Below are 520,019 nucleotides of genomic sequence, written 5' to 3'. Positions count from 1 at the left end.
TTTTTAAAATAAGCAAATATGAAGAAAAGTAAGTTAATCTGGGAGGCTTAAATAGACTTAGCTATGTACAGGTTTTGTTTTGCTGTATGTGTCCAAGTGTGCATCTGGAAATATGCATACTTCTGTGTGTATGTTCCTGGTGTACTGTAGTCTCTCTTTTACTGTATGTTAACACTTGGTGGGCTTACAAACCCACTGATGCTGATGTGAGTCTGGCTTTCCCTGTTAGTAGGCACTAGTGAAAACTCTGTTGTTTTTTACCAATATGTACAACTATAGACTGCCATCATCAAAGGCCCAGCTAAAATACTAGAGAAGACAGGGAGTTGAGGTGTGGAATTATGTTTCAGTTCCCAAACACTTAATGACTTGGTTCACATGACTTTGGTCAAGTCCCTTAACTGCCCCATGCCTCAGTTTCTAATTCCGTTAAATGGTTATAATTACATTTACCTACCTCCCAGGAATGTTGTGAGGCTTAATTACTGTTCATATAGTGCTTTGATTTTTGTTTTTCCTCACAAAATTTGCCAGGTAAGTGCAAGCACTATAACCATTATTTTTTCACTTCCAAAGGTGCTGCATATTGAGAGGTGCTGGTGGTTATAGAAATACAATGAGCATCTGCCTTATTTTGATACTGTTAATTGTGAATGGCATTAGAAGCTGGATAATGAATTGTTCGGTGGTGAGCCACAGCTTGGCGGAGTTGTTACAGCATTGAAAGCATCTTTGGTCACCTTATTTTCATGGTAGGAAGGAGTTAATAGTAAGTGATAAAAATCAAATAGAAGGATTAAAAGAAAAAGTATGTTCACTTTTTAAATATAAATGGCTTTCTGGTGGGCCAGGACGGTAATGACACGTAAGGCCTGAGTAGTTCTTTTCTCTATTGTTTGTGTTTTCCCATGCTGCATTGGCACTTTTAATTATAACAGCTAAACTGGGATCTCTTTGCGAAACTGATTTAGCTTTTTGTACTATTGTTTTTAAACTAAAAGGGGATTGCTGCAGGTGAAGGGTCTGGAAAAACACTACAGTCTGTGTTCCAGTGAGAAACAAACCCTAGGAACAAAGAACCTTAATTTAAAATAATGCAACACAAGTTTTCATTATCTCTGTCTTCTTTTTTCAACTTTTTTCTGCCCTTCACCAAGCTGTTTTGTAGAGCAGGTAGATATTCAATTTTGTATTCAGAGCCAAACACAGCCAATATTCAGTTTCTAAACACAGCAGTGGTGGGGCTTTTCCTTATATATACCTGAACAGCAGTGGCCAATTCTTTGATGGGAAAGTGTTTTTCTCCAGTGGCTTCAGGGAGTCTATCTTTGCCCACAGACCTTGCCAGCGAAATGAATGGGGATAATTAGAATGCACAAATTTCCATGCCTTTTTTGCTCACTTGAAAACACTTTGATATGAGGCACTTGTTTACAGATCTCCAATGTGAACGCTCGAAGAGCAGGTGGCGAGAGCCTGGTGCCATTCCCGTGATACATAAGCTACTGTTTCAGTGCACACCAAGGGTTAGTGTCGCAACTGCCTACTGGTCCAGTTCACTGTCTAACACGGAAACTCTTGATGACAAAGAAATATGGGGCCCCAATTTAGCACTAGCAGCATAGTGACCTCCAGTCATACAAACTCTACAACAAAACTGTATGATACTAATTGGAAGCTGCCCTCAGCCACCAAGCTTGTGCACTCACGTGCCAGAGGTTGGCAGGGCCCCCGTTGGCACAACTTTGTGCTACAGGCTGCCTTGCTTCCTGCTCTTCCTTGGGAGGGAAGGGGCCCAGGGCAAGCTGCAGTGTCTCCCACCTGCCCCTGCCCAAGTTTTCCTGCATGCTTGTGTGTGGGTGAGCTGTCTGCTGCATCGTGCACAATGTAGACCTTCTTCGATAGTCACATTGGCAAGGGGAGAACTCAGTGGCTGGCAACATTTATTTTGTTTTGGTTTTGTTTCTTAACTTTTTTAATCATGGGTGATATTTATATTTTTGTACCATAAGAATGTTTTTCTTACAGTATTTGTCATGCCAGTTTATAACAAACAAAATGCAGGGATTTTATTTCTATTGGAAACACTATTACAGTTATGTTTTTACTGTTTAATGGATTTTTATTTGTATAGAGTGCTTACTAATGTTAAATAGGAAAGAGTATATAACATTTACATTATGGACTTGTTGTAGCTTTTAGTGTAAGGAGTTAAAAGGAAAAAAAAATATTCAAACTGGGTCTCATTGCCTGCCTGTTTGGCAGGAGTGGGTTTGTGTCATTTCAGTTACAAAGATAAAATTATGCCATATAATTTATTTATATGAAAATTTATTTTTGTAGTGTACATAGTAGTCATCAAGTCTTTTGACAGAAGTATATTTTTAAAGAGTTTATATGTAATGATGATACCATTATGTTTTGGAACACTGCTGAAATACATTTACAGTGCACACTTTTCCTTGTAAACCTCCTGGAGAAAAGAAAGTGTTTAACAGTGTTAAGAGAGAAAGAGAGTGTGAATATTCATACAATTCTGAACTGTGTTTTAGTTACCATTTGTGATCTAGTGTGGTTCTCATTTTAAGCTTTGAATGGAAATGTACAAACTCTCTAAATATTAATGTTCAAACACTGATAGAAATTCTAACATGAATAAAAAAAATAACTTACTGGTAATGGATTTGGTTGCTTATGGAATGCTTCTTTATTTACTGATGATTATCTCTACAGGTGCAACCATGCAATCATTCTCATTGGGAGCATGAATCTGAGACCTTTCACTATTTGGGGTGTATGGGATATTCAGATTTGCCCATTTTGGAGCTGGAGCCATTTGTTATCCTGTCTAAAGGGTAGCATGCTGGTCCTTTTCTGTTGATTCTGTTACCTTTGTTGCTGGTTGGGGGATAGGTTGAGGACTGGGTTATGTGTGTCATTCTCACTCTGAATGAAACAATTTGTGTAGACTTCAAACTGTTGGCTAAAGCACTTTATGTAAAGGTTATTTCTTCTTAGGTGTGGGAGGAAATTCTTTGTCCTTCTATCTCTGTGGCTGCTCCCTAAATTGGATAACAGAATCAGTCTGGTGTTTCCACTTTGTGGAAGAAAAAATAAATGTTCTGAAAACTACAGCCCTTTGTAAGAAGGGGGAGACTTATCAAAATTCTCTTCAGGAAGCATGCTACTGCTTGCCAGCAGGGTGCACAAGCCCCACTTGGCGGGGAGGAGAAGCTACAGTGGGCAGCAGAGATCAGTGTAAGTAGCAACATCTGTCTGAAATCATTTGCATTGTAAACCGCAGTGTGGTTTCTCCTGTGCAGGTTCTCTGCTGAGCATCCTTCAAAGTGCCGGAGAGCCAGCAGTCCTTTCCTTTATCCTATAACCCTTAAATGATTTTCTTTTACATGAGTCTTCTAAACTTCTCATAAGGAAAAAGCCCAAACATGTCTTGAGATAATTTATAATTCAGCCTTTACTTTCCACGGCCAGAGGAAATACAAATACAATATTCTGTTTTATGTTTTCTGGAAGTTTAACCACAAAAGAGAAAAGCAGAGTTAAAGGACTTGAACAGCAGAACTTCTACACATATGTTTTTGCTACTCAAAATACTCTCCTTCACACCCTCAGGATTAGCCAGCCTGAGTCAGGCTGCAGATTTGGCTTTTGTGCATACAGCGCATGAGAATAGTGCTCACTTAGGCCTTGCTTTAGCCCAACTCACTCACTTCATCTTTTATGTCCCAGCCAATCCATGGGTCCCAGCAGCTCCATTCACACAGCTGGAAACCAGGTAAATAAATCAATACATTCTGTCTGTCAGAACATAGGATTTTTTTCTTTAAACACTCTGTTTTGCATCAACAATAGCTATTTACATGATAGTACTTGTCATGTTTAGATTTCTTATCATTTTGCTGTCAGTCTGATTACCCCAGGTAAGAACTTGATCTGATTTTTGCCAGAGATTTGCTATATTTATTCAGGCCTTAAGTAAACATGTGGCCAAATTTTTGTTGGCATAATGCATGTATTTAACAGCTTCAGGAATGCTGCATGCTGCTAAATGGCAGCAGCACGGATGTATGAACAGGTGTTTCATTTTTGTTCACTTTTACTCCCAATGAGCATTTGAGACACTGACTGTTTATATCTTAATATACCACTGCCAAATTGTAATTATTTTTAATGTATGCTTCAAGCAATGAGAACAATTACTACTTTCCAACCCCATTTAATCATTCTTGTCTTTTTTTGTTGCAAACATGTTGAATCTTATTGCTAGAACAAGGTGCATGCCAGGAAACTGCAATACCTAGCTTGAGTGTCTTAAAAAAATAAACACACAGTTTAACTTTCGCTGGTTAATTTCAGCTAATTAAAAACAAAAAAGAAGCAGTACTCTGCCTTGACCAAAAAAGAAAAAGAAAAAAGTTTAATGCATATGCTGGCATATTTGGTACTGCAGAAATAATTTTGTCCCTATAGACACTATGTAAGTAAAAGAAATCTCTGGCTCAGATACTTGATTTCCTCATTCAGGCCACTTACCACCCCACCACAGCTTTCCTTATGAACAATTCTACTCTCATTGTAACTGCTGTAACTGGATGTGTCACTAGTGTTTTAGCTGCCACAGCAGCTATTGCTGCAAGGTAAGGCTGCAATGGAGAAGATTGTATTTAGGGTTAATGATGCACAGAACACAAGGCTGTGTGTTTTAGTCTCTTTTGCTAATCTAAGCATTTTCACAGGCTCTTCTCCAGGCTTCACTCAAGCTGCCAGTTAAGAATTGCTGGATCTGACTCACCTAGATGAATTGGGATGTCAAATGTGTGCAATGGATACAAACTTTTGCACAATGGAGTACAAAAAACATGGCGTTTCTGTCCAGTCTTTCCATTCCTTGAGCAGTCTTTGCAGTTATCCAACTTTCTTTGCAGTCATCTTTCTTTGCAGTCATCCAACTTTCCAAGTTCCTATCTGTCTAACACACCACAGCCTCATGAAACCTGCTGAGGAGCAAGGAAATGAGCCACAGAAGCTGAGGAGCGGGGAGATTGGAAGCTGGAGGTTGGAAACTGCTTCCCAGGCTAGAAAGGGCTCTGCCTCAGTTGAAGAGGGTCTAGACTTCACTTATGGGTGTGTGAATGAGGTGGATTTACCCATCTGTTCGGGGGGGGAAGACAAATGAAATGTTCGAAAAGTGATTTATGGCAGAAATGAGAGACTCTGGGTGCTCTGGAAGAGGGATAGCTCCACCATTTGATTTAGGAGGCCCAAAATTATATAATAAATTTATTTCAACACCTAGATAAAACTGATTATTCTGCTCCAGGTTAAGTCAAGGTTAGCACCCATGGATTTTTTCAAGTGGAGTTTGTCTTGGGGAAAAGATTTGTAGGAAGGCATGTCTGCCTAGCCTTTTGAAGGAGAGTAGAAGGGAAAGGCATTCAACAGGAATTACTTGGTAACTAAGAAGAACTCACACTATCATGCCTGTTTTTTTCCAGATTTTGTAACTTCAATGAAGGGAAATCTTTGCTCTTGTCTACCTGGTGACAGGTGTTGTGTCTTGTCTGGAAGACAAGAGGTTGCACTTCCATGGTCTGTCAGATCTTAGCAGGGTATGTAAGTGAGGAGCTTCCTCAGGAGACCATGCCATGATAGAGGGCTGCTCCTGCACTAAGCTAGCACTGCTGGCAGTATATATAACTCTGTAAGTCACCAAACATGGGTGACAAATAGCCGCTGGGATGTCCAAATTTAGACTGATAATCTTGAGGTTAAAATGCCAATTGACATTTTTGGTTTTTGGTTTAAGTTCCCTACTTACCAAAAATATGAACCATCTATAGTTAGAGTTTACCTGTGAGACAAGCAGGTTATTACACCTCATTTAACAAAGAACCAGATATTTTTTCAGCTATTAAAACTAATAAGATAAAATATTTGACCACCTTATTTCAGTACAATATTGAGGGTAAATAGGAAACTCGCAACATTACTGTATTTACAGTAAGATAATTCAAACCCTCTTTCAGGGTTATGCAACCATTTTAAGTAGGCTATCGATTTTAACTTTTGAGTATTTCCTTTGCTAGCCAATATAATATGCTTCTGTACCATCTTGCAGCATTTTAGAAGACTAACAGGTAAAGCTTTAAATGATTGTAAAGGCTAAGGGCAGGTATTATAGTACAGTATCACACACCTTGTGTAGCACCTTGATTGGCAGCCTGTCACAGGTGGGGTTCCACACGGATTAATGCTGGGGCCAGTCCTGTTTAACATCTTTATTAATGAACTGGATGAGGGGATCAAGTGCCCCCTGAGTCAGTTCCCAGATGACAAGTAGTTGGGTGGAAGTGTCAGTTTCCTGGTGGATCAGAAGGCTCTGCAAAGGGATCTGAACAGGTTAAAGCAAATTGCACGAGGTTCAACACAGCAAAGTGCTGGGTCCTGCACTTCAGCCACAACTCCATGCAGCGCTACAGGCTTGGTGAAGAGTGGAAAAGGATCGGGAGGTATTAAACACAATCCAACAATGTACCCAGGGTGGCCAAGAAGGTCAATGGCATCCTGGCCTGTATCAGCAATAATGTGGCCAGCAGGACAAGGGCAGGGACTGTTCCCCTGTGCTGGGCACTGGTGACGCCACACCTCGAGTGTTCAGTTCTGGGTCCATCACTGTAAAAAAGACATTGAGGAGCTGGAGCATGTCCAGAGAAGCGGAACAGAGCTGGTGAAGGGCATGGTGCACAAGTCCTGTAAGGGGCAGCTGAGGGAAAAGCTGGGTTTGCTTAGCCTGGAGTAAAGGAGGCTCGAGAAGGGCCCTTACTGCTCTCCACAATGGCCTGAAAGGATGGTTCAGCCAGGTGGGATTCAGTCTCTTCTCCCAGGCAGAAAGTGACAGAACAAGAGAAAACAGCCTCAAGGTGTGAGAGGGGAGGTTGTACATCAGGAAGAATTTCTTCATGGTCATTAAACATTGGAATGAACTGCCCAGGGAGGTGGTGGCACCAGTCTCTGGAGGTGTACAAGAAATGACTGGATGTGGCACTCAGTGTTGTGATCTAGCTGACAGTGCTGATCAGTCAAAGGCTGGACTCAGTGATCTCAGGGTCTATTTCAACCTAAATGATCTGGTGATTCTGTGACTCTTGGTTCAGCTCCCCTGTGCCCCCTACCTCCACCCCACTACCCTCCCCAGGGCATGCTCTCTGCAGGACATCCACCAGCACAATTTGCTCTGAGCAAACCTCACAGAAAAAGCTCTTCTCTGTGCTCCCCAGGGCTCCTCCCATTCTGCAGCCAAGCTGACCATGCAAAATGAGCAGAGGGACAGAGGGCCCTGCTGGGTTTGGCATCAGGAGTTGCTGCCAAGCCACAAAGGAAGGTGCAGCTCCCCATGCCAAACCCAGAGATGGTCCCATATGTCTCCAGGCATGCAGCTGGAACAGGTGGGAGAAGCAGAACATGGTGAGGCTCTGTGGGCAGGCAAAAAGCAGCAAGGGCAGGCCAGGCACCGCCACTCTGGGGCTGCACAGAAGGACTGAGGTCTGTCCTGGGTGGAGCCTGGCTGCAAGTTACGGGACATTTCTGGAGATCTCAGAATATAGAAAGTTCAGACCTGACATTCAGAAGACTTTCTTTCATTGAATAGGTAGCCAAACAATGGCACAGGATTCCTAGAGAGGTTCTCAATGCTCCATGTCTGTCAATGATTTAAAAAGAGGCCCTTAATGATAGGATTTAACTATTCTGATCAGCCCTGGTCAGGCAGTAGGACTAGATGATCACTGCCAACTCAGTCTATTCTATTCTGTTCCATGCTGTGCCATGTTATGCTATTCTGAACACCTGAACATTTCATTATTTAAATAAATATCCATGGAGCATGGAAATGCATGAATTTGGGAATAAGCTCATGGGAATATGCCATGAGTCAGCAAAGGCATTTAAAAAATTTAAGAAAATATTGCTTTTAAGTTGTCATCAGTGGAATTACTCAGAGCTAGATCTGCAAATCTAACTTTGTATTAATCTATTATATTATTAATTAAATTAATGGGGTTTATATTATTAATTAAATTAATGGTTTGCTCCAGTGTACAGTGAAAAGTGTGATCCTGGTTATGCTTTTCATACCCTTCCTTTAATGTACAGTATATAACTTGGACACTATGGATCACCCACATGGAGTTGTCTTCTGCTGTTGTTGAGGTATAGAGATTTCTGACTACTGAGGCTTCAGTTCATTTTTGAGCTAGTTGCATGTAGCTGAGAATCAAGTAAAAAAAATAAAGCTTTTTTTTCCTTTAGAGGAACTCTGGGTACTCTGGAACTTCATGAAGGGATTCACATACTTCAGGAGCCTTTTTGAGCTGCATCTGAAACAGAAGGTTGCACAAGGAGAAACAGTAAGCAGCTGATTTTGTTTGTAGAAGGGACATGTCTCACACTCATCTGAGATATGCAGAAGAGCTATGCTGGGATAGCTTTGTGAACCATAAATCTAGGCCTCCAAGTCACTGCCATTATAACCAGTCTTCTCCTTATTATTGTCGTATTTATAATTGTGTTCTGGTTTTGCCATTCTGTATTAATTTATCTCCTTTTAATTTTCCTTCTGTTTAAATCTTAGAAAACCTTTTAAGTTAAGGAAATTACTGCACCATTACCTCTGTGGAAACAGATCTATAGAGGGCAGTAGCTTAGGCAGGGTTCCTTTTAATTTAAATATTATTTTACTCACAACTGCAACACTTCTTCCTCTCTTTGGCCTTCCTCTTCTTTGCTTTCCCCCTTGTACATCCTTACAGGTATGTCACCATGGAATCCAGAATGGTTCATGGTTAGTTAGTGAGTGGAGCTCTGCCCGCAGATACCTGAGATGCAGTTTGAATTGTTTCAAAAAGCCAATGAAAAGAACTAGTGCAGAAACATAAGCTCTCCTGTGCATCAGTAAGATATTACAGTTTTGGTTTGGGGCTGGGCAGGCCTGAGGAATCCCAAAAAATAAATCTGTGTAAGAAGCCTTCAGAGTGTATCCCCTGAGGAATTATTTACCTGCATTTCTTCTGTTTTGTTTACTTTCCGTTCTGTGTATGTTTCACAAATTATTTTATGATTCAGATTTTGCATTAATCTAATGGAGAGTTTACATTTTTGAAAGCTGTTTTTATTGGGTATGCTTAGCAGAAAAATTACTAATAGAGAAAGCCCAAGATTCTCCTAAGAAAAAGTGATGTGAGCTCTGATCCTTTGAATAGTTAAGTCCTTTGTTTCAAAATAATGGTAAATAACCAGGACTATTCAAACTGGAAAAATTAAATCATAAATCATATGTGAGCGCTGTAACTGATAAGAAAGTTAGTTTCACTACTAATGAGATTAGTTTCAGATTGGCAACATAGAGGTTGGATATTCCGCATGCAGTAGCACACAGAGATGCAGTGGAGCTGGTTTGTCTGCCTCGGTAGATGCAGGGTGAGGGGATGCTGAAACACAGAGAAGCAAATAGGCTTGGGAGCTGTACAGTATAATGTAAAGGAAACAGAAAGAGAAATAGAGAGAACTCCATCTGAGCCCATGTAGGAGGATTCACAAAAATTTCTTTAAAAGGTGCGTTTGAAGTTTGTGTAAAATGACGAGGGGTGTAATTCTGATGGACATGAGAGGTTTGGCTGCGCCTGCACGCTGAGCATAAGAGCCCAGTGTTCCTACTCAAAAATGAGGTGATAACTTGCTTTGGGGGATATTTTTTTATAATGTTGATGCTGGCTTTTTGGATGTTTTTCTATGCAGTGTGTGTGTGTGTCTATGTGTGTGAGTGTGTATGATGGGAAACACGCGAGTGTGTAGTAAGAACTGTGGTTTCAGCATATGGAATTTGCTACTGGCAAGTTATTTTAGCATTGAGTCCAAGATAAATACCAGCTAGGCTTATGTTTCTGAATGTGCTTTTTTGTCCTGAAGTGTATTAAAAATCTTCCAAAATGTGGGAAGTTACACCTTGGATTTCACAATTTCCTTGGGGCTGACATTCTCAGTGCACATAGCTTCATTTTCTGATTCTGCTTTAATTTTTGTTGTTTAGCAAAAAGGAACCTTAGAAGAAGAGGCTCCAGACAAGTGTTTGTCTTTAGTCTGAGGACTAACTTCCCTGACTTTCCCTAAGGAAATTTCTTCAGCACTGTTCTGCACACAGTAGAAGTCTCCAGACCTCCTTTCCACACTCCTATTGTTTTATTTCTTTGGAGTACAAACAGGATTAAGCATAATGGAAGGGTACTGACTTACTGGAAGTGGTCTTGTTAGCTTCCTTAATATATGTGTAATAGAAGAAACAGGCTTTGAATTGAAGACACTCCACTGTGTAATTTAAAACTATTTTCTCTCAGAGTACCTTTCCCTTTCAGGTCTTCTTTGCATGGATACTTAGAATAACACTTAATTTTTTCCCACTGAAATTGTGTGTCCTACCCAGAAATGGGCTGTGACCCAGCTGAAGCTTTTTTCCAGTTCCAGAGAGCACACATACCCTTAATAAGCACCATATTATTTCTCACATGCCATCTGACAGACTAAGTATGTGAAAAAGCAAAGGCTCTGGAAGCCCTCATGAAGAACCACTGCAGTAGGACTGCTTAGGAAGCCATCACTTATGGGTCAGCTGGGAGTCTGGTCGTTGTGCTGGCTTTTCCTGGGGTTTTTTTGCTTTTCTGTGGGAATTTGTGATACATGCATCTTGGTGAGCGTTTTTCAGTCCCTGAACTCTAGTCATAGAATTATAGAATCATTCAGTTTGGAAATGACCTCTAAGATAACCAATTCCAACCAGTAACCCAGAACTACCGTGTTCACCACCATGTCCCAAAGTGCCACATCCACACACCTTTTGAACACCTCCAGGAGTGGTGATGCCACTACCAATAAAGCAGTCTATTCCAGTATCTGGCTACCTTGTCAGTGAAGAATTTTTTCCTAATATTCAATCTAAACCTTCCCTGGTGCAACTTGAGGCATTTTTCTCTTGTCCTGCCTTCTGTTACCTGGGAGAGCAGACCACCCTCTATTTTGCTACAATCTTTCAGGCAATTTTAAGAGAGCAGTGAGGTCTCCCTGCTTGACTTCCTCTACACCAGGCTAAACATCCCCAACTCCCTCAGCTGCAACTCACAGGACTTGTGCTCCAGACCCTCCACCAACTCCACGGCACTTCTTTGGACATGCCCCAGCACCTCAATGTCTTGTTGAATCGAGGGACCCCAAACTGAACACAGCATTTGAGGTGTGATCTCGCTAGTGCTGAGTACAGGGGTACAGTCACTGCCCCGTTCCTGCTGGCCACAGTATTGCTGATCCAGGCCAGGATGCCATTGACCTTTTTGGCCACCTGGACACAGCTGGCTTATGCTCAGCACCCCCAGGTCCTTTTCCACTGGGCAGCTTTCCAGCCGCTCTTCCCCCTGCCTGTAGTCCTGCAAGGAATTGTTGTGGCTAAAGTGCAGGACCCAGCACTTCTGCACAAATCACATACCACTGGCCTCAGCCCATTGACCCAGCTTGTCTAGATCCTTCTGCAGAGCCTTCCTACCCTCTTGCAGATTGACACTCCCACCCAGCTTGGTGTCCTCTGCGAACTGACTAGGGGCACTTGATCTCCTCATCCAAATAACTGATAAGGTGATAAAGGTGTTGGACCCAACACTGAGCCCTAGGAAGCCCCACTATCAACTGGACGTAAATTGGATGTAATTTCAGTAACCACAAATATTTGGGCCCAGCCATCCGGACAGTTCTGAATTCAGCAAAGGATGCACTCACTCAGGCCATGAGTAACCAGCTGTTCCAGGAGAATGCTGTGGGAAATGGTGTCAAAAGCTTTATTAGAGATGATGTAGACAACAGACCTTCTTCATTGTTCATTATGTTGGTCACCTAGTTAGAGAAGGTGATCAGGCTGGTCAAGCAGGACCTGCCTTTCATTAACCCACTCTGGCTGTGTCTGATCCCCTGGTTATCTTGCATGTGTTCTGCCACATAATGGCACTTAGGATGACCTGCTCCAGGACAGTACCCAAGGTCAGGTTAAAGGGTCTGTAGCTCCCTGGATTCTTCTTCTGACCCTTCTTGTAGATGATAAATGGGTCACATTTGCTAACTTCCAGTAAACTGGGTCCATTTACCAGTCAGGACTGCAGCGTCCTCAGAACCTTTTGGGTAGATCCCATCCAGCCCCATAGATCTGAATGCATCTAAGAGGTGTTTCAGGTTGTTCATCATTTCCTACTGGGTTATGAGGGCTTATTCTGCTCCTCTTCTCTGTCTTTCAGCTCAGGAACTGAGTACTCTGAGGACAACTGTTCTGCCATTTAAGTCTCAGCCAAAAAAAGAATTAAGTACATCATCCTTTTTTACTCATCCTTTGTCACTGTGTTTCCCTCTGCATCCAGTTAAGAATGGAGGTTCACCTTAGATTTGCTCTTGTTGCTGATGTATTTGCAGAAGCATTTTAATTGTCTTTTATGAGATGGACAACTTCGAATCTCCTTGGATTTGGCCCTTTTAATTTCCTCACTGGATAACCTCGCAACATCCCTCTAGTTCTCCTGAGTTGTCTGTTCCTTCTTTGAAAGGTCATAAACTCTTCTTCTTCCCCTGAATTCCAGCCAAAACTCTATGTTCAGCCGAAGCTCTACGTTCAGCCAAGCTGGTCTTCCCTGACTGCTTGTCTTTCAGTGTGTGGGGCCAGTCCTGTGGTCCTGTGCTTTTAGGATTTCCTTCTTAAAGCATGTCCAGCCTTCTTGGACTCCTTTGACATCTCTAGTTGGCTTACACACCAGCTGTGTCAGAAAGATCTCTGCCAATCACTCCAGGAACCTCCAAGACTAAGGCATTGTTTGAAGGCAAGACCTTGCAGGTAAAGCACTTGCACTTCACATAACCGAGAGAAGTAGGCTTGTGTTGGCGAACTGGAGGTTGTATTCTCTTACAAACACGCTTCTGTTGACATTTTCCCCACTTTGCTATAATTTTTTCCAGATTTTTCAATGGCACAAGAAAACTCCCAAGTATAAGAGGGGCTAGTGTTCTAGATCCTTATCTTCTGAAATTCTGCTATAACAAAACCAGCAACAGGGAAAAATGCATTATATTTTTTTTCTGCTTTGCCTACAAGTAGATTCTTCTTTTCAAGATCAGATATGTAATTTTTAGTGTTGTTTTTTTTTTTAATAAAAAGGATTTTAAAGGCAAAAAAGGATTTTGTGATTGGCTGTACATAGAGCTTAACCTTACTAAGAATACACAGACAATAAAGATATTACCTAACTTCAGAAATTCTGTATGCAAATTCATCAATACACATCTTCAATACACATCTATGATCAAAGAACCTTTCTCATCAACGTAGCATCTCAAATATTTGTTTCTACAAAGTTTTGATAACAAAGCACTCCTTAAAAACAAGCAGGATAGAGCCACAACAAAAAAGACTGACACTCTGTAACTGAAGTAAGTGAAAAGGCAATCCTGCCTTTCTAGAAGTGCCTTCTGGCTTTGGTTTATCCCATGGTCCTCTTCAGTACCATACCTTTTTTTTTTAGGCACCAAAAGAGGTTACAAAATTTTCGGGAGCATTGAGAGCTAAGCCATGGTTTCTCTGTTGGACGCATGCTGGTCCCTTTGTTCCATTCTACAGAGGTAAGAAAGAACTATCAAAGCTCTTTTTCTCTTTTATTCCTTCCTATACTTTGTTCCAAAGGAAGTGGGTTCTGGAAGCATTCCCCATCGTAAATGATGGCTTAAATTTGATACTTGGTCATCTGTCTAACTGCTGCTCTGTTTTCAGACTTGCACCCAGTGCTGCATCATTGGGAGAACAGAGGGTGCTGTATTGTCACTTGAAAATATATGAAAATCATAATGGATAGTAATAATCTACAGTAAAATTATAGTAGTAAATTGTCAGGAAAATACTGATATTAAAGAGTCCTTTATGTTTCAAAATTAAGTGACTACACATCTTATTTATTGTGTTCCATGAATCTTTTCTCATTCTGTTATGATTACATCTTACACTAAATGATAAAATCTAAGCCTTTCATCCACCACAGACGCTCCATATTCCAGCAGGCCTTTGATCCAATATGATTGTCTTGAATGGCACTATAGGGTCAGAGCATTTTCACCAGAGGTTTTTGAGTGCAGCATATTTCATAACGGGACCCTTTAATTAAGATTTCTTCTGCCACTGTAATAGAAAGCATAGATTTGTGATCTATTCCTTATAGGATATTAAACAAAAATTATGCCATCATTATCAGATTAGTTACCTCAGTGCTTTCAGAGCTTAACTTGTTATCATTACATTTTTCTAAATAGCTTATTGCTTCTTTAATACAAATGAATTTTGCGTGGTCCTGAAGTAGAAAATTAATAAAGGAACAAATAGTGTATTATTTTAGGCTAATGAAAAAATGTGTGACTCTAAGCTTCATAAAATTAAACTTGATTTAAATTCTTTCCTGTATCTTTCTCAGAGTTTAAATTCCCTTATGCATTTCCACGGAAAGAAAGTTCCATGCTTAGTAACTCAGGAGGAGGCTTTGAGGAAAGATTTTTCTGTAACTAGTTGAGATAAGATGAGCTGAAGTGAATGCAGAAATGTGACACACAGAATTTACTGTACATGCATAAATATGAAGTATAGTCTGGTCAGGTATTTAATTCATGATCTTCATATGTGTCTCAAAACATGTTGCTGAAAACAGATGTTCACTGGGTCAGCAGAACCACGGCCATGATACTGGTCTTCCTTCACACACCCTCTGATAAAAATGACATGTCTAGGTACATGCCCATTTATCAGTTTGTCATAGCATGGGAACAATGATGTAGAGAACTCCATAGCATACAAAATTTGAAACTGCATGTTATTTGCAAGTGGCTGAAAGAAGACATTTCCTCTATGAAATGTACAACTTTGTATGCTTCTGTAGAATAATTTATACACATTCAAGAAGTTTATTCAAAATCATCTTTGTTAGGTTCTCTCTAATATCTTTACAGTAGATGAAATCAAATGAAGAGGAAAACTCCAGGAATAAATAAAAGGAGAACTGCAGTTCTATTTAAGAGAAATTTTTTTGCCATAAAATGCTGACTCCAAGAAGTGTATACTACCTGCAAGAAATCATCTTTCTAAATAACAAAATGCATCCAGATAGTTCTTCAGGGAATTGTCATTAGTTCTGGCATTGCAGTAAAACATTGTAACTTTGGGCATAGATTAGTTTAATCCTTTGTGACATCTGACAACATTGTAACGTCAACATCTACTATGTCAATTGTCTTGACTTCAGATTTGCGAACAGAATTTGGTGAATGTTGCTTATTTGGATCTGCAACTTCAGAATGTTGCTCCAGTGGCTGTACCTCTTCTATTAAAATACAGAAATTTGTGGTTGTTTCTGGTTCCCAGCATTCTGGTTTTGACCTCCATACCACTTATATACGTTCACTTATGTTTTTCACTTGAATATTTACTGGCATTTGCCCCAGTTTCCCTTTTCTTTTCACATAAGAAAACAAAGACACTTGAGTTAGGTCTTCTGAACAAGTGTAACGTAATGTAGAAATAATAAATGATAAAGTGCAGGGCCATAAGAACTTTTCCTTTTATTTTGATGCAATCTATTCTGTTCAAGAAAAATACACTTTCTGCCCAGATGAGTGACATCTAGGTATCCTCACAAGGAAAAAAGTCTGTTAATATGGAGAAGAGCTAATTCATGGAACAACACAGTGAAAACAAAAATATTTTCAAAGGTGTGTGTGGGGGGGGGGGGGGGGCGCTTTTTGGTTTTTTCCAAATATTTGACCACAAGAAGATAAGCTGCAGTTCAAAACTTGAGGCATTTAAACCTTTTCCCAGTATACTTCCTGAACATCTGATATGGATTTCAGCTACCCATTTGGTGAGAAGTTTTTGTTCAGGGTTATGTTGGTCAATCAGATACTGTTAAATTTGGGTATATATCTGAGGTGCTGATAACTGTGTTTTGGAATAGTGGTTTTATTATTAATTGCCTGGTTGAAAGACTTAAGCCATTTGGTGCTTGGACACATTGGAATCTTTAAAGTAAATAGTTTAGTCTTGGCATCCTTTCACTGTAACTGCTGCAACTTATCCAGCTAACGTTGAAGGAGTGGATGTTTCATCTTGAAGCACATTTAGAAGGACAAAATTTGGTTTTATACACACTGTCTCTACACTAAAAGCACAGATTTTCAAACACTTTATGAAAGTCCATAATTCATGCCCAGCCACAAGCAAGATTTGCAACTATTTCAGCCTAAGTTGGGAAAACACCTTTTTCTTTGTTGAAGAAAACTGCATTTCTTAGACTGCCTTGAATTTAGTTTGGGAGTCTGACATCATGGACTGCATTCAAATATTGCTATCAGAATTTGGTGACAGAGAAAGAAAATTTATATTTAAATAGGTAGCATAGTCATGGAATATAAGCATAGTCCTGTATCAATAACAATATATTACAATAAAGATAGTAAAGCTTCAATCCTGCAAATCTTTACAAAGTGCGTAATTCTCAAAGGACTCCTAAGTTTGTAAAACTAAGTAGATATGTAACTATTTGCAGAATTTGTGCCTTAGGACTTTTCTGTAACCTATGAAGCTCCATGAAGGTCAAGTTCGGGATATTTAAAAGCCTTAAGGTGACATACATCCCGTAACACCTTTTTGAGGTGTTGAAACATTTTTGAAAGTAGGAGACACTCATATGCCAGTGGAAATAGTCTTGAAATAGGATGGAACACCTATCAGGATCTCTGTGTGTATCTATGTGTATGGAATGCAAGCAAACACCTAGAGGTGCACTTCAGCAGAAAAGAAACACCATTTTGTAGTGCAACAGGAGATCAACAGGATTCCTGGAATCATGTTTCGCTCTACATCTCTGAGTACCTTAAGAAAACAATTAGTTTCACTGCTGCAATATCTTTTGCCCAGTAAAACTTTAGAAACTTCCCCATCTACTAATAGGAACCCAACAGTGGCTGAGAGGGGTGTGTTGATAGTTTTATTAGAAGCAGTGAAGTCAAATACCAAAGCCCTGCTGCTTCCCTCTTAAACTAATCAGCCAGGGAGTTAAACTCTGGTGAAGCAAAAGTCTAACATTTGACAAGATCAGAACTGGTTTTGTGTACTGATAAAGCTCACAAACTTCAGGTAGGTCATTTCACTTTTGAGAAAAATCTGTGCTTAGGTAAAAATTGCAAATATTAGAGAACTGGCAAAATAAGAGGTTTTATCTGTACCTGGGCTAATTGGAATTATCACAGTACAAATACACTACAGGCAGTAAAAAGTAATTTTTTTTAACTAAACATACGGAATTTTTTTTAACCCCAGCAACAATAGCAATTTTTCAATAACAGTGTTTTTACTGTGTTTTCATTTTGTTTTTTTAAAATCTGAATATTACAAAAATATAAACCCTTGTGCAGAAGACTGCTCTGAAAGATATTTGACCTATCAGTTAAGTAAGTTTCAAGATTTATTTTGTTGAGCTTAAATCAATGCATGGTTTATTCCTAACTGTGCCCATCTCCACCTCAGAGCAGAAATAATTATACTGATTGCTCCTATTCCATTCCAGCAAATCAATTCTAAAGGTATTTTCTTGACTTCATCTTTTGCCACTACACTGTCGCCCCAGAAGATGTTTTAAATTGAACAATTTAGTATTTATAGGCTCTTGTTAAAGACTGTAAAACTCTGCCTGTGTTAAATTTTCATTTTGGCCTGCTGGCCAGCTGTTATTCTGAATGATCCTGCCTTTGTGCAAAACCACAAAATACTTAGGAGAGGATGAAGTACTTACTTCTTGGGGAATAAATGCTCATATCGGAGGCTTTGTTTTCTTGATAAGCAAAAAAGATGCTGTATTTGCCAGCAGATGTGAAACACTAATCAGATGAACTGATATGAAATTTGCCAGAGTGCTATACTTCCATTTTTCATAATAAGGATAATTAAAACTGTATGACTGGAACACTGAGAGGTGACTCAAATAATTGAGTGGTTAATGTTAAGAAGGTGTAAATTCTCCAGAAAAGGCCTGTGCATACCAGCTGAAAATGCAACCCATGAAATAAATCCATCTGCCTACATTTGTTTTAACAGTAATACTGACCTTAGAGCAAGGTATTTCTGACGGATTTTTAATGACCAGCTGGAGTTAGTAGCCTCTGGCTGTACATCAGGCTTTAAACTCTGCCTAGCAAGCCATTAATTCCTAGGAAATGCTCTGTTCCTTGGTTGTTACTGCCTAACAGCACAACAACCTAGACTGTAAATAGCTCTTAGCAGAGAAAATAATATTCTGAAATGCACATAGTACCTTCCTTCAGAAAAGTCTCCAAACTATTTACAAGATGAGGGTTCTGAAGAAGGAAGTAAGCAGAAATTATTATGTTTCTGGGAAAACAGCATTTTATAATGGACAGGTCTAAACAGATGCACATTTTCAGTATGTCTCTGAGAAATTAGACACCCTTAGGGCTGTGTCATTGCCTACTGCTGGTGTTTCTGGTTGTAGCCTAGGGAAGTATCAGCATTACCCTTTTCTACTGCTGGCTATTGGCCAACACAGTCTGAGTTTTGTGGACATTTACGAGTCTTCTGGGGAAATATGTCAAACTTAGGCAAATGTTTGTCACCAGAGAACCAGAATGGCAAGGAAAAAAAAAAAAAAAAAAAAAAAAAAGATGTTTGTGATTTAAGTCTTTCTGTGTATGCACAATGTCTAAGACGTCTAAGGCAATAGAGCCTTACCTGCAGTGATTGCATGATGCAGGTGAGGAAAATGTGATTTCTGAAAAGAATGAGCCAGACAAAATTAGTGCCATGTCTTCAAGAACATCTGCGATGACATTAGTAAGCATGACATTAGTAAGTATGAAGAGTCGGACCCAGTGACTGATAAACCAGAGGAAGCACCTGGCTGGAAGCCAGATTTTCTAGCTTGTTCTGTAACATCAGCATGGCCAGAGTAGCACATTCAGGCCACCGTTTTCCAGTCAAGCACAAGCATTAGTGATGGGCCAAAGAATTTAGTCCTGATGCTGAGAAACTGTAAGCCCATGTTTAACAGCATGCACATCGGTTGCACTTGCCACGTTACTCTGCTTAGCCTTAAGCACAGGACCTAAGGCTTTGCCAGGCCATTAGAAAAGGCTGTGAAGAAGGCTTTGCTTAGGTATGCAGCTACACTACACAGAAACACAGACCTTCTAGAGCCTGAAATTTATTCACAACAACCCAATGTTAAATCCACCTGTTTCAAATTTGTGCATGACAGGAGACTAATACTATAGATTTGTAACAGTGCTAAATATAATATGATAAATACCTTTTGTCACATGTTGGTTAAGAAATTTTATCATGTGGATATGAACAAAAAACAGTGATGAGCTACTAGAGAAATCAACCTCAAAGCCACAGAAAAAAAAAAACCAGTGGTCTTCTGACAAAGAATATTTTGCAGCATTGATCTTTTTAATTTTATCATTATTTGTAACTGGCCTACTAGGAACTTTGTAGGTCTAATATGGTTACAAGTTCTCTGAACAAGCACTAACACATTTTATTATAATTTTAAATAAAGTGCTGCTGAAGCTAGCAAAATGACAGTTTAAAACCTGTTTTTCATTTGTTGCAGACTTTTTGCAAAGACCTCTTGTCCTTTCTCCCTGATTCTTAATTAGGCTTTCTTTATTCCATGACGAACAGGTATCACACCATTATCCAGCCACAGATCACACATCTTTTCACTTCTCATTCATGCACTGGTACAACTTAAAGCGACACTAAATTATGTCCATTTTTGATTCCTCTAAGTGGTTCAGAGTAGCCATAATTGAACAGAGTGCCTGGCAAAGTATGAAGATGTCAGCTACATCACAAGAGCAACTCTGACAAAAGATGCACAAGATCTTGCTGATGGAGTCTTTGCTCCACCCACCCAAAACCTAGAGAAAAAAACCGAAATAGATTCAAGCTCCCTATCTTCTTATCCTTTTGGCCAGCTGTTCCCATGAACAGCTTGGCTCTCACCCAGTGACATGGAGAAGAATTTTTGCAAGGTAGTAAGTAATGCCACACCCCCCACATAGGTTTTGAATGTTGAGGATGCTGGAACCACTGGAACCACCATAGATAATGTCTCCCTAATTAATTTGATTACTTGTTTTACATGTTGCATTTAACATGTAACATATAGTGACACATGATCATATTTAGAACATTTCACTGCTGTATCCCATATCACAGAATCATAGAAAAAGCTGAGCTGGAAGTGACCCACAAGGATCATTGAGTCTGACTCCTGGCCCTGCACAGCACCATCCCCAAGAGTCACACCCTGTGCCTGAGAACACTGTCCTAATGCTCTAGTACTCTGCCAGGTTGGTGCTGTGACCACTTCCCTGGGGAGCCTGTTCCAGTGCCCAACCACCCTCTGGAGGGAGAACCTTTCCCAAATGTCCAACCTAAACCTCTCCTGACACATCTCCAGGGGTTACCTGAAGGGCAACCTGCGGTTTTGTCACAGATCGCCACAGAGGAGAGATCAGTGCCTGCCCTTCATCTTCCCCTCATGAGGAACTCGTAACTGCAGTGAGATCTGTGCTCAGTCTCCTCCAGGAAGAACAGACCAAGTGACCTCAGCCACTCAAACATCTTCCCCCAAAGATTCTTCACCATGCTCTCTGGATGCTCTCTAACACCTTAACGTCTTGTCTACATTGTGGTGTCCAAAACCCGCAAATACACTAAGAAGCCACACAGAAGCCTTTCTTCATTCTAGGTACTTTCACAGTGTCACTATTCCTTCTCAGTTACTAAAGTTACTAATGCTTTAATATTTTTCTTTACATTATGGCCTTAGAGTATTTAGTTAGTCCTTGGAAAAGGCAAGGATTAATGACTTCCTAGAAGGCACAAAGCCAACTAATGAAGATTCAGAGCAACCAGGCTTCTTAGTCCCACCATTTGAACGTGTTTTTTATTGATAATATTTATTATACTTGCTTTTAAAATCATATTCCTTAGTCCTCGTTTCTACAACATTTTACAATGCCAGTATCACTTTGCTCATTTACTAGATAGAGAAAAACTGCCCCTTGGAGGAAGAGAATTCAGCTTCATACCATGTTTGATATCGCATTATTTCATGACAAAAAAAATTTGGTGAGATCAAATATGAAAGAACTTTTAATGGTACTGTAGCTGCTGCCAGAGATTTCTTTTATGTCCTATAAAGTGAAATAAATATGTAAAAGTAAGGAAATACATAGTTTAATCTCAGGTTTGAGCTAAAGCTCTTAAGCAAACTCCAGGGGACACCTCTTGAGAGATAATATGGGAAAAAAGAGTGTGACCTTGTGGTTACAACAGAAACATGCCGATGCAACTGTTTCCAAAATTAATAAAATCTTCTATGGAGCAACAAACCCTATGCTTAAACTTAGGATTGCATGAACAGCCTTATGAGCTTTTGGGCTTCTACTTTGTGATTTTTAATGTATTAAGATTTATCTTATAGGTGACAATAACTTGGCATTGTGATGTTCAGATGTGGATTAATTCTACATAGCTTTTAAAAGGCATTTATTTGTATTTTACAGATACATACTCTCAGTCTTCTCTTCAACATAATACTATATATTTAATTTTGCTACTTCATTTTGCAAGATGCATTTGCATATGTACCTTTCATTTATAGAGGTATTTGAAAAAATGTTTTCCAACCAGGCTTTATGTGTTTGTACAAAGTTGTATAAAACTCTTTTGAACAGCCTGAATTATACTCATGCAAGCGATTATCAGTTGTGAATAAGATTCAGTGTATTAGATTATAGATCATTTAAAGGTGACCCAATGTAAATATTCAGTTAATGATGCAAGAAATTAAGGGAACAAAGGAACACTGTAGTAATGAGAGAATGATGGAAAACAAATTGGTGTTTTGTCAGAGATGTCACAAGGAAGGGATTAAATCTGAAGATAGACAAGGTTAAAGAAAGGTTAATACCAATAAAGGAAGAATGATTGCTAAAATAACTGAAAGGAGATTTATGAAAGAGTGCATTCCATTGACTTGCAAATATGAGTATTGCAGGCAAAGGAGTGTGGATGACAAATTGTTTAAAGAAGGAGTGAAGGCAAGAGTTATACTTCCTTTGGGAGGTCAAAGAAGCATGATATTGCAGTGTCCAACAGGTTAAATGAAGGAATGAGAAATACAAGGTTTTCAGTTGGTGTATAGAGACTGTGGGGAAAAGTTGGCAATCCACAAACTACTGATCTTATTTTCTGTCATAGAACTACTTCAGCCACTTTTTTACTAACACAGGAAAGATTCTACAGGCTTCTCTATACTATTTCGGTAGCTACTTTATGCAGGTAAGCAAGCTGGTAAATAAGTGGAGATCTTTTCCACTTTGAGGGAATCCCAACTGAGGTGTTTTTTTTTTTGTTTTGTTTTTGGGGTTTTGTTTGTTTGTTTTGGGGGTTGTTTGTTTGTTTTTGAGTCACTACTTGGAATACTACGGTGGAAATTGATTCACTGAGTAAATATTGATAGTTTTATCACTTTCATTGATATATAGCATTTTTGTTTACATGTTGGATTTGTTTGGTTTTGATGGAGGCATAGGCTTGGTAAACCTTATATATGAAGAAGCAGTATCTCATTTCAAGCTAAACTATGTTAGTGTGGCAACTGTGCTTCCATTTTTAACAAAAGCATCTAATCCATATGATAAAAGGCAGTCATAGAGAAATTTATTCACTCAAAAGCTTTTCTTTCCTCCTTTTATTCTTAAACTTGTCTTATATTCATGGACAATGACTATCTTTCTGCATTTTTAGGTACAAATAATAAATTTCTGTATTTAATGGAATTAGAACTTAGAAGCTGTTTTACTTGCAATGTTTTACAGTGTTGTGGGCTTATCTGAAATTTCAGTTTCAAGTAATAACCAGATTTCTCATACTTGTAAACAGTGAAGAAAAATTAATTTATTGAGATTTACTTGCTTAATTTGAAAATATCACCTGTATTAATCAAGTTTGCAAAGGAAAAAGCTAAAGACTCAGTGTGTGATGTTTTTGAGTTCACTGACTTTATGATAGTACCTTCATTTTGTAAGATTAAATGCTTCATAACTTATCATGAGTTTGAATAATTATGGAATTCATGAAGGAATATGAAGTTCTATAGCTGCATACCAATTCTCAACAAGCAGTTTTCCATACCTCCAATCCTCTGAAAATTGGTTCAAGCATGATCTTTATCACATTTTGCTGACTTTTTGTTTTGGTTCCTGCTTGCTGCCAATAAAAAACAACATTTCCCTTTTTATCATCTTAAATTTTGGTAAAACCTCACAAGTTCTAGACTATGTAAATACCACTTTTAGTTGAGTATTTTATATAAAACAGGAAGGAATATAGTCACACACATGAAACTGAAATCCTCACTGGAGTATTTCATACTGTTAATAGCTGTCAGTAAGAGAACAGGTCAAGGCTAAGTCATTAACTTTCCATCCTGCTGCAAGTATTTCGTGCTTCTTCTGTATATGTTACAGGAACTTTTTAGAATATCAGTAGGGAATACCATAGAAATTAATAAGCTTTCTGCTTTAATGTAGCGTGCTTGATTCTGTGGGACAAACTTTGGAAATACTCTCCAGTATTCAAGTGTTCAGCGGGACACAACAGCAGCAGGACATCATGAAAGATATTTTTATTTATTTTTATTGTCTTGGGAATGATTGATATAACTCATGCCTTCTTTGTATAGCACCTGCTGTGAGTGCAGATAGGTACAGGGAAAGGATTTATTTTCAGGATTATCTGGAAATTTATAAACTATAGACAGAAAAATAATCACCAACCTAAACACTTCAGCTTCTCTAAAAACATTTTGGAAAGATACATAGTAGGACAAATTATTAAAATCTTGATTGTGCCAAGATTGGCTAAGTGATTGATATATGGTACAATTTCCAAATTTTATCCTTGTGACCATATTTTATACTAGTCTGAGAAATAAGAGTCAGCCTTAGTAGAAGGTAGGAGAACTCCTCAGTTCTGGTTCCTGGTTTAAGGAACATTAAACAGCACTGGTTGAATCAGGGCAAATATCTTTGAATCCTGCAGAAGCTCCCCAGATAAAGACTTGATGGTGTTTGCATTAAGAAGAAAGCAAACATCTTCATCTATCACTTGGGACACAGAACACAGAAAATGTTCCTGTCCTGTTCAGGAGCAAGTAAACATTCCCAGGATGTCAAATCAACAGGAACTACATTCCAATTTAATAATAACAAAAAAAAGAGAGATAAAATTATTCCAGTGTGAGCCCAAAGACTGTGTGGCATGCATTGCCCACCAAGTTAATCAACAGATATGCAGACTCTGATGCCTCCAAGAATCAACTCCCCTTAAAAAACTGAAGACAGTTTCTTTAATGGAACAACATACAGAAAGCATAAGCAACCATGAAATTATACTGCAAATCAAATGGGAGGTATGGGAGAAAAAGAACATCTGGAACTCATGGAAGTCAACATGCCTAACTATTCTGCTAACAGCTGCCCAAAATACAGGATTTTAGAGGGTAAATTTTCAAATAGAGAATCAGCATCTGGAAATGCCACATCTGTCTATTCAGAAGTCCCCTACTGTAGCTAGCAAACAGCGATGCACTAAAATCTATTGGTGACTTGTGACACTGTGGTCTTCTCTGGGAATCTCTTGAATATGAGTTATGCTTTGCTTGCCACTGCAGTGCTTAGGCAATTCCCATACCATCTGCAAAGGACAACAAAATGGCAACAGCATCTACCTTACCTGTTTGTTATCTTGTACCAACCATTCTGGCCAGCCACAGATCTATATGAAGGTATATACCATGTTCACTTCAGCTAAGAGAACTGAGGGCATTTTGCTTAGCACTCATCTGTTGCTTAGAGCAGTATGTGCTCTTTAGCTAATCACTATGATGTGCATAAAATATATTACATATGTGGTGGTCATGTGCACTGACAATTACATTTGCCATGAACCTTGGTATGCTTCAGCTGCAGTTCATCCTCTCAGTCTACCTCCCCCACAATTTATTCTAATATTCCAGACTTCTGAAAAGCTTCAAACAGCTGTGACTTTTCCTTTCTTTCCCCCCGCCCCTTCTTTTTTCCCCTCAAACGTGTCAAATATGTATTTCTTTCTCTTCCCCTAATAGGGGACTTTTTTCCTACCAAATTAATACTGGCCAAAAGATCAAATGTCAATATTTTGCCCTGGACCAAATTATAGTATCTGCTGTGTCTCATCAAAGTTCAAAGCTTAATGAGGGGCTTTGGTAACATACCTAGGGGAAGAGGAGATTGTGACGGTTCTCAGAGAGCAGCCAAGAATTCTCTAGTATTTGGAATATCCTTTCCGAAATATTCAAGGTTTGAAGTCATGGAATCCTTATCTATAGCAGTACTCTTTCTGGTGAGTTTTAATAGTTTCAAATATTACTTGCAAGTGTCAGAGATTTACTATTAGTAATTCTCTAAGGCAGCTGTATTAGCTTTATATGTAGTAGTATCTGTTATAAAAGATCAAGGCTAAAGAAATAGTCCCCACAACATTTTTTTAACCCTAAATATGATGCATTTATTAAATACAGGAGTGGCAAACTCCATACAGACTGTCTGAAGTAATATAACATTTATATTTGCATTCACTTGATATGTACTACCTATTTCATTATCTCTATCACTGCCACGTACTTTTTGAGTATTTAAAATGAGGGTCCTTTGAAGGTAATATCACCAAGTCTTCTTTCCACCTAGTGGAGTTTATTTTTATTAGTAATTTACTTTCATCTTTGTTTTCTATTTGCTCCTATTTTTTATATATTTGTCTATTATGCCCTTTCTCATGACATCCTTAAATTCCCTTGTTCGGCTTTTTTTAAGAGCTCCTGGATTTATTTTTGTTCACCTTCTAGTATATTACAACAATTTTTAGCCATATGTTCAGGTGTGCATGAGAACTTTTTGTGCAGTTGCCTTGTTGAGCGGCAACAAAATTGCCTAAGTTGAAGGTGTATACATCAAGCTGATTAACAAAGGCTACTTTTTGCTACTCTGACTATGGGATAGAAATACACTTTGGACAACTCTGAAATATGTTCAGTCAAAAACACGAAAAATGATGTTATCAAACTTTTTCCACTCAATCTTCTTCTAGTGTACCAGAACTGTAAAAAGTGTCATGAATGAAATAACTAACAGTGCTGACATTTAAGAAAGTGTTAACACAATTGATGGTAGAAATTCTTCCATGATTTCACTTGACAAAAAAGAGGAGTAGAATGATTAAAAGAGTTGTGTGAGTTATGAACTGGACTGACTGTGTGAATATGGGCATTACATACAAAGCTCCAAGTCGTGGTCCGCAAATGTGTAGGGTGTATGGGAAACATCACTGAAAGTTTGTCTTGATGGGTTGCCTGATGACCAGTCGCTGTTTCCCTTGAAAGAACTTCGGAATTCTCACAAACAAGCCTTTAATTCATCAGGTGTGTCTGATTTGATAGAATGAAATATAAAAAGTAATTTAAGTAAGGCATAGGGATTTCACTGTACGGGCAGGTTGAATTTGCTTTTGTACTGACAAGGATGTCTCATTTATAGAAAATTGAAAACAGTGGTGATCAGAAAAGAGGCCCCCTAAAAAGAAAAAAAAAAGAAAGAATGCAGGAATGCAAGAATATGAAAGCTGAATGGGAGTAAGGAGCTTGAACATCAGCTGGTCTTGTAAAACTGTGAAAAGAAAAACAGCAACTTGAACTTTAGCAATCATATGTTCAAGAAGACTTTAAATCTTGAACACAAGTCTAATACAAACTAGCCTATAATTCAGAATAATGATGTCATTGCAATTTAATTTAAAATCCATCTGAAAAGCAATTCAACCCAGGTTCAAGACAGAAAGTGTTTTGTTTTGCCATAGGTACAAATGTAATTAGTGCCTTACTATCCAGTTTCTTCAAGCAGGAAATAAGGACAAAGTGATGTAAGAATACATATTTGGAGGAAGGTACTAGGAAACAGAGAATTCTGTGTGCAGATGGCTTCTCAAAACCACAGGTGTAAACAAAATAGCAACTTCCCACCAGCTCTATTTTGCAAATAGTGAACATGGAGAACAAAACCAGGCAGGAGTGAAAGAACTATCAGGGTAAACGGGAGAAGGAACTGAGCAGATGAGTTGAAGAGGAAGAATGAGAGGAAGGGGATTAAGTATGACTATGTATGTGGGCTAGAGAGTGATGAGTAAAAATGCACCAAGTAGTCAGGCTGTGTAGCATTGGTATTTTCAGCAGGACTGCTTTGAGGACCAGTGTCAAGAGTATGGGTTTTTGGTAGTTTTATTACTAATGTTTTGTAACAAACTGAGGGACAGTAGAATTCACCCTGTCTATATTTCTCATTTTGGAGACAACACAAATTTCAGTAAATCAAATCTTTATCTACAACCTTAAGTTTATTCAAAACAAAATGTCCTATTTACTCTATGCCTGTACTAATACTTGACAGCATTTTGTTCACAGGGATACAAGGACCCGCTATGTTCAGAAAACGGGAAATAAGCAAAAGTTAAACACGTTTTGCACTTAGTATTACCAAAGTTGTAAAGGGTCTTTTATTCATTCATGGTCAGAGCCCAGGACAAGGACTGTGGGCAGGCACCTTGGCCTGGCCCCTACCAGCATTTGGTGCACAAGAAGGCACAACCCACACTCGGGCCACCATGTCCCCATCACTTTGGTTTCCCTGTGGAGCCGCTCCTGAGCTGCACATGCAGGGTCAGACTGGCTTTGCGTATTTTCAGCGCGCAGACAGCAGAGGCGCCTCAGTTTCGCCACGGGCCCCAGGGCGCGCACTGGCCCTGAGGACCGACACGGCTTCTGTCCCAGCCCTGGCTCTTGATGTCCCGTGTTTGAGTCGGGAAGCCAAGCGTGCGGCTGGGGCAGGCCCAACCACAGATTCAGAACCGAAGAACCACAGAATATGGAAGGGAACCACATGGACTACGGAAGTCCACCACCCAGCCCAGTGCAGGACATCTGCAAGAGTCCTATCATGCGCCCAGAGCATTGTCCCAACTCCCCGTGAACTCAGACAAGCCGGCCACCGGAGGCCTGCCCAGGCCCACCCCGCTCTGCGGGAACAGCCCGCACGCGGCCCGCGCGCGCTCACCGGAGGGCAGGCGGCCCCGCCCCCCCGCGCAGGCGCGGCCCGGGCGGCGGCGGCGGCGCGGGCGGGTTTCCAGCGGCGCGGCGCGGCGGGCGCGGGTAAGCGGCGGGGAGGGGCGGCACGGAGCGGGCGCGGGAGCTCCGGCAGGACCTGCTCAGGCCCTGGAAGAGAGCGACGGCTTCTCGCCTGTCCCGCTCCCGCTGGCTGCGCCTCGGCGGTCGCGGGCCGGGGGCTGTCGTGGCGGGAAGAGGGTGCGTTAGCGCGGATCATCCGCCGCGCTCCGCGCCCTCACCTTCCCTCCTCCGCGGGACCTGGCGGGGGTGACATGGGCAGCGAGGCGTCGGGCCGGCCCTCCATGGGGCTTTGAGGTCGGCAGAGGAAGGTGGCCGTGGGGTGGGCCCGGCCTGCGCTACATCCCGAGAGCTGCTGCCCGAGCTGCTGCGTGCCTCGTTCCTGCGGTCGTAGTGATGTCCTGCCAGTGTGCCCCGTCCTGCCTGGCCTCGAGCACTTCCAGGGATGGGGCCACCCCAGCTTCTCTGGGCAGCCTTTGCCAGTGCCGCACCACTCTCTGGATGAAAAGTTTCTTTCTAACATCTGGCCTAAATTTACTCTGTGTAAGGCCATTCCGCCATGTCCTATCATTACACGCCCGCTGTACAAGGTCCGTGTCTAGCCTTCTTATATTCCCCGTATAGGTACTATCTGGTACTGAAAACACGCAGAGAGAGACATCAACATCTGTTGTCTCTGTCTTGCTATTTCCCCTCCTTCTAGGGAGGAAACAGTGACAAAAGGTCATTTTGTGATATATGCGCAAGATCGGTGCAACAATAATACATGGATATCTTTTTAAATGGTTAATAGAGGGAGGGAGATTTGTTTCTGATTCAGCAGACTTTCCCAATTTTTGTACTGTGTAATCTGACATCTGCTGCGGTGGAGGAACTCCAGTAGAGTAGGCTTTTAAAGAATACTGTCAGAAAATGTTCCTGGCCTTTTATTTAAACTAGAGATTAGGGAAGACGACAGATGTTCCATCAGTGCTGGGAGAATTTGACATTTTAAATTTTGGGTTTGGTTCACAAATGCAGGTAATTCAATTTCCACTCCTTTAAAATTTTACGAATGGCCATTTTTCATGTGGGATGATAACTAAAATAACTAAAATGAGGTAATGCTCTCTCTCAGAGTGAAGAATCCTTTAGGTAAAGGTACTGTGATATTACAGATTAGTGAGGGACTTTTGAAAACTAGAAGAATCTTCAGAATTTGGGATTCTTTTTTCCGATATGTAATCAAAGGATCTGAAGCTGTCCCCATCTCCTTTGTGAAAAGAAAGCTTTATTGTCTGTGCCCAATATTAATTCTGTTTATGTTCTGAGTTACATGAATTACTTGCTCCATTATTTGGCTTTGTGCTGATCTTCCCTTCTTTGCTCAAGACTGAAAAGTTGTGTCGTAAGAATTGATCACCATACGATATTTGAAGCAGGGGTGGAGGCCTGGCTGAAGGCACAGCGCGCCGGGGCGCTGCCAAATCCGTGGGAGCGCTGGATCGTGGCGGTGCTGGGAAGGCGTCGGGCGCGTTTGGCGCGGCGGGGCGGGTGCTCGCTGCTGCCGCCTCCTGGGCAGCGGCGGCGCTGCGGGGCTGGGTCCCTCCGCAGGGACCTGACTCGAGAGTACGGCACTGGGAAAACCGAGGTCAAACAGATCCCGAAGGGTATCTTCTTGCTTACAAGCATGGATCAAGTTTTAGTAATTACTTCCGTGCTTTTAATCTCAGTTTCCTCAGGAAGTGAGATGTGTGTGATTCTGCGTCTCCATGTCTTTGGCTACTAAAGATTGAACATGATGATTTTAACCAAGTTTGGAAGCGGGATAAAGGTTTTATGGTGATTCTATACCTATATATATATTCTAAAATTTGAAGGGAGAGTCAAAGAGGAAGACTGATATTCCCCATGTTGTTGGGCAGTAGTCCTCCAGAACTGGATCACCTTCTTTACAAAGACAGGCAGAGAAACTTGGAACTGTTCAACTTGAAGAAGAGGAAGTTATGCAGAGAACTCATAGCCACCTTCCAGTGTCTGGAGGGGGCCTTCAGGGAAGCTGGAGAGGGACTCTTCATCAGGAACTGTAGTGATAAGACAAGGGACAATAGGTTCAAACTGAAAGAGGGTAGCTTTGGGTTGTACATTAGGAAGAAATTCTTTCCTGTGAGGTGGTGAGACACTGGAACAGGCTGCCGGGAAGATTGTGGATGCCTCATCCCTAGCAGTGTTCAAGGCCAGGTTGCCTAAGGCCTTGAGCAACCTGGTCTAGTGGGCAGTGTCCCTGCCCGTGCTGGGCGGGTTGGGACTAGATGATCTGTAAGGTCCATTCCACCTCCTTAACATTGTATTATTCTGTCATTCCATCTGGTCAGCACGTGCATGTAGACCAGCTGGGTGGGTGCACATGAAATTAACCACAGGATACCATGGGTGAAAGTGTCATAAGGGACACTGGCGGGTGCTGGGGTGGTGTTACGAGGAGTTAACAGCAACAAAGGATATGCCTTTAAAGGCACTGGACACAGTTGTTCCACCAATGGAATAGCCTTGGGTGCTCAGCGTGCTTTTAAACTATGATTTCTTTTTCCCTAAGACATATGTTTCAGTATACTACCCTACAGTTGTGAAGGTGCTGCTTTGGCCAAAAATGCCTTTCAAAAGACATTTGGGTGGAGGATCTTGAGATGGGTGAAAGAGATAGATGAAACAAGTTTTTCCTGAAACAAGAACTCAGAAAGTGTTAGAATCATTTGATATACATGGAATAATTTTTGTCATTTGTAGGAAGATGTATATATTGCACAAGATTGTTCCCAAATAAAAAATTCAGTCTTTGATTTATCAGATTTTTTTTAAGAAATAATTTTTAATGAATACAGCATAGTTTGTACTAACCTGATCTAAACAGGTTAGTAAAATGCACAAAAGTATGCCAGATTGTAAAGATCTTGCTACATGTATAGGTGGTAGAACAGCTCTCAAAAATCAAATCTTAAACAATTCAGCGTTCACCAGGATGGGGATTTGCAGATCATATTTTTTTAATTAATTCTATAATAAATTTCTGTTAATGTTATTAAAATTAAGACAGTGGTAATACTCATCAAAAAATCTGTAATTCCTTTAATGAAGCTTTGGAAATTAGAAAATTCTTTGTGCTTGAGACTTGGTGGCACATACCACCAGCTCCTAAGAACATGTAAGGACCATGCAGTTTGTCTGCTTTCTAAGTTACGGGAATGTGCAGTATGTTAAATATTCTGTCATTGGAGAGGGGCAATAACTTTGCAAGTATTGCAGAATATTTAAAAATTAGTAAGACTTCGTTATGTGTTTTACTATAGTAATAATATTGATTTTGATGGCTATGACAAATGGCATGTGATGATTTGGAGAAGCAAAATACTCTTTAATAGTATTATATTAATCTTAAACTCATTAAACACAATAAATTAATAAAGAGAAATCTAGATTATTTATATTAATCATAATTTACTCTTCTGAATTTTGGGGGGTTTGATTACAGCTTCTTTAAAATTTGTTCAAGAGTGCTTTTATTCTGTGTAATGATAAAGGGTGGACTCATGCCAGATGCTGTTTTTGAGAGGTTTCTAGTTTTATAACTATCAGCCTGGCATATGGTTTCAGGGTTGTGACATAGTACTTTTTAAAGCATTTTTAACTTCCAATAGAAATTATATTTCTAAGCAATACTGTGAGTTATAGTTTCATAATTTTACTTCTGATGGCCTAAAGACAGATTACTTGCTCTAGTGTAGTCTGCACAGCATCATTATGGTAATCTTACAAAATAAAGCCCACGAGGCAACTGCAGCAAAAGGAACTTTGTAAATCTTTGAGAAGAATAAATTTTTAAAAATTGTAAATGGAGTAAATCTGATGTTGCCAGATATTTCATTTTAGTTTGGGGTAGTGTTTTTCCTTTTTTACATGAACAAGTATATAAGTGAATGTATCATTCTTTAAAATCGCAGATCTAATCTGGCTTCTGCAGAGGTGAAGCAGAATGAGCCTTACTTAACTAACTTAAATGATTTTTTTAGTGTTGTGTGTCAGATGTGTCAGAAGTGAGAACTGGATTCTTAGTCTTCTGATTCCTGAAGCCAAATTGTAGTGCTGTTCTTCCTCCCTATTAGTAGATTCATTGGGCATGTTTTTTTAATAAGTCTTGATTAACTTCATGTGAGTTTTGAAGTATTCCAGACAGGTCTGTAATAAAGTATCAACTAAATTGGCATATATGAGTGTCCAAGGAGAAAATGCCAGGAGACGTACTACTAGCTAGTATTTTTTTCTATGTTGTAGGTTAGAAGTTCTCATTTATCATCAACTGACCACATTTTTAAGAAGCTCCCTTCCCATAAGGTAAGAGAAAAATGCAGCTGTAATTTCATGCCGGGGCAAAATTGTGAGGTTTTCATAAACAGATGTGGCCAGAGGCATTATTGACAAATCAGAAGATCAACTGTAGCACATTAAAAAGTAAATGCTCATAAAATATGCAGGAATAATTGACTGAAAATTCCACGAATCACTGCCTCATCAACTTGAATGTTAGTTCCCTGTCTTCAGTCTTCTAGTCCACATAGCTAATTGTTGCTGCAATATGAGTTTGACTGAGTAAGCGACCAACAGTCTTTGCTCTAGATGTTTCTGAGGAAACATATCTCTTCTTGTTTGCAAAGAATGAATAGCTTGATTTAATGCCTGTGAATAGCATGAAACCTTGTCAATGGACTCCAGGGACAAGTATCTGTGGGAGTGTGTTAAAATAATGTGCAACAAAAAGGTGTAAATGTTGATGTGAATGTCATGAACTTATTTTTATTCTTCCGAAGAATACATTTTTCTTTTTCTGTCAGGTGTACTTAGTGCCCTAAATACATCTCTATTCTGAAGATTTTATTCTGTGGCTATGTCTAAGTGCGAGTAGTTGGGGGGCGGGGGCGGGAAATATGACTCTTTTCTTTTATGCTAGATAAGTATGTTCTTTCATTTGCAAGCTTGCTTTTGCTTTGGACTCTGTGAATACTTTTCACAGATTTTTTACTTACATTTACTAAGGTGTCGCTAGAGTTCATATAAAGGTAAGTATGTGTAGTATAAACTGGAAAGCAAATACTTTTCTGTGATTCTTGTGCGGTCAATTTTTTTTGGTAGAATATTGACCATCATTGCCTAAATTGTCATGTCATTCGTGAGTAGCTTAAGGTGAAAAATAGATTATCTTTGAGGAAATCCTTGAAAAAGTGTTTCCTAATAGGCTAGAGTATATTGTGTTTTATATCTTTTTGTCATTTGTTTCCTCAGTGACTTTGAACAAATTGTCTTCTGTTTGTTCCTCTGTTTCCTTACACTTATGCAGAAACGTTTTAGCTCTGTAGAACGGAGGGATTTCAATGAAAGGTATGTACTTCATTGCTAAATAATTATTAGAGGTTCTTAGAAAAATTCTTAGTGTAAGAATTAGAACCTGACTGTATGAGTAGCTCTGGATATTAGTAACATTGTCAGTATTTTACCTCATGTTCAAATAGTTGGGATAAAGAGTTTGGGGCGTCTGTGTTTTTTTCATATACCTCTGTAAGCCAGAGGGAAAGCTTGAATTTTTCAGTTGCATGGCTACTAAAGAAGCATTGTTGGAAATACGAAGCCCCTTGGTGTTCATTCATTATTTAGTTGAAGGAAGAAAGGCGAGTAGTCACACTTCTCTACATGTAAATGGGTTGTGTCCCTGTTGCTTTTCCTCCCAAACCCCACAGCTTAGTTGGAGGAAGATTATGCTCAGACAGGACCTCTTTTAGGCTTCCTCATTGCCTTCTTGTAGGTTCAGTACATACGGGTGAGAGTAAATGCTATTCCTTGATACACTAATACAAAGGAATACATGTTTTCTGCCATTTTACAGGTCAAATGTGACTCCTCTAATGAGCTGATTAATGTTCTAACTTGCTGTGTACTGTTATGTGCTTCATGCTCGGACATGAGAGAATTACTGTATAGTAATGGTTATTTTGTGTATTTGTTAATTATTTGTTAACTTATATTCCTAAAACAAAGTTCCAAGGATTGGTGTATGTGCAACATCCCTGTCACTAATAGCTCATAGTCACTCATAGTATGTAACTTACACAAAATGCTGTTTATTCTGTGGTGAAACTTTGAATTAATATTTCCCTAGGATTTTTTTTTTCCCCACAGGAACTGAATTTTAAGGAAGTAAATTTCTCCACTCAAGCAGTATACAAATAGTGCTTGATATTTGCAGGATGATAGAAGAAGAGGTTTTGTGATGATGGAAATTTGGGTGATTGGTTTGGTTTGTGTTCAGACCAGAATGGACTATTTTGTTGGGGCAAAAATCATCCAGTCCAAGCGCCTGACCAATTCACAGCTGAATAAATGTTAACTTTGGCCAAATGCCTCTTTTTAAGGCACTTGACAGGCATGGAGCAAAACCTACATCTGTGGGAAACCTATTCCAGTCTCCTGGTAAGGAAAGATTGTGTCCAGTCTGAACATCCCCTGATGAAGCTTTGAACTATTTGCACTTTTCCTGCTACTGGATTCCAGGAAATCTTAGGAACAGACCAGCACTCTCTCTCCAGGTCCCCCCCTTAGGAAGCTGTACAGAGCAATGAGGTCACACCCCTGAGCCTCTTCCTCACCAAACCAGACAAACGCAGAGCCCTCGGCTGCTCCTCACTGGATGTGCCTTCCAGCCCTTCCACCAGCTCTGTTCTCCTCCTCTGGACCATTCCAGGACCTTCCCACTCTTCTCAACCTGTGGGGCCCAGCAGTGCACACAGGACTCAGGGTGAGGCCCCACCACAGCTGAATCCAGCAGGATGATCCCAATCACAGCTGGTGCTGCTGTGTCTGATGCAGCCCAGGATGGGGTTTGCCCTCCTGGCTGCCCGGGCACACGCTGCTGACTCACCCTGAGCTGCTGCAGATCATTTATTTTCTGAAGTGTTGTTCCGTAGACAAGAGGTTGAAGAAAGTCTTTCAGATGTCTGAAGTGACAGTATGAAATCTCTAATGTTGGTTTTAAGCTATGGGGGACAGTGGTAAGCATGTGAAAAAGTTTATTTGAAAAAGCAGAATTTTATATATGGTACAAAAATTGCTCATTTTCTGGATAACTATGATTAACTGAGTAACTATAGAAGGCTATGTTAGCAATAATTAGACTTCTGGCAAAGTGCTGTAAAAATATTTTTATGTTGCCAGATACCAAAGACAGTTCTGCCTTCTGTAGTTTGAAGACTTGATCGGACCTAATGTCTCTTTCCAGAGTTGCCTTTATTCTTTACATAGTTGTTTTAGCTGCAGTTTCCCCTGTGTCATCTTTGTTTCTGTATTTCGTGGTTGTCATAGAAGTCATCTGAAAATGTGCCGGACTGAATGAAAGGGCTCTGTCCAACAAAATAAATCCAAGGATATTTGAACATTAATTTTCATTAGAGCAATCCCCCCAAACACTTTATTCCTCAAGCACTGGGAGAGATTACTACATTCCAGCGACCAGAGTGTTACCAAATAGTATTGTAAGATTTACTATTTAGATTGCAAGACAAAATATATAAACCTTACTGAGGAAATATATTGAAAGGAGATGTGCTTCACACCCCCTTTCCTCCACTCCATTTCTAGAAAACTGTGTAAGGTACTTGTTTGTCCTTCTCTTCACCATGGCCAGAATGTAAATTTTGGCTTCTGCTGTATTTTGAGGTGTATTGTGGTAGATCACTGATAAGAGGAAAGCAATTCATATATGGAGGAGCAGGAGCAGGATATGCGGTAAAGGGCGAGCTCACAGCCTCCTGTTTCTTTCAAGTCTGGCTTTTGTTCGGAAGGTCTTGATCTGCATAATGTCAGTGTGCACTGGTCAAATCTGAGATTTGCCTAATTGCCTTGAATCAAATTTCAATTTTGCACATCAATATGATTCCCTGTCTTCTAGTGTGGGCAGCTTTATGTGGGTCTTGCTGGATTTTGTTCTGGCTACTGCTGACACTGAAATTCTTTTAAACTAGGACATTGTATGTTTTGGTATTTTGCCGAACTGTATAGAGTCTTCTGCCAGAGAGGTAAAGGTACCTTACTTTATTGCCTGCTTTCTCCTCTTAAATTTAACTTAAAAAAAAGTACTAGTGGTGTTGGAGTATTAGTAACTTCTTTGTTGTGTTCCTTGCAGGAGTGACTTCCAGTGGATTGTGATCAGATTTTTTAATTCAATTTGCTCCTAAAAATCTCGTGGGCTGGTACTTATGTATTTTGTATTTGAAAGTGTGGTTTACTGCCTTCTTGCCCTTTTAAGATTCATTATGAAAAGGTAAAAAATAACATATGTAAAATTCAGTGGTATCACTTCTGCTTTCACTGTTCCTGTGGACAGAAGATAAAGAGTTAGATGGATGTGCTGAGATATCATTTCTGCTGTTCCTATTAAAGAGGGGTTTATTCTTTATTTTCAAGCCTTTTGAAATGGGGTAAATTAAAGGAAAGATCTGCTCTTACAAGATAAGCTATTGGAACCAGAAAGTTTTAAAACTAATTTTTGTAAGAGGCAAATAAATATCTTCGGGGTCAGAAAACCCGATAAATGGAAATCACATAACATGCTGAGTTGGAAGGAACCCACAAGGACCATCAAGTCAAACTCCTGGCCCTGCACGGCACCATCCCGAAGAGTCACACCATGTGCCTGAGACTATTATCCAAATGCTTTTTAACTGACAGGCTGATGCTGTGACAACTTCCCTGGGGAGCTGCTCCATTGCTCAGCCACCCTCTGGTAGAGAGGCAAGCTTTATCATGATCTTACAGTCCTTCTGCAGGGAGAGTGAGATGTAATATTTTCGGAGTATGTGAGAAAGGGAGGTCTTGTATGCATCCCAGCGAAGCTTGCTTCCTCAGGGAATCAAGTCTTCTCTAGACCTGCAGAACAACAGAATCCAACTGGAAATACCATTTTGCAGTTTGCAGTGATACTCAGATGAAACCCATGCAAGAGATTTAATATATATGCTGTGAAAAAACTAGCCCTGCTAGAGGCCACAGTTGCTGAAAGATGAAAACTGAGATCCTTTTCTTGTGAGACCTGATAATATAATTCAGAAGACAACTCTGTTAAATTATCAATTATTAGAGTAAATAGAAGAAACAAATACAGAGCTGCAAAATAGAAGAGTTAAGGTCTTTCTCTAGGAGAATTTTTAGTCTGAGCATTGTATGATGATGTCAGCCATCTGGTTGGCAGCTGTTTAGTTTGCCAGATTTCACAGGTTGCTTAGCCAATATTGATTTATTCCTTTTGGCAAAATTGTGTCCTTTGATTTCATTTCCAGGGGAAGACATAGAATTTGTTTTGATTTGGAAAGTGTGCATTTAGATGGGCAGTTTTCTACAGTAGTTGTTTCTTCCTGCTGTAAATTATCTGTGGATGTGGCCACGAAGAGAAATAGGTAAACTTGTTTTTATGTGAAAAGTTACTAAATAAAAAATGAACACTGCTTGTAAGCACACCAGTCTAAAATGAAGATAGAAGTTATTTTTGACTGCTGGACTGCCAGTGTGTGTAGGTTAGATTTAATACCCACCTATAAACCAGCCTGTGAAGCTAATTTCTCAACAAGGTATACTGAAAAATAAGATGACAGGAATAAATAATGTATGTTTTTAGTTTTCACATAATCTTTACTACTCTTGGGCCTTTCTGAAGTTTCTAAAAAAATCGATGTTTTCCTAATAAACTATTTTTAAAATTTATTTTTGGGGAGCTTGGAACAGGTTTTCTTCAAAGTATGAAATAATTTAGGTTTTCTCTTGCCTCCTGTCTAAGTATATATTAAATTTTCTTCTATTCTTGGCAAGCAGAAGGTGACTTGTCAGGGTGAAGATGAAAAATATACTTGAGAACAAGCTGAAGAAATAGATATTTTATGTAGAGAAGTAATAAATGAGAAAATTGTAACAATGTTCAGGATAATTGCTGCTTTTTTTTTCTCTTGGCATAACCTCAGACTGTCCATTAGGTAGTAAATTTGTGACATGATTATCATAATCTTTGAAACAGTGAAAAAGTTAATGCTCTTTTCTTATATTAGTGTAACAACTGTACTGTCTCACAATCGAGTCAAGGGTGATTAAGGCGTCAAAATGATGGTATCTTTTGATTATATCATATACTGAAGTGCTTACCTAGTATCCTGTCTCCTAATTGGTAATATTAGTCTTCTAATATGCACAAAAGGAATCTTCTCCTGCTTTTATAAGTATTAAACTCCCTTAAAAATAGTTTGGAATTTGGAATGCATATTCATGTGTTTTGTTATCTTAATGGTGACCTGTTCTAGGGGTCCTTGAGCTGTTATATCATAAGAGTATTTTTAACTTATTTTGTGTTTTTCCTCATTACAAAGGTTGTTGGTGGGTAGGATTTAAGAGGGGAGGAGGAGGAGTGGAAAGTAAAATGTTCATTTGGAGCCTGGAGCTACTTATCATTGATTCAAGAAAAAGTGATATACCTTGAATGCAAGTTTTAGTCACATTTATTTGGAATGCTGTAACATAAGGCAATATTGTCCCCCTAACAATATCTCAAAGATACTTTTACTTGAAGAGTTTTATTTCAATTTAGCAGCTGAATTTACAAGATTAAAGAGAAATAAAGTAATGAAAGTTTATTTGTAATTTTTGTGACCCTACTAAAGCCAGATTTGGGGACTTTGCCTCAAGATCTAGTAACATAAGTTAGTGACTAAAGTCGATTGTTTCAGACTCTATCTAGATGGCTCACTTGGCAGAATAAAATTCTCTGTTAGAAATGCTGCCATTAACTTCTGAAAGGTATAATGAGTACCCTCATACCAGAGCTCCCCAAGGTTCCATGTGCTTGAAAGTATAAGGCCAAGAAGGTCTGACTGGGGCTTCTCAGAGAAGAGGACTAAAGACTTCCCCATTCTTTTTAAACGTAAAAAATACTGTAAGATGATTCACAGCAAATCTGGCTTCTGAATTTGCTATGTTGTGGAGGACACAGTCATAAATGAGAAGCAGTTTTTGATTTTCAGCAGCTAAACAAACAGTTAGTCCTTACTAATGGAAATGAATGGAAATTAACCTGAAAGACACTTTAGGAATATACTTGTCAGTGTTGTAGGTCAAATTATTAATGAAGTATTTATTATCTATGATTCCTGTAGCTCTCCTGATATGTTCTAAATAATACTGGGATCTGAATATTTAGATTACCTTTGGATACCTAACAGTTTTCTATTTCTCTTTCTAATAAACCATGTCCTATATCCTGTGATGGGCTTTGAGATTAAATGTGTCTCTGGTATGTTACTTTTTAATCAGGTTATTTATACATTCAGTAACTTTACTGTGTGTTTTCCAGTAATGTTGGGGTGAAGACTAGAGTAAGCTATATTAATCAAATTGCTCTTTTCAGGACTAGATGCTATAGTTGAAATAAACAATCAATAGAATAACTATTTAATTGGAACCTTCCAGTGAAAGCAAACAAGTACAGCTTAAAAATTGTGCTATTGGAAACAGAGCACTATAGCGTGCAATAAGTAGTATTGTGATACCGAAAATCTTAATGTGTGTTAAATTAATCACACTCTTGATCAAGGATAAGTTGAAGCACATAGTAAATGCTAAAAAAGGGCCAGTGGACTAATGCAGCAATTCCTAGAAATACCACTTTTTTGTATTGTGTTGATCTCATCATAATTTTATAAAAAAGTGAATTGATGGTATTACAAAACAGAGAGCAGCAATGCCTTCAGCATTTTTGTGATTATAATTCTTAAAAACCTACATTCAACCCTGAAATTAGTTCAGTGGATTGGAGTATGGAATTAATAATGCTGAGGTCACGGGTTCTATTCCCACATGGACTATTCCCTTAAAAGTTGGACTTGATGATCCTTATGGGTCCCTTCCAACTCAGAGAATTCTATGACTGTGTAATACTTGCTGTAAGGCATTCTGCTACCATTGAATCAACAAGAGTAGTTCTTGTCCAAAGCTTTACAGAAGTGCCCAACCCTTCTTCCTCTCCCCCACCAAAAAAAGTGCAAAAATCTTTAAATGTGACTTTAAATGGCTTATTCTAAACATGCAGTGCAGATTACATCTTCTCTTAATCATAGGGCTAATTTGTTCCTTGTTGTGATATATTAGCATTTTTATCAGTTTCAGAAAATTAATTTCACAGAAAATCACATATATTTGTCCTTTAACCCCCTTTGGAAATGCATGTAAAACTGACTCTGCTAATTTTTGCCCATCTATGTATCCATGAACTGAGCATTAAACTGCAGCTAAAATTTCTGAACTCTGCTTTAGAAACAGAACGGTGTTTCATTTTCATCAGAAAATTATGAGAAAGGATCAAGTCCAGGGCTGGACCTTTTGAGGATAGGTTCTGAACCCTAGATTGTATAGTTGGAATTTTTTTGGTTAATTTCCATTGTTTATGCTTTTATACATCAAGATGTGGGTTTTGAATAGCACTGAACATAGACCTCCTTTGTCTTGTGTGTGATTATTGCAAGTCTGTTGATGGGAGAATACTTTTCTCATCTCGAAGATATTAAGATATTTTTAGGGAATTTGCTATGAGAAACAGTAAAAAATGCACACTTGCAGTTATCAGCATAGAGGAGAGATAAACTTCTAGGATTTTCTTTCACTTATTATTTTTGCTGGGTTTTGTTGTGTTTTGGGGTTTTTTTTTTTGTTGGTTGGTTGAGTTTTTTGTTTGGCTTGTTTTAGGTGGTGGTTTGTTTTTGTTTGGTTGGTTTTTGTTTTTTTTTTATAGTAGCAGTACTTAAACCCCCCTCCCCCGATGTACAACTCAGTCTTTCTTCATATGGCAGTAGCTCTGGACCAGTTAAGGAATTGACAAGGAGTCTCACTGGACCAGCAATCCAGTTTATTTAGCTGTAATAACCAGGGGCGTAAAACCACTTTCTTATTGGAGAGCTGGGATCTCAGACCTCTGTAAAAAGAAGAGTGATGGCTCTGCCATTCTGCATACTGGACTACTAGAAACAGGTACTCATATTAGATTAGCCTGCTTGTTTTGGTTACCTGGATTCTCAATTAATACTTAATCAAGTATTATGACTGGCCCCCTCAAAAAATACTTAATCAAATACTTATGACTGACCCCAAATGGCTGGAGTTTTTGTGGTTCCTCTCTTTTTGATTGTTTTGTTTCTTCTTTTTATCTCCTTTCCTAAAAATTTTTAGGAGTAATTTTATTAAGGATTTTTCAGTTATTTGGGAGGATTAATCTTGTCTGGGAACATCAAGTAGTCTCATGAATTTAATCAAACATGTTAGTTCACTTCTTGGCTTTAACTTGTTCTAAAAGCCTTTCTTATGTCCCTGTGGTGATAAGAATGTTTGATGGCTAATTGCCATTGGGACCCAGGTCTCTTCAGCCAGCTACTGTGATGGAGTGTTTCATAGAGTGTTTAGATACTCACAGAAGATCACCAAGGTCTTGGCACTGCACAGATGTCTTTAGAGCTCTGTTGCTGCTGACAGCAACAGTTGCAGATAGAAATGGCAGTGTAGTAAAGAAGACAAGCACAATGGCTTTGCTTACTGGTCTTAGAACAAGTTTGGGGCAAATATACGTAGCCAACGACAATCCAACTGCTTAACCTCAATTTTTCCCCCTCCCCCTTTTTTTTCTGGACAGAATCCAAACTCAAATAGTAGTTGTGATTCACTAGGGGTTATTTATTTATTTATTGATTGATTGATTGATTGATTGTAGAAATTAAACAAGTTTATTAATTATCTTCAAATTTTTATTTGGCTCAAATTATCATGTTATACAAATCCTGTGTGTCTGAGGGTTAGCTGTATAAAGCAAGCTTGGTTTGCAAGGCTGCCATGGAGGTTCTGGTTTAATTTTTTGGTTTATAGCTTGCAAAGATACATACTCATTCATTCAGGAGTGTCTGAATTTGTTTCCAAGTGGGCAACAGTTCATTTCTGAAAATTGCCACCATATTCTGTTAATTGACAGTTGTCTTTACAGCTTTGACAGAAAGAACAATGATTGAAAGGCTGCAAGAGCTCATTTGATCTTGTTGTGTTGTACTGCCTGCTGTGCTATTATCTGTCCTCCTGTCAAAGAAAAATAGAATAGTAAAGCAGAAAAAAATGTGTGCTGCCTTTTGGTATCTTTTATTGGGGCAGTTCTGGCTTGGTGATAGTGCTTATCTCTAAAAGACCAGTTTTGTAGAATGAGGTGTGCCATAGGATGTAAATAATTTATCAGCTTTCATTCAGAACTGAGATATATGTAAAGCTGCATATGGTTATGTTTTTTTTCCCTCTTACTTGTATGATATACAAGGAGAAACAGAACAGACATATTAGATTTATTAGTTTCTATTAAGGAGAATACCTTTTTTCCCCATAAAGCTAACAGTCAGTTACAAATATAGAAATTACAATGAGTGAAGGCCTCCTAGTGCCTTTTGTTTTGATTGAGCCTTATTTTAATACTTTCATTTATCTTGGAACAAACGTTTTTAATTTTTCATCATGCATAGCATCTGTAACAAATGCGTTCTCAAATTATTCTAAAATTCTGAGTGAAATATTGATGATGACAAATTTAGGAAAGAAAAATCTGAAACACATCTGGGTGTTACATTTATTCTAAGATAATTTACGGATTACTGTGCCCCCTTTGCTACTTTGTCGTGATAGGGTTATTAGTTTAACTTCCTAATATTACAAATAAAAATGCCAGCCTTATGAGATGTAAACACAGACACTCCCCACACCCTGTTTTCGTGTGCACACAAAAAAGGTAACAGAAATCCCTCTTTGTGTATTCATTCTTGATTTGAAGCCAGTATTCAGTGGTGCCTGATACGAAGTTAAAATATTCTTTTCAGCATTGTGGAATGGCTCAGGACACTACAGTGCCCAAACTGAACTTTGAGTATTGGTTGGATAAAGCTATTGAATGGGGTCAAGCCACTTCGTTGGAATCCCAGAAAGATGTGTACCTTCACTTGCCCCAGCTCCAGGAATTTCTACATCAGCTTTATGAAACAATAAAACATTTGGTAAGTGACTTTAGAAGGAAGAGTGACCTGTTTTGAAGAGGTCATCTGAAACAATCTGCACCATGTTTTGACAAAACCAGAAGCTAACAGTAACAAAAAGGTTTGTCTTGTTGACCTAAGGTACTGCTGGATCAGAGGGGCAAACTGGGGAAACAGTCACAGGTGATGCAAGCAGGAGTGTGCTTCCTGTTTCCCTGATTTATTGTGAAAAGAGCTTTTTTACTTGATTTGTTGATGTCACGTGAAATTTCCCAGCCAATGCTCTAGCCTCTTAATAAAATTCTTTAAATAAACAAGAATTTGATTCTGGTTGTCAGGTCATAAATTGGATGATTTAAAGGCCTTAACATGTGAAACTGTAACTGATCCTTTAAATCTTAAAGGGTCTGCTGACATGTTAACCTCAGTGTTATGGTGCACACAGTGTGCCATAACACTGAATTCTTGCAGCATGGTCAGATCAGTGGCATAAACTGCTGTCTGATATATTTATTAGTTTAAATATTGTCTTACTTAACTAAAAGTAAGTATTGCACTTACTTAACTAAAAGTAGTTAAAAACCTACATGTTTAAAATGTTTACTTCCTAATATGCTTTTCTGATCATCGCTTTTTTGGTGTATATATTCAGTATAATTAGCTTTAGAAGTACTGCATTTTGGCATAGGTCTAGCTTCTTATGGAAGTTCTTATTTTTAAATATTCTTGTTTGTAGACTGCAGAGGGAGGTTTGTTTCTGAATTGACATTAAATATTAAATTTTAAGTAAAAGGTTTTGGGAGAGTGGAGTTTCTTCCCATTGTTGTATTTCTTTTTCCTTAAGGGGGAGCAAATAATGTTGCTACTTCACTTAATCCAAGGCATGGCCTGAAATGGACCTTGTGAATATGGCCCCAGAAAGTCTTGGTCTAGCCCTAAACATGAGACAATGTGAGGAATTTATTGTAGTAGGAGGAGATGGTTATAATCCCTGCTACTTGCATGTTATCTCAGCACAGCACTATTTTTCAAAGCCTTCATTTATTAGATAGTAAAGCCACAAAAATGGAAAAATAAGACTTATAAACCAGGATTGTATATAAACTACTTTGTCTATTTTATAGTGAATCTTCTTTCTGTTTGGCTAGAAGTTAAATGTCAGTTTGTTACTGGCTGGTCATTAAGTAAGTTATTTTAAAGAAAGCAAAAGTAACAAAGATAATTTTATGCCATAGTAAATATTAAATCCTTCAGAAACTGTGAGAGTGTATTATAACAGTGACGATCAACAAAAATGTGTGTTAATTAGGCTTTTAATACAATGAAACCCTATACTTGCTAGTTACTAATACTGATCTGCTTTCTGGGTGTGAGGCAAGTGAACAAATTTTCTAGCATAGTTTGGGAAATTAGGTAGGGAAAATTATGTAAATTATGTAAGTTTTAAGTTACTTGAATGATAACATAGAAAATTTACATACGTGCAGGTGTTTTGCTTTTGGAGTAAAATCATTGGGATTGTAACTTACAACAATGTGCATCATTAACGATTCTCTTAACCTACTTTTGACATGCAGTATATTTACTATCTTTTTGTTTTTATATTTTAGCAGGGTTCCACTGTGGCAATCCAGCAGTTCCCTTTAATTGGGCAGCTTCTGGGAAGGCTCTGTTGGAATCCTTTTGTTATAGGATATGGTAAGAATGTCTAAAGATGTTTCTGCAGCAGTACCATAAACTTTATTTTATAGAAATTAGGTAAATGTAAGTTGTTATATTCTATGATTTTTTTATCTGTGAAAACACAGCATTCTTTTTTACTGAAGTAAAATTTTGAGATGAAAAGGCTATCCATGTTGTTTAAAATATATGGCCTTCAGAAATGTTAAATTCACTTTTGGATCTAATTAATTTCATGGTTTAATTACAGAATCTTGGCTTGGGACCAGTAGGGTTTAATCCCAGTGAGTGTTTATGTGCATCACAATTTCCATTCTCATTTTTTGTTATATTTTGCTGAAGTCTCAAAATGTACAAAATATAGTGCTTCAAATTACTTTCAACAGAAGTTTCTTTCTGTATGTATCAGAATATTCTATTATATATGCCAAGGTAGAAGAAATAACTTTTCTGATATGTGTGTTTTGCAATTAGTCTATGTTAATATTGTGTTTGTTTTTATTGAATCCTTACAATGTATTTTCCCCATCTCTCCACCCTTAACTAGTGAAGATACACATAGAATTTAAATTAAAACAGTGAAGTAGTAACATAGGAAAAAGGCATATGAAAAAGCAGAATGCTCTTACTGGTGGTGAATATGTGAATATGACTGGTGGCTGAGGGTATAGAAGAGAAAGTAAATTTGGCACTGGAAAACTATTTGGAGAGAGAAGACACTCCTTGTGCTGCGTCATCAACAGTTCTGGTTTTTTTTTCAGGAACTGAGACGTTAAAGTTTTGATAAATTACTTGGGATCTCATTTAAGCAGAAAATTGATTCTGAGCTTCTCTGTGAGCCCCTTAAAATAACTTTTTGTCAGTCTTTTGCTCTTATTACATCTACAAATAAAAAAAAAAAAGGAGAAAAAAAGAAAAAAATAGATAACATTATGCCTTTTCTGCTTTATGCTTTCTTTTGGGGAAGTGCAAAAAAGGGCAGATTTTTTTCAGCTAAAAGGGCTTATTAAGTAAAGTGCAGCATATATCTTCTGTTTTGGCTTTGCCTTCTAGACAGCTCCAAGCACAGGCAAAATGAACTTGTCTGTAAAACCCATAGTAAATGTGTGTAATATCAGTACTTCACCTCTGAAAGGAAAATTTGGGAAGGAACAATAGGTTTAGATGTAGACCACTTTTGCAGAGCAAGAAATGTGTGCTTTTTGAAAAGCCTTTTCATACTTTACAGATATATTTTTACAGTGGAGAGGTTTCCCTTCTAATCGTAATTTTTGAGTGTGTTGGTTGATGTTTACAATTACACATACACTTTGCTTCTAAGTTTTTGTTTGGAATGTGCAAGTCTTCAGATGATCAGTTTCTCTGAGCTGACAGTATATTGTTTTATAGAAAGGAGCTTCACCTATATTTCTCATCAGAGTTAAAAGCCATCTGTGTCTGGTTCTGGTGTCTTTTCACAAAAATCCCAGCAACACATTCTTGGTTTCCTCTACTTCTTTCCTCCTTTTTGTGTTGTTTCAGCATTTTCTGAAGCTGCAAAAGCACTTTTTCTGCACATTGGTTGTTATCTCTGAAGTTGGCTTGACAATGAAGTCTTACTCCAGGTTTGGTTTTTTTTTGTCTCCAAGTGGCAAGCAAGCCAGTTCAGAGAACTTTACTTTCTCAAAATGGAATCCTTTGCTTTAATTCCTAAAGGTTTTCTGACATAATAGACCTGAAGATGTCAGCTTATACATTCCCACCACTTCCTCTTCTTAGAGCCACCTGAGCTCTCTTTGGGCTGGTGGCATTTTGAATTCAGCACTTTTTCATTTTGTTTGGCACTGGTTCTGAAGATATTCTTTAAGATAGTGCTGGCTATAGCAGATGCTGACTCTCTAGTGGGTTTCATGTAATTTCTCATTTGGATAAATAGCTCATTCAGGCATGTGTCTGAGACCAGGCCACCCTCACAGAAGAAGGAATTAATTTTGTTCAATTAATTTAATTCAGTCTTTCATACTAATAAATAGAGAAGGAAAAACATTATTCTTTTGCATCATGTCCAAACCACAATACCTTAGATGAATGTCTGTTGATACTGGAAGCTGACATGACTGACCACTCAGTGCAGGAAGCATAGTCTCTTAGGGAAAATAATCTCCTCATAAACACTCGTGAACAGGGGGTGGCCAAGTTAGCCTTATTTAGAATGCTAATGTGAGGGAAGCATGACTGAAGGAATTCTTATGGCTGTACTTGTGGTCCTGACCACAAGGGATACATGAGGAATTCAGTCTTTGTTAGGAATTCCAGTGGTGGTGGGTCTTTTTCATTTAGTTGGTTTGTTGTGTTGGGGTTTTTTTTTTTTGTTTTTTTGGGTTTTTTGTTTTGTGTTGGTTTTTTGGTGGGCTGTGTGATCATCTTCTCAGTGATTCCAGTTTTGAGTCCAAATGTCTTGAATCCCAAACTAATACTATAAATGCTGGGAGATTTCTTGGTAGCTCTATATGTCAATGTGTGTTAGCATATGTGCGTGAGCATGCAAGCTTGGGAATGGATTCATTTCCACAGAAAGTTCAGTTTTAGCTAATCCACCCTTTCTGATATGTTTCAATAAAATTTTACAACAAGCTCTAAAAAGAATATTTTTGGCTTTAAGCTTAGAGTTTTCTTTCTTCTATCTGACCACAGGGTATTTGTAAACTGAATGTGCTTGGGATGATTGAGACTACGTTGTGTTATGAGAAAAACGTAACTTTTTGTTCTTTGTCTCTGTTTTTTAATAATTTTTTGCTGTGAGGTTGGCAGGAGAGAAGTACAATATGATCATAAAAGTTTGGACTTCTGACTGGTTGTTTGGTTTGAGGTGTTACAGTTGTTTTTGTTGTTTGTTTCTTTGGGATTCTTTTCCCTTTTTTTGGTTGGTGTTTTGTTATTCTTTTTTCCTTTTTTTTTTTTTTTTTTCCAAAGCCGTTTCTAAGCTGTCTAGTATTTCCTACTGAATTTTTTTTTTCCCTTTGTTTGAATACAACATTAACCTCCCTAAAGAAATCCCGTAGATAGATGATAACCTTTTTTGTGCTGTAATTTCTACCTTTGAGTTTTTAATTTTATTTCTGTGGATGTATAATTGGTTAGTTGGGTATTAGCAGCCTTTCATGCCATAGTAAGATCAAATGCCTTTGTTTGTATCCTGATAATGCTTTTCGGTTTGTATCATGATGATAGGTTTTCCATGGAGATCGCAGTTGCTAGAAAACTAGGACGAAAAAATCCACCAGTATGTTTTCTATGGCTCTGAGTTTATTCTTTTGATATGATTATCTTTTGCAGCTGCTGTAATTATTTTAAGATCTGTCTTAATCTTCCCATCTTTCATCCCCTGTTCCAGGGCAGCTGTGAAAACAGTGAACCAAAAGTTTCTCTCAGAGTGTGTCATGGGGTATATCAGCAAGAGGATTGGCTCTTTTCCTGTTTTTCACAGATCTGTGGGAGGCTACCTCAGTTTTGGTCAAAAAGTAATTTTTTGAACTAGGAAAATCCGAAGTTGTACCAGTTCCTTATTTTTTGGAAACTTTTGGCTTATCTGTGAGACCAGTATAGGTTGGTTTCACTGGGAATGCAGTTTGAATCTATCTATGTTAATCTGTGTAAACTCATTATGCTGGCAAAGTGTGCCAACTCAGTTTATCTAGGCTTTGTTTTCATCATTTTAGCTTTCATCTTACTGATTTGCATTTCTGACAGGCAATGGTAGATGCAAAGTATTTTATAGTATGTAGCAAGTCATCACGTATAACAAAAAAATCTTCTCATCCAGAAATCTATTCAAGCAGTTGCATGTATTTTCTTCATCTCATTTCTTATTTTTTTAAGTCAAATGGAACCCAAAATTTAGATAAAATTACTTTATGATGTATTGTAGGCATACACTATAAACTGTAGGAGTCAAAAGAAGAAATACTTGAACTATGTATATGTTGTTTAAGGTAAGAGGTCCCTGTCTTTTGCGGTGTAATTTATATAACTGAAGGCCAGACTTTATAATCGGGCAATATTTTAGTATTAGTAATTAATAATGTTTAAAATATTTATTTTCCAAGAAGGAATTTGCTATGATTTAGTAATTTAAACAAATAAACTACTCTTCGTCTATTTTTTACTCCTGGATAATCAAATAGTAGAGTTTAGATGGAAGGTGTTTTTGAAGGAGATGGTTGTCTATTAGTGCTGGTGTCTGAATGACAGTTGGATATAATCAAAGTTTAAGAACTTCTGCTGAGCAGTGTGCAAGATACGTCCTTTGGCTTCAGAATCACAAAACCTAGGTACTTATTAGCCTTGTAAAAATTCATATTGAAACAACCCCCCAAACACACAATGGCAGAATACCCCAAACTGTGGTCAGTTAAAAGTGTGTGCTTGGGAAACCATTTCTGTTGCAGAGATGTTAGTCAGTGGGAGGTCAGTAATGGCCTCCAGGCTTGTTGGACATTTATTGAGGAATACTGGTTTAAATCGGTGTTAATGTCTCTGGTCACTTGGTGAAAATACAGACATTACTTAATGGACCTTTTATTTTCTCCTCATGCTTTCCCAACAAAACACTTCTAAATAATGCTGTTTATTATATCCTGGATAACAAATATCCAGAAAACAAAAGAAACTTGAAAAGAAACTTACTTGTTCAACTTGATAATCAAATTGTCTCATAATTTCTAAAATTGGTAGTATCTTTTATTTGTATTATTTTTAACAAGAAGCTTATTGCTTACTAAGTGAGTATTATATCCGAACTACATCAGGTTTTCAGATTTTTCATTTCAATCACACCACTTTGTTCTGGCATTAAATTCACTGTAGAACATCTTGGTATGTGCCAAAGAACATTAGGAAAAAAACCACCAAAGCCTATTGAAAACAAAGTTGGGGAAATAATAATGAGTTAAATGGCTCATCACTTGCTTACTTCAGGTAATGAGCTCCTCTATATAATATCTGTGCATCTGAGCAGTGAGAGTTATGCTCATTTTAGAGTAGATTCTTAAAGAAGAGAACTCATTTCAAACAGTGAGCTAGAATTAAGTAAAACCCAATCTGATCCTGAACAGAAAATCAGAATAGGATTTTTTTGCATCATCATTTAGCTATTCTGCTGTCTGCAAGAAATTAATTACATTTTCCTGAGACATGGAGCTTCTTCCTAGATTTTTACAGAGAACTTGCTGTTTTACATTCTAGTTATGACTGATTTCATACTTCACAAACTTTAGTTTTTTCATAAGTGAGCATACTTGAGCTGTGCAACCTTTAGACACTATGTAATAAACTATTTCACTACTGTTGACTGTTGTCTCTTATTAATGATATTTAGATACCAAGTTGAAAGTTCCTTGAAGGTAGCTTCAGGTATTATTTATGTGAATGAATTCTTAGGTCCTGCAAATTTCTTAAGATCATCTAGCTATTGTATAGATTCTGAACACTTTGGTACCTTTTAAACTGCTGTTGAAGGACATCATTACACAAGGTGTATATAGTGATTTACGTTAAAGGTGTGGTATAAATCTGGTAGAATGGAAGCAGCATGAGTTGAGACTGATATTTAGGGCCTCAGTTTTGTGGATGAATAGGGATTGTTGTTTGTAATTCTGTCTGTGTTTTGTTTCGGATTTTCTTTTCCCTCTAAGTGTATCTTTATTTGCTTTTTTCCCTACAGATGAAAGCCAGAAGACTCTGATGTGGTGTTTATGTTGTCTATACAGCAGTGAACCACAGAATGCTGTGGAATTGAAGGCCAACAGCTGGATACGGGTAAGTGAATGAATCCTTCTCAAGGCTGCTTTAAATTAAATTGATGATTTAAAGGTGCTACATCTATGGCATAGACACATGGTCAGTTCTGTCATTTAAGAAACTGCTCCAAACACAACTTGCTTACACATTGTGTTGAAGTGTACATGATTCTAAGTATAACACAGTCAGTGTTGGTCTCGTTTTAAATCTTAAAAGGATGAGGATGATTTTACATTTCATAGCCTTGATGCTCTTAACCTCCTAGATTCACCAGGTCTAGTATCCTTGAGTAATGAGCAGCAACCTCAAATCAGAAGGGAAGCAAGTGTTGCTATTAAAAATAAAGAACCTTTCAATTAGGATAAAATAAATAACTTGGAAAAATGCCATGGTTTGTTTTGATAGCAACTTATATTTCTTCTGTAATTTTATTCTTTTTTGGTTTTGTTTAATCTCCTGCCTACAAGGAATTTAATTCCATCTAAACCTTCTTCAAAGACAGTCAGAGAGGGAAGGGGCAGTGCTTGTGTGTGCATTTATATTTAATAATTTAAGGAATAATGAATATCTAACTTTAATCCCAAAATTAGGGTTTTGCATGGCAAATCTGTTCATATTTTCACACTGAATTAACAAAGCACATCAGTATGTAAATAGCTTGCAGCGCATCAAGGCTTAATATTTTACATTGCTGACTAACAGTTTGAGGGTGCAGTTCTGTTGTGTCCTTCCTTTTTCCATGGATCCATATAAAAAAATGGTAAAAAATATAAATGGAATTGTTAATATTTCTTTCTAGTCTTTTAGTTCTCACAACTCATGAGAATGTAGCAGCCTTGTCATTTTTTTTGTACAGCTCTACTAAAGCTGAAGACACTTCTAGATTTCTCTAGGTAGATAATTTCTTATTTTCTTGTTTATTTTCTATGTCAGATTATCTACATATGCATGTAATACTAGGATGTACAAATTACTATAAAATAATTTATGATGATGACAATGAACTTTTTTATTTTAATAAACAACTATCGTTGATTTAAAAACAGTAGTCTTAGAAAAATGTTCTTACAGACTTTTAGGTGGCCTTGGGTGCTTCTATAGACTTGTTTAGTGGGCTGTACCACCTACCATGAAAATTTAAACAATTTAATGCTAAGTAAAATCACCCTTATTTTTTTCCTGTGATCAGTGTTTTTCAGGAGGCTTTTACTGAGCTTAGTATGCTTTTAATTCAAAGTGTGGCAACACTTGAATGCTGAAGTAAAATGCCACCATAAAACCCCTCTGTCTTTTCTAATGTAGTCTTTCTGATTCATTGTATTCTTCCTAGTGAAATAGGAGAGACATGTAGTTATCAAATAGAGCAAAATTTATCCATTTTGCTTTTTAGTAGCATAACATATACGTGTGCATTAATGATGCACGTTAAAAACATCTGCATTAATGATGTTAGGGGGTGAGGGAGAGATGTATTCAGTCTACTACAGACAATGGAGAAAACAATTGTCTTAATCTACAACTTTGACTCATCTGATTCATGTTATTGCTGATATGAGAAAAAGTATCAGGTAAGCAGGGACAAACAGTTGGAGATGGATAGGGGTGAGACTGCTGCTTTTGTCTTATATTGAAACTAACATGTCAAGTATTTGATTCAAACCGCCCTGTAATTTGCAGAAATTTTTCCATCTCCTCTGTGTGTTTCAATTACCCTTAATAGCCACTGTGACTTGACGGGTCAAGAGTTAACCCAAAGGTTAGGAAAAAGGGCATGGAGGAATTCAAAACATAAACATGGCTTACTAGCTTTTTTTGTCATTCAGCACTTAACCTGGTCACCTAAAGTGGGTGCAGCGCAGCATGATAATACAACAGTTGGGATTAAAACAAAGGGTATTATTAAATTGTTTTCTATAATTAGTAGAATTTCTTCTCAGTTTTTTACTACTCAGTGGGCATCATCACAAAACATTTTTGCAGAAAGTGGTTTTGTCTCCTTTCCTGATCATCACTGTAATTCTAGTCACCAGCAATTATGATACAATAAGGACTATCTTGCTTGTTTTTACAGAAGAACCTAAATTAAATATTTTGCTACTCTTGAGGGTTTTCTTTTGCCATCTGTGATAATGATATATATTTTAAAAAACAAACAAAATGCAAGTTGCATCTGATTAGAAAATTACATTATTTGTTCAGGTTAGTGTTGAATTTCTTCTTCCCTTTGCTTTTATAGCTATGTACATTGAGTATAAAATTACACCTTGCTTTTTTTGTTGCGGCAAGAATGAGTTCCTGAGGAATACTGGAGCCTTTCAGTCCATCTTTGGCTAAGGTCATTGGTAGGAAGGCTGATCTCAAGACTTTTGGTTTTAGCTACTAAATTGCATTTTCATAGTTGCAGAAAATGTATTTAATGTTTAATGTATTTAATGCTACCTTACTTTTTAACTTTCGTGCCATTGTCATAGAAAAGCTGTGTTGTTATTAACGGCAGGAAGGGTAGCTACCCACTTGAAATGCATTATTACTACACTTCTGAAGCAATGATTGTGCAAGTCTGTAAGTCCTTTAAAAGAATAAAATGTGAAAAAAAAATTATTGGCATTAAATTAAAGTGTGCAGTGTAGACTGCAGTGTTTTTAGGATTAGATGTTGCTTAAAATGGTACATGTTTTTGCTTTTGTTTATGATTCTGAGCCTTAGTGTTGGAGCCAAGATACATGCTGCCACAGATTTCTCATTAATAAAAACAATCATGACCTGGTGAAACCAGTCTCTAAGAAGGTTATTTAGTTTCTCCAGCTGGCCATTTGTGAGCAGAGATTTTTGGAGCTGTGAGGTATGTATGGTTTTAAGATTGACTTCTCTGTGACGTGGCTAGAACAGCTTCATTTCACTGCACATTACTCTTGGAATCACATTGCTGCAAGAGCTTTTCTGAAGCAAGTTTCCTTTATATTACTTGACCACACCTTCTTCTCTGCTCTCAGTTTATAAGCTGTGTTTATGACTCTGAATTTAAATTGTTTATGACTCTGGAATTTTTTTCCTATACTAGTTTCATTGCATTGTGTTGGAAAGCCATACATACTTATAAGAATGTTACAGCCCATCTCTTTTCACATTAGGTAAAAAAAGAAAGTTAATAGCCTTTTAAATTTTTTTTAAAAAATTATTTTTTCAGTGCTTTAGTATCTCTCGAATACAAAGGAGCAAGATAGTATATACATAATAGCATAAACATAGGAGTGGAAGACCTCTAAGGTTTGCCCTATGGTTTTAGAGGTGGAGTTTTTTTGTCTTGGCCGAGTTTTCCTTTCTGAAAATGTGTAGTTCTTTTGCAAATATGTATCCTGTGCATGGCCATATCTATCCCCATCTTTCTTATAAACCCCCTTTAAATACTGATAGACTGCAGTAAGGTCTTAAGACTTTAAAATAAGACAACTGTATTTTTTTTTGTCTATTTTATGAGTAGAAGCTTATGTTGTAGGATATATGGCTTATATGTATTTGTTAAAATATAGTATGCTGAATATGTGAGGCAAAGTTCGAAAGTGTAAAACTGTTTGTTTTTAGAACATAGTAATGACAACATTGTTGCTTATTATGATAGCCATTACTTAGAAATAGTAGTGTATATTTTTATATACCAGTAGATGGCATTCTTCATATTACATCTGATACATGTGTAAATAGGTACACGTATATTCGTTTTATATTAACATGTACACAGTTTTCTGTTTCACAGTATTCCAATAAATATGCTTCTAAGGAGAGTTGAACTTTTTTTTAATAGTAGTCTCAAGTTTAGAAGCCCTTACTGTGTGGCATTGTTTTGACTCTTAGTTTCTAATGTTGGTTGCACTAGTGAGAATTTTGTGTTAAGATTCCTGACATTTTTGGCAACAGTACAGGATCCTCACTAATAAGATAATTAATTTCATTATCTTCTTTGATAGGTAGTTGAACTGAAGGTTTTTTTCTGCCCGTAATTTTTCCACAGATGTGGAGGAATTATATCGCCTTTTCACTTGTTTTGATAATAACTGATTCTTGATATTTAGGGGTTTTTTAGCACTTAGGACTTTCTATCCAAGGATCTGTTATATTAAAGGGTATATGTGAACACTATGTGTGAGCACTTCAAACCTTGGTTCTGAAGTACTTACAATGAAAAACTCACCATGCAAATAGCTTGAGTAAAAAGAAGCATAAAGAAACATCTATTCCTTTTCTCTCACCTCATCCTTGTCCCACTGTTAAAAAAAGTACAAATGGTACCCTGAACAGCACAGGGTTTTTTGTATTTCCCCTTCTTTATTTTTCCTTATTGCACGATTTCCTAGTAACTCATTTCTTTGTGGTTGTGCTTTGCATTTTTTAAGGAGAAAAACAATCCGTCTATTCTGAATGTTTGTTGTATGTCTCTCATCATATTACTTGGTTTGCTGCCCCCATGTTTTAATTTATTCTATTACCTTTTATTTGCTGCTGTTGCTTTGACAGGTTTATTTTCTGTAGGCATGAGACTGTCCCCATGGTGTCGGTACAGCACGTTTTTTTGTGTGTGGTCTCTGGTTAGGAGTCAGCCTCCCTCAGTGTGTTATCGGGGTGTGGACGCAGCGCCGCAGCCCCTTGGAGCTGGGTGGCGATCTCTGCCCTGCCTGCATGGGGGTGTAGCTGAGGTGTTGTTAGCGGTTAAACCAATATTGCTGGTGTGGTGGCCCTTCCCAGGTGTTCCCTGCATGTGTTTTGATAAAAAGGCAGTATTATATGGTGGCTTGCTGATAATTGGTAAAACTTGCCATAGGATGGCCTGGATTGAAAGGTCCCACTAGACCAGGTTGCTCAGAGCTCCATCCAGCTTGAGATCTTCCAGGGTTGAGGCATCCACAGCTTTTCTGGTCAACCTGTGCTAATGCTTTACTACCCTCACAGGAAAGAATTTCTTCTTAATATCAAATCTAAGCCTACTCTGTTTTAGTTTAAATCTATTTCCCCTTGTCCTGTCACCACATGCTCTCATAAAAAGTCTCTCCAGCTTTCTTGTAGGCTCTTTTCCTTCAGGTGCTGGAAGGCTGCAATTGTCTCACCCCAAAGCCTTCTTTTCTTCATGTTCATCTGAATTCTCTCACCCTTTCCTCATAGGAGAGGCGCTCTGATCGTCTTGGTGTCCATCCTTTGGACTCACTCCCACATGTCCATGTCTTTCCTGTGCTGCGTCCCCAGGGCTGGATTCCAGGTGGGGTCTCACCAGAGCACAGCAGAGGGTGAAAATGAAAACTGGGAATTAGCTGTTGTACATTATACTTTATCTTCAGCTATTCTGTGTTACAAAAGTTTTCCTTTCTTAGTTAAGAACAATCATTAAATAAATATATCTCATAAAAAAGGAAACAAGAACAGTTCCCACATTTCCTGCTGCTAATAGTTGCCTGTTCTGGAGGCTTTTGTGAACACGCAAGAGATTCTGAATAATTACAGATTGTGATCCCTTTTGTTATATTGCATTGTTTAAGTTTGGAGGTTTTTTAGGTTATTCCTGTAATTCATGATCTGTTAAAGCCTTGAAGCACTGGAACAATGTTTTTTTAGAAATTTTATTGTTATGCTCTGCAATTATTAACTTTCTCAACATTTACAAAAATTTTAATCCAGTTTTTAATCCTACATAAGCTTATATCCTACGGAGAGGGTGGGAAATCCAGTTTTTAATGTCATTTCTAAGTTGATATGCCATCAGAATTGGATCCAACACACCTCAGTCTTACAAACTTAAAGGCTGACTCACAGCCGAGAGATCATAGTGTAAATCAGAATTTGGAACAAGTGATGAGCTACATGTTAGCAGATATAGACCAAAGTTGTGATTGGTTGTATTAATAAAGCACCAGTTGGACAATTGGAGCCAAAAGAAAACAAAAAAGATTATGTCAGTCAAAGCTAAAGCATGGGAAAATGGAATACTCATTTTGTTAGGCCACTTATCTAAGCAAATCTGGCACAAGAGAGGAAAAAAGGTGAGCTGAAAGGGCATGCAAATCAAAAATACTTGATGGAAATGAATAACTTTTGCCAAAAGTTGGGACAGTGAACAAGCAAACAAAAAATAAACAAACAGAAAAAAACCTTCCAGTTCAGTAGAGTAGTACTCAAAGTGCAGAACGAAGCTGAGAAGGCCCAGATATTCTGTGACTTTCCTGAAGGCTTCTCTTCTGAAGAATAACTGGTATATTTTTTGGCAATATACAAAGCCAGCCCAACACAAATGAAAGATTACTCATTTAAATATATAAGAAGAGAATGTGGGATAATATCACAAAAAGAGGGATGTTTCTGGCTCGTGCCAGGCACTAAGCTTTCTGTAACATCAGGCTTGCTTTTAGAAAAACAGTTCCAGTTCAGCTCTGTCCATGGGGAAAGCTGTGTTTGTTCACTTGGGTACAGCAGTCGCTTTTTGTCACCAGATGGCAGGACACATTTTCTAAAAGCCAAGTTCTGTGATTCTGGAAGAAAATAATAATACCCAAATCCAACAATAAGTGAATATGATCAGAAGCTCCAAGTAATTTTTGAAAGAAGCAGAATTCCTGAGCTAAGTGAAACAAGCACAAAGTGTTTTGCACAGTTGTAACACACTTGTGGAGAAGACATGGGGAAGATAGATTGTGCTAAGAATATCGTGCATGTGGATGGACTGTGTAAAAAGCCTTCTGAATATCTTTCATCAAATGGCCTGAACCATCCTTAAGTTAAGTGTACTCTTGTGCAAAACTCTTCAGGAAGCAATCTGTGCAGATTTTGGAAGGTTTTCAAAACAGAATGGAATAAATAATTTATGAAAAAGAATCCTCAGCTTTTGTGGCCATCTCTGCAAAAAAACCCAGATATGGGATCACTGCAGTTGTGTCAGTTAAAACAGGAAAATGCTGCTGTTTGTGCCATGGGCATAACAAAAGCAGGTGTAAGAAATCCTAGTCATCCACTAACCTCAGTTCCATGCAGTAAAATGCTTGTGTGGTGGTTTTTTTTGGTGAAGATCAAGTTTCATCTTAAATAATAATAAATCAATTGTTGCCAAGAGGTCTGAGAATAAATTACAAAATGAAACACTTTTCACGTCTTAAATGTTGCATTTGCAAAGGTAAATTCAGACCTTGAAGAGGATTGCTATTAGCTGGAAGATTCAGTAAGCATTTGGAAGAAAAATCAGTGAGACAAAATGTAAATGTAGATTAACTCCTAATTCATGTAAGACCTGAGAGTAATCAATGGAGGGGCTACTTGAAAATTCTTATTAGTGACACCTGGTGAAGCTGAGTATCGAGACCAGTGTATTTTAGGGGCAGTTGAGAGTAGCTCAGTGACATTGCCGCAGTTGGTGTGAAGATAGGCTTCTCCACAGGGGAGGGTGACCCAGATCTGTCGCGTAGGTGAGCAGAAGGCAGGTGCAGCTGTGCCTTGACACAGAAATGGCACAGTGGCACAAGAAGAGCAGAGCAAGTCCAGTGACAGTCACCAGGGTCAACCATGAGTCCGGTGTCTGCCACACCAGGCCCACGGTGGCGAGGCAGGCCCAAGGTTCAGCTGCCAGGTCATGGCCAGGATCAGGCTCCAGGGCATCAGGGTATGGCCAGCCACAGGCACAGCTACAGTGTAGCTCAGGCAAGGACCAAATGCCTTGAAAGTGTCCCTGCCTATGGTGGGTGGGTGGGAATTAGATCTTCTTCAAGGTCTCCTTCCAACCCAAACCTTTCTGTGATTCTTTGTAAGTTGTACACAGAATTGGAATTACAGTATTTTCTTCTTAGGTAAAGGATGTTGATTTGATTTTGGGGCCAATATATTTTCCATCTTTCAAACTCATTACCTACTATTTTAATTTGTATGCATGCTTTGTCAGATGGTTAGGAAAACATTAGAAATTGTTAGGAAAGGACATATGTTAAAAGTAACCCAAACATAATATAAAGAGCTTTTCTTTTCCTGAAAGATATTCTTTTAATAATTGATTCTTTATAGAAGAAAATCCAGAAGTTTCAAGACCATCTGATGGAATAAGTATTAAAATAATGTTGGATTTATAATAAAGTATGTCTCTATTAGATAAGAATACTACTTTAAAGACATATATGGGTAATGTGTCTATTAAGAGGCTTATGAGTTGCTAGAGGACATACTGAGAAATGTAATTTTTCCTTCTTATCTAGACAACTTTGAAAGAAGGAGATTAAGAGCTGAACAGAGATATCTGAGTTAAAATTACGAACATACTTCATCTGCTATTTATTACTGAGAAAGTTAAAGGAGAAAGCATCTGCATCATAGAGCATAGGTTTTAGCAGGGTTCTATTACAAATACAGCATTTTCAAACTTTTTTTAGTCATTTCCCCTCTGTAAAAGGAAAATTTTTAGTAATTGGACTAAGATAAATAACTAGTTACTTTGGACTATTTCTTACCTTTGTGATAATATCACTGCAGCATTTTACCATGATAAAACACAAAATAATCAGAAGGGAATGTCAGTGTAAGAGGGATGGGAAGGCATGGAGCAGGGGATCTGGTTTTCCCTAGCAGTGGTAGGAAGAGGAACGTCTGTGTTCCAGGAGGCATGCATCCAAGAGACAAATGGAAAATGTTAAGTCTCCTGGAGGCCAAAGTAGTTCAAAGTTACTTAATCAATTTCTGAGACTCACTCTTGTGGTTTTACAGATCTTACGGCCTTTTTGGTATGTTTGGAAAAGTGTTGTCATTCCTCCTCTAACCTGTGCAAATAATCGTCAGGAACTTTGATCACTGCAGAGATCATAGTGTGTTCCTTCATATGAAAGACATCTGACAGTGATTAAAGTAAGCATCTTATTTATACTTTTCCTGTTAATTTATTCTGTGTTTTTCACTGGTCCTTCAAGAGTCTTTGTAGCAGTTTTCCTCGATCACTATATATGGCATTTACCTTGCATTCCATCAACTGCTTACATGTAAGAGGGTCTAAAGATACTTCCTCAAAGTGGTCTGGAGTGCTTGGAGATAAATGGGCTTTTATTCAGTCCTTGATTGTTTTCATTCAGCCTTGCTTGTGGTATATCCTTTTTCCCTCTTTTGCTAGCTGGTGGCACACCATTTTGTGCAATACTTCATAGTTACAGCCAGTAGACAATCTCTGCTTTTCACAGGAGCATCTGCAGCCAACTCCTGGCAAAATTGTTGAAATGGTACCGGCTGCCTGTACCATTTGTTAGAGAAGAGTGCCATAAGAGATATGTGTTGGCACAATAGTGTTGTACTGCTTAATTTTGTGTGATAAAACACCAAACAAAATCAAGAGAATGTGTGTAGTGTAAGTTTTGAACTCCTTTACCACTTAATGCAGAGATCTGAATTCAAAACAAAATTTCTGCTTAGAGAACTGCTACTTACCTTGGTGTTTAGCACTTATTTAGTTGTTTTAAAGGTGCTGTTGCTATTAAATATTAAACATTCTTATAGAGGAAGGCAACAGTTACAATCATAGGGTCATCAGAAATGATCAGTGTATGTAATTACAAAGTGACAGATGGAATTCTGATATAGTAATTCTCTCTAGATACATGTCTTATCTGGAATTCACACAGATCTTGTGCTTCAAAGATCTAAAGTAATGACTTAGCTCATATAAAGTTGTGGGTGAATGGGTGGTGTGTCAGACTATCTTTAGGTAGTTAGATTAAAGTGAGTATTTCAGTGGTAGATCTGCTTTCTCTATGTCACTGGTTATTCTATAAGGCAAAATATTTTTGTAAACTTAAGAAAGAATTATTTAAACTATCCAGTTTTCAGACTATTTGTGCACATTAAAAATAACTTGCTATTCAGGTTCAGTGGTATTCTTGTTGGACAGTGCTTACGCTGAGGTCTTGCCACAACAGATGCAATAGATTAAAAGAAGACGGCAAGTATAATAATTACAGCATGGAACAGTCTGCTGGCAGATACAAGAGCGTAGCGTTCTCTTTAATCATAGTGCTTCCCATAGTGTGGGTGGCCACAGGCTGCAAACGTTTCAGTCAATCCCTTCTCCATGCAGCAGTGGTTGTAAAACAGCGCTGAAGTAAACAGCATTCCACAGACCATCAAGGGATTTTAATTCTGAAAAAAATATTCACCCCTTCTTTTGGCTGCTTGCTTCTGTCAGCTGTTACCTACCAAATCAGTTCTGCTTTACTAAATAGTGTATAATGTACTGTCTATGGGGTCTTAAAGAAGTTTGTTGTGCTCTGTTGGGGTTTTGTTATTAAAATACATATTACTTTAAAACCTGAATATTTTGTTGGTTTTTGCAGCAAGAAGTAACCTCTACCCTTATGTTGAGTGCTATATTATGTTTATTTTAAAAGCTTTTAATCTTGTTTTCATTCTCACAATTTTTTTTTCTTCAATGCCCAGTGTAGTTTTGTCGTTTCTGTAAAATGCTTTATTGTCTCTCTAACCATTAACACAATACCTTTTTAGCAACCAAAATGAAGGGGAACTTTCTGGTGTTTTTTAACCTTTTGACCAGTTTACTCCTTTGGATATTGATTTCACCTCATTGGTGTTTCATGTATAATCTGGAATCTGAGTTTCATGGAATAGATTTAAGCAGATAAAATTGGTGTCATGAAAATAGTTACACAGGACTTACAGGCCTTTTTTTGAGTATGTAAATCAGCTGCAGTTGTGTACATATAGTTTAGTTTTATAAGTGCATGTATATGAAAGGATATGTTTTGATTGGTGAGTTTTTACATTGTAATTAACCATATGTGGAATCAAGTATGTAAATAAGCTTGAAAAAAAGTCTTAGGTGTCAGTGGGTAACAGTTCAAAGTGAATTTTCTTTTGAATCAAAACAGAGGACAAAAGACTTATGTGAAACATAGGCACATGTTTAAGATCTGACGTAATTAATTAATGCCTAATGACTTAGTGAACTCTTACTGTGATAAGAGACTTTTCACATTTTAAATTACTAGTTAAAATTTAGTTTTAAGAATCAAGTTGGCTTGCTTCACAATGTGTCCCAAGGGAGTAAAAAAGCAATTCAGGCGCTCTTCTCTCTCCTTTGTGTGATTAGTTTGTGTCCCAAATACCAAGGACTTTATCCTGTTGAAGTGAGTGTGGTTCACTTCACACACCTATAGCAGCATTTGCTAGAAATTTGACATGTCTGCTTCTTAAATGTGCTAATCTTCAAGTCTATTAGAGGTTAAAGACCCCAATGTTCTTAGATATGGTTAGATGTAGGTGAGGGGAGATACTGCAATGAAAATGTAAATTGACTGATGCGTCAAAGATGAGTAATTGATACAGTGATATTATATAGTCAAGATATCTAGAAGAATATGTTCTAAAAAAATAATTAATAAAGGATAGGAGGGTGATAAAAGAAGTTAAACTTATTTGTGCAAGAAGAATCTGGGGCTGGATCTTTTTAACATAGAAAACATTTTAGAATGAAGATGGCCTTTCATATACTGCACATAAACTATTTCTAATGCTTATCATCTTGAAGTTTTACTGAGTTCACTGTCAATATTTTCTTTTTTCTGTTATTCTTTCATTTTCGTAAAGTCAGCCAAAGGGAGTTCTTGGTGTCATTTTGAGCATTTTGAAGATTATAGATCTAGTTAGTCTTCTCACTAGCTCTTTTGAGAATCAGCATTGTAAGCTGATTTGGACCTTCTCTGGTTACCTACAGATACTTAAATTGGTAGGATGTAAGAGAATTTGAATTTTTGCAAGCAATACCATAGTCTTCTGGTTGAAAATAGAATGATATTATGAATGGGCTAGGAAAAAACAGACCTCTCTTCTTCAAATATAATTCTTTAACAATGCCAAGCTAATGTGATTATAAAGGATTTCTCAGCTTCTGGGCCAAAATAAACAAAGGCTAAGTATGTCAAAGAACAAAATGAGAAACCAAGAATTCTGCTTTCCTGCAAGGCTGCTTGAGCTTTAACAGCAAGTGTCACAAATTGCCAGCCAGCTGACATTTCTCAGAACAATTTAGTCGTGCCAGGTGGCTCTAGTAAAGAATAATGATTTGTTACTGAGACACAAAAAGAGATCTCTATTTGAAGAAATTCTACTGGCATTAGATATTTCTCCATCTAATATAACTGTGACCAGCAGTTGTTGTATCACCATTATAGGTGTATTTTGTGCTTTTTTTGCTAAGAAGTTGAGTGGACAATTTTCTCTGCATAAACCTCTAATGCCATGATACTTAGGAAGTCCGACCCCAAAGTAATTAAAGTAATTTTTCCTGATTATCATTGTAAATTAGGTGCAGTATTTGCACTGTGCACCTATTGGAAGTATATAATGGATACACACATTCATTGAAAAAAGCATAAATTTGATATTATAATTTTTCTGGATAATAAGTAACTCACAGATTTAAAGTAAAACTGAAATAATCTTACAGTCCATCCACTCTTTCTAAACTTATTACTCCCTCTTTTCTACATAATTTTTGTGTGAATTTAAGGAATTCTTCCGTGAAAAGCTTGCATTTTGGCTTTTGAAAATTGTGGAGGGAAGAAGGAAATGAATTCTAAATCACTGGCTAGTTAAACCAGAGAGCTTTAAAAAAAAAAAGAAAAAAGATTTATGGCTGACTCTGGTAGAGCTATTGAATTTCCTTTTGTAAGTTAGTGTAAATGTGTGTTTTATTTCAGCATCAAAAGTCTCCACTTTCTTAATACAAAGAGTAATAGCACTTTCTAGGTGGGTTTTTTAAAGAGAAAGGAGAGTAAAAAGGGAAGGAGATTTGAAACTGCTTTTCCTGTCTGAGGCTGAGAGTAGACTCAAAGTCTCAGCCCAACAGTTGTTCAACCTCTTTTTTATGATTTCTGAGGGTTTTGTTAGTGACTTGCAGATTGAGCTTAGGCTTTTGAACTCATCCATTACAAAGTTTCATGGTCTTAACCACAGTAGTAGTGCAACATGTTTTTACTGTACCAGTGTCACAGAAGGTAACTGAGGTTGAATTGGTGAGGGAAAAACAATGAAGCCTTCCCCTCCCTGTAATTTTCTTTTCCACATTTCATTTGGAAATTAGGATCATTTAGCATTTTCATCCATTTTAGGAAACAGAGGTAGAACATAATAAAAAAATAAAAATACTAGAGCCTAGTCTTTTTACTAAGCTATATGTATCAGCAAGAGTAATCCAGTTCATAGCATACTTTATTTCTAAAGAAAAGGCATATTTGTCTCAATGGGTTTTTGAATTTTTTCAAGTTAAGTTTTTCTAGTAGGTTTTCATGATTCTTTAGTGTATTTTTTTCCCGTACTTTTAAAATCTTTTTAATGAGAAAATTGTAGTTATGATTGTTGCAACAAAGTTAAGGAAATTGGCCTAATATAAGAGCACTTGAAGCAGTTTTACTGAAAACACTGACTGAAAGTGAGCCTGCTTAATTCTTCAGGGACAGGACAGGGTTAACAGTCATCATCAGATAGAATGTGGAGAACTTCACAGAATCTATGTTTTCATGTCTGGGAATATGTGAAAAGCAATGAAGTCTGTGTAATAATTTTCTGAAAGAATAGTATTATTCCTGTTGGGGTTTTTTTGTTTATTTTTATATCAAAAGTAATAGTAATTCAGTCTAGTCATTACCTGTAGATTTTCTGTAACTTGATCACATGCTTGAATGACAAGATCTTTGTGTGTGAGTGTTTAGCAGATTTTTTTTTATCAACTAGTCTGTCATAGTTATCACTGGAGATATAGATGTAGGCAGGTATCAGACTTCATTCCAAGTGAAGAAGGACTAAAATGAGAAACTCTGATAAATCCTAAACATGGACTTGTGGCCAGCAGTTTTATTTAGTGTGCTGGCACAGAATTTAGCTAATGAAAACCATCCTGTAAATGCATGTGTCCATAAACAGTGCTGAAACAAAAAAACTCTCTGACAGTAAACATCCGAAAGAAATGTAGGAAGCAAACCTCTCCTAGCCATGTACTGAGGCACTTTGACTTTAATTAACTAAATTACTGAAGAATATTCCAAGCTTTCTTAATGTTAATATAAAATGAAGTGGTTTCTGTTTAGCAAAACCTCTGAGTGGTTATTGGAATAGACTCAGTTTGGTAAAGTGAGAGGTTGTGTTGACTAGCTAATAATTGAAATGTATGCACATATGTAATTTAACATTTTGTCTGTCTGCAATGTGTTTTAACCGTTTTGCTTTTAAAGGAGATACTGGACTTTTTTGGTTTGGTTATCAATGGTATATTTAAAGATTTTTTAATGAGTTTTTTACAATTTTTTAGTGGAATATGCTCTCACATACTGATAATAATTGTCATTCACAAATATATTGATACACTGAGAATTTTATAAAATTTTGAGAAAGCAGAATAATTTTGACTAAAGCTAGATGATGTTCAAATCTGCATGATGTTTGATACTTTTGATATTCTTTTAAATTTTGATTTTGATTTTGATTTGTAGAAAACTATTCTTCTGTCTTCTCCTGGAGTAATGGAGCAAGTGAGCAAGAGGTCTTAGAAGCACAATTATAAGTCATAGACTTTGTTATGAAGGGATAAGTGTGTGGAAATGATATGAATTGAGTTTTGTCAGCATCCCAGTTCTGGAATTGATTTCATAAATAAAATCAATGAAATGGTCTCTAAATGAACACACTGCTTTGTCATTTACAGACTTAGCCACTATGATTCTTCAGAACTCGCTGCTTATTTCATAGCAAGAAGTATCAACTTTTAAAGTATCAACTGTGTTTTATTGTCAATCATTTAATCTAGAGGGTTTGAGACACAATAAAACTCATAGGCCTTTAGGCAGGATTTTAAAGAGAACATTACTAAAAAATACTTACACAAATTTGTTTTGGTCTGAGCTGCTGAAAACTAGCAAACAAATAATTAATTTATATTTACAAGACAAATCAGAGCAATGTGTGTATCTTGCTTACTGTGGACTCGAAATTATTTAGGAAGTAATGTGGGCTGTTAGGACCATACATTTAAAGAAAAACCCTCTTATTTAGTATTTTTATTTTTAAAATTATGACTGGAAATCATATTTTCTGATTTATCTGTAATGTTGTAATTGGTTATACAGTTTTGAAGTACTTTTTAAGCCGGACTGGAAATAGAATTTGACTTCTTGTCTTCTAGACTTGTGTTGAAAGCCATGGGCCATCTGACTGTAGAGGAAACACCTAAGAGCAACACTGATGTACAGATTCTTGAAGTCACTGACATACAAGAAAATCTCATTCCAAAGTCTGATAAAATGCAAATGAGAAATAGTGCTTACTTCTAAAGCTTCCTCTGAATAAGATGTAGTTTTTTATATTATACCTGCTTTCTTTTAGCAGAGCTGAGGAAATCTGGTTCCAGTTGAAGCAGATAGAAAGGTCAGAAGTAAACCTGTTACTTGACCAGATTTCAGAAACTTCCCCATGAGTATCTATGCTGTACTCACCCCAACAGAGCCACACAGATAATTTTCAGCAAAATGTCATTAATGGTCTGTTTTCAAAAAAACAGCTGCACTTAGTGTTTTTAAGCAGAACATACTTATGGGAAGTATTTCTTTAGAATAAACCATAGATTATTCAGTTTCATCCTTTTCTACTGTTGCTTTGACAGACTCATCCAAGATCTCAAAAAAAGAGCTCAATATCATCGCTGGGAAGTCTTAATTAGTGTCAGGTTTGAATGGCTTATCCCAGTGAAACCATCCATCTCCACTGTTCAGAATACACTGGAGCTATTGATTTGCACATCTGCTTCCGAGGACATTCAGAACCATAAATATTCTGGAAAGAGTGTGTTGAGAAGTTTCCAGAAATAACTTGGTTTATCTGGCTCCCCTGGAACATCTTTGAAACTGTCATAAATTCCAGGACAGTTGCTACACAAATGTAGGTACTAGCATAAAACTTTCCATCTTGTAAGAAAAGTCACGTTCTATTTATGTGTTGATGTCTAATTTCAGAAGTAATTGTGCCTTTAATTCAAGCTTCTATATTTTTTCCCACTGAGGTGTGCAGGAAAATATTGCCTGTTTCAGAAAGAAAAGGGGTAAAAGGGTTCAGAACTTTTGGATCCCTGCTTGGTAAATACAGTATTAGAGCCTAAAGCATCTCCTGCCTTGCTGGATTTGTGGACACTAGTTGATTGGTATCTGCCTAGAGCTGTGTTACTTAAATCAGTGGAGGGACAAGTTCTGCTCCAGAAAAGTAATTTCCAGACTTTTGTAGTGTCACGTGCTTTGTGAAATGGTTGTTGCAAAGAATGTTATGTACAACATAATGTTATGAGAGAATTCAACAAATTCTCTCACAGCACGTGGAAATCAGCCTTCATTACTTAGAGAGGAATATCAAAAGAGTTAGCTTAAAAGTGTTTTATTTGCTTAGTCCTCTTTAGAATCAGAGAGGTTGGAAAAGACCTATAAGATTTTCAAGTCCAATGTTAATGCTGCACTGCCATATTGCCAGATAACCTAGTGCCACAACCACACACCTTCTTGAACACTTCCAGGAGTGTTGATGCCACCACCAGTAGGGCAGCCTAATTTCGATGCCTGACAACCCTGTCAATAAAGAAATTTTTCCTAATATCCAATCTAAACCTCCCTGGTACAGATTGAGACCATGTCTTCTTGTCCTGTCAGTTGTTGCTGAGATTGTAGCAGAAGAGACCAGCCTCCACCTGGCTATACCCTCCTTTCAGGCAGTTGTAGAGAATAATACAGTCTCCCCTCCTTTTCTGCAGACTAAACATCCCCAGCTCTTCACTGCTCTTCTCTGGACTTGATCCAGAGAAGTCAAAGGACCTCAAAGTCATTCTTGCAGTGAGTGGCCCAGAACTGGATTCAGAATTTGAGGTGTTGCCTCACCAGTGCTAAGTACAATGGTACAGTCACTGCCCTCGTCCTGCTGGCCACAGTATTGCTGATAGAGGCCAGGGTGCCATTGACCTTTCTGGCCACCTGGACACAGCTGGCTCATGCTCAGCCATTGCTAACCATCACCTACTGGTCCTTTTTGGCTGGGCAGCTTTCCAGCCTCTCTTGCCCCAGCCTGTAGTGCTGTCTGGGGTTGTTACGACTGGACCCAGTGTCCAACTTGACCCAGCACATCACCGTATCAAACTTCATACCACTGGCCTCAGCCCATTGATCCAGCCTGTCCAGATCTTTCTGCAGAACCTTCCTACCCTTCAGCAGATCAAAATCTCCCACCCAACTTGGTTTCATCTGCAAACTGACTGAGAGGATCAGACTAAGCATGTTTTGTCTCAAACATTCTGAGTCTTGCTGCAGGAAAGGTGTGATTGGAGGAGAGAGCCTGTGGAGCTGGGGCAGTGATGTTCTGTGCCAAGTTCCTGCTCTGCCTTGAGACTCATGCTTAGTCCCCCACCCCCATCTCACTTCCTGCAGAAGGGCTGGCTGTGCATGAGTGAACAAAAGTAGTGACAAGACTAGTTTACATAAGAGGCATGCACTAGGTGAACTATAAAAGGGAATGGATCACATCCCCTCTTCCTTTTTTCTCTCTTTTTTTTTTTTCTTCTGGCTCTTTTTCCTCTCTTTCTCCTTTCTTTTTCTTTTGTTTTGTCTTCTTATTCCAGCTCTGAACCATCCACAGGACAAGGACTACTGTGAGGTCTAAGGACTGGAGATGATTTGTTTTCTTCCCTTGCTTTCCCTCAGCAAGTCACATCCTACCCCATACTCCATACTGAATTTTGCTGTGGGAGTGGTGAGGTGGTGGAGGTATGCTATAGGACCTTGGAGTTACGAAGCAGTGTGCTTACACTGATAAAGAAAGTTTATGGGTTTATGTCTGTGGTAATGGTCATAGGATTATTTGCCTGTTAAAGATACTAGAAGTCTCTCTGCAGAAGTGGGTTTTGAATTATCTGCAGTATTACTCAGTATAAATTGCTAAGTAAAGTCACTTGCAAGGTTGTTCAAAGAAGTTGGTCATTGTTGGGCTTTATAAAAATTCATTAATTCAGTTTCAGGTTGAATGAGATTTTGAACAAGATGCCTTTAATCCTAGGCCATGGGGACAGATTTCTTCTCTTGCAATGACAACCAAGGTGGTTTCCTTCTTACTTACTCAGTGGTGAGAGAAATCAAGAAAAAAGTCACTTCTGATTTTACGGTATGCCTGACTGCTGTTCGCTTTCCAAAATCAGCCATCTTGATTCTGGAAATGCAAAAATAGAAGACACCTTGTTATTTTTCGTTTTGAATGCAGCAGAAATTATGCAGATCAACTTTCCTGGCTTGTAGAAAGTGGTATTAGTGGATTAGACAGTGAATGGTAATTGATTCACTGCCAGGAATAGCTGGTGGTTATGTAGATCTCCTGTTGTTAATTTTGCTGGAGTAATGTAGGATCCTTGATTGATACCATCAATAGAGGAGTGCATTTAGTACTGACAGTTTTCTCATTGTGTACTTGAATACCTCATAAGTATTGATTTTGAAATGATTCTTTAGAAGTCTTCAGTATCAAAAAACTGATAAATATGTAATATGCCATGGTTTTTGGTTTTCCAAAATGCTTTTCGGGGGGAATTAATAATGTAATACTGGAACCTGATGAGGTTTGAATATTACATTCTTCCTATATATGTGAGAAAAATCTGAAATATTTTCAATTTCTCTATAGTATGCTTTCTGAAAGAGTTAATTTCAAATATTTCCAAGCCCTTCTCTGCAGGACTGTTCTCAATCCATTTATCCCTGGTTATTAGTATTACCCCAGTCAAGGTGCTGGATTTTCACTTGGCCTTTTTGAACTTTGTGAGGTTCACACAGGTCTGCCTCTCCTACCTCTGGATGGCATCCCTTCCCACAGGGAATCAGCTGCACCGTGTATCTTAGTGTCATCTGCAAACTTGCTCGGGGTGCACTTGATTCTACTGTCCCACTGAATCCCATCTCATTGATGAAGACATTAAATATTCCTTATTCTAACAACTCATCTGTCAAGTATGAGTGAAGCATCAGTATTAATTTTTCTTCCAGAGAGCTCTCCGCTAATACAGAGTAGTAAAAGAATTATCACTTACAACCAGAATTATATAAGAAGTAAATAAGCTATTTTTTCTAGACATCAGAACTTTCTGTATGTGTTCTAGAAGAATAAGAAAGCTTTCAAACTGAAAAAGACAAATGCTTTAACTTACTATTAACAATTATCTTTGTTGCATGTAGGACTGTCTCAGGCTTTCCACTACTACACTGTCAGTAAAATGAAATACATAAGATGCAGAACTGAATTTTAGATGTTTTCCATCTTTAATACCTATTTGTCTTATATAAACACCTAATAGCTCCTTTCGTCCTGACTACAGTATCTCCTTGCCTGTGTTTCCCTTGCCCCCTTCTGGCAATTTGGAGATTTTATACATCGCAAGGAAAAAATCTGCTAATTTCTTGCATGGATCTAGTAAATTGAAAATGAAACAACAAAAAACCCCAAGCAATAAATAACAAGCAAAACCCCCAAACAATACCAAACCAAAAAGCAAAGCAGAAAAGTGTTGTAGGACGTATGCAGACTCTGATGATGTATAGTCATTTTGTCTTCTCTGTTCTTCTGGTGCTTGGTTTACACTGGCTGTTACACAGGGGTAGGGGGGAATATAATCTTGAGAATATTCTTCACAAAGAGAGTGTTCAATTAATTTTACACTTAGGAAAATTCTGGTTAGAGAGGGGGTCGCTAGATAATAAATTTTATAGGATTACACATGAATATATGGGGGTTTAAGCCACTCCCTCATTTAGCTGTCATTTGTTGCCGTGTCAGCCTCTGAAATCCTTTTCAGAGATTTTTGTGTTTTTTGTCATTGGTAAAGCTTTTTGTAAGTATTTCATTAACTGACTTTGTACTTTTCAAGCCCCCTCCTTACCTCTAGCGAAAGTGGCACCCCAGATTTGTTGTTGTAATGCCTCCTTTATTTTGTTTTAGACTTGAAGTTTGGTCCCTTATCTCATTCTGCTTACCAAACTGTGCTATTTTGTAGGCACCCTTGACAGTGTTCTGAAATGAAAATCTATTAATAGTTGCAAAAGACAATAAAAATATATAAGGGTTATTATTTTTATTAATAAATTGATAAAGGCCTGTTGGGAGATTGTACAGTTTAATAAATTTTAGCTTTCACTCTTGACACATTTAGAGGCTTTTACATTTTAAAATCTCCTCTTTTCTGTCTTTTTCTTAAGAATGCAAAAATTGAATGTAAGTTACTACTTTGAAACTGTTTTGCCGCAGTATTTTTCCTCCTCTTTGGTTTTTGGGATTTCTCTGGATGGCAGTAGGACAGCAGTTGCTTCTGTTGAGGCCTATCTAGGAAGAAAATTGTACAATGAGGGAAAAGGCATTTAACATAACTCTTCAAGGTAGTAAAAGAATCCTGAAGTACAATAAATAAGGTATCCCAAATGCTTGTTACTTATTTGATAACAGTGAATTTTCTTAGACTTCTGGTGTTCTTATGCTGATTCTTCTCTCTCACATTAATCAAACATGGAACACATGGATTGAATATATCTAATTTCAGAACTTTTGAAGCTGTTGCTTAGGGGTGTTCAACAAAAGCATTGAGTTTCTGAAAGGAGAAAATGAGTTAATGCAATTTCTGGTTTTTCACTTTGTCTCAAAAATCCTTAATCAGGTTCTGCTTTTAATTAATAAGAATGCACAGAATGAAGCATCCTAAACCCATGGAAGTCACAGAGATTTTGTCTGAACTTTCCTTTAATCATGTTTTATAAACAAAGGCCTTTTTCAGTGTATACTAATCCTGACCTTCTGTTACAAAGAATTTTATATACTTAGTGATATATAAAGTTTATACTTTAAGTGTCAGTGATAAAATAAGCCCTGAAATGAACTCTGGAAAGGGAACATAACTGTTGTTACGTCAGCAGGTAGCAGTCAAGAATAGGAAGAAATGAAACCTGGAAAAAATGCAGAGCAGATAGTTTGATAATCAACATAGAACTGTCTCAGCTCATTTGTGACACCAGGATGCAAAAACTTGCTCAAGATTTCACAATTTTGGTTTTCATAATATGTTTGCTAGTGAAGGTGCTGGGGTGTAAGATCTGTCTAAATGACAGAAGAGCTGTAGTATAGTGCAGGAAAACTAGGAAAGGATTAGAACTACGCTCAGAGTCCCCTGTACGTACCTGCAGAAGAACTGTACCAAATCTGTTAATCTGATTTATAATCTATCATCAAAGGATTGCTTAGATAATCATATGATGTATTTAATAAGTTTTAATGGATGTAAAGCATTTCATAGTGAAATTGGTAGAGAAGTAAGTGTCAAGATTTTTATCATCATCTTCTCAAAATAATGAGGAAATCAAGCAAATTATAGTATGAGACCAGAACCATCTGATTCCCAGAGCATCTTGAAAAAGTGATATGGAAAAGTAAATGCTAATTTCAGCTTTCTCTTCTTCATCATGGTACTGATCAAGACTGTAGATGATTGAAATGTCTCCCAGAGAACTGAAACCTAGCAAAGGTCTCTGGTTTGATGTGCATGATCTCTGTTGCTATTGGACAGCTGCTGAAATCATGTGAGGTGTGTGAACCCATATTTGACTGTAGCAACTGCAACATTTTCCTTATGGTTGGTGGGAGCTGTCTGCTGTTCTGTATCAGTGATGTAGAATGGCCACAGCTGATCAAAATGCCTTACCAGGCAGAGTTCAACAGCTGTCCTAACCCTTTACACAGCTTGTGGTAGCCTGGTACTTTACTGCCATTCTTTTGATTCCTCAGAGTTTGCTGTGCCATCTCCTTTGTTCTTCTGAGTGGGAGAGCAATGAAGCGGAAATCAGTACATTCATATCGGCTCTGGGCTACACATCAGCAGATTATTATTGTCACTTGGTTAAAAATGTAAGTATGTTGTGTAATTGACATTTTGTTAATAATACATCACCAGTTTATAAGCACATACATGGAGCTGTCATTGTGATAAGGAACATGAACTGAACTTTGTTTATCTTACCTCAGTTACTTTTACAACCTTTTAAGGGAAAAAATGAAGTGGGAGATCTCTGGACGAATGAGAACTTTTTATTGGATTACAGTGTAATAGGTGTTCATAAAAACAAAATTCCCATTGCTGTCATGCTATAACAAAAGAAAAATCCTCTTCTATCAATATTTTTCCCCATGAAGTTAAAATTATATTTATTATTTTATATATTAGATTGTAACTTTTGAATTTTTTTTTTTAGTATGTCTGTGCCATTTAAAATGGGAGATGAGCCCTAAATCTTACCTGAAGTCAACTTTTATATTTAAGATATATAAAAATAGAGGGAATGATATATATATTCATAATATATTGACTTGAATTAGACAACGCATGTAAAAATTAGTAGTAATGCTCTTCTGAAAGTTTTGCCTTAACTGTTGGGGAAGCAGAGCTAAAATGAATATCTTTTTTTGTTTTAAAATGTATAAAGTATATAATGTGTTAAAACAACACTTTGCAGTACATTTTGTTCAGTGATTTAGAGAGCTTTTATTTGACATCAATAGTTTAAAAATTAAAAAATGAAAATAGATCAACAGAGGAAGTTATTAACCTTTACAGTACATCAGTCACACAGAACCATGCAACTAATGTCTGCTTATTGGCAGTAAATGTAATGCATTTTATCTTATTTATTTTAATTTTATTTTAACAGATGGTAATTTCATTAGTAACAGAACTCAGAGAAAACCAGTTCAATGGACTTAAAATTCAGGAGAGGTAGGTGTTATCTGAACATAATTTTGTTATGTTTTGGTTTGGGTCATTACAGTTCAATGAGGATCATTTTACAGTCTTGGGCAATGTGGCCTTCAGTTGAAAAGTTTTGGATACATATGTTAGATAATTTAAGGTGTGGACAAGCTTGGTAAGTTTAGCTTCACGTAAGAGTTTGTGCTTAACCTAGATGTCACAGAACAGTTAGAAGGGACCTTCAAAGATCATTTGCCTAATGGTGCTAATTTTCACATGATCATGCCTTTTTGCTGTCTGATGTGTACCTTTCTACTGACTTCGAAGTGCAGATCATAGTCTTTTGTCAGTACTAAAATTATGTCATTTGAATGTCAGTACCCCTATTGATTGCATGTAAATTAAGTGAATTGCTAGAAAAACAAAAGAAAAAACGAGGATATTTTTAATGCAAACTATGCATTAAAATTGTGTCTTAAGTGTATTAATTTATAAGATTAAATTAATAATAGAGTAACAAAGATAAATAAGCAATACTTATCAATAATTAAATTATTAGTGATAAAATAATTATACTAATAGTGTTATGTAATAAACTAAATAAAATTACTGTTATTATTGAATAGCAAAATGACTAATACGTAAATAAAAGCATTTAAATATTAATAAAATTGAAATAATTAATAGTTAATTAATTGAATGAAAGAAAATGACTGTGCACAGTCTGTTGCCCTTCAGAGCCAGAAGGGATGCTATGAATAAAAGAATTTTATGACCAATTTTTCATAGCTTGTAAATTACAGGAAAGAAGAGGCTGATTGAAATATTTTTCTTGTATCATGAGCCAAAAATCTGGCTATTCTCCCCTTCCTCTTTGCGCCTCGATATTTGGTAAGGAAGATTAAATGAGCTGAATTTGTTTAGAACTGATTTTAGTATTAAAACCATGGACTCAGTTAATGACGAATATCTCAAAATATCTTTTCATGCAGGAAATGAATGCTCACATTTTAGAAAATAGGGTGAAATAGACTTAGCTGAAAAGCTGGTTGAGACTGTTGATTTCTGTTGAGAAAAAGGGAAAACTCTGAACTTAGGTCGATTTTTGAGTGTAGAAATTATGATATGGATGTTCATTGAAATTCCAGAGGCAAAAGTTGTTTGTTTTTAGAAGTGTACATTTTCTCCTTTTACCATTTAGTGATATTTTAAAATTTCATATGATAATATCTGTGCACATTCATTGTACACAGTGGAGTGCATTGTGCATTATTCTCCAAGAATATATTTTGAATATTATGTAGAAGAAAACTACAGGATTTTTCTTCTGAAGTTAAGTAAATCTGCTAAATTTTGCTAATCCTGGATAAGGAATTAGAAACATAATTTTGCAAAGGGAACTGTTTTAGAATTTCAGGTCTGTGTGTCCTGGAAAATACTGCTGCATGATAAGATCATCTCAATTACTACCATTCATACAAAAGCACTTGTGACAAAAGTGCACTTTGAAGTATTTCATTATAAGAAACCTTAAACACATATTTAATCAGGTTATTACTCAGAAATGTGCATCTTTGAAAATGTGTCATGTTTTGTTTCTGCCTCTGTTTAAATAGTAATGATTAATACCTTGTGTCCATACTGCTGAGCAGCCTGCTTAATTCCATCTCCGGTCCTCAGGAGTAGTATTGGTGACTTCTCAAAGAAAATGCTTTTAGATTCTTGCAGAGAATGCACGTTCAGTGAATCAGGAGAAATTGGCAGGAACTCAGGGAAGGCTTTTATAAACAATAAAGGACAATATTTTAATTTGCTAGAATTCAATATTTCATAGTTCTTGGTCTTTATGAGAGCCTTTCTGTCAATGCTGCATTTTCATGTGCTAGAAATAATGTATATTCTCTGGGAAAGTTGTGATTTCTTTTTGCAAATCTAGTCTCTGTCATTTTAATTTTCTTAAAGTTGCAAAGTTTCTGTATTTTCTTTATGTTCCAGATTCCACTGTCTTTAATAATTTCCAACCATGTAGTTTTGTAGTTTTAGTGAGAAGATCCAGCAAGTGGTTTGTATATTAAGATCCAAAGGTGCTACATATTCCTTTAGTTGTAGATCTGTAAGACAAAAATTTTCCACCTGAGCACTTGAAGACAGCAAGATTCATAAATTGTTTGTGTTAAGAGGAAAGAGAGGTTAGAAAAGCAACAGCAGCCCTGAAAAGCAGCTAGGCTGTTTCTTCTGGGGCTCCAGGAAACTTACATGGGAGCTATGAATCTGTAGTCTTCCTTCATTGACCGTGGGACAGACAGAGAAGTGTCTGCTTGGAAGGATGTGGTGATGGAGCCAACACAACTGTGTTCAATTCAGAATTGTGTTGATATCCCTCACATGGTTTGCTCTGAGCACTTAAATATCAAAATTTTATCTGGCTTCTTACCATTCTGCACACAATATAGAATGAAATGTCAGAAGTCATTCTAGTACATAATTTTTCAGTAGTTAGGTATGCATGTCTTACATTTAATCCTCTGTAATTAATTTTAACATCCCTTTTTTAGCTTAGCAGTTTAGAATTTCATTTTTTTGAAATACAAACTGTGTTTATTTTTCCCCTCAGCACTTCAGCCAGTCGTGTGAATGCTGTGTCCATTTTCTGTGTGCCTCTCATTACTTTGCCTGATCTAACTCCACTGCTGGAAGCTCTCCTTCTTTACCATGGAGGTTCATCAAAAGAAATTCTCAGTTCAGAGTTTCTAGAGTCTGTGAATGAGGCCTTTTTAAAGTAAGTAGCAGGGTTTGTATTATTATTTTACTTTTTCATAAAGACTATCAATTCAATTCAATGTGTTTTTCTAGGTTTGTATGCTGAATGCACTGTATACCTTTCTAGTAAAGTATTTTCCTTGCAGTTGAAAGCAGAGCCAAGACTTGGGGCCAAAGTGGGCCAAAGCAGAATTTTACTGAATTGCTGATGCACAACAGCTGTGGCATAGAAGCTTTAAATATTGACTGGGAAGAAGTCAATATTGACAGAAGAAACTGGCATAACAGCTTTAAATATTGACTGGGACTTTGTCTCACCTATTCCTTAAAAAGGAGGTTTAAGCCTTTAAAATATTCTAGAATTTTGTGGAAATTGCGATAATTTTTCATAGAAATGTCATTGATGTGTCATATACGTGTATTGCCATTCCTAACCTGACATTTTGGGAGACATTTTAATTTTTCTATGTGTGAGATAGATCCTTTTGATGTTTTCATAATTCTTTTGGGTTTTGTTGGGGGCTTTTTTGTGAAATTTGTTCTCCAGATTTTAAATTCTCCTGGTTTTCAGCAGATTAGTTTTAATGAGTCTGAGGGAGGAGCAATTTGTGAAATACAGCTTTGCTTGTTTTGCTACCACTAAGCCCGCTGTTCTCCTAAAATCAGTCTATGGATGAAAACCAGCAGAATGAAGCTGAACATCAGCAAGTTGGCTATGCTTTTAAGGGAAGGGAAGATGTCAGGGAAAGCACAGCCTACTTTTGCTTGAGAATTGCTTTATTCAAGTTGTAGTTGAGGAGCTGTATTATAAAAATTTTTTTTATATACCAGAAAATGTCCCCTGTGAACACTTTCTGTCAATTATCCATTTATCTCATTTTTTAATCAGTTTTAATTGCTTCCCCTTGTACTCATCATAATTTCTGAGATGTTCAGTTGAAGATTTTTATGGTGATCCATTGAGGGCTCCAGACAAAAATAGGTAATTAATGGAAAAGTAAAATAACTAATCCATGCATGTTACTAGAAGCTGAGGAAAAGGAATGAAAAAGGAATGTGAATATGGAGGTTTGTAGTGAAAAATGTGCCCAAAAATACAGAGCTAACTTTAACTCTTTCACTTGTCCATCTTTTGTGGCTTCTGACTGTTTACGTTCCACAACTTTGAAAGACTTTGAGAGCAAGTTCACAGGTTCCTTACAGATGGTTTGTTTTCATATCAGTAAGCTGATGGGCAGTCCATCATGACAGACTTCTGACACTTCATGTTGTGAGTAAGGCCATTCTTTGGATGGCCATAAGAGGTTCTTCTGATTGAAATAAATGTCTCTTTTCTCAACTGTTGAGCTACTTACTTATCACAGTGAAGAAAAAGATCAGATTTCTGATCTGACTTCAAGAGCCAGTCAAAACTGGCTTTTGACTAAGTGATTCTTGCAGGGTCCTCAATGAAAGTGTATGGTTTCCCTGAGAGCAGATACAGGCTCACGTCTGTGTTACATGATCTGTTTCTGAGCTGTCACTGAAATCATGTGGTCTTAATGTGAATGTGTTTGTATTTTACCTTTTTCCCTGCTCTGACGTTTGAATTCTATTTTTCCTAACTCTGTCATGTTCTGAATGTGTTTACTTTCTGAACATGGGTGAAGCCTGCCCAAAAAATAGGGTACTTGTAAGGCTCAAAAGAACTCAAAATTGTCCTGATGATCTGCAAGTTCAGCTGTAGGAATATAATCACTACAGTTGACTTCCTGTATGGTTTTTATATCTTAAAGTAGCAACAGCTCTATAAGCTTATTATTAGCTTTCTTTTCTTCCCATAAAATCTATAATATGTACCATGCTAGCACAAAAACAACAAGAAAGTTGCTAGTGGCAAAATCAGCTAATCTTTTGTCATTTCTAGTTTACTCTGATGTGCACATGTGCTTTAATAGTAATATTTAATAAAACAGCATCCTGAAATTCAGCATTGCTTTACAGTTTAGAAATTCTGGATACTTCAATGTACTTATTGTCTCCACATGTACACTTTAAAGTCGTTACATAATATTGAGTGAAAAAAAATAGTCTTTTTAATGAAGTTCAGAATTCTGAGAGCTGATAATTAAGTGAACATATGGCAAAATAAATACATCAAAAATAGATCCTGAAATGGCTTTGATATTGTTTTTGCTGGTGTTTTTCTCTTTTATCAGTAGCTTTAGTTTGCATGTACTGTCCTGCCTAATTTTAGGTTTTTAAATCTTAACTTGATTTAAGACCAAGGCAAATAGTTATTGTTATTTATGTATTGTTTTGGTTTGAACCTTTTAATTTGAAACCATCACAATAGCTACAAAAATATTCTAGGATGTTTGTGCTGTGATATCTCTTCTTGGGTGGTTAGTTTGATATATTTTGATTATGCTGGTCCACACTATGCCTTTTCTTTTACAGTGATACAACACCAATAGCTAAAGTCTTCAGGTGAAGCGATAACTTGTCTGCTTAACTATTTGTCTGTTAAATATCTCTGGTCAGTGCTGATGGGCTGAATACTTAGCTACCTCTAAGTAATTTTTTTTTATTTTTGTTCTCTTTTTTTTTGCTTTTTTGTTGTTGTTGCTTTTGGGTTTTTTCCTTGTTTCTCTGCAAAGATAGGTAATGCTTTGGTTATACAGCAGAAATATTATGCAGGACCTTCCTGCTAATCTGTCAGTAGCTGTCTGCAGGAACCTAGTCCAGGTTGGAGAGAGTGCAAGGTCCAGGGACAGGACCTTTCTCAAGAGAGGAAGGGAACTCTGGACTTAAACCTTCTGTCTCCATTTAATGGGATCCATCATGACCAAATTCCTAGATTTTAAACATGCGTGGTAATGTTGCATTTGTAGATGATGGTGATTTCTTGTCCTATTGAACACGCTACTGTAAACAAGATCTCCTCTCTCTTGCTTCAGGTTGATCTTTGTGCCTCCTTTTCCCCCAGTATGTTTAAAAAAATAAAAGTACATTTTTTTGTCTTCCTTCTAGTTACTCAGGTAAAACATTATTTTACTTTCTAAACCAGGAAGAAGATCTCCCTTCCTGAATCAGCTGTCTTCAGCCTTTGGCTTCGTCACTTACCAAGCCTTGAAAAAGCTACCTTACATCTTTTAGACCAGCTGTTTTCCATTCAGTTGAATTCACTGGAAGAAGTGGCTCATGTCATAAAAGACTCACTGCTGGTATGTGAAACATGTAGTACATTCGATATTGCTCTTCCACGCTTCAGGAGTGACAGTTTTCAAATATGTCGGCATAGAAACATACATCAGCATAAATGGCCTTTTTGGCATCTATGACTTGTTAATGCAAACCAAATCTTGAGTCTTACAAAGATCGTTAATTTTTTAGTTTTCATACTGAATTGGTAGAAAGGAAAAAAAACATTTTATCCAGTGATGAAGAGTGAGTAAAGAAACAAGGACCCCAGTGGTGAGAGTACTGAGTAATTATAAACTCTGGCCAGGAAGGATTTGAATCTGTCTGTTTTTACTGCAATCTCTGTGCCCTTGGAGTTCAGCAGCCATAACCATGGGAATCCCTTGTAGATTATTTTATTATGGGACTGTTTAGTTACTTGGTTTTGTTTGCAAACCTGAACAAAATTCTTAATGCAAAACATTTGCTAAACTGTAATTAAAATTTGTTTTCAAATTCTGTGTTATGCAGAGCACAAAAAAATCTTCCCTAAGAGAAAACCTGCCACAGTACTTTTCCCAAAATAATGAACTAGTTTGCAGCACTAAATGTAAATTTAATTGTTAATTGCAGTGTGAAATAGCATGTGTGTTATGCACTCAAATTATATGTTCCATAAAATCACAGAACTAACAAATGGCATATGACATTTTATTTTCATCCTATGAAACTGCTTGCAGAGTACGTATTCTAGTCAGGAAAAGAATGTTAACTTTAAATATCCTTTTTTAATTGAACCTGCAGATCTGTTATTTTAGGGATCCAGTACAATACTCGCAAATTTCATGAATGGCTTGGTGTCAGCTGTTCTTCATATGCCTTCTGGGGATTTAGGTATTGCAGCAAACAAAGCCATTTACAGGGTCTATGCCTAATTTTTCTATTTCAGATATATTGTGAATTTTATACAGCATCTGGTACTACACCAAGTACCAGCTGAGGGAAAAAAGATATCTAAATCTAAGTTACCAGTATATAAAAAGAAGTCAAATACTTGTTTCAAGTGTTGTTTGTTGTTATTTATTTAAAATTTTCATACTTCAGTTTTCTTCACATCTTGATCCCTATAAAGAATGGAACATTACTGTGCTAGCACACTTAGGTGGTTTTACTTGCCTCTGCTTCAAAGACTTTGTGCTTTCAAAATAAGATATTCACAGACTAGCAAGACCAGTGGAGCAGCTTTGAAAGCTGGTTTAGAGAGGACATCCTGTGGACAAAGAATGGAATTAATGGAGCCATAAAGAAAAGAGCGGTAGGCACCTGGATATCGATGATTGATAGGAATTGATAAAAAGGAGGGTGCATAAATGGGAGATGGCATAATAGGTAAAAACAACAGGATGAAAAGCTTCAGAGAGGCATTATAGAAGGAAAACAATGTGATCTGGAAATTGTGTTCTAGATGCGTAATGATATTTTGTACAAGATGTACATGGTACCGTAAAGATACTTGTGTGACATTACATTACTCAGCACTTTGAATGCAACATCTATTTAAATAACTATTTAGGAATGTGGATGTGCATTTTTTGGCAGTTGGATTGTGGTGTTTCAGTATGTAAGCTCTGTTTACCTTATGGGTATGGTAATAGCAGAATCATGAAACAAAACTAGATTTCTACTTTCCTACTTGGAAGAAAACCTTCATAGGACTAACAGTCAGGAATATGTTAGTGACTTGATTATAGTACATTATAAGAAGGAAATCTGAATAAGCTCTTTTGAAATTGCATTACCAGAATACTTTATCTAAATCAAGATAAATAATTTCTCAATTTATCTTGATATACTAATCATACTGTACAATAAATCTCATAGAGATCCAAAGTACCCAGATAGTTGTAAACCACTGTACTTCTCATACAAAAGAAACTTGATATATACGACTTGTTATTTTAATTCCAAGAGTAATTGTTGTGTGATGGTCCACTAACTTATGTTTATATGGCATGTTATTATGTTTGTGAGTTTCTGGCTAAACTGCAATTAATACTGGAAATTCTTTAGTTACTCAGAAGTAATAAAAACAAGTGAAGCTAACATCAGTGATGGTCTCTTAGCTTCTTTAGAATTGAGTGGGTGAATGGATGTCTGCCTTTCTGAAATAACTTTAGGGTTTTCATGTCTGCATTAACAACTAAACATGCAGTAAATACACATACTACTATTTTATTCTTTACCAGGAATGGTTACATATGTATATACACAAACTTTTAAAGTCCATGTATATAAAAAGAGATGTGATTGAATTGGTGTCATTTATAGTTTCTGTTTGGTTCTGAGATAGCTTTCCAAAGTAGTTTTATTTGTTTCAAACATATATGCTGCAAGAAAAGTGCAATAGGTTGAGGGGACTCAAGTGCTACATCCAGTTGTTTTTTGAATACTTCCAGAGATAGTGGTTCCAACACCTCTCTGGGCAGCCTGTTTCAATGTTTAACCACCTTTTCACTGGCAAAATTCTTCCTAATGTACACACAAATCACACTCTGTCCTCTTGTCCTGTCACTTGTTGCCTAGGAGAAGAGGCCAATCCCCACCTGGCTACACGCTCCTTTCAGGCAGTTGTAGACAGTTGTAGATAAGGTCACCCCTGAGTCTCCTTTTCTCCAGTCTAAACACCCCCAGCGCCCTCAGCCACTCTTCACAGCACACTCCAGACCCTTCATCACCTCCCTGCTCTTCTCTGGACTCGCTCCAGCCCCTCAGTGTCCTTGCAATGAGGTGTTTTGCTGAAGTCCAGGTAGACAATATCTACAGTCTTTCTCTCATCCAACAGGCAGATCACCTGGTCATAAAAGACAGTTAGGTTGGTTGGGCAGCCTGTCCCAAACCCCTGCTGCCTGGGCCTGATCTCATAGTTGTCCTCTATGTGCAGTGTAATGGCACCCAAGATAGTCTGTTCCATAACATTCCCTGGCACTGAGGTCAGGCTGACAGACCTGTAGGTCCCTGGATCCTCCTTTCCATTCTTGTAGATGAGTGCCACACTGGCCAACCTTCAGACACCTGAGACCTCAGTGAGCCGGGACTGATGATAAGTGATGGAGAGTGTCTTGGTGCGCTCTTGTCAGCTCCCTCAGTACCCTTGGGTGGATCCCATCTGACAGCACAGACTGGTGATCGTCTGAGTGGCACAGCAGGTTACTAACAACTTCCTCCTGGAATGCAGGAGGTCAGTCCTGCTCCCCACCCCTGTCTACCTGATCAGGGGGCTGGCTGCCCTGAGGATAACAGGGCTTTCTGTTAAAGACAGAGGCAGGAAGCAAGGCATTAAGTACCCCAGCCTTTTCCTCTTCCTTGGTGACTCTGTTCCCTTCCATGTCCAGTAAAGGATGGAGATTTTTCTTGGCCCTCCTTTTGTAGTTATGGTATTTATAAAAAGGGTTTCTATAATCCTTCACAGCAGTGGCCAGATTGAGTTCTACTTGAGGTTTTGCCTTTCTGGTTTTCTTTCTGTATGACCTAGTGGCATCCTGAGTTGCCCGCTCCTTCTTTCAAAGGTTGTAAGCTCTCCTTTTTTCTCTGAGTTCCCATGAAAGCTCCCTGCTCAGCCAGGGCAGTTGTCTTCTCTGTCAGTTCATCTGTTGGCACGTGGAGATGGCCTACTCTTGTGCCTTTTAAATTTCTGTCTTAAACCATTTTCAGCCTTCCTTGAACTGCTTTGTTTTTAAGGGCCGTTTCCTGAGAGACTCTCTGAACCAGTGCCCTGAACAGGGCAAAGTCTGCCTCCTGGAAGTCCAAGGCAGTTGATCCCCTTCCTTATTTCACCAAGAATAGAGAAGCTCGATCATTCCATGGCCAGTGTGCCCAAGATGGTCTCTGACCACTCCATCTCTCACAGCCCTTCTCTGTCTGTGAACAGCAGGTCTGGCAGTCACCTTCCACACACTGCAGGAACCTCCCAGACTCTTTCTCCACTGTGTTGGCTTTCCAGGAACAAGGGCTAGTGATCATGAAACATCCACTGAGAGAATATTTCACTTCATCCTGGCTGGGTGGTCTGTAACAAACTCCCAGCAGGATCTCTGCCCTGTTCTCTGCCCAGATCTCATCCCTCTGACTGTCACCCACAGGCACTCAGTCTGATCCCCACTGTCCCTGAGCTCTGCAGTCATGATACTCCCCAATGTACAGAGCCAATGAAAGAGGCATTAATGAGGAAGAGAAAGGACAGATAAAATTACTATTCATGTCGACAGATTCAGATACTTTTAAAACTTCTGTAAAAATATACTTGTGCTTTAAAAAGAAACATATTCTTCAAAATAAAACCACATTTGGTGTTTTGTGTAAGAAAAAGGGAACATTTCCTATTTTAAACTGGTAAATATAAAATTCAGAAATACAAATATACAGTTGGAAGATACAAACAACATTTTAAATGCAGCACCCTAGTAGTTTCCTAATGTTAGATGTGCTTAACTTCTGGAAGTGTTGTGTCCAAATAATTGCATGTGAATCTGGAAATCAGGAGTTACCATCTCATATCTGTATTACCTTGGTCATGTTTACTTGCACATGTTTACCTTTGGTTGTTACAGAGCATTCTGTGATGTGAATAAAATGCAGGTTTGTAGAGGAATGATTATCTAAGAAGGGTCATATAAACACTCTGCAGCAGGATAACTTCAAGACACGTAACTAACCCTTATGTTTATAGCAGCCTTATCTTTACTGCAGCCCTCTTCCTTAAGGCAGAAGCCTGGTGTCTCAGGGCTCCCAGGGAGGTAAACTCTGGCTACTGTCAAAGATGTAGCAGAAGCCATAGGAATGCAGAGCTGGGTGTTACTTTCTCACCCCTTCACTGACCAATACTATGCTTGCTTTTAGTTTTATGTATGAGCTTATTAGGTGTGCTATATATTCTGTAAACGCTTCTAATAAACTGAGTTTTGCCAGTAAACCGTATCGGTTCTTGGCATTCTCCCACGACTGCAACACAGGTTATTCTGTCTCTTTTTTTTTTTTTCCCATTTCCTTGCTTACTCTTTACTGTAGTTACAGATTTATTTTTCTTTGTTTTTTATTCAGTTCTGGCTTTGTGTTATTTAATAAATGAGTTTTTTCAGATTCTGCTTTATAATAATATAGTTAGAGAAATAGTATAGCTCTTTAAGACTTAGGTCAGGAAAATGTTATGTAAAAAGTACATTTTTCAATCCTAATACCACACATGCAGCTCCAATTCTCTGTGTTTGAATTTTTTGTTTAGTGTGTATTGTGCTGTCTGTATTGTGCATATTTTAGAAGTGATTAAACAATTTATAGGGTTGAGTTCTGTGTAAAGCATTGAATAGTTGCAGACAAGGTTATTGAAATGTAAAATGTCCTTTTATTTTGAAAATATAAGGAGATAATGTCAACAGGAAGAAAATTTTATTAAAAGCCCTCCTGAAAATTACAGTCCCTCCCAAATTCCAGAAAGGCTGCTGGCAGTAGCAGAATTGTGCTACCTGCTCTTGTCCTGCTACACAATAAGCATCTCCAAATTGCAGGGCAGTATCACAGCGTTCTTGCTCTGAATGCTTGCAAATTAATTCCATATAGTCGACTGATTAAAATCTAGTGAAATTAGGTAACAGTGGGGTTTGGGCTAGGGTTGGTTTATTGATTTTCCCCTTTTGACTACCAGTGATGAGAGTCATATTGATTTCAGTAGTTTAGATAAATCCTAGGAACTATTAACTATGATTTGTTGTAGTGAGTACTGTTAACTTGCTGTGAAGTGGGAAGTTTTTCATTGTTGTGTACCACACATTTATTTTGGACTTGTTCAGAAGAACTAGGATTTGATCTTGGTCTTTGAGTTGATGTGCTGGTAGATCTTTTGTGGTTTGCATCCAGCCTGTCTTAAGCAGCAGTGTGTTGGTTCGTCATGATAGAAGTGTGTGCCTGCAAAGGTGAGTAGAGTGTCTGAGAGATAGGGGAGGAATTACTGAATCAGCCCTTTAGCCCACAGGACTGACAACGTTACCCTCACTTTCCACTGCTCCCCAGAGCCTCATAATGGTTGGGTCTGGAATGCAGCTCTGGAGATCTAGTCCAATCTTTCCACACAAAAACAAACAAACAAACAAACAAAAACAAACCCAAAAACAACAAGAACAATAACGAAACAAAAACACACAAAAAAAAAAAAAACCAACACAAACAACCACAAAAAACCCCAAAACCAAAAAAAAAAAAAAAAAAACAACCCAACAAAAAAAAAAACAACAAAAAAAACCCAAAAAAACAACCAACCAACCAACCAAAACAAACAAAGAAAACAACCCCCCCCCCCCAAAACCAAACACGAAACCAAACCCCAAACCAAAAAAAACCCCAGAAGAAGGAGAGGCCCGTGCCTCCTGTTAGCCTCCTGCCGGTGTTTCCCTCCCTGCTGCGGCGGCAGTGGCGTTTGGGGCGCAGCAAATTCGGGATGCGCTGCTCCTGTGGAGCAGGAGGGGGCGCGCGTCCCGCGGGGAGAAAACGGGGCAGGACCGCGGGATGAGGTGCCGCCGCCTGTGCACAGCATGGCAGCGGCAGCTGCGGGAGAGGAGGAGCCTTTCTAGGCAGTTTTAATGAGGGTTGTTTGTTTTCAGTAATGCCACGTGCGGATCATATTAAGTGAAGCCCTGGTTCTCCTTGTGTACAATTAAAATATTGTCTTGATTCCTATTTCTGTTATTATAATCATCGTTACAACTTATAAACATAATTCTTATGTATTATTACGGTATTATATTAATTTTCTTAACTTAGCACTTTTTAGCTTGAAACAAATGCCGACAAGTTTTCAGTAGTGCGTTAAGCACTTTAAGCTGTATTAATAAATGACATTTTATAAATACTATATGCTTCCTAAAGTTTATAGAATGCATTTATTAAACATGCTTTACTCTAAGATGTTCATGAACTGTATTCTTACTAAATCTTCAGGCACTAACATCAGAGGCTCTAAGTGAGAGTTTGCTTTTCAACTTAGACTTGACCTTAGTACTTTGAGGAATGCATAAGTGAGGTCTTTTCTTGGTGTTCTGTAAAAGCCTTAAGTATATGGAATCAGAAAGCAGTGTGTTTAATATAGCAACTTTCTCAAAACAGTCTTTTGTATGGTAGCATGGTAAAAGACTTCACTAGTTTTAAAAAATATTCTGATGCACTGAGCTATTTAGCTTGAACTAGCAATTCTGAAGTTCACAAAAGAAGATAATAATGTGAAAAAATGTCTTGGATGAAAATGCATGCAAAACTATTAAAGACAGAGGTGATAAAATCAGTTTAATTTTGAAGATGTAGCAGGAGTCTCAAAGCACATCCAGAAAGGATTGTCTGCAAAGATGAAAGAAAAGCTTTTTGAAAATCTACTCCCTACGTCTAGCCTCTAGCAATTGCATGCAACAACCTGTTCTTTCTGTCTGCCACCTTTAGTATTTGTAGTGATTGTTGTCGTAAACAGTTTGGGATCCCAGGTGTTTGCATGTATCAGCTGTTAAGCCTGCTTGGTCTCACTGTGGAGAATCCTAAGAATTCTAATCCTGAGAAAATCTGAGGGTTTAGCAAGAATTGATCTTAGACTTACAGTTCAGTAATGTCTACATAATTGCATCCATGAGTTAAGCTGTAAATTATGCAATGACAGTTGTGTGAGTTGTTTCTTATTAATACCTAATTTTCTTTCATTTGTTTATCAACAGCCACAAGCAGCAAGACATCCTGCTATTTTCAGAACTGTAAATGAAATTTTCAAGTAAGTTTTGAAATTACTGTGGGAAGGAAGGGCTTTAAATGACCCATTTAAAGGTTTTCTTCAAGAGCAGAAGCAATATTATAATCTGCATTATATCATAATTTTAGGATATCTTTTTATCTTTATGCTTTAAAGTCCTTTTTTGTGTAGTACATGGCAAATAATGAAAAATGTTTAAAATTTTATTAACTTTAAATAGAAGTTACATTATAATAATCATTGGTACATGTGACTACATTGTATTTTAGCCTTTAAAATTTCTCATTTACTTTGTACTTCAGTAGAGATTTGTGATTGAAATACAATTTTGAGGTGAAAATTAAAAATTCTGAAATGGCTTGGCCCATGCCAGCATGACAGTAGCATTTAGCAAAAAACATTTGTACTTACCAGTGTAGCCTCTTTTACATTTTGTTCATGCTTTTCAGGATTTATGTTAAATGTGCTCTTAATGGCCTTAAACTGTTGATCTACTGGTTAATAATGAGTTTGGTTTTGAATGCATTAAAATTATTTTGAAGCAAAAACTATTGGTTACCGTGTGGGGGCTTTAAATCCTTTATACTCAGTTTTCAGTGGTTTTTCTCTTCTTTGGACTTGAGTTAATATGTACGAAGTTTGAGTAGATCTACTGCCAGGGTTATCAGTACTAACAATTCCAATACAACAGTAATGTATTTAGTGACTGACATCCTTTGCTCATCCAGTGTTTCTCTTCTTAGGAAAACATGCCCAGGGTACATGTGTTTGGGGGCATTTGTGTGTCTGTGTGCACATTTAGGTTTGTGCAGACACTAACAGAAGAGTCTTGGCTGTAGAAACTGTATACCAATGTATTGTGAGGATGAAGCCACTTGGGAACCAGTGCTCTGGCAGACCTTTGTTGCTGGGGTCAGAACACAGATAGCATTTTCTGAAGAGTTGAGATTCCTCATTTTTCCAAAGCAAGATGCATTTAAAAACTGATGTGGCTGCAGGAGATGTGTACTGATGTCCTAGGCTGGAGGCTGTATATTGTGATGGTACAGGGGGACAAAATTTGTCCAAGCCTCCTGGCTTTTTTAAGGTCATGCTATATAAAATATTTTCTGAAAAAACCACATGACTTCAGTACTCTTTTGCATCCTTTCCCTTTGGTAGACAGTAGAAGTGGATAACATGATGTTTCTCAGCTAATGCAGGACTTTGTCCAACACAGTATTTCCTGATAAAACTTTGCACTTCTATTAATGTTTCAAAACGCCTTAAAAATTATTTCCTGTTTCTAAGTCTGCATTTCTGCTCCCTGTCTTTACTTTGAATTGTTTTTGCTTAATGTACTTGTTCCTTTACATGGGTGGTATTAAAACCTTGATGTATTTTAAGAATACTGTGTCTCACCTCCTCTTGATACTTATATTAAGCTGTATATGTTAGCTGGTTTTTGCAGACCAATTGGTTTATGCAGCCTTCTGTTTATTTTTGTTGTCTTTCTCTAACATCTTTCCAACTATCATTAAGTGGTGGGCAGATGTTAAGAGACTTTTCCAGTTGTAATCGCATGTGAGATTTTAGAGAACTGCTGATAAAGAAAATGTACTTCCTTTGCTTGGAAACCGTGTTAAGTATCTATAGCTGGCACAAAACCTCTTTCATATTTGGGGCTAGTGTTCTGTTAGAAGCATAGATCTAAGCATTGTGACTCTTGCTGCAATAACTTCTGCTATTTGCATGCATATTGAGATTAATTGTGCGAAAATATCACAGTGATATTACTTACTGCTTTTATTTCCCAATGTTTTCCTGCTATGTGTGGCTATACAGAAGTCCATGCACCTAGGCTATCTTGAGTTTCCATGTACCATTTCTTGGTTTTATATCAGTGACTTTATTTACCTGTAGTTTTGTGACATTTCTATGTTACAGTAATCTGTTAGCTTCATATGTTTTGGAAAGAATGAACCAATTCTCTAATACTTGTATCTCACTGGCAACTTACTTTGAACAGTTTTTCTCCTTTCTACTTGCTATATGTCTTTCAAATATGAGAGTGAAAATTGCTGTCATGTGTTTTTCTCCACTTGCTCCATTTGCTCAAGGTTATTTTGCACTATGGGTGGCCAGTTGAAGTATTCAACTTTGTAAACCTTTAGAGGGGCATATGGGATGTAGTCCCACAGAACACTATAAATTATGCTTAACTTAATCATGGGAGTAGTTGCTCTGAACACAATAAACTGATCTGATGCCAAATTTGGCTAATAAAGTTGTGCTAGCCTTTTTAATTGTATACTTATTTAGGTAGGATAAATTATGTGTCTCCATGTATATTGTATATATTTACTAAGTCTAGTTTTATTTGTAGGAGTTGTGTGTGAGGTTTGTTTTGTTTTTTTTTTTTTTTTAATCAAAAATAAAATTGAAAAAGCCTGCAAAGTTAGTATAACAGTGGTGTGATGACCAGACTAACTGTCTGATCTGTCATATCTGACTTTTCAATGTGTAGGAATGCACTGATGGAAACTGATGGAACCTCAGAAGTTATGACAATAATACAGGTGTTTACACAGCTCTTCCTTCAGGCTCATCAGAATGAGTACAAACAGGTTAGTCAAGGTCTCTTTCTTAGTGGGTTTTTTTTTTTCAGGGAGAAAATGCGAAATTTTGCAAGGAAAAAAACCCAGTTCTACTTTTAAGAGAAGTGACTGAATATAATGAGGTAAATAATAGCATCCCTCTGTAGCTGCATAGATATGCCAAAGTTCAGCTCAAACATCTTTACCTGCGCATAAAATTACAGCATGAAACCAATATGTAAGAGCAATTTACGTAACTTAGACCCTCAAGTACGTCTGCCTAATGTGCTTTTCACAAGCTCAGTTCCCCTGATGCTGAAGTTTCTGCTTGAAGAGTGAACATGAACATTAATTTTTGATATAAAGGAGGAAAAATGCTAGATGCATTTTTCTTTTGCAGTAGCAGAGTCTCTGGTAAAAAATGAAGCAGAGATAACAACCCCATTCCCAGTTCCCTAAATAATTATAAATAAGGTATTGAATTGTCATATTTGTCTGTTCAGAAGGTAAAAGACACAGAATACATACTGAGACAAAGAATATCTACTGGTTTGAGTTCCTGATCCCCAACAGTGGTCTCTCTGAAATTTTCCTTGGTCTAAATTTTCAAATTTCACAGCTTAGTCTCTCTTCTTCTACACAGATTTTTATACAGGTCTTACTGAACTGAATTAAGTGGAATTACTTTTGTGATAATTTAAACAAGAGCAAAATCAGTTTCTTACCTTAAAATTTCAAAATACAGATATGAAAAATCTTATCTTACTTATAGGTTGCAAACTTGTGTTCAGATTCCCAAATCACTTGGTCACATCCTGAATATCTTGTTTGTCTTTTGAAATCAAATCCATATGATGCAAGTTTGGAAAGACCCTGTCATTTAAAACCTTCCACTTTAAATTTAAGAAACTTTCCAGTTCCTTTGATGTTTTGCATCTTTTTGAGAGAGATGGTGATTAAGAGGATGCTGGGATTTCTTGAAACTTATGGCATAGTGTCTTTTAATTAGTGTGATTGAATCTATCTTGTAGCTTCAGGCAGCTGTCTTGCTTAATACATTAGTACTGGGCATGGTAATCTTGTGCCACCCTGACTGCACCCAACAGCACACTGTGTAGCCCCAGGTGGGGATCAGTGAATGAGAATGAAAGTCAAAATTCCACACCCATTAGACACCCAAGAGCTAATCCTACTGTGCAGGTGATACATTTTCTTCAAGGTGAAAGTCCCCACTCCTGCTGGTATTGCAACATGGACTACTGCCTGTTTTTCTATAGTGGTTTTAAATATTGAGTTTAAAGGCATGTACAAAAAGGCATGTACAGGTTGCTTCCTAAACTTTTAAGTCAGTCAGATCCTTTTTTTTTTCTTTTGGTCATACCGTCATTGCATATATTCATAAGGTATCCGTCTTTGTGGTATCTGATTGGCCTTGACAGGACATAATGTGCTCCATTAGCATTAAGCAGAAGAATGGTAAAAACATTAATGACAGAAGATGAAGTGGGTTCTGCCTGGTCACTGGAACCTTTGGAATTTATAGACAGTATTCAAGAAACTCTAGGCAAATGTGCATCCATAAAATCTGTGAAAGAACTGTGCTGTGTCTGGCAGTTCACAGGTTTGCGTAATAGGAGAGTGATTCTGTTGCAGTGTGGCAGCTGTCAGAAATAGCTGTCTTTTATAGTAACTTTGTAGACCATTCAGAGAGAAAAAAGTTTGACAGAAAAAAGGTCGAAGAGTGGGAAACAACTGTGCTACTGGGTTTAGGATAGGCTTTTTCTTCCATGTTTTTGGAGACTGAAAACAGTATAAATGGAACATGGGGTTTAAACATACTTAGGAAAATGCCCCATTTCTGTAGTCATTGAAGGAGAAATTCAAGAATGGGTATACTGAGATCACTGTTGGGATATGTTTTGAACTAGCAGATTTTCTTTAGATTTGTGGTGCTAGTGAAGATTTTCAGATGTTAATAGTTCTTAGTTTAATATCATCTGTGAATCTGTTTACAGTGGAAAATGAAATTAAACTACTGTCTCTTTTAAACTCTGCATATTAAGAGTGAAAACTTATGTGATTACAGGGAAAAACACTAAGACTAGCAACATCATTTTCTTCATGCTCTTTTTTGATGCATCTGCTTTTAAAATCTATAAATAATTACTTTCCATAAGCAGGCATTTCCTAAATATCCCTATTGTATGCAAAATCCTAAAATTAACTGAAGAGTTAATTATCAGTTTGCTTGCTTCAATCTGTGTTGTTAATTACTGCCATATTCACTGTGGGTTTGTTTTGAAGACTGACCAGAAACCTCCTAAAATAATAACTTTGTATCTTAGCATAAATTTCCGCTGAAGGCCTACTTCTTGTACCATCACCAGCCTCTTGTTAGAGCTTTAATCAGACATCCTTTTGGTAAGTTTTTTCATGGAGTATTTGCGGTATTATGAATCTGCATGGTCTGTATATGTCTTAAAATAACTTAAGAAAGGATAGAGATAACTTTTTACTATTTTCTTATTAGGGTGTGTATTATTTAGCAATTTTAATAATATTCTTTAAATGTCTTTTTCTGCAGGAACATCTGATTCTTATGTAATATAAGCTGTAACTGTAATAAGCTGTAACTGTAAAGAAAACTAAATCAGAAGTGAATAACAAAGAAAGAATACATAATTACATAGGAATGAAGCCACATTACAGATTGTAAAAATACTGCAATCTTCTTATGTTGTAATATCAGTAATTGTCATTATGGAAAAATTAATATATATTTTACAAGAAACAGGCTCTCTGTTTCTTTGTGCTGCTTGAATTCTGATATTTTAGATTGCAACCCCAATTTTTTTTTCAGGTTGCCTATTCATAAAAATCAAGAAACCACTATTCAATTTGGTGTGATTTTTTATGAACAATAATTAAAGCTCAGTACAAGAGCCTCTGAGAATGCTATGGCACTGATTATATATTAATACTGAGGTAGCAAAGAAACATCAGCCTCATTTCAATATTCCTAGATGTGCTTTCTATTATTAGCTTTATCAATTAATTGTTGTATGAAACACAGTAATAGGTTTCGTTGAAAATTGGGAAATCTTAAAATGAAATTTTAAATACTTTGTGATAACTGAATCAATTTGGAGAAATCTTACAGTTACCTTAATGCTTCAATGTTACATTCTAGTGTACAGGCTATGATTTTAGGAGTTTTGTTTTCATCCTTCATCCTTAGAGCTCCCAACTGCATATTGGTCTCAACACTTGAAACACATTTCAGATATGGTCAAAGCACTGGTAGAAGATACAAACATTAGGTAAGCAGTATATCTTCAAACTTTTCGTCCTTTGCATGTTTGTGAAAGGTCATGTCATTTGAAGTCTTCAGTGGTTGCATTTCATCATAGTCTTATTATTCTCTAAGCTGGAATTTATTTTTAAGGGTAGGACTTGGATTACTTACTGAACCTGAGCTTTATACATCTTCCTGACCAGTAAGCCTCTGAGGAAACAAAATCTTGTCATTCCTTCCAACAGATATCTAGCTGCATGGAAATGCATACTTGTCTATTCTCCCATTTCTCCCTCCAAACTTTAAACCCTGTTTTGTGAAGGTACTTGGCTTTCTGCAGGCTTGTACAAACATCTAAACTGCAGACTTCCTTATTTTCATAAATACATGACTGCCAGACTGCAGTATCATTTTTGTTGAATTAATCTTTGGCCTGTCACTGCATGTTTCTGACCTGCTGCCCTTGGGGTTGGTTTGTCTACATGAATTACGCTTTGGTAAGGGATGTTCTGGGACTATATGAGAAGAATGAAAAAGCATATATCTCTATCTGCTGCTGCCTTGTTCTTCTTTCTTATAAGGAGTGTGATGAGACCTGACTTGTATAGAGCTTGGATACAAGTTTGCCTAGGTCTGCTCTGAGAGTTAGCTATCCAAAGAATGTTGAACAGCTTTTAAATTCAAGGAAACCAAACTAATTTTGATTTTGAACTTGAAATATATCCAAAGAAACATAGAACACGAAGGCTAGCTAGACTTCCAAAACAAGATCATAGAATCACAGAATCACCTAGGGTGGAAAAAACCTTTGAGATGATCAAGTCCAACCTATGACCTAACACCACCTAGTCACCACCCGGTGCCACATCAGGTATTTTAAACATATCCAGGCACACTGACTCCACTGCCTCCCTGGGCAGCACATTCCAAAGTCTGATTACTCTTTCTGTGAAGGGCTCCTTCCTAATGTCCAACCTAAACCTCCCCTGATGCAGCTTAAGCCTGTGTCCACTTAAATTGTCACTGGTGCCTGTAAGAAGGGACCAACCCTCACCTGGCTGCACCCTCCTGTCTGGTTGTTGTGGAGAGCAATAAAGTCTCCTCTGAGCCTCCTCCAGGCTAAACACCCCCAGCTCCCTCAGCTGCTCCTCACGGGACTTTTGCTCCAGACCCTTCACCAGCTCCACTGCGCTTCTCTGGACTCGCTCCAGCATCTCACTATCTTTCCTAAACTGAGGGAAGAACTGGGTACAGCAGTCAAAGTGTAGCCTCACCAGTGCCCACAGGGAACAATCACTGCCCTGGTCCTGTTGCTGATGTAGGCCAGGATGCCACGGGCCTTCTTGGCCACCTAGGCACTCAGTGGCTTGTTTTCAGTCTGCCTTTAACCGGTACCCTCCGGTCCGTTTCTGCCTGGCTGCTGTCCAGCCACTCTATCCCAGCTTTCCCCCTGGGTACTGGAACAAAGATACATGCAACCATGCTTGGTTTCAGTTAACTCATGGGGACTTTTTTTGTTGCTGAGTGGCAGAAAAAAGCTTTTTCTTGTTCCCTCTGAGGCCAGGCTGTCTGGTGGTAGCTTCTCACTTTCTGTATGAGCTGCAGTTCAGTGCTCGCCTGTTCATCCCTGGAGTGTGTCAAACCTTTCTGCCCTTGGAGTGTGACCCATAGCTGACCCTGACTTCTTAAAGAAACACATAACTCAAGCTTAGAACAAATAAATAAAACAAATATCCATCATAATGCATTACAATAATATGATTATGTCTGTTCTTTTGTTGCCCAGCCCTTTCCTGGTTCATATATATAGTCTTTTTCCCCCCTTATTTTAACTAGTACACTAGTTTGAACAGTATTGTACTTGCCAGAATACACTCTTACTTCCTTTAGAATTCCTACAACCATTATGTTTTCTACCAAGCCCATCCCAGTTAGAAAGAAAATGGATCTAACATGTTTTAAATACTAATATCCATGAAGAAACAATATTCTGTTTTCTTCTATTGCTTTATTCCTGATTCTGTATTCTTTTGACTTAGTAAGTTTTACAGAGGAGAAAAAATACTGTTACACAGCATATCCTGTTGGTTCTCAGAGCTCTCTTTTTATATAGGTTGGTTTTCAGGGGTTTTATTTTATACCAAATCTGAATCTTACAGCAAAGTGCTTTCTTTGTCCTTCTAATCAACAGATTGTTATTTGCTGAGACTTATTATTATATGTAGTACTCTCAGTGAACAGTGAATGTTATATAACATTTTAAACCAGAAATCAGTTAATGAACTTACGGACATTTTCTGGGGAAAATCCCAAAAAAAGTGAAGGGCCACTTTTTGCAACAGTGATGGAGCATAGGTGCCACTACAGAGCAGGCAGAAACAGCAGAGCAGACAGAAGTGGAGGATACATGACTCCAAAGCAGGCACTGTAATGGTAGAAAGTCTTCCAGGTGATGGTAACATCAACGTCTGGAATTTCTAAGATATCTTGTAGTTTCCTTGCAAAGGTAGCACAGCAGCTTTTTGAGTCCCCAGGAGTAAAACATAAGAAAACCATCTAATTCTTTCAAGTTTTGCCAGATTTATTAGGAATAATTGTTCCTAGTTCTTAATCCTAATCTAGCTGTCCTTCTGTTTGTCCTTCCATGCTTAGTTTAACTTTTTGCTTCTGTGACACCTACCATTAGTTTGCATCTCTTTTCTTCAGTCTTCTCTGACTTTAGAGGAATGCACATGAGAAAGTGTGGAGATGAGTATGGTGGTTGGTCCTTTCTTAGAGCAATAATTCTTTTGTAAACACCTTCAAAATCTTCATTTAAGAAGACATGAATTTTTACAGTCAAGAGATATACCTTAAAATATACTTTAAACTTTATGTTTAGTTCATCTTAATGTAATTCCTCATTACCAAATTACCAAAAAAGATGCACTTCATGAATTACCAAAAAGCAGAAAATAACTCTGGAAAGCAACATAAAGAAAATGAAAGGCAACAGTATGTTAGAGTGTTATATTTGAGATATGATTTAAAGTTTTGGAAATCCTGCAGCTGAAAAGTATAAACAGTAGGGATGAATTTTAATATATATCTTTTCATACATAGTATTTTGTCAGTTTTTTGGAAGCTGATATTAATGATAGTCTGTTGTACTGTCAAAGTTAATCTGTAGTAGTACTGGGTGTATGTTGTTTGGTTGTGATTTCAGATAATAGACTAAGTAGTAAATGGCTGTATGATTAGCAGGTAAGGTATACCCTCTTGAAGAGTAGTTTAAAGATTTTTGAAGTTAACTGTCAGCACCCTTTGTAGTTAATTTAATGCAATTAAAAATATTAAATAATGAGAAATACCTAGTTTTATCTGTGTTGTTTTCCAGTTCTCTTACTGGCCTCTTTGAAATCTGGTTTTTGGTTGCTTGTTTTGGAGAGTGGCTGGATATTGCAGCAGAACAATTACTGAAGGCTGTTGTAGAACCAGATGCTGTGCTGTGGCTGCTGGCATTTTACTACTGTCCTAAGAATGAAAATCAACAAAGGACTCAAACAATGGTGGGTAATGTAGCAATAGCAAGTGGCAATAAGCAGTCAATAGTCTGATTATATCTTACTGCTGTAAAACAAATAGTGCACATCAGAAAAATGAAAGGCCTTTACAAAGTCTCTGGGAATTGTGTTGCAGTGAAGAATTTTAAAGTTGGGGTTTTTTTTTTTCTGTTTTTTTACATTTAGAAAAACTTTTTCCTCCTTTTTAAGTATGTGATATAGATTAGCATCCTCTTGGCTTTCTTTTGGATAACCAGGGTGGTTTTAATCATAAATAAAAATAGCACAGTTATGGTATTTTTTTAAATCAGTGTGGCAGAATTCAGCATGCCCATGTTATGGCATCTTATGAGAAGGAAACAAGAGAAATCACAGCAGCTGAAACCATGAGGATACTTGTCAAACACGGCCTTGAGTACTAACCTTGCCCATCTATTCTGATTTCTCTCTAGTTCTTGGCATAATGATGCTGTAATAAATATGTGATAATACCATATGCTGGGTTGGTAACAAAAGGATTAGTGTTCTAACCTTACACAGTGTACTGCATGAAGAATGCTGTGCATCTGTGTATGCAAGCAAATACTTGAAAGCCTTTAATTTAAACCTGTTATTTAAATCTGAACTAGCCCAAGCAATTGGATCCACAAAACCCCAATTCAAAAGGCTGCAACTTGTCTAATTTTCCTTAATTTGAAAACGGATTCTGGTGGGTTTAAAAATGCAGCACTCTACACCACAGTAGTAAAAATCATGCTTTAAATTTACGTCTAATGATCCATGTACAATAGTGCATAATGCAATATTACATTTTCTTTCCTTCCACTCCTGCTCTCCAGATGGCACTGCAAATGCAAGATCACATCCCAATCACTTACAAAGTTTTTTTTTACCTTCAATTTCTTGTAGTCTAGGAGCAGGAAATGGGATATTGGCTGAGCAGAGTTAGTTAGAGCTATGGTGAAATAAAGAAATCAGGGTTGTTTTTAGCATGTAGTTTTGGGAAAGTAGGCAATATGTGAGCAATAAACAAGAGTGAATTAAACTATTGCACTACAGGTGCAGATCAATATATGGAATACTGTTCTAATTCCACAGAATGAAATCTCTTTGTCCCATATATAAAATCATCTCCCTGTGTGTTGTCTATTCCATTAGTTTGTTATTCAGTCATAACACAAGATAAACTTTGTCTCTAGACAAAAGATTTTCTACTGACAACCCACACAGTGACTCATCTTTCCCCAGAGGTCTGATATTTCAGTTCATTATCATTCTTTTCTTAGTTATTTGAGCTGAGACTTTTTTGTGCAGGTCAGGTGACTTCAGAAGCATTCCCACACTTCTTGCAAAGCTTCTGCCTTTAGTTAGTTGTTTTTTATTTAGGTTTTTTATTTGTCTGTTGGCAGATTAGCTCTCAACTCTTTCAAATGAAGTGGTTTTCACCTCAAACCCAGCACCTTCCACTAGTTAAGGAACCATGATGTGGGAACTTCTGACAGATGTCAACCTGGAGTACTTTTTGTTCAGCATTATTTTTTGTGTGGAAAGGTGTGCAGTCATGATACAAGCTTTTGTCTTTCTGCTCTGTACTTTAGGTAACACTTTCATATTAACCAGAGTGTGATAAAAAGGGTTTAAGTTATTTAAAGAAAAAAATACTATTTTTGCTGTTCACTAGAGTTCACCTATAGGAGCAGGACTAAATATTCTGCTCCTCTATATATATTCCTTTGTTGCACTCTTTTCATAACTTTAGAATCTAAAACACTGAAGGAGCAAAACTTGATGATTTGCACTAAGAATGAGATTTCTAGGGTACATGACGTCTTGGAGCAGGACCAGCTACACTCCATCTGCAGTCTCTGTCTCATCTGATGCACAGAGGAGTAAAGAATCATGAGGAATTCTGGTTACCTTTATGTAGATCCTAGTATCATTTGTGCATCACATGTAGTTATGGACTTAATGCAAGAATAGTAGCTTTTTCTGACTATATTGTGTAAAATTGTTAAAAGGGTAGGTCAGCATCAGATAAATGAAAAAAAATTGTCCCAATGAATATCCTCGAGAAACAGGTGTTCTTTTCCTTTGGGTCTGCAGTGTTTTTTCCTTTGGGTATGCAATTTTTCTGTTGTTTCAGCTGATACTCATTTGCATTCTGAATACAAGATTTGTCAGTTAATTTTTAATACAGTGAACAGAATTATTATTAGGATTTTTTTGCAGTAGTTGCTTTTAGTTCTTTTTCTAGAAGTGCCAAAATCTTGTTTCCTACCCTCAGTAAAAGTTAGGTTTTATTGTCTAACTCACAACATAAAAACATAAGATATGAACAACACAGGAAGAAGTTAAAATGCACATTCTTACCAGAACATTTTATCAGCCATAGTCAGGCTGCATGGGGATGTAACTGATTTACAGCAGTAATACTGAAATGAGCCCTTGAGGAGCCTTTGTTCTTTTCCCACAATGCAAAAATTGGACCATGTTCTTCTGAGGGACTTTCTCAATTTCCTTATATTATTTAAAAAGGTAAAATCCTGGCTCATTGCCCTGTTGCTTTCATTTGTAAGACCAAAGGAAAAAAAAAGTCCATTCTGTCCACCTTTGTGTGTGTGACTCAGTGTAAAAGAAATGTGTTACAGCCCTTCCTTCCCTGGTTTTCCTGCTGTTTACATTCAAACTTTTTTCATGTCTGAGTTGTTTCTCCAAGGATTCAGTTTTCTTTTGGTGAATAAATCCAAAGTAAAATACCATAGATTTGACCTTTACTCTTCTCTGATCCTGCATTCTTTGAAATTGTTTCCTACAGGTAGAAGCTGAAGCAGTCTACAATCATCTAATGATGCTGTTCAGCCATTCAGACCTTTCTCTCAAGGACCTGGAGGGTGCTATACACAGGGTAACAGGTATTGAGCAGCGTTGTAACCAGCGTCTTGCAACACACCTTCTGACCAACTTTTTGCTCTTTTCACCTTGTGGACATAAGTTTGCCCAGGAGTGTATTTACCACGTAAGTGTTTCCTCTTTTTTCTTCAGGTTGACTTAAATACATACTTATTTTACTATTTTTAAGTTTCTACCTCTTAATAAAGAAAACATTTAGCAAGAGAATTAAAGGAGACTGTGACTACAACAGCCATATCTAATATGCTGGGTATCTATTTCAGCTACAATCAAAATACTTTCCATTCACTTCTTGATCTCTCTGACCAGGGTTGCTGTCGTCACTACAGAGATGCAGAAACAGTTGAAGTAATAGCTTGCAGTTAAGGGATACTTAGAGTTCATTTACATGTGGTATTGATACCACTTGCAAAAATTTGGATTTTCCCATAGAAGTCACTCCCTAAGTTATCCAGCTACTGCAGACATAATGGAATTCTCTTCTCGCTGTTTTCAGTTGGGTGGAACAGCTGGTGACTAAGTCTGAGCATTGATGTGGCAGAGGCTTGGTGCATTGGCAAAGCCTGTGAGGGAACAGTGTGGTAACTGAGCGAAGGAGAGAACGAAGAGCTAAGACAATGTCTCTTAGGGTGTAAAAAAGATGAAGGGGAGTAAAAGGCTGGAATGCCATAGTATCTTCCTGTTGGTGATGACAGCCTTCAGGTATATTGGTGCAAACTACAAAATGTTTTTCTGTCTCTTAAGATAAACAGTGTAGGATTAGAAATCCATTCCTGACTATCAGAGCATATTCTTGTAAGAAGCGCATGCCCCCTATGCAAGCAGGTCTAGGGCAAGTGTGTAGTTTTAATACTTTCAAAACTTTTTCCATTCAGCAGCAGTGTGGTCTTAGGTATAGACCTGTATAGAGTGTATGGCATGTGTAAGGCATCTGATTCTGTGACACAGCTGCTGATTAAAAAGACATAACATTTTTCTCTTTAAGAAGGGCTAAGGTATTTCTCCCATCCTAGGGTGCAAGTTCACAAATTATCAATTTTCTTCTCAATATAAGAATGTAATGATAAAGTTAGGGGGAGGTTGTATATATTTTTACAGACTGCTATTTCTAGTTTCTCGTCATGAAGAGAGTGTAGCTGTTGAGCTGTAATATACTAACCTGCTACTTTAAATCCTTCCAGGAGGACCAAAGGCAATCTTCTGCTTCTTTATGGATAGCAATATAACTAACTTTCAAAACTCTGAGTATTTGCCAAGCAGAGTGGTTATGAGCTGTTGTAGGCCAGTTTGTTAGTTTATCAGTCTGATGAATTTTGACAGTATCTGTGTAATCACTAATTTGTAGCTAGGCTCTCCATGTGATTTAAAAAGGACTAGAGACAATATATAAAAGGCAGAATGGTATGGAACTGATTTGGTATGCATGGCTGTGGTTCTTTTTAGCACTGTAAACTTAGGGTTTAACACAGATAATGAGGAGTCAAGTCCCTCCTGATATGCAAAAATTTCAACTTACAGTCTTTTCCTGGTTTTTACCATCTTTTGGAGAGGTGTTTATTTTTACTTTTGAAAGCTTGACAGAATTGAATTCTCTCCAGATACACGCAGAACAACCTTCATGTGCTTTTAGTTCTTTTCTATGGCAATTACTTACAAATGGTTATACTGTCTTTCCATTTATGTTTCCTTTAAAAACTTTCTGGGCCTCTTGATTTGTTTCACTTAAATTTGAGACAACAGCAATGTCAAAATTGCTGGGCTCCACTGGGATGTATGGAAAGGGATCCCTCGGGCAGAAGTTGGTTCTCACATATTCAGTGGTGAAGGAAAAATCTGGTTTTCTTGCAAGTATTTTGAAGAATTCTTAATATTTAGCAACGTAATTTCCTAATTTACTTCTGTGTTTCTTTTCAGATTACTAAGACAACTGATACAAGCAAAGAAGTTTATAACCTTCTTATCCGTACTGCATACAGATTTAACCATAGTGGAGAAAAAAGCCAAAGGACTGTGAAGCTGCTGTATGAACTTCTTCAAAAACTTACACTGAAAGTTTAGAGTTCTAATGTTATCTGTTTATCAACCCAACTAATCAGATTTTTATCCAGGCATCAGACTTCCATTAGCATCTGGCACTCCTGGTTACCAAGGGCAGAAAGATACCTATATAAGCGATAGCTGCTGATTTACATTCCCTCATCTATATTGAAAAATAATCTGTTGTTTGGAAATGTTAGTATTTTGAAACCTAATTGTAAATATTAAAGATACTTGAAAATTTTGTTCTGAGTACCTTTTGTAACAGGAGACCTACATCATTTAAAGCAGTTCACTCATCTACTTGTTGTTTATCTGGCTGAAGATCAGTTTTTCTCCCAAATTACGCATGTGGGTTTTTAAAAGCAAGTAATATGCAATTGCTTGATTGGGAAGTTGTTACGAAAATGATTTGTTCTGTGCTTCTGCTTTTATAAAACTAACGATGACCTCAAGTGATTCATGGTGTTCTCAGGAAATCAGTGAGTGATGTTTCCTGAACTCTTTCCTTCTTTTTGAAAATGCTTCCAGAATGAAACTCTTCCCTAATTTGCTAGATGCGAGGGGTTTTTCAATACTGCAGCTTTCACAGGGCAGTGTTCTCCTCCAGGTACTATACCAATAGCTCGTCTTTGTCAACAAATACTGCAGATACAAAGTTGCTTGCAGTACAGCACACTTAAGAGTGTGCTATGACTGATGCTATTATTTATTCATTTAAGAAATACGGGGTTATTATTCAGACAAAAGAGGGCAGGCAAAACAGAGATATAAGGACATTTTCTAGTTCAAGGGGATGGATTTCCTTTAAAGATTGCAACTTCATGTTTGTCTCCAGACTAATTTGCTTACATCTTTGTTTAGGTTTTTTTGTCTCCTGCAAAGAGCATAGGCAAGTAGCAATGTATTATGTTTTTTACCCTTAGGAAAGTATTTTTCTCAAGAAGTTTTGTGAACCTGTCTCTAGCTTAACTAGAAAAATAAGCATGGAGAATAGTAGGGACAGGGCATCCTAATTTTCCTCAGTAATTTGTTCTCCTGTATTACTTATCTTTAATGCCAGTACTTGTGCTATGCTACTCAAAGATGCTACTTGGAATACTATTCTTGCATATAAAATCCAGAACATGTATCTTGAATTAATAAAGCTTCTTGAATGTAGCATTTGTTTTTGAGCAAGGGGAAAGAGAAACAGTGTACTTAGTGTCCCTTGGCTGTGAGAAGTGGAAAAATATTTTCTGTTATGCTGTTAACTGATTTCTTAGGATTTTGTTCCCAGTGAGTCATATTATGGAAGTTACCTGCCCTCTCAGTCAGTTTGCTAGTGAAAAACTAGCAAAACACATAATGTATGTCTGCAAAGAAAATGCTTTTTTCTCTTTTTTGATTAAAAAATATTTTTAAACAAAAATTCAGAAATACATAGCAATTTTTCTGTTGTTAATAGCCACACATATCTAAAAAAGTCAAGCAACCCAGTTTTCTGTTCCCTGAATACCATAGCTAAAAGCATGGAATTAAACTAAATTATTTTTTGATCACAAACTCAGAGGTATTCATCTAGAGGAAACAGATGTGGAGTGCTCTATTTAGACCCAATTTTAACCCAAAGGAAGAATGATTTTTTGTTTGGTTGGATTTTTTTGGTTTAATGTCTAATCTGGTTGTTGGATGTGAAGCTCTTTTGTTGTTTTTTCTCCATAATGTGCCTATATATAATTTTAACTATGTAGAAGAAAGATTAGCAAAGAATTGCAGTATCTAATTCTTGCAGATTAATTATACAAATGATACGGGTATAATATTTAGATGTGTATGGCAGGATGGTTTTGGATGGGTATTTTTAAGTATCTTTTCTTTATCGGTGTTTTTATTTTTCCACTGACAAAATGCATGAAAATTCTTCTAACTTCCTTTAACAATATACTCATAAATAAATCAATTCAAGCAGGAAGGAAATGTACAATGAAGGCAGTAAAAACCCAGAATTAGTAGTGAATTGGTGCATTCTTGTTTTCTTATGTTTGGCTTCTTAAGAAAAGTGGAATTATTTAAATAGTAAGGAAGGTTTGCTTGATTCAGGAGGCTCTGTGGAAGGGACTTAATTGATGCTGTCTGTAACTTTAAAAAGATACATCTGTCCTGGCTTTTTTTTTTTTCCCTGCTCTTTTTAGCACAGTTGTTATAAATTGTTGGTTATTTCTTTTTCCTTACTCTTTCACTATGCTTGAATTATGATCTAACTTTGATATAAGCTGTGATTTTGTGGGATGTTAAAGCTACTTTTTTTTTAGTTTGGTCGTGAAAGGCTACAGAGCAATTTGGTAGATCTGAGTAATGGAAGATTTCTCATATGATGGCTTTTGCATTATCCATCCAATATGCATCTTTTCTTCTGTAATTGCTGATTTCTGGAAATGTTCTTTGGAGCCTTCAAGGCTGTACTTTTTGCTGAACCAGCCAACAAATCCTGAAATCAGACTTCAAGTAGGTTGCTCCCTTGTGTTCTATCTGCAGCACACACCCTGGTTCTGAGCAGTACACTGAACATAGATAACTTTACAAAACTGTTTTGTTTCAAGGCATTTTTTGAATGAGAATACAGACAGTAACTTACTTCTTTGTTGATTATGCTTCTTTCCAGTCTAAGGCTGCTAAGTTAGAGCTTTGAATTCTGCAAGCTTTGCAGCATAATGCTGGGTGGTTTCTGTGGATTTTCTTCAGGCAAAAAAAAAAAGTTAATTTCTGTGGCTTTTATTTAATCGAGATCTTGCTACAGTGCCTGTACAAAGCAGAGTGTATTCTGTTTTGTCATATATTTTCAGATACTGCAATTTACCTGACCAACAACAGCATTTAATCTATTACTTCTAGCATTTGTGACTAAGTTTCTGTACTCTCAGCATTGTAAGTGCCAAGAGGTGTTAATATCTGTTACAAGAGCGAGTTAATATCTGTTTCAGTAAGCTGAAATCTGTGGTATATGTTTGGCTTGGCAGGGATACAATTCAGAAAATTCCTGAAGCATTAGCATTATGGAAGTGTAGGATAAAACATCCAGCACAAATCACTTGCAGTTACTAAACAAAACAGTGTTAAATCAGATTTACACCATTTCATTGCTGTATTATCTAATGTCAAAATGAAGTACCTAATGTTCTTTGTGAATGAGTAATGTCATAATCCATTAAAACACAGTTTTCCCTGTGATATAAGAACAGTATAGAAAGGTGATAATTTCTGATATGGAAAGGCAGTTTTCTACTAGATCCAAGTTTGAAAGTCAAACCCTGGAATGTTATGGGAGAGGTCCTCCATAAGCACACAGAGCACGAATTTTTTATGCTTTCCTCATAGTCTGCAAGGGCTTTCTTACACAACCAGCATGTTTTCTTGGGCAACATCAGTAGTCAAACCACTGTAGCTGAATGCTGTGGTGCTACAGGCATCCCACTAGCCCTTAATTCATTGCAGTGTTCAGATGTGGGCCTGCTGAAATCCACTTCTCTGGCAAGTTTTCCTTACTTGTGATACAATCTTTTCTTAAATGCTTGCCTGGATTTAAAAGATATGCTCATGGTAGACATTCCAATTGCTGCCCAATTCTGGGAATTTGCTGCTAGGTGGTCTAATCACTAGTGAATGCCATGGAGGTGTTTCCCTTGCTTGCACTGGCCATCTTCCTTTAACCAGCTGTCTGGCTGCTGGAAAGGAATAAACCTCACAAGATCCTTCTGATGGCTAGAGTGTGCTGAGCTACCAGGAGCCAGCTAGGGATAAGCATTGGACTGCTGGCAGCCACTGAAACAAAAATTTGAAATGTCAGCTTGCTCTAGCTGAGTTGTAATGATGTAGTTCATAGGCAAGGATTGTGTTTTAGTTTGCATTCCATGTTCTTGCATGTGTGTGAAAGGAGGGAATGACAGAAAAGGTAACACCCAACATGTTTGAAACTCAGCTGTAGAAATTTAGCTGTGATTTTTATATTCAATACTGACAGAATTAGGAAATAACAATTCCATTCATGACACTCCAATAATCTGCATATCAGCAAGTAGCAGAAAAAAAAATCCAGCAATAGTGTCCTTAATAGATCTTTATATTTAACAAACTTTGCCTCTCTTACTAGTTTAAAAGCTTCTTTCATAACTCTTCTGTATTTTGATGTCAGATGATAGACTCACTTAATAAAAAAGTAGATCCTCAGAAATTATGACCCTCTCTTCTCTATCCTTTTCAATAAAAATATCTTGGGCCCATGAACTTTTTCAGATGCACAGATGCCACCTTGAAGAAATAATGTTTTTACATATTTGTGATTAATGTTGTGAATGCTGTTGAGATGTCTCGAGTATTTGCCAGTTAGCCTGCATGTACAGTTCACTCCTTAACATTTTATTTCATAGCTTGAGGCTATGAAATAAGTGAGTTTGAGGCTGACAAAACATACAATATGTCATTTGCCTGCTACTGTTAAAAATTTCCTTATTATTTCACATATAAGAAAGCAGCTTCTGTTTGTTTTGATTAATGATGCCATAACTTCTACTATATATAGGTTTTCCGAAAATAGGACTTCAGCTTTTCTATTTTCAACTAACTTGTAATGGTAGCTGGCAATAGAAATTTTCCGTCTCTACCGCTGTTCCCTTTGGAGACTACCAGTAAGCATTTAAGTGCTTTTAATTTCATGACTATGCTGCACTTCCTTATCAGTTTCAGATGTCTGCAATACTGGAAAAAGCCAGTATCCAATTCCATAGAAGGGGAGAGAAGCCTTGCAATATGACACAGGATTAATTTATAAGATGGAAATTGATGATACATGTCTGTGAACAGGGTGCTTTTTGAGTTTCTTGTAGGGAGGACAAATAGCATCTTTTCTGGAAAACATGGCAAAAGCACCAATGTTTTTTCCATAGACCAGTAAATTTTCTCCAAGTTCATTGCAAACCCCACCATTATGTTTCAGCTTTCTTTTCTTGTGTGTTTGCTTCTTTGCTGAAGTACAGATCACCAGTGCTGAGCAACTTGCTGCACAAAACACTTTTCAGGCCAGACTGAATTGGCTGTAGCTACTTTTTCTGACTGGGTTGACCTAGGCCATGAGTGGATACTGAGCAAATGTAAGCTCAATCCCTGCAATTAAGCAGCAACATCTGTTTTAGAAAGATAATTTCATTGGGATTTAAAGGCTTCAGATGACAGCTGTTGATCATTTTTCATCAAGGCTCTTCTGATCTTGATTTCACGAGTTTTCCTTCTGCTCATTTTACTGGCAGAGCAAGCTATCAGATTCACCTACTCTTTAGGCAGAAGCATTGCCTTTTTTTTTTTCCTCTCCCTTTGTGATCAGGATCCAAGATGAATGTACAAATGGTAGTTTTTATGTACAATTGTTGTTTTTTATTTTTAAAATGGAGTCCCCTAAACCTATGTGAACATCATAGACCAAAGTTTGAAGAAGTTGCATATGGAATCAAGTATGGGCTGGAGATCTGTTTTTCTGCTGAGATCCTCCACACAGAGACTTGTGTCTAACCACACAGGAATCTGTAAGTCAATTGTTCCCTGTACTGATCTCTTCAGATTTGGCAAACTTGCAGTAGAAGAATGAAAGAAGAGAATTTGGTATCAATGCTGTCCCCTGCTCTGTGTCAAAAATCATACCCAGTTAGTGCACCACTTAAACAAGTAAGACTGCTTTGGGAGACAGTTACTCAAAATGCATTGTAGAGTCTGGCAATCCATGTGCATTTAAAGAAAGTATAAAAAAGAACTGCCATGTGACATCCTGTTGTGGTGCCATTTTCATAATTTTCTTATCAATTCAGTTTTCTTTTGTGAATCTGAAAGACTTAGCTCTTTGATTTTTCAGTCATTCAGGGAGTAAGCAGGATGAAGAGCCGTTCAGAAGGAGAACTTCCTGACTGCATTGGGTCCTCTCCACCTCTAAAATATAATCAAAAAGCACAGCCTTTAATAGCTGTATTTCAAGACAAAAGGGGGAATAATTTTTTGGTTTTTTTGCATGTTATAAGCCTGTGGTTTGATGCTGAATGCTCTTGATGAAAAAAACCCAACAGTGCTACACCAGCTTTTAGCATTGACCTTAGTTTTGTGATGTAGAGCTCTTTTCAGCATCACATAAACCCTTCATTACTTCACACAAGTAACAGTATGAACAGCGAGCTTAAGAAATAAATAAGACTGGTCTATTTTCTTAGTCTGGATGCTTTTTAATTGCCATTCCTTCCTTCCAGCTATTAAGTAAAAAATTTCTATTCTTTTGATTTGATTGAAGAAAGGAGAGGCAAGTGCTGGGGAGAAGGTGTGTGCAGAAACTAAAATGTGAGTAGGTGAGCTTCCCTGTTCCTGTATAAAACACACTCTTGTGGTTATTTATCTGACTTTTCCTCTGTGTAATGAAGTGCACTGGTTTAGGCTCAGGTTGAGTTAATTTCCTTCTTAGAGGCAGGTGTGGGGCTGAGTTCTGGATTTGTGTTAAACACAGGGTTTTTATTATTCCTGAGCACAGCTTTCACAGAGCCAAGGCCTTTTCTGCTTTTCACAGAGCCATGCTGGGGAGGAAGTTGGGGGTGCATGGGAGGCTGGACAGGACACAGCCAGGACAGGTGACCCCAACTGACCAGAGGGATATTCCAGACCATGTGACATCATGCTTCAGATATAAAGTGGGGTAAGACAGAGGAATGGGGACCATTTGAAGTGGTGGTGTTTGTCTTCCCAAGTCACCATGACAGATGATGGGGCCTTGCTTTTCTGGAGATGGCTGAACACCTGTCTGTCCTTGGGAAGCAGGGAATTAATTCCTTGTTTTGCTTTGCTTGTGTGTGTGGCTTTTGCTTTCCCTATTAAACTGTCTTTATTTCAACCCACGAGTTTTCTCCCATTTATGCTTCCAATTTTGTCCCTGATCCTGCTGGTGGAGGAGTGAGCAGGCATGGGGATTGGCTGCTGAGGTTAAACCATGACAAGAAAAAAAAAAAGGTCAGCATTTTTGTTAAAAAAATTACATTTTTTTTAATACTTGAGGAAACAGGATCAATGTTTTCCCTCAGCTAACACTGGGAGCTTATTAAAAAGCTTTCATATGTAATCAAAAGCAACAGGAGATAAAAATGCAAATGGCATGATGGGCAGTTTCAACACAAGTGGTGGCAATTACAAAATCGTAATGTCGGTTTTGCAGGGTAATATTACCGTGTTACTGTTGGGACCAAAGACAGCTGTAGGGACATGTAGCCTTCTGTAGGGAAATGTTGACTGAAGGCCATGTGAAAGGTGGAATGAGGGAGATGGGGCAGTGTGGTTCCTTACATTAAGGAACAAAAAAAGAGTAAAGTACTTTTCAGGTGTAAAACTGAATAAATTGGAATGAAACATCAGTTGGTCGTGCTTGGCAGTTAAATAAGTGAGTTTCAGGCACACCAAGGGACAGATACTGACTGGAGTAAGATGCTTGCTGAATACTTTAATTTTTAGTTCTATTGTACTTCCAAGAGTTGACTATAAGGAGGTACATCTGTAGAGAAAATAACTTCTACAAGCAAATATAAAAACAATTGTGGGACAAAGCTACTGTGAAGAAACAACTTGAGGTTAAAAAAAAAGTTTTTCTTGTGTGGTAGACAAAGAGCACTGTCTTTTCAGGATTATAGACTAAGTGAATCACATGGTGCCAAGCACCAGCTTCTCAAACTAGAGAAGCTAGTCAGGATAGCTGGGGATGATGCCAGTGGCAAAGCAGCCAACACTGGCCCACAAATAAAATGTCCTAGACTGAGTTTCAGCAGAGAGTTCTGGTGCTGAGACACCAGTCCAAACAAACTGAGAGGAAAAGCCTGGATGTAGTCAGAAACAGGTAGTTTTCAGAGATGACTGAAGTGAACTCCATTAACTAAAGGGTACAGCAACATCCAGCTGCTGCTCAAGGGCATGTGAGAAGAGCCTTCATCTCTGCAACAGAGCAATGAGCAAAACCAGGGTTTCACAGGTTGTACTGTGGCATTACTACTGGGGTTCTGTGCTAATATGAAGTGGTGTCAGTTGAAAACTGAGTTCTGCTTTCTGATGTGTAAATGACCATGCAAAAGCAAAATTTTTCAGAATGGCAATTTCTGCATGTTTTCAGGCAACAGAGCAAATGCCTGTTGTTCTTCTGGAAAGCAGGTACAAACAGCAGGTATCAGGACCTTAATTTTCTGCAGAAAATACACACTTTGTTTATATCATGGCAAACAGACAAATGCAGTTAGTCTCCCAAGGACTGTGTAAATGTCTCAATTTCTTCAAGCACTGCCATATTTCACTGACATAAAATGTTAGCCTGGCATCAGGGTAAGATTATAAAATACATTTTCCAGTTTATTGTGTCCACAGAAATAAAGGAACACAGACATAATCAGCGTATATGTTCATATTTTTTCAATGTGCCTAAACTCAGTATATTTGTGAGATTCTAGATGAGTCAGGCTCCACTATTTGGTTGACTCCTTTTCCTTTCTTGCAAATTTTTTTCTTCTGACTAGTCCAAGCATCAGTGATTGAGGCCATGCAGAGAAATGCACTTAGGTATCTGAAGAAATCTTAGACTGTTAGAGAAGACATCAGACATGACTTGTAAATACTGGAACTGTAGCACAAAGGTAGATATTTTACAGCTTTAAAATACCACAAGATACATTTTTAAGAAGACCACAAGAGGTTTTTTGGGGTTTTTTTATTTGTTTGGTGTGAAAAACCTGTGAAATGAAATGTAACTCTGAGGTGGATTTTTTTTTTTTTTTTTTTTTTTTGGGGGGGGTGTGTGTTTTTTTTAAAGATATTAAGAATTAGTGTTGTGGAATAGGGTTTTCAGTGAATTGGAGTATGGTTTTGTGCTCAGTATGTGGGCTTATTTAAAATGTTACTCTTATCTTAGTACATTATTATGTGGGGTATTTTTAAGTAAAATACAATTAAGTTACTGGTAAAAATTTGAATGGCCTTAAATATTTCATATACTACTTCTCACTCTTAAGTCACGTGCAGTGAAAGTGAGACCTGCTGCAGCACACACGTGCCAGCTGGCACTGGCCTGCTGTATGGGGGCCTGGAAGGTGTGGATTTTCCAGATATTTACAGTCCAGTTTCTGCATGGAAAGAATCAACCCCAAACTAATAGAACATAATGGCTCACGGTAACTCAGCTACTTGTTGATTCTTACAAAAGCATCGTGGCTTCCTCCCACATACCTCTGTAGGCAGAGAAGCCTGCAACCTAAAATTTTCTGTAGTACAAATACCAGTTCTTAAGACTTTCATCAGTTATGGAGATGAATTGGCTGGCTGCAGTGCTCTGCATGATACATTTTAATGCTCCATATAACCTTTTTGATTTATTTTGGTATCATCCTTTTTCATAGTGCTTTTTGTATGTCAGAAATCCTTAGGCTCCTTATGCCAACTTGTTTCTTCAAGCTGCCCACTTGCTGAGGTTGCATTTCTGGTCAGACCTTTGTTTCCAGACCTTTTTCCTTCCCTATTTTGTGTGTGGCACAGGCAAAAGGGTACAGCTAATTACCTCTTAAAGGAGAAATCACAGAGACAGCAGCTGCTGCAAACACCTCCCAGCAAAGCTGCAGACAGAAAATGGCTGTCAGTGAAATGGTGTGTTTTACTCTGTACTTGCAACAGAAAGTGTATGCCAAGGAATGAATGCATGGCCAGTGAGTATCAGGGCCACTCCCTTGTTACGTTCTGCCTTCACTCTGAAAAAGGGACCCAGTAAGCAGCATGAGAAAGTAGATGGCGATCCCTGCCTAACTGTATGGATACAGTTATAATTTTTCATCTGAGATTCATTTTCAGAGCTGAAAGGTACGTCCAGAAAACAATCACTGAGATCCTAACTAGACGCTGACCTGACGAAGTAAGTGGGAGATAGTCCAGCACTGGGCTTTCTAATGCTATTCAGAGTAAAATCACCACTGTGTTTGGGGAAGGACAGAAGTAGGGATGAGAGGGGGGGAAAAACCCTACAAAATGCTGTATTTCATTCGGGGGGGGGGGGGGGGGGGTGTCTGCCTGTGAAACAAGTAAATGAAACCTAAGGGCAAAAGCATACCTATATAGATGCCTGTGTTATAGAATTCACAGTCATGGAATACACTGAATTGGAAGCGACCCACAAGGGCCATTGAGTCCTCCTAGATGAAGGTATCATTTGAAAAGACATGACTTCCTACAATGATTTAGTTACAAGAAGTTTGTAAATAGATTTTTTTGTTGTTTACTTTTACTTACTACAGTTAGATTCTACAACTTCCTTCTGTCAGGAACTCAATATAGAAACACCCACCTTGAGAGAAAATAGTGAATAAAATGAACAATAACATTGGTGGTTTGTTGTTTTGGTATTTTTCTGTTAGGCTTTTGATAGGGCCTATTAAAAACTTACATGTGCAGGATGTACTGCTCCAACTGGATCCCTACAAACCTATGAGGCCTGATAGGATTCATCCAAGAACCCTTCAAGAGCTGGCTGATGTAATCACAAAATGTCACTTTTGAGTGGTCCTGAGAATCCAGAGGCCCAGCTGGCAGCTATCCAGTTGGAAGCTGGCAAATATTGTCCTGATTTTCAAGAAGAGAAGGAGGACCCAGGAAACTACAGGCCTGTCTGTCTCAGTTCAGTGTCTGATAAAGTTATAGAGAAGTTTATTCTGGGGGTACTGAAAAACACCTGAAAGGCAATGCAGTCCCTGGTCACAGCCAGCACAGCTTCATGAGAAGAAAGTCCTGCTTATCAACCTGGTTTCCTTTCATGATGAGATAACCCACACAGCTGACCAACAGAAGCCAGTAAAGTTTTTGACACTGTCTCTCACAGGATCCTTCTGGACCTAATGTGCAGCCCACAACTGGATAAACACATCATGATCCCATGAGTAAGGTTGGGCACAAAGGTTTATAGAGAAAAGGGTAAGATTAGACTGGGAATCTGTCACTGAAAGGGTTCTGCAGGCCCCCATCCTCGGCCCAAGATGCTCTTTAACATCTTAACATCTTCATAAATGACCTGGACACAGAACTGGAAAGGATACTGGGCAAGTTCACAGATGATACAAAACTGGGAGGAGCTGTTGACTCCCCTGACAGGAGGAGACCCTGCAGAGAGACCTTGATAAATCAGGGGTCTGGGTAATCAGCAACAATATGAATTTCAACAGGGGGAAGTGCTGGATTCTGCATCTGGGATGGGGGAGCCCTGGAAATATGGACAGACCAGGGAATGAGACACTGGAAAGCAGTGCCAAGGAAAAGGGACCTGGGGGTCCTGGTCAGTGACAAGTTGAACATGAGCCAGCAGTGCCCTGGCAGGCAGGAGGGCCAACCCTGTCCAGGGTGGCATCAGGCACAGCATCACCAGCTGGGCCAGGGAGGGGATTGTCCTGCTCTGCTCTGAGCTGGGGCAGCCTCACCTCCAGTGCTGGGGGCAGCTTTGCTACACAAGGAGCAGATGAGGTCACTGGTCTGTTCAGCCCAGAGGAGACTGAGGACAGACCTCACTGCAGTTACAACTTCCTTTTAAAGGGAAGAGGAGGGGCAGGCACTGATCTCTCCTCTGGTGCCCAGTGACAGGACCAGAGGGAATGGTCTGAAGCTGTGTCAGGGGAGGTTTAGGTTTGCCTATTAGAAAGAGGTTCTTCCCCCAGTTGGTGTTTGAGCATTGGAACAGGCTCCCCAGTGAAATGGTCACAGCACCAAACCTGACAGAACTTGCGAAGCATTCAGACAATGCTCTCAGGCACACGGTGTCATTCTTGGGCCTGGTGCTGTGCAGGAGCAGAAGCTGAATGCCATGACTTTTGTGGGTCCCTTCCAACTCATCTTATTCCATGATTCTGTGAATAATTATTTGGTTCAGTTCCAGTGCTTTTTACATGATTCAGAAGGATTTTAAACTAAGGGTACTCTTTATATCATGGCTAATGACCCTGCCAAACAATATATATATGAGTCTCCTATGGTCTCTGATAAGTTATGGTGACAGTGACTTTCAATGCCACCTTCAGCTTTCTTCTTCATCTGGAGCTTCACTCTGTATCACAATGCTTGGATTAGCAACAAAAGGCCCTGATGAAGAGCCAGGACTGCCACGCCTTTGCCACTTTTTAGATTCTTGGGGTGTTTGGGTGTTTTATTTTCTGTTTCTCAGTTGCTACCATGCATGATGGGTCATGAAGCTGTAGTAAGGGGAGATGTTCATACTGCTGAAACAGACTGTAAGAGCTGTAGCAAACAAAAACTACTGCTGTGCTCAATATAAAAAAAAAGGCAAGGAGATTGTTTTGAAAGGAGAAAAAAGGTGATATTTTTAAAAGTGTGTAGTATCTTACTAGCCTGCAGTTTTAATAGTACTGGCTACGAAGAGGCTTACAATGTATTTAATTTCTGCATGTTTTGTGCAAGTCTTATCCAGGTCTGCATTTCTTTTCCTTACACAATACAAAAGGCAAAAAGCAAGCTGGTTTTCTTTGCTGGCCTTTGCAGAAAAAAACTGTGAAATGAAGTGTAACTCTGTTATGAATGGGATGCTGTAATAACTACATCTGTGACTGTCACTACATTAGAAGTCATTGTGATGTCCCAGTGCCTTCTTGTAGAATTTCCTAACTCTTGCTGCTTCTGAAAGAACTTGCTGAGTGTCCCTTAATTCAGGTTTTGACACTGTATGCCTGCAAAGGGGGAGGTCAGAAAATGTGCTGACATGAAAAGGAACTGTACCCTTTGTACTGAAGACACTGTTGAGGGAGGTTTTTACTTTAGATTCTGAGCCTAAGAACTTTAAAAAAGAATACCCCATTTATTTTTTTTTCTTGTTAACATCCCTTAAGTAATGAGTTCCAGGTGCTTTTCTCCTGCTGCAAAAGCAGAAATGCAACAATTTTTCTTCCCAAGCTTTTAAGTTAGTGTTGAACCACTGTGCAATGCAATGGCTATGTACTTGAAAAAGAATTTATTTCTACAAGAGGATTTTGTATAAAACAATAGAGTACAAAGGAAATAAGTCCACAGATTTTTGTGTTTTAAATTCTTACTCTCTGAAAGGAACTACTAAGATGTCTTCTAAAAATGTAGAGGTTCACTGATTAGGAAAGAAAACATAAACTTGACATATCACTGCATAAGAAGCATCACAGGGGTGTGAAAGACACATTCAGAAAATGGGAGGTTTGACATTTCTGGTAAAATTTAACCTAAACATGATAGAGAAAGCATCTGATTATCTTTGTTTTTTCTTCAGTCCCATCCCATCACCAGGATGATAGCAGGTAAATTTGCACAGTTTATTTCTGCTTCTAGCTAATCTTAAAAGCCCCACCCCAGCCTTGATTTTATACTGAGGTTTTTTTAATACAACATAAAAGTTCCAAACACGATTTTAAATACACAATACAGTTTCATCCATTTTCAGAATGCCAAAATTAATTAAGTTGTTCAAATCAAGAATCTTTAGCATCTGCAAAACAGAATGATTGTATTACCCAAGTGCAAAGGTAAATCCCAAAATTCTTGTATCAAAGAATTATCTAAAGCCAGAGTAAAACATGGGTGTGCCGTTTGTTTTGTGTGCCTGTGTTCTCAGTTACAGTGAGCCTCTAGAAATACAGAAAGGTAAATATTTCTGTCAGCTGATTGTTTTAGCAGTCACATAATCCTTCCTTTGATGTCCTGGGTCAATGAAATCTTAATACCATCGGGGTTTAGTAGAAGATCTATTGAAAGAGTTGCCTGTGATCTTTCCTGCAACGGAAACAGCATTTAAAGTTATTACTGTTTCACAGTGAAGGAATATCTGTGCATTCTTGATTGCCCCAGCTTTCTAAATTGAGATTTTTTTAGGTAATCAATAGAGTGTAACTGTAGCTACAGAGTTAACAATGATCTCTTTAGCTTTCTAGGGCTACCACAACAAAGTCTGGAGAAGACGGGGGTGACCCATGGTGGAAGCACTACCTCTCTTGGTTATTACCAGGTTACTCTGAAAATAATGTTGGAGACAAGTTACCAGAGCAATACTGTGTGATGCACTACATATCCACATACCTTCTCATCTTTAGTCAACAGTCCTCTTAAACAGTACTGAGGTAGCTTTTCCAGCTTAGGCCATTTTAGTGTCTAACATCAAGGTATCATGATATGTACTGATTCATTTTTTAGCGAAAACAGCAACAACATTTCTCAAAGGCTCTTAGGAAAGGTACATCATTTTTTTTTTTGCTCTAGGGCTCGACTCCTGTTCCTGCTGAACTGAGCCAGTGTGTAAAATCAGAACTGATATCAGCTCAGTAGGCACCGGAGGACGGGTCCATCAACAGCCTGGAACAGCAGCAGCAGCTGTAAGTTGTTTCCGACTGGAGCTGCCACCATTTCCTGCAAACAACACATAGCGCTAGGCTAAAACTGCAGAGAGATCATGACAGCATCCATTAAAGAGAAGACTATAAAACAAAAGGTTTATTGACAATTTCAGGTTAAAGTCGCAAACATTATTTCCTCTGACCTTTAGGAAAGCATGGTAAGCAAATTACTGTAGGAAATGCTTTACATTTGCACTGTTTATTCTAAACTAAAACTGAAAGTCCTTCCCAGCTTGCCTCTGCCTCTTATCCTCCATACAGTGAACCTCAGACACGTGCATTCATTGCAAATCTGCCCATTCACCAGCATCGGATCTCAGCCAACAAACACTCTGTCCTGCAAAGAGTCTCCTCTCCCTTCTCTTCAGGTGCAGAACTTAGCCACTGTGAACAAAGAGGAAAACAATCACTGTTCACCAATCAGCTAAGCTCTGCACCTCGCCAGAGATCTTGGTCTCAGCAGAGATAGTTTTCAGAGGAGGTTCTTCTGTGATGCTCTGCTGCTTTCCTCTGTTTTTGGTGGGTTTGGGGTTTGTTTCTCTTTTTTTTTTTTTTTTTTGGGGGGGGGGGGTTGGGGTAGGGTTTTGTTTTGTGGTTTTGTTTTTTTGTTTGCTTGGTTTGGCATTTTTTGGTGTTTTTTTTTTTTTTTTTTTTTTTTTTGTGGGGGGGGCATGTTTTTTGTTTGTTTGCTAGATGGAGAGGATTCCACGCTGTGCACACGTCAGACCATCAATGGTGAGTTTCATGCTAGCAGCTGTGGTCATGGCTGCGTGGTAATCCCTGGCAATGTGATTTTAATCTTAAGTCACAAATCATCATGCCAGGAACCCAAACAGCCATAACATTAAAAGAAAGCTGTGCAGTCACACAGAATATTGTACTCACAGAATATTGTACGCAGTATCTTTAGATTTTATGTTAAAGCTCACCATGCACTTCCACTGTCTGTAAAGTCAAAGGGGTAATTCTAGACTACTGCTAACACCTGCATACCATGTAATTTTCCTGTGCTAGATACTTACCACCAGAAACTTGTAGAAATTTTGATTTTAATGTTTGTGCCCTTCAGACACTTGAAGATACCTACCAGATTAAGAACTGCTGAACATAACTCAAATTCTTTGTGAGTCCTTGATAACTGGGAGTACACAAGAGAGTCTTCTGCTCTAACTATTTTAAAAGGTGTCTCTCCTACCCCACAACTGACATCCTGCCACTCTACAGTCTGATCCAACTTTCCCAAGAAGTTTTCTTGGTAGGAACAGTTCTTATCTATACAGAAGAACAACATAAACCAACTGGCTTTCACAGTATCTGTCACTGGCTATATTTCATATAAACAGCAAAAACCACTACAAAATCAAGTGGAACTCAGAGTCAAATACTCCTAGAACAGGAGAAAATTAAGATTTTTTGCTTGGTATCAATAAGGTGACAATGTTTTTGCTAAATTAGAATCCTGAATTTTGATATCACAAATTAGCTATAAAATTTTGTGAACAACCAAGGCAATCAGTCTGTTGGATGAGTTATATTATTAACCAAAAATCTGAGATATGCTGTGGTGGAAAAAACTTTCATACTAATCTTAATGGGTCATATGTTAAACATGCTTGTGTAGACACTGTAAGGCTACATCCAAATGTTCAGAGAGAGAATTGGAAAAGTATCTTTGCAAATTTATAGCCTACAGCAATCTTTATTCCAAAAATATTTTTGCAATTCTTCTTTGGTGATTCTTCTCCTTTAATTTCACAAACAAGTTAGCTTCTTCATGTTAAGGCTACTTTTCTTAACTCATAATCAATCTTCAAAACCTCAATACCCACAATTAACACAAAAACATCTGAATTATCAGCTTGTTCTCACATGATTCATATTTGCCTCCAAGTTCATAGTTTCATATTTCCACATTGGGATCAGGCTCTTTTCAAAGACTGTGCTGCCTGTCAAGTAAACATGCATCTCTATTAAACAGAAATGCTCCTTGCACAATTGAAATTTTTGTAAGCACAGTTAAGAATACAGAATGAGTAACAACTGTAGGCAGCGCCTGGCCTTCTCTGGGCATTCAGACTTAACAGTTGCCTCTTGTACAGTCCATTACAACAAAGCCATTCTCCATGTTCTCCAGCTACGCCTACATGTATGTAACTCACTGCTCCCGCAGCTGGGCTTAAGAAAAAAAAAGAAAAACAAGCCAAGAGGATATGTAGCAAAGAGTTACTTCTCAGCCTAAGTAGCCACAAGTGGTATGGTATGTCAAAGTTTACCATGTTCAGTGAGCTCTGCATATTCTTTTTATATGAAGCAAAATCGAAGTGTTAGGATTGAAAAGAAGAATCACCTTTTCAGAATAACATCTCTGCCACCACTTTGGCTGAAGATGCATCCATATGTTCTTGTGCTGCAGCAAAGCATTTCCGTGCAAGTTCTTGTTGTTTTGCGTCTTCATTCACCATTAATTCACCATAGAGATAGACACCCATAGCCTGAAAAAGGAACGTAACACACAAGCATCCTACACCAGTAATAACTAGTTAGCTGGTTTTTTGCCACTGATCTCCCCTTATTCATTTAAACTAAAAATGAAAGAAAATAGACAATCCAAACCACAGAAAATACCTTTTATTCTCTAATGCCTATTTTAACCCCAAGAAGAACTAATTTTCTCTGTGTCTCTTCACCCTAAGGATGGTTATCTATATGCTGTGTTGATCATGTAAAACAGATTATTAATGTAACAGTTCTGTGTTATGACATGACAAGAAAACTTCCTTGCCACTTTTCAGTTGAATTCTGTTTTCTTTTACCCACTACTTGATTTTTTTCCAAATGTCCCTTGAGAAAAACAGTTCTCCTTCCTTCAACAGGATATACATTTTCTTTCCAATTGTCATGTTTACTCACACATCCATGAACAAAGACTGAAGTACTCCACCCTAAAATTCCCATTTGGTAATTCTGTAGCTGGACATCAACTGCATATGGGCACGTCTGTGTTTGACTCCCTTTATATCAGAGATACAGTTTAACATGCATGAATTCTGATTGGGTATGAAGGCAGGCTTTTTCCTAACTATTTAGTCTGGACAAAGCAGCTATAAAAAAAAGGTAATGGGCCTCCTGCAGGGAGATCTGGTCCCCTTTCACCACTGCCAACAAAGCTCTGGCCAACTTAACAGGAAACATTTTGGAGATAGTCTTTTTTTTCCTAATGATATGGTTTTTTTAGCTAATTACAGGAATTCAGTAAATGTTAAACTGAACTTACCAAAATAAGATTACACATGTGACAAAATATTAGCGGCTTGGCATATTGACTTTTACAGTTATTGCTTGGACACTTGCAGGAGTGGAAAGATTTGGATAGCATTGAGAAAATACAATTTTAAATGCTATTCCTAGCAATTTCTAGCATTTGCTGGTAAGCCTTAAAAACCCCTTCAGCCAGAAGAGAAATTTAAAGTTTAACAACAACTGAAGTAGAAGGAGAAAATCTCAGAGTGGCAGAAATCTGCCAGACTCCTTGCCAACTCCCTGGGCATGCTCTGACACCAAGAGAACCAAAACCTCAGATTTCTAAGGTCTGCAGCTGCCCCAACATCTGGCAGCCACACAAATGGCCTTGGAACTGGGCTCCAGTTGTTCTCATTGAGAATTTTAAAAATGGTGAAATTTTCTTACTAGAGGAGCTACCTTCTCTACCCAGCATTAATAATTCTCCCCTAGGCCTAAACATTAACATGCAGTAAGCACACTGGTGTTTTGTAGAATTTCAAAGGATTTTAATAGTTCAATTGCATCTTTTCACAGACTTTTAAAAAAGCCATGTTATACGATCAGTACGGACAGGCAACTGCTCTAAGTTGTAATCACATCAGAAGCTGTTTGTGCCACTAACTGTATGCACTGTTGAAGTAAATTAAATGAAGATTACATTAAAAAGTTGTAAAAATTATTTCCCTATGTTGTGGGTTGAGCTGCCTCCTATCCCATATATCCATCCCATATCTTGGATACATTGTTATGTCTCGCAGCTGAACCCCGCCCTCTTGGGCGGGAGCCTGCAGTTCTTGCTCTTTTTTTTCCTGTTTTCGGCTCTTGCTTTTGCTAGCTCGGCTGCTTTTGCCTTCTTCGCTTTGCCTCGCTCTGCTCTCCGGCTGCCCCTGCCACCGTTTTTCTTCCCCCCGCTGTTTCTGTTTGGTTTTTTCCCCCTCTTCCTTCTCTCCTCCCCCACCACAAGATTTGAACCAGCTCCAGACCTGATCTGACCTGAGAAGTTGGAGAAGTCCCGGGCCAGACGGAGACGCGTCAGCACCCTCCTCATCCCAGTAACCTGTCTTTTCCCACTATTCGGTGTTGGGGAGTGGTTTTTTGTCAATAAACCGGTTTTTCCACTTTCCTCCGAGCTATTTTCCTTCCCGAACCCAGGGCTGGGGGGGGGAAGGGGTGGTGGAGGTTTGGTTTAGGGGACTCCTTTTGGAGGTTCTTCCCTAATTTACTCCAAACCAGGACACCCTACACTGCAGAAAATTTCTTTATTTAGCATAATAGCTATTCCAAACATAATGCAATTCTGTATGGTTTTGTCAACTCCAGGACTTCCCAAACTCTGAACCCCCAGGTTCTGCTGGTGGTTATCTCCATCCTTTCACAGAACACAAATATGCACAGTATATGTAACTCCTTATGAAATAATGTTCTTTCATGTCTTTGTTTGTTTGTTTTAATACAGAGCTTGCCAAGAGCTCTGAGGCCTGTTTACAGGCTGAGATATAAATAGAAGGTATACTTCCAAGCTAGAAGAATGCACAACAAACTGCAATAATTCAACTGTGCTCTGTTGCTTGAAAGCACACAATCCTCATTGGCTGCACATAGCCTTGTTCATTGTCAGCAGAAAAGGTAAAGACATTAATATCTTGTCTAAATTTTGACATATCTTCACCATTTTTTTATTTTTTAACATACATTTAAATATTTAAAATTCATCTTAGGCAGTGAATGTCTTGATTTTATAGGGTTCATAGTGAATAGAGATAAATAAAAGTGAACCAGAAAACAACAAGGCAGAGGTAAAATTAGAATTCTAAGTTCATGTATGTCCAGCCTTTTAAGGCCTTCAGATTCCTCTCTTAGCATGCCCCTACCCATGGAGAGGCTAGCATTCCCTGGAAGTACGCTGTTATGCTATACAACTTCTGGTTGTCATCTTCAGAACTGAGGTTACCACAGCACTGACTGCTTTGCACCTACCTCATACCTGCATTGACATTTACAGCCACACCTGCTTTCCTCATCCTGCAAAAGGAACCTGCTGAGAGGTATCTTCCTAGCATTACTCCTACCTTTGGCTTGCATAAAATGCAAGGAGAGGAGGAATTCTATCCTATTTTACCACTTTACAAAAGATTAGCATGTTTAGGTGGTGTTGCATATGCCTACCCTAGGTGGTTTCCTTAAATTATAATGTTTAGGGGACCACAGAAGAAAAAAATGAATATACAGCCAAGTTTCTGACAAACTGCAGCAAAAAAATATACTAGAATATATTTTTTATCTCAGCGTAAGGATATTAAAAGGTTGATTGTTGTCAAAATGCTAGTTAAATGTAACTTACCTGATCCTCTCTAAGGAATCTCTCAACATCTCTGTACCCAGGCTCATATTTGTGTTTAATGACAAGTTCACACCACCGATGTCGAATCTTTGAGAAGAAAAATAAAACTAAGTAAAAAACCCCAAACATACAAACAAACAAGTTTTGTATTTTATCTGTTCGAGTGTTAATAATATATCTGTAGTTTGGCTTTTTCATCTTTGTTAGGTTTGTGCTTTTTGGCAGGTTGCAGCCTGGCAAGTCAGTCAGCTGGACAGAGGAGCCAGACCTCCGTGCATCTCAGCCTGAGCGTTAGAAACATAGGATGCCCAAAGACTAACTCCTGATTCTGTGATAGAAATTAACCCAGATCCAGGCACACATATGCAGCATCTTCACTGCCACTGTTTCCAGTCTTGATCTTTTTTTCTTTTAAGTTAGGCTAGCCATTATTTCTTTCATATTTTTCAAAAAAGGGTTGTGGAGGTGATGGGAAACAGAGATTAACCACTGCAAAGGTCTGGAGAAGCCAGAAAATACAACTGGTAATATTCCCTATGTAAGTGTATCATACAAGTGATAAAAAGGCTTAAACGTATTTCTGTACCACTATTAAATCCGTGCTGAAAGGATAGATGTTAGATATCAACCCATGAAACAGGGAGCTTTCACTTAAATTAATCAGTTCTGCTACTAATAGATTTTAAGCACATTGTTAGGCATTTAAAAAGCTGTCATGGTCTTCTACCAATACACATTGATAAAAACAGTTACTGACACAATGAAACAAAGTTTTGAAGCAAATTGCAACTGAAAAAATGTTTTTACATAAGTACTATGAACATAAATTACATGTGTGTTGTCTTTACATTTTTGACTTTGCTCTTAGCCACTCTTGTGGCATGTGTCACTGTACTCTCCAGTAAAGCTTGCCTAACTGTAGGCACTGATCAGCCTAACATTCTATATTGCATCAGCAATTCAGTTAAGGAAAACAGTTAAGTGGAATAACTCAATGCTTCTGTTTCAGCTTCCTCTTTTACCATCTTTCAAAAGATAGGACATCTAATGAAAATCACCTTGCATAGTAAGAGTGAAATGTTAGCATTTTTAATAGTTTTCAAAACTGAGTAAAAATTGTGCTTATATCAAGTAGCTGAATACGAATCTTTTTCTGAATGACAGATGTAGTGATAACATTAAGAAATTAAGACAGAAAGGGAAGACAGGGAAAAAGATGCTGTTGCTTTGGAAGTAAGGTTTTGAAAATAATTTCCTTTTCATCCTAGTTCCTTCCAACTTTATAGCTCTGGAAAAAATTTCACAGAATTACACTAGATTAGATGTTAATCCTACTGGCATAACAAAAAGTGATAAATGCCCACAGGTCCTATGTACTTGATAACTCTTTTCAGCTGACCTCTTATACAAAATAGTTTGAATACACCTTAGAAAAATAAAAAGCTGTGAGATTTTGGGGCTGGGTGGATTTTGCACTTGCTGCATTTAAGATACTGGATAGATACGCTGCTGTGCATGATAGGGAATAACTGCTGTCTCTTACAGCATTTTGCTGTTAGAACAGCAGCTGCTAGGATTCCTCCTAGTGGAATCATAGCTAAATTTACAAAAGAAAAAGCTTTCCAAGATTCAACTCACTTTGCTGTAGATGCCCATATTAATAATGTAAACCTTCAAAACCCTACCCAGCTGCTGCTTCTCTCAGGAGACACTACAAGTTTCTCCAGTACATCTTCTCAGGCAACCCAGCTTTGTTACAGGGTGTTTCTCATTGCACCAAGCAGCTCCTTGCCTGGATGAAACTACCCAGACTCAAACTTAAACATACACCTATCTGTAAGACAACTTAACTAAAAAATATAAACATTTTTAAAAGATACACCTTACTCTGCACATTCTTCCATATATAACAAAGAAAGAATCCAAACGGAATTCCTAATGTATTCTGATGGCAACAGGGAGAAACGTGAGGAGGAGAAAAGGTCTGTGGTTCCCTCCTGTGATCACTGCTCTTCTGCATCTCACGATACAGCACTTATCCCAGAGGTAAGCAATCAAGCACAGCTTCTGTGCCTGCTCATGACCTCAAACTGTGCCTTTAGTCAACAGCAGATTATAAAGTAATCTGGGATGGGGCTCTCTTCATACCTCCTGGTGGAGCTGTTATTTCCCTTGCAGTTATTAATAGTATTTATTGATCTAAAGGTGGGGTCACTAGACTTAAGGGCTTACATTTCTGAGTACTCTTGATAACAAGTAGGGACATGGCTTAAAGAGCAGAGAACCCAGTTTGCCCCCCAAATATCTTCCTTGGTGTAATCGTTGCATTTCCACAGAGAGCAGAACAGATGTTCTCTCTGTGAAAGGTGTTCATGTGGTCTTACTTCCTCACACATTAACATCATGTATGACTGACACTGCATCATAACCTGATCATCTAAATTCCAGCAGCTTTAGAAAGTACAGAACTAAGCCATGCCTGTTCCTTTAACTGTTCCTTCCTCCATATGGTTTCTGTCCTTGGCAACCAACATCTATTCAAACAGTTAAAAAGAAAAATATTTATTTGTTGAGTGAGATCTGAGACAGCACACACACTTTTCTTTCTCTCTTCTGCCTTTTTCCTTTTCTTTCCCAGGGTGAGTACAAATCCCAGCACATTCCCAGACCTGAAACACTGGCACTTGGCCAGCTGGGGCAGGACTAGCATGCCTCTTATCCTCAGATTACATATTTGCCTCCCGCCTGCCCAAAATGTTCCCGTGGCAGAGCAAACTGCAGGAGAAGCAATGGCTGCTGAAGGGCCTGTGAAACTGCCAGCTCAGTCAGCCCTGCTGGCTCCCTGTGACTTGTACAAGACTCAGAGCAGAGCACAGAAACCAAGGCTGGCTCCGAGTGCAAGAGAGGCGGGGAGGGGGGGGCTTGCACAATGTGGACAGAAATATATTGGTTACATTCCTGTCCCCTGCACCATATGGTGTGTAGACAGCATGTGTAGACAGCCATGGTGCCTAAACTGAGGCTTAAACAGTTTCTCAGACACATGCACTACAAAGAAGCAATTTTTCTATAATATTCCACAGCCCTAAGGCTGTTTCCACAAACATAAGAGTTTTAGTCACATAAGAGTAGGAAAAAAAAAAAATCAGTTCCCAGCATCTCATCCAATGCTTAGAGTAGCAAGAGCAAAATGGACCCCAGAGCTTCACAGCCTAATGAATGAGTCATGTGAACAGGGGCTTTCAACAAAACAGTCTCAAAAGGAAGTTCTGAAAACCAAGTAGCTTGTGGTAGGACTGGGCTAACCATACCGCATCCTGTGTAGGCTCTTCTTGGCTTTTCTTTTCCTCCCAAGAGCAAATACTCAGTGGAAAAAAAAAGAATTCATTACTCCCCTCACAGTTTTCTTTCTGCACGTTTCTCTGTGCTCTTCTACAGTTCAGAGATTCACAGCATCTGTCACTTTGGCTAGTTAGACCACCTATAAAACTAAACCTGAAAAGTAATTTACAGCCATCCATCCTGTTATTGCTGGCAGAAAGCACATATGACTTTGCTGGATCAGAAGCAACACCTTTAATTGCTCATCCACCCACACACACTCTTACTGGTTTGGCAGCTGCAAGGGCCCACATGCTGAAGTTGGAACTGAAATTTATTTTCTCAGCCTGCAATACCCGGGTGAGAGCTGCCCTCCCAAGTCCAGGACTGATGATTGGCACTCCCAAGGATGGGGAATAGTGGGGCAGAGGAGTGATAGAGGCCTGCTGACACCACAGGTCCCTTGTGAGAGGATCCTCATTGCTTGGAAATCGTTCTTTCCTCCCACCCTGCTTTTGCAGATTGTGGGAGCGTCTCCACTGACAGGTTTTTAAGCTAAATGAAGTTTGTTACTGTTTGTTTTGCAACACAATACTCATATTAGTAGTGCATTTCTGAGGCCCAGTCCAGTAACATGAAGACAATGTCTCAGGTACAAAATCTGATTTTCCTAAGTATCAACAACATTGAGACCTAAGTATTGGCACATACCTACATGGAACATCTTGAAGGGTGACAGTAACTGTCAGACAGTACTGTCTTCAAATACAGGAAGAGCAGCTGTATTTTCAGCAGCAGCAAATACCTCCAGGACTCTCATAATATCTTTTAATTTCATTTTTAAGAAAAATACACAATATTGCACAATATTATTTGTAATTCAAAAATTACCAGCATTTTGACAGCTCAGTGAAAGGTACCAAGACCAAAATTTTGCTTGGTCTGTTTTCAGACAATGCTGCTGTGTGAGAGTATTAGATGGGAAAAAAAATTACATAAACTATTTCAATAGCGCAGCTCTAAGGCACTCCCTTTGTTCTAGCAACCTGGGCCAAAACCTTTTGGGAAATGGTGCTTGAAGCTTACAAAAGACATGTAAGGTACCAAATATATGGTTTACCTTTCAGAAGAAAAGCTTCCTTTTTCCCTTTCAAAAAAAAGTGACATACCTGAAAAAAAATCTTAAGATATTTTGAACATATCTTAAATTGAAGAGATACTAATTGTTTCTGACCCAGGTGATAAATTCTGTTGCCTAATCCATATTATTCTCCCCTGCCCCACACAACCACAGAATCCCAGAATGGAATGTGTTGAAAGAGACTTGAAAGATGATGCAGTTTCAACCCTCCTGCCATGGCAGGGATACCTTCCACTCGATGAGGTTGCTCAAAGCCCCATGCAACCTTAGTCTTGGATGAGGCAACTTCCAGGGATGAGGTGTCCACAATTTCTCTGGGCAATCTGTTGCAGTGTCTATCCACTGTCAGAATAAAGATTTTTTTTTTTTTTTTTTTTTTTTTTTTGTAATATCTAATCTAAGGCTACTCTCAGTTTGAACTCTTCCCCCCTTTGTCCTGTGAGTATATGCTCTTGCCAACAGTCCCTCTCCATCTTTCTTACAGACTTTCTTCAGGTACAGGATGCCTGCAGTTAGCTCACTCCTACTCTTCACCAGGCTGAACAACCCAATCCTTTGGCCTTTCCTCACAGGAATCACAGAATCTCACAGAATCACGGCAGAGTTGGAAGGAATCCTGAAGGACAATAGAGTCCAATTCTCAGAGTTGCTTACCAGCAGGGGAAAAAAAAATTACTTCTGAGGTCTACCCATAAGACTTAGAAAATAAGAAATTTAAACCACACCTCTATTAAAGAGAGAAAAATGTTAGACTTTACTAAGCTTTGGTCCACAGAATGGAAGTCTAGCTTCAGGGAAGATGAGTACATTTTGCTAGTAGCTGGATCCAATTTAAAAGGTGCCATAAGACAATGAATCTAAATCACTGAACATACTTAAAGATCTTAGAAAATGGGATCATTTGAAATTGAGTAAGAGCAATTGTCCAACAAAACAGGCCCTTTATTAAAGGTATGGGGCATCTGTGATCTTTACAAAATACAGGTTCAGAGTCTACTGAAAAAATTATTTTAACAACTTGACTCTTAAATGTTAATTAGAGTTTCAGAGGTCAGACTCCAATCTAATTCACAGAGAAAAAAAAAAAAAAAAAAAAGAAGATTTTTTTCAAATAACCAAGCTATGCTACAACATATTGATTTTAATTAACAACAAGAAAGCATTCCAGAGCACTGGAATGCTGCTCTGTTCCATCTGAAAGCATTTATCACCAGTCTCTTCCTATCTACAGATAAATTCGATTCAAATATTAGATAATTTGCCAACCTAATTAAGGAACAAATATTGCTGGACAATATTTGAACTAAAAAACAGGGTTTACAGTTGTTTAGTTGTTTTACAGTTGTTTAACTGAATTACAGTTCAAGAATTGCCAGTTTTATAGTGCATTTAATGACTTTCCTCCTCCCCAGTCTTAGCTGAAATAGTTATTTTTTACTACACCAGTGCAAAACCCTTAAATTTCCAGAGCTATGGCCAAAATGATGGTAACATTTCAAATTTTAAAAATGGCTTTTGGTAGCCTTACTCAAGCTGTATTTTACTTTGAGTACTAAAATGAACCTGTTCAGTAGCTGGACCTGAGGCAGATTGAGCTCATGGAGCTCTACCATGCTCTCTGCATTCGACATCACTGATCGTATAAGGAGCCCCAGGTTGTTTAGGCAGATTGTATAGGCCATTCCCACCACCTTGGACAACCTCCTTTCCAGCTGTGCAGCATAGCCTGAGTATCTCAGCACACTGACACTCCAGGAAAAAACAAAACAAAACAAACAAAACACACGGTCATTCAAGAAACCCTAAGGCAGTAATGGCTGGCAGATGAAAACTTTGCCAGGATCTAAGTGTAATTTTGAGGAGGGCTATGTAGAGATCTAAAGTAATTAAAAACCTGGAGTATGAATTGATCATTAAGAAGTTAACTTAAAGGCTAATTTTAGTAGACTATCAGACATTAGATTTTGGTAATATTGATAGCAATATTCTACTTCCTTAATTAATTTTACTCCTACTGATTTGTATTTCTGCAGAGATCAAGCAACTGCACACTCTGAAGGGTGCTGGCAAGAGGGGGGAAGGACATGCAAGCCCCATCTGTCCTTCCTGTGGGTAGACTTCATGCAGCAATTGTCTGTATTAAGCAGCAGAAGAGAAAGGTGTGGCAGAATCAAGATATGAAAGGCAAATTCTGTTGCTTGGTCAATGGCAGACTATGGGACAGCTGGTAGCATTCAAACCTGTACCTGTGCTAGTGTGCTGATGCGCCAGGCAGCATGCTTCCACAGCTACGCAAGCCTCAAGCAGCAACAGGTGCCTGCTTGAACCTTCTCACAATTATAAATATGATTTAGGGGCATATATTTCCTTCCTGTCCTTTCTCCTCCCCTCCAACCATATGGTCTTGTTTTAGCATTCACACAGCTTGACAAAACACAGCTTTAAAAAGTTTGTACAGTACCATAGCCCTGCTCAAGAGGAACCTCATCAGCTTCCACAGGTTGTAAACATGACTTCACTTCCACCTGCAAACAAAACACATATCTTTCCCATAGCCAGCACAGACGTTCTTTTCTACTTGATCAAACAGAAGCCAGGAATCACAAAACATGCTACTTCAGAAAGTCCAGGCAGAGCAACCTTGCTGCTGTCTGTGATCAGAAAGGCATTGCAACCAAAGGATAGCACTTCAGGGCAGGATTCACTCTTGGCAAGGCAGCAAATGCTGAGGACTTGTTTGGAGAAGACAAATGTCCTTTTTTCTACCCACTTCAGGCTTACAGCAGAGAGCTCCCAATTACAAACCAGACACACTTCTCCCTTTCTCCCTATGTGGGCCCCATCTGTGATCAATGACAGCTGTGTTGGTAGAAAAAAAAAATTTTCCAAAAGAAGTCAGAAAAGGCAAGAGACTAAGAAGCCATGTCTAATCCTTTTTCAAAGGTGGCACTGGCTGTGTCTCTCTACTGATGTCAAAGCTGTCACTGTGAATAAGAGGCTTGGCTGGGATGCCTAATTCTGTAACCTCAATGTTCCTCAATGTGCCCCTCCTTACACTGTCTAACAGGAGATGGATACAAAACACGATGGTCTTTAGCTTACAGCAGACCAACAAAGTGATGACAGAGAAATGACCCAGAGGACTTGGAACTCAATCTAAAGGACCCAGTTAGATGAGAAAAAGGCCACCAGTGCCAAAGCAGTGGGACAGCTTCAACAGCACTGTCTGGGAGACCACATTGCCATGGTGCCTGAAGGCTTTTTTCCCCACATGAGCATTTGTGCCGCCACTGTCGCCATGAAGTAAGGTAAGGAAATGTTTAACACAGCATGTGAACTCAATTTCAAATACAAAGGTTTTAAAAAATAAGCCTTAATTTAAAACACAGATACTCTACTTATAGAGTGGAACAAAATGCTCCCCTTTGCCTGCATTTTCAGTATCGCCTGCTCAGCATGCTGGAATACCAGTGCCATTCACAATTTGCAGCAAGATGAAGATGGCAGAAAAGATGTCACCATCTGCCTTTTCAACAATTTCACTGGAGATGTGTGCTGAGCTTTGCTTTGCTGTGGTGCTGCCAGCTCTCAGGAGCAAGGCTGTCTTCTGGCTAGTGACAGAAGCAATGCTTGTGCCACCTTACCGGCTCTCCATTCTCACTCCTTCCATCCCCAGCAGGGTTCTCTGGTGAGGATAGCTGCATGTGTGAAAACACAGTCTGAGGGTGAGTATGGAGAGGGTGCTGGAGAGCCAGGAGATCCTGCACCTCAGAGGGAGGGGAAGGAAGACCAGGTCCAAGCCTTAGGCATAACCAGCATCAGAAAGGTACTGCAGGGACAAGCCTCATGCCTTCAGGAAAGTAAACTTGGCTTCGGCATACGTACACATCCAAATGGACACTTTCACTAAAGTACACCAACACACATCTCTGCCATCTTCTATACAGCCCCATATTCCACATTCCCTCTGACACCCTACTGAAACATCTACCAACAGTAACGGCTACATTGTGATAGAACACAGAATGGGTTGGGCTGGAAGAGATCTTAAAGATCACCTAGTTCCAGCCCTCTCACCACTGGCAGGGAGACCTTTCACTAAACCAAGTTGCTCAGAGCTTCATCCAGCCTGGCCTTGAGCATGGCCAGGGGTGGAGCATCTGCAGCTTCTCTGGGCAACCTGTGCCAGTGTCTCACCACCCTCACAGGAAATAATTTCTTCATAATAGCTAATCTAAACCTATCCTCCTTCAGTTTGAAGTTGTCACTCCTTGTGCTATCCCAACAGTATCTCTGGAATCAACAGAAATTTATTTTACATCACCATAGCAAGCAATTCAAACACTTCCCAATACCACTGTCTCCTCTGGCTGACTCCAGAGAGAGCGTGTGCTCATAATTTTTACCCATATACTGTCTGCATAAGTGTTTCAACACAGGTTATTTATGTATGCACATAAAAGCATGCTGGGTTTATAAACCCAAACGTCATAGTGGAAAAAGCACGTAAACATATACATCTGATGCAGAAATTCAACCTTGAAGACTCTGAGATTAAGTGCACCAACAGTCTGTTACCAATTATTATTAAATTATGTCTCCTGTTCAGCAAAAGGAAAGGCTGCTCTAAGTATCAAGGCAACAGAGCACTATCCCCACTGCCTATGCCCCTCTCTCCATCCCTCTGCCTCTTATCTTATCCCTCTTGTAACTAGAGGCAAAAAATCCTTTTATCTTTGGTCTCCCACAGTGACTGTGGTCAAATATTTGTTATTGCCAGGCAAGATTACTGTTATAGACAGAATCTGGAACTCCATATGGAAGTAAGACTCAAATTCCAAGCAATTAACACAATGTGGCTGCCTGTTTTTTCCATAACTTAGGCCACAGCCAGCCTACTCAGCCCATGCTCATATGCTTCTAATTTCACATTGCTAAAAACCTGGCTTTCAACTTTCAAAATAATTAAATATGAGATTTTGACTCCAAAGACAATGACCTTTTGCATCACTCTCATACTCACCCTCCCTTCTTCAATGCCCAGCAAAATTTTTAAGTGAAAAATACATTGATTTTATAAACTCAGAAGAAATATGCTCATTCCTACAATGAGAACATCTATATCTTTCTCTGTGTTTAACATTTTTTAGTCACCTTCTCCACCTCTTTTATTCCCTGCTGCTGGAACACAATGACAGGTGTTGCTTAGGACAATGCTTATACCACATGAAACAACGAATTTCCTCTTGAGGACACTGCAACTCCAAGTGGCACAAGAGTTGAAAATAGGACAGCAGACTTTACCCACATGTTACTAAGTCAGTGACTCAGTAGTGGAAACGTATCTGTGCGGTTAAGAAATGACATCAGAACCTGCACCTTTGAATTGTCCTCCTTCTTGAAGTAATTAGACCTCAAAGAGCTCCGTACCTTTTTTCCAAATCTGTGGTCCTATTCAGGCATACCCTGCATCTGCAACCAGCCTTTAAACAGGAATGAGAAGCATTAGATGAGCTCTTTGGATGAACTCTCAGAGTAAGTTTATTTTAAATAAAAAATATTTTCAGAATTAAAAACCGAAACAAGCCAACTCAAAAACCTCCCCAAAAAAGCAAATCTCAGAGGAACATCTCTACTGCTGATAGCTAGGGGATTTTGTTCGTATTTTAAAAACAGCCCATCCTTGTCATGGCCACCATGCCAGTAACTTTTTAAATTTCATGACAAAGGCAAGTAGTTTGTATAAGCACTAGGTTTGCATTACCCGACACAGAAATACTGAGTAAAATTTTATATAAAGCAATTGCATCCAATTCAGAAAACCTTTAGGACTGAGTTCAGAAGCCCAGAGGACTCCTCCCCTTCATTCTCCTTGCTGGACAACAGGACACAGAATTATCTCCAATCCCCTCCTCCACAGATTCTTTGGATAAGCAGTAAAAAACTGCCAAGCCAACCCAGTTGCATATTTGGTTTCTTCTTACCATCAGGTCCCCAGCTTTCCAAGTCTCGCTAAGTTGCTGGGTTGCCAGACAGAGGAAATTAAGTCCAAAATTGGTTAGAAAACTCAGGGGTGATAAGTGAACAGCACCAGTAATGGCAGCAGTAAGGGCACAAAAACTCCTGCTCATGCCACCCAGCAGCCACTGAGATCACTTGGAACAAAGGTGTTACTGTTGGCTCCTGGAGGGGTGTGGCACTAGGAGTGCTGACTGGTGCAAAGCTATTTCCATTGCTCCATAAATCTCATGCTCTGATCATGCCCTTCAGCTAATGCTGATGGGAGGGATTTTCTGCTCTTCTCAAGCGGCTGGAAAAGCCCCCCTATTTCACCTGTAGAAACAAAACAAACCCCAATTATAGCTATTCAAGATTATCCCTCAGCCATTCTTACAAATTCATCCCAACACATCCGCTCAGTCACAAATGGGCATGTGAGCCAGAGTGAGCCTCATGGGACGACTCCCAAGGCTGTCACTAGAAGTGTATTTCCCTTCTCCTGTTCCAATTTTCTTAGCTTCACACTGAATTTTGGACCTCATCTTTGGGCAACAAGTGTCACATTCCTAGAAGCTACCCTTTTTCTAAGTGCCTTTTATGGGGAAAAAGATCCAACTCATGCAAATGCACACCTTTGAAAAACTATCTTAACCAATATCAACATCAATGCTGTCTGCACCAAAGAGCCTGCAAATTGCGTTCAGATGCAACATGAACAAGAACGTGAAACAGTGAAGACTCAAAGTTTTTCCAAGACCACAGAGGACATTTTGCAAGTGGCTGCAGCTTCAGTCAGCACATTTATCAGCAATGAGGACGTTCCAGAACATACCCTGAAATTAGCCCTTTTTCCAGTGAAAAGAGGAAAGGCTTTCTATGACAGAGATATATTCCTTCCTAGAATTTGCATATGGAAGTAAGAGAAGTAGAGCACACAAAAAAATAGTATTTCAGTGAGGATGTGTGTGAAAAGCATCAGACTGATAATAGTAAAGAGGTTTCACTTTGTGAAAACACACATTTCTTTTTTTTTTTTTTTTTTTTTTCATTTAATGAGGGTATTGCTTCAGTAATAGTTGGGTGTACAAACCCCAAATACGATTTATTCCAGAAACAAACTTATCATGCAGGCTGACTCATCTATAGAGCCTTTTCTAGGTTCCTTATTATTCTTTTCAAGATTCCTTATATCAAGTTCCTCCTGATGTGCTAATTGCAGCTCAATTGCAAATACAAAATTATTCAGCATTACTATACCTCTGTCTAGTGGCACAATAATGCTCTACTTAAAACATTCAGAAAGGAAAAGACAGGTGAAATTTATTTTGCATGCCTGGTAAATTTTGACAGCAGATTTGTAAGTCCTGCAAAACATACTGTCTCATCCAAAATAAAGCATGTCCTCCTGACTTGAATTGAAATCAAATAATAAACTGTATAGTTTAAAACGAAATAAGTACAGAAACTACTTTTGCAGAAAAACCACAAATTCACTAGAAAGCCACACCCTGTAATATGGTAATCGGCTCAAGCTGTCATCTTTTTTATCTACTGATTTGGTGTTTCACACCAACAATGACATCAGTCAATGAAAAGAATCATGGTTCTCCCTCTGTGGTTGCAATGGCACTATCCGAAACATGCCTACTTGCTGCTACATAGTACAGTCAAGAATGACTAGCAAGCCTGTGGAGGTATTTGCAACACATTACAAAAGCTGTAGACTGCTTCTGAGTCCCTGCCCTAACGGAGGACTGGCCCAGTGGCTGCACTGAAAGGAAAGCTCACCAAGGGCATTCTCAAAGTGTGCACTGACCTTTCCCAAGCAGCTCCCTTTTCCTACCCAGCTTTATGGTATTGTCTACAGAGCTCTGTTCCATAAGTGTGCCTTCAAACAATGCCCATCCACAATCAGCAGGGCAGATGAATTATGCAACCTGAGAATGTGCTCAGCTCAACACAGTCACCATCAGATGGGAAACTACAAGAATTCATTTGTACTTCCACATCTGCCAGCTTTTCACAGGCTAGGAAAGATCAATGAATCAAAGTTATTTTGTCCTAACACAATTCTCACCACTTCTAGGATGCCAAGCACCTTAAATGGTTTGTATTAACGTGACTGCATTTCTATCAGTGAAATAAGATGCCACCACTTTATAGCCCCAGTATCACAGACCATTCTCTTATGCACAATGAAGTACTTGTGTGAGAATGGCTTTATGCCACCCACGTGACTGATGATACTATTATCTTAACTCATTTTACTCACATTTACTGCAGAAAGAGTCTAGTTTCTCTTCTCTCCCCAAAATATACCATATTATGATCCCAAATACAGGGAAAGCATTATGTAAGTGAAGAGTATTTCAGTCAACTTGCTGAGACAAGGAAAACCAGCAAAGTAACTTTCCATATGTTGTGTAGGCAAGATAAAAGTGGTATCTGCAGTAGGAAAGGAAAGATAACTCTACAGTGAAAATCTGGAGAAATACACCATAAATATTTCTGCTTCAGCCACATTCTGTAGTTTTTATCACCACTTTTTAGATAATTCAGTGACAACTTGCACTTGCAGAAATACTGTCAAGTCTTAAAAAGGACTGAAAGTGTCACACCCACTGTTCTTTTCCGATGGCTGTGATCTTCTTCCTGTCTTAGTTTTCACGATTCTGCAAGCTGTGACCATTCAGCCATTCTGTGACCCTGTGTGCCCACAAGTTACAGGCCCTTGACCAAGTTACAGGCCTTTGACCATAATGGGAGCAATGAGAGTGCTCCTCTAGCTAAGAGATTCATTGAGTGTTAACTCAGATCTCATGGTAAATGAGAGGTCTTTTGTAAATTATTGACTCCACTTTATTTATAGTAAAGTTCTCAACAGCTTATTCAAATGAGGTAAGATTACACTGTCATATCAGAAGAGACGTCATCAAGGTTAGACAGATTTAAACAAACACTACCCACCCAACCCTTTCCATGTAGACCAACTCTCTACATGCTGCCAGACGCTAGATATTGAATAAATGAAACAGCTGCATAGAATAGCCACTTTGGAAAGAAACAAAACAAAACCAACACCAGACCCACTTTAAATTTTATTATCCTACTATGCTGTCTGATGGCAACTGTAGCTGCTGCTTTATAACATATCCCATTTCTCCTCAGCCAGCTGAATTTCCAGCTGGACTTTGTCATGCTCCAAATGCAGCCAGCTTCTACAATGCTCCTCTTGGATGCAAGATGTGGTATGTCATGGAGATGTAGCCTGTACACGAGTTACTTTGTTAAGTAGTGGGAAGCAGCACAAGATAGGGGGAACAGGAAGAGAAAATTGAGGACACAATCATTCTTCCATGGAATTGCCTCCCACTTGTCTGACACCACTAGTCTGAGCCACAATGAGCTCAAGGCACAGAGAGAAGAATGGAAAAACGGCTTTAAACGTTGAAACCTTTATTGCTTTCAAAACAAAGATCTCTTGGATATGCTCAATTCAAATAGTTCAGATCAATGAATTTAATCTTTTGAAAACAAACTTGTAGTTTTGTGTCTTCTCAGATGTTCCAAGGTTTGAGGAGTAAACAGAAAATGAAATACTTATTTGTTACAGAAGTGGACTGCAAAAAGTGGAAAGGAATCACAAATACTGCAGTTTGGCAGCTGCCCTACAAGCCTCTCTTGACATCTAGATTAGGGGCAGACCAATCTGAAATGTGATTAAGCCACCAGCAGTTCTGGCTCTTGTGGCTCTAAAGTTAAGCATTATGAATCACCAATATGTTACTTAACCTATGATTTGGTTTTTGTTCATTAAAAGAACTATCCAAATCAATGTCTGTCTTAGAAAGGAGACAGACACTAAACCTATGTATCTGCATTGAAACCTAATTGGAGAGAAGACAGGAACTACACTGAGTAGCTAAGGAGATCTCTTCAACAGAGATCAACCTTTACATTCCAGGCCAAGGCTGACTCTGACCTCTCTCCTCTCCTGACTCCTGACACAAAGGAATCGAAACAAGGCAGATAACCTGCTGCAAATCTTCCACTCCTTTCTGAAGCAACATGTGCCCATAGGTTGTTAAGTCTGGATGTGCACATGGTAACAAATGGTCAGGAGTACCAAAAAAGTGCTGTTGACAGCTTCACTGGCTGGGTACAGACCTGCACTTTGCTGTAGGCACATGCAGATGCCACGAGGTGTGCAATGCTTTACTGCAACAAGATGGTAAATTCTGAAGTCAAAATAAAGATGCTTCAGTGATACAGACAGAAAAGCTTTAAGAAATATGAACAAGGACTTTCCATACTGTACTTGTGCAGGACAAAAGGACCCTAGTAATAATCTTCAAAATTATTAGGTACAAATCTGAAGACCAAACTTCATGAAAATATGAAGAAGGCACACTCCCCCTGGTGTACTATCTCACATTATGCTTATCCCTACTGGAAGATGATTGTGAATTTAAACGCTATTTTTCAAAAATAGGAAAACAAGTTCATTTCTTAACTTTCAGCTTCTGGATGGAACACAGCTGACAACCTCACTACCAAAAATTCTGGAATAAAACCTCGACACCAACAATTTTCTTCTTTTTATTGGCCTGCCTGCAAGTTTTTTATGTTTTTTTAATAATCTATTTCTGATGTTTAGCTACTGAGAACATTTGAACTCCAGTAACACAACAGGACTACTATCTAGATAAGAACAGGCTCAGACTGCAGTTCTTTGTCCCAGGGTCACAAAAATCCCCTGCACACATACACAAGAATGAGGCACAAATAGTCTGTTTCTCAGGCAGGTAAGGCCATGAGAGCTAATTCCCTTTAAAGCACTGCAAGCGTCTGGGATCTGATGACTGGTAAAATGCTAATGGTAATGTTATCTTAGTTGTACTCCTAAATGAGCTGTCTGCTAAGCCCTTGGTTTGACCTTGTAAAATAAAATGGAGAGTACATTCATTTCATACAGGTCCTAATCTTGTGGGTTTGTGGAATTTTGTCACCAAAAAAAAAAAAAAAAAAAGATAGATCATTAGTGTACTTTTACTGCAAGGAAAAAAGAAAGCATGAAAATGAAGACAAAGGAAAAACCTGAGAAAGAAGCTTGTGGTCCGGTGCTTACAATTTACAGGCATGAAAAAGCAACACAGCTATTGCTTTGATCTATCTCTCTGTTAATTCCTCTTCCCATAATAGAACCACTGACATTTCACTGGTATTCAGATGTGATTAAAATACATTCTAATACCTATATATAGAAATGTTGGTTCAAGTACTAATTAAAAACAAATCTGGCATTTGGAAAACTGTATCAACAAGAAGTCAAAAGGTGCAGTAAGCAGCAATTGAAATGCTGGTTGGTTGGTTGGTTGTTTGTTGGCGGTTGTTTTTTTTGGGTTTTTTTCTGAGAAAAAGGTAGACATCTGTTCTATCAATCTTTACATTAAAGTCTGGATTTCCAAGTCATTCCAAGCACCCATATGGTAACTTCAGCATAAGAGTAACAAGACAGATTTTGCTCTCTCCTTCAATTTTAATAATTTCCACAAAGTTCCAACTATAACAGGTTAAGTCAGACGCACTGGCTTTCTGCAACCTTCTGCAAGGTAGTTTTTAAATAAACAGGAGCCAAACGTTAAGTTCACCATATTCCTACATTGCACAATAGCTAGATTATATGCTATGTCATAATTAACCCTTGCTATATACATATACATACACATACACATATACACACACTCATACATGTATCTCTACACATCCTTTATTTTCACCACTGATTGCACCTACCTCCCCTCCTGAATACTACGTACTTGAAGCAAAGGCTTGTTGCAAAAGTGCTTTCAGCCACTGCCTTAATTGTCAGAACTCGCCCAGCTTGAGAAAACCATGGGACTTAAAAGAGTCCTCTCTGCATGTGGTAATAAATATTTACTGGTTTGCCTCCCAAAGATATAAAGCACTTTGGAGCAGGGATGCTATCCTTTACAATATCATATAAAGCAGTGTTTTCCTCAGGGCCTATTAATGCCACTGGCATTTACTAGAAGCAACTGTAAAAAACATTAAATTAAGACCCCAAACCAGAAAACAACATAGTCTCTCTGGAAAGCTAACTTTCCTAAATCCTGAGTGAGACTTTGGAGCATACCAAGAGGAACAATATGAGATGACAAGGGGGAAGAATTATTTTAGGCTATAACAGAAATCATTACATTTGGAGACAGTATCATAACGAAAACTAACTGGTCTCCACTACACAGAAAAACAGTGAAAAATTTAACACTTGAACAAATATGCTGCGTAATGTACACGTAAACTAGTTTGGACATGTGGGTTGCACTGTACTTTACTACCACAGTACACAAAACACACAGAAATGCTAAGTCATTATGGCACATGAAGATGCAACAGTACTGGAGTTAAGAGCATCCAATTTCAGATTCAGACATGGAAAAACGAACTGCAGTGAGCCTAGCTCCCAGTGGAACACTGTCATTCCTGGTCAACAATACAGTAGCATACGTTAAGGAGATTTGTTTTTAAGTGACTTACCTCAGCGTCTTGCTCCCGGAGCTGGTATGTTCTCTCCAAGTACTGTAATATTCTAGGACACAACGTCTTCTCCTCCAAGAGGGACTCCAGAAGTAAGACCAGCTGGTCAGGGAGAAGCTAAAAGAAAAATAAATGCCACATCTGAATGAAGATGTGTACTGGCTGAGCAATGTAAATGGAATCAAACCAGAAGACAAGATTGTGATAATCTGTGTACTTCCAGCTTGTGCTTGAAATACAACTTGGACCTCTAGCTAGTTTCTGAAAAACCTCAGGATTTATGTGTCTGTGTTCTGAAAGACTGTTCTGGGTCACAATTAGGACTAACTTCCATGGATTCCATTGCTATGGTTAGGTCAGATCTTACATGCTTATCTTACTGAAATATAGTCATGGCTTAATAAGTAAGATTTTTATGGAATGTATAAAATAAGTAATTCTGTTTTGTTTGGATTTGGAAAAAATAAAGAGAGAGAATAATTTACAGTGCATAATTTAAGGAACCAACAAGGCATATGAACATATAATTTTCTGGAGTAGCATTTTTGTCTGAAATACAAGCATTTGCATGGTATGTTTATAGTGAACAAAGAAACCCAACACAAATAAGTAAGCCAGCAAACAATTGTTGTAAAGACACATTTTGAGGCATATTTTAGTGCAATGAGTCACAAACCATCCATTATTTCATGGGAAATGTGCATGAATGTTGTGTTTGTGGCACACACAGTATAGCATCTATACATGGATATATATTCAGTAGTTAGTTGCTTGACTCCAGAATATATCATTTTGAACTGGAACATAATGTAGCCTAAAAAAAAAAATAGCACAAGAAGTCCACTGTAGTCAGTGCTTAAGCGGTCTGTTTAATAGGCTTATTGGATGAACAAATAAATAATTCAAACAGACCTCAGAGAGAAATTGCACCAACTGCCAGGAAACATCTATTCGAAATTCAGGTTCCAAGGTGATCAGTCAGAAGTTTGTTATATGCCCCAAAATTTTCCCCTCTATTCATCTTTGCAGAGCACCAGGGGAGAAAGGGGGAAGATTGTCAGTAAAGCTTTTGCATACAAAAGCTGTAGGATATGCCTCTTCCAACAACACATCCCATGGCCAGGGCCACTTATGTGGACTGAACAAGACTGTTTTCTTGATCTCTGACAGCAAGTCCATGAAGATATCAAGGATCTTCTGATAAGTCTTAATCTGTAAAACATCTACATTAGCAACTAATTTGGCAACATGACATTTTCTTCCCTTTATAGGCTGATTAGTACCTAAATCAGAATAAAGAGGAAAGGACATCTGTAGTATGGTAATTTGGTTTCTTTGCATTTTGATTTCCTTCCATTTTTTTATTAGTGAAGTTAGTTGTATTCCTGAAGACTGAAATACATCACCTCTTACTAGCTCTTAGTGGAACATTCTGTAAGTAATACCAAAGCCTGCCAAGCAAATGGTATCATTAAAAGTAGCCAGATATTTTAAAAATATTGAATATTTCATTTCAGGATAACTAATAAAATTATAGTTTAAATGCTTATTATGGAGTCCAACAGCAGCTGCTGGAGCTTGGCGAGACAAAATATAAAACAGGGAAACCTTCTGGGAAGTGGCTCTCCTTGGAAACAGAATTAATTCTGAACACTAATAAAATACAAAATGTCGCAGAACACCTCACAAAGAAAGGTAGCTTCTGGTTTAGAAAGATTTCCCTGCTAACTAAAAAGCCAGAAGAACAATACTTAATTTGTAGAAACTACGGAACAGCTGTTTGAATACATAGGCACAGAACAGCTGAGTTTTTTTAAAATGTATCTCCAGTATAATTGCTATACAGATTCATCCACAGAAAGCTATTGTTTAAGGTAGCATTACAGAATCTCATTGAAGCCAACAAAAGAGCAGCAGCAGAGCAGCAGCCACGCCCTTAATTTACATCTGCCTAGCGCTGCATCACGGCTTAAGTATTTTCGGAATTACAGGTTAAACTCCTACCAATTTAGATTTGAGAGTCAGTAAAACAAACAAACCAACCTCCAATAAAACAAACAAATAAACAAAAGCAAGAGTTCGCCAAGCGTTTGGACAATGCTATCAGGCATATAGCATAATTAATGAAGTGTCTTGTACAAGACCAGGAGTTGGATGCAATGATCCTTGTAGGCCCCTTCAAAGTCAGCATCTTCTACGATTCTGTGAACGAGACCATGGCTTCTGCTCTTTTCCCACATTCCATCTGCGCAAGAGGATATCTTACATCCCAGTTTGCAGCTGATGGATTAATTACAGTCCGAGGCAGGAGTCAGCGAACAGCGGCAGAGCGGGCGGGGCGCCGGCAGCGGAGCGCTGGCAGACCTCTCCCCGCAGCGGCACTAGCGGGCGCAGCTGCCACAGCTCCTTCCCCGACTTGTGTTTAGCACCAAAGGAGGAGCGTTCTCATTTACACTTTCACCCTTTCCTTTCAATGACAGAGACTCTGCTTAAAACCCCTATCTTAGGCCAAGAGACAAAAAATTGGACTAGAGTTTCATGACAGAGGCTGCTATAAAATTCATGCAGGGGTGCAGACGTTTTCTTTTCCCCAAACACAGTATCAGTATCATTCTCACCAAAGCAGTCTTAATGGCTATAAATAAGCTTCCAAAAATTGAATTTGAATTGTCTGTCAGAAACCCCACTCTCACTCCTTTTTGTTTTCCCACTGCCATCCTTATTTTTCCTGCCCACCTGTTACTTTCCGTCTTTGATACAAGGAGAATTATTTGGGGTGCATGTTGTTAATTTTCAATTTGTTTGCCTTATGTTTAATACAAAGAGGCCATTGCTTTAAATGCTATCTAAACATAAATACTGTAAAGACCTAAGTGCAAATTTCTTTTCAAGCACTGCACAACCACTTCCCTTTACAACTCACATTCTGAGTATGAATGCATATCAAATATCTAACATCCATAGAAGAGTACACAACACAGATACTTCAAGTTACAGCAGGATAATCATCACAGTCTCAAGCTGTGTCTTCAGGTCAAAAGCAATCAGAAAACAACCATAACATCCTAAATGCAAGACTTCAGTGTCCCAAACAAATAAAATAAAATAAAATAAAATAAAATAAAATAAAATAAAATAAAATAAAACCAGACCTCTCCATACTTTGAACTATAATAGAGAATGGTCAATCAAAATGTTCAAATATATGCAACCATGAAAGCAGATTGCTTCAATCAGGAAATGTGGTGAGGATCAAGAAATAGTTTTCATTACATCAATGACTGCTGCAACAGCATCTATTTATACTGTAAAGTAGATAGTTCCTGTCCCAACCAATGCCTGCTGCATGGAAATCATACTACTTTTCTCAGGGCTGGCCATTGCCCAGCTGTAACTATGGACACTGGAAACAAGAAATAAATGAGTATGTTGTGATCAAGTTCACTAGAGATTTTCTGTCATGTCCCATGTAATTAAACATCATCCCCTCTATAAAGCTGTATCCCAGCACTATATATATATTATCTTGCCCTTAAGACTGTAAAACCTCTCCTCCAACTCTTCAGTCTTGAAAGAGTTTTTGTCCTGCCACTAAACAACCATTTGTTCCCTGGTTCCCCTAAATTACCTGATATGGTGGCTTTAAAGTTTGAGTAACAAGGCTATTACTCTTAAACTGTAAATGACAGTGAATACCAAAACTGGATCTGTATTTGAAAAATGCAAGATGAAAGAATTAAAGAAAACATGAACAAGCTGAAAATACTACTGAGATTCATTGCATACTACATCTCTCAGAAGTAAGAAAAGTGTACTTTGTATTTTATTCATATCAGTACACAAAACACTTAAGCCATCATACTGTGTTACAAGTGTCTTAATACATTAGTAGATTTGAAAGGTTTTCTAGAAATGATTTCTGAATGGAACTATGAATTTTCAAAGTCCAATCCATAATCTGTAAAAAGCACAAAGAAAACAAATCTTTCCTCCTCAGAGATCTGGTATAGCAGCTCTAGAGGTCATCGACCTCACATCCCAGAAGACCACCCACCAAAAGAGCGTATTTATCAATTCCTACATTAACAAATGCAATAAATGCCAGATTCTCCCTTTATACTAGGAAAAAAAATTGCCACTGAAACATTTGACTACTGACCTTTCACAGCCATGAAATGTGACACAGATAAATGCACTTGAGTATCCACAGCACCAGCACTTGCACTGCACCCCTCTGCCAGACACAAATCACTAAAGTTGTACAGCTGGTATGCTGAATATCCCATTTGCTCCTGCCTGCACTTGAATGAAGTCATTAAAAGCCTCCTCGGAGGGGAAATCTGCCTCAGACTAATGCAGCAACCGATTGACAGTGGCGTGATTTCTATTATTACTCCATTATCACACTGGGATCTGTGCCTAAATGAGCATACTTCCTCCCTGATGCCATTTCCTTTTATCCTGGCTCTAGTCTAAAAGTGGATCAATGGGAGTAATATATATGATGTCACTTCAATTTACAGCTACTGCCTTTCTCTCCCGCACGCACACACAGATCAATTCTTCCCAAAAATGGTTAAAAAATGCACAGGGAGAAATCTTCTCCAAGAAAAGGGTTCCTGCTGTATTTGTCTGTGTAACCACAGCAAGGAATTGTTTACACTGAGCAAAAAACAGGGGGGGAAAGGAAAAAAAATCACTACTGTGCACTGGAAAATACTGGCTGTAATACAAGAAAAACAAGGCCTTATAGAGAATTAAAGAAATTTGAACTTTGAAAATTACACAGAAATGTTTAAAGTTTCTAAGGCACAGTGTATTTCCCCTGTATTTGGTGGAAGATAGCCTTGTGTTCTACTCCCAAAAACACAAAATGTATTTTCATTTATATATTTACAAAATTTTCCCAAGTCAAACCAGATTCCTTCCCACGCCCCTCTTAGGAAAGAAAAGGAAAACCCCTTAGTTCAGTTGTGAATGGTTCCCTTCAGACAAAATTTGATCACAGAATCATTTAGGTTGGAAAAGACCTCTGAAATTATCGAGTACAACCACTAACCCAGCACTGCCATGTTGATCACTGAACTATGTCACTAACCACCAAGCCTACATGTTTTTTAAATACCTTCAGAAAGACTGGTATCAGCCTTTTGCAGCCTGTTCAATTTCCTCATAAACTGCAGTCAAGAAAGCAATGCTACTAGTCCAGGGGACAGGATTTATAGGTCCAGGCCATCTCTGCACTTTTACATCAGACTGGTCAAACAAATCACTGAATCAATCTCATTTTATAAACTTCCCCCCACCGCCATGAATGCTCTTTTCTGCAGGCAGCAACTAAATAAAAACTTTTGCAGAACAAATTCCCTCATTCCTCAAACTGTCCAGGAAATTGGTAGCTTGAAAATTTAAGAAAACACTGTTTACTCAACCATGTTTTTTAACCAGATCCTGTCACTGTTTACCTCAAACAATATTCTTCAGATGCTGGTGAGCACAGTGACTTCTTTTAAATGAAAACAAGGCATGTTCCCCCAATGCCACCCCCTTTCAGAGGCTAAAATGTACTCATATCAAGTAACATATGAATTCAATAAAAAATGCCCACACCAACAGTTGTTAACTAGTGTAATGTACTGTAAAACACTACTGAAGAGAGTTTAACTCTGAATGAACTAGTCTGCTGTTTGATTAATATGCATGAAAAAGAAGTATTCTGCAGCTGACATCAAAATGCTTTGAATTGGTTTGCAAAATAAAGCCCATCTTTGCCAGAGGCTGACAAAATTTCACAAGCATGTAGTGAAAAAGACAGTCCTGTTCAGCTTAATTTGGGCCAGTTTGACTTCTCTCGATGAAAAGTCAGCTCCTCTTTCAATGTTCATGAAAGATAACTAGTCCTCACTATATTTAAAAGCAAAATATCTCAGTCTGTAACACATTCTCATCTACTTATGAATGGCACTTCTATGATGCCTCTTCCCAGTGTGTGCAGTTTTTCTCAGTATCTGTTCAGATGGCTCTTTCTATGCTCAGGGACTCATTTCTCAACAACCATTTTAAAAACAAAAGCCAAGAACTGTGCTTGGTAATTATCATGAAAAATATATTCCTGTGAACTTAGTTTCAAAGAGCCTTATTTCAAAAAGTAATGATTCCAAAAAGTTCATCAGCATTTCACTTCTGTTATACTTCAAAATGCTTTTTCTGGGGCATTTACATGTGGCATCACTTACGTCTCGCTAGTAGAACATAAAAATGACACTGAGACCAATTTATTTAATAAACAATTGCACTGGCATATTGCTCCCAGTTACTTTCCTCCTTATAATATCAAAATTAAGGAGTTTTTTTTTTTTGAAAGCAGATAAGCTGTGCCAGGAATAATTTTAAGGCTGATACCCACAAAGGCTTGATTTACTCTGGCCGCAAATATGGAAACATTACTGAATGAAGGATATAAATCCCTGTTTTATGTTCTGTGTCTGATATTCTGGTTACACATTACCAGTAATATTTTTAAAAGGCCAGCCACTTGTAGAAGTCCATAAACTGAAACTTTTTTTCTTAGGCTTTAATATGAAGTATTTTCCCATAATTTACTTAATGGATAGAAGATCCACTTATAAAGAAATTCAACATCTGCAATCTAACATAAATGCACTGAAATGTCAGAAATGATTAAACTTTTATGATCTAACATACTGCTGAGCCAGCAAAATGAAAAACAGGTGGCTTCCACTACAGGTTCAGTCAGGTTATGCACTGCTTTTCTCATCCTTAGCTTTCTCAAAGAAACATTTCACTGTAACTTTACTCTCAAGCATAATAATTCCCTTTTAAGCATAACAGGCTACACATTCTCTATTTTATGCAGATTACCAGTGCTGCCAGTTACCATCATCCTCCCAGGATGTGCTGCTCCTGCTTTCAGACAAAATGGCTACATCAAGAGAAAGCAGACACAGGATGCCAAATTCATACAAGTTATACTTCACAGACAGCATTACTGTGACACAAACCAAGCTGGCATCAGCAAGATCTTCAGTCATTCCTTCACTTGATCTCAGGAGTCCCCAGCAGTGGGGAGGTGATTAGAATATCAGCCCTGTGGTTATCGCTCGCCAGCTGTAAACAGCTGGCATTAAGGCCACCTTTTCTCAACTAACAGCACACCCAATAGTTAGCCGCTTCAGGTTCAGCAAACTATTAATTTACCTACAAAGAACAAAATAACAAAGTTAAGGAGATCTTTTGTTTTATTTTCCAGACTCTCTGACTATTACCTATTAGAGGATTCACAGAAAAGACCACCAAGTCTTAGCAATTGATGGAAAGATTTCATACACACATTGTAGTAGATGCTGAAGTGCAAGTATCTGCCTCCTAATTTGCCTGCCCAGAACACTGTAGGTCTCAGCTGCTCCACATCATGTGCTTAAGCTGATCAGTGGCAGTATAAATGATCTCACCTTGAATGACCAACATACAGATCCTCTGAAACCAACTGGTTATCAAGTGTCCTCTGAGGCATTAAAAGAAAGTGGCAGACTACAGCAGACGTGAAAAACGAAGAGTTGAAGAATCATAATGATGCAATATGAGCCACAACTGTCTGAACAACACTCCCAGAAACCAAAGAGATTTATTCTTCTCATTGTAAGTACTAGAAGAAGACAGACAAAAACCTGAGAGCCAAAGAAAATTAACTAATTTTTCTAAGCTATGAGAAACTGCAAATTACTGGGCAAGTAACCTCACTGCCCAGTAATGAAAATGAAAAATCCTATCTCTGGAAACTAGCCCAGAAAGTTAAGATACCTCTTCAGTATTAGATATTCTTGCAATAGAACTGAGCAAGTGCCAGCTTGAGGATGTATCATTCTTTTCCTTTAAAGTGTGGTACACATTTAGCCACTTCTGCCACTAAAATTTGTTCTGCCTATACCTACCAATACAAGACTCAGTCAATGCCCAGAGTTCAGCTTTATCTTCAAGAAATTCACTACAGGCTTTCCAGCTCTCTTATGGTGTGCTCTTGGGGATATCTCAGCTTATTCATCAGTACACTTTCCTTTCTGGTAAGTCAAGTACAAAGATACTAGACCTAGTACCTACTAGATGCCGCTAACAGCTGGCATTCAGATAAAGAACCTGAAGAAGGAGAGAAAAATTTTCTCTTCAAAGCTTTCACCAGCACGGCTGTGCTCAAGGAAGTTTTATCAATTCCACTCAGCTCATGCTGGAGCTGCAGGATATAACACCACTTCAGGGAGGGCTGTCTCAGATTCATCACAAAGCACTAACAATGTCACAAGCCTTCCTGGAGAAAAGCATTAAAGCACAGATGGGAACCTGCACTTCCATCTCTTAACCCTTTACTACTGGAATCCACAAGGATCAATTCTCTTTTCTACCCATTTTGATTTCATATTTCAGAGGGCTTTCATATTTAATTATGTCATGTATTTTTTAACATTTGTAGATAAACTGCATTTCCAGACCCATGCTTTCTTCAGATCTAAAATCTGGCTCTGGTGGACTGTGTATCCAACACAGCCTGTGCATACTTAAAACAATTTTTCTAGCATACCACATCCATTTGATCCCTTTTTTCTTTTAGAGTTGTTTTGTTGTTTGCTGGTTGGTTGTTGTTTTGGGTGCTGGTCTCATTCATTGAGAATGCAATTGACCAGACTGAGTGGACTCCAGTTTCAGAAATACACACATACCTCCAAGCATGCCTTAATCACATAAAACCTTAAAACAGATGTATTTCTAACAGTCTAAACCTAAGAATATGTGCTGCTGGTAACATAGAAAAGTATATAGTGTATATAGTTTGCAATCATGAAACTGTCCCCATTGATCAAAGATGCAAAGATGCCAATCCACCACCATCAGCTTCCAGAATTCTTTTTTTAACTAAGGTCTCACAATGACTAAATGGCCATGACTAAAACTAGCCAGTTGTCTGAAAGACAACTTTTCACTATGGTGGAAAGTCATCTAGTTCCACAGCTGCTGTCACTTCTCAGCCCAATTGCCTCATCATCCCAGAAGAAAGCCTTTGGCACTTTAGAAGATAACTGGCACTGAACATTGCACCATGAGTCTAGCAACAGAGGTAACTATGGTTACCTGTCATATTGCTTTTCAAGGGTTTTTTTGTGGTTCCCACCCCAATACCCACAAAATCAACCACTGCAGACTACACTGATGACTTGTGACTGCTGTCCAAAGATCACAGGTGACAGTCAGGAACTTCCTCCTCTCCACAATTCTCCACTTTAAGCACAACTTCTTGAAAAGGAGCCTGAACTTTTCAATGAGTTGTCTGAAAACTTGCACTGTCACCTAGGACTGGTCACAAGGGTCACCACCTCTCACTCCAGATATAACCCAAGTTTCTCAGTTTCACCTGGTCTACTACAAATACATAGCAAGGTGTTGTTAAGGGGGAGGGGGAGGGGGGATGGAAACAAGCAACCACTTCTATCTCCCAAAAAAACCCCTTTCTGTATCAAAATACTTCACTGCATACAGCTGATGAAACAATGACATACATGCAAATAGCTCACTGGTTAACACTTTTGCAAAAGCTCCTCAAATCCTATGGTGATAAGTGTGATATGGAACAGAAGTGTATCCCACTACTTTTTATTTCTGGTTTTAAAAATACGGATAAGGTTTAACTTTAAACTGTTGCAAAAGACAATTAACGGTGGAAAAAAATCAAGCCCTTAAAAGATCTGAGAACAAGTGGATGAGTGCTGCACAACATTCTTATTATGCCCAGTGTATTTACAAAGATACTGTAGTCACTAGCAAGGATCTCGCTGCCAGATTTTCTCTTTCAAAATCTGTATTTTCAAATCTGTATTTTGCCTGTACAGGAGCAGTAGAACTAAGTATAAAAATAATCCAAGCTCAAACTTGCTGGACATGAATTTTTCCAAACTGCAGTTTGACTTACAGATTTTTTAGCTTGAAGGAGTGCCAGAAATTAAGCAGCTTGAGACAGCATTTGCACACCATTAGAGTGTGCAGGAACAGAACATCTTTTAAAAAAATAAGTTAGTTGAAACCCAAAACCCAAACCCAAAAAGTTATTGAAGTACTAATGTTTTCAGAAGTAATTATCAGATAAAATGAGTTTAAAATGTAATATAAGTGCTATATTCTGCTCATGTTTATCAGGTGAGACTTTCTGTAATGTCTGGGGTAGGTGAATCATTAAAAGGAATCAGGAGCTATTTTATCATATGTACTGGCCAGTACTTTTGCATATAGACACAACATTAATAATGACTTTTTGATCTTGATTATGGATTTGTTTTTTGACTCAGAAATACAGCTTTGTGCAGGAACTTTATTCAATTTAAACAGAATTGCATCAAAGCACTAGTCTCGAAACAGCTCTTTAAAAAAAATCCCCAAAATTAGTACTTTCTTTTGATTATAGAAATGTGTGTGGGTTTTATGAAAACATGACAGAAACAGAAAAAATATTTTAGACATACTAAGTAACTTCTAAGCTGATAAAGAGGTAAGAATAAAAATATGACATTTAAGGCATAAACCTTCTAATAAATTCAGTCTCACAGCTGAAGCAAAACTAGAGGCTTTAATTATATTAATTGCATGCAATTTTTTATGCTTTGTTATACTGCTATATGCATGTAAGTATATAAAGATATGATAACATATTAATTCAACAATTTTTTTTTTACCTGTGTCCAAAGAGTGGTGGTAGTGTTTTAAGATTTTGTTGTTGTTGTTAGTTTGGTTGGTTTTTATGTATCTGTAAGGAAGATTCAGTGAAATGCCTAAAATAACTGGCTTTCATGCCCTCCATCCATTAGGTTTATGTATTTACATTGCACAGTACGTGGAATCATTTAACATAAAACAGAGGTACCTGCAACTTGATTTCCAGAAGCAGGCACAAAGACAAGTTTTCATGCTGAAATCAAAGAGCATCCTAGGTTCTGCATTTTCAGATAGAGATTTTCTACCATATTTTCAATCAATCATTTACTCCAACCTTCATTTTTAAAGATACTTGAACATTTCCAACGCTTTACAAGTGACTGAGAAAGCAATGGTAAAAGCAGTTGTTGCAGAAAAATTAAAATAAATCCTTAACCAAAACCCCCAGGCTAAAGTTGTTAATTTTTATTCTGCAAATGTGCAGAGAAACTGTTCAGTTTGCTGCCATTCCTTTCCATACTACTTTTCCCCTTAGCAAAGAACATAACACGTGTTAAGCAGGGAGCACTCCATAACCTGACCTATGCATTTTTGGGTTCCACTCCAGATATTTTATGTCCTACTTAAGGCCTTGTACATGGCCCTGGAGGAACCAGGACAAGCTGCAGCAAGACTTCCTGGTAAAAAGGCAGATTAGAGAAAATCACTGCTGTTGACAGCAGAGGAGTGTATCAGCATTCATTTACTTATTTCCAAGGCTGGATGCTATGTCACTTCTGCCTCTTTAGGTAAAAAGGCGGACGACCTCCAAGAAGGACACTTGGAAAATTTGCTAACCTATGGGCTCATTACATACTTGATATGGAAGGAGAGCTCCCATTAGCTTCAAGAGATTATTTTTTCTATTGAGAAGAGTAAGACCAGCACTTCATCACTGGATTTACACAGAAATGTGAAAACAATCAAGCAGATAATGCCAGGGAGCAGTGGGCCAACTGTGCAGCAGCAGAGTATTATTTATAATACGAATGCTGGATAACCAGTAGTACAGTACTTCAACAGTAATTCGTAATCTTATCTGACTGAAAGTTTGCTTTAGCAAGAACCTGCAGTGCTATGCACAGTGACACGGCCAAGTTATTCACAAGAAAGTTTTAAACCATGCAATCCCACCACTAAATTATGGAATTACTTGAAAACAATTATTTAAACCTAATTTAAGGTAAGTAATGAATGCTTTTGAATGCTGAAAGGCAACCTATTCCACAGTACAAGCAAAATATCTGCTTAGTATGGGTCTTGTTCTTAAGAAGGAAAGGCAAGCAGCTACTCTATCAGTTCTTTACTTCTGGTGAAGTCAGTCTCTTTCATTTTAGAAATGTGTGTGCTGCTGCAGGAAAAATGAACCTTAAGTTTCCATTATAAACTGCAGTTCTCAGGTGTTTATAAATTCACCATAAAAATTTCCCTCCAGCAAGAAACTTGGCATTAAAGTTCTCAGTTTATGGAAGATTGTAAAAATACTATTTTCATTATTATTTTTCCAGATAAAATTTCCAAGGTGTCTTACTGATTTAAGACAAGTGTCTTATCATTGAACTCCTATTTTTAACAAATGAAAACTTGACCATAACTTGAGTCTAATGACATTTGCAAGTCTTTGAAATTATGAAAGCTATGGTAATAAAGAGTAAACAGCTAAGATTAAGGAATACTTTCCACTGGCAAAATTAACTTTTCACAGATCCGTCTTTAAAAACCAAACAAAACAACCAAAACCAATAGCACTTTTTCGTTTTCTTTCAAATTAGGCAGTAGATATTTAGCTTGCTGTGCAGGTTTTTTTCCCATGCTTAAAAGTAATCCCCTGAATATGCCTCAAAATCCCAGCCACATCATCAGCCACACTCCATGACAATCACAGTTTATGGGCCCAATGCCGCAAACACTCAGGTGTAATTAACTTGATGTGCACAAGTACCTCCACAGAAAGCAGCAGCCTACTCTTGGCTCACTAGTTTATGCATGGCCTTCTTAAATGTACCTTTCACAATGACATTAGAGGGCTTAATAAATGAACTATTAGAAACTGTAGAATTTTGCAGTGTTTGATAGTACTCTTATTGCTTTTTCAAACTAGCTCAAAGCATAGTATTATATAGACTTAGATCAATTTCTGTTAAATTTTCTGCTCATTCTCAGCAGAATCTAACGAAGTCATTAATTTGTATAAAACTTTAGTTGGCCCAGCCTGAAAATACACTAAAATAAACAACTTATTATTGGAAATTTAACACTTTTTACAACCCTGGTATTTTCAAACACAGACATTTCAGCTCCAACAATATGCTGCAGTTTCTATCCACCACTGACTCCAGCCTGGGAAGCTGCTGCAGCACTGACTTTCAGATGGATACATACCTGTAAGTCCCAAAAAGCTGGGAGCTAGGCACGCTCAGCACCTCTGCAAATTAAATGCTGCCCAGGCAGAGTGCATACATCGTAGAGGCCTAAGCAAAGCAGGCAGTATACATTGAAATATGTTTCTGTTCATGGTTATTTCACCACTGATTGTTTAGAGGGAACTGCCGCCAACAATCAGCTTAGCTATGAATCAGTGGATCTGTCTTCATTTTGCCAATTATCTCTGCATAAATTCTAGAAATATCCACTTTAAAGAAGGAAAAGCATGTTTTAACTGACGCAGAATTCACCATTAAAATTTTACCTTGAAAAAAATTCCAAACAGGCACAGCAAGCTGATTACATGTGTATTAGAAATATTTTCCCCCCTGTAACCTTTTCCTAAAGAAGTCTGTATTTCATATACTCCTAAAGTCACAGAACTGATACCAGCTGTGCTGTAAATGCCCAGTCTGGCACTGGCACATAAAATACTCTCAGCTGAGTTTTAATATTGTGATCGAATCCTGCAACAGACAGTGCCTTTCTTTCATAAACACACTTGAAACAAGTGATTAATGATAAATCCAACTTCTTATCAACTTCTACTTGCAAATGGACAATAGAGGCAAGAAGGTGACATGAAAGAAATTTCACTGATACTTAAAATGAGTGCTATAACCCATAACAGCTGAGTTACTCCAAGAACTGGTAAAGCATGAAAGAAATGCACTGTTACTCTAAAAAGGCCAAAAGACAAGAGCGTACTTACTGCAAATGCAATTTCAGTTCCAATCTGTAAGCAAGAGCACAAAGTCCTTTAACCTGATTACAGCTGTGCTGTTGTGCCTCTAATATTTGTCTTCTCTCAGACTAAATACACAAGCTCTTCTTCTTAATCTAAATCCAATCACAAACGAGTCTTGGATATGCTCCACCCTTGCAATTACGTCTTGCTCTTGGTGATCATATGCCACTTCTTTCCTTCCCTATTCCCTTTGCATAGTATAGCCGTTTTTATTCAGTGATCTTCTGGGAATATTATCTCTCATCTAATAATCACATTAATTTGAATTTTTAATTTTGGCATTAAACAACACAAAACTAGTTTTGACAAATCTTACAATTCCAGGGCCAATAACCATGTAGAAGTAAACCACTTTTTCATCTGCCTCTGAATTTATTTGCATTTCTAAAAGGCAAAACCAAAAGAAGAAATATTACCCTCTTGCTTTCTGTAACAAGGTGTGTCCATTTGCAGAACTCTTAATTTCAGGCGCTAGTGCACTGGCTTCCAGAAAACATAGCCAATTAACATACCCTTCTACGTTAATAGCTGAAAAACCAAGTGCACCAGGGTTTGCCAAGGACAGCACATATTTCACAATCTTCAAAATGACTGCATGTTGTTTTACTGCAAATTAAATTTTAATGCAAATAAAAGCAATGAAAAAGTCTATTGCAACTGTAGTTTCTGCTAATTATGAATATTATGTAATTTGCATGCTTATAGTAAATGACAAATGTTGGTCGCTGTGATTTCACATCACCAAGCCCAGCTCATAGGCAATCTGGTTGGAAGAAATAAATGCAGCAATTGTATTTCAGCAGGTCTGTATCATTAACAAAGCCAGTATAAATAAGCAGCCTTTCCAGTACATACTGCCTTTCTGTATTACCCTTTGTCACAAAAAAATAGTTTGCCCCAGCAGAAACATAAGTGTTTACATTACTGATTAGTTTTGAATGTATCTCCATGGAGCAAAATAGGGATCTGAACCTTTCTGAGATATGTCTCAAGGGGAAGAACAGGAAGGTGACAACAAAGACATGCTGTGATATTAACAGAAAGCAAATTTTTTTTTTTTTTTCCACAAAGCTGCCTAAATACCATACAGCACTTATGACTGTTTTTCTCTGGAAAACTTGTTTTTCCTTTTTTCAGCGCCCTTGGGATCTCTGACCATACAGTTGGAACTGACTTGAAAAGTAAAGCAGGGGCAGAGGAGGGATGGTCAGGGGAGAGGGGTGATAGCGCAGCAGGAGACAGACAAACCCCAAACTGTCATGGTGTTTGCAACATTTACATGGCTAAATTTGTATTGCCAAGCCAATTAGAGGTTATTGGCCTGAACACTGAAAATTACTGGATTATGCTTAGCAACCTTGCAAATGACAACCCTTTCTGCTCACAGTAAGGAAACCAATTTAAGGGCCTCTCAATGTATACAGTACTGCCATTTATGTATTTATTTTTTAAAGCTCAGGTTTCCAGTTCCACCAAGTAAGTGCTCTCTCTGTAGACCCATGATACTGTGGTGATACACACATGTACAGTATCACCGCACAACTCTAAACTGCAGCAGCAGACAGCAAGACAGATTAGTTTAATCTAGATTTTGAGTAGGTAAAATTGCAAAGCATAGAACAGAGGCTGGTGAATCAGGCTGTTGAGACCTCAAAATCATGGGAAAACATACTTTAGGTGGCTTTTAGCCAGTTGTTTTGTTGAATGCCTCTACCGTTCAAATATTGTCTGTATTTTAAAGAATAAATTGTAGGTCATTCATTAGATAAAAATGTGAGTTCCATTACAGTAACATACTTTTTTCTTTTCTTTTAGAAAGGACATTGGGTTGCTTGGTTGGGGTGTTTACCTTTGTTTTTGGTGACTAGATTTTCCTCTGTTTTTGGAATGTTTACTTAATGTTTGACAGCTCACTGTTTCCTCTGGACAGTCAGTTACTCTGGTCGGTTTTTGTTTTGTTTTTAAATTACTCACACAGCAATAGGGAAGAGGTAAAAAACCACAAACCAGTAACAATTTTTTTTAAAACCCTCTCCAGGAAACAGGGTTATAAAACTACAAAATCTGGCAGGGTGTCAAAGTAGGGGAGAACCTTATGTATTTTTATATAAAGCTGAGGTTTTAAAAAAAGGAAAATGAACATGGTTGAGTTGAAACCCTGGATTTGTAGAGGGAGTGGCTAAGAATAAAGACTTGTGCTACAAAATTTAGAAAGAAAACGCTATGGGAAGCAAAAACTATGGGGAGAAAAATCCACTGATAGGATGCAATTGTCTTCTCTCTGAGACTTCATACATTCCATCTTTTCACCACTTTCTAGAGCACCAATATTTTTTCTGGTATTTCAAAATACCTTAGGTTGAAACCCTGCCTCGGTTCTCCTTTTCCCACGTTTCCTGTAGGGGACCCTCGGCGAGCAGCAGGGGGCTCGGCCCGGGAAGGGGCTGCGCGCACACCGGCAGCGAGCGGCCAGCGGCACTGCGCCTGCGGGAAACGCTTCTGCTCCCATTTCCAAAGTCATCTCTAAACTACTTCTCTGCGACTCTCCCGAGCTCCGGCTAAAGGCTCTCGCGGGTGACGTTTATGTAAGAGTGACAGCCAAACATCTCTGGAAATTTGGAACGACTACAATTAATTTTTTTGTTATTTGTGGTTGAAGCAACTAATTCAGTTGTAATTCACAGCTATAAAACAGAGTAATGCACCATTCAGGGCAGAACATAATTCCACCTAATACCTACAGAATGATTTTGTAAAACTATATTTTGCTGTTATTAATTTTCTACTATATTTTAATTTATAAACTTTAATAGAAAGAAAATTTTAAAATAATTAGGCGTCTATAAACAAAAGTAAAATTTTGGTGATTACTGTGAAACAACCCCCTATTTCTATTTCTCAGACAAAAACCTTCAATAGGCCACAATTAGCTTATATTTGAACAATGCTCAAAGCACCATATTACAAAAGGCAGATAGAAGTACTCTTCACTGAAATGCATTTATTACTCAATAAAAGTAAGAAGAAAAACAATATTAGAAAGAAAGACAATTATTGGAGACTACAAGCTCAAATCAAATCTCTGCATTTTTCCACACAAACTCTGATGCTAATTTTCCAGCTCTATTAGCTTACCCATACAATTCCATAATTAAATTATATAATGTGACACTTCAAAAAACACATTAGGTAAACATCACAGACACTTTAATTCAGCACAAGAGAGCCTGGCCATGTATTTAAAATTAGTTGCTGTTCCTGATACACTGCTACACTAGAAAAAATGCTACAGTGAATCTAACTATAAATCAAATTTCCCAAATCAACAAATACACAGAAAAACTCCTATGCAGCACATTTTAAAATACAGATTTTATTAGACCTTGAATGGAGAAACAAGAGAAATTACTGTTCAGATGTCTAAAAAATACTTTGTCTTTCCATATTTGCAGCTTCATCACAACTTGAAAACAAATTGTTTTGCAGAGCAAACTAGCAGGAACTGATGTAAAATGCTAGTATAGTTTTGCATTACTTTTCCACAGGTGTGTATGTAATGCTATGCTATTACTGGGAAAATTGTAAATCCATACGAACGCTTTTAAGAACAAGGAATATAGCATTTTAAACAAAATATATTAAGCAGATACTTGCAACAGCTGATGAATTCTGACATAACAGATCTGACTAAACTGACTTCAGGCTAAAACTTCTGAGAGGACATCAGTTGTTTGTAACAACAAAGTAAAAGAAAAAGAAATATTAAAAAATAGGTGACAAGTTACATCTGGCAACATCGACATCAAAAAAGTTTTAGTTGTGAACATTAATAGTGACTTTATTTTTCATTATGCTGCATGGACTCTCTAAACCAGACCTGTTCACAGTTTTTAGAAAACTAGGGAATCAACTGCAACTGCCTTGCATTGCTCTAGATTTATACCTTAAACATTTCAGACACAACAAACTTGACTTTAGGAGCAGAACTTGTTGAGACAAAATTACTACAGATTTTGGTTAAACTCATCTGCAAGGATTGTAGGGTGGAGCATACAACACCTTCTGAGTAATCATTTTAAAACACACACACTGTGATCATTTAAATTTATTTTGACATTTTATATTCTTTGGTTAACTTTAAACTTTCAGTGCAATGCTGAAACATGCAAACATGAAAGAGCATAACATAAAACACAGTGCTGCAGGGAACAGACTTGCTCAAATTTGGCAGAGGTTGAAGTCAACACATTACACACCCTCAAAAACCTTGTTCATGGATTTTATTATTGATGACATGTGCACACTATGTCAATTCTTATATGGCAATACCAAGTATATTGTTTGGTCAAGCTTATTTTATATATAGGAATAAAAAGGTTTCAAAATAATATATATGTGCAGAGCAGCACAAAATTATGTAACCTACATGCCAATAAAGTGATGAAATTCAGTAGTTTTATTTTCCAACGGTAATACAGAAGGTTTTTAGAAACCAGCAGGAAGCTGCTATGGAATCTAAGCCAAGAAAGAGCATAACCAGTGCATAAGCAGCATATATTATCACAGCATTTTCTGACATATGTTTTGATCACTGGAGATCTGCCAGTGAAAAAAAATTGTTCCAGTAAATTGACTCTAGATATCTCTAAATGCCTTAGAGAAATTATTTGTGGCCATGAAGGTAAACAGACAAATGCTAAGCCTTGACTTCAGCAACTGAAACAACCAAATCTGCATGAGGAAACTCTGAAAACAGGAACTTTGAAAGGTGTAAAATTTACATTTCAGCTATAAACCCAAAATGTAATGTACTGTTAAAATAATTTGTCGCATGAGGAAAATTGGACCTTTTTATTTATACACACATTTTGAGGCCTGTGCAGACATCTTTACACAGCCATATCTCCAATATTTTTGCTTCTACAGCAGTGCCAAATTGGATTTTCTCCATTTTTTGTACTATTCCTTATTGAAATTAGGAGCAAATTCAGATGGACAGATGAGCCCCCTTGTAAGCTGCATGAATCTTGGCTTCTGAGTCAAAGGAAGTATGTTCAGTGTCTATTCTATGTACTTCCTGCTTTGTAAAAGGATAAATGTACTTTTGGCGTATGCGCTTGCATGCAAAAAAAAAAAAAAAAATTACTAAATGGGAGAGAAAGGCTAAACTATTTATAGCTTCTTTCTGAAGAAAGGCAACACCAATAAGACAAAATAACCAATAAGACAAAAAGATAGCTAGGTGAAATTAACTTAGTTGCCTCGGTTCAGCCCCTACTGGAAAAGCCATCCATATGGCAAAAGCTGCCCTTACAACTATTAACATTGAAAGACATGGGACTGAAGGAGTGTGGAAATTTAATTACACCCTCCTTCCCTGTAGGTGGTCCTTATGGATGAGCATGTTAGAAGTCAGCACCACTCCTGTCCATGATGCATCTGTTCCCTGGACACAATCCTTCAGACTGCAGCTTTCTCAGTATGACACTATTCAAGGAGATTAATAGCATTTAAAAAGAAAAACCTCTCTTTGAAGCAGCAATTTAAGATAAACATGTATTTGCAACAGACATTTGCAATAGGAACTCTCATTGCAGACTCCTACTAATCTGATTTGTGCATGATTTTGTTTCCACTCAGGAAGCTTAAATTAATTTAGCTGTTCCTGAACAGTGTTTCTACAGAAAGATGAAGTATCCAGTAGCTCACAACCACAATTCTGACTTCTACAGCCACATTTGCTGCACAGCTAAGAGTATGCTGAAAATTTGTTAGCATTGTGCTAACAGTGCACATTGTTAGCACTCTCTCTTCAAGAAAAAACAACTAGATGTTTCTATCACTTTGAGAAAAAAAGCCATGGGGAATGCCCAAGTATAATCATCATCTTCAGTTGAATTGCTTGCTGTTTCTAGCTACACATCAAATTTCTCCCGGCTAGTGTTTCATTTAAACTCACAAATTGCTATCTATGGATGGCAAGCAATGCCAACACACACGCACGCACACACGCACGTGCGCACACACGCACGCACACTCTCTGCTCTCATGTTCGTCACAGCTTTCTCTTTAAAACAAAAATTCAACACACAGTTGAGTAAATACCATAAGATGAAGCTGGCTGCACTCCTACAAATGAAAAATTAAAGTTCCTGTAGAAATTGGCATATCCCTGTAAATTACACTTTAACCCCCCCAAAACAAACAGGAAAAGATACTATTACCTAATGTCTGAAAATTCAGAGCATATATTCATTCATGGAAAATACTTCTGCAAGTGGCAAGAACTAAAATTACCTCCTCTGCTTATTGCACAGTAATCAAGATATCCAGGCATCATTTTAACTTATGCCTTCCTGGAAACAGTGCATTTTTCCTGTTATCAAGGAAAGAGTACATTGTCTTGGTGTAGACATTATTACTAACACAAAAACATGTTCAACAAGACAGAACTGGACACTGCGTTTTTACAGAGGCATGCTGTATACTGGAAACTATAGCAGTTTGTGAGCCAAAAGAGTTCCTGATTTCCAGTTAACATAGCTAGGCTAATTTGTGCAACTAGGTAAAAACATCTTATCCTATATGCTTTTAACTGCATTTTCAAAGAAATAACTTTATTTGCAAGTAAGAGATGCAGAATTGATTCACTGCAAATCTCAGTGAGTAATTTAATCCCATGACAATCACATAATCCTTCAGATCATTCACATGGCCATGACTGTAAATGCAGTGTTTGTGACCAGACCAAAACACAGACATGATCAAAGGAACTGTATAAAAATCGCCCCATCAGGACAACTTTACATGCTGTTACTATAAAGATAGCCTATTGCTCCCATGGCTATGGCTTTCTCTCCATGTCAAGTTGTATCAGGCTTCAGAACCTGAAATTAACACAAGTTTCCTTCTCAGAAAAATAAGCCACAACAATCCCAACATCTGCTTAAAGGAAATTACTATCATGTTGCTTTATGTCACAGTAAAACTATTTTATTTCTAAGATAACAAGGAGCCACAGAAACCTTCTGCACAATGGAAACATACAGTCAGATCCTTTTCTTGCACTGCATTACTCTGGCAAAGAGAAGGAAGGGTTTCTGCTCTTGGGAGCCTGTTTACAGGAGAGCTGGCACAGCTAAGCACAACCTGCCCACAGAGATATCCCTCCAAGAAGCATAATCTGTTGCACAGTATTGATAGTTTGGGCAAAGCCTTTAAAACTAAATCTGGACCTCTGTGCTCTGGCTTGGCTTGATCTGACGTTTGTGTGGCTTAATAAATTTGTAATGAGTATTCATGAAGCCCATCGAGGCACAAGTTTGTAGCAAATAGATAGATGCAAGTGTAGGAAGCACAGACACTATTTGTCTAGTTGAAGATGTCCCTATACAGGGCAGGAGGGTGTACCAGATAACATGTAAAGGTCTCTTCCAACCCAAACTATTCGGTATCTCTGATTTTTCAAAGTACCAGGAATCTTACTTAGCTCTGTTTTTAAACTCCAGCCTTGGTACTATAGCCCACTGACTACCGCATTCTAGCTCCCTTTTGTTGCAGCAGCATATTCAACAGAAATAGAAAGTACAATTAGCACAGTTAGGCCACATTAACTTGCTGAAATTAGGCTCAAAATCATCTCTTTTTTGAACGACTTCAATTCTTGTATGAGTCAGCAGCCAGATAAGTAGGTATTAATTTAGCAACCAAATCACTCCAGAATATGTGAAACCAAGTGCTGTTTTCTTATAGCTTAGGCTCAGCTGCCCTTCCTGTTATTTCTGAGTTGTATATGTGAACTATAATTGCACAGAACACAAAATCAGAGCAGGTTCTTGACACATGGCCATTTCCTCTCTGTAGTCCTTTCATGCCACTGTTGAACATGGTTATATGACTGTATTATCTCTGCGCAAAGACAAACAAATATAAGCTACATTTTTAAGTTCATCCAAATCATAGATTCATATAAAGTTAAGAGGTTGGAATGGACCTTGAAGACCACCCAGTACTCAACGCCTTGTGTGATGGGCAGAGACACATCTCACTATTTCTGAGGGTTTCTAAGAACTCCATCCAACCTGGCCTTAAACAATGCCAGGGCATCCACATCCTTCCTGGGCAACCTGGTCCAGTGTCTCATTACCCTCATGGCAAAAAATTTCTTCCTATTATCTAACCTAATTTTGCCCACCTTCAATTTGCATTCATTACGTGCCTTATGATTTTACATCTGTCAAACAAAAATCATTCATTCTACATTGCACTACTATGCCCTCAGAACCCCACATTTAGGAAACAGGATTATTTAAGGGTTTTGTAGATTCAGAAATGCATTGAAAAATCCAAATATGATCAACAGTAGACAAAAGCATAGGCTTTTTGTTAGGCTGAGGGTAAAACTACGAACCTGAAACACCTAACAGTTTTAACCTGGAATCTGAAAAGAAGTATAACCATACTGTTCTCTTATTTTGCAGATGAGAATATTCTGCATTGTACTACTTACTTTTAATAAAATACTGATAAATAATGATATTGGAACCAGTGATGCTTGTTTCAATTTCTGAAATAGAAGTCTGCTCCTCAGCCCAACAGTCTCATAACAATTGAGAAAAACTCTTTCAAGAATGTCCACACCTCAGAGTCTGAAAAGTTGCAACCTTTATATGTTATGTGATGACAATACTGCAAGACTTTAAAAAAATAACTTTAAAAATACAAGCAAATAAGCTAAAGAAGATATTTTTAAATATTCAGTAATGCTCTTCCATGAATCGATTTACTTCCAGGTTGACTTCTGACCTTGTCATGGAGCTCAAAGACTTTGGGAGAAGCTTGAAAGAAAAGACAAGAAACAAAGAGATTTTTATGGAAGTCCCCTGAAGGCAAATTTGTCTCCTCCTTTCTTTTCCTTAAATAAACCCTGGCTGCAAACTAGAAACATAATTTTTAATACCTCTTGAAAGAAGCCAGAAATAAATTTAACTTCAAGTTTACATGGTGGGAAGAGAAGAAGAGAAAAACTGTGAGCTACTAAGACTGCCAATAAAACTTTGAAGCTATGGAAACTTTGTAATTTTGACTAAATCCAGTTGGGCCATTCAGTTGCTAATAGCAACTACTATTTGTTTGTATCAGCAGTAAAAAAGCAGGGGTCTGACCCATTGCAATTGTCACTTTGACAAAAAATGATGAAGAGGTTACTTGTATTTTCACACTGACCAGTCTAAATGTATCTATAAGAAAATAACATTCACTTGATGCTGCAGACATCTTGGGATGGGGCAACTTTCCTTACCATGAGGCCAGCGCAAATGAACCTCCCAGTAATGTTCCCATCTCTCAGTGACAATCACACAACCAGTGGATTATCAAGCTCTTGAAGTTCTGGGTGGGCGCAAAGACTAACTCCACTGCAGTACCTGCTACAAATGGTGTCTCCTTGCCTTCCTGAAATAGGCATAGGACATAGTGGAGATTGTGTCCCCTGTAACAACTGAATCCATGAGAAAATTACTTTCATCTAATGAGAGTGAAACACAGCAGCCATTCTGTTTTGATTTGTGATTCACTGTGTATGTAAAGGATTAAGAGTTTAGGGAAAACACAAGTGAATTTGAAATTATTTAAAAAGTATTCACATCTTTGCAAAGTAGTAAAGTAGCATTTTGAAAGCTGTTAAACAGAGCCCTCTCCTCTTTGTTTCTAGAATAAAATGACTGTATTCAGTTATCATACTCAACAATCTAGAAAAGTTGAAAGCCTCTTCTGACAACTTTACAGCAAAAGACTGCTTAGACATGATGACTTAAGTAAGACAGCACCCAAATCAGCAAGTTCTAAGTTTATACCAATTTCAGATTTTGAAAACAGAAAAGGAAGATTCACATACAAAGCAAACCATCCTCTCATCCCACCCTAAAAGGACACCGCAACAAAAGCAACAAGAAACAAGCCTGTTTTAGTCATCAACAATGCATAATCCGAGCAGTATATTTCATTTAAACACCAGCAGGTTTTGATACATAATGCAGTTAAGTGTCCATAAAACTCATACAACAAAGCACACTCAAGAACACAAGGAGATGGTAACTTCTAGTGTCAACCTGGAATCTACTAATCACTGCAGATGCAAAAGGCTCCACTGCCAACTCTCCTGGGTCACCGCTCTTTTCATGGGGTAGAATTTCAGGTGCAACACCTCAGGCATCATCAAAATCAAATCCTTTTTCTCAAGCAGAAGATAACTTTACAGCTTACCACTGGGATAGTCACAGTTAAATATTGCATGCTGTCAACTGAAGACAGCAGAGAACAAGTTAGGTTTCAGTCCTCGGGTTCTTGCATGACCATATTCAGAAGAAAAAAAAAATCTTTCCATTATAAAGAAAGAGTCTGGGAGACTGGAAAAACCCTGATGTTTTCTGTCAGCTGAAGCAACACTGAAAAAAACCCCAAACAAAACACCTTTCATTTTTGTGTTGTTTTTGTTGGTTGGGGTTTTTTTGGTTTTTCGTTTTTGGTTTTTGACAGAGGGCAAGGAGACCAAAACCAAGCTGGGGAGGATCCTACACTTGTAGCAAGAACTCCTCTAAAGTATGGAATAAAATGGAAGGTATTTCCTAAAGTCATTGCTGATACTAGGGTCAGCATAAAACTGACATTTTGTGTCAGTAACACAGAAAGGAACAAAGGAATAATTCAGGAATGGATCTTCATGCTTTGACATCAGAACAGAGCTAGAACTCTGAAACACTGCTTAACAGTTAAGCTTTAGACAGGAGCATTTTCCAGTGCTTAAATTCTAACAGATCAGTATTCAAAGGACATTTTCCACACTCTCTTTTACAGACATTCTCTATGCAAAAAGAGGCTTGAAATAATACACACTAGCTGAACCATAACAAGTTACACATGGGGAAAGAAAAAATCATAGAATAAAGCGGGTAATATTGTGCTGGTCTGCCTGTGGAACAAAGAACACAGGCCATTAAAACACAGTGGCTATCTCATATGAACAACTAAACCATAAAAACCTCAGCCATTTTTAAAAATTCTAGGACCATGCTTGCAAAGTGATCAGTAACAAAACCACAAAATCTTTTTTTCCTTTTATCTTCCTACAATATTATCACATGAAAAAGGTCACGGATCATTCATCTACAACTAAAATGCATTTCCAAAAGGCCTCACTACTTACTGACTCCCTGTGTTACAGAAGATCTGTTATATTTTGTCATGGGAAAAAGTATAAACCTAAAAAGAGTAAATAAAAATACCCAGTTGCACATCCTTTGATCAGACCGAACTCACTGCTTCAGCACAGATCCTATGACCAAAGTGCTCAGCCATTAATGTCAAAAGTGCACAAGTGCACTATCTATAACAGCTAGTTAAACTGTTGCATGGTTTGCTGCCTTTTTCTTTTTTTCCTTTTTAAAAAAAAAAAAAAATCTGAAAGAAAGAAAATATTGCTGTCTTGGTACATTTTCTGTTAAGAGGACAAAGCCCTTCTCTCAGAATTTAACTTAAATGTAGTGTTTCCTTCTGGTTCTGGTTTCCCTTGCCTTAAGGAAACCAGCTAAGAACACAAATAAGGACAATGGTGATTTATACAATGCTGCTGCCACTAACCTTCAAGTAAGCACAGAAGAAACAGAGTCTACCAAATGTTCTGCCTGGGAGATGTTGAGGTTCCATTGTACAACTCTCAGGAGAACATACCCCAACAGTGCAGCCAGGTGTAGACCCCTGGATACTGCTCTTGTGAATACCACTGCTTCACTTCAATTCAGGCACTCAACGAGGCCACAGGAAAGCAGTTTCTGTCATAGGCCACCGAGATTGAAGTATAATTTTTTCCTGAGTTTTTCCACTCATTTCAATTCCCCTACCCACCCACCCCAGGAAGCTCTCTTTAAAATCAAAGTCCCAAACCAAAGTATTCAGCAGAAGTTTTGACATTTTCCCCAGAGCTTTCTGCTCTGAGCCTTACTACTCAAAAGCCTTACTACTCATATACTAACTATTCTTTAGCACAGCAGCACCATACTTTGAGGGGTATCTAAATCCCTCCTAGCGTACAATTACATGCAGTTTTATTTATGTGCCAACTTGCAGGATGGACATGAGGTTACAGATTTAACATGGGCCACAGCAACGCCATTTTGCTATGCACATGCCAATTTACCAGAGAGAACGCTGTTTGTTGATTGCAGTTGAAGAGGTGCCTGAAATTTTTTTCTGTTGAACATTAAAGTTCCTGACATCTTGCAACTAGACTATGAAGTTTTAGTAGACAACTGTAACACTGCTTTAGGGCAAAATAAAGAATTGTTGTTGTCTAAATGCATCACTTAATGTCCAGACTACTATGACTTTTTAGGCATATCCTGGATATTTATACAAAACAAATAAAGAGTTAGCTTAGATGCCAACAAAGCTGCCAGGAAAGCCAAAGAACTGTGAAAGAACTAAAATTAAAAATGACTGTTCTTCACAGGAGGGATAAAGGGATAATGGACAAGGCCTTGCAACTTTAAAGCAACACATCTCATCTCAAGAAAATACATGCCTGAGCTTAAGAGATGGTGTGAACATTGACTATACATAAATACCTACTTGTCTTCTTGGAATTAAAATGCTCAGGGCTGTACTTTATTTTCACCTAACCCCCAAATCCCTTCCAGGGTTGAAATCAATGTTACTTGGAAAATGGATACAGCAGGTACTTTTTAAAACAAGGTCTATAAATAAATCAGTGGATATCTGCATTTTCTGCCTTTTTTTCCTTCTTAGGAAACCACTGTTTTACAATGGAAAATTTTATGATTGAGTATAGACTACTGAGCTATGCTATAGGATCAGCTGAACATTGCCTTCAGCTCCCACCAACTGAAGAATTAAGAATAGATTCTCATTACATGAAAAAGTTTGGATTACCTGAACACAAAGGGAAACACTGACACAACTGCTATCTCGCTAAACAGTGTTTCCCAGTGCACACTTCCAATAGTAGCTATAAATCTGGAATCAATCCAAAACCTACATGCTTAGGATGTAGTGAAATAGGTGCATTGCACAAAGGTATGTTGTGAAATATCTTAATAAGGACTGTAAAATTTCTTTCTTTCCTGCTGTAACTTTTCAGAAATTAAGAATGGACTATATTAGCAACTCCTATTCTAAAGCTTATATTTTGAAATTATTTCATTGTGATATTCAAAAGCAGTTTACACAAGACAGAGTCTTTCATATTATATGTGTGAGTTAGAAAAAAAATTCTTTGCCTCTAATCAATACAGATTCTAAGATGTGCATTGCAAAGGAGAGTGAGGGAAGGCATATAGTTCACAACAGCAAAACTAATATCCAATCACAGTATTTTACAACACCAAATAAAAGGTTGCCTGTTACTTTGCATTTACCCAATGGCTCTCTCCACTAGATAGTTCAGGCTTCTCTCACAATCCCCAACGGAGATCCAACTAATCTTCAGACAATCACTTGAACAATTCAACAGGAATTGAGTAAATATTTTTAAATTTAGGTTCAAGATTGATTTTCTTCTATGTATTTTACTTTTGGAGGCTGTTACAGATCACTTCTTGTGATATGGAAAATACTGCCAAACTACACGGTTAAAGCTGAAAATCTTCCAGTGCAAGGGGCATCACACCACCATGTGCAATAGCTCTTAAAATGCAGCTACTCCATAAAAACAGCACCAGGCATCATTACCAAAGTTCTTCCTGCACTCCTGCAGAAGCACTCTCTACCTCATTTGCATGAAGAGGAATCATCCATGACCTCTTTTTCTCCTCCACTGACTTTAGAAATCAGAGCCTGATCTTTGAAGGACACACCTCCATCAACTAGAAGACAGCTGATGTTGTACACAGGGTGTAAAATAAACCAACAAAGACTACCATGATTGCACAATTTCTTGGCCTGCAAAGCAATAGAACATTCTGCATTCAGAATCTGCCAGCTGACATCATTGTGTCAGGGTGCTTCTGTGATGAATGCAAGGACTGATTTAAAGCAGCCATTCTTCACATCCTATGTGCACATTACAAGGGAGAAGAATATAAGGACAGAGAGGGAAAGAGACAAAAAAGTAAGAAAGAGAACAAAAGAAAAGGGCCATCAGAAACAAGAAGAAGGACAGATCATGACTGCAAATACCAAATGTTTGTTATCAGATCTTCACAGAATGAAAGGATTGGAGAAGAGACATAACACCTTCTTTCTGATGCTCCTTTCTCCCTTGTTCTAAAGAGTTTATTGGTTCATATCATGGAAGCCCAGAGTGAGAGCTGGGGGAAGCTAATCATACAACTTATTTCTGCAAGTTCTGTGAGGAAACTTGGAAGGATGATTCATACCTATGAAAGAATGGCCTGTAAGCTCTGACAATTCTGGAAGTTTGCTAACATGGAAAATACCACAAAAAATTACCCAGGAGGCAGGTAACAGAATGAGTTCAGCTTACTTAAATGGTCACTGATCTACTTTTGCTGACAGCTGCAACATCCCTAACGGCCAGAGATGGGCCTCTTGAAGGTAAAAACCTTCAAAGTTATGATGCATGTAGACATACGCTACCAATATGTATATATGTACCTTGCAGCAAAATACTTAAGAGAAAAACAGTGTTTTTCTCTTATCTATAAGATGCCAGAAAAAGGTCACCAATCAGCACCAGAAAAATGTTGTAATAGAGTTAATGCAATTACCAACCATGAGAATGAAGATTTTTCTGTCCGTCCAGGCTGTGTAAATGTCAAACATATGCTGCTTCACAGACCACTGAACTTTCAGGTGGAACAAGAGAGATCATCAGAACTTGCTCTGCCCACATGGATAATGCAGGCTTATACATGGCTGCTATCATGGAGTGTCAGCTGTTTTATCCAAAGTCCCTAAGAATATTGTTTTGGCTCTGTCTCTTCTTTTTCATCATGTGCCAAAGTTCATGGCAGGGAAAGAAAGACAGGTAAAATTTAGTAAGATTAATACAGAATCATTCCTGTCTGATCAGGCTTCTCCCGAAGAGGAAATTAAGTAAAATACACACTTGACACAGCGTATTTAGCTATACCTCAGCAAACTACGTGAACCAAACATAAATTGAAAAATAAATAATTTCTCTTTATTTTTACACAAGTTAAAAAATTGTTTCTTCTTTACCAAAGTATAAGTCATCTTATCTAATGATGCACACATAGCATACTTGACTATTGCCAACTACTACTTGACTACTAGACTATGAGAGAAATAATGTACCTAAAAAAGCTGGTATGAGTTTCCACCTGTATTTTCAATTGGTCTGTAAGGCAGTCTGAAAAAAATACTTCTATCTAGTCATCAGCATTATGCCCATGCACTTTGTGGGAGAAGTCAAGCAACATCTTTTGAAATTGGCTCAGGAGTCTTAATCCAGCTTTGGAGACAGCAAGCATGACTACTAAAATGACTGGACAACCTGAGCGGAGTTCATCACTAACTTTGTCTACATTCATATAGCATAGTCAGTGTAAGTTAACTTTGAGGAAAACAAAAGACAAACCCAGTCTTTTTCAGAATGTTGAAAGAACAGCCTGCACACCTCTGATACGACTTTCCTTAAGACTTTCATCCACAGATAAAAACTAGGAAATATACACTGGCAGATTCTCTTCAATTCCCTTACAAGATATTTCAACAGTTAGCCCTAGAGCTTAATTAATCTAAAAACCTCATTAGAATCATACATAGCTTTGTCTGATCACATTATGTTATCCTACTTGAGAGTGTGAAAAAGCAAGATACATCAGGAAATCCTGTTCATGCCACACTGCAGTGAAACAAGAACACCAAGTGGCTAACATCACAACAAATACAACTGTATATCCCCCTTATACAGCTGGGCATGCAGTAACTGCAGTGCAATACAAACCATGCTTACAACACTAAGAATTTTGAATTATCTCAAATACTTCTCTTTGAAAAACGTTCTTTTTATTCTCATGTAAGTCATTCCTGATAAAGCACTACAAGGTGCAGGAATGCATGGGTAGATTTTTGAGGCTGGAAGATAAAACCAGTTAATGTATGGCAAGCCAGCCCATTCAGGAGCAGAGGTCTACAGATCATACACTGGAAATGAGCACACTGTTTATGTTGAGTCATTTGTAGAAAATCTAAGGGGAATTAGTATGCCTAAAGGCTTTCACTTCATCAGCATCAAAAGGAGAAACTGACTTACACATCCTGTTTCCTGCTTATGAGTTGCACCCAACATTCTACTTGTTCCTTTGACACTACTGTCTGAGAATGATACAAGGTCACACAAGCAAGAACTTTGCTCCATCACAATGAAGCGTCATGCATCCAAACTGTGTTGTTCCCAGAAGCATAAGAATCCATGAATTTCATGCTTCCCCTCAGTGTGGCTGATTGTCAACTCTGAAGTTTATTCAGAACCTTCTAGGATCTTTTTACAGAGAGAGATTCACTATGTATAACAAATCACAAGCTCTATTTCAATGTGATGATTTACTGACTCTCCTTCCTCTATATGGCTAGTGTTTACTGGTTGTCTTTGTCATCTGTCTTTCTCAAACACCTGATTAAAACAAGCCAAGTTACAAGAGAAAATATATGGGGTAGACACATATACACTAAATTAGCTTTATGAGAGCAAATGTTATAGGAAACAAGACTAAAATAATCCTGATTCTTTCAGGAGGTGAAAGACAGCACCCATAAAATTTCTGAGGAGCAACTATTGATACCACAGTATCACAAGCCCAGCCCCAGCAGTTATCAAAGGAATCTCCTGGAAGCTGATCAGCCTCCTTCCTCTTCTCTGAAATCAGATGGGAATGTCCTTGAAGCAAATATATAATTGCAGGAAATTATAACTAAGAAAACTGTAAAGGGTAAGAAAGAATGACATGTAATTTAGATAAAAGCCTTAGTGCAAGTGACCTACATTGCTATTCAAAGCAACATAGTGGTAGAGGACTCAATTTTCATGTCTAGCTTCTTCCCTGGTAGCTGCACTAGAGAAGTGTGGTAATAGCCCAGGGCCTGGACTTCAGCAGGAAAAAAAAAAACAACCAACTGTGTGGCACTAGGGCAACTTCTCGAGGGAGCTGAAGCACAAACCAGCAGCTATTCACATTTCTACACCTTAGAGCATCTTAGGCTAAAGAATTCAACCTAGCCTGAAGATAAACAGCAGCTCTAGGGACTATAAGATCACATTTTGACATCCCATATTGTACATGCATGCCATTATCATGGCACTGTAGTACAAACATTTATGTAGGTGAACTAGAACATCACAAAACCATTGAGCTTTTCCATTAGCAGTTGTAGAGCACCAGTTCTGTATTGCTTTCTGCCAGTACAGTACCATGCACTCTTCAGGTTACATGAAGTTTATACTTCAGTTCAGATTTTCATTACAGAAAATATACATAGTGGAATCTATTTTGAACTAGCTTAGATTCATTCCAAGTGTACAGTTAGCATTTTATTACATGGAGTATTGCATTCTAGCTTCATTCTAGCTTTAAAGCATAGAACCATTGAAGTTAAATACAGCATGGGACTAAAAAAAAAGGGCTTCACTCAAAATATATAGTACTTCTCCATCACAGCTGACAGATATATATGTTTTACTCAGGTCCTTAAGTTTAAACTCCAAATTCAAAAGTAAACTTAAAACAACAAAAAATAATTTAAAAGACCAGATCTGCTAAAATTAATTCAGTGGCTTCATTCTCAGAACAATAATTGTGTGCGTTCCACTGATTTCAGCTATATCTGAACCCTTCAATCCATCAGTCCTTCACCCCATGTGACAAACTGCAGACTACGGTGGACATGGGCACCACATGCCTGTGATGAACTTGCTTAAGGACTGAACCCTCTGAATAGCACATTGCTACAGAACTATGTTGCTTAGATTTGAAATTGGCCCAATATTAAAATGTTCAACCGACTAATAAAAAGCAAAATACGGTTTGGGTTAGAAAATCTGCTTTTACTCTTTCAGGAGCTCTGCTTCACAGAAGCATGCAGCAGTCTCTGCTTTGTGCACCTATGCGTAGAAACGTGGTATGCACAAAAAGGAAAAGTGAAGATAGAGCTTCTGACTCAAAACCACAGGATTTGTTGAATCTTGAACAGATTATGGTTTATGGTTTTAAACACCACTCTTTTTCTTCTTTTCTTCTTTTCATAAAGGTAATTATTTGGAAACGAAATAGGTATCTACTGACATTTAAGCTGAAGGAGTGATCCAAGTGGCCCATTAAAACAGAACCAAGTTACTATCAATCCAGAACAGATAAGTGCCTGCTAATCTCCTATGAAAACATACCATCAAAAATGTGTATTGATGATTGATAATGCAGTATTTGTAGCTTTTCAGTGTCCTGTAGATACATGCACAGAAGGTTAAGAAAACTTCAGTTTTGTGAGAGTTTGTGGCCAGAACATATGAAAGAGCACACTTTCCAATTTTTCTGAGAGTCTTACCCTGGAGTCATGTAATTCATCAACCTGATCACTTCAGAGCATATAAACTGGTAATGCAGGGATTCAAAAACGTATTTAAAAGCTTCCAGCTCCAGTCTTTTAGCATTAGTTGCAGTGAGGAGCTTCAACATACTCCATGCCGGCATGATACTGGCAGAGCATCCTCTGAAGAACTACTATAGCTTGTTCAAAGCAAAAGGGATCAGGCAAGGAGATCATGGCAGACTGGCTCTTATATAGCATCACAGTCAGCAAGGAGAAATGCAGACAATGCCTCCACTCTCAACGCAGCCTCATGCACCTAAGGACCTGGCCTTCTACTCCATGACTATCGTTCAAACCATCTGAGCTGCTGGATGCCTCCATACTCTCTTGACAAAAGGCTGCCGCACCCCTTGCATACCTTTGCAGAAACAGCAAGCAGGTTGTAAGTGAAGCTCTACCCACACCTGGGCATGTGAACCTCAAGAGGAGTCAGGACAGCTGGTGAGGACATCAGGTGGGAAGGAACTTTTGTGGGTGTCAAGTACATTTTCTGCAGACCAGCCTACCTTTTCAGAATTAAATCCACATCCTCTCCTGTCACAGACTCAAATGTATTTGGTCTTCCACAAGCGTAGCTCAGTTTGCTGAGATATTGATGGCACACAAAGATGATTCTTGAAGAGGACCAAGTAAGGACTTAACAGAAATTAATCACACTTTTCCCAACAAGGTCAAAAAAGCAGCACTGCCAAATTCCTTTCTAAAACCACCTCTTTTAAACTAAAAAATAAGTTATAATGAAACCAATTAAAAGTATACAGTTACATTTCTTAAAACACAGCACTTCTTTTTGGTTTTGAGAGAAGGGGAGAAAGTCAAATCATATGCACACATACACACTACATTCTGTGCCTTCTTTAATAACATAAATAAGATGTCAGAGATAGCTTCCCCCAGTCTGAGAGGCCATCAAAATTTGATTTTGGTCAATCCCATTTCACTACTACAGACACATTTCTTTAAAAAAGGTATATTTCTCGTACCATATGCTCTTTCAGCATTTTGGTTTCACATACACATTGTGTCTTCTCAAACAATAGCTTCAGACTCATGTTTTTCCACTATAAACTGACACCAACCCAAAACCTTCCCCATAACTATTCAAAGACATGTAGGCACAAAAAAAATATTGTCCTAAGCAGGCTGGGTGTGGTATTTGAGTGTTGTGCATTCCTTCAGTTCACTGAAAATTATATCTCTCTTTTCAAAGGTTCAGTAAACAAATGGCTTGGCAAAAAGATATTGAGATAGTTGAAATAGGCATTCCTGGCTTCTAACTTTTATTTCAAATATGCCATTAATACATAGGCTAATACAGAATAGACTTTCTGATGCTGTAAGCAAACATTTTCCTTTAACAGTAAGAAAAAAAATCAAGAAGTAGGGTACAACCAAAAACCTAAGAACTTAGCAGTGAGTCAAAATAAAGATCCGTATATACGGATTTAGTACACAAAATTGAGACCAATATTCTTAGATACTTTTTACCTCTTATTATGCTACATTCATGGATTTTCTCCTCAAAACTTAGGGCTGTCTGCTTTTCAGTTGAAAGAGATGCAAATTTTGAGAGCAACAAAAAGAACAACAATAGAGAAGGTTAATTTCAACTAAGTGCAGTTGGCACAGCTGACCACATTTCATAACAACATGAATGCAAATATATATTTGCATATGGCAATCATGAGAGCCCCATGTGCTGCAGCTCTCCAGAGCCAGCCCGATTCTCTCTTGAGTCATCACACAATAGACAGTCACTGTAAACACAAAATTCTCTGTGCTGAAATGTCAGCCAGTTTGGTCCAGGCTTCAAACTGCAGGAATGTTTGCCTGCCTATTGTGCTGAAGAAGGTGTTTCCTTAATAGCTCAACTGTAAACAGTCAAGCAGGAACTTACTCCATGATGCACAGAATGCTCACTGTGTCCTTTTGCCTGGGCAACACAGTCCAATTCCCCTAACTATTGTTTTGTTATTCCATTTGGTACAAGTAGTTTAGGAACTTGGAATAAAGTCTCCATACTACTCACAATCTACTTCCAAATTCAATATCAGAGAAAGGAAAATGACGCTACTTCTAAAAAGAAATTGAAAAGTTCCACTGGCCACAAGTGGAGGCCAAATTAAAGCTTTAGAGAAAGGATGTGTTGACTACAAAGCAGGAGTGGCACATGTGCCGTTCCCTGGAACTACTAATTCGTTTCTTCACATTATTCCTTAAAGGCTAGCTCATTCCTTCCACAAGCTACCATGTTGGTGTGAGCAGATTAAACAGGACTCTTATTCACAGTCACGCGGCTCCTCACTGCTCTCTGATGTCAGCACAGAAGGTCAGCTGCACAAATACCAGGCAGCTGAAGCTGCACTGTTACAACCAGACATCCTGTTTGCTGTGAATTCTATTTTTAATATTTTTATGATGTTATTAATGGGAATGCCCAGTTTAACCAGTTAACTTTTTGTTATAGTTTATCCTGCACTTAACCAAAAGCCAGTTTATCAGAGATTCAAGTATGTACAGATTCTATTTTTTACTGTCAGCTTTAAGCTGTCTTCTCCCCCCATACTCCTTGCTCCTGCCTCTCAGGAGTTTTTAAGATTTTTTAGGAACAAAGATAGACGTATTTGTAAAGATTTCAAAAGACACACCATTACCTAATCTTAAAGCAGTGTAGTCAAAGAACATTTTAATACTTTGCTTCTGCATGGGAGCCAAAACAAAAGAAAAACGCAAAACATTTTATGTAGAAATTTTCTTGAACTAGCCAAGAGGCTGTGAAGACAGGGAATTGCTGTGCATCTTCAACGTCAGTAGGGTTTTCCATCTTGGACAAAGTGAAGACAGCTATGTGAGTTTTCATTCATATTTGAGCTAAAATGAATCCATCACATTCATAAAGTGTAGTAAGTTCTATTATATTAAAAGTTCAATTTTATATTTAAAAAATAAAACAATTTAATAATATAATAAATAAAATAATTTAAGCATTTAATGTTAAATTCCTCCATCACATTAAAACAGGCATAGTCACAAAGAATCAGGTCTCTGCAGTTTATGTTATATGACAACATTCTTCTACAAGAACAGATGCATAATGGTACAAAAAATACAAAGACAAGTGTATATGTAGTAACATGGAGTCACTCCATAAAAAAGTGCATTTGCTTCCCATCGATTCAATTAAAAATCACAAAACAAGCAGATATTAACCTTTCATCATCTCCCTTTTTTCACAGGCAAATCATAAACATGTAAGCATAACGAAAGTTTATATCAGGTAAAACACAGGTACTCATTACAGTAATACATCTATAAACATTCCCTGGTTAGAAATGCATTTTTACTCTCATGCCAAAACTCAAGTCCTCCCTAAAAAATAAAGAGAAAGATAATACAGAAACAACGTGGAAATGCCGACAGATGGGATATGATGCAGGACAGGAAAGGAAAACAAAAGGATTGCATTTCTGATGTGGAAAGCCTGATTTCATGATTATGTCACTTTATTTCATTTACCTTTAAGCACTCAGTGATGCTAATCCTGACGTAAGCAAGTGATTAATCCAGCATGAACCATGAAGAAGACTCACGTGTAGATGGATAACTGCCAGAATTTTTAACAATGTTTTCTCTAATCACTCATCAATCTAAACTTGTCAAAGACACAGTTATTTTCAAAGCAGAGCACAATTTTGAACTGGGGAAAAAAAGTGCCATCTGAAGGGTCATTCCAGTGTTTAATAGAGATTTCTGCTTGGAGTGGCATGGGACAATGTTTATGCCATGATTATCATTCATAAAATGACCCAAAATACTAGCAAAAATAGCAGCAGCCGTCTACCATAAAGAATAACAGCAGTATTAAAAATACTAAATTAAATATTAAAAACATAGAATTAAGTATCAAAACCATAGAATTAAATATCAAAAAAATAGGGCCATGGAAATCAATAGCAAATACTTGTGGTCATTGCCAAACCCCAGAAGATATATGCCAAAGTATCTTAAAGTATTGAAAAAACACAACTGAACAAAAAACCCACCCCAAACCAAATCCAAAACATTGTCTGGTTGAAACACATGGAATAGTTGCCTGAAGTTTCAGGTGTTCAGAAAAAAAAGGGGAAGCCCTTTTTAGAGGTAAAATCCTCAAACAAGGGTAACTCGCACAAAGAATTTGAGAGGTGTGCGTTTTTATTTTAAACATATAAAGGCTTTTCTTTTTATGTCTGTCTTTTCAAGTTATATAAGGGCCCTTGTATCCTAGATTTTTTTTTGACCAGTGATTTGCATCCCTGTTGCCTGTTTTGCAAGTCACGTGCTTCATAAAAACTTTGCAAATAATTCTTGTGGTGTAACCATGCCTAATTTAATATGAAAGTCAGAATTTCAGCTCAAACCCTCAGGGAAACTCAGCTGGATTTACTGTAAATCTTTGCCAGTGCTTTGGAAAGAGTCCGCATAGCAAAACACCCACCCAATCCACTCTTAACTAAACCAAGATGGCAATAAATTCAACAAACTGGAAAAAGAAAAGGCACTTGCACTGTAAGCTAGCTTCCAGAATAGAAAGACATCTTCAACTGGACATTCCCTTCATATATCTTTTTATTCCTATCCCCCAACTTCTAACATTGAAATCAAATGCAATATAAGTAGACAAATTCTCCTTACTTGTAACTTAAAGCAGCTTTATTTCTGTGTCCTGTTCTGGAGTGCGTTACAGGTCCCTAGTAGGGTTGTTTGTAAATAACCCACAGAAATAGAACCCAGAAGTGGAAAATGCTTGCTAAGGAGATTGAACACAAACCGAAAACCTTGAGCTTTAAGTTTCCTTCTACACTTACAGAATCACAGATGAATCTGACCGAGAATGGATCCACAAGGACCAAGTCCAACTCCTAGCCCTGCACAGCACCAAGGGTCACACCATGTGCCCGACAACATTGTCTGAATGCTTCTTGAACTCTGTCAGGCTGATGCTGTGACCACTTCCCTGGGGAGCTGTTCCAGTGCCCAACCACGCTCTGGGTGATAAACCTTTTTGTAATAGCCAACCTAAATCCCCCCAGACACAGCTTCAGGCCACTCCCTGAGGTCCTGTCCCTGGTCATCACAGAGGAGAGATCAGTGCCTGCCACTTTGCTTCCCCTCATGAGAAAGATCTAACTACAGTGGGGGTCTGTCCTCAGTCTCCTCTGGGCTGAACAGACCAAGAGACCTCATCTGCTCCTTGTGTAGCAAACCAGCCCCCAGCACACGAGGAGATGCCAGAGCAGAGCAGGAGAATCCCCTTCCTTGCCCAGCTGGCAATGGCGCACCCCAGGCTGGCCTCATTGCCAGCCTATCCTTTCCTTTCTTATGCCTACCTAGATCTCAGACAACAAGTGAGTACCAATGAGCATTGTGAAATCTGAAGGATAATTATTTGTATTGATAATAATTGATCACATATTGTGACCCAGAAATTTATTAAAATTTTAAATATAATTAGAATCACAGTAATGAAAGTGATGGTATATTGATCCAACTTCTCTCATTTTCCTGTTTTTCCTCTGTGTAATTAGTAATCTGTTGTGAGGTTTATTTTGTATCTGTAAATGAGTAATCCAGAGTTCATGTTTCAGCATCCATAACCAGATTTTTATAAATTTTAACAGACACTCACTATTTCTGGTCAAGTAGAACTCACTAGTCTACAAAAGTAACTTTGCCAGAGCAGATTTGTTGAGTCACAAGAGATTTTTATTCTGTCATGAAAGGACATTTTTATAACACATTATGCATTTGGTTTATTTTAAGTTTTCATGGTAATAGAAACATTCAGATCAGGATGACTCAAGATAGGTTGAAAAGCCCTTGCTTTTCACTGACAAAGGAATATGGGCAAACACTGAGTTGCATATGATTTGGACACATCAAGTTACATTGCACCACAGATAGGGTAGTAAAAAACTTATGTGTAGCCCAAAGAACACAATCCCTTACTTGAAACCATCAGTCTTGCTCTAACACCAGCAACGACAAACAGAAACTCCATGAACTCTCACCTTTACCAAACTCAGTATGTTTTACAAGTACTAACTTAGTGTCACAAGTAACAAAACACCTAGATAAGAGTATTTTTAGCTTACAAAGATGCAGAACTTAAAACTGTTTACCCTCTATATATAGCACAGCTCATTTGTGTGGTGGAAGAAAGGATAGGAATATTCTGTAATTCAGCAGCCTATGCATGGTTAAGACAACATCTCTGTACAAGTTTCACAGATTTTAATGCTGTAAATGGAATGGGGAGCAATGGTAGGCACTAGAGAAATACACTGATGCACTCCATTTCTTTTAATTTTAGAAAGAGGGACATCAACTAAAACAGCAGCAGCTTCATGATGGAGGTGGAAAGATGCACTGGGAGCAACAGCTCACTTCTATGAATGTGTAAATGGAAAATAAGCAGGATATAAACTAAGCAGGAAACCAGAATTACTGACTCCTAACTGCTCAGCCATCTTTCTGTCACAGCAAATGTGATGTCATAAAGACAACACACTATAGAGCAAGGAAATTACCTTTTACACACAATCTTACACATGCAAACTAGACAGCTACAAATCAAAACAGTTTATGACTCAGGCACACTATGAGAAGAATCATGGATACATTGGGTAGCTCTTTCTTCTATATCCAAGCAGTTAACATATGAAAATTCAGTATAAATTGAAGTTTTCGAGTACTTTATTTGAAAAAAAAAAAAAACCCACCCAAAACCAAAAAACAACAACACATGCACCAAAATGAAACAAAAAAATTTCAAACACATGGCTCTCTTGAAAAGTAAACAGTATTGCTTTCAGGCCTAGCCAAGGGATTACTGCTACATACGGAAATCAAGGCTGACTTTTAAAAATCTAAAAATAATTCTAAGAATGCTTCCTGTCTCAATGCTCCGGACGAGAAAACAAATGAAGAGACTTAGCATCTACATGCCATCTAGGTCACTGGTATTACACAACCTTCCTTTATAAAAACACTTCAAACAAATTCCTATATGGGATATTCACAGGCTTTAACTGATTAGAAACAAGTGCAAGATATGAAACACCTCTGTAAGTACAAAACGAGTTGTTTGCAGAAAAAATCCTCTTCATGATGAAGCAAAAGAGAATCTGATAGTCTGGCCAGGTATCTTCTATTAAATATAACTCATTAAATATTTACTCACATGCTACTTTATAGCAGAAGGCTGGATAGTTACACAAGACATTCATACAAGACATTGAACTCTGCATTTCTGTCTCATGTTAGTTGTGAAGCAGCACACATCACTAGAATAAATACACCTCTATAGCAAAGGGCTATGTATGCTTCATCATAGGTTCCAACTCTGTACTACCTCCAAGCTAATAAAACAGGAACAGACGTGCCATCATACCTCTTTCTGTGCTGTGAAGACACAACACACAGGCACTTTTCTGACTTCTGGCTGTTATCGTGCCCTCCAACACCTTATCACACTATGCCTGGAAGTTTTACAATCAGAAATTTTTGCACCGAAAAACCCCAAGCTTTTATTAATTATTCTCCCTTTGCATTAAACGTTACAGGCTACATACATACATTGAGTCAAAGATGAAAAGCTAAATAGTTGTACATTAAATTATTATTATTTCAAATAGACTCAAAGCCAACACCTATACTGATACCTATAATCTAAAATCACTACAGCTGAAATTCATTACTAGAAAGTGTGTTCTATTACAATATAAGTATTGGTAAGATGAATCCTCCCATGCTCAAGATCATCGTTTCAATTACACTGCTATATGCTCTGGGCCTTTCATACTAGGGAAGTGAAGCCACAGCCCTAGCTGTGACGGATCTGTTCTGCGCTCTGCTCTGCTCTATGCTGCAGGCTAAAATATCATCAACCTGTATGGATTTTGGTGCAGAGAGGACTAACTGCTTCATGGAAAAACGCGTTGCTCAATTCTTATCTATAATATAGACAGCCCTTTGTGTTGGGCAACAAAACATGACTTCATCTCCTTGCCATGCCCAACTTTCTTAGGTATCTGCAGACAAGCCATCTATTATCTCCATGCTTTGGACTATGATCTGTAAAATCAAGATAAACATTCTTATTTCATTTGTGAAGGACAGAATTTTTAGAGATGTTATGTGTTTTTGAGGTATCTGACACAATGGTAATGAGGTCCCTATATAAAAGTACTTGGCACTTGTTTACTAGAAGACATTTTGTAAACAATGAGTTGCAGAAAAACTACCTTCACACTACTAGGTGGTATCTTTTGAGGTATCTTGAATGTCTCAGTTTCTTTCATGCAACTCTGAGCTGCTGTTATTAGGAGCAATGCATATAGTACAGACGAACATTTTGTTGTCAGGTATACCTCTCCTGTACTGATAAATAAGCATAGCAGTTTTTCAAATAAGAGCAAATGTTTACAGATGTTTCAAAATAAGGGTGGGTATTAAAATATAAGTATGGTACATTAATTATATTGACTATGAAGAGATTCAAAATGCACCTTCCTTTGACATATTCCCATCTATAAAACCAGGTAAGCTGAAATCACTTTCCCTGGCTACCCAAACCCTCCATGCAATCACTTGTCCTAAACATGAACACATGTGTTGCTTGTATTCCACAACAGATAAAATTCAAATTTCTTAACTTCCTTCTGGAAGCATTTGAAAACCTAGCAGGTTTACTCAAGAGTAACATGTGCTGTCAAAAAATAGGTCATATTTATGAAGCCACAATGAAGGTAAATTTGGGTAATAAGCTAAGAATTCCATCTTGTACAAAGTGGCATATACTCAGAAGGGAACCTATTTCTGCTGTAACAAGCAGTCTCTAACAAGCAAAAGAGGAGAGAAGAAATTGCAGGACATAAAAGAAAACCAAGCTTTGAACAACTTGATTCAACAGTTATTTTTCCTCAAACATTATGTGCCCTCTCCCAAAGGTGTCCTCTATGCTGTAAGATTTAGATATACAGATAAATAGATATATTTAAAACACTGACAACCCAGTAAACCCAGTAAAAAAACCTCTGGGCATTAGGAGAAATCAAATCTCATCTTTGATGAGGAAGTGATAACTTGGAAAGTAAATCTTGAGGATGAATGACTAAGGCCTGGTTCAACAAAGCATTTTAGTATATTAATAGTTTCACCATGTTTGTCAGAAGTACAGCCAAAACACAGAGAAATCGAGTTAAACAAAAACAAGACAACTATACTTACTGCATAACTGGCACTACAGATGACATTTTTTCTTTGAAGTAAACAGGAGCTAGGGCATGGAAACATTTAACACTCTCTTGCTGAGTTTCATTTTCTTTTGAAATATGAATAAGAGAACATGAAACCCTCATCAGTGTTCCATGCTAAGTCCTAAGACCCCTTTTTTCTCAGGCATTTCTGTTATGAAGAAGGAATCCAACTTAAGACAAACTCATTACATTGTGTCCAGCACTTTCAGAGCATGCAGACTGAAGAGTTTGTAGAATATAGTCATAAACTCAAAGCAATATTTTTTTTAAGTATCAAAAGTAATCAAAATCCAATTTCAACAAGGAACTCGCGTCTCATGACCAAACCATCTCATAGACTCAAAGTGGCAACAAAAATGGTTCCTGTGATTGCGACAGTCATATCGTCTTCCTCCTTACACATCTGTTAGGATTACAAAAAATGATGGAGCTGACATATCTGCATTGCTTTTTTATGGGCATTCTCCACAGCATCTCTTAAAGGAATATGGTTGATGTAGAGCTCTAACAGCTTTAACTGAAAATGCCCAATGGATGCCTAAATTTAAGGAAGAAAAGGGAAAAATATATCCAGAGCAACATAACTGCCTAAGCTTCTTTCTTAGCAGCAAATTTTCCAGATAAAAGTAAAAGCTTTTCTTGAAAAATCATTTCAAGCTCCAGCACAGGAGGACAAAAAACCAAACCAAAACAAAAAAAACCACCAACAAACACACACCACTTGTTAATTAAGCAAATTGTCATTGGCAATAATTTTTAAATCAAAACTATGGAAATTTAATTATATATATATGTGTGTGTGTATATATATGCACACATGGTAATGTTATAAAGAAGTCCAGTTTCAAGTGTTGGTATAAGTTCCACAAACTTGCATGTGAAGCATCTGATGAAGTAAGTTAGACAATTGTGATCAGTCACTTGGTTTGTGCACACATGAAAAGGAACACAAGAAAATATATGCAGCACAGACCAAATGAGTACAGTACAATTTACGCACCTGTAAGAATTTAATCCTGTCCATTTAGTTAAAGCAACAAAGAATGCATTTGCTTTCAACTGCAAGCTACCTTCCTCCTCTAAAAGAGCTTCTTAAGGGACTCTAGGGGAAGGAGAGAATGACAGTATTTTAAGTTGTACCCATAACTATTTTTAGTACTGTGGCCATGAAAAACCAAATTGAGAACTACCAAAATCTTTTTAACAGGCTTTGCAAAAGGCCTAGCCTTCACCTTCTGTGCTCGTACATTTCTTTAAAAATCAATGTCTGAATTTACAGACTACTACACATGTGCTTTTACTATACAGCATGTGAACATAACCCAAACTGAAAATACACATACAATGAGGACAATAGCTAAGACCAGTCATCAAAAAATAGTTATGCCTATTTCTGACAATGTGCAATAAATATAAGACTGAAATAAAACACATGTAAAACTGAAAGCACACATTCGAGCTAGCAGACCAATAAGCCTCCTTAGGAGTCATTATAGTCAATCACATCAAGAAGAACCTGGGGACATGTAAATCAAGTAGATTATTCACCTGGCATGCACAACTGTATATTCTCAGCTAATAAAAAATCCATAGGAAAAATCTGTAGGAAAAAACGTATGCAGTGTTTGAGTGCAGTGCACCACTTTTTTCCAAATGTGGTATGCTGCTCCAGTTGCAACTGCCCTGAAAGGGACGGCCTTCTCTCTGCTCCCAGAACTCACTATATCACCACTCAGAATTCACTGTGTAATCACTGGTGGGGGCACACACTTGAGAAGCACTAAAAACAATCAAATGCTTTTTGTTTTTTCTCTATTTTGGAAAGAATAAAACTGTTCTCACATTTTCCATTTCCTGTTTTATTAAAGACAAACCTTCTTTTTATTAAGCCAAGGTATGAATCATCATGTTTCAACCACCAAAAAAAGGGCTTTATAACTAGAAACAACAGCAGACTGAACAAGTTAGCAGTGGTAGTCAATCCCAGTAATGTAGTTCTAGACAGCATCATATGATAACACACACAAACATCACCTTCTTAAAATGTCTCCAGTGAGACTCATAGCCAAACAGTGCTCCATCACAAATGTGTAACTAATTCTTCCTACAAATCAAAAGCAATAAACCGTTCAACTAAAACCGCTTTTTTTTCTGCCTTTCTGCACAAACCTCGTGTTTTACAACAAGTGGCCTTAAATCTATCATTGCGCAGGATGGTTACTTGCTTGGACAACTATAATTGACAGTGACATAAATATCTGTGAACTTTAAACTATTTCAGCACATAACCATGCTGGCCTAGGATCTCCTAATTTAATTGGGAACCTTAATTCCTAATTTAATTAATTCAGAGTCAGAAAGGGAGCAGAAGAGTTAGCACATGCGTGGAGATAAGTTGCTTCATTGATCTAAAAACATGGCCTTAATGTGGCCTAATGAGACCATTCACTCTTTGACAACTTAGTATCTATCTTGGAGGCTCCATATGAAATGCAATACAACAATTCCTTGCTAAGAGAGACGGGTGCTATTGAAAAGAAAACGATGATCCTGGCATACTACTACTGGAAATAAGATACAGCTAATCCTGAGGTCAGAAGTGGGCTATTAAAAAAAATTACTAAACAAAAAATTTCACTTTTTTTTAAACACACAGACACAGTATTTTCATGTTCTTTTAAATGTTTCTTAGGTGAATTCTGAAGCAGCACTATCTTTAAAAACAAAGAGTTCTTTGGAACATCACAATTAAAAAGTTTCCAAACATTTCACAAATACAAATATTCTTTTGGGGACAGAGAACTAAATACTAAAATTGCTTAGTTCCAATGGCCTGAAATTATATTCTTATGTACTCATAAAAAATGTTTTTAAATTACAGTATCTATTTCTCAGACAGCTTAACAACATATAATACCAATTAGATCTTGAACATGAGCTGGGAAAAATTTTCCACTCAAATTTCTGAATGAGAAAGGAATGAACTGTTTTCTGTAATCAGCAAAGGCTAGTTTACAAGGTTCCTAGAAAGTTCTGTGAAATTAATAGAATTTGATACAGCAAATAACACCACTGAAGCACCTCTGAATAACAATTTAGGACTTTTCACCATGTTTCTTTTTGCTGTTATGCACTGCACAAACTCAAGAGATTATTTCAGATTTGATCTTTGCTTTGATCCTTAGTTTGGTAGATTCAAATAAAAATACTCATTTTGCCAAACAATATTACATGCCAGTTAAAGATTTAATGTATTTTTTATGCATTATATGTTAATAGTCATTACCTGAATTAGCAGAAGCACACCATCCTGAATAAATATTCTATTTAACTAAAAACTCTTTTATACCGTATGGTATTTTTTTATCAGTATTTTTATGAGACTTCAAAATATTTTCTATGTGCAGTATAACAACGCGTTTTAGAGAATTAAAGGATTTGTTTCTTGTGTTTCATTTATGCTGATGAATTGATTATTAAAGAGCAAAGACAGCATTTAGCATCAGTCATATATATCACAACTGGTTTGGGTTTTTGTTTTTTATTTTTTATTAGAAACTTAAAAGATGTATCAACAAAGTCATTTTTGCTCAGGTTATTAACAGAGCTTAAATACTGACAATTTTAAACCTCTGGAGTGACACAAAGGATCAACAGCAACAACCAAAAGGAAAAAATTCAAAGTCACATTGCTAGTAAAATTAGTACACAAACCTTAAACAAAAGAAAACAGTATTTCTGACAAAGCAGCAAAAATTATTCTGGAAAAGTTGAATCACTCCCTGAAGTTTTAGTATACCATCAAATTAAGCTGAAACAGTCAAATGCAATTTTGATCATGTGCAGGAAACAGTTTCCTTTACTAGAGTGAATATTTATATACACATGCTTATTTCAGTGTTTTTCCTAAATCCTGTGTATCCTTGTTATCTCATCTGATAACACTTTATACCACTGGAACATTTTCAAATCAGCTTTTATGTTTTGACACTGAACATCATGTAAAAGTGAATTCGTCGTCTAATGAAAATATGTTTCTCCACAGTAGATACAGATCACATGCCACAATTCCACTAGTCTGACTAGACTAGAAGATTATTTTCTTCTGCCTAACACAGATAGAATAATGGAATCTTTTCTTTCACGCAGAGACAGTCAACTATTCAAACAAACGTCATCATCATAACACCACTACCTAACAGTTCTCTTATACTCTTCATTATAAAACAATGCTTATTTTAACCAAGTAATTCTTATCCACTCTGATACACCTTCTCTAAATTTCACACAAGAACAGCATTCTGTTCTTGTATTGATACACATATTGACTGCTAAATTTGCTGAGTAGATAAATGACAACATGAAGAGATAGTGTAGTATTAAATGAGGACTAAAAAAAAGTACAAGAATATAAAGGAGAACAAAAGTTGAAATGCTGAGGGTGAATGTGTTTAAATTTATGTACGTGTACGCATATTGTAAGAAGAGCAGCTACAGAGCACAATAAACAGAAAACATGGTGAGCAAAAAGTAACTTTTTGTTTTTTTAATTTTTCAACTTGTTTTTCCATTTCTTTCAAATAGATAGGGAGACTGAAAGTGGACAGAAAGGACTGAACAGTACCAAAGGTGACCAAATGAGTCAAAAGAAGACAGGGACAGACAAGAGGTATGAAAAAGAAGTAGAAAAGAAAAAATCAGCATAAAAGGTGTTAAGAAAATATAAGGAGTTTCAGAGACAGAACAGCAAAGAAAGTTAGAAATTCAAAAAAGCTTAAACCACAATCCCCCCCAAAAAACCCTCAGCTATTCGGCTAGAAGTCTTTCTCACCCATCAATTCTGTTCCACTGCTGTAATCCACTGTGTGGATCCACACTAGAAAGCAGCACCACACCTTTCTACAGAAGCTTCCCCACTGGTTCTTCTTGAGCACCAGTTACCACTACAGTCACACAGCTTTATCCAGCACATGATATCCTCAAATGTTTCTTGAATATGTGTAAGTGTATATAAAGTCAGTTCCTACAAACTCAGCTGTCTGGAAAGCAACTTTTTTCAAGAAGCAATACCTTGGTAGTTGTCAGCAACCTTTCCTTCACCATTCTGTTTCGCTTATTCCATATAGTTATCTTTCTGTCCTAGATTTTGTACTTGGATGCAGTTGCTTTGACTTGGCAGTGACTCAGTATAGCAAAGTCATCCACCTTGTATTGGAAACTGGACTTCCTATCACAAAGGAGAAAAATAATAAACTGGACAGCACAGGCACATAAAAGCTTAGAGGAAAATTTGACAGCACATGCAGATGGAAATTTAGAAGCCACTGATTAAAAGTTTGTGCTTGTTTTGAAAGTTTAGAAGCTACATTCAAGAAGCTGGTTCTCGTTTTGGATAAGCAAGGATAAGCAAGATGAAAGTAAAGCTCAGTTTTCTAGGTGTAGCAAAATACATTAGTAGCCTTATTTTAATCACAGTTGTAATATGGGCTGCTACCAACTCTCTGACTTTTATTATTGCTTGCCTTCTCACCTCCCTCTTCTCACTCCACATCTTTATTTCTACTTCTCTGCTTTCCTCAAGGTAGCTTTACTTTTCCATTACGTGCTTTTCTCTTTCTTATTCTCTTGTTTATTTCTGAAGATACTTTAACTTCCGTATAATGTCAGTTTAACTTCTGTATATTGTCATTTCTTCTACAAGCAGACAACTAAAAATCAAGAATTCTCATGGAACAGGGGTTAGCACCACCTACAGTGAGTAAGAATTGCACTGGTAAGTCAGGGTTGGAAACCTAGTGCTACCAAGCCTGAAACCAAGCAATAAAGCTCTGCTAGAGTAAGAATTGCACTGGTAAGTCAGGGTTGGAAACCTAGTGCTACCAAGCCTGAAACCAAACAATAAAGCTCTGCTAACACCAGGGAGGTCCCTCACTCTTTTTATCTTCTATTCCCTTACCTGTAACTGTATTGAAAAAGTGACCATTGCATTGGCCAAACTTCTAGCCAACATAAAGAATTTCAATCTCAGTGAATTGTCAGTGGTCTACTATCAAATATAAGATTATTGTTAGGCCTCTTCCTTCCCATGTGGTTAAGTACCTTGCAAATGCAGTGCTGTGAATCTGCACCGGATCTCCATGAATTATTAATATTTATAGATATTAGAAGACCATGATTATGCTTGACTTCATTTTTAGTTCATATGTCTCCTCACAGACTTTGCTCTAGAATTACTTTTAGAAAAAACAATGAGTACATCTTATGGTTACACATCAGGTTTTGCATTTCTATCACTGCCAGGTCCATGCCGCAGTTCTCTCTCACAAACTTGGAGAACACTTGGAGAACAAAATCCTCAACAGAAAAAGAGTTTTATCAGTACAAAGGGATTTTGCACTAATGAAGCCTTCTCCTATAAAAAGAAACTAGGACTGGTATAACAGCATAAGGCTGTTATAAACTTTTAAACCTGTTCAGATGTAACAGAGGACCTACTCTGCACCATTTAAAAATTGCTTCAAAATGCACAGTCTGGTTTCTGCTTACTTCTAATTTCAATTCATTTTGCTCACAATTTTCCAAGGCAATCCAATTTTTATCTTACAAAATCTTCTTCATCTTAGCATAAGAAGATTGTAAATACAAATGGTACACATACATGCAAACACACATTCACATACAGAAATATAAACAGAAATGGTGAAACAGTCTATGGTATCTCTATTTAGATCTCACTATTCTAAAGCATAACAACACAGAACATCTTTCCTAAGTGATGCATTCCAGTTACAAAATAAAGGTCATTAATTAAAAGATGCTATTTGGCAGTTTTTTCTAACCATGGAACTGATAAATCATCCACCCACAACAATGCACTTTGTGGACATTTGTCACATACTTGCAATGCCCATACTAAGGCAACATATTGCAGGAGCTGGCAGTCATGCTATCGGGAAGAATTTGGCTACAGAGACAGCAATGATTCATTATGCACTTTAGAAGCACTGTTGAAACAGCAAACCAACACAGCGCTGTTTCTATCCTTTAGAAGTAACAAGAGCTTTAAAATACAATCATAAATTTGTTTTCAAAACCAAAACAAGCAAAAAAGAAATCACAGTTCTGATGATGCATTTGGAAGTGCATATTTATTCACCTTTTTCTCCCTCAAGGGACAGAAGACAACTATTTAGCATCAGCTAACTACTTAACTTTTCACATCGCAATTTAAATAGTCAACTCAACCTTATAGAACAGGTCTTTCACAATAGATTAATCAAAACTCACTAGTTTAAAAACAGTTTAAATTTGGTTGTACTCAGGTTTTTAAATTCTCTGTAGTAATTTTTAAAATAATCATCACATTTTCATTAACTGAAATCTATGCTACAAATGGATGATTTTCAAATTCACTCTTAGAATGGAGAATCAACAACAACAGTTGTTTGTTTCAACATCCACATCACATCTTTTGTTGTCCCAATATCTATCATGAAAACTGTCCCTCACCTACCAGTATCTGAAAATAGTGCTTCACATTCTGTCAAAAGCTCTCAAGGGCTGTATTTCTCTGATGAAAACACCCTTCTCTTTCTTTCTGAGAATGTCCCAGTTAAGTACAAATACATGAAAATTTTGTCTTCTAAATATAGATGTCTAAAAAGGTTTTTAATTTCTTGCCATTGTAACTACATAGTGACTCTGAAACCTTATTTGTTACATCCACTTACTGTCATCTTGTCGAAGACACTAAGTAATATCTCTACCAAGCTTAGGAAGGCATAACCAGAAAGCATTTTGGATCTTCTGCCCTTTGTCCCATTACACAAACTGACATCATGATTGCTTACCTGCGGGAAAACAACTTCATCCTGCTTCATTTTCTTTTTGCTGCTTTTTCTGATCCTCCGGTTTGTCTGAATCCATTTTGTGACCTGGAGTTCAAAATCGTGGTACTTTTTTAGGTAGAAGATGCAACCTGATTGTAGTTACTCGGCATTAGTAAAAAGCTATAAAGATACTCAAGAAAACTTTTTCAGTGCTTCACCAGAAAGGAAAAAGCACTTTTCCTCTCTAAAGTGATGTGGTTTGAGGTAACTTGGCTATTACCTGTACATGATCAAAGTGTGGGATGATGTTCTTCATCTTAGAGCTTTTGGTTTAAGGGGTTTTGCACAAAGAACGTTTTGATATCAGACCAGATTGCCAAATGAGAAGTTACCATAGCAGTATGAAAAACTCGTGGGGAAAACCTCTGCGATTTCTCCTTTACGCCTTCTATTTTAAGTAAGAGATTTATTTCCAGCCACCCCACTCGAATACTATTCCAGACTACCAACGCCAAATCTGGATGGCGTGCTTGTTATTATTTAATAAGGTAGTAACACTTGGTGGGGTTTTCTTTTTTTTTTTTCTTCCCCATACTAATATTTTTATTCTTAGTACGAAAGCAATTCTTTCTTAAAGCAAAAGCGTGGCAGAGTGGGGACGGTGTGTCAGGTAGAAAACTCCAGGAGCAGATGTGCAAGGGGAGGAAGCGGGTGCAAGGTAACAGCTGTGAAGGGTTTCCTCCTCACCTCGCCGTTCACTTGCTGGACGAGCGGACACTCCTTCCACGTCTCTCCCTCCTCCAGCAGGGGCTACACGGGGGAGAAAGCACACGGTGAGGCGGGACTGCCCGCGGAGGACCGGCGATGCGCTCCGCTCTGCGGGGCCCCGAGGCGCGGGGGAAGCCAGCTCCGCCCGTGGCCGGCCGCTGGAGCCGCGCCCGCTCCTGTCCTGTCCTGTCCTGTCCTGTCCTGTCCTGTCCTGTCCGCCCCGCCCCGCCCCGCCCCGCCCCGCCCCGTCCCCACGCCACGCCGCCCTTCCCGCGCTCGGCCCCGGCACGGCGCAGCCCGCGGTAGGAAATGAAACACCTCCGCGGGGTCCTCCGCCCCCGCGCCCCGGCCCCCGGAGCCTCGCGGAGAGGAGGAGCCTGCCTTAAAGACGTCAGGGCCCGCCGGCTGCAGGGCGCCCCGGCCATGGCACCGCGCCTGAGACGGCGCCGGGGAGGCGGCCGCGGACCGGCCCGGCTCGGTTCCGTTCGGTCCCGCCGCGCGGGTGCGGAGCCCGGCCCGGCCACTGGCCGTGCTGCCGCCAAGCCGCGCTCCCTTCCATGGCGTCGCCGACGGGAGGGCTATTGATGCCCTCCACATCCATGCTCCACACGGTTTGCACCCTAATTAACGCTCTCTCTTCGAGACCTTTAGTATGGAAGTTTTCCTATGAACCTTACTATAAACATGCTCTGTCACAGGTCTTTTCGGACAGAGGAATGCCTGATGAGGATAGTTCAAGAAAGCATGATCACCACTAACTGCTTCAACATTGGCCTTGGAACTTGCTCTCACCTCCAGAATCCGACTACTAAACTATCTTGGAGAGGTAATGAAATGCATCTTAAAAGCAAGATCAAAAGCAGCTTTGTAGGCATACTGCACCACAGCAAGCCCTTTATCAAGGCATCGGCTAAAGGCTTTATTTATTAAGCAAGATGCTGCAAGCAGGTGATTAAATTTAGGCATGGGACTTCATCAGGTGTTCTTGCATCCGCAGAAGAGGATATTCGATTTCCAGCATGGGAGATTCTAAAATTATGTCAACCATGCAAAATCCAAATATTATTAATTCCTAAGTCAGGATTTTATAGACTGATTTTGTGTTTATATCTAAAAAACAAGAGGCAGTAAAGGACAGAGTGCATCATACTTGTCATAGTTAAAATACTGTTACTAAAATATTGTCAGTATTTTAAAAGTTATTCATACTCTTTACAAAATTATTTATACTCTTATACTATATATTGCTATATTCCCTGAAAGCTTCAAAAGGAAATCAGTGCTCTAGCAAAAGAAAAGGGCATGTCAAAGCATGTGTGTAGGCAAACTCTCAATATATGGAATTAGATGTACTTCGTAAACAGATTTAAGTAAATAAAGGTAGATCCAATGAGTGTGTATTAAATCTTGAGTATATCCTTTATCACTTGAAAAAAGAATTCTCCTAGCCTTTTTATTTTATTGCCACAACATCCTTCTTTCAAGATCAAAAGCTTTAGATCAAAGCCAAGATCAAACTCAATTCTTTAAATAGAAACAACTTCACCATGAAGCATTAAACAAAGAACTTTTTAACAGACATATCACAATAGAAAATCTTACTGTAGTTTTTTATTTCACACTTAAAACAGGTCTACTTGAAACTAGTATAAACAACATATCTTTGTTTTGTAAAGCTACAATAAATTTTTCTACTAAATGGTAATTCTGAAAGTGCCTACAAATTGACTCTTGAATGGAGTATATTTAAATGAAGAAAGATGAACAGAACATAGTTCAAAGGGAATGAACAAAAAATCATGTTAATGACAAACACAAATTAATGCAACTACTTAAACAATATTTCCTTGGATCAGTTAACAGATTAGACTGCGCATTCCCACAGTAGTTATGGGAAACACTGGACCAAAGAAACAATGAAACATATTTATACTTTAAGTCCTTCAAAGAATTGCACTTCCTTTCCTGTCAAATGTTTAGGGAAAACTAAGGGGGAAAAGGTTACAAGAGACATTGATTTTCAGACCTACAGACCCTGAGGCTGGTTTGGGATGAAAATCCATAAACACACAAACATACAGTGTGTTCAAACTCAGAGGAGGCTCCTGTTTTCTTGTGAGTAGCTGCACAGAAGAGAAGAAAATTCAAGAGGAATTGTTACTGATTTTGTATGGTAATGTATCTTGTGGAGCCAACATCTGGGATTCCCTGGTGCTGACCGCTGTGCATAACCTAACTTGAACATTCACCTACTCTTAAGATGATCGCACTGCAGGGTAAGGTAAGAGCCAACTTGCCAATACGGATATCCTGCAGAAGATAAAAAGCAGTGGCAGAAATAGGGGGGGCTAACAAGTGCCCGTCACAGCACACTGGCAGTCTCTTATCAGTCAACTCTTGTCTCTGTTTATTGATGTGTCAATAAGATTTAGTTTGTAATCAGAGCAGGAACTTTTGCTGGGAGTGGGAAAGTGCAGGAAGATGAAAAGAAAAGGGGAGTTGTGAAAGAGGAGAAACAAGGCAGAAAAAGAGAGAGGATGAAAGATGTTTTAAGAACATTCTGTCTCCTACTGTATTCCTCCATACTTGAAAAGTTTACTTAGAGCAGATAAAAGGGTGATGTTACACCAAATTTAAAACGGGAATGACTGCATTACCCTCCATCAGCAGTCCTATTTGCTGTCCACATGACACTGGCTGTCATACTTGAAGTCCTTCACAATACAAATTTAGAGATTAGTCTGTCCTGCATGTCCTTCTTTACTTGGGAAGACTATTTTTCAGTGACTGCTAATGGATCTGTGCTATGCAACAGTTAGGATGAGGAACAAGCAACATATTAGGATCCCTCATTCTTTCAGCAGCACAATTAAATAGAACTGTATTTTGAAAAACTGGTGGGGGGGGGAAGGTAGCACTTTCTCTGACTTGGGTGAATATAGAACAAATATCCTGGACATAGCCAGTGATTTACATCAGTTCTTACTCAAGCCAGACCAGATCCTGAGTATACAATGAACACGGAGAATCACACACAGCCTAGAAAACAAGAGAACATTTTTGCAGCAAGCAACTCTTTCATTTTACATTGAAACAGGAACTGTTTTTTAAATTATTCTGGCTGTGATGGCTACTAATGGTATTTCACAACTCAGTGAAAAACTATAATCATGAACTTGTCCTTTGCATAGGTTGCCTATAACTTCAGCTCCTCTGTGCTACTCTTATGCAAAACCAACCAGTACTGATAAACTAAGAAGGTAGTTTTATGTAAGGTGCACACTGAATTGATACCATTTTGTTGGCTTTTCAACAGTCCTCAGATGCTGCAAGGCAAAAAGAAAAAATGGAAAATGCAGGAATAAAAATCTTTACTGTAAATGAACTTCAGAAGAGCTCCTGCAAAGTAGAGGAAATTGTCAACTAATGCAGTCAAGTCATTTTCCAACCTCTTATTTCTGGAACCTCAATTACTGAATTTTACATCCCACATACACCTCGACCTTTATATATTCAGATCTGCATGGACACCAGCAACTACACAGAGAAGTAATTTTCTCCTACAAGATATAGCTAACTTCACCAGTATACAAATTGCACTTTTGTACCTTTCTACACATTCCCATTGAATGAAAAACAAAATACAATTCCCCCTGCCAGTTTCATTCTATTATACTAGAATGTCACAGGCTACCTTCTCAGGCTAATGCCATCATCACTGTGACATCAGAAAAGTATGATTTAAAAGGGAATAAAAAGGAGGAAAGAAGTACAATAGTTTAAATTAAAAAATTAGCTTACTTGTAAACTAAGAATACAATGTGCCCTTAGAATAATCTGTGTGACCTGAAAATAGCAGGAAAAGTGTGGCTTCTTTCATAAAAAGGTTCAGAAAATGAAAATACAGAAAAATATCTTATCCGGTAGTTCACTACATGATTAAGTATGGCTTGAAGCATTTGACTGGAAAACAAATGCAAGGATTCCAAAATACTATTGCTACCAGGACTTCGCAGAGAGACTAAGGAGGCAGTGGGCAACATCTGAAAATGACAAGATGGATGGTGCATCCACATTGCAAGAAACAGTATACCAGCACCAGCATGACATAAAAATTACTGAAAAAGAAATCCAGCCCAGAATGTGCTCCTGTTAGAACAGCAAGTTCTCCAGTTGGATTTGTTCAGTCTTCATGCACACAGCTTTATCTACTGAAATGAAAAATCAAGTCTTTCTGACACTATCCATTTTTTAGGAAAGATGCCAATTTATATTGATATCATAAATTTAAATCTTGTAATTCCTCTGAGAGTTGCTATGCTGGTATAAACACACTCTTTTCAGATCAGCATGGTGTGTCTGGTATTTTTCAATGTAACATCCCTCCAGAGAAATTCTGTTAAAGTCAAACTTGTTCCTCCTGAAAGAGAGGATCTCTACCTCCAAGAGACAAAAACTTGTTGGAACAATAACTATAAGAATGTACTTTCAGTACACTGCAACAAGAATTTTATATATTGTGGCAGGAATATTTTTTCAAAGTGGTTATGCAAATATTTCTTTCATATCCACATAGGCAACTCTGCTTTGTGAAGATGGCTTCTAGGTAGATGATAAGTCACTGTAACCACTTATTTAGTTGTATGATCAGATTCATCATCTGACAAAGAAAATATCTCTGACCACATGACCACGGGATCTCTAAATAATCAGCTTATTACTAAAATAATCTTACATAACATGTAAGATAAATAATTATGCATCATATTAAATTATATTGTCTAGAATATGAAAATATTTTCAGGGTGTGCTAAAATGCTCTTTTTTCCAAAATTCCCCTCCTGATTTCACCAGGTGCTCTCACTACTATGCAGGTGTCTCAAGCAAGTTAGAGAGGAAATGTCCCATGCCTCACTAGTATGAGAACAGAGTCTCCGCTATTGGCAGGAAGCACCTCCCAGCTTGAGAGAGTGAGTACACACCATGAGGTAACCTGTGGTTTTACCTGAATCCCCTCAAAGAGGACATGAGGAAGTGGGATGGAAACCCCTCATCTGCACCTCCACAGCATGGGTACTGAGCTGAAAGGAGGAACAGATACTACAGGAAATTCTTCAAGGATAAATGCCACTCCAGTTACCAATGCGCAAGTCCTCCCTAGAGAGAACAGAAGGGCTGATGTAACTTCTGTCCTCTTGAAGGGACCTCACTTTGTATTTTCAAGAAGTGAGCATGAATGCCATGATGAGAACTAGAGGGGCCCTGACTCCAGCAAAGTAGAGGAAAGGAACAATCAGATCTATTGGACTGTGTGGATCCCATGCCCTGGCACATCAGACATGCAAAGGTATGGCAGCAGAGCACAGTGTACCCTGATGCCATCAAGATATGTAGGAGTAGAATCCATCTCTATTTCTGGGGTGACAAGGGAATCCCAACAATTGACTACTGAAAGCTGGAGTGAGCCTGGCTGGGAATGAATGTCAAAACCACCCCACTGTGACTGGTCCAGAAGCTGCAAGGATCTGGCACAGATTACCTCAGGAGAGGGTATTTCAAGGACCTAAAAGGTTATTGTTAGATTTTTGGGATAGCTGCTGTGGAGACAGAGCAAATTGGACAGCTGAATACCTTGCCTGGTCTCTCAGAGGACCCTTCTGCTGAGGGTCAAAGAACAACAGGTACTGATTGCTACCACATCACTGCACTGTCAGTGAAACTGCACCAGCTGGGACCCTGTGGTCCCCACCCATGATGATTTGTGAGCTAGAGACCCAGGGAGTGGTCAGCAAGTCTCAGTCACCCTTTAACAGCCCTATATGGCCAGTGTGTAAGTTCAGTGGAGAATGGAAACTGGCAGTGGACTGTCATGACCTGAATGAAGCCACACCACCTCTGAGCACTTCTGTGCTGGATGTGCTGGAGCTTCAGTATGGTCTGGAGTCCAAGGCAGCAAAGTGGTGCTACCACGGACACGGCTAATGTGTTTTTCTCCATTCCTTTAGCAGCAGAGGTTTAGTCATGCCACAGTTCATTTTCAGCTGGAGGGGTGTGAACTTGGAATTGACTCAGGCACAGAAACACAGCCCCACTATTTGCCACGGATTGATCCAGGCTGCACTGAAAAAGGGTGAGGCTGCAGAACATTTGCAGTACACTGATGGCATCACAGTATGGGGCAACACAGAAGAGGAAGTTTTTGAGAAAGGGGAGATGATAACTCAAGTCCTTCTGAAGGCTAGTTTTGCCATAAAGCAAAGTAAGGTCAAATGATCTGCCCAGAAAATTCAGTATTTAGGAGTAAAATGGCAAGGTGGACATCCTAGAGTCCAACAGACATGGTTAGTGAAGTAGCAGCTATGTCTCTGTCCCGCGTAACCCAAAATGTTACTGTATTCCATACCTCTCTGTGCCCAGAAATCATTACTGTCTCTATAAGATCCTGTGGCTGCAAACAGAATGGCAGGGCTGGGGTTGTCCCAGGACCTTTAAAACTCAAGGTACTCAGGCAGAGTCTCTCTCTTGCTCCTCTCTGGCCAATTGGCTTGCCTTTTAGCTTTTTCTCGCCTCTATTTGCAACAGTAGCAACTCAAGAGGTTGCATTTCACAATCAAAAACTCTTTCAGAGTGAATTTTGCAACACCTGGCTGCAGGCGCAGAGGAGCAGAGCAGCCCCACACGGTGCAGCCACCCCAGCCCACCAGCAGTGCCTGGCTGAGGCAGAAAGGCACAGTGCGAGGCACTCCAGCCAGCTGCACTGCCGTCTGCTGCCAACAGGAAGGCCAAGGCCCCCCACGAGTCCTACACCCTAGCCGAGTTCCAGCTGCCAGTTTGCCGGCTGCATTTGCCAACGGAGCAGCTGCCTGCCCCCCAAGGTGGGGAGGTCGGCCACCATCTGCCCTGTTTCCAGCCATGCCTGGTGCTGTTCTGGGGAAGGGGATATGCCTCCAATTTGAGTTTCTCCCTGTTGCCAAAGAGTCCATGAGATTTCACCAATTTTGTAACTATAAAACTATTTTTAACTAGTGACTGTAACTGTGGAGTTTTATTTCCTGTTGCTATTTCAGTTTTTTAGTAAATTATTATTTTTTCACTTGTAACAACTACTCATATTTATTTCTCCTTATCGGTGAAAAGGGATTGAGTAACTAACTCATTTTAGAGTGTTCCCCTTAAACTGTCTTAAACCAGTCACTGACCACCAAAAAGGAAACCCTAGGCGCTGAGAGCTTTTGGAAGACATATCTGCCTGACTGCAGTCAGATTGTAAACCCTCTCTATCATGTGACACAGAAGAAAAATTACTTCAAGTGAATCCTGAACAACAAGCTTTTGAACCCCAAGACACCCAGGCATCTTGGAATTAATCACTAACTATCCTGAAGGCAAAAATTTCAGACCATCATCACTGGAGGTGGAAAAGCTGACATTTGCTGAGGAGCTCCCACCATACAGCCAGCTACCTGAAAATGAAAAGTGATACACTTCCTTCACTGGCAGTTCCTGCCATATTGTAGGGATACATCGAAAATGGAAAGCAGCTGTATGGAGCCCTGCACAGAGAGTCCCAGAAGTAACTGAGGGGCAAGGCTCTGCTCATGTTGCAGAGCTAAAGCTGCCCAGCTGGCTTTAGACATCACTGAATGAGAGAAGTGGCCAGCACTGTATCTGTCCACTGACTCATGGATGATGTCAAGTGCTCTGTGGAGGTGGCTGGAATGACTGAAAAAGACCAATTGAAAGTGCAGAGACAAACCCACCCAAGCTGCTGAACTGAGGCAAGATGTCATTGCCTGGATAGAGAAGTTGGCTGTAAAGGTAGATGGTGAGATGCACGTGTGCCCAAGAGTTGGGCTGCTGAAGAATATTGCAACCAGGGACGGGTGGATTGAGCTGCCAAGATTAAACACCTCAGGAGGGTCTGTACTGGCAACATAAGGGTGAATTATTTTTGGTCCGGTGGGCCCATGACACCTCTAGTCATCAGGAAGGAGATGCAACACCCAGATGGGCTTGTGACCTAGGGATGGGCTTAGCCATGGACTCGATATCCCAGGTTATCCATAACCGTGAAACATGTGCTGGGATCCAGCAGGCCAAGTAAAGCCTCTGTGGTATGGTAGACAATGGTCAAGCAGCAATAAGGGAAGGCCTGCCAGGGCAAGTGCTATGTGCACTGGATAGCTGGAGAAGTATCCTGTGCCTCCCACCACTGCCTGGAACACCATCCTGGGCCTTGGAAAGCAAGTCCTGTGGCAACCTGCCACCCCTGAAAGAACAGAGACAGAAAACAGGACTCTATTCCAAAACAACCTCCTAGACAACCAGGCCAGGGAACAGAGTATTAAGTGGCTGTATCATATTCCCTATCACTCACACTAGATTCTGGGAAGATCGAACAGTACAATGGACTGTTAAAAAACACATTGAAAGCAATGTGGTGGGATCTTCTTAGCTATCAGGCTCTACATTTATCTAAGGCTGCCTGGGTTAGTTAACACCCCAGGCTCTACCAGTAGATCTGTCCCTGCCCAACCAAAACCCCCATGTACTGTAGAACGGGATAAAGCCCCCAAAATTCATACAAGAAAAGTTGTAGGGAATACAGTTTGGATTAGTCCTGCCTCAAACGAAGGTAAACTCATCCTTGGGATTATTTTTGCTCCTGGACCCAAGCCCCCTTGGTGGGTAATGCAGAGGGACCAAGAAATGTGATGTGTACCTCAAGGGGATTTGAGTTTGAGGTGAGAAGAGTCTGTAATGTTGAATTGTATAATATTAGTTGCTGAATGACACTGCAGTGTATGCCAGAACTACCATGGACAATGCTTCAGCAGTCGTGAGCTTCTGATGCAGACTGCAACCCCAACAGTACACCAGCTCTCCTGCCCTGGAAGACATCTAGGATGGACAGAATCCAGAATTATGGACTACATGAACTCAATAAACAACCTGGAGGAATGGGTCTTGATTACGGAAATGATACCTGCACTTGTACGTATGTAGTTGGAAGGTGTAGGATCTGGGCATGATGTAAATGGTAAAGAATAATGGGTGGATAATGTCCTAGTTTCAGCCAAAAAAGAGATAATTTTTTGCAGTAGCTGGGAGTGGGAGAGTTTGTGGCTAAGACCAGGATGTTACTTGATAGAACCTCACTTGTTGTTGAATTTCTCGTGGGAGAAATAAAATACACTTTCCAGATGTATTGAAATTTGAGTTTTACTGATCCATTGAAACAATCAAAAATACTTCTGACAGCTTTACTAGTTTTTGTTTACTATTCAAAACAAAAGCTGTCTAGTCCTCTGGCAATTATATACTGCTAACCCATATGTTAAGGACAGCTAACCATAAACTGAACCATGACATATACTAGCTCTGTCAGCCAACAGACTTTTTGAAACTAGCTATCTTTCTCCAGACAGTCTCATTTCAGCATTTAAATTCCTCTTTGACCTTAGAAGGGAGTAGACAGAATAGATAGAGCATTCCTTCTTTATGGATATGGAATAAGTTTTAGAAAAATCACTTCTTTTCCATGATTAAAGAGAAAGTGATCAACATCTGTGCCTTCAGTTTGACTCTAAAGCATCGCTAAGTCAAAAGGAGATAAGGAAACATAAACTCGAAATACCTCAACATTACTCCTGCCAACTTGTGTGGAAGATGGTGGAGATGGGATGAAGACTGTTACACAAACTTAGTTACCATCTCCTCTCAAGAAGTATTCAGTAACTCAGCATTTCTGCAGTGTCTGAAAAAAAGCATAGGGCTCAAAACCAAGAACTTTCATTTTCAAGTCTAGACAGCTGGAAATATAGCAGCAGCATCTGAACCCTCAGGATGAGACTGAGTTTCTGACTGAGTCACTACACATGAATCCACAGGTCACAGTTTTTTAGGTCACTACACAGAGGGCTGCATGGATTCAGATACAGAGTATGCGTTGCAATCCATCTTGCCCATGTATTCACTCCTTACAGTCACAAACAGGTTTTTTAAATGCCTAGGGAAAATTTCCAGGGAGTAAAATGTGTGTGTTTTTAAAAACCATAGACCACTCTGGAGGATATACAGCAACTTTTTCCTGTCACATAAGATTTTTACCTCAATTTCTGGCCCAATTCTTTATCTTCCTGAACTAAAAAGATCTCAAATATTGTTTCCTAGAGTAGTATTTGATGACTTCTTATTTCATAACCTGGTTCCAATTTACTAAAATTACTTACAAGGAATCTGAAACTGGAGGGGTTTCAGGTATCTCAAAGGCTACTCTTTCCTAATTATACACTAATACAAAAAATTTTTCTGGCAATGTAGCATGAAAAATATTTTAAATCTTTATGGTTTGTTTCCATTGAGTAAAGAAAACAATGAGGAGGCTAATTGGTCCTAACTTCTGTGCTTTTCTTCTGATGTATTTACAAGCAATAATTAAAACCTATGTTTATCATTATGCAAGCCCAGCTTTGTCCTTATTAGGCAAGTCTAAGTTCAACATTTCTGTGTAAAAGAGGCCTGTCCTCCCTCTGTTTACTATGTTTCCATCTCCTGAGTATGTAGGTGGGAGCATGGGAACTTGGGAACGTGAACTTGATCCAGCATTGATCAGCCAGGCAGCAAACTGTTATTGTTCTTTAAATACCAAACATACCTCCTTTCTAGAATGGATAAGCTCAGTCCTTTTGCACATAACACAGCTTTTGTGTTAAGCAGTGCAGTTAACAGAAAAAGGGAATGAAAATGACTACTTGAGATTTATTAAACTGAAGAGAGATTTTAATGAACAAACACATGGAATCCAGTCCACAATTATTTCAGAAATGGAGTACTTGTTTCAAATACACTTCATCTTCTTGAATTTGTAAAGATTTACTATACTACCACAAGTACTTTACCTCTGAGCTGCATGAGACTGAAAGGTAGCCTGAAGAAAAACAGAAGGACACTTGTGAAAACTTGGCTTTTAACTGGAAAGGCAAGCCAGTGTTTCATTAAACTAAAAACAGTAAAGCATCCTTCTCACCCTTAATGCAGACTCATGGTTCCAGCTGAGAATTTCAAAAGCATTTTTTTCATAATTATTCAATTATTGGAGATTCCTAAAACTGTGTTTCAAACTTCACTCTTAGAAATTAGAACAACAGAGGTACTAAAATGTTATGGTCAATGCTTTCAAGTCTAAATTTTAAAAATTATTATCTACATTCAGCCTAGACACCAAGTGAGCATCTAACCTGAGGTGGCATGTTAACCAGTTTTAGAATGTGATCACACAATACTGTGTAACAATGCTACTCAGATCTTGAATGTCTTTGTTTTTCTCTAAATCAGCAATTCTATTCAATGCAGAAGAAACCTACATCAAATCTTCTAAAATTATAACAAGACTAAACCATGCCTGAAACTCTTGAAGAGTTCTGTAATAAATTTGGGTCTTTACTGACCTTTAATGATGTATTTTTTTAATAAAAGCAATTTTCTTGAACTTTTCAAGGTGTTCTAGAAACAAAAATACACCACTGTTGTGTACATAATTTATATAATTTAGCATATCTTTACATATATATCATTTAGCATATCTTAAGGGCAATTTATAGGAATGGCTAAGTAAATTACAAGGCCATTTTATGCCAATAACCTTCTTTAAATCAACAGAGAATCAATTTAAATAATAACTGAACTTACAACTTTTTTGATAGCTTGTTACAAACAAAATACCAAGTTCTCTCTATACTATGATCTATCTAGAAGAACTTTCAGGTGGTTGATCTTTATCTGAAGCATTTTTTCAAAGAGTCAAGAACATAAAGACAAAGTCTCTCTTTGTTTATCTTCGTGATTCGTCTGACTTTTATGCATGCTGTAGTACCATACATATTGTTTCCTTACATTTTTGTATTTTCCTAAATCACTTCTTCTAAGAAAATGGGATGCAATGTTGTCAGTACAACTGATAATTTCAGAAAAACCTCAGCACTGGTAATTCATATTCAAAAACTTTCTTATTGTGCTTGTTATCATTACAGAAGATATTAAGTAATTTATATTGTTGACCTACACTCAATTAAATTTTTTAAAACTTTTGAAAGATAATTTCCCCTTCCAATCTGCAACCTTTATAACATAAAAAAAAATGAAAAACAAACAAACCAGTTTTCTTGAGGGGAAGTGCCTATTATTCAAACTGTTGTTTCCTTGTACAAAAGCAAGTACATATCTTACAGTAGCTGCTATGCATTCTTCAGATTATTTCTCAAATAGAATTCAACCATCAACTGAATCAGTTAGATTTTCTCCACTCATAGTAAAATACACACCAAAATCTCTACCTTCAGATAAAAAACTAATCAAGGAGTAAGCCTCAAACTTCAGTATTTAAACAGCAACATTTTGTTCTTGGGACTAATATTTAACACCAGTTTTGGAACTAATCTAACAGATTCACAACTAAACTCTATTAAGTACAGAATAAAATTATATCTCTTTCCTGTTTTTTCTCCAAATCATTTATGTTTGAATGAGATTTTGACTTAACAGATTATTCTCACTGCCAATCCCCACTAATTTACTGTATCTCAAAAAATAAGAGCATTTCACTTGTGCACTTGGTTCCAATATTGCCATCTACCAATATATAGTTATTATGTACATCCACAAAGAAAAACTGCATGATAAGGCATAACTAACAATAACAAGAAAGAGCACGTGGTAACAATCCATAACTTTAATTTACATTCTGATCCAATAAGAGTGATTTTAATGCAAGAAAAATGTTCTACTACCCTCTGTAAACCTAGGTAAACAACTGCTAAAGATAATTCAAGAGTTTAGCAGGAGCATTCTTTAAAAAAATATTTCAATGTGGTTGGTTTGTTAGATACTGACCATAACTGCTACCCTGTGAAGCATTTTCCTGTAGAGCTATCCCTTCCCCTGTTCTTTTGTTAAGGAAATCTACAAAGCTTGTAACTGGGGCAAAAGCCAGGGCCCTCCTTAACAACATGCCGCTTTATCAGAAATCATATTAAGTACTTGAACTGCTGCTGTAACATCCTCCTAAGATTTATAAAACCACAGAAGTACTCTACTTTATTGATATAGAACCCTTCAAAAATTACATTTCAGTTCAAAATTTTTAATAGTTTTGCCATGAGTTTCCTTTGCAATCCATTTCTTTTTCAAATAGGACAATCATGGAATCACAGAATGGTGTGGATTGAAAGGGACCTTAAAGAGTATATAGTTCTAATTCACTTGCCATGGGTAGGGACATATTCCACTAGACCAGGTTGCTCAAATTCAAGAGTTCACCATTTACAAACAAAACCAGAAATACTATTAACAAACCTATTAACAAACCAAATACTATTCACCACTAGAAGATTTCTTTTGACTGTATATTTCCAGACATGTTGATGATTTAATGGACAAGTAAGTCCATTAGTATATGGACAGTAAACTGTGCCTGCTTTATCACAGGCACAAAAAGCAGTGCAGATAGGAGATAAGAATTAGACAGGAGAAAAGAATTGACAAAAAACAAATGGCAAATTTTTTACTGCTGTAACTGCTGGAAGCTGTACTCCATTGTTCATTCAAGATTAGAAAACATGGTGTAGTAGTCTCACAACATACACTAAGAGCTGTACATATGCTGAAATGCCTGTTGGCAATTCCAACCTTAATAAGGAAATACTGTTTAAGGTGGAACAGTGGATGAGAATTAAACTTTAATAGGAGGATAAAATAACAGACGGGACTAGGAGTCAGATACAGCAGTGCGATCACCTCTTCGAATTTTTCGTAATTGTGAGAGTGTTTATCCTAAAGCTGGAAGCTATTTGATCACATGATACAGGGAAAATCATGCCTAAGCAACCTGATTGCTTTCTGTGATGGGACAACTACTGGATGGATGAGGGAAGAGTGGTGGATGTTGTCTACCTGGATGTCAACAAGGCTTTAGACACCATCTGCCATAATAACCTCGCCAGCAAGGTCAGGAAGTGCAAACTACACGAGTGGACAGTGAGGTGGACTGAGAAGTGGCTGAATGGCAGATCCCAGAGGGTTGTGTTTGTTGTCACAGAGTCTCGTTGGGAGTCTGTCACTTAGGGGTGTCCCCCAAGAGTCAATACTGGACCCAGTGCTGTTCAACTTGTTCAGCAGTGACTCACACAAGGGACAGATGCCTCCTCATCAGGTCATTGACAGCACAAAGCTGGGAGCAGTGGCCAATACCCCAGAGGACTGTGTAGCCCTTCAGAAGGGCCTCAACAGGGTGGAGAGATAAGCAGAGATAAATCATCTGAAAGTCAGTAAGGCAAATTCAGGGTCTGCAAATTCAAGTGCTATTACACCTGAGGTGGAATAATCTCAGACGATCAACCTACTGGAAAGCAGCTCTGCAAAGAACCTGGGGTCCTGGTGGACAACAAGCTGTCCATAAGCCAGCAGTGTGTCGTGGTGGCCATGAAGGCAAATGGTGTCCTGGACTGCATTTGTAAGAACATTGCCAGAAGGTCAGGGGAGGTGATCCTGCCCCTCTACTCATCCCAGGTAAGTGACATCTGGAGTGCTTTGTCCAGTTCTGGGTTCCTCAGGAAAAGAGAGACATGGAGTTCCTGGAGCAGGTCCAGAGGAGGGCTAAGAAGGTGAGTAGGGAACTGCAACACCTCACTTATGAGGAAAGGCTGAGGGAGCTGGGCCTGTTCAGCCTCGAGAAAAGATGACCAAGAGGGGACCTCATAAACATTTGTGAGTATCTGAAGAGAAGATGTCAAGAGGATGGAGCCAGGCTCTGCTTGGTGGTGGCAAGCAATAGCAGAAGAGGCAATGGGCAGAAACAGATGCACGGGAAGTTCCACCTGAACATGAGGAAGAAATTTATTATGTGGGTGACCAAACACTGGAACTGGCTGCCCAGAAAGGCTGTAGTCTCTCTCACCAGAGATACTCAAGAACACCTGGATGCAATCCTGTGGAATGCTCTAGGATGCTCTAGGTGCTCTAGGATGACCCTGCTTGAGTAGGGAAGTTACATCAGCTGACTCCTTGTGGTCCTTTTCAACCTGACTCATTCTATGATACTGAGACTTGTAGGTTACAGTGTAGGATGTATCGGAAACTAAAAATCATGAAGGAGAAGGCCAACCACTCTTCTTATTTTCTTCCCATCCCCCAGCTTTTTTTTTTTTTTTTTTTTTTTTTAATTGGAGAGTGAATGTGGAGAATATAATTTTCATTACACAAGATACCAGCTGAAATACACAGGCAAGAAATAATCAATATAAGAAATGTAACCGTGAATAATAGCATGTGCTGTTTCAAAAGCACAAGAGGTGAAAACTGGAATGAGTTAAAGAAATACTGAATTTAGAAGTTCATGCAATGCAGAAACTACCTAATGTTTATTGATCTACTTGTCAAACAGTGTACAACAGAATTCAAAAGAGATTTAAGTTAATTTTAAAAAGGTTAATTACCTAGGATAGAATAAAAAAATCAGTAAGAGTAACTGGGCTCTTATATAAGACAAAGACAAGTTTTTTGCAGAGCTGAGAAAATCTTCCTAAAGAAGCAAAAGGCCTTTTAGCCTTAATTTCTAATTAAATACTGCATACACTGAAATAAACAATAGAACTGTACTTAGGAAAACAAATAATCATGAGCAGGTATGAAATCATGAAGTGATTTCATGGGTGTTTTCCTGTTGTGAATCTATTTGGTTCTTCTGATTCTACTCCATGACAGCTTAACTCAGTGTCTAAAGTTAGTGGTATTAACTCACTACTATCTGCACATGATGAAAAGTTGCTATAATCCCCCAGTGAGTCACTGCTGAGACAGAAGTACATACTGAAGGTTGCATGATTTGATAAAAGATATTTTCAACCATGCAATATGCGTCATCTTATTTAACACTACCATGACATATCCCCAGGAAAAAACCCTCATGAAAACTTGTATTTGAGAAATGCTTTATTTTCATCTTTTATATTCCTTATTGTTTTGTCTGTGAGAAAACCCTGCTCAGCAAGCCTGAAACCAACCATTGCGCAGTGGCACTCTTCCGTGTAAGAAAGAATTGGCCAGGTTATAACCACACTTTTCTTTTTCAAAACATTCATCTTTAATGCTTTAGAAAATAAAAAATTGGAAATATTAATTGGCATGAAGAATTATTTTTTCATGGCAGCAAGTCAAATTCTGACTTTAATTATGACTCCCTTGCATCAAGTTGTTCTTGATTACTGCTGGTATATACCTGAGCCTGGAAACTAGCCCAGTATTTATAAAAGACCAGATAACTTTTCCAAGAGTGAAACAGTTCAATAGTTTTAAGCTGCAGATATAAAGAGGTACATGTGTATATCTATATCATCTATACCTATATAGCTGCAACTCCCTGGACAGAGTTGGAGAACTTGGAATGGCAAATGTAACAAAGCACAAGTAAAGGAATACAGGATCTTCAGTTAGACAGTGATATGATGTATGACCATAAGGAATACAAAATGTAAAGAATACAAGATTCCTGTACTGCAAGGAAGATGGTAAAATTGCTTCAGCAGTCTGGGGAGTGGAAAATATTTACCCTTATGCATATTTTGCATAGTTTTTGTACCCTTACAGTGTCTGTAAACTAGGACACTTCTTCACACTTTTGTGAAGATAGTGCACTAAGGGGTGGGCTAACAACTCTGGTTTTAAGTGACCGTTTGGTTGCTGAATTTTAAAGAGTGCCAGTTGCATACAGGGGATAGATTTGAATATAAACACGGAAGAAAATTCTTGAAATCACCTTGATAGCTAATGCTGTAAATGAACCACCTGAGGTGAATTTTCTTTATACTCACTGAATGACATTAATTTCCTGTCCAAAATCCACCAAAACATGGAAATAAAAACACAGAAACACCCCAGCAAGTATAAAATACAAACATTTTTCTACAAGAGCAATATAAAGGAATCATGTTGGGACTTAAGTACATACAGCACGATGCACATTTCCCAGTTCCAGTATACAAAGTATAGTCTCTCCAGTAAGGAGGCTTCCTCTGCAAATGCAGTGAAGTCTTAGTATTTGTAATTTATAATGTCTAAATGGTTGGTCAAGTAATTTCTCATAGTAGGGGCTGCAGTATAATGAGTGACTTCAATTGTCATGCTATAAGACTCCAGAATCAGTATAACAAGGGTTATAAGCAAAAAGTTATTGGATCTTCTGTGTAGGGTGCAGGATGCTGCTTCTGTGCCTTTGGGGCATCTTTGAAACAGATACCCACCACCTGCTTTTCAGTTGCTACAGTACTGAGAAAAGGTAGTCAGTTGTATTGGGTACTTTGTATCTCATCTTGCTCAGGCTGACTGACTGGCTCTGTCATATGACTGTGCCCTAAGGACAGAAACCTTCCTGTGAACACCTTAGTCCACTCACCTAGTAAACTGTAAGACAGAGACTAAATTCTGTGCCATTCTTGGATTGCTATTTATAATGCAGGTAGTTCATTTGTATGTAAGTTGTGATCTTATGTGCCTTCATACAGATTCATCAAATTAGCTAGGTTATTAGTTTGCTGAAATAATCTAAATACTTTTAAAGGGGATTTTAATATCAGGTCCTGGAAATCATGCAAGTAGATCTACAGTATTTACAGTTCTATAGTCAGTAATTATAGTCATACTTACACTATAGGTACTAACATATTGAGAGGTACTAAGCAACCTCTACAGTCTGAGTTTCAGGAATAAAGGCTCCTCTAACTATTTAATAAAGCACAAAGGAAATAAGGTTTCCTATTCACTGAATGAAAACTCCAGTTCTTTCAATAATGTGGAAGCTGGTTCCCATAAGACCCCGACAAGTGATGAAGACAAGTATAAAAAATCTTTTAAAAGGGCAAAAAAGAGGACCCTAGCAACTACCAACTTGTCAGCATCATCTCTGTGCCTGGGAAGATCATGGGGGACAGGAAGGTGATTTGAAACACCCAGCAGGACCTCACCAAGGGCAGTTCAGTAGCCTTTGCTGATGGAATGACTCCATTAGGGGACAAGAGAAGGGCTACAGATGTCATTTATCTAGACTTCTGTTAAGCCTTTGACAGAAAATCCTTCTCCCTAAATTGGAGAGGGAGGGGATTGATGGGTGGACTGTTAGATGGATAAGAAGGTGACAGGTCAGTTGAATCCAGAGGGTTGCAGTCAACTGCTCAGAGTCCAAACAGACATCAGTGACAAGTGGGGTCCCTCAGAGGTCTGTATTAGGACAGATTATTAATCAATAACATAGACATAAGGATCAAGTGCATCATCAGCAGATTTGCAAATGACACCAAGCTGAGTGGTGCTGTTGACACACCTGAAGGACAGGATGTCATCCAGACGGACCTGGACAGGCTCAAGAACTGGGCCCATGGAAATCTCCTGAGGTTTAACAAGACCAAGTACAAGGTGCTGCACCTGGGTCAAGGCAACCCCTGATACCAGCAGGGGCTGGGTGATGAACAGATGGAGAGCAGCCCTTGGGCTGAGAGTCCCAGAGCGGCTGAGAGGCCGCAAGGGTGCTGGGGATGAGAGGCTGGACATGACCCAGCCATGGGCACTCCCAGCCCAGAAAGCCAAACGTGTCCTGGGCTGTATCCAAAGCAGAGTGGGCAGCAGGGCCAGGGAAGGGCATTCTGCCCCACACCTGGAACACAGCATCCAGCTCTGGTGACCCAGCACAAGAACAATATGGAACTGCTGGAGTGAGTCCAGAGGAGAGTCTCCAGATTATCAGAGGGATGAAACACCTCTTCTGTGAAGAAAGGCTGATAGAGTTGGGTTTGTTCAGCCTGGAAAAGAGAAAGGGTGACCTAACTGCAGCCTTCTAGTACCTGAAGGGAGCCTACAAGAAAAATGGAAAGAGACATTTTACAGGGTATGTTGTGACAAGACAAGAGGGAATGGATTCAAACTGAGACAGTAGGTTTAGGTCAGATATGAAGAGGAAGTTCTTTACTGTGAGAGAGGTGAGGCACTGGAACAGGTTTCCCAGCTGTATATGTTCCATTCCTGCATGTTCAAGGCCAGACTGGATAGGGCTCTGAGCAACCTGGTCTACTGGAAGGTGTCCCTGTCCATGGCAGGGGGGGTGGAACTAGATGATCTTTAATGTCTCTTTCAACCCAAACCATTTATGATTTTATAATCGACAATATTATTGAGTGAGGGGAGAGAGAGAGAGAGGGAGAAGAGGTCAGCATCAGCATTCTGATGCCCAGAAGTAGAATACTAAATTAGCAAAATTCCTCTTGACATTTTTATACAGAGCAGCTGAATTACCAGGGAAATATCTGCAGTCATTAAAGAAAATTTGAAACAACTTACAAACCTGCTGGGTGTGGAAATATTTTTGATACATATTTTGTTTACACAAGCAACACATACTTGCAGGGTATGAATGAAATTACTCACTATTAATTCTGAGCAACTTATGGTATTCAGGAAAACAGAGATTAGTTTACGCATTAGTCAAAGCCATTTCCAATTCTTAAGTCCACTGCTATCTTCCTAATTTGTGATTCTAAGTTGATTTTCAAACATTAATAAAGCATGTCCTCAAAAAGATATGTGTAGATAAAATGCAAGAAAACTTGTATTTCAGGAGCAAGCTCAGCCTCTTACAGCTACAGCTATGCAACATCAATCTCCCCCATATACTTGAATCAGCTGTTTGACAATGTGCAACTTTTTTACCAAAACCAAAACCTTGGCTGAACACAGAATTAAAATCAAGGTCTTCTTCTAGAAAATGACTGAGCATCAAGATGCATGAGGATACCATCCCTTCCTTTACTCCCTTCTAATTAAAGTTAATTTTATTTTCAATAATTTTACACCATAAAACAAACTCTGCCTTGATTTTACAGCACGTTCAAATAGTCCTGAAACATTTTGATCTCAGGGCACATCTAGCCTTCTACAGCATACAGGGATCAGTGGGCATGCACATCTCTCAGGCTGTGAAGGGAGGAGCTCAGTCATAGTGTCTGGGTACGGATCAGGTTCTCTGAGCACTGTCAGAGCTCTCCAGTGATTTTATCAATTCTGCCTGCAAACATGCTCACTCAGTCATACTGCCTAAGTATCTGCATTTTTTGCAAATGGAAACTAGGATTTAATCTTCAAACTTTTAAAAGTTGGGGTTTTTTTCAAATACTAATACAAGTGGAAACAAATTTAAGCACCAGGCAGGATAAATCACAAGCAACCTAGGGGATGCCTGCTTAAGGAAAATCAGTTAGAAATGGAGTCCCGATTGTATGTTAAAAAAATTACTTTTTATAAAATTAGGTTTTATGAAGATTAATGTACAGTTATCTTTTGTTATCTCATCCCAGGTTTAGTCCAAAATCAATAATCAGAGATTTCACATGGCACAGACACAACTAAGCATTTTCAGTTCAAAGAATTTAAAGTATGAATAAAAAAATCTTTTAGTATTAAAAGCAGAAAACAAAGCTCAGTCTCAATGCTGGAACACCAATAATAGATGGTTTCTCTGCAGCAGATTTATAAGCTAGTCACAAAATTCACAAGTTATCAAAGTACAAATTTAACATTTAATTACTGCTGTCAGTAATGTTTTCAAGTAATTCATATTCCAACAACTGTGAATAATGCTCCTTACATTTAGTAGACTTCATCATTTACTGTAAAGTATACTTTCATATTACTAAAATATTAATTTCTAGGATAAATTTTTTTAAGATTTTCCCTTTGGCAGGTTTGTTGAGACAATTGTAGAAGAAAAAACGTGCAGTTGTAAAAGTTAAAGCCATACAAAGGTGTGGAAAGCACTCATCATCAAAACTGTTTATTTAATATCATACCTGTTATAAGTTCAGGTAGTGATTTAAACACATGTAATATAATGAGAAAATCAAGGCTTGAGAAAGAACTATGACCTGGTATTTTATATTTACCTTTGGTATTCCAGAAGTATCCAGCCAGTTCTGGAAGATGCTTTCTACAGTTAACCCAGACCTTTAAAAAAAAAAAAATTAGAAGATATGCAAAAAAATTACAATTTTTTTTAATGTGAAAAATAACACTTTGAAAGCTAGGCAAACCCCCTAAGTTCAAATATCGGTTGTACTTACGTGGTACAATATATTTTAATGAGTAAAACTATCAGGAGTCCTATGAGCAAATTACAGGTTTTGTGTAAGTAAATCATAAATTATGTGCTTATAAGAATTGACAGAGAAAGTGCTATGTGGTAAACTACATTTATGAAACACGTAAAGTATGAACAGGTGCTCTACTTCTTACATGGGTAAACTTTGGGGGTTTAAAAAGCACTGATGGATATTAATTCTCAAAGTTACTAAGTGTCTAATATACTTTAGTTTTGTCCTTTCTGCACTTTCTTTATATCCTGATAACATTCACAATGAAACCACAGAATAGTCTGGAGCTTCAACAAAAGGAAATAGTTTGTCACAATGAAGTTGTGTGAGACTGAAATAGCCACATGCATCAGATTTTAAATTCAGAAAATATATCTGCACTTTTACTTTCGTAGGCAGCTTCTGTGGTATTTTCTTTGACTCTGGTGGAAGACTTCCCAACTTGCAGGGAAGCCAAATAAAAATTAATACATAAAATAAAAATAATTTTAGAACAATCACACATGCAAGTGCTGAAAAAAGGAAGCTGAGTACACCCTCAATGAATATAAATATTCTGAGAGTCAGAAAAAATGTGTATGGTCATGTGTATGGTAATGCCTTGGCAAGACTCATTCGGATGCTAGCAGTTACTTTCACATGTGTTATGTAGACTCAACCAACAAAGCATTCATGAAAAGAACAGGCATTTCTAAGCTCTGAATCAGGAGTGCAAACATCCCAATAAACAATTTTAACTGATCATATGATTTAAATAATCACAGCAGTCATGAAGGACCATTTCTACATAGCCAGGATTCTGAATTTTCAGGAAACTACCACTGACCGTGTTAGATCACTATATAAATCAATTTTCTACAGAAAAATGAACATATATGTGATGCTTGTGTAGTGTTCTACATGAAAATAAATGACTAATCATCCAGACTTGTTCCTTATTATTTGTGCAAACTTATTAAATTTAGAACATTTGACTGCTAATCCCTCAGACTATAATTATCTATATAATTATACTATATTAACACTGTGCTCTAAAAATTGATGTCTAGTCTTATGTCAGATTAGCTGAGTATCTTTACTGGGATAGCAATAAAGAGAAATATTTCCAAACAGTCAATCAATTCACCTTTCCCAGAAGAAGATGATGGTCTTGATTTCTTATTTTTATCTGTTTACTAAAAAGGGTGCATACAGAACTAGCTTAAAAGCAGACACCAAAATTTTATACAGCAAAAGGTAGATCACTTGGATTGCACCATTTATTCTGTCTCAAGAAGCATATGAGGAATAAAAAAATCTTGGTTTTGTTATTGCATGAATTAAACCAAATACAGCTTAGCGTTCTAATACTGAAGCAGAGCTTGGAGCTGGGGAAAATTCTCTTAGTTGCACATTTAATTTGTCTTACCAAGGGTTAAGAAACACAGCCTCACCATGTCAGCTAATCCTTTTTTTCCCATCCCCAGAAACTAAACCTATAGTGTGAGGAAAAAAACTCTGCAAAATAACCTATGTTACATTTGCTATGTAGAGCTGTTGTTTAATATGCCCTCTATTTCATTTCAAAAACTGGCTTTGAAATGAGCTTATGAAACTGAGGGGAATCACACTGTTTGACACCACACTAGTCCAGGCAGAAACCACTAGAAAGTTTCTCAGACTCTCCTAAAACTTTGTTATTTTTCTCAAGGGAAAACCAGTAACACTGCTTTTTCTCTGCCTGCAGCACCCCCAGTTTCAGAAAAACACCTGTCATATGACCATATGGAATCTTCTTTCTTTGTACTTGCACACAAGTACTTTGTTTAATTCCAAATTAGGATATTCATGTTGGCACCCATCAAAAAAAGCAAACTAAGAGGCATTCACTTTTTGTTTTAAAATACATTAGTAATGAGCAGACTGTTGCAAAGATCAAATTTGAGTCTCTTAACTGTCAGTACAGAAGAACTGTGAAGATGTTGGAAATGCTTCTGCTAAATTGTTTGACTTAGAAATAGCCCCGCCAAAATTATCACAGACTGCCATCTCAAAGCAAGTGTCCTAGAAAAAGAACAGAGTCTGATATTTGTAGAGGCTGAAGTTCAGTTAGGGCATTTACCACCTGCTTAAGCTGCAGTTAAGCATCTGTAAAGACTTAAATCTGGTGTTTGTGTAAATTCCTGAATGGCCTTCTGGTTAAGGTTCTGTATTGGACAGTGGGATCTGTTCAATAACTCTTACAAGACCAAGTTTCTTCAATTGCTTTGTTCCCTACTGTGAAATGAGAACATGGTTACATCCATTATCTCATCTCTTGCCTATTTGTTTAGATGATAAGCCAAATCAGCCTAGGAATGATCTCCTAATATCACACATAGTTCAGATGCAACATTTTCAAACAAAGTCTGTAAAATACTAACATTAATGATGATTTGAAAAGTAGCATTATAAAAGATGGCATTACATGAAGTTTTCACTGCACAAGGCAGGTACTCCACAGACTTTAACATAAACTCAGTTACTAAACCAAGGAGAAAAAACATGAAAGTGTGCAACTTCCTTTTTTTTAGGGTAAATGAAGATAGGAAAGTTTGCCATATCCAAATGAAAATACATGAACAAACATATCTGCTTTATCTACATTTAAACACATCAGTAATTTTCAAAGTAAGCTATTCTAGTTTACTACGGATAGAAGAAGTCAAAACACAATGACCAATCATTGATTCTGTCAACCAGACATATATTCCTGCAGATAAATTTTCTTTGGATTTTATACAGCATACATACTTCGGCTTATTAAAAAATCTGAGGAATCAAAACCACTGGGAATAATTTTTCGCAATTATTTGCTTCAGTAGTTAGGTGCCTGCCAGCCCTTTGTCTCATTCAAAATCACATTCATAACAATGTGCATGTGAATCAAAGAAAGCAAATGTGAAAGAAAGAGATATGCTTATATAGCTGAGTAGTTAGAAATTGCAGAATTATTTCAGTACTTAATTGACAATTTATGAAGACATCCAAGGAATGTGATTAGTGAACCTGGGTTATTAACAATACAAGTAACAGAGCTATAACGCAAGCCTTCCTTTGTCTATCATATATTATTAAAACCATACCTTATTCATAGATTTGTTTACTTTATTGAATGAAATTAAATGAAAAATACCAGCAGTAAACTCCCAAGAGCAGAACTGGCCTGCTTAAAAAAGTTTTGCAGTCATAAAGTAGCTGCACAAGCAACAACTCTGATTTATCTAAGACTGGTGTAACCCTCTGTTACAAGGGTAAACACTGATTCTTTGCGCAGCTCACACGTTGGGCAGAAGTGGAAAGGATCAACTTGCAGCAAAGACTATGAGTGTAAGCCCTGGGGAGATTAGAGCCCCTGGAGTTTTATCAAATCTAGTGCACTCTGATATACAGACACATAAGAGGGGGTTTCTTGGTGTTTCATTTGTTTGATTTGGTTTGGTTCAGTGTGGTGAAGTTTCAAATTATATGAGTAAATAAAATGCCTCGGTTATAGGTGGTAAGTACTTTAGATTTTCCACAGAAAGGCCAAGATAGCATGAGACTCTAGCCACTGCATGCAGTATTTTAAAAGGCTTTGTAAAGAGGATAGTGATCAATATTTTTTGTTGTTCTTTCCATTAGTCCTTCACTCAGACAAATAATCAGTCTTAAAGGCTAGTTAGGAAACTATAAAGAACCAGAAGGTACTGCTCAGCTTATCTGATGTCAGTATTCAGCTGCAGTCCAGAAACAGAATGACTCTGCCTCACAGCATGGATTCCTGCAGCTAACATGCCATTATAATTGAGTCAGAGCAGGAAGTGAAGCAGCCGTATAAGGTAGGCATAAAAATATCCTCCTCCAAGTACAGAAGGAGCAAAAATCAATAAAAAGTTACATCTGGATCTTGGAGCTAATCATCACTGCAAATGTACTAAAAAAATCTCCCTCAAACAAAAACTAAAAGAATTGAGTAGTTGGAGGTGAGAATCTTTTAGATCTAGTCTCTGTACCCAATAGTAGAAAGCTAAAGTTATATTACTACAGCGTTATAACTACAGTAAATTTCCACTGTTTCATTATACTCTTCTGTCAATGTTCATCCTGTTCTCATTACAAAATTCTCCCGTAAGCCAAGTTCTATTAGTAGCTACACTGTTTGCCCCTGTTGTCGTAGCTGAGAGAAAGATTTGGTTTGATTACCTTCTACAAATGTCTCTACTTCTTTTTTTTTTTTTTTTTTATGATTAAGACCAGCCTCCATTACAAACTTCAGTGTATTAGAGTGCTTAATATTTGTCACGTTTGAAGTACATAGTTTAAATATTTAAATTTTACTTGGTATAACTGCACAAACCTGAGAGGTTTTATGTAATATTACAAAGTATTTTTGCTCTAATATTGAAATGCACTTTGTTCCTACCTCGAAATTTGTACAAAAATGCTCTCATCAGTAGACAATCTCTAAAAATTCTTGATTTTTATTTTTCCTCCCTTTTCTTTTACCTCAGGTGAGTATTTCTGTACTAGCCACAGAATGCATTCAAGAATGAAATAAACAGCCTCCCAGCAGATTAGAAATAAAGGCCTTCTGTATATCAAGATTCATTGCATCACAGCTGCTATCTGCCAAGTAATTTTGTCAATAGATAGTTCAGATATGCTATATATGTGACTGCAAAATGAATTACCATATATCTGAAATTTCTTTTGCATACTCTAGAATATGATGCATCACAAATGGAGCCATACTTCTTTTGAATGAGTCTCATTAAAATTTTAAGTATGTTTTTAGGCAGAAAAATGGATCCTTATGCAACAACATTTTGCACTGGGTTTGGAGTTCAGAGAAACACAAGTAAAAAATAAAACTAAGGAAAACAGGTTTTTTTTAACATGCCTGTCCTGGGTTGTAGTTTAGGATGTAGTCTATCACCATCTTCAGTTAATGGCCCATCAATGCCTTGTGCATGACTCAGAAATAACTCCCTCCAGGAGCTCTCTCTCTCTTTAATGGGCCATCAAGGACCTCCTGTATGACTCATCATCCCATTCTGAGATGCTCCACCCAGGGGGAGGAGCCAAACATTCTCACCTGGATATAATCTGGGATTTGGGACAGTACAGTCAGCCCTCACCCACTGGATTCCCAGAGGACTGGAGCTACCAGACCTTCCTGAGATCACTGCTTCAGGAAGACCACCTCACCTGGACTGCTTCCATCACCCTGATCAGGTTGTATTCTGACTTTGTCATTGGTTTTTCTTTTTGTATTGTTGCATTTATTTTATTTTATTTTATTTTATTTTATTATCCTTTTCTTCTCATTAAATTGTATTTTCTGACTTAGAGCCTCTCACTTGATTTGTTTTCAAACCACAACATATTTTTGGCACCCAACATGCGCACGAGCCAGTAAGAAAAGTCAGAATTACAATTTTATTGAAGAAGACACCTGTCTGCTATGATGCTCAACATGCTTACATGTGTCTTATACCCATCTCTCTATATTTTTCTGAACATGGGGCACTATCTGCCGGCCTTAATACTCCTGCGTAGACCAGGATATGGTACTAAAATTGCTTTACTGGTCTATTATGTCCATTGCTTGATAAACTCTGAGGCAATGAACATCATTCAGAATATATACCCAGTTTTATATTCTTGTTCTAGTCTAGGATGCTACATTTGGGGCCTCAAGAATCTCACCCAGCCCCTGTGGGGAGGAGTAAAGAATTATTTTTTCCAGCTTTTCAGGCATGACACAGCAGTTTTTGAAAATGTTGAGTACCCTCTGGATGCCAAGGACAGCATGATGTTGTTGTTAGTCCTGCTTTGTTTTCTCTGTACGGCCCGCATCACGCTTAGAATCAAAACACTACGTGGTGTGATGCAGCATGTTCTTAAAGAAGTGGAAGAGGTAAAAAGAAGCAAAGCAACAGCATCAACATCCACACAGACTGTCACAGAGGAGAAGGGAACCAAAGGTGAGGCAGCAGTGTCCTCATCTACACAGACCATCACAGAAGAGAAAGAAGCCAAAAGTAAGGCAACAGTGTCCACATCTATGCAGACTGTCACAGAGGAGAAAGGAACCAAAAGTGCTGTCAGCATCTCCACACAAACTGTCACTGAACCGGAACAGCCTAAACCAGTAGCAGTTCCCACCACTCAGAAGAAGAAATCAAGGAGCAAATCAGTCCGCATAGCGACTGACGAGGATGGAGCAGGACCTTCGCACTCAGCTGAAGAGACAGAGACAGAGATCATCAGCCGCTCTCTATCTCTGAGTGAGCTGCGGGACCTGCGAAGAGAATTCACCCACCAGACCAACGAGTCCATCTTCACCTGGCTGCTCCGCATCTGGGACGCTGCAGCCAATGACACCATTCTGGATGGAACTGAGGCCAGGCAACTGGGATCACTGGGGTATCAGGATGTGGTCACTGACCAGGGTATTGGAAAAACCAAAGAAACTCTCAGCCTCTGGCAGCGACTGCTAACAAGTGTGAAAGACAGATACCTTTGTAAAAAAGACCTCCTAGTGCACCAAGGAAAATGGAACACAATAGAACAAGGTATCCAATGCCTAAGGGAATTGGCTGTGCTGGAGATCATTTTTGCAGAAGACGAGAGATTTCCTAAAAGCCCAGATGGTGCCCAGTGCACATCATGGATGTGGTAGAGATTTGCACGGCTTGGACCAGAGATGTACTCACGTTACCTGGCAACACTGCAATGGAGAGAAGGTGAGGACAGGGTGGGTGTCCTGGCTAATAAACTAAGGATTTACGAGGACACTGTCACCGCCCCAGTTCGTGCCCATGTCTCATCTGTGGAAACAAGACTGGCTAAGCAAGTCAGGAGCTTGATTGAAGAAGGCCATCAGAAACTGAAAAAAGAACTTAAGGAAGAAATTTACGATATCTCACCAGAGCCAACGAGAGTCTCTGCGATTAGGAGCAGGCGTCCCCCAGCCAGGGAGAGAGGATACACACCCCGAGGTAACCTTTGGTCTTTTCTTCGGGAGCATAGAGAAGATATGAAGAAGTGGGATGGAAAACCCACCTCCTTTTTAGTAGCCCGGGTACGTGAACTAAAAAGAGAAACACCTACCACAAAAAGCTCATCTAGAATCAGTGTTGCTCCAGTCTCTCGTGTGCAGGACTCCAGATGGTACAGGAATGATGATATGACTGATCCTCTTGAAGGGACCTCAGCAATATATTTACAGGAAGAGAACAACATAGGTGATGATCAGGAATAGGGGGGCCCTGCCTCTAGCCAGATAGAGGAAAGGGACAATCGGATCTACTGGACTGTGTGGATCCGATGGCCTGGCACATCTGACCCACAAAGATATACGGCATTGGTTGACACTGGGGCCCAATGTACCATGATGCCATCAAGGTATGTAGGAACAGAACCCATTTCTATTACTGGAGTAACAGGAGGGTCCCAGGAACTGACTGTATTAGAGGCCGAAGTGAGTTTAACTGGGAACGAGTGGCAGAAACACCCTATCGCAACTGGCCCAGAGGCCCCATGCATCCTCAGCATAGACTATCTCAGGAATGGATATTTCAAAGACCCAAAAGGATATAGTTGGGCTTTTGGGATAGCTACAGGTGTGAAAGAAGACATCAGACAGTTGAATACTTTGCCTGGTCTCTCAGATGACCCCTCTGCTGTGGGACTGCTGAAAGTTGAAGAACAACAGGTACCAATTGCCACAGCAACAGTACGCTTTAGGCAATACCGCACTGACAGAGACTCTGTGATTCCCATACATGAGATGATCCATAAACTGGAAAGCCAAGGGGTGGTCAGTAAGGCCCGTTCACCTTTCAACAGCCCGATTTGGCCGGTGCGTAAGTCCAGTGGAGAATGAAGACTGACGGTAGATTACTGTAGTCTGAATGAAGTCACGCCACCACTGAGCGCTGCTGTGCCAGACATGTTAGAGCTTCAGTACGAGCTGGAGTCCAAAGCAGCAAAGTGGTATGCAACCATTGTTATCGCCAATGCCTTCTTCTCCATTCCTTTGGCAGCGGAGTGCAGACCTCAGTTTGCCTTCACCTGGAGGGGCGTGCAGTACACCTGGAACTGACTGCCCCAGGGGTGGAAACACAGCCCCACCATCTGCCATAAACTGATTCAATCTGCACTGGAAAAGAGTGAGGCTCCAGAACATCTGCAGTACATTAATGACATCATCATATGGGGGAATACACCAGAGGAGGTCTTCAAGAAAGGAGAGAAGATTATCCAAATTCTGCTGAAAGCTGGTTTTGCCATTAAAAGAAGCAAGGTTAAGGGACCAGCTCAAGAAATCCAGTTCCTGGGAGTCAAATGGCAAGATGGTCGTCGCCAAATCCCCACAGAGATAATCAACAAGATCACTGCCATGTCCGCACCTACCAACAAAAAGGAAATACAAGCTTTCCTAGGTGCCATAGGCTTTTGGAGGATGCACATTCCTGAGTACAGTCAGATTGTGAGCCCTCTCTACTTGATGACCCGCAGGAAGAACGATTTCCACTGGGGGCCTGAACAGCAACAAGCTTTTGTTCAGATCAAGCAAGAGATTGCTCACGCAGTAGCCCTGGGCCCAGTCAGGACGGGACCAGATTTGAGGAATGTGCTTTACTCTGCAGCTGGGAACAATGATTTGTCTTGGAGCCTTTGGCAGAAAGTGCCTGGGGAGACTCGAGGCCGACCATTGGGATTCTGGAGCAGAAGTTACAGAGGCTCCGAGGCCAACTACACTCCCACAGAGAAGGAGATCTTGGCTGCCTATGAAGGAGTTCAAGCTGCCTCAGAAGTGATTGGCACTGAAACACAGCTGCTTTTGGCACCCCGACTACCAGTGCTGGGGTGGATGTTTAAGGGAAAGGTTCCTTCCATGCATCATGCCACCGATACCACATGGAGCAAATGGCTTGCCCTCATTACACAGCGCGCCCGCATTGGAAACCCAAATCGCCCTGGGATTCTGGAAGTTACAAAGAACTGGCCGGAAGGTGAGACTTTTGGATTTTCGTCTGAAGAAGAGAAAAGCAAGTAACATGTGACGAGGAAGCCCCACCATGTAATGAGCTACCGGAGACTGAAAGACGATACGCTCTGTTCACTGATGGCTCCTGCGGATTTGTAGGAGCTAACCGGAAATGGAAAGATGCAGTATGGAGCCTCACATGACAAGTTGCACGAGCTACCGAGAGACAAGGTGGATCAAGTCAAGTTGCAGAGCTTAAAGCTGTCCAGCTGGCTTTGGATATTGCTGAACAAGAAAAGTGGCCGAGGCTCTATCTGTACACTGACTCATGGATGGTAGCTAATGCTCTGTGGGGATGGCTGAATCGCTAGAAAAAGACCAATTGGCAGTGCAGAGGAAAACCCATCTGGGCTGCTGACATTTGGCAAGACATCGCCGCCCGAGTAGAGAGGCTGACTGTGAAGGTTCGACACGTGGATGCGCATATACCCAAAAGCTGGGCTAATGAGGAGCATCTCAACAACGAGCAGGTAGACAAAGCTGCCAAGGTGAAAGTATCAAAAGTGGATCTAGACTGGCAGCACAAGGGAGAATTATTCCTAGCTCACTGGGCCCATGATGCCTCTGGTCATCAGAGAAGAGATGCAACATATTGATGGGCCCATGACCGAGGGGTGGACCTCAGTATGGACAGCATCTCACAGGTCATCCACAGCAATCAAACAGGCCAAGCGAATGAAGCCTCTGTGGTATGGTAGACGATGGCTGAAGTACAGGTACGGGGAAGCCTGGCAAATTGACTATATCACCCTTCCCCAAACACGCCAAGGAAAGCGGTACATGCTGACCATGGTGGAAGTCACCACTGGATGGCTGGAAACCCACCCTGTGCCTCATGCCACTGCCCGGAATGCCATCCTGGGCCTTGAAAAACAAATCCTGTGGAGACACGGCACCCCTGAAAGAATTGAGTTGGACAATGGGACCCATTTCAAGAACAGCCTTATAAACACTTGGGCTAGAGAACACAGTATTAAATGGATATACCACGTTCCTTATCATGCACCAGCTGCTGGGAAATTTGAACGATGCAACGGACTACTAAAGACTGCCCTGAAGGCACTTGGTGGGGGGACCTTCAAGAATTGGGAACTAAACTTAGCCAAAGCCACATGGATGGTTAACACCTGAGGGTCTATCAATCGAGGTGGTCATGCCCAGTCTGAACCCTTACACACACTGGATGGAGACAAAGTACCTGTGGTAACATGAAGGGCATCTTAGGAAAGAGTGTTTGGATTAATCCCACTTCAGGCAAAGGCAGACCGATCCATGGGATTGTATTTGCTCAAGGACCTGGTTACACTTGGTGGGTAATGCAGAAAGATGGAGAAACCCATTGTGTACCACAGGGAGAACTAATTTTAACGGAGAGCAGTGTGTAAGGTTTTATTCTGTATGTATATATGCATTCCTCTGTAAGAATGTATTGATTTGGGCATGTTGTAGATGGTAATAGAATAAGGGGTGGATTGTCCTGGGTTGTAATTTAGGATGTAGTCTATCACCATGTTTAGTTACTGGCCCATCAGTGCCTTGTGCATGACTCAGAGATAACTCCCTCTGGGAGTTATCTCTCTTTATTGGGCCATCAAGGACCTCCTGTATGACTCATCATCCCACTGTGAGATGCTCCGCCCAGGGGGAGGAGCCAAACATTCTCACCTGGATATAAGCTGGGATTTGGGACAGTAGAAGCAGCCCTCACCCACTGGATTCCCAGAGGTCCAGAGCTACCAGACCTTCCTATGAGATCACTGCTTCCATCACCCTGATCAGGTTGTATTCTGACTCTGTCAGTGGTTTTTCTTTTTGTATCGTTGCATTTACTTTATTTTATTTTTTTCCTTTTCTTCTCATTAAATTCTGTTTTCTGACTTAGAGCCTCTCACTTGGTTTGTTTTCAAACCACAACAATGCCAGTGTATAATCATGCCATTAAAAAAATCACTTTCACATCTATTCCATATAATATACCTCATTATATCTGGGATAAAACCTATATTGAATCATATATAGAGAGTTAGTCACTACATCACTGGAGAGTGTAAAAGCACCAAACTAAACCTGAAAGGCTACAAAACATATTTTCTCAATGATAACTAGCTTCTCTGTTCCTCAATCATCAGGAACAGAAGTGTTCCACAAAAAATTCAATACATTTGACCTGTATGAATATAATCTTCTTTTTTTTTTTTTTTTCCAAAGCACTCACACAGAGTTACAAACACTTTTGCAATCCTGGCCTTCAACATTATATTTTTCATAGTATTTTTTTAACTCCACTACAAAAGAATCTGAATTTGTAGTACAGTCTAGAACAGCACAGAACAAATCAAAATGTAAATAGGCCCAGACTCAAAGTTCTGCTGAAGACTCATCTTCAACCAGTCACAGTCACACACAGGAGGATTTTGAAGGACACATCAGGCAATTAATGCTCAATTTCCATTCATATTTTCCATCTTTCCTCATGCAGCACAATGTATGACTGAGAGGGGATGGTACCAAACTACTTCTTGATAAAAATCCGTCTTCTCTGTACCAAATCCATCTTCTCAAATGGTACCAAACTACTTCTTGAAAAAATCCCAGATTCAGAGCAAAATTCTGGCATTCTTGCTCTAGGGTGCCATGTGCCAAAAGCAGCTGGCAGGGGAATCATAGCTTAGTTTGAGCAGGCAGCTATGTCTGGCATTTCAGATTGCATAGTGAACACAGGACATCACCTCTGACATAACACACAAGTTAAAGGCACTGTTTGCAGGGAGCATGGCACATGAAAAGCACAGCAAGTCTCGTAATTTTTTTATGTACATACTTAATGGGAATCTTCAGGGCTAGCATTTTTTTTCTGCCTAGTACATATTAAAATATTCTGCATATTTCTTTGGGTTTTATACCCCAGTTCTTACTTACTCTTTTTGTTTAGGAATGTCTTCCAACAGCATGCTAAGAAAATCCTGGAAAATGAACAGAGGAGCACAGTTAGTATGTCTGTGAAGCCATAACCATTGGTCTTCACTGCCAGTGAGAGATTAAAGACTACAGATAACAGAATGCCAAGGAAAAAAAATATATCCACTATGGTGATATAATGACAACATAATATATACTGTTATTTCTACAATATACATTATATTGTCAGTTTTCCAACCCATTCAAGCAAGAAGTGTCAACATTGAAAGAAAATGGGTTTGAAAAGCCTGCTATTTTAACACAACCCCACCTTTCTACTTTCATCTGTAATACAAACACACAAACTATATTTAAAACTATTAAAGGCTGCAGATTTACATGCAAGTTAATAAACAGCGAATTTAAGGGTGTTTAAAGTCTCTTCACTGTGCTTACATTATCATGTTGTCCATTATTATGTAACTACATAAAGCTCTTTCTTCCTTAGTGAATGTGCCTGATTAGACCACACTTACTCCTCATTCCATGACAAAATTCACAATATTGCTGATAACCACATCACCTAAGGAGTGAATTATTCTAATAAAAGATAGCTAAAATTTTTTTCACAGTTTTACAGAATGATGCAATGCCAATGGAAAAGCATTACTATCATCCTCATTTATACCAGTATGATAAGCCCTCTTAAGAAAGTTACATCTGACATCACTAAAAGGTTCTCTGGCACCCTGTGCTACACAATTGAATTTTAATGACAATCACTTTGACAGAATACAGTCCTTTGAACAATCACATGATAACAGGATTTATTAATATGAATTATTTATTTTTATGCTGTTTTGTAAAAAAAATGTATCTGCTTTCTTCATACTAATCTTTGTGGAGACAAGTTTCAAAGGCTAATAATGTTCTCATTTCAGGATACAAGTACAGGCTGACTGTACTGTACAACAATTGCAAATTGTTGCTCTCTAAGGTCTTGAAGAATGTTTCCTAAAAGGCAGAAATCTTTTATTTATGGACCATGCCATAACAGTTGGCAAAAAATACTGTTTCTTTGTCTGAGTATGGCATTGTTAGGGAATCAAAGATTGATTGCACAATTGAAATTACGGGTAACACAGTTAAGTCTTCCTTCTTTAGACTGTGAGATTCAGGCTGTGTTGCAGTGGCTGCAAAGCAGGCTTATGACAAAAAGTAAATTACACAGTGATGTGTTAAAAAAAAAAAAAAAAAAAAAAAAAAAAAAAAAAAAAGATCATTTCAGAAGTGTGTGGATAGTAAACCTGAAGTGGTTATCTTTCATGCTATTTTCATTGTGTATACACTAATGCAGCTAGATTCTCTGGTTAGATTCTATCATCTTTTCATAATGAATCATACAGTGCATGGTTTTATAATCTGTATACTATACTATAATCTGTATACTGTACAGTGAAATTAAGCATCTCCTTTGGGATTAAAGCTGTATTTTTTCCAAATATCTCTTAAGAAAAAGGCACTGTCATTCTATGTGCCTTCTAAAAATTAGGATTAATCTATTATATCTTATTTTAACTGCTAATATTTCCATGCTCGAAAACAGAATAGGAGAGCAAATTACCACTTACCTCATATTAGCATGGCTTTTAACATTTGCCTATTATCAAGTCTACATGACACATCTCATTATAGGTATGATTTTTTAGCTGTTTAAAGTTTTACTCAGGCTACATTTCCTTCCTTCACAGATGAAACAGTTCAGAAGTGTCCAAGAGAAAAGTCAGAGAATAATGTGGGGGAGTTGAAGATTTGATGCCACTTCTTTGAGATGCTTTAGTTATTTTACACTTTGAAGTAAAGACTTGTGGATGACTATGGTAATCATAACTAAATTCTGGATCAGACCATATAGCAAATTATAGTTTGCTTTTTTTACATTTGTTGCAAGTAATTCAATGAAGGCATAAAGATTATATGTTACAAACCACATGCTACTACAGTGCTGCAATATTAACAAACTAGTTTATAGTCATGATTAAATAATGTCACTTACATACTCCAGTTGTTCTTTCCTGGCTAGAGACCTCAAGGCTAGAAAACAACTTTTCCATATATAAAGAAACTGTTATTCTGCATATTGTGGAATTCTACTGACATTTGGCCAAGCTGAAAAAGCTTTAGAGAAAAATGAATTCAATACATTTACTAGGGATCTGCTAGCCCCTCATAATTAAATTCCCTGGTGACTCTCATCCACTCTCACCACAGTCCTGACTGAAGCCAGTAACTTTAATAATTATAGCTTTAACACTGGGCTTCTGCTGGGCAGATCAAATCTGGATACAGATTGTGAATTTGACATCAAGGAGAAATTTTCTTTGCACTGTTAATGGATGTGCTATGTCTGAGTCAAAAGCAAAGAAGAGTCAGGACTCCAAAATTGAGAAGTAGGTTGAAAGAAGTAACTGGAAATGAAGGCTACTTACAGCAGTAATTGTATATATGTGGTGTTAGAAGACCTTTTATTTCATATCAAAAGATATTTTATTACTACTCCAACTTTTGTTGTGAGCATTGGCCAGCAAGTTACTACCCTTGAACTGTTTTGGAGCATCAGGCAAGTACTTCTCCTTGATCACACATACTGATATCAAATAAAGAACACTCAATATTAATGGACAAATTATGTCTTCGTATCAAAACCTCAAATCCAGACATTTCAAGTACTCTACAACCAATAGATACTTTTGTTTAAGTTCTCTGACTGGAATATAATGGGGTGCATAAAAGTAGTGGAGATATTGTGACTGAAAGTGATAGATCTAAACGGACATTCACTTCGCAACAAATAAACTACACTTACATCCAGTTCCTTGAAGGAACAATCCACTCGAAGTTAAACTATTCCGAAAAAATATGCAGTTTGTAGTTGACATAATTAAGTGGCAAATATTAATTTGTCCCTGCTAGGTGGGAAAAATAAATAATAAGAACCCTCCTAGATTTATTTGGAATTTCTTCCCTAGACATCCTCCTGGCTTTTGGTGACAATCTCAGACTGCACCTCCAAAGAGGACAACTTCCTATCTAGAATAAGCAAGACTCCTCTCCTTTCCATTCTATTATCAGGCCACAATCATTATCCAGACAGCTTAACAGTGTAAATCCCAGGTGATGGAATGTCTGTCTAGCTTTAGTCAAAACTCAATTTGTTGCCAATTATACCAGACAGAACCACAAAAAAATTAAGGTCTGCAAACATTTCAGTTTCAAAGGTATTTTCATTTCAAGATGAAATGAAACAACAGCTTTAACTCTGTTAGGAGTACCAGCAACCTGCATTTCTTTCTTTTCATTTATAGTAAAAAACACTCCAGTCATTATTTTAGAAGTTCACTCAAAGCAATTAGCGAGTGAATTCTCTCACAAAAAGAAAAATGGAGTATTTTTTTAAATCCTTCTCAAAGATTCCAGATTTGCATTACTCATCTGTTGCTAACTCAACTAAAATATAGCTACTATTAAAAATCTACTGAGCATGCAAGCAAATGAAGGAAAAAGGCAAACTGATTAATGTTTCACATCTGAAGTAATTTCCTGCTGCACCTGCAGCTCCCATCTAGGAAAATTACTACAAACACCGCTGAAAACAAGACTAGTATTCATAACATGGGCAATTTTTGTTTTACTTTCTTTCATTCCCACAATTCCTAAACCTGGGAACTTTTACAGTTGGACAAGGTGAAAGTATAGCACTATAATATATAAACTTACCATTTGCACTTCTATTTATTTTAAAGCTTTTTATTGATTTAAACAGAGCATGTTTGTTCAAGAAGGATTTTGAATAAGAAATTTCGTACTAACTTGACTTCATTGCTTCCCCATTTACAATTCTTGCTGTGATTCCTTATCTAACTATACCAGACCCCAACAAAACCACAATCTTAGTAAGATTTCTTACAAAGAAAGAAAGAAAAAAAGAAAATGCATTTTAATTGGATATAGCCCTATCACGTCTGCATTTTTCAGTAACAAAAAGCTGTCTGATGCTAAAATTCTCTTCCCAATAATTTCACTAGGAGGTGGATTTAGGCTGATGGTAGAGAAGAGAAAAGCACAAAAGCGAACAATAGAAGTTTTAATGTACAATACTCTTTCTCCACCTTATCAGGTATTATTTCCAAGTAGAAGATAAGTACCTTTTTTTTCTCTACATATATTAAGCACATCGTTATGGACATATTGCACATATACAAATAGAAAGTAGCCTAAGAAACAAAAACTTAACTTTTGCTTCAATAATTCAATAACAAAACACTGTGCAATTTTTTATCCAATAACCAAAATGGATGTTTCTAGGTATAGTATTTCATCTTAGGAGACTGGAGTAGCTAAGCTACAAATTGACATTCATGGTTAGACAAAGGGAAAAGTCTCTAGTGTATGTGCTAGCTAGCTACCATGACTAGAACTGCAGTCTGCTGAACATTTTGCAGCATTCATTCTACTGACACAACTCACCCCACATCAACCAGGTGCAACAAGCCAATGTTTTCTTACCAAAATCTGAGTACCTTTTCTACCACCAGCTTAAAACACTGGGCTTTTTCTTCCTGTTAGCAGTCTTGTAACTTCTGTAATTTTCAAAATTCTTCCAGCTGTGTGATAGTGAATCATCATTTTTATGATTTTGGACACACTAATGTAGACAAGGCTTATATAGTCACTAGCATTTTCCACACTATGCCAAATCTAATTGCTTACAGTCTCAATAACATGGAACAGGAAACAGCTGCAGCAGTGTTAACACCCCAAACATTCCTCCACAGGATAGGAATCCTGTGTTAAGAGCTACTGCTCCTGTCTTCTGGGTGACTTGACATACCAAAGAAATCACAGCTAAGCTCTTTGTAACATACCTGGGCATATATCTCACCCCATAAGAGTGCGATTCAAAACAGTGTGCACACAAGCAAAAAATCACTGCGGCTGGAAGAAAGAGGAAGGGCTAGACTTTGGTTACACAAAATCAGAGGCCCTTACTCAGTGTTTCAAGGAGACATGTATCAATGTCCTGAATATCCTCAAAGATTTCAACCGTAAGACAGACTTCAGCAAAGGAAGTCACTGGTTTCAGAAAGTCACTCATACTCTTTCTCTTCTCTTGCCCTTCACTGTCATCACACTGCTCTTCTAGCAATGCTAAATATCCGTTGTGGGTTTTGTTCCAGGCCTGTTTTTTACCACAGTGACTCCAGTGACCTGGTTCACGGACACGCCCATGAATGCGTGCTTTCACAGTATTACTGAAGCAAGAAGCTGTACTGCTATTTTTGCAAGCTGGATTCATCACCAGTGACAGGATTCCTAGAACTTTGGGCTCAGAGAGCTATGCAATTTTCTAAATCAAAACAAAACTAGAGCCAGTAGTTACATGACTTTTGCAGAAAGATCAAGCAGAAGGTAAATTCCTACTTATAACCCTAGTTGTCTTTTGTCCTTATAAGAAATATGGTGAAATTAGAAGAATTGAACAAGACAGTATGCAGAGAGAAAGAAAACAAATTCAGAAGCAAAATTTCTTCTCTTTCAGAAACAGAGAGGAATCAGTGAAAAGACTTGACTGATCACAACCAAAAACCACAAGCTAAAAGATTACAGGTAAATGACCCTATCTTTGAGAACATCAGTACTTATGATAATTGGCCTCTTGAAGTATCATGTTAAAAAAAATCTCTCATTGTTTATATTATTGGATCCTAGCAGAGTATGATTCAAGAACATTGTGAAAAAAAATGTTCTCCCTCTAGCAGGTAGGAATTTTACCTACATAACCAAATTGCAGTTGCCTCTCCCCTTACATCACAACCAGGAGTGATGATTCAGGTACCCAATCCAAAAGTTTGGGCTGTTTGATTTTCCAAAAGGTGAGGAACAAGCCCAAGCACAATACCTGAGAAAGAATGAGCTGCCCATGGAACTTAATGACAAATTTCCGTAAAGATGCAAGGTATGAGACCTCTCCTATTGTCCGTGCCAGAGATCGTAAAAGAAAATAACCCTGCGAAAAATTAAGGCAGAAGATACGAATTTTCTGATATCTAGAAGACCAAAGTCTTTATGATATTCATAAAGCAATCTCAATAAAAATCAGTTGACAATACTCACCTTCAAATAGTGAACCTGCATGAAGATTTTTTCTGCTTTAAGACCATATTTGACAACAGAGGCTCCAGACTCACTCAATTCTCCTGTGCTCTCCTTTTTGGGCCTAAAATGGAAACACACTAATTAAAGTTTTGGATAAGTATGCAAAGAAATAAGTCATATATTACAGGTTCTGATAGCTGAAAGCATTGTGTGGCATAGTAATTTTAAACACCTGTGACTAGTTGGGTCTTCTTCTTCACCATAAATTTACATATTGACTCAGACAGTCAAACAAGTGAATTTTTTTCTAAATAAAATTCATCAGTAGGTTCATGTAGTCTTACAGCCAGCATGACACCAGGCTGCAAGTCATCTCCAGTGCAGATACATTTCAAACAAAGAGAAACAAATAAACAAAAAGAACACTTTAAGGGGAAGGGGAAGTGGAGGGGAAGATAATGAAATGACTGTGGTCAACTAGAGTTTTCTCCTTTATTTACCTGAATTTTGGCTTAACAGCTTACATGACTGTCCTTGCAAGAATAACCTCTTTTATCTGTATGCAATAGACTCTACAGAAAGTGTTCCAATTTTCATTTTTCCATTTGGGTTGGAAGAAAAGTAGTTCAAATTTCAAAAGAGGAAGACAGTTCTGAGGTTTACGGATAATAATGTCTAGAAAAAAATACTATTCAGTGCCTGATTTAAAATGTAATACAGCATTTGGTACGCCACAGATCTACCACAGTTAAGTGTGGAGCCCTTCTAGGCTTTAAAGAGCACAGAGAAACTAAAGAGAAGCTATGCAAAATTTTTTCTTCATTTGTTAGAAGGGCCTTCACAGGCATAGTACAAAAGATCATCTAGAATTTTTCGTCCGTTCAGAAAACATCCCAACTAACAGTAGTCTGAGAACAGATGCCTGTCTTGGGAGCCTAACCCTGTGACTAAAACAACCACTCCAATTCTAAATGTGGATTTTGAAATGGCCTTCAAATGTCTTTCACATTCATTTCTACCGAACAGGGGAAATATGGGCCACAGCAATGCAAGATTCTTCAAACTGCACCACTCATGAAGGAGTGACTTCAGGAGCTAACCCTTGTGATCATATCTAACCCTTTTTTTCCATATCTGTGTATCCCTTGAGAAAATATTCTTCGTTTTTTATATCTGTGTCACAGTTTGTTGTTACAGTTTTGTCCAGAGTGCTAAATGGCGGGGCAAGGGGAGTTGGGTTAGATATTATTATTAGGGCCTGTGCACGTGAAATCCATTATACACATAATTTTCATAAAATGTAACAGTTTGAAATAAAATAGAAAGAAAAAAAATTGAATTTTACACTGTGTTTTTTAACAGTCCTCTTCCATATGTTACCATTCATAAATACCTTTCCCATAAGATTTTCCCTCAACATTGAAAAAAAGATACCAGTAACTGTTTTCTTATTCTGTGGCAAATCCAGTTCTTTCAGACTGTGTAAACATTGTAGACCCACTGTAGGAAAGCAGAAATCCAGCTTTTTCCCTTTGGGATCAGTCTCCTGGAAGGAAGACCTGCTGACCTTCCATACACAACTTTTCATCATTTTCTGCACACATAAAAAGCAAACACTGCTTCATTTCTCTCTTAACAAATATCCCAGTCTATTGACTTTGAAAATTGGAGCTTGAACACAGGCTACAGAATCCACACTAAATTGAAATTTGTCTCATAATCACAATTATTCTAAACTAGGCAACCATACTTCCTTCTTCCTCTGACTTCGTGCCTGTATAGATCCTAGGACAGACTAGAAAGCAGTATTGCATCTGGATAATGGTAGTGAATAATTAATTCCATACAGAAAACAAACACATATTCTTCTGCAAAGGCTGTATATATATTTATTCTTGAAAATGTCTGTAAAGGAGTATAATTTTTTAAAATGCAACCCTTGTTCTCTACTTTCAGTACTTCAGAACACTATTTAAAAGCAATGCTAACAGTATTTACAGGACATTGAAAGTACAGTGACTGAAATTTTGTTACACTGACCTACAAAAGCTGCATCTCACTTAGAAGAAAAAGTCGAGCATAATGCTAAAAGTGAGCAGTCTCAAAATATTCAAGATGCTATCTGGCACATTTTAGATACTGGCAAATTTCTGAAGGAAGAGGAAGATGCTGCTTTCTGTTTGCTGGGCAGATGACTACATAGCACTAGTAAAAATGTAGCCCTGGTTCGTGACTGAGATGCTTTGGTTTTCTGAAATTCCTTTCCCAGGGAATTTTCTGTAAACAAGAGACATGTTTTTGTAACTGCAAATTTGTTTACATTCTTTCCCTAGGAGGGACTTCTTCTCAATGGCCCTCTGGTCTGATCAATGTGATTGGAGAGGTTGTCTTTGTTTCACCAATCAAACTAGTCTGTGTAGAATAGTATATAAGGGAGACACATCCCTAAAATAAAGGAGCCATTTTCAGCCTTCTGAAGTTGAAGTCTTTGTGTTGTTGTGGTGTACAGCAGTGTCATAAAAGCGGAATGCACTGAGATGTCCTTGGTAGTTAAATGCTCTGATGTGCCAGGTGGTCATGAAAACTTATGACTGTAAGAGACCATCTGAAAGCACATTTCCTATCAGATAGAATAAAACTCTTCAAATACCTACAGAGCAGTCAGAAGCATTGCTTCAGGGCAGAATAGACTTGACATAAGTGGAACTAAGAGACTAATTTAGAGTTGGATACCAGCACTGGCTTGCCTTAATAAATAACCACAAGCTGCAGTTCAGCTATAAGAGGCAGCTTTATTCTGCAGAACAGAATGGTCTTGACTTTCCTAACGTAAGAGATGAGAATGCTGGATGAGAGTGCTGGTGTGCATGGTCACCTGCAAAATGAGTGCCATTTTCCCGCAAAATAAGACATTTTCCACAGTTACTTTTATCCCTGCAGGTTTGTTTCAAATTCTGTAAGAAAATAGGCACAGTTCTGTTGAAAGTCTCATCCTGTATGAGTATAAGAGTGCCACAAACTCCTTCTTCAATATTAAAGATTCGCTGGTGCTGCCTGTTGAAAAGACACTTCCAATTTCTTTCTTACCTAACCTCTTTTTTTGCAGGTAGCTTATGACATGCTACTTACTATAACACAATATCAGGTACCCATAATAAGAAGAAACATCAAGCTGATCATCAGTTTGCTGAGTGGCTTTCACCCAGTCTAAATAGGTATTCATTTGATGGATCAAAAATTCATAACTGGTAAATTTGGGGCAGATTTTTCCAGCTGTCAGGAGAAAGCAAAGATAATAATACCATGAGCAGAGACAAAAAAGTAATAGAAGAAAGAGCTCATGCTTGGGAAGACTAAGTTGCTTGACTTTCTCTTCCTGAAAGGATAGGCAAGAAGTAATAAACAGTTATAATTTACTTTTAATATCCTGTATAAAAAATCTAGTTTGAACCAGCCCAAGCCTCAGTACAGAATCACAACCCAGACCAAGGGTCAGGACTGAGATTTTTTTCTCTTATATGCCATTTTTGGAAAGCACAAGGACATATTTTCAGAAGGATGAAGAAAATAAAAGAAAAAAAAGAAACAAAACAAAACAAAACAAAACAAAACAAAAAAACAAACAAACAAACAAAAACCAAAAAAACAAAACCCAAAAAAACCCACAAAAACCCAAAAACCACAAACAGTAAATATGCAAAAAGAGAACTTACTCATGTCCATGCCACAAAAACAGTAGCAAACATCTATATCTGACTGAAATCAGAACAAAGTCCTTAAATGCAATCACAAGGAACTAGAGATATCAGATAAGAAGAAATGGCCAGAATCACAAAGTGGCATCATGTTGCTGGCCTGAAGTGTTTATTGGAGGCACATTTTCCAAATGAGAAATTAATTTTTCATTATTTTGTATAGCATTAGGAATACTACTATCCAAAAAGTAAAAAAACCTCACCTTATTATTACATCTAATAAATATGCAAGTCAATAGAAAGGTTAAGTTTCATTTTGAAAATAAATCAATTCTTCCTGAGTTTCAAACTACAAAGGATCATGGCCCTTAGAAAAATTATTTTGGAAATTAACACCATGTAACATTTGATTTAAAGTAACAGCTATGTAAGTCACAAAAAAGACAACAAATGTGACTTCATATTGTTGAAAATGGGAAACACTTACCCATGTATCCATATCTTCGAATATGATAAGCACCATATCCCAAGAACCAGTATTTAAAAAAAAATTAAACAAAAACCTCAGCAAGTAAATTGGTAATTGTGTTGGTAGTAGCTGTGTAACAACTAGTGATTAAGCTTGCTTTTGCATTTACAACTATCATCAAATTACACATCTGAAAACTGCACTGACTATGTTTACACAGACAGATCAATAAACAATAAACTCTGCTTACACGATTAATCAATAAACATAAAGTAAAACAGATCAGTGGAAAACTACAGTTATGCAGACGGTGATAAGCTTAGGATTACATGAGGCCTTAGGAATTTCTACGTTGGTGAACACTCTATAGTGTCCAAATATAGTAGAACCGTTTAGCTTCTACTGAGCAAGCACAAGAAGAAGGGCCGACCTTAAGTGAATGAAATGGCAACAGTCTTCCAAAAAACATTTAAAAGTTGAGAATCTAGAACATGGCTATCAATTCATTCTTCACTTCCACTCTGTGAAAGAAAGAAATGAAACCTACATTGTTTGAAATAAACAGTATTTCAGCTGTGCATTAGGAAGCAACTCCTAACTGCTAACACTGTCTTATTGAGACAATAATACAGTTTGTGTCTCTAATGAAAACTTTTTTATTGAACTTTCTAAGAACATGTTAGTAAGAACCCACTTAGGATGGTCTGTGTGTACTGCCTTTATTTCAGAACAGGAGAACAGACTACATAATTGTTTGAAACCTGTCCCTGTACTTCAATGATTTGGTCAGAAATCATGGCTAACCTGAACTAGGATTAGTAAACTTCTTGGTCGAAGACCGTGAGGAGACAAGCTGTAGAGTGGATCTTGAAATTAGACCAACACTCAAGATCAAAGACTGCGGAAAATTCCTGACACACCAAATCAGAACAACCCAGATTATTAATCACTGGCAAAGAAAGACTCTTTAGCTATCTACAAAGGATCCTTGAGTTTAGCATCTGATACTTAAAGACCAAGAATCTATTTTAAATATAAATATCAGCCTTTATATAGCTTATATTTCTCTGTGTGTATATATATATATACACACAGAGAAAGTAGGCTTATATAGCTTATATATTACACTTCTCCCTTGTTTTTAAAGCTTCATTCAGCTTGGCAGTTAGATATCATACTAATCTATGTGCTTGTCTTCAACCACAGAGAATGACTGTTATGGCTTCCAACAGGGAACTTTTCCAGGAAATGGTCTTTTATTTTTGCCCTGAATAGAAGCTCTTGTAAACTGCTAAGAGACATTTCATATAAAACTAAATCCCATGGTTTCTAAAAGCTTTCTATAACAAAGGGAGAAGCACCTGCATTAGAGTCAAGATGTATTACCTCATCGGTTTAATTTGAATTTTCTATTTTTATTAGAAGGAAATAAGGAAATGCAGTGGATTTAATTAGATGATTTGGATGTATCTCTTTTGAAGGGAGAAAATGTGGAAAATAGGAGAGAATGAACACATAAAAGAAATAATGATGCTGTCATACTGTTACCTTAAAACCTGCAGCTCTTCTTCAGAGTTTTGCACCTCATCTCTGAGTCTACGCCAGCGAAGTAAAGCTTTCAATTCCTGCTGCCCTTTTATTTCATCATGTGACAGCTGCTTAGTAAACAAAAACACAGATCACTGATTGCTGTTTCCCAACAGACAATAATAATTTGCAGTACAAGAAACTTGGTTTGTTTCTCTTTAATGCGCAGAACAGGCAGGAAACAGTACCAATATCCATGATAAAAAAATAACAGTTTCTGCTATGAGAGATAGTAACAGCACTCAGGAAAACAAAAGCCTCACTGTGCATATCAAATCAATATCAGTAAAATAGCTCTGACTGAGGACAGAGATAGGCATGTTGTTTTCCTTTTAGCAAATGGCAAGAAATGAACTGAATATACAGTAGAGATATCTGGCACAGAGGTTTTGGTTGCATCCTTACTCTTCCCAAATTGAGAGCAAAGAGCTACATTGTGTCCTCGGTTCCTTCGTCTTTTCTACTACTTCTGCCATACTCATGAAAGCTCCCTGTTTTGTTTTCCCGTTTATTTACATAATATTAAGATTCCTACATATGAAATAAATTCCAGGTTGCCAGGTGAAAAATGATGATTTTGAACATAATTATGTTTCTCTGTTATAAGAATAGATGGGGAATTGGGGAAAGGAAAAGCAGCTAATATTACCCTGCATTACATTCAGTCATAACTGAAATTATTCTCAGGCACTATGGAATACACTCACAATCCTTAAATTCTATGATTGCATTGCATCAAAACTACTCAGTAATGTTCAAAAGGTATGCCTTACACATTAACAAGGGAACTAATCACACTGTTCTCTTGTTTTCTCATTTACACTCAGCTCCGAGGAAGATGTCTACTACAATCAACATGCATTTAAGTGACTAACAAAAGCAAAGAATTAATGTGAACAGCTCACAGCATTGTAGTGCTGCTCAGTGTGAGGGCACAAATGAGTTTTAGAACCAAAAGCCAAGTATTCGGACAGTCTTTCTCTCTTTTTCAAGAAATATGGTACATAATAAGGCACTCTGTTTCATTTGGTGCTATAAGTACAGCAGATACTTAATAAAATGGAGGTTCAGAAGAGTGTATCACGTCAGTTCTCAGTTTTACCATGCTTTTCCTCAGGTGGAAATCCGCACACTGAAGGGGTAGAACCTAACAAAGGCACAGGAAGAATGGACTAACACATGAAATGCTTGAAGTAACAAGTAGAGATACTACAAAAGTAAGAATTGCATCAGAAAAGCACTTCACTAGCTTACATGCACTTTATGAACTTTTCACCTTAAGGCAGGTAGTGATTTCTAAGTCTCTGGTAGGACAGTAACTTGGTGGGCAGTAGAAAAGAAAAAAAATTCTAAGTGCCAGTGTGCCCTATTTAAAATTATCTTCCATTTTGCTTTGAGGTACACTTCTTGATTATCAATTGGACAAAACCAAACAATTTTAATTAGGTACCTGGAATATTACAATATGCAGTAAGACTGCTGATTTTTCCAGTTTCAGGAATACAACAAGAAAATTTATGAGAAGGTAATCACTGACAAACAGATGTTTCTATTCTCATTTGCACTGACCTATACCCCTGTAAAGATTTGTATTAATTGTGGATCACTGTGGGTTTTTTAATCAAATAAGCATGCAAATTCCAATAGCATTTTAAAATACGTTACTTCACAGCACAGGAAGTTTAATTGATATCTAATTCACATATAATCTTGGTTTCCACGTTAATTTTGAAGCAACATGTCATCACCTTACCTGTTGTGCCCTAGCCCAAAATATATCTTCTAAAAAAGTGGCAAACCCTTCACTTATCCACTCTTCTGTCCAGTCACGAGCACCAATGGCCAGTCCAAACCAAGCATGAGCAATTTCATGGCACAGACGTGTTCCACAGAGATGGCTTCCTCCTGGCAGTACACTTTGTGACAGAAAGATGATGTGTGGGCTGCACAAGAGAAATGAGTGACAGAATCAATTACTGACCTGTTACATGGACATAATAGTAAGAGAACCAAAGAATGGCCTGGATTGGATAGGACCTTGAAGACCCCCTAATTTCAACTCTCCTGCAGTGAACAGGGACACCTTTCATTAGTCGTGGTTGCTCAGAGACCCACCCAAACTGGCCTTGAACACTTAAGGGATGAGACATCCATGGCTTCCTTGTGAAACCTGTGCCAGTGTCTCACCATCCTCACAAGGGAGAACTTTCTCCTAGTATCTGATCTAAACCTACTCCCTTTGAGTTTGACGCCATTCCCCCTTGTCCAGTGTGCGGATTTTGCATTGAAGAAAAGCCATGGCAAAACCAGTCAGTGACTAGGTTTGAAGATTGACAACCTGTGGAACTAATTAAAGAGCTGGATATGCCTCTGGATTATTAGGTTAAAAATCGGGAAAAATCTCGGGAAGCTCTCTTTTCTTCCGCCTGGGAAGAGGTAACAAGCCGGCCTGGCGCCCTCCTTGCTGTGGGAGCCAAGCCCTTTTCCGGGAAGCCCGCCGGGCCCCCAGACCTTTCCCGGCACGGGGAAGGGAGGCAAGAAGGCGTCGTCCTGGCCGGATCGGGCGCAGCAGCTGGTACCATCCCGCCGCTGAGCCCTTCCTGCTCCAGAACCAGCGTCTGCCAGCCGTAGGAAGGGTGGGGCATGTCTCTCCGCTGCTGCGATCCGAGCCGCTTCTCCCCGCAGGGGCAGCTCTGCAGCCATGCGGAGCACCCCGGGATCCTGCCGTGGCCTCGGCATGGCCTGGATTTACCACCTTCGGCCACTGCCCGGGAAAAAACCATCATCAGGCTGGGGCGAGAATGTTAACTCTTTCCTCGCACAGATGAAACTTGCAAAACACTAATCTCGTAAGCGAGAGAAAAGGACAGAATGGAGACATGTAGAGAGACAATATGAAGTTATCAAAGTCAGTGAAGGAAGAGTTGAATCTTGGAAGGAGAATGAGAAAATGCCTAGTCTTAGGCCAAAATTCTTTTGAAAAACCATGATAATGGACTAATATCCCTTTAAATCATGGGAAATATGCATTGAGGAGACGGGAGTGTTCAAGATTGCAAATATGAGCAAAGGCATTTGTAGTGGACTAAGTAAATATGGAAGTAGCTGTGATCTTATGACAAGCTTGAGAGAAAGAGATGAGATGAAGATGAAAATCTGCCCCTAGGAAAAAAAAAAGAGAGAATCTTTGTTCTTAAAGATGAAGATGATTTTAAAAATAGATAAAGAGAACCTTTGCTTTTGAACTGCTCATCTTTGGAAAGGCTGTATAATATGAGGGACTTCACAAAATGCAGACTGCCAGATGGCTCCTTTTGTGAGAATTAAAAGCCACAAGGAAATTGTTTTTCTTATAAGGAAGTTTTCATGGCAGACCAAAAGAAACTTCTCTTTCTTAAAGTACTGAAAAAAGAATATTTTGAAGGTGGTATACTGATGCAAGTTCCAAGTTTTGCCTTTATACATTATCAGTGGAAAGAGGAAGAAAAGTTGTGGGGGAGGAAGAAGTGTTTTGAATGTTTTATTCCAGATCTTATTAATTTTTTTCTCTCTCTTGTCGTTTTGTTAAGAAACCTTTCTTTATACCCTTTAAAGTCTGAGCCTGCTTTGCTTTTCTCCTAATCCTATCTCACAGCAGAAACAGAGTAAGTAATTCTAGTGGGCCCTCAAACCACTACACTACACTAATTAGTTCCGTGACCGGAAAATAGAAATTAGCAAACCTGAAACCACTCTACATCCTGTCACTACACACTCTGTAAATAGTTTCTCTCCATCTTTCTTGTGGGGTCCCTTCAGGTAGGCTTCATTAACCTGTTACTTTCTTATTAGTGTATGCTTGCTAGGTTATGCCTTATTTGTAGGAATTAAGTTGTACTTTACTGTTGGTAGGCAGAAAACCAAACTAAAATTTCACCATGCAGTTTTATGCTATTCAACCATCAAACAGCTGTTAATTGTAAGAAGTAACTTAAAACAAAGTTTCGTATTTTTCATGTTACAAGATTGATTTATTCCAATAGAAACGTTTATATATAAGCCAGGATAATAAAATATGAGCAGTGTTAATACTGGCAACACGTTTTATCAGTTAAATTATCAAAGATGGAAATAAATGAAGGAGACGCATTTAATAAAGAAAACAAATCAGTATCCAAAAGTAAAAAGTGTCATACATGGTAAAGCACATGTGTTTGTTAAAAGAAGATACCTTTTAATGATAAGAGTTGATCATTTCTGCAAATGCAGAGATAAGAGAACATATTTTACTACAACCACAGAAGGAAGAAGCAGTAAATATTGGCTTTCCACAACAGCAGGGGGACAACCTAGTCTGTATCTACTCTGTTTTGTACTCAAACACTGTAAGAAATTACAGGAGGAAACTTAGGAATTGTCACTCAGCTTTTGAAAATACCACCAACTGCAAGTTACTCCAGTTCCCAACTCATGTGCTACTGTAAGGCAATTTCTGCTTATAGACATTACAGATCTTAACATCTCAAAAACAACACAACTTCTGAAACTAAGTATATCTAGCAAATAAAAGTAGCAGAATTAAGCCCCCTGACTAACATGCAAGGGGTTAATGAGGATGGGAGCAGCAAGTACACAAATTAGGACCACTAAGACCATTCACAGAGTGTTCCTACATTAACCTATGGTATCCATAATCTGTATTTCAACTCTTTTCTCACTTTTCTCTCAGTTACAAAGGAAAAATAAAAAAAAATACAAGCATACCTTTAAGGCCAGAGGTCTTTAAGTCTAGCCTTCCAAGCATGGGAGGGGAGTCTATGGCCTTAAGACATTTCCAAGAGTCAAATATTATTCGTCAGCATTCCAAAAAGCTTCCCCACCCATCCAACCCTTCTGTTGGAAATGTTAAAACACTCACAGTTTTCTTGCAACCAGCTGAATGTCTGGAACTGGGACCATGAAATATGATACACACTTAGACAGAAAAATATACTCAACAACTATCTCTTTACCAAAAAAAAGTAAAAACCCAGCCAAAAAAGTTAATATATTTCAATCAGATGGCATTGTAAGAAACAATACAAGAAGTTAAAGTATTAAATCGAGAAATCACATAAAACAAAAAAAAAGCAAGTAAAACCAGCAGCTCTCTAAATCTTTGCCAAAAGCAATTCCAATTAAGAAAATGAAGGGAGAGAGAGGTGGGGAAAAAGTGTAAGCACAGAAGCTGCAGAACATGATAAATCTTTTATTATAAAGCCCCTGATGAGAGGGATAACCACAGTTTTGAGGATACTGCTTTGGTCAGTCTTGTGTAAATGACCCCTAGCTGTGGCATGTATACAGTGCTACAAAGAAAAACTGCAGAAATAGACCAAGTAAAATAACATTCCAGACATACTGGTGGCAACATTTCAGCCACTTGATTAAGCAAAACAAAAGTATCTTCATGTCTCATAAACTGGATCACAGAACAGTTTGCATTTTAGGTCTATTGTAGGTAAATATACAATAAAGTAGAGATTGTAAGTCCTGCTTTCTCCAATCGCTTAAAAAACAGAAACACCACATTTAGACAAGGTACTCTTTTACACATGGATTACAAATCACTTCAGTAAGAAAAATGTATATGAGTTAAATTTTGGCCAAAGAATATGAGTACAGCTTCCTACAAGGGTAAAATAAGATTATGTGCTGCAGCAGAATTTAATTTTAGAGGTAGAACTTCCTTTCCTGAGAACACCTTAAATTATTTCTTTTATTTTGTTTGCCCTTAACAAACAGTACAATCACCAATTCAAACCACTGAAAAGCTCCCACTTTTTTAAGAGTAATTTTATTAAAGACTGAACACATCTCTGGAAGATGTCCAGCACCTATTAGTTTGCAAGAAGTTTACATCTATGTATTTGTTTAAAGCACAGATTCTCTATTTTCAATAAATATTTGAATTTCAGAAACTCTGCTTCACTTACACTGATACTAATCAAATCTACCTTCTTAATATCATCTAGGATGTGGAATGCTCATAGAATCATAGAATGGCTTGTGTCAGAAAGGACCTTAAAGATGGTCTTGAGCGCCTCCAGGGATGGGGAGTCCACAGTTTCTCTGGGAAACCTGTTCCAGAGCCTCACTACTCTCACAGAAAAGATTTCTTCCTAACATCTAATCTAAACCTTCTGTCTTTGAGCTTGAAGCCATTCCCCTTTGTCCTGTCACTACCTGCTCTTGCAAAAAATCTTTCTCTGTTGTTTCTTACAGGCTTCCTTCAACTGGAAGGCTGCAGTTAAGTCACCCCAAAGCCTTCTCTTTTCCAGGTTGAACAAATGCAATTCTCTCAGCCTTTCCTGACAGGAGAGGTGCTCTATCCCTCTAATCATCTTGGTGCCCCTTCTCTGGACTCACTTGAACAGGGTGATGTCCTCTCTGTACTGGGAAAACATTATGAGTGCTATTAATTTCACATTGTTACTTAGCAGCGCTGCTCCTAAGATACTCAATAATTCAAAAAAGTGTCTAAGTGAAAAATAAGGTAATTTGACTGGTAATTAAATACCCAAAAGCTTGCTTGGTTTTTTTTTAGTTATTCTAACAAGAAGAGAAATTTGGACCTCCTACCATCTGTTTGTTTTACTTGGAAGAAATTATAAGGCTTGATATAAATTTCTTTGATTCTAAAAGAAAAGGAAAGAAATCCATTCATATATTAGAAATGGACAAAGATGATTCACCTCAGAAATTACATCAAGACCTGACAAGGACTGTGCAGCTTATAAATGCCTCTGACAAGTACAGTTGAAGTTTCTAAAGCAGGCCAGAACAGGCAAGCTGAATGTGGTAAGAGAGATGGAAAACCACTCCCAGTTAACAAAAAAGCCCCCACAATCCTACCAGTCCTTCCCAGAAAGCTGGACAAGTTCCCAATGGGTCCAAGAGAAAAAGAAGCTAATGACCTGTTTTTGACAACTATACACTTGGTTACCCTTACAAAGCAAAAGGGCATTATTCTGACCAGAATCTCATGTTCATAACTTAGATATTCTCATCATTCAAGTGGAAGAACAAGTTCCCCCTCCCAGTTAAATTGCAGTTAAGGGAAATCTTGACACTGCAACTATGGCATGAATGCATATTAAGGAAAAAACTGAGTCCCAAAAGGAAAGAAATTGTTGTCATGATGCTTCAATCACTCAAATCCACCCATGTGGATGTCCTTAATAGATGGTCTCTTTAACAAATAAAAGATTTCCAACGAGTCTTAAAGCTCTGAACAGTAATCTGCCTATTTGAGAAGCCAAATCTCTAACAGCAATTTTTCCAAACTTCTCTAGACTCATGACTTACATGCAAGTGTTGCTTTCCACACAGCCTGCAACAGTGTGGTATCTTTGGCTGCTCATACAAAATCAGATGAGACATACAGCACAAATCCTAGCCAAATGTATGTGCAAGAACCTAAATATGCATTTAAGATGGGAATATGAAGTTCATTTCTAACAAACTTGTTCCATTCATTTTGAAGTAGAAATCTTTCCCTCTTTACACACAGAGATTTGCACATACATTTTCTTACATACTTCTAGAAATAACAGAGCCAAGACTATTGTCACCTGAAAAATAATGCTTCTGAAGTCAAAAGTAGCACTGATAATCACTATTACAGATACCACTTATGTATATATATATATAAAAAAAATCATACTTTGAATTTTCTGTTCAGAAAAAATGTTAGCAGATAATAAATGGGTGAGACAGTTTTCGTAGTTCTAAAAGATCCCTTTTTAAATATGCAGAAGGAAGTAGGGGAAGTCTCAAATAACACATTAAATCTCAAAGGAACACATTAAAATTAAGGTACATATTTAAAGATTACTGTAATTTGGGAAAGTTAGAGAATTAAATGACAGTTCTTCACAAACAGTTTGTGCAAACTGTCATCGATTGCATTTAACCTCATGTTGTTTTTTCCACAACCTGATCACAGAGGCAGCTTCTGTGAGAAGCTGCCAGAAGCTTCCACCATGTCCAGCAGAGCCAACCCCTGATGTCTCTGCAGATGGACATGCTGCTGGCCAAAGGTGGGCCAATTAGAAAAGCTGGTAACACCTCTGTGATTACATATTTAAGAAGAAAATTAAAACGAAGTGGGCATGCAGCGTTTTTTTCTTCTAGTCAGAGAAGAGGAGAATGTAAGAATATGTGAGTGAAACAACAGGGAGACACCAAGGTCAGTGCAGAAGGAGGGACAGGAGGTGCTCCAGAGACACCAGAGCTGAGATTCCTCTGTGGTGAGACCATGGTGAAGCAGCTGTGCCCCTGCAACCCGTGGGGATCCACGGGGGATGCAGAGATCCACCCACAGCCCCTGGGGATCCACGGGGGATGCAGAGATCCACCCACAGCCCATGAGTGAGGTGCCCATTCCAGAGTGGGTGGATGTCTGGAGAAGGCTGTGATCCTGTGGGAGACCCAGTGGAGAGAGAGGGGCCTTTCTCCCAGGCTGGAGCAACCTGTCTTTGGAGGACTGCACCCTGTGGAAGAGTGACCCACACTGCAGCAGTTTTGAGAGGACTGTGTGCCTGTGGGAGGGACTCACACTGCAGCAGACTTGGCAGGACTGCTTCTTGTGAGAGTGGACCCACATTGGAGAAGTTCACAGTGAACTGTCTCCCTTGGGAGGCACCCTATGGTCTCACAGGGAAGGACTCCTCTCTTAGAGCAGGGGAATAAAATCTCAGTGATGAACAGACCAAAATCCCCATGCCCTGTCTCCCTGTGCTGTTGGTGCAAAGGAGGGAGGGGGTGGGGGGAAATAGTGTTATAAGATCTTACACCCATGAACTCTTCATTAATTTTTTTCTCTTCTGTGCCCAGCTGTGGCAGAGTAGAGTGAGCTAGCAACTTTCATGGGTGCTTGGCATTGGACCAGTATCAAACCAAGACAAAACTACATTCTTCCAGTGATACAAAGAACAGTATATTAACATGGTGTCTGCAATATCCACATCAGACTTTAAATGTTAGCCTAATTTATCTTTGCAGGTACTTCCACCATTGGAATACAAACACAGGAACACTCAACATCCACTTTCTTACCTCTATAATCTCCATTGGTCTAGTGTACTTTCCAGTGCAGTACTGAGAGAACTACAATCTTTTTCACCTCCTAGATTTGCAGTATACCAGAAACTCAAATATACATTCAGATGCAGTTGTAGAGACAAGGATCTGGTAGAATACTCTGAGCACTATTCCAGAAATAACGGAAGCTAATTTTTAAAGTTTTGCCCTCCTACCATCATAGGGAGAAACCAAAAAGTGACAGAAGTTAGCAGCTGAAAGTCATTCTAGAGCAGATGACTAACTTTTTGCTCAGTAAGTCATGCAGCAACACAGTAGGGTAGGCAACATGGAAAGAAAACTAACCCCCATGTTTTGGAAGGAGGATAGTAACAGTCAACTCAGTACTGCAATTTAAGATCCAGACTGTATATTTCAATCAAGTACCTAAATAAGGATCTGAAGACTCGAGCAGCAGCTGCTCTGTGAACTGGTAATCTCTTCTGTCTTGCATGTTTTGCAGCCCCAAACAACGCTAGTGAGGATATGTGTAAACAAGGGTGAAACCCTCTCAGGAGAAACTCTACTGCTACCTAACAGTAAAACCACTACTTGCCATAAAACTGAAGAATCTATATAGTGAATGGAAAAAGACAACATGAGCCTAAGCTAAAAACCGCCACACAAACACCACACAAATCCTTCTTGATCCTTCTCAACATCTTCAATCTCATATTAGCACCAAATCAACCACCTTGAAGAAAACATAAAAAGACAATATGCATTTATCACGTGCAACTGTGACACCTTTCTATGTCCTTGGACTTAAAGGTGACAATTTATTTTGTTTGTCTGCACATTATTCAGAAAGAAGGTTTTATAAAGTCTCTTCAGAGAACAACATAGCTTTGTAACTTTATGATGAATAAAAAAAAAATTAACCCATATTGAAAATGTTGATAAGAGATTGCAAATGTAATTTTTATATGCTAGGAGACCTTACTTTGCTACCACAAAAGGACCAATCATAGTGACCTGAAACAAAAGGATACAGACTTGATGTGCTTCAAAAATTAAAGAATTTTAATGCGCTCCCACATAATGTGGGATCAGCCTAAAGGAAGACTATCAACCCAACTCATTCCACATAATTAAATTAACTTAACATTATGCTCAGTGTCAGGGGACAGGAAATATAAAATGCAGAGCTGCACCTCCTAAACAAGGTATTTATGGAGTTGCTCAACAAAATGCACATCCAGCAGACAAGAAACATTTCAGAGGTTTTAATTTTTGCACCAGGCTTGCAAAGAAAGAGTGCCTTATTATGGTCAATTTCTTTTCTAGAACAAGATCTGTTTTCAAGTTCTATCTCTCTCCTAGGGATCAGCTTCTCTGTCCACAATCTAAGTGAAATATACAATGTTAACACCAGGGACTGAACTATCACTCGCAACAGAAAGGCTACAAGAATTTCCCTGGACCTGACTATCAAGATCAGGAGCACACCACAAAACAGAATCATAGAATCATTTCATTTGGGAATGACCTCTAAGATCTTCAAGTCAAACCATTAACCCAGCACTGCCAAGACCACCATTAAACCATGTCCCTATGAGCCACATCTACACATCTTTTAAATACCTCCATAGAAGGTGACTCCACCACTTCCCTGGGTAACCTGTTTGAATGCCTGGCAAACATTTCTGTGAAGAAGTTTTTTCTAATGTAAACCTCTCCTTGAGGCCATTTCCTCATCTGGTCATTTGTTACCTGGGAGAAAAGACCAACCCTCACCTGGCTGCCCCCTCCTCCCTCTCTGCAGTTGTAGAGAACAAAATGGACTCCTCCGAGCCTCCTTTCCTCCAGGCAAAACAATCTCAGCTCCCTCAGCTGCTCCTCACAAGACCTGTGCTCCAGATCCTTCACCAGCTCTGTTGCCCTTCTTCTTGACCTGCCTCAGCATCTCAATGTCCTTCTTACAGTGATGGGCGCAGGACTGAACACTCGAGGTGTGCCCAGCACAGGGGGACAGTCACTGCCCTGGTCCTGCTGGTCACACTATTGCTGACACAGCCCAGGGTGCCATTGGCCTTTCTGGCCACCTGGGCACATCTGGCTCATGGTCAGCCACTGTCAGCCAGCAAACCCAGGTCCTTTTCCAACTACTACTTCCCAGCCACTCTGCCCTAATGCTATAGTGAAAGATGTTGTGACTGTGACCCTAGGGCAGGACCCAGCACTTGGTCTTGTTAAATCTTATGCCACTGACTTCAGTCCATGAACCAGCCTGTCCACATCACTCTACAGAGCCTTCCTACCCTCCAGCAGATCAACCCATCCACCCCCAATTTCTTCTTCAAACAATTATGTCTCATCCTCTAACATAAACAGAGCACACAGTCTTTGACAGCACTAAGCCAAAACCTTTAACTGCGTTTTTACAAAAAATCACAAAACTGTGTTATCTGTGGCTGATTTTCTGCTGCGCTCATATCATGGTATTATAAATTATCCATGGTAATACAAAATACTTGCTTAAAATATCCTGACTTGGGAAGTAAAGCAAGAAGGAAACAAAGAATGGTGTATTTTACACACAAACTTCAGTCTGATATCTGAGACTCAAGTATTAGCAGTAAGTTAATCCAATTTTCTAATAAGATCACTAGTAAATAGACGTGACAAGAACAATCAGGAGTCAAGTCAAGTAAGAACTGTAGAGCTGAAGAGTTATTCACCAGTTGACCAGTGATGCCCTAAGGATGCCTAAAAACACCTTTAGCTCACTTTTCATCTTTTACTTTTGGTATCATAATGAAGAAATTGCAGAGCATGAACATATTTTTGAACTCTCCATATTTTGTTTCCTAATGTCATATCCAAGTCCAACAATATCTATTCATTTAGAAACTTCCATAATCCCAAGATTTGTGACAGGCAGCAAATTGCCTGCCATTGTAAAGAGAAGCAAACAAAAAATTATGGGGTGGGGGAAGAGAAAGAATTACAATTTCAAAAACCTCAAGTTCCCGTCAAGTTTTTTTACAGATTTTTTTGAAACCTCTTGTCCAAAAAACCCATGAAGTAACATACTCTTTTATAAAAATCAATTACACAACACCTCCTAGTAACAAATGGCTAACAACACTGTCAAAAGTCTTACAGACAGCTTTCCAAGAGAAACACCTTGAGAGCATACAGCTTTTCATGTTGTATGTCATACAATGACTTTTTAATATTTAATTGATTTAGTTAACTGATTTATGGCTAAGTGCAAATAAAGTAACTTCAATAAATAAATAAACAAACCTGTTTCACTTCTAAGAAAAAAACAAACCAAAGCAAACTCCATGTATTATGCAACTTAGTTTCTCACCTTCACACTTCAACTGCTCCTCAAAAAAATATTGACACTGCTAACACTGAAAATAATTCGTGAAACTATTTTTCACATCCCTTACTAAATATTCACAGTATAAAACTGCACTGTATCATGGCAGACATTTCCAAACAAATCTCACAAGCTACACAACTGAAATTGGTTACTTGTGTTTTTCTTAAAAACCAGACAGATTGGAAGTCAATCTACAGCACTTCAATTACAGAGCAAGAAACAAAGATGCAGAAAAGAAATGTATTTCTGTGCAATTCAGATTGCTCTGCAAAGCATCTTAGGATCCGTATTTTTTAATCTTATTTTTTTTGTTTGATGTTAAGACAGCTGATAGATCACAATGATGATAAAACATCTTTGCTCTTTCTGATATAGGTAGCTTCACAAAAGGTCAGAGGCTCAGGAACAAATTTTGTTCATGTCTAAGGAGACCGAGGAAATACCATAGTTCCACTAATTTCAGCAAAAATTTTATATACAGATATAAATGCAGTATTTGATTTACATTACGGATTTGCTATGTTCCAGATTTTATATGCAGCTTCTACCACATTTCTGTGTCCTTTCAAATATTAGAAATTGGTCAAATGAAGAAAATATTAGAAAAACCTAACACTTACAATATTAAACATGTGAAAATACTCAATAACAAATAATGGTGTGGAAAGTCTTCAGTTGAACCATCCATTTGTATTAACTTTTTTTCATTTAACACTGATTTATATTAGGATGAAAAAATTAATCTTAAATACTTGCTGAAATTAAAAGAAGTGGACAGAAAAAAACAATGGATATATGTTGATCATTGTAATGAAATATTTTAACTGATCATATTTCTGCAAGAAGTGACCAATGGAAAGAGATACAGATGCAGGTACTCACTCCTCTCCTTTTATAAATATAAAATAGTTCTGTGTAAATTCTTTTGATTTCTTCTCATATGCCAAAGGGAAGCTTTAAAAAAGGAGATTCTCTTGTTTTACATTTGAAATTAATATGGCATTTGTTTCATTGACCTTTTCAAACTAGTCATTGTGTTCTTGCTAAAATGGTTACTACAATGAACAGTCACTAACAGCACTCCTCAGCTCCAGTCTAAGTGATGACATTTCGTCACCAATGGATGATATCACTTGATGGTGGATGGATTTCATCATTTTTAGCTTTCCATCATTGTTATTACTGGAAGATTTGAACTTCCTTTTACTACATTACAAAGTTTTGGTGGATATTAACACAGCAGAGAGACAAAGTGCAAATAACCAGCTATGGTAAGCAATAAGACAGAAAGAAAAAAAAAGGCAATTAGACAGAAAGCAAAACTTGAGTCAAAATCACTCAAGTTAAGGGCCTATTCATTAAGTGCTCTCCACAGGTGATGTGGCCAAGACAAAACAAAGAACAAGTAATTTTTTTCTTCACTTAATTTATACAAGAAAGATTTTATCCACAACAAAAAAGCAAATCAATGAAAAGCCATAAACAGATTGCTTGTTCTTTGAGTTTCCCAGGATTCTTTTCTCAATTCAAGGCCTTGTGGTATCACTCTTTTAAAGGAAGTTAAATCTGCTGGAACGCAGAAGTAGTTCTTATTAAATCTCTATGAGATACAATAAAAGTAGTGTCACAAATAAAACCAAACCTAAGAAATACTCCTTTTTTTAAAGGATTTTTTGAGGATTCCTGTGGCAAACATTTCATCTGCAGAAAGAGAAAATTCCAGTTCTGTACCCAAATACTACAGAAGGAGAAAAAGCTATAAATCCTTGATGTGTTTAAGAAAAAAAAAAAAAAGATGTAAAGCTCAGATTTTTTTAAAAAAATCAGAATTTCTCAGATCATACAAGAGGCACAGATACAATTCTTTTCAATTTTCATTTGGTGTCTATTACACTCTTGCACCTTGTGCCAATTATAAATGTGGGAGCAAACAATACAAATCATATGTAATCTAATTTTTGCCCATATACAGTATCACCCGTAATTCTTGCTTTTAAGAATTGGTAGTTATTAATCCATTTGGTGAAGTCTTTCATTTTACTTAAAAATTGGTGTAGAATGGTGCAAATCCAACACAATCAAGTCCTTTCTAATTTTCAGTATTACTGCTAAAATGTATTATTTCTAATATGACTTTATCATCTATTTATACAAATATAAATTAATTTAGAAATATAGAAATCATTCTATCAGTTGTACTACCATCCATAACCTATTTTTTTTGGTCATCTATAAATAGTATATAAAATGATAAAAATTACATGTTTTCATTTTACTAAATGAGTATCCAATGCTTCTGACTACTTTGACTAAGCAGATACATGCCGTTAGCAAAAAAAAAAGAGAGAAAAACACAGAATAGTAAGTAATGGCTTCATTTTCTTAGTTTATTCTGCACAGCAGCTATACAAGCCTTCTTTTTTGTATGCATCGTTCAATAAGATATCTGTTGTGCTTTTGCACAAAGAACAAAGATGCCTTTATCAATGCTCCAAAGTCTGCAGCACAAGTCATTCATGCTGTCAAACCCCCTAAAACCCTTTCACCAAATAATGAAATCTATCAGTGACAAATGTCAACACACCAATTTCTTAAATACTGAACAAAAGGAACATTCAGAAGAGGTGCTTCATTTCATGTTATACTAGCCCTTCAATTTATAACAGCTTTATGGCAGCCCACAGATCATGCAATATTAAAACAGAACAACACTATGATTATTAAAACTAGAACAATCTGCCATCCTTACAATAAATGCTAAGTTCAACGAAACTATAAACAGAATCTTTTGGGAACATGGAACTCTTTGCCATGCATTCATTTTCCTCCTTTTGGAAGATAATTTCCAATTAAAATCGTACAAACAAACACAGATTCTCTTTCCCACACAGTCCCATTTATTGTGCTGATGGAGAAATAAGATTAAATTACATCATATCTAGTGATAGAAGAGCTTCAGTGTGCCTGAGAACTACTTTATCCATTATACAGGACGTCCAGCTGTTAATGTAAAATCATATAGCAAAGGGATAATTTAGCTTGAAGTAGCTAGTGCACATGTGAATTACTTCATTCATCATACAAAGACATCCAACTATTATTATTGAAGCACACAGCAAGGGATACTCTAACTGGAAATAGCTAGTGTAACAAAGAACTGCATTAATTAAATAAAATACTAAGTATCATGTATTAATGAACTTCTGTTGCATCTTCTATAAATTTAACTTTTTAATTATCTCCAGATTTGTTTCAGGCCATCCTAAGGACTAAACAAATACTTTTCCTGCTGCTCAGGACATTGCCACAGACTATATTTACAAGTTCTTTTCAAAGATGCCAAAAAGTAGGCAACACCTTTATATTCTAGAAACATCTATTCCATCCAAAATTTCTTCCGTGGGCTGATAACTTCTGCTTTGTGAATTTATCCAGTCAACCTTGAGGATAGAATTTCAGTTTCAAAGTAAGTTTTGAAGTTGTTAACTTGATAATGCCAAATTATTTGGCAAAATGCTAACACAGATTATATTAATAAGCAAATATTTTTCCAAATCCAAAAGAATACAATGAGGTGGTTTCCTGTCTTATAGGATCACAGCAATTACAATACCATGTGTTAAAAGATACTAATTTTGAGGTGGTGTGTTTAGTTGCTTTGGATTTTTTTTAAATCACCATGGATTTTAAATTTTAAAATAAGCAGAAAAAATTCGATTGCTTCCCATGGATTCTCCTGACAGAAGTTCTCCTAGTACACTGTAACCGCTCTCTTTTTGTGAGACCACACATCCATATTTGCATGTGGATATTGACTACTCACAGGATGTGAACGTATTCCAAAATTTCTACCCAGACAAAGGTAATTATGTCTATGATTAAATTCAATTAATACCGGTTGCATAACCAGTAGTTCCTGGATACTCCCCTGAAGACTTAAGTCTACATCTTGCCAAATGGTTAAAATCTGTTTCTACTTACTCTGTCTTGTCAGCATTAATCAAAATTTTTAAACCTCAAATAGTAATTGGCATTCACATCAATTTAGATTTAAGAACCTGATGACTAAAAAGCCACATAAACATTATAATTTTTCTATAAACAGTATAAAGGGAGTACCTATAGGAGCTTCCAAATAACTAGCAGTTTTACAGCCAAATCCAGTCACTCTGCTGTAAATCTAGTTAATCTCCACAGAAAGTGTAATTGCTTTACCTTTTTAGTTTTGAAGCTGGATAACACTCCTTGGGAGTGACCTCAAATATGAGTGTGTCTGTGGCAAACTTTACACACTTGCTTGACTGCAACTTAAACTGTAATAATTTGTTGGGTTTAGATTACAAAACACCTAAAAATAGAAATTCTGTACAGGTCAAACCTCCAGGTCTCCCATGCTGTCCTCACTACCTCTTTGTCACAGGTGAAATAAGAACCTGTTACTCTCTCCATGGCCGGACTCTCCAAGGGCCAATATCTCTCAGTGCATTTCTCAGGCCTCAATTCCAAGTTCTGGAGATAAAAGTTCTTTGGTGATCTCACTCCTGCTGACAGCTGTCACTCTATAGCTATAATTCCAGCAGGTTTAAATTTAATTTACTGAGAATCCACCACAAATAATAGTTATACAGACAGGATGTAGCTGTTTTTTTCTGACAAAGGGAAGAAATTCTTCTGTGACTGTAGCACGTTTTCTTTTCTGGGAACTTGAAGAACTTGCATGTATACATGTACACTGTTGTATTATCTCAGAACTGGCCACAGAAAAAGTTAAGCTTTAAGAGAAAAATAACCTATCTCATCTAGCACTAGCAGACAACAGAGTAGCACCAGGGACTGGTGAAAATCAGAGGCCTATTTCTCAGATATTTTAAGGAAAAAGGTAAACAGCTGTTAAGCAGAGACTCTTGGTCTATATACCAGCTGTACAAGGGTATGTCCCTGTGGCTCTTAAGAAAAAAGTAGTTGTTTAGTGCATAAATTGAATTTGCTGAATTCTACTTTCACTGCCAATAGGGATTTTTTTTCAGAGAATTATGTGACACTAAGACTTCACAGAGACTGCAGACCAATAGCACGATTTCATTTTATCTTCAACTCTTTCCTTGCAATAAAGGCAGATTTTTTTTTTTAAACCAGGCATCTTTGTGCCACTGGATTATTATAGTATTCCAATTATTCTAGAGTAGTGAGCTAATAAAACCAGTTTTCTTTTCACTGTTTCAGCACATATTTAGTCCATCAAATTGGAGCAAAGATAATATGATAACCCAAACTTAATAATGGAATTCAGAAACAGGAATTTATCATTATCTGTTTGTTCCAAGATTTAACTTGCACATATACTGCCTTTACATACTATCTACTATCAATATGTAATGTTTCGCATTAGGAATATGTTTTACAAGATCAGAAAAGTAGCATGGGCCCTGAGGATTATTTTACCTTTTTATATTACTGAAGCCAGTGGGGAAGTGAAAAATTTCAATTTCCCCCAAAGATTTCAAAGTCATGTTCTACAGCCAATTAGAAATAATTTTTCATTTTTTCCAAACTAATGATTTTGTCTCTGATATGCTGCATTTTTGTCTCCAGCACTGTATTGTAACTAAAATACAATGGTGCTTCAGCTAGCCCTGAAAAGTGGAAAAAAATTATGTGCAAAGACAGACACCTACTAAATATTGCAAGATATATATGTAAGATGTAGACAACAGTAGCAAAGCCATTTCTATCACTGACAACAAATCTCTTCCTACAATTCAACACCCTAAGGTCTAATTTAGGTTGCTAAAGAAACTTGTTCAGTCACCAAATGATATGCACCTCTCTTTTGGTGGTCTATAAATTTATTGTCAAGAAGACTAACAAGGCTACTCAGAATCATTTCATTGCTTTAACTTGCTATCTATCATTACCAAGCTGGTGAACATACAAAAATACCACATATTCCTAAGAGCAAAATCCTTGATGTTTATTTGACAAAATAGCTCTGTATGCAATAAATTAAATTCACTGTACTGGCTCCTTATAATTCAAAACACTACCTTAACTTTTACCTTCAAACAATTTAAGCAGAGGAGAACAATTTTCCAAGTAATCTTAGAGATACTTGAAAATGTAAAATAATTCTATAATTAAGGGGAAATGAAATTTCAATAAATATCAATGCAGTATCATATCACAGGTGTCACATTACCAAATGAATATGACTTCACTGTTGAAAATGTTTCAACATTTAAAACTAGACTTAGAAGTCGGAATTATTATAAACTTGTAATAGCAAAGCACATAGTAACCTGTTTTGTTATGCAGAGGTAGAATTTACACTATATTGTGGAAAGAGCAGACAATCATCACAAACCAGATACCTGCCACAGACCAAAAAGTCAGACTGGTCTTTAAATTGAAACAAATTAAACGATCTATTTCTTTCATGCTACCGCAGACAAAAGAAATCCACAAACTATCTGAGAAAACTGAGTTGGTATTTTTTCACAAATCACAGTCTCCAAGCACATTTTTCATATACTCAAACCCATTCAGTCCTACTCATTTATCCCAAATCATGCACAGACCAAATTCCCCCACAGAAAAAGGAAACACACAGAACCTTTTTCTTGTTCTTGGCAGCACACTCAGCAGTATACTTGTCCTTCCGATCTCCTTGTTCTTGCATGCATTCCTCCACCCATTTTAACAGTTTAACTCTCAGTCTATATCACAAGATTCCCACTAGTCCAAAAGTGAATCTACAACAGCTACAAACTGGTAGGAAGCATGAGTGTGTGCAGAGAAAACACATATGACAACACTCTGACTGTAATGTATCACATATCAGCTCTTGGAAAAATTAAAGAAAAAAATATTTCAAATTTCCAGTCAAATATAATGACCCACTAGCAATACGTGCTAACTTTTATGGAACAAACTACTGTATTTTGATAATACTCTGGAAAATTCTGTAGTTCCATCATTCATCTTTTCTCACAAAACCACCCAAGCTACCCAACTTTTCCTCAGCACAAGGGAAAAGAAATCTATGTCAGAAATTCAATCCCTGAAATATAAAATAAAGCAGGAAAATCTGTTTTTAACAGTATTTAATGTTTAGCATTTAACGGTAGTATAGATTCACTTTGGAAAGCATGGATGCTTTTCATCAGCATTTTTTATAAAAATTAAACAATGTTGCAATTATTTGGCTGGAACAGACAGAAGAAGACTTCAGATGAAATTGTTTACAAAGTGCAACTGATGTAGTTTAATGTATTTTAGGAGTTTTAACTAAACTATTCCTTTACTTATATAGGTAGGGAAATATGCTTGTACCTTTCAAATAATAATCTTCCCTGTAAGAGTGATGCAGAGTTATTTGAACATTACCAACATATCAGAGAAGCCTGCTCTGCATACAGTATAAAAACCTTAAAACTTTGGCACTGGCAGAGAGAGTGCAAAAACTAGCAAAGAATTTTTTTCAGATGTTTAGTATAATTGAATTATAACAACCACCCCCCATTTTATTGTCTTTATCAGTGCATTTGCTGCAAGAGTTTCAGTACAAGGATAAACTAAAACATTAGTATCACTACAACCCAGATTCTTCACAACATGTCCTACAATGTCCTCTCTCCTTTCAACACATTTTTCATTGTGATTTAATGAATGTTCTTATATATTCCATTGAACATTTCCAAAACAGGCATGTGGATATTCATGTCATGACAAAATACTACATCAAACCAGTTTCTATTCAGTCTTCTCTGCTTGAACTTGCATGTCAAGGAAGAAATTAGAACAGCTTCCTACACCTCAGGAAAGAGAAATAATCTACTGCCAAAGAGAGCTAATTCATACCAGTTAAGCTTAGAGTAAGCAGGTTATAATGATTAGCCAAAAGTAAAGTTTGTTGGAACACCTGCTTTGATATTTGAGCATTAGTAATAAAAACAATAGTTACTAGCCTTACATTTTTAAATGAAGCAACCTTTTCAAAAAGGAGAAAGGGAACAAAACATCAAGAAATCCATTGCTTGAGGGGTTTGCCAGATTTATTGCTGCGGTAAAGATTAAAATCACCCACCATTAAGAATTCTATGTATTCACTAAATTCAAATGTCAAAAGTCTGAAAATTATGTGATCAAGAGAGTGGTTTCTAGACAGCCGATAAATAAGAATAAGATTAAAATAGAAAGTTTAAAAAATTCCCAAAGAATTACATATAAAAGAGCAGACCATAGCTAAAATTTCCACACAGGTGATCACAGGCATAGGACTATGCTCAAAGCAGTCACAATAACAGTGAAAAAACCTTCTCCTTGGTTTACAATAAAAAAAATCTTAGTTTAGAATAAAACCCCTAAAGATAGCAAGATGAAACCACCAAATTAACACAAATTAATCCAGCTTGCAGACATTTTGCAAGAATTATGGTGTCAACGTCGGTGTCTTAAGTCTAATAAAGTAAATACTAAACATCTTCTCTGAGCCTTGCAGTGAGGGGATTACTGGGATTTTTTGGTGCACCACCACCATTACTCTGCCTTTTATTAAAGGCAGTAAAAACTGCCATATATGACAACAACAGTTGCCAGTGTGTCACAACTGTGGCAAAGGGCAGTACAGGTCCTTCCATATTTCATATTCATACCCAAATTGAATCTGTTACAAAGCTTAACATCTGCTGAAAGGGTTAAAGCCTTTAGCTTTTTAAACCCTAGCTTTATGAAAAAAGGACTAAAATATCTATGTATCTGAATTTATTAATAAATTACGTGGTTCCATTCCCTCTTCCAAAAAAGACACGTCTTGAAGCACCCTTCAGATCACCTGTATTTCCTCTTTCAGCTATGTTACAAGCATCAGATGTAAGGCAGAAGTAACACATATGACCACAAAAAAGCTGTTTGCCCTCAGTAAGATCCTCAACTACCAGCTGTTTCCTTCAAGCTCTTACACTGTCTTTTCAGTTTAATTCTGCTACATTAACAAGCAGGAACTAATCCAAAACTTTGGCAAACTCTATAGGTGTCTGTTTGTGTATACAACTGCAAGCACAAAGCTCTTTGGAAAGCCTTCCCATGCTCTTAGATTTTTTTATAAAGCCGTAACCCACACTACACAAAGAGGACAAGGACTCTGATCAACTCTCATTTGCCAGTCAGAATTCTGTCAGGAAGATCAGGTGGTATTATAGACCAAAATTAAAAATATTCTTAAGTATATATACACACAGAAGTGGACACAAAGTTGGGTAAGGAAGTGGCAGCAAAATATTTCAGATGGGAAAAATGCTCACCCACTTACATCACTATACAATGCTCGCATCAGTAAGTCCTGTATATATAAGAAAACAGTGTTTAGGCATAAAACAGACCAATAAAGGAAATCCCCAATCTATAATGCTGATTTATTCCAAATATGCAGACCAGACTTATCTTCAAGAAATTCTGTACTGTACTGTTTTTAAGCTGAAATTTCATAAAGAAATCCATCTTTTTTTCTTAGGTTAAGATGAAGCACAGATATGCAGAAAGGTTGAACTAAGCTATCATCCAAATAATATAGTCCTCTGCTGAATGACAAGAATCATTTGTCAACTCTCAAACTTTATCAGCTTTGTTTATTTGTTCAGAAGGATTTTGTTTCAATTAAAATAAAACAAATAAATATGTAAAGAAATAGTTCTTCACTTATTGTAGACCACTGCTGGCAACTACTGAACACAGATACTAGCCTAAGAATGGTAAAACTGGAAGAATTTTAGTCATAAACCTGTTACTGTCCAGCCTCTTGTTTTCCTGACCATTGCAGTGTTGCGGTTTTATTTGATAATTTGGAATGAAATTTGAAGTGGTTCTGGTATCAAAGCAGAAACAGCAGTGCAAGTCTGCTATAAATGCAGAAAGCATAAGCAAAGCTATTAACAAACTGTTCTTCCCTAGAGGTATAAGGGCTGGCTACATGAGAGGTTTGATGCTTACGTTACTGTCCATGGCCAAGATTCTAATCAGACTCAAAACAATTCATCTTAGCTTAGGATTTCTTGCCAGTCAAAGGCATATCCTGCACACAAAATAAAATAAAAAAAAATTAAAAAAAAAAAAAAAAAAAAAAAGAAAAGCAATAGCGAAGCTGAAAAAGAGAAAAAAGTAAGGCAAGAAATGCAAGGTAGATGGTGCACACCAGAAAAAAATCACAGTACTTGTCTGTGAAGAAGTTGCCCTTAGTTGTTCTGAGCCCTCATACAGAGAAATAAAAGCAAATTATGTTCATACTTTACAACTATTTGAGAAAATGCTTAAAGCCTGGATCAGTACTTCACATGTGTGCGTAAGACTCTTGCTATTTCAGTGGGAGAGACATGCATCTCAGACCAGAATTTTATTCTGATATTCACTTCTATACAGCACTTAAACACATGAAGTTTGGACAAATTTACAACTGAAGTAAATTAAAAAGTACAACAATTGACTTGCCATGACAAACAACAGGCCTTTGATACACACACACCAAGTAAAAACAGAAGACTCTAAATTGAGAATATTCACTCATGGGCTAGTAATTCTCAGACAGTTTAGTAAAAATGTGCCTTGTATGAAAAATTAGCATTAGCAGAACCTAATAAATCAGTAGAAGATGAGACTTCCTAAAAAAGCAAGCATTCTTTTTCAACAGTAGAATCAGATAACACATCACTAATTTTTTCATAGCTTTCTATGAGAATTACCTCTAGCTGAAACTCAGCCAACTCCTTCTTATTTGAGTCTATGAATCACACAGTGGGAAAGCAGAGCCTGTACCACCTGGTGTAGTGTCCTGGGTTGTAGTATAGGATGTATTCTAGCACCATCTTCTTGAACTGATGAATCCAATAGTTGGAGCAGTGCTCTTCCCAGGCCCCCCTCCCTCTGGGGTGCCTTCTGTTAACAGCCCATCAAATGCCTTGCCCATGACCCATAACTCCCTCTAGGAGTTATCTCTCTTTAATGGGCCATCAAGGACCTCCTGTATGACTCATCATCCCATTGTGAGATGCTCCGCCCAGGGGGAAGAGCCAAGCATTCTCACCTGGATATAAGCTGGGATTTGGGACAGTACAGTCAGCTCTCACCCACTGGATTCCCAGAGGACCAGAGCTACCAGACCTTTCTATGAGAACACTGCTTCAGGGAGACCACCTCATCTGGACTGCTTCCATCACCCTGCTCAGGTTGTATTCTGACTTTGTATTATTGCATTCTTATTATTATATATATTATCTATTATATAATTTGTATTATTATTATTGTCTCTTTGTATTATTGCATTTATTTTATGTTATCTTTTTTCTCTTTTCTTCTCATTAAATTGTATTTCTGACTTGGAACCTCTCACTTGGTTTACTTTCAAACCACAACACGTAGCAATGGGGAGGTGGGTATCTTCAGCATTCTGAGGACACAGGAGCACAGGCCATCTCCAATGCTCTGACACTATGCCCAGGAAAAGATTACACAAAGAAATTGCCAAGTCTTGGCAAAACGCATTACAATATACACAAAACGCATTACAATATACTCATTCCCTAGTACCTCATAAAAGAACATGTGGTAGAAACTTATGCACAGTTTTATGAAAGGCTCCTGGAGCAGCACAGTGCTCTCTGCAATCAGTAACATGCAAAAAAAATTCCACACCATCCACCCTTATATGGAAGTTCCTTGCTGGTGAATGATCCAGGTCACATTCAATTTAGACATTCTGTAGCAAGAAACCATCAGGTACTGGCCTTAGCCAGAGTTTCACTATGCCTTTCTGACTTACTCAAAAAATATTAAGAGAGCATATATTTTTAACAAACTTGAGAACACCAACAATTTAACCAGAAAAAACATCAGCCTAATTGTCAAAGACAATATGTGGCACTCCTCAATCCACTAATAAGTTCTACTGAGCCTGTCAGTGTCACATCCGTATTTCTTAGTTAACTTCCCTTGGTTGTGAGCAGCAACAGGTAATTCATGACCAAGAAAAGTAAATTACCTTGAGCCTCCTTGTCTCTCTCTAGAGGAACTACAGAACTGTCACATCAGATTATATCAGCACAATTCTTTCCACCTGAACACTGGCTTTTTCTTCCTCTGAATCATGCACTTGGGAAAAGGCAGTTTGGTTTTAAAATGCTGCATATAATTAAACTTTCTGCTTGTCTAATTCCTTAGAAAAAATGAAAGAGAATAAAAAACAAAAGTATTGCCGGAGCACAATCACTTAGATTTAATGTAATGCAAATGCATTTGCATACTATCCATATTCACAGGTTTTGCAAACTCAGATTTTAAAATACCACACAAAATATAGATATTTGTAATTTGAGATTGTTTACAAACTTGTTTGGGTTTTTTAATTTACTTTTATAATCTTAGAAGAGATAAAACTAAGCCTAGAAGCCACAGGAAACTTTATTAAGCAAAAGCCAGAATTGAGAGACACTAAAAAATGGAAGATGTGCATTGCTCTCCCTGCACTAAGTGATGAGCACAAAAAAATCCTGGATGGGTAGAAGATACAAATTCTTTTGCCTAGAAAATGCTGTATCAGCTCAGCTGCACAGGTGCAATTACACTCCAAAGTGGAACATGCGTACTGACAGTCACTCAGAGGACATACTATATGATCCATTTCAAAAATTGTATGGCTATTGACCTGAGTCCTAAGAAGGCAGGCACTACCATAAACAAAATCCTGGATGCTACCTCTTTCTTTCCAGTCTCTCCTTCAGGAGTCTAAAGACAGCTAACTGTTCTTCTGGCACAAGTATTGAGACCCACAGTGTCTAGGAGATTGAAGGGTTATTTCCAGATGACAGCACCACAGATTAGCCACACAGAGAAAATACCTTAAGCAACTCCCATATTGCCAGACTAGTCAAGTAACTCAGCCAACTCAGGCAAAAAGCTGGGGTCTTGAGGAAGCAGTTGAAACAAAATTTGCTAGTATAGTCTAATGACAGGAACTTGCACAAAAGATGAAAAATCTTGGTCACTTAATACCAAAAGCAAAGAATACAACTAAATTCTCTCATCCACACTTTTCTCAACACTCTTTTGGAAATGAAAATATTAATAAGTAAACAAATCAGATTTTAATTTAACCACGTGGTTTACTCAGGTTATCCATAATACAATACGTAAGTTATCCATAATACATCTCATACCTATTAATGCAAGCAGATCGTTTGGGCCATACTGCTCATATGTAGAAAAACATTTTATAAAATTAAATAAAAATAAACAACAATGAAAAATCTCTTTCTTTTGGAGTTTTACTTATTCCTAAAGCCCAGCTACCAAAAGCACACAGCCTTTGGAGGAAGAAAGTGACCAAATATTTTAACTGTTTAAAACACACACTGGACACATATAACATAAACTTTTTCACTGTACATGCAATATCAGTGGTAGCTGTATGGATAGCACATGTAAAAAGATACACAGAAGTAGAAACTGTATATTGCAAATTATGGATCCTTTTTCAATGAACACAAAGAGACATAAAACTGATTATTCAAAAAATCACAGGGTAAAATACCATGCACATGTGAAAATGCTTAAGTGATGTGAGAAAGTGGCTAGTTATGATTTATAATATGTCTCACACTTTCAGTCAAGAAGAGAAAAAGAAAAGATCAGTGTGATGACAGTTTATAAACGTGAAGGATTTATTCTTGTATCAGTATGAAATACTAAAAGCAAAATCTTATCTAAAGGAACAAGCTGGCAGACTAATAAAACTTCAATATAATAACAGCCCTTTTAAAAATCTGATATTGTATCATTAACTTCTCAACAAGATTACAGCACAACAACATTACATTCAGATCTGGATGACTTGTGCTTAGCTACATCTGGCTATAGAAAAAAATATGAGGTAGTGGGCAAGCTTTCTAGAACATCTATCGATCAACTGACAGTAGTTTAATTCAAGGTTTGATTTCAGTTTGGGTTTTTTTAATCCAAAGAGAAGTTGTATTTATAAACTGACTGGGGATGCTCACATCTCTCTTATTTTTCCAAGTGCCAAGATTAACATCTTAAGTATGACTTGCATTATCAGACATATTATGTTAGATTAAGATATCTAAACCTATGTGCACATTTATAGCCATCTCTCTATTTAGCTATTTCTCTGGCTCAAATAATCTTGGGTTCTGAGCACTGATCCATACATTATGTAGTTAAAAACAAACAATTACACTCTGCATTTATACGAGCATACCTCCGACTGACATCAATAGAAACTCTGTGAAAAAAAACTTATGCCTGAATCCAACACAGAAATCATTACAATTAACATCAAAAAGGCCATCTAAATCTAAGACACTTGGTTATTCTTCCCCCTCTTTCTAAGCATGCAATGTCCATTAGCATTAACAAGATTTATGCAGGTGTTTCAAAAGAGCAGGAGTTATATTGAATTAAAGTTTCTTAGGCCAGTTATATTTATGAAATTTCTTCTGGCTACAAAGAATGTGGAGTGACCTGAGGAAGGCTGAGCACTTTCAGAAAAACAGAGAACATACTAGGTTTCAAGTGGCATACAGCAGAACAGTGGTCATGCCTCAGCCAGGCATTCAGGTAGCAATACTTTCAAAAGCTACCAAACATGTATTACTCAAAATGTGAAAAATGTAAACTGTGGAGAATGTTGACTTTTTCATGAGACTGAGAAGTTACGGCAATTCTGAGAAAATCTGTGGGAGTAATGATGAATAAATATGAATAGACAGAGGGCGTACATCTAGAGATGGTAGGAGTTCTTTTCATGAAAATACAGCTCTAAGATTATGTCATCCTCAGTGTGTGTCATGTCCATTTAACTTAAAACTAATCTATGTTAAAATCCATTCTAAGTAACAGTGAATCAGAGAAAAAAAAAAAGCAAAGTGAAATCCTCCTAATGTTTTGGCTTGCACAATTTTTAATGATCTGATATCCCAATAATATGATTTATGCATGAAATTATTTGTAAGTAGAGAGAAAATATAATGCTGAATGTTTGGTATCTTCATATGCATCAAGTAAAAAAATTGACAGCTGTGTTATTTTCTACTTTCAAGGTGGTTATTACTGGAAAGGTAATGTTGACACATTCAGCATTCCTGTTAAGCAGTACACTGTTTAGAAAATAATTTTGTATGGGAGTTCAAATATGACCATTTGAAGTCAAATTATTACAACAGCCCACAAATATAAGCTCATAAACAAATGCTGCAGGCACAAAATAATAACAAACAAACCTTCTTCCTTAGTTTCACAATGGATCATATTTAAGATAATAAATATGACTAAAGAGAAAAACACAAGTAAAAAAACTATTTGCTTTGAGGTGGAGAAAAATATAAATAATTCCTGCTCTACACTCCTGAAATACTATATTAATAATCAATTTAGAATGCAAAAGTAACAAATTTAGCACATTTCATTGTTATGCAGATGGTTAATTAAAACTTCTTTTGCTGGGAGATGCCAGACATTGCTAAGGATTTATCTGCTGAATTTCATTTAAAAATAACACCCACACTCTACCCCTAATGTCAAACAACTGAAAAATACCTCAGAAAAGCAGACTCAGTCCATAAGTAAACTGTTAACACCGCTATTAACCAAATATGCAATTGTATTCAATAGCTTACACCTGTTACTAATTCAGTGCCTACATAATACCTGATAGTGTGTTTTTGAAAACAAAAGCACAATGCAGAGTCACCTTAACACACCTTTTTGATTTAGTTTTATTAGCTTCTGTAATGCAACTAAACAGGAAAACCAACCATCTACCATTAAAGTCACTTTCTAAAGGGGCTCTTGTTACATTACTGAGTTATTACCCATGAAGTCACTGGGGCAGGTTTACACTCTGTTACACAAGGTGTAAGGTTTGTATCAATGTGTCCTAATAGCTTTGATTAACTTTTGGAGCACTTCCCACTTGAATATTAGTTAAGCACGAAAAAAGCAATGCTATCATAATGAAAACACATAATTCATAAGAAAGACTGTTAAAATACACATCATTTTCAACTGACTATTGCTGCAACACCAATTGAAATAGAGTGCAAAGATTTGTACTGGTAAAACATGATTTTTTTCATAGTTTGACTACTGACTAAATATTTTTTGCCAACTGCAGGAAATCTCACTTTCATTAAGTTTTAAAGCAATGTTAATAAATTAGCATTAATCATAAAATAAAAATGCACTGCTACAGGACTCATCATCTTAATCTTTTAACAGTCTTTATAAATTCAGTCCTGGAAATAGAGAGTCTATAAAAAAAAGCTCAATGACTGAATAGCACTGGCTTAAGTAACATATACATAAAGTTTGGAAAGTCTTCTTCAAGCCTTACCATCCAAAAATCAATTAGATGTGTGAGGAGGACTAATTCAGCTGCCTTATACTTGTGTAATTTGGGACTATTATGACCAAATTTCATTTGAGATAATCTACCAAGAAAACTCAAACTGGAAGCAACTTTGTATTCTGTATGTATTTTTTATTCTCTATGTACTTTTTATTCTGTATGTATTTTATACATCTCACTGCATTAAGCCATGTGACTAACATCTGTTGCACATTGTTTCTTCTTTGATCCTTTCCTCCAGGGAAAAGGCAGAAGCAAAGATGTTTCCTGTTTTGACAGGGTTTGGGGGTTTTATCTGTATTTATATTGATATCTCTCTCTCTCTCCATTAATAAATGCAGTATTAAATATTTATGATAAGCAAGCATAGGCAACAACATTCCTTTTGCTCCTGACAGTAAGGTGGTACAGTATATCCTGTCTCATATTTCCTGGAAGAATTCATATGGCAAAATTGGAGCAACCTCACTGACATTTAATTCCTTGGATAAACATCAGTGTTCCTCAGTTTTCCCCTGTATTGCATGTCATCACAGTATCTTTCAGGATTTTGTACCCATATGACAGAAATACTGAAACCCTTGAAACATAATCCAAATTCTGTTTAAAAAAAAACAAAACAAACAAAAAAAAACCCCACCTTCCTGCTTTACACAAGATTGCACTGTCCAGCCAGAAAGTCACACAGGTGTGAGCAGCTGAAAGTCAGCCTTCACCTGTCAGGACAAGATGGTGTCTCCAGGCCAACCAAGAAACATTTCAGCCTTGATGGAAAATGCCTTCCAACAAACAACAGCATTAACAAAAAATGAAAAGCTAAATAACAAAGTGACAGCCAGACCACATACAAACAGCCAGAACACATAAAAAAAGTATGTCTGTGTTACTCCACACTTTCTGAAATCTTCCTTGGCCTCACATATCTTAAAGCTGCTTCTACCAGTTCTGAAAGCTCCAGTCAGTCTCATCCAGAGACCACTTCATGAGGGTTATGATATGGTACCCATGGCTTATTTGGTAGATTCTATTGTGAACTACAATGATACAGGAAAACAGGGAGTTGGGAAGAAACTGAAAACTGCACATGCTGGACTTGAGCAAGGAAAACTTAGGAGGTCTGGTTAACCAGCTTCTTGGAGCTCCCTTCTCCATCAATTATATAATCTAGCTGATACTAAGGCAAAAATCTAAGTTACCAGTTTCTCAGATCACAGTTACTTGGCTCAAACACTGGCCCAGATCTATGTGATGTGTCTAGCTCCTGCTGGTGCCAACTCACAAGATGTTTAATCATATCAAGCTGCTCTCAGGAAACAGACACTGCTTCAAAGTTTTACCTAATCTAATTCTGCTAATCATGCTCTCACAGCAAAGTCCTTTCTTGGTACAGTCATTCCACGCCTCTTAGATATAAGTATGATATCAACATGATGGTTTTCATTACGTTTTCAGTTCAACACCTTTTCTCTGCGGTCTTACTTCTACACACTGACTTCTGCAAGATTTCCAGTTAGTTGCACACAAACATAGTTAAGTCTTGTAGTCTTCAAAGCTGATTTGATTGTTGTCAAGCAAGAGGCTTTACAAGTATTATTGGCTTGTCACAACCAGGTTGTTGTGCTAGTTATGATATAGTCTCACATTCCATTACAGTTTCTTCTGTATTGTCTGAGTCTTCTTTGTATTCTTCAGAGAGAAAGTCTGTGGTCACCTCTTGTTGATCAGTATCTTTACCTTGCTTAGACAAGGCACAGGATTCAGAATGGATCCGTACCTCCTCTCTATCTCTACATGCCTTAAATATCTGTAGCTGTAAGATTGTTACTGGCCTACATGTACTGCCAAAAACTGTCCTGTGATTCCCTAGCCCAAATTCAACACCATGATCACAAGCCGTCACAAGACTTACCTTTTAACAAAACTTTAGTGAAAAAATGTCATAGAGAGAACAAAAACTACATCACAGAATATATCTCATTAGTGTTTGATCTTTGGCATCTGAGAACCACAATAATATGCATAAACAAAGAATTAAGTGGGAGTGCTTGGGTGTGGTAGTACCCCGAGGAACACACAGGGTGACAAGGCTCTCAGAATATCCTGTGTTAATGGCACACAATTTAGCAGGTCACCAAGCTCCCAGGTCACTCAGGTTTCAAAAAGATATCCAAATCCAGAGACAAAGAACAGTGATCAAAGCCTGACCACTCACAAAGGGGAAAACACTCTTATCTCCAAAAAGGCAATCTACAAGCTAAGAACTCAGGAGATGTCACGATTTGAAGTATGTTTTTTGTGTCATGGCAACCAATCCACAGCCTAACATCTGGACAGAAATATTATGGCGCCAGACTGTTGGACAGACTTCTTGGATATCGTACTCACTCTGCTGCTAGTGAGACAGTGAGTAAGTGAAACTTACTTTGTTGCAGGTTTTGTTTTAGATAAAATCACCTTTCCCACCTAGAAGATATCCTCAATGCTGTTAACTACGTGGTTACTACATTTCAATAGTACAGTAAAATAGTATTCCACATTGTTTGGATGCTAACTACTTAGTTTGCTAAGAGGGTTGACAGTGATAACACTTATGTCTCCATTAGTGTTTTCATTTGGATCAACAGTGTGCTTTTAAAGCAAGTCCTTCAGTCATTCACATGTTCCAATCTGTTTCAGGTTTCAGGGAGATTTTGGTGCAGGCAAACTGCATTATTTCTTGTAGAAACTAGAGAGGAATTTCTGTTCCAGTTATGCACCATTTCATTCCAAAAGTAATATAAATGTGTGAAAAAATAAGCACTCTTATGAACAGCTTCAGTGCTAAAGAATATTTAGCTCATGGAGGCAGACTAAATCAAGTAGAAAGTATATCTTTCCAACTGTAGAGACTCTAGATATAGGAGTCTCACTACTGACTACTATTCATCCAATACATGGGCACTGTATTACTTGTTAACACAGTCAAACCCAGTAAAAGTGTGGGACTTTTAAGACTACTTTTTGTTCAGGCAGAAATACAAAGACACTTAGAAGAATTTGAGAACTTACTGGCCTGGGTCTAAGCAAGCTGATCTAAAAACTAGAAATTAGCTCAACACTGTCATTGTGAACACTTAGCATTTGAGACTGATTTCAGTGCAAAACAAGTACATAAAATACTTGCTGCCTAAAAGCTGGACTGACTTAAACCTATCATGAAAAGTCACTTAGCTCAACTAAATTTTTCAGGTTTATAGGCCTCCAGGACAAAACATCTGTGTCAAGCCAGCACCAATGAAGTTTATTTCAAGCAAAAGGTGCAAGGCAGTACTAACTATGTCTCTTCCTGTCTTATTACAGGAAAAAACCATAAAGAGAAGGTCAGCTAATCCTCTCAACATACACACACTCCAAAAATAACAGAAAATAATAATAAAATATTTCTACAGTTGCTGGACCAAGTGTTTCCTATAGTATCTACCAAAAATGTGTGCTTTGCTGAAAATGTTACACTGCTCAAGCTATTCTTAGCAGCTCTGCCATCCATCGGGCCTTGTAAACAAACAGAATTTCTAATCTAAAAATAAAAAGCTTTCTTGTGGGAATGTGATAAATCACTTAAACACTCATGTCCACATGTTCTTGCACAAACCAAATAAGCAGGCTATTTAATGTCAAAGAAAAAAAAAACATACAGTGGTGTACAAAGCAGCTGGAAGTGACACACAGTGGAAAGAGGTCAGACAGAAAGAAGAAATTATATTCCTTGGCAAAATAGGTCCCAAGCTGCCAGCATGTTATGGTAACAGTGTTGAAAAATAAGCACTGAACTCTTAACCAAACAGGAGCAGCAGCTTATTAAATGTCATAATCACAGCTAAGCAGTTGATTCAGAAGCAAATGTAAGTAATCAGCATTAAAATGTCAAAACAGTAACACTAGCCAAACAGACCGGATTAACTCTTTTAAAAGCACAGAACATATGAGAGATGAAAATTATGCCTTTTGACACATGCTTGTGTCTTACGATGATGATGGGCAAAACTCAGGCCTGAAAGGGCCACTAGAAGCCCACTGCTTGAAGCCCACTGCTGCCAAAATTTGAGGAAAACCTCAGACCTCACTTGGCAAGGGAATATCAGAACTTTGCTCAGACAACTAGTGATTGATCATGAGGCACTAAAAGTTTAACCTATTACCTCTCATCAACAGTAACTGCAATGTGAACTAGGCGCTTGAGAAACCCCATTCTAGCAGATGTTGGTGAGCATAGGAAGAAAGGGATTAGCAAAATGTTCAAGTGAAAAGTATCATTCTAAGTTCAAATATGCTGCTTAACAACACAATTTCAGTAAAACTGTCCTTCAGGAATGAAGTCTCTCAAATGACACATTGATATGACAGCAAAGAAATAGTAAGAATAGCAAATAGAGGAAGTATAAGGATCCAAGTCATTAAGCAGAGGAAGACTTAACTAAATGATCATGATCAAAGCTAGTAGTAAATTACAATATATGAGAAAAAGAGACTTAACTGTATAATGGCATAGAGGGGGTGAATGTTATGGAACTGAGAAAAGACTTGCAGCAGCTGAAAAAATGTAGGAAAAAATCCAGAGTTCCAGTGCCATTAAAGAAGACACCTTGAGGTAAGTTTTCAAAGAACTCAAGCATAAATAAGATCTAAAACTAAACTGAGATCTAGGAAGATAGAAGTTGCCAGTCAGAGGCAATGGGTATATCTTGCAGAAGTTCTCAAAAAAACCCCAAATATAAACAAAACCCTAACTGTGATGAGAAAGGCATTCCTATCTCCTGATTTATATAAAGTCAGAGCTCTTACTACCAGATTGTGCTTGTATAAGAATTTTCTGTAGAAACTGCTTAATTTTGGAAACAGAAACTAACCCTAAACCACTGGAAAACCACAAGATCCAAATGCCCACTGCAAAGGAGTGTAGTGGTGAAGGTCTCATTTAACTCCTATCCAACCACTTAGCACTCAATAAGAAAATATTAGCAAAATTGAAACAATAATCTTACAACCTCTGATGGTGGCCAAGGAAGATTAATTTTTCTTAATGAGCAAAAAATTCCACTAACTACAAAATTCCACTAACTACAAAAGATGACTGTGATTAGTTGTGGAAAGCCTTGTGGGAAAATGCAGAAGAAATACATGGTTACATTAAAAACTTTTACTTGCAAGGAAACATCTAATTTCCACCAATGTTCCAAATGTCCTGTCTGGATTCTTTTGAGTTTATGCTATTTTTCCTCTAATTTGTATTTCTTCTTAAACTTCCTGGAAGGAAAAAACAACAACAACAACAACAACAAAAATGCCCCCCAAACAAAAACAAAACCTTGAATCTCTGCCCCAGAGTAAATAGTTTAGTATTCGTGTATTTCAGAAGATCTAAAATCCCCTGTATGTGTTGTTCACTTGAAATTACCTGACAATTCCACTTCTGGAAAAATACCAAAATCAGCCATAAAAGACTGACTCAGACTAGGAGAAACATACATCTTAGACAGATAACTCTTTCTTGTTGTAAACATTCGGTGGACTTTCCATTTGCTTCACAACCAACTTAGACTTCAATTCCCTCTTATCACAACTTCTATTTTGAATTCAACTTTCGAGAAGGAAAATGAACAATATGAAAAGCAGGCTCTTCTAGCACCAGTTCATAAGAAATCCACTGAAACAAGCTGTGATAGTAGAAGTGAAAAAAACCCTTGAAATCAGTGCAAAAATACATAATGCCTTTGGTAACCTTTTGGCAGGTTTTGACAGGATTTTGGTTTTGTTTGTAATTAAAAGAACTTCTGGGTCAATTTGTTTAAAAAGACCCACAAAACAGTACCCAAACTACTACTAATTACAAAATATTCCAACAAGTTGCAAAATCAACCAACAACTGCAAGTCTCTGAACATGTTCGTCTCTTCTGTCTACGATTTACTTCTGTCACTTCAGAATGCCACCAAGGACTCTCACATCCCCAAAGAGCAATCTTAACCTGCACACATTTCCAAATAAAGGGAAAAGAAGCCTTCAACAGAGTAATAATCCAAGTTTCCAGAAATCACAGATTTACACTATGGAAAAACATATTTGAAGTTTATCAAGTCTCAGAAAACAAGTACTGCTGTAGTTTTCACTTTACAAAACCAAACAGAAAAGTAATCCATGGCAATTGTTTCACAGCACTGTGCAGTCCCTGCTCACATTAGGCACTTTTGGAAGATTACTCCTTTCTTGTGGCTTTCAGTCATTACACAAAATTAAAATAATAATAACCAGAAATACTATTCACAAAGTGATATGCAGCAACCTCAATAACTCGAAAAAATTATCCTTCAGAGGTGCCAAATACACAGCTTGAAAGCTTAGAAAGAAATTACCTAGTTTTCATTAAGCCCTGTAAAAATACACCTACTGATACGGTTGTGCATGGAATATGTTCAATAGCTAAATTTTCTGGCTTGTTCCCTCACAGTTCCTATGTCACTACTCATTTCTATCAGTCTTCTCTCCCATGTAACAAGCAATAGGACAAGAGAAAATGGCCTCAAGATGTGCCAGGGGACATTTAGACTGGATATTAAAATCTGGAGAAAAATTTCTCCACCAGAAGGGTTGTTAAACAGAAGAACAGGCAGCCCAGAGAAGTGGCTGAATTGCTATCCATGCAATTATATAAAAGATATGGAGATGTGACACTTAGCATAGTTTAGTGTGGACTTGGCAATGTTAGGGTAATGACTGGACTCAATGACCTTAACAGTCTTTTCCAATCTAAACTGTGATAAATGTAATGTATAAATTTGTGTATATAATATTGTATGAAAAGTTTGGACTATTAAAAGCTACTTGAGGGCATCTCTGAGATTCCAAGGCCCATTGTGAAGTTGTGAAACCACAAAATTTGCAACAGAAATGACATGGCCAGAGTGGAGATGGGCAATTTATCAAGAATAGGTTCACAGCTGCTCAACATCTGGCATCAATCTTGGTGTGGGATCCGGAGGATGATCAAATGAACACCCCAAAGAAGAAATCCAGGGAGACTACTGAATCGTCTTTTCATTCTTACAGTGAACTCCTATCAAAACCTCACTGGAAATAATGGAATACATGAATATTGGGACTTTCAATGGGCTTAGCCTTGGGATAAATAACCTGTATAAAAACCATACACTGAGACCCAGTATTTGTGGTCAGAGGTTGGATGACACCTTTGCTGCTGTTACCCTGTCCACCCAACATTTGATCGATGCTGTCTGATTTTATTGTGGCCTTTCAATCTGATTTTAGAAATATTACTAAATAAATTATTTTATTTTGAATTGGCTTCTAATCATTTATGTTTTATTTATAACATAAATGATTCTGTCTTATCCCCTCAGCTTATTCCCTATCTGACTGTAGTGGCTCGAAAGCAATACAAGTGAGAGGCTCCAAGTCAGAAATACAATTTAATGAGAAGAAAAGAGAAAAAAAGATAACATAAAATAAATGCAATAATACAAAAAACCACTGACAGAGTCAGAATACAGCCTGAGCAGTGTGATGGAAGCAGTCCAGATGAGGTGGTCTCCCTGAAGAAGTGATCTCACAGAAAGGTCTGGTAGCTCTGGTCCTCTGGGAATCCAGTGGGTGAGAGCTGACTGTACTGTCCCAAATCCCAGATTATATCCAGGTGAGAATGTTTGGCTCCTCCCCCTGGGCGGAGCATCTCACAATGGGATGATGAGTCATACAGGAGGTCCTTGATGGCCCATTAAAGAGAGATAACTCCTAGAGGGAGTTACCTATGAGTCATGGGCAAGGCATTTGATGGGCTATTAACAGAAGGCACCCCAGAGGGAGGGGGACCTGGGAAGAAAACTGCTCCAACAGTTGGATTCATCAGATAGAATACTTTGTGCACATCCTATACTACAGGCCAGGACACTGATCTTCCTCACAACACTGATCTATTTCAGAACCACAGCTCTGCCTTTCTCCTCACTGCCTCCGGGCAGTTTCTATACCCCTGCAGCTGAAAGCAAGAGAGAATTGGCAATTAGGCCTCTGTCAAATCATTAAACAAACATGTACTCAGAACACAGTATAACACACACTGGAATCAAGACATGGAGATGCAGTGAAGGGATACTTTCCATCCTTTTCTCCCCATATCTTTTTCTTCCATGTGTAAGAAGCAGGGATATATATTATTAGCATTGCAGTGGAAATGTCTCAACAGAGTCTTTCACACCCCTCCCTAAAGAGCCTGTAGCTGAAACATGCAGTAGAAAATTCAGGCTCTGTTCCCTGGTTTCATATGATAGACAAAAAGGGCTCAAGGTAAAGATGTTTAATTGCCATTTTCACAGAAAGTGACTTTGAATACAACTACCAGCCATCCAACAAAGACAACATCTGTAAAAATCACAGATGAGAGAGTAAATTCATATTCCAGTGTCCCAAAAGTTTTAAATAAATGAGGAAGCTGTCACTAGAATCAGATTTTTGTGCAACATGCTCTAAACCGTCATGTAAGATGAAGACCTCCTATTTTCAACAATACCTCAGGATAAAAGTTAGGAACAATGTTTAGTATCTCATCTCAAATAACAGCTGAAAAGCACAAGGACACCCACCTCTATATTAATTTATGATTTAGCCATAAAATTTGAAGTTTCATAGACAAATTATGATCTCATGCACACAGGACAGATCTACCCAGAACTTACTGGAATTACTCAAGATTTACACGAGTATGACAGGGACCATAACATTCACTCTAATACATTAGTAGTAGCTGAAATTGCAATTTTATGGGCAAAATTAAATTTCTTCTTTGGACACATTAACTGGAAAACAAACCCAAAAATATAAGCACAAATTTAAAAGAGATTTAATCATAAGCCACATGTCCTAGGACACGTCCTTCCTTGGAGAAGGAACAGATTTTGCACTTGTTTAGCAATCCAGAATACTTTAAAATTATTTCAAATAATTATATGCTCTAAAATAGGTAAGTGATTTTTTTGCTCATGATTCCTTATTTTTCCACAGAGTTAACCATGAACACTTGTAATAGAACTGAAGGAGAAAGAGGGGGAAAGAAGAGTTTGTTTGCTTGCTTGTTGTGGGGATTCTTTTAAGGGACTGGAAGATACACAAGGAAAAAATCAAAGCCATTTTTCTTGTATAATACTATACTGTTGGATCATTCTGAGCTCAGCTTACATCACTGGAAAGATAAAAAGTCTTAGAAAAATAATTGTGATAGTCACACTTACACTTAATCACTAAAGAAATGTCCCATATTATAATTTTACATCACCTAAAATGATGTCCCAGTGGAAAACAAAACAAAAAACATATTAAGAAATACGTCTCTTCATTCAACTAAATCAAATAGTAAAATTGACATTGGACAAAAACTTGCACGACTAAATGAAAACACCACTACCCACACTCAGTGGTGTAGGTATATACAGGTTTTCTTTAATTAATCATGCTGCAAGAGTACCTCGCAGGCACTAAATAAGGCATTTCCAAAAGCTTAACCACATTCTGAAACAAATTCTAAACAAGTGAATACAATCAGTCTACGGCAAAAACATTCCACAGAAGATGACACCACATGCAGTAAGACTAATATTAGAATCCTCTATCAGGATAATCTATCAGGATATTAGACCTGCTGCCACAAAAATCCCATTCCTTACCCTCAATTTCAATAGCTGGTATAATTTTTAGTGTACTGGAACTTCTACATGTGAAATTTGCATCTGCCAGGATTAGAGTAATAATGAAAATGTTTCTATTTTTAAAAAAAGGCAGAGTAAAAAAGAGAAGTACCATACCTTCTTTCAATTAAAGACAGCTTTTTGTTAGTTCTCACAGCCCAGAAGTTTGGAGTATACCTTTCAAACTTCGAAGATAGCTAGTACGTACTATCACAAACAAGAAGAGGTTAGAAAGGTGCAATTTTAGAACACTGGTTTTGGGTCCAAAAAGTATGGGCACAGTTCCTTACTTAACTTTGCAAGGGTAGGAGAGGAAAAGGGAATTGGGAAATGTGTGTTTCTTCAAAGGATCTCCTGCAACATCTACACCCACTAGTTAGTTACCTGCAGAACAAGAATACATTCCTACTACTTCCCCAGATTTTCTGAAAACAAAATATTGTTAAAAACAAAATATTATAATTGTTGAAAGGCTCTCAAAGTACCATGGCAGTATAAATGAGTCACATAGGTAATACAGAGGGGGAGGTGTGATCTGTAACAGAACACAAAACCAAGAGAGTAGCGCAAAAAAGCACTGAAGGCTTGGAATCTCAGGCAAAAATCAAGCTTGAAGGGGCCTCTTTTCACTGCCTCCTGAGATGGAGGCTCCACAAGCTCCCTGGACTACCTGTTTCTGCGCTTAACCACAATAACTGTGCTTCCTTGTATCTAGTCTGAAATCTATCACACATTGTGAATGCTTCTTCATATATTCTCCTTGTTTCTGAAAGAACCATGGCTTTGCCTTTTCTGCAACCATGCCTTCAGGTAGCAGGAGACTGCAACTAGCCTCAGTAATATCTTTTCCCAGGCTGACCAAATTAGCTCCATCAGTCTCTTCTCATACAGCATATTCTCCTACCTGCTAATAATGCTAGCAGAGGCCTGATTCACTTTGTGTCTCTGCCATAAACATGCAGACCAAAACTGGGCACAGTGTAGTATCATAAGTGTAGACAAAACTATTGTTCCATGCCAGCAGTAGGCAAGGAGAGCAGAGGAAAAGAAAAACTGCCTACCCAACTCTCTGTGACTAACCCAAAGTTTCCCTGGCCAGAATCAAAAAACAGAGGTTAGGAATGGATTACTCAACTGCTCACACTCCGCACTACTAATCACAAGGACAGCATAATTTTTGCTCAGCAAAATCATCACACTCCTAAACATCGTGGTGTTTAGGAATGTGAATTTTCTTAGCCTCCTCTGAGCTTGTCATCAGCAAGTACTCAAACTACTACACATACAAGAAAAGGGCTGAGATCCTGAAACCAGACTCCTATCAGCAACAAAACAAACAAAACCACAGAAAGAAAAAAAAAAAGCCACCAATTTGTTTGCATAGTTTTGGTGGAGTTTTGTTAAACTTGAAACCAAGCCTACAGCAAAACGATTTACATTAGCACCTGGCAACTGATGCCAGAGGTAAACTATTATGCATGGATTTAATGATTTCTCTGTTTGAGAAATCCATTTGATTTGTAGTATCATTCGTTTGTAGTATCATTCCATTTGATTTATGTATCATTCGTCTTGCAGTCTACATATAACATCTAAAATCTATTGCCTGGATTGGGTTCTTCCTAGGTGGGGCTGGTACATTGCAGACCACTAGTAATTATCATAGAGACTAAGAAAGCTTCACATACATGGTATGGCAAGTCAGATCAGAGAGAATTGCATGACAGAAGCCTGTGGCTGCTTTGAACACTATCTTTCCTTTGGCCCTTTTAATATGAAGCTTAAGGCTTCAGAACACTTGGCTGCATTTATTATCTTTTTTCTTACCACTTACAGCATACACAAAGATGCAAATCTTTGCATCTATAAGCACCCAACTATTTATATGATTCAGAAAGTTTAGCGGAACAGTCTAATGCTGCTGAATTTTAAGCAGTAGATAGACTACATTGCTACTGATCTGCAAGCAAAAGTAATTTTCAATTATCTTATACATCTCCATTGGTAGGAGAAAATATTGAGAGTTAAAGTAAGACACAGGGAGAAAGAATTCTGAAAATTAGTTTAAAAATTGCAACCCCAGCGTTCAATAATGATAATTAACTTTTTCATTTCTCCATGTCCTTGCTCTCTATAAACATGTTACTTTTCAGGGAAAATTATACTTTTACTTTATAAATGCCATGGAACTCAAACAACAAAAATAAAATCATTAGTATTAGTTACACACCTGCATATATATAAAGGGCAGGTTTGGATGTCTATTAGGCATACACATATACTATACATATACAGATATAGAAATACAGTATGCACAGAAATATGCTGGCCTCTCACATATATGTGTACAATAGCCACACCCACTTTTCCTAAGACAAACCACTTTATGTCAGCTTTAAGCTGGGAACAAGACTTAACAGTTATAAACCACTGAAATACAAGTTTATATTGGAAATGTTTAGGCACCCTTAACTATAATGATGTTAACAGGCTCTGCCATAATTCTAATCCTAGATTTTGAGAACATACAGTTACTACTTTACAGTAGTACACCAAAGAGCCCTACTACTTCTCCAGCTTCAACAATCAAAAGCCCTTTTAAGAACTCATGCACCACATAGCATAAGAAGCAAGTGATTTTTAAACTCTTAAAACAATATTCTTTATCTGTCTCATAAAATTACATATGGTGACAAGGTAAAGTTGCATACTTGAAACACAAGTAAGTCCACACGTTCTAAAACATCCTTTTTTGTATTAATTTTGGTCAGTAATGCCAGACTGAGATGTTATCTTGTCATACTGTTCCATAAGAGAAGCATCTTACGACAGGTAAACATTGTACATTGTACCTTGCCTTCCAAAAGGACTGAGAGAGCTTTATGGGAAACTATTAAAAATGCAAAAGAAAATTCCCCTGATACTGCAGAACACACATCTGGCTTCTCTGTTTAAAAGGCACCCACTATGAGTTAAGAGACCAATAAGGCACATTAGTAAGGAAATACATTATGCCTGAAGTACTCCAAATCCTGTTTTGATACCAAAATGACAACTAGATGAAGGATGGTGATTGCGGTGGTACCAAAGTATACTTCAGACTTCAGCTAAGGGTCAGCAAATATCTTCAACAACAGTTGGGAGGAAAGAGTTAAAACCAGAATATTTGGTGAGAAGTAGAGAACAGTTTCTCTCAACTGTAGCATTCCCATTGCAGATGGGAATGCTACAAGTGTGGTTGTAAAACTCCATTTATTATGCCTAGTGTTCATACTCTACCTGCTTGGAGAAGTAGAATTCCTGTGTAGAGATAACACTATTACAGACATGCTTGAGTCTCCTGCTGGGAGAGAGCAAGATCATGAAGATACCACCTTGTAAGAAACTGAGATATTGGAGCAGGCACTGTGCACTAGGGAAACTGAGCCTAGTGGAGCCTGTGATGTCGTGGGTTTCTTTTCACTGGGATGAACTAAGCCTAACAGAGCCTGTGTTCCTGTGGGTCTCTGCTCAATGTTGTTAGTGGATCAATGAAATAAATCTAGTCTTCGCATTTCAGCTGCAACTTGGTGGTCACCCCAGTTACCTCTGTGTGTCAATTCACACAACTTCTAAATGCCACTAACTCCATATGCATGGGTTGTACAGCCACATACTCTGATTTACTACCACAGCTAAGACTCAATTTTTCTTTCACTGTATTTTTATTTTTTGTTTCAAATTTTATACATGATTATTTTTGTGTGGATAGCCAACTAATGATATGTAAAAAAGAGATGAAATGCTAAAGGATTACTCTTTCTAGTATTTTGTCAAATTAAAACAACTGGAAATGTGCAAAAAAGTGCATCTACATTCATGTTGACTCAGAAAAAGTTTCTACAGTTGTATCAAACAGTAAAACACAGTTCTGCAAGGCTGAACAATATTAAAGGTTTTACATTTAACTTTGACATTTTAATGTTTTCCACTAGTCCTGGATGATTTTCTATGGGCTTATCAGTTGTCATTTTAACAGCCATACAGAACAGGCAAATGGTGGCTACAGACACACTGATCAAAGAGGCTGCTTCAGCCTTCTCCCTTTTCAATTTAAGAAGTTAACAATCTTGATGACACAGACTGGAAAGACTCAAGAGTTCTCCTGATACAACATTTTTTGAAGAAATGGATATTCTCTTTTCAAAGAAAAAAGGTATGTGTGTACCAAAGACAATTTTTTAACATGACAGGAGAAGACTGAATAAGATCTTTATGAAACAGGAATTGAGAGCTGAGTTGCTAAATCCATATTTAGCCAGCTATATAAGCTGATCTTATTTATTAATATTCCAAGCAACCATCAAACACCATTTGGGTTTCAAGGGTGTCCAGCATAGCCGAAAATAAGGCCAGTAATTTTAGAGCCTAAATAGAATTCAAATAACTTAACATTAAGACCCTGTTTTGAAAATGTCAGAATCTTGCTCAGAAGTTCTTTGGTTCCACTAGCTTTGCTGGACAAAATTGTCTGTAAGCACAGGTAAACTAGGTTAGACCAGATGTTCGTCTATCTAACTAGTCACTACTGCTACTAAGAGTTTAAGGAAAAATTAGAAGCATATACACTTCCATCATCGTGCTCTTCTAGATCCCAGCAACATGGGATGTGCCTAGAAAGGTTATTTATACATAGCACTTGGATAAGAACATTTCCTTGTGCTAACACTTACTACAAAACTAGTACAATAACACATTAATTCAACCAGAAAATGCAGTAATTTTATGTTATTTAAACAATGTGTGCTGGAAACAAAAAAACCTTCTAGAACCCTTGTTTCAAAAAGAGAATTTCAACTGAAAGCAAAGGCTTACAGTACTCAGGGGAGTAAAATAAACAACAGCACATTTGCTCTGAAGAAGTAGAAACCAGCTAAGCAGTTTCTACTACCACAAGAATCACAAGAGATTTGTGTCATTGTCAAAAAGCTAAAGCAGTAAAACACTGCAAAAGAAATCAAAATCTCAAGTGCAGGCTCAGGTGGCACTAAAAGTTAGTTTCTACACTTAAAGAATGTTTTTCCTCAAGAAATGAAAAAGAACAAGAAATTCAGAGTCTCTTCAGTTTCTGAAAAAAGGAAAGGAAATTGAGTTGTAGGTCAGTGAGAAGAGACATCAAAACACTAGGTTTTCAAATAGGATAAACAAAACTGCATTAGGAGTGAACTAATTTGAAGAGCCCAAACAACAAGTGAATACACAGACCCTACTTTTCATCTGAAATATTTCATTCAGCTCCGTTCATGTCAGTTCCAACTGGCTCATATGAGAACATCTGCAATTATGAAATGGCTCTGATATTTAAATACCAATGGGGTCCATAACTCCTCAGGAAGTACTATATCATCAACAGCATCAAAACATAGTGCTACTTTTAATGTCCTGATTTTAACCTCTTAGTTCTCTGAGAGTAGTGTTCTCTTTCAGTGTAGTGTGTGGTCAGGGATCTCTCCCATGAACAATCTAATTAGAAGCTCTAGAGCCTTGTAGTCTGACACACTTCCCTACTCCTTTTACTCCAATTCATTCTCTTCTGCTATTGAAAGAACTTAATATTAGGTAACTGCTGTTGTGTTCACGAGATTGTCAGCATTCTAGAGAAAGCATTGAATCTCAGGCTTTCAAGCTATTATGCTTTATGAATTTAATTTCTGTGCAGTTCAGCATAATATCACCAACAAACCACATCGCTCTTTTACTAGCATGAATTTAGGAGAAGCTATACAGAATCACTTAAACAAAAACAGTATAAAACTAAAATGTGCAAAACTAAATCCTCCATATTCAAAGATCCGTAGGAAACAAAAGGAAATGATTGCAATTATTATATATTTCCATACAGAAGTCCATAGCAAATTAAAAAACACAGGAAAATATGAATAGAAAACACAAGTACCGTGAATATGCCTTCAACTACAGTTTTTCTCATAATGCATCTGGCAGACTTCTAGAGAAATGCAGCTGAGCCACAGTAGCTGCCACTAAAACTGACAGCTCAAAACCACCTAAATAGATAACTCTGTGCAAGAACTATCACAATTTCATACCAATCTAAAATGTTGGTGAAACATCCCTCCTAAATAAGAAGCAGCATTTTGAGATGAGAAAAGCACTGTGTCTTAATCAAAAGCATGTATTCTATTCACAATCTGTTGAAACCAGTTAAAGTGTGTTTTTCGTAACTCCAGGGGGGAGGGGGTGGCTGCCTTCTGTTAATAGGCCAGCTGGATCATTAACCAGGTGGAGCAATGTTCCTTATCTCTTCCTCAACCTAACCTCCCTCCAGGGGGATATCTTCTATTAATGGGCCATTTTAAGGCTCACCACATGACTGATAAAATTACATTAATCCCACTGTGAGATGCTCCACACAGTGGGAGGAGCCAAGCATTCCCTCCTAGATGAAACCTGAAATTCAGCACAGCAGAACAGTCTGTTTTCCACTGGATTTCCCAGAGGAAGAGTGGACCCATCTCGCTGCCACTGGACCCTTCTACAGGACCACCTTACTCCAACAAAACTACATCTGTTACTCCAGGAGGACTTATTGGGACTGCTACCAACACCCTGACCAACAGAGTCTCAGGTCATATTCTGACTGTCAGTGTTTCTAGGATTTTTTTGATTGTTTGTTTGCTTTACTGCATTTGTGTTTTTTAACATTCCTAGTAAAGAACTGTTATTTCTCCCAAATCTTTGCCTGAAGGCCTTTAATTGCAAAATTATAAAAATTTAAAGGGAAGGGGTTTACGTTCTCCATTCCAAGGGAAGCTCCAGCTTTTTCCTGGCAGATGCCTGTCTTTCCAAACCAAGACACACAGTAAATATGATCAATGGAGGAACAAAGAAAAGCACCAAATGCTGTAAAGCACTAATACTTCAGATTATGACTAAAATTCTGTTTCTTTCCCTGGTAGACAGGAGTCCATTTAGAGTTCTCGCAACAACAGCTTCTATGTGCTGGGATGCTGTATTATGTTTGTACTGCTACAGATAGACTAGAAGATAAAGAAAATAAATACTACAGCAACCTTTTTAACCCAAAGTAATTGGGTTACCAAAGCTAACACTTTTTGTGGAGGTTTTGACATGGTTTTGCACACAGCTTATTGTTAGCTTCAGCAATTTAAGCAATTATCATTGAATACATAGGAATTAACCATTTAAGTAGCTTGCCATATACATAGAAGCTTCTATTGGAAAAATCATATATAATAGCTCATATGTTCTTGTTTTGAGTCACTCAACAATCTCTTCTCCAAATACAACTACGCATTTAAACATCTTAAATTAGTTCTAAAATTAGTTGAATTTTGAAAAATTGGAATGTATTTGGCTTGATGCACTGTTAATGACAGGCATCAGGAAGTATGCACACCCCTTCTTTCATCCTTATTTTCAATGATACGGATTGCTTGGAACTGACAGTGGTTAGATGAAGCACAGGGGAATAAAGGCACAGGATTTTCTCATCTCCTTCACAAAGAAAACATAATCATAGCATTCTGAACATGCAGTCTGGACTCAGATAATGACAAACAGTTTTGCAACAGAATTCCCTGCAGGTACCTTTTCCCTATATATTCTGGGAAAGGTACCTGCTGGGAAGGCACTGAAAATTTCCCAAAGAGCAATAGCGTTTCAACAACTAAATCTTGAAGATTTCTCCTACTGTGTGCTGTAATTTTGGCCAGACATCACTATCTGCTTTCTCTTTCATTTTGAACTATTTGTTGTCTTGCCTTTAATGGCTTCATAGACCCCTCTCTTATCTCACAGCTAAGTCAAATGGCTGCTTTCTTCCTCAGTTATAGCAAGGCCCTGTGCCAACTGTTTAGTACCATGCCTCTGAAGTCACAGAAGACTGCTGAGCAGCAGCAAGTTTCATATGACTTTGAGAATATGGCATACAGTACCAACCTCACTACAAATCAAACCAGGCAAAGAACTGGAGAATTTGTTGTAGGTGCACAAACCAACTTTATACTTCCATTGAGTGAAGTGAGTGATGGAACTCACTTGTCTTGAGTGAAGAACTATATTGAAAACTCAGTAACCAGCAAAAAGTATCTAGAAAGCAATGAACCTTGTATGACAGAGGAGGGTGACTTAATGGTAAGGTTTTAAATTTTCTAGATCTTAATGGAATAAAAAAGCAAGTAAACTTCTACTAAAATGATACATTATACGTATAGTATACATATAAAGTATACATATAATATTGATGTGCCAACAATATACATTATAATGCATTATGTTGGTACATTATACAATGTTAATGTGTCAACATAATTCTCTACTTTTAACCCAAAAGAAGATTGCAACAGGAAAGCTGTAAAAAAAAAATTCTACAGCTTGATAGGGCCAGTCAAATCTGGCAAATCAGCTAAAGTTATAGCACTGGTGCCACACCAGGAATTTGGCAACGTGGACCACAGGACTTGCTTTGCAAAACCCGGCCTGCTGATGGGTCCATCTGTCAGAGAAGGGCAAGAGCATCTTCAGTTCTAGGCTTGCGAGGTTGGTGAAGAAAGCTTTAACCTAAAGTTGCTGGGAAAGGGGAACCTCAATACACCCCATTCATATGATGCCCAGAGCCTGGAGAGAGGTCACAGGTCAGCACAAGGGCACCTGAAATGCAGTACAAAGGAATTCCAGCCAGTAAGTCAGTTTCCTCAAAGGCCCAGCTCAAAAGCCTCTATGCTAATGCACACAGCATGGGGAATAAATGTGGTCTGCAGGGTCATGATCTTATTGGCATCAATGAAGCTCCCACTGACTGGAGAAAAAAGCACAACTCCCACTTTTAGAAAGGCAAAGAAAGTTGACCTGGGAAACTACAGGCCAGTCAGACGCTACTCAAGGTCCCGTGAAAGTATGGAGCAGATCCTTCTGGAAACTATGTGAAGATACATCAAAGATAAAAAGGTAATTGGTGATAGTCAACATGGCTGCACTACTAACAAATCATTCCTGAGAAGGTTCATGGCCTTCTAAGATGAAGTTAAAACAGTGGTGGACAAGGGAAAAGAAACTGATGTCATCTACTTGAATGCAAAGTATTGGACACTGTCTTGCACAACACCTTTGGACATGGATTTTATGGAAGGACCACTCAGTGGATAAGGAATTGGTTGGATGGTCATACTCAAAAGGGTTGCAGTGAATGGCTCATTGTCCAAGTGAAGACAAGGGATATCCTCAGGGGTCACTGCTGGGAATGGCACAGTTTAGTATCTTTTTAAGTGACACAGACAGTGGGATCAAATGCACACAGCCAGTTTGCTGGTGACACCAATCCAAGCGGTATGGTCAAAATGCTGGACGGAACAGATGCCATTCAGAGGTACCTGTACAGGCTTGAGAGCCTTCACAATTCCATGAAAACTTGATAATAAAATCCTTACTATTTGCCTAATAAATCCTTACGATTTGCCTTCAGCTTCTGAAGTTTGACTAGAAACTCATACACTGGAAACACTTACAAAGAAATTCTAGATTTGGATCTTAACATACTCCTATTCTGTCAAAATATAAGGCTAAAATCAATGCCAAAAGAAAACAAGGCAATGTCATGAAGTATTCCGTTTAACAGAACCAGCAAAAGAACTGAAGTTGGAGAAATGTAAAAATTCAGACCCACATTTCTAACAAGCTGATATTTTCCTTCCCTAAGCCCTGTTAAGACTAAAACTAAAGGTTATAAAGTATGCAAACAAACCTACTCACATGAAGTCAGAACAGGAAGGAGTTTTAAGTTCAGTTTAAGAAAATTAGCACAGCAACTTGATATTGACAGCAATTTGACACTGTTAACTAGCTGATAAAATAGAGCAGATTTGATACTAAGAAGTTTCTTTACCTAGCCATTCCCAGGCTGGAAAAGTTGGAAGGAACGATCAGAACATCAAGCCTGGAAAAGGGGTGGGTACCCAGTGTGGCATAAGCAGCTGAGAGGCACTGAGGAATTAGCTGAAGCAAATACTCTTCGCAGCTTTCCATAAGGCACCAGGGAGCAAAAACTCTGTAAGGAATGACTGCCTGCAACCTGGCAGCAGGATTTTGGAAACGGCAGGGATATTCCATGTGACCACAGACTTCTTCATGCCATCTGACAATACAAAACAAAACAGAACTTAATTGTAATAACATAAATGTGCACAGCTGACTATACTAAGATATCAGAATTACAGAATTAATTTCCATAGAATCAGCTCACTTGCATTCTCACCCTGCAGCATTTTGAAACACTCACTACATATGATTAGAACTCATAACTAAAGAGAGACTAATCATACCTTGTTTTTGTAACAGACATGCATCAAAAGAATAAGTGTTCAAAATACATGTAAAGAGAACTAATAAGAATACAAAAATACTTACTCAGAGAACTCCTATTCAAACTTGGCTATGAAAATACAATTCTATACATATTAACATAACATTAACACAAGTATTTTAGTTGCAGTTATGATGTGAATTCCAGGGGGGATTTTTTCTGTAGCTGTTACTAAAATTCTCCAAAAACTTCAACTAATTTTTTAGATTATTATTAAGTCAAAAACCCAACTAGATGTCAATTCAGGCTTATCATGCTAGACATTCAATAATACCACATAAGGCCAACCTTACTTTATAGCACTTCTACAGGATATTTAGAGCTCTAGCTGGAAGAAAAGAGGGGTAAATCAAATCCTTTCTAAACACTGAGTCATATACCTTCACAATAAGTTATCTGCCCAAAGACATTCTTATCTAAACAGAAATCAGCTTCATGTTTTCACCCGTTAGCCTATGTCCTCTACAAAGCAGAGCCTCTCCTTGGTTTGAAACTTCAGTAAAAGTAATCTGGTTCTACTATGCCTCAACAGGCAAAGCACCTAGCATTGCCCAAAGCACTTATCCTTGGAAGATCATGCTGACACAGAAACAAAATGATGACATGTGGAAAAGGATGAGATGCTGCTGAAGTATTAACACTTTATCACCTTATGTAAGTCTTTCTGTCAAAGAAGTGGACTCTAAGTCCTTTCATTGATTACATATGTAAAGAAACCACATCGGTCACTACACCGTTTTTTTTTTCCCTAAGGGTGTTTGAATCAAGTATATTTCTGCTCTAAAACAATGCCCCTTTGTATTTTATTATCAGAGTTAAGATTAGGCAGGAACATGAAAGCTAGCACCATATCTCTTCTAAAAATTGCCAATTCCTTAATGACCACTAGGAGATAAAAAGTTATAAACATCATAGCTCCATTTAACATTTATTTTAATACAACCTCCTTAGGTCAAACTTATTGGCACCTGGATCCAAATTACATTACACATTTCAACAGCTTCTTTCAGAATACCTTTCTTTTCCTGCTACCTTAGAGTTTATCTCCACTATCTTGTCTGAAACACATGCTTAACATTTGCTTGTCTATCCATTTCACACCCTTTTTAGAAATGTCTCCTACTGTGAGTAACACTGGTTCGGTTATCTGGTCTCACTGACTAAAATAAGCAACAATTTCTGCTGTGCTAACTCCCAACTAAAGATTAACTGGATATAACTGTAAGAGCACATTTTTAAGGACACAGATTTTTACATCCTGATTAGCTGCAAAACAACCTTGTACATTTAGGGTCTCCTTTTTTTATCTACATACAATAGACATCACATTCGCAGAGGATTTTTGGAATTTTTTTTGGTCATTTTTTCCCCAAGACACAGTAGTCCTGTTTCTTTCACTGACACTAACTGCCACAGATGTATCATACTATCTGTGCCAATTAACTCATCCAATAACTGTCACACAGATAAACTCATAACTATAACCATCACACCAAATAAAACTTCCACTAATTTTTGCTACAAAAATTCCAAAAATATTTCCATCTTTTCAGAAATTTTACAAAAAAATCCAGAAACTTTCATTTGTTCTATCAACACATAGCCAGAATAATCTTTTGCACCAAAATCAGTAAATTACTATTACCAAATGTGCTGTACTTTTGAGAGGAATACATTTATAACTTATTTTTGCAGAGGTAGTCATATCATAAACATATAAGTAGCAAAGAAATAAACGCAAAGCAATTTCTAGAAGCTCATCAAACCAATAAACTATTTTAAAATTAGAACAGGCATTTCTTACTGATTCTATGTAAAGTATGAAAATTTCTATTCTCAAGATTAACCAGCATTTTTTACCCAAAATCAGCCAAGCTGCAAGCTATTTGTATAGTTTAATTTTAAATTCCAACAAAAAAATCCTTTTTAAGTCCTCAAGCTCCAAAGACTCAGTAGTTCCACTGTCTTAATGCTAACAAAGTATTTTTCAAAACAGCTGTCTCAAGGACAAGCATTTTTTCAGCAAGCTTCAAACTGAGTAATAGAAAACTGTTACATAAACACTTATAACCAAAATCACCTTCTACAATAAAATGACAATTCCTGTTGATGTGGGGAGAGTAGTGGATGTTGTTTGCCTGGACTTTTGCAAAACATTGGCCACAGTTTCCTGCATCCTGGACAAACTGGCAACTCACCAACTAGATAGGTGGTCTGCAAGATGGGTATAAAACTAACACACAGGCAAAACTCAGAGAATGGTGACCAGTGGTTTTTACTAAGGCTGGCAGCCTGTCACAAGTGGAGTTCCCCAAGAAATTGTGTTGGGTCCCACACTGTTCAACATCTTCACAAACATGCTGGATGATGGGTTTGAAAGCGCCCTCATCAGGTTAGCTGTTGAGTTGGACACATCAGAAGGGAGAGCCACCTTGAGACCTTGACAGGCTGGAAAGCTGGGGCTGGCAAGAACAGCACGAGGTGCAGCAGAGACAAGTGCACAGTCCTGCACCTGGGGTGACATCACCAAAGGGCCCAGCACAGCCCATGACCTGCGTGTGTGGGAGCAGCCTTGCTGAAAGGGACACGGAAGTTCAGGGGACAATCGCTTGAGTCACTGGTGTGACCCTGCAGCTGTGCAGGCAAATCAGACCCTGGGCCGCAGCTGCAGGAGCACGGCAGGCAGAGGGACAGAGCTCTGCTCATCACACTTGAACAGAGCTGGCCGGGCAGCACCTGAAGCATCGCGTCTCCTTCTGGTCCTCACAATGCAAGGAAGGCACAAAAATGAACAAGAGGCTGCAGAACCTCCCTTCTGAGGAAAGGCAGAAGGAGCTAGGCCTTTTCAGGGAAGAGGAAAGAGAACCTCGTCACAGTATTTCAGTACTTGATGGGCATTTACAAAGGGTACAGAGTTCCCCTCTTCACAAGGAGCCACATGGTCAAGACAAGGGCCAATGGGGATTACATAGCTTCATCTAAGCTCCTTACCATAAAAGAATGGACTAGATGAGCATTCAAAGTCTGTTACAACCTGATTGCTGTGTGATGCTATGATATGAATTAGAAAAGCTGAGAGTAATATATGTGGAAATCAAGTCCCATGTCCGACGCTTCTGCTAAAAAGGTCAATAAATGTGAAAATAAATGGTATTTTTCCAGAAATTTGTTTTCTACTTTCAAATCTTATTTTCAGGCATATGGTGTTTTGCTCATCCAGCACTCTGTAATAATTCAAACTAACTGAGTTTTGACTAGACTGAGAGGAGGAAAAGATGTATCCAAAATAATTACATTTCTACTAGTTTGGTCAAAACCAGCTAAGAATCATTGGTCCAACTCTATTTTATGGGATCACTGTACAAGATCTTTCAGGTACGTGGCCATTACACATTATCCCAGGCAAACCACTGCACAGGCCAGCTCCTAACTGTGCAAAGAGACTGGAGCAGAACAAAAAATAAGTAGGCAATATTGTAGTAGGAGTCATTAGATATCCAGAATGGACTGAGTCAATTATTTTACGAAACAAGACAGCACCTGGAATTGTTTCAGCAGAGTATTAAGGATACAAATCTAGTGGACAGTAGAATCTACAAACCCTGTTGCTCACTAAGGAGCTTGTTTTCACATAAAAAGAACCACTCCCATGAAATAATGCCTCTGGAATTATTTTCCTGTCAAGATTTTTTGTTTCAGATTAAACAAGTTCTATTTTGATCCCCAAGCTAATATGACTCATTTTCACATTCCACAGAGTAAATGGAAATGCTACCCATATATCTAATTTTGCAACAATATTATAAACACTAACCTGAAATCAGATCGTGATAATGGCAAGGAAAACTCAGTGTTTGTTTCAATAGCAGCTGTTTGTTTGAAGGACTGCTGTTTAACTTCCTGCCAGCACCCCACAGCAATAGTGAAGGTGGATGCTGGCATTGGCATAGACACATAGTAGTACCAGCTCAAGATACCTGTAAACAAAAGAACATTCGTACAGACTCGTGAGTCTTACAACACATGCTAGGTACTTCATATTTTCATGCACTTGAGATCTTGTGCCAAACCTCCCACCTTTATTTTTGTGGAGGAAATAAAAATAATTGAATTGAGACATATAAGAACATTTGTATGTAACCACCACGGATTCTGTGTTCTGTTTACTTACACCTGCAACTTTGCTCTAACTGCTCATGTCTCTACCTGTAAATAAATCATCCATAACTGGAACGTTATTAATGCAACTTAACATGATTGTACTGTTCCTGCCCAAGAATTACAACAGACATGCAATCTAGTAACACATTTAAATACATACACAGACACACACAATATTAAAAATAAACTCTTTCAACCTTGTATCTACTATCTTATGATTTTGTCTTGTTTGTATTTTCTCACACAACCCAAAACCTTTCCTTTGTGTTCTGGGCAGTACCAAACTAATAGGCAAGTTTAAACAAGTAACACAAAAGCTTGTGAATTGGACCAAGCCATTTGAGTACATTAAGAAATCAAAGCTTGGATTCAGACAAGATATTACCTAAGTCAGCAATTTGGTCATGTTACCCCATGAAGGTGCTAAAACAAGATGAGAATCTATCAGAAGGTAAAAAATATGCTACATTTTATGATAATGGGAACACAGTGTAGGGAGACCAGGAGTATGGTATAGGATTATTGTATGTACAAACACATTTTTAGAAGGTGGAGGGTGCTCTAGAACATCATACTTTTCATTAATACAGATGTTGCTTAGATTTTCTGTTTCTGCCTTTAAAAAGGATATAATTTAAGAATCCCATCTACATATTTATTTATGGTCATAATACAGTTACCACACCATACTAATAGACTAATTCTCTCGAAAAGAGCCTAGCAGGAGTTATAGTCTGATTAATCATGTGCAAATGACTGTAGCTACAGCAACGGTGGAAACATACAAACTTCAGCTATTTTGAGAGAACCCTAGTACTTATACTTTTGCAAAAGTGTTCTGACTAGGGCTGTGGAACACTACTAAAAGGGAAAAAAGAAAAAAAAAAAAAAACCAAAAAAAAAACCACCCCACAACTAAGTGGGGACCACATGGCACAGAGGAAAGAAAATAGACAACTGCTGCAAAGTATCACTTGATTTCCTACCTTAATGACCAAAGAAACTGAGGCTGTCCAAAAGGCAGACAAAGAAATCTTTTGTTTAGCCTCAACAAGTTTTCCACCTTCTATTTAGTATGACAAAGCAATACCATTTGTGAAGTTTTCTGAGAGGCAGATGAAGTCTTTGCCTCTTACACGTACTGGAAACCACTTATACTCCTTCACCCCATTCCACTTTAGGGAACGTCCACCATCAAAAACCTTTTGTCAGTATTGCCAGGTGAACATACATTACTCCTGTAATTTTCCCAGCCTCCTGTCAGTACATAAGCAGAATGGACTTATTTGCCCCAAACACATTAAGAATTTTTTTGCCTTTTATTATTATTATTATTATTATTATTATTATTAACTTAACAAAGCTACAAATAAGCCAAGGAAAGCAAATGCCACCTTGAGAGAAAGGTCATCTGGGGCAGTAACAATATATTATTTCAGAATATCCAATTCCTGATGCACAGAGTTTCATTAATAGACACTGTGCTAGAGGCCCAAGCCTGCATACACCACAGTTAGTAGAAACTATGCCATTAACTTACATACATCAGGACAAGGCTCAGAGGTTCTGCACTTAGTGTTGCATCTAAATGCTGTGAAGCATTACAAAATGCTCCATGTAATTACGTTAATTGTAAAATATTAAAAATTGAATAGCACCAGAGAAAACTGTAATCAAAAAACTCATGTGTTTCCAACTACGTTCTAAAAAAAGCATGGAAGTCAAAAAGCAGCTACAGGAAACTGCTCCAAAAGGCATGAGGCATAAAGAAGAAGGCTCTCACAATCGTGAGATTGTCTATAAGGAAAGGGTGTTGGCTTGTGCTAGACAAACACAGAGAGATCAGAGAGAGTTACAGTGAGAAACAAGTTTAATAAGACAGGTTAGCGCAAGCAAGAATTTTTTTCTAAAAAACACTCCACGAACAGCTTGAACAGAATGTCTAAAAGGAGTGGCAATCAGATTAGCAGTCCAGAGTGAAGAACAGCATGTACTGCATTCAGAAATTTATACAAATTAGGAATGAACACATGCTATTTAGAGCTGACTCAATGCAAAAGGAGTGAAGGTAGCAAAGACCCTTTTATTTTGCAAGGATTTTTGAAATCATGTGAACTGTGGATCCTCCCAGAGCAGGATCCAAGTTTTATAATGTCTCTGCATATCTACCCAGGGCCGACTCCATTTCCTGCAGTGCTTTTTGATGCCTTCTGCATTCATACACAAGAACTATGTAGAATTCTTACATATTTATCCCACAGTTTTTGACTGAAATCATATGCACCGGCATGACAAGTGAGCTCTCTCTAGAGAACCACAGAATCCTTCAGGTTTGAAAATAGTGCATCTGCTGATCAGTGACTGAAAAGGTCTTCTAACTGGCAGAAGTTCCCTCTGGAGAGAACCATGAAGCACTGTTTCAAAGACAGCTTAACTGACCTTGTGTCGTCTCTCACTACTTGTAAGATTGTCTCCCAGCCTGACTTTACCCACACCTTCACTTCCTTCCTTACACTGTCTTCATGTCAGTGGGCTTTGTTTTGTTTTCCTTCATCTGTATCCTATGATCTATCCCAGCACACTGATTGGGATCACAAGTTTCACTCAATTCCTTTTGGCTGCACTGTGCTTTTCAGTGTCAACCTTGTATACAGCTCCATCTCTATGATAACAGAAAACAGTACAGCTGAAACGGAGACGTGGTTTTCCTTACCAAACACAGCATTTTGTACCATAAAAACATCTTCAGACTAAGCAATAACATGTTGGGGAAAATAAAGAGCTTAAGCTGGGGTTAGTCCATGGGACAAGTAGAAGATCATCCCAGTTCTTCTACTTGTAATGTAATTTCAAAACACCTTGATTCCTACACATAACTATTTTAGGCAATTATAATATTTTCAAAGCATTTTGTTATTTTATCTACCTATAATTCTAAAAATCTTTTTTTTTTCAGTTCTGCAAACAAATCTATTGTGTCACAACTGCACTAACCATGGAGCAACAATCACCTGTTCTATGAGTTCAACAATCACCTGTTCTATGAGTTAGAAGTGAAAAACTTTCCATGCAAATGTTTAACCAGAGCAGAAAATTTAAATCTATTTATCACTGTGCAAAAGAACAATTTAAAGATCGTTTATTTCTCCTACTTGAAATAATAAGTATGAATTATATAATTGCTTCCTAGAATTTTTAATGCATTCGGGTATCTTTAAAGTCATTAAAATTGTCTGAGTCCTGCAGACCTTGTTACAACTGAAAAAAATACCAAAGCTGTACCTGTTAATGCCAGATACAAGAACATTATGAACATTTTTACTTACCAGTATATTTTTTGTCAAATAGTTTGCACTAACACAAACACCACAAAATACAGCTGATGGTTACTATTTATTAAAACCCACAAAGTTCAACTACCTCTACGGAAGAGATAGTCCCTCACATCAATAGATACACAAGGTAAGAGCTCAAATGGCTGGCAAATATTACATACATGCAGCTAAATAACTAGTTATGCAAAAACTACTCTTTGGTTGGAGCACCAGGATTAAGAACCCTCCAGCTTTCTGAAACACTTTTTAACTTGTAGGGATTTTTTGATCTCATCTGAAAACCAGAACTTCCCACAGAACTCCCTCACATTCATGCCAGAGCATTAGTTAAGCACTGACTCAGAGGGATGAGCAGCACTTGACAAGCTCTCAACTACCCTGCTGTAGTCCCTGATACATGCTGGAGATGAATCAACACAAGTACTGCACTCTTTTGTTTTGCCTTGTGAAAAGTGAGGAGCACAAGCACAGGCAACCGTTGTTGCCGCTAACTACACTGCAGGAACAGGGGCTCTTCTAGCACTGTATTCTTTCTCAGTACCAGTATATTCCTCACTTAAAATGCAGATGTCAAAACAAGACCAAAGATTACGTAGTAGTAGAGTAACCACACAAAAGAAAGCCAGTCTATTTCACACTTAAAGGCTGAATATCTACTTCTTGAATATGAATTGAACAAATAGAAAGGAGTTTGTGACCAAATGTATTTGCAGCTTCTATGTGTTATAGTAATGTGCTGAAGAAAAGTAAAACTGACAAGTGTAGAAAAATAAATCTAATGTTTAAATGGCTCACATTACACACACTTGATGTAGTGCTCCCCATCAAGCTTTCTACCAAGACAGTATTAAATGCATTTTTCTGATAACTTCTCTAAGTATTCTATTTGCTGGTTTTTCATTTCCAGCTGTATGTATAGCAAGACAATTAAGGTCACTCAATGAACTAATTAAACACTGATGGAAAAGCTGTTTATCCTACTCTGAGGTCAAGAATGTCCTTTCTTAATGCTGAGACAGGAAAGCATTATTCTCCAAGGCAGCTGACCAGCCCATCATGGCAGGTTTCTGTATTTCTGCAGCAGAGACAAGCCTTGAAAGAGGTCTCATATGTGACTAAATATAACTAGACAATTCCATGAAAATTCCATGATTCTCAAATCAAGATTTTCTCTTTTTTTTCTACTCAAGAATAAACCTGCCTATTTAAAGGGGAACAGAAGATATTCTTCCCCAGAAAACTTAATCCTAACTTTTTCTTATATGCTACTTCTCATCAGAACTACTCACAGTAGAAACTATTGACGCAGTTTGACAGATTATATCAAAACTCACAAGAAGGTGGCATACTTCATTATATGCAAAACTTACACAAGTCTTAAAAACTTTTTTTTCTGTGCAAAAAGAAGTTTAGATAATAAAGAATAACCAACACAGAAGAAATGCTTATTTACTTACTGTTGAAAAGGTATGTTTTATCAATGCAAAAACCCTCCACAGAGATCACGTTTTCAGGGCAGTGACCTGATATTCTTCAGCTATTCCATGTATTCCAGGCAACAGATACAACACAATGGCTGCTTCTAATCACATGCTACACCTGGACTGCAGAACTAAAACTGAAATATAATAATTATCTACCAAGGCCTGAAGTTGTTGAGAGCCTGGCAAGGTACTTCATCTACAAAAGTTGAATATACTGTGATTAAAATAAAGCTCATTTATGGAAAGTAAAATCTAGGTTTGGAAACACAGAGGGGGAAAAAAGTGAGCAACACAGTGAAATGCAGCAATATGGATACTTTGAATACTTATGAAGTTATATTGAGGCTTTGAGCAAGTAACTTTTCCACAGAATGACATGGAGATTACAGAGAGACATGGAAGTGTTTTTAAGGTTAGGAACTTCATTCACAAATCATGTATTTACTAAGCTTGAATTCTAATTATAAAAGTATTGAAAATAATCTGCCTTGAAAAATATATTTCACCTTCTCGAAGCTGGACTGGTTCTGCTGAGTTTTCACCACTCATTAATACAACAAAACCTGCAGCTGCTCGGACTGAAGCTTGCCATGTTGACAAGGCAATGGGTGGTTCTTGGCATGGGAAGAGGGCTCTGTTGTTTATTGGTGATCCCACTGTATAAACACATGGCCTAGATAGAAGGAAAAGAGATTGAAGTTGGAATTACAATAAGAAAAACTGAATTAGGCTCTACATAAAAAATCAAAGATGCTGCTGTACTGAAGTGGTTTCTTTAACTTCAGCTCTGCAGGTTTCAAACCTGTATGGCATAAACCAAAGTACAGTCAAAGTCATTTAAGACAAGTAAAGCAAGATTACTACAATACCTTCAAACTGGAAAATACTAACTACAGTCTTTTCTCCCTCCTGCTTTTGCATGAGTCTTACAGCCTCATACAATAGCTTGAAGTTGAAACCATAAGGTCAAGGAAGGCTTGAGTACCTTCTGATGATGCCATTGCAGGGCTTCAACAACACCTGTGACACCTCCTTGCTATCATCCCAGTAATGCTTTCACTGCCACGAATCCAGTCTCTCTCCAGCAACCTGGAGGCTCATGCAAACTCAGTAGTAGATCTAATTTTGAGTCTTCCTTAGTCCAAACCTCAATAAATCCTGCCATTTTTACATTTAATCTTAGAGGTAATGCACCCTAGGCTCACCTGTCTTTGGGAATTTCAACCAGGGCATATAATAAGAGTTAATTTTTATCCTATCAGCTCCAGCCTCCTTCTTGCTTCTTACATAGCAATCTTCCTTGTAGTACTGCTCTTTCTGCAGTTACTCTAACCCTCTCCCCAGCAGAACCTCTCAGTCTACCACTCCTTTCCAATTTCAGCTGCAATATTTCACGCCAGTAAATTTCTGATTAGCCACTTAGCTACAGCTGGGAAAGTAACAAAGCCTTTCATCAGCTCCATCTAATTTACTATTGCTCGTGGATGCACTTAATGATTCTTGGTTTAGCTATTTTGTTGCATTTTGCAGTTTTATCTAAATTCCTATTACCTGCATAATGACACCACTTATCTTAAAGGGGAAAAAAGCGCTGATTTTTCTATTATATATTATATAAAAAATCCACAATCAATAGGTTTCTCCAGTAAAAGAAAAAAAAATTCTTAAAGCATCACTTCACTACAGTGAACTTTTTAAAACCTAGGATATTTAAAGCTAAATATTACGGGAGGAAAACATTTTGTGAATGCTTGAGGTTAAAAATATTCTGATCAGTATCTTTCATCACTTCAGTTGAAAAATTATCAAAACACTTTAGAAAGTAGGAGACAAATTGTTAGGACAAAACTGATTTTGCAGTGGCTAAGATCTTAGTATTTTATTTACTCCCCTCAAACTGCTTTTCCTTTCAAATTATTCCTTCTCTAAATCCAACTTCAAACTATACAGAGAGAAAGAACTTGGAAATACTAACAATCACAGAGGAAATATATTCCAAACACATTTTTGCCCTCTTGTCATTGCTATCTGTGCTATTTGATCCAGAGCTGTCTTGGCACATTTAAATTACTGTGGCTTACCTAATGCTGGCCAGCTGATCTTCCAGCAAAACAGATGAAAGCTGCAGTTTAAGTAGGCCTATTGTTAATGCACATAAGCAGAAAAAGAAAATAATCTAACTTCCCCCATCAGAGTACCAGAGTGAATAGAGCAGGACCTAGATGTCAAGTGAAGGTCAGGTAACTGGAGAGAAAGCCAACTGGCTATCTTTTAAACAGTAAAACACAACATACAGCTAAATGCGAGAGACCATTCATTTGCATGGATTTTTAATTAACTTAGATGGAATTTAATCTTAAAACTGAATCTATAACCAACTCTGATATATAAATAAAACAACTGGCTTTTCTCCTGTAAAAACAAAGAGTCCATGGTAGCGAGTTCACAGGAAAATCAAAGAACCTGCTTTTTCATCTTCCAGGAAGACTTCCTTCCTCCTAGTAATGTTAGTCAAGAGCTATTGGGCTTCTTATTTACCCTAAAACACATATATGCTGGGAAAAGGTGACTTGTCATTCATGAAAACTTTATCAAAATACACAGGTTTATAAGAAGAGATCCTAGTAGCAGAAAGGTGGGACTAGTGATACTGCAACACACATTTTTCCAATGATTTGCCATGCAGTGTGAAGGCCCACTCTTAGGAGCAGTATAGGGAATCTTCATATTCTGTAGAGGGAAATACTACAATGACAGAGAAAACTGGCTTGCAAAATAGTGCTAAACTAAATGCTATAACGCTGTGTTAAATATAGTATACATTTTACAGAGAATAGATGCTACCAGGAACATTAATGTTACCTGGTCTCGGAGAGCACTTTTACCTGCAGACCATAAGGTATTTTACAGATAATGTCAATACCATTTTGTAGACAGTGCTAGCACTCAAGCTGCTTAGTTCTAGGCCCTCTGGTCCAGTAGCTTTTTTTTTTTTTTTTTACTAAGATATTTCAATGCTAAAATATACACACAGGAAGGTCACAAGTCTCTACCATAAAAGCCCAAGTAAAAAGTGAGTTAGATAAGTGGAGAAAGACTAGTCAAGTATATAATCTCTTCTTCAGAACTAGGACTTCTTTCTACTCCTCACCTATTTTAATACAATTTTTGCCCAGGTATACTTATTAACTTATTTCATACCTAAATATACCCAACTATGTCAGTCTGCTAAAAAAATAGTAATGAAACACACAAGTTCTAATTTTTTAAGGAAACTATCAGAAGAACAATTACATCAGCCTTTAATTAGGTATTTGTTATAATTCCCTTAAACTGGTAATTTCTTTTTAGAGCATTGGTAATAGTGCAGTGTTACTTTACCACATCCACTGCAGCTGGCAATTGTCTTTGTTTGGAGTTGTGTAGCACAATTTGAGCACGTAAGAGGACCAGAAAGGTAATTCTTATTCTGATATTTATCAGTTTCTTAATTTGATCTAGAAAAATAACCCGCTAACCTAAGCACATGACCGAATACCAAAGACAAATAATTAAGTTTAGACTGCTTTTGTCAATTGATACCCCTATTTGCCCTTTTTAAATCATTTACCTCTATCCCTCCTAGCATGAAACTCCACAGTTCTTTCCTCTTTCTACTATCTACTCCCTCCACTTCTGGTCTTTAACTTTTAATGGTCTTGAAATATCCAAATCATCTACTAATGCAGTATTTATGCCAAGCATAATCTTTGCCAAGATAGGTTTCAAGAGCTAAGGAAATTTTATGCAGCAGAAGAAAGATAAGCAGAGATATTATCAAAATATTTTTCTAATTACTTGTTACACTGGAAGAACAAGCATCCACAAAACATCCACAAAACACAGGAGTGACATCTCTGGTCATTCCTCTGGACAACTATAAAAAATAAACAAAAAAATCCAGGCAAATCCTGACTACAAAATGAATAGATTTGATATTCCTGGAAATGTGGAAGGCAACAAACAAATATTTGTAAAAAATTTAAGTTATCTCCTCTGAATCAGTTATCCTAACTAAAAGGAAGACCATGGGAAATATGGGTAAGTATTCCCAAGCAAACAGCCATCCAGACTATTGTAGAAATCAAGTATGAGTTGTGGTAATGTTTGGTTTTGCCCAAGAGGAGACTAGGGACTGTCTGTTGTTCAGTAATCTCTCTGATGAAAATTTGATTCATGCAATTGTAACTCATCAGTAGTCCACATATCTTTACAACACAACAAAATCAGTTCAAGCCAGCTCTTGGCAGATCTTCCTCTCTGTTCTGGGTTGACCTGCCTCCTATCCCATATATCCATCCCATATCTTGGATATGTTGTTATGTCTCGCAGCTGAATCCCGCCCTCTTGGGCAGGTGCCTGCAGTTCCTTCCTTCTTTCTTTTCCTGTTTTCGGCTCTTGCTTCAGCTAGCTCGGCTGCTTTTGCCTTCTTTGCTTCGCTTTGCTTCGCTCTGCTCTCCGGCTGCCCCTGCCGCCGTTTTTTATCCCCCGCTGCTTCTGTTTGGGTTTTTTCCCTCCTTCCTTTCTCCCCTCCGCCCCCCCCCCGCCCCCCCCGCCTTCCCCCCCAAGGTTTGAACCAGCTCCAGACCTGACCTGACCTGAGAAGTTGGAGAAGTCCCGGGCCAGACAGAGACCCGTCAGCACCCTCCTCATCACAGTAACCTGTCTTTTTCCCACTATTCGGTGTTGGGGAGTGTATTTTTGTCAATAAACTGGTTTTTCCACTTTTCCTCAGAGGTATTTTCCTTCCCAAACCCAGGGCGGGGGTGGGGGAAGGGGTGGTGGAGGTTTGGTTTAGGGGACTCCTTTTGGAGGTTCTTCCCTAATTTATTCCAAACCAGGACAATCTCCCATGCAAGTCTATCCACTATAATAATGAATTAACACTATCTTTAAGGTAATAATAATGTTCACTTGATAATCTTTTCTCTGAACAGGAATCTGCAGGCCTTGAGATACCTGCCATCAAACACCTGAAACGTACTCTAAAGCTCTCCTGCATCAATCTGCTTTGCCAAATGTCCAAGGCTTTACCGAGGAAAATGCCCAGCTCAGAAACTCTATCCCTTTCCTGTATTTGAAAAATTACGTTCCCTCTTTCTGCAAAGATTGTGTCCATTTGAGGCTGTAAGGGGGCACCCTCCTTTAACTACAAGGCCAATCTCTGTAAAAGCACCACTCTTTGCAGCTATTCCTTACTTTAATTGCATTGAGAAAGCAGCAGGATTTTATGGCATCTAAATCACAAGAACTGTTTTACTCTGCCTTATCAATTTACATATCTGCAAGGTGCCAGTGACTGCCACCAGATTCCATCAGAGCAGGTATTCTTGTTTTACATTTTGTTTACTGTTGGAAAAAAAAAAAAAACCCCAATCAATAATACTCATGTTTCTTATTGTCTTCCTTGTAGTTACGACAACTAATTCGGAGGAGAGAATTGTAGTTTTTTAATATACTTGTTTGTTGTACATTTCAGGAATATCATATCCATTTATTTTGTACTCAGGGTTTGCCTGCTTTTTTTGTTTGTTTTTTTTGGTTTTTCGGGTTTTTCGTTTGTTTGTGCTTGTTTTTTGTGGTTTGGGTTTTTTGCTTACTTTTCTATTCTACTCCAGTCTTTAGAAGTCACTGCATATCACATGAACAATAAAAAAAAAAAAAAACTTCGAAATGTTTCACTAATTGCTCAAATATTTATATTGCCATTACTGGGAACAAAAATAAACAAAATACCAGTAGAGATTCCCCACATTGAGGATTACCCCTGAGGATTTGGTCTGTCACCTACCAGGGTTCTGAAATATCTTATTCTAGCAAACCTTGCCAATGAAGAAAACCAAATTCTTTATTCCCTTCCTGCATTTCCAGCTTCCAAGGGGACAGAACAATGCTAACTCATGTCCCTGAAAAACAAACATCTATTTTCATGACACGTTTTCTAATTTGTAGTAAATAAATCCAACTTTCAAAGTAACCTCAGCAGTATCTTCCAAACACATCTTATTCTCTCCTATTCTCTTTCCGTCTCTACTTACTTTCAATTAGATTAGCTCCCTACTATGCCTTATGACCCAGCTGTACACACACCTGTCACCATACAAGTGATGGAAGGCAATAGCATCGAAGTTTAGAGAGGTCAGAAGTGTGCCTTTCATCAAGTGTATTTTGTTAGGCTTCCTGGTCATTACTTTATACTTTCCTTTTTTCCACTAGCACAAGTCAGCTCAGTGGTTGCCCTTTTGTTTGGCCTCAAAAGCTCAGACAGGGAAATCTGAAATTCTATGTGTTCAATTCCTCTACTAAAAATGGAAGCATGTCCTGCTGTGATAACATGTTTGTATACACATATCTGATCTTGCCTGAACTCATCCCACAGAGCTTTGTTTCAACTGGGTTTTTTTGTGTATACATCATTCTTTAAAACAAACAAAATGGAAGTCTTGATAAAATTGTGCATAGGCTAAATTGCAAAACATTGTACTTCATCACAGTGTTAAATTACAGGAAACATTGGAAGTGGTTACACAATGTGTGTACTTTGTTATTTACTTTTCTTAAGGGTTGGAGCCACAATATAGACTCCTTTGGCAAAGGATTTGACATCTGGAAAAAAAAAAAAAGCACCAGATACATAATTTGGAACAATCTGAAGAGTGCTCCTATGGCATTGAGATTTACCACTAGGTTTATGGGCTCATTACATATAGAATTTGATTTTAAAAAGATACCAAGGAAGATTCTAATGACTGTGCTATGAAAACTTACTTTCTGACAGGCCTTAGATTTTGGAATACCTACACAGGCCTGAAAATAAATCAGTTCACACTATTTCATACCATCAAACTGCTGGATCAAGCCTGTGTTTTCTGCTCCATTACTGACCATAAAATTCCACCCATTTGTGTACAACTGCCATAAATGTCACTAAAGTAAAAACAATGCTTTACAGTGAAATGGTTGTAAAGAGTCAAAACTGTTTATGATTTAGATGCTTAAAAGGAACATTCAAATGCTCAAAACACACAGAAGAGGAGTCCTATACCAGCTGAGTGTAGGTAACATTAGTTAGTAGGGCAGGTAGACGCAGATGTGATCATGGGCAATTGCTCTAGCTTTGCATGCAGTCAGAATTTTAAGATATAAGGATACTATGTTTGGTTAAATTTCCTAAATTCATATAAAAAAAAAAAACTCCTCAGGGAGTGAGGAAAGGAAGGTAATGAAATAATGAAAACAATTGTGACATTTCCGGACCTGATGGTGCTTACAGATTAGTAGCAGAATTCCATGACCATCACAAATGCAATCAAAAGGCTTCATTTTCCTCACCAACTTAGATGCTAGTGAAAAGACTTAATTTATATGAACATAACTGAAATAAAAGGTAACCATGTATCTTTTGACTGGGAAAGAAAAGTGAGTATTCAATTAGGTCAAATTTGTTCCTTATCTTCCAACTTTGTTCCTGCTTTTTAGACATCATAAAGAAGTAACAGACATTAAAATCCACCTTTCAACATTGCAATAGAACAATTACAGTTGTAGAAGTCAAGAGTGGATTGTAGTTTTCCTTCTATTGGAAATTTCAGTACAATACCATGTCCTTTTCACTAACACTAGATAAAATGTCAATTCTTTCAATTTGCAGTTCATTTGCTATCATTAGTGTTCACAACATTGATGAAGATTTTGAAAGTTGATTATGAGAGACTATACAGGAAAAGACTGTATTTTTAAACTGATTACAATATTGATGAAGGGCTAATTGTGAAGTAATTCTATTAAATGTTATATATATTGAACTTTATGCTGTGTAATCCAGGAAGAAAAGGAGCACAAAGTAACCTGTCACTCATACCTTTTCTTTCTCTAAATGATAATTCCCCTTCCCTGCACACACTTACTGAAATACACACAAGTTATTTACTCCCACTCAGAAAGAGCAAACACAATCAGTAAGGCCTGAGATCTTCAAGTCCATTAGGGTTTCACAAGGAGAGAGATTGTCTGTTTTTCGGCAGGAGAGCAGGATTCAAACCATGGATGAAATGAAAACTGTGAAAGAGTGTACTCATCCTCTTCACAGTTCATCAGCAATTATATGGTTCTCCATTCTTGCCCCTATTTAAATTTATTCCATACAAAGCTTTCAGCAAACACTTACATACCTGCCACTCTGGTCTGTAGTCCACGTAACAGATCTTCCTTCTGGTTTGGTCTTGTACCATATTCTTATTGCATGAGGAAAGTCTGCTGGAGTCTGGATTCCTGATTTCCTTATCTCCAAGCTCCAGGTGCCAGTACTAAATAGAAGCTCTCCACAGCCAGGTGCCTGGCTACAGTGAGTAAAATAGTATAGCTGTTCCTTCCAGCGATCTGCCGGTAAAGTCACAAGTTCATGTACAATCCAATTCCTGAGATTTTCCAGCTTCTTTGAAACACCAGTCAGCTTGGCAGATCTTGTAAATTTTTCAATGCCTGACACAGCAGCAACATCGACCTCTTCAATCTTTAGCACAGATAAATCACAGCAATCCAATACCAGCAGAAAATCCTTGTTTCCATGATTCTCTATGTCATAGCAGTCCTTTGAACTAGAAATCCCAGAAGCCTGTTCATTGTTGCTATGGTTACTACTTTCATCAGAAGTAGCTTCCTCTTCTTTACCACTGACAGCAAAATCATTATGTTCCGTTTTAGATGAACAGGTACTCATATTTATCATAGAAATGTGGCAGGGTTCAGATGCCCCTATTTTACAGGTTTCATCAAACTGTGACTGGCAGCATTCTTTGCCAGCACTGCTGGTCTTCATGTACTGGCTTCCAGTCTCAAAGAACAAAACTACGCTGCCTTCAATAACTTTACCTTTAAAATCCACATCCAAGTCCAACACGTAGTGCTTTACAAGCATGTAGCTAGTGTTTGCCATTAAGGGCAAGTCATCCTTCATGGGATCTAGCTGTGTCTCCATGTTCATCTACTGGGCAACAGTTTCACAAAGCCTAACACAATTCTGATATATGATGACTACAAAAGGAAAATATTCAGCCTCCCTGTGCCAAAAATAATTTTAAATAAGATTAGAATATCAAAACTGCAGTTTCTCCACTTCTTGCACTCTAAAGAGAAAAAAAAACAGAAAGAAAGAAAGAAAGAAAGAAAGAAAGGAAATCATCTCAACCATTTCTGAAATGCACTGATTCTAAATCTATTTAAAGTCCAGCTGCCTTTATTACAATAGCAAAACTAAAGGGTGATTGTATCTCCACACAATGACATCAGGCTAGAATGGCATCTGCTTGGCTTCAGGATTTGCTGTCAAGGACCAGTGGCTGTCTTTTTCAGATAAGAACTCAAATGAAAGTATTTCTAGACAGCTTTTATAAACCGATAGAAACAACCAAATATATCAAAAGATAGTGATATATTTCTGCTGGGATTTTAAATAACAAGACTAAGTCTAAATTACCTCACAGGTCTTATATTTTTAGAGCAATAAATTCCTATATAAAATGCTCGTCCGTAGGTTAATACACTTTCCATATTAAAACCTCTCTCATATCAGCACTTACAAGAAAATGAGCCAATTTAAAAGGAGTGCATTCCAAGTATTCCTTTGAGACTACTCATCAAGATTTTTTTAAAACCTGCAATTGAATATTTAAGGTTTGTAATTACAGTTTTGTAGCTGTAAACTCCCAACACTCAGAATAGTGCCTTACAGACAAAAAGTCCTTTCACTGGAAAATATGTAATAACTATAAAGGCAAAAAAAATTATAATGCACCAACATTTGTTGCAACAATAGGCAAAAGTTCATCACAAAGTTAAAATTACATGCGTTCTGTTTAGCCATGACCACTGAACCAAAGTCATGCACTTTTAGCCCATTGAAGTCCTTTCCATTTGCTTTCTAGACAAGGAATAGATATCAGAGGATGAAACACATACAGTTTTCTCCCTGGAATTTCAGTGACACTTACCATGATAGGTAGCCAGACCTGCTTCTACATCCCTTAAGAGAACAGATACTCCATTATTTCACAGTTTTACACCTCATCATAGATTTCACTGTCCAAAGCCAATTTTTATATAGTTCTTGGAGTCAGCACAGAGGGGAAATCTGACTCCTCAAAGACTTGCTATATCTTTTTTGTAGGAATCCAGGGCATACTATCAACCTACAATTGTTAAGTGACTCAGGGCAAAAAACTGTCCAAGCAGCTCCCTAAACTAATGTCACACAATGCACAAAAACACAGCAAGTATCTCCCCATGTCAGTGGCGTACTAGATGTGAGAAACAGCTCTTCCAGGGCTGTCTTTGAAGGAAAGCTGAGAAAAACCATCCTTTTAATTCTTAACAATCTTTCAGTACTTCTGCAAACATACCAGGGCAACAAGCCCACATCAGAAGGTTCTCTTTCACTGAAATAGCTCAGTAAATTCAGGAATGATGAGCAATGCATCTATGATGCCTGGGTGTAATGCTGTGGACTGAACCTGACATAACTTGGATTCTTTATTGACTACCAAAACCTCATGACTGTTAGCAGGTCAAATAATTATTGGTGACAGAGAAAAGAAATATAAAGTGACTTAGTGGGGAAAAAACCAACACTGAACTAACATCCAAACTCTGTTTTGCACAAACACATTTTTAATTTCTAAATATTTATAGTATAAAACTGACACCCTTTATAAAGGTGAGTACTATGCTATGCACACAATCGTAGGGAGGACAGGCCAGCCTTGGGATAAGGTAATTAGGGAAGATTACCTGCTATACCCCAGGTCCTGACTGGGTGTGTACAGTAGATGTAGGCAGGCTCTCCCTAGAGTGGAACAGAGAAAAGACAAGTAAAAAAAATTAAACTGTTTTGCAAATACAATTATCCTCCATGCATTCCAAGGCATTACACTAAGCTAGTTTTCTAAAACTATAAAATTGGTTGATTTTTGTACTCTATAGAGTTGCCTTTTTTTGTTACTGAACTGAAACACTAAATGAAAAGGGAATGAGAAAATAAAGAATAAGAACAAATATATACAATTTTAAGTATAAGAATACCGAAATATACTCCTAGGAAACAGTGTTCTCTACACTTTCAATAGAAGCCCAGAATATTTTCTTTTCTTTATGCCACTTTAAACAACAATAATAATCTTCAGGCACAGATTTTTCCAATATTTACTAAACTAAACCAAATGGATTTAAACATAAGATTAGTTAAGTTTTATGGCACATACATAAAATATTCATACAGAACATTTTTCAACATTAAAACTAGTACTACATTCAAAATGTGTTTTCATTATTTTCTGTACAGATAGTAATTTACCCTAATTGGAAAGGTTTTCTGTATCTATTCCAGGGGACTTAGTGTGCCCTCTTGAGTGCAGGTAATATTACCCCTCTATGCAGCCAATCAGCTGAGCACATATAGAACAAAATTCACTCTCTAAAATTACATGTCATTATAAAATATGCACAATATACACTGCCTTTAAACTATTATTTTCCCAACTTCAGACTTATATCAGCCCAAAATCTATAGAAGTATAATCAATGCATTTTCAAGATTTCTTCCTAAAGCAAATATTAATAGAGCTGCAAAACTGTTGTGCACTTTAATCTTGTTTTATTTAACCTGCTTTATAAGGTAGAAATTTGATGGTAAAACAATGTACTTTTTGAAAACACACTGCATTTACAGTGGGGAAAAAATAAAAACCAAACCAAACCAAAAAACACAACAATGTAAAGTTATCTAAAATTTAGAACAACTGACTAGAGATAGTTTAATACATATTTGTGATAGTCATCTAATTTGGAGTTAGAAATATAATCTAATGTTTCATTTGGGCTCTAAGTCACGTTATATAAAAATCAACTGGACATGAGATGAAAAGATGCATTGTAATGAACAGCATTGCTAATTTTATGACATTCAAATACATTGATAAATGCTTGTGTCCCAGACAAGACAGGTGTCTACTCCTCCTTCAGGCTCTGGTTGGTTTATCAAATATTGGACCTCAACCACCTCAGGAAATTATCAGTTTTATTCAAGAAGAAAAGACAGGAATGAACCATTTATTTGGATGCTGAAATAGACAGTGGACACTTAAATAGACAGCCTTTTTATTATCAGGAAAAAGTAAAAGATCAGACCACTGAATGACCCTGCACACAACCTCTGTAGCAATGAAACAATTAACACAGGAATCACATTAAAGCAAACCTGAAATAAAGCCAAGTAAAAAAAACAAACAAACAAACAAACAAAACACCACACACACACAAAAAAAAAAAAAAAAAAGTAAAGGAAGGATGCACTTCAGCAGAAGACAAAAGAGAAGGATAAAAATTACAACAGAATGTAATATCAGAGTTAAATGTTAATGAACTTTATGATCTTTTTCACAAATTTTTTAAAAGGACCATTCTCAAAACACATAACCGAACAGGACAAAATTATTTATATGTATATATATATTGCTTCATTTACTTAAAGTCTAAGTATCTGTACATTTGCTTTTAATCAGTAATGCTAGTTCGACAATTCCATAAAACAACATACTGATTCCTTGTTTGAAATTTAGCATCTATACATAGACTGTCCCTCATTGGTCCAACATGATCAAACCACTGAAATGATGTACACAGAAAGTATGTGTGCACTCACAGAAGCAAGAAGTTGTAATGACAGGTAGTAGGGACTGGTGAGGAGGAAAAAGGTAGCTGTGCAGCTAGCAAATATGTAAACCCCATGCTCTTCTCTATATAGACTATGATGTCTTTTCATAAGCATGTGATAATTTGGGGAGTTTAACTGAACAAATTGTAAATAATTATTTTATTTATCATTTGATTCCCACTGCATTTCAATAAATATAACTTTATTGTGTCTTTTATTTCATCAAGACTTCCCAAAAAATGTAAACATATCACAGTATTATTATCCCTCCAACATGTTTACTACTGATTACTACATGATTAATATAGCCTATCAAAATCCTAAGCAGAATCAATAGAAGCTGCACTGCCATGCAAATTTGCAAGTCAAGCCTAGGTAAACAAAGGAAGAATTCTTTCTTACATTTCTTGTGAAAAATTGAGTGCAGATTGAGTTGAAGTGAAAAAACTTAACTCTGAAATCGTGTACAAATATATAACTAATTCAGTTTAGCATTTGTCATTCAATCTATATTTATTTTCATTTTTCCTTAACAGGTAGAGGACAAATTCTAATCATGGTGTGTATATAACACAGGAAACATGCTACCTCTCCTTCTGAAGCAAAACCCTTACTGTACACCTTGAAAGTTCTCTGCACATATTCGAGCTTTGTGTATGCAAAAAGTACATCTTTTGCTACTGCTTCATAAATACTCTGTTCTGAGAAATATTCCTTGGATTTAGTACAGTAAGTTCTTCACCATCTTACATATATTTCAAGGTATTGGCATCACAGAAAAGATACATTGTTTTTTACATCTTTTTTCGAAATACATTTCTTATTCAACATTGTTTCTGTAGTATTTTTTGCTGTATTATGCCCATAATATGAGTATCTTGTTTTCATTTCTGTGCAATCAATGCATTTCACCTTTTGAAAAGGAGGTTCACTAGCTGAACTGCAGTCATTAAAAGAAAAAAAAAGAAAAAAAAAAAAAAAAAAAAAAATCTAATCCTGCTACTAAGTCCTGGTGATCATTTCATAAACAGTGTTTCATGTCATACTTCTTCTACACACAGAGATGTAAAAAACTGCTAGTATATTTTAAGATAGACCTTAAATTCAGTGTATCTTTCTTATTAAATGTACTTTGTAAGTACATTTTGTAAGTAATAAAAGTAATAAAATTACAAGGAAAGCTGATTACTTGGTTATATGTTTAAATATTTTAGAAGACAGATATTTGCAAAAGAATAAACAACAGCAGATGGTGGCCAACACTAATAGAGTCAATCTTAATCATCAGCACATAGTAGAGTTGCATAAAAGACACGAAGAATGGGAAACAAGAGAGATATGATCCTTCGGGGAATCATATTTGTATAACATTGTTTTCCACTCAATACAAAAAGCATCAGCCTGAATTAGAAACACAGGTCTCTGAAAGCATATGATAAAGAAGTTTCCAGGCAACATAAAACATGGTTGCAAAGCAGAAAAAATTAAACTTCCTAGAAGTATCTATAGGGAAAAAGAAAAGTTTATTTTTGACAGGCATTACACCACTGTGACTCATAGTCTCAGGTTTTACACGTAAAATGAAAAAGTAAATAAGGAGATAGAGAAGCACTTGGAAATGTAATTCTGTCCAGTGAAAGTTGAGGTAAAAAACCCGAGGGTCAGCTGAACTACCCAGAATACTAATTTCAATACTATTCAGGAAGGGAATAGTCCTGCATCCTATCATGAAGGCATAAGCCAAACATGAAGCATACACAAAATATGTCTTGTTTCAGAGCACAACAGCAGCTGTCGCCTTTCATGAATTTCCAAAATCTTAGAAGACAAAAATGAATGAAAGAGAGGGCTGTATGACAGAAGATCAAGTCTTCAACCAATCCAAGCAGTAACAGCTCAGTACTTGATATCTGCCAAGCACTGGAAAACTCCCAATATGGAGTTGTTGCAAATATTTGAATAAATAAACCAGTTAATGCCTTAAAAACCACACCACTGCTTTTTATTGTGCAAAAACAGAATAGCACAAAGTAATACACAAATGCCGACACAAGTAGAAGGCATCAATCCCTAAGACGGCGCCCATTTCTATCTCAGTTTTTCACACCACACACAAACTCATTCGCTGAATCAACAGGCCGTTTAAGTAACTCCACAGAAGCTTACACAAATTGGGTTTTCTAGGAAACTAAAGAAAGTCAGATGAACCCTATCAATTCATGGTAAGCCTGTTTGAAGATGTTTCTCCCAGCAGCTGATTTGGCCAGAATCATCTGCTTTGATCAACAGTCAACAGAGAGAGCTATTTCCATGCACGGTCACTCAAGCACACAGTCAGGCATATGCACCTGAGCTGGTAATGTAAGCGAGTAACCTGACCCACAAACAAGGATCTCTGAAGCACAGAGACCAACTCATGTTAGGTACTGACTGTATTCTTCAAAAAATGTAGAAGAATTTCAGCGGCACAGACTTTCCCTATACGCCACTGGCCAACATCCAGACACATTTAAACACCAGCTTTTTATACCGGGAAAATAAACTCATGTTTGGACTCTCTTCATCTTCAGCCAAGCATGATTTTCTTCATCTGTACATAAAAGTTGACTTGATTGCTTTCAGCAAGCAGGTGCTAGAATTAAGGCTATAATGCTCTCTACTTAGCTTTTAAAGAAACTTAAAAATCATAAAAAACCCCTGCCTTTTGGATGAACATTTTCTTTCATAATTAGAAGAGGTTTATAACTAATGCTCTTTAAATTGCTTTTCAAGGTAGCTTGTTTCAAATCCAGGTTTATACATTTTCCACACAATATAAGACACTAAGATCTTACTAAGAACTAGGTTTTGACCATCAGCATCAACAATAATTTTACTCTTTAAATACCAAGTAATATGTATACATTATTTTTGGTAATTACAAACTTTTCCCCACACACACACATAAGAGAAACACCTAAGAGATCTTAAGACTTTTTAAGGCAAGAAAGGGTTCTATAGATGAAAGTAAGACTTAAACAAACTAAAAGAAAATTTTCTCATGTTAAACAACTATAAAACAAACCAGAGAAGAGAGCTCACAGACCTCATTCTGTGTTACAAGAAAAACAGTGCATTTTGTAATGAGGCTTTGATGTGAAAATTAATTCAATTACTGATATCTCTTGATAAAACAATTGGTACCATTAAAGGAGTCTCCTTTTAAGTCTGAAAACTATAGGAATAATGAGCATAACTATAGGAATAATGAGCATAACGGAAGACCTTCTTTATCAATGACATCAGCAAGAGCAGTGAGGGAAATTTCAATGAGCTGAAATTATAAGCCAAGAAAGAAAACTCTGTCTTTCAGCTTAAATAAGAAGAGAAATACAAAAAAAAGAAGTCCCCTTCTCCCCCAAAATACTAATTCCCAAAGAAAAACACCCAAGACTGCAAAAGAAGCATAATTTAAAACTGGTAAAAGATCTAGGAAGAGTATCCGGATATTGCCCTTAACTCAATTTTATTCTGTTGACAATTATTTGCATTACAGTAATGACTTAATACCTAAAATAATTAAGGAGAGATCAAATACGCACTTTACAATTTTCTGCCCCCAAATTTACCATTACTTTGGTTTACAGAAAACATAAACAAAGCAAACAAACAACCATCAACCCTGCAAAAACAACCCCCTTGACCAGCATTTGTGTAAGAACAGAATTTTCCAGTTTTTATTTTACAAGATGATTTCAAGCTGGACGTGGGCCTGGTTAACTTGCTATACCTAACCCTCTTTGAACAGGAACTAGATGATCTTCAGTGGTCTCTCCAAAGTGAGTGATATAGACAAGCCGAACAGCATTGAAGAGGCACAGAACTACCTTGGATTTTATTTCCTTTCAAAATACACGAGGAAAGATTGTGTGTGATGACTTTCAGGACACAGAGCATGCACGTCTGATGATATTCATACACATGAAGCACCCAAATAAAATCAGTGCTGAAACAGAATTGACTGTTTTCAACTGAATGCAGCTGTTGATAATGAATACCACCTACAATGCCAAACAACCAAATCTTTAAGGCTGGATTCAGAAAAAGTCTTTGTAATGTTGACACTGGCAAGCCACTTTAGCCATGCAACTAGACTTCTGCAATCTAAGCATTATCCTGAGTAAAGGAATTAACATACAGTTACACACCATCATTTACTAAGACAGGAGTTTCACCTACATTTTTCCAGTGTTAAAGGGGTCAATGAGTGGAACAGTTCATTAATCAGCTTTGAGAGGGTCGAACAGATCCACGTTCGAAGTTCTTTCAGGACACCAGAAGCCTACAAGGCCACTGACCGAAGCTGCGTGAAAAAGGGACACCAGCGATTCCCGGCCGCACACCCTCCACTGCTTTGCATTCTGCCCTCTCCGCTGCTCTCTGCGCTCAGTGTGCAGCTATTTAGCTTACAAGGCAAAGCAACGACTGCACGCTTTGTCGCTTCCAGCAGCGCCTCCCTCGCACGAGGCGTGGCGAAGCGGCGGGAAGCGCTGCAGGACAAGGACGCCAGCCCCGGGACAGGGACGCCAGCCCCGAGACAGGACAGGGAGGCCAGCCCCGGGACAGGGAGGCCAGCCCCGGGACAGGGAGGCCAGCCCCGGGACAGGGAGGCCAGCCCCGGGACAGGGAGGCCAGCCCGCCCAGCCGAGCGCGGCGGGGCCCGGCCGGAAGCACGGGGACGGGGGAGGCGACGGACAAGGAAGGAACACTTACAGCGGCGGCCACTGCCCCGCCTGCGTGCTGGCTCCCGGGGCGTGTGCGGGACACAGAGGGACGCGCCGTCCCCTGCCCGGCCCCGCCAGGTGCCGGAGCTGCTGCTGCAGCCGCTGTCGCTGCCGTCACCCGGCCGAGCGCCAGCCTCAGCTCCCCGGCCCTGCGGCCCGGCCGCGGCGCCCGTGGATGAGCTCATCCGCCCGGCCCGCCCCGCCCCTCCGCCTGGCCCGGGCCGTCGCGGTGCGGGTTGCCGAGGGTAGCGTCTGCGGCCGGCAAACGTGGGCTTGCCTCCCCAGCTAGAGGCTGATCTGGCAGCGCCCTTGTGGCCAGGAGGGCCAAGGGTATCCTCGTTTGAGAGAAGTGGCGCTGTCCGTCTACTCGGCCCTGGTGATGCCGCATCTGGAGTGCTGTGTTTTGGCTCCTCAGGACAAGGGAGACAAGGAGCTAAATAAAGAGGGTCCAGCAGAGGGTCTCAAAGATGATTTGGGGTCTGGAACATCTCTTGTATGAGGAGATACTTCAGTAGCCTGTTTTGTCTGGAGAAGACTGAGAGGGGAATCTCAGTAATACGTACAAGTATCTCAAAAGTGGGTGCCAAGAGGATGGTGCCAGACTCTTCAGTGGTGCCCAGACACAGGAGGAGGACCAGTGGCCATAAAGATAAGAAATTTGACTTCAACATAAGGAAGAACTTTTAAATTGAAGGCTGCAGAACACTGGAACAGGCTGCGCAAGAGATGGAAGCTTTCCCTCTGGAGATATTCAAAACCCACATGGATATGTTCCTTTGTAACCTGCTGTAAGTCAACCTACCTGACTGGGGGCGACTGGACTGAATCATCTCCAGAGGTCCCTTCCAACCCTAACTATTATGTGATTCTGTGAATTTCCCTCTCCCCAGATGTGAGGGAAGAGGGCAGGCAGGAGCTGTAGTGGTGCTGTCGCTGGTGGTGGTGTCCAGTGCTCAGCCATTTGTCCCAGCCCTGGTACGTTGAAATATCCACATGGAGACACACACTTTTTGTTTGCACACTGAGGTGGGGCCCTGTCACTGATCTGCAAGGCAGCCAAATTCTCAGTAGTCTGTGCTTAGAGCATAAGTATTTATTTTTACATCATATGTGTGATCAGAGATTTCATTTAGATTGGCAATGAATGATTAAGCTCTTGGAGCATTTCATCACTGATAAGCTGATTCCGTGTGTCAGGACTGGCAGGGTACAGACTCCCAGGCATTACTTCTGGTAGTAAAATGAAGAACCATGAAATATTTCCAGTGATTTTGAGCACTAAGGCAACCCTATGAACATTTAATTACTTATGCAACATGGAAAGCTACTGACAGCAAAAATTCGGAGTCTCTCCCAGACATTCCAGTAGCATTTTCTAGGGCATTTTCAAGGGTGGTGAGAAATTTGGATTCAGTTCCTTGCTAACCAGCAGAAGTAGCAAGCAGATTTCTCTCCCTCCAAGCAGTTGCTGTTATCCTTGGATTACAGGGAGTTTCTGTCCCCACTGGATAAATTATGCTAGGCAGGGAATTTGGGCAGGTAATTTGAAAACCATCCCAAGGACAAGGATTTGGCTTAGTTTTGTGAATGTGTTGTCAGGTGAAAAATTGTTTGCACCTAGTGGGCTAATACAATGCTCACGCTTCAAAAACCACTGGCCTGTGGAACCACACAGTGCTTATTCTGTAGGAACAACAACTGGAAACTAACCAATTCAGTTGTGCCAGATTTTACCAGTTCACCAGGTGGTCAGGTATGACTTTGGGGTAGTGACCACCAGGGCCCCCCAAAGCGACCCACAGGACAGAAGAATGCATGCACAGAGGGGAAAGAACATACGTTGTTGATTTCAGGGAAATCATTATCAATGTATGTTTATTCTTAGAAAGTAAATATGTATGTAAAGAATAGTATACAAATAGGAACTTTTTCTGGAGCATGCACAATTTCTAGAGGAGAAATGCACTTTGTGCATCTGGCTGAATAAAAACTGCCTGCTTCTTAATGCTGCATTGGTGTTAAAAAGTTTTTTTATTTTTGCTGATTTTTGGTAGCAAATGCCAATTCACAGAACCTGTAGGGTCACAAATACTGGACTCAGGAGCCTGTATGATGTTCAGATTCCTACTTGCCTTTGTGAATTGCAAACTTATTTAGAGCAGAGATGATCAAAATGATTTTTAAAGCATCAAAAACTGCCAGAACAATCGGTCTTTCCAAAGTAGCTGGAACATACTAGCACTGGTAGGAACATAATAGAAAATATCCCTGACACAGCCAGATCCAGTACAGGGTCTTCTGTTTGAGGATTGCATCCACACTACACAGACTAAGGAAGAACTTTCTTACTAGGTTTATCTGCAGTAACCAAGGGAAGACTGAGTCTAAAATGAATATGCCACTTTGCCTAGGTTTAAGTATGTGTCTTGAATCCAGATAAAACCACTATTTTAACAGTTCAGTTTGAGAACATCTGAGATATTCAGATACATATATATAGATAAAAACAATGAAATTACACAATACTTTGCAAATACTAGAAAAGGAATATTTTTTTTTTCAGATCAGGAAAATAGGCTATAGGCTTAAGAAAATGCTGCACTATAGCAGCCTTTGAGGGTTTTTTTGAGGATGCACTGTATGGTTCAAGTCCTCTACTGATGTAATAGTGATATACAGAGCTCTTTAACTGCACTTTGTTAAAGATCTGTAGATCGTCATCATTGTTGACTATTGTCACTTTCACTCGCAAACATGACAGCTTTTCCTGAGAGAATGCACCATTATAGCCTAAGGAAAATAAATCAGAATATCATCATGAGCAAAGCAACCTGTTTCTTGCTCTATATTTACCCAAAATCTATTTATTTCTTGAAAGAAGAGCTGTTCTCTGATGAATAGCATCTGTCCAAATGCATACAGCATGGCATGCCACATTATCATCATCCTTCCCATTTACAATAAATCACTCTGGATTGCTCTTGTCAAGTGAACAATGAATAGCCTGATATTTTGAATATTGGAGGCTTGTTTTATTTGACATTAAACATAAGCCAAGTAGATATCTGCTTGTGATTCATTAATGAATTTTATTTGTTACTAAAATGAAAGCTCAGTGTAAAAATGCTATACTACTGTGACTCTCACCAAACTAGAATACATACAGGGGTATTTTTATAACTGCTTATTCAGGCAATATTTCAGGACTATTCATATTTAACACCTTTAACAATTACAATTAAGACAAATCCTAAAAGAAAAAATACTGAAAGTAATTGCTGAATTCTTTAAAAAAGAATTCATCACTACTTTTTGGTGCCAAACCTGACAGCAGTGGCAATTATTTGGAGCAGTTGCTCTATATAAGGAGTACTTGAAACACTGAGAAGAGAACAAAACTCAGTCCAACAAGTGGTGTCTAGACTGCTCACAATTAACGAACTATATCTATAATCCACCTTTTAATTGATCACAAGATGCCAATTACAAAGAAATAAAAGACATGAAGATTGTATTTTGGAGTGACTAATATTGCCATCAACAGCATAGTTGATAATACTAATCACTATCCCTGTTATCTTGTAATTAGTGTGATCTTGTAACTAGTGTTTTCTCCATCCTGTGAAGTCAAAGCAGATTTGAGCTTGTATATAAATTCTTTTTCAATTACACTGCAAGGTTGTGCTGTTCAGGAATAATAAGAGCACATGTTTAAAATGGACCTTTTTAGAGCCACAAAAAGAAATGGTACCTGTGAGTACGGCACATTGTTGGCACAGCAAACTATGCTGTTAAATATTAGTTGAAGACTAGATTTGACAATTGATGTTGAAGATGCATTTGATGAAGAGTGTGCCCAATTTGGTAATAGTTTGAAACTTAAAGTTGGCTGCTTTCAAACTTCTTTGAGCATATGGCTTGCCTTACGCTGCTAGTTATTGTTTGTGAAAATAGAGCCTAAAACCCAGTTAAGCTAAAAGTTCTACCAACACAGAGGAGTAGGCATGGTGTATTTCAGAGAGTTACCATGTAATTAAACAACAGACATACTTATGGAGGGAAAGGGTTTAACAAAGAGGCAGCAGGAATAGTGTGATGGCAGCAAGGATCTCCCACGCATCTTCACAGTAGTAACAGTGGTATATAAATAAGAACTATTATAAATGTATATAAATTTTATAAAGGAAACAAAAGGGTGAAAGCTCAGCAGACAAGGGGGTATAAAAGCAGGTATGCATGACACATCTTTAAAACCTGAGAAACTTGGATACCTGAATCTTTTTTATTTTATTTTTATGGTTTTCACTGGGGTCCTTACTACCAAGTTCTTGACTTCTTTCAACATGGGGTTTTTTTCCCTCAATGCCACATATTTAGGAAAAAGAATAACTCTCAGAAGTATCACTGGGTATCACAGAATGAATTGGGTTGAAAGGGACTGCAGTAGGTCCCGTGGTTCAGCCTGCCTGCTCAAGAAGGGTCATCCTAGAGTACATGGCACGGGATTGCATCCAAGTGGTTCTTGAATATCTCCAGCGAGGGAAACCACGACCTCTCCAGTCTGTTGCAGTGCCGTTGCCTGCACAGTAATGAACTTCTCCCTCATGTTCAGGTGGAACTTGCTGTGCATCAGTTTTTGCCCATTGCCTTTGTCCCATTGCTTGTAATCAGTGAATAGAGCCTGGCTTCATCCTCTTGGCGCTCTCCCTTCAGATAGTCACAGGCAATGATGACATGCCTTCTCAGTCATCTCTTCTCCAGGCTGAACAGGCCTCTCAGCCTTTTCTTGCAAGACTCTCCAGACCCTGGAACAACTCTGTAGCTCTCTTCTGGTCTCTATTCAGGAGCTCCATGTCTCTCTTCTCCTGAGGAGCCCAGAACCGGGCACAGCACTCCAGCTGTGCTTCGCCTGGGCTGAGCAGGACAAGATTGCTCCCCTTGTCCTGCTGGCAATGTTCTTCCTGATGCAGCCCAGGACACCATTGGCCTTTTTGGCCACTAGGGCACACTTCTAGCTCATGGACAACATGTTGTCCACCGTATGTCAATGTCCTTCTCCATATAGCTGCTTTCCAGCAGATCAGCCTCAGCCTGTGCTGGTTATTCCTCCCCAGCGCAGGACCCTGCATTTGCCTTTGATGAATTTCTGGTGGTTTATCTCTGCTCATCTCTCCAACTTAAGTTGTCAGGTGTGCTACTTGACATTAAAACTGGTGCATTTTCTTTCGCAGTTCAGAGTGGTCAGATGGCCCTGCTGCAGCTAAGCTTTTTTCTCTTCCAAGGAACCCCTTTCTGCTTTAATTGTTTCTGAAGCTGAGGTTGTCCCACTTTGTCAGTATATAAAGGGACACTTACCTGCAAGTGATTTCTGAAATATTCAAAATCAATGTGTTAATTATACTGTATGTGGAAGCCTGTAAAGCAATTAGCTGTGGAGAGATCCTTGAAGGTCCAGGAGAAGTAAGGGAAAAAAAATCATACCTTGCCCAACTGCACACTTTGAAACAGTAAAAAGGAACATTAAAAAAAATAAATATAAAATTTAATTTCAATGCTGTGCTTTGTCTTAGCTGGACACATACAGCATTTGAACTCCTGGGTTCCCAGAGATATCTCTCACATGAAATTACCTCTTTGGCAACAAATATAAAGATAAAAATGGACTCCTGATCTTAGGACCAAATTTTATGTGGATTCAGTGACTACTGCTCATCACTTTTAAGTGTTAGTGTTAAAGCTTCTAAGCATATTATTTTATATGGCTTTATTATCATAGGAGTGTTGTGATTTAATTTGTGTTTTCCTAAAATAATTGTTTCTTTTTTCCAATCTGTTATTTCAGCTGCAATGATTCTTATCCTGCTGTGCAGATAAATGCCCCACATAATGGTTGTCTTAATTTAGCCTCATGCCTTGATGCAGGTTTGGCCTAATCAGATCTTAATATAGCTTTAAATATTGGTGAAAGAGATTGAAAAGTCTTGCTTTCAGAAAACCTTTCTCAATAAGCACAAGAAAATTATTTTTTGCCCCTGAGACTGAATATCATTATGCTTAATGGAGAGATCAGCTCATTGTGAAATCTCCCAGCTAGTACACCAAAGGGAAGTTGAATGGACTGAATCATCATTAAAAACTCCTGTTCACTCTCTGATGTCCAAATGTAATGTAAACAAAGAATTTAAGTAAGCATGCATAATTTAATAGTGACTTGCCACTAGCAAAATGAAAGAAAAGGCCCAGAACACAAAAAAATGCTACAGGGTAGAACTAAACATAAGCAAATTAGTGTCTAGAGAATATTTTATGTTATGACAGATAGGCTGTAAAGCTTCTGACAGATAACTGGAGCAGAATGGCTGCAGGGAATGGCCTGTGGTACTGTAACCCCTCCAGCCCCATATGTCAGAAAGAAATATGATTGCATTACTTAAGAATACAGGTTGCTCAGTGCCAAAATAAGTTTCACTTGCTGCCTGCAGACCTCTTGACCCTGCAGTGTGTATCCTCCCTTTTCTAAGCAAGAAGAGGTAGGAAGCTGGCAAGGTCTAGTATTCTGAGCCAGCTGCCCGCTGTCAGGCTGAGCTGCAAAGGGTGTCCAAGATGCAGCTGCTGGTACCTCAGCTCTCATTCTCCACTTTCCTGCCAGCTGTGCCCCTGCATATCAGCAGCTGTGTCCATTGAAATGAATAGAAGTTGAAAAATTCCCAGTTGTGTACTGTGTGTTGGTTATGTTGTTAGTTCAAACTGTTTGTGCCAGGATTTGTACCCTCAAACCTAATTCCAAGTTGTACATTTCCCAAACCCCAGATTCCTTTTACCTTCGGTCGGACTAGGCCTCCGCTGCTCCCCACCTGCTCATCAAACTGCTGACGCCACCTAATAGGGAAATCCAAGGACTCGCGTGATGCTCAGCTCCAAGCGGAAGCGCAATCGCTGTCAAAACCATGACCCAACACAAAATGCAGACCAAAGAAAGACACTACAGCATAAACAGGACATCCAGCTACCTGTGGACAGATTCTGCCTCCTCACCATGACCATGGAAACACTGAGCAGTGGTGACACCCCTAGACCCCACGAGCCAAGGGAGTTCCTGGCGACTCCCGTGAGGCAGAAATCCTGACTCTGCAGCCTGAGTGGCGGATTCGTTTTGCACCTCCTCCTCAGTGGCGACCCGAGAGGGAGCAGTGGTGGTGTGGGCAACCCTTTGAGTTCCCCTTGAAAGAGCTGAATCCAATAAAGGCCTTTCAAAAGGAGCAGGTCTCCTGACCCATTTTTAACAATTTGGGGACTCGTCTGGGAGAAGCCACACCCAGAAGAGGACCAGGACAGGAAGGCGCCACCCACCCTTGGGCCTCCTGGACAGCTGGACATCCCAGACCGGAGGACGATGCTAGCTAGCCTTGAGGGACACCACTGAGGAGCATGGGTAAGAAAAACTGGTGGCGGGAGTGGAGATGAGTGAATGAGGAGTGAATAAGAGGGGGGCTGGTAGCTCAGACCGCCCCCCCAGGAGTTTGGACTCCTGACTACCATGTTTCCAGACTCCCGTGAGGGGGCTGGCCAGGAAAAGGAGGAAGCAAGTGGGTTGAGTGTGATTGAGGTGTCTCCAGGGGCGTAGGGGGCCCCTCTCCAGATGTGGGGAGGAATTTAGAGCGTGAGTGGCACGTCAATGAAGTGTGTGTTAGTATAGACTCCCCATTTCAAAATCAAGAGAGGTGGGCCGCTTGGGCCAGTTCAAGCGTGCGGAAGGGCTGGAGCAGTGTGGGGAGAAAAAGAGAGCATTGGCTGAGGCTACAGTGCTAGGTTTCTGAGCAGAGGCTTAGGGGTGCTTTCAATGCTGGCTGGGGTAGCTGTCGGGGTGCTGAGATAAAAGAGCTGCACTGGCTGAGGCTATAGTCCGGAGTAGCTGTCAGGGAGCAGAGGGTAAAAGTTAGGGAAAGGGTCTCGGAGCACAAGAGACTTGCATGTAGGGAAGAGAGAGAGTTGTGCTCTGTGTACCCGAGTGCTGGCTGGGGTAGTGGCCCGAAGCCTGAGGGTGGGTTGCCAAGGCTACTTTAAGGGGCTTGTGGTAGGTAGGGAGTAAGTGAGTGCTGGCTGTGGTAGTGGCTGGAACCCTAAGGGTGGGTTGCCCAGGCTACTTTCAAGGCCCATGAGTGGGAGTACTGGCTGAAGTAGCAGGACTAGGCACCCGGTGGTACCAAACCCCTACACCCTTCTGAGTAGAATCCCTAGAAAACATTCTTGGTTCACTGTAGTAGACCTAAAGGATGCTTTTTGGCCTGTCCTTTAGCGGAAGGAAGCCAAGACTGGTTTGCTTTTGAGTGGGAGTGCCCTGAGAGTAAGAGAAACAACAATTGAGATGGACTCATCTTCCTCAAGGGTTTGCCGAGAGTCCAAATCTATTTGGACAAGCTCTAGAAGAGTTACTAAGACAGTTTACTCTTAGAAACAATGTGCAAATCCTGCAGTATGTAGATGAACTCCTAGTATCAGGGAAAGAGCAGGATGAAGTAAAAAGAACCAGTATCGATCTCCAAATTTTCTAGGAGTAAAAGGTCTTAAAGTGTCAAGAAACAAACTACAGTTTGTGGAATCACAAGTCACTTATCTCAGACACCTCATTGGAGAAGGATGTAAGAAATTAAGCCCTGAAAGAATCTCAGGTATACTCTCTATCCCAGCTCCAACAACAAAAAGGGCTATAAGAAAGCTATTAGGACTATTCGCCTACTGCAAGCTGTGGATAGGAAAATATTCACAAAGTGCTAAATTTTTATATGAAAAATTAGTCCGACCTGAACCTGTGAAATGGACTGTTAGAGATGAAGAGCAATTGGAGAATCTAAAAACTAAATTATCCTCAGCCCCAGTCCTGAGTCTCCCAGACCTCAAGAAAAAGTTTGATTTATTCATTAATGCCAAAGGAGGAATCGCTTATGGAGTATTAACCCAAGAATGGGGAGGACACAAAAAGCCTGTTGCATATCTTTCTAAGCTCCTAGATCCAGTTGCAAGAGGGTGGCCGGCTTGCCTCCAGGCTGTAGCAGCCACAGCAGTTCTTGTAGAAGAAGCACAGAAGCTGACACTACAAGGAAAAATCATTGCACACGCACCTTATGATCTCAGGACCGTGTTAAGCCAGAAAGCCCAACAATGGCTAATGGATTCCAGGATCTTAAAATATGAGGTAATTCTAACAGGTACCAGTGATCTAGAACTAACCACATCAAAAAGTCTAAATCCTGCACAATTCCTCTCAGGGGAATCAACACCAAACTTAGAACGTAATTGCTTAGAGATCATAGATTTGCAAACAAAAATAAGAGAAGACCTTGAAGATACACCACTGCTATATGGAGGGTGTTATTTATTGATGGATCATCTAAGGTGATAGAAGGAAAAAAGAATATCAGGCTATGCAATAGTTAAAGGTACAGGAAAGGACAATTTAAAGATTATAGAGCAAGAAAAATTACCCGCAAACTGGTCTGCCCAGTGTTGTGAAGTCTGTGCCATCAAGAGGGGATTAGATTTGTTAGAACAGGACTGAGGTACAATTTACACAGGTTCACGATATGCGTTTGGAATGGTACACACATTTGGAAAAATCTGGGAAGAAAGAGGCTACCTAAATTCCAAAGGAAAAGACTTAATACATAAAGAATTAATCAAATTAGTATTGGAATCTCTCATGAAACCTCAAGAAATAGCAATCGTACATATCAAGGGACATCAAAAAGGGGATACATTTGAAGGAAGGGGTAACCAAGTAGCTGACCAAGCAGCCAAATCAGCAGCCCAAAAGCTGGGGGAACCAATAAAAACTTTCACATTGAATAATATACCAGGTGATGAAGTGAGAGAACCAATGTATGATGAGGACGAATTAAAAGAAATAAAGAAGTTAGGTTTACACCAAGGGAGGCAAGGGGAATGGCTAACCTCAGATGGGAGAAAATTCTTGAAATAAGGCTATAGCTCAAAAGATGCTGGAAGAAATACACAGCCTAACCCACTGGGGCACTCAAGGGTTATGTGATCATTTCTTGAGAGAACATCTATGTATTGGAGTCTATAACCTCGCCAAAGCAGTTACTGAAGGATGCCTTATTTGTCAAAAAGTAAATCAAAAAGTAATGAGAAAGACTACACCGGGGGAAGACAAATAGCATTACAGCCATTTCAGAGTATACAAATAGATTTCACAGAAATGCCTCCAGTACAAGGGTACAGACATCTATTGCTTATGTTGATCACTTAACTCATTGGGTGGAAGCCTTCCCTACAAAAAGGGAAACAGCACAAGTAGTAATAAAAATACTATTAGAACACATCATCCCCCGGTATGGACTAGTGAATAATATCAATTCAGACAGAGGCTCCCATTTTGTAGCTCAAGTTCTGCATGATGTTGTTAAAGCCTTGGGAATTAGATGGCGGTTACATACACCTTGGCTTCCTCAAAGCTCAGGGAGAGTTGAGAGGATGAATAAAACCCTCAAAAATGTATTAACTAAATTAATAACAGAAACTGGAATGAATTGGCTGAAATGTCTGCCCCTAGCCCTTTTAAGAATCCGAGTCTGACCGAGGTCTGACATAGGAGCCTCGCCATATGAAATGATGTTCGGACTCCCTTTCTTACTAACTCCTTACAGCACCAGAGATTATTTAGAAGGGGAGGTGGCTACTCAAGAATATATAAAAACAATTGGAAGAACATTGGCTTATCTTAAAAGAAGAGGGTATCTTCCTCTAACCTCCCCCTTACACACAGATGTATATCAAATAAAGCTAGGAGACTGGTTCTAATTAAATCTTGGAACACCACCCCACTAACCCCAAAATTCAAAGGTCCGTTCCAGGTCCTGCTTACAAGCCACACTGCAGTGAGAACCCAAGAAAAGGGCTGGACACACATATCCCGAGTAAAAGGACCATTGCCACCTCCCAGTGACTCGCTAAACTCGGACTCTGTTACACCAGCAAGAACTCCCTCCGAGTGGACCACTATTAGAGATCCGGACACACTTAAAATAACCTTCAAGAGACAACCGAAAACCAATTAAGAGCAAGAAAATACCATTATTAAAAATCCTTCCAAGTTGCTATCAAAAGTTGTCATAGAGTATTAATATAAAAGTGTTCCTTATAAGCTGTTATTCTAAGCTATCATAAAGTGTTAAGTTGTTATAAAAAAAGTTGTTATAAAGTGATAATACTAGAGTACTACCATTAAAAATTAAAATATCATTACAGATCTCTCATAGGGCACACCCCAAAAGGACTAATCAAAAACCAGAAAGAAGTGGAAATACACTGAAAAGAGATCCATAAGTCCGGCCAGATAACTCCCCAACCCCAGAGGCAAGACCAGGTGAGATCAAGAAAATGATTCATACTGGACTCTTGGGAGGACTAGTAATAGTCCTATTGATGACAAATCCACCAAAGGGGCATGCTCTAAATGCTATTATCTCATCTATGACGGGGAAAACCTACAATCTCTTATAAGAGTTCACACTCATGTGAATCCCACGTGTTTTGATATAACCCTAGTATCCACTTGCCAAGAGGATGGAAAACAATATTGGATTGCAAGAAATGCTGCAACATTTAAGCAGCACCTAACTGGAGAGTGCCCTTTAAGAGAATGGTTTTGCTTTGAAAAGTTAGACAACCCAGAGGGAGTCGCAGATTTAATAAAAGAAAAACCACTAATAGTAAAAAAGAATGAAATAGATGAACCCCTTGGTAAAAAACTTATTTATTGACTTAATAGAGAAAATCAGTCATGAATTGAATATAACAAATTGCTGGATATGTGGAAGCACACAAATGTCAGATGTGTGGCCTTGGGAAGGGACAAGCCTAGCCCCCTTAGACATCTTAAGATGGAAATTAATGGATCAAGAACCCCCTAGTAAGGAGAAGAGAAGAGAACAATGAGAGTTAAAATCCAGAGTAATCAGGGATGAGTGTATAAAAAGAGCAGGCAAAAGATACAAAACGTTCATAGGAAACATGGCTTGCAAAAGACACTTAGTCATAAAAGAGTTACAAGAAGAATGAATCCCCAGGGAACCTGATATATATTGGTCCATTGGGTAAAAGGAATCAGGGTGCATCTATAATGAAGGTTATGGTTTACGTGAATGCGCTGACCAAGGGTTCAACCCTTTTTGGGGAATCCAAATATTGAGAACACCCCTTTGACACACAAGACACATCATGGAAGGCCCCTGAACACCTCTTTTGGATTTGTGGAGACAAAGCTTATACCCATCTCCCAGGGGATTGGGCAGGCAGTTGCACCATAGATATCATTAAACTAGGTTTCTTTTTACTCCCACAAGAGTCAGGAAATCATCTAGGTATACCTCCGTATGACAACCCAAAGAGAAATAACTGAAAAAGAAGAACCGTAATTGATATGGGCAGCACTCAAACATGGAAAGGATAAACATGGACAGACCCCTGAGGAGATAATAAAAACATATGGACCAGCAACTTGGGCACAGGATGGATCATGGGGGTACCGAACCCCAATTTACATGTTAAACAGGATTATCAGACTACAGGCAGTATTAGAGATAATATCAAATAGAGCAGCCCTCGCTCTTGAACGTATCAGTGACCAATTGGCACAAACAAGAGCTGTAGTTTACCAAATCAGATTGGCGGTTGACTGCTTGTTGGCCAATGAAGGTGGCATTTGTGGCAAATTCAATTCGTCTGAATGTTGTCTAGAGATTGATGATAAGAGTGAGGTGACAAAAAACATTTCAAAGGAAATACAAAAGATCGCATATGTAGGTACCCAAGAATGGAAGCCCTTGATTTCTGTAGACTGGTGGGACAACTTCTGGTCTCTAAAAGGGGCCTGGTGGAAGAAAATAGTGTTTATTGTAATAAGTGCCCTTCCCAGCCTCCTACTCCTCCCCTGCATGCTCCCCTGTCTAATTCAAACCATAACTGCCACTGTTCAAGCAAGTCTCCAAACTCCTGAGATAAATATCCAAAGGCCCACAAATATAATGAGATTAGAACCCCAAACTGAAGAACTAAGCGAGGCAAAAAGAATTTATAACCAGTACCAAAAATTAAGAAAGATATACTCTCATGAACCAGAAACAGCAAATTGATGCGGGCAAAAGCCGGATCAAAGAAATAGGGGGGGGACTGAAATGAATAGAATTTGAAAGATTCCCAGCTGTGTACTGTGTGTTGGTTATGTTGTTAGTTCAAACTATTTGTGCCCATAATGCACTGTCCGTTGTATGTTAGAAGACTGATGTTGTTAGTTCAAACTGTTTGTGCCAGGATTTGTACCCTCAAACCTAATTCCAAGTTGTACATTTCCCAAACCCCAGATTCCTTTTACCTTCGGTCGGACTAGGCCTCCGCTGCTCCCCACCTGCTCATCAAACTGCTGACACCACCTAATAGGGAAATCCAAGGACTCGCGTGATGCTCAGCTCCAAGCGGAAGCACAATCGCTGCCAAAACGTTCCTAAAACCACGACCCAACATAAAATCCAGTGTGGTGGTGCATTTTGTTCATGTTTGTATTATGTTCATAACCTGCCTGGTATGGTTCTCTGTAATGGTTTGTTCTGTGTAACCCCCTATGTTCCTCCCTATATGGTTTTATCCCAGTTTTGGTTATCTGGCAGTCATCTGTTATATAACCCTCTGGTCCTGTCTGTCACTCTGGGGCCTCTCCCTGTGTCCAGAAGGTTCCAGGAAGAGCGTCGAGTGATTGGACAGGATCCAGGCTTCCCCCTCTCATTGTTCCCTGTATGATTGTTTCACCTGTCTTTTGTATTATGAGCCACACCCTTACTGTGCCCCATTGGCCCCTGGTTGAACCCTCCCCTGTGTAACACCCCTCTTTAAAAGTTGGTGTACTGAAGCCCTCGGGGGTCTCTCTGAGGCTGGTGTCCCGAGGTGAGGACTCCACGCCTGGAGCCCCAATAAACTCACTTTGGATTCACCCCTCAGGAGTCCCTCCTTTCATTCTTCCTGCCATAGCTATGCTCTGCTCCTGTCAAGCCAAGACCCACTGTATTGCTGTGGTGCCAGGGCTGGCTGGAATCGGCAATACAGGCACTGCCGCAGGCTGGCACCCAACGTGGGGCTGTAAGAAGAATGATCTCGGACAGCGTGGCAGCGTAGTGGCTGACACAGCTTGGCCCAGAGACTGCTGGACCCTGTGGAGTGGCTCCAGGGGTCGGTGGATTTATCCAGGACTTGAAAGAGCCATTGGCACACTGTGCACCACCAGTCACAGCAGCCCTTATAGGATGCGCTCCTGGTGGGTGAGGAAGGCAGCTCCTTCTGCGCCCGGAGGAGTCTTCCTCGGCAGGAGAATCCCAGGACCGCTGCTTTGTCTTCTCGCACTGGATTTTGGTGAGTGCGGCTCCGCCTGGAGTCAGCACCTTTTGGGATTTTTGGGAGCCTCAAGGCTGTAAGCCTTTCAAGAGCAGATTTGTTCAACTGTGCGGTCCCCAGGAGGAAAGGGTGGGGAGACACTTTTCCCTCTTTACCCTCTCCGAGACGTTTTCTCCAGTCGCGATTTTCTTTTGCTTTAATTTATTTGATTCTTGCTTTGGGGGTTCAGTAGTTCCGGAATTTCTGAGTTTCGGCTGCTGGTCCTGTTTGGTTTTGTTAGTGAGTGACACCCCGTGGGCGTGGGTTTTCAGAGCCTGACTCGGTTTTAATGTGTTTGGTGCATTAAGTTTTTGTTACTGCAGTGCTGTTGTGGGTCAGTCGGACTGTAACATCGAGCCAAAAATGGGTGCATGGGTCTCGACTGCCCAGAAAGGAGTTTTTTATCAAGTTATGGAAGTTTTAACTGTTGGTGATGTTAAGTTTTCAAAGGGAGAATTGAAAAAATTCGTTTGGTTGCTCTTCCTCCACTTCCCTCACACATCCTCTGACCTCATCAGCAGCATTCCCTTTTGGAATGCTGTTTGCTCAAAATTTATTTGGCTTGGTCAGGGGACATGAAAGCAGCAAAATTCACATTTTGGCCACAACAAATTAGAGATGCTCTTTTGAAAGCTAAAGGACTGGAGAAAGAGCAGAACTACAGTTCTCCAAAGTTCGATTCTAGTCCAAATTCCCTTTCCCTCTGTCCCAGCCCTAAACCCCCTCATCCCCAGGCAGGCATCCTTAAGGGAGCGGCGGGGAAACAAGTACCCGTCAGCCCTGGCTCCCTTAGGATGCCGAAGTCTCCCTGCCCGGGCAGTCTTGGCTAGACTGCTCAGGATTCCTGCAGTGGCCCTGGCCAAGCTGCTCAGGATTTTTCCTTACCCTGCTCTTACCCAGTTAATAAACCCTGGGTTTGTTTTAGTTCAGCTGGGGGTGAGTTGCCACAAAATGGCACCCCCAGACACAGTTCACAAAATGGTGGCAGCTGCATGATGTGGTCGTCCTCCCTGTTGCCTTTTCCTGCCTTTTCGCCTTCTCCTTCCTGTAATCCCTTTCACTCCTCTACCAACCCCTTCCTTTCCAAAACTCCTCCGTCTTCACAAGACTACTTGTCTCTGCCCTTCCCACAAACTCCTCCCTCGCACCCCTCCCATGGATCTGCCCCCTGGATGACGACATCTGAATGTCAGACAACTCCCCTGGAGTACCCTAGGCCCCGCCCTGCTTCTGGTTCCCACGCTCCCCCTTCCAGTTCCCACGGGATTCTGAGGAGAAGGAGCAGGAAGCTGGAAGCCCAGTCACTGGCCGAGTCCCAACCCTTGCTCCGGTCACATACCGGAAGACAAGGGGTGGGAACACAACAAAAGTCACCTGGCAGTCCCTCTCCCAGCATGTGGTTAAGGATCTAGTGAAGGCCATGAAGGAGTACAGGCGAGATAGCCTGTACTTCCAAGGACTTCTAAATTCACAACTCGCTGAGATTGTGGCAGTCCCATTTGATCTTAAGCATCTCTTCCGTTTCCTCAACAATAAAACAGAGTATAAGCTCTGGGAGGCAGGGTGGAGAGATCTCTTAAAGGATGCCCTCCCGAGCTTGTTAAAGGATCCTGAAACTGCAAAGGACATGAATGGGGACGAAATCACCCTAGACCATCTAATGGGTAGGGGAGATTGGGCGGCAGCCTCTGATCAAGCTGCTGGTATTCCAGAGGTAATTCTTGGGCTTGTCAACTCTCTAGCAGAGAAAGCATATTTGGAGATGCAGCTCCTCGGTCCCCTCCCCTCCTATCTTGATATTTTTCAGGGGCCGACAGAACCATATGTCGACTTCATTGAGTAATTGGCTGCTGCAGTAGAGCAGTAGGTTGCAAAGGAGCATACCCGGGAAGAGGTGCTTGAGCAGATGGCTTTCACCCATGCCAATGAGAAGTGTAGAGCGGCCATCATGACGCTGCCAAGGAAGCCCCTTCCCATGTTGCAGGACATGTTCCAAGTAGTGGGGAGTATGGTTCCACTGATGGGTGCTCTGCCATCACACCAAGGGAGGAAGACAGACAACTGAAGCGCTGCTGCTGCAGAGGCACCCAACACCACCTCTGCTCCACACACCCCTGGTCCTATGAGGTGGTCCTTTTGGGAGCCTGCTGATAGACCGTGCGTGCTGTGTGGAGAGAAGGGGCACTGGTGTCAGCAGTGCCCCCTCAAACAAGAGTTTGATAAGTTCAGGAACAGGGGAGGAAATGGAAAGAAACGGGGTGGGAATGAAAGATCCCAGAAGGGAAATCAGCAAAAAAACTAAGGGGTGAGCGTGGGACCACCTAGCACAATGACAACAATCCAAGGAGGGGGGAGGAGGGCAAGGAAGAAAACATCAACAAGAAACTAACAATATCCCTAACATGTCTCCTGACCAGACTGTGACACAAGATCCTCTCCAGGATCCACCGGACATGACTAAACTCCTGATTCTACCACTGCTGTCGGCAACCTTGACGAAGTTGGCTCTCGGTACGAGCCATTTCGGCTGAGCCTCGTTGAGCCGCTCCATCTGCGGGATCGGGACTGGCACACTGCAGTGGTGTCCAAGGAGCAAGGTACGTGGCATCGCATCAAGAGAAAATTTGTTGTCGTTGGGGACTGTAAATTTACACCTAAAGAAATTGAAATCGCTGTTAACATCCGACCCTGAGCATTTTGTTGCATGGCTGCACTGTCTGCCCTCCCCAGCCTTCCTTCCCAAAGGGCAGATTGTCACGCAGGTTATTCCCGCTGACACTGAAGGTGTCCCGCAAGTGAATGCAGTTAGAGCAATTGGGGAGGACAAGCCAAAAGAAACATGCAAACTTACAGTGGGTGGGGAGACCACAACAGTTGAGGGTCTCCTAGACACAGGGGCAAATGTGACCATTATCCCTGAAAAAATTGTGGCCGTCACATTGGGCTTTGCAATATGTGGCTGGTCACGTCAAAGGTGTAGGGGGTTTGCAATTGGCACGTCAGTCCAAGAGCGTGTGCCAATTGAGGGGCCAAAAGGACAATTGGCAACCCTTCATCCTTTTGTTTTGGATTATGAGGCACCCCTGTGGGGGAGAGACCTGATGGCCCAGTGGGGGGGGGTCACGATTGACATACCCAACCCTCCCAAAAATTTTTGGGCAGCGGCCACTGAGGAGCACCCCATCCAGAAGCTGAATTGGAAGACTATTGACCCAGTGTGGGTGGAGCAGTGGCCTCTATCAAGTCAAAAATTGAAGGCGCTCAATGAGCTCATGAAGGAGCAGCTAAAAAAGGACAACATCGAGGAGACCACTTCCCTGTGGAACTCCCCAGTGTTTGTCATTCAGAAGTCGGATAAGACTAGATGGCGCCTCCTCCACGACCTCCAAAAAATTAATGAAGTGTTAGAAGACATGGGTTCCCTCCAACCGGGAATGCCCTCCTCAGCCATGCTCCCCCGAGATTGGAATCTGGCCGTAATAGACATCAAAGACTGTTTCTTCCAAATTCCCCTACACCCTGATGATGCCCCGCGCTTTGCTCTCTCGGTCCCCACCATTAACCGGGAGGCCTTGTGCAAGAGGTACCACTGGAAGGTTTTGCCCCAAGGCATGAAGAACAGCCCTGTCATCTGCCAGTGGTATGTCTCCTCCCTGCTGTCCCCTGTCCGTGCAGCTGCACACGATCCCATCATCCATCCATGCACTCGTGTGTGCCCCAACCGACAACCTGTTGACCCACGCGCTTGACCTGACAGTGACTGCACTGGTTGCTGCAGGGTTCAAGCTGCAAGAGTCAAAAATTCAAAAGATGCCGCCCTGGAAGTACTTAGAGCTTGAAATTGGCAAACGGACCATTGTTCCACAAAAATTGGCTATCAAGACCAAAATCGAGACTCTTGCGGATGTACATCAGCTGTGTGGGGCCTTAAACTGGGTGAGGCCTTGGCTGGGTCTGTCCACCAAAGACCTGGCCCCCCTCTTCAATTTATTGAAAGGGGGAAAGGGGCTGAGTTCCCCTAGGTCACTCACCCCAGAGGTAAGGAAGGCCCTGGAAAGGGTTCAAGTAGTGATGTCCACAAGGCAAGCCAGCAGGTGCAACCTGGACCTGCTGTTCCGTTTCATCATCCTGGGACAGTTACCACACCTCCATGGGGTGATATTTCAGTGAGACGAAGAAATAGCCACCATTCCTAGGAAGGACCGAGGCGAGAAGATCCTCTTTTCATCATAGAGTGGGTCTTTCTCAGCCAACAGAGGTCCAAAAGAATGACGCAGCCACAGGAACTAATGGTGGATCTGATCCGGAAGCCCAGAGTCCGGGTTAGAGAATTGGCCGGTTGTGACTTTGAGTGCATTCACATGCCAATCAGGCTAAATTCGGGCCAAATTACCAGGGCGATGCTGGAATGCCTGCTTCAGGAAAATGAAGCTTTGCAGTTTGCACTGGACAATTACTCAGGTCAAATTTCTATTCATTGGCCTGCCCATAAAATTTTCAGTCAGGATGCTTAATTTAAATTGGTTCTAGAGAGTGTTCAGAGTAAAAGGCCTCTCGATGCCTTAACCATTTTCACAGACATGTCCGGAAGATCCCACAAGTCAGTGATGACTTGGAAGGATCCTCAAACTCAGCAGTGGGAGTCAGATGTTGCGGAAGTTGAAGGATCACCTCAAGTTGCTGAGTTGGCCGCAGTCGTCAGGGCTCTTGAGAGGTTCTCTGAACCATTCAGTTTGGTAACTGATTCAGCCTATATTGCTGGAGTAGTGTCCAGAGCAGAGAGATCTATTTTGCAAGAGGTATCCAACATCGCATTGTTTGACTTGCTCTTGAAATTGGTCAAGCTAATCTCCCACCAAGAGCAGCCGTTCTCCGTGATGCACACGAGGTCGCACACGGATTTGCTGGGGTTCATCGCAGAAGGAAACAGGAGAGCAGATGCTCTCGCTGCCCTTGCTGAGATGGCTCCACTGCTGAACATTTTCGAGCAAGTGACGATCAGCCATCAGCTCTTCCACCAAAACACACTGGGTCTGGTTCAACATTTCCGCCTGACTCGAGACCAGGCCAAGGCGATTGTGGCCGTCTGTCCCAGCTGCCAGAGACATGCCCTCCCCACCATGAGTGTGGGAGTGAATCCCTGGGGTCTTAACAGCTGCAAGGTGTGGCAGACAGACGTTATGCACTTCTCCCAATTCGGGAGGCTAAAGTACGTGCATGTCTCAGTGGACACTTTCTCAGGTGCTGTCAATGCCTCTGCCCACACAGGGGAGAAGTGTGCTGATGCTATAAAGCACCTAATTCAGGCTTTCTCCTGCTTGGGCATCCCAAAGTCTTTGAAAACCAACAATGGCCCTGTGTACAAGTCCAGGGAATTCTGTAGTTTCCTGCAGCAATGGGGTGTGGAACATAAAACAGGCATCTCCCACTCCCCAACAGACCAAGCGATTGTGGAAAGGACTCATTTAAATCTGAAGAGTCCTTTGTCAACAGCAGCAGGTTCTAAAGGTTGAACCTCCCTCGGTGTGACTTTTCCAGGCCTTGTTCACGCTAAATTTTTTAAATTGTTCTTTTGAGTCCCAAATCTTCCAATTATTAAGCATTTTGGAGGGAGCAGTCAACTGGCTCTCCGAGAGAAACTGAAGGTCCTCGTCAAGGATCCAGAGACCTTGGGAACGGAGGGACCTCACGATTTGGTCACCGGGGGACATGGGTACACCTGTGTCTCCATGCCCACCGGTTTATGGTGGATTCCTTCGAAGTGGGTGAGGCCCTACATCCCCAAGGCCTCTGGAAAACACGTGTCGCAGGTGTCGGTCATTGCCTCCTGGAGAAGGAGGAAAAAGGAGACAAGCTTCATGTGAGGATTCCCTTTCCTTATCTGGCCTCCATGAGTGGCTTTTTCCTAGCTGTACTTAATATTTTAAGTCTTCTTAGGTTGGCGGAACTATACCAGGCCAAATGGGGACCCCCAGAGCAGCGCATTTCCTCCAAGCTGCACTGATCGCCAGTCTCCTGCAGCTGAGGTTTTTGTGGATCACACCTCAGCCAAAGGCCAATGTCTGGAAGACCCTCGCCAAGGCCATGGGGCAGGACCATATCTGCCTGTTCTCGGCCACCGCCCAAGATCCTATGTCATCATAGCATGGACGTGGGGATCCTTTTCCATGAGGGAGAGCTTCCCCCCGCTCTCCTTAAACTACGGAGTCAATATAACAGTAAGGCCTCTGGTCGTGTCGCCCGTGCCCCTGTCGCTGAATCCTTCTGTCGTTCCCCTAGAAATTTCACTGAGACCGGTCTTGACCGGAAAATTACCCTCCCTGTAACCAACCCCCTGGTCCTTTGGCGCAATTGGGTGTCAGGTTTGACTCCAGCCCCCGAGAAGCAACAGAAGTTGGAACTCCTGGGCTCCTCACAAGCATTCTTTTGTGTTCAGTTTGTATTTACCCCGCCCAAAGGCCAGGAAAGATTTTTCACCCCGGTTTATCAGTTTAAGAGTGTCTATACAGCCGGAACATGGTGCAACAGGATCGCCCATGTGAAGATGGCATCAGCCTTTGATTATAAACCCCTCTCTCTCCCCAAGGGTGTTTTCCTTATTTTTGGCGACCGGGCATGGCCAGGCATCCCCTCTCGTTTGACCGGAGGTCCTTGTACAATCAGCAAGTTGGGGCTGTTTACCCCAAATAAAACCCAAATTATGGATTTGATTTACAAAAATACTTCTAAGCCTGCAACAGTCCAAAAGAGGGACTTGGCAAGTCCCGACCCGGACTGCAATTCGGACGTTATCCACTGGTCCAGGGCCAAAGCCACGGCTGTTACAGTTTTCTTGCCCTGGGTCTCGGTGGCCAAAGCAATGGGTGAATTAGGCTGATTAGAATGCTAGGTGGCTAAACAAGCCAATTTAACCTCCAACGCCTTATCGGACCTTCTGTCACACGAGGAGATAACAAGGCAGGCGATACTCCAGAATAGGGTGACCACAGACTATCTATTATTATTACATCAATACACTTGTGAGGAGTTTGAGGGCCTCTGCTGCTTCAGTTTGTCATCAAAGGCTGAGGATATCCAAAAACCCATCAGCAAGATCAAGGACATGGTCGGCACAATAAAAAAGGAAACAGGAGACTGGTTTAATCAAATTTTTGGTAAATGGGGTCTCTCAAGTTGGACTGGATCAATAATTAAGACTGGACTGTTGATTTTATTAATAATAATTATCATTTTGATTGTGTTTGGACTTATTAAAAGACTTATCTATAGACTGCTTTCAGTTTCCACTACACCCCCAGATGCCAACCATGTTGTGATCCCCTCTGCGCCTGAAATGATAGAGATGGACGAGATGTATGCCTCTGAAGAACCTGAGGATGAAGAAGATTACCTTCCTGAGGAGGATGGACAATGGCCTGTCCCTTTTGAGGACTGGCCAACCAATCAGCCATGGTTTGGGGACCTATACCCCAATTCAGAGTATTTGGCCCCTCAGACACAGTTCTCCTCCTTTTAATAAATAAAACAGGGGGAGATGTGGTGGTGCATTTTGTTCATGTTTGTATTATGTTCATAACCTGCCTGGTATGGTTCTCTGTAATGGTTTGTTCTGTGTAACCCCCTATGTTCCTCCCTATATGGTTTTATCCCAGTTTTGGTTATCTGGCAGTCATCTGTTATATAACCCTCTGGTCCTGTCTGTCACTCTGGGGCCCCTCCCTGTGCCCAGAAGGTTCCAGGAAGAGCGTCGAGTGATTGGATAGGATTCAGGCTTCCCTCTCTCATTGTTCCCTGTATGATTGTTTCACCTGTCTTTTGTATTATGAGCCACACCCTTACTGTGCCCCATTGGCCCCTGGTTGAACCCTCCCCTGTGTAACACCCCTCTTTAAAAGTTGGTGTACTGAAGCCCTCGGGGGTCTCTCTGAGGCTGGTGTCCCGAGGTGAGGACTCCACGCCTGGAGCCCCAATAAACTCACTTTGGATTCACCCCTCAGGAGTCCCTCCTTTCATTCTTCCTGCCATAGCTATGCTCTGCTCCTGTCAAGCCAAGACCCACTGTATTGCTGTGGTGCCAGGGCTGGCTGGAATCGGCAATATAGGCACCACTGCAATCCAGGCCAATGAAAGCCACTACGGCATAAACAGGACATCCAGCTACCTGTGGACAGATTCTGCCTCCTCACCATGACCATGGAAACACTGAGCAATGGTGACACCCCTAGACCCCACGAGCCAAGTGAGTTCCTGGGGACTCCCGTGAGGCAGAAATCCCGACTCTGCAGCGTGAGTGGTGGATTCGTCTTGCACCTCCTCCTCAGCGGCGACCCAAGAGAGAGCAGCGGTGGCGTGGGCAACCCCTTGAGTTCCCCTTGAAAGAGCTGAATCCAATAAAGGCCTTTCAAGAGGAGCAGGTCTCCTGGCCCATTTTTAACATCCATCACATCCATAAGAAGCTACAGGAAGGGACTGAAATCTCTGGCTGCAGCCTGTGTAGTTTTTTCAGACAATGCCAAAAATAGGTATGATAAAGGGCTCAGATCTGCAGTTCAGCTTCCCACATGTTGGTTTGCTCCTTTCCAAGGATATTCCAAGGCTCCAACTAGCTCCAGGAGCAGACCAGCGAGTGTGGGGAACAGCGGGCACTAGCAGTGCTGATGCTGAACCTTTGAGGCGTCCAGCCCTGCTGCAGTGCTCATGTGTCCCTTGCCTCGGCCAGGCCTGGCACAACGGCAAGCAAGATACAGTCCAGTGATGGATATCACCTTCCTAATCCTGTGAATCTCGCTTAAATCTCAGGCGATTGTTGGCAATGGCAGGAGAAAGAAAGATGGACTCTGTGAAGGATTCAACCAACTGAGTTTATTGTTCCCACAGGGGAGACAAGTGAAACCCAGGGGGTCTGCCTCAACAGAGCCATGAGCACCCCCATACAGTGACTTTTATTTGGGAGTGGAACTAGGGGATGGGTTCAGCCAAGGTCCAATCAGGAGAAACAGGGGAGTGGCTCTGAGCATAACAGAGAGTCACAGTAACAAACCACAGGGAGGGGGGAAGTCGGGATCCTGTCCAATCATGCGAGGCTCTCCCTGGAATTTTCCAGATGCAGGGAAAGGCCCAGAAGTGACAGACAGGACCCGGTAGTTACATAACATCTGATTGACAGGTAATTGTAGCAGGGAAGAAAGCAAGGGGGTAAGTGGATATAACAGTATTACTAAACAGTATCACTAAATAAGTTTATTTAAATATTGAAATAAGATTATGAGGATCAGAAATAAAAAGTTCTAGTATTGTTCTGAGACTGTTTTGTTGCATGCATGGGTGAAAAGCATGACTGGCCAATCTGCATGATTAAGGTGATGTTGTAACGGTTCAAGCTTTCAACAGTCTTACCAAAAGGAAGAAGACTAGAAACTAGGTGTCATTTGGTAAGTCTTTTTGACATACGGGCTTTAGTCTGTGATATTCTTTTAACAGCATCCAGCAATTTGTCTTTATGATCGAGGACCTGGCTAACTCGCTTCTCAAGGACAGTTAATATTTCCCATTGGACTTCACTGCTTGTGTAGGGTGGGGTCTGGCTTTGTAGGTGCCAGATAAAACTCCCTGCCCTGTTTTAAACAGGTGAGCAGTTCCAGTGATACGATTTTATCTTGGGGGAAGTTTTCTCTTATTCCCACAAGCTCCATTTTAAGGACTGGGTCAACAAAGTAGGCTACACAAGCATATTTTATAGGGAATCTAGGATTCTTTGAGAAATCTCTAATTCCTTTTCTTGTTTTAAGCAAATTGATGTAACCATGTTTTTTGGCATGCAGCAGATGCAGTTGCACGCAAGGGGTTTTTAGCTTTTTTATGATCTAAATACACGTGAAAATAACCCTTGAGAATTTTGTATTTTTCTAGGACCTCTACTTAACAGACATATTTTTTCACTAGTCAGAGCTCATAAGAAAACTTGCTGCTTGTGGGAATGACATAAGTGAGGAGGTGTTAGGTAAGCAGATTCATCTCTGAGTAGTGGTTTCTTACTGCCAGTTTGTGCTTGAGGGAAGAGGTGATTTAACTTGCTATGTAGCAGCAAACTGGTTGATTTTAAAATCTGGCAGTAGGAAATTACATCACATTACATAGCCAAATATGGCATTTAATATGTTCTGGTTTGCAGCCATGCTCAATAGCAATTTGTGAAAAACCTTTGGTGGGAAAAACATACTGGTTTTGCATGTACACTGTCTGTGGGGATGTTAAATCTTTGATAAAATGAATCTTGATAAATCCTTGAGTTTTTGCTGTTCAGAAATGCAAACAGAATTCAATACTTAGGCAAGTCTACCTTGATGTAAAAGTAAATACCATCATTTTGACTTAAAGTTGGCAGAATAATCCAATAGTTTTATTAAACTAAGTTGTCCCCGGATCTAGAAAAAAAAGATCTAATAAAAAATAAAAAGGCACAGAAGGTAATATTTCACTTGAGATATACAAAACACACAATGAAGCAAAGCAATGATGATAATTTGATGTATTGAGGGCCATGGCCTAAGTCACTCATGGTTTAATTTCTACATACTAATCAAAAATTCACTAACATTGTCTCTGTGTCTGTAATTATTTTATCTTAATGTCTACTACATTAACACCCCATCCTTCTCTATTTAAAATTTCATAACCTACCTTTCATAATGTTTGTATTACACATGATTAATGGCACTTTAAAATCTGTATATAAGTATGTATATTTATACTAAATGTAATTAAGTAGAATTTCAGACCTAGAAAATCCTAAAATAAGCTGGTTTACAACATTGTCTTAAACTATTAGAACTGTATACTTAAGATCATATTAATTATTCATGAGCTAACTAATGTATGATAAAAGACTAATATTGGGAGAACAAATTATTTTCATCAATGATGCTCAAGTTGATGCTAACTTGAATAACAATCTGTATAAAGATACAGGCAGTAGAGTCCTGGCTACACAGGCTATTAATAGCTAGAGATCCCATGCTACCTGCTGGAAATAGGTAATGGTTCTCATGGGAGCCCTGGAACTTCTAATTTATTATTACATATTTTTATTGCAGTGTCATACAGAGACTCAAATGACAGAAAAATGCTTCCTTTCCAGCTGTCTCTAGATGTTTCCCTTCCAGGGGGACAGAAGGCTCAGAAATACTGTGTGAATATAATGCTAGGATTGGAGTGTAAGAGTGAAGATACTAACAAATACATTAAAATAAAACTTATTTTGCACTAACTCAGTGTTAGTGTTATTGTACTAATACTCAGTGTTATTATACAGAGTGCTAATACTCAGTGTTACTGTAGTACAAGTATTGTAAGAAAATAAAAGAGCAAATCTTCCAAATATCATGTTTAGCTTATGCAAATTCTCTATATATTTATTCCAGCAAGAATTATAATCACTCGGTTGTGTCCAAATCAAGCCTAATATAGTAAAGCACAGCTCTGGAAATCTCAGATTTATAGCTCAGAATATCTGCTTACATCTGTGGTGAATTTGTTCTTATATTAGCAAATGACAACTGTCACATACGGAGAACTTTCCATTTTACCATTAGTTCATCATGGGATGAACTACACATACTAAGACAGAAATCTCCACAAAATAAGTTCTCGTCAAAACTGCTGTGTTTGCTTATTCTTTATTGCCATACAATCTCTTTTTTCATCTGTTTTCTTTCCATAATCAAAGACACTCATAATTTCTTCATTTCTTCCTTTTATGTTTCCTGTACATTGGATTTTTTAATAAAATAAGCACCTCAGAGGTCTGTGGGACAATTCTTCCATTAATGGAGGCAGATTGAACAAATGACTTTACAAAGGAACATTTCAAAACTTTGTGCCTGAAGACAAAATTCAAAACTGAATTTTATTAAGTCCCCCATAATGTTTAATAGATTTCCTTCTGTATTTGAGTTCATATTGCTCTGGTGAGCATGCCTACATTTGTCTAGCACAATGTCCTGGGTTGTAGTTTAGGATGTATTCTATCACCATCTTCAGTTAATGGCCCATCAATGCCTTTTGTGTGACTCAGAAATAACTCCCAGAAGGAGTTATCTCTCTCTTTAATGGGCCATCAAGGCCCTCTTCCATGACTCATCATCCCATTGTGAGATGCTCCGCCCATGGGGAAGAGCCAAGCATTCTCACCTGGATATAAGCTGGGATTTGGGACAGTAGAAGCAGCCCTCACCCACTGGATTCCCAGAGGACCGGAGCTACCAGACCTTTCTACGAGATCACTGCTTCAGGAAGACCACCTCGTCTGGACTGTTTCCATCACCCTGATCAGGCTGTATTCTGACTCTGTCAGTGGTTTTTCTTTTTGTATTTATTTTATTTTATTTTATTTTATTCTATTTTATTTTCCTTTTCTTCTCATTAAATTTTATTTCTGACTTAGAGCCTCTCACTTGGTTTGTTTTCAAACCACAACACACAAGAAAGATGTGTCTCCACTGGAACTAGGGAACACTTTCAACTTTTAGAGGCCTGGTCTTTTCTGCCCTATGCAAAGAAGAAAAGTGTCACTCGAGAAGACATAAGACCTTTGCCTGATGTATTTCCTCTCACAAATTTCTGTTGGTTTTAATGGGATAGGAACTTGAACAAAGGTAAAGAACGGAGCTGATGCTTTCCAGGCAGCTTATGAACAGAGTGGTAAGATTCATTATCCTACAACCCACTGAGTGTACATTATTAGCAGGAGCAAATCATTGCAAATGCTCTAGTTAATTGTTTGATTCATACACAACTTTGGTACCTCATGATACTTCTTGATCCTCTGTTTTTCCACTGCTTAGTGTACTTCATGAGATATCTTCTTCAGTATATTAGGGAATTAGTGAAACTGACACTGTTATATTTATGCTCGTGAATTTTCCATGTTCAGTCAGGTGACATTATATTGGGATTCTTTCCCTTTCTCTCATACACTCCTTTCCCTGCTGTCCATGTCTCCCTTGGAGTCAGATAGGCTGCCTTGTCCCTCTCCACAGGGGATGGTCTGTATTGTGATGCCAGGAGAGCTTTTTTGCCTACTCAGACCTCTGCTGTTGTATGCAGACAACACAGCATCTGCATTGCCAGTTGCCATCATCTTTCTGTTGGAAGTTAGAAATGAGCATGCGGTCTGTAGATTGCAGGTGCCAGAGAAGGTATTTGTAGATGGTTGTCCATTTGGTAACTATTACCTGTGGTGTGCAGGTGTGAGGAAATTGATTTTGATCAGTCAAGCACAGACCTTTCCAGTATTAAATTCGAGCTGGAGGAACTACTTTACCTTGTCTTTTCCTTTTCATCCAATGCTCACAATCCAACACATCTGATACATTTTTTATATATATATATATATATATATATATATATATATATATATATATATATATATATATATATATAAATGGTTCTCTTTTTAGGTCAGTGCACAGCCATGCTGAAGAATTTGAATTACACTTCTGTATAAAAATCAGTTCCTGTTGTTTCTGACTGCTGGACAAGTGGCACAGACTGTAAATGCTAAGATAAAGGGAGTCACCTTGTCTCAGTTTTGTCATGTACCTGTATAAATCTGTATCACTGATGTTGGGGAGGGAACTGAAACTCTCATATAACCTGGGAATTCAATGGCAGTCCAAGAAGAAACCTTCTTGTTATGCATTTGTATATTTCTAAAAAAGAGTAAAAATTGACAGCAATTTTTTGCAATTTCATTCACAAATAGTTGCCCTTGAAAGTTTAACCAAAAAGAGTTTGCAGCAGTGCCTGTGTTGCCAATCTCGGCCAGCCCTGACACCACAGCAACACAGTGGGTCTTGGCTTGACAGGACCGAAGCGTGGAGATGGCAGGGACAATAAAGGAGGGTCTCTCAAGGGGTAAATGTAACATGAGTTTATTTGGGCTCCAGATGTGGAGCACCAGCTCACCTCGGGGCACCAGCCTCAGAGAGACCCAAGGGCTTCAATACACCAGCTTTTAAAGAGGGGTGGTACACAGGGGGTTCAACCAGGGGCCAATAGGGTACAGTAAGGGTGTGGCTCAGAATACAACAGACAGGTGAGATAACCATACAGAAAACAATGGGAGGGGGAAGCCTGGATCCTGTCCAATCACTCGACACTCTCCCTGGAACTTTCTGGATACAGGAAGAGGTCCCAGAGTGACAGACAGGACCAGAGGGTTATATAGCATATGACAGACAGATAACTGTAACTGGGAAAAAACCATATGGGGGGAAACATGGGGGCTACATAGAACAAACCATTACAACAACCATACAGAACAAAATATAAAGTGAGCATAAACAAAATGCACCACCACAAGAGTTAGTGCTTAAAAGGACCGTTTGCAGTGGAAAAACATCACTCAGTCCTCTGCTGATCTTGTAATGGTAATTGCTAGTTTGCATGTGAGATCTCTCTTGGTTGTAATTCAGGGAGAATATGATGGCATTACTTTTAGTTTTCATTCTCCTGTTTCATGCCATGCATGAACTAGTACTTACTGCTTACCACATAAGTATCAGTTTTGGTAACCTGAAGAGCAGTGCAGTGCAGTTTTAACAAAAGACCTCTGAACTGGCACATTAGGCAGCTGTGTTGTCAGAGGTATTCTGGGAAGACAAAAGGCCTTGGAAGAGAGGGGTTAAAATAACATGTACTTCTAGGGCTTACGTGGCCCTAAGAGTACATCTAAGAGTGGCCCTTCATGACTGGAGATGAGTGGCCTGTTTCTGTTTGACTGAACTACTTTAAGGTAAAAATGAAGGTGGTATTTGCAGGGAGATTTACCATAGCTCTTTTAAGTTTTATGACTGCCCATGCAGTCCTTCTTAAGCATTCCCAGGATAAACAAAGGGGATGCTCTTCGCATCTTGTAGCCTCACCTTTTGACTGTTGTTATAATTGTGTAAGCTAAAGAAAAATTTTAATAACGTATCAGATCATGTTTCACCCAAGTGTTACTTCCGTATTTCTTCATTTTTAATTCCACTGAAAGTTTAAATGTGACACTGATGGCTCAAGGGATGCTTCTGGAAGTCCATCATAGAGGTGCCTTTGACTTCATGGCTACTTTAGAGTGTGGAGCTTTCCACTGATTATTTGCTGGTTTGACTTTCATACAGAGAAACAGAGTAACATTTATGGACACCTATTCACCAATTCATTTAAATATCCTGGTTCTTACATCACTACTACTCATAAATCCCTTATTTATTAAGCATTATGCCTCATTTCAAAACATGCAGCTTTACATAAATCATTGTAATTTTTTATTTCTTGATTAGATAAAAGATATCCTTAACTTCCTATAGGATGCTAGACCTTAAAATATGCCACTATTTACCTCAGTTCATGTGTTGATTATAGCTACCAGATAGCTCTTACCCTACTTGTTCAGTAAAGCACATTTATCTTGGCCATATCTATAGTCTGTTTTTTCAAAGCAATAAGCATTTCCAGACATCTTCTGCTTTTATTTTGTTGTGAAAACTGAAATTAACAGATTGAAAACAGACTTACAAGTTCCAAACCCAGGAAAATATAAAAGTAGTGACCACTTATTTGGCCAAGGTTTTACTTCCTTTTTTCTATAAGGAGTGCATCTGCTTACTTCTCTAGGTAAAATGACTTCTCCCAGCTTTTTAAACTTAAACTTCCAGAGCAGATTGAGATCTAAGAGGAACAGCACACATTCTCTCTTTTTCCCCAGTTTACAGAGATGTTAACTGAGCCTGAGCGGTGGAGTCTTCCTCATTAATAGTGATGCAAAGCTTTTAAGAACTTGGGCAATAGACTGAGATAACAGGCCTGGTCATATAAAAAGGAAACCTCTCAAACCACAAAGAAACCAGTATCTGAAGCAGAATCCAAAGTAAAAACTGAATGCTGTCATCTCAGACAAGTTTAAGAGCATGCTCTTTAGTGACTGAACAAAATTATAGGCAGAGATCACAGCCTACCAGATTTTCTTGGCAGTGAAGGAGACCATTTATCACACAAGTGCTATTCAGCCAGCAAGACACCAAAGATCTTTCAAAAAATAAGTAAGTTATCCCAACAGTTGCAGTGCATGTCTTCCTGAAGTCAAAATTCAGATCTAGAAAACAGAGAGTTACATTTCCAAAATAAATGTTCAAAATCAGATTTAAATATGTCCTAGTATAGAGGTGGCCTGGTGTTCTGTCAGAGTGATACTCCCAGCATTTCACTGACTTAATGTTCTTCATTCAAGCACTCTCCTTATTTTAGAAAAATATTATTTTTCATTTGTATATCTTTCTTTTTACTTCATATCTCTTTAGAGCTCTTCTTTATTCAGATCATCAGGCAACAAAACCCTTTTCCTCTTCCCTGTTGTTGATATGCTCTGCCAGCATATCAGTACATTGTTATTCAAATTTTGTCAGCCTGTTAGAACCACTCCTAACCTGGTTTTAAGAAGGAAAGGGCAGCTGTGATCAGGGTCTGAAGAAAAGTAGCTCATGGAGCATGGGCTAAAAAAAGTGTGCATGGTGTTGCACAGAAACCCTGTATCCTCCTGCCACAGTCCTATCCATTGAGTACCAGTCAACTTTGTAAGGCTTCCATGTGACCAGCAACAAAGGTAGCACATGTGTGTTTAATTTTTCCTTTAGAATGCTCAGTCTATCTTTTCATTAAAAAGTAATGCCGTACATTCCCCAAGCCATTTTAGATAGCAATGCTTTTATAAAAAGCATTCAAACAAAAGGACTACAGTGGGAAGCAAGAACACATTTGCTAAATTGTGTAATTTATGTAAAATCAGGACACACAAATTTGCTGACAAGATAATTCAACCTTAGAGGATATAATCTCTACTAACAGGATATACCTGCAGCAAAATTCTTTTATATTAAGCAAAAAAAATAACCATTATTCATGCCCACTCAGAAATTTTGTACATATTCAGGCAGGCCTTTGTGCACAGAGCCTGCATTCCCTGGCACTAATGTTAATATATTAAAGTGAATTAAATACCTGTTATTAGTTGGAAATGATGAGATTATTTGTGGGGGGGGAAGAAGTCAATTAGTGTAAATTAGTGAAAGAATAAATGGGCTAAATGTGAGAACACAATTTATTTTACTTTAAATGTATAATTAAACTTTCACAGATCTGAAAGTTGCCAAATAAACAATCAGCAGGTTTCTTCATTGCCACAGCAACCTATGGCTCATTTGCAGCTTTTGTCTTTAAGAAGAATGCAGGAGGTCAAGAAGTCTATCTGTTGCTTAAATCTGTTTCCACTTTTAGCTCTTAGTGTGGTTCATTCAATTTGTCCTTCTTTGTGAAAGGAACTAAAAACACTGCATAAATGTCAATTGGGTTATAAGCCAAACAACTGAGTGGTGTAGGATATGCAGAGGCTATTGTATAAGATTTGGTTTAAGATTTGGTGCTCACAGCAGACTTCAAGTTACTTGCAAAAATGTGACCCTAAAAGCTTCAGAAAAATACTGATAAACTGGAATTATTTCTCCAAAGCTTGAGTAGCCTTAGGTTTGTGTTTGAAAAGCTTTCAGACTGGTAAAATCTGACACGGGGGTACTGTTCTGTCTCACAGCAGTTGTAATAGTTCAGCTAGGTTTATGTGACCAGACCAGAGAAGTTCCTGTGCGATGCAGTGAGAAGTGGGAGCAGGTATCTCACAGCTGGCTTTAGGTGGAGGGCTCTCAGGAGTCAGTGTGTTAACAGATCTGCTTGAGGGGAAGCAGGATTGGGAACTCAAGGTCTTTTGCCTCAGTGGTTTCTCTGAAGGCATATTTTAAAATTCTAATTATGCAATATTATTGCCTTTGTAATACTTTAATATTATCCTGGTATTAATAAGGCAATAATATAGCATACCTTGATCAATTATGGTTAAATATGAATGTTTTCAACTTTAGGAACTGAAGATTTCATTACATAAAGTTGCTACATAAAAATCAGGGAAAATTAAGTTCCTGTGCAGGAGTGCAAATAGGTGTTTTAAAAGACAGCATTAGCATTGGAGAAACTATCCGTGTATATCTGCCATGATATTTTCTCAGCTGTTGTGAACATTAGTGCAACATAATCTGCACTAATTCCTGTTCTGAAGTAATGCAATAATATTTTTCTTCCATTCTTGTTTTTCTGTTTGCCTGTGCTCCCCTTTTCACTTTTTCTCTTCCCAATATCTAATTTTTTATATGATTTCATCTCATTCTTTTGTTTCTAAAAGCACTTCTCAATTACATTTCATATGGAAGTATTTCCTAAAATGCCATTAAAAAACACTTGCATGAAACTGGTTTAATGCTCTAATACTTCATAAAAAAGCAGCCACATACATCTTTTTATCACTCAAAACCTGTTCTGTCTGCTCTGTGAGATTCCAGGATCCTATTAATCTGTAGGTGTCAGTCTTAACATAGCACTTTAAATCTTTCTCACCTATGAACACCTTGTGCTTGCAGCCATCCACATACATTAAGGTTAAATGGATATGGAGAGGCATGTCATATCCTGTGTAAATAAGGACAGAATTATCCCTTTGGCTGGATATGAAACAATGGATATTAGACCTCACAGGTTTTGTCTGAGAGCAGTCATCTCCCAGTTGGCATTCCTGCATCCCATGGAATATACAAGGCAAAAAACTCTGGTGCAGGAAGAAAGCATGTTTCTATCAATAAATAATTAAATAAAGTAGAATTTTGAAATGTTATTTATCTTTACGTTATAATGGTTTCATTTCTATTTTGTATATTTTATTACTGTGCCTAACATTACTATAGTATTACATATATGTAATTTATAAATAAGCATATTGGAATGCACTCAATAACTTTTCACTTACACAGGTGCACAATGACAAAAATGTTTAGAGACCCCTGTGTGGACCGTCTAGTTCGCCTTGAGCACTATGCAGCTATTGCATCTGTAATGAATAAAATACATGTATAATGCCCTACTAAGGCCTGTATCTGTGTCATGAAAGAGAAATCCTGTTAGTCATGATAAAAACAGGAATCTTCTTTCCCCTATAAAAAACTAAATCAACTTCCAGCTGTGCCTAGAATTTGTCAGTGCTTACTCATCCTTTGCAAGTAAGACAAGGTGGAAACTGAGGACAGGATGTTTTGACTCCTTCTGTCTCATAAGGGTTTCACATCGCAAAGCACACATGGGGACTACTTAATTGGTTTTGGTATTCAGTCTGTAAATGGCTGAACCTGCAATCTGGGTTTGCAAACAGAAGAACGTACTGAATGTACAGGGACAGTTTTCTGGTTCGCGTTTATGTAACTAGAAGAATTAGGGATGTGTTACTTGGCGGTCTCACACAATTTGAGCATTGAATTTATTTTTTTTTCTCAATATATGTAATTCTTGCAGATTATTTTTCATTTTCCCCCCAAACTAGTTAATTTTTTTTATATATTTCCTTATATATATCTCCTTAAGGTGATATATTCAGCACATATTAGCAGAATGCCATTCTTAGATCAATGTTAGACTGCACCATGCAAAGAGGAGAAGGTGATTAACTGACAGTAAAAAAAAAAAAAAGAAGTTTTGAATGACAGTGGAAACATTGCAGCCTACAGGTCATCTGTGAAACCAGGGACATCTTTATAGGCCTCTTTTTTTCTGTTTTCTCTTATTCTTAGACTGTGGACTGTGCAGGGCAAGGACTGTGTTTTTCTTCTCTTTCCGTACAGTGCCAATAATTACTTCCATGAAATCATGCCCTTCATCCCAAACAACTACTGTACTAAAAATAATAATCACAGCCATCACCAACAGCTGTATGTAAGGATATCAAATGCAGAATGCCAAATCATGTGCTGCGGAACCACTGGAAACTGTCTGAAAGCAACCAGACTGGGAGGACTGATGCAGAGATAGGAGTGTGTGAAATATTCAGTGAGCACAAGCAGAGACCTTGGGATAATGAATGCACATTTCCCGTAGGATTTAAATTACGATTTTGCATTAGAAGTAGGTTTGAAATACAGTGGCAGTCTCTTGTCTTCTGGTATAAACGGAGAGCCGACCTTTCTGTTCCTCTCCGTTTACTTGGTCGCCGTCAGTGCTAAGAGCTAAACTGCCTCTTTCCAAGAAAGAGACACCTGAAGCTGCCCAGACCAGCCGCTTCTGTCCCCGGAGTGCTGCCAGGCTCTGGTTCTGCATAATTTGTCAGATGAGCATTGCCATCTGACGGCAGAGCCTTGGCACTGCACAGTCTCTTTGCCTAGGACAAGCCGGCAATAAACCAAGGGACTTGTCCACAAATGGAGTGTCTATGACTGAACACCTGATTTAATTTTTTTTCTGACACTATTTTATGATTGCCCTGAGAGGTTGTGGAATCTCCTTCAGCGGGGATATTCAGGGCATCTAGACACAATCCTGTGCCATGCACTCTGGGACAACCCTACTTGAGCAGGAAGGTTGCATCACATGATGCATTGTGGTCCTTCCCAACTGACCCGTTCTGTGATTTCCTCTGAGTCACACTTTTCCAGCCATATCCATGGTATTCTTGTTGCCTTCTCTCTGTTCATGCTGCTTTCCTCAGATTCACAGAAAGAGATGCCCCTGCCTAATAATGTAACAGGCTCCTAGGGTGGCTGCTAGGGTGGCAGGGCCCTACCTTGGACTAGTGTTTCAGTTATGGCCTCCTTTTAGGTTATTGATCACAAAAATAGCTGGACTGCAGTGACAGGGGTGCACCTTCCAGCAGCACTAGTCTGCATATATGAGGAAGGAATAGGAAGGGAAAGTGTGCAGGCCAGCCTCTCACCTTCTTCTAAGCAGCCCTTTTAGCTGGTACTGCAGGAGCTGAACCCTGAGCTAGATATGCCACTCAGCTCTCATGCCTACATTCTAAAATCAAATGGAACCTGTATGCCTGGATACTGGAGCCTGAGCAAATTGAAATATTTTTCCCAGTGATCAAAAGCTTGATTCTGACATTGCCATCGAGTCAATTGAGTTCTTCCTGTCTTGACACTTGTGTTTTGGGTATCAGCCTTGTGATGAACTGGCACTCAGACCAGGCAAGGCTAGGGCTGGAGTTTAGCCTATGCAACCCTTCCACATGTATGTGAGTCATAAAATTGAATCTTGAGTCGTCTTAAAAATTATGCTTTTCATTTAAATCTGTACATGTACTTGTGAATGGGTGAATTTGATTTTACAAAGACAATTTGGCAAGATCAAAAGCATATGATGTCAAGACAAAGTTTCTCAATGTGCATCTCAGGCAAGAGTGATGACTACCTTTTCTGTATGGCACTGTCACCTGCAAGATTCAGTTGTGGACGTGCTAAAAGCTGCATACAGAAGGCACAAAATGGCCATGAGTGTCTGATACTCTCATTGTCAAAGGAAATGTTTTTTGCTACTACTGCCATCAGTGAGGAAAGACTATTTGCAGCAATGATGACAAGTTTTAAGATAAAATCTGGCTTTAGAACCGGATTTAATAGTTATCCTAATAACTAGCTAATGTAAGAGGATTTTGAGCTGTTTATTAATCCTATCATAATCAAAGGGACTCTTTAGCAATCTAAAGTATTCGTTGTATCCACCTCTCTTTCCTGTTTTTAAAGTCATACCAACTTGCATTAATGTCCTAGCTGTATGTGTTCAACATCCTTTTCAGTTCTCCATAGCTGGCCCTGTATGTGTTTGGTGTGTCCCTTCTCCCCTTTCTTCTATAGTGTTCACAGTTGTACCACCAAAGAAATATCAAGTTAGTAGAGAAAAACAAAACAAAACAAAACAAAAAAATGCAAGTGCAGTTCTCGTATATTTGAGTTAAATACATCATTATCCCATTTTCCTTCATTCTTTCTCAAACTGAATGAATTCCCAAAGTAACCAGTAAGCTTTTCATGCAGTCACAATCTTTCTCTGTGGCACAGGATAAAGTTATTCCTGATTTTCTTTACCATTTCCCTGTATCACAACATGACTATAAGGATTAGCTAATGCTTAATCAGAATTCAGAAGCTGTGGCAAACTATGCAAACTATGGGTTAAAATGAATTTTTAAAATATAACAATTATTTTTAAATCAGTAATTTTAAATAGGTTTGTTGACTGTATTTCAGGCATGGAACAGAATACTTATGATAAAGATGAACACCATCTAAACCATCACTCATTCATTTGTTGGCCATATTTTTTATCATTTACACAAAGGGATTCTTTTGTGGATATTATGTCAATTTCTGCATCATGCTTCACAGTATGTATATCACTGTTAGAAGTGTTCAGATCAGACCCTCCTCATACTGTCGATAAACCTGGAAAAGCCAATCACTCTTCTGGGCCTTTATGTAGGAAAACAACTTTAGTTGTGCTGATTAACACAGATTATCTAGAAATTCTGAATTAAATCATGTACAGTTAAAATTATCATAGCTAAAAAAATGTTAAGTTAGACCTCTGAACCTCTGTGGCACTGTCCATGTAATGCCTCCTGAAGAACAGGATCTGAAAAACCTAGACAGTTTATACTTGGAAATACTACAATATAAATAGTTATTTAACACAGTAAATAAATCTACAAGGATATTAATGGAAAATATCTCCCAGCAATCCAACCTACAATTAGGGTTTGAGAATGGAGTTTTATAATTTATAACAAGTGTTCTTCCTCCATCAGCCTTGAATTTTATACCTTAAATGTAAAAAAATTCATACCTTGAATCAACCTTGAATTTTATACCTTAAACGTTTAAGTTTTATACCTTAAACATTAAAAAAAAAAAAAAAAGTTTTTCCAGTTGGTTATTACACTGACAAATTGTGTCATGTAATCCTGACATCATGCCACTCAGTATTGACAGAAATTATTTATTTATGCAAAGGGAACTGTTGTAACTATATAATTATAATTCCACTTTAATTACCTTCTTAGCTTAGCTTAGCTTAGTTGTGAAATCTCATCTCTCAGCACTGAAATATCTATCTGGTTTTAACTGTGGTTTTTGGGCTTCTTCCTGTTGTTTTGTTTTGTTTTTGGTTTGAGTTTTTAAATTTATTTTTTCTTTACATAGGCTTGGTGTGATTACTTAAAATACTTTTAGTTTATACATTTTACAAGGCAGAAGTGATAGCAAATGCAGTAACTTGTGTTTAATATCTTCTTTTACTTGCCTGGTAGAATCTTGTGGATAAGTTTAAAGTAAAGAGATTTAAAACTTGTGAATCAATATCAGTATTTCAGAGGCATATAGACTTCCTTTCAATTATCTACTGCCTGCACGTTAAGTGCTTTGTCCCCCTCCAGAAGGCTGCAAAGGTATTCCCACGTGAGCTGGTGTCATGCTGAAATGCTGAGTGTTCCCAATCCCACAAGAGGGCACCAGGCACAGGAAAATCCATTCACAGTCATTAATATCAACCTTATAATTTATCTCTGCTCCTTAATCAGTTGTAGTACGAAATTGCATAATATCAAATGAAGCCCCTTTTACATCTGCTACACAAAGAAGTTACATTTTAGCCAATTTGTACTCATAATTACCCATGTTTAAACATCAGTTCATGCCACTTGTTATATTTCACCTGTATCCAGAGGTGCTTTGCTATCACAGTCATAAAACAATGTTTTATTCTATTGCCTATATGTGGGCCCTTTCTCACACGGGAAATTCACATAGGCAAAATGAAGCACTTTCTGAAGCAAATAAGGCAAAAGATTGATTGTACATCTAGAAATTTTCATGATTTCATGTGTGCAGTTCCCCTTTTCACCCTGATCCATCTCTTGCAGCAGTCAGGATCTGCTGTATTCATCCTCTTCAAGCTGCTCCAGCCCTAATCATCATGGCATCACACAGCAGAGAGCATCTGAACTGGTGGTGGAGGGACATAGCCTTGCATGTGATCTCAGTGTAACTCGCCTGATCTTACCATCTGTCCACCCAACCAGCACAAAACTTGTGCAGCTGTGAGACTCCTGCACAAAGAAAGTTCTTCAGCAAAAGTGGGATCTACAGCTGGTTTCCCCACATGAACACACTTACTTCAGGGGAGGAAGAAAAAGTCCTTTGTGAAGGAGTTTCACTCCTATTGTCTTTTTTGGCAGTCATTTGGACCTACAAGACGCAACTTTGAAGGAGTTCCCAAATAAATTAAATCCTTCAAATGAAGGATTTCTCATCAGTGTTTGTCTTATTTTCAATGCAATTATTTAACTGGGATTCTATGTGCTGGGAGAAAAGTTTTTTTTCAAAATAGTTACATGTAAAATTTGTAATCTGTAAGATTTGTAATCTTACAGTTCTAAAGCTGCTGTGAACTGTGCATAGTTGACGTCATCTGTGCGCAAATGAGTCCCTGTTTTCTTCTATATGGAAGCGAGTTGTTTCAGCAATGTTTAGTCAACCAGCACTGACTGACCTTCTCAAATCCAGAGATTCATTTTCAATAAATGTTTAACTACTGTTTCTAAAGCCAAAGGTTCACCACATGCAAAGCCTACTTTTAATCTTACACTGACTTACGGTTGCTGGAGGGCTGCATGGCTTGTCTACCCTCAACTATATGAAATTAAAAAATTAATGTCAAGTCAGCTTTCTATACTAATAGTGGGATTCCAGAAATGACCTCTGCATATGAATACATTTTTTGGCCAGGCGTGTGGAGGTGGATTAAACTCAAAGTTCTATTGAGTTACCTCAAATACAGAAGATAAAGGGCATGCTATATAGGCTGAAAATAGCTTTCCTTCCCCACAGTAGAATATGCACATTTGGATGGATCTGTATGGAACCAACATCCTTTCATATTATTGCAATTTCAGTTCACAGTACTTGTTTCTACCTGGCTTCTATAGTGGGTATGGAGGAATAAAACTCATCTCCCATTTATCTCACAAACCCCAAAAGTTCTGAGATATAATCTCATCATCAACTCAAGTCCAATATATCTTCCCTGTTGGTTATGTTCAGGCATAGATATCAAAACCTTTGGTATATTTTGAACTGATCTTGACTGTTTTATACTGAAGTACAGCTCTTCCTGCAGCTTACTGGTGTACTTGTTACAGTCTTCACATTTAAGACAAATTGTCTCTAATCAGAGACTCTGTGGTTTGTTACCATAAGTCATATATTCCCAGACTGTTCTGCCTGCTTGCTGCTACTCAGTTTCAGTGCACTCATCCAGAATTTTATTGAGTCTTTGCTATTTGTTGTTCTCTACTATTGAGATTGCAGGAGCTGCTCTAGATGGTTGTAAAGCAGTGCTTACCCTTAAAAAATGAGCGAACTTCCATGTTTTATAAATTTCTTCTAAAAGAACATTTTTGTGATACTGGGCTGTTGATCACTTGCCAAGGAATGAAGTACCTTGTTCAGAAGAGCTAGGTACGAGTTCAGATACTCATATCTAGTATCTTCAGGAGTGTCTGTAATACTGGGCATGGGTAAATTAGGCCAAGGTTGTTTACACTTTCAGGAGAAGACATTTATGCATACCTTTGAAGCATTTAATGCACAGATATGCAGTGTGCTTTGCATGGAGATAGAATGTATATATAGGCAAAGATGTGCATCTTGCAAAATACTTGCCTTGTGTTTGACACCATTTGGAATTATTTCAGTCTGTGGTTTCAACTTAGAATTCAAGACTGCTTATTCAACTCATTAATGTATTCTACTGAAAAAAATAAAAAATTTAAAATATTAATCTTCTTAGATAACATGAATATAAAATAATAGCTAGCACAACAAATCTGAGTAGAACACCTGTATTCAGGTTTGTGTGTATCAAATTATTGTGTGAAATGGTGTATCTAGGGTCAGGTGTTGAGTGAACCTAGTTTCCCTTACTAGTGCTTTGATTTTTCTAATCAAACATAAGCAGCAAAACATACTGCTTGATTTTGATGCAAAATCAGAAAGGCTAAAACCAAATGAAATGAGATTCCAGAGGGTCTTGGTTTCCTTGCAGCAGTATTTGTGTGAGGTGCGTTAACTTCTAGCTTTTGAAGTGGGACTCAGCCTATGTCTTTCTATTGAACAGGTTTGGAGAGTTTGTTATAAAAGTCTCACTGAGTCCAGCTTCCAGGGGCCGTTTCCTTGTAGCTTTTTTATGGTGTTGGATAACGCTGGGACCCGTGGGGCTAACATGACCGCTGTAAACTAAGTCAATACTTAATGGAATCGGTTACTGAATATGTGTTTTTGCTTTACTGAAGAGTCATGATGAGAGCATTCCTGTGCAGCAGAAGATACTAACCTTGCTCGGTAGGTTGTGTGCAGTTCGCTATAATCTACAGGGACACACACAGAGTTTTGCAATCAAGTGATGAAACCAACTTGAATTTGGGGCACGGTTGGGGTCGTTAGCACTGAAGTGCGACCTACGCACTTCAATGCTAACAGAAATGCACAGTTCAATGCAGTGTGACTGCAAGCACTAGGAACCCCCAGCACCCGTGTATCGATCGACTCTCTGTGCCGTTCACAGCGCCGTTCACAGCATCCTTTCTCCTCGCACAATGTGTGAGACAAGGCTTGGTTTAAAAAAAAAAAAAAAAAAAAAAATCTTTTAGAGTGCCCGTGGGACGGAGGCGTGTGAGCCCTTCCCTCCCCGTCAGCCTTGCCCCCGCCTTCCCCCTGCCCTGCGGCGGCGGGCTGGCGGGGCCGGGGTGTCGCCGCCCCTGCCCGCCCCGCCCCGCCGAGGCAAGTGGCGGTGCCGGCCGCCGCGGCCGCAGTTGCCGCCACCATGACGGACCGCTCCACTTTCGACACCAATGTCATCACCATGACCCGCTTCGTGATGGAGGAAGGCAGGCGGGCGAAGGGCAGCGGGGAGTTCACGCAGCTCCTCAACTCCCTCTGCACGGCCATCAAAGCCATCTCCACCGCCGTCCGTAAAGCGGGCATTGCCAACCTGTGAGTCCCAGCATCCCTGCGGGTCCAGGGCATCCTGCTGCCTCCGGGGTGGTGGGTGTCGGGATGAGGATGGGAATGGGTATTTCTTTCACCAGAAAAGCCTGTTAGTGGAGTTACATCAACCCATCCGCTTGCACAGAGCTAAAGGTAATTCCTCTAGTATCTCAGTTTCTTGATATTTTTCAAGTGAGACAAGTCCTGTGACTTCTCAATAGTATAAGGCATCTCGTCTTTGAGAAATGCCTGTCAATACTTCATGAATACTTTCAGCAGGTGTGTGTGCCTGGAGCCATAAGACCAAAAAGACTGAAAGACAAAGCCTAGCAAAAATATGGCTGAATTATTGTTCATTGCATATTGCTCAGTATCAGAGCACCATTTTATGCTTTTGAGTCGAATTCAGAGTGGTTTTTTTTCATAGTGCATCATAGCAACTAGCGTTTCTCTATGAAATTTTGGCTATCTAAGACATTTAGAAAGTGTGCTGGTTAGGAACAGAGGTGTCTGTAGTCAGCCAGTCAGAAGGGTGTTGTTCTGGAGATGCATCAGAAGGAATTTGGATCTCTTGAAATGTAAAATAGCTGAAACTCCTTGGAGGTAACTAATCCTCCTAAGTATTTTACATATTCTTCATACACCCAGTTGTGTGCTGGTCAAGGCTTTAGACATGGGCTACTTCATTACTTAATGGAAAATGTTTTGAAGAGAAAAAGAAGTTGCCTCTACAAGCCACGCAGATGAAAATATAATAAGCAAAAATGAAAAAATCCTCCACATTAGGTATATTTGAACTATTTTTTCCATTGTGACTTCACACAGCATGTAACTGTGGTAGTTTTTAATTGTTACATGCTAGCCCTTTCATATGCCTCCTGTATCTACCAATAGAGACCAGGGTTTCCCAGCTGTAATCTGTTTTGTAAACTTAACGCCCTATTCCTTTTGTGTCTTACATGTGTGTCTGTTGGCAGCTGCCCACAGGTTTGGTATCTGTGCCCCCGGACTTGCCTTATGATACCCTGAGCAGTGGGTTTAACTCTTCATCGGCGCAGGGGTAGCAGGCTTTGGACTGATAAGCCACCTTGAACAGTAGATCTCCTAATGTGGGACTGCATTTTATAAGCAGTGGTGAGATTTTGCTTTGCTGTCAGGGAATGTGAGCAAGTAAGCATCACTGCAGTCCATTTCTTTGGACCATCCTCAGACTCAACTATATGCTTGGTGCTGTGCAGCAGGGGAGGTGCAGAACAGCTGCAGAAGACATGTAGACCCTTCCCAGCTGCAGGCTCCACACCTTTTCTTCCTCTCCCAGGAGTCCCCAAAAGATGAGGTGCAGAAGCTGTTCTGCTGCTCCACTCCACTTCTGCTTATGAGTGCCTCCACTCATAAGCACCGTGTTCAAAATACATTTTTTTCCAAAACCACTTTCACAGTTGCAGAAAAATATTCAAGTCACTGTAGTAGTGACAGAGAAAGACAGAGACTTATGCTAGATCTTTTTCTTTGTCTCATGCATTAAACTGAAGGAATGCAATACATTGTTCAGCGTTATTACATAAAAACTGAAATTCCAGTGTTCAGCCTAATCAATTTACTGTAGCTGAAGTACATAAGAGTCATCTGAATGTGTGCCAAGCTTGCTATTGTTTTTCTCTTCTAAGAACGAAACTTCCCCTTTCTCTACTTTGTGTGCTTACAAAATCACGTATCATAAGGTCTCCTGGTATTTCTGTATGCCAGATGTTTTGATTCTGATTGGCTTGGAACATTTTATTTGTGTTTCTTAGTTGTATTTCTTAGTTCTTTTCCCAAGAAAACATTTACTACTTCAAATCAAAACTGAAAACATTAAACCATAAATAGGTTGATTTATCTGTGAACAGACTTCTGCTGAAATTTGCATATCATGCTGCTAATCAGGAATGTACTAGAGTGTACTACATGCAGAGGATATAGAGGATATATATACATATAGAGGATATAGTGTGGTCAAGGTCACATATTAAAATTTTCTAACGAATCTTTACCTTTTAGGGTATGCAGAGCCTAGAATTCAGGTATAATGTGTAGGTCTTAAGAGCTCATTAAAAAGCACAGTTGTAACTCAGCTTCACAGTCTGGTCTGTTTAACTATAGTTTACAGACTATTGAAGAGCAATCCTTTGTTTTGTATTTCTCAGCAACTTCTAGATATGCAAACACAGCTAATGGTGACATGTCTCAGCAAGAATTCACTGAGGAGTAAATAAAAAACAGGCTTAGAGAGCTGAGATGTCATTTGAAAGTGCTGTATGTTTACAGGAAGTTTTAGAGATGTAAGAAACAGAACAGTTAAGAAGATGCAGTGCTCCATTCTCATTAAATGCTCTCTCTTGCAATTGCTCTAGCTATGGGATTGCTGGGTCTACCAATGTGACTGGAGATCAAGTAAAGAAGCTGGATATTCTTTCCAATGACCTGGTGATCAATATGCTCAAGTCATCCTTCAGTACATGTGTTATCGTATCTGAAGAAAACAAAGATGCTGTGGTAGTGGAAACTGAAAAACAGGTTAGTAACTTTAAAAGTTCTCCCTACTTGATTTCAGATCAGCCTGTACAGGTGTACTACTCCACATCTAACAAAGTAATACTGAGCTAAAAGTTTCAGAAAACAGATACTTTCCTAAATTGGCAAATGAAGGTGGAGGTGATAGGTGGAGAGTGTTAGTCAACATTTGTTCTTTCTGTCATTTCTGCTCTCCAGACTAATGTTTGCTGGTTTTATTTTTTTAGATATATTGTTCCTCCCCACATTCTTTTCCTCCCACCTTTTTCTTATTGTGAAGAAAACATTTCATTCATACCATATGATCTCTGGAACTATGCTCTGAGTCAGTCAAGTCCCTTTGAAATGTCACTTTTTTAGTAGGACACTGATGAGCTGTTCTCTGCAGGTCAAATCTCAAGGTCTTTAATTCATGAAAATTCTCCTTGAAGCCTATGAAAGACTTAGCAACAATGAAACAAAAGCATTTTTTACATTTATTATTATTTACATCCACAAGCCTGCATGCGTTTGTTGTGGGATAGTTCCTCTTTTGCAGCTAATATTTTGGTCTGATCATGTAAAAATCTGAGTAAAAATTTAGTAAAAATCAACAGCAAAAACATAATTTACAAAGTATAAAGAGGTGTACTTTGTTTAAGCAGTTCTGTCTCTCCCTGTTGAGAAATCTTCAAAATTGATTTTTCTAGGCATTGGATTTCCTTAGATCTGAACAAATATTCTCAAAGATCACTGAGGGAGTCTGAGTATTAATGCTTTTCTGAACTAAATGTGAGCCAACACAGTGTTTTTATCAATGCATACCAGAAAATCCTACTTGCAGAGCAGAGCATTGCTGAACTTAAACTTTAAGTTTCTGAGATGCAGGATAATATCAAATGAAAAACAAACGCTGTTGTTACACGCTGTTATTAAGACAAAAGTTAATTCAGCTTTTCCCCTTGTAGTGTAAATTTCCTATATTTATAGGATTCCTTAATCCAGCAATAAGGTAGAGACTTCTTTTTTGACCCCTGAAAACCCAGGGTAAGATGAGTCTGGCTAAGGTAGTACCTGACTATTTCAGAGCACAGATAAAGGAAAAGGTATAGTTTAGGCATGGCAGCCCTTAAGGAGCTTTTTAATACCTCCGTTGGTAGAGGTAAAACAGAGTTTTTAGCTCTACATGAGAAAGGCTGATCTTCATTTTGGTTTTCTCCTTATTATTCCCAAAGACACATTATAACCCAAAGAGAGAGTGCAGCCTAGCCTAGGTGGTGGATATGAAAGGATTGACTTTAATTGCACAGATGAAATTAAACCAATAAAAGCATTCCCCCTTTTTTTCTCATATTAAAATCTATATGAGAAAACGTCACTTTTCCTGTGTTATCATCTGCTATGTACCTTAAAGATTTCTCAGCTTCCGGTTTGGCACAAATTGCAGTTGTAATTAAGAATGAATTCTGGGCCAAAGAATTGCTGACATTTGAATTAGATTCCTCCATAAGGTATAAAGGTGTTTTAGGTGTTTTGTTTTACATTTTGACTTGTAAGTCTCTGAGAAAATTTACCTAGTGAAATGTCTTTATTTGGAGGAATTGAATAAATACTGTCACTAATCTAGTTCCCTCTTTTTTATTTTCTAGGGTAAATACGTAGTCTGCATAGACCCTCTAGATGGTTCATCGAACATTGACTGTCTTGTTTCCATTGGGACCATCTTTGCAATTTATAGAAAGGTAAAAGTTGTGTATGTAGAGTAGGCAAAACTATTATTGTGCAGCTTTTGGTGAAATAAAATTGCATGGGAAGACAATAAAATCTAAGTAAACTTTGTGAAAGAGGCTCAGGGCCAGTTTTAAGAAAAATCTAGTATTTCACAGACACATGGATTTGAATTTGAATTAGTCAGGATTTGAATTAGTCTCTTAGAAGAAGAAGAGCCTGTGTGTACATGGAAGCCTAGCTGATATTTAATTAGCCAACTAATGAAATTACCTCTTGGAAAAGATCGTCTTAGGTTTCATGAATATTTGCATTGAGACAAAATACCACGTGGTTGTCATCTACTTGGGAAATGCGTTTTCGGGTTTTTCTTGTTCTCTGTACTAGCAGTCCTGTTGGCCTAAGGACAGGCTTCAAAAACAAACCAGATTTGAAACATGTCATGTGCATTTGAAGTGTCTCATTCACTCTGAAAAGCAGAAACCCTGTCTGAACAAGGTTGAAATACCAGACTTGCAGGTCACAACGTGGGAGAAAAAGTAAATCTGGTAAAACACACCCAGTTGTCCATTTTAATCATCTTTCGTGTGTTGTCATATATCACAAAGTAGCTATTTTCAACTTCATTTTTATGTGAAGCAAAAGAAAACAGACAAAAAAACCTCCCAAGTACTTTTGATCAGCTTTGAACTCTGTGAGTCATGTTTCATTTCTTTTCAACTCTGCCTCTGAGTTTTCCTCTGAGCTGTGTTCATCATCACCTACAAGGAGGTACATAGCTCTTTATTATCTTCTTAATCCTTTCCTGCTTCCTGCATTCCTGCTAGGCTTGCTTAGAAGAGCATTTCTATATCAATGTGTTTGTATCCTATATGTAATTTGTATTAGCGCATCCAGTAGGAATCTCAGTTGAGGATCATGGAAACATCTCTGCCATCTAATGCAAGGATATGGAGCAGAAGACTGTCCCTATCCCAGAGTCCAGTTATGTACCTGCAATAACAATGAAATAAAATTGACTATATTCGTTCTAGGTGTCCCCTGATGAACCTTCTGGGAAAGATGCTTTGCAGCCTGGACGTAATCTTGTGGCAGCTGGTTATGCTCTCTATGGGAGTGCCACCATGCTGGTACTGGCCACTTCTGCTGGAGGTGTCAACTGTTTCATGCTGGATCCGGTGAGAATATCTTCTGTTTCTTTGTTTCTGTACTAGGGATTACCAGTTACTGTCTATAAGAACTATTTGTCCCCAGGAAAATAAACCAAAGGAGCAATTTTCAAGGTAGGATGAAGGAATGAAGCACTTGTACTTATAACCCACCAGCTGCAGTGTCAAGAGGCTTGCATTCCACCTGCCTGATGCAACAGTGCCATGTGTAACTCAACAACAGGAAGACAGCTGAGTCAGTAGAGCAAATACACAGCCTGTGTAATCATGTGATATTTAAAATGAGCAGTTTTCTGCAGTACAAAATATCCTTTAAGTCTTATTTGTATTTTCCTTAATGCTAGGACCTTAGTAAACAAGAGGAGCATAAATATTTAACCTTCTTCTGTCTTTTCAGATCCCACCATGATGTGTAAAAGAGTAAGCAATGTGTGTGAGTGATGTGATGTTCTAGCATGCATTTGCCATGAGTTTTGAAACAGAAGTCATGTTGATCATAGCAGAGAGTAGTTTGCTTTAGTGGTCTGTTTCTTTGTGATCAGTCAGGGTGTGCCAGCTGCCAGTCTCAAATTTTTATAACCTGCAGTGATCAAGCTGCAGGAAATACAACTTAGTACCCTCTGTTTAGTAGCAGCTTAAATAGATGCATGTATTTTTTACTTTATTCAAGTAACAGATTTAACTTCAATCACGCGTGCATGCTATTTTGTTTACTCTCAGTACAAACTTTGAAATTTGCTTTAGAGAAAACTAAACAGACCAGTTCTTGGTCATAGGCTTCCAGTTAGCCCAAGCTAAAAAGAACTGCAGTATCTGCAGCTGTTTGAAGTTGTTTATGCATTGGTTCAGCCAGCACTCTCAGTTTCCAAACTCGTTAGAGTTCTGAAACTTACATTCTTGTAAGTCTAGCAAAAGAGTGGAGAGATAAACAAATTTGCTAATAGCATTTTTGAGCATAGAAAATAGAAAGTGCTTGGAATGGTAGTATGAGGAAGCTTGCATGACACCAAGATTCATGCTCTGTTTGTGTTTATGGATAAACAAAATACCTTGCATGTAGACTGTAAAGACTACCTTTTTGTAGGTACTGAATTATTTAAAAAATTGACAGTGGTAGTAAGCTTTTATTAAAATGTGGATGGTTTTGGATTTTGCCTTGGTTTGCAAATAAGTGAACAATTAATGTTAACAAATACTTTTTCTTTCTTATTGTTAGGCAATTGGAGAATTCATTTTGGTGGAAAAAGATGTGAAAATCAAAAAGAAGGGAAATATCTACAGTCTCAATGAAGGCTACGCTAAATATTTTGATCCTGCCATCACAGAGTATCTCAAAAAGAAGAAATTCCCTGAGGTAAAAAGTCCTGTTTCAGAGAAACTTTCTAATGACAAACATTAATGATTTCCAGCTTTACGATCCATCACTCATTCTCTCATGCACTGTTCAGAGCTTGTTTTCCTTTCCTGTCTATTTCAAATATAACTTGATGTAGGATTGCTAATGAGACCAGCAGTTGATGTAACCAGATATTTCAGCATTCTCCAATACTGCACTGCACTTCTGCCTTTTTTACTTTCTTCTTTCTTTGTTTGAATCTTTCTCCTGAATGACGGCCTGAGTAATCGTGCTGGAGGCAAAACTGGGCATTTGATAGTCAAGTAGACAGGAAATCTTGTCCGGTGATGAAGAAATTTGATCAATATGTGTTGTATTGCTGCTTCCTCACTGCAATATCTGAGTGGCTGGAGAGCAGAGCAGAGATGGCAGTGGGTCATTGCTCAGCAGCAACATGAGTTGTGTCCTAGGGCTGCCTCTCTCTTGAAAATTTAGTGTGGTTTCAAGGCCTGCTTTGTGGTTGTGCAACTTCCTGGTGTCAGGACCCAAAGCTCCAAGGAGTGTCCATAGAAGGTTTTCATGCCTTACACATTTCATCATTGGAGTTGTTACACTGGCAATGAAATGTGAATACCTACTATTGTTAAGTGTTAGTGACCCTTCCTGACTTCCTGATCTTGCTTTGAAAGAAGACTGATGTTTTCATCATTTGTATTTGGAGGCCTAAGGTGTTGTTTATGTAGATATTAATATGTACTACAGGGAGTGGAATAAGGAAATTATGTCAGAAGGCAACTGTTAACTTCTTCCTAACAAAAGAATTGTAGAAGCCAGTTGGAAGAAGTAGTAGAATGGTTGGAAGAAGTAAGAAAAATCCCTTCTTTTGCTCTTTGATTCTTTTTCTGCTAGAAAAGACAAAGCCCCAAATATACATTCCTAGCACTTGAGTTTTTTCTATTGGAAATGCAGTGTTTTCCAAGTGTTAGGGCCAGTGGAGAGCTGGGAGACATTTTCCATTGTTGGCACTACTGCTTATCTATGCTGAAGTCTTCTGTCGCTCCTTTCCCTTGGATTTTCCTAGTTAAAAAATGAAGGGAATACTGACATACTCTCCAAAACTACTTTGAGTATTATCAATGAATCCAAATATGAAGATGAAAGATGTTAGGACTGCTAAAGGGGCATGTGGGGGAGGTTAACCTCGTGTGCTCTACAGTTACTTTTATTGGAATGTTTTTCTGTAGGATGGCAGCTCACCATATGGTGGGAGGTACGTAGGGTCTATGGTGGCAGATGTGCATCGCACACTGGTGTATGGAGGAATCTTTCTGTATCCTGCTAACTCCAAAAGCCCCAAAGGAAAGGTAAGCCTGAATAAGCTCAGTTATAAAAAATACTGACATTTCACTATCAATATAAACATTTTGATTACAGGGCCTGTGTTTTGTAACTTGGTGGCTTGTATTTCTTGTGTGGGGGTGGGGGATATAGCCATCCCTTGCATGCTGTCACGTGTGACAGCAGCCTGGTATCAGACATCTATTTTAGGGCTGCTGCTTACCTGTTTCAACTGCAGTCACTTCTTTTTATCTGCAAACATATTCCCCTTGTGGAACAAGGGGGTGGGCTGCTCAAACAGGCTCCCCTGCACCATGTCAGCTAAAATTGGTGGTGCTGGTCCCAACTAAGTAGAACATTAAAAAGCAAACAATCTGCATTACCCTGAGATTTCTAGTACATGTTAGTTTGTAAGAACCCTAAATCTAGTTGTCCCACTGGGAGAAGCTCTGCCAGAGAGAAAACCTTTGCATATTGTATGTGGTAACAGGACTTCATTTGGAGGAACTGTGCCTGGATGCATCTGCCAGGACAGTGGTCGGTCAGGGAAGATCACACTCTTACAGGCTGACAAGGGGACTGTTTATTCAGCAAAGACCTTTGGTCTGTTTTGTAATTGTCTGTAAAATATTGGTTCAGGTTGCAGATAAGATGCAGTTACTCATTAGAGAAACCAGTGGCGCACTCAGAGCTCATGTTTTTCTTTATTTTCACACAGTCCTATGTGGTCTGCTTCATTAACAGCTGTGTCTTAACATAGAAGCTTTGTCTCAGTAAATAGTGCATTGCAAACATGGGCTATGGAGAAAGCATTCAGATTGGGCAAATCTAGCATTCATTGTGTTTTTAAAAGAAAAATCTTGAATTTCATTATTGAGTCAATGTTTGTATGAAATAAAGAATACTTAGCGTATTGATTGGTATAAAGTCAGATGCCAAATATATTTACATTTCATGATTTTTGGCATTGTGTGGCCTGACTTGCTGCTGTTTTGACTTTTGTTTTCTAGCTGAGACTGCTGTATGAATGCAATCCTATGGCTTTCGTCATCGAGAAGGCTGGGGGAATAGCAACAACTGGTCATCAGGCAGTACTAGATATAGTGCCTGAGGATATTCACCAAAGAGTGCCTGTTGTATTAGGGTCTCCCGATGATGTGAAGGAGTACCTTGAGATAGTCAAGAAGCATTCAGCTAAGTAAAGAAAGCTTGCTGGATTCACTGTGCACAGGGGATAAAATGTCTTACAGCTGAACCAAGGAATGCACTGCAGTACTGTGAGATTGAGCTGTCTGACTTCCGTAGCAAAAGAGCAAGTGAGCCATATTTTCGTAAGATTTTTTTTAAAGTGAAATCTTGTGCAAGTGCAATGAAAGGCATTAAAAGATTGCATTAAAGGAAGCATTAAAAATGAAAGCAGTGGAAAAATATGTTTGCTTTTTCATTTATCATTTGTGGTTACAGAAGAGCCACGTGCTGCAAGGAAATACTGTGTTGTATTCAATATCTAGGGGGGAGAGACTCACCTTTCTCAGACAACTTACGGACTATCAGCAGTACAGCTGACTCTATCCTCTTTTAAAAAGTGGTGGGAAGAAGACTCAGCAGCCTCTTACAGTGAGTGACCTTTCCTAGACCCATGTGTACACCCCGGAAGTTGCTTACTTGATGAAAACAGGAAGTTGTGTATTGCTAGCAACCTCCACCAGATGTTCTTCATGTTATTTTGGGATTGGGGTTTACCATGGAAAAGGATTCTGCTGTGCAAGCAGGAGGGAGGTGCAAAGATCTCCACAAAGCTTACTGACATTTAATATGCTCATTCAGAGCATGCTGCTGAGAAGAGTATGCTAGTGCTTGGGAGCTGGATGGGCTGTCCATCACTATCAGGATACAGTTTTTGAATCAATTAAAATCAGCAGATCTTTGATATTTCTGACTTCCCACTTGCCTTCACCAAACTCGAAGTAAGGATCACATGGATGTTGGGTAAACTGCCACTAAACATTTGACTCAGTTCATGGTTTGGGAGAATCCTGTCTAGGGATGCCATGAGCTATAAACCTGCCTGCCTGAAGGCTTTGATGTATCAGTGCAGATAGCCCTGACTGAGCATGGTTCTTCTTGTAAAACAAGAGAGAAGTATGGGAAAGCTGAAATCCAGAGTGCAAAACCATGCTTTGTGGGGGCTCAGGCAGATCAAAACCTGAGGACTCTCGTTCTGACAGGTCATGCTGGGGCATTTGGAGGCATACTGGCAAACTTTAGACAGTTGTATATATGCATCTGTTCTCCAAACTGGTGGGGGGCAAGATGTTTCTGTCAGTGACTGAATGGCCTAGTGGCCTAGTTTTTACTGAAAATGTTCATTCTGATGAGGCTTTGCTAGTGGAAACAACTTTCAGGGACCTGAACCCTTAAAAGACTCTGAGAGTGCTGGCACTAGTCAGTTTGGACTACAGTGCCCCAGTGGTCTGTTAGCATGACTTAGCAGACAGAATCCAGAGCAGTGATTTATGCCTAGTTACCATAATTCCTTGCCTGTATATGCCCTCAAGCTTTACAGGAGTACTGCACTGCATATATCTATTTTTAATAAACCGTACTGACAGCATGTTAAAGTTATAGGAGGAAAGTCAATACTGTCCACATTTGCTAGGTGAGTTCTGTGTTTTGTTTTGCCTGTAGGCTGAATTTCATACTTAGAATTTTACCCACTGTGAGCTGGGTTTATCTTCTAATCAGTAATATGTAAGCCCACATTTGAACAACATCCCTGGCTAGCCACCAGTGGGAAGAACTACTTAGCAATTTCCTTCCATATTCCCCTTTCCAGAGCTCTCCCTGCCTGTCAGTGCAGAGCAGGAAGGTAAGTTTGTCACAGTGTGCTGTGAGCCCCCGTGGCAGTTCTGCCCACTGCCCTCCTCAGAGGCTGCACTGTGGCCTTTGGTGAAAGGTCACTAGCTCCAGTTTCAGCTGGTGGCATCTGAGAGACTAACATTTCATATCATTTAGAAAAGGTGTCACCTTTAAAGCTCAGGACCGACCCATACAGCAGTGAAGTGTGAATAATCTCCAAGAGCTCTTTATATTACAGGGCAAATCTCCCAGATCTGTCAAATTGAGGTGTTTATTTTTTTAACTTTCCTATGCTCTTCCAGTCCCTTGTATTGAAGTTTCTCGGGCTTATAGACAATCATCACACATTTTTTGTACAATCTAATTTCTCCCCACCTCCCCAAAATGGTAAATATTTATATATAACTATTTGGGGTATTTTGTTTCAGTGGGATCACAGTATTCATCAAAAAGGGGGAAGGCTTTCGTGCAATCCAGTTGTGTGTCTTTATCCATCCAAGTTTTATTTCTCTTTTTCCTATACAGTTGCCTGCAATGTTTATGGAAAGATTAGTTGAAGAGTCTGTGTTCATTACATAATAGTGTAAGTTAATTTCTTACTGAAGGACTATTATTTGAGAAGCTCAAAGCATTGTGCTTTATATGTACTAAAATATCCAGTACCTATAAATCACAGATTTTACAAAAACACTTACAAAAACAAGATTTAAAAAAAAAAAAAGCGCAAGTAGTGGACTGATTAGCTCTGAAAACACTCTTTGAACCACTAACTCCAAAACAAACTTTCTGTTAGAAGATTATCTGAACTTTGTCTTTTTGACCAGTGTAAAAGGTCACTTGGAATCAACAGAAGATCTGCATGTGATGTTTTGACAAAAGTCAGAAGTCAGAGGCCAACCGCTACCCCATTTCTTATTTACTAGTTTGATTTGATACGCTTACGGTATTCCAGCTACATAGCAGAGAGATTTGGGGTCAGGCTGACAGCTGACATGATGATGAAATAATGTGCAGAATGTAATGGTTGTAGTTTAAGCCAGCAGATATTTTTCCACGTACAACATGAAACCTGTCCCCTTCTTTTGTTGATCCTACCATCTGCTATCCCAAAGCTCCCTACATACATTATTTTTGGTTTTCTACAAAGCCTGGTCAAAAGAAAATCTTCTAACCAGACAGAACATGCTATGTAATGTTTGTCTTGTGATGTGAACAGTATCCTGTACATTTAACTGTATCACTGTAGTAGGAAAGAGAAACCTTCAAGATTTCTTTCTTCTTCAACCATTGCTTTAGAGGATGTAGTATAAAACCTGCCTGTTCCTCCATCTGAGCAACTCAGCTCTCCAGTCCTTTCTCCACCTTGGAACAGGACTGGAAAAACATCCCCAAAGCTAAGCACATGGGATAAAAGCAGCACTGAACTCAGTCCTTCTGCTTGTGGCTAGTGTTCATTGCTGTCAATGTCTAAAAACCCTTTTTGCAGATGATTTCAAAGTAGGAAAGCTTAGCATTCAAATCCCGTAAAACTGAACAAGTAACATATTTTTAATAGATGAAGAGATACTTCTAGGAAGGTCTGAAGAAATGCTAAAGAATAAAAAAGGAACAAGGGAAATCAAAACTTTTTGGCTTCAGCTGCAGTTCCTATTAACAAAACCATATTAGGTATATGTTTTGTTACTGGATTTTGTTTCGGTCTTCCTGGCAAGATATCAGTGCAGTAATTTGGGTTAAAGGAATAACAATGAAACTTAATAAAATTTCTCTTCTAATAGTCCAGATTTTCTTGTTTTGGTGGTGGGCTTTCCATATCTTCTACTTTAAAATAAGAGTGCTGCTAATAAATAAAATAAAGGCTGCAGCATTTTCTCTTACTGCCTAATCAGAGTGGGAAGAGAGTGCAGTAATTAAAATCCATAACTCCAGGGTTCCAGATAGCATGTATCTAATGCACAATCTAATACATTACTTGGAGAGTTTCTGTCTACCTTCACATTAGCATCATGTGCTCCAAGGGTATTGCTTGTAAGGAATTATTGGCAGCATAATTGCAAATTTGGACATACCTATATTTACATGGTACACTACAATATGAAAACCAACAAAGAATTTCATTTTGTGAGCTACACCATTCACATGCTTAAATCAGAGAAGCATGTAAATTATTTGTAAATATTTGTAAATTACTGAAGACATAATTACTTTGTAGCTAGTCAAGCCACAGCTAACCAATACTTCTCATTCATTCAAGCACTATAACATTACAAACAACCAGACCAGGAATTAAATCATTAAAACGGAACTGCAGCAGAACAACTAGCAACATAAAACACCTTAGCAAATGCATGTCCAGATGTACCCCTTCAAAACCCTCCTTCAGAGTGGAGGCCAAAAGAGAGTGAAAAAACAGGCCTCATGGGAAGGGAACTTCACTGTCTGGCGTCACTGCTGTGGACACTGTGGCACGTATGGTTACTGGTGCCTGGTAACTTCATCGCTGGTGCCTTGTAAACATAGCCTTGGCTCAGCTGAGCCCATTGCTGAGCAGGATCTACAGGAAAGCTATTTCCAAGCACAGCCAACGAGAGCTTTGCATTATAATCAGTCTGATGTACAGTGAGAATATGTAACTAGATCTGCACAGAGTTAATTTCAGTGTATGGGGGGACCAGACGAGCAGTAGTTGCTTAGCTGTAGTCCTGCCTAAGGCTTCTTTCCTGTGTCCCAGTGGAGCCATGGAGCCAGCCTGGGATGCAGTTATTCTAAGCTCTCAATCACATGGTCTCAGAAACATCTTAATAAATTCTGACCGGCAACACAGCCAAACACAGCTTCGCCTCAGAATAAAACAGCTACCCAGGAGAGCATCTTGTCCAGCCAAGAAGACAGGAGCTCTGGTACCCAGCAAAAATGACCGACAGAAGCCCCTTTGAAACAGATATGCTGACCCTCACACGGTTTGTCATGGAGAAGGGACGCCGCATGAAAGGAGCGACGGGGGAGCTGACGCAGCTGCTCAACTCCATGCTGACTGCCATAAAGGCCATTTCCGCCGCTGTCAGAAAGGCAGGCCTGGCCCACATGTGAGTCCTACCTTGCACTACAGGGAGGAAGAGGAGGCAGAGACACAGCTACTCACATAGCAAGGCTGGGGGGTGGGCAGGGATTCATAAATATCTTCGAAGTGTCTTTTTTAAGCTGAGTAAGGTCAGAGCCTGGATTATCAAGAGTGGGAAGCAGGAGAGCTCTCTTTCTTTTAATACTGGGTGCAAAACAGACATTTAAACTAACTACAGTTCTGTAATGTTTTACTCTAAAAATGTTAGTGAGAACACAACTTCAATGCACTGCTCCCCTTGTTATCTCTCGTACTTGTTGATACTAATCTACTTTAAAATCTACTGTGAATTTGCTGAAAATCACACCATGGTATTTTTAATGCAGAATATCTCACTGTGGTATTTTCTGCTAACATTCAAGCCGTCTGCTGAACTGTGCAAATCAGGGCTTGGCATATCATAGGAAGCTGATTTTCTGCCTGTCTGCTGTAAAAGCAATGCTCTAAAGCAACAGCCCTGTGAGAAACTCCATACACTGCCATACCTGGGTGCATTTCTCTTTCCTTCCTCAAGCACTATCCCACATGCAGGGTTATAGGCAGGGAATCTCAAAAGGCCATGTTGGAAAAACAAATGTAACAATCTGGCATCTAGTGCTTTCAGAGCTGGAATGAAAAATGGCCTTAGCAAAACCTGGAATATACTGAGCTGTTGCACATGGACAAGTGAAATAGATATCAGTTTAAGTCTTTTAGTGGTGATCTGTCTGAAGGAGTTCAGAGATACGGAATGCCCTAATAAAACTGTGTATTTAAAATAGAAAGTTCTTGATATGCATTGAAAGATACTTTTCTGAACATGCCTCAGTATGTACTTCCACCTGGATGCATGAAAGAGAGCAGGAATACATTTGTGAAAGAAAGCCAACATTATAATTTGTTCAGAGGTTTGTTTTTGGGTTTTTTTGGGTTTTGGGTTTTTTTTTCTTCCATAGAAAAATTAAAATGTGTAACACTAGGGGTTGGGGGCAATTTTGTGCTTTTGTTGATTGTTTGGTCCAAATCCTCAATCATTATGGAAAATCATTAATTCAATGTCTCAGAACTCTGGCCCTCACTTTGTACGACCATAGTGCCTAGAGATGACATGAGCCATGCTCAAAGCGAACCACAGTGTTACGCATCTATGCCCCTGCTCTTAAACTATGCTTTGTCTCTGTCCTTTCTGGGTGAAGCTGAGCCGTTTTTCCTCCTTGACTTAAAGGAACAGTGACTCTTACGTAAATTTTGTCTTCGTATAGGCAATGTCTGAAATAGTTTGTAACAGCAGAGAAAATGTTTGATAGGCTAGAGGTGGAATAACTAATAATAATAATAATAATAATAATAATAATAATAATAATTCCCCTTAAAAACAGAAACAAAAACACAAACCAAAACCCAAACCATCCATTACATTAAGGAGCAAATGTTTCTTTTTACAAACAAAAAGCTTCAGATATTGGCTCAGAAATATCTAAAGTATCCAAACATACAAATGAGTAACTCCCACCATTCAAATTACTGAAACTAACCAAGAAATTTCAGGAATTCCCATGGCAAACTTTCAACCACTGTGAAAGTGGCTTCCTTACATCTGCATTTGTGCAGTTAAAGAGCTCTGACTTTAGTTGCCCCTTCAAATAGGAGACTGTAAATATTTTCTTTAATGTTAAAGCACTAACCATGAAATTCTGACAAATTTTCAATTCAAAAGAGAAGGAGAACTTTTTCCAGGTCATAGACCTGAGCCATGATTGTGCCTGAAAACACACTAACTGCAGAGTAGGTACTCAACACTCTGAAAACCATGATCTTTTCAAAGTCTTAAAATTGGCACTCGAAATTAAAATGTCCCAAACACTCAATACCTCTGAAAAGCACAGGCAGCTTTGAGCTTTGAGTAAGACAAAATTCCTACTCCACTCCCGGTTCAGGCCTGCCATGGACCAACACCATCCTAGGCACTAATTGCTTGCTTCTTTCTCCTCCTCTCTTTCCCCCACTCACCCCTGCCCCCCGCCTTTTTTAAATTTCACTTAATGATTAAAAAGGTGCATCTTTTTCCTTATGTTTTTTGTATTTCTGAGGTGCCCAGAACATGCACATTGTCTCTAAGCAGTGCTTCTTCAACTGGAAGTCTCAGAAACATATATACTACTATACTATGTCATTAGCATTTTGCTACAATTGGGATAGGGAAAAGAAACATCATCCTCACTCAGCTGAGGATCATCGAATAAAGCAGACCTTGATCCTGAGATACAGTTCCATCTGACAAATTCTCTAGGGATGTCTTTAAAGTCTTGATTTGGGGCTGGCGGGGACTGAGTGAATGTGGGTTAAAGGACCATCATGGATCTCTGAGCAGCCAGTGGCAGAAAATATTGCAGATGCTCACTGCACTTTCTGCTTCCTCAAATCTGCAGCTGCTTCATGGGGCTGCTGGGGAAGCCTGGCACTTACCACCTGGGCTGTAGGCTCTGCTTCTGGCTTGGAGAACATCCACACAGGAGCAAAAAGACCCAGGTAAAGCCTCAAAATGCGTATTTTTATTTTCTAGCAGCAACCGTCTTGTAATGCACCTTAGCTGTTTCATCCAAGGATTATGTGTAGGGGTAGGACGATAAGAGGAAGGAACAACCTTGACTTGTTGGGTTTTTTTCCTAAAGACCTGTAATGTTCGCTTCGTTCAGGTTTCTTCACATTTTTACTGTTCTGTAGGTTTGGTATAGCTGGCACTGTGAATGTGACGGGTGATGAGGTGAAGAAGCTGGATGTGTTATCCAACTCCTTGGTGATTAACATGCTCCAGTCCTCCTACAGCACCTGTGTCCTGGTCACAGAGGAGAACAAGGAGGCCATCATCACCCCGAAAGACAAGAGGGTCTGTGCAGCTCCGGCATTCAGGGGGGTTGTCGGCTCAGGCAGCAGCAGGTGGCACTCTTGCTTCAAGTATGAAACCTGGTCTTGGCCCCCTAAACCCAATCCTTCCCGGGGGAATTAAAAAAATTTGCACCGTTTCTGCATTGTTTTGATTAATAACTGTAGTGGGTGGCATGATTTCAACAGCTAAAAGAGATGTGGAGAGTAAAATTATTATTAAAGTTTTGTGAAGGGAGGAGAATAATTATTTTTAAGCTTGTTAACACATCCCAAATCCCAGTTTTAAGTGTACTGTTACATTCTCTGACCGCGGGTGTGATGGGTTTGGATTACATTAGTATTTGGCACGATAAAATGAGATGAGAGGCTGGCAGGACTGAGTTTTATGTTACATGTCCAAAGGAAACACCTGACTGCTTCATCAGGCTTCCCTCAGAAAGCGATCGTATTACAGCGAGTTACTGTTCACACTGATGTAACCCGTCCTTTTCTGAAGATTTTTCTCTCTGCCTTCTTAACCCTCAAACCTCAGAACGCAGCGAAATCCTTTCAATCGCAGCAAAAAGTAGCAAAACAAAACATTCATTCGAGGAAGATACTTGCTTCCAGAACGAGTCACTCCTTTTGCTTTTAAACAATTTCTTGCAGCGCTTGGCAGCAGAGGACTGATCCTCTCTATCATCTATTTGTGCTGCCTGAGCAGAAACACGTCCTCTCCAATTTCTCTGGCAGGCCCTTGGGGGATTGGTGTTGTGCTGCAGAGCCAGCTGGGTCAGCGCGCAGCCTTCTCTAAAGAGCTGTATCAGGCACGCTTGGAGGGCTAAAAGCAGACATAAAAATATGGGCGTTTTCAAGTAAAAGGAAATAATAGTGCGAAACAATGTATCATTAAATGGTTCCCTTGCCATTTTGTTTCAGGGTAAATATGTGGTGTGCTTTGACCCACTTGACGGTTCATCCAATATAGACTGCTTGGCACCAATAGGAACAATATTTGCTATCTACAAAAAGGTAAGAGGAGCAAATTGCACATTCACGATTCACTTGGTGAAAGCAAAATGTCTTGAGTTCATCACTTTGCCTGTTTCTTCTCACGGCCGTTTAGTTGTCTCTGGGCAAGAGGGAGCCTTAGAAAGAGTAGACGGACACTTGATATTCACGTGTGCTAAAAAGCTGCCTGAATTCACAGCAAGGGGACAGCCAGCCCAATGAAATTGTTAGGTGGCGGCACTTCCTTCCTCCACACACAAAGGCACTTAACTACCGCGACCTCACCCCCAGGGCAGCTGGTTATCTCCTCCAGGGATGCCTGAGCCAGTGTTAGGTGCCGAGGAATCGCAGTGTTTGTCGTGCTCGACCCCCACTGCGGGGTTGGCAGCCCCGGACCGTGGTCAGCCGCGGCCGTGGTGGCCTCCCAGCGCCAGCTGCTGTGCCTGCCGTGGATGGGAGTCCGTCAGCGTGGAGACGATGGGGGCTGAGGCAGCAATCACCTACATTCATCGGGGCCCTGGTCGCACGTCTGCTCCCATGGGGCTGCACGGAGCAGCAGCTGTGCAGCCAATTACAAACACTAGTAGTTACAGTCATGCCCAGTCTTGTGATTTGTTTGCTAATCTCCCAGCAGTTGGTGTTTTTCCCAAAGCCTGAGCTCATGGTCATATGACTGTGGAAGACCCTCAGCCATTGCTATTGTGAAATAACAATTTACAGTACTTGTGACTTCAAAGAAGTTTTTGCAGACTCAGATGCTACACTTCAAGCAAAGGAAGATATGTTTTTCAAATCTCTTGCCTTTTAGCTCATATTTTTCAGCTGGCTACATTACATTACTTGTAGGTAATGCAATAGTCACCACTGTTGAGAATATGCATCTACTAGTGAATCAAATAGTTATTGCACAATCTCAAGAGAGTTGTAGCACAAGCCAAGTCCTGGAATTTGGCTGTCCACACTTTTAATGGCTAGTGCAAACCCACACCACAAATGCCGTGCAGGCCAGACAACACTGAGATGGTGCCTGCGTCTGATTTTGCAAACAGCATTCCTGAGACTACCTCCAGTGCCATGCAGTATCTTGCTTTTTGTAGGGAAGAGAGTTGATCTGTGTTGATGAAATCTATGAAATGTGCTCTTATGTTAAGTAGTTTTCAGTCATCTCCTCCACCCTTTTCAGTTATCTCTCCAAAGACATACTAAATGACAACAGCAGCTCCCAATATTTGCAGTAGACAATAGCTGAATTTTCCTTTCAAATTATTAAGTAATTATTGATTGTTACTAAAGGGTAGTGTAAAAGAACAAAGTGAAATGTTTATTCCAGTGGATAAGTATCACTTAAGAAAAAGAACATAATTTTAGGCCATTTAAGGTTGATGAATAACATTTTTGAAAAGGTAGAACCATTTTTCTTCTGAAGGATGAATCTTAACACCTACCAGTTCTGAGATAAGCTCTTAACTGATTGGCTCACCATTTCTCACCTTAGCTTCATTTCCAAAGGCACGCTCTCCAAAGCAGAAATATCTGACTCATTTTTTTGGAAAAAAAAAACCAACAACAACAACAAATCAAAACAAAACAAAACAACAACCAAAAACCCACAAACCCAAACCAAATAATAAGCACTTTTACAGAAAGGCTAGACTTGGACAATACATTTCAATCCTGAAAACAGTTGTCTGCTCCCAATCCAGAGCCTCCACTACAGTGGGCGGGACCATTTCCTCATGTCAGAAAAGCACTCGATCAGTTTCTTAGAAAAATCCATGAGGAAATAAACATTATCTCAGCTTTATTTAATTTCCCATCTGGCCTTTGCTTTTTGAGACCAGGGTGATGCTGTTGAAAAATCAGAAATATCAGAAAAGTGGGGCTGAGGGAGGAGCCTTGCAGAATCAGCAGGGAATTGAACCAAGACAGCTGCTGCCACTGAGGGGCTCTCAGTTGCCACAGTGCCAGGATGTGGTGACAGTAAATACTTTTTGTTTGGGTTCTTCCGAGGTTTTCATGCCACTGAGCTGATTCTACAGTCCTTATTTCATACTGCACAAATATGCTATCAAACTCTCTTGCTTTATTTCACTCTGGTTTTGATTTGTAACTTTGCCCAATGTCTCTGATGTATTTTGTTTGCTACCCTTCATTGTCATGGGGACAATGTCTTCCCCTTCATGTGGTCCCTTACACAAAGGTGTAAGAATTCAGTACAAACACAAAGGCTATTAATGAAACACATGATACAGATGAAGACCTGAAAATCAAGTCGTTTTAGTGCTGCTCCCAATGTCGATTAGAATTCCCCCATGTGATGTCAGGCAAATCACAAACACAAAAAATTTCAAACTCAGATATCACCTGAGGGTACCCCCTATAGCCAGCCTCTGCAGCCTTTGTTTCATCAGTCTCACACCAATTACAACTTACAATGACAGAGTCACTGTAACCCATTATTGGCAATCCATGTGTCTCTTTCATTGCTTTGCATAAAGACCTCTCTAAAGGCGTTTCGCTACCACCATCATCGTCAAAATATAATGGACAGAAAATGCATCTGTGCACCAGAAAATGGCAATTATCAGAGTGTACTGTCCTGCTTAATTCCCTGGTTTGTTTAACAGTAGGTAGTACTTGGCAAGAGAAAACTCCTGCAGTCCTAACATTGAAGTATCAGCTGATCTGTAGCTTCTCCACATTCTAACGAGCTCTGCAAAATGTTTGTTTCAAACCTTTTCTCCTTTTCTTTGGAAGCTAGCTCTTGGAAATACAGGTGTAAATAAGGATGAAAAAAAAAAGTGAAGTGAAGTAACTTAAGTAACTAAGTCTTTCAGCTGAAAATAAAAACATTTTGATGTGAAATTACTGTCTTCGTGTACCAAGAAAGGTGTCATTTTGGTGTCCTACATCTCAGTTTTCCTCAAGGTGTTGGCATTCAATGATGAATAGGAGCACCTTGCTAGGACCCTGATGGGCAAATATTTTATTTTCTACACAAGAAAGTCTTCATGGTTTTTAATTTTTTTAACCAGATATTCAGGGTTAAACCTGCTGTTTCTATTTCACTGCTACTCAATCTAAATAAGCCTGTGCAATCACTGAGAAACTGTCTGAGTTTAGAAAAATAACATACTAGGCTATGGCCCGAAGGAAGGGGGGGTGTCCATTCCAGTTCCCCATGGACCACCACCAAAACATCCAGACCCACCACAACTGATGAACTTTTAAGTAAGCATTGCTATTAGGAAATCCCTACCCATTTTATAGTAGCTGGAGATGAAGCCTGGAACCAGCCTTCCCAAGTACTGCTGGCTGTCCTCCTTACCCACCTTACCAGACAAACTCTTGTAAGCCATGGCTGAGGCACACCCCCAGAGCTGGCTGGAAATATTTGCACCATGTCTGCTTGGGCTACTATTGTTCCATGATAACCAAAGTGCCAAATCAAAATACAAGTGTCAGAAGTTAAACTAAAACCATGAAGTAAAATGCCACCTGAATGTTCTATGTAGACTTATAGATGAGTACCTGCAAACATCCGCACTTTACATAACCAAATGCATTTTTTATTTTGTATATAATATGATGAGCATCTGTATATAATAGATGAAGATTTATATCCCTTCAGTTATGCATCCCTTCACTAGCAGAGACCAATGCACAAACTTGGTTCCATCATATTGCACTATATACCCTTTTATTCTGTACTGTACGAAAGCACTTTTTCTGAAATGTTAATTACAGCATTTATCTCTCAGTTAATCCCTCTGAGGGGTGTCAGTATGATAGCTTATGTTACATTTACAGAAAATTAGTATCTCTGCTGTATCTCGTATTTCTGATGATCCTCAATTAATAGCTGGGGCTATAATGGTAAGGGATCCGTTTTGTGGCATGTATCATACTGATGGCGTGACATGTATAAAATAGCAAACTCTCAACATTCTGTCCCAGCATGTACATGTACACGTACCTGTACCAAACTTGCCCTGAACGAGTGGGAAACAATTTCTGTTTTTGTTGTTTCAAAGGCCTGCATAGACAAACCCAAAATCAAACAAAAAACCACAAACAAAACAAACAAACAAACAAACAAAAAAGGAAATCTGTCACATATTATTATTGAAATGTTGTTTTTATTGTTCATTATCAGAATTTAACCTTTGGTTCAATTGTAATTTTTCCTCAGGAAACAGATGATGAGCCCTGTGAAAAAGATGCTTTGCAGCCGGGACGCAACATCGTTGCTGCAGGCTATGCCCTGTATGGCAGTGCTACCCTGGTTGCCCTCTCCACAGGGCAAGGAGTGGACTGCTTCATGCTCGACCCGGTACAGTCATGGTGTTAATCACATTGCCACTGTCTTGTAGAGTTTTCTGTGCCTGGATTTACTTGTTTTTGTTAATCCTTGTCTCTGTAGTCTATCTACTTTATGCAATTATTTTGTTTATGTCCTGGAGCACCCCACCTTCTCTTTACAAGTATTTAATAATATATGAGCATGTTGGTTGCAATACCTACTTGGTTTTCTCCTACTCAATAGAAGTGAAATTAAGTTAAATTCTCCATTAAGTGTTTGAAACCCTATTCATTCAAACCAACACTTAAGAAAACTTGATTTGTAGAGTGTCTTTGTCCTCACTTAAAGAAATCTGTTTATTTCATTCTTGATTTTTCTGTCTGAATAAGACCATCAGCATGTTCACTGTTTAGCCTGAGGCAAGGACCATTTTTTTGATAGCTCGAGCCAAGAGATGGGTAATTTCCTGAGTGCAGAGTTTTATGACTGTCACCTAAGGTGCATATCCAAAAATTTGCAAAAGCACAACAATGCTTGTACAATTGAACATGTGTCACTCTTCAGTGCGCAGGAACACAATGAGTGTTACTGTGGGAATGCAGGAAGAACATTCATTCGTAAAACCAGAATTAGATGTGGGGAATAACATAGTGTTTTTAATGGTTTTGTTGTTTGCTTTTTTTTTCATCAAAGGATGAATTATTACCAAAACTTCTTGTAAACTTTGTAAATAGTCTCATTCCAAGTGGAGAGAACTGGGAGATGACCTGCTCTGCCTGAGATAGAGAAAGAGAAGATGGAACTTGAAATCAAACTGCAGACAGCAACACATGGGTGTAGATGACCACATCCACTTTAAGATATGTAGACAAGATAGGCATGAAGAGTTCAAAAATCAGAAGGAAGTATAATTTCTTAATTTGTAACCTTATGATTTGAGGACAAAGATTCATGATCCACCTGCTTTCAGGGTTGATTTGTGTTCTTTTGATACTCTGTACCAAGCAGGTTTTGTTTATAGCACTAATGTGACAAGTTTTCCTTAAGTTAATGGAAATTCCCTGCTTTCTGTTCTTTTTGAAATATTGGGAGGTTGTACACCACACTGGTGCTGAATGGATCAAGCTGTGCTAGCATTTCTGCCATGTGTAGTGTGACAACTATTACAGAAAGTCAACAAAATTTTCTGCTGCCTGCTAATACCTCATTTATCCTGTCCCTTAGGGTCTTGGTGAATTTATTTTGGTGGACAGAGATGTTAAAATCAAGAAGAAGGGGAAGGTGTACAGTCTCAATGAAGGTTATGCTAAGTATTTTGAGCCTGCAATGACAGAATATTTGCAAAAGAAGAAATTCCCTGAGGTAAGAAAATAGCACTGTACCCAATGTACCATGCACTGGCAAGCGCTGCATTCCATGCAGTCCTGGCTGAGGGAAAAGGATTTGAAGGTCTTCCTGAGTTCAGACCCTTGTAACCCTTTCATACCTGCTGGTCCATTTTGGATATGCATGTAATGGAGCTTTTTTTTTTTTTTTTTTTTTTTTTTTTTTTTTTTTTTTTTTGGCATCCTGACGTCTTTTAACTTAGATACTGTAAAATAAAATCATAGCTTCTTTGTGTGAAGGGAAATGTTCTGAAAAACCAGTTCTTTCAACAAAGCCCTGGAAATGTGCACATCAAATCTGGGGATACCCTCATTTTCTAGCTTTATCTGAATGTGCAGTTCAGTCATGTGTGCAGCTGGGCATTCAGGGCTAGATTTCATGTGCTGCCCAGAAGATGTTTGCAAGAATCTGAGTGGCATCACCTTTTCCTTCCTGTACCCTCTTGCATCTGAAAAATGCAGTATTATTCTTGCAAGGTCTGCTTGCCTCATATGGAGCATGAACCAGCCTGTAGGCTGGGGAGAAGACCTAAACAAGTGGTGTGAGGCACAATTTCACCTTATTTGGTGGTCAAAAAAGAGACATCCATGTCTCATGAACTTCCCTGGAGAAAGACATCGCATGTCTGATGAACTTCCTTGGACAAATACAGTTTTGTATTAACTTATCAATGCTAGGAGTAGAGAACATAAGCTCTCAATGTGGAAAGCAGGAAGATCTCTAGAAAGTGTAGCTATGTGAAGAGTAATTCATAATGAAATATGGTGATGTGGATCAACTCAGGACTTAATTTGGTCAGGAAATTGTTTTTAAAGCTCTTCCTATTAAAAAAGTCAGATTATTTTTAAACTATTAGTTGTCAAGGATACTTGTAATATGGTTTGTGTAAAATAAATTGGCTCAGTAAAACCCTTAGGGTGCTGTAAAAGGGAAATATAATGAGAAAGTGTTTAAAATATGGTCCCATGATAAGATCCTCCTTCTGAATTAAAAAATCTGGATTTACCATATCAGCTATAGCTGCAAGACTACTGACTGAATATCAAACCCTCCTTTTCATATTACCCAGACTGTAGCTACAATGAGTGTCACATCACAGCATTCTGAATATATTAACTTTGAATATTTGAGATTATTCTGAGACTTCAAAGTCTGCATTCAGTTCAGCTGTGAGAGAAGCAAAAGCCCATGACACAAATTTCATACTTCCTGAAACCTAATCCAGCTGGGAAAGTGGAGAATATCTGTGCTTCTCATTCTGCTCCTATTATACCAGGCTATGTATTCAGTATAATGCACTGACTGGATTTATTAATTTGTGTTTTTGCAAAGCACCAAAGTGTTGTTTAAAGTAAAACTCTTAAACAAATGCATCAACCCCAGGCAACTCAGAAAAAGCTGAAGAGATTTCAAACAGTGGAAAGACCAGAGGTAAATCCCCCACAGGATCAATGAGGACAGCTCTATCGTGTGACTCGCTAAATACTTAGGATGTACCAGAAAAAAACTCATTTGGAAACACTATTTTATCTCAAGTCTGTGAATCTTCTGATGAAAACCTACTGATATTGTTGGTCTAATGCAACAGAAGTTGGCAGATGTTTTTGTTGCACTAAAGCAAGCAGCACAGAAGTGCATGGGTTATTTGGGGCACAGGAAATCTTCTCAATTGTGCTGAACAACCACATTTTTTGCTGCTCTGAGATGTACTGTTGTCTGCATGAGTAGGGCTGAGGCACAAATGTTACAGCCACAAAGCACAAGAAAATGCCCTGCCCATCTGTTATGAACCTGAGTTTTGGAAACAGCATAACTCGGTTCCTTGATTGGAAAGGACATTATATTTGTGTTGTGGGGAGGTCTAGAGAGAAAAGGTTTTGGCATTTCTCCATAGCATGAAACATGCTTTCTGGCCTTTTCTCTAAGCCTAACCAGCTACAGCCACATTGGTGATGTTCCTACCTTTCCTACAGGAGCCAGGTGGAGAATTTCATAGTTTCATACTTTGTGCCCTTCTCTCCATCATGCAGAAGAAGGGTAGTGAGGGTGTCTGCTGAATATTCCTTGCCTGTGACTTGAGGAGGAACTGACATGAGGAGGAACACATTCTTATCTGGGCAGATCATTCATTTTATACTCTCCTGGCCACTAGAACCCAAGAGACCAGGCATCAGTTTTAGCTATTTGTCATTTTCTTGCATTTTTCTTCCTTAGATATTACCTGTACTAACTCCTTTCTGTGTTCTCAGTCAACATGCTGTTCAGATGACTCTCTGACATTGCCATGAAAAACTGAAAAGTTAAAAAAAAAGAACAGGGACACAAAAGTAGAATTTGTCCTATGTTCTATAGTATTTTCATTAGCAACAAAACACTAAAAATTAACCATTTGTGAGTAGAAGAGAGACTTCCCCTTACTATCTAACAGCAGCATCCCAGATCAGACAGTTTGGCCAACAAAGCTGCCTTGAGCCTCAGAGTTTCTTGTGGATCAGCACTTACCTAAGTCATCAATTCTGAATAAAAAGCATGAGAAAAATGCTAATATTCTGCAGGCCAGACCTAAGCCTTTTACTACTATAATGTAGTGGGAAACATATGTCTAACCACATCTCTTCTGGTATGAGAGTGATGCTAATCTTTTATTAAGCATGACAAAATCACACTGCTGCTTAACCAGTTTGAAGAGCAACCTTCTGTTTGCAAAGTTGCCTGTAATGCCACATGTTTACTCCAGTCTGCTATGCTTAGTGGGTGCTCCTGGGCCAGAAACCGTCTCTGCACAAATTTTACTATAATTCCTCCCCAAAATGGGTTCTTCCTTCCATAACGGCTGCAAGACCCTAGCTTCTCTCTGGCACTAGTTCACCCATGGTAGAATTTGAAACACCTTGTGGACATTGTCACACTTCACTATGACACCTGCTTTTATTTTTGCTTCCTACTGTCAGGCACAAGAGAAGCTGGGTCTCATCACAACCTGCTGATGATGAGAGCTATGCAACTGATACTCCCTGGTTAAGGATTTGTCTCAGCAATGCCATTAAAAACTTGCCCTCAACAGCACATTTCTGTATGAAGCATTCTTCTGTCAACTATTCAAGCTGTGTCTGAGTGAAACAAAAAAGCTAGCAAAACCACTATTCTTTTGGCACCACATCTGTATTTGGAGTAAGGAATGCAGGGTGTTGCTGTTGTAGTCTGTAGAAAAAATGTCTTTCCCCCCCTCTCCTAGTCATCATATTTATATAAGAAAAACCTGGTCTTGTTCTGCTGTGGAAGAACAGGGCTGTCAGAAATCCATAGAAGAAAGAAATGAAAAATTGACTTTTATTGGAACATGAAAAAAAAAATCACAGGATCTATCTGTTATGAATAATTGTTGTTCATCTGCATCAAGAAAAAAATAAAAAGCAGAAGGGGTAAAACGAAGAGGAGCCACAAATTTACTCAAACATCATGGATGCTGACCAAGGGAACATGAATGTTCTCCAACTCTTTCACTGGCATCAACTGAACAATAGGAGATGGTTAATGAGCAAACACAGAGCTTGGCATTACTGAGGACTTGGAATGAACCTGTCTAGCATTCATGCTTTAGTATTTTGTTTAAGAACACCTGGGCAATATGCCAGCACTCATGCAACACTATTAACTTTCTCATCTTTAAAAAGTGAATGAGCAACAAAACTGGAGGAACAAGAAATAACATTTCACTAACTACAAGGAGTATTTAGTCTTCCCATGCAGACAGCGTATGCTAAGGGATGTAAAAATTTTATTTCAGTATGTGCTCAAGTAATAACCTTATTGAAATTGAGGAATTTATCTTCTGTATTTTTCTCAGCACAGTCTCAGCACTGTGTCTCTAGTTGGTGAATATCTATCTGGGTAAGAAGCAACTAAAATTGTCAGTGGTATCTCATGAGTTTAGGATATCCTGAGTTGGAAAGAAACCCACAAAGCATCCTTTACATAACACTGTCCATGTACACACAAATTATGTAAACAATCTGCATGTGAATAGGAAATCTAGCACATTCCAAACCTGTCAGATGATGGCTTATTCCAAACCTGAATCTAGCACATTCCAAACCTGGCTCAACTGCACAGCTCATGGCACTAAATTTTATGTCTGTGGTTTAGAATCCTAATTTGATAATGTCATAGAAGCAATCCTTAGCAGTGTAGTTCAGGGGATGCTTGTTAATGTTATGGCTTTTCTTAGTGTTCAACAAACTGCTCTTATGACTCAGTTCATTGCCTTTTAAAATCACAAAAGAAAGTTCTTATTTTGATTGTATTTTTAAAGGTAATTTGAGACTATAATCACATCTTTCCTAGACTTTAACTGAAAACTTGCATTTGTCTCTCTTTAATACCTTTTAAGGTGTCTGTTTTTTCCCGATGTCAGATTTTTACAATTGCAAAGTCACAAGTATAAACAGTTTTGAGGTGGGGAAGCTATCATTTGAAGCCTAAATATGCAATTATTTGAGCATAAGTAATGAAAAACAAGGGAGCAAATACTTAAAAGCTTTGTTCAGTTGTGCCTACAATTAATGGGACCAGATTTATACAAAACTGAATGTAAAAGCTCTAGTCTGTATTTTATTCATCAGGCTTTCCTAGTTTGCACTGTTTTCTTCTGAATTTTTCATAGTTCTCCTAATGTGTACAACATGAATAATGAAAATCAACATATTTACAGTTGAACGAGAATTATTACATAGCCTGGAACAGGTGTCTTTTCCAATTCTATAATCAGCTACATCAAAAATCCAACTCTTATGTTTCACAGCATAGGACTTAACATCTTAGTGATGTGTTGTTTTATTATGTGTAATTTCATGAGAAATTTTTCCATTTTAGAATAGAGTAATTATCAAAACTTCACAGTCCCATTGAACAATTTGAAAAAAAATCTCAAAATAGAATTATATTTTCCTCTATTTTCCTCCCAATTGTGGATGTTTTTCCCCAGCCAAACTTACAATTTTGCTGGAAAAGGTAACTAGCTTGTTTTGTCTAAAGGTCTCAGAGCTGGCATTGCTGAACAAGTTCTCTGTGTACTTTTCTAGATTTAGTATCAGTACAGGATGAACTTCGTAGAAAGTGGTAAGATCTTCTATTAGAAAACTGATCCAAACAGAAAAAACATGCTGGTATCTTTTCAGACTTTTAGCATACAAAACATATATGTGTATTAAATGTTCATGAAGTTCAGTCTCTAGTAACGTTCTGGGAAGATGACAATTCCTCCACAGCTTTATGGAAGACAGATTGAGAGATATGAAAACACCAGCATAATTCTTCTCTTAAAAAGCTTTCCTTCAGTTTACATCTGTATTTTGTATTTTCCCTCCATGAAAGTATGGTGATATGTCATATTTCTTGAGTGGAGCTTGTTTGGTCTACTGTATGTACTTCCATTTATTCAGGACACCTTGCTTGTCTTCTATATTTCCTACTATTTCTATGACCAACAGACCTGAGACTGACATGAATAGTTCCTTGATTGCTCTTGCTGAAATGGCCTGTCCTTCAACAACATCAATTTCTAAGCTGAGAGCAAGGAAAATTAATTCATTGATAAATTGCTATCTCCCAAACTAAGCTGCAGTATGAATGCTACGACAAATTTCACTACTTGACAAATAAGCTAGAAGGTAAAATTTGGAGTCCTCTTGGAACCATCTGGACATGCAGTGGGGTGACACCCCTCCTCATGCTCTGGCTTAGGAACCAGGGAAAGATCAAAAATCAAATTATTTTGACCTTGTTCTGATAAGGTGAAGAAATTTTCAGTCCCTTGTTTTTTCACAGGCTGGGGTTTGATTCCAAATTGTGCAGTCAAATTACAGGTACTCTGGTTTGCATATTGTGAATGCAGCTCCTTAAAAATCTTATCTTTGAACCCTGTAGACTATCACATCTTACAAAAGGCTGAGCTTAGGACTGATTTTAGTATTTAGAGTATCCATAAGCAGCCATTGATTTAAGCAGCTTTGATTCCCATTTCATAGCAAAATTACATTTTGCCACTCTACTAGTTATCTAGTCTGGTAAAAATGCTGCTTTATTCTATGTTTTTCAGGATGGCAGTTCCCCTTACGGTGCCAGGTATGTGGGCTCCATGGTAGCTGATGTTCACCGTACATTGATGTATGGTGGGATCTTCATGTATCCTGCTAATCAGAAGAGTCCTAAAGGAAAGGTACGTAATTTGAAGTCCTCTCTGGTGAAGTCTGCCAGCCTAATACCTCTGGTATTACCAGAGCAATAGTTTAGATAAATAAACAAATAATAATGTTCCACTGTGGAAAAAACTATTAATGAAAATGATGGTCAGCTATCAAATTTAGGAAAGAAATGTAGGCAATTGCCAATTTAAGCCAGAAATCTTCCTCTGTGCTTTTATACTATGAAATACTAGAGTGGTTTTCACTGCAACCAAGGACTTAATAATTTTCTAAAGATAATATTTCAGTACCATTGAAACCCACTGAGACACCTGTGCATAGCTGGCAGATACAACACAGATCTAAGGAAGGCCTCTGCACTTTAAACTGGCAACTAGAATTATCCCACCAGGTGAGCCCCAGAAAGGATTTTGTCCAATGCTAGAAAAAAGGAGTTTCCTACCTTATGTTTCTAAAGGACTTATATCACTTGCTCTGCAAACTCAGGTTTCTAGTATCTGATCAGATAAGGTAGTTACAGTGGAAGGTGGAGTTCATGCAGTATTTTAGGAAAATATGACTTCCCATTTGGACACTGGTACAAAATGCACCATGACAATCCAGTGCAATGCAATGCAGTCATGATGGGCCATGGACCATTGTCAATGTCAGCTTCTCTCCTGCAGCATCAGATACCATTATTATCAACTTTCCAAACAAATATGGTGTAAGAGACCTGGTCATAGAGCTGATAAGTGGACCAACAGTAACCCGCAGGTCATCCTTAAGAAATCACTGGCTCAGTACATAATAGGTTGGACAAGGTGTTCTGACTCCAAGAATGCATTTCTTCCAGATCTACACCATACTTTAAACCTTCTATTAAAATATTTCCTGTTCTAGAAATTCTATTCTTGTTTTTGCATCCATGGCTAGTAAACGGAGGAATCTGCCCCATCTCCCATACTAGTCTTAAAAAATCTTGTTGTCTACAGTCTTTAGGGAGACGAGACTACTAGTTCCATCATGGTGAGATTGTATTTCTCAGAATGCCAGCAGATCCAAATGGTCTTCAAAGCAAAAACAGGAAAATAATTATCTTCAACATATACAACCAAAAATGCCTGCATGTTTATCCAGCCAAAAATGTTTTAAATTTTTGAATGAGCATCCCATGGAAAAAAATCCCAAAACACCACCCCAAAAAGCCCTCACTAGATGATGTGTATCTATTTGTACGTAAGAGTAAGGGACAAAAATGGAATTTGCTGTGTGTGAAAAAAATGGGTTTGCTGACTGGCCTCTCCAAATTAAACTTTTTGTTTTGAAATCTGTGCTAAACCATTGTTGAAAAGAGAGAATGAGAAACAGGACAAAAGAACAAAGGAACAAAGGACTTACATAACTTTCTAGAAATAAAAGTTTCCACAGGAATTGACCCACATTTATTATTGGACTGCTCTGGCTTGAACTGCTAGAGAGTAATGGAAGAAGCAAAAAAATGCTATCATTACAAGTAAGTTTTCTTTCCATCTCAGAGTGCAGATGTATATAGTTCTTTTCACATATATCTTTTCTTATTGGAGAAATAATACTCTTGTGGCAAGTGCCCTGATCATCTTTCCCCTGAAACACAGTCGATGCACCTGGTTAGAGAACTGAAAAGAATCAAATGTCACTGGAATTGATCAAAAGTCCTTAGAGTAAATACAAATGACATGGATGTAGGCCCTAAAATATACAGATCCTTCCTTAAGTTAAAGAAAGAAGACTAAATGCTCAATAAACACTACAGGACAAGACAAATAAATCTTCTTTTGTAATGATATATTTTGAAAAATATTTTTTATAAACTTAAGGCTTACAGTTCTCTATTAGGTGAAAATACTAAACCTGTCTGAAGACAGAGCCCATCTGAAGATCTCTAAGTGCAGTTGCACTGCTACCTGTGCTACCTGAAGAAAAATTGCTTTCCTCAGGTTGCATAGTCACAGCAAAGCAACATGAAACGTGGTTCCATGGTGAAACCACTGCTGTTTGCTGGCTCATAATCTTCCAGAATAGGGCCAAGCAGCAGGAAGAAGAGTGAGAGATATTGGTCCTACATTGCCTCAGAGATGGAGTCCTTGTACCAGAAGTAGCACTTCACTGGGCTTTAAAGATAAGGAAGAAGATAATATAGTGCTATTTAAGTTTTGGTACATCATGGCTTTATTACAAGGCGTGATGGGCAGTGAAGTCCTGTGTTCAACCCACCTCTCTGTCTCTATATACAGTAGCATTCTGTCACACTTCTTTTTCCCCAGAAAACATTCCCTCTTTTGTATATGTCAAGGGTCCTTTAAACAAAATATGTGGTAATTCGTGAGCACTTCATAGATAAACTTACAGAAATGATGTTCGTTCAGAACTGACCAGCTATCCTTTATGGTCACTTGAACACAGAAACTTTTGTCATAGGTCCTAAATAAGTTTACTTTCTACCAGAACACACTTACACGAAGAGGTAACATTTTGAAAAAATGTAAACATATATCAGGGACCAAACCAAAAGGGAATTTTTGCCTTATCTGGATAAGTTCAGGCCACTAATCTCTGATATAAATATATTTCTGAAGACAAGCAATAAAATCTTGAAATTTTAAACTGGGAGCATCAAGTTTCAAACTCCAAAATATCCTGACTAAACATAACATGATTATCCCAAGCTCTGACTTAACACATAAAAGCTCCATATGAGAAGATATTTTGGCTTTTTTTCCCCACTACTGTTAGTTTAGCTGGCTGAACTGTTTTGCTGATGTCTGTGGGACACCCATTTTTGACAAAGTACAGCTTCACTGGCGCTGCACATCTGTATATCAGCTTGGAAATTATAGTGGTGATGCCTGGATGTAAGGTCAGTGCACTGTTCCTCCAAACAGAAGGCTTTAGGGAAGGAAGGGGAGGAGAGGGAAGAGAGGCTCTCTGAAAGACATTGCTACTTAGGTCAATTGAAATTTGGTACAAAATTTTCTGAAAACACAAAAGGAACGCTAAGTTTTGGCTAGTCTTTGATATAATTTCCCCCGATTGTAGAAGCATCCGAGGATGGCAGGGAACAGGGACTCTGCAGACCTGAGACACTTATAGAAACACCTGGTTTTATTGCAAGGGTCGTGGATAACAGGGCCTGCCTAGAGCCACCAGCCTCAGCTGAAGGGAAGCTCCAAGTGGGGAGAAGAGAGAGAGAGAGAGAGAGAGGGTAAGAAGTAAGAGCTAAGAGGAGAGAGCAAGGTAAGAGAGGTGGCAGGGGTGAGGGAGGTGAGCGAGGTAAAGTAAGAGAGTAAAGTAAGAGGTGTAAGAGAGTAAGGCAAGGGCAGAGTAAGAGATGTAAGAGAGAGTAAGGTGAGAGCCGGGTAAGAGCAGGAGGTAAGAGCAGGAGGTAAATGGGTAAGGTAGGAGAGAAAACTAAGGGGGTGAGGTCCTTGTTACAACACATTATATCTCCTTCTGTGTTGAATATTCTGGTTTACGGTGACCAACTGCGTGAGATACAAAACCTACAAACTTTGCATACTGCCTATGAGAACTTCTATATTACCTATCATTCTGTATTCTAAACTCTAAAGACTACTTTTCTTATCTACCTTTTCCCAGATACCTTGAGGGGCTACTCCCTCGAGCTCCTTTGTTTACTACCACCCAGCCCATCACCAGCTAATTGCTGTTTTCCTGCCTGGAATGCCAACATCTCAAAACTAGCTTTCATTTCTATTTCACTCACAGGTTTTATATTTTTAGTATCTCTTGCCAGGCAATCATATTTGTAGGCTTTTCCTGTCTCACCTTTCCCAACACCCAAAGACAGCCATGTATCTTCTCTTTCTTCCTAGCTCCGACTTCTCTATGAATGCAACCCCATGGCTTTCATCATTGAGCAGGCAGGTGGGATGGCAACTACAGGGACCGAAGCAGTGCTGGATGTGAAACCCGAGAATATTCACCAGAGAGTTCCTCTTATCCTTGGCTCTCCAGATGATGTGCAAGAATACCTTGCTTGTGTACAGAAACACCAGAAGAGCAGCTAAAGACTTTCCATATCAAATCTTTCCATATCAAATCTTCTTTGTCCGTTTTCAGTCTCCAAGGAAAGCTTTACCTTTCAAAATGGTGGATTCTAGCATTTACCGCCAATCTCTCAGTGAAAGTCCCAGTTTACAAGAACCAAAAATAGTGGGATGTTGTTTCTCCTTGCAGGCAAGTGTAAAAAATCCTTTAATTCTGATTTATGCAGGGCAAGTGCAGAGACAGAGTCATGACAAACAGAAACTACTTACTTTATATAATATTAACAAAGGAAGTGAATTGTGTCAGTATCCACATTTGATCTGAAGCTTTACATTTGACATTACATGAATGGCATTGTTTGCAACAGGATTTCCACATCAATATTTGCAATGCCATTATCTGGATTTTCTGTCAGGAGCTTTCTTGTAGATGCTTTTTATCTTGACATCCCTAAGAAGACCAGAAGTCTCATGCTGTCTGAAACAGTATTTTTAAGCTGCAATTTATATATATTTTGGTAATTAATAGAGATGAAAAGGCTGCAGTGTTGCCAGGGTATTTAATTTCTCATAAGAACAGGAACTATCATGCGTTATTTACGCTGACCTTTCAAAGCACAAATTACAATAAAATATTGCTATGGATGTGACACCCAAATCATGCCTATTCTGTTGATCCATTTTTCCTTTGCATTGTCCTCTGATCCACTGTCCTATGAAGAAGATACAAAGACACTATACCTCTATTTTCTCTTACTTTGAAAGATTCTTATTTCAGATTGAAGTGTCCTTTAACACCGTATATTGCCATTCCTTGTCAGTGTGTTGTCCAATCCTTAAGTGGAAGGGAACACCCAAGTTTTGTAGATGCTTGTGGTCAAAGGGAACAACAAAAGGCACATGATCTGCAGAAGCTTACAAAACTTAATTAGTAAATTCCACACTTGGCATGAGAATTTATAAAAGTTAGTCTCTCATCTCCTAGAATTAGCACACAGCAGTGGGATTTGGATAAAGAGGCAGGGCAAAAGGGGAGAGACCAGGAGGGAGAGAGAGAGGGGGGAAGAGAGAGAGAGAGAGAAAGAGAGAGAGAGGTGAATTAAAGAGTACAGTGAAGGCAAGAGAAAGATGGAGAAAGAGTCCTGGCTCCAGCATGGTTCCAGCTGATGGGGAGTCCAGAGATGGGAGGTGCATGTGTGCCTGGGCTTTGTGAGAACACTTTTTTCCCCCTGCCATGAAGACATCTTTCTCATTTTCTTCACAAATTACTTATCACACCCAGTCTGTTCTTTCAGACCTTTCTGGAAATGGGTCAGAGGGCCTCAGGCAACTTGAGTGGTCTTGATCCCTCCCTATATGCATGTCCCCTTCTCAGTCTCCTTCCTGTACTTGCACTGTCTTGTCCTTATCTCCAAGAGTTACAACAAGGATGTTTGTCCTGGAAAATTTCTGCCCTACTTCTGTATGGCCACCTTTTCTTCAGCCACACCCTGTTCTTTCTCAGTGTGTATTACCAACAATCACTGGTTGTTGTTATCAACAATCCTTGGTTGGCTCCACAACTATCTGGTTGCTGCTGTTTGAGACATACACATTAGCCCTTTATCTTAGGGAGTCAAGATCCTGTGTGACCTTCCTGAGAGCCACCTTCAACCTCTCCAAAGACCTACTTATAAGAATCACATGAGATAGGGCTCTAGAAGATAAGAAGGTCCAAGAGAGTTGGTCAGTATTCAAACATCACTTCTTTCAAGCTCAAGACCAGTGAGCTTTCCCTATGAGCAGGAAATCAGGCAAAGGGGACAGCAGCAGATCTGCATGGATGAGCAGAATGTTTCTAGGAAGACATTTCTGGGATCTGAAAAAAGAGCCAGGCCTTGTGGGAAGACTATAGGAACATCATCAGAGTATGCAGGGATGAGACGAGGAAGACCAAGGCCCACTTGGCATTGAATCTGGTGAGGGCAACTGAAAGGGCTTCTACAAGTACATCAGCAGCAAAAGGAAGATTAGGCAAAATGTGGCCCCACTGCTGAATCAGATGGGTGTCCTGGTGATGGAAGACACAGAGAAGGCAGAATTACTGAATGCATTCTTTGTCTCAATCTTTACTGGTGAGGCCAGCCGTCAGGAGTCCCAGACCTTGGAGGCAAGAGAGGAAGGCTGGAGAAAGGAAACTTGGCCCTGGTCATAGAGGGTTAGGTTAGAGATGAGCTAGAGAGACTTAACACCCATGAACCCATGGGCTCTGATGGGAGGCATCCATGGCTGCCCAGGAAGCTGGCAGATGTTGCTAAGACAACCTCCATTATCTGTGCAAAATCATGGAGAACAGGAGAAGTGCTTGATGACTGAAGGAAAGTCAACATTACTGCCATCTCTAAAAAGGACAAGAAGGAGAATCTGGGAAGGTGTGTCCTGTCAGCCTCACCTCCATACCTGCAAAGGGAATGGAACAGCTCATTCTGGAGGTCATGCCCAGGCATGTAGAGGATAATAAGGTCATTGGAAGAAGTCACCATGGATTCACCAAGAGGAACTCATGCTTGACTGATCTGGTATATTTCTGTGGTGGCATTGGCAGGATAGGGCCGTGAGGAGAGAGCAGGGGATGTTGTCTGCCTTGACTTCAGCAAGGCTTTTGACACTGTCTCCCGTAACATCCTCACAGGTAAGCTCAGGAAATGTGGCTTAGAGGACTGGACAGTGAGGTGGATCAGGAATTGGCTGAATGGCAGCTCAGAGGGTCGTGATCAGCAGAGCAGAATCCACCTGGACACCAACAACCAGTGGCATTCTCTGGGATCAACACTGGAACCAGTCTTGTTCAATTTGTTTATCAATGGCCCAGATGAAGGGATAGAATGTACCCTCAGAAAATCAGCCACCTCACTGAACTGAGGGAGTGGCTGATCCATCTGAAGGTTCTGCTGCCATTCTGTGGGACCTGGATAGGCTGGAGAGTTGGGCAGAGAGAAGCTTAATGAGTTCAACAAGGGCAGGTGTCAGGTCCTGCACCTGGGGAGGAACAACCCCAAGTGCCAGGACAGGTTAGGGGTTGCTCCTACAGGGCAGCTCTGTGGAGAAGGATCTGGGACTCTTGGTGGATCACAGGCTGTCCATGAGCTGGCACAGCCCTTGTGGAAGGCCAGGGGTATCCTGAGGTGAATTGGGAAGAGCATGGCCACAAGGCTGAGGGAGTTGCACCTGTTCTTGGCCCTGGTGAGGCCTCATCTGAGGTGCTGTGTCCAATTCTGGTCTCCTCAGGACAAGGGAGACAAGGAGCTACTGGAGAGGATCCAGCAGAGGGTCACAAAGATGATTTGGGGTCTGGAGCATCTCTCTTATGAGGAGAGACTGCAGGAGCTGGGCGAGTTTAGTCTGGAGAAAACAGAGAGGGATCTCATTAATGCATATTAATATCTTAAAGGTGGGCACCAAGAGGATGGTCTAAGACACAGGAAGTTCCACCTCAGCATGAGGAAGAATTTCTTAACACTGAGAGTGGCAGAGGACTGAAACAGACTGTCCTGGAGTCTTCCTCTGTGAAGATATTCAAAACCCATTTGAACAGGTTCCTGTGTAACTTGCTGTAGCCTTGGAAGGGGGGTTGGACTGGATGATCTCCAGGGGTCCCTTCCAACCCGAATGATTCTGTGAGTCTGACACTTCTAGGCTTCTATAGCCATTCATCCTGTAGGTCCTCTGGTGCTAGATCTCAGACTTGACACTGCCTAAGGAGGTCAGAAATCCACTGTGAAAACAGCAGTCATTAACCAATGAAAGCAAAAATTAGCAATTAAAAGAAATGTGTAATTACATTAAGTGATAAGGATGTGAAAACTGGGCTTTAGGTCACTTTTAAGTATTAGACCCTCTTTGCCTAATCCCTGTTATAACTTTACTGTCTCATTTATATAAATGTTCTTTTAGGCAACCTTGATGTGAAAAAGTCCTGTACCCTCTTCTCATTTTCACCCCTGATCCACACCCCCTGCAGTGCTGATACAAAATTTTATTAAGAACATTCTGTGAATTACATTAGAACATAGAGAGAAGTTAAAAATACTCCTGCCAAGAAAATGTAACAGTTATTTTTAATTTACAAATGTGTTTTATTATTCCTAAAGAAGAGGCAGGCTGAACAAAAGCAGACAGAAATTTATTCAGGATGAGTATTTACCTTTAGTTATTGCTATCCCAAAGGTCAGGATGTGATTTCAGTGCCACTTCAGGTATCAAAGCACTCTTACTGCAGGTGTTTATCTGGCACTTTTTAAAGCTGTGACAACTGCCCAGGACCAGCAAGTACAGCGTGTACTTGTTTATTCTGTTCCTCATCACGTGCTTCTCTACTATCAACACTAGAACACAAACAGCACTAAATACTGGAGACTGAAGAGGAAGCAGAAAAAAAAAAGATGGTTTAGGTAATAATTTTTAATGCATGATGCAATTCTGCACCCTGATTATGGAAACTACTAAATTAGTTTTCCTTGAAAAAATCATGCACCGTGTATATATACATATATAAACAATTTCTTCTTTTTAGTCATATACACATATATATTACTTCTCTCTCTCCCTCAGAGTCTCTATATAGGAAGACAAATAGATGTGGATGTCACTATTTATTAAGGAACTCTGTTGCATTTTTTTAAGTTGTAAACCTAAAACCAAGTGTAATTTGATGCCAGTCTAAATCAACTAACAGTACTAGTTTTATCACTGGTAACATGGTCCTGATCCCAAGGGGCCATGAGAGATGAAGGTAAGAACAGAGATGCAGCACTCATCAGCATAATCACAGGGCCTCTAAAAACCACAACTTAGGGACATTCTGAAAGTTTGTTTTGCAGTGGGTATACCCAGTCCAGTGGTTAATGTCTGTGTTCCTGCTGGCAGGATATATACACTTGCACACTGCAGTGTCAGTCATTCTGTGCCCTACTTCCCATCAGCCTTACAGCATCCAGCTTGCCTTCATTTAAGTACAGTTTCACAGCAAAGCCTGGATCTGATCCCAGCTGCTACTTTACCAAGATTTTGGTTTTTTTCCTCAGTTTGCACCAAAAGCACGAGTTTGTGGAGGGGCTAGTGCTGGGACACTGCTCTGACTAACCACTGCTGCTTAGGTGGCTGCTGATGCTTAAATGACAATGCTCCTTGTTTGGGGCTGCTGGGTGGCTGGTACTTACAAAGAGATTCATATCTGCCTTGTATAAAAAACCTGTAGGAACCTCAAATGAAGATTAAGAAGCCAAGCAACTTTATTCAGTGTGAACAGTGGCTATTCTTTGCTGAAGTCCTGCTTCCATCTACCTCACCTACCGAAGTACTTGTATGTATTCTCCTACATATAGCACAAACCCGCAACCATGCCACTCCACAAAATTCTTCTTTAAGGCTCAGGGTGAGTTTTAAAGTTCCTCTCTGCAGTGTGATACCAATTCAGATAATTTCTACAGAGCTCTATTACACTAACTGCGGATGAGGAGACACTACCTACGAAGCCCTTGCAACACTGGGCCACAACTTCCTTCCATGGCCTCCCATCATGGTTTTGCAAGGTATCTGAGGGCTGCTGAGAAAGTTAGACACAGATTTTTTTTTTTTTTTAAAGAATCAGAGACTATTTAGTGGTTGGAGTGGTGTGAAAGGGGACACACCACAAGCTGCCATCAAGGCTTCTGAGAGAAGCGGGCAGTGTTTAGTTGATGAATGTGTTGTGACTGCCTCCAGATGCAGGAGTCAGCAATGCCTGATACTATTCCTCAGATACTCATCAGCACAATACATGGAAACACCAGGTGCAGGAAAGAATAGATATGTAAAAGTAATACTGGTTCACATATGTGCCTTTGTATCAGTATTCAATAGCTTCTCGGCATAAAATTATATATGAATAAGTCAGTGCCCATTTGACTTCCTATTACTTTTGGAGAAAGACGCAGAAACTATATTATTTGTACTGTACCAGGTATATTTATATATGTGTGACTGTTGTTAAAGCACTGGCTGTCAAACTTCTTGCCAAACATAATTTTTCTTTACAATTATTTGGAACATTTGCACCTATTTCAGAAATAAAATAAAGGCAAACTACTTAAACCTAGTGGTGTCCAATAACAGAGGAAAACACAGCAACCCCATCAGTCTTTAATAAATGAGCAGTTGTTCACAAATTACTTTGACTGGAAATTGCTTAGTCTGAGCAGCCAGCCGCAGAGAGGTGGCCTTGTGACTGCAATCACAAGATGGGGGATCAGAGAACAGGTTGGGGCAGGCAGGCTTCCCACCAGTCCCGTGGCACCCTGGCTGCCTGTGCTGCTGCCCTGACAGCCCAGCACTCTGAGGAGTTGATCCTGGACACTCTGCAGCAGGACCTCACCCATCCCTGAGAAAACAAGGCAGCTGATATGCAGACACTCTTTGAAATGTAGGATCAAATGTGTCCCTGAACATTTTTATCAAAAATTGACTTCATTCTGTTTTCAAGAAAACACACACAAGGAGTTTTGCTGGTTTTTTTAATGAAGCCAACTCATATTTCTGGAAAAGTCAGGCAAAAGTTTTTTTAATTTATAAAATGGCAGGTAATTAGAGACAGAGAACAAGAGCTTTTAGCTTACATGGATTATACCACAGAGACTCATTGTGAGAAAATGGGAGTTGGTGCCTGTGGAAGAGGTGGTTTAGTAAGAGGAAAAATGATAAAGTCATTAACTTCTGTGAGACTGCAAAGGTAAAAGTGTCTATTTTCCAGAGATACCCAGGGCCCAAAAGTGGGAATAGCAGAGAGTAAATGAACACTTTTGAAATGTTTGAAATGTTTTGAAATGAGATAGAGGATCTGCACACAGTTACCCAGAGCCACAGAACACCTGAAGTTTCGATGAGACATTCCCTACCATTCAGACTTCATGTCATCACAGACGGTGTTCATAAACCCCATATACTGCTACCAAAAACACCTTCGGTTTTTGTTACTCATTTTCTGGAAATACAGACGTGGTTTCAGAAAACACAAAACAAAAAACCTCAAACCAAGCATGTGATCTGATTCAACTGAACTGATTTTAATACTTCATAGAGAGAGGATTTTCCACTGTGATATGCCCTGAGGAGGTTGCTTTCATCCAATGCAAGGATTTGCATCATGGTTTTGCAAGACTGTTCATCAGGAGCCCAGCGACCTGTTTTCTGGAGCAGCTTTTGTATTTCTAATCACTGCCCTCAGTGAAGGCAGTTTGGTGAGCCAGCTTGCAGAGGGTGTTGGCCAAGACAGCTATGTACTCCCACACTGATAAACAAGAGTTTAGCCTAAGAATTGTTGTCAGCTGCTGAGCAGATCACCTGGTGAATATTTTATCACTTTGGAAGGGACAGCTCTGAAGGAGATAATGCGCCTACTCAATTACTGGGTCAGCTGTGCTCACGCTGAATGTGCATGGCCAGCCTAATCCCAGCCCGGCAGGACCGTCCGTGCTGTCTCATCGATTCAGCAGACGCTCCAGTGCACCGTCGGCGCATGCCTGGGAAAAAAAGAGGTCAGCTTCTCTCCACGCCCAGCTGCTGGGCACCGGCCTTGTCATCGTGTGCTCTCTGGAGCACAGCTCTGAGACACCGTGCCGGGTGACACACCATCTGCCTTTTGCCCTTTTGATCACCAGGTTTCCTGTTTTGTTCCTGCATGGACAATTTTCTCCCTCTTTTAACAACACGCATGATTTATTATTCTGGCACAGAAAAAGGAGACTGCTCAAACAAAAGCAGAGAGGATGGGTGGAAAGGGCTGTGCAGACAAATGCAGATCTGAAATTTTAACTCAGTAGAACGCAAATGGAGATGTTTACTTTTAGCTCTTCTGAAGATATGTTGGGAGAAAACAAGGCGAAGGGGCTAGCCTTCTTGCAAATGCACACCCACAGCTGCTAATCAGTAGCCCACTCTCTGGCAGCCGGCTCCACTGCTTTTGGCTTCCTCTCCCACTTTTCAGCTCCATGTCAGTTTAGATTACAAATTCAGTGTGGAGGGAGTTTCTTTTGCCCTTGGTTTGCAGAATTGCTAACAAAAAGGGGCTATAAAGTTTGCTGAAATGTTTGGAAATACTGCTACAGAAATACCACTTCAAAAGTGTCCCTAATAGTCATCCTGTGTCCACAAGGTTTCCTTCTGAAATGCTCTAGTACATTGTGAGAGAAATGTGACAGGAATGCTCGTAACAGCACTGACTCAGAAAACACAGGTCCTATCCAATTCTTCCCATGACTAGCAAGTAACAAACAGCAAAAAGGCAGCAGGATTTATCTTAACTTTTGCACAAGGCATTGGAATTCCAGTATAAACAGAGAGAGATGTTTCTTTTAATTATAAGAGTATTATTATAAAGCTCCAAAAGCCAGTGCAATTTTACAACACAGTATGTTGTTTCCAGTATATATTTCCTGTTCAAAAAAAGCTTTGCTGTCAGTTTATGCTTCATGGTTGAATGAGGAAAGCAATACTGCTAAACATGCTGAGCAGAAGGAATGTTAAGATGGCTATTGAGAAGAGCTTGCATTCACAATTCTGACATTGCTGTACTATTATGGTAAGAGATTGGGTTATGTGGTTTTATTTTTGGTGGGGATTTTTTGTTGCTGTTTTTGGGTGAAAATTGGCACCTGCACACAGCAATGAACTGGTTTAAGAGTTCTGTGGACAGTCCTATCTGGGGCTGTTTTTGTGCCTTGTTACCAGCAGCATAAACTGATATATTACAGAGATATGCTTAGAAGTATACTTCCTTTGTGGGAAAAAACCCCACCTGACATGGCAGCTCTGAAGCCACCTCATTTGATCTTTGGTTTTAAGCAAAATCAAAGCATTTCAAGATATGCTACAGCATCTAGGGGTTCTCAAAATCCCATTTCAGCATCAACTTCTCAGACACTAGGACCCTAAGCCACTTTGAGTGCCTAATAGCCCACCATTTTTAACAGGTCTATGTCATGGCATGCATCCTGTGCAGGAAGCTTTCACTAGTAATTAAAAGCCAAAACCTTACTCAATAGAACTTAGAATATTTCTATGGCAGTTCCTGAGACTGCAATTTTTCCTAGTAGAGGCAGGAAGTAATAGCTGTAATAGCTTCAGAGGGCCCTCAGTGGCACCCCAGGGGAGCACACCTAAACCATTCTCGCCCTGGGAGAATACACTATAGTACAGACAAAGAACTTTGAAACACAAAATTAATTCCAGGTGAAAAAGCTTATGAACACTTTCAAGACTGGAAAATCATTTCTTCTTTGCTGAGCTCTCAGACCAACAATCTTTCCCAAGAGAACCTCACAAAGCCACCTTTAATTGGAATAGCCTTCTGAAGGTGGTGGGGAAGGGAATAGCTCACTCTCTGACTCTGCTCCACCTTTGACCACCTCTTCCCAAACCAGGCCTGCAGAAGGTACCAGGCATCAGCATTGCAGCACCACACCTGACAACACAGTGTTGCTTCTACAATGTGTTTCCCAGCAAAACTTTATTGGGAAGTCTATCTGGCTTCAATCAGAAGTAGGTTTTGGATCTCCTAGAGGTGGTGGGAACTGTCAGTGAACATAAAAAGGAAGGAGCATTGTAAAAAATAATCAAATAAGTATTTTTCAAATGGCCACCGCCATTTGTGCACAGAGGTTGCTCCTTTGAGCACAGAGGTTGGCAGTAGCTCTTCAGCAGAAAACAGGCAGGATAGAAACAAAAGGGTTGCAGAAATAGTATTTTAAGACCACTGGACAACAAATCTTTGTTCAACCAAGCTTGAATAAAAACCCCAAAACAGTCAAGTTCACTTGTGAACACAAATGAAGGTGACATCTTCTGAGATTTTTCTGAGACTCCTGATTTATCTAAACTGATCAATCTGTGGATCAGGTCTGCACCCTGTGGCAAACCCTCCTGTTCCCTGTTTTCAGAAGAGCCTTACTGAGAATCACCCAAGTTCTGTTCTGTGAATTGTGAATGAAATTTTGTTTATGATTTTAGCATTTCTGCCAGATGCTTTTGGTGCCTCTGCACTTACCCAAAATTTCACTCATGGTTCGAAAAAACTCTGATTAGCAAATAAGATAATAACATCCCCATTACTGATTTAAACAATTGTTTCTTCAAAACAGCGTATTAGTTGAGTCAGCATTTTGTGCTATGACTTCCTGGCAAAAAGACAAGATTATTAGGCAGAGAACAAATAAAAATCAGTGCTCAATCTGTTGTCCATCTTGGTAAAGTCCAAAGAGAGCTAGAGAAAGCAGAAACATCAGGTTATATTTTGACAGCCTTCAGGGTATGCTCAATTTCTTGGTTAATAGCCAGGAACTGCTGTCAATCTCTAATATGTAAAATTGATTAGTTGGCATTAAGCTTAAGACAAATATGACAAGATTTGTTATTTTATCAAGGAGATTAAGGAGCAAATGCTGTGTAACTGATATTCAGAAGCTCATTTTTTAAATTTTTTTCAAGTGGGTATTCCTATTTTTCTATGTTTCCGGTTGCCTCAGGACTACGTTTTCTGAGTGTTGTTAAGCAGATCAATAGTTAATCTTTCATTATAGAAAACCTTCACTGATGCAATTTATCACATTTGCCTTTCCTGTAAGTTTTTCACAACATGAAATGACAAATATTTTGTTACTGCAGTTTTTCAAAGCATTTTGAAAATTACTTTAGTGCATGGCTTGTGAAGCAGCATAATAAATTTGTTTCACTGTTAATGTTTGGAAATTGGTTTAACATTAGCAAAGACAAAAACCAATCACATTATTAAAAAAACCACCAAAATGCATTTTACTCAGCAGTCACAGATAGTATGAGAAATTGAGTGCTCTTAAGGGAAAATAGTCTCCCGTATGACAGTTAAATTCATTTTTCTCCAAACTCTAAAGAAAAAGAACTTGATGTGTAAGTGAAATAATTTGATTTCATGACTTTCCTTGCTTCAAGAATACATGTCTTTAAAAACTCATGCCCAGTGAGTGATAAATACATGCAACAAGCAGAGTAGAGAAACTGCTAAGAGACCTTTGAGACAAAGACAGTCTAAGAAGCATCAGCACACGAAAATCAAACACAAAACTTTTTTCTTCCCAAATTTCACAAAAGAGTGTATTTTCACAATTCAGATGCTAGCAAACAAGAACAGCAAAGGTTTTTCATTATACAGAACTGCCATCTACCATGCAATATAGTGCCCAGCTCATGTATTTTGAGACATGTAAGATTCCATTTACAACAGTAGCTGTAATTTAGACAGGGCTTCAACTAAGCAGATAGGATAGATAGGATTTTTTACTGATAATACATGTGCACTAGTGTATTTTAAAGTAACACATCTTTTAATAAATGCAGCTTCAGCTATCAGTAGGCATATATAACCAAAGGAAGCTTTGGAGAGATAACACTGGAAGAGTAATCAACAACTTTAACTACATTAGCTTTCTGGGAACAATTCTGGAGCTTTTCATGACCACACATAATGTGCATTTGCTGTACCTTCACAAAGGAACAACTCTGAACAGAGATAACACTTTCCCCAACAGCATATATACCACTATGGAATAATTGGCTACTTTACTATAGTATTTCTGAAGTAAATAAAACAGCTTTATAGAAGACAGGGCCACTGCAATTGAATCACAAAACCAGATCTAATATTGTTCTTGAAATGTGTTCTTTATATTTGTAAGAAAAAACCTTACACAAACTACAACTTACACAAAAACTTTAGTCTTTGTAGTGTCATGTAAAGCCATTTTGGGAAAACTGTTACTTCAGATTGTGTAAATATTGAGTTATCTACATGACCTGACTTAACCTTGTCCCCTTCTTTATTATTCCACTCTGAGAAGGATGTTCAGCCAGAACAGTCAGCAAGTTTTAATCCACACAAATAGCTGTATTATCACATTCTTTTCTAAAAAAGTCAAAGGCTGTGCCTCTTTTCTGAGTTACATGCCCATTCACGTGCAGATGCTTTTGAAAGTTATTTCCTTTTCATTTTCCATCTGATCATTAAAAATACCTTGTTTTCCCAGCAACTTCTTTTAACCCTGGATTTTGCAACCAAATGCCTTTCCTTGTTGCCCATTTTTTAGCAGTTCAAGACCCAGCAGGCTTTGTACTGGTCCCACTCCTGTTTTAGCCCATAATGAAAACCCTAAGCATAAAGCACTACCAAGATCACAGTAACATCAGTTTCCAGGATTAAATAGTGTCAGAAGATAGATAGGTGTCAGTCCATTCCCAGTTCTGGCAGCAAGAATGAAAATCATCTTCTGCATAAGGAGCTTATATAGTCACTTCTCTGGCAGCATTTTCCTCCTGGCTCTCATTTTAAATGTACAGACCACTGACACTTCTGAATATCAGCCTTTAGAGGACCACCTGGTGAGCTCTGTAATATTTACTCCATGGCTTACCCAAGCAGTGTGGATGCTCTACATAACTAGCTTAGCAAGTCAATTTAATAGCTAAATTCTAACCAGTATTTCTTCTCTGTGGCTTGTTAAATAGCCACTGGGCTAAGTGAGGCTCTTCCTTTAAAAAAAAAAAAAAATAAGGCAAACCAAACCTGTCAGGAATTTCAGGTTGAAAGAATTTGTCTACAAGCAGCACACGAACAACGCACAATTGTTATGATGGATAACTCATGTATTTTTCTCTTTAAGAGAGTTTATTAAATGCAACCTAAAGACTTATACTATCAACAATAAGGAAATTAAGCATACACATGTTCTGGTCTAAGCGTTCCTTTGTGTGCATGGCTATCAGCTCTGAAAAGATACTGTGCACAAAGGCCTGTGGGTCCAGGAACTCAGAACATGTACTAGTTATGCTTCACTAGTTAAGCTATGCTTCAGGAGTTGTGAAGCTTCTTCACCTACAGCCCAAGACCAAGAGCTGACGTCAATACCCAAAAGCCAAGCCAAGCCTTCTCCCCTGCTGTTTTTGGTATTTGCCATGCTCTGCTGGAACTACTGGTACCCAAACCCCACCTGAATACTAGTATATAACAACTAATACTCATGTTTCAGCAGCAGTGATACCTGCAGAGAGAAGAGGGCATATGGAGTACTGTATAAATCACCTCAGTTAAGTCAGCTAGCAAAGCATACAGGTAACAAAGCAGCCTGTCATCAGTTTCCATAGGGAAATAATTTCTTCCTTTCTGTCCCTTCCTTCTCCAACTGAAGCTAGTACAGGGGGAAGACAATATCTAGTGTCCTACATATCTCCAGAAACAAGCCCTCTGAACAGTTCAAGTATGCTTTGGGTATTCCTGTTATAATGTTTAAAAGGACATTAACTGCACAAACTACACAAGAAGTGTGGTATCTTGAGGTGTCAAAAAAACCATTAACAGAATTAAAAGCTAAGTGAAGATCAGATGCTGCATACAGAAGATGACAAGACTGAAAACATTTGTTATGAGACACAAGGAACCAGAGATTTTCCACTTCCAATTTAAAATAATTTGTATCATATATTCTACACTTCTTTTTGTAATGGCTATTAACCATTCCCAGACAGGGCTGCATTTTAGTGACCAATGGAGAGAGAGGCACACACTCCACCTAGGAGTATGCTTTAGGATACCTGTTTGACCAAAGTATCAAGTAGAAAAAAAGACCAAAATGCCAAGTCATCTGTATACAGTGGAATTTAAGAATTTATTTAAAAAGTAAACCTTTGGACACATTGCAATTAAAAAAAAAAAAAAAAAAAAGGAAAAATACAAAGAATCTATTGAATTAAGCAGTCAAAAGCCAGCAATATTACAAGCTGTTTACATACCAACATTTACATTAATTTAAACAAGTGGCATGTCACCAACATGTAAAATATACTTCAAGAGTTTTAAAAATCAAGTTGAGTTTTGAAAGACACAAGGCTACCACATGCGAACATGGGTTTGGTCATTCAGTTTAAATCCCCTCTTGTACTGAAATGTTCAGTCTTCAAATTATACGAGTGGATAGCTAGCAGCTGTTGCTATTCCACAGTGGTTCTTCCTGTCCTTGGCCATGTAGATATATCCTTTGTCACCCCATTTCTCACCCCAGCTGAAAACGAAAGCAAAGGGTTTGTTTACATAGGCAGAAGTCACTTATTTACTGCCCTCACCTGTGTTTAAAAGTGGAAAAGTGTTTAAAACTGGAAACTGCTGCCTTCCACACTTGCAGAGAAAATCCAAGATAGCTGCAGCCAAAAACTTAACTCTTTTGCAGCAATTAAAAGCATCCCAGCAGGAATCCCAGGCTCACAGAACTGAAGAATATAGCCACTCTCATGAGGTAGACACATTGATGAGCAAACCTTGACTACAGGTGCTTGAAGCTCAGACACTGCTCCCAGGCAATTTAAACGAAGTCAAAGGCTGCAAACAACATTTGAGGGTGGTGCCCCAGTAATGCTGAGAATATGAGACAAGCTCATGTGATGTGCCCTTTGGCATTAATGTATTTTGCCTCCAACCCAGGAGGTAACTCATCTTTAAAGTTCAAGTGTTATCCTATTTCACAGAAGTGAGCAGCACTCTGTTTCAAAAAAAATCATTACGCCCCCACAAGCAGGCTTTCTCCAGCTTCCCTCTGCTCCACTGCTTTATTATCTACTCCCTTAAATTAATTGAACAAGCAGAATAAGATGGCTGCTTTGGGCTTACTTTATAAGTAAGCAGCAGCACAAGTTGGATTTTACCCTTTGTTATACCACATAATCTGAAAATAATCTCCAGATTTCCCACAGACAGATTTTAATTACTCTCCTCCCCTTAATAGTGACAAACTACCTCCTATTCTCCCTAGGATACACGACACAGGTCTTACCTGTTCTTAACAATCCAGTATTTCTTCCCATCTACATCTTCCCCCTCAAAGCCATAACCTACAACCAGAACACCATGGTCCAAGTCTTCACTGCTGCAGTCTGGTTCATAGTAGATACCTGCAAAGGTGTAAGCTCACTCATGAGCAAAATCATCTGTAGAAAACCTTCATCCCTCATGAGAAGCTTTGTATATTTCATCTTAAGTGTTGCACAGCTTTTTGAAAGTTAGAGAAAGGAACTGTAAGTGAATTTTATCATGGCAAAAACTGAGGGATAAGTAGACACATATGCAAGAGAAATACATGTGGAAAACCTGACCTAGAATTAAAATGACTTCTGAATTATCATACCTGTTTGTTCTTTTTTTTGTCTGCTTAACTGTAGGGTAATGAATATTGAGTAATTATAAAACCCCAGTTCTCTGAATGAATGTAATTAACAAATTCCCACCTGACTGATAGAACTGAAATGAAGAATGGCCTGCATCAATAGCAACAGACACTGGACCCACAGCTGCAACTGCTTTCATGAGAGCTCTTTCATGTCCTTGAGGGATGTCAACAAAGCCAGTGTCATTAGCAGCATTGTATTCTGCCTTGTAGCGACAGTCTTCATCATCCTAAAGAGAAAGCTGTAGTTACTACACAATTTCCATTTAATGCACAAATGAGCACAGAACTACCACACATTGTGTGACTTTGCTGCTTTGAAAGCAAGAGACTGAAGAGGATCCAACTGCCTCAGCAGCACATTGCAAGGATAACAGACAGGGAATACAGAAGAACTGTTTCTGAGTTTCTCAAAAGTACAAAATAAGTAAGTGACAGTGGGGACCAAAAAATCCCCACCAACTTGACCAAAGTGCAGAGGGGCATCACACTCTGGAACTCTGCCCTCTTGGTGGGCAGGACAAATATCTTTAAAGGAAGGAAAGAAGCCCAGAATGCATTAATGGGCAATGGAATAAAGCCAAGTATTCATTAATTACAAAGCAATTCAAAACCTGCTCATTGAGCAAGCACTTAAAAGCCACAATTTTAACATGTCATAGTTTGAAAAGCCAAACAGAATGACTTGAAAGTTTGGAATTTCTGTTACATGACCTTACATACAACACTGGGGGCTGATATTTCTAGTGGGGTTTTTTTTGTTGTTGTTTTTGCCTTTTTTGAGGAGGGAGGGGGTGTTTCACAGTGAAGCCTGAACTGCTGATTTCACAAACATTTTAGAGCAGGACAGGTGAGGCCTGGTCGGGAAGTCAGGTCATGTGAAACTGAAACAGATTCATACAAGCACAGCCTTCCCTTACCTGCATCATGGGTTAGTACTAAAGTTGTTTCCTCAGCTAAATGAACACAGACTTATGTTCTGTACTCAGCAAGTTAGCACTTTCTACAACCAACTGGGATCTCTACAACAGCCAAAATTAAGCAAAAGTTGAGACTACAGGGACACAGATGAACAGGAACCCAGACCCAATGTTGTTCACAAGGAATGGTATTGCTATTTCCCACTCAGAAAACACAAAACAAGCTGAAAGAATAGATCCTCTTTAGTGAGTATTTTTCCCCTTAAAAGATGAAAATCACGAACTATGGGCTCTCAAATTGAATACTGCTCTTTCATCCTCTTGTATTTGTTTAACATTTGATAGATCATTAGAGGGATTTTAAAAGTTTGTCCATTATCTCCATTTATGCACATTTAGTCCAGAAACAGAATTCAAAAATTAACAACAATTGTTGTTAAAAATCCAATTGACAACAGACACAAGAATTAGGTGGTCTGCAGGCAGCAACTCTGTAATAGGTCAGTTATGGGAAGACAAACTGCTCTCCTACCACTAAGTAGCACAGTTCACAAGGGCTGGGTTCTTGGTTTGGTGTGGCAACCAAGATAAGACATGATAGAAGGGAAACAACAAGAGGGAGGAATAGGAATACTTGTTCCTGTTTTTCTAACTGGTCTGTCAAGATCTTGACCTCAAAGTCCAGTGCAGTATGTGATTGCTACCTGGGGCTAGCAGTCACACTAGTTCTCTTAGCAAAGATGCAACAGAAATTGGAAACGCACTAATCTCTATACAAGCATTTTCCCCTTTTTAGGTATCAGTTTCCCAACACACAAACCTTTCTATACAAAAGACATGACACTGGCAATAAAAGTTCAGTTATTCCACTCACCTTTGCAGTGTATGGGTAGGATTCCTCTGAATCAATGCCCCCATTATCCTGCACGTATTGAAAAGCCTGGTCCATGAGACCACCATTACAACCTTGATTCCCCTCAGGGCGAGAGCAGTCCACCAGATTCTGTTCACTCAGTGAAACAAGTTTGCCAGTTTTTCTGAAGTGCTGCCCTTCAAGAGCTCCTGTTGTACTGAAAGCCCAGCAAGAGCCACACTGACCCTGAAGTAGAAGTGAAATCGTAAGTTACAAACTTAGTTACAAAATGGTGCTTACTTTAATAAGGTTGTACTAGGCATCAGAAAACAGGTACAGTGTTTTTCCTCTATGAAAGCGGATGTAGCATGCAGGAAACTGGACCAGTAACCGGTCAGAAATTCACTATCAGATAGTACCTGGTCTTTAACTGGAGTTACATATCCCTTCTCTCGCCAGTCTACCGATCGTGGCGCTTCCAGGAAGTTGGGCTCGAGAAACTGGGATCCTCTATATTTTCTTTCTGATTTTTTGTGTACATAACCATTCATCAGCTGTCTGAACTCCTCAGTTGTCTGAAAAACAAACCAATCTATGCAGTCATGACCTATTACACACCATTACTAAGAATTGTACACTACATGTCTCTATACATACCATGTCGCCAAACTGATTCATTCCCAGCTTGTAGCTGTGTCTTCCTAATGCATGATCCAGATTATGGATTTCAATCATTTTCAAATTCTTCTCCCACACCACTCTTCTCCAGCCTTCCTCTCTCTAAGAAGCCAAAAAAAATCAGCGTACTTCAAGGAGGCATTTCAAACCAAGTTCGCTTGCACAACAACAAGCTTTCTAAGGCTCATAATACTCGGGCAAATGTGAATGGGAAGCGTGAACGGTATTAAGAGGTAGTCTTTTTGCCGCCCTCATAACAAAAACAACGAGCACAGTGCAGCTGAGTCAATACACAAACACAGGAAAGGAACCTGGGAAGAGGAGGATTATCCTTCCCAAGCGCTGCCCATAGCCGGCATTGTAACAAAGCAGACATGACTCAGCTGGTGGGGCCCAGCTCCGTGCGCTCACCGCTCGCCCATCGGAGCGCGTACCAAGGCGGCTCACCTCATGGTAGTCTTTCTTGTGCCACGACTTCCACAGCTGCCAGTGGTCGTCCAGCTCAGGGTCCAGGCTCGGCGCGCCGAGCACTACGCCCAAGCAGAGGCACAGCGTGGTCACGAAAGGGTTCATACTGGCAGATCTGCCAAGGACGGAGGAACAGCGGTCAGGCACGGCGCCCTGAGCGCGGGGGCACCAGACCCGAGGCCGCCCGCGCGTCCCCCGCCAGCGGTCGGCCGGAGCCGAGCACCCCGCGCTGCCCGCCCCACCCTCGGCCTCGACTGTAAACAAGCCCCAGTGGCGGGGCCGGGACAGGAGGGCAGTGAGGCTGTCTCCCGAGGAAGCGGCTGGAATGGCGGCTCCTTCCCGGCAGGAACCGCCCCAACGCGGGACGAGGACCCGGCTGAGGCCGGCCCTCTCCACGCGCCCCCGCCTCGCAGCCCGCGCTCACCACGCCCGAGGGCCTCCGCTGCACTCCCGCCGCCTCTGCCCGGCGCGGCTCGGCCCCCGCGATCCCTCTTATCCCGGCCGGGGCCGTGTCCGCCCCGCCGCGCCTATTGGCGGCCGGGCTGGGCCGCGCCTCCCGCCGGGCGGGCGGGGTCTGCCCGGCTGCCCCGCATCGCGCCCGGGACGAGCCGGGAGCGCCCGGGGGCGGTGCGGGGCCTCCCTGGGGCTGTCCTGCGCCGCTGGAGCCGCTAGGTTGGGCAATGTTTGTCCAAGTGTTTACTCCGAGTGCCGCCGGGCCGGAGATAGTGGCTGCACGCTAAGCTTGGTGGAATTTGACTTGGAGGGACTTAAAGCGGGCAGGTTGCAGAACGAAGGAAAAACTAATTCTGGAGGCAAGGAGACACGAATGGCGGGTGTTGGACAGCCCCAGCGCCATCCGTGTGCTCCAGGTGAGGGCGGCTCCCGGGGTGCCCCCGCAGCCACAGCCCGCTCCTCCTGGCCAGCACAGCTGCTGCCTTTGCGGCTCTGCTAGAGGTTTTGTTGAACACGGCCGGCAGGGCCACTTCCATGAGGCTGGCACCAGGCCGGTGTGAGGAGGCATCTCCCACTGGGCACAGGAGGATGGCGGTGACACTGCTGCCAGAAACATTTCCAGGAAATTCCTTTTATTTCTGCATGTTTTGGTATCTGAAAACCGCTTTATTGGTTTTTCTTTGTTTGTTTTGGTTTTGGTTTGGGGTGGGGGTTTTTTTGTTTGTTTCCTTTAATTTTTTCTGCCTCTAGACCCAAGCTCGGTAAATGGTGTTTTAACACCAGTGGTGGCTAGTGTTATGTGCATAGCATCCAGTAATACCTACTGGAAAACACTGTGACATCGTGAGTTACAACACAGATGAGATAATCGTAGGTTTACACATGGACTTGGTTTCCATGTAAGCAGTAGTAGACAAACTTTGATTTTTAACAGGTGACTTGTCTGCAGAAGTAGAGTAACTGGAAGTTGTGCGAGGTTCATCCTTAAACCCTTGTAGAGCCAGCAGTGTTGGTGGCTTTAGCTTATAAACTTTAGAGCATATATTTAGTGTAAAAATCAGGGTTTGTAGACTGTTACACAACAGTGAAAAGGAAGAAATCATATGATACATACTTCACACTTTTTTGATGCCTTAAGACACACAGTGTATTGCTGAAACAAGCAATGCATGTTTCTTTACCCAGGTAATCTCAGAACCCTGTTTGGCCTAACAGAGCCAAATACATAAAGATATGTTGGATATGTTATCTTGTCTTTTTAAAATACTTGCAGACTTATGCATTTGTATCTTTCCGGTATGAAACTGTTCATAATCAATTCATATTTAAGTACCTCAGGAGAGTTAGATATAACATCATCTAGTTCGATTAACTCATAATAAGGGATTTTTTTAATCTTGGATTTCGAGGTTTTTGTTGTATTTTTTTTGAGATGTATGGCATTTGAAAATATTTTTCTTAACAGCTTTTTGCTAATATTTTTTGTACAATCGGATTTCTCAGTCCTGTTTAAGTTAGCTTTGTTTATGCAGTTATATCTAGTATTGACTGAGCATTGAAAGGCTACAAGTAAACTATCAATGAACTATGGACAAGAAGTTCTTTTCTTAAAGGACAAGATGTTTAGCTGGCATGACAGGAGGTAATGTCTAAATTACAGAAGGTCTTGCACCATAAGTCACATGTCTGCTGTTCCGTAATGTCCCCTGATATGCACGCAGCAAGGCAAACTTATGCTTTTCTGGATGATATGAGGTCCTATCTCTTTGAGGAAGTTACCATGCAGTCAGTTAGCATATAATACCACTGTGCTATTCTCTCCTGAACACTCTTGGTGCATGTACACACACACACACACACAGACACACACACACACAGACAGAGGAGTCAAATATAATTTTTACTATGCAGATAAATTCACCCTATCAATTTATTTAACATAGAGAAATCTTAGCTGAGAATTTGTTGAAATCGTTGAAGGAGATAGGAATATTTTCACCTTCAGCATGTTGAATTAGGCTTGTACTGAGTTATAACTGTTGTGTGGATATATCATTTCCTTAGATATTTTGCTAAGGACGTTTGAGAGCCCAGGTGCAAAAATGTAAGCATATGCAAGGAAAATCAGTACAGCAACAGCCATGGTCAGAATTCAGTCCTCACAAGAGTGGCTGTTTAGAAACTTGTGATAGGAGGCTGAACTAGGACCACATCCAAGTCCTGGATGCACATTTCTTCTCTGAGAATTTTGTTATAATGCAACAATGTGAGCACTGACAGCCATGTTGCAGCAGCTGTTCATTATTTCAGGCAAGGTAAATACACCATGTTACGCAGCTACTAGTCATCCCTCTGTTATTGTCCCTGCTGCTCCTGCCTGTACACCCATCACTGTGATCACAGGACAAACTTAGCCCAATGTAGTGATGATCTGCTGGAGTGAACAGAGGGTCAGTGGCAGCAGTTACAGGCAGTAACTTCACAGATACTGATAGAAATAATTTTCCATCAAACTGTGCAACCTTGTTACAGTATGCTGCAGTCACACCAGCCGTAGCAGCCTTTGCTCAATTGTAAACTTCTCTGTGGAGACTGAGCAATGCACTCCTAGGTTAGCAGAGAAGGGGTGAAACCAAGAGCTCCTTCACTTGGTCGGCTTAAAAGCTCTGTTGATGACATCCAGTCCAGAGGAGACCTAGCTAGCCATGCTAATCACAGTAGTCAGTTCTGAATGCAATAATCCAAAGATCAAAACTTGGAAGGAAGACACTTGCCCATGATATTGAATTTCTCCATTTCAGAGGATAAGTTTCCAAATTGTTTGTTTTTTGGGTTTTTTTTTTTAAACCTAGCTTTTGAGGAACTTTACATATGCAAAACTCCAGGTATTTTGCCAAAGGCATACCACTCCTCTAAGACACAGCACAGGAGCAACACCTTTTAATAAATAGTCATGTCACATTTGCAACAGCCAAAAGTTTGACAACTCCATTGCAGCCATCAGGCCCTACAAGTAACCAGATAACAAAGCCCATACATTTCTACATAGTGCCAAGAACTTGCATGCAGTGTGTGTTGCCCCTGAAGCTGAAGGAGTCCATTAATCATTGAAACTTTAGGGGCAGATCTCATCAACTTAAGATGTACTGCTGCAATTACCAAGTGTGCTTGGTACTGCCCAAGTTCCTGTATCCCATGTGTGCAGCACAATGCTCTCCCTTTGGAACCAATCTACTTCTTTGAATCCAGGACTTTTGGAACTTTTTTGGTACTTTTAAATTCTTGTCGTTCTCCTAGTACAAATAAACAGAGGAAGGGACCAATCTGCATCTGCCAGAAGACAACTCAGCAATCAGAAAATCTAAACTCCTTTGTAATGGCAATCGACTTGCTAAGCTACAGGAGGCTGGCAATATATGAAAACCATATGAGCAATGTAAACAGAATAAGCTGTCAGACTCAGCTGTGACAAGTCTGTGCACAAGCAGCTCCCCCAGACCAGCAATCTCAAGGTAACTCATGAGCCATGATATTTATTGAAGTAAAAACAAATGGTTTCTTTCTATGCCATTTTATCTGAATGGCTAAGGTAGGATATTTATTTTATTTAATCGAAGTGTTGGATGGATTTTTGCTTTACTATTGAAACTAAATTCAAGATTTCTGTTCCTGAAATAAAAATATTGAACTGGTTTACTTAATAAGCTATGCATGTGAACATGTTTGTTTATACAAACATTAAAGTCCTCTAGCTTACAATCTAGTTTCTGTTATTTCACCCTACTACACTATGGCTTAAGAATAGATTTCCACAGGAGTATGGTCTCAGTCAAGATGTGTTTTAGTGTTATATAGCCTAATATGCAAATTACTGTGTTCCATAGCAAGCTTTTACTGACCAGCTTCCATTAGATGCTACCAAAACAAAACAAAATAACAAACAAATAAAACCCAGAAGAAAATAAAACAAATTAAAAACTCGTGTATCATATGAACTTTTGTCTAGCCAAAAATCGATCCACTTTAGAAAATCACAGTTGCGTTGCAGTGAACACCGTACTGATTTTGGATCCCAGAGTCTGATTTGTGTGTAAAAAATGCCAGTCATATTTGTCTTTAGAAAAATTAAACTTTAAAAAATACAGGCAAACTTTCTTTTCTAAAAAATAATCGTGACTTTTTGTCTACCTTAAAGTAAAGATTCTTTTTGCAGGAAAAAAGCGTAATAAATTTCCAAAACTAGGGTGGCTGCTTCAGAAAGCTGGGAGGATGTGAGAAAACAATTGCAGTAGGTATATCCTTATGCTGCTTGCTTTTATTATAAGTGGCACACTCTGAAAAGTTTCAGGAACTGCGGATATTTTTCACTTAAATTGATTTGAACATGCCTGGAAAAGAGGCTACCAAACAAACATGAGTGGTTTCTCTTCTTCCGTGCAGTTCCATAAAAATAACCAGTTTCTCCCCCAGCTTAGGCACTCTTCACCACAGATCTGAAGTGACTTTGCAGTTCATAATGTCCCTCTGGGACTAACAACGTTCGTTCATAAGTGGCCTCTTAAGAATCTTTGTTTTGGATTCTCCCTAGTAAAATGTAAGATTCAAACTGCTTCAGCTGGAGCATAACCCATAATGAGATTAGTTGCATCATTATTAGGTTAGAAAAGGAAGCAGCATTTGGTTCAAGGGAACCCAGACCAGGTTCTTTGGTTGTTCTGAAGACCTAGGTTATGGCTGAGGAACAGTGACACAATCCTTCTGAAATACTTCATTGTTTTCGGTGGTCTTGTGATCTGCCAGAATCACCATTTCCTCACCCAAGTGTTAGATAAGAAACTGCATTCCAGCTTTTCTGCTGGTCTACAAGACACAGACGACTTCGTTTGCATCTTAATGTCTCACCTAGTCACAGGAGTTTGGAAATGATGCAAGGGATTGCTTGTCTTGCAAGAAAGACAGGGTGGGGGTCCTCCATTACTTCGGGGTTAGGGTTTCTCAAAAGGAGTGTTATGTTCTTGTGAGGTTTTTTGATGAAGGTATTTTCTGTATATGTGAGGAAAAAGGAGTTATTTCATTTTCTTTTACCTTAATTTTTTAATAGAGGTTAAATACTAAGTCATGTTTTAAGTCAGCTTTGAAGGTTTGACCATGGTGTAACTCGCATACTTAAAATTTTAAACTTCAGTTTGATTGATTCCTCATTCATTACTCAGTGTCTGTTCCTGATTTCTGGCAGGTAGTAATTTTTGTGTTTACGGAGATTTGAAAGGTAGCTAGGGGAAATAGTGGGAGTATGCAGGCAAGTATCATTTTGAATTGTTGATACAGAAGTACACAAATATAGAATAATTTTCACATTGTATTGATGTTTGTCTAAAATTTAAAGGTAATTGGGTTTTTTTTTCCTCCTTATACTAAGAAGGATATTTAAGTAAACACTCAAAAGGATTTACCATTTCCTGACTCTCTTAATTTAAAATTTTATTGTAACAAGTTGGAAGTTGTAAATCCAGCCTGTATTGTAAAATTCCTCTGACCAAGATCATTTTTTTACTGCCCATCAGTACTCTACAGATCACAGTGAAAGCATTTTAACAGATTTCAAAGAAGGTGAAGGTTTGGAGAGGAATTCGCATGCTATTTCATATTTGAAGTCACATTTTGTTCTTGTTTAATGATCCAACATTTCTCTTTTGAGACAGAAACAATAATAAAGTTCAGAGTGTTTGATTATGATGTTTGAGCTTCTGCAAGCCATTGTAAACAGCTGCATAGCATGAAAGACAAATCTGTCTGTCTCTTGGAGCAGTAGTGTCTAAAGGGCAAGATGACATGCTGGAAAGCATTTCCCATGATAAGGTTAGAGACTGTGAGTGAGGTGAGGAATTATTTTTAAACTTTAAAGTTACAGGCTGGGCTTCATTAACAGATCATGTGAAAGAAGGTTAAACAAAAGCTGCTTGCAGAAAAGGAGAGAGGCTATTGATACAATGGAATACAGGTCTAAAGTTTGTTTTCCTGAAAATCAGGTAAGAGCAAAATGACTGCGTGTGCTTTTGGGGTAAGAGCAGTGGTGACTCACACCTGCTGTTATTTCTGCTTTACAAACAAAAAGACTGAGGAAAGAATCAGCAATAATGTGCAGCTGTGGCTACTGAAATCAAATGAATGACTATGAACAAATCACTATAGGCTCTCCAACACCACAATTAGCCATGGTAGATCGTAATGCATCACACCTCTTTTCCTATTTCTGCCCATCAAGATAAATGCAAGGGTTACCTAGTTTGGGGAATATGAACACACACGTGATATAAATGAGTGAAATGCGCATTGCCTTGTCAGTCTCTGAGATTCAGTTGAAGCATTCTCAGCTCATTGATCCTCAGGATTCTGGCAATTGCTGCCAGAATTACATTATAATTTCAACTATTTTAGTAACTGCTTAACCACTACGGCAGACACACTATACCAGGTCTTTTATAGAACCTTTATGATTTGAATTGAATCTTCGCACTATCAGTAGAGCAGAATTTATTTCTCTCCTTTGATCATCCTCAGACTGAGAGGCATCCAAAATATATGCCACAATCTTCAGGACAGCACAGCAGAAGGCAAATGACTTCTGCACTGGTTGTTTATTTGCCACTAAAAGTGAGTGTGTGCAAGAGGACAGTCATCTGGATATGAAGATGAAGCTGGCACTTAGAAGCCAGCACAAAACAAGATACTTTAGGAAACTGTTTCACATCACAGCAGTGTCTTGATGGCTCCATGACAAGGCCATATATAGCAAAGCAGGCTGAATGCTGCTTCTCACACTTGGCTCATGAGAAGCTATATATAAGCTTATGCAATTTCCTCTTGCTCCATATGGAAACATCCACAGAGATTTTACTAGACCTTGCCCTTGGGCTTACAGAAGAGCACAGTGAGTGACACTGACACAATATTCATACAATCACTTCACAACCTTGTCATCAGAGTCTTCTGCTGTGCTTATAGCAGGCTATCTCTTGGTGTGCATGCATTACCAGAAAAGTGGGCTGACCTGAAGTGGTCATGATGGTGTCTACAGTTGCTTACAGCTGTGCTGGACTGTGGCCTAGCTACCTAATATTGGGGCCTCAGTTGCTCAAGCCGAGCCTCACCATTCACATTACAATGTACTCTACTTGGAGATTTCTCCCTCCCTGAGCTTTGTTGCTCGAAGTCAGACTTGGATATTAGCTAAGTAAGCTGTTTTACACATTGGCTGCAAACAACTCATTACTGACCACATCCACAACCTTATGCAAAAAATTTGGCCTTTGCCCATGGCTGGAAAGGTGGTGATGAAAGCCCTTTGTTCAGAGGCTGTCCCAATGTTGTGGACCTGGGTTGCTTTCTGCTCACCTGCCCCTGATAGTGGTCCCAAGCCCTGCCATTAGCATGAAGGGCAGACACTTGAGCACACACTGCAATCCAAACACACTGCAATCCAAACAGAGTGCTGCCTGTTTCCTCTCCCCACCTGACTTATTTTTTAAGGACTTTGTTTTTGGCTAAACAAGTAACTGCTCAAAACAGAGGCTGTGTTTAATGGTTTTGCCAGGGTGAATGCAGTCTGCTTCAGCTACCATGTCTGTTAAGAAAGGCTTGGTGCAGGTGTCAGTGCAAATTTTCAGAGGCCCTCTGTGCTGACATTTGGATCTCTAACCAGGTACATTCACAAGCTACCTGCAAAAGGTTAATCTCCAAATTATGTGATGAAGACAGACAGAGAGGAAGGAATGGAGAAAGAAAGCGAAGAAATATACAAAAGAATAAACATACTAGCAGTCTAGATTTTACCTAAAAAAAACCTTATTTTGTGACTATTTTGACTATATGTAGAGTGGCAAATATTGTTTTTTAATTAATTATTCCCCCTAGCAAATAAGCTTGAATTAAGTACTTGGGTTTTTTTTTTTTTTCTTTTCTTTTTTTTTTTTTTTTCTTTTTTTTTTCCCCCAGGCAGTACTGCTATGTTAGCACAGCTGGACATTCACCCTAAATAGTCTAACAATGTTACAAGGAAAGGATACTCAAGAATGGCTCCATACTGGCACAGCTATTTTCTTCCTGGATTTACAATCTTCATGGATTGTGAATTAAAATTCCTAGAAAGAAGGCTCACTTATTAATGGAAAAAGATACCCCAGTGATGTCCTATATTTAGTATACTATAATAATAAAATGCTCCATCATAATATTACTAAAAGTATCTCCACTTGAAACAGTAATTAAAACTAAAACAACTGAATTCTCTAATCAAATACTAGATTAGATTTGCTTGATTTGTGTAATAAGATTTCTAATACCATATAAAAAGCTGTTTTCCCTTCTTCTTTACTTCTCACGGAAAGAAAAGCCAAGCAGAAGTGGCAAAATCCAGCTGGGACAAGCCCTTACTTCTTTCTGTATTTGGCCACATTTAAGAACTACACTGTCTGCTGCCCAGTAGCCAAGTCATCAGTTGCCTTGTTTGTCCGAAGGGAACTGGAGACATTAAATCAAAAAGTCATCAAAAAAAGTCTTTAAGAAATAGTTTAGAAAATTCTGATTTTAGACAACTGTCTCGCTTTTCATGTTAGCTTTCAAACTGGAATCGATATGGACATATTTTTAAATGATAGCAAAATGTCTTGCATGGATATGTCTGCATGTTTTAGCTCTAGCTGTAACATGCCCTTTTCACCTGGACCCAAGGCAAATTTTGTGCCTGATGATCCTGTACAAACTCAGTGCCACTGAGGTTGTTTGCTCCTCCTGCATTAACCTCAGTGAGGTAGAAGTCCATCTCCTCAGCCGTGAGCCCCTCTGCCGCCAGTGGTCTTTCTCTTATCTTCCCTCAGATGACTAAGCTTGTGTGCTGACAGCTCCTCATGCAGAGTGAAAATGAAGACAGACAAAGGACAGAGTTGCTAGCAGTGACTGATAATTGGCTTAGGCAGAATATGTGGGATTTTCTAACATTGCCCCTGACTGTTACACCCATCAAGTCAGTTCATAGTCCTTTATAGTGCTCTTTTATTCCTCAAATTCTTCAAAATAAAAATAACAAAAATAGCTCTTCCTCACTCTGTCCCCCCAGCTTTATCACCAAGACCATTCACTCTGTAAAATTTGATTTCATTAAGTGCTAGCCTTACCTTATCACTATCCTTTGAGAAAAGCAGAGGTCAGTAGCCACTCTAGATATTGTGTTAACAAACATTGTGTAATTTTGGCTAGATCTTGAAGATAATCAAAACAAAATAAAAAAGAGATAATAAAATGCCTCACTGTAGGGGTATCAATATTAAAGGTAATATTTTGCATTGATTAAACACTGTCTTCTTCTACAAACATTAGCTAACAATGCTTTGTTAACCAAGACCTGTGAGGGAGTAGAGGATCAAGCCTGAAAATAATTCAGGACCAGTGTATCTAAAAAATCTCCACACAGCTGTCAGCACTCGTTTCTACATATTTTCCTAGCTAGACCCTAGTTGCAGAAACAATTTTTTTGGGCTGAAAAATCAGGATATGTGTCACTGCAGCACTGCCCAAACTTTAGTGAAAGAAGATGAAAGCCAATTCTCAAAGTGATTTTTTTTTTTTGGGTGAATTGCTAGTATGTCCTTTGACAAGGGCCTGAACCATTCTTTTACACAGAACACTGGAAAGACAACAAGAATTCATCAACTGGGTTTGTAATTTGATTCAGCTCAGACATAGTTCCATATCCTGAATTCACTGCAGGCTTGAAGGAGGAAATAGTCTGGAAATATCATGGCCCTGTGAGGTCTTGGTTGACATTTTGCTGTCAGAATTTCTCCTCCTTAAGCAGAGAAATCCAAGAGGATACTGGTTAGTTGTTCTCACCTACTACAGCAAAGGTATATTCACAGACACTCAGCTGCAGGGTGCAGTGAGGTTTTTTAATAAGACTGCAGATACTAGGACTGTGGGTGGCTCCTTATGAATGCAAAGCAAGGGACATACATCATGAGGGAACAATTTTATCCTCTGGTCTCTGGGCAACCTTATCCTTACCTTCAGTTATGTACTTGCAGTTGTGTATAATTCCCTTGCTCATTGCCAGTTTTCCCTGTTTGTTCCCCTATCCCACTGGTTCTGGGAACCACCAGGGTTACCTCACATTCCTGAGACAGCCTTCCTAGTCAAGAAAATATTCAAGTTTTACATGAATCATAGTAAAGCATACAGTGCCTTACCATGCATCCTTATCTAGGCTGAGCTGAAAATGTGTGAGTAAGAGTTTTGCTAGGTAGGCAATGCAGAATAAATGGTGAGATTCACACTTGTCTTGCTCTCACTCCCTTAGTCAGACCACCAAACACTTTGTGTTTGTTTTTTCCCATAGAGAATATAAGTCCTGGGGCATGACATTATCCACGTGTCTATTTCCCTGCCTGTATACCTGTATCTTTTGAGGACATTAGCCATCACAAGTCAAGCGTGAAAGGGATAAATGTCCAACTTGCCTGGAAAGTATCTTTTTGATAGGAGAGAAGAAAACCAAACCAGAGCCTCTGCTGGGGGAAAGCCAGGGAGACCACAGCTGCCACAAGGCAGTGCTTGGCAGCTGTACTGCAGTGGTCCCCAATCTGAGCATCTTTACCTCCAATCTGTGGCACAGCTTTCACTTCCTCAGTGAGGATGGGAAGAGATACAAAAAGACAAGAATGAACAGGAGAAAAAGAATCTCAACAGTAATGAAAATGCATTGGTTCTGTCCTCACACTGCTTCTTCCACCATCTTCCATGTTGACATCTATCTCCACAGCTCTCTCATTTACTTGTAGAAGATCCCTCTTCTACAGGTACCTCTGTGTTATTACTGAAGTCTGATAGATTCTTGGAATGATGAATTGTAGCTAGGAAGAACAATTCCTACCAGCACTTCTTTTGTAAGGAAACTGAAGTGTGTTGAAGCAAATGGGTGGTGTGATATCCTTGTCTATGGAGCTCAAGACTTTACACTGCAGCAGGCATCCTACAGATAACGGAGGAAGCAAAGGCAGGATGAGTTTTGCTTTTCTGTTTGACTGTTTCTGATTAGGTGAAGTCTTCTGGGGTAGATTGAGCATCTGAGCATTGACTGCCGAGTATGATGTGACAATGTGCTTCTCATCATCAGTGGAAACCAGTGGTAATACACATCAACTGTTTTCCTAAGAAAGCATCTTAGAAAAGCAGTTAAGATGAAACAGTCATCACTAAAGGTCAATAAGGCCTGAGTAATCCATTATTCAATACACTTTTTAAAAACACTTTCCCATTTCTATAGATGGCATTTCTACAACACTTGGCAGGAACCTCCAGTCATGCCAGTTCTGAAGACGCTGAAAAACCATGCCTTGTATTATTATCCACAGAGGTGATCTCATATAATTCTGTCAATTCACTCTCATTAATAAACTACACGCACACATTTCTAAATGTTTGCAGGACTAAGCCCTAAATACCTAAGCTCTCTGCTTCAGTGGGATGGAAGAATTTTTTTTTTCTGCTCAGGGAATAGCTGATAACACTAAGTCTTTTATGCATTTGTAATGCACTGCATCTTTCTTTCCCCAGCACTGTACTAAATTTCAGGAAGATTAAAATAAAAAACTAATTATAGGGCACATATATGCAGTCTGCTGAATAAAGTCTTTTGAAGAGTGTATAATTTAAGCCAGAATTTCTCAGGGGACTAAATGGAGAGTAACGTGACATTTTTTGACACCTGACTGGAGAAATTAACACATTTCTAAGAGTTGTGTAAGCAAATTGTATGTATGGAGGGCAAGTGGAACTGTTAAGAAATTTTCTTCCTGCCCCAAAGTTACTGTGAAGACCACTCAGCAGTTCTTGCCAGGGTTACTTTCTCCAATGAAGTTAGGATCACTAGTGTTTTGTTTCAACCTGTTCAAGTGTTACAGCAATATTTCATAGTTCTATCTATCTATCTATCTATCTCCAGTGCCCAAAGGGTCCAAACTGAGGGCTTGAATACAGTAAATCTATGGTGGTGGTGTTGCTGTTTGTGTACAATTGTGTGTTGCTGCTTGTGTTGCATGACAGAATGAAGCTTCTCATTCTCCTTCAATCCCTCCCATTTCTTCTGTTGAAAGTTATTATTGCATTGATGTGTGAAGGAGAATGTTTTGAGCATCACAGGCTGAACATTTTCTTCAGGCAAGTATTGATGAAGCTATGCCACTCGCAGATGAGATTAGCAGTCACGTTACTTGTACATGGAAACTGGTAGGGTTAGGGCAGAAGATCAAAGCTGCTTTTTTACATAGACCTCATTATGGCTTTTTTTTTTTTTTTTTTTGCTTGTCTTTGAGCCTTGCTTTATGCTTTCTTGTCTTGCTGTCTCTGTAGAGTTTTCTTTTGTCACTGGAATAATTTGATTTCTTTGGAGCTTCCTCAGACTGGAATAGCTGTGTTTGGTTTGTTGCCAAACCTCTTCTCTTTGACTCAAAAGTCATCCCCTATGCTGCAGACATTCCTGCAAATCTTTGCATCCCTTCTTCTCAAATTGTTGCTCAGCTATTTATCTGCATGGAGGAGGTAACTGAAACCATGCAGCAGAAGATGGAGTGGAGAACAGTGTCCTCTATAGTGTTCTTTTTGGTATGGAGTCTGGTCAGAGGGGTATATCCACATACATTGGTAGATATGGTACCTAGAATGCTTTGTCAAGAAAGGTATTATGCTTAGCTTTGAGAAACATCTCTCAGATTCTTCTTGCTGCTGAGAAATAGCATGTGCCTAGATACATACCCATCCAACCAAGCATTTACAGAGATGTTTAAAAGTGTGGCACAGGAGTCCTCCTAGCATGGTAACTTTAAATGCATTTGCCCACACATGACTTACTTGGCTAGCAGCTATTGCAATGAAACAAGTTTTGCCAGTAGCTTGGGTCTACATAGTCTTTCTCTCATTAAATAGGTCACAATGTTGTTTTTTGATTTATGCTCATGTTTACTGGATTCGTACCCTGGCTGACAGATAGCCTGAAGGTACGATGTTGCAAAGGGACAATGGGGTGGCTGGAGGTCTGATGAGAGATGTGTTCCTCTTTGCTGCAATGCTGTCTCTATCTCCTCAGAAGCCCCTGTACAGACATACAGGAGGTGAGAGAGTGGAGGAGATGGGGTCAGGGCAAGTTGTGGTATGCAGTTTGAGGATTGTGCAATGCTATGTCCCCAGGCAGAGACTTAAGTCAATGCAGCAGCGCACTCCAGGGTCTCCCTGCACCAGACACCTCTCCCTGTTTTACCGGAATGCATTGCACACAGGCTGTGCAGGAAACCGGATGTAATAGATTTGCATTATATTGTGGAGGAAAAAAAAAAAAAAAAAAAAAAAAAAAAAAAAAAAAAAAAAAAAAAAAAGACTGTGAAACCAGCATGTTTGTTTATCTTGTGGAATGACCAAATGAGAGAACCTTCACCTTCTTTCACGGGTGAATTGTACAGACTGTGCCTCTAAGGGTGATGAGGGACAAAAACAAGACCATCTCTCTCACCTCCCAACAGCAACTGTGCTGACAGGAACCGAGGGAGAGTTGTAAAACAGCCAAACAAAGGAGGAATTTGGCAATGGTCATTTTGAAATAAACCTGTTTGTGACAAGCAGTGACTGTGGCAATATTTACGCTATGATTCATACCAAAGCGCAGCACCTGCAGTTCTAGTCTGCAGTTTTAGTCTCTAGACTTTTAGGATAGAAGCAGCAGCAAACACTATTCTAACGTTTAATAATGAGCAAGCAAGCAAGCAAGCAAGCATGAAAGCTGCTCTTGGCTCAGGAAGTGCACTAATGTACAGTAGGACGTGTAAGAGCTGGCTGGAAGCATCTTTACACTGCCAGGTGCATGTTACTTGTAACTGACTCACAACTGTCTGGGCTTAGCACAGTTGCCTATCCGTATTCACTTGCAGTCTCTCTTTTATGTGACAATTGCAATTACAAGAAACTCTTAGCTGACATATACCACATTAGAGCTCTTTGAGGATGCTCTCAGAATGTCCCTTACACTGCCTCCTGCTCCTCCTTGACAATGTGACTGAACTTTCTTACATGTGTCTATGCTAAAGAGCCAGCAACAATGTCTGTCTGTGCCCGTAAGCTGCAAGCAGCTCCTGGGAGCCTCCTTACAGAGAGATACAGGCATGTTATTCTCCAGTGCTACTGATAAAAAAACTGCTACAGCCAGGAAGACATCACATATGCTTTGTATGCCTGGTTATTAATGCTGTCAAAATGCAGCTTTTAGAAACTCATCAAATTCCAGTGGACACCAGTGGGAGCTACATGTTGTAACACTGAAAAAACAGTTCTTCTGAGGGAATCAAAAACTCAGGTTCCTGTTTCTTTACAGAAACTCAGCTTCAGAATATGGAACTGTACTCTCTCTCCTGCCCTAATAATATTGATAAATACCTAGTTAGTGAAAAAGCCTGGCTTACTGGCTGTTTTAGCTGGAGAAAATGAGATCGGAAAAGAGGGTGTCTATACAGATTACTTCCTCCAAGATCTTTGCTTCCGACAATATCTTCAACATTTCAATTTCTCAGTTTAGTCCTTAAAGGTTTTACCTACATAAAATACTTGTGCAGCAATGTATTTTCACACAGGCTGGTTTGGTGACTCCTCTGCTTAGCACTACACGTTCTCTTAGTTATCCCCTATACTAAACTATTGAAACTATTTTTGAACAGTTTAAAGAAAATGCCCTTAAACATTTAAGCAGGAAAAAATAAGAAGAAAACAGCTTTTAAAACAGAAAAATTACTATTCTAGAACCTGGAAGAATTGCATACGTGAGAAACCTGCTTGCTTACATTTTTTCCCTTCTCACCTGTCTCTAATTCTCCACTTGAAGGAATTCTTTCTTTTCATTTCCGTTTCAGGCTTATGTCTTTTAAGTCAATGCAAATGTATCTCATATCCTAGCTAGTGTATTTTTTTGATTGCTAGAGAGGTAAAAGTTGTACCTCTGCATTTTGGAAGCAGGTTTAAAGGCCACTGTTATCCACATCTGAAGCAAGGACAGATCCTTTGCCTGTCCTGAACTGGATAACCTTTCCCCACTCCACAGCCCAATCCTTTTTACTTACTTACTTTGATGGGTCTGTATATTTGCTTTATGCATGAAGATGAAATAATTCCCAAATACAGATTTCCAAAGCTGTGATAAATTAATGGAGTTTCCATACACAGTAAATAAAAGACAAAATATACATGTTAATAGCATTGCAAATAGCTTTTTGTGCTCCTTTTTATTACACATACTACTTAGAGACACAAAGACTCTGGAAGCTGTAAAAAATTAATACCATCCTCCATTCACATGAAGTGTGACTTTCCCAATCCACATACCTTCCCCACTGTGCAGAAAACATCCTGGGACCGGGAAAAAGGTGAGGAGGCTGCGTAATTCGTAAGTCTGCAGCAGATATTGTTACACAAAAAATACCCTCTCCCCAGCAAGCAGGGTCAAATGGTGAGAAGAGAGGCACAGTAAATTCTTGATAAATGTGGACCACTCGAGGAGAAGTTCACCCTAATTTACCTAAGCAGTATAGCTGTGATACTGTCCACAGTCTGGTATCCAGCTGCAATACCTGGGAAGATCAAAAGCAATGCCTTAATCCTTGGTGATACTTGACCTGGTATCAGGGTCCAAGTTGACTTCTACTCTAGCTCTCAGGTGGTGCCTGTCTTGGAAGGCTGGGCCTGGAGCATGGCCCCTGCAGATAACTGGGGCCATGTGCTAGCCATAGCATTGCAAACCATGCTGCTTTGAGGGTGAAGAGTGAACAGATTAAATGAAGGCAATTCTTCAGAATCAAGATCACAGAACATCCCTAAATTCAACAGGGTTTGTTCAAATACAGGAAGATGCTTTCTGGCCCACTGACAGAACTAGCATGATTTGTTGGCTTGCTATTTTAATGTTTTCCCAGACAGAGTGACGTAGCCTCAGGTCTTGAAACCACCAGTGGCATTGGGTGTTCAAGAAATGGAAAATTGAGTCTTGCTTTGTAACAGAAATTTGAATTTAAAATTAATCTTGCTCATTATATTGGTTTAGCAAGTAACATTTTCAGCAGCTTCTGCCTATCTATAAAAGCATGTTCCCCTTTCTTTTCAGACTGAAAGGAAAGCAACATATTCAAAAGCCAATAGACTAAAAATATTGTATGGATATAATGAAAGAGATGAAGGGGAACAGATGACACACAGATAAGTTTTGCTCAAAAATATTTAATGGTGAGTAGTACGATGTTTCTTCATGTTCTGTGCTTTTTCATCCACACCTCCGTCTAGCCTCTCTTATCTCAGTGGTTGTTTTATTGCGGCATGTAAAGCCCAGGTCCTGTTGAGGTGGGGTGGCAATGGCACCTGTGGCAGTGCTGCAGGGCCAGTGTAGCCTATATAGCTCTCAAGAGCTTAGCAAAAGTAATGGCCGTTTGAAAGTTCAGGAGCTTCTGAAGCACTGAGACTTGAACTAGTTTTAGAGACAATCCCTGAGCTGAGCTGAAGCCCAGCCCTTGAAGGCAGGGCAGGACTATTACCTGTCACAGGGAGCTGGGTCGAGGAAGGACTCAGCGACTTCAGCAGAGGAATCCTGTAGCACAGGCAATAGCACAGCAAACTTCCTTTACCTTTCTTCAGTACTAACCCTCCCATCATCCCCAGATGGACCAGAATTAGCTGTACCCAGGAGCTTGAGGAGAGAAGGAAAGGGCTGTGAATATCACTCCCAATTTGCTAACAAGAGTAACAGCACTGAAGGAAGAGCAGTGAGTCATGAGAGGTCAATCCCACAGCGCTGCATTTGTGGTGCAGGTACTCAGGGCTTGCCTTCTTGGTTAAACATTCTCCAGGGTACAGGCTTTCCCAGCTCACATCTGCTAGTATTTCTGGATTTGGGAAAGTTGTTGTTTCCCTGGAAATGGGTAGAGGGCTGCTTTATTTCAAGAGCCAGTGGCATCTAGACAGTTTTACCAGAGCTTATAGGAATACTTTTAGCTAGAACAAATACTGAAGTCAAACCTTTACAAGTTTGAAAGTATTTAAAGGTGTGGTTTACCAAGCAATTCAGGCTGATTTGAACCAGAATTAGTGCTGAAAAAAAAAAAAAAAGACATTCTGGCCCTTCCCTCTTCTGTCAATTTTCATTTCTGCTCTAAGCTGTAGCAGCAAGCTCACTGGACTGCAAACAATGCCCTCAAAACCAAGTGACAGCTTCCTGTTGGATGAGTGAGCTGAACTGGCTGAGCATGCCAGGTACTAGTGTGAACCCAAAACACTGCAAACAAGGTGGACAGGACAGGTCTTCCCCTTTTAGTGCAACACAGGGCTTTAGATTAATTTAAGAAACACAGGAAAAGTGGATGATCAAAACTTACAGTGTTGAGACTAAGTGCTGACTAATGGCAGAACCTGCTTAAAATCGCTTTGTGGCAAGCCAGGCACATTCACACCAACCAGAATCTAATACACCTAGCCTTACACATCATATATAAACTCTCTATTACTCTCTCCATTTTTGCCAAAATATTCTGGAATTAAGTAAAACTAAAGAGTAGAAAAAAGTAAAACATGAGAAGCACAGAAGTTGCTGCAACAGAGTACCTAACCCGTCATCTGTCCTGACTCTAGCTATAAAACACGCATGCACTCACACACCAGCCACCCTCCAAACAGGAGATGTCAGCCTCGGTCACATTTGTTGATCAGTTGCCAGCAGTCTCCCAATCAAAACACATGGACTATGGTTTTGAACTGTGGCTATCATCCAGAAGAGCACCTGCTCCTCTCTGCCTAAAACATGTAGTTACGTTATCTATTGCACCCTTCGTTCTGTTTACTGTTTCCCACTAACCTCTAACCATGCTTTTTTTACAATAGAGTTTAGGTTAGCTGAACACAGGACTTACTAAGCTGGCAGAATTAGACTCCCTCTTGCAATCAATCTGAAGACACTCTGTCAGAACTGGACGTACAGGGCTCTCCAGGAAACCGTACTAGAACATGGGCTGGCTTTACAATGAGTGGCTTATCTTATTTTCTAGGTGCCTTGTTTACCCAGACTGTGGATGAACGAGGGCCTCCCTTTACCAAGACTCTTCCTGCATCATGGAGAGTAATGAGGAGGACTTGTCATTGCCTCCAGCTGCCATTTAAAATTATCTCTGCTCTCTGCAGAAAGCAGTGTAGATGTTTTCCAAAGGCGAGTGCCATTTTCTAGTCTGATTATTTCAACAATTATTCTGTTCCCATCGTTGAAGTGTTTTATTTACTTGGTTTGTTGGAGCTGGCAATCACAGGTAGGCTTCAGGGAGCAGAGGTTAGGAGAAGCACATCTGGCTTCCAAGATTTGAAACTGTCTCTGTAATTTGATGCCCTGATCGATTAAAAGTTGGAAGGAAGGACTATAGCTATTTATGATATAGCAAAGCTACATAACTTGTGAAATTTGTTCCTCATGCAAGAACATCAAACTTTTTTTACCCTAGACTCTAATTTCAGTCCTTAGCATCTGAACACTGCACCTTCAATCAACAGATACTAGTACATTACATCCCCAACCATTCAACAAGATTGAGAAGCAAATTACTTCACATGTTTCCTTCTTTTTCACATTCCCATTTTACCTTCATCACAAGTTTCCTTCCATATAATTTAGAGAAATAGCAGGAAATGGCAGAGAACATTGAATAAAGTCTCTCTCTTTCTAATGGCTTACGCTGCAGCCCTCCTCTCCTCACAGGGGTATCCAGATCAGACCCTTTGTCATGTCAACTACTGCATCTCTGCCCATCAGGAATAAGACAGTGGTATTCCTGGCTGATGCTGGGAAATGTGAGGGCACAACATGTCATCTGAACTTGCCTGTACCATAATACAGGGCTGTGGCTTTAAATACTTTTTACTGTATAACATGGTTGGGGCAACATTTCTCATCTACAGTGGGACTGATTCAAACACTAATAGAAGGAAGGACATCCTCACAATTAAGCATGTGTCAGATGAAAACTAAGTGGCAGAGGCAGTTTAATAACATTGCACCACACCCTGCCTGATGGCAACAGAGCACTCAGAAAATCCCTGTTGTTGGCAGTGCTAATAAATGCCTTGTCTGAGTTACAAACATGACACAGTATGTCTCCAGCTAGGATTTTTAAGTGTTAGGAAGCACCCTCTAGTCCACAGTAGAGAGTCTTCTACTGGGCACAAAAAGGAAACACTTCTACCAAGCAGAGGAGGCAGAAATCAGACTCTCTCTTGGTGTGAAAGACTGTGCTTTTGGACAATGCTTACAATAAGCAATTCCAGCCCAATTTCCTAGTTGTCTTTTTTCACAATACAGCCAAAATCACTTACACTACAAGATTTCCATACTTATTTCCTAGATTTGAAGAAGACAAATGACTTGACAGATACATTTTAAAATTGGAAATTGCAGAAAGAGAATACAACAGCTTTTTGTTACAACTCAAATTAGTGTATCTGCAACTGATCTACTTTCCAAAAATGTCATTAGCGCTGCTTGCACACTTCACTTTTTGGGGTTAACTTCAGCACAGGCAGAGAAATCTAAGCCTTTGAGTTGGCTGAGATTAGGTCTGCAGATCAGTTTCTCCAAGCTACAAATGGAAATTTGCTTTAGCTCATGCAAAATGTGGCTCTGGGCCTGGTGGATGTTAATAATAGGGTTGCAGTGGCCTAACAGTGTTCATACCTGCTGTCTACGCGTGGACGCAAGACTCTTAGTTCCTGTAAGGGAAGGTGGTCTTCTTTCACTCTCTGCTGGTGGCAGGGAGAGGTGGGGCTGAGTGCTGCAGGCCTGGCCAGGGCGCTCTTCCACACCTCCCACATCACGCTTGGGAGCACAGCTTGGGCAGGAAAACCAGCAGAAGGGTGTCATTTTGCCTCCCCCTCTCCAGTGGGAAGGCATAGGGAAGTACTATCTGAGGGAGCTCTCCCTCCTCTTGGCCCTTGTCCTGGATGGTGCAGGGCATGGGAAGGTTTCCATACTGCCCTTGTCTGGGAAGCCGTGTGGGTGTGACCTGTGGGCAGCATTCACCATCTTGTCTGTGCTCCTGAGGGTGAACACATTCCTGTAGGTAAAACACCTTCTCTCTTTGTATACTTTTGGCACTCCTTTTGTTGTTATTTCATGTTTCTTACTCCATTGCTTTTTGCATTCAGGAAAATATTATCTCAGCCCATAGCCTCTGCCTTTGTCCCTCTCTTACTGGGAGCTTTGTGGGTAAGGTGAGCGGTTTATCTGGGTTTAATTTCCTGCTGGTGTTAAACCACTACAACTCCTGTCTGTTATGCAAAGGCACATTGAAGTCATGACTCCACTGTGGTATTGCTATGTAGGCGTCTAACAAGGAGTTGTGGCTTCAGACTGATAGTGGATTACAGGAGTTTTTAATATCAGATTTTGAAACTAATTCTTCTAGCAACAGAAACAATTTGCATATTACTTCACTTACCAGTCAAAGTAACATTGGTAGAAGTCTCTCTTAGGAGATTACAGACAATTTCTGCCAAAGATTATGTTTTTTTCATTGGAGAAAATATTCTAGAGATTTCATTGGAACACATTAAAACAGCATGCCTCAGGGATGATGATGATAAATATTTGCTAAAAACAAGTGTTTTCCAGCAATTTTATATAAAGTGGCTTCACTTCTGGAAATGAAAAGGAGTAGTCCAATGAATTCTGAAAGAGGCAGGAATGTTCGACTTAGTGCTTAATATAGTAGTACAAATACACATTAACATCAAACTTGAGTTTAGTGAGACTCCTTTGTGATTGAGAAGTCTGCTCCTGAGCTCACTGGTGAAATGTGAAAGATGCTTTAAGTCTAGCACACCATAAAGAAAAACATAAAACAATTGCACCTCTGTTCTCCTCACCAGGTGCCATATTTGGTATTTACAGGTATATCCATGGGAATTTCAGAGATCACATTCACACTGTGCAGCTGAATTTTGCTGGATTTGGGCACATGGTTGAACTGATAGTAGAAAGAAACCCTTGGGACCATCATGTCTATCTATCATGCACTCATTTTGACCTGCCCTCTCCTTCTGTGCAATGCTTGGCTCACCCAGTGCCACAGACTGTTTCATGTGAATGATGCAGCACTCCTTCCTGCAGTGAGCAATTTAAAGCAGAAAGGTGGGTCTAGTAAGGGAATTATGAAAATACTGTGCTAGCATGGAAGATTGAACGCTTAAATAACTGAACACCCTTACTGAAGAAGAATGTATAAAACAAGGGAGAATTTCTCTCTAGCCTGATTTTCTATGGTGGCTGTGGGAATTCTGTAGAGTTTTCCTAGCCATGATAGTAGGAAATAGGACAATGTCATGGTGCTAAGCCACAGTGGGGAGGTTGTTCTTCCTGCAACTCTCCTTGGCCTTCTGCTGAAAAATATTCTCCCTGTTTTGCTAAGTACAAACCAACAATATGTCTTGGAGAATGAATGACAAATGGGAAGTCACATGGTGGCTTTGTATTCATCTATTCATATCTGTCCAGTAGACCCAAGCTGACACCAGATGAGGTTCCTTTCTGCATTTCCCGGGCATGACAGCAGCAAGTTCTTTGAAAACACTTCTCAGGCAGATATTATTACCTGGGATAAAAAGGCCTGGAAATCCTCCTCTTCTCAGTAGTACTTGCAAGCTTTGTGCCTTGATTCAGTTCCTGAAGCCTACATGGAAACTGTTAATCCATCAGTTTAAACATTCATGCAGCTCCTTTCTGAACCCCTATAAGCAGATTGATACTGCAGATTATGCCTTAAGCTTCCTCTGAAACCTTTACTGGTACTTGAATACCAGGTCTAGCAGCTGCAAGTGATATTTCCTTCTGACTTTGAGCAACAGAGGAAATTTAGCCCATCCCATCTGATGCTAATTTGGTTACAGTGACTCACTCTTTCCATGTTTTCCAGGGTAATTGCTACAACATTCTCCAGCTGCTAATACAATCGCCAGGGGTCCATAGAAAATTTTTATTTAAAGTGTTCTACTTGTAGAGGACGGTGGTTAATTTCTTAAGTATAACCAAATCTGAGTCTAATCCTAGCTATCAGGTGTTACTGAAAAACATTTCTAAAAAAATATCTTTCCTGCTTCTTCTGCAGATATATACCTTAGGAATGATGAAATAATCCATACTACCAGTATAAGAGTAGGATATGTTTCTGTCCTACAACTCACCTGGAGCCACACTGTCTTTCATATGCACTGACACATTGTCTTTGGCACAAGATTCCATAATTGTACCCTTTGTTTTTCCAGTAATACAAGTTTTGGCTTACCAGTAATTGATTACACTCAGCAGAGTACTTTTTTCTCACATTTGCAATCAATAGAAAGAACTAAAAATGATCCAAAGTCATAGTGCTTTGTAGGTAAATTTAGTGATAGCAAGATTGGTTGCTAACCTTCTCTCTGCACTCCTTTTGCTTAGCTGATTGCTACATCTATTTTGACTTGTAAGCAGTCCCTAAGCAGGGGGTCTGAAAGTAAAGACTCATCTTTCACAGGAAACATACTTCTTTGTGGCCAGGCTACAAAAGTTGATTTTGCAATGCAATGAGCAGCTCAAAAAGTGAAGCACAAGGTGACTCATAGAGTCATACACATGCATGTCTTTTAATATCAGCAGTCTAGCCCCTCTAATGCAAGAGCCTTCCCCTCTCTCCCATGTTTCTCTGACAACAGTTTTGAAAAGTACAACGGCATTCTCCCCTCCCTGTGCACCACATGCTCGTGTCTCACACAGTCCTTACTCATGCATTCCTTACTCATCCAAATTCCAGCACTCTCCCCAGCCCTCCAGCTTCAATTGCTGAGGTGCAGCAGAAGCATCCTGACTGTAACTTCCAACACATATAGTCCAGAGCTCCTCCAGGTGTTACACTCAGCTGTGACCAATCCTGAATCCATAGGGAAGATACCAATCTGCATTCTGAATCCTGTGCAGATACAATAGAGTGTGTATTCATGAACCTGGACACAGAACCACCAGAAATGCCTACACAATTGCAGCAGGTGCTACATTTCTGCAGGGGGAGTGTGTGTGAGCTCAGGCTGTCAGCATCTCTTTGCTGAGAAATCCATGTAAGGTGCAGCATGTCCAAGCATTCACTCCTGCTTGAGACCCCTTATCACCCTGCCCTGAATTCTTCTTAGTCTTCCTCTCTGTCTAGGGTATGTGAATGCATATTGGCAGTGTACGTGTCCTAGGCCTGCTGACAGCAGGAGCCAGAGTTTGGGAAAGGGGGTCTGGGCTTGCCTTCTCTCAGGACAGGCCACTGAATTTTAAGATATATCCAACTGACTCAGCAACATAATTGCTTTCTGAAAAATGACTTTAAATATGCATGTGTTGGATTTGGACCTCACCCAAAGTAGTCTGGCTGGTGCAGAAATGCTAGGTCAGTTCAGTTAATGCAAAACTGAACCAGGTCCACTGAGATCTTCATCTGGCTTTGAGGCAGCATAGCTGCTGGTCCCACTGCTCCTGTAAAGCTTGTTATGATAAATGGTGTAGCCAGAGAGAAGAATACCATCTGTTTCCTTTTATATACTGCTCATCTGACTTTTGAAGACCCAAAGACTTCTACCTGCAAAGTCTGAGTGCTTGGCTGTTACCATTTTGGAAAGCAAGTACCTTAGGTGTTGTTGAAAACCTTTCATTGTTGAAAATCTTTCTCTTTTCCACCCACTGCCTTGTCTTCTGATTCAGAAAATGCCTGAAAAGAAATTGAGTGAATTTTTGGTGGGGTGGTGGGGTGGTTTTGTTTGTTGTGTTTTTGTTGTTGTTTGTGGGGTTTTTTTGGGTTTTTGTTTTTTTCTGGTGACACAGTGGACTGACTTTAACAAATAAAAAATCAAATAGAAATAAATTTTAATATTGTGCAGAGTGCTTTTAGCCCACCTTCAAAGATACTGCATTGCTCCATCTTCTCTGACTTAGTCAATACCATGTTTCATTTACTTTCTTTGGAGTTACTCGGCATTATTCCTCCATTTCATTGGCAAAGCTGAAAGAGTGATGCAATTCAAATCGAGGCACCTGTTTTACACAATGCTGCTGCAACACAGCATGTCTGCAATAAAAAGATTGCAATGAGTTAGGGAGGTAACTTCTCCTTTGAGGGAGCCAACAGAGATTGAGGACCTGAAATTGGCTCCAGCACAGCCAGCTCTAAAACTTTGACTGTTGCTCTCTGTAAGGACTTGACCATTTAGGAAACTAGCTCCTTTCTAAACCTCCTGGCTCTGTCAAGCATGTGACATTTGGGAGTTTCTAAACTCTTGTAGTTTCATAACTTTCTCAATCACTTGAATCCTAAAAGTCCTAAAATCTGTGACTCTCTTCATCTTACCCTTGAGTCCTCATACTTTTAAGGCGAGAAAAACTATATATATCCACCTCCACCCAAGGCTGCCTCTGGATGCCCTTGGCCCACGTTAAAATCATTTGCATCTAACTACTGATCTCTTGTGGCTTTCCAGAATCAACAGTCAGGCCAGCAACAAAACTTCCAAAGACAGTACAATCAGTAATATCCGATAAAAATAGCCATATTAAGTACTTCTTTTATTTGATGCATGCTGTTGCATGCGGGGGAGAAATCACTGGTAAAATGGCCTGCACCAAAGTGTTTGCTTTTTCCCTATTTTCTTAAAAAAATCCTTCAAGATTAGAGTCTGGGTGCCAGTAGAATACTTCTCTAAACTGCAAGGTAATCTGTAATGACTCTTGGCTTGAGCAGCAAACCTGAGAGTTTGTCTATATTATGGATTTTGAAGACAAAATGAAAATTTTCATTCTTTGCTTTATCCTCAAGATTATGTTTTAGCAGCTCTTCTCTGAAGCTACAAAGATAGTTAGTATCCAGCTTTAGTTATTTCACTGTCAGGAGCTAAGCTTTTCATGTTCTTTTCATGAACTGTACATTCTGTACACTTATGACTAAACTTTTTTGACCTTGCAAAGACCTGCATCTTCTCAATTTCTTGAGTGAGTAAGGGCAGGATCTGTGCATCTTCAAACCATAGTTCTAAAAAATGTAGAATGAAGCTCTGCTCCTACAAAAATACAAGGCATTAATAAAAGTGAAGCAATAGAAGGGATGCTCACCTGTAACAACACTTGGCTAGCCTTTTATTTTATCCCCAAACTGTCATCTAGGAAACAAATTTTTTCATCCATAGCACAGGATTTATAAGAAAGGAATTAAATACTATCCTGTGACTATGATTCACTTTCCTGAGCTTATTACCATGAAAACTGTAAATGATTCAATAGGCTGTGACTTCTAGTCAAAGGTTCATCATAGAGTCCACTAATTTATAGAGCCCACTAAGTAATTTATACTCCCAGGTCTGCATTTTACAGTAAATGGAAGCAAAGAACTGTGAGAAACATGCTGTTGGGAAGGGAGAAGCAAAAAGAAAGTAAAATGAGTAGTTTACACACTTCTCATAAAACATCTGGGGTGGTGGGGAGGGGAGGAAACCTTTTCTGGTAGAAACCCAGAAAGTTTTATGACATGAGAAAGACTCCTCCACTTACCAGAATCTGACAGAAGTACTAAACATGTCTGCAGCTGGAAGCTGAAGTATGGTAGTGGCCATTAGTTGACAAAGGTAAATACAGGCTGCGCAGACCTGGGCTCTGCACTGAGCCACTTAGAGCAGAGGTGGGAGATGCTGAATGCAGTTTGTCAGAAGCAGAATATCAAAACACAGCTCAGGGTAGGACTACTCGTAAACCATACTTCTTATTGAGGACTAGACTTTAAAAGAATGCCTAACTACGGAGTGTAGCAATAACTGGGACCTGGGGAAAGATTTAATGAAGCAAGGGTAAAATAGGCAAAGAAATGCAGGGGGGAACAGCAACTAGCATTTTAAGATCTTGCTTAAAATCTTTGCAGCATACACAGGGCAGAGGGATTGTGCAAAGCTGCCTGCATAGCATGCCATATCAAGAGTGTGCAGCTATCACAGAGTGATGCTGAGATTTTAAATAAGCAGCACCAGCAGAGTCCCTTCTGTGATGAGGGGATATTTAATGTAAAGGACCATTATTGCAGCACAAGTTCTATTGCAGTGTCCTCTCTCTCTGTGGCACAGTATTAACTGGAGTGTTCCTGATGATAGACTCACATTTGCTGTTTTGGTTTCCATTATGAAAACCACAAAGGAAAAGCTATGTAGCAAACTGCTTGGGCTTGCCATTTGTTAAAACGAATGCAGATCCCTCTGTTGCACAGGGACCACTTCTGCAATAAAAAAACCCCATAAATATTTCTGCAGCATACTAAGAAAACCCCCTGAAGTCAAACAGGAGGTTCCCAGAACTTCAGAAGGCAGGTATTGCATCTCCTCAAATCTGACTGTAAAGGAAAGAGAAGTTTTAATGCCCTTCAGCAACAGAATGTGATCAACAAGGATGCAACAAGCAACAGTTTATTTGTATAAAAAACCTTTAAAATTTACTACAATGTAAGATTAGGGAAAAAATAGTCTTAATATATATACATACAATATATATAAACAAACACATATCGCACCATGAAAATTACATGCTTTTTAGAACAGAGAATGGATCATATTCCCTCATATCAATTTTAAAGTTATCACTGCAAGAAACCTTGCTTCCTTTTATTTTTTTTTTATCCCCATCAAAGTTTTCAAGTACAGGAAGTAAGTAATGCAGGATCTAATAGTAGAAAACCTTTGTTATACACAAATTACAACTGACAGCTAGACAATATTATTCTGCAGTATCCAACACTTGTGTTTTTTGAACTATATTATAATGATACGAACTTTTACCTGAGGTGCATGGAAATAACAAAGCATGATAATTGGCAAGTTTAAGAGATTTTCACATTATGATTTGACTATAATTGAAGTTGATTAGGTATCACATCTATACCTATAGTACTGGCACAAGAATGCTCTGCGTGAGTCATCACCAATGACTTAGAAGTGCAGGAAAAATTAACAGGCAAGCACCACTTGCAATGATAAGCATGCAGACAATTTGAGTGAAACAGAGGTAGCATGTTCTTGTAACTCCAGCGGGGTCATTCAAATCAACTGCACTCTCCCTTCTGCAAAAGGCACTCACTTTTTCAGCTAAAAACTATGCGCTTAAGTTTGGTCAGATTGACCACAAATGGTGGATTTCTCTCCTTACAAATATAAAAAAATGTTAAGCAGAGGACACAGTGAAAACAAAAATAAAGAATGTAAGAAACACACACATAAGGTACTATGTGCTATTCTTCCCCCCCTACCTTTTATGGGGAGAATTATATAAAACAGTTGCAGTGCATAATCCAAAAGTTAAGACTTTCCAGTTGAAGTGGCAGTATTAAGCAGCACATTCTCAATCAGAAATAGTTTTAAACCAGCAGAAGTACACCAGTCTTTTTAATAAAGAGCAACAATTCACAGTTAGGAGTAGAAAGTTTATGCACAAAAAAGGTGGTGCCAGAGAAGGATCCTCTGTTGCAAAAACTCATAAATTACAGTATGCACTGCAACTTTTATACTGTATCTTTTATCCTTTCTGTACTTTGAAAGTGTGACCACACAAAACATCTCTTCTTACCGTGACACTACAGAACTAATTGAGTTATAAGATGTGCCACTGTTGCAACTGGAGGCATAAGCCTCTTGACCATTAGCATCTAAATTAATTTTGAATACAGAAGATGCCTTCAGTAAGAAATCTGCTGCATCTCTGCGACCTAATTCCCTCAGCTTAGACATTAGTATGCCTACAGTGCTGTCAGGTGCATTACTCCATTCCTGCAGAAGGGCATGAACTGGGCTTGAGAGAAAGTAAGTTTGTGTTCCATTATTTGTATTGTACTTTGCAACAAGATCAGGGAGGCCTAGGTTCATGGCAAGAAGGCACCAGTCTTTGCCCATTGGATCAGGTGGATCCAAAAGTCGACTTAGTTTTCTCCTGGTAAGTAGATTCAGATCAGAAACATGAATATCCATTCCTAGGCTTCCCTGGGAGTAAACATCAAGACACCCAAAACACAGTATACTGCTAAAGCTCTCTTTATATCCCCCCATAGTGTTAGTTAGTGATGTCTCCTTTTGACTCTGTGCACGGAAAAAGTCTCTAGGCTGGTAGACCATTACTGGTTCATGATGTTCCCTCAGCTGCTGAGGACTAAGGTAATATTTCCCGGTCAGAAGACCTGGTAAGGTTGTGGCTATTAAGTTATCAATGGTGCTGCACACAGAATCCAGAAGTAAACAGCACTTGATCTTCTCTGTTTCCAGTCCTCTAACTTGAACCTCTATACCCTGCCCATGGTTGACAAGTAGCACTAAAAGCTCAGCTCCACGATTCATAATCTTTGATCCATTTACCCACAGACGTATATCAGCATCTCCCTCTGTGCTCTGCTGATGAATCCACCTGCAGAGATTCACCTGAACTTTATGAAAAATTCCACAAGGAAATGGGGTAAGATGTTCCACAGGAACAATTCTAACACCACCATAAATCAGCACTTCATCCTCCTCATCTGTCCAAGACCTGTGGAGGTTGTCAGTCTTTATGAGAGCAGGAATGTCCACCATTGCTCCACTGCTAAGGTCCCTTGCACAAATATCCATGGCATCCAAAATCTGTATCAGTTCTTCCACGTCACTATCTGTCACCAGACGTTGGATGTCCTCTATGGTGTACCGACCTCTATAGTGATGGAGGGCTTTTGGGTTTTCCACTGACAAGACTTTTCCAAGGACATTAGAACAGAGCCAGCGAGGATCCAGAAGCACAACATCTTGGACAGTTTCACTCTGCATAATGTTAATCTGTTTATAAATATGAAAGTTACTGTTTACATCTTGTGAAGTACAAGATGATAGCCCATGTCCTTGCCTTCCTAACAGACTGACCTGACAATTTGATTAACACTGCTCACAGGAAAAAAACACCAGCATATTTAAATATATGGCAAGTATTCAGAACAAAAAACAGATCTCATTTTCCACTAGAATGAAATTATTACACCCCAACACCTGGAAAGCCTATTCATGTCCTGCAAGCTGTTTGTATGCAAAGATATTTTCCTACTGTTCTAATGGACACATATAAATCTCCCATAAGCAGTGAACACTCTGTTGAAGATGATCATAGAGGGATCATTTTCTGGGTATTTGATATTCTTACAACTACAGCAATAAACTGTAATTCTTCCTGTCTCCAAGAGATTACATTGAACAAAATAGAAGCCACAAGACATAATGATAACAGAAAGCATTAATAAGCACTCTCTACTTCTTATGATGTCTTAAGATGAAGAGAAAAAAACCATTTGCTTAAACTCATAAAACAATATTCTACCAGAACAGTATCTTGCAAATAAAGAGATGGAATTTAGATAAAAATACTTACTTCTCCTATGCTATGCAACTGTTGTGCAATATGCCGTAGGTCATTTTCACTTGCTAGGGGATTAAGATGTTCCTGTACATCATACACAAACTGCTGCAAGGACATCAACTGGTTGGGTCCATTAATTTTTCTCCAGGAAGGCAGTGTGGAGATTATTTTTTCACACAGGTGAGTCATTGGTGGGCAAGTCTTAGAAAGCAAAGAAAGCATCCATTTGAGAATAGTGGTACTTTTTTAAAAATGGAGGTCTAATCCATTCAAAATGAATATTCAGATCTAAAGAGTTCTCTTTGTGTTGGATCCTTACTCTTTCATCTTGCATCTGCTTGCCATAAGATCTGTCTACCTTTTCTTTAAAAAAGTGAATTGCAAAAACCAGTTTTTCACTGAAATAAGCAAATTTTACAAATATCATCATGAATTGCTGTCATGCATCTGTAAGTTAATGCTTATTTCTGAAATTATCAGAATTTATTTAGAATCTGTACTCATCAGTATCTTTACAGGACCAATTTACTTCAAAAGGTGAGATGGCAGGGTACTAAATAAGATGCAAAAATGGTACTTTGATGTATTGGTTGCCTTAGACTTCTCGATGCCTTCTTGCTACATTCTCAAGCCACAGCCTCCACTTCTTATACAGTAAACCCCTTCAGATTTCAAGCTAGTGACCATAGCTATAATAAGGCTTTCTTAGAGAAAAAAAGCTTACAAAATCAAGAGACCATCAGGAATGTAAAATTGGATGAATTTTGCATTAATCCAAATACTTTCCTCAACCCACTGAGAATTATGTCAGTAATACAGCCACTTTTACTCAATTACAAAAAAAGTAGCTTCAAAAGTAGCTGCAGATAATTCTGTTGGTGTGTAAGAAAATACTAATCCATTTAGCATAGGCTACAAAAAATTTTGTCACCCTTAGTATGGAGATCTCCATGGATTCATGGTGATAACATCAAACCATGGCTACACTTTACCTTTAGTCTCATATGCATATACCTACACATACAGGTACAACTGCAAGCAGTGTTTTCCAATTAAAATATGGAGTCAAAATATTCAGTTTACATATTCATATTTGGAATTATCTTAATTATCTTTTTAACAGCTCAGAAAACTGTTCTACTCTGGTGGGTTTTTAGTGAAGAACCTTATTTTCCTGAAATATATTTATAATATATTTCTCGGTTTCTGTATAATACTATGCTGATTAAAAAGAAACAAAAAGTGTGTGTGTGTGGGGGGAATGCTGGAATCCAATTAATGCCAATCAAACCCCAAAATTATTATTTTAAACTGAAATCTCAAATTGTTTCCTTGATGTCAAGGGCTTGTTTATCACAAGTCCTGTCAAGTGTGCTGTCAGAACATTGGAAACAGTGGCTTCTGTATTCTTCATTGTTTTTAGTTTGAAATTTACAGCAGATTATTACATTATACATTGGCCCATCCGACCCAGACCATTAGATACTACTTACAGAAATTATCTGGCTTCTTATTTCTTGCAAGTGATTTCGGAGAAGCTTCATATCTTTAGATCCAGATGCTCCAGCATCCAGGACAAACAACTTTTCTGAAATTTGCAAATCATTCCCAAATCTAAAGGAAAATTATTATTATTAGCTTAGTCCCAAATCCAGTTTATATCTTAATAAAATTGTACTCCAGTCTTAAAGTATCTAGAAGTTGTTTTTCCTTAAGAAATTATGAAGTTTAAGCAATGATGATGCTGAGATATTTTACAAGCACAGACGCCATACCTGCTGTATAATTTTCTTAAAAATAAGCAGAGATATTGAGAGAAAATTGTTTTCTCTCAGGATGAAGAGTGAATATGTATAAGAGAATTGTAACTGCATCACATGCCTTGTAAATACAAAACAAAGCATTTTGCTAGAGAAGAGATTACAAGTATGTATTCTTTTTAAGGCCTTAATGTCTGTTGCTTGCTTTTTTCTCACTTTAAATACCTCAGTAGTCATTGCTGTTGACAGCAGTCTTTCTCACTTCCTTTTGTCTTTTCAACAACACCAACCTGTTTGCCTAGCTCTGGACTGATTTGCATTTAAAAGGATTACGGCACCAAAGATGACACAGGTATTTTTCTATTGGCTTATTTCAATTGATTAAGATACTGCTCTGCTTGCCCCGCCCCCCTCTAGCCCTTCCCCCACTATAGTGCTGGGATTTCTGCATCTGTTTCTTGTACAGCCCAGACAAATGTGTACACAAGCAGATATGGATGATTTTTCATACCCAGTGTTTCCCACTTACATGCTCACTCTGAATATAAGGTATTGTTACTTTAAACAATAGTATGTTTATGGGAAAACTCCCTATTTCCACATTAGCATGTACTCCAGACATTTGCTGAAGAATTGTACAAGTTTTGTTAACTTCTAGGTACTTCTTGGATGACCTTGTCACCTGTGTCACTACACAATGTCCAGCTTTTTGCAAACTGCATGGGAAGTACTTCCAGGCCACATTTAAGTTTTTTCATACCTATCTTAAATCAGTGAAGAGATAAGGGTGGTTCTCAAGCAAAGCTTTGTCTTCTGCATCCAGAGTTTTTAGCTGCAAATGGCCTACTTTTCTGAGACCAGTGCAAAACCCAAGAACCAAAATATTAGACAGAAAATTGGAATGGGTCTTTAGATATAGCCTAGTGTTTACAGGGTGAGAGACTACCTACACCACAATTAATTTTTACGCTATTTGGCTCATTTAGCTCACTCAGGGCAGCTTACTCACTGCAATATTGGTAAATGTTTCAATTTTAGCACAACATATGTTTCCTGAACATACTGAAAATATCATAATACCATATAAGCCATATAAAAACCTTTAACCTATTCCAATACATTTTAGTATTTTTCTTTCCAATTAGCATGTTTAAACACTATATATAAATCTACTTCCCACTTACCTGTTCCTGATTTCTTTCAACAAGGAGATGTCTTTGTCATACCAGAACTCTCCCCCAGAAGGCCGAGGCAGATTGACTATGTCAGCATGTGTGGCAACCAAAACAACACGCAGGGGACTTTTTAGCTTTCCACCAAATGCTAGAAGAGAAACAGAACAACTCCCTCACTATGAGGCATGCCTATGGAGATGGCTGATACTGAGCATGAAAATCAGAAATACATTTTATATTCTTCATACCAACCACTTTTGTAGTGATTTACCAACTCTAAGCACAGTCATTAACAGTATAACTGCTGGTGCTTTGGCAATTATCTGCTATAGGTCTGTCTATACAAGGCCAAGTTGCTAGACTATTTGAATAACATCATATACATTTGTATGGCGTTACTTTATCGGTTTAACAAAAACAGTAATCAGTAGTACTAATGATATAGTGGCTAACTACAAATTATAACAATTGTGAGGAAAAAATAGTTAGAAATAGCAGCTTCTTGAAAGGGTTTTTCATAATCATTGGATAGTCCTTAATATTACAGGTCAAGAATAGAGGATTGCAAGAACACAAAATGTCCACAACATTCATATGTTGATATGAATGCTATTTTGCAGTACTTACACAAACAATGACCTCTCACTTAGGTGAGAGTTAAGTAGGAAAGCCTGGCAGAAGCCATGAAAAAGAATGAGAAAGAAAGAAAGAAAGATACAAATGGCATGAATGAGGTGACAGTATGGAACACAGAGATTTCAATCTTTTCTCAAACTCATATTCCAGAAAAGAGTAAATATATTAAACTATTTTAAAAAGAGACAGAACACCCAATCCTGTTCTTTCAGACTTAAAAAAGTCACATGGGAAAATATGCTTATGTCACTGCTCAGTTCTCATCAACTAAGAGCTACATAATCTTGACTAATTTATAAAAAGCCACATTTCCCAAAATCTCTGCATAGAACTTCCAGGCAACTATTTTGCAATTATCTTTTTTTTTTTTTTTTTTTTTTTTTTTTTTTTTTTTTTTTTTTTTTTAAATTGGCAGCTAAGGACATAGACAAAAATAACTGGAAAGTTATCCCAAGAGTTTTAACTTTTCTGCAAACAACAGTTACTAGGTATTACTTGAGAGATTTGTAGCGATACAGAGATACACGGGTACCCAGACTGAGTTGATCAGCATAAAAAGAAGTTTAAGTGAAGTATCTAAATAATGCTGATAATCACATGAGCAAGAAGAAAAAAATCAGCTGAGACTGAGGAGTCGTGAAAAGCTTTCAGCAATTGCAAATCAGCTCTATTTGCAGCTTTGTCACCTTTTTGCAAATTTCTGAGCTTTAACTTTCATAGGTAGTTTATTGTTGGTTAGACCCAAATGCTGATATTATTAACATTGTAATTTGATTTAAAATAGAAAACAAAATAATGCAGATGCCTGAACTGAAAACCAAGGGTTGGCCTTGGCTCATTGTCCACTGAGATAATGCATAGCAGAACACAAAAAGAGAGAGAAAAAAACTCTTTGCACAATGTTAAGTGTTTAACACATTTGCCTGGGGAATCCCTAGCAATTGTTACAAATGTCCTTGAGTTAGATCCACTGGCTGGAATAATCTTTCTGATCATAGAACCAAGACACATGTCAGAGCTTGGTTAGTCCAAGAAACTGTAACAGTCTGCAGACCAATACTCAGCTACAAATGCAAACAAGTTATAATTTACTGTATATACACCTGGACTGCTAGACCTTTTAAGAAAAATGTTATTGAAGTTTATTTAAGTTTGCCCACCAAATAACTTCCAGTAAGCCTGAATATAAAACAAATAAAATTACTTAAAACCTATGCAAAATTAGAGCATATGAGAAATTTACAAGAAATATTGATTTCTGTGCATCAGTACCAAAAAGTTATTGTATTTGAATTCCAAATAGAACTCTAGTTAAACACATGAAACTTGCACATACTGAAGGGTAATGCTGTTCCATAATACTGTCCTGACCTTTTGTCACTGATAAGATTAATTTATGATGAAAATATTGTTTATTTGGGCTAGATATAAGAGGAATTTAAACAACGCGTCTGAACTTGGTTTTGAATGGTTCCAGCCCTCTGAAACACTCTGGACAGCTTATCTGACATAAAACTTCATCTGTCACTTTTTAATTGAACTAAGTGACATGTACAACTCTTCTGGCTTCTTCCACAGATAAAATTCCCTTTTGCCAAGAAACCTAATGTGAAGTTTGTTTGAATACATGGAGATGAAGACATCTAATGAGGATGATGTACAGACTTGCAGAGAAATACAAGAAGCTTTATTCTACAGATCTCTAATAATTCATTAACAAGCGCAAGAACATACCGATTGGCTCCTCTACTGGGACCAATGATTTCAGGAAATTGAGCCAAAAGGTCACTTGATTTAACTGGATTTCATAAGGCTCCTCAAGACTAAAAAGCACTATGTGAATTGCAGTGTGATCATTTGCAGCAAAATAATCATAACAACAGAAGTACACAGGATTCCCAGAGAATTCCCAGATGCTGAAATCACCAACTCCTGAAAAACAGACAAACAGATGAAGAGATTACAATTCATCAGTAAGCAGGAAACATCTTCTGGACATGGAAATACAAACAAAACATTTAATCTGATTTAAACTTTCACAAACTTAAACTGCATGCATGTGAGGAAGCAAGACTGAAAATGCAATCATGAACAAAGGGAATGAGTTTCAGTTTCAGAGGCTTAGCAGTTGGACCCTCAAAGTCTATTCCTCTCTCACATTCCTGCTCTCAGACATTTAGCTGGATGCCATATCTAAGTACCTGTGTTAAATGCATGCAGTCTTGTGCAATTAAATTGAGCTTTGCCTTGAAGAACAGCAGCTGATCTTTTAATTGTCTTGAAAATCAAGAATAATGGCTCCCATTAAAGCTTAGTATTTTTATTAATTTATTATTCTTCTTAACATGTGACCACTGATTTTAAAAACCACTTAAGCACATTCTAAAAAGAATCAGCTTTGGTTTACAGAATTGTACTGTTCACACTGTGCTGGTAAATAAGGGCTGAAGAATTACTATGATAAGGGTTCCAAGGGCTCCACACTTCTTTTCTCATCTCCTTTAGCTTTGGATGAGAAAAGTGTTAGTATGTTGACTTCCCAGATGCACCATCTGATTAGGGCGATGTCTGCGGCACTTGTAGTACTTCTAATTAAAAAAAAGGTGATTAATGATGATTAAATGGTGACTTCTCTCCTTCTCTCTAGAAGGAGAGAAGTCAGAATGCACCAATCTGCTGTTTTGAGTACAGCTGCTCAGAGTTCACCTGTGTGTACACTTTGTTCTGTATCAAGACAGTAGAGAAAGAAAAAAAAAGTCCTTCTGACAGTCCATGGCACAACTCTGTTTCCTGCAGAATTTGACTGGGCTTCAAATTATACTGAAGGAAGAAATTAGTCTGCACAAGAACAAGCTTTTGGTGCTTGGCAAACTCTGCAGCATCTAGGATAAATACTTTTTCACCGCATTTGTTACTGCGCAGTCATAAGCAGGTTTCTGTCTCTAAAGTAAACTCTTGTTTAATACTAACTCAGCTTCAACACGGCAGCTGCTAAAACATTTTCCTTATGAAAAAGAGACCTGACTACCTGTATAAATGACAATTAGTATGGCTGGTGGAATAGAAGCACAATTTGCATGGTCTCAGTGCCAAATGCCATGTGAGTACTTATGACACCTTTTATGATTGACTCCTCTTACTGCTAACTGGCTTCAACTGCAGAGCAATTAATTTCCTTACCAAAAAATAAGAAATAAAATCAGGAGCTCCACTCACAGTGACTGATGGGCTCACCAAATATGTTCCAAATATGCTCATCAGGACTCACCAAATATGCTCCAACCCTGACATGGAGTCCTTTGCATAGCTGAGGATATATTTAAATGGTGAGGACTAAATAAGACTAAATCTGATAAAATCCCCAGATGACATAGGTGAAGAAGCCTTTATACTAGTAGCCACTTTGCCGACTTCCTCCTGTCATATAAAATCCGTCTTTTCTATTCTCCCACTTACTAACCTCTAAAATGTTTCTATGCAATACTACAAAGATCTGATACAAGTGATCAAAATGTATATTACAACAGCTACAGAACTTCAGGTAGATTTACTTTCTCAGACAAATTAAATGCCACCAGTGTTGGATGGTCAAACACAGTCACTACTATACAAAGTCAGTATTTCCCCCATTTTTATTTTAAAAGACAAGTAAAATGGCATTAAGGCACCCCAGTCCAGGGCTCTTCTTACCATGCAAGCAAGCATTCTGGATGTCAATGGCCTTGGTGGACTGATCATCAGAAGAGAAGTGAGAGTGATGAGCAGGTGATACGAATGTTTCCAATACTCCTTTGGTTAGGCCTGGCTCAAACATCATACTACGGCTTCTCACGCTGACATTTTCACAACCAGGATAAAGATTTGTAATACTTACTGAAACTGGGTCAGGGAAAGGAAAATGAGATTACAAACCATGTGAAAAATCACAGCAAGATCACTTCAAAACAAGTATGCAAGCCATAAAAGCAGATTAAAAAGCCCAAGGGGCTATTCAAAGAAAGAAGAGTCTATGAAGCTGTGGATGTACACAACTACATTCTTATTCTGAATGATTGAAAGAAAAATATTAGAATGATCCTATAAAGCACTTATGTCTATTAGCAGATACACCTCCTGGTGGGAAGCACAAAAAAAGACTGAAATTTATATGTATGAAAGGTTTGAATAGTTAAAGTTCTGTGTTGCAAAGATATACTACCTTTTGTGTTTTTAGCTAAGGACTACAATTTCATGGCATGATCTATTATTATTGGCATGGAAATGCCACATATTCATATTTTTGATTCCTGTAAGTAATGATAAAAAAATATCACTGTGTAACAAGTGTCTCTGGGGTGGTGAGGGAGAAAAGCAGGCCCTTAACCAAAATTATTTTATTAATAAGCAATTTTTAAGTTTCTTGTTTATTCAGATTCCCAGAGTGCAAATGAGATACAAAAGGGCTTTTTAACTGACTTACACCATCTAGTGGATAAAGATTTCTTTCCCTCACTGGTTGGCAAATTCTAATATTTGCATTAAACAAAAGAAAGAGATTATCCCTTAGCTGTAAAACTACACGTTCATGTTTTATCTCCTAGTGTAATATTTTAAATCTTTCAGCTCTTGTAAATAAATACTCATTTATATTTCACAAACGTAGTTTTACAGAATTTAAACAAACATATAAACACACAAATCATGTGACCAAGTATAGACCAAATTGTGCTGATTTAAATATTTATCTGATTATGTCACTCAGCCCATAATAAAATTTACATGATATATAATGATTTACATCCCAAAAGAACATATACTGAAAGTAGTGAACCCCAAACTTCCAAATGCTAAAATAACACCATAGTAGCTTTGTATGTATATACGTACATCTTTCTGGCTTCATATCTAGGGAAGCTCTTTTGAAGGGCATGCTTCAAATTCACCGTTATTTCTACACTGATTTGCCAGTGTGACCGGCAGTCTTTCTGATTTCATGATGGTGTCAGCACATAATACCTTTTCTTTGGTTCTTTTACCAACCAACACAAAAAAAAATTATCTTAATTCAAATCATTCCTGTACTGCCTCCAGGAACAGATATTCCTTGAGTGATTTATCACCCTTTGTATGACACAGTAAATTAAGATAAATAAATCAAGAACTTCTGATTGATTAATTTAATAAAGTTTTGTTGTTTTTGTTGTCACAGATGTGAGGCCGTTGTGTTAAGTAAACATGAAATGCAGAAGCAATCTCTGTGGCATGGAGCTTGCCTTGTTAAGCCACTCTGTGAATGCCCTAGAGCTTCCTCAGGTGAATAGACAGAAAGTAGAGATGAAAACTACTACTAGCACTGTTCTAATATGACTTAAAAATGATGAACAAAATCCAAAGCTGCAAGCATTATCCAAAAGTTGTTTTAAAAAAACGGCAGCCCTGGCCTCATTTAAAACTTGCACAGTAAGACCACTTCTAAACATCAATTCAAACTTGAGCTCTTCAACATGCTTAGTTTGCTTGTGTAAGCTCCCAGTGTTAGAAAAGGGATCTGAACAAACATTTCATTGGTCTTTCCACTGTCCCCCTGCGGGTTCTTCAAAAACTGGGCACACACTTAAGTGTAAACCTAGCTAGTTTTTACACACCTTGTAGCTCTTCCCACTTTGTACAGGCCAGCTTGTGCTACATGAGCAATTTATTCCCTAGTCTTTGCAAACATTCACTTCCATTTAGAAAACTTCCATTTTCAGCTTGTTTGAAGACAATTTTAGACACCTCTAACTGGGCTAATTCAATCCTCTACCTTAGGGAAAAGCACTCCAAGGCATCAGAGGCAGTTCTGAAACCTCTTATTACTTAAAAATCACATAGAGATGCAGCAACTGTTCCAATTTTGCAGTCTTTATTGAAGTTCCTCCAGCAAAAAAGGAGTAACCAGTACAAAAAAGGAGTGACCAGTAACCAGTGAAGCTGGTAATGACACTGATGTTTGCAGCCTAGGACCTTTTGTGAAAAATAAACAGCAGTGTTTACAATAAACAGCAGTGTTTGTCCTCAACTCTGCAAGTTCACTTGTGCTGCATGTAAGCAAACAAAACCTAAACTACTCATGTATCCTTCACACTCACTGCTCCTCTTCCTATGCCTATGCCCAGAGAAGTCAATCCCCTCTCCCTTTTTCTTTTGTTTCTTACATGATTAGGCTGTCCTGTCTTGTGCAGTGCAGCCAGCTGCTTCTTCTTAGGCGCTTAGGGAATAAGAGGAAACTCTTTTCTCATACAAACATTATGGCTAAAAACCATACCTGAAGGTTTGGAAGACAAAGGAGATGGGGGGAATCTGCTTGAGTTTGTGGAGGAGAGCCTGGGCCTACGTCTTCGGAAAAAGCTTCGTATCAGACCGCACTTGAGGGACTCCACAAGGGTGGTTTTCCCAGCTCCAGAGTAACCAAACAACTTCAGTTTGATCCGGGGCTGTGGATTCTGTGTGTGCCTCAGTTGCTGGATAAAAATCCCCCGGTGAGTATCCTAAAATTCAACATAAAGAAGAAATCAGAATGCAGGGAACCTCTGCCTCCCAACAAACTCACCATAGGGTTTAGAGGCACTTTCTTGCCAGAGTGGTGTTCATCTGGTTCATCATGCAAGCCATCAGCTACTGGACAGGAAGACAGAAGAGTGAATGCTCATTCTCAAGAGCCACCTTGACATTCCATGAAAATTGCACATCTTCAGGCTCAGATCAGTGAATGGAATTGTTTTGACCTCCAATGGAACGGGCAAAGGTGATAAAACTAGCCTCTTTCAGTGCCCATTCTCCAAACCATCTGTCTCAGAAGGTTAAACAATATGCATACTCTCATAGAATATACATGCAACACTGAAGAATTTTGCTGTGACAGCTATCACTTGAACCATTCAACAACTTGATGTGCACTTCTCTTCTTTACATCAATTTTTCCTGTGCTTCACATGTTTGGGTGAATTTCAAGGAAGCAGGGAGAAAGCAGAAAAGTGTGAGGGCAGAGGAACTAGATACATCTTCCCTTTCTTCATTCCCTCGTTTGGAGCTCAGAGAGAGGCTCTATTGTTCTGCATTTGCACCTAATTTACAAGTAGGATTAGCTCCTCTCTATCATAAGCATGCAGCAACTGAGCTGAGAACTTTGACAGAAACAGTACTGCATACAATTTTGTTCCTTCCTCGCCAGCAGGCATTTATTAGTGAGTTAGTCACTGTGCAAACACTGCATTGTTACAGCCAATACTGAATCCTCCACAAGAGCCACTACGATAGTAGGTTCTTCACATGTCTCTGTTAGAGGAAGCACCAAAAATAAGTGTAAGGTATGCTCTGTACTAGATGATACTGACCATTTTAAGTAGTACTAGAATATTTTCAGTGGTTAGATATAATTTGTTTGATAGTCCAATTGATTGGATTATCTGTTACAAACGATAATGCATTTTCCCCACATATATAGGGATGGGCCTTCAGTAATGTATATTCCACTTTTAAGAAGAGAGTTACAGTTTACTAGTATTTCTTTCAAAAGAGATCTGATCTTCTTCCTTTGCTTTGTAAATATGAAAATAATTTGTATTATTTTCATATTTACATTAGGAATAAATCCCAAATTTACCTGCCTGCATGCAGACACAAATAAGAGTTTGGTGTGGGTATGTAACTATGCAAAATGGAGCCTATTATGACAAACTTTACAAAAGCAGTCATTGCAAAGGAAGTCTGAACTTTGCACTTTCTCACATCTTCACACACATGTAGTTTACAATCCTAGGAAGTACAGATTTGGTGGCAGGCCTAAAGGATATGATTATACTTCTTGGAAATACGCAGTGTGCACAATCTTCTACAAGTAATAGAAATGAGATGCTGCCTATCTGACTAATCAATGTGTATCAGATGTGTCAGACATACAGCCTTACAACAATCCCAGCTCATCTTTTTGTTCTAGTTGGCAAGACATTTGGATATACTGAAACTACAGAATTAGAAGATGATATTGAAAACTTCAGCAACTATTCCATACAGTATTGACATTTTCATAAGGGCTACAACCCCCCCACCCTTCATAACCTTAATCTAAGTGAAAGGGGGGTGGTGAGGAAATAAGTCATCTTTGGGGTTGTGTTAATTCTTAATAGATTATGTTCTACTAAACATCTTAGATATTTTGCTAGGCACTGTCAGACACTGATAGATATAAATCAGTGGTGCAGACTAGCTTAGCCAGATTCTTAATATGTACATATTGGTTTTAATTGAGGGTATAATTTCAAATTAAAAATATAAAAAGGAAAAGGAAAAAAAAAAGACACCATTGCAGCAAGGAATTTTGCAACAGCTTTTAGAATGGCTTTGATGAAAACTTCACTTAAAATTCATGCATTCCCAACCTTTTTAAGTCTTGCAAGCAGACTGGCTACATGTTCATGTTGCTCTGCTCTGGCAAGATCTTCTGCTGTCTTCCCATCCTGTTAAAACACAAATTATTAGCAGCAATTCCTTCATTTTTCTTTTACAGATGGGCATCTGGATGCCACTGTAACAGGATACTTTGAACTCGGTCTGAAGTCAACATTCCTTCCCCTGAATGCCATCTCTCTTCTCCCCAGTTAGAGGATGATAGTGTTTTCTAGATACTGCCTACTGAACAGACTTAAAAGGTCACAAAGAAGGGATTCATCAGCATATTGACTCACATGAATAGCAGGTGAATGTTTACCAATGGATAAAGACTGACAATGGCATGTCAGCCACTGGAAGATTCCAGAAAGCAAGAAACTTGTAAGGGATGTAGTTTAAATTGCATCAGCAAGTTTAAAAGGAGAAACTTTAAAAGCTTCAGTATTCAGTATTCTGGTCTTGCCTATTGGTCTATTCTATGTTTCACAGATCAGCAGTTTAATATTAAAGAGACTAAAAGAAAAATTGCCCAGTGCTTTGACTCTTAATGCTATCTTATGCTACTGTACTGTTTTAAATTTTGGTAAGAGGTAACTAATGTTGAAGTAACTAATCTGGTAAGAGGTAACTAATTTCTCTCAGATAAGAGAATTAGAAAATACATCCACAAGCAAAACAGCAAATTAGTTTCCTATTCAAGCTTTCCTGAAAATACAGAGTATCTACATACTGGTAGAGCAATAGGTAAGCAAAACTGACATATAAAAAGGATGTGGTTACAGGATCCATGAAAGCGTATTTTGCACCTACTGGTAATATTTCATTATAATTGCTGACTGGCTCCTTATATTGCAAATCAGACAGCCTGCAAGAGCTCAAGTCCAAGCTCCTGAGTCCAAGTGGCACTTGCAAGCATCTGCACCCAAAATTTTTAATCAATCTGACAATTTTGGAGAATCCAACGACATGGTGCCAATTAACATGTGAGCCCAACAGATGTTTTGGGCCAATTTTTAAACATTTGAAATGATTTTATACTCCAGGAGTAGAAGGTTTTCTATTGTCAATAAACAACATCCATGTAATCAAATTAAAAATACACTAGTTCCAAAATGGGCTTTAACCTAGAAAGAAGGCAATAAATTCATAACACAGCCCAGTTACTTAATGGTGTTGGAAAAGTTAGCTGCTCAGAAATGGCATACTGAGAGAATAAAAAGGCCATTAATTCTACTGCACTGGCTCAGAAAGAGCTGCTAATGAAGTTTTCAGAACAGTTCAATAGCCTTCTAGCAAACCAATACAAAACTGAAGTATTAAAATCACAGCATGCAAGTTCCTCCGGTCCTCTCCTTTTTCCTTCTCTGCCCCCACGATGCTGGAATAATGGATGGTTATGTATATTCACTGTACTGCTCCTGCTAGATTTAGTATCAGCACTATTTATTTTGCTATGTCCTTCAAACTGACCTAAACTGAAGAGACAAAATGTACTTTTATCTTGAAAGGACAGTGTCCACACAGGCAATTATACCAACATGGCTGTCATGACATAAATGAAGTCCAACAGCTCAAGAATTCCCTCATTACTCTTTTATTTTATCTCATGTCTACAGTATGTAGTAGTGCAAATACATATACACAATGGGATTTAACAAACAAAAAAGACAAAAACAGGTGACAAAGAAAAGCTGTAGAACATCCTACCAAGTCCACTGCATGCATATTTAATTATTCTTAATAAGGAACATGGCAATATACAATCCAATAGTTATAAAAAAATAATTATTAAGTCCTAAACTTATTTAAGCTACAATTTCAAATTTATTTGCATTCTCCTCCTACATAAGATTTGTGCTTAAAAGAAGAAACTGCAGTGCTAAATCTAGTGGAAAACGACACAAAAATTAGTATTTTCTACTGAATGGGTAAAGCAAATGATACAGAAGTTTTCTTCTTTTCCCCCTCCATTTCAACATCTCAGGAATGATTTTTTAGGAAAAGAACTCTGAAAAATGTGTACTCAACTAAAATCTAATGACAACATGTCTTCCTCATACAGAGTGGTAGTTATTTCTAAGCAGAATAGATTGGTTACAGTGAGTAGCAATGTAGAATCATCCACTGGATCTGAATACAAAACATGGTTAGTTTGTTCAAAACACACGTAATGGAGTGCAAGATGTCTGTAATTTATTATGCACATGACAACGGCCACTTCATTCCTGTTGTGGGTGTGTCATTAGGAGGATGTTTCCCATCTTACCAGGAATGAAAAATGCTTTCAGTGTTACTGAGTGGAAGCAGTGGCGCTGACTGATTCTAACATGAATGATTTATTTTACAAGGATACTTGCATGCTAGTTCAGTCGTCCATGCAACCACACATCTCCCTCCATAAAACCAGAACTTATTAACCCCCTTAAAGCATGAAAAATATTTAAGATACATACAATGCATTTATATGTTTCTCAAATGTAATGTGAAATGATGTACATCTTCTTAATGAAGTGACTCTATATGCTTACAGAAAACACAATGATAAAAGTAATTCTTAGATGAAGAAATTATTACGTGTAGATGAAGTGGTAGCTGTACTGTACCATACCATAATCAGTACTGTACTGTACCATAATCAGTTCCAAATTCAGTTGCAAGAATGGAACAAGTAGACAAGAGAGATATAACAAATACCATACATGATGTATAATATACAACACCCTTTTTAAAAAAAATTCAAAACATAATGTCTTTTTCCTACCACTGTCTATGAGTTCTTTTTCTACTTTCATGCATAAAAGAAGAACAGCATCTCTCAATACTTACAGAGGTTAATGCTTCTACATTGGCACCGGTAAGGCAAAGGAACCGGACAACATCAAGAATGCCATTGTTTGCTGCCAGGTGTAAAGGTGTTCTTCCATACTAACATGAGGAAAAAAGTGTCACTAGATTAGTCAAGGAATGTCACTTCAGATTTCTTTAGACATATTATACAATTATACATATTGACACACAGGAAAGGTTTTGCAAAAACTGGAAGAAAAATTACTTTTGATTGCAGCTTAAGCACAACTGCTGAAAACACAATTAAAATAAAGGCTAGATGACTATTTAAAGGATGGGGAAACAATTTTCTAGCTAAATCCCTCACAACGGTGGAGGAATCCTTTAGAGGTTTGTTTTTTTTTTTTTTTTTTTTGCTATATTTGACAATGTCTTTTAATTCCAGGAAATTTAATTGCCCTATACTTAATTAAATATGAACCACTTAAACAACACTGATTCCTTTACCTCTAGAACTCTGGGTTCTACTTCAATCCAAGTACTACTGAGGATTAAATATCTCCCCTTTCACCCAAAGAAATATAAGGAATGAATGAAAGAAGTCATCATGAAATAATATATTTTTTAAGTGAAATGGGAAAGTGCTGTAAAGTATTACTTTTCCAATTTTTCATTCTTTCCATGAATCTCTTCACTGACATGAAGTCATTTAATGCGAGTCATTTAATACTTTGCATTTGGCCACTTTGAGAGACAGAAGAATCAATGAAAACATTTTTTCATATCACAGAACTTGAAAAGGTCACCTAATGCAACAGGTGAGCTAATAGACAACGCAGTTCAGCATCCATATTCCATTTACCTTATTAGGGACATCCAAACTACAATTTGCTTCACAGAGTGCCATCACAATAGGCACATTCCCATCTTTGCAGGCCACATGTAAGGGAGTGTTGCCATGTCTGTCTTGGAAATCTACAAAACACCCTTGACTCATGAGAGTTTTAACTACTTCTAGTTGACATCTCCTTACAGCAAGGTGCAGGGCTATATGACCATCCTGAAATAAAGAGATAGCTTGTGAGATCAAATAATGCTAAAAAGCAAAACTTTTAGTAAAGTTACAACCATCTCAAGTAACGGTGCATCTCCTTGCCTCAAGAATCACAGTGGTTTTTAATTTGAAGTTGGAGGCAGGGAGATGCACCATATCTGTCAGAACAAATAAGCCATGAGATGAAAGCAAATTTCTGTTAAGCCACTGGTCTTTGCAGTGGAGCAGATGAAATACAAATACACATTCTCTTCTAACAGCTTTCCTCGGAGAGAGGAGAGTGAACAACAGTAACAACCAGTTGAATATTGTAAATTCTCGACAGAAGTTAGTGGTGCAAAAGTCATGTAATTTGCTTTCTGATCAGTAACTTTAAAGATAGAGCTTTCTATCTGTGGTACAACTTAGAGAGACAATGTATCTGGAAAAAACAATTTAATTCATTTAAAAGCAAAAACTTTTTTCTGAACTCACTTTAATAACTATTTAGTTAATATTACTAGAAAAGGTAGCTAAAAGGCCAGCAATACCAAAAATAGAAGCAATAAAATGGCAAATTTATTTATTTGGATTACATAATGAAAAACAAGGATTGATTCTGAATCAAATAGAGTCATATTTTTAATAGCTCTTATTGGAAATGGGTGTGATTTATCCAACCCATAGTAATCAAAGACCAACACCAAATCCATCTTTTCCTCTGAAATTAACAGTTTGTTGCCAATTACAGAACCTAACATTCCTGCAATTTTTCAAAGAGTGTTACTCATGATAAATGATAATGAGATGATAGATCAGCAAAAATCCAATCATGGAGTAATAATCATCAGTGGACAACCTTAAAGACTATTTCAGCCATCAATAGGCCCTGTGTGAACTGCTACAAAAATTCATGTTGGGGAAACAATGCTGACTTGCAGCACTCAAGGAAGCAATTGAGAGACGTCCCTGTGATCTCCAGACATAACTAACCTTGTCTGTTGCATGAAGGTCAGCCCTGTGTTCTGCCAAGCATTCCACAATATCATGGTAACCCCTAGCAGATGCTGTCAGGAGCGGGGTCTCCCCTTCTTTGTTTTTAACATTTACATTGCAACCTGCTTCACAGAGTGCTTTTGCAACAGAGTAGTAGCCATGCCAAGCAGCGCAGTGCAGTGGGGTTTCTTCTTCCTATCAACATCAAAAATCAAAAAACAATACTGAACCAAACTCCAGGAAAAACAATTCCCCAACTTAAAAAAAAATTAATAAAATAAAATAAAATAAAATAAAATAATTATATATATAAAAAGAAAGTCTACTAAATTAATCCTGTAAAAAGATGTTGTAATTTCTAATGCTGACATTCTAAAACCAAGAATAACTTCAGCTGACATACAAGGGATTATGGTACCTTGTCTGTCAGGAATCCTACTTTAAATCTATCTATGCTCCTGATGCTAACTATCTTGGTTTTCTCACTTGAAAACTGACCCTTGTTCACAAACAACTTCTATGTGTGCTGTGACTAATCCAGTGTCTAAAACAGATTGATCACCATGGAGATGCAAATCCCACTAGACTCCCAGTTAGGGGCAGGTCCCTCTGCTTATCATGTTGAGAAAGCACATCTAAATGCTCTAGGAGTGAAGACACTTAAAAACCCAAGTCCTTTAAAGACACATCACAAGTCTTTGCAATTATCTGCATTTGGAGTTCAATTGTGACTGAAGTACTAATTTGCTTTTTGCAGGAAACCCAGGAAACTTCAAAACATTCAACATTGTATGTCAGAGCAGTTACATGGAACACCATTAAAAACCTCAAATATTTCACAAAAACATGCTGAAAGTAGCCCACCGAAAAAGCAGGGAGAATTAAAAAACACAAAAAGAAGTAGTTCTATCAAATTCTAAGAAATGAGATATCCTTTCTGTACCTGTCAAATATCAAAGAGGATATGATTGAGGCTGATAATAGCAGAGGAACTGGACTGTATTCAAGGTTTCTGTAAAAATCTTGAGCATGTCCTGTCCTCCCTTAGCATAGGGCTCCTTAAACAATGAAACTGAAGTCCTAGAGGGTACAGCACTTGGGGAGGCTTGTGGAACTCACACACATAGAGTCAAATTTGGGTCAAGTGGATTTTCTTTTTATATTAAGCCTTTTCTTCCTTGTTTTCTTTCAAGACTTCAGACCTCTAAAGAAACCCTCCTGAGCCCTCCTTCTATTTTAAAAAACGAGTACTTGACACTGCAGAAAAATTCTATGACTGCTAAAACCAAGCAGAATTCAAGGCAAAAACTAATAAAAATCTTTCATTGAACTCTCAGAGTACACACCACCACCCACACCTTCATGGAGTTGTTTCTCCATCTTCAAGCTTTCATTTTTGAGAGAACCTGTGTTTTATAGCACTGGTTGGTTCACTCAGTTTTTTCACATAATCTTTATGTATCAAGAGCTATCAAAACTTCCATAATTCTCGTTTGCAAAGTGAGACTTGAAGTTTTGACCACTAATATAAAGCCTTATTTGTTGAAAAAATGCAGTGTTCATGACTCACCTTGTCTTGAAAGTTTGGATTGGATCCAATGCTACAGAGAAACTGAACCACATCCACATGCCCATACCGAGCTGCCACGTGGAGAGCGGTCTCTCCGGACTGCAATTACAGGAGAACATGCCAGTGTAATTCCCTGCATCACACTGTGATATACACTGCCTGTACACCGTGTACAGCCTGAATGCCCTCAATCCTGCATGGAAAACTGCTCCCTCTCCACTGCCCAGCCACACAGCTCCATCAGCAGAGCTTACAAACTGGTTCTATGTGACAGACACACCACCAACTAGCAGGTAGGTTATTTTTTCAAAGGCTTTCTTTTCCAGAACTTATTTTCCTATTTTATTTGTTCCAGATCACTGCCACGATGGGATTTCTGAGCAATACGAGGAGGAAGCTGTGTGTGCAGTTGTGTTGAAACAGATATCTCATTTCTAGTAATAACATTTCCATAAGCCCTCCCGGTGCATTTTGGTCACTATGCCTAACTATTTGCAACACTTTCTTTTTTGAAATAACATAAAATTGATTTTTTTTAAATTAAGAGAGTAACTTCTTTCCTAGCAGCCTTATCAGGAGTCAAACAACAATTTTCCTAATGTACCTTGCCTTGCATTTGTTCTCTCAACAAAGGAAACTGTGTTTCACAAGTATAATTTCCTCTGCACTGGAGCTTTGGCTAGTATAAAATCATTGCTATGGTATAAAAATTTAACAGCAACTAGTTTCTAGGGCATATGTTGCTCAAATAACACTGCCAAAGACAAAGTAAGTGCTCATCAGCAATAAATTGTTAGGCTTCCTTATACTCAACTTAATAACAGTCAAATTTACTTGTCAGACAAAAGTGGTTTTCAATCAAGAGGAATGAAAAACTGAATCACGATTTCATCCTGAGTTCCAATGAGAAATCAAGTCTTCAAGTGAAAATTAATTTAGATTTGTACTTCCCCACCTACCCACCATGTACTCACCACATTTAACATGCACACTTGGCTAACATTTGTCAGGAAAATAATCAGTACATGCAGCTACTTTAAAGCTCTGTTAACACGGCCCTATAAGTCAACTTAGAAAACCATACTACAAAAGCCAGTTGATTTCTTGGAATTATGGCACAGTTGAAAACCATTTCAATTGAAAGACCTCTCTCTTTTAAAGTTATAGGAAGGGGCTCTCTGTGTAAAAAAGGAGTTATTTTCTTACCTTATCCTTAATATCCAAAGGACATTCATTATCATTGAGAAATTTCAGTGTTTCTACATGTCCATGTCGAGAAGCCCAATAGATTGCATTAGATCCAGCCTGTCAAAAATATTTCATTTCAGATGCTATTAATCAAGTTAAAATCCTAATTCTAGATTTTCAGTTGAGGTACATGTGCATTTAGGTGTACACAGATATACTGAATAGCTATTCAAGCTTATATGAGCACATCCACTTTTTAAAAAATTTCAAATTGATTCAACAACCCTACATACCAAGAGTGACAACAAAAATCTCTCTATGCAAGGATGATTAACAGGATTACTAACTGTTTGCAAGGATAATCCTCTTCTCCCTTATTAGGGCGTTCTTTGGAAAGAACAGCCATGAGATAAAAACCTTTATTCTGCTTGCTTTACCATCTATTCGATGGAGAAGCAGACATTCTTCAAGCTTGCTTTAAATGAATTGTTACAGCACATTTGGAAAAAAAGCTTATTGCAAAGCATATCCTCCATCAAATATGAATTTTAGTTGCAATATTCCCCATGGCTAAAAATATTCATTTATCATTCTATATTAAATAAAATTCTCCATTGTGTTTTAGGGCAATCACTAATTTGAACTAAATGAGGTGGTTTTGTGAGCATGAAGGACATTATACAGTTAGTATAATTCAAATTATTTCATCTAATACAGTGATAAAAATCAGAGAGTATTTATTAGTAACAAATGACATTGCTCAAAAGTTAGTCTCATGCTTTTGCTGTGGAAGACAGAAAACAGGATCTATAGCTCAGTTTTAATTTCCAATTCCACTTGGTCTGAACAGCTTTCCTTCTGGTAACTGTAGTGAAAACGTTATAAAGAGCAGTTGAAAAGCAGAACTCCAACCTTATCTTGAACATCAATACGAGATCCACGCTTTAAAAGCAGCTGAAGCATCTGAATGTTCCCACAGCCAGCAGCAATGAGTAGTGGAGGTGTTCCATGCTAACGATGAAATACAAGAAATTATATAATTAATTATTGCAGGATTAAGAAAACAGTGGAATAGAGGACAGGCATTGAATAGCATTTCTGGATTTCCACTTTCAAATCAAGTCTTCAAAAAATATTATATGAAAATAATTTATCCCTTTGTTAAAAGAAATATTGCACAGCAATTCTCCATATTTTTGAGATGAATTCATGATATATCACAGTAAATTTATGTTTTTTAAATTAGGAATATTAATATTAAGCTATCATTAGCCTTGTTTGGGAAGAATATTCCCTTTTGCAATCTCTTTGCAGCTACCACACCACCCCAAATACAAGCCACCAGCAACACCTAGGAAAGTGAAATGGGACCACCCATTTAAACAAAAATACAGCGATTTTTTAAAATGGTTCAAGATCCCATCACAGTAAAATAACATACATTTTACTTCTACACTGCTCTTCATGAATGTTTCTCAAAGTACTTTGTAATGAAGGTCACTTCAATAACCACTCAAAAAAGTGTGACTTTGTCTTGAACCATTTAAGAAATCACTGTATTTTCTGTCTTAGTGGCCAGTCCCATTTCACTTTCCTAGATGTTGCTTGCTGATGCATTGAAATACTGTGTAATTTCATTACTGAAAATAAACATTGGCCATCTTCATTTGCCACAAGAAACAGCAACTGCAGCCAAGAGTGAAGGTTGATATTTGATACACCACAGTTCCTGACCATATATTTGAGTCACACTTTTGAAATACCTGGGAAAAAAAAAAACATTTTGGGCTCCATTTTAATGTATCTTAAGAAGACTAAACACAAAGCACATGAAAATTTCTCCTAGAAAAAAAGGCAGAATTTTTTCCTATTCTCTTGCCTTTTCATTCCAGGTGCTACATTTTACAACCACACTGCTCTATTCAACAGGGTGGTAGCTAATCCCCCACACACCTCACCACAGACCCACACTACCTTGTTGGGTTGATTGACATCGTAATTTGTCAGAGATCCCAGAAGGTGCTGTAATCCAGGAACATTGTCATCATTGATGGCATGAATAATAGCTTTCATCACAAAAGAATCTTCTTCATCCTTGCAATTAAAAGTGAAAGAAAAAAACCTGTTAGCTTTAAGAAAAAATCCATATCTAACCAGCTGCCAAGACCTACAGAAAATTTAAAACCTAAGTTTTTTGAAATTTTTTTTAATAAAAGAGTGCTTCAGCTGCAAGCTATAATCTTTCATGAAGCATAAGGCTAGCATGTATGCATGTTATTTGAAAATCCACACCAACCCCCCCCGGAACAATTTCTAGTAAAATACGCTTCCCTCTTCTTCACACACAAATCTGTTACTCACTGAGATTCTTCACAGATTTCTTTCATTAGATGTCTTTTTTTTCCTCATAGGGAAAACAGATGATAGATTTCAATAGAAGCAATACTTGCATAAAATGAAATTATTCTATGCATACGTGTGCCTATTAAAACACCCAAGAGTGAATACCAACTGAAGTACCAGGTTTCGTGCCATCCGCAGGAGAGGTGCTTTGGTCCAAGCTTTCAGCTATTCAAATGGATCAGTCAAAAATCTAGAACCTAAGTAACAAGCCTAGATACTTCTGCAAGTGTAACTTTATTATTCTCCTCCACACTAGAATTTCAAAGAGCTGAAATTCACAGAGCCCATTATTTGAATTGCTCTTACCTCCTCTCTCTTGAGGTTTCAGATTTTTTAGGACACTAATGTTGGGCTATAAATCCTTTCTGCTGGAACACAGGTGTGAAATGCTGATCCAGTGTTAAAAAGCATACAGATAGCTGAGGTGGGAGGGGTGGTGGGCAGGGAAAGGAGAGCAAGAGGAGAACAAAGAGTTCAGAAGCCGAAAGCTAAGAGGAGAAAAAGTGGGAACATGAGCATGGAGTTGCACAGGAAGGACATGGGGAAGATGGTATGCATGAAAAGGGCTTTGCAGAAATTCTGAAGTTGATCCTATAATGCACAGAAAAGATGATATTCCCCAGCTCTAAACATATTAACACACATTCCTTGCTGATCACAAGGAATTTGTGAAGTGTGTATTAAAACTTGTAGAATAAGCTAAGAAAAATGCTTTTGGATTTACAAGGATTTGTAATTACAAAACATAAAGTGATTGCTCCTAACTACTCTAGTCATATCTAGTACCACAAGCTGAATACTGGCCAACTCTAAAGTTTCCTCCTTAAATAACTGCTTGTGGTGACACTGCTGTCTAGCATTCATTGGATTTAAAACAGTCCTAATGACTTTGAATATTCAGTGAAAAAACCAGGAATATCAGGAATATTACATTAGTCTACACAATGATGATGTAAATGATGAGTAAAATTCAGATGACACTTTTTCACCATATAATTGTTTCAGTAGGAAAAAATACTCAGGATCCAAACTTCAAAACCAAGAAATGAATTTTTGACACTAGGTATCAGCCTCAACATGCTAAGATAAATTTCAAGGTTTCAAGATGCAGAAGATCAAACTAAGGATAACTGACATTAAATATTTGTAGCCTGACAATCTATTTCTTCCTACTTATGAGGCTAGTTAATTATGCAAATTTTCAATAGCTTAATATTTCTGTTAGTTAGCATTCTAAATATATAAGAACACACTTACCAGAGTATCATCACTTCTAGCAACACTCATGCTACTTCTGGACAAGAAAGATCTTGATAATCTTTGGCACAAGGATATTAAGCGCACTGATTGCTTTGTAAAAATAAGAAAAAAAAGCTATATGTAAAAAAATTAGAAAATTCTGATAGGATGCTACTGCAGAGATTTTAAAGGAATTAGCAAAACAAACTGAAGTTTGACTTCAATACCTTATCTGCTTTTTATTTTGAATTTGATACTTCAACTTTTGCTATTTATAATCCATCAGAAGCTCAAAGCAAACAATCCACACACAAGCATTTATATGCAGAGCATTAACAAAGTCCTCCTCTCCATACCACTATACTCAAGCACTTAATTTATTCCCAGTGACAGAAGAATGTGTTTCTTCTTCCTTCTTTTCCACTCTTAAATGTGCTGACCTTCCCCTGGAACAGGCAATGCTACTGCATTTTTATGTCACCAATATTTTGATGTGTTCTTGAACGACTTACTTTCCATTTTCGTCGTGCTGCAAACTTCTTGAATTTCTCCATATTCACTGCAGAAGCTTTTCTACTGAGTGCTTGCTGAGTGTCTTTTGGCTGCGAGCAAAAGGAAAATAGAGCTGTTCTAAAAAATTCCATACTTTCTGCATGTAAGACTCTGTCCCTCAGTGATGACTTTTACTTACATTATAATGGACTGCAAATCCTACTGTAATAATAAAGTAATTGTAAGTGCATAATTTTAAAATTCAGAATCTAGCTTGGCATACAGATGGAATTTCTTAAGAAAATGCTGCAAGGGAAATCCAGATCTAAAAATGCAATAGTAAAATACGCTTTTTCAGTTTAAACAAAAAAGCCCTTCAAACATCAGAACATTTAGCCTTGTCCTTCACCTCTCCCTCTGATAGAGGCATTTGATTTCCAAGATAAATCCTGTCTTCTGGGAAGATTCCCTGACTGATTTTAAATGCAGTCAATCTTTGTTACAGGCTCAATGTAATCACCTGGATGCTGCTGAAAAATTACTCCCTCTCCCCCAAAAAATCACATCCCACATACTAGTGCAGCAAGCTCTAACTCTGAATCCTTTCAAACTTTTTATGGGCTAATACTAAGCACCAATGACTAGAGGAGTATATTAAATTTTGCATTTTATGATCCCATTCTTGAAGTAATTTTTACATATATATATATATATATATATAATTGAATCATGGAAAGGCTTGGGTTGGAAGGGAGCTGGTTTCAACCTTCCCTGCCATGGAAATGCAGGTAAAGATAGTGGTGCAAAAGGGGAAAAGAGGATATGAGCACTGGAATGGGAATCAAATGCCTGCAAAGTTAAGTCATAAAGCAAAGTAATAGGATACAAAACAACTTGTCTCTTTGCACAAGTGTGGAACTTGGTCCAAGGCAGAACAACTTGCACAATGCTTACTTTAGTGGTTTAAAATATCATGTCAATACATTCATGTCAATAAGAAGTATCAATTATTTCAGATTACATCAGCAAAAACTCAGCAAAGCATAGTCAAATTTGTAGTTTGGCACACTGGTGTAGAAATGCCTGCCCTCGGACACTGTACTGTGAACTGGAGCATTTGTGGCACAGATAAATGTTTTGCTAACTGATTCTCTGGGAAGTGTAGTGGGATCAAATACCCACTGTGCATCCCCATATCCTGGGAAATCAATGACACTGAATAGGTTTACTACTCACAATCAGAATGTGATACGGAATTAAAAAAATTAACTGCCAGGTAGTACTACACACATTAAGAAGAATAATAGGTGCCATTTTCTCCCTCTCGACCTAGCAGCCTCACAACTCACTGCTCTCTTCAGTCTAAAGGGTAAGGACAGAAGAGAGATAATTTTTTTTCGCCAGTCTAAATAGCGGCATTAGAAGAAGAAAAATTATTGTGAATTGGACTGGATTCAGAGACTGTATGTTTGTCAGTGCAATGCTCTCTGAAGATTAGCTTCTCGGTCTGACCATGAGTTTAATTCCCATAAGGGGCTACTTCCCTACTGCTAACTCACATAGAGCATATATTAATGAAGCCCACATTCTGCATGTGTTAGCCTTCATACAGACAGCTTTCCAAAACAGTAAGTTACATTAGACAATTACGACAATACTCCATGTTAAGAAACTTGAAAAGTTGAAATGAAGAATGATTAAAAACAGGACAACAAAGAATGAACAGCATGCTAACCTTGATCCAAGGATGCAGCAAACTGTCTTGGATAGTCATTCTCTTCCTTTAGGAGAACAAGAGATAGAACTGTTTCAGATATTAAAAAAATGCATACTGTTTTATGTTTATTAAACAATCATCTCCAAATATCATGTAATTTAAATACTAGAGATGTAAATGCCACACAGAAGAAAAACAACTCACTTTGGATCTTTGACTAGAAGCCTTCGTATAAAGTCTTTAGCTAGGGCACTGGTATTACTGAAGAATTCTTCTTCAAATTCATAATTCACAGCAGACACATTTGCCAGTGTTTCCTGTTTGGTTTCTCCAAGAAATGGAGACGCACCACTTAGACTGCAAGAAAGACAGAACATCCCTCTCATTAACAGCAGTTATAACACTACTGCTTCAACCTTCTGAGATCAAAAAACAGTAGAAAGCCAACATTTTTCTTTTCTGTTTTAAGGCTGCAAATCTACTTTCATGAAGATGTGATGTAGCAGGGCAGAAAAAATATTGCTGTAATTAAAAAGAATACTGTTAAGATATAGCTGCAGGAAAGTCACCTACAGATTTGAAGACAGCTTCCCATGGTAGCTCAATGCTGATTAATGGCAATTCCTTCAAAAATTATACTATTTCTTTTAAGATCATACAGTTTGAATCATGATGTGCAATCAGAATGGTTTGATTTGTACAGACACCACCAACACCCCAGAGAATAGAATAAGAATTAAAAACCAACAGCATTTGCAAGAAACACCCATAGATTTTGGTACTTACAGAATATAAGTTATTACACCAATGCTCCTGGATTGAAGGAAAAACAAACAAAAAAAGGATGAGGGAGAGAAGAGAAAAATAGATGGAAAGAGAGAGAGGAGAGAAAAAAAAAAGGTTAGAACATAAGCATAATCACAAGAGATTTATTTCAAGTAAGATCCAATAACTTACCACATATCTGCTTCAAGACCAAGAGGCTCATAATTTACTATTTCAGGAGCTAAAGGAAAAAGCATCAAGATAAGTACCTAGGCAAAGAACAGGCATAAGTCTCACTCTGAATCCATGTATGTCAGAGATAATAAGCTAAGATACTGATAGATTAAAACACCTTAATGCAAGTCTAATTTGAAATCAAATGTTAAATTTGCTCATTTAAATTTCAAAATGTCATGAATTACACACAAATTTTATGATCTGTAAATCAACCAAGCCAAGCTAAACCACAAATGCTGTTTTACAGTCTGAAATAGAATAGTTTGAAGAAACAACAGTTTTCTTACCAACAAACTCTGGTGTTCCGAAGATATTTTTGAATTCATTTCCAAAGTCGATTTTGTGTGCTAAACCAAAGTCAATAATCTTGATTCGAGGCTTTGGTACATTCCTGTCCAACAACATTATGTTTTCAGGCTTTGAGAAGGAGGAAGGAGGAGAAAAAGAGAGATTACGCACAGGTACAAACTGTGGGCCAGTGTTCTTCAACACTGAACATTCCTCTTTACCTCCATTAGACACTTGAATTGTGTTTTAGGCAGAAAAATCATGTCTTTTCCTATTATGATCTAACATATGCTAAAAGCTAACTACAGAAAATGAGGACTTCATGGTGATGCTGGAATGTTATGTTTTCAAACTCAGTTGAAAAAGGCGACTATCTCAGAATGTTTCACCCAGATCCCATTCACATTTAAAAAAAAGATCATACTCCTCATTTTTATTTCAGGTTTGTTTTCTCAGAATGGTTTAATTTTGTCAGAAGGTGCCATTTCCCCTGAAGAATCTTACAGAGAACTGTAAGAGTCAGTAACTTCTTTCCAATGGCTGAGCATTTCCCTGTCTACATAAGCTAGAAAAACAAAACTATGGCAAAGATCTGCATGATGACTGATTTGTGGCTAGAATGACAAAGGACTTTAATGGATGTTGCTTATAGTTGTTGAAGTCTTTATCTGTTCAACACACCTTAAGATCAAAGTGGGCAATTTGCAGAGAGTGGAGATACTGAACACCATTAAGTATCTGTTTGAGAAATTCTGTGGCTTCCTCCTCTGTGAGAGATTCTTTTTCAGCTAAGAAGTCGAAGAGCTCCCCACCTGCAACACTTGGAGAGCAGAAGCACAGTTACTGACAAGCTTGTTTTAACCAGTGGGCTCCTTTAGTAGAGCTGTCCTTAAACCTTGAAAAGCCTTGAAAAAGATCCAGATGCTTTAAATGTTTCAAATATCAGAAAAAAAGATGAAAATTACTTAATTCAATACCCAAAAGAGTTAGTAATTCCCTTCCTCCCCCTGAAATGAATACAGTAAAAAGAGTCCTACTTTCAGACAAAAAAAAAGTTTAGAAAACCCAAACAAACATGGTTAACAGTATTTAAATTTAAATTAAGTAAAAGCCTCCTGCTTCTGTATGCACATTTAAAAGAATAAAATTAAATATGAAGTAACATGACTCAAAACATACTAACATAATGGGACACTACATTATCTACAAAATAAAACATGAATTGGTTTATATCAGTAAAACATCAGATTTCTACACCCTCGTTGAAAAATAAAAAAATTAAAGCTTATTTTGAAATATTTATTGGCAGCTGTTCTACTATTTAGTTTCTATACTCCCCAGAGCATCCAATTGTTTGAAAATAGATTTGGTTTTTGAAATACTGTATTACATGCAGCACCTATATTGTATTTGTACTCTAGCATGACAATGCCTTTACTACAATGAAACACCCTTAAGACTGTTTCCAGCAAGTGTTCTAGTCCAACAGCAGAAAGAAAAGAGATAAGACAGGCATTTGAGAGAGAGAGAGAGAGAGAGGAATAAAGAGAAATTGACCCTCTTCTCAGCTCAGTCAAGCAGCTCTTGACTCAGTCAATAGCATAAAGAGATACTGAAGTGATCGGAAACTGAAGTGATAGAACTACAGCTATTCCCAAATAACAAACACATATCAGCTGAAGGATGTATGATTACCCACTGTGGCAAACTACTTTTTCCATCTGTGAAAGCAGGGGTATTACTTGGAAAAGTCTTATTGATTGCAAAAATGGTCATAATATCATAATAAGACAAATTCAGAAAGTGCAACCTAATTTTTATTGTTTTTCTCTAGGGAAAGAAAATAATCTTTTCATGATTTAAGGCACTGTTTACAAAACATGAGGTTGTGATTAACATATAAAATAGGTAAATAGTTTGGGCAAATTTCTGGAAATATATTTGACTTCTTTATCATGTCTACTTTTTAAGAGACTTAATCTGCATTACTGTAATGCAAATTGCATGAAAAGTGTATTTTAATGAGTTCTTGGAGCTTTTATTGAGCTGCCTAGACAATAATGAGAGTATTGTTTTGGGTATTATTTGCGTTGTAATATTTTCTGCATGAAAGCAATTACTGAAACGAAGTGCCATTAAAATATAAGAATTATAGACTGTAAAGATGAGAGGTCATTTCAATGATTTTTTGTTGTTGTAGAGACATTAAAATGGAATTCCTAATTATTAAATCCAACTTGTTATTTTACAGAGGCTGGTCAGAAGCATCTTCCAAATAGACACACATGCATATTCTCTCATTGTTTGCTTCTGATTGAAAAAAAAAAAAAAAAAAAAAAAAAAAAGAAAATGTTTTCAGGCTAACGTCAGTATCTCTGCAGCACTGCACTGAATGGTGACATAAATTTCCGACTGTTGGGCTAAAGGCCTTAGCATCCTGTGAAGCTTGCTTCTGCATGTTTACAAGTAGATGTTGGCTGCAGTTGTTGAGTGGCAGTAAATTGGAGGACAGCCTTGCCACATGGAGGAGACAGACTCACTGTGGCTACTGCCCCAGCCTTGGGCAACTGTGGCAGCAGCCACAGCAAAACCCATCACCTGTATGCAGTCAGCATGGTTTGGCACTGGGTAGCTATCACACAGCTTGGGGAACCAGAGAGGAGGGATCCTCAGCAGAGGAAGAGTTTGTAAGACTGCACAAAAAGACTGCATCTGGTCCTCCTTTTCAGCTGCTAGCTGGAAACCCTGCAAAACAGCAAAAGTTCCTGCTGGTGCTTAAATCATGCATCAGCCATCACAAATACTAGAGAAGTACTCAGGCAGGTATTTGCAGCAATGCCCTCTCCAAGCACTGTGCTGTCCACCCTGCAGTCTCAAACAGACTGTGACAGTGTCACACAGGTGTGTTATGCTTCATGGCTGGTAAAGCTTGCTCTTACTCCTGTTGGCATTTTAAAGACATACAGTCTGTGAAACTTAATAGTCATCAATGATTATCACTGATTATACACATCTTATAGAGCCCCCCCAAAAGTTATAATTTCTAAAGTTTGCAACTTTTTGAGATTTCTGCATATGTAAGAGACTCTTCAGCTTCTCCTTACCTGCAATTATTCTGATTCTGTACTGCTGAATACTATTCTTCTGTCTTTAACACAGATTAATTGTGGTGACATTTCTTTAATGCACATCATAAGCCTTATAATTGTGTGCAATAAAATGTTATCTGTATTTCACAGGTAATAAACCTACTGCTGACAAATCTCAAAACTGAGGACCAGAGAAGGTAAAAGGCTTGAAATGTTTTTTTTTTTTTTTTTTTTTTTTTTTTTTTTTTTTTTTTTTTTAACTGAAAGTACATTAGCGAAAGCAGAAGATTTTTCCAATCTGTTGTGTGCTTCTTCGAAGCTTAAGTAATGTTACCCGAAGTGACTTGGCAGCCTTGCTGAACGAGTAGGCGAGTGAAGAGGGACGAGCTGTAAAGCACACAAAGTGTTGTTCCAGAAGCAGCTGTGCCTCTGGTCTGTGGGACTTTGGTGTGCCCCCTCATGTTACACATCTCACTCTTGATGTCTAGGAGGAGATCCTGCGTGGGTTCACCTCAGAAAGAGGGCCACTGAATTCTCCTGCTGGTAACTCCTCAGATGCGGGGGTGAGTTCCAGAACCTTGGGGTGCTGCCATAGCTGGCAAACACAGTGCCCATCTAGCTGCTCCTGCTGCTTACTTATGGTAGGGACATAAAGCATGAGAGAAAAGGATTTTTATAGCAAGGATGAGTAAAATGTTATACTAGCATGCATAAGGAACTTCACCTGGAAGCTCAGAAATGCTTGACTTCCCAGAAAGGTCCCTCTATGCCAGGCAACCTCCAAAGGAGGCCCTTCTCACACGTGCAAGGCAGTGACCCATTTCCCCATGGGAGGCTGTGTTTTTCAGCTTCCTCTTCATGCTTGTCAGGAGGCTGCTTATTCCTTAGTCTTTTGCTGGCTCATAAAGATCTGATACTAAGCTGTACTACCATGGCCATACAAAAGCCCATGGTATCACTGCAAGGCAATCTTCAAGTGAGTCATGGAGGGTTAATATAGGTCCACAGTCAACATACTTTACAAGTTTGACTTCCACAATTAATTGACTGAATTACAACGTCCTCAGTTTTATCAACAGATTTCACCAGGTTTCACAGATTTCATCATTGGATTATAGATGTGGAATAACTAGATGATCTTGACTAGACTTTCAGATATCACAGATGAAGAAATGGGTTAGAAGAAGCCAGTAAAGACACCAGCTGTGTAAGCTACCACAGCCTTCAAAAGCCTCCTAAAATGCTGTTGCGCTGTCAAGTCTATTCCTGTGCCTCAGCCAGTGTAACAGTGTCCTACAATACATAAACACTGCATGTTTTAGTGAACCAGAGTCACCCTCAAAAGTGGAGCCAGAAGGCAAGGAGAGAGCCCCATTGCACCAATGTGGATATCCCATCTCACACACAAAAGCAGTGTTAATCTAAGGAAGAAGGCACAGGTGTACATCAGCCCTTTTGACTGGTATTTTTGAACATCATCTTCTACCAAGAAGTACATTGTTTTCACCCCCATTACAATGGGCCCTTGTTTCTAAATTAGCTTTGGGGATGCTGATGCACAAACACTCTGCTGCAATCTGACTGGAACCAAACCACTGCATGGGTTTCCCAAGCCATGCAAACTTGCTCCCAGCCTGCCTTTGGGCCTCTACAGAGGGGCCCACGCAACCAACATCTGAAAGAATGCTGCCCCCCAACCACTAACTGGATAAAGATGCTTCTTGAAGGGAGTGGAGGCAAGAGGTTCACCAAGCACTAGTGAATCTTCCTGTAGAAAATTTTACAGTATCTCTGCCTGTTATCCCCAGGAAGCACAGAACTTTCAATTCTTCTGTTTGCTGGTAGGAATTACTAGACAGCTTCCTGATGAATTTTTCTGTGCCCTAAGACAACTCTAACTGCCAAAATGCTAGTAAGAAAAGGATGAACAGCAACCTATACCCACCCACACAGATTAACAGAGAAACTTGATTACTAGTCAAGCCATAAATTCCTTTATGGTTGCAAAGCCTCCATGTTCACCTTCACATACTGTTTTCCTCTAAAGCTATAATTCATTCATGTTCCTGTATAAAACCTTTCTGTTTGCATTTAAATTAAGTAATAATTTTGCAGTCCTAATATGTTGTTCAAAAATCATGCTCAATAAAATAAGAGTTTGTGCTTTGTGACAGTCACATCTTAATTTCACCTAATTCTAATGTATTATTGACCATGTTATAACACAGAAAGTCATTAAGGGCTGAATAAACCTATTCCATCATTATAACACGACCTTTTATGTTGTTTTAAAGTAGCAGAGCACATATTTTTAGAAGTGTTTTGTATAAACATTTTCACTAAGAGCAAAGCTAGTATGTGCTATTTCACTGATACTTCTAGGCAGAAGTGCTAGCTTTCTTGAAATGAGAGAAGTAAATTAAAGCTTTCAGCTGACTGCATTCTTTCTTATAAAATACAATAGGGGTAAAAGCATTTCCCAGCCTTCCGAAAGGAAGGTTGACAGATGTGATTGCAACCCACACACCTCCCCCTGGGAAATAAAATACATCACGCCCATGGAAAAAGGATTTCTGGATAGTGCTTTTGCAAGTTGCCAGGCTTTCTTAGCTATGAAACAGAACTATCACCAGATCTCAGAGGAAGTCATTATGGGAACCTACTCAGGGAACTTAGAATCAATTAACCTTCAAAGTCAGCATGGTCACCTCGTAATGACTCAGTCATATGCTATGATCTCACTGCTTATTATGCAATAGCACCTAGGTGACATAATGATTATCTAAGTATTTCTAATGAATTTTAAAAAAATCTACAAATGAACCCTAAACTCTAGGCCCCCACCCCTTGAAGAAACATCTATCTTCCTTAGATTTCAAAACAACATAAACTAAATTAAAGAAGCATGCCATCAATTTATTCCGGTTTTAAAATAGATGCAATTTAATAAATTATCTGAATTCTTCTCTAGTCCAAATATTTCTCCTGTCAACTTGTAAAAGAAACATTTTCCCTAGAGATTCTGTGGTCAAATGTATCTTGTATGACAGCCAGTTGTCAGCTGCATATATTATTACTTCTGTTATATATTCATATATTATTACTTCTGTTTTATGTAACAATAAGGGGGTTTACATCAATTTCACGGCCTTTATGAATCGTGCAGTTACCAACCCACTCCTCAGAAGTACAAAGTGTACAAAACATTTTGAAACAGTAGAACACAGCTGCTAGCTCATTGAGTTACCTACTGGCTGAGCAACATTACACTTCAATTTTCCATTATCTATCTACCAGAAAAATGAAGACATGTTCCAGCATCACCATGCCTTTCCATTTTCATTTGTCCAGCTTCTATTAGAGACATCAACTGTCATGAAATCCTCTCTTTAATGTGCCTAAATTCTACAGTTATACTGAACAAGAAGCATTGGCCTCAATGGCCAGCCAGAATACACATGCCCCCAAACCAGGACTACAATTTAAGCAGTTCAATCTCACTAAGTGTGGGGAGGGAGAGTGGGCTGACCACTCATGTGAATCTTTTCTGCACTCAAACACCACTGGTATTTGGGTTTTCATTACTGAAGTTCCTGAAGTGCCCAGAGTCTGGATAGAGTAGGTGGTTACCTTGGCCCAGCTGAGTGCTGTAGTATTTTAATCTCATTTACAACATTCAAATTTAATATATGAAAAGCATTCCAGTTTAGCAAACAAAAGGGGCAATAACTTTGCTCAGGAACTGCACCATACAGAAACCAATTCTCCCTATGAGACATGCTCACTGTGTGGCAGAGTCACACTAGCTCTAGAGCCTGTCCTGTCAGCTCTGTCAACCCTTTGTTCTAACCCACCTACATATCCTCTGTGCATCTATGTGTGGACCCTGAATTTAGGATTTTGAAATCCACAGGTGGCACAAGATCTACAAATTAGTGTCACAGGGTTTGCTAATCGCCTGTTACATCCCAGAAGCACCAAATATTTAATCATCTTCTCAAATTTCAATGCAAGGTCACTGGAGAATAACTTTCTAATTTATTTATTGGCAAAATTAACAAAAGTCTTAGAAGTATTTCTAGCAAAAGAAAAAACCTGAAAATTAAAGAAACCCCATGAAGACTTCAAGCTTCTCTGGAAGACAGGCTATAACTTTCTTCCTGGGCATAACTGTAAGAAGTTAGATGAAAGCCCCAAGAAGATAGAAGAGAAGTTTAAAGAGTTCAGAGTTATTTGCTCTTACTTACTCTTCAATGATCAAATTGTTATAATTTTTAAACAAGGATGTTTAAAAACATCCTTGCACTGTTCTGTTTTGATTAATAATATGAAGCTACCAAAAAACTCAGAGACAGTGTCATGCACAGCACTTAGTTTAAAAGAAAATTTATGCTTTCAAATGAAGCATAAATTCTAGTATTTAATACCCAAATGCTTCTAACACTTTCAAATACCATTTAAAAAAAATGTATAAAACAGATAATCATCACTCAGAACAATGCTACAAGAGCTAATGACTTAAATTAAGATTTCAAATTCAGAAATGAAGTTATTTTTTTTGCAGAGAAAAGCATGAATACCTAACTCCATCCACAGCTTCCAAGTAAAAGGAGTCAGGTATTGCTATCAAGCCATTTTAGAAAATGAGACCACCTGCATTGCTTTGGTGAATTCTAAGGAATTACTATACAATGTAGGATGAAAATACTAATTTTTTGTGTTGCAGCAAGAAACTATAACCAAGCTCCACAAAGAACCACAGACTGAGTATATTTTACGTCTGCAGTCTGAATAAAGACATAATAAAGTGGAACAGAAAATAAAATGGAAGAGAGAAATTATGCACTCAAGGCCAGAAAAGGGGGAACAAGTAGGTGCAAAACATGCTTGAGGGAAGAAAATAATTATTACTGTGCAGAGACATCTGTGCTTTCTAGCCTGTGAAGTCTGAAAAAAAGATGGCTTCAGCAGAGCTCACTAGAAATAGCTTAGTACTGCTAACACATAACAGACTCTAATTGCTGCAGCTGGATAGAAAAATGTACTATGAAATTCTGACAAATTCAATTATTTGTGTGATAAAAGCAAAAAAAACCCCAAAAAACCCCCTCCAAACTATTAAGGTTTTAATTTAGATGAGGCAAAGATAGTGGCTTCCAGTTTGTATGTAATATATATAACATTCCTTTCAAGACGATGAAAGTGTCCACAGAGTGGGAATCTAAAAGGTTATTTCCAAGTCAAGAAAGGAGACACTTGTCACTAAGACCTGCAGTTATGAAAATACATCTCAATGCTCTAAATATACCAAAAGACTGCAAAATAGTAAGGTTCTTCAAGAATATCTCATGCTTGTCTGTGGCTGCTGAATCTTTTGAGGAAGGATTTGTTTCTAAAACTTTCATAAATTAAATGTGTCATAGAACTTGGGTTTTTGGCAAATCAGTTCACTGATATAAGGTAGTTGAAAGAAAAACTTCCTAACACCTACGTGAATAAAGTACCTCTGTTTTGTATTCAGTGCTGTGAGGACCTACTTGGCTACTGCAATAATTAACCAACTGCTCACATATCCCTGCATATAAATCATATGACCTTGAATAGAATCAGAGAATGGTTTGTCTTGGAAGGGACCTTAAGTTCCATCAAGTTCCAACTCCTCTGCGGGCAGGGTCACCTCCCACTAGACCAAGTTGCTCAGAGCCCCATACAACCTTGAGCACTTCCAGGAATAGAGATCCAGAACTTCTCTGGGCAACTTGCTCCAGTGCCTCACCACCCTCACAGTTAAGAATTTCCTTCTAATATCCAATCAGAGTCTACTATCTTTCAGTTTGATGCCATTCCCCCCTGTCCAGTTAATTGCTCACTCTGAGAAACTGCCAATTAGTAAGACTGAAAAATGTTTAGGAGGCTGTATGCAATATAGCAAACCTCTTGTTGAAGCAGGAAATAAAAATCAATAGTGAACAGGCCAGAGACCCTGTTGCCCTGGGACTGTGTGTGTTGATATATAGCAACAAAAGGACAGCTGCAGTTGCTCAGTTATACAAAATTGTGTCTTTGTGTGGCATGCTGCCTCATAACTGTAGTCAGAAAAGAACACAAGTGCCAGGAAATATACTATGTTCCAATCAGAATGGAAAATGGACGCTTAGGGTAGATTCTGAGGATAGCGAAACAGGTTAATTAATGAGATTTCAGCTTTATTTCTGTTCATGTGAAATTGTTCTGTAAGAACAAAGGCAGTCCAGGGGGTAGGTCCCTAGGCAAAATGCGAATATTAGAATGTTAGAGAAAAAGGATTACATATTTAATGTCTAAGCATGCGATTAAAATGACAATCCCATCTTTTCAATAGCTTTATGTAACATCACGGTGATTTTGAGAACTACAAAACTTTGTAGCAGTTAGCATATTCAAGTTTACAAAGGGACTGCTAACGTCATCTTTTCCTCTTTGACTGTCAAAATAACTAAATGCATTACCTTTGTGATATCCAAAATAGCACTTCTTCAACTTGAAAAACTCACAAAGCAGCTTGGAAAAGTGGAAAAAAAAAATCTCCAACGGAAACTTTATAGGGATTGCTCAGCTCGCAAAACAATTACCTAAATTGCAATGCAAATAGTTTGCTGAATTTCATGCCATCAAGCTTATGAAATATGCAGACTGTCATTCTTCTGCTCAATGGGCAGTAGTGGGTACACACTGACACACACACAGCAGCAACCTATTCCATGTGCAAAGGTGGGGGGGGTGGAGTAGTCCCATTCCTCCTACCACTGGTACATCAATACCAGGTCTCCCTCACAGTTTTCAAGTACAGACACTGGCCTGATTTCACCTGGATGGATTTCAGAGCAGAAGGAGCTGCAGAAGTAACAATACTCTGACAGCAAGGTTATAGAGCATGAGAACGGGAGATTAGTATCAAGTGGGGAGAGGAAGAGGCATCACACTAATTTTTCTGCATATTCACGTCACACTTCAAAGAATTCTGAGCAAAACCCAGAAATAGTAAGAACATAAGGAACTTTTACGTTATACAGGATGACAATTTAGTTTGGAAAAAAACTTGTTTACATTATCCAAAGTTGGCAAACTAATGCAGGTGCATACAACTGGAACTAAAAAACCAAGGCAGGCTACAACTATTATAATAATCACTCACATGCTGGACTAGAAGTGTAAAAATATGTTTGCATAAACATAAAAAGTAGTATTATGCATATATAGACCATAGAAAAAATGAACTCCAAAAGCTACTTCCCAGTTTTCTTTTTAAATCTATACTGTAAATCTACATGTTACTGAAACCATGCAACACTGAAGTACCCTTAGAAAGTGGAAACACCATTTATCAAAGCTAGTGAACAGGAAGACAAAATCTACATATGAAAAACCACATGAACAACCAAGAAAAAGACACAAGTGCTGCTCAAGTTTATGGTACCAAGTCTTCTGCTTGCATGAAATTCTTACTTTAAAGCATGGTTAACTCATACAGAGCAGGTATGGCAATAAAAAGTGCCCAGCATACCATCTGTGTAAAGATATGCACATTCCAGCAGCACTGGCAAACTTTTAACAGGTGACTAATGCTTAACTCCTACAATTGCAGTCTTTGAGGAACTGGAAGCCACACTTGAGAAAATGCAGAAGTAGTCTCTGCTGACATATTTACCTCAATCTATTAGCAAGGACATTGGATGAAAAATTGGGAACTAAACCAATATGAAACAGTGTGAAAGTTCAGTTCTCATTTCAACAAGAGAGAACTGGGAAAATTCTGTTTTGTGTGGGCTAGAGAACGAGAAAAAGCATTCACTGAGGCCACTTTATACCAATACAAAACACAGTAAAATTTGCTAAACTAATCTCCACTTAGAATCTCTATTTTCCTGTGCTCTGATCTTCAAGTCAGTTCATTCAGTTTCCATCTATTCTTCTGGATGCATAACATCAACAGTGATTAAAGTGGAAAGCAGAAAAAAGAAATCCTAAATACACTGATTTTTTTAAAACTTTATAGTGCATGAAGAGTGAAAAATATGTAGAAATCAGGAAGCTACAGCACTGACTTAGAAATGAACATTACTAAGGCTAATCTCTATTTTCTTCTGGGGTGATAAGGAACTTCCATTAAATCACTGCAATCCTCAAAGTGTCTGTTTTTAAAAACCAAAGAAACAAATATTCTCCTATTTGTCCACGTGTCTAGAGTTACTTACAGCTCCAGGATAAGAATGACATCCGTTTTGTTCTCATAGACATCATGAAGTGTAATCACATTAGGATGACAAATCTCTTTTAGTATGCCAACTTCTCGCTCGATATCTTCCCGGCTTACTCCACGACGGCTGGATTTTGTTCTCCTTTTCTTGATGAATTTTGCTGCAAACTGCTGACCAGTACTTTTCTCGCGGCATTTTTTCACTACAGCAAACTGCCCACTAGAAAAAAAAAGAAGAGATGATGAGTGTTCTGTTCAAGAAAATTCAGGGTTAAGAGTAGCCTATTTTTCATGGTGGGGGAAATCAGCTTTTAATTCTGCTTAACCTAAGTACAGTACTGCTTTTTATGCCATCTAGAATAACACTTGGAAAAAACCTAGAAGAGGCAGGAAAGGTAATTTAAGATATGCCTGTTGCATCACACGAATGTACACATTTCAGAACATCAGTAGGTAAAAAGTAACAGTGAGGACCACTGGATTCTTGACAAATATGTGCACTGGGGATTACTGGGCAAAAGTAATGGTTTCTGGATTTCTCCTTTGATATATTTGTTGAATATCTTTTCTTTGTTCTGCAGTTGGGACAATTCGTAGTTTCTTACAATCGAAATGATTTGTCATTACCCTATCCTCAAGTTAGTTTTCAAATAAGTTTTTAAATCAAAACTGGGTTTCCTGACACTGCTTTGGATTTTTGAAGCACAGACTAAATACAATAGTATCAAGAATTACAGTTACTGTATCATCTTGTTAAGTACAAGTCTGAAGACAAGAAAAATGCCAAGGCACTGAGAAACAAACCCCATGTTTGTATTACAAACCAGAAGAACCTCCAGGAAGCTGCTGACTCCAGCACACTATCATTGATTTACAAGCCTGCTGTTGCTGCATGTATACACTGATCAAGAAATCTCCAGGAGTCTAATGTTGACTTAAAGAAAGAACAGGATTTCTAAAACTGTTTTTCCTTTTAAGTTTCTGTAATCTCTTTTAGAAGATTCTCAGGAAATTCTGTTCCTGCTTTTTTCACCATATGAAGGCATCATAGAAGTACAGAATGATACTAATGAGAACATTTTTTGAAGTTAGCCTACCCTGTTAACTGAAGAAGGGCTGCTCCCTAAAGCAGACTTAGAACAGCATATAAATCAGAGCTAGCCCTAATAGATTTGACTATTTGAACAGCCATATGGCATTCAGAGCTGCACATTTCACCATTCCCACATAGTACCCTGAGTGACACACTGTCTTAAACTGCGACATGCGGTTGAACAAGGCTAAAATGAATGTCACTTGTAGAATGGCAGGGCAAAGACAAGACTTCTCATGTGAACTCTTAGAAAGACACTCTAAAGCAGCCACCACCACCTGGGAAATCTTTGAATGCAGCCATGTATAGTGAGAAAACCAAACTTTGAGAGAAGTCTTAAGTCAGCTGTCTTAAGCTGAGGTTTAGATTTATTTTTTGTATTATGATCATCATTCAAATTTCATTCTTCATTGTTTAATGAAATCAATTCATGAACTTGGAGAAGACTTTATGTTGCATGAAAAATAACTTTGAATTAAATTCCACCTGCCCTCAGTTCCACATAAAGTTTTCAAGGATCGGACTGCCATACAGGGTCCCCCACATCGTTATTACAAAATGCAGTGGACAGAGCAGTGCTTCAGAGCACACCATATTCTCCTCTCCATCACACACAGGCTGAAAGACCTGCTTCACTTGCCTGGACTTGGCCTACTAGTGTTATCAGAGATGCTCTTTGACATGTAAGACATTCCAGATCTCTGGAATACCTGTGTCGTCATCCTAAACTGGCAGCAGAGAGCTAGACAAGGCATCTTAATTGTCATCAGCCTTCTCTGCCTGGTTCAGTGCAAATTCACAAAAACTGAGTTTGATTGATCTCCAAGATCTGAGCAATTTAGCACTGTCAGAGTAGAAGTACTTGCACTGCTGAATTGAAAACACAACCTATCTGGATCTTGTTTCCAGCAAGAAAAGCAAGTGATTGTTTCCTATTCTCCTCCACAGCATGCACATCTTCACAGAGGTGCAAAGCTTTATTCAAAATGCAGTCAGTTTTGCAGAAAATTCACAGTTTCAGTGAAACAACAAAGTGGAGTATTAGACAGATGCAGACAGCAACACATCTCCAAACAGCTACTCAAGCTCATGGATCACAAGAAGTCAAAAACTGTTGTCTGTCTTTTGACCACGTGGCTGGCTTTCAGGCTCAAAGTCTGAAATACCTGATAGAGGAAGAAAAATATTTCTGCTTTTGATCCATCCATAGGCTTGAATGCTTCAGGGCTAACCACTTTCTTATTGATGCTCGGTCTCCGAGTTTAGCAAAAGCTACTCCTTCAGTATGTAAGGAGTATTATTTTTGTTTGTTTGTATTTAAGACAAAACAAACAAACAAACAGAAACAACCCTCCCCCACTCACCCCATTCCCCCGCAATCCCTACAATGCAAATTAAACAAACCCAGAAAAAACAACCCCCAAAATATAATATCAAAACCAAAATTATACCTAACATTAGCTCTGGAGTAAAAAAAAAGAAAAACATAAATCTGAAGTACATAAACATACAATATATTCTCATATCGAAGAAGACTTAATTATAAAAGTTGATCGGGATTTAGAGTTGTGTGTTTTACTGACATGAGAACTTTTACATAGTATTATTCATATTTGAATTACACCATTCCCCAAAGCCGTGCTTCTGATGCCTTTAACGCTAAGACTGTTTAATCTTATTTTGGCAATGGGTCAACTATGACGTTGCAGCATGAGGCTGACCTCCTGGAACAAGGGGGTCTACATAAGGGAAGTACATCTCCTCTCTTCTGAGATATGTAATTTCTCTTTTCAGTCTTCCACTATTTTCTGTGTTCACAACAACCTGTTGGAAGGATGCCCTGATCTATAACTATTCAATGTAAAAGTGTTATCAGAAGTCCAATACATTGTTTAAAACATATGATTCTAAAGATTGGTTCTCATCTACACTTTACAGGAGGTGAAGCGCCAAAAATCTTAGAAACTGCTCAAGACTTTAAGAAAGTTATCAACTAACAAGTATCTTGAGTAAGTGCCAGTTACACACCAAATAACCTTCTTATTGTTGCTGTTGTGGTATTTATTCAGCACACAACTGCAGAATTACCTGTATAATTTACATTAAACGCTGTATACACAGATCACGCTTAAGCTGCAATCAAAGGAGTTGTTTCATGCCTGTGATCCCTAAGGCACACTATTTTACAACTCTCTCTAAACTGTTTTAAAAGCAGAGGAGATGTGGAAATCAAGAGGTATTTACTGGGCTTCCCCTTGTAGAATTGCAGCAACAAGCTGATATAAATCAGCTTTGCATGGGCTAACACATAGAATATCCAGTAATATCTTCCCACAGATCCTATATTTTCAGATTCAGCATACATTCATACAGCATCTTCAAAGCCAGAGAAGTCCTTTAGTTTTTTAAGTTCTCTTGCTTTTGTAGGTTTGTTTTAAAGTGCATGGAGTCAAAAAAAAAGACTGCCATTTTAGAATAAAATTACCCTAACCACCCTGCACCCTCTCCCTGAAGTAAATCACAAATTCACACTTAATAAAGTATCTGACATCATTCTTTTTCCACATAGCAGAATCAGGTTAAACAGAAAGACAGGATGACAGCTTGAAGTAAGGACAATAATAATAGTAATTTTTTTTGTAATCTTGTAATCCTTAACTCAGCCAGACCTTAATTACTATCCTAAACCTACTCTTTGTGGGACACTTGGCATACGTCCACATACAGTGATTTTTCAGACTCACTTCAGAACAAGTATTTACCCATTACCTGATCATGATATTTCTGCATTCTTTTTACATCATGAGACACACTGCCCTTTACAATAAATATATGTATAAGCAAAAGTTGTGCAGACAGAGGATGGAAGCACCAAAAACATCCCTATAGGTCAACCTTTATCGGTTCTTAGCAGAATCACAAAAAAATTTACTCATTAGCATGAATTAAGGAAAGTTTTAAATACAGAGACATTTGGTTTAGAATCAAAGGGAAAACACAAAAAAATACTTTCATTTTTTCCACAAGGATCATGGGGGTGGCAGACACCCTGTATTCCTTCCCTCTCCCAGCCGTCTGCACCACCTTTTCCCAGCTAGTTCATTCTGTGAGGGGTAAAAGTCTTGCCCTAAGAATCTGGTGAAAGCCGGAGACAGAGTTGGTCGAGTAACCCCCCAGGGACTAATTTTCTAGTAGTTATTGCCAGAACAGGTCAAGAATGGGGCAATTTTCCACACCATCTTCTGAAGAATGCTCTCAAAGTTTAATGGGAGCAGGAAATAGGACTAAGGGAAAGGCATTAAGTTGCCATCAGAGTAATAAGATGCCTTGGTATGTTTCTAACATGTAGGCATTTTTCTCCTATTTAAAAAATCGATATCCAGTACACAACTCTGAAAACACAATGTACTGACGTTCAACTACTTTTAGTATTTGTTTGACTGCTTTGCTTTTTAAAATTACACTAATCCAACAGAAGAGATTTACATAATACTATTAGATTAGCCTGTGAAAGAAACTGCAACTCAACCACAGGGCCACTTGTTTCCTCCAACAGAACACCTATCAGCCTACTGTACACACTCCTGCCTTTCCTCACAGATCTACTCCAGGGAAGGCCAATGGACCAGAGGATGTGCAGCCCCAGGAGCATTCCAGGATCAGTCAGCTCTGCCAGCAACCACTGCTTTCCATTACAGCTGTTTGTCACCAAAGGCATCTGACCCGCTTCTGCTAATAAGGCTAGCTCTCACAAAACTTGCTGGTAAGGCAGCAGTATGCAAGTCTTTTCCAAAGAAAAGAAACATTTGTCCACAAACTTGACCACTTGGTAACATGAAGGACCAGCATCTATATACCTGGCAGGAGAAGGAGCTGGAATCACTTGAAGCCTATTAATCACCATAAACTTATTTCAGGCTGCACATAAGCAGCTATAGGAAAGGGCACAAGTGGCCATAGTGTAACAGAAGTGGTAATTTTGGGAGTCACATGAAAAAAGCAGTGCTAAAGAAAAGATAAAAGAGACGTTGAACATGATATCGTATTTAAGCTAAAGAGAAAATACTCCTCAGATGATACATAAGTGACTAAGCAAAAGAATAAACTAGCTGGAAACTGATGGTGGACCACAGAGATAACTGTTAAGAACTGGCCCTTTCAAGTTCTACTAGTATAGAAAAGCAATCGTAAGGGTTTAACTAGATCTGACTGTGGAACAATAAACAGTTGAGTGCTCCAAGCGCACAGGCAGGAGAGGAGCACATGCTACGCAATTGTGCAGTACATTTCCAACAGGTGCAGAGTTAAAATGGAGTTGCAATTTACAGCCATCAATATAATGCATGCTGCTACACTTTCCTTAGAAATATTTTAGAAAAGCAGCAAAGATAAAAAGGACAACTGCAAGGAATGGGAAGCAAAGGGGAAAATCAGACAGATTTATAAAAAATCCCAAGTGTACTAACCCCTGATATTTCTGAGTTCTGATAATTCCTGATTTCTGAACTCCTTGTTATGCACAGATGAATTTATACACTTATAAACTCAACATCTTTTCAATTATTTTTCTTTATTTCTGACTTAGAATAAATGTTGGTGTCTAATTACCAAGTCCCAAAAGTACCGAGATTCCACCATAGTGACTCAATATATGTACAAGATGCTAAGTCTGACTATCCTTCACTGTGCATACATCAAATATTTAAAGTTATTTTACCAAAACATGCAAAGTATAAGAAATAATTCTTGCTTTATGTAATATTTTAAACTAAAAGCCCCTCAACTTTCAAAATGAACTCTATTATTACTGTTTAATTTATGTAATACCTTTTTGCCTCTACAGATCTGAAACCTCTGTTGTACTAGCTATTTAAATACAATTGGAAACAGTGTAACTGTTAACCTAAAATTATTTAAATAGAAGCATTTTGATAGTATCTATAACAAGACAACATGTAGCAATCAGAATCTGAGGTTTCAAGCAGTGTAAGAAGCAGGTGGGCTAAGTCAAAATTTTAAACATATTTATGGACTAAACTGCCATACTTTATGTAACTGAAGTAAGGTTGCATGAAGGACCAGAAAATAAAGAATTGTAGTGCTGTGGCTTAACCCCAGATGGTAATCAAGTACCTCTTCCCAGCCTCTCCACGGTGTGATGGGGAGGAGAACCAGGAAAAGAAATTAAAAACTCTAGAGTTAAGATAAGAATAGTTTAATAGCTGTAATAATGTTAAAAAAAAAAAAAAAAAGGCAAAAGTTAATAAACCAAATAATAATAGCAATGGAAAGGAGAGGGTGAGAGAGCGGGGAATAAAACTTTAGAGAAAGAAGCAATGCACAATACGATTGTTCAGCACATACCAATACCCAAGTCCATCCCCCAGTAATGACTGCCTCTCTCTTATGACAAACTCCCCCTGGATTATATACTGGGTATGGTTTTCATGGTATGGTATAACATGGCCAAGAATTGGCCATTTTGGGTCAGCTGTCCTGGCTGAGCAGACAGTCCCAGCTCCTTGTGCACCTGCTGGCTGGCAGACCATGGGAAGCTGAAAAGTCCTCGCCTTAAGTCAGGCACTACTGAGGAGCAATGGAAACCTCAGTGTATTACTAACATTATTCTCATGCTAAATGCAAACCACAGTGCTGTATGAGCTACTAAGAAGAAAACTAATTCTATTACAGCTGAAACCAGACACAAAGAAGTAGAGAATTTGTCCCATCTGTTATTTTCTCCAGCATTTTAAAGCTTGTGCCTCATATTTTTGTTGTTTGGTTATTTTAAAAACAAATCATCATGCCTTTTAACCATGTAGTTATATCCTGCAGAAATCCTCTTGTGCTGTCAATCTCAGCACATAACACTGATGAAATTGGAGGTTTCTGTTGCTCTGCTGATTTCTGTAATTTCGTTATGTTGCTAACAGACATCTCTAGATTTTTACTAAGCTTACTAAAAAGTGGTTTCTTCACTGTTTTCTCAGATACCCAGAAGAGCCAGTAGTTCTAAGGAAGCACATAAGAGCAGGATAAAAAGTTTTATGACAGAGCTAAATAAGGTATCTCAGAAAAATATTCATTGCTTACCGTTTTTTATCATTATTTCTTAAATGCTTCATATTGTTCCAAGTAGCATATGAAAATTTTCAGAGGAATAGTTATATTGGAGATGGGGAGGAAGAGAAAAAGATATTAAAAGACAAGAGACTATTACTTTTCTGTGTACAGATATGCACGTGTATGCAGTACTGAGTGTTACAAAGTGTATTAATTCCTTACTGTGAGGGTGGCTTATCATAGAATTAAACTGTTTCCTGTGCCACACATTTAAAAAGGCAGGTGCCTGCCATTGCCAAAGCTCCCTATGGAGCCTGTTTATCCATTTATGGATTTGCTCAGGATCACATCTCACTGAACACAGCTCCTCAGTACAGTAATTAGTTAAGCGTGAGCAAATTAATCAGATGGCTGTGCCTGGCTGAGAGAGAATGAAGAAAGACAGCTATGAACTGTGCCTCTATGTCAAATGTACGACCAAGCATGCCTGTACAACTTCTCATGTCCCTTCCCCAGCACCTGACCTAAAGGACTGGCATCCGCTTGCGATTTTCATACTCTGCTTAGAGAACCATGATAAAGTTTTCCCAACATACTTAATGTCAAACAAGTTAAACAGTTGACGCGTGAATGCATGCACATACCTATGCATACATTTGCTGAGCTGAAAAGCACTTATTAACTTGCACAGTCCATCAGACAGAGACGAGGCTCCTGTATCAGCAATTTGGCAGTAAACACCAACTGCTGATGACTGAAGAATTCTTCACATTTACAAATAAGGAGCTTAGAAAAAATGCAATCTTGCGGTTAGGCTGAATATCATAAAGTAGAATAAAGCACAAGTTTCAGTCACTCTGTGTACATATGAATATGCACAATATCTCTCTATATATTATTATGAGGATTTTAAAAACAGGAAAAAATACGAATGGATGATAATTTGGGATTAAATTATGTTTACTGTTTATTTTATATATACTATATTCTGAAATGAATAGATATTTGATACATTTTATTGTAAGAAGTAACTGAGTTTCAGTCCTTGAAAAGGATATTAATTAGAAACATAGCACCTTGAAAAAGAAATTAAAAGTCAAAATGTTTGCAGTATTTTCATCCTGCTGCTGTAGTTTGTCTAAAGGCTAATGCACAGTCCTTGCCAAGTATGGCTGCTATGTAACCAGAAGAGAATGCAGTCCTCTCTTTTATGCAAGGATAGTGCCTTCACAACTTTTTTTCCTTTAAAAAATGGCTTCATTTCAATTCACAGGTCAAAACTGAACAGGGTATTTCAATGAAATCCTGTGTTCTGACTGGATTATATCAATTCTCTCCATGGAGGTACAAGTAGTTCTGCTCAGTGTGATTCCCAGCTGTTGGCATGTGACCTTGCAGGTGGGAGAAGAGTGGAAGGAATTACAAAAAGTAGAGTCAGAAATGCGTTATTATGTGATTCAACAAGAAAACTGTTACGAAAACCCTTGAACAAAAAGTGATGTAAGTTTTGTTTGTTCAGAGGAAAGGGTTAAAAGGGGAAGAATGGCAAGAAAGATGGTTGATTTGCTCAAGCTAGGAATGCTGAGGCCTGGAGAATAAACAGTGTGGGAAACCTACTGCTTTTTATCTGTTTGGAGATGTAGAATTTCTGTATAGAGATAACACAGGTGTTTACAGAGGCCTGTAGGCCCTATCCCAGACATACTTGAGCTCCCTGTTGGGAGAGAGATCAAAGCAGAGACCATAAAAAAGCATAGGGAGATCACAGCATGGTGCTAAACGACACATGCTCAGGTCCTGGATAAATGGGCACAGCAGCAGCCCTGCTGCCTTCCTGGTTTGGATTGAGCCTGTCAGTGCCTGTGCTCTCATTCTGTGTCTGCTGCCCAGCCTTGTTTCAGAATCCTCCAGTTAAGAAGTAATTGAGTAAATTTATTCTTTGCATTTCAGCTGTGTTTTTTTTTTGGTTGCTCTCAGTCACCTGTGTGCATTGATTCACAGTTCAAAACAAGCTATTTGTATTGTCCTTACATAGTCCAACTCCTTGATATTTAATTGGATGTGCCTGACCTGTAGTTTGGTTCACCACTTCAAAGGAATGTATAGGTGAGTCATGGTGCATCACACATTAATAAAACCATAGAACAGTTTGAGTTGGAAGAGACTTTAAACATCATGTTCCAACTCCCCTGCAATAGGCAGGGACAGCTCCCCGTAAACCAGATTGCCCTAAGCTCCATCTAATTTGGTATTGAACACTTCCAGGGATGAGGCATCCACAACTTCTCTGGACAACCAGTTCCTCCACTGCCTCACCACCCTCACAGTAAGGAATTTCTTCCTAATATTTACTCCAATAATTCTTTTTTTCAGTTTAAAGCCATTCCTCTTCTTTTATCACTACATGCCATTGTGAAAAATCCCTCTCTGGCCTTCCTCTAAGCCCTCTTCAGGTATTGACATGCTGATCTAAGATCCATGCAGAACCTTCTCTTTTCCAGGCTGAATAGCCCCAAGTCTCTCAGCCTGTCAGTAAAGAGCCTGGCATTACAGTATAGCAACAAGTAAATGATGTTCAACCACAATATAAAAAAGACACTCAGCTATCAGAAAGTATCCAAAGGATGGCCACAAGCATGTTGGAGGGCCTTGAGGAGGTAAATGAGGAGCAGCTGAGGCCATTTGATCTGCTCAGCCTGGGGAAGAGGAGACTGAGGACAGACTTCATTGCAGTTACTTCCTCGTGAGGGGAAGACAAGGGGCAGGCACTGATCTCTCCTCTGGTGGTCAGGCAGGACCCTCAGGCCTGTAGCTGTGTCTGGGAAGGTTGCATATCAGGAGGCTGTTTGGGCATGGGAACAGGCTCCCCAGGGCCCAAGTCATAGCACCAGAGTTCAAGAAGCACTTGGACAACACTCAGGCACATGGTGAGTTACTTGCAGGCACCTGTGAAGAGCCAGGAGCTGGACTTGATAGTCCTCATAGGTCATTTCCAACTCAGTCCATTATATGAATCTCTGAGTTAATTATTAATATTCAAGACCCTTTTGACTGCCAAAATAAAAGCAAATATATTAAATTACAACAAAGCATTAAAACAGAAATATGTATCACAAATTTAATATAAACAAATCATAAGAATGTCACCTCTGAAGAATTTATTTGCATTGAACTCAAATTTATCTCAATTTAAAACACCATTGTTCAAAAGAATGAGGAAGAAGAATATGAGAGTAACAGCAAAGAATGGAAAGCTCTGTTTTCCAATATATATATAGTATTTCAACAAATATTTATTATCTAAACTACCACACAAAGCATGCAATTGTGGGACAGTCAAGGTTTATGAAGCCATTTCAGAATTGTTTAAAAATATTAGACAATGGAGGTTACCTAGGACTTTAAATAAGATTTAGAATCCATAAACCCAAATTGGCAGGTAACAACTCAATAATATAATAGAAAGTTCACTAAGTACTTCACAAACCACCTGCTCAGAAGAAAATGCTGTGCAAGAAAGATGGATCTTTAAACCTCTAATCAATCCTGAAGCTTAACCTTTGATACTCCTATTTTTTTTATTTCTAGATGCATTATTAGTTAGTCTTAAATTCAGGTTAACATTTTTATTTACTTTTCATGTTTTTTAAAGGCAAGAAAAACTTCCAATGACTCAATTTCCTTTAATTTAGATAACTGTAAAATTAATTTGATTTCTGTTTTCCCAAGTTGTCTTTAAATTTCTTATGGCATTAGAAGCAACCTTTATAATTTTCTTTTTTGCATTTCATAAAAGAGGGATCTATAAAACTCATGTGCAAAGTAAATGAAAAAATCACCACACATGAAATCATTACCTTATGATCAAGACATGATACAGCTTCACACAAAATGCTATCTAAAAGTGTAAAACTTAATGCCAGTGAGTACATGAGAAGATTTAAGAAATCACACTGAATTCTTCGAACTATTTCTCTGGGTAGATTTCTCTTCTCAACACTGATACAACGGAATCATTCCAGAAGCGCTGGGAGATTTGCAGAAATAGCTCCCATCTGTTAAACGGGAGCAGTAACACTGTTTCTATTCAAAGGTCTTCCTTTGAAAGCTAAGTGTATTGTTACTTTTAACACACAGCTGCAACCATTTCATGAGTTTATTCCACCTCCTGATTCGAATTAATGGTAATGGCAACAAACCTGACAAGCCCAAGATTTAAAAGGGTTTGGGGCATAGCACCTCCTAGTATTCACTCTCCTGTCCTTTCTCCCCCCACGGTGGCAACTGCATTCCCTGGTTACAATATACGGGATACACTAGCCTTGCTCTCTCCCACCACTGTGGCAACAGGTGCAACACTGTGCTACGCGCTCCGTTCCTTCTGCTGTGTGGTTTGTAGTCTGGGTCAAAATTCTGCAATACAAATGAAATACAACTTGTTTGCTTTTCACTTTTTATTAGAACTAACTTTTGAACAAGATGTATGGTTTAATAAGCTATTTTTCTCTTGTATTTACCAGCTTCACTCCTCTTCATCCCATTCACTGTGCACTTTTAATACACCAGAAAGGTTTCCTGCTAATGATTTTCACCATCCTGACAGTTATACTTCTGTTATGGATTAAACAGAGTGCTGAATCGCAAACATGATGTTCACACTTACCCAGTACTTTTAAGAAGCAGTAGGGCTTATTCAGTATGCAAACAGAAAGAGTTCTTCAGAATCTATTATGTTCTAAGCTATGGGTGTATGAAATGGATGGAGTCATTGCATTTTTAAGTTAAACACACACAGCTTTAAACAAATACTTTAATCTACCAGGAAAGTGAATAAACAGTAATCTGAGTTACTAATTTGAAGCTTCTACATACCTCATTAAAAATACAATTCTACTGCTTTCAAGGTTATTTACTCCTTTTTATTTATACAGCTTAATTACTTGTTAGAAGTCCTTTAATGAATAGATAAAAAGTAAAAGCATATATGCACAAAGACTAAGTTTGACTTAACAGTTAAACAGATGTTACAGTTAAGCAGATGGCACATCATGCAGCTACCCATCAATTTGCAACATGGTTAAAAGGATTAATCTACAAATCTTGCTGTATAACAGCTACAAATGGTGCTGTATAACCAGCACCAATATAGAAACTACCTGTCTCCTCCTCCTCTACATCCTCTCCTTCTCATATGTATTAAAAAAAAAATCTGTTCCTTAAGCAATAGTATTTCAGTGGGAAATTCTTGGACATTTACCTACCCACTTGTTTTTGGGTCCAACTCAGTTGATTTTAAGTACTGCTGCATTTAAAGTACAAACAATCTGAAGTTTCTGCATTTGCCAAAATATTCTGTTTACAGAAATTCTGTTGGGTATGAAGTTACATATTTCTTTTCTAATTTCAATCCACTATTTTTCCAAAGAGGTACATATAACTCCTTCAGGTTAGCTTTAGGTTTTTCTACTTCCTCTCTTTATCAACTGTCTCACCGTGACTGAGCTACATGGCACAATTATCCAAAAACACACTAAAATAATTTTTCTTCGGCATACTGCATGCATACAGATTTAACTCTGAAGACAGAGAAGACTGCAGCACCTGTATGCTGTCCAATCTGAGAGCATAGTACAGATTCAATCACTGGAGGGGAAAGAAAAGACAGTAACAATATTTTTCTTTTTATATAGCTAACTTCTAGCCAAATCCCTATAACTGTCTCTAACCCCTTTCCTTGAAGGAAGAATAAAGCCTACAACCTAGCAATTCAATCTACACAGCTTTATGTTAAAATATGCTGAACTGAAGATTGCTGCTTGTTATTACTTTGATATTGGTTTTGTTTAATGTGGAAATACATTCTGTTAGAACTTTGTGCTATAGCAACAATCACAGCATAGCTGTGAAAGTAATGGATGAAAATCATTGGTGCCAAAACCAGTTCACTTCATTACAAACACAGTGTTCCCTTCATTTGGTAGGATTTGGAAGTGCTGTTGTATAGCACTAGAGAGACAGCAGATTTGGAGCATGACTGCTGAATAATTACGTGGGCCCAGGTTAAGCAAGCATTTTATTTGCATAAGTGCTCCTTGTGGAACAAGAATGAGGTTCCCAGTCAGACTTCTGGATGGAATTTCAGAAGACAGGAAAAGATCAAGATTTTGGAGGTCTGATCTAACTTTTTGAGAACTTAAATGAGAAATAAGAACAGATCATTGAAAATTAAAAAGCTTGTATCAAATTAATATGAGAAATAGATGCATCATTACCTTATTCATCTACTTGATCTTGCACTGTGTGAAATGCAATAAAACAGCAACACAACCACTATTCCATCCATTTGTGTTCCAGATTCTTAGTGGCACACACTTTCTCTCAAAAAATATCAAATATTCCTTGCATGTTTTTAACATGTTTTCTGCCTATAAGAACTTACTCTGACTCATCATAAAAAACCTAGCAGTATGCATTTAGTTAAGGAAAGAGTACTGAATGTTTTGTTTTTCAGTGTTAGTTATGCAGAGAATACCATTAACCTTTCTTTATATTTACAGGCAGCTGAGCCAACTTTCTTTTAAAGCAGAGAAAAGGACGAAGTGATTTCTAGAGATGGTTTGTATAAAGTATAAAGCAGAGCATGAAGACATCCCACTTCTGCAAATGCATGCTGTGTACAGAAGCTCTCTCCTGGGTGTAAGCTTTGACCTAATGCTACCACCATTTCTGACTTCAGCAGTGTTCTGAAGCAGTCAGGTCAGGAGTCCACATGCCTACTTCAATGATCTTTATGAATGCTAGGAAAACTGTTATACTGAAGGAAAGCCTGGACACCATTGTAACCAATGCAGACATTTTTATTAATGCAAGGAGTATGCTCAACAAATATTAGCAGTGATAATTAATACAACTGAAAAAAAAGGAAAAAAAAAAGTTGCATATCAGCATTACTAAAAATAAGTGCTTTTCTAAAATTCAGCTTCTTTGTCAAAATAGAAATATTTTTTCTACATTTGGTTTTGACTAAGGAGATTTGTCATCCAAGTAGTTGTGTATTTAGAATCGTAACATTACTGATAAGTTTCACTTTCTACAGTAACTCAGTCAGTCTCCAAGAGATTCTAATGCATCAGTTCCAGCCCTCAGTGCTACAGCTCTTCCTACTCAGAAGAACAGTTAGGCATCAGAATAAAAACACATTCACATGGACTTCAGCTTAACAGTCACTGCAGGCTGAAGTTCAAAGCTGTTCTTCCTGTCACAAGGGCTGAAAGAAAAGGACTGCACAAGCTACAGGGAAGCACTTTAGAAATAATGGTCTTAATCAAGAAGCACTTCTGTAGAATTTTGCAGTGTGGAATTGTAACTGACCTACATAATCTATCTTTGCCATCCTCCACCCTTGTGCTTCATAAGCTTTGGCTAAGCAGTACTCCACCAGAGATAAAGCAAGTGCACTAACTTGGAGACATTTGGAGGAGGGATAGTGTGTTTAAATACAGCTCCAAAATGAGGCAATGATTTTTGAATTAATTTGTAAATGGTGTAATTTGTAAATGTTCAATGAATGCATTTTTCCAGAAAGCTGTCTTTTCATTACAGCTTTTAAACAAAAGGATAGTATCCTTGTAAAGAGCAGTATCCAAATCTATTCCCCCTAAGTGTTAGGTATAAGCAAGGAGTTGTGACCTTCTTCTCTATTGCTATCACCAGCAATGAGTTCCTAGAATCAGTTCCTCATTTTACTTCTACTCAGGAGGCCCCTGCATGCAAACGGAAGACTAACAAGGCCCTGGAAAAAAAGCAGAACCAGTCACCAGTACTTCCAAACTGAACTGCACATCAGTTCCCTCTCCCTCCTTCTAGAGGTATTTTACTGCATTTTCTTATCTTTTATAACTTCCTCAAATATTATCTACAAATTCATTTCCTGAAAGTGCTAACTGTTTACTTTAAAGATTTCAGAGGCTTAGGGATGAGTAGTGTAGGCATGCTGGAAGGGTAAAAAAGGCTTTTAGTTGATTTTAACCTTGCATCAAAGCTGTAAAAGTTGGGAAAAAAAGTTTGGAAAGTTTTAGTCAGATGTTCCTGCAGTATATGATATTCAAATTTAAGAAGAAAAAAAAAAAAAAAAAAAAAAGTTGTCCACAATTAACAGATTGACAATCTGCTTCTTTATGGAAGATATATTTGTTGTAGTTACTACATAGTTTTGCACATGGAAATAAGGCACAAACAATCCTGAAATATTTCACTTCCCAAACCACAGCCTTCTTTGATTTTCTAGACACAGACTTTTCAAGTTAAGATTTCAAATATTAAACTGCACAAATTCCTGAAATTTTCTTGTATCTTTTGTCTCCTCGACAAAGGAAACAGAAATGACACAGGCTCCACTAGTGCAAACAAAGGTGTAACTAATCTTTGCCAAATTTTTTGTTACAAATCCAGCTCACAAAGGCATTTTATTTTGGCCTCAAGAATACAAATTCCATTCACACATTTTCCTCCTTCTTCTGTCATTAAGCAACATTTATCTGCTTAAGTTTCATCTACTCAAAACGTTACCTGGAGCAAGGACTAAGTTTCCCTTAGCAAGGACTGCTTTATTGCTTCTTTCACAGAAGCCCAGCTCTCCAACAAAAACACTGTGTCAGAGGACCGTGTGCCTCGTGACTGCTTTCTGCAGTCCCCCTGTGCCAGTATTGTAAGCAGCCTGCTTTTCCTACTGTGAACCACCAGCTTTCCAGTCCAATAAAAATTGTCCCAGGGAGGCCAGCACAATGTGCTCTCCCCTGGTGACAAGCTTAATTTTGTTCTTTTTCATGTTAAAATGTCAAAGAAAAATTGCTGTGATGGGGGGGGTTTCTCTCAGCTCTTTACACAGTGAAATGTCATTGAGGAGCTACCAGAAAGTGGCCAGTGTGGTAGTACATTTGCCACAAATGGCCTTGCAAAACAGTGTGATGAAGAACAACAAACTTTAATAGCCCTTTTTTATTCCAGGGAAAGAGATTATTAAGAAGGATTTATTACCCTGGGTAAGAAAACCTGTGCAGCCAGAGAGAGTGTGGTAAATAGCATTTTCTTGTTTCAACTCCTTGTTCTAGAGAAGGCAGCAGTAGCTACTTGTCAGAAAGTCAACACTTGAACATAGCTCCAAGAAGCCAGGAGACAGCCCAGTGTTTTGCAGGATGGCTCCCTTCCTATTAATGGTGCCTCAGTAATCTGCCTCAAGGCCACTTTGTACTTCTCAGTAGTACATCATGCAAAACTCAAACCAGAATCCTGCTATCCCTCTACACTATTATGTGTCTGAAACTATTCTGGCTGCTCAGCCAATTCCACCAAGTTCCAAGATGCTGGATGCCAGAAATGGTTGCTTCTTCCCTGCACTGATCAGCAGCCACTGAAGCAGCATCTGATTGGCAGAGCTGGGAGTCCTGAGGCAGGCCTTCACTGGTGGAAAGGAGATAATGCACAAATGGAGCCATTATCACCTCTGGATCACTCCCTTCTGCTGGGACAACTGCTAAGCATGGACCACAGAAGTATTAAAATAAAATACAGCTCCAAATTTGGAGCAATCCTTGGCAAGAGCCGAGGGTGCAGCAGGCACCTCCACAGCCACTGCTGCCCCACTGCCCTTGATGCCAGATGGCACACACCTGCGGCAACAGAGGATCATTATTATTGTTATGTAGTTTGGGAATTTGGAACCAAAATACCAATCCCTATTTGCCTAAAGGAAGACTGGGGTCTCAGGATATCTTGGTTTCTTCACTGCCCTTGGCTGTCTTGCACTTGGAAGCAAAGTGCTTCATAACATGTCAGCAAGGCAAGTGTGCCGGCATGCAATTCAGGATTCAGGATGGACTGTCTGTCACTGCAGGAAAGACTCTTTTGTTATGGCTACCTGTGCAGCACATTTACTCTGACCAGCTGTGAGCAACCACGTGGCCACTCCTTGGCAGCCACAAAAAAAACTAATGGAAGACATGATCTTGGTAGCCTGTCGAGAAAACCTAGGGGCACCTGAGTTTGCAGCTGCAGAGCAACAATTCCATGTTAAAGTCTTCCTTCCCCTTACAGGTCAAGTGTTTCTCTGGCAGCAAGAGCTGCTTTGACCTCACAGCTTTCTCATGGCTGAGCGACAACAATGTGCTGGAAGGAAAATGAGTTTTCAGAGGCAAAACAAAAAAAGATTGCCAGAAAATACAGACTGCTCTCTTCCTGTTTCCTAGAGCGACATCAGTGAAATTCTTTTAGCAATTAATGAGTTTGCACAGGTGTTACTCCAAGTGTAACCATAAGACTGTCTAGCTGGCAGAAGTGATAGTGTGTTGGTGGTGACAGGCAGAGAGCTGAGCTCAGCTGCTGCAAGTACACTACTGCAGGGTTGGCAGTCAAAAATCAGCTTGTTGGCTTGACATGAAAATCTGTCAAATGGAGTAGGGAATCCTCCAACACCTTCCTTTCTGAAATTGTACAATCACACAAAAAGTCAGAAAAGCTTCTGAATTAATTTTCATTGTCTTGGCAACACCACCAGTGAGTCTCAGCTGTTTTATAAACAGCTTTTAGGCTTAAATTCACTGCCAATGCATTCACGATATACAACTGAAGATACTTACTGCTCTTTCTGAAAGCTTTCTTCAAAGCATGGATATTTTACAAAAAAACCCAGAACCAAACCAACCCAAACTTCAGCATCAAACTTCAGCATTGTCTCAAACTGTGAATCAAAGAACATTTGAGTAAACAAGCTGATATCCCAATATGTGTGTGAGTCTAGGCTTCCCCTTGAGAGTGAAAAAGGTAAGCACAGGTGTTGCTGCAAACAGCCAGACACAACTTTTGTCAGGGGTGCAAATATAAATTGACTTCACAATATATCAACATCTGAATGAATATCAACATCTCCTGACAAAGGTTCCTCAAGAATCCAGGTCCCTTTGGAAGATACAATCCAGTAGCAGCTTCAAGGGACAAGTTATCAGGCAGCTGTAAGACACCCCTGCACACAACCCTGTCAGCACGATGCTAGAAGAAGGCAGTTTATCAGAGTTGGGAAGATAAGATTAAAATAGATGACAGAAGGGCTTGAACCAGCACCCACATGAAAGATGGTGGTACACAGTCTGTGGGCTGTAGAAGTGAACTACTAGCTATACCTAAGCACAAACACTGCGTTCTCACAACTGCAAGTACAGGGTCACTGGAATTACAGTGAGCTCAAGGAACACTGCCCTCTTCTGCAGGTGCTACAGGAAAGTAATAATCACATGGAAACCACACAGTCACCATGAAACAGTCACTTTTCCTGACCACATGATTTTATATGCTATAATGCTGAGACTTGTTTCCCCATCTGCCACATGACTAGCAGAAGGAATAAATTTCAGTCAATACCACCAGGGTACTACAAAAAAGGTACTACGAGAACTCCAAAATGAGCTATGAAATTATCATAGCTCTTTTGAATTTTAAGCTCTGCTCCAAAGTTAAAGCCTATGTAGGGCATACATTAAACAAATATCTAAAGTAGATCAGGAGAGTGCATAAAATTAGTGTAGAAAGTAGTACTATCAAGACCAATATGAGACTTCTCTATACAGTTTATTATTCATTTATATTTTTTTCCATACATAGTCCTCTCAAAATAGTATTTTTCTGCAATTCACTTTAACTAATTTTCATATTAGCATCATACAGCGTATAAAATTTGTTGGGCTGGATTGCTAGCACAGCAGCAATTCTGCAGCACATGACATTGTGGAAAGAGCCCCTAACATGTTCCTTCTCTGTCTAAAAGTGAAGCTGGTACAAAAATACCTGTGCATAGCCTACTTACCCCCTGCATGCCCAGCTACTCCTTCCTGTTGTCATATCTCTTAAACTGATCTAAAAAAACAAGATTTACTTCTAACCATTACTGCTCAATGATCCAGCTTAAAATGGAATTTAAAAACACCCAAGCCCTGTCCATGCAAGGCATGGCAGAAAGTGCTTCTATAAGTCCTAGGATGAAATAGCAATGAGCTAAAAATCTTCACGCCAGTGTTGCTTTGTATTCTTCCTAAAATTGCAGAATCATAGAATGGCCCGGTTTGGAAGGGACTTTAAAGATCATCTAGTTTCAACACCCCCCACCATGAACAGGCACAACTCCCACTAGACCAGGCTACTCAGAGCCTCACCCAACCTGGCCTTGAACACTTCCATGGATAGGGCATCCACAGTGTCTCTGGGTAACCTGTGCCAGTGCCTCACCATCCTCACAGCAAAGAGTTTTTGCCTAGTATCTAATCTAAACTCACTCTCTTTCAGTTTGAAGCCATTCTCTCTTGTCCTGTCACTACATGCTCTTGTAAAAACTCTGTCTCCATCTTTCTTGTAGGCTCCCTTCAGGTACAGAGACTGAGATTATGTCACTGCAAAACCTTCTCCAGGCTGAATAAATCCAATTAGCTCAGTGTTTCCTCCCTGCTCTGGATCACTCCAACAGACTGATGTGTACTTCCTGTCCCTGGAGCCCAGAGCTGGATGCAGGGTTCCAGCTGGGGTCTTACCAGAGCAGAGCAGAGGGGCAGAGTCCCCTCCCTCCCCTGCTGCCCACAGTGCTCTGGATGCAGCCCAGGACATGTTTGGCTTTCTGGGCTGGGAGTGCCCATGGCTGGGTCATGTCCAGCCTCTCACCCACCAGCACTCCCAAGTCCTTTTCCCCAGGGCTACTCTTGATCTCTTCATCCCCAGCCTGTGCTGGTACTGGGGGTACTGGCCCCAACCCAGGTCCAGCACCTTGGTCTTGGTCTTGTTAAACCTCATGAGAGTCCCACAGGCCCAGTTCTTGCGCTTGTCCCTCTGGATGGCATCCTGTCCTTCAGGTGTGTCAACAGCACCATTCAGCTTGGTGTCATCTGCAAATATCCTGAGGGTGCTCTTGATCCCTTTGTGTCATTAATAAGGATATTAAATAACAGTGGTCCCAGTATGGACCCCAGGGGACACCGCTTGTCACTGATGTCCATTGGGACTCTGTCCATTGACCACAACCTTCTGGATAAGTACCGCCAACCGGTTCTTTATCAATTTCTTTCCAGTTTAGAGAGAAGGATGTTGTGGGGGACTGGGAAAGGCTTTACAGAAGTCCAGATAAAGTATATCTGTAGCCCTTCTCTTGTCCACTGATGCAGACTCCATCACAGAAGGCCACTAGGTTGGTCAGGCAGACCTTGCCCTGGCTGAAGCCATAGTGGCTTGAGTTACTTTCCTGTGCCCCATGTGCTTAGCATAGCTTTCAGGAGGATCTGTTCCATGATATTTCCAGGCACAGAGACAATGCTGATAGGTCAGTAGTTCTCAGGTTCCTATTTTCTACCCTTTTTAAAGATGAGTACTATGCCTCCCCTTTTCCATTTCCCCTAACTGCCATGACTTTTCAAATATCATGAAGAGTGGCTTTCCAACTACATTAGCCAATTCCCTCAGGACTCTGGGATGCATCTCATCAGGTCCCACGGATTTATGTATGTTTAAGTTCTTCAGGTGGCCCTGAACCAGATCTTTATTTATAGTGGGAGCAACTTTGTTCCCTCAGTCCCCATCCTGCTGTCCACACACTCAAGAAGTGTGGGAAAGAAAGGCTGCCACTGAAGATTAAGGCAAAAAAAATTGTGAAGTACCTCAGTACCTTCTCCTCATCCTTTCTTACCAGTTTGCCAGCATTGTTTATCAGGGACATTACACCTTGGCCTTTCTCACCCCATCTCTACACAACTGAACTTCATTTCTATGCCCTTCCAGCTCATCTGTCCTTGTTTCCACTGCTGCTGCATTTGATTCATTCCCTTTAGTTTCACAAGCAGTTCCCTACTCAGCCATGTGCATCTCTTGCCTTCCCAGCCTGATTTCTTGTTCCTGGGGATTGCCAGCCCTTCTGCTCTATGGAAGACCTCCTCAGAGATTTGCCAGCTCTGTTCCACTCCCTTGCTCCTGTGGGCAGTCTCCCAGGAGAGCCCACTGACTATCTCTCTGAAGAGCTGGAAGTCTGCTTTCCTAAAGTTCAGGACTCTAACTTTACTACTTACCTGACCCATATCCCTCAGGACTCCAAATTCCACCAGTGCATGGTCACTACAGCCAGGCTGCTCAGTTTCTTCCAAACACAGAAAATTAATAACTCTTAGGTTAAGAAACAAAACTGAAATTAATTATAGCTAGATCAGTACATTTGGGATAATACTACGGAAACATCAAATCTAATTTTTTATAGATGACAGTTACAGAGATGGACCATGTAAAATCAAATATAAGCTCATGGTTTTAAATTAAGACTGACAGAATATGTAAAATAGGTCAGAAAATCTTCCCTGCAGGTGATTTTCTCCCTAACTGTGAAGCTGAGAGGACAGAACTGAAAACATTACACTTTGTTATGCTAACTTTACAGCAGTAGCACCAAACCATCTACTTTAAAAAGTACAAAGTCAACTCTAAATATTTTCATCAGATTTCATTGTTGACAAGTTATACCCAAATTCCACAGAAAACAAGCTAAGCGGCCACCTTGCAATGGTTGTGATGCCCTTTTCAAGTGAGCAGAATAGTCAAACTGCACAACTGTCCCTGTAACTTGAAATCCATAAGAAATGTATAATACAATAAAGATACTCCTTTTCTATGTCATCTTCTCATCCCAGAAGAGTACTGATGTGCAGCTTAAAAATGCTTGGGAACTTGATCAGGAAGGCTTGCACAGACAATAGTGATGTTGTATCAGGACCAACTTTGCTGTCTCCAAAGAAAATAAATGATTAATTCAACAGTTGCTCCATTATGATTAGATCAAAAGGCCACTTTATAGCTCTGTCTCTGAAATAGTTCCTCAGTCAGATTCAGAATAACCTCCTCTAGCCAAAACCATAATGGAACGCTCATCTCAAACACCTAAAGCTGCACTGCTTAAAAACCATGCAGCTACAAATGGCAAAGAAAAGTCTGTAAATTGCCCGTTAGAGACCTCTCAAAAGCATGCAAAAATATAAAATGCAGATGAATCTGAAAAATGTTAAGATATTTACACTAATTCTTTTCTCAACTTCTTCCTACCCTGTACAACAACAGTTTCTGTCCAATTTTCAGAATGAAAATTTTAGATGTCTATAGAGAATTGAAATTTTCATCAGTTACTTATGAATAACCAAGATAAATATTAGCAATTTTAAAATTAATACACATAAGATTTCACTATATTTTCTGATGATAATGATCCCAGCTTCACTATTGTGACTGATTTTTAAGCTGAGAGGTTGGGGGGGTGGTTTGGATTTTTTTTTTTTAAATATTCCAATAACTTTTGGTTAAAACAGCTATATCAACTTTAAGAAAAAAGCAACCACAAAACTCAACTGACAGGAATTCATTGTGCTGTACCAAGGTGAGTTTGTTACTCCACAAGTCAGTTTTCTGATGGAGAAAATAAAAAGCACAGCAGAGGCAAAGGAGATGCTTTCATGAAGATGTTTTCAACCTTTCAACATCCTGGAAAATCTCAGCTCCTGTCTGTTTATTGAGTGATTAAGGACAGCATGGTGCATTTTGACACTTGGAGATAAAGTCAAAGAAAATATCCAACAGGCAGCAGGAAGTGAATATCATGTTGAGATTGAATAGCTGCCAAAGTGCAGAGGGCAAAAAGCAAATGTAAGCAAAGATAACATTCAAGGCAGACCAGAAGGCAGTGATGTATTGCTTCTGATGGTATACAGAAACAACAGAACCTTAATACAAGGAGGAAGAAAGAGAAAGTAGAACAATGGGTAGAACACAATTGATTTTTAAAAAGCTACACACACAAATAAGCTATCAAATGTGCCTAACAACTAGTCTGAGCTTTACAAAGATTAACCAGTTTTTCCCCTGTGCCATCTTGAAATTCAGGGAATCTACTGAAAAGATAAAGTGAAGACTAGCATTCCAGGCAGCACACCTGAAACTTGCAGTTCTTGGCTTTTATTAAAGAAGCCCCTTGTTCCACACTACACAAGGATAAACCATTATAAATACCCATAGTAAAACTAGAGTAAACCTGCTCTGCTGCCAGCATAAGGCCACATTGTGTATCTGAGAAATGTGCAATAACTACCTCCATGCAGGTACTTGCAACCCAAACACTCTCATTCACATTTTATAACAGCCAACAAGGTGATAGTAAACCATATCCATAAAGCTCATCCCTTTTGCTAGAGTGGATTCAATTTTCAGTTCAATAGATATCACACTGTTATCTTGCTTTTTCTAGTGTTTCAACTCTGTTTCAAAAAATCCTTCTTTTTCTTTGTTAGCTACTTGTCATTCTTGAGAATGTATGAAAAACCATCAGCCATAAACAGTATTAGAGATACTACTTAGCAGATAGAATAAAGTTGTGTTTAAAAGAAACATCTTAAAAGTAGTTTAAAAATTCATAGTCCTTTCAAATGAACAGAGAATTAAGAAGGAACAGAACCTCATTATTAAGCAATTTTGTGCAGCTGACTAAACACAAGACCTCCCAAAACATGCCAATAACTGTACAATCTACATGTGTGGTAAAAATGGAAGAAAAACCAAAACAAGAACACAACTACCACATATCCTGCTTGTCTCTACAAACAGTCCTCTTCCCCTCCACTTCTATTTTTAAGAAAAAACAGGAGTCATGTCCCTCACAAATACATTCCCACTTGCCTTTACCTCTCATTGCTTCTAGAAGACTTGCTACAAGAGTACTTAACATTGTATGCCCAGGGGCCATGGACTGTAAACTTTATGACGTAAATTACAGACCAATAGAATTGTATAAAATTAATAATATTAATTTGAAAAGACATCCATGACAACACACAGCATGCAGTACACATATGACACTTGAAGTGCATCACCTTATTGTCCCTAACTTTTTAAAAAAAAGTTACAAAAAAGACAGCAAGACTGTCTAATACTGGAGCACATAAACCAAAATAAAAATTATAGTTTGCTTACTAGTTTTCAAATGAAAGCAACAGTCAGAAGAGCTCTCCCACCTCAGCTTTCTGTTTCCCTGCAAAAAGCAATTATGATGATACCATAAAGGATACTACTAAGTGCTACAGGTCAAATACGATTCAACACAATTCAAAGCTCCTGCTTTTAATTCTGCACAACTCACACAATGAATCTCCTACTAAGGCAAAGTCAATCCTCCAAGAAAAGATAAAAATTAGTATCTCACAATTATTTTATTTAGCAAATGAATCCAACAGCAGTTAGGAAACAATGACGTTCTTCCTTGAACCATACTTTGCACATAATCAACTTCAATAATCCTAAAGCACTTCCTACTTGACAGTGAAGGTCTTATTTTAGCAAGTGAATTTTCCTGTCACTAGGCTACTCCATAAGCTTGAAAAAGTCCTGTGCCTCCACTTAATTTGTGGCTTGTTTTAGTACAGATAGACATACACAAGGAACTTGAAAGTAATTTCCATCTGCCTTACAAAGGAGGCAGAGAAAACATTCCTTCACTTGACTCTCTCATTTATGTTACCATTACACACAGCTTAAACCAGAAGTGCATTAAGAGACTCTTCACAGTATACCCCTGTCACAGTGTGTCCCCACATTCTTCAACACAGGGAACAAGGGCAGGTAACACAAGTTTCAACAGATGAAAGCTTCACTCTGCAGTGGCATACATCTTCAAGATTTTTTAGAGATGGCCCACATGAGGTAGACAGAAAGTACCACCAGTATTGAAAAGACACAAGGTTTGCAGCAAGATGCAGCTAAGGAAGGCACAGCTGACATAAGGCATTCATCATCCCTCTCTTCCTCCTACATTTGCTTACTGCCATGCTTTGAACCTTTTCAGAACATGGGGGTTAATAGCTGTAATTACATCTCTTGTTCTACTTTGATTTCTGGTTTCTTATTAGTTACCTGCTTCCAAATCATGAGAGCATTTCAAATTTACATTATACCTGCACATAAGCCTTATAAAGAACAAACTGTTCTTTGTAGAAACACAGGCACAGATTCAAGAGTTTGTCTTTCTGAAGAGTTCTGCAGCATGAAGGATAGAGTTTTTCCAGAAGAAAAGATGCATGATAAAGGTATTTCAGACTATGAAAGAAAAAGAAAGAACTTGCAGCTGCTAAATCCCCTACTGGCAGTACCAGCACACAGCTCTCCCTGCAATCAATGTGGTCTTCTTTCAAAGGAGCACAGGACTTTAAAGAATTTATTACCACAGGGTTATCAGACAATATATGGGTTTCTCCATGGTCATACGTCATACTCTGCTAAGCAATTAGGTCAAACTGTGCTCTTGAAAATTAGTTTAGTGCAACTGAAGGTCAAGAAATGAAAGCATGTGGGGGAGATGAAGCAGAAAAGAAGAAGAAGGATTTAACTCTCAAGCACATACAAAGCCCTTGCCAGAAAAAGGAGTTGCACTGTTGCTAGAACTCTGTAGTGTATGAAAAGAACATTCTTGGCACAGAAAAACTGGCATCTGTGTACAAATAGAAAAAGTGTTCCAAGTTACAAGCTGTACACAGAAACAAAAAAGGAACTTCTTCACATCAATGTGCTCACCAGTACTGTCTTGTTCATTCTAAATTACACTTTTGTCAATGGATTGATGTGGCTTAGTAGTCAGGCAAATAAGTAGATTTTTGTTACTTTTAACCAGAACAAAGGGATATTACATGCTTTTACAGAGGGTAAAATCCCTTAAAAAAACCACCCAACCCAGATTATTTTGCATAAGCAGGAATTCTGATGTCAGATTCTTTTTCTTATATACACATTTGGGTTTTGGAATGCAAATTTGAATGAGTAAAGTACTCTGGGTCTATGCTGGCAGCAGATGTTCAGAAGAAAAGGCACACTGAAAAAGCTGGAAGCATTACTAAAGGTTTGATGATTCTGTTCTCCTGGAAACCCATGATTACTGCAGATACAAAACAGAGACACACTAACAGCTTTACACATGGCTGTAGGAAATTGACTGAAATATTCTTCTGAAAGTAGTCAAAGATTAAATTCTCTTTCCTGCTTTTTTTTAGTGCTTTCTACCGTTGAATAGATGGGTGAGAGGCAAACGCTAGACAGGCAGAAACAAAAACCTGCCCTCCTTCCTGTATGTATAATAAACAGTTCAGCTCTGTCTCCAGTTTCATAATATCAATCCAGCACTCACTTTTACAGTCTGGGTAACACCAAACATGCATACTTGTCACTGTGCCAGTAGACAAGACAAGAAGTGCAAGTTATCAACGTTGCTGAAACTTCATACAATAGACTGGGTAATGGTCAGACATTACTTATATGCTGTCCAGTGTGGGGGGTGGGGTGCAGCTGTTAGCTACTCCTTTGCAAGCAAAAACACAATATCTAAAGGCTGTAACTTCCATACTTCAGGTGCAGTAGAACATTTCACTGCTCAGGAGATAAACATTTTTCTTGGTTCCTTACTGAGAATTCATTGTACCATAGGATTACATTTCACTTTAAAGTTTCATCTAATATAGTTCAATGTGACATAAATGCAGAGGTATTATACAGACAGAGAAGCTGAGAGTTATTTATATAGTCTTCTCTGCATTATGTTCAATTTTTAATTTTTTTTTTTCTTTTTAACATGAGACTTAGCAATACTGCAAAGCTCAAGAGCTCTTAGCTTTCTAGTATACAGACAAAAGCAGTGCTACACCACCCTTTCACACCCACACTGTCTCTTACTTTCAGAAAAAAAAAAAAAGTAGTGTTAGATTGAACAGGTCTAGGTATTCTGTGTTTGTCTCTCAAGGGACACTTCTGAGTCGCTAATCTTTGACATGTGCATTGCTGAAAGGCAAAAATACTGACCTGTTCCAGAGGAATTTGGAGCTGCTCCTTTGCAGCTACAGTGGGAATAATAATAAGTCACTGAAACTGGTGATGTGACAAATATAAAATGAACCCAACCAGTACGAGGGTAAACTCAGACTAAACACATGTATGATTTTGGGTAAAACTTGGGGATGTAAAAACAAAACAAAGTGAAAATGTGAGATGTTCTTATGCCTCAAATGCCTTAACAAAATACTTAAGTATTTATGAAACTACAGAATGTGTAGAACTAGGTGCTACTAGAGAAAATACTTCTAACCAAAGTCTACTCATAGACAAAGGAGTTTAAAATACCGATGTGAAGTCCAGATCAAAATGTTGTGGTATTTAATGAATAAGCTGGAGGAATGTGTATGGCTGTAAAACTTGCAAGGCAACTGTATGCCAGCCATTTCCTATTAATGATGCCTGGGTTGGAGCTTGTAGAAACCCATTTGGTCTGCATACATGCACATCTGCTAAAGCCTTTCCAGAAATCATCTTATACTTTGACAAGTGGAGTAGTCACACTTGTAAGCAGTTGAAATAATAACTATATCTATAACATACAGGAAAATGCCAAAAAACCCCCAACCAACCAGAAAAAAAGAGAGGTTACACAAAAACAGACATAGATTCTCAAGCAACTGCCATTTATGGTATTAAAAAGTACATATACACATACAGCTACTTTGAGTGTCTAAGCATTGCCATATAAATAGAGAACATAATATACCTTGCAAGTACTAAAGTAGAGTCTTAATGTTTCTACTGTTATTCATTTTCCATTTCTTTTGGACTTTTCATGAAATTTGTAAACCAACTTAGCAATTAACATTAAATCAGAAGTTAATCTAGCTAAATGTTTAAAGACACACATGACATGAGTCTGACTTGGAACTGATCATAACAGCTCAGTTATCACTAGCTCAGAAAAACACTGGTTATGAAATAGCAGCAACAACAGTCTTTAGCATCACCAAAATCAAACCAGGAGGCTGGTCTGAATATTAAAACACATCAAATGTTTGTTCTGCTCTCATGCTAAGTGCCTTTGTAACTTCCATATACATTATGGTTTTATGAGCTACTACTATTTACAGACAAGTAATTGTCTGCTTCCCCACATCTTCAGCTTTTACTCACAGCTATTCACTCTTGCAGACAAGCTTGGGCACTTCAGAATTCAGAACATCTAAAATATATACATACAGAAGACAGATAGATAGATAGATTCCAAGTTGTCCCCTTTGACCATTGTGCAAAGTAGGGCTTGTCTGGCTACCCTATGGCTGCTGCCACAGGAAAACATACTCAGACTGTGCTGTCACCAATCCTATTGTCCCAGGGTTGATCACAGTCAGGTTTGCTCCCCAGTTCAGAGCAGCTCTTCCACACGGTCTTAGCTGGCCAGACCTGCACAGCACTGAGGCAGAGCACACTCAGGGCAGATTTCTCAGTGTGGTTTAGTAGGCTGAGCGAGTACCTGTCACAGACAGAGGCTTCCCCATCCCACAGCCCTGCATTCCTATGCTGTGCTGGAAGCTGGCACTGATCCTTGTCTGGTATGCCTGTGTTGACCCAGTTCAGGGAGCTCCATCTGTAATCCCCTCCTGCTCCCAGGCTGCGCTCACGATGGTGCTGGTGCTAACACAGGATAATGGTGCACTCTGGGTGAAGAACAGAACCATTCCATTCTCTGACCCCTCTGCTAGGCTGGCTTACCCAGCCCCGGTGGGCTCGCAGGCAGACAGAGCAGTACTGACCAGGAACTAACACACCCTTAGGAGGAACAGTAATGTAAAGGTTTCTTTCTAGAGGAACAAAAGAGGCAGCAGAAGTAGCCCAGCTTTGCAAGATAGAATCTGGAATGGTTTGTTCTTCAGCTAATGTTAGAACTGGCAACAAAACCAGGAAAAGAGATATCCTCCTTTCAGGCAAGAATGTGAAGTAAATAGTATCAGAAGGCCCTTTCAAATAAAAAGCCATGAGAAAAGAGGAGACATAAGGAACTGAGCCATTCCCTGACGTGCTTTCCTTTCCCAGGGAATCAATGGCAATTCTATGCAGATGGCCCTGCTCATGGAGATAAAATATTGCCAGACAGATAATACACCAACAAAGTCAACACTCCCATACCAAAATGTTTGAAGTCTGAGTTTGCAAGGAATAAAAACCACAACAAAACAAAAATAAATACACACAAATGCAAAGCAAACAAATCTAAATCCCTAAAAGAAAGAGAAAGCTGAAGGAGAGAAGCTGAAATAGATCCCTAGGATTACATCTGCATCATCTTCCTTAAAGGTAACAGGAGCCAAGTGTCCCAACAAAGGAGTCCGTGTCAGCAAGAAGAGAGGTATTGAAAGATAGAATTTGTTACCATTCAGGACTTTAATATACTTTTTTTTCTTATCCAATAAGACTCCCAGCCTTGTTGGTGTTATTCAGTGTTGAGTTCTTGGCCTCAAAGTTGTAGAGCCCAAGTAAGACACAAACTAGTATTATTTTCCCCTATGGACAAAGGGGTGTCATGGTTTGACACTGGTCAAACACCAGGCACACATGAAAGTCACTTACTCAACTTCCCCTGCCACAGCTGGGCAGAGAAGAGAGAAAAAAAATTAACAAAGGCCTCATCAGTTGACATAAGAAGCATGAGAAAACACTCCAAGGGCAAAACAAGCTCAACTTTGAGCTATAAAGTGAATTTATTACCGACAAAATCAGAGGAGAATATTGAGAAGTAAAACAAACCCTTAAAACACCATTTCTCCCCAACCCTTCCCTCCTTTACACCAACAGCACAGGGAGACAGGGCATGGGGATTTTGGTCTGTTCATCACTGAGATTTTATTCCACTGCTCCAGGAGAGGAGTCCTTCCCTGTGAGACCATAGGGTGCCTCCCAAGGGAGACAGTTCACTGTGAACTTCTCCAGTGTGGGTCCACTCTCACAAGAAGCAGTCCTGCCAAGTCTGCTGCAGTGTGAGTCCCTCCCACAGGCACACAGTCCTCTCAAAACTGCTGCAGTGTGGGTCACTCTTCCACAGGGTGCAGTCCTCCAAAGACAGGTTGCTCCAGCCTGGGAGAAAGGCCCCTCTCTCTCCACTGGGTCTCCCACAGGATCACAGCCTTCTCCAGACATCCACCCACTCTGGAATGGGCACCTCACTCATGGGCTGTGGGTGGATCTCTGCATCTGCCGTGGATCCCCAGGGGCTGTGGGGTGGATCTCTGCATCCGCCGTGGATCCCCAGGGCCTGTGGGAGGACCTCTGCATCCGCCGTGGATCCCCACGGGCTGTGGGAGGACCTCTGCATCCCCCATGGATCCCCACGGGTTGCAGGGGCACAGCTGCCTCACCATGGTCTCACCACAGAGGAATCTCAGCTCTGGTGTCTGGAGCACCTCCTGTCCCTCCTTCTGCACTGACCTTGGTGTCTCCCTGTTGTTTCACTCACATGTTCTCACTTCCTCCTCTGGGTAGAGGAAAAAACCCACCAAATCTGTGCCCCACTTTGGTTAGATTTTCTTCTTAAATATGTTATCACAAAGGCATTACCAACTGTTCTAATTGGCCCGTCTTTGGCCAGCAGCATGTCCATCTGCAGAGCCATCAGAGCCACTGGACACGGTGGAAGCTTCTGGCAGCTTCTCACAGGAGCCATTTCTGTGATCCCCCACTACAAAACCAGGTTGTGCAAAACCAACATAAGAGGTAAAGCCCCACACCTTGTTGCACATTAAACCTGGCAGAATGATTTAACTTAGCAGAATAACTTAATTGTAAACTATATCAAAATAAACATTATCAGTTAGGATAGAAGTTAGCTGCACTCAGTTATAACTACATAGCTAGGTAAAGTAAGCATAATGGCAAATAACAGACACCACAAAGGATACACATGATTTGAAGCTTTATGAATTGGCTTTCTTAGTCTCCTTTAGAAATTCAGGATTACAAAATACTATATCAGCAGTGAAGTTCAATTCTCTTCTCTACAAACTTCAGCAAACAGAAAGAATAGGAGAGAAGAGAGTCTCCACACTGCTTCTCTATAAGCACAAGACAGTTAAAAGACACCAGTTTCCAGAAAATGAACAGCCTCTCTCTGTCCTTTAAGTGTTAACAACTTCAGGACACTATAGGTCCAACAGACTCTGATCTGGGGAAAATGTCCCTCTGCTATCAGTTTCCATGGCATGAAAGCAGGTACTCTAAGTGCATACTTCTTCAGGCACACCTGGCCAGTGCCTCAAAGCTGGAACACTGACACTTGAGAGAAGCCTGAGGAAATTTACAAGAGCCCAGTAGCCAATTTACATACCAGGAAGAAAGCAGGACTCCAAGTAACTCATGAAAACTTAGAAGCATACCATTAATTACTCACAAATAAAGACAGAGTGGAAATACAGTACTTCCTGTACACTCCTTCAGTTACAGGCTCTTAGCATCCTATCCAGGTAAAAAGTGCACAGATAAATGCTATTGCCCCAAATAATTTTTATCCTTTCCAAAACCTCACTCCTTGCATAATTCAGAAAAAAAATCCCAAACTACAATTTCAATCAGTATGTAAAGACAGTTATAATTCACACTGACTATGAAATCTCCAGCTTTGCCTAAAGCTTATGGATCCCCATAAGTTCATGACCACCTAGTAAGGTATTTTTCTTTCTATTAAATACAGGCAGGACCATCTGAGCTGCCTAATAAAGAGAGACTTGCAGCTGCAAGCACAAGGTATTGGGGAAGACTTGCTGTAGCTGAGTGCCACACCCGGGTCCCCGCTGCTGGTGGTCAAGGCACCTGTGTGGCGGGGACAGCCACACAACAATGCTTCCTCCTCACCACTGCCTCTTGAAGCAGATATGGTTTGTCACATCAGCTTGCACAAACAGGAGGGAGTAAGGGGAAGGAAATGAAACTTCTCAAACCAAGAGAATAAGGCTGAAGACTACCATGCAGATTACTCAGTGAAGTGTTTTACAGCACTGCTGTAAGCCATGTGAGTTATTCATGGACTGGGTGAATATCTATTACAAGATATTCCCTCCAACATCAATCTGTGCCACAACCAAAAAACCCACAAAACTCCAACATGCCAATAATACCACATTTTTATTACAACAGAACAACATCCTCAAGGACTACAATATACCTGAAAACTTTGAAAGAGTGTTAAAACTGATCCAAAATAACAATAATGACTGTATCCTTATCAGGCTTCTTCTTTTCCAGAAAAGTATCGTGCAATTCTTTCTTTTAATTTTACAAGCTCAATCTTGATACAATTTAGATTCACTGTTCATACTGGTCTCATTTCAACAGGTCCCAAAAGGTCATTTTCCTTAAGACAAGAAGCCTTTCAACTCCAGCCTGCAGAACCATCTGTGAAAACTGTAAATGTAAATATAGTTTCTAAAGTTCCTTTGTTTCACCATTTTAATTTTTCCAGAGTATTAATAGTATCATACCACTCCAAGCATAGTGGTACAAGGCTAAATGTACTGAAGTCTTAAGTCTTCTTTCTCAAGAAGCTTCATCTCTCAGCTTCGCCACCTTAGCTTATCATCTCTTCTTCACTTTAGAAGAGGACAGTAGCAATCTCTTCGAAACAGAGGGACAAGACCTGCGAGTAACGTGTGAAGGAGGAGATAGCAAGGTTTGCAAGGATATGGAGTGATACCTACCCCTAACTGCACCAAAACCAACAGGAATATCACCAGACAACTGACCAAAATGTGCAGGCTCGACTTTTCCTGTATCCCCTCCTAGACAAGATTTCAGAGTTTAGCAACATCACTTACATGAAGAGTCCTTGGCACTGGCCTTTGTATCCAGTTCTGCAAAATTCCATTTATGCCAAAATTCACTGCATAAGGTATACAAGCAACAAAATAGTAATGGCTTGATGATCTTTAGGCTTTGTCTACACTTTTCTCAGCTTCACCCAACTACAATGAGTTTGTGGCTGGGACAAGTATGACCTATTGCTCTGCATGGCTAGTGAAAGAATGCTGTTCAGGTTTAGTGGATAATCCTCCTTTGTGTCACCTATCCTCCTGCAAGGGGAAGAGTTTGAGAAACACCAGTTTTATTTGAGACAGAGCTCCTACAAAGCCACTACTACCCAGGAAACAAGCTGCTGAGCCACTGATTTAACTGTCATAATTTCTTCAGAATATGAAATTGTATCAACAAATTGCACAGGTTTTCTAACCAAGCCATTTAAAAACAGAAAAACACCTGGACATTAGGCAGGGCTCACAAGAAACATACAATCTCCTCCCAAAACTGGTACAGCTTTGAGTACCTCTGACTAACTGCAACAACCATTCATGAAGATTATTCCTATTACTACTGCACCTCCCACAGTTCTAATTTCCACCTTAAACTTCCTTGTTTGTCAGTTTATGCTCTTCTGTCTTTGTAGTAAAGCGACTCTTTATCTCTGTCCTACCTGCATATTTAACTTGAAGCAGATTTATGGAGGCAATCACAACTCCATGCAGGCTGAGATTTCACAGTGCTTTCAGCTGATCTAAGAGTATACACCTGCCATAATTTAGATATGGGGTGTGGTATTTTTCCCTTTTGACAGCAGCACTGCGTAAAAAAAAAAAACCCAAATCAGAAACAAAACAACCTACAGAGAAACACACAGCAGAGGAAAGAGATACTGATCCTTTCAACCACCAACACTGCAGCCTGAGCTTTGAACAAAGCTCTCATGAAATGGTGGAGTCAGCCTCCCCTTCTTAGGCTAAAGGGGTCAACTTTTGTTCAGCACACGTCATTCCAGCGGAGAAACCGACATACTCAAACAACCGTAAAGAGAAAAAAATGGGGAGGAAAAAACCAAACATCCCAAAACCCCCACAGACACAGAAGGACTAATCTGGAAAGCTAGAAGGTCAGATTGAAGTTTCAGCATACCCCTAACATGCCTGTTCTGATACTGATCATGCCTCACTGAGCCTGGCTAGAAGTAAAATCAGACAAGCATCTTTATCTGCTTCCTGATGAGTTTAGATTTACAAAGATTTGTGCATTTAAACTGAAAGCACAGAATAATCAGCAAGCTCTAGGTTTTATTACACTGTATTTTAAAAGACATACAAAGCAGTCATTATTCTTCCTCAGAGAGACAAATAAAGTAAGCAGGACCAAATTATACCCAAAAAACTCACCACCACTTCTTGTGCTTTTCATGAAGCAAACCTCTCAGCACATTTTATAAGGCAGCTACTGTCACCAGTGGCACTGTATGGTGACAGCTCTTGCAGCCTGTGCAATCAGCAGCTTGCAAGTTATTGTGCATTTGTGAAAAGGAAACATTTTGAGGCATGTCTGGGAGGCAAAGTGACTTGTGATGCATAATTTTTGCAACCATGCTTTCCAGTTAAGAAAACTTCCTTTTCAGTATCCATGCAACCACCAAAGCCAGGACTTAAAGACAAGCATGGAACAACCAACTTCTTCTGCAAGGGTTGATAAAACATGTACATAGTTCACAAGCAGCACAAAAAGAGTTACTTGATGTAATTTTAATTATACAAACTTCAATTCTTCAAATAAAGACAAAAGAGCACACAAAGGCACCACTCAACCAAGTTTCCTGGTCAAACAGGGGGTTTGCCATCAACATTTACAGAGTTCATTCTGAGGTCCTTTCCCCTGAAAAACTCATATAGTCCACTCAATTTAATTAATTATCAGGTGCTACTAAAATCTGAATAAAGTAGTTATAAAAACAGTGAATTATACACTTGCGGTATTTATTTATGACCATGCCCATATGAAAAACACAGGAAATGGTACCGCAGAGGTCTGCACCTCCTGCTTCATCATTTTAACCACTTTACTGCTGCTTGAGGGAGAAGGTTAACACATACCTTACAATGGAGCAATGGACATGAGCTTATAGCAAGAAAATGCAAGGAAAGAGAAACTGGAAATGTCAACACACCACAGTTAAGAATTTTGTAGCTCACATGCAACAGTTTTAGCCTTATGAAACCATCTTTCACATTGCTCGTTCACCTCCCTCCTATAACTTTCTAATAATTCATAGGAAAAAATGTCACACTATAAAATTATTAAAGATTGCTGTCATGGGTTTTAAACGTGACAGTTCTGAAAGTAAATATCACCTGAAATGCATTTCACATCCTATAAATCTCACAACAGAGCTTGACAATACTGATGCAATTTTAATACATGGGCTGGTTGGCAAGATTAACTTAGGCTGTCAAGCCTGAAAAGTGCCATAAATGCCAGATTCTGGTCACCATTCAAGTTGGTTTGTTTGCGTTTCTTTCAGTGCTTTTACTTTCCTCCCAATACAGATGTGCAATGTAGTTACAGTTAGAGTGTTTGGATAGATGACAGGTAGTCCCATCAGTTGTAAAAAGCAGTGCTACCAAAGCCCAATATCTGAATAATCAAAAGCACAGACATTCATGCACATATCTATATATATATGCATTTTTGTATATTCAGCCTACATACTCCCTGTTTACAATGGAAATAATTTTCCAGGGGGAAAAAATCCTTTTTCACTTAACTCTGCAAGGTAGAGGAACATTTTACAGAATGTAAATAAATATTTGCACTTCTCTCTGTTCCCTCTTATCAACATCTTCAGCATGTTATACTAGGCATTTTTCTCTCCCAACTGATAAAGCCATTAGGTACATTAAATAGGGTTACGTCGCTGCTTTTTTACTCCTAGCATCTCTGCCTAGGGAGCTACCAGAGCCGGAGCAGTCTCCAAAACTGTCAAGATACAGTGTAGCTTTCCTTTGACATGTTACAATTGTTTCCCAATTCAGTCCAAAGGTCCAAACAAGCCTGACATTAACAGCTGTTAGATACCTCTTCCTACCTTCTGAATCAACGAGAATCTAAAAACCCTGTGAACCACAGTGCAATGCAAATACCATTCTTCAATTCCAAAACTGTACCTTAACACTCTGTATCTCTTTTAGATAGCACATGAAAGCTTGAAGGAAAATAAAACAACCTAAAATACCAAATGTGGGTGTTGGGGGTGAAGGAAGAAGGAGTTGTCTGTATGATCAGGAACTCACACAGACAAACACAGTATGTATTTATAACACAGTTTTGGACAGCTCTCCCTAAAATTATTTAAACAACACCACATTTCTCAAAATACTGTATGAATTCTCAAGCAAGGCCAGTCACGGGAGGTAAAATCACACCTTGAAAAGTTCAGTGTGCTTTGAAGGTCTTGCTTGCCCACCATAGTGAGGTTTTTAATACTGCTGAACTTGAATTCCTGACTTTTGGGCAGACTGAAGTAAAAGCACTGCAGCAGGGTATTTAAAATGCACAGTCACACCACCTGCAAGTGCAGACAGAACTAAAATGACAAAATTGCTTTCAGCAAATTTGTTGTTCTTCCATGATAATGTTTACTAGCCCTTGAAACTTCATGCTTAGATGATTACTTAACACGTCTGTAGGTAGCCTGCATATGAACAAGTAATGCATGTAGTTTCACATTTGTAAGATGGAAAACAAGCAAACAAAAAAAAGTATGCAAAGCACCATACATTAATCAAGAGCAATTTTCTTATATGCTCCAAAGATAGCATTAGATCCATAAGTCTCCCACAACTGTATTGGTACAAAAGCTTAAGATAAACCAACCTGAACAGCCATGAACTTGTCAGGAGAAATCACACATGGGCAAGAAAAACAAAAAAGGGTGATTCTACCAGTATTCACAATCACAAATTTATTTTTGTGTATAATAAATTTGTGATTGTGTATTCACAATCACAAATTTATTTTTCCTTTTTGTCCCCAGGCATAAATGAAAATTAACTAAACACTAGAAGAAAAACTCCAACATTTTGGTAACAAGACTATGATTGTTTTTTTATGTTTTCTGTGAAAGCATGGTAAAATACCAGAAAACCAGAGAACGCCTTTTTTTTTTCAGCCCAGGTACACCGTCATCCCTTCTCCTAATTTTGAACAATGCTAGGTTTCATGCTAAACAATATTTAAACCCCCTTTATTACTTTCTATCAAAAATTTAATTTACACAGTCGATTTGTTTTCTTCAACACACCTTTCTTATTCAAATGATTTTTTTATTATAGTTACTGTTAGAAGTATTATAATGTAACAAAGACTTAAATAATTTACAAAGGAAAACAGTGTAGATTATTAAAATCAAGATTATTAAAATTAAAATTCACTGAGCTCTCTTAAAAGGCAGGTTGGCCTAGGAACTTAAGGATCCTGTCATTCAAGCACAACTCTGTCAATAAAAACTCACCTGTTAATTTATTCACCTTTTTTGCTTCATGCCTGCAGCTAAGTAAGTGGAAATAAAAGCATTCTTCCAAAGGAAGGGGGAAAAATCAGTTGATTTTGCAAAATGGAACCTTTCATCATTGCTTAGTTGAAGTATTGATTCATAATTTGGGTTCCCAAATGAATACAAGAAATTTTGAAGTCAAAGGTGGTTTCAATATTCACTGTGTTTTGAATGTTGAGCCTCAGGGTCACTACATTTATATGCAAACCTAACAGTCAGAAACCTCCTAATGGGTAAATGTGGAATGGAAAGTGACAGATTCACAAAACAGTATTTTGTGCAACCCTAGAAACTTAAGTTCAAAAAGAAATTAAAAACACCACTAGAATAAACCGTACAACAATTATCCTAAGGTTTGCTCAGTCTAATGCCAATATTTCACACTGGAATAATCCTGGTTACCTAAAATGATACTGAAGTGAAAGCTTTGCCCTTTAAAATAACTATATACCATTTTTGAAATAAAAGCTCTGTCAAACATTTCACAGTGTTTTACCATCCACTGGAATGGTAAAACATACGTAGACAACATTGACAAGGTTCTTAGATTCATTTACTCTTTTGGAAGTGAAAACTAGAGTAGATTCTAACATTCTTGAAAATTCATAAAATATTATAGGTTTATAGTGCACGCCAAGCTTCTACAGTATTAAGATGGATAAAACACCCAGTGCTGTAGTACCCTGTTGATAGATGATCAAATAAATATACCATTTTTAAACTGAACACTATTACCTAACACTCTGCCAATTTGAAACCCTCTAATTTTTTCTGGTGGTTTAGGTTGTTCTCTTACTACCTAACATTTTCAGTGTTTGCACTTCCCATACTGTAAAAACAAAATGCCTGTTCTCCACTGCTGTGTTATGGAACTTGTGACTTCCAAATAACATTTATTTGAAAAAAACCCTCCACATATTTAAACATTTCTTATGTAATTGGCCTAAGGGCAATTGTTCTTTTTCATAAATATGTATTAGCGACCAAACATTGCACTGATACTTCCTCTTGAAAAAAAAAATACAGGAGAAATTACATAAACCTTAACACCTTCTAAATTTGAATGTTGACATTATCTTCTCCCTGAAGAACCCTAAAACCCCCACAATATATGTGTGCATTTATTTTCTTCCATAAGGTCAATCATTTGTCAGTACCTGTAAGCACAACAATGGTTTTATTTTTAAGAGTTCAGAAACCTAAACCTGAATTTTGGAACACTGTGCATCCTTGTCAGAAAACTAGAAATCAAACAGAAAAATTTTAAATGCCAAAATAATTGTTTAGACCACAAAATCCAAACTTACGCTTTAGCATAAAACGTCTTCCTCTCAAGTTATCCAGCAAGTTAATACTACTTCACAGTTTATCACAGAATATTATTCTAGATGTATGAAAAAGCCAACCTAGAACACTATGAGGGAATAAAAGTACGTATTTATCTTCAAAGTCACATCAACAAAGCTGTATATAAATGGGGTGAAGTTTTATTGGAAATACATTGCAATTAACTTTCTTAATAATGTGGTGGGCTTCTTGGTAGGTTAGTTGTTGTTTGAGTGGTTTTTTGTTTGTTTGTTTGGTTTTTTGTTGTTGTTTTTAGGTTTTTTTGGTTGTGTTTATCCTTATTTTTATATATTTTTAAGAAATCATGAAATATTTCTAAGTTGCTCTCTATTCAAGTAACTTGTTCACAATATTTGCTGTTACTGGACCCTTCACTGGAAAGGTATTAGAGGCAGATATGGGGGCATCTGCTCCATGTACACTGAATGCCCTGTGTTAATTGAACACTGATCCTATGCTTTGAAATCACATAGATGAACGCTAGAAAAGGATTCTGCCATACTGGTTTGCCAGAATGCCATTGGATTCTTCCTTAAAGAATGGGGAAAGATCTTGAAAAGGACTTTGATGTAACACAATTCAGTGTTTCAACAACCTTCAAACATAGAAAACACTGAAAGAACAAGGCATGACTAACAGTGTGAGCTCGGAGGAGCTCACAACTACATAGCATTCAAGAATCAAGGCTCAAGTAAGCGGCTTTGCATCTGCAGCACTCTGCTCACATCCCTTAATCTGACTTCCAGCTACAACAGCGATGCTCAGTGATTTTTAACACCGTAGTATTGATAGATCAAACCACATTCTTAAAGAAAAATACAATACGCAATACAAACGTAGCCCTTGACACTACGAACAATGAAAACTTCTCTCCTTCAAGCCCAACCCGTTTCCAGTTCCCCGCCCGGCGAACAGCAGCGAGCCTCGCACTGCCACAGCTGCGCCGCCGGCAGCAGGTTCGCCCTTACGCGCCGCACAGCAGCGTGGAGGGCGTCGAACTGAGTAGGTAACACTTAGAAACTGTCTCTGTCCAAAAATCTCATCAGACCCGTATTAAAAAGGCAAAGACGCGGTAACTTCAAATCCAAACTCCCTTTTCCCTCTTCGGGCACCTCAGACATGGTGGAAAGGCAAGGCGGGTACGAGCCTGCCCTCGCCCCTTTGCCCCACCGCGCTCAGCGGCCACAGCTCCGTCCGCCCGCACCCACCTGCCAAGGTCCTCGCCCGTCTCGTAGTGCTCCTCCAGGTTCTCCTGCCGGAACACCGTCATGGTCGCCGCCCGCCGCCGGCTTCAGCCCCTGTTCGGCGCCCTCATCACCAGCGCTCCGGAGCCGCCCCGCGCTCGGCTGCGCGCCCTGCGGAGAACCGCGGAGGTGAACGCCCCTGCCCGCGGTCTCCCCCGGCGCCAGGGGCGCTCCCCGCTCTCCTCACCCGTGAAGGAAGCGGCACTAGTGGGCCGAACGGCACCTCCCCTGCCCCTACCCGAGCGTCGGGAGAAGAAAGCGGCGCCCCGCGCCCCCGCCCCTTCCCCGGCAGCGGCAGCCGCCCAGCTGCCGTGGCGACCACCGGAGCCCAGCCGCCCGCCCGCCGCATTCCTCAGTGGCTCCGTTGCCCTGTCAACCGGGACGTGCCGCCGGGCCTGCCGCAGGAGCGCCCCCGCCCCGGACATCTCCGCAACCCGACCCCGGGTGAGGCAGGGGATGCCCCCGGCGCCGCCGGGCCGGGGCTACCGGCACCGGCTCCCGCCTGCCGCCGCGCCACCCGCTGGGTAAGCTCACCCTCCCGCCGCTCCTGCGGCTGCCGCCGCTCCGCGCCCTGGGAACCGGCCACAGCGCCGCGGCCGCTCCCGGCCGGCAGGCAGGCGCTCGCCGTGTGGCCGCGCGGCCAATGAGGAGCGGCCCGCCCGCCGCGCCGCCCTCCGCCCCTCGCCGCGGCCTCCCGCCCCTGCCCCGCCGCCGCCGGTCGCCTCGGCCAGGTGCGCCCGCCCCGCCCCGCCCCGCCCGGCACGGCACGGCACGGCACGGCACGGCACGGCACGGCACGGCACGGCACGGCACGGCGAGCCCGCGGCGGCGGGACCCGCCCAGCGCGGCTCTGCGGGCGGCTCCCGGGACGGCCATTGTGTGCGCGCCCGCCGGCCGCGCCCTCCCGCAGCCCGCACCTCCGCCCGCCCAGCGCCTCGGGCAAGTTGAGCTGGGGACGGGGCAGCTGAGAGGCTGGCGGCTGCTGCCCTTCACCCACCCGGTGCTGGCACCCAGCTCTACCAAAAAAGCGGTCCCCACCCTAGCGCCCGCCCCGCCCGGAGCCCCCGGGCGGCACCAGCGGCGGCGATCTCAGGAGGACAGCTGTGACCAGGTAGACGCCTCACCCCGGGCACACCCATGTGTTCTCGGCCCGCGCGGAGAAGGGAACCTCTGCCACTGGCAGAGCTCTCAGGCACTTGAGAAAGCAAATGCTTACGTGCCGTTTGCAGGCATTCTTTTACCAGGCCACAATAATGACCCTTTTTTAACATACAAGGTACAGTCTACAATCTCTACAGAGTGTGGTACCTTATATTTGACGTTTTCCTGTCCTCTTATGTGCTTCTGTTGCTTCTCTGGCTCAGATTTCCCACCACTATATGTTTTCTGTAGTGTATTGGTCCCATGCCAAGTTGAATACTGATTACATCCTGGAGACAAGAGTTTTTCCTAGTAGCTCTATTTTCCTCACATCCATTTTGTTTGGCCTTTGAAGGGTACATGACGTCACAAAACTGAGCAACTTTTAAGTTCCCTCTGAACTTCTGGTGTTTGGAGGTGTTTGGAGAGAGAATTGCTCATCAAAGGTAACAGGAAGTTCATTGCACTCATGATTTCACACCTACTTGATTTAGCACTTGAAAGAGCTTAGCCTTCAGACTCAGGTCAACAAGTACAGAATCCTTGATATTTTTTGACAGAGTTACAGCATGACCTTGTGCAAGCTTCAAAAATGTTTTTCACCTCCACTGAGATCATCTGTAAATTGGAGGGAGAGTATTTGGTTGGCTTGCTGGATGTGAAGTTATGCAAGACCACCTGCAAAGAGGGCAGCATGGCAGCATCTCAGCCTGAGCTTAGACTAAGAACTATGCACACCCTCTTTCATTTATAGCCAAAGATGCAGGAGCATGGACGCTCTGCCTTCTCTTCAGCCCATTTTCTATGTGTTAAACAGGTTTTCAAAGTCATGACTCACACAATCTAGGCTGTCAGATTTTCAACACAGCTCCAGGCTTTTAACCAACCCTGGGTACAGGTTCAAAAGTTCATTTTGGTTTTGGAGATTGTTCTTTTGCTGAAAATAAGGACAACCAGTGTAGCCCAGCCTACGGCATCTCCAATACTCCAATCTTGCTTGATCTTTGGAGGTTTTTCACTTCTTTGGTATGTTTTATGGCAGTCCTGAGCTCATACAAGAGTAACATTTCTAGTACCTTTTATATATTTTGCATTGTAAGAAGTGCTCAAGCGTGCAATTCAGTATTGCTCTTTATGTCCCAGCCCTGCTTCAGCTGAAGGAAATGGAATTTTCCTGTGGATTCAAGTAAAGCAGGTGCACATTAGAATCAATATACCATAACGGAGATAATTACCAAGATGCAAAGGAACAACAGAAAAATGAACTGCTTAATGTTTATCTTTCCTCTTTTATTAAATAATTGTATTAGAAGGTGGAAATCTTGCGACTGCCACCTGTCCATCTAGGTCAGGGATGCCTGAATTCTGTTGTCCAGGCCCTTCAGTGACTGGAGGATTGTGTTTGAATACTCTTGTGGCAGCAGCAACAGCACAGGTCACCACATTGTATGCATGAGGAGGAGTCACGGTCCACTTGAGTGAAGTCAGCCACAATGACATATCCATGCCATGGTATACACAGGTACAAAAGAAGAGACTTAACAACAGAAGCACTGTTCCATTTCATAGAAGTACTCACCTGGTTTTACCTGATGCAGCCCACTCTTAAAGAGCTTGCCAATTTGTGGTGGGACTCATCTGGCATCTGAGAACAGTTAGTCTAGGTGAAAACCCAGTCCCATTGCTTGCCTTCAAAGTGCTCATTGATGTTCATAAGATTTATATTGGACTGTAAATGTAGTAAATAGAATAAATAATTCTAAATTGCTTTCAAGTATAATTCAGCAGCAGTGACTGTGGTTTATGCTTACAGGTTTAATAGCATATTGGATGAATTCCAGCCCTCATAAACTTGGTGGCAGATTCTCCATGATTTCATGGTTCCGTGATTTTTTCAGTTGTTGTAATACAACAGAAATAATAAAGTGAGATGAACTCCTTACTAACACCATTATAAATCAGGAGTGATAGTGATTATTTCAGTGTGAAAGAGGCTCAGGAGCATGATTAGTAACAACAAATGTGTTTTCAAAGGAGTGATTTGTGCCTGCCAGATTACAATGTAAAGTGTCTCATGTACATTTTACTGTGTTGAAAAGCAAGTGTTCTGTTTCTCAGTAAATATTACAAAGAATCAAGTTTGCAGAGAATGTGTATCCCCAGGCAGGGTTAAGTGAAAAAGCTACATTGTTTCTGCAAGTCAAGGGATTTATAGCACTCTTTAGCCACTTGGCTCCTGAATCTACAAGGCCTTTTCTACAAGTTCACAGACAAGGAAGCATAATAAGTGTATTGTTTCGGGATAAATCTTTTCAAAGTCACTGTCAGAATTATTTTCTGACATCCAGGTAATGTGTGCTTCCCAATAATGTAAGACCCTAATTACGGTAAAGAACATATATTATTTAGGCTGGCTGTGACTTCTGTGTATAGTTGTCTTTTTAAGACATCAGCATTTATTTTCAGCATGACTACAGAAGCAATTTCCTGGGTTATGTGTGATATCCTCTGCTGATTCATAGGTTTTCCAACCCTATTTTAACTTCTCGCAAAGCAGTCTAGTTACTGCCGTCGAAAATTGAGCTTCCTTATCCATCAAAAACATCAGGAATGATAGCATAATTGGAAAGTGACAATTGGTGACACAGAGTCTCTGAATTTTAGTAAACACAAAGCACTTTTCCTAGAAAAGTTGCTCCAGGTGTACCAGTGACTTTTGTGATTCGGTCTTGTAACACTAAGAAAACACTAATTCACAAAGGCCTGAAGCTGCTGACAAGGTAGGACCTCTAGCCTCACAAGGCAGTACTTTTAGTGCAGTAACTAGACTCAACTAGGTGGTGCAGGATAAATTTTTCTAGGTGGGAAGATAATTCCTTAGCCTTTCAATCAGTAAACAAAACACTATGTTTTCAAAAACAAAATTTCAAAAATTCATTGAATTGCTGTTTTTGGAAGATGTATAGAAATAAAGTTCAAAACAAATTATCAGCATCACTGTTCTGGAACCATCTCAAAATGATTAGTGCCTCTTTTATTCTCTAGGTATTTGTCAGTTTCTCAGGAAAAAAAAAAAAAAAAAAAAAAAAGAAAAAAAAAGGGGAAAGGAAAAATAAAGGGTTTTTTCATCTCCCAAAAGACAATTAACCTAGCACCAGTCAGCTCCTGTGATTATTCATCAGGGACCCATAGCATGTACATACACTAACACATGCTATTCTCTGCTGAAAAATGCAAGCTGTCAATGGAAACAGAAAGACTCAGATCTGTGGTGAATGTATCATTTTCCCTGAAGCTGAACTATGATCATGAAAGCCTTTGGCAAATGACCCAAGAATAATCACTAACCAAAATCAGGGCTAAATAGCAATTACATTCCATTGACTCTCTAATAATTCTCACATGTAAGTTTGGTTTCTGTGTTATTGTATGCTTATTTAATAGAAAATAATCTGCAAATTGTTGATTTTAATTTTTTGTAGAACTGTTTCTTTCTCAAAAGAATGTTTACTCCAAGTCAAAACCTTTTGACAAAGATTGTGTTAATGTATAATTTCACTAAGGCAGATGTGTATTTTCTTATGTTTAGTTAAATATCACTTTTAATAGTATATCTTTTTGTTGCATATATGATAACATAAAGGGACACAAATATATTTGTTCTAAAGTAGCACAACTAAATCCTTTGGGTTTTTTCTTTTTAATTCTAAGCTCAATGAATTTGATTTCCTACAAAAACAAAACAAATCAAATATGTAACTGCATTTTTAATAAATTTTCTTTGGTTGGGACAAAGGATATTCTAAACTTACATTTGAAAGAAGAAATCAAGAAAGCACTTGCTGGAAATCCTTGGTAATTCCCATGCCACCTCAAGAATTTTACAGGGACAATGAGGGACTTATTTGTACTATATATTGTACTATAAACCTTGAACTTGATTGGCATCTCAGTATTGTGACATGCATGCTTAATAATAAATTTTATAACATTTTCTGTGTTACAAAACAATGAACTTTACATCAGCTTTTATGCAATAAGCACTAGATTTCCTGCCACTTAGCTTTGAAATGTAAAAGTTCATCAGACCTATCTGTAATGTATGATACAACAAAAACATTTACTCAGATCAGTAAGTTTCATGGGGTAATGGATGACAGCATGAGGTAGCATTTCCCATCTTGTCTTTATCTGTTTCTTTTCTTTTTTAAGGGAGGGTCTACAATTCTGGTCAGTATAAAAACAAAGAAATAAAGTATACATATATATAAAAAAAACCCCACAACAAAACACCAGAAAACAAACAAAAAACCCACCAAATCAAAACAAACCAACCAACCAACCAACCAACAACAACAAACCCTACCAGTTCATAAAGGAACCTAAATTTATATAATGACTTTCATTCAGTGCTCCTCAAGTACTTTGCAAACTTTCGTTCCTTTCATTATCCTTTCCTACACCTCTGTAACAGCTAGGTGTAAAGTAATTTTACTTGTAGATACTGAACAGGTACTCCATGGACTCTCATAGATGAGAACCAGCTTTAGAGAAACCCTTGTGAAGGGCAGAAGAGATTGGTGAAACACAATCTAACAGCGATAGTGCCTGTGGTTGTTTATTTAGGTGCTGTAACCCACCAAACTTTCCATACCACTTTCCTGCTGATGTCAGGTGTTAGAAAGTAAATGTCCTTGCTGACACGTGGCCTTGGCTCGTTGCCTGCCAAAGCCACCTGTGGGTTCAAATTCCTTTGGCACAGCATGGTAATGTGGTGGTCATAACCTTATCCTTAGAAATAAATGCTGAGTAGTGTTTATTGTAATCATTTTACAGATAAGGTATGGGAAGCGCAGGCTGGAAACAGGGTTTACTCCCCAAACCATGGATATATATTTAGCTGCTGAAAATATTTTTTCTGTTTTAGCTAAACATGACTAAACTGTACATGAAGAATGTCTGTAGGATCTGTGTGACATGCACAGCATCAGACTTGAAATAAGTCATGATGACTGAAAAAAGATGTTATCCTAACACTTAACTCCTTATTCCAGTCAAACTCTAAGACTGTTAGATACCATGAGACAAGACACCTACATGATAGTGTTTCTTTCAAGGATGCACTGTCAAAATTTGGATTTAAAGTCATTAATGATTTTAACTGCTGCTGCTCCAGATTTTTTTCTGTCTCAGCAGGTCTGGCATACATACATACAACAGATATACACTGTGGAGTCCACAATAAATACCTTGTAACTACACCAAGCGTTACTATGTCTTTGGTTTTGAAAGACCATTTACCACAGGAATGTCAAATCTGTACTCTCATCCAAAACTCAGTCTTCACACTGGTGCTTGCATGTGCCTGTCATAATTTTTGTTGGAGAAAAGCTCATAATGCAAGACTAGTGCTAAACCAGAACAGATATAGCAGGTGCTATTTAAAGGTAGAAATGTGGGAGACTGCTTTTGTGGGATTAGTACATGATCCAGGTTGCTCAAAATACTGGGGAATCAAGGGCAGCAGTTTGAAAATCATGAACTGGGATGAACGCATTAGCTGCCTGGCACCCTGACAAGCTATAGGTGGAGTGTTAAAGGAGTAGCACTCTCCAGTTATTTGTGAAATGCCTATGTGTGAAATCATTGGCATATTAAAAAAAAAAAAAAAAAAAAAAAAAAAAAAAAAAAAAAAAAGCTGTCTGACTGTTTTGCAGCATTTGCTCTGTGTATTTGGGCATTTCTGAAAAGAAAATAACCCTAAGCATGAATCTACAACAAATGGGAGTTGTGTAGAATTGTCATCTAGATGTTAGGGAGATAAAATAATCATGTTTGGCATGTTTCATGCCCATACATTCCATCTGCCTATATTCCTTATGTGTACAACAGATAACGAAACAATTGTGCTTAATTTCTGAAGAGAGAAATTGGAAGTTTCTGCTCAGTTTTCCTTGTGATTGCTTTGCCCAGGTACTGCTCACAACACACTCCAATTCTGCTCACAACACACTCCAATTCTGCTGAGTGCTTCTCTGTGTGTGTGTATGCCACGCATAGAGCTAGGCAGAAGCACAACTAAACTCCTGCAAACTGGCAGACTCATCAACCCAAAGGAAAAGGATCGCAAGAGTCTTCTGTTATGTAAATTACACAGAATCTTGGAGAGCTGATTAAGAGATGCTGTATATTTTTTAAATACTCTAATCAAGTCAGTTGAATTTTCCTGTGGTATAGAAAAAAGCCTCTCCTGATGAAATTCTGGGTTTTGAGGGAGATATTTAAGTTTGCCTGGTATAACTGGTACTGGTTGTGCTGCTCAGCCATTGTCTGCTGAATTTTGTTTCCCCAGACCGTCCCCATCTTTATTTTACTTTATTTTACCTAGTTGAATTGTTAATTCAAGGTAACACAATCTAAGTATGTCCCACCTTGCTGAGGATGGTTACAAAAGCCTGCTGAGGATCAGACAGTCTGACAGTCTACTTCTTTGCTAGTGCAGCTGGGAGTAAAAATGGTGGGGGAAGGACTCTCAGACAAAATAATAATTTCCAAATTAAGACAGGGTGTATGTGTAATGTTGAGGGCCAGAAGTAAGCACTTCTCATGTTGTATGTATTAAAAGGAGGGTCAGAACCATTTATCTCAGCTGAATTAACCCTTTCCATCATGCCTTTAATTAATTTAGTATTTTATTCCTTAAATTGATTTGTTATTGTATCACAATGAGGAATTAAAAACAAACAAACAAACAAACAGCTGAAAAAGTGATTTAATGAGTCCAGTTACTACAACGGATGGGTTACTGTTGTATGTTTTACTGATTATTTCCTTTCTGTGCAAATTTCAAAGGAAAATACATACTCAACTGTGGCAGTAGGATTTTACATCCTGAGTCTCTGAAGGATTTTCCTTCTCCATATACCCTAGAGGTTTCTCAGCTACACAGAGAGCAGGTGTGACAAGTGGGGTATTGCTGTATTGCAAAATCAAATATATATTGTATAATTTATTAGTGATTGTCACAGCCCCCCATTAGCATGGAAACCTCTTGCAGGAATCTGAAGCTGAGATTCACCAAAACAGATCTAGATACTAGACATAACAACATGAACTTTTAATCTAGTGGAGTAAAACACTGCTTACATAAATACAGGCTGGAGAGTTTGTAATCACTCTGCTGGGAGAGCATCTGAGTGTGCAGCATCCTGTAGAATGAAAGGTGAAAGTCAAACTTATGTGCTTAAATAAAGGGCTGCTTTTCAAATCCAGAATCTCACCCTTACTTCAAGGCATAGGGAGCAGCATGGGTCCACGATTAAAATACAGAATGTCATTCTAGTATTCTCATAAGAAAAGTAGCATCATGATTCATTCCTATTCACATTACAAAAATTATACATTATTTATATGCATATTGCTCAAATAGACACCATTGTATCCACAAAGAATTACTAAATGGGAAGTAAGCTTTCAGAACATCTTATTCTTGAATTAACAAAGACATGCATTAACAATGATGGGTCTTGTACCTGAAACCATATTTAGCAACTAATTTAACTGACAGGCAAGGAGAAAGAGTTCTGTCATGCAGACATGACCTTCAGCTATCAGGCTGTTGCAAAGACTTAATGCATAATACTATGCAAAGCACTTTCA

General features: G+C 38.8%; 6 protein-coding genes and 1 long non-coding RNA gene across 9 annotated transcripts; 3 read left to right on the top strand and 4 right to left on the bottom strand.

Annotated features, from left to right (window-relative positions):
- The first annotated feature begins 43,384 nt into the window (after positions 1 to 43,384).
- FANCC (FA complementation group C) lies at positions 43,385 to 102,102 on the top strand. Its single transcript, XM_066339843.1, has 14 exons — positions 43,385 to 43,558; positions 45,151 to 45,235; positions 50,919 to 51,013; positions 72,842 to 72,961; positions 73,762 to 73,826; positions 76,414 to 76,578; positions 79,609 to 79,765; positions 87,467 to 87,519; positions 90,005 to 90,104; positions 92,420 to 92,495; positions 93,313 to 93,394; positions 96,746 to 96,917; positions 99,727 to 99,927; positions 101,736 to 102,102. Exons 1-14 carry the CDS (start codon positions 43,394 to 43,396, stop codon positions 101,877 to 101,879), a joined length of 1,680 nt encoding a protein of 559 aa, XP_066195940.1. The 5' UTR covers positions 43,385 to 43,393; the 3' UTR covers positions 101,880 to 102,102.
- Positions 102,103 to 114,867: 12,765 nt separating this feature from the next.
- AOPEP (aminopeptidase O (putative)) lies at positions 114,868 to 301,476 on the bottom strand. 3 transcript variants are annotated; one of them, XM_066338814.1, is made up of 16 exons: positions 300,529 to 301,476; positions 292,825 to 292,991; positions 287,153 to 287,315; positions 282,862 to 283,110; positions 236,137 to 236,326; positions 234,345 to 234,454; positions 228,651 to 228,753; positions 228,436 to 228,543; positions 222,498 to 222,541; positions 210,314 to 210,374; positions 189,315 to 189,377; positions 188,589 to 188,672; positions 138,934 to 139,050; positions 121,911 to 121,997; positions 118,635 to 118,779; positions 114,868 to 115,670 (listed from the first exon to the last, which is right to left on the bottom strand). In XM_066338814.1, the coding sequence occupies exons 1-15, from the start codon at positions 301,338 to 301,340 to the stop codon at positions 118,639 to 118,641; spliced, it is 2,499 nt and encodes an 832-aa protein (XP_066194911.1). In that variant the 5' UTR covers positions 301,341 to 301,476; the 3' UTR covers positions 114,868 to 115,670; positions 118,635 to 118,638. The 3 variants fall into 3 exon arrangements, with proteins under 3 accessions (XP_066194911.1, XP_066194913.1, XP_066194912.1); XM_066338816.1 differs by having other exon boundaries at positions 234,345 to 234,451; XM_066338815.1 differs by lacking the exon at positions 114,868 to 115,670 and adding an exon at positions 117,957 to 118,462.
- Positions 301,477 to 351,007: 49,531 nt separating this feature from the next.
- On the top strand, positions 351,008 to 360,743 carry LOC136373817 (fructose-1,6-bisphosphatase 1-like). Its single transcript, XM_066338833.1, has 7 exons — positions 351,008 to 351,216; positions 353,604 to 353,766; positions 355,392 to 355,484; positions 356,505 to 356,648; positions 357,856 to 357,993; positions 359,220 to 359,339; positions 360,324 to 360,743. Exons 1-7 carry the CDS (start codon positions 351,047 to 351,049, stop codon positions 360,513 to 360,515), a joined length of 1,020 nt encoding a protein of 339 aa, XP_066194930.1. The 5' UTR covers positions 351,008 to 351,046; the 3' UTR covers positions 360,516 to 360,743.
- A 4,121-nt stretch (positions 360,744 to 364,864) lies between these two features.
- On the top strand, positions 364,865 to 385,718 carry LOC136373816 (fructose-1,6-bisphosphatase isozyme 2). The gene is made up of 7 exons (XM_066338832.1): positions 364,865 to 365,258; positions 367,997 to 368,159; positions 369,077 to 369,169; positions 373,341 to 373,481; positions 374,676 to 374,813; positions 380,935 to 381,054; positions 384,895 to 385,718. The coding sequence occupies exons 1-7, from the start codon at positions 365,086 to 365,088 to the stop codon at positions 385,087 to 385,089; spliced, it is 1,023 nt and encodes a 340-aa protein (XP_066194929.1). The 5' UTR covers positions 364,865 to 365,085; the 3' UTR covers positions 385,090 to 385,718.
- A 256-nt stretch (positions 385,719 to 385,974) lies between these two features.
- LOC136373820 (uncharacterized) lies at positions 385,975 to 389,419 on the bottom strand. The gene is made up of 2 exons (XR_010745742.1): positions 389,252 to 389,419; positions 385,975 to 388,802 (listed from the first exon to the last, which is right to left on the bottom strand). It is a non-coding gene; the product is annotated as an uncharacterized lncRNA (long non-coding RNA).
- Positions 389,420 to 398,752: 9,333 nt separating this feature from the next.
- On the bottom strand, positions 398,753 to 403,794 carry CTSL (cathepsin L). Its single transcript, XM_066339317.1, has 8 exons — positions 403,663 to 403,794; positions 403,218 to 403,353; positions 402,750 to 402,872; positions 402,512 to 402,667; positions 402,114 to 402,338; positions 400,381 to 400,549; positions 399,930 to 400,047; positions 398,753 to 399,164 (listed from the first exon to the last, which is right to left on the bottom strand). The coding sequence occupies exons 2-8, from the start codon at positions 403,341 to 403,343 to the stop codon at positions 399,065 to 399,067; spliced, it is 1,017 nt and encodes a 338-aa protein (XP_066195414.1). The 5' UTR covers positions 403,344 to 403,353; positions 403,663 to 403,794; the 3' UTR covers positions 398,753 to 399,064.
- A 26,437-nt stretch (positions 403,795 to 430,231) lies between these two features.
- On the bottom strand, positions 430,232 to 511,874 carry DAPK1 (death associated protein kinase 1). Its single transcript, XM_066339467.1, has 26 exons — positions 511,755 to 511,874; positions 511,185 to 511,331; positions 471,216 to 471,437; positions 460,574 to 460,712; positions 459,892 to 460,021; positions 459,560 to 459,608; positions 459,389 to 459,415; positions 458,807 to 458,959; positions 458,621 to 458,666; positions 456,906 to 456,995; positions 456,412 to 456,504; positions 454,726 to 454,845; positions 453,664 to 453,762; positions 452,770 to 452,868; positions 451,564 to 451,662; positions 449,991 to 450,188; positions 448,827 to 449,024; positions 448,004 to 448,102; positions 445,168 to 445,245; positions 443,055 to 443,277; positions 440,462 to 440,650; positions 438,506 to 438,703; positions 436,145 to 436,283; positions 434,694 to 434,814; positions 433,213 to 433,401; positions 430,232 to 432,629 (listed from the first exon to the last, which is right to left on the bottom strand). Exons 2-26 carry the CDS (start codon positions 511,244 to 511,246, stop codon positions 431,397 to 431,399), a joined length of 4,293 nt encoding a protein of 1,430 aa, XP_066195564.1. The 5' UTR covers positions 511,247 to 511,331; positions 511,755 to 511,874; the 3' UTR covers positions 430,232 to 431,396.
- Positions 511,875 to 520,019: the final 8,145 nt, after the last annotated feature.

This window comes from Sylvia atricapilla, chromosome Z, assembly GCF_009819655.1.
Source record: "Sylvia atricapilla isolate bSylAtr1 chromosome Z, bSylAtr1.pri, whole genome shotgun sequence".
Lineage (NCBI taxonomy): Eukaryota > Metazoa > Chordata > Aves > Passeriformes > Sylviidae > Sylvia > Sylvia atricapilla.
This window is presented reverse-complemented; position numbering and strand designations above follow the sequence as displayed.

Excerpts from the sequence above, each read along its gene's own strand:
- LOC136373816 (XM_066338832.1), top strand. The coding sequence starts at position 365,086 with ATGACCGACAGAAGCCCCTTTGAAACAGATATGCTGACCCTCACACGG. Across the intron at positions 368,160-369,076 it reads TCACCCCGAAAGACAAGAGG|GGTAAATATGTGGTGTGCTT; the intron begins GTCTGTGCAGCT and ends ATTTTGTTTCAG. Across the intron at positions 381,055-384,894 it reads AGAAGAGTCCTAAAGGAAAG|CTCCGACTTCTCTATGAATG; the intron begins GTACGTAATTTG and ends CTTTCTTCCTAG.
- DAPK1 (XM_066339467.1), bottom strand. The coding sequence starts at position 511,246 with ATGACGGTGTTCCGGCAGGAGAACCTGGAGGAGCACTACGAGACGGGC. Across the intron at positions 443,278-445,167 it reads TGCTTGCAAGACTTAAAAAG|GATACTCACCGGGGGATTTT; the intron begins GTTGGGAATGCA and ends GTTGAATTTTAG. Across the intron at positions 433,402-434,693 it reads TAAGAAGCCAGATAATTTCT|ACTTGCCCACCAATGACTCA; the intron begins GTAAGTAGTATC and ends TTGCTTTCTAAG.
- CTSL (XM_066339317.1), bottom strand. The coding sequence starts at position 403,343 with ATGAACCCTTTCGTGACCACGCTGTGCCTCTGCTTGGGCGTAGTGCTC. Across the intron at positions 402,339-402,511 it reads TAACTCCAGTTAAAGACCAG|GGTCAGTGTGGCTCTTGCTG; the intron begins GTACTATCTGAT and ends CTTCTACTTCAG. Across the intron at positions 400,048-400,380 it reads ATTTCAGTTCTATCAGTCAG|GTATCTACTATGAACCAGAC; the intron begins GTGGGAATTTGT and ends ACACCTTTGCAG.
- LOC136373817 (XM_066338833.1), top strand. The coding sequence starts at position 351,047 with ATGACGGACCGCTCCACTTTCGACACCAATGTCATCACCATGACCCGC. Across the intron at positions 351,217-353,603 it reads AAAGCGGGCATTGCCAACCT|CTATGGGATTGCTGGGTCTA; the intron begins GTGAGTCCCAGC and ends CAATTGCTCTAG. Across the intron at positions 359,340-360,323 it reads CCAAAAGCCCCAAAGGAAAG|CTGAGACTGCTGTATGAATG; the intron begins GTAAGCCTGAAT and ends TTTGTTTTCTAG.
- AOPEP (XM_066338814.1), bottom strand. The coding sequence starts at position 301,340 with ATGAACATGGAGACACAGCTAGATCCCATGAAGGATGACTTGCCCTTA. Across the intron at positions 287,316-292,824 it reads ACCAGTCCAGCTTCGAGAAG|GTATCTTGAGCTGGTACTAC; the intron begins GTGAAATATATT and ends TTTTGTTTACAG. Across the intron at positions 228,544-228,650 it reads TGCAGGTTCACTATTTGAAG|GGTTATTTTCTTTTACGATC; the intron begins GTGAGTATTGTC and ends AATTTTTCGCAG.
- FANCC (XM_066339843.1), top strand. The coding sequence starts at position 43,394 with ATGGCTCAGGACACTACAGTGCCCAAACTGAACTTTGAGTATTGGTTG. Across the intron at positions 92,496-93,312 it reads TTTAATCAGACATCCTTTTG|AGCTCCCAACTGCATATTGG; the intron begins GTAAGTTTTTTC and ends CTTCATCCTTAG. Across the intron at positions 93,395-96,745 it reads GTAGAAGATACAAACATTAG|TTCTCTTACTGGCCTCTTTG; the intron begins GTAAGCAGTATA and ends GTTGTTTTCCAG.